Source organism: Mustela nivalis, assembly GCF_964662115.1.
Source record: "Mustela nivalis genome assembly, chromosome: 12".
In the NCBI taxonomy this organism is placed as follows: Eukaryota; Metazoa; Chordata; class Mammalia; order Carnivora; family Mustelidae; genus Mustela; species Mustela nivalis.
This window is the reverse complement of record NC_139031.1, coordinates 71,181,322-71,758,037: the sequence shown is the minus strand read 5'-3', so window position 1 is coordinate 71,758,037 and position 576,716 is coordinate 71,181,322. Positions and strand designations below refer to the sequence as shown.

At 37.0% G+C, this 576,716-nt stretch overlaps 1 long non-coding RNA gene and 1 pseudogene across 2 annotated transcripts; both read right to left on the bottom strand.

Moving 5' to 3' along the window:
* Window positions 1-113,069: 113,069 nt before the first annotated feature.
* LOC309844929 lies at window positions 113,070-546,621 on the bottom strand. Its single transcript, XR_014300967.1, has 4 exons — window positions 545,733-546,621; window positions 478,867-478,962; window positions 114,734-114,797; window positions 113,070-113,302 (listed from the first exon to the last, which is right to left on the bottom strand). It is a non-coding gene; the product is annotated as an uncharacterized lncRNA (long non-coding RNA).
* On the bottom strand, window positions 508,582-510,190 carry LOC309845802 (Y-box-binding protein 1 pseudogene; annotated as a pseudogene). Its single transcript has 2 exons — window positions 510,105-510,190; window positions 508,582-509,445 (listed from the first exon to the last, which is right to left on the bottom strand). The product of its transcript is annotated as a Y-box-binding protein 1 pseudogene (transcript).
* Window positions 546,622-576,716: the final 30,095 nt, after the last annotated feature.

The window sequence follows — 576,716 nt, the reverse complement described above, 5'->3', positions numbered from 1 at the left end:
TGTCTGTGTGCATGTGCGTTTACAAAGTCTTATCTATCTGGTTTCTTAAGGCTATCAACACATCTCTGCAAAAATGAAGACAACTATTAACCAAAGGACTTAAGGATTTAAACCCAGACCATATAAAGAGTCTTGGAATTCAGAATTTGCTGTAATTATTGCAGTAAAAAAAAAAAAAAAATGGTGAAGGCTATTTAAAAAGCTTCCTGTCTTGAGATGGTATGTCCTTGTATTCCAGGAGCTTAATAAGGGATAATAGTAATGATTATGATAATGATAATCTCATCAAAATCATGAAAGTATGCTTAAAAAGCCTAAAATGAGTTTCCTACTGAGACGATGAAAAGAGGTGTTTTTTTTTTTAAGGCCAAGTTTGAGAATTGAATTTCTCCATAGTCCAATTAACTTCACACAGAGGAAACAAAAATCAACGATAAGAGGGCTCCATGCCTTATTCTCAACCCTGTGTAGCAACCACAACAAATCAACAGTGTAATTATTGAGCACCTAATGTGTTCAGTGCTGATAGTTTAAAGCTATTTGCAAATATATGTCACAGGCAAAACGAGAAACTGGATGAAGTGTGGGTGAGTTATTGCAAACATCATAACTACTGCTCAGTGTTAGAAAAAAAAAGAAAACCATCTTTTTGGGTATTCAAGAGCCAGATGTTGTTTGTATCTCTTGGTCTCTTATGACTTCTCTCTTTCAGCTTGTAAGAAAGCTTAAGAAAAAGAAAATAATTTATACCCATATTCTGTTTTTATCACACGGCTCCCACACGTCCCTTTTAATTCTGTAGTGTTTATTTAAAAGGCAGATCTGCTCGTGACTCTTCTCTGCTTATAACCTTTTAATAGCTATTCAGAATCAGTAGAAAAGATCAGCCCTCTAAACTTGGAAAAGATCAGCCCTCTAAACTTGGGATACGTAAGGTCCTCCATTATTGACGCCTTACCTAGTTCTCCAGCTCTATTTCTCAACCCCTACACTTGACACATCACCAGTGCTTGAATCCCAGCCTGCTCTGCTTGGGCTGCCTACATGCCCACCTCTCCTTCTGCACCTTCTTTTTTCCTCAATTGATTCTTACGTAACCTTCAAGACTAAGTTTTTTGTTTGTTTGTTTGTTTGTTTTTATTTTTTTTTAAGATTTTATTTATTTATTTGACAGAGAGAAATTACAAGGACACTGAGAGGCAGGCAGAGAGAGAGAGAAGGAAGCAGACTCCCTGCTGAGCAGAGAGCCCGATGCGGGACTCGATCCCAGGAACCTTGAGATCATGACCTGAAGCCGAAGGCAGCGGCCCAACCCACTGAGCCACCCAGGCGCCCCTGTTTGTTTGTTTTTAAGACTAAGTTTAAACATCGTATCTACAAGGCTTTCCCTGTGTCTTGAGCCTTCCTATATATATTAACTCCATATCTCATACATAGTTTACAAATATTTTCTCCCATTCCATGCATCCTGCAGCTTGTTACTTTTGCTGGGAAGCGATTTTTTAGTTCCATACAGGCCCACTTGATTGTTTTTTATTTTCTTGTTGGCATTTGGATGTCCTATTCCAAAACCCATAGCCAAGACCTGTGTCAAGAACTTTTCCTCTATTTTTTGCAGGTCTTACAGTTAACTTCTTAATCCAATTTGAATTAATTTTTAAGATTTTATTTATCTTTTTGTGTGTGTGTGTGTGTGTGTGAGAGAGAGAGAGAGAGAGAGAGAGTAGAAGCAGGGGGAGCAGAAGGCAGAGAAGATGCCGGATCCCTGCTGAGCAGGGTGACCCACGAAGGACTCCATACCAGGACCTGGGATCATGACCTAAGCTGAAGGCAGATGCTTAACCGACTGAGCCACCCAGGTGCCCCTACATTTTATGAATGGTTTAAGCTATGGATCCAATTAAATTCTTTTGCCTGTAACTATCCAGTTTTCCCAGCACCATTTACAGAAAAAACTCTCTAACCCCTAGTGAGTGTTCTTGACTCCCTTGTCAAATATCAGTTGACTATATATACCTGGCCTTATTCTGGGCTTTCTACTTTACTCAACTGGTCTACATATCTGGTTTTCTGTTTTTGTTTTTTTTGTTTGTTTGTTTTGTTTTGGCTAATACCATACTATTTTGATTACTATAAGTTTTGTGCCTTGTAGTATACTTTGAATTTAGTAAGTGTGAGGCCTCAGCTTTCTTCTTCTTCCTCAAGATTGTTTTGGATATTCAGCGTCTTCAGGGGTTCTATACAAATTTTAAGATTCTTTGTATTTCTGTGAAAAATGCCACTGAAATTTTTAAAGGGATTGCATTAAATTTACAGATGGCTTTGGTGCTATGGATTTTTTAAACAATATTAATTCTCCCAATCCACAAGCAGAAATATCTTTTATTTGCATCCTCAGGTTTCTTTCATTAGTGCTATGGATTTTAGTGTAGAGATCTTTGACCTCTTGGTTGAATTTATTCCTAAGTATTTGTTTTTGATGTTGTTATAAAAAGGATTGTTTCAAATATTTGTTATTGTATAGAAATGTGACTTATAGGGCACCTGGGTGGCTAAGTGGGTTAAGCCCCTGCCTTCAGCTCAAGTCATGATCCCAGGGTCTTGGGATCAAGCCCCTCATCAGGCTCTTTGCTCAGCGGGGAGCCTGCTTCCCCCCACCCACCCACCTTCTGCCTCTCTGCTTACTTGTGATCTCTCTCTGTCAAATAAATAAATAAAATCTTTTTTTAAAAAGTGATTTATTTTGTATGTTGTGTATCCTGCCACTTCACTGAATTCATTTGTTAGTTCTGACACTGTTTTGATGGAGTCTCTAGTGTTTTCTATATAAATCACCATCTCATCTGCAGAGACAATTTTATTTTCTGATTTGAGTGGCCTTTGTCTTGCCTGATGACTCTGTCTAGAGCTTCAGTACTGTGTTGAGTAGAAGTGGTAAGAATGGGCGTCTTGTCTTGTTCCTGATTTTAGAGGAAAAGCTTTCAGTTTCTGTTGTTGTTGTTGTTGTTAAGGCTTACTTTATGGCCAAAGGTGTGATCTACTCTGGAGAATGTTACATATGTGCTTGAGAAGAATGTATTTCATTCTGCTGTTCGATAAAATGTTCTGTATATGTCTTTTAGGTTCATTTGGTCTATAATATTATTCAGGTTTGCTGTTTCCTTATTAAGTTTCTTTCTGGATGATCCACCCAATGTTGAAATGGAATACTGAAGTCACCTACTATTATTGTACTGCCGTTTGGTTTTCCCTTCAGTTCTTTTAATATTTTTTTTAAATATTTAGTTACTCCAATGGTGGACATACATATTTATAATTGTTCACCCTTTTCAATGTAGAGTTCTAATCAGTTTCTTGTAACTGATTTTGACTGAAAGTCTGTTTTTTTCTGATATAAATATAGCTACCCCAGGGGCACCTGGGTGGCTCAATTGGTTAAAGCCTCTGCCTTCAGCTTAGGTCATGATCTCAGGGTCAAGTGATTGAGCCCCGCATCGGGCTCTCTGCTCAGCGGGGAGTCTGCTTCCCCCCTCTCTTTCTGCCTGCTTCTCTGCCTACTTGTGATCTCTGTCTGCCAAATAAATAAATAAAAACTTTAAAATATGTATGTATAGCCACCCAGGTCTCTTACTTACCATTTACATGGACTATCTTTTTTCATCCCTTCACTTTTGGCCTTTGTGTGTCCTTAAAGTTTAAGTGTATCTCTTGTAGGTAGAATATCCTTGGATCTTATTTTTAATCCCTTTAGCCACTCTGTGTTTTTTGATTGGATAATTTAGGCCATTTACATGTACATTAATCATTTATACATAAGGACTTTAAATTGCCATTTTGTTTCCATTTTCTTGATTGTATTCTTGTTTTGTTCATTTTTTCCTCTCTTGCTGTCTTGTAGAATATACTTTAATTCCTTTCTCTCAATCTTTTGTGTAATTACTGTCAGGTTTTTTTCTTTGTAATTATCATGAGGTTTCCATGAAACATGGATCTCACAGTCTATTTGAAGCCAAGAGCTTATTTTCAGTTGTATACAAGAACTACAGTTTTCCTTCTCTATTGCCCACATATTATGCTATTGAGGTCATATTTTATCTATTTCTTTAAATATTGTGACTCTCTTAACAGATTATGGAGTGACTGAAACTGAGTATAGAACCCTTACAGGATTTCCTGAGGTGCAGATGTGAATGTTTTCCACCAGGCCCCTGGGCCAGCAGGACTTTGCCTGGGAGGGGCTAAAATCAATTTTATGACCCTTGCAGTCTCTCCTGAGGTACAGAGCCTGCCACTGGTTCTCCGGCATAGTGGTATTGTGCATAGTGAGCGGTGATAATCACATTTTGGAAACAACCCTGATGATTTGCTTCTCTGAGTTTTGATTCTACAGGGAAAGAATGAGGATGTCAAAGCCCTATTTGATGAGGTAGGCTGTGACAAAGCAAAATGTTCTTATTTTAAAACTACAAGAAAGGTAATAATTATCCCAAATTATCCTGAAGCTATAAATGAAGGAAAATGAATGGAATATCAATTGCAGGGCAATGATTGTGTAATGTTAACAGATAAGAGGATAGCTTCGGGCTACCAACTGACCTGGTCCTAAAGCTCAGAGCAGAGCAGAATTGGTGATAGACCCCATCATAGAATTTGCCAGAACTCTCCCAAAGATAGCTGTTGCACAGACAATGTGTAGAGGCCTCCTTTCTGATTCACCCACCATCCTAAACATAAGCACTAAATAGTATAATCATCTTCACTTTCACACAGGAAGAGCAAGTCCTTTGGCTTTCTGCCCACACTTGAGTTAAATACCAAACGTTCTCAGAATACTTTTTAGTACAATGGTTTCTATTGCTGTATTCAGTGTCACCCAAATGGAAGCAAACCTTTTCTTTTAAAAAGGAAATTAAGAAGAAAAAATTGAGTTTAAAATGGAATCAAAATTGAGACATCTCAGAGATGTTTGTTATTTCAACTCTATGGTATACAAAAGCTGAAAAAAAATCAATAAATTTAAGAGAGCTCTGAAATTGATTTGATTTGATATGATTTGATACAGTTCTAAGTCGTAGCTTTAAGTAAGCCTTCCCCCTTTCTTGTAAATTACCTTGAGTAGAGCTCTTTATGAAATAAAGTGCCATTTACCAAAAATCCTGCTTGGTGTTCTGCTTTGTTAGCGAATGCCTTCCATTAAGGTTGGGCCAATTACAGAGTACAAATGCTGTTTAATTTTTTTTTTCCCTTTCTGCCAACACAAAGGTCAAATGTTTGAGAAATCTATGTTTGCATGAAATGAGTTTTCTTCTTTTTCCAAATGAGATTCTGTACCTGTATTTCTTAATATGCTCCCAATTCTTGGAGAAGGGTATTAGAGCTCATAACATCACTGTTACAGTCCTCTTCAGGCTACCATTGAACAAGTAATGGATTAAGCTGCAAGGATTTCTGTGTGGTACAGCAATCCTCTACCTAGTGGTACAGTGGGTAGTAAAGGAGGGATTTCTCAACACAAACTGTTGGTTTTCTTCAGTTTGCAAAATTAATTGAAGAGAAGGATAGCTAGTTAAGGTTATTTTTTAATCTTATTACAGAGCTGACACATTAATTTTATTAATAGAAATTCATGCAGTTTTATACTTCAGTGCATAAGATTCTATTGCTATTGACATCTCTTCAGCTAGAGGCGTTCCAACCAGAATATATTACAGTATTCTGATAATATTTTTACATGGTGATTTTATTCATTCCAATGAATACCAGATTTCTGTGACTATTTGGATACGTCTTGAAATGATCAACTCTTTATATAACCCTATTGAGAGGATTCAAAGGAAACAATGAATAACAGAGTCAATACGTTTAATATGTGTGATTAGAGGTTAGCATTTATATTGGGATGTGATCCCCAGTAGGTTAACGTTTCCATGTCCATATAAATAAGCTAGAACAGAAAGTATAGGGAAACATTTAGTAAGCTACTCCTGCTGGCTACTTCCCCTTACTGTCTATTTCTTTATTCACTTGTGTACATACAAATTCAATGTTTCTGCCAGCAGTGGTTAGATACTTAATTATTCAATACAGCTCTACATTTGAGTGTAAATAACATGCCTGCCAATTTCTAAAGATAACTTCGTTCAAGCCCTTGAAAAACAATCATGAAAATAAGGTCTATGGACAAGATGCAGTTTCAACGAACCCTCCCTTCCTATTGCCAAAGGAGGACAGTGATAGCAGAGATAATCCAGAGCACGGGGATAATTCTATGTCCTATAGATTTGACTTGAAGAACATTGTATTTTCTAAAGCAGGCTTACTTTTCTGGTTCTGCTGGGCTGAGGCTAACAGTCAGCTCTGTCAGAGTCCCCTTGGAGAGTAAAAGCTGAAATGTGGGGTGCCAGAGTAAATGAACTTGTCACTGCTATGTCTGTGGTTCCCTGTCTAAAGGACTGATGGGTTTTATTTGTTCATAAATGAGAGCAAACAATAGGATAGATATATACATAAATATACACACACACACATATATATGTGTATATATATCATATATAACATATATAGAGATGTTCTTAATATATTAGATAATAAATTTCATTAATCCCATTGTCCTTAATGCATTTTAAACCACTTTCGAAACGATCTCCTTTGAACCTTTCAGTAAATTGGGGAAGCTTCAGATTTGACCATTAAAAATAGAAACAATTTCAGAAAAACTTAGTTTATATTAGTGCTTATAAAACAGCATCTTTTTGTATATAACAATGTTACTTTTTTCCCCCAAAGAGTCACTCCAAAAATGATACCTGTAATGATCACCAGATTATGTGGTATTTTTAACATTTCATGTACTCTTAGGGTTTTATCTTGCTTCCAGTACTTCCATGTACTCTTAGGGTTTTACCTTGCTTCCAGTCTATTGATGGACATACATAGAATTTATATTTAAATAAGGAAATGTGTTCTACTATTTTGTGAGCCTGTACATTTTCTGTTCCTTCATGTCAGAACTGATTGCTGTTTTCTTGATGTCTTTTTTAAGGCCTGCCTTCAACTTTTCCTTTTTGAGAAAGTAACCCTGAAAAGGATTAAGCAGGGCTTGAAATTAAAGGAAACACTGTGGAAAAATGTTTTTAGAACTATGTCAAATAGTGGAACAATTTTTTTCCATGTTATACATATGCAATAATATAAGGAGAGTAGAATTGTATTTTAGTTACCTTCAAACTCTCACTTAGACTTTCAGGATTATTTTCTCATTTTTTATGATTGCATTTTCCAGTGTGAGTATTTGCTTTATATACTGAAGTGTTTAAAGGTGGTAACATATGTTTTCCCGATTTTTATATTATCTTGATGATATCATTATATAGTTATCTTCTTTGTCTCTTGTGGGGTCTGGGGTTTGTAGAACTGATTCCTGTCTGGTCTCTGGATCTGCATCTATGGCCTTGGCCAGTAGAGCTGGCACAGGGACAAGGGTCTGCTTCATTGTCTACTGTTGGATCCATAGCAGTGGACCTGTTACTGATGGATTCATGATCAAAGGAGCGAGACTGATACAAAGTGAAGGTCAAGCAAAGCTTTCTTTCGCGCCAAGCATAGAGAATCAAACCGGACCGTTCTAGGCCTCCTCTTACAGAGAGGGTGACCACCCCCAGCCTCACAAATTAACTTTTATAGAGCAAAGGCCATGTGGTTGAGCCTGGCCACACACAGGTGGCCAGTGAGGTTGCAACACACAGAGAAAGCTGCACAGTCATGCTAAGGTCACACACGGATGGCCAGTTGAATTACAATTCACCCCATACTAGCTATCTGAACTAGTCTATCTCCTTGGTCAGAATTGGTGTCCAAAAGGCGGGGCCCACACTCCTTGGTAGCTAGGGAGACAATATGCATACTTCACTGATTGGGTGTCTCCACCTGACCCGACTCATCCCTGCATTCCAGCTCTGTTATCTCCACCTGACCTGAGCCACCCTTGTATTTGGGCTCTGTTATCAGGGACTGGTCCACCATATTTTACTGGTCTCCCGGATTTGCTTTTAAGTAAGTTCCCGGAGGGCGGGGGGCAGGATCAGTTTAAGTTTTACTGCATAAACAACAAAATGACTGTTTAATGTAAGATGGAATCGCTCTGGCTAAATAGGCCCTTACAGTTACTAGGTGTGCAAATGCTGGTGGCTTCTGCCTGGCCTGGAGGAAGGGTGGGCCCACAGGTAGACCCATGATGGGAGAACTCTGCTGAGAACAGCTGGGGAAGAATCCCAGGGATGCTTCTGGGTTCACAGCTGGGACTGTGGCATGAAGGTCTGCCTCCAAGGCACGGATTAGAGCACCTGCTGCCAGGCTTCCCACCTTATCTCTAAAAAGACAGTGTTCCTCCCAGACGGTGGCTGAGAGCCCAGAGCCACTGAGATGGGCTAAGCATGCATAGGACCTTTCCAGGATGCTGCTTGTCTAATGAGATCAACAGGTCGGCTTCCCTGGGTGTGGGTGTGTGTGTGTCAGGCACAGCTCCTGAGGAGTCAGCACCAGCCCCAGACTCCAGATGAGAGGGGCGAGAGCAGAGTGTAAGAGCAATTTCAGGACATGTAATCAGGCGAAGTAGGACGGGCCTGCCTCAGGAGTATGGGTGTTGTATCTTCCATGTTGTCCCTGTGAGGACAGTCCTGCTTCTGGACCATGACTGAGAGGAGCTAGGGCCAGGTCCCTGGATGCCTCGGGGCCTAAAACCAAGGACAGAGGTTGGAGGGCCTGTTAGCTGAGGCACAAGGACACAAGACTCTTCCCAGCTAGGTCCTTGGCAGACGGCACTGGTGGCAGGACCAATGTTGAACAGACTGTAGTGGAACCCAACAGGGGTCAGCCCTGTTTCTAGGTCTCCAACCAGGACCCTAATCTATGAGCCTGCCATCCTGGCCTGGGCCTGCCATCTCTGAAATCTGGATGCCAAAGCTCTCCCAAATGTGCTTTTGTCCATGAATAGCTGCCAAATTATTATGGCTGAGGGGGGATACGAATGAGGGGGTCTTCTGCCATCTTGCGGCTGTGACTGCATGATTGTGTTTTAATTTGTTTAATCCAGTTATTCCATCTTTTCCTTTGTTGTTAGTGGTGTGTGTGTGTGTGTGTGTGTGTGTGCTATTCTGGAACTATTTTATAATCATTTTATCAGGTAAAAATTACCTATTAGCTCATTGATTGGAAGTGGAAATGAATTTATCAAGAGCTTTATAAATAAGTGACACAGTACTATTGTTCTAAGAAAAACATGGCTTTGCATTTCCTTACATTGTCTTTAATGTACTTTAGTAGAGTTTTAAGTTTTTTCTTATATAGGTTTTGAAGTTTTTGTTCAGTTTATTCTGATGCATATTTTAAACAATGGATATAACATTTATTTATAATCTATAAATTAGCACTTTTTTAGAAAATAAAACTATGGATTTATAAGTATTTTAAAATGCAAAAGATACTCTAAAAAAATCTGATTATGAGTATGGACATGGAAAGGATATTGTAGCCCTACCTGTTATTAAAATATATTAAATGAAACCTCACCATATAAAGGAGTTTATACCAGAAAACTAGACAGATATATGGTATAGCTCAAGATTTCAAGCTTCTTTAGCTAGAAGACTGGTAATATTTCATGCTAGTGGAAAAATGAACCACCAATCAACAACCTTCTTTTTAAGAACTATCCAGCTGTATGGGAAAAAAGAATATAAGGCTATATTCTTATCACCCTCAAGAATTAAATTGTAGATATTTTAAATAAAACATATGGAGAAACCCAACATTAGAGTGGGGAAAGAGTTTCTCAGTGTAGCTGAACACGGAGAAGCCAAATGAAGGCTTGTGTTGAATAGACGGCATTCTAGGCACAGCCAGTGGGAGCGTAAATGTGATCTTCAGCAAAGAAAATGGGATAGTCTTTTGTATAACTTAAAATTTGTGTATCGTTGTTACCGAAGTGGAACTTCGGGGGGGTTCCACTCAGGGGGATATTCCTTGTTTATATCCTAATATTAGGTAGAAAGATTGTGGACAAAGTCTGCTTACCGAAAATAATGTAATGGTAAGCAAATAATGAGATTATTTAATGTGAAGCTGTACCCATGGAATAGAATATTATACTGTCATCAGAAGGTATGCAGTAGAGTTGTGGCTATAGAAAAGAGTGCTGCAGGGACGCCTGGGTAGCTCAGTTGTTAAGTGTCTGCCTTCGGCTCAGGTCATGATCCCAGGGTCCTGAGATGGAGCCCCACATCAGGCTCCCTGCTCAGCAGGAAGCCTGCTTCTCCCTCTCCCACTCCCCCTGCTTGTGTTCCCTCTCTCACTGTCTCTCTCTCTGTCAAATAAATAAAATCTTAAAAAAAAAAAAAAAAAGAGTGCTGCAGTATGTTTTTAAAGGGGTAAAACAAGGCAACTACTTGTCAAACTATAAAACAGATATGTATAGATTGCCAATATGCCCACATGTGATTGTTTATGACTATGCATCAATTCTATATCATATATTGATATTAATAGCAATCTCAGAGATACTTATTCTTTTCCTCTTGTTCTAATGCTATGGTTTAATTTGTATAGTTTCATCTTGATTTTTTCTTTAAATGATTTCATGTCAACCCATCCTCATGCTTTAAAAAAATACTTGATTCATTTTATGCATGCTCTTTTTTTTTTAAGATTTTATTTATTTATTTGACAGAGAGAGAGCGAGAGAGAATGAGAGAGGGAACACAGGAGGAGTGGGAGAGGGAGAAGCAGGATCCCCCCCTGAGCAGGAAACTCTATACAGGGCTGGATCCCAGGATGCTGGGGTCATGACCTGAGCTGAAGGCAGAGGCTTAACAACTGAGCCACCGAGGTGCCCCATAATTACTCTTTCAATTAATTTTATAACTAGGTTGTGAGGTTCCATAAAACTCTGATGGGAATTTGAAAGGTATTTATTTGGCATTATAGAGCTAGTAACAGAGGATTGACATCTACATAGAAATGACATATCCCCATAATTCTATAACTCTGGAATTGAAGACTCTTTTGTCTTTTTATAAATTTTCTGGATTGTCTTCATAAAATGCTTATACAACTTACTAAAAATTATAAAATTTTTAATTTGCATTTTATAAATGTATGATACATTAATTTTGTTGCTATGATGACATACTTCGTTTTCTACTATAAGTTTTATGTGGTTGTTGCTCTTGTATAGAGACAATTGAATCTGTATGTTGAACTTGCATACAGCAATATTGTTGAATTTTATTAGTTCTTTGAATTTTAAATTTGTTGATTCATTTCATTTATGTTTGTAGAAAAAGCTATATATTTTCTTTTATTCAGTTTTTTGTCTATTTTTGATATTGGTAATATGCCTTAAGTCAGGCCTTGTAAGATAGAGCTAGTTCTTTGTTCTAAAACCATTTGTGTAAGGTGATAATTATGTTTTCTTTGAAAATTTCATAGAGATGCCTACACTTTGGGTAATTTTGTATATGTGTGTATGTTTTAATATTTCAAATTTGTTTTTAATATTGGTATTCTCTAGAAATGTATTTATCTTTTTAACTAGGTTTTCAATTCTACTGGTATGACTTGAGCAACTTTGCTTTTATAATTTTTAGTTCTTTTTTCTATGGGTACTTAATTACTGTTTTGGGGTTTTTTTTTTTTTTTTTTTTTTTTACCTCTTTGTAATTGCTCCTAGTGTCTTTTCTCTCCCTTAGTGATTAAACTGCAAATTTCTAAGTTATTGTTCTTTTCAAATACAACCTTTAATTTTCTCCATAATTTTCTGCTTTTTTGTTTTTTATCAATTCTAATGTGTTTGTTTTTTAGGTTTTTGTTTGATTCTGAAAGAATTTCTAGGTTTGATCTTTGGTTCATTAATTTTTCAACTATGTATAATGTGCTCTTTACCTTTTGTTTTTGTCTTCATATCAATTAAATTCTTCATTAGAGCTCTCATTTGATTTTTTTTCTTGTCATCTATTTGTGCTTTATAGCATCCTGTTTTAATTTTAGTGATGATTCCTTTCATGGTCTCATATAGTCATTTTTTAAGATCTTATTTGACAGCAGGAGCGAGCACAAGCTGGGGAAGTAACAGGCAGAGAGAGAGGCAGAAGCAGGCTCCCCCCTCATCAGGGAGCCAGACTTGGGGCTTGATTTCAGATCCCTGGGATCATGACTTGAGCTGAAGGCAGATACTAAACCTACTGAGCCACCCAGGTGCCCCTCAAGTAGTCAGTTTAAATCCCCCTTCTGATTCATCTGATAGCTCTAATTTCTTTCAGTTTAAGATCTCTCTATTGTTGTGCCTCTGTGATAATACTGGCCTTCTTTAGATTTTTTTTTTCTCAGTTTCTGTGAATCCTTAACATCCTGTCTTGTAGAGCTATGGCTATTTCCTCTGTGACTATAATGGGCCATCTCATGGGAAGCCTTCCCACCTGGGACCAGGACCTGGCACCTGGGACCTGGGACCCTGCCACCTACAGGAATGGCTTGCCTAAGGCAAGGGCGGGGCCTAGCCTGCCTTATCACTGGTCAGGCATGCCCTATGGCTGCGAGCTCCTGTGAATCAAATCCCTTATTTTTTAAGAGTTTGTGGTTGTATCACTAAGCTTAATTTTCATAGATTTTCTGTCATTTTTCAGGTTGCATGTAGGCTGAGGGAGATTGGAACATGAGTTTACTTCCCCAAAATACAAAATTACTGTATTACTCTTATAATGAAAAAAAAAAAAAAGTTTTTAGGTTTAAAGGGTCTACACGGTGCATGAAATGTATTAACTTCCTTGTATGTCCTTTGCCATGAATTGAACTTTATTGTTTCAGACAATTATATTAAAGAAGCATAGATCTTGATACTTAATCACATTCATCATTTTCAAAATCAGACATTCCTTTATTACTATTCATTTCCAGGTCAGATTCAGTCTTATAATGAAACAAAGCCCTTTATTTACTTTAGTGAGGGATAGTCCAACACTCCAGGCATAGCCTCTAGATCCGTGATATGCATGCCCTTAACTAGCATTCATTTGTTACTGTTTTCACAAGTCATCTGTCCTTTACACTGAGAAATGGGTAACTTTTTAGTATGTCTTTTTTCATTGACTTCTTCAAAAATCACAATTAGATATTACGAATCAAAACTGGCATTTACTTCGCAGAGGGGAGGAATAGTCTCTTCTAATAGTATTTGAGGTATCACCTGCAGTGTTATAGGTGCCCACGCTTGGAAACCCAGTCTAACTTGGTGCTTTTTCTGCTGATCGCACTTGACTGGTCTCTTGATCCTTAAATTCTGGGAGGGACTTTGACCCTCCTAATAGGATTGGTCCTGATGATAAACCAGAGAAGTTTGCCTTTGAGATGAACCCTGAAGTTAGCCTTGTTGAAAGGTAATCTTTTCTTCAAGTGTCTGAGTGGCATAGTAGTTTTACATATTGGGCTTCCTCAGCAAAGGGCAGATGATTAATATACCTCCGATATGCAGAACGTTCTTTCCTCTAGTTTGAACCACAGAGAGATGATATGGTAAGAAAAATGTTAATCTAGTTTGAGAAACTTGCAGTAATATTTTACAGACCAGGTCAAGTAGTTCTTCTAGCTCAGGCCAATGTATTCTCTAAGTTTCTGAGCTCATTCTTTCTCTCAATACTGTGCATTCTGCATAATACTGGCCACAAGCCAATGACCAGTATGCTCACAGATGGATTCTGGATGATCTACCTTCTCAAAAGTACATCTTACTGAAATATGAGATAGAGCAGCTTGGAGAAATTGAGTAATACTGCAGTTAAATGTTAAAATAATGGGTCTTTTTTATTCCATTTTATACTAGATAAATCACATCAGAGTGATTTCAGACTTACATCTGCAATTTTAGACTTAACATCTCTTTTCCTTTCCTCCACTTGCTTGGTTTCTGTGGTGAATGTATTGATTACGTGAGGCTTTTCACAACCGCTAAGAAGCTTTTGCTTAGTTATTTTTTTCCTTTGGTTTTATTTTGAAATAACTGGGACCAGGTTGGCTGGAATGCAGATTGATGAATCTAGTGTTAAAATAGATGATAAACTCACTGGTGTTCATTACCGGGGATATTTTGCTGCTTTAAGTTCCCATTGTCAGTAAGGAAGGTGATTTGAGAGCCAGCACAGAATTTTTTGCAGGGGAAAAGGTAGTATTTTACTGAAAGGTTGTTTTTTGTTTTGTTTTGTTTTTTCTTTCTAGTTTCATTTTGGTGGAGTTTGTGAAAAAAAAAAATTCAGAAGCAATTATCTTGTTCTAGTTTGTAGTTTAATTACATGACGTTACACAATTTTGAAATTCATTTGAGGAAAAGAGGTACCTTTTTCTTGCCTGAATCTCACACTGAGGCTGAAGTTTGCTTTCGTTGTAATGAGTAGTCAACTCAGAGATTACATTCACACAACTTTTCTTCTAAGGCAAGATCTGAAAGTCAAGTTCTGTAAATTGCTAGGAGTTTGGGTTGAACTCATACTTTACACTTTTCACTAGGATACTGCTTAAGTTTGTCAGGTATTTAAATGTAGACAAACCATAAAAATCACTGAATAAAGCATTGATTTTTAAAAATATTCTTGGAATAAGGGAGAATGTTTCCAAGAATGTTAAAAATTGATGAGAGTCATTTAAGAAAAGTGAGATATTTGGTCATCACACAGAAAAATTAAAAGAAAATTGTCAAACAGGAAAAAAATTGCTGTGACATAAACAATGTCTAAATATATATATGATTGTATATTATATATGTAACAATATTTAATCATATGTAGATATACTTTTATCAGAAGTTGCTTAAAAATGCAAATGGTCTTTTTTAAAAAACAAGATTTCAATCTCATTTAAATAGAAATTATTCTGAAACTTCAAAAAAAACCTAAAAATACAGATTTGACCTATTTAACAAATGGAATTCTATACCCAATGTAAAATAATGAATTTCCAAAATCTGTAGGAATGTTGTGTTGCATAAAAAAGTCAGAAATAAAAATCTTCATATTACATGATTTTGTTTATATCCAATCATTTATATTAAAAAATAAACCAAACTCTATTGTGGTTAAAGTCAGAATGTGTTTTTCTCTGGGGAGGTTGGATATTGAAAATGAGCAAGAGAGATTCTGGAATACTAGTTAAGTTGTATGTAATGATTTCAGTGGTGCTTTCATGGGTGTATACATATAAAAATTCATTGAGTTGGGCACTTTTTCTATATACAAAGTAAGACAATTAAAAAACAAAAATTCAGAGATATATTTTACCTCTCAGATGACCAAAGGTAATATAATATTGAAGTATATATCAATTTCATGTCTAATAATATACCTTAGGAACATATAATTATATGACATATAATATGATTAATACATAGTACATAAATAGAAAATGTGGTATTGCATTAAGGACTATGAGGAAACAAACACATTCACAGTTAGAAAGCAAATTGGTATAGTTTTTGTAGAGTGCAATTTAGTAGTATCTATCAATATTGCAAATGACCATAACATTAATGTAAAGTAAAAATTTGAAACACTACTAATAATTCCCAAGGAATGAAAGAAATCTAAAAGTCAGTCACCAGGCTATTTAAGTAATCCATAACATGGGAACGCCAACCATAAAAATGAATGGGGAAGCTCTTTATATGCCATCATGGAATAACTCCAAAGATATATTAAGTAGAAAAAGCAAAGGACACATAAATGTGCATAATATATCACTACTTCATGTTAATGGTAGGGTAAGCTAAGAGACAATCTGTTTGTATATACATAGCTAAACCCCATACAATCCTGCCTGTAAGAAAATCACTTTAGCCTTAAAGGCACACATAGACCAAGAGTGAAGGGATGGAAAAAAAAAAAAAAATTAAATAAATGGTAAGTGAAAAAAAGCAGGGGTAGCTACACTTAGAAAAAAAACAAAAAACCTTAAAACTAAACATGACAAAAATAGAAAAGATAATTATATAGTGATAAAGGGGTCAATCCACCAAGAAGATAATCGTTGTAAGTATCTACCTAACATTGGAACAAATAAACATATTCACCTTTAAATTTAAAAAATGTATATATTTAAAGCTAAAACAGAGTTAAAGGGAGAGATAAACTAATGCAATGATAGTTAGGGATTTTAATACCTCACTCTCAATGATAGATAGATCACTGAGAGAAAGAATCATAAGGAAACAGCAGATTTGAACAACCATAGACCAAATGGACTTAACAGATATAAAAGAACATTCTAACCAACAACAGCAGCATACACATTCTTCTCAAGAGTACAAGGAACATTTTCCGAGGGCTGTAGACCATTTTTGTGGCTGTAGGCCACAAAACAGGTCTTAGTAAAGTCAAGAAGACTGAAATCATGGCAGGTATCTTCTCTGACTACAGTGGCCACAATAGAAATCAACAACAAAAGAAAACTGGAAAATTCATGAACACATGAAAGTAAACAACACTCTCTTGAGCAACCAACAGATCACAGAAGAGAAAAGGGGGAAATCAAAAAAGTTTTCTTGAGGGACGCCTGGGTGGCTCAGTTGGTTAAGCAGCTGCCTTCGGCTCAGGTCATGATCCCAGCATCCTGGGATGGAGTCCCACATCGGGCTCCTTGCTCCACAGGGAGCCTGCTTCTCCCTCTGACTCTGCCTTCCACTCTGTCTGCCTGTGCTCGCTCTCGCTCTCTCTCTGACAAATAAATAAATAAAATCTTAAAAAAAAAAAAAACTTATAAAAAAGTTTTCTTGAGAAGAAAATACAACATACCAGAACATATGGAATGCAGCAGAAGCAGATCTAAGAAGGACGTCCGTGGCACTAAATGCCTACATTAACAATGCCTCAAGTAGACAACATAACTCTTCACCTTAAGGAAATGGAAAAAGAACAAACTAAGCCTAAAGTTAGCAGAAGATAATAAATAATAAAAATTAGAGCAGAAAAAAGTAAAAGAGACAACAAAAACAATAGAAAAGTTTAACCAAACTAAGAGTTGGTTCTTTGAAAAGATCTACAAAATTGGCAAACACTTAGCTAGACCAACCAGGAAAAAAAAAAGAGGACGCAAATCAAAATTGTAAAATGAAAAATGAGACATTATAACTAATGCCAGAGAATTATAAAGATTTTTAAGAGCCTACTATGAACCCACAAACAGGACCATCTAGAAGAAATGGGAAACATCTTAGAGACATAGCACCTACCAAGACTGAATAAGGAACAAAAAGAACATCTGTATAGAGCAATTACTAGAAAGGAGATTGAATCAGTGATCAAAAATTTCCCAGTGAAGAAAAGCCCATGATGGATCAGATGGCTTCCCAGGTGAATTTAACCAAAAATTTAATGAAGAATTAATACCAATCCTTCTCAAACTCTTCCAGAAAATTGAAGAGGAAGGAACACTCCCAAATACATTTTATGAGACCAGCATTATCCCAGTACCAAAACCAGGAAAGCACACTACTAGAGAAGAAAACTATAGGACATTATCTTTGATGGATATAGATGCAGAAATTCTCAAAAAAACTAGCCATCTGTATTCAGCAGTACATTAAAAGGATCATTCACGATGATCAAGTGGAATTGATCCCTGGCGTGCATATCCTTGGGTTGAACATATGCAAATCAACCAGCATGATACATTACATTAATAGAATGAAACAAAAGAATTATATAACAATCTTAATGGATGTAGGAAAAGTATTTGACAAAATTGACCCATCCATCCATGATAAAAACTCATAACAAGTTAGTCATGGAAGGAATTAGGCATCTCGGTACCTGGGAGGCATTACACTAAGTGAAATAATTTAAGAGAAAGACTAGTACTATATGATCTCACTTATATGTAGAAACTGAAAAACAAGACAAACAGAACACCAAACATAGAGAAAAAGGATCAGATGTGGTTATTCAAAGAGGGGACTTGGAAGGTGGCCCACAGGTATAAATTTCTGGTGATGAGATAAGTAATAGGGTTGTAGTATACATGATGACTATAGCTACCTCCAATGTATGATGTGTAGGAAAGATGTTAAGAAAGTAAAGCTTAAGAGTTCTCATGCAAGAATTTTTTTCCTTTTTTTTTCTTTCTTTCTGTTTCCTTTTTTCTTTTTGTTGTATCTATTTGAGAAGGTAGATGTTAGTTATACCTTTGGGGGGAACCATTTTATAATGTATGTAAATCAAAGTGTATGTATGTACACCTTAAACTTATATAGTGATGTATATCAATTATTTCTCAAAACTGGTAAAACATTGTTAAATAAAAATTCCAAAAGATTACACAAAAAATGGTAAGATTAATTCCCCCCAGGGAGAGAAAGTTATGTAACTGCTGGGGAAGGGTAAGAGAAAAAAAAGTTCTGGATTTTTTGTAACTACATTTTTGAACCACAGTACAGTACCTGCTCAAAATATTAAAATTAACCAACTCTGAAAGCTGAAAACATTGTTAGTTTGGCAGTGGATAAGAATCTGAGAGCTGTAGTGGCCTCTGGAGTAAGGTGTGAGTGGGGATAGCACAGAGGTGTGAACGAAGACTATTTTTACGCTATATAGATTCATAGGTTTTGAGATTTGTTTCTGTGTATATCATACATTAATTTTTTTTTATAAATAGTCAATTTCAGATGTTTTGCAGGACACTGGAAAATGGTAAATGACTTTGGATACACAAGTAATTAAGATCATAATCCCTAAGTGAATTTATTTTATTTTAGCTATTTTTTCCTAAATGGATTTAAAGCAAGTTGCCTTGGAGGAATAGATAAGGACCCCAGCTTGCCTAAGAGTGTTACTTCTCATGAGAAACAAGAATGATACAAGAAGGCGCCGGGGGCGGGGTGGCTCAGCTGGTTAAGCATCTGCCTTTGGCTCAGGTCATGATCTCAGGGTCCTGGGATTGAGTCCTGCATGGGCCTCCCTGCTCAGCTGGAAGCCTTATTCTCCCTCTCCTTTTGTCCCTCCTCCTGCTTGTGCTCTCTCTCTCTGTTAAATAGATGATAGATAAGTAGATAGATAGATTAAAAAAAAGAAGAAGAAGAATGACACAAGAGCTATACATAGGTCACTTAGAAGAAAATGAAGTCACATCAGACAAGAAGATGAGGAACTGAGACTTTCAGACCCCTGTCTCGGGCAAATAAACTTTATTTCATTGTAAAAAGATACTAGGATTTCATATCAGTCCCTCCCAATAGCAACTCAGTTTGTCTCTTTTAAACAAGATTTTTAAATTCAAGGGACAAAATCTTACAAACCCTTGATTAAGCAAAGAAGAGGTAAAAGAAATACGAAATATATAAATTTAGGGATGGGGCTGGCATTCTGTTCTTCTCTGACTGACTCCGGAAGGATTGTTTTCACAGCTTCTCTGATTTTTCTTCCCTTCTCTTTTCCATCCAAGCCTGCCTTCTGTCACATATAGCACGCTGGGCGTCCTCATGGTCACCACGGAACCATTGCCAAGGCAGTGAGTCTATATGAGCTTCGTTGCTTAGTCCTGCTGCCCATAGAAACCCAGATGAAATTCTAGGTGGTCTAATTTATGGATCTCAGAGGAGAAAGAATCATAGTAACTCAGTCCATTTCAGGCAATGGTTGCCCTGAATCCAGGGTATATCCAAATTCTTATAGCAGTGACCACCACGGAGGGAGATGCAGATTACTTTGTGCGGTTACTTCAGAAAGTGCTATGAGCAAAGGACAATGACTTTGTAATGGCAATGGCTTGTGTCCCAATAGCGTTGTACATTGTGGTCATCCAGCTGACTGTATGTTTACGTGGAGACAATTCTCACTTCCATAGGTCATTTATTTCTTTTGTAGCCGAGCATTTTGTTTTGTTTCGTTTTAAAATTCTGAATTTTAAAAACAACAGCAATAAAGCCAACCCTTCTAAATACTGGTAAAGAGATCTCGGGTCTGGGTGGACTCAGTCTTGTAGCCAAGATGTCCATGCTTCAAATGAGTAAGTCATTAACCACCTCTCACACCACACAAAATGATGAACAGGTGCTGTTCTAGGAAAAATGTGATAGGCAGGAAATGTACACATGTAACTTTGCAAATAGGGAATACAGATTCTCCAGAGCTCTTCCTGCTGGTGTTTTATATTCAGAAGGTCTAATGTAGGATGCTTCAGGAAACTACAATATTTGCAACAGTCTTTTCAATGGCCGTGAGTGCTAGGTGAGAGTTAACAATGTAGCAGGATTTCAAAGGTCAATAGAGATTTTACTTTTCTTAGTTCTTTTGTTTTCAAGGCTTACTTTTTTTTTTACAGTTCTGAAAACCACACATGCATGTGGCAATACAGAGAACATGCATTCAATATCCGATATAACACATGATAATGGACACGATGGCTAAGTAGAAATGTGTCTAGACTACTGCTCGCTGAGGGAACACTTACCGACGCTATGTCAGAAGTGTTCAGTGCTGGGCAGTGGACTGTCTGCATTCAAGTGAAATATAGACCCCCCCCCCCTAAATGGCTCTTCCCAAAGGAAGCAGGATACATGGAGTGGGGAGAGGGGATGCAGCCATCAGTGTAAGCACTGAAAGCAGAAGACAATGGAGATGGAAAGAAGAAAATGCAGGAAAGCAATTCCAGGTGACCATGTATATGACAAAGATATTTTAGCAAGTATTAGCAGGTAGCATACTCTTACATAAGTTGATGAAAAATTGTTAAAGCCATAACTTTACAGAAAGGACCCCTGGATCTTAATCTTTCCATTGGTTAGGGATAACTGCCTGGCCCACACAGGAGCACATCATGGTCATGGTAACACCAGGAATCCAGCTGAGCTATCCATTTGGGAACATGGACCAAGCATGGACTGGATTTCAAGAAGACTGTAAATGCATATTAACTTGGTAGAATCATACTGCACCTGGCAATACACACCCACTTTCCCATGGAACAAGACTATGAAACTAGTTAGGCTTTCCTATTGATCTTTCAAAAACAGAAAGTGCCATTTTTCTTTCTCAAAAAATCTTAATTTTCCTTTCCCATTCTCATAAGACACTGATAACATGAACAGTCATCACTAAGTACTCTACTTGCCTTTAATACTGAGAATTGAGTTTTTGAGTTTATTTGTTGGGCAAAGATCACACGTGAGATATTTAATAAATTATCATACTGAAAGGGCTATGCAGGTTTCCCAACAAAATTTCCCAGAGCTAAACTATTCCCTGTAAACGCTTCTTGATGTAACAACAGTAATACTATACGCATCTCACAAGGATTACCAATCAGTAGGTTCTATGTATATGTTCATATTCTTTCACTATCCCTCAGGGTGATGCTATAAAGAAGTACTGCTGTTATGTGATTTTACAGATGGGAAGACTGCAGCTTAGAGAAGTCACCAGCCAGGACCCTGTTAGGAAACTAACAATAGTGAAAGAGGTAGCCGAATGAGCTCTTTATGGAGGCATGGGGAGGATGAAGGAAACCCACAAAGCAACAAAGTACAAGATGAGTGACAGAGAAGAGCCATTGTACCTCCGGGCTTGGGTGGCAAGACCAAGAGAGGGAATAATGTCACTGCAAATAAGACTTCAAGCGGCATTAAGAAGGGCCACACTGCTGTCAAACCAGAACTGAGTTCTTGATTCCCACACAGTTATCTTTCACTATAGCATACAATTAAGCAGGTGGCAGTCTTAAGAAGAGCCTACTATAGAGCCCTAACAAACAAGTAAAAGGAAATACCAAGTTCAGTTATGGTTCATTTTCTCTGGGGCAGCGCCTTGCTCCTGCAGCAAGCGGGGTCTGGCACACTAAATGCAGCTAGGATGTGTCAGCTAAGCCCTGTGGGGTGGGAGTGTCATTCACTCATGGAAATGAGAGCGGGGATCCCAGTGGATCAGTGGATGGGGTTCAGCCAGAGGCAATGGGAAAGCAAATCAAGGAAAAATACCAGATACTGTGGTATGGGGAATAGAGACAAAGCCTGGTGAATGTTTAAGATAATCTTATAATAATTATTTAATACATTTTTAACTTAAATTTATTTAAAAAGAAAATCATACTCTACCCATTGTGATCTCTTTGGGCTTATTTCCAGGGGCTCTACTTTTTAAGGGATGGTTGGCTAACACGTGTGTCCAGAGAGAGAGCCACGTAGAAATGTTAAGGACCTGGAAAGACGGCACACCACTGAAAGAAATAGACAAATTTATCTAGGAAGAGAAGAAAAAAATTCAGTGGAATTAGATATCAGAATAAAACTTATCCTGCCTACTTGTAATGGGCAAAACTAGAACCAGGAAGGAAAAAAAAGATCAAAAAGCAAAGTTTTGAAGGAAAGAAAGTGGCTCTAATTTTAGTTTTAATTGCTGAATTCTGTCTAAAAATAAACTGGGTTGTCCTGCAAGGTGATGAGTCCTCTGTCACATGAGGTATTCCAGCAGGATGTCATAAAAGAAATTCCTAAACAGGAAGATCAAACAAGATGGAATCAAAGATGCTTTTGAAGTTTAACATTCTGCACAGTGTCATTAAACTGAAACATTGAATTTCAGTAACATTTCTGGCCTCTCTATGGTCTCTTACCTTACAGACAGACATTTGTCCAGATGGTTCAGCCAGCTGAAAATGAGTTCTCAGAAGTTTCCAGAAAGCAATTTTTAAAATACGCTTTCTTGGGGCACCTGGGTGGCTCAGTGGGTTAAGCCGCTGCCTACGGCTCAGGTCATGATCTCAGGGTCCTGGGATCGAGTCCCGCATCGGGCTCTCTGCTCAGCAGGGAGCCTGCTTCCCTTCCTTTCTCTCTGCCTTCCTCTCTTCTGCCTGCCTCTCCATCTGCTTGTGATTTCTCTCTGTCAAATACATAAATAAATAAATAAATAAATAAATAAATAAATCTTTAAAAAAAAATAAAATAAAATACGCTTTCTTTTCTTAAATCACATTTTTATGGATGCTATGTAAATAATTTAAAAAAACAACTCAGTAGCATATTGCCAAAATTTACATAGCTTTTATTGTTCTATTTTCATTTGATTAGTTCTCCACAGTATACATCAACTCTTTATCCAGCATTCAAAGAAAGTGAGAAGTGAACCTATATGTAGCATTCTACATTAGCAGGGCTGGGCCGGTTAAATTTTGGCTGGTGAATGGTGCTTTGCATAGGATACTAGAAATCTTCTGCCTTGAGGAACTTCTTCGGGGTGTCAGGATGTCACATCATTCATGTACCACCTTGTCACTGGAGACTCATTTTAGATCTAATGAGAAAATCAACAGTTACGTAAGCTTAGGGCAGGTGATACATGAGATTTCACTTGAACCAAAGGAAATACACAATCACCTAGTGAATGGCAGCGGTTCTAAAAACAGCAGATCCGATATATCTTTTTGAAAGATGAAGTTGCTATATCCAGATAGCCTAGTATAGCTCAGTAAATTTCAGTGAGTCACAAGACGCTATCTTTTTTCCTTGAATGAGTTAGTAGCTCCCACTCATGATTCTAACAGGAGGCTTGCTCTCCTGCCTCCTCATCAGAGAATGTCATAGCCTGTATTGTGGCTCTTTAGGGGTCAAGGGCAGCAGATCTATAGCCAGAGGCAATAGCCCAGTCTGGCTAAGGTTCAGCACACCCTTCCTCTCTATGAAGATCCTGACACCAATCACATGAGGAGAAAGATTTCCTCCCACCTGTCTTCCCGGTTAGATTCTTCTCTCGTTCTTACCCCCGTACAATCCTTTAGCATCCAGAATCTTGAAAATCTCTTTACTACTCTCCATGTATCAGAATCTTTCTGGAGAAGAAAGCTGACATACTCATACACATACTAATAATGTTCTCAGCGATATCCATATTTTAAAAGCACTCAAAGACTTAAAGAATACAAACAGTCTCCCAAATAGTCGCATTGGGTCCTTTTTAGGACACAGACTGTGCGGTATTCCTAAGATCAGCCCTGCTAGTGTTTCTGTGTCGGCTATGGTATTTTCCAGATTATCCAGGAGTTACTGGGTTGCTCTGTTCTTGTCCCAGATAAACCAAAGAACTGGAGATTTGAGACTGGAAGGCGGAGAGAGAGTTTATTGAGCAGATAAGTAAAGTACGCTTTCAAGCGAAAGAGTGGACCACTCTCAGAGGAAGAGTGGCAGTGGCACCAAGAAACTCTAGCTGCATCTTTTTAGACCTGCTTTGTGTGCATGCAGATTTGGCTTTGAATGACATTTTTGATGGACAGTTGGTGGTTATAGACATTTTGGCTTCTGCGCATGTGCCTACCCACGAGGCATTGCTGTCATTGAATTTGTTTATGTCTTGTGTATAGGTTTCTAATGAACTTCTGCTGCGACCTTAAGGGCAATTTGCATCTCTTTGTGCATGCTCTGCTCTGGCAAGTCCCCTTGTGTTTTGTGAGCCCCTTCTGTAGCCAGGCTTTCCCCGCTGTGTTAGCCCTTAGAAGTGGCTCTGAGGGTGTGGCCCGCGTCTGCTTACCCCTCCTCGCTCATGCCTAACCCTCTGCCTAACAGAAGTACAGAATATTAGTGCTGGAGGGGATCAAAACCAATTTAGGCAAGTCTCTCAGATTGTGGATTAAAATGCGAAACAGAACAGCAGCAACAACTGAAAATCTGAGGATCAAATGGATAAAGGCACTTGATGGGCACAAACCACAACAGTCCAGTGTTAAAACCAAAATGAACACTCAAGTCTTCTTATTTGTATTCTGGGGCCCATTTCCCCACCTCATCAGTCTTCTTTGATATCCTATGTATCTTTGTATCTGGATATTCTTTGCATGTGGAGAATTTTAAAGCAGAAAATGTGATTTTTTTAAAGGACACTTTTGGCCATGTGATATCCAAAAGTTTAGTATTTTGGGGAAAATATTTTGATGAGTGTGTACATGTATTGGTAAAAGCAGTAAATTAATGTCTGATGGTCAAAATGTGTTTTATTTACGCTCTTAAGTAAAGCTCTGTTTAAAAATTAGTATTTATCTGACTCTAGTAGATACGTCATGGAAGTAAGTGGACATCTTTGTGTTACTGAGCTATTTATATGGTAACAAAATGATTAAGATTGGGTAAATATAAGTTTTAATGGTGCCTGCTATACTCTAGTAGGCTTGCATGGATACACACACACATATATACACATTCGACCAAAGAGAATCGAGAAAGCAGCCATCTAGCTATAACAAGATCAGAATATAAAAGCATGATCAAACATTAGAGAAGAGTTTCCAGTATTTCAACCCACACTTACCAACTTTGTGTAATACTGCCCATATTGCATCAGTTTTACATATTCAACATTCCCCCAGATTGTATGAGTACTTCTATAAAACATCAGTCAGTAAGCATTCGCCTTTGAAAGCATTTTAGGGGCACCTGCGTGGCTCAGTTGGTTAAACATCTACCTTTGGTTCAGGACATGATTACAGGGTCCTGGGATGGAGCCCCATATTGAACTTCTGCTCAGTGGCCACCTGCTTCTGCCTCTGTCCACTCTCCCCACCCCACACTAATACTCTCTCTGTCACTTGCTCTCTTTCTCGTTCTCAATAAAAAATCTTTAAAAAGTAAATAAATTAAAAAATAAAAACTATTTTAAATGAACTCTCAAAGGCTTAAAATGGAGCTATTAACTGATAGGAAATTAATTTTATTTCCTCCAAAGATTCCAATGCAAATAAATCAATCTTGATAACTCTGTCAGCAGAGATGACATATTCATTCTGACTCCAAATCAGAAGCTTCCGTGTTGCTCTCACTTGGGAATTATATTGAGATCAGGAAATAAACTCTCAGTTATTTGTTCACCATTTTTCTTCATGGGGAAAATAACAACTGGGTTTGAAAGTTAAAATGAAAAAGTGCCCATTAAATAATAACTGTCTTAGAGGAAGCCATTAAAGCAGCTGCTTATGATCAGTTCCTTTCCTGTCACTGGAGATAAGCTCTCTGGGGAAGGCAAGAAGTTGTCCCAGTCTAGTCCCTTTTAAATTCTAAGTTAACCTCCTGACATACCACTGCTTTTGTTCGCTAAGAGGAGCGTCCTCATCCATGAGTGCTTTTACTGAGCTGCTCCTGGTTCAGGATTCCTTACAGTTAAAAAATCTGCAATCTGCAATCTGGAGACATGGCTCCATGGAAAATTCCACATAGCTACCTGGATATAGAAAGTATGTCTTATAACTTAAACACTCCCTGCTCCATTACATAACTCGTGCACACCATGAGAGATCAAATCTGTTATTCTTGGCCAGAGTACAGGTCTGTTATGAGAAGGATTTGGGGTGCTGTACTTGACAGAGAGTCCAAACTTCCCCTTGCATTGCCTGTGGGTCTTTACTGAATGTATCCTTGATTTAATTAGCAAATTGTGTTTCTGGGTAATACCTGCTGTTTACCAGTCTAATTTGATTTGATCTTTGTGATGGCTTGAGCATTCATTCATATCCTTCCTGTTGGAACATTGCCAGTACCAAACCTTCTTCCAAACCCAGAGTCTCTCCATAACAGTCACCTTTGGTGAATTTTATCATGGCGTCACAGGAAGTGCAATAAGAAAAAAAAAAAAAATGCCATGCCATGCTTCTCTAATCAGACTCTCCTTCACATAAAGCTCTGATGCTACCTGATATTATCCTGTCCCTCAGGAAGTACCTAACTCCTCTACTCTATCTCATAGGATTCAGAGATTATAATCTACACAATACTGTGTTTGTTCAATATTTTCTTTTCTGAATATTTCTTAAAGTATCTTGTTTTAACTGCAACCTGGTTTCCTTCTTAGAGTAATACTTCATGAGAGTTCTTTCACGTGGAGGTTATTTTGTCTTTCACATCTCTTGTCACTGAGTATGAAGACGGATGTCTGCCTTGCTACCCACTGCCTTCTTCCCCCCTGTTGCTCTGCAACCTGTTAACTCTCTACTGACTACCCTCCTCACGGCGGTCTTCTAAAACCTCTGATGACTCATTTCTTGGTGACTTTAGTTCTTGGCTCAATATAATATAATTCACGGAGTTTAGTTGTTGCCAACAGATACACATGGCTATGAGAAGTCCTATTTATTCACCAAGCAAATTTTTGAATGGCATGAGTTCCAAAGCATGCCTTCTTCTTTAGAATCTGAACTCCCTATCATCAAAGAGAATGGTCTCTTCTGATCCAAATCTTTTCCACATTAATTTAGAAGATTTTTTTTTTTTAATAACCTGGTCTCTCAGTTCTTTGATCTTTTCTGCTCCAAGTACTTTGACTTCCAGTTCATATCGGGTGCTCATTTTTGTGTTTATACCTTCGGTATTTAATTCCTAATAATTTTTCTAAACTCTGAAATCTCTTTATACAACTTTATATAAATAAAAAAATAGAGATATGCATATAGACATAGGTCAAAAGAAATTTAGAAGAAACATTTTGAGGACTTCCTTTCTGGTCCATAATCAAGGAAATTGAGCATTTCCAGGGATGGGTGGTTATGTTTATTTAGCTTTTCATACCTAACAAACGAGAGTTTTTCCCTGTGCCACCTTCCACTTCCATACACAACGATACTCCTGTGGTATCATAAAATGTATTTTGACTCTTCAATAATAAAGTTTTGTCTTCAGATGTCTGATCCCTGCCAGTTACTTTTAAATTATCTACTTATTATTTTTTATATTTGTCACATATTAAGTGTGTGTCTGGAGGAAGCGGAGACCAAAAATGTGTTTCAAATAACAGACACCTGAAGAAGTGCCTGTATCAGCTAAAGAGCCAGGAGTTAATAGGCAGAATGATGAACAGGAAAAATAATTAAAATTTATATTTATTTTATTTTTATATTCTTTTTACTCTTTTTACTCCTTTTCTTTATCTACATTAAAATGTGCAGATATTCATTGTTAGGCTCAGGTAAGTCTTACAATCCTAAGACAGAGAGAGAACATGTCCATCATTTCAGAAAGAATTCTCATTCTCTTTTCCAGACAACCCCCACACCTTCATCCCTGCCCCTACCAGGGAATCCACTTATTGACTTGTATCACCATTGCTGTGTTTTTGTTTTGTCTGGACTACAGTGAAACAGGATTTATATTATTTTACTCAGGAGAGATTGAGAGGAAATCTAATATTATATGGGGAAAAGTGATTACTTCTTGCTTAGAAAATAAGAAAGACACTTTTAGTCAGTAAGGATTAGTGTTAAAATAGAAACTTTGCATAAGTGGTTACACATGAAGGATATATGATGGGAAAAGTCTCTCACTCTCTCTCTCTCTCACTCTCTCTCTCACTCTCTCTCTCACACAGACACACACACAGTGCAAGTACAATGAAAATGAATACAGCCCTAGTCTATAGTAGAAAATGGATGGGCAAAAAAGTAAGGAACCTCAGGTAGCCATCAAGGAATTTCAGGAAAGTAGAGTCATCAGAGATTTGTAAAAACACAAAAACAAGAACAGATTTGAAGAAGGGCACCTGGGTAATTCAGTTAGTTAAGCATCAAACTCCTGATTTGGGCTCAAGTCATGATCTCAGGGTGGATCATGAGATGGAGCCCTGTGTTGAGCTTTGCACTAGGCATGGAGCCTGCTTAAGATTCTTTCTCTCTCTGGGGGATCTGGATGGCTTAGTAAAGCATCTGACTCTTGGTTCCTGTTCAGGTCATGATCTCAGGCTCAGGATCTCAGGGTGGTGAGATCGAGCCCATGACAGGTTTGATGCTGGGTGTAGAGTCTGCTTGAGATTCTCTCTCCCCCTCTGGCCACCACCCTCCACTCCCTGCAAAAAAAGAGACTTCAAGTACAAAAGACCTGAAAGTTTTTTTTTTTTTTTTTTGTTTTTTTTTTAAATAAGCCATGTAATCGCTTTAATCAGTGGTGATGACTTGGGAAAGTGTTGCTGCCAAAACCGGCTACACTCACAGTACGGTCCCATGTCTAAAAATTGATTTCACATTTATTCAAAAGATTCTATTTTTATAAAAGAAAATATCAGGCACTCCACTCTGATGCACTTTGCTAGTACATGGATCAGGAAAAAAGTGCCTACATTAAAAATAGTGAAACAGCCTCAAACAATTCAATCACACTATCTCATTTATCCTTGACTCTAATCCTTTTCTTCCCTGAAACACACCCTTTAGAGACAAAAAATACTGTCCCAAGTTGCATCTTCTGTCTTGAGTTCATGCCCTATGCTGGTCTTAATGTTTTGGCATAAAAATGATAGCAAGATACCCAATGGGAATGTGGACTTTTCTACAGAACAGTCACTTTCTCTCCTAATAATATTAGCTGCCATGCAGTGTCTTGTCTGTAGTCTCTTGACCTTTTTTAAACAAGTGAAGGAAATCATTGTTGCCTGAAGCAGCTGACACCAGCAATGCCCAGAAATTGGTCCTTCCCTTTCAATAAGACACATTTCTTTATGAAATCTTGCCATATGTGGGGCGCCTGGGTGGCTCAGTGGGTTAAGCCGCTGCCTTCGGCTCAGGTCATGATCTCGGGGTCCTGGGATCGAGTCCCACATCGGGCTCTCTGCTCAGGAGGGGGCTTGCTTCCCTTCCTCTCTCTCTCTGCCTGCCTCTCTGCCTACTTGTGATTGCTCTCTGTCAAATAAATAAACAAATAAATCTTAAAAAAAAAAAAAGTTAAAAAAAAAAAAAAAGAAATCTTGCCATATGTGATGTGGATGGAACTAGAGGGTATTATGCTTAGTGAAATAAGTCAACTATCATATGATCTCCCTGATATGAGGAAGTGGAGATGCAACGTGGGGGGCTTGGAGGTAGGAAAGGAATAAATGAAACAAGATGGGATCAGGAGGGAGACAAACCATAAGAGACTCTTAATCTCACAAAACAAACTGAGCATGGCCGGGGTGGGGGTAGGGAAAGGGTGGTGGGGTTATGGACATTGGAGAGGGTATGTGTTATGGTGAGTGCTGTGAGGTGTGTAAAACCTGGTGATTTGCAGACCTGTACCCCTGGGATTAATAATACATTATATGTTTATTTTAAAAAAAGAGACATTTCTTTTAAATGTCTTCTTTTAAAGACATTTGCTTTCAAAGCAAAGCTGAACACGACATATTTCTTTTTTCATGCCTAACTCTGCTTGGTGTATCTTCAAGGTCAGAGAAGTTTTAGTGGCAACGTTAGTAGTAGGTAGCTATAATTCCACATACGCTCACATATTTAGAGAAACGTTAAAATTTAATTGCCAATGTCATTAAAGTGAACATTAAAATGATGTGCTGATCTCTTTACTGAATAAACCTAGGGAAATGGGTTCTCACCAGCCTAGTAGACAATATGGAAGAGAATGCTAAAGGAAAATGTGTGATTTGCATCAAGTAGCCAGTTTATCTTCTAGTTGTTCTAGCAAAAACCGTGGAGTTATTCTTAACTCCTCTTTGCCTTAAATACCAGATTCGATGTTTAAGCATTGGACCTCCTTCACTATTTCCATGGCTACAACATTAATGCCAGGCATCTCCCGGCTAATTGTAGCATCTCTGCCTGACTCTTCTAGAATATGCAGTCTAAAGAGTAGACAGCCTGCCTGTGCCTATCTATAAAGCACGTGCCAGATCACACCACTCCTCGGTTCCTATCTTCAAGTGGGTAAAGCTAAAGTCTGCCTGGTGTCTTTCTTCTCCTCCTTCTCCTCCTCCTTCTCCTCCTCCTCTTCCACTTCTTGTTTTTTTTAAGGTTTTATCTATTTATTTTACAGAGAGAGAAAGACAACAAGCCAGGGGAGCAGCAGAGGGAAAGGGAGAAGCAGACTCCCCACTGAGCATGGAACCTGATGCAGGGCCCCATCGCAGGAACCTGGGATCATGATCTGAGCCAAAGACAGACGCCTAACTGACTGAGCCACTCAGGAGCCCCAAAGGCTGCCTTATGTCTTAGAAGCCCTGCCTAATATTTAATTTTTCACTTTGAAAAATGATATATCTGAGAGAGGACATAGATAGTTTTCTAAAATGATTGTACCAATATGCACTCCTACTAAAAGTCTGTTTAAAGTTCCCAGTATTTCATAACCTGACCACAAAGTTGTATAGACAGTTATTTACGTTTTCCACTTTAGTCAGTAATAGAAGGGCATCTCATTATAATTTTTTTAAAAGATTTTATTTATTTGACAGACAAGAGATCACAAGTAGGCAGAGAGGCAGACAAAGAGAGAGGGGGAAGCAGGCTCCCTGCTGAGCAGAGAGACTGATGGGGGCTCGATCCCAGGACCCTGGGATCACGACCTAAGCTGAAAGCAGAGGCTTTAACCCGCTGAGCCACCCAGGCGCCCCAGAGCATCTCATTATAAATTAAATTGACTTTCTCTCATTACAGTTGAGCTCGTGCATCTTTTCATTTTTTGAATCACCATTCACATTCCTTCTCTTGTTCCTGCCTGTTCATGCCTGTTTTTTTTTTTTTCTTTCTCTCTTTGAGTGGCTTACCTTTTCCTTATTACAGTTTCTGTTTAATGTTAGTTCCTTATTAATTTGTAAGACTTTTTATATGTTTTGGATACTGATTCCTCTTTGACTGAAAGTGTTTTGATTGAAACTCTTCTCCAAGTTTAGAGTACCTTTTTTCTTAAATGGAAGTACAGTTGGCATACAGTGTTAGATTAGGTGTATAGCATAGCAATTGGACAATTCTCTACATGAAGCAAGGGTCACCATAATTAAGTGTCGTCACTGTACAAAGATACTAGAGTACTACTGACCATATTCCCTCTGCTGTACTTATCATCCCTGTGATTTATTTATTTAATAACTGGAAGTTTGTATCTCTAAATCCCCTTTACCTGATAGTATCTTCGAGTCATTTTAAAGTCATCCAATATGTGAATCATTACCCTTATGATATGATGGTTTTAGGGTCTTATTTTAAAAACCCTTCCCTATTCCAGTTTCTAAGTATATATTTTAATATTGTTTTCTTGTACTTTTGAGGTGTTGTCCTTCATACTTGCCAATTCAATTGTTTTTTTTTTTAATTTAAATTTCCAAAAATGTGAGACAGAAGACAAATGTCACCTTTTATGTGTTTTTAAAAATATGTGAAAAAAATGTTCCATATCACTTGCCATCAGGGAAATGTAAATCAAAACCACAATGAGATACCACTTTGCACCAGTTTGAATGGCCAAAACTAACAAGACAGAGGACCACAAATGTTTGCGAGGGTGCTGAGAAAGGCAAATATTGGTAGGAATGCAAACTGGCACAGCCACTCTGGAAAACAGTATGGAGGTTCCTCAAGAAGTTAAAAGTAGAACTACCCTACAATCCAGCAATTGCACTGTTCTGTATTTACTCCAAAGATAGAAATGTATCTTTTCACTAGAAAAGAAGGGGTACCTGCACCCCAGTGTTCATAGCAACAATGTCCACAATAGCCAAACTGTGGAAAAGGCTGAGATGTCCTTCAACAGATGAATGAATAAAGACGATACGGTTCATATATACAATGGAATATTACTCAACCATCAGAAAGGATGAAAACTTACCATTTACATCAGCATAGATGGAACTGGAGGATATTATGCTAAGTAAAATAAGTCAATTAGAGAAAGACAATTTTCATATGGTCTCACTTATATGTGGAATATAAGGAACAGCCTAGAGAACTGTAGGGGAAGGGAGGGAAAATTGAATGGGAAAAAAATTAGAGAGGGAGACAAACTATGAGAGACTCTGGACTCTTGAGAAAAAAAAACTGAGGGTTGAAGAAGGGAGGGTCTGGGGTGACGGGGTAATTGGGTGATGGGCATTAAGGAGATGAGCACTGGATGTTAAAGGCAACTAATGAATCATTGAACAGTACATCAGAAACTAATGTACTATATGTTGGCTAATTGAAATTAATAAAAAATATAAATAAAAACATGAAAATATTGTCTCAGATTCATTTATTTAATAATCATTTCCCTACTGACGTCCATTGAGATACATCAGATTTCTCTCAGTCATTGATCATTTCTACTGGTTTTTGATCCCAGTGGCACCTTCCCTGTGAGGACTTCACTAGTCTCCCTATCTAAAATTGAATCTCACTTGCCCCTTCAACAAAAGCACGTGTACTTTCTAACCACATTCCTTACTCAGTGTCTCTCCAGAGCACCTACTTCCAGCTAATATAAGTTTTACTTAACATCTCATGTATTGCTTTCCCCTCACATACACCTAAACTCCACAGGGTCAGAGTTTTGTTTGTTCTGTTATTGTGATATCACCAAACCTTAGAACAAAATCAGAATTCAGTAGGTGTTAGATTGCTTTGAATTGATAGTCTACATGCCTGTCAGTATTGTGATACAAACTGTCTTTGTTACTCTTTATAATCAATTGATATTTCATATCTCAATCCCTTTACCTGGTCTTCATTAGAATATGTTAGACTTGAGTGATCTTCCAGATACATTTGAGAATTAGCCTTCCAAACTTGAAAACACACACACAAACCCTGTTTGGTAGGTTGGTGTTTAAACAACACACCAACTTGGAAGAAACTGAAATCTTTAATATTGAGCCTTCTTCTCCACAAATATTATTTGTAAGATCTTATTTAATTGCCTTCAAAAACATTTTGTAATTTTGTGCATAAGGTTCTCACATTTTGTTATTTCCTGAGCTCATTATATAGTCAGTGCTATTGTAAAATGATCATTTTTAAGATTAAAAGCTGCCATGATGCGGGGGAAAATGGAAAAATACCCTCATTTTAGAACAGTTATTTCCAACCCTCCTGCACATTAGAAATGCCTAATATGTTAAAAGCAAACAACAAACAAAAACAAAAATTAAAAACCTGCAAAAAACCAGCCCTTTTCCCACACCAATTAACTCAGAATTTCTGGGGGGTAAGTTCAGGTATTTGTTTCTCTTAATATTCCCCTAAGTGTTTCTAATATGCAGCCAGTCTTGAAATAACACTGTTTTAGAAGAGCGCAATCCAGGAAAGCAAAGACACTTAAGAGAACATATTAAGGGGCAAAACTCTAAGGTGATAATTAACATATCAAAGGCCCAGACTTTAATTTTTATATATTCTCAGATTTAGATCTTCCACATTTCACAGCTAATTAAAAGATCAAACATTATATTTCAATATTAACTTCCCATAAGAGATCTTTAAGTGTGTACAAACCTAACGTCACTTTAATTTTCAATTTTTTTTAAAGGAGAAGAAGTATTTTGAGGATGTGTAAACCAAAGTCACTTGCTAGTATACAATGGGAAACAAAACTAAGTGTCCTAAATGACACCATAAAAAGACAACTCTGCAAGGGCTTAATGATTTAAAAAACATCCAAATTCTTAAAAAGCCCATTAATATAATCCACATAAGGCCAAGTTTATATTATTCAAAATACTGTGATAATGAAAGATCCTCTGGATAATAGGGTATGCATCATTTCAGCTAAAAAACAAAATAAGAACAAAATAAGAGTTATGAAAGAGAAAAGAAAAAAAAATAGCAGATCCATACTGAGCATAGGCATAACAGAATATGTATATGTCAGAATTCCTCTTAGGAAGACAACTCTTTTTTCCTTGGGAAAATTTGTGGAGAATTTTTTTGGCTGTAAAATGTGATCTGTGCCCCTCTCCATAGCCACAATGAGGATTAAAAGATCTTTGAATTACTATGATTAAAGTTGAGGAAGTTTTAGTTTCTTGGGACAACTTGATGAATCATGGAGAAGAGAACCCCGTAGTAGCAAGCCTGAAGGAGCCCAGGGAAGGAGGCTGACAAGATGTGATCTGCCTTGCAAGAAAAATAAGGGAAGGACCACACAATAGAAAGAAAGAGTGAGAATTACACAGACCTACAGTGTGGAGTCCTTATCTATTTTATTACATTTTGATATTTAAAGAGAATGTGACCGACATTTGGGCAGGAACGCTTAGGGCTTTCTATGCAAACGACTTCTGGGTTCTGCACATGTGACAAGCCCTGCTAGGTAGTCTGGAAATGAATTTCCACTAATGTCAAAATTTTAAATCCAAGGTTCTTTTTTTATTTTTTAAAAAAGATTTACTTATTTATTCTAGAAAGCAAGAAAGAGTGGAGGGAGGGGCAGAGGTGGTGGGAAAGAGTAAATCATGAGCAGAGTCCCTGGTGAGCAGGGACCTGGGCCCAGGACTCAATCTCATGACCCTGAGATAATGACCTGAACTGGAAGCAAGAATCCAGTGCTTAACCAACTGTGCCACCCAAATGCCCCTAAGTCCAGGATTCTTAAATCAAGGAGCTTCAGAGTTGGCTTTTTTGGGAGAGAGAATAGATTATTAAAGATGCAGGATAAGGGTTATCCTAGAGCATAGTCTTCAAATTAGAATATGCATGCTGCAGGTTACAGAAAACAGTTACAGTGTTAAATACATTTTTCACATTTACTCCTTTTTTTCAATTTCTCGTATTTACTCCTCCTTAACAAACAATGTAACTGCCATCTAGGTCTCTTCTTGGTTCTCTCTTCCCCTTTTACCTTTCACAATTTCTCTTCTCTTAGTCTACAAAAGAAAAGCATTTTCCCCCCAGCCTGTCAAAACATTTCCATGCTGCATGGTGGTGGAGTGAAAAAAACTTCTAAGGAACAAAGTGACAATTCCAATTATGAGTGTTGAGAGGCTTTAATCAAGGCATCAAAAGCCCATGGCCAGTTTTGTGTCTCTCCATACCGCTTACATATTAACGTTCAGGACAATGGGTGGTATTCGAAATAAGATATTTTGGTCTATGCTGAGATATTACGAATTCAAGAGAATTCTGAGAATCCAGGTGGGATTTATGACAATTTCCCCTTAACTACTTTCCCATGACTGTGGTCAAAGAATTAATTACTCTTGAAGGAGAATTCTTTGAGATTTTTGGCAAAAAAGATAAATTATATCTATATAATGAAGGAATTCATCTGTCTTCTAAAAATATAATTTACAATTATAAATTATATTGTATATTGTATATTATAAATTATAAAATTTCTGGACTCTATAAAACTACTGTAAATAAACAAATTCAGTAAAATATAAATAAAACTAAAAATATCATGTAGGCAACATTCCCTCGGAAGCTCTTCCAAAGGAGCTTTGTTCAATGTGAAAGTTAGAAATTACATATGATGGGAAAGACTTTAATATCTGTTGCACTACTTATACTTTATAAATATTAGATGCCAAGGCTATTTTTACAATTAAATTGGTTTTTCATATTCAAACAGCACTATACCTTGTAAAGATCAGTAATAGCAGGTAACATTGTTTAATACATAATGACAAGAATTGCTGGAAATAAAAGATGTGTACCTTGGGTACCAAGGGTCAAGAGATATTTCTAGTCATTATCAGTTAATAATGTAGAGAGGAAAAAACTAGAGGGAAGAAAATCAGAATTAATAATTATGGTGTAGTACGTAATTCTTGCCAAATAATATCCTATTAAAGAGATTTTCAGAACATTAAACAGTGTTATTTGAGTTGATTCTGGGTAGCCCGGCAATGAACAGGTGCAAAAATGGTTTATTGCTCATTCTTGCACTTTAAACCTTATTTTGTTTTGGAAATGTTACTTTTTTAAACAATCTCTTGATGTCATTTGGGAACTTTAGTAAGTATTGAAAAACAATAAATTCAAAATAATCTTAAGATAATAAATCGAGTAAGGTAAGGGAAGAATCTAAGTAGATCTGAAAAAAAAAAAAACCCCAATGCTAATAATGGTGTCAAGTAGGCACTCAAACGAGCTAGTGAAGTAAAGCAGAATTAGCCAATCTGAAAACTGCGGAAAGCAGTTAGAAGCGTTAGTAAGACTTAAATTTAATATTCAAGGGGAGGAAAATGCATGTTGGAAATAGAAATTTAATGGTTTTTTTCTAAGCTGAATATTCTCAGTCAAAAGAAAAAAAAAAGAATGTATTCAATTTCCATGTCCAATCAGAGTACTAAAAATAAGTCGAATAGTTGAAGAATGTTGATCATAGCAACAGTGAGCATGTGAGTGTCTTCATTCACTGACACACCTGGTACACTTACAGGTAGGTCTGCATACTTTGCTCAATTCCCAAATCCCAAGTCTTCTGAAAATCAAAACAGTCGAATCACTTATTTGGGAACAAAACCTGATGTGAACAGATGTAAGGCTATTTAGAGTCCATATCTTACTAGATAGGATATGTTATTTCACTGAGAAATAACAGCAGGCTTGATTATAGGCTGCTGCCCTACACGCAGCTGAGAATGTTACCGAATACATTGGTGTATGTACTCAAAAATATTCTGATATGTACAAATTCTGAATATCCAAGCGTGTCTGCGCCAAAAATTTAGAAAAGAAATTGTTGACCTGCTCCGACGATTAATGTACAATAAGTTGCAGGAATCATTAGCTATCGTTCTATGCTGCGAAGATCTTTGGACGGGGCTTCCCTAAGGGGATAAGGGAGCCCCACAGGCCAGCCCAGGCTCCCCTGAGCCATTCTGAAGGTGCAGTCCATTTGAACTCAGCAAGGTGGCGCCTACAAGTCTTCCAAAAAGAAGCCTGAAAACTTCACTTTTCTATTTACTCAGCAGTACTCCAGAACTCCAGAATACTGAACAAAACCTGTTATATACAGATACAAACCCGTGTAAGTTCAGCTTTCAAAATATTTAGACGCCACTGTGAGAAAAATACATTACCTGGAACGTCAAAATGATGTGTTCCTTCATTCACTTCACAACCATGATGGAAAATTTCAAGTGTGTCCCACACGTATAGGTGCTGGGAAGGCGCTGGCAACAGTAGCATGCGCCTCTTGTCGTGGCCCATACCAGTGTTTTGAGCAGCTTTCTTCTATGGAAAGGATTCTCTATGTTAAGAAACACTTAGAAACCTGAGACACTTTTCTTGACCCCCTTGGTCTGGGGCTCAGCTACATGACCTGGAGTGTACCAATCAGCTGTGCTCGCTCAGAACTTCGGTATTGAAAGAACGACTAGAGGAAGAAGAGTCAAAGGGAAACCTATGAGAATGTCTTACCTGTTAAGTCAGAGCGCACAGCTGAGGAGTTGGGCTTCCAGGAATAGAATGTGATGGGCTTAGAAACTGGCAGTTTATAAACTGACTCAGGCAGTGGGGGGGGGGGGGGGGCTGTGTTGGAACATTCCCGGGGTGACATAGTGGCAGTGTTATTCCTTAGCCTCTGAGCCTGATAATCTTGTTTTCTGGAGAGTTTATAAGCAACCTATGAGCTTTTAATAAATGTATTATTTCTTTTTTCTTTTCTTAATTTTTTTTTGAAGATTTTATTTATTTGAGAAGGAGAGAGAGCTAGCACAAGCAGGTGAGGGCCGGGGAAGGCAGAGGGAATGGGAGAAGCAGATTCCTCACAGAGTGTAGAGCCCAACACGGGACATCTTCCAAGACCCTGAGATCATGACCTGAGCCAAAGTCTGTCGCTTAACTGACTGAGCCACTCAGGACCCTCTAAATTTATTATTTCTTACAATAACTATGGATTAGGTTCTCTTGCAATTAACAGCCATGATTTATATAAATAATGAAAAAACATTCCTGACTTCATGGGGCTGGTTTCCTAGGAGGGGACACAGACAAACTAATGAACTGATCAACATAAACAGTAGTATGTAGCTCTTTAAAAAAAAAAAAAAAAAAAAAGCATGGATAGAGAAAGAAAGGATACTATTATATAAGGCATGATGATAGCAGAAATCCCAGAGAAGATAGCATTTAAACCTAAGTAAAATCTAGGAAGAGAAGAAGTGAACTGTGTGAATATCAAGCAGAGAAACTATACACGCAGAGGTGGGGCATTGGAAGGATGCTTAAAGTACTTGAAGAAGAGCAAAATCATAATGCGGCTGAACTGAGTCAAGAGAAATTTAGAGGAAATTAGGTCTGAAGAATAGCCCGGGGCTGGCACGTCTGAGTTTATAGACCATACTAAGGACTCAAGTATATGGGATGCTATTTGAGCCTTTGCTCAGCCCATTTTATAAAATCTTTAGGATAAATCTAACAACATAAAGCCTGTTAGTCAACGTAACAAGTTAGAAAGTTAGGTTTTTGTGTCTTTATGAGTTAGTAGAACTTTAAAACACATTAACATTAAAATAAAGAGATATATCATACGATGCAAATTTTTGCATAACTTTTAAAGTTATTACAGGAGGCGCTAAAGATAGTTTAAGTTTGTAGACATTAGAGTTAAGTCTCCCAACTTCCTTTTGGTACAGGTTTCATGTTAGTATCTTCTGCATTTAGGTAATGCTTAGCGAAATTTGAGATCTACTGTGATAAGCAATGTTCAATCACAAGAGTGAATAAAAATCTGAATTCACTGGACATTTACAAAGATTCACTCCTCTATTTAAAATAATGTGGTTTCATGAAAGACAATGAAATTTCAGATCTCTCAGACATGGTTTCAGCTTTTGTTTTGCCCTCTACTACCCACGTGACCATGAAAAAGATACTTTAATGCTTAGCCCTAATTCCCTTATCTGTAAAAATAGAGAAAATAAAACATACTATACAAAATTGTTATAAATATTAAATTAGGCATTACCTCTAAGGAACAAATTAGTGCATTTTCATAAATTACCCAATTATATAAGTTGATTTTATTTTTAAAAAATTTTTAAGTTTTTGTTTGTTTCATAGCACAGCCCAAGAGCTGCTAGAGAAAAGGGTGCTTAGAATAATATTTAATCTTAACTGTAACAATAAAAACAAAGTTGCCTAATAAGAAACCTTTTTGTGAGTTTCCCTATTATAATATATCTTGAAAGCTTCATGCTTGTTGATGAAATCCATAGGTTTTGAATGTGTGTTGAACTTGGCATCATCTCAGTGCTTCCTGTCTCTCCAAAGCACCTGGAGATACAAAAGCTGATAGGAACAAATCAACACATGTCCTTCACCTGAATGTAGTGTTGGGAATGAACTTGAGATAATGGTTTTTAACACAATTGATAGGTAAGTTTAGTAGACATTGTAAATTTTTGGAAAATACTGGTAAGGAAAAGCTCAGAAGCTAACACATAGCACTCCAGAACAAATTAGGATTTACATATTTGGATACATGTTCAGTCATCCAGGGCTGGAGTCAACTGGAAGCCTATATAAAGATACAATTATTCGGAATAAAAGGGATCCACAAAGATATTTGTAAAGAAGAGGTCACCTTCAGAAATGTTAAAATTTAATTGCACACTAAAACGATGACAAATATGTAAAACATTTCAGCACTATAGGAAAAAAGGTGAGGGACTATAAATAAAAGGGATGTTGGATAAAATACTGTGATCAGTAGGCTTTTCCCATCACATGGAGAATACTACCAACACAACAAAATCTTGGGGGAAAGACATGGGTTTCATTAATGGACCGAAAAGGCTAATAGTACAAGCAGTTCCTTAGCACAGCACAGCATGAGGGAGCTACTGGAGGTGGGCTTTGGCCATGCATATATAAGTATTCAGTCGGTGTAGCAAATTTGTGTTGCACTAAGTTAATAAAGTATAAATAGTGAGCTTACGTTGCAGGACAGGATTTATAGTATATTGACATCATTACATGTAGAGTTTCAAATTCTGCATCTTTCTCTTAACTGTTAGTGTAGCCTCAGGGAAAGACTCTTCAGCTATTAAATGGAAATAATAATTCCTATCTCATAGAACATATGAAACAATGAATACATCTCTTGGTATGTAATAGGTATTTAAAGTAACATTGTTAGTATTACTATTTTGTTAATGAGATTTTTAAAAAGTCAATGTGAACTTCTCTGTTCATAATCTCACATGCAATTAAATTTAGATGCCTCTGTATCTCTTTCTGAAACTTCAAAATAATATACAATGTTAAATGATTTTGTTTCTTCTGTCCATTTTTCTGGAATAAGGAAGATACTCAAGATGAGTATCTTCTATACTCCTATATTATTAGCTATTTTTACTTCTAACTAGATCGTGAAGCCTCACGAATATCGATTTTGTAAGGCATAGGAAAAGAATGTGGTCTTTAGCCAAAAGAAAGAAAATGATACTAATATTTCTTCAAGAAATTAGTAATACTTTAATCTCTTGTTTCAAATTATTTCCATTCAAGTTTGAAGGTAAATATTATTTGTGTTCTCCATGAGCAGATTTATACTATCTTGTATCATAATTCCCTACCAGTGCCCAGACATTTCAGAACCTATTCTAGGCATTAAAGCTCTTCCCAGAGGTTTAACAAGTCCCAGTTAAAGGAATTGTTTCAAAAACGTCAAGTTCCGAGGAGTGTTTCCCTCTGGAGAATTTAAAGGATAGTGGTGTTAAAATATGCAGTGTCTGCAAATTTTTCATCAGCTTCTCAGAGCATGGTATGATTTTATCATTTCATATCTCTAGCTCAAGTTCTCTCTAGAATAAGTACTGTGAGTGCTATTTCAATCAATCAAGCTCCCTCTTAGTCTGTGGTCACGTACTGAGAGTAGGTGCTAGACTGACCAATGTTCTTGGGATTTAAATTTGTTGAATACATACTCTCTAACAGAGAGAACAACACAAGTGTTAGACCTGCCTCCCATTTTCTGCTCTTGATCAAATGCTAGGAAATAATTTTTCACTTCTTAGTTGATATAGTGAATTCAATATTTTTCTGCCCAAGGTGACCGACATTGGGGGAAAAGCTTATTTTGTGTTTGATTTTTGGCTACCTGTGAGTCTGGATATCTTCCACATCAGTTTATTGACTGTGCCGCAGGAGTGGCAGCCCTGTAAAAACTGAACCATGAACAGTCCAGTTGGTGAAGATGATATCAATGCTCACAGCCAATAAAGTAAGAGAAAGAAAGGAATTTATTTTGCCAAGACCTAGGCAACAATGAGACCTCCCAAATACTCTTGATGTGAAAATAGAGTCAGTATTCTGGCATTGGAAAGATTACTGGCATTTAGACATTTTTTTAAACAGTTCTACTTTTTCATCAACAAGAAATTTCTTGGGGAGCCTGGGTGGCTTAGTCGGTTGAGCATCTGCCTTCAGCTCAGGACATGATTCCAGGGTCCTGCTCTGCAGGGAGCCTGCTCTCCTTCTGCTTCTCTCCTGCTTGTACTCTCTCTCTGTCAAATATATAAAATCTTAAAAGAAAAAAAAATAAATTTCTTTGTGTAGCTGCAAATAGCCCAAGATGAGACAGAGTCTTTTGTCCTGAAGTGTTATTGCCCCAAAGTGGAGAAATAACTGTCATTTCCAGGGTTGGTGCCACAGTGGTAGAATTCCTTTGCTGGGGAAGAAATTGAGAACAGCCTTAGGTGAAGAAATAAGAAAGGCCTGGGCAGCACTATTTGGCTTTGTCAACCCAACTAGCACAAAGCAATCATTTTAAAGGTGTTTTCAAAACATATTCAAGTAATCATCTCAGTTCGTTCATTTTGCAAAATGGATAGATTTCATAACAAATTGCCATTTAGATAGCACTGCTCATGGGAAGAACACAGTCTAGATGCCAAGGAAAGGGTAGAAAGCCAACTGTTAGAATTATGACTTTGCCTGCCTTTCTTGGGGCCTGTATCACCATGCCTTCTGCATTTTGAAAGCTGCCAAGTTGGTCAAAAGCCCCAGTGTATGCGACATGCATTTTCAAATTAGGATAAAATGTTAGAAGGTTCTTCAGCTTCATGGCCGGTGAAATGAACTTGCCTATCCTGGACAGAGATGGCATAGTTAGAATAAACAGCTTTAAGGAGTTATGTAAAGTATCCAAAATTCATGAACCACTGAACTCAAGGGGATTACGTTAACTGTGCCCATGAAAAGAATGAATCTGATGTGAAACATTCCAAAGCGTCTCACTGTGCTTTGACATTATTGTTCATTCCCTGATCTACTTTGAGAAACAAACTCTGGGGGAAAAAAGAGAGAGAGAGAGAGAGAGAGAGAGAGAGAGAGAACTTGAAGAAATAGTCTAGAACATGTTGTGAAAAGCCTGCTTAAAGAGTCGACACACTTGAAAGATCTAAAGATTCTTGGCTTTAACATTGGGCAATGCTCCTGTCTAATAAACAGAGAGAAGCACGTTGATATCCCTAAGGGCTGAAAACTTTATGCCCCTCAGCAAATAATCATTAGTGCACCGTACATGGGAGGACTCTGTTTGATATTAGACAGAAGCACTGTTTACTTCACGTACTTCCAAGAATTCTCCATTACCTCGCCCCCTGAATTTCTCTCTTATTTAAATATTCTTAATAAACTCTGCCACAAAAGAAAAGCTCATCTTTCTATTTTACCCTAATGGCGGCTGTCCAGAGAGAATGGAGCAGAACAATTTCTCAGTATTGGACTTCTTTCTGTGAATAAACCTTTGGTCTTTCCTATTTTATTATTTTTTAAAAGATTTTATATTTATTTGACAGAGAGAGCGAGAGAGCACAAGCAGGCAGAGCGGCAGAGGGAGAGAGAGCAGCAGCCTTCCCCCTGATCAGGGAGCCTGATGCGGGGCTCGATCCAGGACCCTGGAATCATGACTGAGCTGAAGGCAGACGCTTAACTGACTGAGCCACCCAGGCATCCCCAAATATGTTAACGTTAAAGATCTTATTTATTTATTTGACAGAGAGAGAGAGATCACAAGTAGGCAGAGAGGCAGGCAGAGAGAGAAGGAGAAGCAGACTCCCTGCTCAGCAGAGAGCCCGATGTGGGGCTCTTGATCCCAGGACCCTGAGATCATGACCTGAGCCAAAGGCAGAGGCTTTAACCCACTGAGCCACCCAGGTGCCCCCCCCTTTTTAAATTAAAAAATGGCAACAGAAATGTATGAGTGTAAGCCAGAGCCAGGCAATAAGTAGGAAAACAAACTGGCAATGTTGGGCTGTTGTCCTGACTTCTAGTCCTATTTCTGGACCTCATTATCCTTTTATATAAAATAAGATAAATTTATATGACATAAATTTAATACTAGATTAAAATGATATCCAAAATCCTTTTTGGTCATAAAATCTCACAAGTCTTTAATTATGCTTTCATCTCACCTGTGTATGCACAATAAAACATTTCTTGCATTTTGGAAGTTTTATAGTTTTCAAAATTTTATTAATGATCCCCCTGACTATAGCTTAAAAAACAAACATTTGAAAACTACCATGGATTAATTTCTCACTTACACTCTAGTGACAGAAAAAAAATCATAAAAACTTCCTTTAAAATTAAGAGAAATGCCTATATATGTATATAAGCAAGAAATATATAGAAATGATATAGTTCTGTACATCTCTATCTACAGAGATAGCTAAATCAGGACATACCACTGACCAGAACCTGGAATGAAAATATATTTCTATTATATATTATAATTATAAAATGTACTAAACAGTATAAAATAAAGAAGTCCTAACTTTTAAGAAATAAAAGGAAAAAAGTATTATGAGTGAATTTGCATTGCTCCGGCTATATCATCAATTTTCATTAAAAAAACAAACAAAAAAGTCCAAAAACCTGACATTGATTTATTATTGGCTTGGCCAGGACCGAAAGAAGACTGTGTTAATCTAAGTTTCCTAGAAAATAGAACCCGAGGCAAATACTGAAACACTTCCAATTTAATGGGGGTAGCTGAGGAGGCAATCTCTGGTAACAGAAGTGAGTGGAAAAAAAGGAAGAGTGACCATAATGGAAGTAGAGCAAATACAAGTTGCTTATTAGGATACCAGCCACAGTGGCAAGAGCAGAACCATTGATGGCTCTGTTCTGTGAGTTGTTGAACTCAGGGTTTGGGTTGATCTGTTGGGGGTTGAAGCAGGAAGGAAAGGCTTGTGAATTGACTCCTGACTCCTCTTTGGAATCTGTTTCCTATTTCCAAAGCATGACTCACGAGTTCTTTCTCCTCTCTTTCTAGGTTGTGTTACATGGGCTTTTGGGGGAAGAATGAGAAAATGAGGGCTTCCAGAAGGTCCAGCCCAGCCAGTGCTTGGTGCCATGGATTCCTCCAAGAGTGTGTGTATATGTGTGTCTGGAGCATGAGGGTTACTTGGTTTGTGGTGCTTGTGGTGGTACTGATGGCTGCAGCAATGACCTTGGCTTTATGATTGAGGTAACAGCGTGAGTCATTCCTAAGCCATTCAAGCCAGAATGCAGAGTAAACTGTCAAGACTTGAGGGTCAGGTGAGGTCAAACAGATTTGGAAGGCAGAAACCCCTCCTATTTACTCAGACTTTAATTTAATGATCTTCAGATTTCACATGAGAACACTACATGTAATTCTTCCCTGGGAAGGGCAGGGTAAATCTCATCCTGCAAGGTCAGCGCAGTCTCCCAAAAAGACTTCAAGAGATTTGAAAAACAAAGCCACATTCAAACTAGCGTGGATGGTACAGAATTGATATTTCCCATCATGCTTCTTCACCCAAACTTTCTGATCTCGCCCTTACCCTCTCCCAGCACTTCCACACATCAGTGTTGCCTATCTCAGGAAGTGACACAGCATTCATTTTTCATGGGTTTGAAATCTTCACTTGCTTTTTTGGGGTCATAGTTGCTGAAAATGTTAATTCACAATTCTCGGTGGGCTTAAAAGCATCAAAATACACCCCAGTGTGAGGCGCCTGGGTGGCTCGATGGGTTAAAGCCTCTGCCTTCGGCTCAGGTGGTGATCCCAGGGTTCGGGGATCGAGCCCCACATCAGGCTCTCTGCTCAGCAGGGAGCCTGCTTCCTCCTTTCTCTCTCTGCCTGCCTCTCTGCCTGCTTGTGATCTCTGTCAAATAAATAAATAAAACCTAAAAAAAAAAAAAAATAATAATAACACCCCAGTGACTCTCCTAGGATACAGACATACTCCCTTCTGTCTCCATGGTATAATTCAGGCATATCTATCCTTACGTTTCTGGTCTGTAGCCTTTAGTTAGGATCCACTCCCATAGTTGGTTCCCTGGCTTCTGTTGGCTTGCATTAACCTGGACTTTCATTTCTTTGACATTTAGGCCTTTTCTTCCCAGGGCAAGACCTGTTCTCCTCTGTTTGGACTGTGATGAGACTTGATTGGCATGGAGCCAGTGAAGCATATTAGGGACAGATTTTTATAGAAAACAGACATTATCTTTTGAGACCTCTGCTTTAGGTCTAGCTAGTACATAGTTCTTAGGAAAGGGCAGGATTGTTCTCTTCTGTCAAGGTCTATTAGGATTGTCTCTCCAGACCAAGAATATTATTGGAAATTCAGCAAGTTGACCTTCTCAGGCTCATTTACCCAAATAGAACCATCTCGGCTTTTAGGGGCCTACTCTTTCCCAACTAGCACCCTGGTTTAACATGTGAGACTTATTAAGATGACACATTTGGTCTGCTTTCCAGATTTGCCAGTTTATATTGAGATCTTAGCCTTAATTTTCAGCACACTCCACTGGAGGACCATCTGCAGGAGACTTTCTGAAAGTTTCCATGAAGATACTTTGGTTCACATGGGAAATAACTGCTGTAAGCTTGTCATTTTTATTTGTCTCAAAGTTTCCAATACTACCAAAAGATCAGTTATCACTGTCCCCGTAATGATAAATGCAAGCAGCCCCTTAATCTTCCAATGCCTCATCTTCTACTTGTACTCAACTTCAATTAACTGAAGGTCAAAACATTAGTAATTATATTACCTCTGAATACCAATTGTTATTGCCCTCTTCCACTAACCATGAGCTCTGCGGTCACTGTTGTCTTCAAACAGGTAGAGAATCCAAATCCAAAATCCCATCCTAAAGGGTATGGGCTATCTGAGGCCACAGTCTAAGATTTCATCAAAAACAGAGCCTGAGGAAAGGAGTGAGAGGGGAAAAAAGGGAAGTGAAACAGTTGGGCATATTTTACAATCATCAATTTTCCTTCCCCCACTGCCAGAGCCTGGCAGGAATTTATGCTTCCTGGAGCTAATATCCCTTAAGTCCAGACCTCAAGAGTTTCTTACTCTGAGGGTAGTCCACCTTCAGGCTCCAAAAGTCCCTCAGGATTACCATTTAACTTACTTCTACCACATTATGATACCAGGGGCTTCTGCTCCTGGGAAGCAGTTCTCTCCTGTGATTCTGAATTGTCTGTCTTTCTGAATATGGCAGTGATGATTTTCCCTTCAACATCGTCTCTGATGAGTCCAAGAAAATTCAATGATTTTGTTCTGTCAACTCTTTCTTGTTGTAAGGACAAGAGTGACAGATTATAAGTTCTATACATGTTTGGACCAAAACTGGAAGTAGAGCTCTTATTCTGTTTTTATTCCGTTGACTGTTGAAAACATAGTTTGTCATTGATATTCCTACAAGAGAGAGTAATAATCACTGGTCTGTCATTTGTTTTTAGATATTGTGATCAAACTGAGGAAAAGTTGTATCGAGGCTTTCTTTTCTTGTTCTTTTTTTCCACCTTGTGTGGTGGACAAAAGAATGATCAGGTGCACATCGTGGAAGTGTCTGGAATTGACTCCAGATGACTCACAATTTGGCTTTCGCTCACTCCCAGCACAGATTTCTTCCCTCTGTAAAAAGTAGTATCAGGGCTCCTAGGCGGCTCAGCCAGTTAAGCGTCTGACTCTTGATTTCGGCTCAGGGTTCTCAGACTCTGTGCTCAGTGTGGAGTCAGCTTGAGATCCTCTCTCTCATTCTGCCCCAGCCCTGCTTGCTTACTCTCTCATGCGCGTGCGCTCTCTCTCAAATAAATTTTTTAAAAAAAGAAGTAGTATCAATTCTTACAAAGAAGCCAAACTTAAATATGGTGCCAGAGTCAGCACCTTCTCTATGAACCTCAGACCTGAAAAATGGGAAAATACTCAATATTATTAAAGAAGATAACCATGGCTGCTTCTTTCCCTGCCCCCCCTTCTTTTTTAAAAAAGATTTTATTTATTTATTTGAGAGACACAGAGAGAGCATGATAGATAGAGAAAGCACCAGCCAGGGAAGGGGCAGAGAAGCAGACTCCTATTGTGCAGGGAGCCCGGCGTGGGATTTGATCCCAGGACTCTAGGATCATGACTCAAGCCAAAGGCATAGGCTTAGCTGACTGAGCCACCCAGGTGCCCAGGCACTTCTTTTTCTTTTTCAGGATCCTTGCTCCTTCCTCCTTTTTCTCTCCTTTTTCATGTCAGGCTTTCTTCTAACCTAGGATAATTAGAGGGAAACATAATAGTAACACATTTTATCAAGAGTACAATTATTTCTACTTTAAAATATAAATCTGGCCAAATGAAATTGATCATATTAATCTCAGTTAAGTTACTTATTTTAATATAGGCAGATGGAAAAAGGACTCATTATTCATCATTTTAGTAAGTTTCACACACCACCTGTTCCAACCAGAGAAGAATGGTCTCTTAAGTAAAACATTCATTTCTTGAAGAACTCTGAGTTTTTCATCTGTAATGCTTCAGTATCCTCATTTACCTCTATCTGGGTTACACAATCCATTGACATTCAAGCATAATAAAAGAAAACACTAAAATGTGGTCGTGAATATTAAAATTTTAGGGTATCCTATGAATGGGGAGAGAATTTTCTAGAGAGTATCACTTGCCCATGCTAATCCCAACAGAATGACAAAATGAAAGTACTAACACCTTATTTCCTGGTAAAATGTGTACTTTCAGTATAAAACAAAACCAAACAAAACCAAACTTGTCTCCTCCTCATTGAGAAAAAGTAACTAAAATTCATAAGTAGAAAAGCATGGCTTTTAGACCCAAAGGCACCTGACTGAATTTGAATATTGCACTAGCTAGGTGGCCTCAGTTAGTTATATAGTCTCACTGGGCCTCAGTTGCCTTACCTGTAAAATGGATCTACTAATATCTGACTGGCAGGGCTGTTGAGGTATTTAATTTGATTCATCAATATAAAGAATGTAGAATGGCAATATTCAAGTAAGTGATAACTACAATTATTACTAAAACTTTGAAATCTTTTCACAGGCATTTTTTTTCCCCTGAGAAATAACCATCACAACTTGCAATTTGAAATGGATAGAGAGATCTGTTACTTTATTACTGATTTTATACCTCTAGATAGCATGATCCTTCTCCTAGAATAAAAGTAAAAAGAGAGAAAAAGATCAGGAGGATGAGAAAGAGTAGAACAAAGAGAAGATGAAGATGGTTCTACTCCAGAGTATTTTATATTTTATATTTATATTTATATTTATATTTATATTTAAGTACTTGCACCCTTTCAAGAGAGAGTAAGTAGCCTCTCTTACTTTGATTCATGCCTTGGCAAGGCTGTATCTTGACCAAATTTGATAATAAGTAACAACTGTTTTCAGACTTCTTAAGACTCTACTTAGTGCTATTTCTCAGTACAGTTGAGACCCTCTCTACTACTCTGAGAAATCTTGGGTCTTTACACTCAAATTCTATTCTCTTAAAAACATTGCTAGCCTTTACATGTTACCATTCTCAGATATATTGATATTAAGGTTTTATTTCTAATTAGGGAATTGTCAGTTAGGGATTATGTAAGGAATAGGATAAGGATATGACTATAGGTATATCTTAAAGGATATCTAGGTAATGGTTGTCAAGCATCAGTCAGAAGAGAAAAATCCAGTATGTTTGTATGTGTGTGTGTGTGTGTGTGTGTGTGTTTGTGTGTCCCAACTTGTGGCTCTTAGGGACCTCTCATAGAACATGATAGGGATCTAAGCAGACTGAGAATATAGCCATTGTTACATTTGGTTATGTAAGAGGATATCTTTTTTGTTGAATACTTGTTTTCAGATATCCTTACAAAATTAGATATAAAGAAAATTCAACAGAAAAATAAATAATACTGCTTCCCCAGTTTGTTTATTTCATAAGTTGGCAGCAATTTGTGAATGTTTGGAAAGAGTTTTTAAATGTGTTATTTATTTCAAAGAAACTCATAAAACACTGAGAACAGGAAAGGGGGGGGGGAAATGTGTGCTTAAAATATCTTCATAAAAACAAACTGTAAATATTGAATAAGCAAATCCCATTTCAGCACTGCAACCCCAAGTTTTTGGTTGTTGTTTGTGAGGGTGCTGATGGTGGTGATGTGTGTCTACGTGTACATGCATGGGTATGTTAAATTATAAATGCCTCTGAAATCTTTGCTCCTTAATTATTGGAACTGTGGTGTTTTCACGTTGAGTTCCCCTAGTCTATGTGTGAAAGACTAATGAGAGGGGAAGATGACTTCACAGGCTCTCAAGAAAAGGAAATCATGAAATAAATCCACTATTTGATTCTCAGTGGTACTGTGGCCACACGGAAATAACGAGAAATTATAACTTTTGTAAAGAATAAAAAGTTTAAGGCGGCTTAAAAATAGCCCCGAGTGAACACATGGCAACCCAAACAAAGGTGAAGGAATGGCAGCGGGGAATTTTAAGTCTTCCATCAGTCTCCATATGCTTTGTGTCTCCAGTAGCTCTACGGAATCTAAAGATAGCCTGCAGAATGCCTGCAGTTTTCACATACAATCAAGCCTCCATCTAAAAGAAACAATCATTTTCCTTTCTGAGCAAACATCATGAGGGCTCTCATGAATGTAAGCAATCATTTGATGGGGACAAGAATGGCTTTCAATTTGCCACGGGTGAGTTGAGCTAGAAGTTGCTGGACCTCCCAGTCCATTAAGCTGATGTCTGTAGACTTAGCAGGTTGAAAACCAAACCAACCCCCCACCCCACCGTATACAAACAGTTTTTTTTAAAAAGAGATTAAACTGTTAAGGGCTGGTTGAGAGAAATTTTTAAAAGGTAACTTCTTCTTGGTCCTTTGGGAGAAGGAGAAAAGGCAACCAAGCGTTTGGAAAGAATATTCTATATCAGAGAATAGGGAAAACTGCATAACATCTAGTTAATGGTAATATGTGCAATAAAATAGTGTCCAAAGCAGGTAGTTTCCAGGCTCTGCTTCTGCCAGAAGCACACAAACATATCCACATTCTTTCTCAATCTCTTTCTCCATATCACTGCATGTATGAAGCTTTCTCCTTATTGCTAAGTCATATTTCCATTGTATATCTGTATAATTTACCAGTTGATAGAGATTGTTTTTTTCCTTCATTTGTTGCTATAATAAAGCTGCTATGAATACTATGTACAACACCTCAGTACACATCTTTATGTAAACATGTATTTTCATTTATTTATGATAAATAGTTTCTCTGGTGATGTATGTTGTAACTTTGTCAAACATATGAAGATGTTCCAGATATCTTTCTGGTTTTTATTTATAGTTAAATTCTATTGTATTATTAGGGCATACTTTGTACGATTTCAATTTTTTTTTTAATTTTCAGCATAACAGTATTCATTATTTTTGCACCACACCCAGTGCTCCATGCAATGATTTCAATTTTTAATATTTTTGAAATTTATTTAGTGGCACAGAAGATGCTCTTTCTTTTTGAATGTTCCATGTACATTTGGGAAGGATGGATATTCTGTTTTTTTGGATAGGATTTTCTGTAAATCTCAATTTGAGCACATTAGTTGATAGTCTTGTTTAAGGCTTCTACACTCAGATTTTTGTTTACTTTTTCTATGCTATCAATTACTGAAAAAGGAGTGTTCAGTTCTGCAAATACAGCTCTAGGTTTACCAATTTCTCTTTTTAGTTTCATCAGATTTTTAATATATATTTGACCCTTGAACAACATGGGTATAAACTGTCTGGGTCCCCTTATATGTGTTCTTTTCTTCAATAAATATAGTATGCTACTGAAAAACTACTTTATCCTCCTTATGATTTTCTTAAAAAAATTTCTTTTTTCCATCTTTCTTTAGTGTAGAATACAATTTAAAATACATATAGCATATAAAATATTTGTTAATTGATTATTTATGTTATTGGCAAAGGTTTCAGTCAACAGTAGGCTACTGTTAATTACATTTTGGGAGTCAGAAGTTATACATAGATTTTTGTTGGGGGGAGGTCAGCACCACTAACCCTGACATTGCTCAAAGGTCAGCTCCGCTTTGAAGCTCTGTTATTGCATACATATTTGATATTCTTATGTCTTCTCTTTTTTTTTTTTATAAATTTTTTATTTTTTATAAACATATATTTTTAGTCCCCAGGAGTACAGGTCTGTGAATTACCAGGTTTACACGCCTCACAGCACTCACCAAAGCACACACCCTCCCCAATGTCCATAATCCCACCCCCTTCTCCCAAACCCCCTCCCCCCAGCAACCCTCAGTTTGTTTTGTGAGATTAAGAGTCACTTATGGTTTGTCTCCCTCCCAATCCCATCTTGTCTTCTCTTAATATACCTTTTATCATTATGAAATTTCTTCTTATCCCTAATAATAGTCTATTTTGAAGTATGCTTTCCCAGATACTAATACAGTCTTCTAGCTCTTTTTTATTTAGTCCATGCAAGTTTTATCATTTTGTATTATTTTACTTTGAACCTTTCCATGTTTTTATACTTAAAATAGACTCCTTTCAGATAGGATATCTTTAGTCTTGCTTATTTTTATCCAATATGGCTGTCTCTACCCTTTAATTGGAATATATACTATATAAATTTAAGATAAAATGATAATGTGTGTGGTGGGGGGGGGGGCTCCAAAGATGGCTACCTCCTAATCCATAGGATTTGTGAATCTGCTAGGTTACATGGAATAGGAAATTAGGATTGCAGATGGAATTAGTTGATTTAATTAACTGATCTTAAAATAAGGAAGTTAACCTAGATTATCTGGGTGAGCTCATTGTAACCACAGAATCCTTAAAACTAGAAGAGGGAGGCAGTTGAGAGAGATGGTACCATGAGGCCTTGACTCGATGTGGATGGAGGAGAGAGCCCACAATCCAATGACTGTGAGTAGCCTCCATCAGCTGGGAAAGGAAGGATACGGGTTCTTCTCTAAGGTATCTAGAAGGAATGCCATCCTACTGACCCCTTTATTCTAGTCCATTTCAGAGATTTGATATCTGGAATTCTATAATAATAAATTCATATTATTTAAACCACTAAGTTTATTATAATGTATGACAGAAGTAGTAAGAAACTAATATAATGTGTCATAGAGAGTCCTCATCAGATAAAATTTCTTGGGGCCACACTTCTTTGTCATAACCAGAGATATGTGGGAGAAAGTAACATAAGCTCTTACCAAATTTGTCCATCTAAAACACCCCGTGGCCTCTGCCACCTCTCTCTTTCTCTGTTGCTCTTTTATGGCCCTGTGTTCCAGGTAGTGTAGCTAAAGATGGGAGAGGCTTGGCTTCATGAACAACGCCTTGTAGGAGAACCCTTTAGGAGGGCTGCTTGATCCACATTAAACAAAACATGAGCAAGAAGTAAACCTGTGTTTATTAAGACACTGACATTTTAGGGTATAATTGTTGCCAAATCCATAACCTACCTTATTTACAAGAAACTGAAATAGGTTCTTGATAATATTTAAGTGATGTAAGTGCTGGTAATATACTTTGCGCTAATAAATCATTTTTAGACTGGGAACCAGGGGAACTAGATTCTTTTTTTTTTTTTTTAAGATTTTATTTATTTTATTTGTCAGAGAAAGAGAGAGAGAGTGAGTACAAGCAGGGAGAGCAGCAGGCCGAGGGGGAAGCAAGTTTCCCACTGAGCAAGGAGTCAGATGCAGGACTCGATCCCAGGACCCTGGGAACCATGGCCTAAGCTGAAGGCAAACATTTAATTGACTGAACCACCCAGGTGCCCCAACAATTACATCTTTTAACCATCTGTATTTAAATGGTTGTGTGTCCATAATGTAAATGATTGTGTATCCAAAAGTAAAAATTTAACTAGGTTTTGTTTTTGTTTTTTTAACTGTGCAATATCCCTTTTGTTATTTGCTTAGGGCAGCTAGACTCCAAAAGAATTTGTTGTTTATTTTGGGAACTCAAATTACACAACCAATTTGTGTAAAATTACACAAAATAATTAGCAATCAAATTTAAAGGAGGGATAAAAAGTGAACAGTAGTTAGATATAGGTTTTATAGTCAGACAAGAAATAGTGTCTGTTGGTGAAGCAAACACTTTAAAAATAAGTCACTTTCAGCCTCAGTTTTCTTATCTGCAAACTGAAATATTTGCATTATCCCCCAAATCCTAAGAAATGGTTAAAATATAACAGATAATGGTTAATATATAATGGGTATAAAATTCTGAACACATAGTAAGCACTCAACGAATAGTGTGAAGGCACAGTAGCCATCATTTCCACCATTATGTGCACTGAGAGAATCAGAGAAAGTTTCTGTAAAAGATGGGTCTTGATAAACAACTTAGCCGCTAGCAATGAAATTCAAAGTAGTGGCAATAGAATGGGAAAATGTAGAAAACTGAAAATAAAAGGGAAGGAGGAGAGTAGAAGTAGCAGAAAATCACAAAAAGAGAATTTATGCATCGTGTAGAAACATAAAAACTTTGAAGCCAGAAAAAGGGAGGTGCAAATTCCATTTCTGTGATGAGGGGCAATTATTTCTAAAGTTGTGAGGTACCTGGGTGGCTCAGTCAGTTAAGCATCAAACCCTTGATTTCAGTTCAGGTCATGATCTCAGGATTATGAGAATGAGCTCAGTATGAACCCTGCTTAAGATTCCCTTTCCTTCTCCCTCTTCCCTTTCCCATTCACTCTCTCTCTCTCTCTCTCTCCCTGTAAAACAAAACAAATCAAAACAAAAAACCAACCCCTTCAATTTTACTGTCTACAAATGAGAATGATACCTGTTATGAGATTGTTGGGATAAATAAAGTTATAAATAAATGCATGTATATATGTATATATAATCTAATAAAATGACTGGTATATTTTAGAAAATCAGTGCTTGATCTAGAAAAATAAAGACATTCATAAAAAAATAGTGAGTAGGGCCTTAAAAACTAGATATAGAAATTAAATCATATCATTTTGGTAGGCAGTTCCTACTTGTACAAATTATAACATTACCATAAGGGACAACCTCATCATAAGTAACCAAAAAAGAAGAGATTTTTAGGCAGTTATATAAACAAAACATGAACATTTCTGGGAAATGGTATCAAAAGTGAAAGTTACAAAGATGAAACTTCACACCTCATCAGTTGGGATACATGAGTGCATGTGCACACACACACACACACACACAAGCTATTTTAAGCATATTTTAGTGTCTTCAGTATGTAATTTGGCAGATTGAGCAGGTCTGCCCCTGAATAGGTTATATTTAGTGGGCATGGTATGTAATAACAGAAGTGATTACAATACAGGTTCCTATGGCATTTCACAAAAGGAAATCCTAAATTGAATCAAAATATTAAATAAGCAATCAAATTAATAACTTACTATAACAGATGGAGACTGCAGAAGTCTTTATGGAAAAGTTTGCCTACGAAGGAGATACTCCAAAGAGTCAAACTTTACTAAATTTGGACTTGAGTCAACAGCTAACGAGGAAGATGAGAAGAAAGGTCTGTTTTGTTTTGTTTTTAAGTAGGGAAGTCATCTGACATCTATTGTAGAAAGATTATGTTGATCATGATAAAGGAAAAAGATTAGACTATAAGAAAATAGAGGAAATGTATCTAGTTAAAAAGCCACTACACTGATTTGTCCCTGAAAGATAAAGGAATGAGCTTTGTAGTGGTGAAAGTACAGAGAGGAAATGGATATGAACATTACAGAGGTAGAATGAATGGAGTTTGAAGACAGAAAAATCATGGGTGGCCATTTCCTAAGGAGGGGGTAAAATTTATCAGAGAAGTATACGTCAATCCAAAGATCTCCCAGGCTCTTTTATCTTGGCAAAATACCTATGTCTTTGAGAAAAATTAAATCATGGTTTACCATGCAGTAATCTGTTAGGTGACAGCTAGAAATACTATCATAAAAGAGAGCTTTTTCAAAAGTTAAAAAAATTCATAAATTGTATCTCTTGGGTTTTGTTTTCAATGATTAAATTCCATATAATTCCGTTAATGTATTATTGTTTACTAGTATTCATCTCCTGCTGCCAGTGTCTTAATAACTCAATTAATAATGAGTATGTCAACCATAAGGAAAAAGAAAAAGTAGTAAAATGAAAAATTAGTTACCTTGATAACAATATTCCAAAAATAAGTTAATAAGGTATAAGTAATTTTATAAATAGGGCTTAAGGTATACCCCCCCCATAATAGATAATTCGGAGATGAATGCCAGTAGGAGGCTTACTGTATTGGATCCTGGGAAACCTTCACAACCAAGACTTTCATTCATTTGAACTTAAAATGTCAACATTAACAAACATGAGAACTTAGAAAATGGTCATCGTTCATCTATGTACTTGTAACAATATAATTCTTATACATGTAAAAATGTGAAATTCTTCTTTAAAGCCTGCCTCTTTGTAGTAAATCTCACCTGAAAATTATGTCCCAAACTCAAGAAAATCTCAAAGAGAAATACTAGAATATTCATAGGCATGTATATATTTTTAAATATTATATTAATGTTTATGACACACAATTTTACTTTATAGATCAATTAAGTATTGCTTACTTATATATACTATAGATAGAGTCTTTATTTTTCCCAGTGGATTATTTGTAATAAAAATAATAAAATTTTGTTTGATAAACACTGTTATGTGTAGAAATAATATAAAAAAAGAAGTAGGGTGTAAGTTAAGCACTTACTTGCCACCACACTTCTTAGAGATCATTCTACCTAACTTGTAGAATTCTTGGTCCTTTGGGATGAACAGCAAAGAGACCTTCATGAAGGATGATTCCATTAGTTCTCTGGGTTATGACAATGTTAATGGGGCAGGGGATATAATACCGACTTCATAAGCTGTTCCTTCACGGATTTTTACCGTTGCCTCACAAACCACCACCTATTGAATTAGAAGTTTTTATTACTTTAGGAAGCACGTATTTGCCCCAGGGGTAGGGAGATATAAAATAATCCAGTAAAAATAAGAAAGTTAGCGGAGAATCTAAGTGTATTTCTATAACTCATAGCAAGTTATCACTTTCAAAATCTTTTTTTAAAATTTTCCATCATATACATTTTTGAAAAGCAAAAAAGAGTTTCTGGAGTTCAAAAAGCTTAGCTTGGAATATCAAAAGATGTGGGCCATCACGAAATGCTTAGATGACAGAATAAAGACGTGTAATGTTACAAAATCTGGCTCTCCTTCCTCCGAAACTATGAAGTAGACTGATTGGCGGGATGAGAGACAGCTGGGCGCCGATGAGTGAGAGTGAATGATTATATTTTAAAATTTGAGAAATGACCTCACCACGACTTGCTTCCCCCACTTCTGTCTGTGACAAAACTGTTTATAAGCTCATGTTCCAAATGTGGAGGAAACAGAGCTACCTGTATCGCATGCCATGAAAGATCATAAATTTCGAAAATCTCGTTCTAATAACAAATAGACATGAGGTTTAAAAATAGAGCTTTGTTCAGACTCCTATGCTGATGGGCTAATGTCCCCTCTTACTCATCAAATTATTACTGAATTTTAAAAAGATAAGAAAATGACCTAACGGATGACTTTCTGGGTAGAAGCATTGCAAGTCTGGGGGTGGGGGGAAGCCAGAAATCACTTCTCTACTATTTTGGTAATGTATGCCAGTTCAGACCATCTTTTCCTAAGGAGAGACTGAACAAAGAGAGACAGGCTGCCTACTAGGTAACAAGAGGACAGATAAGAAGCAGGTGGGGGGTTTTAATTTTTCTTCTGACTTTAAAAAAATTTTTTATGAGAGAGTGAGTGCAAGTGCAGGGTCAAGTGCAAGAGCAGAGGTGGAGGAACAAGCAGACTCACACTAAGCAAGGGAGCCCACCCAGGGGCTCCATCCCAGGACCCCACACCATGACCCCAGTTGAAACCAAAAGACAAATGCCTAACTGACTGAGCCACCCAGGCACCTGTCAAGAAGCAGTTTTAACACAGAGAGCAGTTTCCTCCTGCTGAAACTCATCCCTGGGTATTGTTTCCACATGTGGGTTTCCTGCTGCAGCAAGATGGTAAACATTCTGAGGATAGAAACATAGTTGCAAAATCACTCCCAGCAGCGACCCAGAACTTCCAAGTCAGGTTGGAGAATGGAGCAAATAATTATCGTCCCCCCAACCTCCCAATAACACACACATTCTTTAGTTTGAGGAAGAAGATGGGAAGGTGGAAGGAAGTCCCAGAAAGAGAAAGAGGACCAAAGAGGAAAAAAGGAAAAGGAATTGGGGCACAAACAAGGAACTGGGAGTGGGAGGCCACATTTTGTGGCTGCAACCGCTTCACCCTTCTGCCTGTGTGCACCTGTCTCTTTCCTGGTCTCAAGGGCTCTTATGGATGGTATATACAAGCAGCAATACTGTAATGCTAAATAATTTCAGTAATTTATGAGGTCTATAACAATTCACATTTTCATTAGCAACGTATTACCTCTTCCACTCACTGTTCCCGACTTGGAGTGCAAAACGCAGATGGCAAGTTCCTTTGAGAAGGCGCATTGTTTTGTTGCCTAATGTTGCGAAATGAAGATGTGTAGTGAATTGTGCATAACACATAATTACAGCTTATTTACTGTATTTAGCATTGAACAGTGTACAACAGATGGGAGCATCTGAAGAAAACCAGGAGAGTCTTTTATGAGGCACGTGCCACATGTGTCGACCTATATTTATAAACCAGAGGCATAAGCCCTTTGGAATGGAAGTACTAATAGATATTTGACTACAGTGACAAAAATAATCTTCACTTTAATGAAAATTTCCAAAACTTCCATCAGGCCAAAAGTAGATAAGAATAAGGGATATGGAATTTCGCAGTCCCTGCTGTTTTATTTATTTGTTTGTTAGTTTATTTATTTATTTTTCATTAGGGGTAAAAAGAAGGGGTAGAAACCATGGTATCTAGCCTCAGGGAACACATTTTTTTGGAAGCTGTTTACAAAGGATACATCAGCAGAAGCACTAACAAATTCTAGCTACATTGTAAGACATCGGAGGTTTATATTTTGTTCACCCATTATTCAATATAAACCATTGTTCATAGTCAAAGGATAAGTCATCCTTAAGCCTTTTATCAGAATTTCTCATAATGTTATTTAGACACAGGGTGAGCCTGCCTTTTCAAGATTGCCTTACAAAGTAGATGTAAAATTCTATGCTGCCTTTGAAACGGGGTTAAAAGTGATTTAGGTTTTATTCCAGTATGTATACCTCATGGAAATGGACTCCTGTGTTTCGCCTGTGTGTTTAAAAATAACTGAACATGAGAATAATCCCATCACTTTCATTCACCTCACGTTCATAGGGGAAAGAACAAATATTTCTAATTATTTGATGTTTGGGAAGTGTGTACAGTGGACCTTTTCATTTTGTGGATATGACATTTGAGTCATTTTGCAGATATGGCATTTGAACAGATTTGCTATGTGTAAAGAAATGCTTTAAATGGGGTTTAGAGCATTCCCATTGCCATATAGCTACTAAAAAAAAAAAAAAAAGTCTCATTACTAACTTTGTTTCCATTCTCCTCCGTGGACACGTGAGTTACACACACACACTCACAAACCCTTAACTTTTCAGAGTGATAGAAGAAAAAAGTCATAAAACATTGAATCCTTTATTTCATTTTACGGAAAAAACCATAGGGGATATAACAACCATTCATGAAAACTTCTTTGTTTCCAAGGGTCCATTGAACAAATCGAACTGTGTTAACTACAGCCTTAAGTCACATTTCCTCTGAGTTCTAACCTTGAGTAATTCTTACACAGTGTGCCTATGGGGGTGATGAATGGGGATGTCAAACTTTAACATGCCCTGCCCGGAATTACTGACCATCAGCTTCTTCCTCCCCAAATTTACTTTGCTTTGAAGCCTCACCACTTTTTTGGTTCATGGTTCCTGCCTTCCTTCCTTCTGCCCTTCTTACCTTCTGTCTCCTTTCTTTCTGTTCTTATCTATTTTTGTGTAATTACAAGCCGAGACACAGTGTAAAACGTTATATATTGATACTCTCAATATACATGTATGAGAGTTCCTTCAGGGTCTTTCCGGGGCTGTGCAATGAGAACTTCCTGTGTAATCGAGCTATTCTATAAATCGTGCTTCAGATAAGGTGGCCACTAGCACTTGAAGTATATCTAGTGAAACTATGGAATGGAATTTTTTTGGTAAAGATTTTTTTATTTATGTGTTTGAGAGAGGGAGCGAGTGCAAGCAGGAGCAGAGTGGGAAGGACAGAGGAAGAGGGAGAAACAGACTCCCCGCGGAGCAGGATGCCTGACAAGGGTGTTTTGATCCCAGGACCCCAGGATCATGACCCGAGCAGAAGGCAGATGCTTAATGAACTAAGCCATCCAGGCACCCCTATGGAATGGAGTTTTCAATTTTATTGATTTTTTTTTTATTTAAATTCAGCTAGCCAACTCATTGGTTTCAGATGTAGTGTTTAATAGTTTATTAGTTGTATATAACACACAGTGCTCATCACATCATGTGCCCGTCTTAATGCCTATCAATTTTAAATGTAAATAATTTTAAGTAGTCACATGGAACTAGTAGCTACTATCTTAGAGAGTGCCAGTACATCCCCCCAAAATGTAATTGTTAGGTAATCATTTATGCACATGTAAATATTAGCTAACATTGAGTTACTCTCCAGAATAGACTTCAGTGTTTGTATACAAGTATACATGCAATTATCTCTTTCCCTACCTCCTTGACTAATACTTAGTATTATTAGGCTTTTATACTTTCTAGATACTTCAATGGGTGTAAAATATTGTCTCATTAATGGTTTAATTTCTATTTCCCCTTGTGCAGGTAATTACTCAGAACTTTATTGGCCATTCTTCTTTCCTCTTCTTTTCATTACCTGCTTATTTTTCTGTTGAAATATTGAGCAGTTTGCCATTAAAAGGTATGCTTATATTATATTCTTCCAAGAAGGAGGTAGGGATCTGTTAGCTTGAGTCTGGTCTTTAATGATGTTTGAACTCCAATTCTCTAAATGCATTTTAAAGTAATTTTTTCATGTTCCATAAGAAACTAAGAATTTAATCCTACTTTCATAAAATATATCAATAATTTGAGACCAGTTTAGTCTTATTATCAACAGAAATGATATATGCCCCAAGTTATAGATTTTTCATGTTTATAAATACCATTTTGAATATTTCTCCATGTTTTATTTCTGTTAATATGTATATGTTAATTTATATTTATGTGTTTATTATATATAATGTTCAATGTAATATATAATAAGATCATTATATTATATATTATTAATAATTATACACACATTTACTGGGAAATAAAACATGAAGAAATTATGAAAATGCTATTTATGAACATTAAAAGATAGAATAATATAAATAGATATATAAAATATATGTATACTCTTACAGATTATAACTTTTTCACTTACTATATTTTTAATTGAGTATTACTGTTGGGTAGAATGATGTTCATTTTAAAATACAGATCTTTAATATACATGATGAGTTACACAACTGTGAGCTAGGAAAGGGGTATTGTTTTAAGCCATTGAGGTTATGACAATTTGTTATACAGCAACAGAAAACTAATACAATTACTCACTTTTAACTTTAATGCACATATGTCTAAAACTCTACAATTGTGTAAGATGTTTTCTTTATGATCTTAGCAAATATATTTTATTAAATAGGAAGTTCTTTTTCTGTTTCTCATTTATGATTGTTAATTAAAAATCAATGTAGAGGGGCGCCTGGGTGGCTCGGTGGGTTAAGCGGCTGCCTTCGGCTCAGGTCATGATCTCGGGGTCCTGGGATCGAGTCCCGCCTCGGGCTCTCTGCTCGGCGGGGAGCCTGCTTCTTCCTCTCTCTCTCTCTGCCTGCCTCTCTGCCTACTTGTGATCTCTCTCTCTGTCAAATAAATAAATAAAAAATCTTTAAAAAAAAACAATATAGAAATATATTTACTGCTTTTTTTTCCCTGCAACTGTAGTATAATCATATACTGTTTATTAATATATAGCTCTGGATATTAGTAGTATTACATTTTCTAATACTGAATCTTTCTTGCATTTATGAATCATAATTACTTGTTTTATTATTTTATACTAAGCTAGCAATTTTTGCTTGCTGCTGATCTTTGGAATCTAGCTATGAGGCATATTTATTCTTATCTTTTTTATTCTACTGAACACTGTTTGAATCATTTTAAGGAGATGGGCAGAGATGCTTAGACAGACATGCTTAGGTTGCTCTCTTTTCCAGAAATTCTATTTGCTTTTAAAAGTAGATCCTAGCTGAAGGACGTTGAGGTAGACAAAAAATGGTTAGATACTGTCACAGGTATGTTCACCAGGAGGATCTGGAGAGAGATGACCTTGCAGTTGAGTATCCACTACCACCTGTGGAAGGGCAGGGACGAAAGCAGAATTGAGCAGTGAGAGAGGGGAAGGTACTATGTGGTTTCAATCACAGGATCAACTGGGGGAGTTCTAGACTTACAAGGATCCCTCAGAGTTGGCCTAAGGGGGCGTAAGATGACCAGGCTTGACATACCCATGTTGTGTAGTCATTGTATATGGGTCATCCTGAGAAGGGACATGACCTTGGGTAGGGCAGCTCTCTACAGCTAAGACAGTCCCTGAAGGATCTGATCGGGGGATGCTGTCCACTGTCAACACTCCCAGCAGTGAGAGAAGCAGGTACTTCCCTAAAGAGAGAGAGGTGGGTTGTACCCGCAGTATCTCCCAAGGATGTGTATGTAGAGATAAGGAGAACACGTCTTCATTCCTGAAGGACCTGTTTAGACAGGGGCAACAATGATTTATGTGGGATAACCAGATACTGCAGAACTATCTCAGGTACATGAAGAGAGAGCTTGCATATGACTGTGGATCTTTAAAAAATTGCATATGTTGCTTTGTAGATAACATGTCTAAACTAATTAGTGGAAGTACTTGCAAAATAACCATTAGACATGTCCAGTGTTTAGAGTTCCTCTCTTCTCTGAAGCCTGCTAAGCCCATCACTGGAAAATAACCTAGCCAGTAAGAAGTAGTAAATGAACAGCTATCTGGACCCAGAATTACTCCAACTGTAAATCTGGTAGAAGGGTGAACATCTTCTGGTACCTGAGGTTTCTGTTTCAACAGTGCTTTCCCTCTTCCACCTGGAAGGTGTAGTGAGAGAATGCCAAGGGTAGCCCCTCACTTGTTTCCTAATCTTAACTTTCTCTTTGATCCAGCCCCACGTGTTTAGTGGATAAAGAATTTAACCTAAGATTTTATTCAAAAAGAGGAACAGAAACCAGGGAAAATTTGATTCATAGTGGCCCTATATCTAAGGACTCCGTGGAAGAATAATCTGCTTTCTTTTTTTAGGAGGTAGCAGTGATATAAGTGGGAGTACAACCTGGGTTGGGGGCTAGTTTAGCCATAGGCTCATGGTCCACAACCAAAGCCTTAAGTTCTCCTCTAATTTGTTAGCAGACTTGAGACCACTTCATTTCATCTGTAACTTGATTCATTTTTCTAGTCCTCTAAAATAGAGATATGAACCATATTGCTGAGATTTATATCAAAAATTTTACAGTTTCTTTCATTCATTTAATGCAAAGAACTTTTCATATACTATCTCACTTATTTTTATATCTATAAAAGTCGCATCTCTTTCATTAAGCCCCCTTGTTGATGGATACATGTGAGGGACAAGGAAGTAAACGAATGGCCTCGGCTCAGCATTTTAATGGGGAATATAACCTAGATTGAAAGCCCGAGCGTTTTGGAGGAAGGTACACATATTTGCCACAACAGTAACATCTACATATTCCTTACCTGACTGGCAAAAGAAAAAAGTTGGTTCATAAGCCTTGCTCTGTCTCTTTTGCTTTCATAATTTTCTTGTTAGTAGAATATCTTTTTGATTTGATGACTGACAGTTACTTCCCTTCACAAACATTTTAACCCTTCTTGCTTAGCTCTCAAATTCCAGTATAAACACATCAAATACAAATATGACTGGAAGCCGATATTGCTGAAAAGTAAGGACATTCTCTTTACTCATGTAAAATAAACATCTGAAATCATCAGGAGTCCCATAAATTTTACCTTTCAAATAGAAAGACTTTACATGAATTGGATTGCAAAAAGTATAAAGAGGCAATAAGTCTAAGTAATTTACTGGTATCCCTAACTTGATTTACAATATGACAACAATGAATTCTCTTTCTTTTTTTTTTAATTTTTTAATTTTTTTGGAAGAGAAATCAGATATAGAGAAGATTCAGTATTTTTAGGAATTATAACAACCTTGGGTAAGGTTTCGTAAAAGATAAAAATAAGACCGTTAAAAATACCATTGCCCTAGAAGCCTCCAGAATAAGAATGTAGGTCATGGCATTTTCCTTTCGGTTGGTGCACTGGTATACTGTATATTGGGGTACACTCTGATACAGTGAGGCTTAGAGGTCAAATGCTCCCAGTCCTCGGTATTTAGAAGAGATTAGATTCTGTTTCTGTCTAAACTTAAGGAATCATCTAAATGTCTGAAAAGACATTTGCAAAAACACAGAAATAGTCAATTTAGTTTTATTCTGAAGATTTATTTCACAGCAGACACTCAAGATTAATTCAAACCTAAGACGATTGCCACCTGTATTCACGTCTTTTGGTTTTTACCTCTGTGCTCATGACTAGTCCCCTATTTGTTTTACTCAACTTGGCACTTTCCCTTATTGCACTATAGGATTTATTTCTTCTTTGGAATTTTCTAAGTGATATGGAGAAATCATCTTTTGGGGCTTCATCAAAATCTTTCTCTAAGACTATCAGAATGGATTAAAACTGGAGTTTGGAATCTCTGCCCGTGGGGATCGGCTGTCCAAATTTCACAGTGTAATCCAAGATTAATAAAACTAATTGCTAAGCTTGAGTACATTCCAGCCCACATCCAAAGCCTCTAGCCTATATCCTTCCAAGTTTAAACTTTCAGCGTGGCTCACTGGTCTACAGGCCCTCAATATTGACTAAGTCCATCACCATTTCTTTCTCCAACAACTAAATTCTGAGAGTAGGTCTTGTTTTTGTTGGTGTGCTTCATTTTTATTTCTCTATGTTTATTCTTCACACCCCTCACCTCTAATTTACCAATTATTATAATTTAACAGTCCAGTTTTAAATACTCAAAGGGTATATATCTTAGAAATTAATGAAGCAATTTTTTTTATTCCAAAAATATAAGCCTACACTTAAGAAGCTAAAAACATGGCCCTGATCCCAGTTTAAACCATCAGACTTCAGGGACATAATTACAGGCAGAAACTGTGATTTAGGTCCAATTACACGCTGGGCCTGAGCTGGGTGCCTCCTGTTTCTTCAAAGATGAATAGCCAGAATTAGAATTTAAATTGTCAGCTCAAAGAAACCCAGGGTGTATTTCATTTCTGCTAGTTAAAGAGTCATAAGGGAGCCCCGAGGGGCAGACTCCCATGTCATTCACATTTCCCTGAGATAAACCCAAGCTTAGGTTCCTGAGAAACTGAAACCATACCTCTTCTCAATTACTTATCTTCATACCTTATAAAAACAACTTATTGTCACAACGTGTTTCTATTCAATATGAATACCCGTAACTCTCTTCTCCGGTATTACATGTACGGGGTGGGATGTCGAGAGCAGGGAAGGAAGGGAGGGGAAAATGAAAACCTCTTGAAATTATACAGTAATTAGTTTCTTTATTTGAAAGCCCTTTCATTAAACAGCAATGATAACCAGCAGTAAACTGCCACCCACGGGAGAAGGGAATAGTGTCAAATTCTATTCTGAAAAGACATTTACAAAAACACAGACACAGTCAGTTCAGTTTTATTCTGAAGATTTATTTCATAGCAGTCAAGCAACACAAGATTAATTCTAACCTGTCTCCCAGATGCAATGAGTGTGAAGAACTTGAACCTACTGTCATCTGAATTTGCAGCATCTCACCATCTCTAAATATTGTATACAAATGGCAGAGATGGTATAACCCCAAATCTGTGTTAGGAAAGCTTTAGCTCAAAAAAACCATGCCGGTATAGCATCATATGTGGCTAGTGTGTGTGTGTGTGTGTGTGTGTGTGTGTGAGTGTGTGTGCATGCAAGCGTGCGTGTGCTCATGTGTGTGATTTTCCTTTTGGGTGATCCATCTGTGTATAAATACATCTCCTCTTTATCACATCAATGTAATAAAATGAGAAAAAATTATCTTAGCCTTCCTAAAAGGATGATATTCTTGCCAAACGCTATGTGAAATTATTTCACTCACCACTAGAGGATAAGCGACATGTTTGAGAGACAATATAGCCATCTTTTGAAACTACGCTAAGTAGTTCCAGAATTAAATCAATGGATAATTAACTGTTCAAGGAGCCAAATCACAACATGCATGTTGCAATTAAAATAGTAAACAATCATTTTATTCGCTGTCTGGCTTTTCCTTGTGAACTGACAAAAATCCTTTGTAGGATATGGAATTAGAGAACTTACAACATAAGACTTACAAATATTTATAGTACCTCTAATTCCTTTCAAGGCGGATTTGAATAAATTGAGTTTAAACAAATGTCAATGCCCCCCTGGGGGGTGGTAAAAAAATATATGTGACAAAAATATATATGACAAATATAGAAAGAAAAGCTTCACAACAAATGTCATCAGGGAAATGCAAATTAAAACAGTAAAAAGACAGCAACACCAAATTCCCGTGGCATGGGGAGCAACAGGAACTCTCATTCATTGCTGGTGGGAATGCAAAATGCAAAATCCAAAAAACTCTGGAAGACATTCAGTGATTTCTTACAAAATCAAATGTACTGTTACTGTAAGATCCAGAAATCATCCTCCTTGGTATTTACCCAATGGAGCTAAAAACTTCTGTCCACATAAAATCCGCACATGGATGATTGTAGCAGCTTTATTCATAAGTGTCCAAACTTGGAAACAACCAAATGCCCTCAGTAGGTGAATCAATAAATCAGTGACGATCCACCCAGACAATAGAACGCTATCCAGCGCTGAACACAAATGAGTTATCAGATTATGAGAAGACACGGAGGAATCTTAAATGCACATCACTAAGTGAAAGGAGCCAATCTGAATAAACTACATACTGTATGATCCCAGCCACATGATTTTCTAGAAAGGGCAAAACTGTGAAGACAGTAAAATGATCAGAGATTGTGGGGCGAGGTGGCAAAGATGAAGAATGAATGGCTGGAGCACAGAGGATTTTTAAGGCACTAAAAATACTCTGTATGATACTATGATGATGGATCAATGATCAGTGTCCTTTTATATTTGTTCAAACCCACAGAACATACAACACCAAGAATGAACTATAATGTAAGCTATAAACTTTGGGCAATTATCATGTACTAAGGCAGACTTATTTTTGATTAAAAAAGTAATAATAACATACCACTCTGCTGACTGATGTTGATAATGGGGGAAGCTATGCATATGTAGGGGCTTCAGATATAAGGGAAATCTCTATACTTGTCCCTCAATTTTGCCGTGAACCTAAAACCTTGCTAAACAAATTAGAATTTGGGGTTCCTGGGTGGTATAGTTGGTTAAGCGACTGCCTTTGGCTCAGGTCATGATCTCAGAGTCCTGGGATCCAACAATACCCTGGGCTCCCTGCTTGGCAGGGAGCCTGCTTCTTCCTCTCCTTCTGCCCCTCCTCCCTGCTTGTTGTCTCTCTCTCTCTTAAATGAATAATTTTTTTTTTAAATCTTAAAAATAATCTTTGAAAAAAGAATAATATTCTTTCCTTGGTAAAGCAGATACCTCTGACTTTGCCACATGAAGTTGATGGAATAGTAGCAAACATCAAAATCATGGGATGATACTGTTTACATAATATTATAATAGATAATAATGTTCGTTAATAGCTAAAACATGTGCCTACTAAACATTTAAATTTATTTCCATCTCTTGTCTCCCACCCACCTAATAACAACAACCAAAATTAGTGAACTTTTATTAGTGTTAAGCATTGCACTAAATGATGTCTGGTAGATACCCATAGAGAAGTGCTTTCAAGTGCACGTGAAATGAGTGTCCAAAAAACAAGTTGGCACATACTTGGCCTTTAAAAATTCATTAAAATGTTAATTTCTTCTTACTCATTTGTATGGCAGCCACTTCTTTCTACCCTGTTTTGCTGCAAGTGAGACATTTGGCAAGCCCTGTCTCTCCTTGGAAAGTCTTGTCCATCTTTGGAATCTGAACCTTGAAAGTTATGATTCTACAGATTATCTGTATTTTTCTTACTGCAAGTGAAGAAGAGACCATTTTTACAGTTTTCTACTTCCCACAGATGGATGGAAGTGAGCTCATAAACATTTGTCCCATTTATAATAGTTGTAAATGTTATCTTCAGTAGGTGTGTAATATTCTGTTGTAAATATTCAGCATAAATACTTGACTATTCCACTGTTGCTGAATATTTTTCCCTGTTTTTTTTATCTTTAAGAAAGAATATTGCAATACAAATATTTATGTGCATAGCTTCTTTTTTTTTAAATTCAGGATTATATCCTGAGGACATATTCATAAATAACAAAATTACTTCATTAAAAGAAAATAGGGTTAAACTGTAGGCTAGTGGATTTGAATCAAGCTCTGTCATTGATTGCCTATATTATTTTCAGGTAAATGATTAAACCTTTCAAGCATTTTTTGTAAAACATTTTCTTTTAATTTTTTGCAAAAGAGGAATAATAATAGCATCTATATTATAAAGTTCCTATGATAAGTAAATGAGGTAATCCAAATGCAGTGCCTAGGAATGGATCATCGAGGAGTAAGCATGCAATCATTGTTAGTTATTATAAAAACAACTATGAATATTTTCACAGATTTTGCAAGCGACTTTCCAAAATGACTGTAGCAATCCACACTGCACTAACAATGCATAACAATAAAGTCCTGCCTTTTAAATGCTTGATTCTTTGTTTTACCAAGGAAACATTTCTCATATATATTTTGTCTTATAATTGCATATGTAGTATGACAGAATCAAAAATGGCAGGGTTAAGTGTGAGGACAAAGAAAACTTGGGCTCAAATCCAGTCTCTATATTTGCTATCCATGTGGACTTGGAAATGTATCTTAACTTCTCTGATTTTTAGTTTCTTCATTGTAAAAAATGGGAATAATTGTGACTTTTAGTCTTTAAAGATATTAGAAATAATATAGGCAAATTGTATAGCCTCTATTATATACTCAAAATGAAGTTTTTAATCTTGAGCACATATTAGAATTATCGAGAGATCTGATGTCCGGCTGCATTCCAGACTAATTCATCAGAACATCTGGGGGTAGACCCCACATATCAATATTTATTTTAGCTTCCTTGGTGATGTGTAGAGCTAAGCGTGTCAGCCATTGGGTGTTATGTCCTTATCCATGTTATATGGCTTACCAACAACTAAAATTTATAAATGACCTAGCAATTTACAAATCACTTTCATAGCTAAAATTTGATTTGATTAAAAAAACTTTGAAGCATCATACATATTTTTTTAAGTGAGTAAAGCTATGATCATTAGGAACGTTGACCCAGAGTTCACTGCTTTAGCTCAGGTTTACAATATTCTATCTGTTGGTGATACAGTTGTCATTGAATCTGTTTACACATCTCTTATTCCATTTATATTGTGTATGGTAGCACCTCTATCATCAATTATTCATATCAGACCTAGTCAAACCCTTTCACAAAACCAAGGAAGGTAATGCTCAGGATTTTCTTTAGCTTCCTAGTTGGTAACATGATCTTACGTACAGCATATCGGCAATTTTTGCATAACCCTGTTTTATCTGTAAAACCTTTCGATTCTTTGCTCATGAGCATCAGAGACCCAGATCTATGGACATTATAAATACTTTAGAATCTTGCAATGAGGAAAATACCTGGATGAGATTTTGGGAAAGGAGACCTTGGCACAGAATCCAGACAGTAATCTGTGTTGATGGCTTTCTGGATTCAGCCTTAATGCAGGGACCAAACTTCCAGACATTTTGACATAATTCCAAAATCAGGAGAATATTTTCTCTGCACCAGCAAGTAAGCTAAATCTTTTTATCCCACTATACTGTGATGTGCTATTCTTTGCATCATGAAGGTAGCCATAAGGAAGAATTTCTATAAAACTGTGTCATGTACCACTTTCCCGCACTACCTAAAAAGCTATAATATGTTTTATAATGGCCCATCCATATAGGACTGCTTGCTTTAGACTTCGTAAGATGGTTTTTAAGTTTTTGTAGCTTAGTTCTGAAATGGATTTTTCTTATTATAACCTCTCTAAAATTTAAAAACACCCTATATTTTCCTGGACTGCTGAAAGAATACATGTTTGGGGGTCTTTCAAAGATATATGGGTTTCAAATGAACTTATTAACATGAGAGTATTGGTAATGTAATAATATAACTTGAAAGGAAAACAATATACTGTTAAAAGAAATAATACACCTTTGGGGCGCCTGGGTGGCTCATTGGGTTAAAGCTTCTGCCTTCGGCTCAGATCATGATCTCAGGGTCCTGGGATCGAGCCCCGCATCGGGCTCTCTGCTCAGTGGGGAGCCTCCTTCCTCCTCTCTATCTGCCTGCCTCTCTGCCTGCTTGTGATCTCCATCTGTCAAATAAATAAATAAAATCTTAAAAAAAAAAATAATACACCTTTAACAGAAAATAATACATCAACACCCTTGGCCAATTTTCAAGTATATTTGATGCAAAATTTCCGGCTGCATTTTGTCAATAGGTGTAACTGTTTTGATTGGTCCCAATTATTCCTATCCCTAAGTGTCCTTGCCTCCTATTTTTAGACTTGATAATTTTATGAAACATACCCCAGGACACATGCAGAATACAATTCTGCTTCTGATTCAGGCTCCTTTACATCTTAACCAATAGTGATATGTTGAAAATTGAAACTCTATAGTATATATTTTAATTACACTTTTATAAAACTGAGTAAAATACAATTAACATGCACTTATTATAGAGCTACAATATGAAAAGTCTATTATGTTAAGGGACACATTATAGGAAATGTAATTGACGTAACAAAACCAGGAACTCGTCTGTGAAACCCGGAAAACCAATTTAAATGCTAGGTAGATTTATGAGCAGTTCTTCTTTTCCGAGGCGGAGAAGTTGGAAGAAGTAAACATTTTATACGATGGTAATATTAATAAATGTACAGTGATTCCACTTCCCACACCCTGAATCACTCCTATTCACAGTTCACTTAAGGAAAAGTGTGTTGATTGTTTTATTTATTTCAATATTTAGTTGTCATTCAATTTGTATCTCAAATGTACCTCGGTAGTATTGGCTCTGGTGTTTCATGCTGGCACATTGTGGCACGATTATTGCAGTAGCCTTAAGAAAAAAACAAAACAAAAAAACTACTGACAATATAACATGGTACTCCATGTTGTCACTTCCCTAAACATAAATTTTCCTTTAGCAGAAGCACAGAATTCTTCTTGCTATTGTGGCTAACTTCTTATTGATTAAAATAAGAACTTAGTCCGCATTCAACACCATATGCAATTAGTTATTTAAGCTGTATCCATACACGATAGATACTCTAATTTTAACACTGGTACTAACAGAAAGATTGCTTTAGTTCTTTTTTTCTTTTGCTCTATCATTAAAAATTCACAGAAGACTTAATTGTTCCTTAGCAAAAGCATTCTTAACAAATCAGATACTTTTGGTCAAAACAAATGTGTAGTACAATTCAATAATAATAATAATATCTAAAGTGTATATAGAGTTCTGTTTTTCTTTAAAGAAATAAAAAGTGTGAACAGGGATGCCTGGGTGGCTCAGTCGGTTAACTTCTGTCTTTGGCTCAGGTCATAATCTCAGGGTCCTGGAATCGAGCCCCACATTGAGTTTCTTGCTCATTGGGGAGCCTGGTTCTCCCCCAGCCTGCCGCTCTCCCTGCTTGTGCTCTCTCTCAATCTTTCTCTCTCTCTCTCTCTCTCTCTCTGGCAAATAAATAAAATCTTTAAAACCAAGCAAAACTAAAAAATTTTATGGGCCCTTGGGTGGCTCAGTCCTTAAGCATCTGCCTTCAGCTCAGGTCATAATCCCAGGGTCCTAGGATGGAGCCCCAAATCTGGCTCCCTGCTTGGCAGGAAGCCTGCTTCCCCCTCTCCCGCTCTCCCGGCTTGTGTTCCCTCTTTCACTGTGTCTCTGTCAAATAAATAAATAAAATCTTAAAAAAAATCTTCAAAAGTGTGAACAGTCATACAAAAATTGGATCAACTATTTTCAATACAGAAATAAAGCAAGATGAAGCTAATTCTATGCTTATAAGGGTTATGCTTAAAAGAGGTTAGGTTGTGGAGGCCAAGAAAAACAGGGCTGTACCCACCTTGAGCCTAGCCCTGACATAATTACAGCCATCTTAGCAAAGCAAAAGCTGGCACCCTGCATGCCCTCTCCACCTGCTCCTCTCCCCTCGGCAGTATGTGTGACATTCCTCAGCCACCTCTATCTGCCCTAAAAGGAAAACAAATAGTTAACTTGCAGAGATCACAATCCTGCAAAACAGGAGTCTCCCTAGGTTTACAAATGTCCTAGAGATCTACAAAGAAGCTATCTAACAATAGCACAATTTCCAGAGGCAAATAACTCAGTTCCTCAAGCCCTAAATAAAGTTAAATTTCTTCTAAACCCAAATCTCACTAACAAGGACGCTTGATAGCAAGAATATGACATTCCACCAGGAAACTCCCAATTGTCTTCATGCTAGTGCCTCATTAAAGGGAAAAACGGCCTTGGCTTGATAGTAACCAGGCCTTCAATATCCTGACAGTCTTCTTTACCCTGAGAGCCCTTCTGAACACCCCCTTTGTCCTCACCCACCGCTGAGTCCACCCCTACTCTGCCTTTAAAAACTCTGACTATAATCTGGCTCGGGGTCTAAGTCCCTACTCCACTGTGTCGGGTATACTTGGGCCCAATCTTAAACTTGTCAAATAAACCCTCGTGTGATTGCATCGGTGCTTGGCTCCTTGGTGGTCTCTTGGACGTGAAAACTCGGGCACAACAGGTTGCTCAGGAGAGGTAACAGTTGTTTTCTGAATTACATCTAAACCTGTAAATTATCTTAGCTGTGTAAATATATTAATCAAATAGACAGGCTGCCTGTATTTTTTAACATAGATATGATAGGTCATACTTGACACTTTCCAGTTAATATCAGCAAAACCTTGTCGGTCAGAAGTCTCTAGGAATAATTGATTGCAAGCTTTTATTTTTCTTTCTCTTACCTGACAATTTACAATGCCTTTCCCCAGGAAATCTCTGCCTTAGGTCTGGAATGCCTGCCTCAAGGCACATGGAGTGACTAACTTGGTTTGCCCTCAGGAGACAACTGGTGAGCGGATTGTTTTCTGAAAAATGGCCGATAACAATGGGCTAATGGGTAGTTTGGTCATGGGTCCCAAAATAGATACTGTAATCTCAAAGAATGCTTGCCATGATAGGAGAGCCTGGCCATCTATGAAGAAGGAGGAAAAAAAGAAAGAGAAGGGGGTGGTTGAGGTCTCAGTGGTGAGTTGATAATCCCTGGGGACTTTTCAGGATGTTTTCTTTTCCCTTCAGAGAACTGCTGGCGAACAAAGAGTATTCTTTGTAGAAATTATCTGTTTGTCCTCAGTCAAGGTCATAAGCATTTCAGCAATGAATGCATGCAATGGATGTACAGCATTCTTAACATTTTCATGTGCTAGAGACACAGACATAATTTACTTGGCAATAACAGCGAGCTATCACGGGGCAGAGGTACTTTCAAGGAGATTGATTCCATGCTCTGGACAATTAAGCTGTGCTACCCACCCAATGAGGGTGCTTTATAGTATCTCATATTTTCATAACAGCCTGACTGTTTCGTAAATTTCAGTGAAAGGCCTAGTGGGTAAAACAGCGACTGACCTGACTAATGAGATGTTAAATTAAAGCAAGAAAGTAAAGAAGTAGGAAAAAAGAAAGAAAATTATTTAAACACAAATTACAATTCCAACAAGATATATAGACTACATAATCGTTTAGACTCATCCAAACTATGCTTTGACTAAAAAAAAAAAAAAAAGGAAATAAGTCTATACGATAACCATAGTAATTGTGTCCTACACCTTTTAGGATATAACATTGCAGGAACTTTGCTATCACTTCAAACTCAAAATGCATAGGATTAAGTTTTTTAACTTATTCCATTTTATCAAAACAAACAAACAAAAACAAATTGAAATATGTAGTAGTAACAGTTGGAATTACTGTCATGAACCTGAATTTGAAAACCATGGCACAATATTAGCATAATCTAACCTTTTAATATTATTAAGTCTCTTTCTTTTGTCAAAAAAGCATTTTCTGTTGTAGATCTATTTTTAAATTAGAAAGTAGTAAGAAGGGAGGGAAAACAATAATATTTTTTGAGAGCCTACTGTGTGTTATAGGGTGTTCTGTATGGTAGCTCCTTTAAATAGCACAGGGATTTTGCAAGGTTGGAATTACATTCAGCTGATGCACACTGAGATTCAGAGACGTTGACTTTGTTACTAAGTGGAGGACATGTGGTTTGTCCTATAAACTTGTTTTTCCCAGGTATGCTGAATTACAAAACTGCCACCTGTCTGGTCACCAAACTACGAAAAAACATAAATACATTAACTTATACAGAGTGTTTATTTTGACACCTAATACAAAGTGAGCTCTCCATCATTTTTTTATGATGCTGATCATCATCCTATCAGAGCTCCCCTGTGTGTCCAAGGAGTGCTCTGCTTCTCTCTCTGTTGCCTGCCTAACATCCCTGCAGCTCCTTTCTCCAACACTCCATCTAACCTTAATTCAAGCTCCTATCATCTGCCTTGACTTGATTATCATAACAATGTCCAAATGATTTCTTACCCCTACTTTTGTCACCTCTTCCCAAAGCCGTTTCCATTCTTCACATTACTGTCACTGGGATTTTTCTAAAATGAAATTTATGTTACAGCCCTTTCCTTAAGACCCCTCAGTGATTCCCAGTAGGAAGGTACAGATCCGTTCATGGTGAAACCAATCCTGTACTGTCTGCCCTATCTTTCCGTGTTAAACATCCTCTCCCATTGCTCTCATTTCCCAAGGAGAAAGTTTAAATTCTGATGTGGTGTCAATGGTTTTTTGCTGTCTGGCAATCTGCCCTACGTTAACCTATTAAACATTCTTTCTCCGCACTGCCATTATTCAACTGGTATTCCGGGACCCCACTGTCCATCTTTCAGTTCCTCAGATCTCCCAGAATGTTTCATGGTTTCATGCCTCACACTAATCCTTTTGCCAGGAAAATAAAAAGTGTGTGTACAATTTATGTCCCTGGGTGTACATTTCTTTTTTTCAAATTTCACTGTAGAGTTCACATAATTCGTGAAGGTTTTTTTGTTTTTGTTTTTCTTCTTTTTCCTGCTATCCTCATGCAGAACTAACTAATCCATTCACTGTACCCCCCCAAAACTCCTTGGCATTCTTGAGTTAGAAACTATGCTATTCTACTTTATACAGGTACACACGCGTATCCATTAGTTTATAAGGGTTCTTGAAATCAGAAATACTTGTTTCAACAGAACCTTGTATGTACTATAGCACCTAATACAAAACAAAAATTTGAGGGGGAAATTTTTTTTTTTTTTTTTGGAAACTTCTTTTTCTTTTACACACAAAATGCTGTCTGGATTATTTTCCAATCTGCATGAAAATAACTGGTAACTCTCACGGATACCACTAAATGGTATTAGTTTTCACAAATTTAAACAAATAGAAGAAGACAATGTACCTACAATTGTCCAATGTTACCCACTTTCCAGACAGAGATCACAAGTAGGCAGAGAGGCAGGCAGAGAGAGAGAGGAGGAAGCAAGCTTTCTGCTGAGCAGAGAACCAGATGTTGGCTCAGTACCAGGACCCTCAGGTCATGACCTGAGCTGAAGGCAGAGGCTTTAACCCACTGAGCCACCCAGGCGCCCCACTGTCCCTTATTTTAAAAAAAGATTCTCTCCATGGACATTAAATTCCGTGGCCGTCTAGGTTGCCTTTCCCAGCCTGTCCAACCAATTGCTGGACAAGCTAGATATTATAGCATGAGTCTTAGTCCTGCAGCTAAGTCAGACAGAGATGGAAGGGAACAGAGGCTCTGTCGGTCCAGTTCATGAGCCTTACTACTAGAATTGCTGCAGCCCATTCTGTCCTGATAGCAACAGAGCAATACTAAATTTCAGTTCTTCTCCCAAGTCAAGCTGCCAGCGGAGAGTGTCAGAAGAGGAAATGAAGGCAATGGCATCCAGTATTCTCCATTAGGCACAAGACTGAGTTTGAAAAGGCAGACATACTGAGTCTGGTAAGCTCCACCTTTGTGCATTTCAGATCTGCCTGCAGCCTTTTATGATATCTAGATCTCACAGGAGAACAGGATACCATCATATCTTCTCTAACAGGGAATGCACAGGTCTTGTTTCTTTAAAAGTATTAACAAATCTCAGAAAATTAAAACTGTGGTGTCTAATGCTGCAGCTAGCCCCACAGCCAGAACTTAGACTTATCAAATCCCTCTTCCACTACCATTCACGATTACTCTCTTCCTAGCTGTTACTTTCTCTCGACTGGATTGCTTGCTCTCTGGAATGACCTAGATGTTAAATTCAAACTCAGAGGAGTCTGGTTTATTAGTTGTACAGAGATCTATTCACAGTTTTTACTGGTCATGGAAGCACCAAAAGATATCCTAATGAATCATCTGGGATGAGGATGACTTTAATTCCATTGTATAGTTGTAACTGTAGGCCTTTCTAGTGATTGGAGTCAATTTCCCTGTCCAGTTAAGCAACTCCATTCTTAGCATGCTATTCTTCTGGCATGTGAATTCAAAAGTAATCGGGTGATAATTTCAGGTATCAGCAGAGTGAAACCTTTATTGTGTTCCATGGTGAAAGTGTTCGCCTGTGTCTGACAAAGAATCAAACTTCTATTGGACCTTAAAAATTACAACTTTGGGGAAAGAAAGTTTAAATTCCATGAGAAAGGCACTAGCTATTATAATAAGATCATTCCTATATATACCCATAGGTTTTTAGCTCCTCTTTTCTAACTGGCCCAGACATGAGAAATAGTATTGATTATTGGTTTAGATCCTATCCCACATTTTGGAAGATAATATTCAAAACCAATGTGTTTAAGCTAAGTTGATACAAGATATGTGTCTTTAACAGGCAGTTCTATGCATCTATCCAGATGGCTGCTTCTCCAATAAATCCTTTGGTCATATTCGTATCAATATAACTACTTGGTCATGAAATGAGCCCTTGAGCTGAAGCATTGTTATAGGCTATTATGACTTCCCCACAAATCTGGTATTTTACATAATCTTAATTTTTGGTACTGGTAAAGGCACTGATAATGGAGCAGGTGCCAATTACAGTAAAGGAAAAGTATCTCTTCTGCCATGGTGGAAATGATCCAGGGCAATCATAGCTCACCCTGTGAGCTATTTGGTCTCCAGAGGAATTGAGGAGTTGTATTACATCAGAAATTAAGTATCAGTCTGGGTTACTGATAGTCATCAGTAGCAGTAGTTAGATCAGTGGGAGTATGGGAATTCATGTCACTTGGGCCGTGTACAGGCATACCTTGGATATACTATAGGCTTGGTTTCAGAATACATAAGTAAAGTAAATATCACGGTAAAGTGAGACAAATGAATTTGTTGGTTCCCCAGTGCATATAAAATTTATGTTTTCCTTATATGGCAGTCTAAAAATATACATACCTTAATTACAAAATACTTTGTTGCTAAAGATTGGTAACCATCACCTGAGTTTTCAGTGGATTATAATCTTTTTGTTGGGAGAGGGTCTTGTCTTGATGTTGATGGCTGCTGACCAATCAGCGTGTTGGTTGTTGAATGATGGGGTGACCATGGCAATTTCTCAAAATAAGATAGCAGTAAAGTTTTGCACATCAGTGGATTCTTCCTTTCATGAATAATTTTTCTGTAGCATGTGTTGCCATTTGATGGCATTTGACCCACAGTAGGATTTCTTTCAATCTTGGAGCCAATCGTGTCAAACCCTGCAATACTTTACATCTAAGTTTATGTAATATTCTAAATCCTTTGTTGGCCTTTCAGCAACCTTGACATCTTCATCAGGAGATTTCATTTCAAGAAACCACTTTCTTTGCTCATCCATAAGAAGCAAAAAATTCATCCTTTGAAGTTTTGTCATGAGACTGCAGCAATTCAGTCCTCCACTTCTCATTCTAGTTCCCTTGGTATTTCTACCACATCTGCAGTTACTGCCTCCATTGAAGTCTTGAATCCCTCAAAGTCATCCATGAAGGTTGGAATCAACATCTTCCAAACTCCTGTTCATGTTGGTATTTTGACCTCTTCTCATGAATCATGAATCACGATGTTCTTTATGGCATCTCATACAGTGAATCTTTTATTTTGCCCAGGTCCAGTGGAGGGAGTCACTATCAATGGCAGCTATATACTTACAGAATGTATTTCTTAAATAATAAGACATGAAGTGTGAAATGACTCTTCAGTTCATGGGCGGCAGGATGAATCTTGTGTTAGGAGACAAGAAAACAACATTAATCTCATTGTACATCTCCATCATAGTTCTTGAAGGACCAGGGGCATTATCAGTGAACAGTAATATTTTGAAAAAATTTTTCATTTTCTGAGTAGTAGTTCTCACAGAGGGCTTAAAATAATCAGTAAACCATGCTGTTGTTATTCCAGTTACAGAGCACAGACAGACTAGATTTCAAATAATTCTCAACGGTCCTCGGGTTTTTGGCAAAGAAGCACTGGCTTCAACTTAAAGTCACCAGCTGCATTAGTCCTTAATAAGAGAGTCACCCTGTCCTTTGAAGCTTTGAAGCCAGGCACTGACTTTTCCTCTCTAGCTATGAAAGTCCTAAATGGCATCTTCTTCCAGTAAAAGGCTGTTTTATTTTCACTGAAAATGTTGTTTAGTGTAGCTACTGTCATTACTTAGCTAGACATTCTGGATAACTCACTGCATATTCTAAATCAGCATTTGCTTCTTTACCATATACTTTTGTGTTATGGAAATGGCTTCTTTCTTTATATTTTGTGAACCAACCTCTGCTAACTTCCAGCTTTTCTTCTGCAGCTTCCTTATGTCTCTCAGCCCTCATAGAATTGAAGGAGGGTCTTGCTCTGGATTAGTATTTGGCTTAAGGGACTATTGTGGCTAGTTTGGTCTTCTCTCCAGACCCCTAAATCTTTTTCCATATCAGCCATAAGACTGTTTTGCATTTTGTCATTTGTGTGTTCACTGGAGTAGCAGTTTTAATATCCTTCAAGAACTTTTCTTTTGCATTCATAACGTGGCTAACTGACATAAGAGGCCTAGCTTTCCTTCTAAGATAAATCATTTCTAGTTTTTTATTTAAAAGGAGAGTGGGGGGCCTGTGTGGCTCAGTTGGATAAGTATCTGACTCTTAATTTTGGCTCAGGTCATGATCTCAGGATTGTGGGATCGAGTTCCATGTTGGGCTCTGCACTTAGTAGGGAGTCTGCTTTAGACTCTCACTCCCCTTCTGCCTCTCCCCACCCCCTACTTGTGCATGCATGCCCTCTCTCAAAATAAATAAATAAATAAATAAAAATAAAAAATTTAAAAAAAGGAAAAGAAAAGACATGTGACTCTTCCTTCTACTTAAACACTTAGAGGCTGTTATCAGGCTATTGATTGGCCTGACTTTAATATTGTTGTGTCTCCCAGGGAATAGGGAGGTCTCAGAGGAGACAGAAAAAGAGGGGAATAGTCAGGTAATAGAATAGTCAGGACGCACACAGTATTTATCAGTGAGGTTTGCTGTCTGGTTTTTTATTTTGTTTGTATTTTTAAGATTTTATTTATTTATTTGAGATAGAGGGTGAGACAGCATAAGCAGGATAAGTGGCAGAGGGAGGGGAGAAGCTTGCTCCTGATGAGCAGGAGCCTGATGTGGGGCTCAATCCCAGGACCCTTTGGTTGAGCCAAAGACAGAGGCTCAACCGACTGAGCCACCAAGAGGCCCTGAGGGTTGCTTTCTTGTATAGGCACATTTCATAGTGCCCTGAAGAATTAAAATAGTAACAAATCACTGTAACAAATAATAATGAAAAAATTTGAAATATTATGAAAATGTGGCACAGAGAGTCATGATGTGAGGATATGCTGTCATAAAAGCGGCCCTGATAGACTTACTCACACAGGATTATCACAAATCTTCAATTTGTTAAAAAGAAAATACTGAATATCTGTGCAACAAGTGAAACACAAAAAAACGAGGCACGCCTGTACAGCTTCCAACCATGCCACTATGATACTTCTGTTCATAGAGCCATTGCAAAGGCACTAACTTGCCAAGGAGCAAGTTCCAGAGGACAGGTCATTCTGTCTACCCAGCAGAGAGTTCCTTCTATGGTGACTGACTTCTGGGAGTCATCTACAAAGGATGTAAAGAACAGAAGACATTGTGCCTATTTATGTCAGTCTGTTCACTTCCTTTTTCCTGCTTTAATATTTCATTGTTTTTTCAGGCTCCTAGCCTGTTCATTATTTCCCACAAGTGTATGTGAATATGTATCTATTATGGTTTCTCCCGTCATATGAAGTGGATGTTCAAGTGTACTGCTCACGAATTTAGCCACTGGAAGAATTTTTCTTTACACTGTTTTTAAAAATAACCCTTTAATGGAATGTAATGTAGTAACAGATAAATTCTAGCTAGTGTCATCATATCATGCATAATTACTTGATGTCCCATAATCAGGTACAGAGCACAGTAGCTACATGTTAATACATTAATTTAATGAACACTTTTAGCTGAACAACATACTAAACAACTCATGATCAAAAGACAACTTCTCAGGGAAAATATTAAAAATACATTGAACTGAATATAAAGGAACATACAATATATCAAAATCTACATGACATCACAAGTAGTATTGAAAGGGAAATTTATAGTACTGAATACACAAATTAGAAAAGAGAAAGTGTTCTAAGTTCTTATTTCAAAAATGTAGAAAAGAAGAGCAAAATATATCTAAACCAAGTAGCAGGAGAAAAATAATATAGATAAGAGTATTAATCAATGAATTTGAAAACCAGAACAATAGAGAATAAACAATAAAGCAAAGATATGACTCTTTGGGAAAGATCAATGAAATTGGCAAACCTCTAGTAAGACTAAGCAAAAGAGAGAAGGCAAATCTGACAACTTAGATGAAATGGATCCTTTCTTGAAAAATACAAGTTACTACAAATCACTTAATATAAAATAGATCATTTGTATAGAACAGAGCTGTTAAGTAAATCTAGTTCATATAACTACTCTTCTTTAGCTCCCCACCAAAAACAATCTCTAGGCTCCAGATGGTTTTGCTGAAGAATTCCAAACTGTCATAGAATGCTTAATATGAGTCCTACCATACAAATATTGTATGTACTCTTTCAGAAAATAAAAGAGGTAAAGCATTCCATTTTATTTTATGAAGCTAGCATTATACTAAAACTAAAACGAGAAGAAGACTGTATGAAATAAAAATTAAAAGTACAGACCAATATGCCTCATGAATATAGATGCAAAAATCCTCAACAAAATAGTAGTATATTGAATTCAGCAATATATAAAAAGAATTATATACCATGATCAATTGACCCAGTACTTGGGATGCTAGAAGTGTAAGATGAGGCATGTAAGACTAGGTCAATAGTCAACCTGGGGATAAAGACTAGGTTGATATTCAATAATCAGTCAACTACATTAGCTAAGTAAGAAATACATAATTATATCAATTGTAGAAAAATCACTTGACACAATTCAACATCTATTCTTGATAAAGAATGCTCAGAAAAATAGGAATGGGGGCACTTCCTCAGTTTGGTAAAAAGCATCCACAGAAGTCCTACAGCTAACATTTTTCTCTGGTTTGAATCCTTTCCCGCTAAGTTCTGAAGGCAAGTATATTTTTTTCCTCACTCTTATTCAATACAGTGCTACAAATTGTAGGTAGCAGAATATGGCAAGAAAAAATTAAAGGCATGCTGATAAGGAAAAAAAATAATCTCTATTTGCAGATAACATGACTAGCTATGCAAAAATTCCAAAGGAATCTTTTAAATAAAAGAATTCCTAGAACAAATCAGTAAGTTTAGCAAGGTCGCATGATACAAGTTAAACTACAAAAGTCAATTATATTTTTACATATGAGGAATAAATGGATGAATGCCAAAATTGAAAATGCAATACCATGTACAATCTACAAAAGGGGAAGACTTTGGTGTAAGCGTAACAAATCATTTACAGTGCCTACATGCTGAAAACTAAACAACACCAATAAAAGAAATCAAAGATCTAAATAAAATGAGTGCATGAAAAAGTCATTCGTTAACATTAGCCATTAAGGAAATGCAAATTAAAATCATTATTAGATATTAGATATTAGTACTTATCTAAAAAACTATACATCAATCAGAATGGCTAAAAGAAAAATGTGACAACACCAAATGCTAGTGAGATAACAGAGAACCAGTTCATCCCTATATAAACATATACATGGTCCAGCTACTCTAAAACAACATTTTGCCATTTCCTTAAAAATAGAAACAGGGGATTACCATATAGCCCAGAAATTGTACTCTTGAGCATTTATCTCACAGAAATGAAAACTCATGTTCATGCAAAAATATGTACATGACTGTTTATAACAGCCTAGTTCAAAATAGTCAAAAACAGGTAGCAACCCTGATGGTCTTCAAGGCATGAATGAATAAAGAAACTTGCATATGCATACCATGAGATATTGTTTAACAATAAAAGGAACAAACTGTTTAACACACAACAGCCTGAATAGATCTCCAGAGGATTGCGCTGAGGAAAAAATTTAAAAATAGCCAATCCAAAGGTGACATACTGTATGATTCTACTTAGATAACTATTACAGCCTAAATTGTTTCCCAGCCAAAATCTGTCTGTTGAGGTCCTGACGCTTAGCACCTTAGAATGTCACTGTATTTGGAAAAAGAGTTTATAAAGAGGTAACTTAAGAAAAGTGAGGTCACTAGAATGGACCCTAGGCCAATATAACTGCTATCCTGACAGGAAGAGGACATTAGGACACAAATACACAAGGAAGAACATGGTAAGGCACAAGGAGAAGAGGCCATCTACAAGTCAAGAAGAGAAAAGGTCGGAAGTAACTACCCTGCTAACTCTCTGTTCTTGGACTTCTAGCCTCTAGAAACATGAGAAAATAAGTTGTTTTTTAACCACCCAGTCTGTGATGCTTGGTTATGGTAGCCCTGGCCAACAGCAGAATAACCAAAATGAAAAAAAAAATTCAGGATGGAAATTCAGAAATGGAAAACACATCAGTGGTTGCAGAGTTAAGGAATGAGTGGGAGTGAAAGAAAAGGTATAATTATGAAAAAGAAAAATGAGAGATTCCCATAATGAGTTTGGCTCACTAAACACTGAATCAATAAATTCAGTCACCATAATTATTTTCAAATCTCCAGATCTCAGCGTTTATGTTAGACTTCACAGTCATATCACCAGGACAATCATCTCTAGCATAGCTGTGTCTTTTAAACTTTAGGTCAGTATAACTAACTGGTGAAACGTAGTATATATCCAGTAGTCAAGATTAAGGAAAACTTGAAAATTAGTTTATTGGTTTCTAACCTCTCTGCCTAGAAGGCAGTGGAATGGATATTTTCACAGGCAGTACACAGTACTTATCTAAAAAACTTATTTTTTAGATATGTGGTAATAAGTAATAAAATAATATATGAGCTAATGTTTCCTTAACTATTATTCACAAGTTAGTTTTACAGCAAATCTTCAGACCTATGTAAGCTTGCAGAAGCACTTAGGCAAATCCATATATCCAAAAACACTAAAATATACAGTTTCAGCCTTTAGCAGTTTTCTTCTCTCTTTCTGTGATATCTCTTTCATCAACTTCATTCAGATTCACATCTTCAACTTCTGACTCTCAAATCTATATCTCCTGCTCTGATCTCAGGCTTTGATTTTTTCATCTTTTATATCAGAAATCTTCAACTAGATGTTCTATCCGTACTTCATAATTAATTTGCTTCAAATTTTAAACATCTCAATTTTGTGCTATATGTTGTTTCATTAAAACTGATTCAATGATTTGCATAATAGAAGATGGTATAAGAAGTTAAAAAAATATATAAGGAGATTTGGAAAAATTAATGAACCCAAATAAATTTATATGTCTCTCCAGATAGGTCATCCCTGTCTCCTCAAGATCTTGAATAAATTAAATTCCCTTGTTATTACTGTCTTCATCTCCTAATACCTGTGACTATAAAGTACAACTTGGGCATATAATCCAATCTCTGGCTCCCTGTAGCTCTTCCTGACTTAACTGAAAACCACCAGCTTATGGGAACTAGTTTTCCTAACTCAGTTTCCCAGAGGCTAGAATAACATAACCCAGAAGTCTGGCAAAGATGAACCATTTTGGGGAATCAAAGGCAGAATTTATCAATTCCTCTTATCTTCTTCCTGGGAAACTGTTCAAGCCAAGTTACATTCACACATCCTATCTTGAAGATGACCCTCGGGCGCCTGGGTGGCTCAGTGGGTTAAGCCACTGCCTTCGGCTCAGGTCATGATCTCAGGGTCCTGGGATCAAGTCCCGCATCAGGCTCTCTGCTCCACAGGGAGCCTGCTTCCTCCTCTCTCTCTCTGCCTGCCTCTCTGCCTACTTGTGATCTCTCTCTGTCAAATAAAAAAATAAAATCTTTAAAAAAAAAAAAAAAAAAAAAAAAAAAGAAGATGACCCTCATGGCCTAGAAAACTGTGCTTTTCAAGCTGTGATGGCAGGTGGGGGGTAATGCAACCATTTTTTTTTGTTTGTTTCTCTTCCTCCCTGACTCATTCTTTCATTTCCTCACTCTTACACTTTGCTCTTGCAACCCCAGGATTGCTTTTCCAAATAAAGCCACAGCTCACAATCTTAACCGCAGGCTCTGTTCTTTAAGGAATCTGTGCTAAGACGGTTTGTACTAGTATTAGTTCACAAATGCAGATATTGGAGTGAGATTTTGGTGTTGGATTACTCACCTGTCTTTGGAAAGTGAGATGATTGTAACCCCTGACATGAAGGGATACCACTATTACTGGAATTTTGACCTGTGCGTTAATTTTGATGAGGTGCAAGTGGAATCTAAAGCTTAAGGAGATCAGACAGGCACATCATTTAATCACTATGGAGACAATGCTAATTGTGAAGATTGTGATTGCAGATATCCATTTTAATGAAATCAGACAGTTTGCAAAATAAAATTATAGGATCAATGCAGCTAACATAAGGGATTCTATGAAAGCTAGAAAACTTCTATGGTTTAAAGGAGATTCCAATGTATTGTGGACACATAGCAGATCATGATTAAAGTCAGGCCCAGGTTATGATCATATGGCTGTGGATCAGAGCCTCCACAGATAATAAAAGAGCAGCCTCCAAAGGTATTTTTGACATAAAAGGTATTTTATGTCAATGCCAGCATCATAATAGCAAAGTTGGTTAGAATGAGAAAATTTGGAGAGGAGGGGCACGATGGTGGAGAAGAAGGAGACCCTGTTTCACCCAGTCCCCTAAAGTGAACTAATTATCTACCAGAACACTCTGAACACCCATGTAATAAGCCTGGGATGTATGATTATACACTTCTGGATCCGCACAGGGGAAGAAGACGCCAGTGGAGAGGTAAAGTGGAGTGGGAATGATCGGACTGATATAGTAGGATAAACAGAAGGGGGAGCGAGCCACCAGAAGCAACCCATTGGAAAGTAATACCCCAATACAAAAATGCACTGTGATTAGGGACCAGCGTTAACTTGGAGTCTAGTGAAGAGCACTCAAAAAGAGCAAAAGATCTTAAGGGACAACTGGTGGAATCAGGCGGTCATGGGAACAGGCCTAAGCCCATGGACCCAGGATGGTCACTGCTGGCAACCACCTGTGCCAGAGAAAGAGTGGTGGCAGAGCCTCCAGTTCGTGGTCCCAGAGCCCCCAGGGTTGCATGGCTTGCCCCTGCATGAGGGAGTCTGGTGGGTGCTCTCTAGACCCACAGCCATTTGCACTCTGTGCTCACTGTGCAACCAGGGTCTGTCTGAACTGTGCTCCCCACCCATACCTGAGAGAACTCTGCGTGGTGCTAGCTTGTGGCCTCTAGGATGGGCCAATAGTCTGAACACTCCCAGCCAGGCCTGAAGGAACTCAGTGAGATCTCTGTTGGCATATCAGCAGGCAGCGACCTGTAGAACCCTGAGGTCTAAATCCCAGGCAGCAGTTCTGGCAAAGGCAGCCACTGGAAGTGGTCTCCCTGGACCAATATTGCTCATGGTTTTGGCACGGGGTTGCAGAGAGAAGTGGGCACTTTGGACAATCCCTGAGACGGTAGCTGGGGATGTGCACTGCCTGTGGAAGGTTGCATGGCTCAGATGAGTTTGCAGAGGGGAGTCTGTGTATTCTGGACCACCCAGAGGGGAGCAGACTGAGGCTTCTCTCTGAGACAGAGGTCTGGGTGCAGTTTGCTTCCCACTAAATCTCTGAAAAGCCACAAAACAAACAAAACAAACACCCACCAAAGAACAAAAACCTCCAGAGAACAAAAGCCTGAAAAATCAGTTTCCACAGAGTAGAAACCTTGATAGGGGGCAGGAGGACTCAACCCAAGCAAGATTGCCTGAAAAACAATGCAGCAGGCCCCTCCCCCCAAAAGCCAGTCAAAAGAACAACAGGACAACCACCCAGGATCCCCATAAAACTGTAAAACCCACAAATCAGGGGGAAACAATATATTAAGCTCCTGCTGTTGCCCTAAAACCTGTATATTTCATAGATACAACTTTTATTTTTAATTCGTTCTCACTATTCTTGTTCTTTTTAATCTTTTTTAACCTACTTACCATTACAACTAGAGGTCTAATACAATATATTTCATAATAACTTTTTAACTTGATTTTTTTTTCATACATATGCCTGTATTTTTCTTTTTCTTTTCTATTTTTTAAAATACACATATAGATATAACCTTCAAGGTATCCTCTTTCCCTAATCAGTACTACCCTATATATACACTAGTTTTAATTTTCCTTTCTCTCCAGGAAGCTGAGTCCTTTAACAAAGATATCAAGATGCACCCAGGAAGAATCAAAATATCCTTCCTTGCCCACATTGAGGATTTATAACCACCCTCCCATCTTTTTCTTCTGTCAGTGTTTCTGTGTATTTGTTTTTGTTCTGGTATTATATAAATCTTGGGGTTCATTTTGGCTGGGTTATTTATTGTCATTTACTTTTGTCAGTCTTTTTATTAGTCCATTTTTTGTTTGTAGACCTTGTACATCTTACCTTTGGGGCCCATTCTGGCTGAATCTTCTCTCTTTTTTTTTTTTTTTTTTCCTGTCTCTCTCTTTCTCTCTCTTTTTTTCTTTTTTCATTCTTTTTGCTGGTGACTTCCGATTGCTTAGAAGCATTCCAGGGTGCACCTTGCCTGGATCATGGTTGATATATTCAGCTACACATCCCCTCAACCACCTCTCTCTAAAATTAGGAGGAGGAACACCCAACAGAGGAAAAATTTAGAGATTGTGCCCTCTCCATCAGAGCTGACATAAACAGTATGTCAGATAGAGAATTCGGCATAACAATTATCCAGGCAATGGCTAGGTTGGAGAAAACCATTACTGACAACAGTAATTTGGGCAGAAGTGAAAGCCACCCAGGGAAGAGGTTAAAAATGCTATCAGTGTGATCCAATGTAATCTAAACACTCTAACTGCTTCGTTAACCAAGGCAGAAGACAGAATTAGTGATCTAGAGGACAAACTGATAGAGATAAAGGATGAGGAAGAGGTCTGGAACAAATAGCTTAGAAGCCATGAAAACAGAATTAGGGAAATAAATGAATGAAATGTTCCAACGTCAGAATTATTGGGAACCCTGGGGGTAGGGGGTGGTAGAGAAAGAAAGAAGAAGACTAGAAGATATAGTTGAAGAAATTCTCCATGAAATTTTTCCCAATCTGGGGAATGGAGCCAGAGTTTGTGTCCTGGAGGTAGAAAGAACTACCCCCCATCCCCGCCAAAGATCAACGAATCTAGAAAGACCTTTAGGCAGTTGATTGTAAGACTGACAAATCATAATTTTAGACAAGAGCTTTTGAGAGCAGCTAGGGGGAAGAGATTCCTTACATACAGAGGAAGGTCCATCAGAATAATGTCAGACCTGTCCACAGAAATATGGCAATCCAGAAAGGGCTGGCAAGGCATTTTCAGGGCACTAAATGAGAAGAACATGCAGCCAAGAATACTTTATCCAGCAGGGTTGACATTCAAAATGGATGGAGAGATAAAGAGTTTCCAAGGCTGGCAAGGTTTAAAAGAGTATGTGACCACCAAGATGGCACTACAAAAAATACTAAGGGGGGTTCCATAAAAGAAGAAACAACCCAAGAATGTCATAGAACAGAAATTTACAGAGACAATCTATAGAAACAAGGACTTCATAGGCACCATGACGTTAATAAAAATGTTTCTTTTAATAATCACTCAACATGAGCAGTCTAAACTTTCCCATAAAACAGCACAGGGTTGAAGATTGGATAAAATTACAGGACTTGTCCATATGTTGTCTACAAGAGACCCACTTGAACCTAAGGATATATCCAGACTGAAAATGAAGGGATGGAGAAGTGTCTTTCATGGGGGTGGGACTTAAAAGAAAGCTGGGGTAGCGATTCTCATATCAGATAATCATTAAAGGGTCTATCCACCAAGGAAATCTAACAATTATAAATATTTTTGCCCCCAATATGGGGGCATACATAACTACATAAGACAACTGTTAATCAAGATAAAGAGTCATATTGATATGAATGCATTAATAGTAGGGGATTTTAACATTCCATTCTCAGTAACAGACAGATCATTCAAGCAGAAAATCAATAAAGAAACAAGAGCATTAAATGACACATTGGACCAGATGGACCTCATAGATATGTACAGAACATTCCACCCTAAACAACAGAATACTCAATCTTCTTGAGCACACATGGAACTTTCTCCAGAATAGACCACATACTGGTTCACAAATCGGGGTTCAACCAATACCAAAAGACTGAGATTATTCCCTGCATATTCTCAGACCATAATGCTTTGAAACTGGAACTCAGCCACAAGAAAAAGTTTGGAAGGAATTCATACACTTGGAAACTAAAGACCACCTTGCTAAGGAATGTTTGGATTAACCAGGAAATCAAAGAAGAACATAAACAATTCATGGAAACCAGTGAGAATGAAGACACTTCTGTCCAAAACCTATGGGATATGGCAAAGGAGGTCCTAAGGTGGAAATACATAGTCATTCAAGCCTCCCTCAAAAAAATTGAAAAATCCAGAATACACCAGCTCTCTTTACACCTTAAAGAACTCAAGAATCAGCAACAGATTAAGCCAACCCCACACACAAGAAGGGAAGAGATCAATGAAATAGAAACTAGAGATACAGTAGAACACATCAATGAAACTAGAAGCTGGGTTTTTTTTTTAAGAATCAATAAGATTGATAAACCACTGGCCAAACTAATCCAAAAGAAAAGAAAGAATATTCAAATTTATAAAATTATGAATGAGAAGGGAGATATCATGACTAACACCAAGGAAATAGAAACAAACATCAGAAATTATGGTCAACTGTTATATGCCAATAAGTTAAGCAGCTTAGATGAAATGGATGCATTCCTGGAAACCTAAAAACTTTCAAAACTGAATCAGGAAGAAATTGACAACCTGAATAGACCAATATCTAGTATGAGATTGAAGCAGTGATAAAAAATCTCCCAAAAAACAAGAGCCCAGAACCTGACAGATTCCCTGGAGAAGTCTACCAAACATTCAAAGAAGAAATAATACCTATTCTCCTGAAGCTGTTTCCAAAAATTGAAACAGAAAGAAAACTTCCATACTCTTTTTATGAAGCCAGCAATACCCTGATCCCCAAACCAGGCAAAGATCCACCAAAAAGGAGAATTTTAGACCACTATCCCTGATGAATATGGATACCAAGATTCTCAACAAGATCCTAGCTAATAGGATCCAACAGTACATTAAAAAGATTATCCACCATGACCAGGTGGGATTTATCCATGGGATCCAAGGGTGGTTCAACATTTGCAAATCAATCAATATGATAGAACAAACCCATAAGAGAAGAGAGAAGAACCACATGGTTCTCTCAATTGATGCAGAAAAAGCATTTGACCAGATACAGTATCTACTCCTGATTAAAATGATTCAAACTATAGGGATAGAAGGAACATTCCTCAACTTCATAAAATCTATCTATGAAAATCCACAGCGAATATCATCCTCAATGTGGAAAAGCTGACAGCCTTCCCTTTGAGATCAGGAACACGACAAGGATGTCCACACTCACCACTCTTGTTCAACATAGTATTAGAAGTCCTAGCAACAGCAATGAGACCACAAAAAGAAATAAAAGTTATTCAGATTGGCAAAGAAGAAGTCAAACTTTCTCTCTTTGCAGATGACATGATACTTTATATGGGAAAACCAAAAGACTCCACCCCCAAAATACTATATGGCAATTCAGTAATGTGGTGGGATATAAAATCAATGCACAGAAATCAGTTGATTTCTTATACACTAACAATGAAAATATAGAAAGGGAAATTAGAGAATTGATTCATTTACTATAGGACCAAGATCCATAAGATACCTGGGAATAAGCCTAACCAAAGAGGTAAAGGATCTGTACTCGAAGAACTACAGAACACTCATGAAAGAAATTGAAGAAGACACAAAAAGATGGAAGAGCATTCCATGCTCATGGATCAGAAGAGTAAAAATTGTTAAAATGTCTAGGGCTGCCTGGGTGGCTCAGTGGGTTAAAGCCTCTGTCTTCGGCTCAGGTCATGATTTCAGGTCCTGGGATTGAGCCCCACATCGGGCTCTCTGCTCAGCGGGAAGCCTGCTTCCGCCTCCCAATCCCCACCTGCCTCTCTGCCTGCTTGTGATCTCTCTCTCTGCCAAATAAATAAAAACAAAAATAAATCTTAAAAATGTCTATATTTCCTAGAGCCATCTATACTTTCAATACCATCCTAATCAAAATTCCACAGGCATTTTTCAAAGAGCTGGAACAAACAATCCTAAAAATGTCTATGGAACCAGAAGAGACCCTGAATTGCTAAGGAAGTGTTGAAAAAGAAAAACAAAACTGGGGGCATCATGTCACCTGATTTCAAGATTTACTACAAAGCTGTGATCACCAATACAGCATGGTACTGGCACAAAAACAGACATATAGACTAGTGGAACAGAGTAGAGAGCCCAGAAATGGACCCTCAACTCCATGGTCAGAAAAATCTTTGACAACACAGGGAAAAATATACAGTGGAAAAAAGACAGTATCTTCAATAAATGGTGCTGTGAATATTGGACAGCTACATGTAGAAGAATGAAACCATTCTCTTACATCATACACAAAGATAAACTCAAATAAAAGACCTCAAGGAATCTATCAAAATCCTAGAGGACAACATAGGCAGTAACCTCTTTGACACTGGCCACGGCAACTTCTTTTAAGACATGTCTCCAAAGGCAAAGGAAACAAAAACGAAAATGAACTCAAGATCACAAGCTTCGGCACAGCAAAGGAAACAGTCAACAAAACAAAGAGGCAACCCATGGAATGGGAAAAGATATTTGCAAATGACGCTACAGACAAAGGGCTGATGTCTAAGATCTATAAAGAACTCCTCAAACTCAACATACATGAAACATATAATCACATCAAAAAATGGGCAGAAGACATGAACAGACACTTCTCCAAAGAAGACATACAAATGGCTAACAGACACATGAAAAAATGTTCATCATTAGCCATTAAGGAAATTCAAATCAACACCACATTAAGATACCACCTTACACTAGTTAGAATGGCCAAAATTAACAAGACAGTAAACAACATGTGTTGGAGAGGATGTGGGGAAAGGGGAACCCTCTTACACTGCTGGAGGGAATGCAGGTTGGTGCAGCCACTTTGGAGAACAGTGTGGAGATTCCTTAAGAAATTAAAATTAAAAATAGAGCTTCCCTATGACCCTGCAATTGCACTACCGGGTATTTACCCCAAAGATACTGATGTAGTGAAGAGAAGGGCCATCTGTACCCCAATGTTCATAGCAGCAATGGCCACAGTCACCAAACTGTGGAAAGAACCAAGATGCCCTTCAACAGATGAATGGATAAAAAAGATATGGTCCATATATACAATGGAGTATTATGCCTCTATCAGAAAGGATGAATACCCAACTTTTGTATCAACATGGACGGCACTGGAAGAGATTATGCTTAGTGAAATAAGTCAAGCAGGGAGAGTCAAGTATCATACGTTTTCACTTACTTGTGGAACATAAGGAATAATATGGAAGACATTCAGAGAGAAGTGAGTTGGGGGAAATCAGAGGGAGAGACAAACCATGACTGTGGACTCTGAGAAACAAACTGAGGGTTTTGGAGGGGAAGGGGTGTAGGGGGTTAGGTGAGCCTGGTGGTGGGTATTATGAAGAACACGTATTGCATGGAGTACTGTGTTTGGTGCATAAACAGTGAATTTTGGAACACTGAAAAAAATAAAATAAAAATTAAAAAAAAAGGAAATGATAAGATGAAAATACAAATAAGGAAAACAGAAAAACAAAAAAGAATGAAAAAATTTGAGTAGATGAGCCCAAGACTATCGATTCTCTGAATTCAATATGAATACCAAGAGAAGACCTCCAGCATCTAGTAAAATGTTGCCTTACTCCTGAAATTCACCATTTATTGGCTCCAGGCCAATAACAGATAATTTTAGCATATCCCAAGTGGGCGGGAAAGCAATTCTATAAATGTGTGAAAGGAAGAGAACACCTGGAAGATATGAACCAGCAGCTCCAAGTGAATATGCTTGATCATGGACTGTGAAGGTGTTAGAACAGAAGATACAAAAGATAAAGCTAAATAGAAGACAATTCATTCATATAAGATTATCTGTCCATGATTCTGTACTCAAAATGTTGGCATATATACGTATGGCAGGACCTAATAATTTTATGGAACGATTTCTTAAAACCTAAGCATGGAAACAGCCTACAGCAAATGAGGTAGAGTTGTTGTACGTTTTTTGACATGTATTGAAGGACTCAAAAGCCTTCAGGAGCTGGGAAAGTAAAAAATGGATTTACCTTGTAATGCCAAAGAATGACAAATCTTTCTCTTTTTACAAAGTCTGCCTAGAAGAATCTCTTAAATTGCTATAAGGTGGTAAGGAATGCTTTAATAAGGGAGGCCTATGAACTTTGGTAAGTTCAGTGATGGATGTCCTCTATTCCCCCAGAGGCTATGAGAGACTTTTCTGGGGAATCAAGGTACTTAATGGGTGATGGGATTCCAGATGGCACAGCACAGCACAGGGAGAAGAACTTACCTCTGAGAAACATGGGAGGCATGATTATTGAAGTAAGCAATAATGCTTTTTCATATAGGAGACTAAATCATGATGTTCCTAGGAGTTTGACAAATGGGCATCTGACAAGGATATTACTCTTTTTGTGTAATAAAATGACTGAGTGCTGACAAGCAGAAAGTTGACAGTCCTGCAGTAGAAATGACCAAATTCTCAGAGTACATGAAATGTTAAAAATGCCATGTAATTTGGTGATCATTACTAGGATCATCCTTGGAATAACTCTCTAGAAGAAAAAAGTGGCATTACTACATACAAAAAGGTGATCTTCTTATGGCCATTACATATGCTAAAATTTTTCTCTAATTATTTCTTTTTTAATGCAAAATTTAAATCCTCACTAATTAAATGAAAGTTTCAAATGAGATCATTTTAGAAGTGCCATGAAATGAATTAAGAACAATGAAGTTAATGAAAATTATTATCCCCTAACATATCTTGAATGGCATTTGTGAACAAATACAACCCATCACTTCTGTGGACAGGGAACCACAGACAAAGCAGGAACAAGCTCATTTACTCTGGCACCCAAGAGTTCAGTTTTCACTCTTCAAGGAAAAACCAACACATCTGATTGTTAGCCTCAACCCAGCTGAACCAGAAAAGTAAATCTGCTTTAGAAAATATGATATTCTTCAAGTCAAATCTATATGACATAGGATTATCCCCATGTCCTGGATTATCTCTACTATCGCTATCCTCCATTAGCCATGGGAAGGGAGGGTTCGCTGAAATCACATCTTGCCCATACACAGTGTTTTCATCGCATTTCTCAAGGGCCTTCACAAAGTTATCTCCAGAAATTGACAGGAATGTTTATTGACCTTCAAATGTGAAACTGCATTGAATAATTAAGTATCTAACTATCCGTTGCTGACAGAAACATTAAATTTGTAGGTACACAAATTAATAAGGAAATATACCAGTAATGGGAAAGAGTCAGCTACGGAAATTTACTACATGTGTCCCTACACTTGCTTTGCTGTTCCAGTTTGTTTTTATGGACATGGAAAGGTCTATTGGGAATCACATCCCAGTAGAAATGATAACCTCTCATCAAGCATATTAAACATTGTGTCTTTTATTTATTATTTGCCTCACCTCTTCTCAGATACAATTTATAAAAGGTTGATCATTTCAAGTAGTTGAAGTTAGTATCTGTGAGATAATAGAAAAATATATGTCTCTATTGGTCTCTGCCCCAGATCCTGGCAGAGATCCTAAAGTCCTTGTAATTTCCTAAGTGATACAACACCCAGTGCATCTGCTCTTCCAATATTTGTTTCTGACTCCATTCCTGACATGGGGCTCCTTAAGCCCCTGTAAATTCCTAACAGCACTAGGAGCATCTTTTTGTCTATTGAGGTAACTCTTGGTGGGCTCCTAGAAGGAGGGTGGTCTGCAGAAAGACCAAGCCATGATTAGAAACTTGGAATTTTCAGCCTCGCCATCCATCCTCCAAGGAGGTGACAGAGGCTGGAAATGGAGCTCATGGTTGATTGTGTCTACAGAAGGAAACCTCCATAAAATCAAAAAAGTCAGGGGTTTGGAAAGCTTCCAGCATGGCCAGCACATCCACACTGGGAGGGTGCTACTCCCCAACTCCACAGGGACAAAAGCTCCTGCACTCAGGACTCTTACAGACCTTACCCTATGTAGCTCTCTGTCTCTAACCATTATTATTTCCTTTAATGAACTGATAAACATTAAGCATGTGCTTCCCTGAGTTCTGTGAGCTGCTCTGGCAAAGTCATCAAAGCTGAATAGGTGGTTGGAGACTCCAATCTAAAGCCAGTTGGTCAGAAACCTGGGGGTAACTGGCGTGTGAAGTGGGTGTAGGGGCCGGTCTTGTGCAACAGAGCCCCTACTCGTGAGATCTGATGGTATCTTCAGGTAGTGTCAGAATTGAAAACTAGGATGCCCACCTATACTGGAGAGTTGCTCATTGCAGGGGTAAAAAGAACCACACATTTGGTGACCAGAAGTGTCAAAAGTATTCTGTGTGAGGAGAAGAGGAGATTCTCAGGGAAGAAAGGCCTACTAGGGAAGAACTGGGTTTTTCTTTACATAGGAAGGAAAAATCTAAGTTTTTTCTTTGCAGTATCCAAAGAGGAAATATATATCTGCTGTTCACTGAAATGCATGAAATTACCACATAAAAATATGATCAGAATACTAGAAAATATTCTGGTCAGAAGGATTCTAGCTAAAGAGATATCAATCACAATAGAATCTCAAGCAAGTTAAGTATACAACTGCATGAAATTCTACTAATAAAAATTAACCCATCACCTCTTTACTAAGAGAGTGATCTTAGCTAGCTACAGCTTCCATTCAAATGATTTTGCAAATTGAAGGAAAGCCAACAAATTGTGCTGGGAAATACCTTTGTTACTACCCCCTGTACCTCTAGATAGAGGAGTTGCTACATCATGCAAAAAATCCTTGTAGCTAATCCACCCCTTGCTCAGCTATAGCCTGAAGAAGGATGTCACCATGATGTCCTGGGCTTTAGAAGCCTTCTTCAAGAATTGGGAGCATCCCGGAACACCTGGATGGCTCAGTCGTTTAAGCGTCTGCCATCGGCTCAGGTCATGATTCCAGGGTCCTGGACTGGAGTCCAGCATCAAGCTCCAGCTCAGCGGGATGCCTGTTTCTCCCTCTGTCTGCTGCTCCCCTGCTTGTGCTCTCTCTCTCTCTCTCTCTGTGTCTCTCTGACAAATAAATAAATAAGATCTTTAAAAAAAAAAAAAAGAATTGGGAGCATCCCAAGAAATACAGGTACACAGTCTCATTTGGAACAAGAAGAAAATTCATTCAACCCAAAGAATTGTCAGACATTTGGCCTTTGTGTTGACAAGAAGAAAAAAAAAACAAAAAAACAAAAAAAAAACAACTAAACATCTGTATTCTGTAATTGGCCAAACCTTAATGGAAGGTATTCCACTAGCATAGCAGAACACGAAGATAGGATTTTGGCAAATGACACATTATTTCATAAAGAGCTCTGCTCAAGGTACTTTACAAGAAAGGGGGAAGGCTTACTTAAAGCTATCACTTAGTATTGTATCAAATCAAATCAATTTCATAGTTCCTTTAAATTTATTGATGTCTTTTCAGCTTTTATATGCCATAGAGTTGAAATAACAAAAACAACCTTGATATGTCTCAATTTTAACTCCATTTTAAGCTCAGTTTTTATCTTCTTAATTTCTTTTCTTCAAGAAAAAAGGTTGCTTCCATTTCAGACACTCTGAATATAGCAATAGAAACCATTGTACTAAAGAGTATTCTGAACGTTTGGTATTTAACGCTGAGTGTGGGCAGAAAACCAAGGGACTTGTTCTTCCTGTGTGAAGGTGAAGATGATTATAAAATTTGGTGCTTGTATTTAGGATGGTGAGCGAAGCAGAAAGGAGGCCTTTACGTATTGTCTGTGCAACAGCCGTTTGGGAGAGTTCTGGCAAATTCTATGATGGGGTCTATCACCAATTCTGGTCTGCTCTAGACCTTGGGACCAAGTCAGTTTGCAGCCCAAAGTTGTCCTCATATCTATTAACATTACACAATCATTGCCCTGCAACTGACATTCCATTCATTTTCCTTCACTAATAGCTTTAGGGTGTTTTCAGGTAATAATTATATTTCTTATAGCTATAAAATAACATTTCGCTTTGTCACAGCCTACCTCATTAAACCATAGCTGATGAGGGCTTTGGCATCGTCATTTATTTCCTTATAGAATCAAAACTCAGAGAAGCAAAGCATTCATTTCTAAAGTTTGTCAATGTTCAGAGCAAAGACCATGTTACCTTGTAATATTGATATTTTCATCTGCTTTTACCATGTGTATCTACATTCTAATTTCCCCACTCCCTTCAGTGTTAATGTTTATATTTTATCTCCTTATTTTTTCCTAATTAAAGCACAATCTTTGTTTCATTTTTCCTACATGGTTTCAGATAATTGCAATAATACAATATCAACAATGTTATGCTTTTCGCTTATTAAGATTGTATGTCAAATATTTTCCAGTGTTTTACATTGCTTTAATAAAACAAAGTGCCCAATGGTCCATTGACTTTTTATATCATAACTTACTTGACTAGTCCTCTATTTTGGAACATACAGATGATTTATAAACTATGCTGTTACATTGAGATTTTCAGGAAATACATATATTCTCTTCAGAGATTTTGTTCCTTTTCTTTTAATGAGAAATTTTCTTAGAATACATTGTCAAGGGGCACCTGGGTGGCCCAGTGGGTTACAGCCTCTGCCTTCAGCTCAGGTCATGATCCCAGGGTCCTGGGATCGAGCCCCATATCGGGCTCTTTGCTCAGCAGAGAACCTGCTACCTCTTCTCTCTCTGCCTGCCTCTCTGCCTACTTGTGATTGCTGTCTGTCAAATAAATAAATAAAATCTTAAAAAAGAAAATAGAATACATTGTCAAGAATGGAATTATTGGATTAATAATATGAACATTTAAATAACTTTTGATATATATTTTTATCATTATTAAAACTAATATTTTAATTATCACAATATATAGAAGTATGAAAATAATAAAACTGATACCTAATGTACCTCACTGATATTTTATTTAATAAATTATAACATTTTGCATATTTAATTCAGAAATCCTTTTCTCTCTTAAAATAAAATGTTAGAGACCTTAGGTTCATGCTTTCAAACACTCCATCTTCTTACTCTTTCCTTGAGCTCTACCCTATAAATGGTGTGTATCATTCTCAGGCAAGCTTATGAGTTTTACTGCATTTGTATGTGTCCATAAATAATATGAATTTCACTTAAAGAGTGTAAATGTGCATAAATGGTATCATGGTATCATATATTCCAGTATCTTTTAGCAACTTGCTTCATTCTTCTTTCTATATAAAATTGTTTTTTCATTATTTTCTATTCTTATTTTTTATTTTGTTTTATTTGCCTTCTTTAGGTTTACTCTATTTTCTTTTTCCTAATTTCTTGGTTAAGATTAATCCTCCATGGTGCCTGGGTAGCTCAGTCAGTTGGATGGCTGCCTTGGGGTCAGGTCACCATCTCAGGGTCCTGGGGTCAAGCCCCACATGGGGCTCCCGGCTCATCAGGGAGTCTGCTTTTCCCTCTGCCTCTGTTCCTCCCTCTTCTCATGGGCTCTCTCTCTCTCTCAAATAAATAAGTAAAATCTTTTTTAAAAAAGATTAATTCTTCATATTTATTATTTTCTTTTTTTCATATTTATTATTTTCTGATATATATTTATAAGACCAAAGAGTTTTGTGAAACTGCCACTTTATCCACATATAACAGGTCTGGACACACTGCATTTTCATTGTTAATTTAGTTCTAAATATGTTTCGGTCTCTATTATACCTTCTTCTTTGGCCCATTATTTATTTGGAAGATTGTGCATGATTATCTTTATTCCAAATTTCTTGGGTGAGTTGATGTCCGCTTTCTGTTGTTGACCTCCTACTTTTAAATTTAAGTGACTTTTGGTCCATTCTATAGGATTCAGATCCTTGGATATTTCTAATGATACATTATGTAATCTATTACTTGATGAATTTTTCATGTATCCTTAGTATGCAGTAGTCATTAGAGCTATTTCAGAAAATATTTCCAGTTCTTTCCAGTTGGCATGAAGCTTATATTTTACTGTGTTCCCATGTGTCTTTGATGACCAGGACTCAATGTTTAATTGCATTGTTACATAGCACTAGCATGAAAAACATTTTTGTTGTGTTAACCCATGGAGATTTTTGGTTCTTTGTGTTACTGTAGAATGATAACTCAAATCCGATGTCGTAGATATGGGGTGATACTAGTAGCATCCTGGCAGTGGAGAAGGTGGCAATTACATTAGCAAAACACTTAATAAAATTATCACCTGCTAGGACTTGGATTTTAGTCATGTCTCCAGTGGATGTGTAGCACTAGGAGACGTGATTGAAAACCTAAATTTATTGACATGTATTAGTTGGTATTAGCCAGCCATCATGGAAGAGACCCAAAGAATGTGTATTGAAAATATTTTTTTTCCTTCATTCTTTGGCACATGTCCATCACATCCACTTATTTGTTGGGTTGTTGAAAGCTTCTGTATCCTTACTAAGTTTTGTTATCGAGATGATCATTTTAACATCTCTCACTGTACATATAAGTAAATATTTCTTGAACAGAACCTAAAAAAAAAAAAAGCAACAAACATACATGACAAATTGGATGTTACTAAAATTACCAACTTCTGTTGATCAGCAGACACCACTGAAAGAGTAAAAAAGCAAGCCAAAGAGCAGGAAAAGATCTTTGCAATACAAGGAACACATCATTCAGATGTAGAGTACACAAAAATTTCTGCAAATCACTTAGGAAAAGAATCATTCAAACCCATAGAAAAAATATATATATATGAGTTAGAGATATTGTACAAAAAAAAAAAAAAAGATAACCAAATAGCCAATAAACATTTGAAAAAAATCTGAATGATATTAGTCATTAGGGAAATGCAAATCCAAATCATGATAGGAAAAAAAAATGCTGTCATGCACTGACAGTATTGCTGGGAGTATGAATTTGTACAAACAGATTTGTACATTTGTTTTCTGCAGTATAAATTGAAGCTCAAATTACGATACCCTGCAGCCTGGCTATCCCAGTCACACTCTAGAGATCTTTGAGGGTCCCAGCATTATGTAAAGGGAAGTCTCCCAACGCCATAAACTAGGCAGTCCTAGGGCTTATTTCTTTTGTTCGCCCGCTCTTAGGAATAACTGTTCTGCGCCACCTACTGTCCAATACCTTAAAATCTCTGTTTTCAAATATTTAGCTGGCTTTTTGTTGTTTATGGCCAGAGGTTAAACTGGTCTGTATCATTCATCCGTCTTGGCTAAAAGCTGGTGCATGTCACGTTCTGTTGACTGACTGCTGTGGCCCTTCCATCTTCCTGCTGAGTCACAGCACATGCAGCTGCTGTCACCCAAATGACACTCCTGGGGGATGACATGTGTCTCAATTCCAGGAATTCTTGCCAATCATCTAAAACTGCTAATCCATACATAGTTGGTTTGTTATTTTGACTTTTGCTTTGTCTTTTCTTTTTCTGGGAGGCGCACAAGAACATGAAGAAGGCTTTCCTTCTATGTATTTGGTAAAAAATAACTCTTATGATAGACACAGGCTTATATTTCCCCTGAAAGGAAATAGAAATTTCCAACTCTTAACTGGATTTTAGTCTGGGGGTTTACAAGGAGACTACGTATCTGAACTTGCTTCCCTTAGGTTTTTACATGTTGATGACATCAGAAAATGCTATTCTTATGGATTATTAAATTTTATGATAAAACTCTAGAAAGTGCTTCCGATGGCTTATTAAGATGCTATAAAACTAAAGCTGTTCTTTAACTTGAAGTTTTATGACATTGAGTAAGCTAATAAGATGCGATGCCCAAATGTATAACAATGGTAGTTTAACTTTCTTAATCTTTTTTTTTTTTTTTAATTTTGCAATGTATTTCATTCAGCAGAGAACCAAATGGTTTCATTCTTTTGCTATACTGTTGTTGTTATTTCTCAAGTGGAAGTGTATGTGTGTCATCAAGGTATCATTAAATAGCCATAGCGGTCAAAAGTGACTCAGTTAGACACTTACTAAAGACCTTGAGTCATTGTTGTTAATTTTACCTCTTTGTTTTGCAAGACCCTGACTGGAAAAATGATTGTGGCCGAAGCTGATTTTTGGTGCACTCCCATTGATTTCAAGTCCCCTTCCTCATTAACCCCTTGAGATCACCTGTACCTCATGCGCCTCCCCAGGATTCCCAGTTGTCACGCCCAGGACTGCGTTATATACTCTCACTTGTCCTCTAGGATGCAGAATATATGGAATCTCAGAAGCATAGTTAAGTGTCAGGCTAGCTGTCCCTAATGGTTTAAAACAGGGTCAGCAACTTTCTCTGTGAGGGCCAGATTATAAATATTTTTAGTTTTGAGGCCATAAGATCTCAGTTGAACATATTCAGCACTGTCCTCATGACACAAAGGCTTGTAAATGAACAGGCATGGCTGCGTTCCATTAAAATTTTATGTATGAAAATAGACAGTAGGACACATTTGGCTGATGGGCCAGAATTTGCTGAACATGTTTAATGGATTATCCTTCCCAAAGTGGTCTGTTGGGATTTTAACACAGACCTTTCTGGGCAATGCTATAATTCCAGTTTTAAAGGTGGGGCTTTAATGTGACATTAATAGAACCATAGGTCAGATTGTTAAGCCATTCAGCATCCAGAACAAAACTTTTGTCAGTTGAGAAATGTTTAAAAAATAACAGAAAGTGTATAATGGTCAGATACGAGAACTTGGTAAATTATTTAGCCTCCCATTTAAAAGATTATTTTAAATTATTAAAATTATTTTCTAATACACACTTGTAGTATTCATGTTGCCTGAGGGGAGAAATGGTCTACCTGGAAGTATCTGCATGAAGATCTACATATGAACCATACATCTCAATGGGATGTAGGGACACAGGAATGATTTTCTGGTAACTAACTTTGAAGAAAAATTATAATTTTCTCCCCAGCAACAGAGTGATTCTCTATGGGTTAATATTTTTGTGTCTGTGGCTATATGTAGACCGAAGAATTGCATTTTTTTACAATTCTAGCTTGAATAGATATATATTTTTCCCCCTTTGGAACTTGTCAGAAGTGCCATGAGTTTTCAAAAAAGGCTAAAACTCTTTTACTATGAAGTTGTATGATGGATTTGAAGACTACATTCAAAGGACAGATACATGGTTTCAGGTGAATTTGGGGGAAAAGATCAATCAACCAGTGTTTTCTGCTACCTTGTCACTTTTCATTCAAGTCTCTTTGTGTATGTAGCTTTGCAGTAAAGTATTCCAGCTGAGATAGATTTGGCCATTGTAACAACATTCCTTTGACTAAGTCCAGGTAACTTAACAAGTTTCTTAAAACTACATACAAGAATTGAAAGTATTATTAAGTCATTTAGAATGTTTTTTGAAAAGTGTATTCAGAGATTACAGTGGTCACTCGGCGGGAACATTCCATTTCTTACGCCACTAAGGATTCTGCGAGTTTCTATAATACCAGGTAGGTCATGGTTTTCAAGTAATTTTTCAAGTCATTTCACAGTAATTCCAAAGTTATACATTTATTCCTGAAATTAATAGCTTGTCATAAATTCTGACTTTCATCTTTGTTTAATAACCCATGCCTTCACTTATTCAATAAATGCATCATGAACCTACTACGTGTTAAGATTTGAAAAGTCAAGGATGAACAAAGCAGATGTAATCTCTGCCTTGATAAAATTAACATTCAAGTTGGAAGCAGGAGATAATAAACAGGTAGAAAAATATATGTAATAAAACCTGAGAATATGATGAAGGCCTTGAAGGAAATGAACATATGTCATGAAAGTATGTGACAGGTATGGGACCCAGTACCACCCAATAAATGAGGATCCAATTCCAACAATCCCTTTAAGGGAAGTTGTAACACATGAAACAGTAAGTGGATATTTATCTTCTAAGAAGTTTTCCTAATGAATAGGAATTTCCTAAGAAAATGGGGGTATTTCATGACAGCAGTAATCTATGAGAGAACAAAAGACCATTTCAAGATTTAAGAGTCAGAATAGAATGCTTTATAATTTCCTTTAACTTGGGTTCTATAGTTCTGCAGCCCTCTGATCTTATGGACAATCCAACAATAATCCTTTATTCATTTTTCAAACTTAAAGGAACTTTTAGGTCTTTCCGCCCCATGCTGCTCTGAGTGAAAGACTGGGAATTAGAGTTAGGCTATACAATGTCTTCTTCACTGAACACTCGGGTTTTTTTCAGACTGACAAATATCAACTTCGTCTGTCAATCTGATCTCAAGAGATGAAGCCTAAGCCATCACAGAATTGTTTCTTTTGAAGTCAGACATACATGTTACTCTTCTAAAATGGAGCCCAGATTCAGGACTTTCATCTCACTTCTGATTTAACTATACCCCATCTTAGTCCATGTGTGGAAAATCATGGTCACTCCAGAAAGCTGGTTCATACTGTTCCTTTGTGTATCTAAATACCTTCAGGGTCCTTTCAAATCTAACTTACTGCCTTAATTTAATATCTCAGGGAAACACTGGGAATAAGCCATACTTCTTCAAAGGCGAAGAACACATAATAGCAAGTGTACCTACCAGGATGGCATTTCTCTTAGCATGACAGACAATCTCTACAATGGTGGCTGAAGTTACTCATCAATTTACTCTCTTCTCATCAACAAGAAGTTGGCAAGCCACTGTTGTCCTTATGGAATCTTCAAAATCCAGTTTCCTTCAAGCTTTCTGTTTAGTCTTCCTTAGTAAATGGCTCTCATTCTCAAGTTTTCCCCTCAGTTTTTTTTTCAAAAATTTACATTAAATGAAACACAACCAACATTTGAGAAGACTCATTCTCGAAAAAAGGAAAATGCCACAGCAAGCTCTACAGTCACAGAACTTTCTAAAAGCCGGGTAACAGTAGGCAGCCAAGAAAGAAAGCCACTACTGTTACAGTTGACACTAGTGTTGTATGAAACTTGACAAAGCATAGCACTGGCTGCTGAGGAGCCAGAAGGCAGAATGTTGAGAGCTTGCAGGACTAGAGATGCAGGCGATGAAGGCCTCTTGAGAGAGGAGGGATCCCTTAGAATCCATCCCTTAGATGGACCCCTTTAACTTAGAAGTTAAAGGGGTCCATCATGCCTCTTCTTCACATCATCCCATGTGTAAAGGAGAGGGACAGACACCTCCTTACTGCCAGATGGTGGTGACATTATGGTATCCACATGGTCAACACTGATGTCATAAGTAGGGGGGAGCATTCTTACCAGCTGACAGGAATGGAAGCCAGGGCTCCTGTCTTAACCTTTTCTGATACTAACCCAGCGGTTATTGGGCCACCTTTTGCAACTCAATGAGGGTAGAAGTCTAGGCTAACCACTTAGCCATTGCTAAGTTGGGTGAGCCAGCGTGGGGAGCCCCAGTTCTTTTCTGTAGTGTATGGCTGGAGTAGAGAGGTTATTTTCTAAAAGCCTGTCCTTTGGCTAAACAAAGCAGAATTTTCTGGTCCATTTTTGTTTTGTTTCTTCTATGCAACTGTTGGCATTTCCAGATTGTCAGTGTCTTCTGCATCCTCTGTGGGATATATGAAGCCAAAAGAAAATCCAGGGAACACACCACCGCCTCATTCCTCAGGTTGCAAGTTTCCTAGTCAATCTGCCTTGTTTTTTCCACCTTCTAGCCTCTTTGAATGGTTGTTTTATATATAATGTCCAGCATTTTCTGTTGTATTTAGTGAGAGGAATAGGAAAAAGTACATCTACTCTAACCTCTTGAAAACAGAAGTTGGCTAGAGTTATGCACATTTTTATTTCTGGGAAGTAGATCTATTGAATGTTGAAACTAATTTTAACTTTTTCTTTGGAGTCCCTTTTGTTTAACCCACTATATGCAGAAAGGATATGGAAATTCAAAATGTTAATTTCACTTTTTGCCAATATAACTTGCATTCTGTATAAGTTAAACAATGTGTCATTATTAAACAAATAATACATCAGGTCTTTAAAAAAAAAATAACCCCCCCTCCCTTAAGCTATTGGCAAGTCCTGGAGATAAGTATTGAGAATATCTTAAACAAACACTCACATTTAAATACATGAAAGAAGTTACAATATTTCTTACAAGGCATCTCTTGCTTTGCTCTCATGTTGACTCCCCGCAGAGGACTCCTCTGTCATTGGGTAAAGGATAGAAGTGTTGAGGTCAAGTTCACTGAAAGAAATTTGCCTTCATTCCTTTGCACATGCGATTTCAGAATGTTTCATCCAGGACTGAAACCTCCCCATTCAAATGCCATGCTTGACCTTTAAAAGGAATGAGGGGCATGACTACGTTTGCCATGCATTTCAGCCCACATATTACCATTTTGAAATCAAATGCGTCTTCATTGTGGTTGGGTGATGAGTGTTACTGCCAGCCATGTGCAGTGCATGATCAGACCGGGGAGGCTGGGTGTCCAGTGCCTTAGAAGAGAATCTCCCAGATATTACCATGACCTTCAAAAGGCTGTGAGTTGAGGTGGAACATGTGGCCAAGCAGAGGGCTTGTGCTTTATTCCCAAAGCAAGCAGGCTAACTTTATTCAGGGGCAAAGCCACCTCAGGAATCATCTCTAAGGACTTCTAGTGCTTCTAGATTATTTTAAGAAGTTGTATGTCACCAATGCTTGTAATGCAACATAGGCCAGTATTTTGTGAAAAACGTGGACATTCATGACTCTAGATAGAAAAGGAATCCAAATTTCAAACTCTATGAAAAAATTTTTAGAAAAAATTTAATTTTTTTCACATATGTTTTTATGCGTGTATAGAAGTAATATGTAATAAAATTTTATAAAATATAAATCTTTCAATTAGCATAAAGTGAAATTTTGTCATAAGAAAACATGTTATATTTCAGTTGACAGTATGGATTTTTTAATAGTTCTTAAAAATAGACATTTTCCTTGATAGCATTTAAAAATATATATGAACCCCTATCTTGAGCTTATGGAATCTTGATTAATGATTGGCTTCCCAGAAAACAATATATCACTTTGTTTGGGGTCCTAGATTTATTTTGATTTGAGGCAATATGATATATATTTATGTTACCATATATCATATCATATCATATATATATCATATTGCCTGAAATGCAAAATAAATCTAGGATTTATATAAAAATCTAATATATATAAAATAAATATATATATACATATATATACATACATATATACATACATTAATACATATATATAAAACATGTTTGTTATAAGATATATAGGTAATATATATCTGATATATTATTTATATAATATATATTATATATATATAATATAATGCAAGCATATGCCATTTTAGATACTAGCAATTCAAGTCACAAATATTAAAAGATTATCTCTCTGGAGCAATTCTCAAGGGCATGTGTTGAATTCCCAAAACAGTGTTATAGCATTCCAATTTTCCATATGTATTTGATCTTGGAATTTTTGTTTTTTAGATTTTCTTACTGAGACTCCTTAGAAAATGGTCTGGATAATATTTCTCTAGCTTCTTTCATGTCACAGCACTCCGATGTATTTTCTAATTTTCTACCCACTGTAGTATTTGATGTGATGACAGAGATCATATTATTTGTTAATAGTTTTATAGATGTATGCCATTTTCCTCAACAGCTATTACAGATTGTCACATAAATTAGAAAGTTTTCAAGATATATTTTTATTCCTCTGTTAGACCTAACTAAGCCAAAACACATGGTGGTTGTTTAATAAACCTCATTGAATGGAAGCCACAGGGTAGCTCCATTTCCACAACGCTCAAGAGATGCAACCCAACAACGGTGTTGTAGGGGGAGGGGTGGTCATTTCTGGGGGTGTTACACACACATGACACTACATACGTATCAATCACTCTTCTAGATTTATCACTTCATGAAGTCTGTGAAATACCATGCTTCTATCTAAAATAACTAGTAGAACAAGAATTCACATTGAGGCCCTTTAAGTGCTTATCTGATTCAGTTGCCTATTCCATTTATCTTTGCACACAGGCAAAAATCTTTTTTTTTTTTTTTTACCAATTGTATTGATTGTCATGATCTTAATCTAGCATGGTTTTCTTTCTTTCTTTCTTTTTTTCTTAAAGATTTTATTTATTTATCTAAGAGAGAGAGTGCCCATGCACGGGAGAGGGGTAGCCAGAGAGGGAGAAACAGACTCTCAGCTGAGCAGAAAGCAGGACTGGGACCCAAGGCTCCATCCCAGGACCCAGGGATCATGACCAGAGCTGAAGGCAGATGCTTAACCCTCAGTCACCCAGGCGCCCCAACCCAGCATTACTTTCATGTTGCCAAAATATTCTGAATCGTGTAGAAGATTTATTTTCTTTTGACAGTGTTGTTGTTATTGCTTCATATATTAAGCAATAAGAAGTGTATCTAAAGGGGCATCTGGATGGCACAGCCGACTGAGTGGTCAACCCTTGATTTTGGCTCAGGACCTAACTGGCTGACTTTTGGTTTGGACTCAGGTCATGAACTCAGGGTCCTAGGATCAGAGCCACTGTTGGGCTCCCTGCTCAGAGGGGAGACTGCGTATCTCCTTCTCCTTTTGCTCCTCCCCCTGCTCATTCCCTCTCTCTCTCTCTCTCTCTGTCCCCTAAATGGATAAATCTTAAAAAAAAAAAAAAAAAAAGGCTGCCTAAAGAAGTAAGTTGAAGTATCATCCTCCAGTGAACTCTTAACCACGTGTGTATTTCCCTTGAGCCCAAATTCCCAGACAGTGAAACCTGTCTGTGGTTTACTCTTAGAGCAGTTATCACAGACTCACTCAAATGCCTGTTTCATGCATGCTGAACAGTGAAATACAAATCTGACAGATTTATCAGAGAATCAGGAGGAGAGAAGGTGAACACAAAAAGAAAACTTACATAGGATGATGTCTGCCACATGCTCTCCAGCATCATAATTAAATCTGTCAGGTTCAAAGTAGGCTGGAAAGGACTAGACTGATTTATACGAGGAGACGGTCACCTCTTTAAAGTACTTTTAAAACGTTCCATAAGTATCATAAACATTACACAGGAAATACAAAATTATAAGTGATTTACCTTTTGCTATTATAAAAAGGTACAGTTAGGTCAACAGAAAAAGTATTAGTCTTTTTCTGCCTCAAATCAGAGTTTATTCACCATATAAAGTATTTGGATTATTCACCGTGGCTCAGTAAGAAATTCAAGTTATCAGCTATTTCTCCAGAAAACAGGGAGTGGAGCAGATTGAATATAAACAAGAAGGAAAAAAACATAGGCAGTGAAGCCCTCAACTTTTAAGGCCCTGTGTGGTTTTTTGTTTTTTGTTTTTGTTTTCTTTCTCTCTCTCTCTCATTTCCTCTCTCTTTTTTTCTTTCCCTCCTTCCTTCTCCCTGGGTATTTCTGTGCCCCACCTTTCATTCAGGACTACTCATTATTCTTTTTTAAATGACCAGGGCCATTCCAGCCTTATTAAGTGGAAACTTGACCTAGAGCAATGAAAAGGTCACCTGTAATTCAAGCTACAAGTGATAAAAATTTAGGGGTTAAGATCAACAGAGACTGGGAGGAAAATGGAAAAAAGTAGAGCAAAAGATTTATGACATGAGGCTATTCAAAAAAGACCAAGTGCTACCAGTTGCTGAGAAATCAAACTGATGGCCAGAAAATAAGATCAGATTAAGAAATATGAGGTTGGTAGGGCTCCTGAGGCACAGGCAAGGGACACTAAGATATATTTTTAGCCGATTATGAAGGGTCTGGCAATGGAGAGCTCTAAAATCCTTTTACACTACATCACAATGTGTCACATATTCCTTGAGAAACTCAATTACCAAACATCCCAGACAACATGAGTGTCTCTTGTTGAAGTGAGAAAAACTTTGAAAGTGACATGAAATGCTAAATTGGCTTTCAGGGTTCAGGAAAGTATTTTAGAAGTAGGCATAAACCCGGATTTTCTTTAGCATCAGAAGCTCATATCTACTGACAGTTACCTGTTACCCGTGAAAGGTAACTAAGTAGATTAAAAAAAATGGTTTAAGATGGTTCTGAGCCCTTAGAATGAACACAGACATGCATTTTTATTTATAATTATTTAAGGTCTCTCTTCTTTAGTGTATCTTTCCTTAGTTGTAAGTTACTGGAGAGAGGTGCTTAGAAGCTAATCAAAAGTAAACAAGTCTGGGAGGTGTATATATATTGAAAAATCTTTCATGAAGAGGAGCAGAGTAGAATTTTTTTAAGAGTTAGAACAAAGTAGAAGTATCTAAGTAAGTGTTAGAGGGAAGAAACTAATTCATCTTAAGAGCAATATGTATTGGAATAAATTAAGGCAAAAACAAAATTGCCTAAGAGTCCCTTTTGCCTTCAAATATCCTTTCTCTCCAGATTTGATTTAGGTACATGACTGTCCATAATTAACACTGGAATTTGAATTCCCCTGTTCCCTTGCATCTAGATGTGGGATCAAGTCTAATTTCTGATCAATGGGGTAGAAGCAGAAAAAATGTGTGTAGTGTCAAGAATCAGTCTTTAGAGGAGATGATTTGCTCATTCTTTCCCCCTTCTTATCTTCAATAGCATCTTCAACCCTTCCAGACTCTGGCACCTGCCAGTCGACACTTCTGTCATGCTCCAGCTCCCATGGGGGCTCCAGCTGCTTTGGTACCATCAGTTATCTTCCTTCCTTAGTCCCTTTGGCTCTCGGGGTGAGATATCTCACCATCTCAAGATGACCTGGGTACCTTAGTGTTCTTTCTTTGTCAGAGCTCCACATTAAAATATCTCAGTTTAAGCCATCCTTTTTCTGCACAGACCCTGACCGATCAAATAAAATCTGCTTCATATGTTTTTTGGTAAGGTTTAAATAAGATAGATGAAAGGTGTGGAAGTGTGTCCTGCTTATAGTAAACCTTCAACAAATGTTAGTGATTTCTCCATACGAAACATGTAAACAGGAAACAATAATGCATCCCTCACAAGGATCTTATGTGGGTAATATTTTATAATATTAAAGAGGTAATATTTATAAAGTGTGACTCACAGAATTTCTTGCATATAGTTGGCACTTCTTGCTATTACTCATTTAAAAAAGAATAATGAGTAGTCCTTGCTCACACAGGGTCAGTTTGTGTGAGCTTCAGCAAGATGAGAAATTCAAAGCAGAAGACTGAGGGAAAGAAAGTGTTTGTTTCATCAAGCAAATATATGTTGGTTTCTGTCAGTAGGATGTGAATGGCAATTAAAGCAGGTAGACTTGGTTTTGCTCCCAGAGTACCCACAGGTGATTGCAAGGGAGGGGAAATGAGAGTTTGAAATAAAAAGCCTTCCTTGGCAGGTAGGATTGGTTTCATAGAAAGTCTATACTCACCTGAATGAAAGGCGGTTGCTGGGTCCCAGCACAGAGCAGCTGTCCGAGGAGGACCAGCAGCTGAAGTTTACTGAGCAGCAGGGCCCAAGAGTCCTGCAGGTGACATGGCTCCCTGGAACTGAAGACGTCAGAACTGAATCTCTGTGGCAGGAATGAGAAACGAGAAGGCGAAAGAAAAGCCAAGGAAGGAGTCCTTAGGAGAATAGTCAACGACTTTCAAAACTGCATCCCAGCAACAAGGAATCATCTCTGACATCCAGATTTTGAGAGGCTCTGGACTTCATTTCTCCAAAGGTAAGAAGTACAAAAGGCACAGCCCAGTTGGATCTTAAGGCAGAAGATATTACAGGTTGAATCACGTCTTTCAAAATCTTATATATTGAAATCCTATCACCCCCTCCCACCAGGATCTCACAGTGTAACATGAATGTGATATAGTCCTTATAGAGGTAATCAGGTTGATATGAAATCAAGTGGAAATTAGTGTGGACCATGCATCATCCAATATGACCAGAGTCCTGATAAAAAGCGGAAGGTGTCATCATCAAGACAGTATGGCACTGGCACAAAAACAGACACATAGATCAATGGAACAGAATAGAGAGACCAGAAACAGAACCTCATCTCTATGGTCAACTAATCTTCAACAAAGAAGGAAAGAATGTCCAATGAAAAAAAGACAGTCTCTTCAACAAATGGTGTTGGGAAAATTGGACAGCCACAGGCAGAAAAATGAAACTGGCCCATTTCCTTACACCACACATGAAAATAGACTCAAAATGGATGAAGGACCTCAATGTGAGAAAGGAATCCATCAAAATCCTTGAGGAGAACACAGGCAGCAACCTCTTTGACCTCAGCCGCAGCAACATCTTCCTAGGAACATTGCCAAAGGCAAGGGAAGCAAGGGCAAAAATGAACTATTGGGATTTCATCAAGATCAAAAGCTTTTGCACAGCAAAGGAAACAGTTAACAAAATCAAAAGACAATTGACATAATGGGAGAAGATATTTGCAAACGACGTATCAGATAAAGGACTAGTGTCCAAAATCTATAAAGAACTTAGCAAACTCAACACCCAAAGAACAAATAATCCAATCAAGAAATGGGCAGAGGACATGAACAGACATTTCTGCAAAGAAGACATCCAACTGTCTGGCCAACAGACACATGAAAAAGTGCTCCATATCACTCGGCATCAGGTAAATACAAATCAAGACCACAATGAGACACCACCTCACGCCAGTCAGAATGGCTAAAATTAACAACTCAGGAAACGACAAGTGTTGGCGAGGATGCAGAGAAAGGGGAACCCTCCTACACTGTTCGAGGGTTGCAGTGGAAGCTGGTGCAATGCAAGCTGGTACAACCACTCTAAAAAACAGCATGAAGTTCCTCAAAAAGTTGAAAATAGAGCTACCCTACAACCCAGCAATCACACTGCTGGGTGTTTACCCTAAAGATACAAATATAGTAATCTGAAGGGGCACGTGCACCCAAACGCTTATAGCAGCAATGTCCGCAATAGCCAAACTATGGAAAAAACCTAGATGTCCATTAACAGATGAATGGATAAAGAAGATGGATTATATATAAATAAATGGTGGAATACTATGCAGCCATCAAAAGAAATGAAATCTTGCCATTTGCAATGACGTGGATGGAACTAGAAGGTATTAATCTTAGCGAAATAAGTCAATCAGAGAAAGACAATTATCATATGATCTCCCTGATATGAGCAAGGTGCGAGGCAACATGGAGGGTCTGGGGGGTAGGAAAAGAATTAATTAAATAAAACGAGATCAGGAGGGAGACAAACTATAAGAGACTCTTAATCTCAAAAATCAAACTGAGGGTTGCTGGGGGGAGGGGGGGAGGGAGAGGGTGGTTGGGTTATGGACATTAGGGAGGGTATGTGCTATGCTGAGTGCTGTGAAGTGTGTAAACTTGGGGATTCACAGACCTGTACCCCTGGAGCTAATAATACATTATATGTTAATAAAAAATTAGAAAAGAAATAGAAGATCTGTGATTTTTTTTTTAAAGGGGGGTTGGAGAGAGATCCACACACAGGGAGAACTCTAAATGAAGAGGAAGGCAAAGATTCAAGGGAGATTTCTATAAGCCAAGGAACATGAACAATTGACAGCAAACCAGCAAATAAAGCAGGAAGCTTGGAGCAAATTCTTCCTCACGGCCCTCAGAAAGAAACAACTGCCAACACCATGATCTTGCCCTTCTCATTTCCAGAACCATGAGCCAGAGATTCTATCATTTAAGCCATGAAGGTCATGGTACCTTGTTTTGGCAGCCCTGGCAAACTAATACAGAAGCTACCAATAAGGTTGATATATTTGTCAAGAATGTTTTATTTATTTTTTTTTAGCAAAGAATATTTTAAATAAAAGTGGTCCACAAAAAACAAAATCTCTTATTATCATACACCTAAGGAGGAAATCTATAAGAACAGGCACATGGAAAGTCCAGGAATGTGCAGTTCCCAAGAACATCTTGATTCAGTCAGTTAAATGATGCTGTGGGGAGGGTGCTGCCATTTCCATGCCGATCGCTTCCCTGGCAAGTTCTGCAGAAATGAGAGAGAAGATGGGATCTCACCAGTCTAGGCTTCACAGAGCTCTGGCCAGCAAGGAGAGTTAAATAACCTCTCTTTTCCAGGACTCATATCAACACACATTTTATTTCCCATAGTACCCTGCATTATTTAATTATTACCCATTACTTTACTTATATTGACCCTTGGGAGATTACTTAACAAAAGAGGTCAATGGATGAAAATATGTGGAAAAGTTAAGGTTTATTAAGCGTGATTTCCCAACTTCCTATATGATCTGCTGTTATGGAGACAAATATGGAAAGTTTTATTTGAGAATGAAAATGAGGAAACATAAGGGATAAAGGAATAACAGGTCAGGCATGAATATGAATTTTTTCTTTACTTCAGTTATCATATTCTTGAAAGTATTTCCCTCAACAAGAGGGTGCTTTAATTATGGAAAACCTCTTATCAGAGGCTGGGAATCCTACATCCAGCCACTGAGCCATTGAAAAAAGAATGTAACTTTTTTAATCACCTATTCACTCTAATCAACTGAAAAAAAATTTTTTTTTAATTTTTTAAAAAATTTAGTTTTATAGTCTGATCTTAATATGCTAAGTTTTCTGTAATTTAAGTAGTAGAGGACCCCAAGGCTTGACAGCCATACTTTTCATAGTGCTTATGTGAGCTTTCTTGTTTTCAAATAATTTCCTTATTTAAATTTTAAATAAAAAATTACTCATTTTTAAAATAGTGTCTGGAACTTAACAGTCTTGGATGTTCCTTGCTGCACATTTTTAAGGCAGCAGTCATGAAAAAGAAAAGTTAAATTATTGACAGTACTATGATTCAGAGGTAACTATTATGAAGAGTTTCATGTATTCTATCCAAGTTGCTTTTTAAGAACTTACCTGTGTGGGGCGCCTGGGTGGCTCCATCAGTTAATTTTGACTCAGGACATGATCTCAGGGTCATGAGATGGAACCTTACATTTTAAGATTCTATCTCTGTGTCCCTCTCACTCTGTCGCCCCCCGTCCTTTGCAGGAGCATGCTCTCTCTCAATGAAACAAATAATAACAACAAAAAGAATATATCTGTGCAATTTAGGAAGTGGACATAATATTGCTTTATTCTTTAACCCATGTCTTAGCATCTGTTTGTATGTTTTTTATTTTAAAGTTGCATCAGACCAGTTTGTAAAGACGCGGGGAACTAATAATATATACCTGAGAAGAATTCGGTGGAAAAATGTATTTTGCAATTACTTTATCAGATTCAATTAAATGTGCAAGTCACCTTCCTTTAAATTAGAGAGTTGCTTATCTAATGTATTCCCATAAGAAATATATTCATGTGAATTAAATTATTTATTTTCAAAGGTCTTAAGGGTAAAAAAGTAACATATCTTATCAGGCGCACAAAGATAATGGGGAACTGATCAGGAGAGTATACTTACAAAGAAACATGGTAATCTTCAAACCAAAGTGACCACCAGAGCAGCCCAAGTGCGTCCACACACTCTGCACAAAGACAAGCAGATAGAATTGATACACATTTCAAAAGCACCTGATAAAATGAATGGCTGCTGACGCTACACAGTAACTTCTTCTGGGCAATACATTCTCTCTTAAATGAATAGCAATAGAGCCCTTTGAATATGACTACATCTGTCCATTTATGAAAAGAACATAGCTGTAATATAGATTAATTTTTAAAAAAGATTTTATTTATTCATTGGAGAGACAGAGTGAATAAAAGAGAGAGAGCATGAGCCCTGGTGGGGGTAGTGGGGAGAGGGAAAATCAGACTCCAGTGGAGCAGAGAGCCTGACACAGGACTCCCTTCAGAACTCCAGGATCATGACCTGAGCTAAAGGCAGACACTTGACTGAGCCACTCAGGTGCCCCTAGATGAATTTTTTAATGCAAAAAGAATATTACATTCCTGTTTCTGTATTTGAAGGCAGAGATTAAATGATACCTTTTTCGAAGGGCACTTACACACACCCACCTACCCACCCCCCTCAGGGATTGCTGAAACATAAAAGACAATTGAAATTTAATATAAGTTAATTGCAGAAATCATGTAGGTAGTCATAATTATATAGAAAATCACTTATATGCAGAAACCACGGATCGATATGGACAATCTATAATAGCTAATCCCTACTCTGATTACTTGTCAACACATAATAGTTTATTTATATGTTCTACTCAGCCACCTGCTGGAATCTGCATTGTACTTGTAGACATCCAAAGGAAAAATGTTCAGTGGCCACTCTATTCCTATAAGGAAATTATGTTCTGATGACAAAGCAATATATCACTGGCACTCTTTCAATCAAAGGAATCCATCTGAAACTCTCATCCGTTCATAATCAAAGAGCAACTGGCATGGCCAAAGGGATGTGTACTGAAACACACCAATGTCCCTGCAAGTGAATAAGAATGGCAAGTTAGGGGGAAACAGCAGCTTCTAGGACAGTACTTACAGGAAGTGGATTAAAATTTCAATAAAAGTGATAGATTCATGTGTTCTTACAGGAAAGAAAATGTAATGAGAGAAATTGCCCATCAGGCTTGAGTAAAGCAGGCTGGCACTTGTCCCTAAGAACTAGGATGTTTCAAGATTTTAAGATAAGGAAAAACAAGGATGCCTGGATGGCTCAGTAGGTTAAATCCTCTGCCTTCAGTTCAGGTCACGGTCTCAGGGTCCTGGGATCGAGCCCCGCATTGGCCTCCCTGCTCACTGGAGAACCTGTTTCCCTTCCTCTCTCTCTGCCTGCTTGTGATCTCTGTCAAATAAATAAATAAAACCTTTAAGAAAAAATAAGGAAAAACATTTTACTGCCCACTAAATAACCTGCATTGCTTCCAGAATCTAGTGTGTGCTCCCAAACTGTCCCCTATGTTTCATCGAGGTGAGCCACCCAGTTCTCTCAGGCCACAGAATTACTTCAGGAGCCAAGAAAATATTGTATTTTCTTTACTTCATTGCAGAAAGATGGGGAATATGGATTCAAAAGAGAGCAGGCAATTGTAGTATTTGTCCATTTTAACCTAAATTTTTTAACAAAAATCAAACTTTTCACTGATGCACAACATGGATAATGGATAATGAACAGAACAGTACAGAACACTCTGCATTCTCTCTTCAGTCCATAGCGCCCAGCCCCTCGGGTTGGATCAGAAGACTTGCCATCTAAAGATCAGAATTTCAAAAGAAACCTCATGTCCAAGAATGCTCCAGAAATAAAACAGTGATATTGAGTGAATGGCTTGTTTCTGAGTGAAAGCTATAAGAAAAAGAGGTGAGAAACTTATTTTTAAATTATATTTAACAGTTATTAAAGCATTTTCAAACTAATGACTTCCTTATAACTATGTCAACAACACAGACTAGCCAGAACTACTGATCCAAAGACCAAAAATCTAAGAGGTAATTCAGGAAATAGAAGAGATTTGAAAAATCTCTTCGTTATAACTATGCCATGAGCTAGTGAAACAGGTGTCATCACCACTTCAAAAACAAGGGAACTAAGACAGTGAGTATAAGTGAAATAACAAAGGCTCCTCTTTAGAAAATAGTAATACAGGGCGTCTGGATGGCTCATTGGGTTAAAGCTTCTGCCTTCGGCTCAGGTCATGATCTCAGGGTCCTGGGATCGAGTCCCACATCGGGCTCTCTGCTCAGTGGGGAGCCTGCTTTTTCCTCTCTCTCTGCCTGCCTCTCTGCCTACTTGTGATCTTATCTCTGTCAAATAAATAAATAAAATCTTAAAAAAAAAAAAAGTAATACAGTGAGGAGCACCCGGGTGGCTCAGTCAGTTGAGTGACCGCTCATGATTTTAGCTGAGGTTATGATCTCAAGGTCTTGAGATTGAGCTGTAGGTGGGTTCCACACTCAGCATGGAGTCTACTTGTCCCTCTCCCTCTGCTCTTCCCCCTGCTCTCTCTCTGTCTCAAATAAAGAAATCAAATCTTTAAAATAAATAGTAATACTGTGACACCAACCAAGATTCTCTTGAGTGTTTATATTATGTATTTTTACATATAATTATACAAACACCTTCTCTACCTCTTTAAAATGAAGTAACCCAGGTTGTATTGTATTGGTAAACAAATATTTTTTTATAAATTTTTTAAAGTTTTAGAAAAAATTTTCTATTAAAAGTCAGAAGAGGGGCGCCTGGGTGGCTCAGTGGGTTAAAGCCTCTGTCTTCAGCTCAGGTCATGATCCCAGGGTCCTGGGATCAAGCCCCGCATCGGGCTCTCTGCTCAGCAGGGAGCCTGCTTCCCTTCCTCTCTCTGCCTGCCTCTCTGCCTACTTGTGATCTCTGTCTTTCAAATAAATAAATAAAATCTTAAAAAAAAAAAAAGTCAGAAGATATTACTCCTCTGTTTTCCAATGTATCACATTCGTGATCACAAAGTGTAGTACAAATCGATTACTTGTACATTTATTAGAGACATGGATTGTTTCTCTGGAAATTTTTTACAATCTTTTATTATTTCTTATCTCTGCACTCTGAGAATCCGTGTTTTATCAACATGTGGTATTTTCTTCATTTACCCGACAGACCCCTGGTGGACTGTACAATTTAAAGATTTTTGTCTGTCTTCAACTATGAACAATTAATTCAGTTATTTCTTAGACAATATTCCCCTCATTTTTTTCTGATATTATTAGTTGGATATTCTACTTCCTGCATTAGTCTCTATAACTAAGACTCTATTCCCCTTTCATCAATCTTTGCATTCTGCATTCTACCACATATCTCCCTCTGTCCCCCTCATCAATGTGTGTGTGTGTGTGTGTGTGTGTGTGTGTGTGTGTGTGTGTTTTAATTTCAAAGGACTCTTTCCTGGTCTCTGACTGTTACCTTGTTACCTTTTGATAGCATTTGATCCTTATCTTATAAATTTGTCTGTGTATATGAGTTGGAATTTTTCAAATCTCTTCTATTTCCTGAATTACCTCTTAGATTTTTGGTCTTTTGGGGCAACAGTTCTGGCTGGTCTGTGTTATTGATTTTTCCCACTTGTCTAATTATATTTGGCCATTTAGTTATATTTTAAGAATTAAAAATTTGACTAATCTAAATAACAGGTACGTATTTCCTGTACAGTTATGTATATGTTTCTGTATTCAGCTGCACACCAAAATTAAGAGTTTGGCTGGACATGCTATGAAAATGAGTGTGGCCTATCAACATTTTATGCTTTGCTTCAGGTCTAAGTGGTCATGATAGTATTTGGAAAGCCACAGATGCCAGAATATCAAGGGTTTTATTTTAATTAAGGGTCTCAAAAACCACATCTACAGCCTTTTTAAGTTGGAGTTGAAACTTTAGTTAACATTACAAACAATTTTCAAGGATAAACAAATGCCTACAGCTATAATACATGTCCCATGGGTATAATTCTAGAACTTTGAACATTGGTTGGTAAATATCTTAGAAATCAGTCAAACTTTCAAAATTCTCTACAGTTCAGAAGTTCTCTACAGTTTTGTACATAATAATTATTCTCTCAATTAAGAAAGGAATGGACTTCAGGAAAGTATCAGTGTTCAGGTGGGGTTTTTTCAATTACGTGTTAGATTTCTATTGAACTGTGTGTACTTTACATGAAGATTATTGCTGGAAGCTCAAGCTAGTGAGACTCATAAAGAAGTAGCTCATCTCAGGACTGGTTTAGTGGTTAAAACTACTGACTGATATTTGGAAAGAGAGGCTGGTCTGTAGCCAAGAACAAAACTGAGACATAGGAAGAAGACCATTGAAATTTTGGGTAGTTAATGGTACATGCATTGAAGGAGAACTGTGGCACCTTCTGTGAAGGAATGACAAGTGGAAAGAATTGTCATTCTAATGGACTATGTATGGTTGGGGAGGATGTCATATGACAAGTCATTAGAAGTGAGCTGAAGGAAGGGGATGGTGGTAGGGAACCAGGGAAAAGCGAGGGAGTGAATGGGGTTGTCTGCAAGCTACTTCCACAGGACCGCAGTTTGGGTACCCTCCTTAGTCAAGCCTAAAAGAGATTAGAATACATCCCCCCCCCCCCAAACACTGGCATGAGTATTTCTGTTACTGACGTAACTGTCTTCAGGGGAGACCAAAGCAACACAGGATAGGGATCGGAGTATTACGGCAGGAAGGGAACAGGAGATGCAACAGGCTTTTTCATGACTAAAAATGTCTGTAATAGCTACATGATAGTAGTTGCTATGTGGAGATGAGTAAAAGAAATTTCTGACTAAAACAAATGTGAGGATTTTTCATAATGAAAGAACTGTCTCAAAATAGTAGTTTAAAAAGAGAGGAGGTGAAGCTCATTTTTTATGAGATTTATGACGTAAATGTGTGCAAAAACCTGGGTTTTTAACTTGACCCCTGTTTTGTGAAGAAGAGACTTTACTTAATTCATAGCACAGAGCAAACATATGCTAAAGTCGATGCAAAATGGTAAGTAAATTAAAAGGACAGCGTAAAAGAATCTTATTCAGAAGTGAAACCACAAGATAGGTTTTCATTGTGAATCCAGACAACAGTCTTCACAGTCCAAATAGTCCAGTAATGGCCAGAGCACATGATTGCTGGAGACTAAGCATGAGGTCCCACGCGCCCTTTCTGAACAGCAATCACAGGACCCAGATGCCAGCCTTTGAAAGACCTTTTGCTAGCAGCAGGATCTGACTCACTGGCAGGCTTTTCAAATTGTTTCCCTGGCAGCTTTGAACTTGCTTCTAAGTCAGTTATGTGATTAGACTCTTCAGGGAGCCTGGGTTTGCTTATCTTCCTCTATGCCATATCTTTGGACAATGCAGCTTCTCACAAAGGCAGGTAACTGTGTGGTTCCCATCAGTTTGGGTCACCAGTTTCCTCAGAGTGAATACCTATTTTGTTAAGCTAAATAAATAATCACAGTCATTTTTTCTGAATATACTTGCCTAAGCAAAAATCCCGAGGGGAAAGAGAAAGCTGGTTTGTACTGTTTTGATTCTGGGTGCCTGGTTTTTCTTCCTTTCTGTTCCCCATTCCTCCTCATCTTCTCTTTTCCTAACCACTTCCTCTAGGATCCTTCTGAAAAGTATGTTTTATGGTGGAATTAGGAAAGAAACAGAAGTTCAGAAGAGAAGATCCAAGAAGATTAAGAAGAGTCATTGGAAATGTCTTTCTAGTTTATATCATCATAGGTGTTTTCATCAGTGCATAGATCTTGAAGACAGATATGGTGTTCAAAAAAAAAGCTTGGATCATGTGAAATTAAGAAAGTCACCAAGAAATAACCCTTCCCAGTAATTATGTCAACTGGTAAAGTAACACCTCTAGGGACGATGTATTGCTTTGGACTTATACCCACACATGAGGAAATAGATGTGCTTATCTTTAGCAAGGTGCTGAGACATTCTCTCTATCAAACAAGAACATCTTCTCTCTACTTGTTAGAAGTATAAATGACAAAATTTGATTTATGCTGTAGTGACTTGGAAGGGAGATGCAAAGGCAACCTGAAAAAGAAGGTCTGAGAGTTTGCCAAAGAAACAAAATCGCACTGGTCTCTGACTGAGTAATTGACAGCACATGTGTTTCCTATCCTGTCCCTGTAACATTTCCTAGTCCATTTTCTGTAATCCATAGTTTTCTTCCTTATGATTATTTCGTGTGAATAGACATACACTATTCTAATTGTGTTACATGAAAGAATGATACAGCTTATATTATAGAACCTAAGAGTGATGCCGTATCATATATTGGGGATATGGGTTGTATGGCTATTTTTCCCATTGTTACAAATTCAAAATAGTACCCCAAGTCTGAACATGATAAAACACTTACTTAAAGTTTCATGTTGATGACATGATTAATTTATCATTGCTTTTATTAGTAAAAATGTTCTCTGCTTCCTCCAAAAAGGTTTTCTACATTTTAATGCCAGCGCATATTTGATTTATCCAAATATGAGTCACTGTGAAGTTAGCAATGAAATAATAATACCATGTCCTCTCCCTTCAGCTCTCTCCACTGTGGCACTGTGTGGCTTTTAGTTTTTCCTGTATATTTTGCTTTCTCTTCTCATCAGGCAAGAGTGTCTGCCTGGTTAGAGGTTGCTGTCACCGGGACTAGGGGGAAGCAGGTGTGTTCAACCTCGGGATGCTTCTTCCTTAGCCAAGGATACTGAGAAAATTACAAATGAGACAAGACTTGATCTTCAGCCAAGGGAGATGGCGCTCATCAATCTTAACCATGAGGCCATCCACTGCTAGAGTTCTCAGGTGGGCCAGCTTGAGAGAAAGTCAAACAGATTTTTCCCCTTTTTTCTCCCTCCTCCCTTTATTATTTTTGCTGGTATTGTAAGAAAAATTGGGTAGAGAAGGTAAATAATAGGTCCTCTATTCAACAAATCTACCTACTGACTCCCAGAGTCAAGCTTTCAGTGCTGTCACTGACTGGGAAAATTAATTGAGGGATTTTTAGTGTATGAAATACAAAATAAGTTTAACTTTTTTTTTTTTTTTTTTTTAAAGAAAACCTTACTTTATCCTTTGGCTTGAGAAGAGATCTGGCAATTGTCCTCTTGGAAAAAGAAGAGGGTTCAGACACTGACCCAACATTTCAACTTAGCATATTCTGAATTGACAGAGAATTAAATATTTAAATATAAGGTAGTAAATAAAAGCAAAAAAATTATGTTTTAGAAATATGGGAAAATATTGTTCTTTCATTTTCAAAAGAAAATTCCACCTCATTTCAGTGGTGACAACTTCAGCAACCAATTGTGTGAATAAAATCATGTTCCTTTTCTTCCATTTCTACCCTACCCAATATGCTTTAACCACTTTCCATTCTAGAACTTCTTTATTTTTAAGTATAGTTACAGTGCCCAGTTGCTCAGTTGCATCCAAACCTTGATAAATAAGTGAAGAACTCAAATTATCTTTGGTATTAATATCAAAAATGTATACATTGCTTTGCTTTTTCATCTTTCACACACACCATGTCATTTGAACCTCACATAGAGTACCCCGGGGAAGAGATTATCATTCAAGTCTCACAAATGTGGCAATACAGGTTGAGAGAGATTAGGTGACTTTCCCAAGGTTGTAAGTGATACTGCCGGCATCTAATGCTTTGTAGATCCAAAGTCAGAGGTCTCTAAACAGTGTGTTCCAGGATTTTGATCTCCTCAGCTTTTAGGCTGCCTGGCAGAGTTTAGGGGCCCCTAATCACCTAACCAGTTGTCTCCAGCTGTGAGAAACCCCATTCTTTACAACTGTGGATGATACACATATTGTCACTTTTTATATGCCCCATGCTAGGAAGATAGCTGGAGAGTATTGCTACAGGCTGTCAATGTTTCCTAGAAACATTTGCCTGCAGAGTTTAAATATTCTTCTAAATACATTCTAAGACTAAATTGTTAAATCTTATCAAGTGGACTCACCCAAAGTAAAATTCCTTCTTCAGACCACATACCAATTATCTCTTACTACTTTTCCAGAAGAGAACAGAGAAAAATGTGTATATATGTATGTATTTGTCAGGAAAAGAGAGTGAGAGACTGAGAGATGTAGATAACAGATGTAAACTGAGTTTGATGCTCTAAACCTGAGTCTGTCCAATTAGCTGCTTCCTTCTTAAGTTGAAGTTCAGCATTTCTCTGGAGGCTGTGACAATTACTGAGGTTCATTCCCACTGAACAGTAACAAAAAAAGATACTTTGAAATATTGTTTTGCCATTCACAGTTTACCAGGTGCATTTATATGTTTTTTTTCCTTCTCAGTTCTCACAACTACTTTTGGAATTAGCTCTTATAATGCCAGAGTTTCACAAGAGAAAGTGTTTCTGATACACAATTCCTTCTCCAATTACTTTTTCTGACTTGCTATGTCATTTCTGTCAGACTGATTATTCCACAAATATTTACCATTTGGTTGTCCTTGTAATAACCCATGAAATTCTCGAGATGCCTATTGTTTTCTCTTTCTTTTTTTTTTTTTAAGATTTTATTTATTTATTTGACAGAGAGAAATCACAAGTAGATGGAGAGGCAGGCAGAGAGAGAGAGAGAGAGAGAGGGAAGCAGGCTCCCTGCTGAGCAGAGAGCCCGATGCGGGACTCAATTCCAGGACCCTGAGATCATGACCTGAGCCAAAGGCAGCGGCTTAACCCACTGAGCCACCCAGGCACCCTGTTTTCTCTTTCTTTGAGGGGTATCCTGAGATCTTTAGATAGGGTCACAAGTTCCCCGTCTCTCCAGACCTTTAGGGTCCTCACACCCCACCTACAGTAAATGGTTTTAGAGTGTATTACAGTTACCAGCGTAAGGATAACTTATTATTGCCGAACCATTAAGAGACATAATTTCTACCAAGGGAAGAAGATGGTCATTTTCATTACAGAAAGTCTTCATTATTGGCATCTCTTTACTTGCCATGAGTTGCTGGTGGTTGCCCTTAATGTTAGAAGCTACTAAGCTCGCAACTATGCAGGAGGAGTCAACAGCATCGGGTGCGAGCTGTGAAGCCAGAAAATCACATGAACAGATTCAGAACCGCAGACTGCTTTATCTACTGCCAGGACATTCTGACTTTCAGCAGAAAGAGTACCACCATTTACTCCACGGCCCCAAAGTCACACGCAATCCCCATTCTCACATAAATATTTCATATTAGAGAAACCCCTTCAGAGCCCCAGAGCTCACACAAGCTTCTTTCAAAGTGACAGATGACCCTCTGGCCCACAGAGACAGATTTCATGGACTGCCTCAGTGTTAAGTTTCGGACAGAGCATTCTGTGATGAATTTCACAATAGTTATTTTGCAGCTCACAAGGCTGATAGCCAGACAGCGGTGAGCAGCTTTGACATCAAATTCCTAGCCTTGGGTTCAGCAGTCCGGACAGCAATCTAGTTGAATGTCTCGTAGACATCTTCCCCGCCTTGGTGGCTGGTAGGTGGCAGATCATTAACTTGCCAACCTGATAAACACGGGGAACGATCATCCGAGGACTGCCTGAGATTTGGAATAGCGTATTTTTAATTTAGTTAGGGACTTTTAAGAGCAACTATTGGAACTGACCATGATACTAAGACGTTAAGAGCGCTGACCTAGAAACACCAACAGCCTCAAGTCAGTTCTCTAACCCAAATGTCTCTATTCCCTGGCAAAAGTCAAGAGCCTTGGCTTTCATAAGTCTGTACCTTCGGCACTCCCAGCACACTCAGCGTCGGATAGGCACGCACACCGTACCCCACCAGACCCCAGGGAAGGGGAGCCAATGAATCAGTGTTCACTAAGCCTTTTCCTATTGTATTCACCTGTTGCCTCATTCTTTTTTTTTTTTTATTCAGTCCTCAGTATTTATTTAGCCTCTATGATATGTCAGTGTCTCAAGCACTGACTATCAAGGGGCAAATAATATAAAACCAAGTTCCAGTAGCAGTCACAGAATTGGGAATCCTACAGTCTAGTGGAACCCTGGTGAGTGTGTGTGCGTGTGTGCATCTGTGTGTGTTTGTGCACATAAAAGTGTTTGAAAATGATACTAATAGGTCCCAACAGGCCAGATAATGTTGGGCTTTATATGCCATAGATGAGAAATGTCTGGACTTTTCTAAGTTTGGGAGCTAATGAAGGGATTTGAGCAGAAGTATAACATTACACTGATTTTGCAGAAATATCCCTTTGGCCACACTGGAGAAAGGGAAAGCATAGAGGCAGAAAAAGACCCATGGGGAGTTTGAGAGCGCTGAGGGTACTTAGGACTCAAGTGAGAGTGGCAGAGGTGACCGGAAGCTGACCAATTCTGAACCAATTTTGAAACGAGACCTGAGAGGAGCGAATAACGGGTTTGTTATTGCCTTGTGAAAGGCTCCTAAATTGTTGGTCTAAACTGCTGGATGGCTGGTGTCATTTTCTGAGATTAGGAGAACTGGAAGGAGCAGCAGCCAGGAATTCTGTGTCAGCTTCAGAATTATGGGCTTTTAGGTCTCCGGTGGAAGGATCACACTGGCAGTTGGTCAGAGAGATGTTGGGAATGATCTCACAATGAAAGATTGATCCTTCTGCCACACAGGTGATATTTAAAGGGAAGGGATTAGGTAAAATCACTTATGGAATGAAAGACAGTAGAAGAGAGGCCCGAGGCCTGAACTTTGGAGAACTCCAACCATGAGGACCAATGAAGAAGATGACATACCAGAGGAGACAGAGAGAGACAAAATGAAGTGGGAGGAGCACTAGGATAGTGTTTCTTATTCATATTCTTGTCAGTCACAGGAATCACTGTGGGAAGAACACGGCTGTGTTATGGGCAGGACGAAGTTACCGTAGTTCATCTAGTCTAAAATGCACTTTCTTGGGAACATTTTACATCTCTGAAATCAAACGCATTTTATAATTGATGGCAGCTCCATACTGTGTCACAGTTTAATTGGCTGATCTGATCTTTAGTATCAATAAATAGAATAATACACCTTGCAACTAATTGATGCTGTTTTAGATTTAATGAAATTTATTCTGATGACTATACAACAGAGCACACACATGGAGAAATTAATATAACTCCTCTCTGTCACACACACATACACATCATTAAGTACATTAAGAATTTGAATACTCTTTCCTAGCAATTCTTGAGGATCTAATAAGGCAATTCTATTTTCTTAACATAAAATAATAGGAAATGAATGATATCATTCATTTTCAAATATCACATGTAGGGATCTACATGCGATATTTGAAAAGGAGGATACTCTTAAGTTACATTGTGTATTATCTACATATTTATTATTACATGCCAAATCTATAATTTGATGATGAATATATTACATTCAAGTTACAAATCCATCCAATGATAATTCATTTCCTCAATCCATCAAGCAAAAGAATTTGAAATATTCTTTTAAGTTTCACAATGAATAATAATTTGATAGAAAGCAATAGAATACTTTCCAAATTTCTATAAATAAAGGAAAACTGTGGCCATGAAAGAACGCTAGCAATTAAGAATTGCTTTTTATTTTTTTTTAAGAATTTGTTTATTTTACAGAGAGAGAGCACAAGTAGGGGAGGCAGCAGAGAGAGAGGGAGAAGCAGGCCCCCAGCCCGCTGAGCAGGGAGCCTAATGCAAGGCTCCATCCCAGGACCCTGGGATTATGACCCAAGCCTAAAGCAGACACTTAATGGGCTGAGCCAACCAGGTGCCTCAAGAATTGCTTTTTATAGTAAAAATTGACACCAAAGTTTATTTTAAATTATACAGCCATCCAAAGTTCTTGTGTAACTTGGAGGAGCAAACAACTCATTATTTTACCAGAGTATTGAGTTGTTACAGTGCATATAGTCATTGTACAGTAGCTATGCAGGAATTGTTTTTGTAGTCTAGCAAACTGATATTAAATATTGAAAATAATATCGAGGTTAAATATTGAAAAAGTCATCAGCAAATATGCTAGGTGTATGGATATGGAGTGTACCAATGTATGCAGCCTATCACTGTTACTGATAATTTTTAAATGATGGTAATCAAATAGAGTATTGCTTGATCGGAACTGTTTTATAATTTTTGTATAGGTTGTTTTAATCACCTTATTAAGTTGTTATTCTGTTTTAAAGATGAAGATGTACTATTATTCTGACTTAACATTTTGTAAACAAGTATTCATGTCAGTGTCGCTAGGTTGTTCAGCTGCAGTAATGAGTCAAAGATCAATTAAGCACAAACCCCATAATGGATCAAGGCACAAAGATTTTTCTCCCCCAAATCCATTTGAATTTAGAAAGAGACAGCCTGTTTCAATCTGTCTTCTGAAACGCAAGGTCAGCAGACTGAGGATATCGGCTGCCACTCTTTAGACATCTTCAATCAATCAACCTTGATTGGCCATACAGTTGGATTTTAGAGTTAAGAAAATGGCGTTTCTCACCTCCTCTGCTAATGCTTGAGATGAAAGTAAAATGCATCTTGATTTCAAGTTTTAAAACAAAAGGTGAAGTCAAGTTTTCATGTATTATTCAAGCCTTGTCTATAAGATACATAAACTCTTCAAGTTAAAACATATTTCAATGAAGAACCAGGTTGCCTTATTTTCCTTTGAAAATGGAATTAAAAAATAACTGTAATGCAAATATAACTTAAAAATATGTATCCCACAGAATCCTTTATTTTTTGCCCAAACATCATATTTATATCTAAAGGGAAAATGAGTTCTTGCTAATGAGATGATATAGAAAAATAGCTTGTAGTTTGTGTTTCCCCAGTGATCATGAAGGTGATTTGCATTTCAGAGAGTGGAATGTTCTTGTGTATTAGAAGAGCTATAGGTTCAAATAAGACTCAGACAATCTGTCTACAAAGAGAAAGCTCAGCAGGACAATGCAAGTACAACCATCCGGAACTCTTGGAGTCATGCTTATACAATGCCTGAAATTGGAAATGGGTCACTTTGTTGAAGTTGGAGTGTGAGGGTATATAAGAGGGTTTTTGTTTAATTTGGTGATGTTTTCTTCCATGCCTAGATTTAGTTTATGAAAAGGTTATGCAAGTTAGCACTGAACATGACAGCGTCATCTCCTTCTGCTCATTCCCTCTTTTCTTCTCTGGTGTTTTGTACACCTCCCCCCCCCCCCGCCCCACCCCCACCCACCATGGGCATGGTCTTGGCCTTCTTATACCTCAAGTTAACATAACCTACTAACATATTCTCTCTGAGTGGACTGATGTTCTTTTGCTTGAAACAGTTGGCTTCCCTCACCTCTCCACTTACACTTGTGAAGATTTGTCTTCAGCATATTCCCCAGAAGTATAATACACAATCTTTTGTAGTCCACATTTGTATTGAAAAACTTGATGTTTCATATTTCTCCAAAAAAAAAAAAAATCAAACAAACATAGTTTCTGCTTCCAGACTTTGTTTCTGCCAAAGGTGGGTTCTATTATTTGTCCACACATGTTGACCACTTACTTCTAAGTGTTGTTAAAGGTGCCATATTTATAGTTTTGGAAACCCTACTTGTTGGAGACAACTTTGCCCATGCCTTCTTTATGGGTAATTCCTAAAACACATAGCTGCAGTTTGCACGTCTTCAAAAATTTCTTCCAGATGTTTCTTCATGGCTTCTACACAGCAGATTCAGATTCAGATTTTTCCTATGAATCAGTTTCTAAAATTATAAGCTGTGAGGACCTGAGGAGGAATCTAGAGTCCCTATTCCCTAAGATGCTATAGAAAAGCACACTTCTCTTTCCCAGCATCACACACAAAATTAATAATCTGAAGTGGCAACATGATGACAAGGACCCAAATAAGTCCGCACAAGTTCTGTTATGTCTGTTTGGCAAAGTAAGGGAAATCTTCTATGTCCACAGTTTTACAGTGTTATTTTTATAGAAAAAAAAATCACTTTTGGTTGTAATGCTAAGAAGGATTGAGCAGTGAGACTATGATCAGTATTAAAAAAGAAAAATGGAAAACAGTCTGGCATTAGGCATCAATATGGGGTCAAAATCACACCAATCTCACTCTGGAAGAAAACATAAAGCAATCAGGAGGGCCAAATGAGGATAACATGTAATAATGAGAAACACTGGGAAGTAGACTCAGATCCACTATGCAGAAGGCAGCAAGGATAGCTTCAAAGGTTGAAGAAAATCAGGAGGAAGATAGGATAGGCATTAGCTAAGAGAAGGGGGCCTAGGAGCTCTGACCCCAATGACCTACTTTATCTCCACCTTGCTTCTTGGAGAGTCCAGGTCACTTGGGATCTAATAGCTTATGGCCCCATAAAACTACGATTGTCTCATAGAAAACACTGAATGCAATAAGAGCTCTCCCATCATTTCCGAAGGTTTGCTGTCAAATGGCTCTCTTTCAGGTTACTGGCCACTGATTTTAGCCATTAAGTTATTAAATGTATTAAAACTTCCACTGAATTTGGCACAACAAAACATGGACTTGGATATATATGCTTCCACAATGGAACTTCCATATCATTGCAAAAGTGGGGGTACCAATGAAAGCACAGCGCTGAGGTGAAATACAGAGAAATAGACTCTATAGAGGAATATGGAGAGAAATAGAAAACAGAGTGAGAAATATAAAAAGGCAAGAGGCCTTTCCAAGAGCTTATGATATAGTGTGGGAGGCAAAGAAACAGACACCCACTAGTACCGTTACCATGTTATTTCATGTCATAATTTCAACTGAGACATATACCAAGGGCACCTACTATAGGTAAAATGAAACACTGCACTCAATAACATTTTTTTTCCTTTAAAGATTGATTTTATTTATTTATTTATTTATTTGACACACGGGGGGCAGGGGGAGAGTACACAAGCAGGGGGAGTGGGAGAGAGAGAAGCGGTCTTCCAGCTAAGCAAAAAGCCCAATGTGGGGCTCGATCCCAGGACCCTGGCATCATGACCTGAGCCGCCCAGGTGCCTCTGCACTCAATAACATCTAAGAAATAATGTGTGTACAAGAATAATACATGGCAAAATGGGCCAAATATCGTGAGAGATGTATCCGTGGATATTCACAGGAGGAATAAACCACAGTGCATTAGAGAATCAAAGAAGCTAGTTCATAAAGGCTGGAAAAAAATAGAAAATCAATTAAGGTCAAGGGCATGAGGGGTAAAGAGGTATGAGGGCTAGATAATACAGGAGACGTTTATATATGGTAGTAGTTTAGCTTGACTGGAGCACTTAATAGGTGCTGATTAAAAGAAGGAGATATAGCTAGAATTAAAAGTGGGGAAAAGGAATATTTGCTATGAACTTGTAATATTTTGGCTATGGTGTATAGAAATTTACATATATTACTTTGTCTTCACAACATATGACCAAGATGGGCATCATTATCACCCATTTAGAGATAAAGAAGTTGAGACACAGGCCAATTATAACTTGGTTTAGATCAAACAGAAATAGTACAAAAACCTGAATTTGAACACATGATATTGGAAGCATTCCACTACAATATCCTGCATCTTAAAACGGTCTGATGAGACCAAAACTATTTTTCTTAAACCATAGCCTGGGAGCATGGGTTGCATAAATTCCTTACATGGATTGTTGTTAGTAGTAATTTAAGAAGCATCGAATCAGACTTTTTCATACTATTCTTCCACCTCATCCATCACATGTTCTGGCTTCTGATAGGAAAGTGCATATCAAAAATACTTGTCCTTTTTCCCTCTGGGGTTGGAGTTAAATGTGATAAATTCTGTTCAAAAACTTGAAATAGAGCCTGCTTCCCTCTCTCTCTCTCTCTCTGCCTGCCTCTCTGTCTACTGTGATCTCTCTCTGTCAAATAAATAAATAAAATCTTAAAAAAAAAAAAACTTGAAATAGGGTGAGGGAGAGGTAGTCCCATATTTTGCACTGTTCTGCCAAAATCATTGGTAGGCATGACATTAATTATTCATGTATTCATAACATTAATTATGAGACTAATCATATATTAGTTCATTAAAATCACTTAGCAGTATTAACAGTATTATATTATTGACAGGAAAATAGCAACAGTAAATAGGTTTGTGCTCTTTCTCTACTTTATCTTTTAAAAATACACCCAATTTCTTTGTTTTCTGAAAACTTGTTTAGAGTCCTTAATCATAAGAATGAAATAAATAGTATATGAAAAAGTGGCTAGCTTGATATCTGATATATTTAGATTATTAAATGCATATTAATTCATTTATTCATTCATGCATATAATTTAATTACATTTCATTAATTGAAACAAATCAGCTGTGGGGAGTTAGTTTAGATATCAAAATATTGCCCACAATACTCAATGCATGGATTCATCCCCTCCCAAAATGTAAATTCATTTTCAGGCAATACCTTATAGCGTGAAGTGCCAGAAGTTAGAATCACTTCTTTAACTTGTCTTATAAGAAAAATGCCATCAGTAAGTAGACCCTGGATGCTCTTGAGAAGGATAGCTAACCAATCTCCCCTTTTGCCTCCCACTCTCCAAATAAATATCCCCAATGACCTTCAATTTTTCCACTGTTTATTTTGACTACTATCAACCACCCTCAAAAACCACTGCTTAAGGATCAATAAGAATACTGAAGATGAACTTTAAAATGCTAAAATAATTCGCAAAGTTTTGGTAGTAGAGATATTTTGAGTAAAAGTCTTTTTTTTTAAGATTTTTATTTATTTGATAGAGAGATCACAAGTAGGCAGAGAGGCAGGCAGAGAGAGAGGGGGAAGCAGGCCCCCCGCTGAGCAGAGAGCCCGATGTGGGGCTCAATCCCAGGACCCTGAGATCATGACCTGAGCCAAAGGCAGAGGCTTAAACCACTGAGCCACCCAGGCGCCCAGAGTAAAAGTCTGTTTTAAGTTGGGTTTCCTCAAGATAAAAACTGGGTGGTCTGTATTGTGTCCGTGGTTTACTAAGGAGAGACCCAAGGGACTGAGGGAGGCAGCTCTGGGGAGGGCAAGAAGCTTGGGGGAAATGTGGAGTCAGCCTCCACAGCCTGTTGTCTTGTGGAGATCTGACCAATGGACCACAGCACAGAATGATCTTGATTTGAGGTATACCCACTGTCAATCCGTCCTTGACTGGAAAGGTATCATCCCTGGGGGAGGGAACTCCTGTCAGTCTAGAGCAGTTCTCTGGGCAGGTACGGTTCCCAGACCATCACATGGGCATCACCAGGAAACTTGTTACAAAGGATAGCTTCTTGGACCTTAGCCCAGAACTGCTGAATCAGAAACTCGGGTGTGGGGGCGGGGCAAGTGATCCAGTTTTTAACAAGCTCTTCAGGTGATTCTGATACACAGTCAAGTCGGAGCACCACGAGCTGAGAGCAGATCTCCAGAGGAAAAAGCTGGGAGCCCTCAGCTGCTGATCCTCCCAGTGGTGTCGGCTCAACAGCCTTGCCAAGGGAAGCAGATTGGTCTACCAACAGCCCACACTAGGCATGTTCCAGGCTTCATTTGTAGGAGAGGAAGTCACCCCTTGGTATGTATCCTGTTTGTAGCTTTCCTACACGTACTCATTTAAGAGCTGCCTTGCATGCATGTGCTAGATTTGCCTCATTCTGGAAAATGGGATCATATGCTTCGATCACTTTGCCTTGTCCTCCTGCTGTCCCGCCCCCACCCTGCCCCGCCCTGCTCCGTCCCACCCGTCTCAAGGGAGGAGTAGGCCTACTGAGGATGGATGAATTTTTCAAATAAAACCAACCAATCCAGAGTTCTATGTCCAACCACTGCGGCTTTTATACTCCAGGCCATTACATACCTCCCTACTGAACCCCAAAGCTAGGCACCTGACAACCAGGGATAGCCCCTCTGCCCCAAACCCCACTGAAATTATTTAAACTAGCCAATACCAAATCTGCTTGCCCTGCCTCACCTGTTCCTACCTGAGGAAACCACAATAAATACCCCTACCCACAGTTCCTCTCTTTCCCTCCACCAGCTGAAAGACCTCCCTTTCCACGAGTATGGCTTCCCGTCCTGCGTCCTGCCTCCACCTTTGGGGAACCGTGAGTAATATTTTATAATTATTTCAATGGCAAGTTGTTTTCCTGATCTGTTGGCCAGACTCTACCTCAAAATTTTTGTGAACATGCATATTTTAAAAAACCTCTTCCTCAGAATCCACTCCACGGGACGAGGGAGGCATAAAAGATTGAGAAAGTAGATTAAAGAGTCTTGCCTCAGTGTGTGTGAGAAGGCCTGGCAGTTCACCTCCACTGATTTGAATGAAAATTTCAATTTGAGGTGGTTAAGGGGAAAAGGATTTCAAACAGATGCCGCATAAAATCTTTGCATAATATGAACCCCCTTTCCTCTTAAACAAGCAGAATCTAAGTTCACTGCAGAGATAGGGCAAATATTTGTTTTCCACTTGAGGCATTGCTGAGAAAAGAAATTCAACTTGTCCTCTTGCCAGAATTTGAATAATTTTTTTTGGTGGGGGGGGGACATCACGCTTTGGTTGCACATCCCTTTTATGTTTACATGTAAAGCACAGTTTTAATTTTTATTACAAAAGCTGTAGTACGTTTATTTTTGGTCAGAACAAAATAACAGCTCTCTGTTTTCACAGTAAGAGTGTATATGTCAAGGCTAAAACTTAGAGCAATAAAGCATCATAAACATTAAACAAAAACACTGAATGTCAGAGAATGCAATTATGTAACATGGCAATTTTCCAGCAATAAGTAATGTGACGTGTGTTCTTGGGCATTGATTTGCATTGAGGATTGTTAGGAATTGTTCGGTCAGAAGCAATACTTTATTTGCGGATTCTTGTTCATAAATGGATGTTTCGGTTTTGAGTGAAGATATTTTATTTATCAAGGACTTAAATTCTAAAGTGTGAACACAGTCCCAGCTCTGGTGACCTTGCCTCTCAGGTATTCTCTGGTGTGCCAAACTGTGAAACTTGAAGGAGATACATTTATCTTCATCATGTGCATTTGATAGCAGTTATTGAATTTCTAAAATTAAATAATTTGCAGGCTATTTTCGAGTCCAAATTTTTCTGCCAAATTTTCTATCTTCTGAGTGATTTATTTGTGAGTCCAAAGCACCAGAGGTTATAAAGCTGTGGCCAAAAAGATTCTTACTTTGTATGTAGATTAAAAGGTTTATCTCACCTGAGGTGCAGCTAACTCTTTGCCCGGGTGCCAAACTCAATGGTGTGTGACATGGACAGCAGCTTGTATAATTGCCAGTGGTCAAAGCTGGGCTGGACCTGGGTGTCTTTCCCCTTGGGGAGATAGTCCATGGGAAACAAGAATTTTGAGTTATTTGAGAATTATGAATCATTACCTGCATAATTCAAAACTACAGTTCTACTTCTGATTTTAGCAGGACAATAGAAAAAAATGATGTTTGTTTACAGGGCCATTATCTTAGCTGTTAACCTGAGGGAATGTTTGGTGAGCTTATCATAACCAGTCAAGCTTATCCCACACTGTGATGCTAGAAAAGAAGCTGATGTTCCAATTCACATAGATTTGTTTTAGAAGATTTAGCTTATACTCAGAGGAGAAAGGATTATGAAAGAAAATTCAAAATCGACAGTATTTTAAGTGTACTATTCTTCCCAGCTTGTAAACTTCTTAAGCACAGAAAATTGCTTTCTGTATTAACATCTCCTGACTTACTGCTACCTCTATCTCCTAATACAAGCAACTGAACACGAGGCAAAACAAGGGTAATGGTAATTAATATATTGATAATGCTAACTGTCCTTTCCTACATGTTTTCATGTATCAGGTGTTGTTTTATGTACTTTGGATATATATCATGTTAATTGTTAGAGTAACAGTATTAGACTCATTTTCCAAATGAATGTGTGTTAAGCTCCTAATACTACATGTGGGATTTTGGAATCAAGCTTGACTGGGTTTAAATCCAAGCTTTGCTGATGACAGAAGTTGGTGGCCATGGGTGCATTACCTGACCCCTGACACACATTATTTGACCTTTAAATAGTTGACTGTTTAAAGAACCCTTAAGAAAAAGGCTGTTTATAATATGAATAATAGCTTTCACATGGACTGTTGGCTTTACTTCTGTAATGCCCCTGATGAGACCCCCTCCTGTGGGTAATGTTTGAGCTCCTATCCTTGTCTGTTCCACCTGGACAAAGGTCATTCTCTTGCCCTGACACCAGTGGTATTCCAACGCAAAGGGCACTGGCTCATGAGAACACAACTGTCACATACTCAGGAGTTCCGAAATCTGGTTATTAAACCATTGGCAGCTTGACATCAGCTGGAGTGATAGTGTTTACACCAGGGACGATACTTCTGTGTCCTCACTTTTAAGCTAGTTCTACTCTTTGCAATTCCTACAGTCCTAACTCCTCAGGATTACTTAGAATTCTCATAGATTGAACGTGGTCAGCCTACAACCTACCCCCATCTCGTTCTTTCGTTCAAGCAACATGGGGACACTACATTATAGCAACTCTTGACCTCTTCCTCGCCCAAACAGCATGACCCCTGTGCCCATGTTGCCATTCATGGTATATTGTCTGCTTAGAATTCTCTTCCCAGGATGTATACTAGGCAAGCTTTTTTTCCTCAGTCCTTCATGGTTCAGCTTTGTTTTCTAATCTGTAACTTCTTTAAAGCCTTTCATACTCCGGGGATGGGGGGTAGAAGGGACACCATGTCTTAGCTGCTTTTTACAGGACATTTGTAAGAGGGAATATTTAGCACTTAGCACAGTCATTATTTGCTTAGTTATCTAGTAGAGTAGATCCAAAGTCTGAGGTTATGGCTTATCACCTAGAATACAGGAGATGCTTAGCAAAGAAAAATTGCACCAGAGGGAATTAAACAGGCAAGAAAACTTTCCTCAAGACTGTTGAAGTAGCAGGAAGAGAGAAAACTCAACTCCCCTGCAAGGAAAGGCTAGAGTGTTTTTGAACCCTGGGGTGAGCTAGGGGGAAAGTAGTGGAGCAGGTGGGAGGAGCAGGGTTGGTGACATGGTGACTGACACCTGCATTAGCTAATTGGAAGTTATCAAAGTTGGGTCTCCACCTTCCCACAGACACTGGGATACAGGAGCTCTGTCTTCGATGAATAGGTTTCCAAGAGATAGTTTCCTGGTCTTTTTAGATTTTTTCCAGTTTTATTGAGATATAACTGACATATATAATGTGTAAGTTTAAAGTTCATGACAAAATGATTGGATAGATGTCTATATTGTGAAATGGTTACAAATTTAATCAACATTCATCACCTTCTATAATTTATCTTTCCTTGGGATAAGAACATTTAAGATCTACTATCAACTTTGAAATATAATTTAACTATAGTCCTATGTTGTATATGATATCCCTAGAACTTACTTCTAACTCCAAGTTTGTATCTTTTTATCACCTTTACCCATTTCACTGATTGCCTCAATCCCCCTCCCCTACCTGTGTTAGCCACCAATTTATTCTCTGCATCTAGGAGCTTGGGTTTTGTTTTTTAGATTCCACATAGAAGACCTGGTTTCTCCTATGTCTCTCAATCTGACTTCCTTCACTTCCCATTATGCCCTCAAAGTCCATTTGTTTTGTCACAAATGGCAGGAGTTACTTCTTTCTTTAGGCTGAATAATACTCTCCTGTGTGTGTGCATGCGCGTGCATGTGTTTGTATCACATTTTCTTGTCATCAGTTGATGGACACTTGGGTAGTTTCCAGGTCTTGGATATTTTAAATGTGGCAGTGAACACTGGGGTGCAGATATCTTTTTAAGATAGTGATTTTTGTTGTTGTTGTTCCCTTTGGATATATACCCAGAAGTGGAATTGCTAGATTATGTGGTAGTTCTAATTTTACCTTTTTGAGGAAACTCCATCCTGTTTTCCATAGTGGCTGCACCAATTGACCTTCCCACCAATAGTACATAATGGTTCCCTTTACTCCACATCTTCACTAGCATTTGTTACTTCTTATCTCTCTGATGCTAGACATTGTAATAGATGTGAGGAGAGCACTCCTTATGGTTTTAATTTGCCTTTCCCTGAGGAGTGATGTTGAGTCCCTTTATGTACCTGTTGGCCATTTGAGTATATTCAGAGAACTGTCTATCCAGGTCTTTTGCGCTTTTTTAAATTGGGTAATTTGTGGGTTTTGTGTTTTCTTTATTTTTTATCAATATTTTGGCTATTGAGTTGTAGGAGTTCTTTCTATATCTTAAATATTAACACCTTATCAAATATGCGGTTTGCAAGTATTTTCTCCCATTTTGTAGGTTGCTTTTTCATTTTGCTGATCATTTCTTTTGCTATGAAGAAGCTTTTTAGTTTGATACACTCCCACTTGTTTAATTTGGATGTTGTAGCTTGTGTTTTAGGTGTCCTATCTAACAACAACAACAACAAAATCATTGCCAAGACAGGTCAGAAAGTTTGTTTTGTTTTTTTTTTGTTTGTTTGTTTTCTCCTCTTTTCTTTTAGAAGTTGTATAGATTCAGGTCTCCTGTTTAAGTCTTTGATTAATTTTGAGTTAATTTTTGTTGATGGTATGAGAGAGACGTCTACTTTCATTCTTTCACATGTGGCTGTCCAGTTTTCACAAAACATTGAAGTTGCTGTCTTAACCCCACTGAATACTCTTGGTCCTCTGGCAACTATTAGTTGAACTTACATGAATGAATTTATTTCTGGGCTTCTTTCCATAGTAAGGAAGACAGCTGTCTAAAGTCTAGTCAAGATGAAAGGTACATTAAGCTCATCTTGGTCATGCTTGATAAATATCTTAAAAATTGTGTTTGACCAGTGAAGTGAATCCTGTAGTCAATGTGTTTTTAACCATGCTTATGGTTAAAAGCAATCAATATAACTTTTTAAATATACTCTCTTAGTAATTTTGTGAGTGGTGACTACCAACAGATACTATTTGGGATAGTATCCTGTTTTCCTATTGCTCTGCCTATATCTATGTTCCTAAAAGCCTATATGCAAACAAATAAATATTTATAAGGAATAAGTTGAAATACAGTAAAATAGTTGACTATTTAAAGAACACTTAAAAGGAAGGATATTTATATTGACAACAGCACTACAGAATTAAAATTCTACGAAACCTTCATTTCCTAAACTGATGCCCCTTAACAAGCTGAGTACCGTTTGTATGCCAGGGATGTTCTTTTATTTGATCTCTGTTCTGGCTACATGGGTGTTTGTGAATATCCATTGAACTGTGCATTTATCTGTGCATTTCTGTGAGGACATACTTGGTTTCACTATGTGTACCTTTCTGAACATTTTTCAATATAGAAAGATATAAAAAAGAAAAAGTCATAAGATTTGGAGCTACAAGCCTTGGTTTTATATGTGTTGCTGAATTGCTCTGTACATCACTTTCCAGGTCTGGAACGTAATGCTATTTACAATTATTTCAATCAAAAGGGATCATATCAGTAAAATATAGTATATAAACTTGAAAGGAAATAAAAATAGGAATTTCTATGAATATACTAAGCTTCATAATATGGCATCTTATTTGGAGTCTGTTAATTGCTCCTGTGACCCTGAAGTGGAAAATGATAGACTTTGTAACTTGTTCATGCTAAGTCATTTTTAATTCTTTTGCCTTTTAACAATTTTTTTTTTTCTCCTGGTCTCATCATAAGGATTTTCCTTTTGGGGGAAAAACTTTGGTTTTCACTATTTTATATGAAAGCTTCTGAGCATAGAACAAAGTAAAAAAATGTGCCATAAAACCTGTGTATCTACCATCTACATTCTCCCCATGTTCTCTTATTTTTTAATAATTTACATAGTAAAACTGACCTGTAAGTGTACAATTTTGAGTGTTGACAAATACTTTGCATAACCACCACCATAATGAAAATAATATTTCCATTACATCAAACGGTACCTGAGCTCCAGCCAGTGGTCATTCCCTTCATCCACTCACATTCCCTGGCAACCACTGAATTCTGCATCTATAGTTTTGCCTTTTACAGAGTGTTAGGTAAATGAAATCTTCAAGTACATAGACTTTTTTTTTTAACAGCACTATACTATATTTATTGGAAAAAAAAAATCTACATATAAGTGGACCCATACAGGGGCTCCTGGGTCGCTCAGTGGGTTAAAGCCTCTGCCTTTGGCTTAGGTCATGATCCCAGGGTCCTAGGATAGAGTCCTGCATCGGGCTCTCTGCTCAGTGGGGAGCCTGCTTCCCTCTCTCTCTCTCTGCCTGCCTCTCTGCCTACTTGAGATCTCTGTCAACTAAATAAAATCTTAAAAAAAAAAAGTGGATCCATATAGTTCAAACCCACTTATTCAAGGATCAACTATGTATATCCGGTCTAAAGACAACAAGAACTGTAAAAAAAGCTTGTCTATTGAGTAAGTTTTTCATAGTTATGTGGGTTAGTATATTTGACCTCACTTTATTTTTTTAACATCTAATGTATTATTTGTTTCATGGGTACAGTTCTGTGATTCATCAGTCTTAAACAATTCACAGCACTTACCGTAGCACATACTCTGCCCAGTGTCCATCACCCAGCCTCCCCATCTCTCCCACCCCCTCCCCTCCAGCCACACTCAGTTTGTTTCCTGAGATTAAGAGTCTCTCATAGTTTTTCTCCCTCTCTGGTTTCATCTTGTTCCCTTTTTCCCTCCCTTCCCCTCTGTTTTGTTTCTCAAATTCCTCCTATCAGTGAGATCATATGCTATTTGTCTTCCTCTGACTTACTTCGCTTAGCATAATACCGTCTAGTTCCATCCATGTCATTGCAAATGGCAAGATTTCAGCTTTTCGATAACCGCATGGTATTCCATTGTATGTGTGTGTGTGTGTATACGCACCCCACATCTTCTTTATCCATTCCTCTGTTGATGGACATCTAGGCTCTTTCCATAGTTTGGCTATTGTGGATATTGCTGCCATAAACATTTGGGTGCATGTGCCCCAAGTACATAGACTTTTGAATATCCTTTTTTTCACTTAACATAATGTCATGGAGCTTCATCAATGTTACCGCATGTATTAGTAGTTACTTTGTTTCATTGGCAAAATGTTCTGTCACTATTTAGCCAAACCGCAATTTGTTTCTCCATTCATCAGTTCATAAGCATTTGGATTCTCTCCTGTTCTTGGCAATTATGAAGCTGCTAAAAACACTGACCAAAAGGCTTTTGTTTGCAAGTCTCACTTCATTTCTCTTGGAAAAATTTTCTCTTGGAGAAACAGGACATTCCTACAAGTGGGATTGCTGGATCACACACTAGTACGTGTTTCATTTCATATGATGCTGCAAAAATATTTTCTAAGGTGGTCTTTTTGCATCCTCACAACTATGTCTGAGAGCCCTAACTGTACCTCATCCTCACCAGAAATTGGAATTGACAAGGTTTTTTGTTTGTTTGTGTGTTTTTGTTTTTGTTTTAGAGCCATTCTAATAGATGTGTGGTAATAACCTCATTATGGTTTTGTTTTTCATGTATGTAATGACTTAGATCCTGAGTACTTTGGTATTCAATAAGCCTATTTTCTGTCCATGTTTTTGCCGCATGTCTGCGCAAGTCTTTGTCCTTTTATAATTTTTTTGTTTTAATTGGAGGTTTATGTTCTTTGGAAAATTATGGGAGTTATTTTTTTTTATATATACAAGACACTTATCAATGTCTTTGGCTTATACTTGTCTATTTTTATAGCTGCATTTATATTCGTGTTAGGTCCAAATTTAATTTTCATTTGACTTTAATATTCCTCTAACTAAAGTGCAGGATTAGATTTACTTTGAGATTTTTCTGGTTTTCTAATTTAAGCGTATGATGTATAAGCTGCAGGCACTATAGCTCCATTGCACACATTTAAAAAAAAATGTTATTTTTATTTATTGCAAATGTTAACTAATGTCCCTTGTGACTTTCCCTTTGACCCAACTTTATTTAGAAGTGTGCTTCTAATATTCAAGTGTTTGGGGAATGTCTCAGATAAGATACCTGTTTATTACTTATACTAGTTAATTTGCTTTTTGCTTACAATGTTTTAAATCTATTTATTTATTTTAAGGTGCAAAATATGGTCACCTGGTGAGAGTTTCATGAGTGCTCGAATATGTGTTCTGTTGCTCTTTGAAATGTTCAATTAGCTCATGTTGACTGATGATATTCTTCATGTATTCCTGTCTCCGGCAGGGGATTAGGGTCTGTACCTGTGATTGTAAAACAATTTCTTTTCCATTTCTGAGTTTCTTCCTATAGTTTGAGGGAACTGTGAATATACATAGTTATACAAAGAGAATAAAATTAAATTCTCCTAATGATTTCTCTTTTTCATTATGAATATCCCCTCCTTATCTCTGATAGTATGTTTTGTTTGGAAGTTTCTGCATTGTTTGATATGGACAAAGCCAACCCATCTTTTCTCTAATTACTGTTTATATTAAATATCTTTCTTAAGGTCACCTGGGTGGCTCAGTTAATTAAGCATCTTCCTTAGGCTCAGTTCATGATCCCAGGGTCTTGGGATCAAACTTTGCTTCAGGCTCTGCTAAGCGGGTAGCTCCCTCTCCCTTTGTGTGTTGCTCCCCCTGCCTGTGCGTGCCTCTTTCTCTCTTTCTGTCAAATAAATAAATAAATAAAAACTTAGAAAAATCTTTCCCATCAATTTTAACATCTCTATTTTTACATATATGTTAAGTAGATTTATTTTAAACAGTGGATTTTGTTTTTTTTTTAATTTAATTGGACAATTTGTTTAAAACTACAGATTTTTAATCAAATTTAAATTTATTTTGCTAGTTTTTAGGTGTCTTATCTGCCTTTATTTCCTTTTATGTCTTGTTTTGAAAAACGATGATTATCATGATTCTGTTATTTCCACTATTGATTTTAGTTTTATCTTTTTAAGTTTTAATGCTATCATCAACACAAACCTATAACATTCATATATCATAGTCGACTTTTAAACAATACTGCGTCATTTCACCTAGTGTTGAAGCCTTGGAACAATATACTTCACCTCTTCCATGTCCTTGTTCATGCCATGTCTGCCATAAATTTGAATTTTGCATGTAAGTACAAGAAGACAGTATAATTTTTAAAATTTTTTTATAAACATATAATAAATTTTTATCCCCAGGGGTACAGGTCTGTAAATCGCAAGGTTTACATACTTCACAGCACTCACCATAGCACATACCCTCCCCAATGTCCATAACCCAACCACCCTCTCTCTACCCACCTCCCCCCAGCAACCCTCAGTTTGTTTTGTGAGATTAAGAGTCTCTTATGGTTTGTCTCCCTCTTGATCCCATCTTGTTTCATTTATTCTTCTCCTACTTCCTTAACCCCCCATGTTGCATCTCCACTTCCTCATATCAGGGAGATCATATGATAGTTGTCTTTCTCCGGCTTGACTTATTTCGCTAAGCATGATACCCTCTAGTTCTAGAAGACAGTATAATTTTTGTTTTAGATGGCCCATTATGTTTTCAAGTAAGTAAAAGTAGGGGGAAAATAATATTCTATATTTGCTTTCTTTTTACCTTTACTGAGGACTCCTTTTCTCATTGTGTAGATTCAAGTTTTTAATCCAGGATCCTACTCTTGTGAAGGAAAGTGTCTTTTAACTTATCTTGTACCACACTTTTGACAACACGTTTTCAAAGGTGTTTGTTTTTATGTTTTTGTCTTTATCTAACCAAGTCTTTTTATTCTTAAAGATATTTTTGCTAGAATAGAATTCTAGGATGAAAGTAGATGTTTTTATCTTTTCTTTCATGCCTAATGCCTGTTGTGCATCCTTTCTGATGAGAAGTCTAATGTTGTATATTCTTCTGTCTTCTAATTATACATATGGTAGATTTAATCGGTTTGAATAATGTCTCATGGATACTCACTTTATTCACTCTTTTCCTTTGTTTCACTTTGGATCACTTTTACTTTAATTCAAGCTTCCTGATTGTTAACTTTGTTCATTCTTCTCATCCTTTGGAAGGAATTTGCCATTCATCATCCCACGTCTTTATTTAAAGCACTTTCATTTGCCTTTTTTCGATGGTTTCAATCTCTTCGCTGAAACTGCATCTCTGTTCATTAATGTTTTCCAATTTTTCCATGAAACCCTTTAACATTGATAGTTATTCCAAAATCCTAGATGAATAGCTTCACCATGTGGACCACTTTTATTTTGATCCTGGAGATTGTTTATTTATTGGCAATGGGCTAAGTTTTGTTGCTTACATTATGTGACTCCACTCCTAATGGAATGCCAGATACTCTGTAATGAACAGAAAAGGGTGAAGAAAATAATTTCTGCACATCAATGGGCACAGCTCTTCCGTCAGGCATCTGGAATAAGATTTGAGTCCAACTAGTCAGGTGAGTTTGGCTTAACTATTATTACTTATTGTGATTCCAATTGCTTCAGTGGTATGCTGCCTCTTTCTTTGTTCTTAGGGTGTGCCTGGGGTGCTGGAGGATTTTGTTTCAACATGCATAATGGTGTTGGAGCTTTCAGAGATCCTTCAAACTTGGGACAACAGATAAGGATCTCTACACTCCTTCTCCTCCTTCAGGGGAAGACTGGGGATGGATACTGTTTAGTCTCCATGTATTTGGGTTCTTTCCAAACTTCCTTTTGTGGTTGAGTTCTAGCTTTAGAGCATTGTGGTCTGAAAATATGCAGGGAATGATCCCAATCTTTTGATACCGGTTGAGTCCTGATTTAGGACCGAGGATGTGATCTATTCTGGAGAATGTTCCATGTGCACTAGAGAAGAATGTGTATTCTGTTGCTTTGGGATGAAATGTTCTGAATATATCTGTGATGTCCATCTGGTCCAGTGTGTCGTTTAAGGCCTTTATTTCCTTGCTGATCTTTTGCTTGGATGACCTGTCCATTTCAGTGAGGGGAGTGTTAAAGTCCCCTACTATTATTGTATTATTGTTGATGTGTTTCTTTGATTTTGTTATTAATTGGTTTATATAGTTGGCTGCTCCCACGTTGGGGGCATAGATATTTAAAATTGTTAAATCTTCTTGTTGGACAGACCCTTTGAGTATGATATAGTGTCCTTCCTCATCTCTTATTATAGTCTTTGGCTTAAAATCTAATTGATCTGATATAAGGATTGCCACTCCTGCTTTCTTCTGATGTCCATTAGCATGGTAAATTCTTTTCCACCCCCTCACTTTAAATCTGGAGGTGTCTTCGGGCTTAAAATGAGTTTCTTGGAGGCAGCATATAGATGGGTTTTGTTTTTTTATCCATTCTGATACCCTGTGTCTTTTGACAGGGGCATTTAGCCCATTCACATTCAGGGTAACTATTGAGAGATATGAATTTAGTGCCATTGTATTGCCTGTAAGGTGACTGTTACTGTGTATGGTTTCTGTTCCTTTCTGATCTACCACTTGTAGGCTCTCTCTTTGCTTAGAGGACCCCTTTCAATATTTCCTGTAGAGCTGGTTTGGTATTTGCAAATTCTTTCAGTTGTTGTTTGTCCTGGAAGCTTTTAATCTCTCCTTCTATTTTCAATGATAGCCTAGCTGGATATAGTATTCTGGGCTGCATGTTTTTCTCGTTTAGTGCTCTAAAAATATCATGCCAGCTCTTTCTGGCCTGCCAGGTCTCTGTGGATAAGTCAGCTGCCAATCTAATATTTTTACCATTGTATGTTACAGACTTCTTTTCCCGGGCTGCTTTCAGGATTTTCTCTTTGTCACTGAGACTTGTAAATTTTACTATTAGGTGACGGGGTGTGGGCCTATTCTTATTGATTTTGAGGGGCGTTCTCTGAATGTTTCTTACTCCTAGATTCTTGTTTTAAACAAGTTACTTTCTATTATCTTACTCTACCTTCTGACTCTCAGAGAAACAAAGAACCTGGACTCCAGGGGGAAAGCATTTTAAACACTTTTGGTCTGTCTCCTACTGTAACTGGATCTGCACTTTGTATCTATGCTTACTCTTGGACAGGAGTTTGCTCTCTCTACTCCAGTAGAGTATATATAACTTCCAAAGATACGGCTGGTTACATACCTTTTCTGCAAAAGGATCTTTCATAGGTCTCTGTGAATAATGAATATTTTTACCTGTGTTCTGATGGTGAAAAGTTCTGCTTTCCAGTGGAGTGAGAGTTCTTTTGTTATTTTGCTTTGAAACGAAAGTCTAGGAAAAAAGAACAACTTGGAGTCTGTCTTTGCCACCCTTGATGACTGCTTCTGCATTGCTATGACTTTTTGACCTCCTGCTCTTCTCCCAGGTTTTAGCAGTACCTGATAGAGGCCACTAAAGAAGAGCTTGCAATCCAATGTGAAGGACGTTTTGTCTGGGTTCTTCAGGTGTTTCAAACTTGACATTTAATAAATGCCCATGTGTGGCCTAGAAGATTGTCTTACAATTCAACTGATTCCTTAATTGCTGTATACAATTTATATCTTACACCCATTTTGTGCCATGGGTGAAAGAATGGATTTGCCCTGTCTCTCCTTGGAGGATCTTGTTCTTTAAAAATTACTTATTTGCTTGAGTAAATTCAAGAACAACCCATGATGGGCTCAAGAAAGTATGACCAATAACTTAGACTACGAAAAGTATATTTACATGCTCCATTGATAGTTAGGATTTTTAAATATAGGTTGACATTACTGGATGTTATTTCTGATCAAAATACTGGTATACTAACTATTTCAGTTTCAAGATAAACAATTTTTGAGGCTCCCAGACATTATTCACAAGGAAAAAAAAAAAGTTGACCTCAGACTTTTCTATATAAGCATATGATGTCCAAAAATAACTGAACAATGTCCACTAAAATTATACAATCAAAAGTATTAAAGTATCTACATAATTAGGCATTCACAAACATGAAAGGACCCAAGGAATGTAGTAGCAATTATGAACTACATTTTGAGAGAAATCTATTGAGCATTAAATCAATTAAATTATGGAATAATATGAACCTATAAAAAACTGCAAATGTTATTTTAAAAACTACATTAAAATTATTTATTCCTGGAGGGAGGTGGTATAGAGGAGTGTCTAAGAACATGTGTTTACTATTTATTTCTTCATAGTTCATAGCAAGAAGTCCGTCAATTCTCTAAAAGCTGAAGGTTTAAAAATAATACTACAATATTTCAAAATTTTCTGTACTTAATTTTGGAGACATTGAAAAATGAGTCATTCTGGGAGCTTGGGAATATGGCAGAGTAGAACAATCCTGAGATAACATCCTCCCACAGACACATCAAGGCTGCAACTAAATAAATAGCATAACTCCCTCTGAAAATGACCTAAAAACTTGCAGAACAGCTCTACCACAGCTAAAGATAGAAGGGAAGAGCCACACGGAGAATGATAGGAGAGGCAGAGACCTAGTTGGGAACAGGGTATGGCAATCCACCTGTATGAGGGATCTCACAGGTACAGAGGTCTTCCCTGAGGAGGGAGAGAATCAAGCCCCACATTGGGCACAATCTGTCCTGGGGATATTCATTGGGAAGATGAGCCCCCGAAACATCTTGAGAATTAGTGGGGTTTACCTAAGGAACTCAGTAAGAAAATTATGAAAGAAGGGTGCCTGGGTGGGTCAGCCAGTTAGCATCTGCCTTCAGCTTGGGTCATGGTCTCAGAGTCGGGGGTTGGGGCCTGAGTCTGCTTCTCCCTCTCCTCCCTCCTTGTACTCTCCCTCTCATTACCTCTCTCTCTGTCTCGCTAATAAATAAATAAATAAAATCTTTAAAAAAAAATATGGAAGAAACTATCACTGGTAAAAACAAAGAGTAAAGGTGGTAAAGCAATTACTTAAAGTTGGCATATGAAGGTAAAAAGACAAAATTAGCAAATTCAGTTATATCTACAAAAATTAAAGGATACACAAATAAGACCTAAGACACATGGAAAATTGGAGCGATATAATCCTTGAAATGTGTTCAAACTTAGGTGACCAACTCAAAATAGCATAAATATATCCTCAATAAACATGGGCTGTTCTATATGAACCTCATGGTAACCATCAACCAAAAACCTGTAATAGACCCCCCCCCCAAAAAAAATCCAGGGAATCTAAGCAGAACACTAAAAGTCATCAGTTTAGAGGGGTTAGAGAATAAGAGAAACAGAAAGGAACAGAGAACAACTACAAAAACAGCCAGAAAAATAATTGACAAAATGGCATTATTCATACTTATCAATTACTTCTTTAAATGTAAATAAACTAAGTGCTCCAATCCAAAAGACAGAGGGTGACTGAAAAGATTAAAAAAAAAACAAAACCTATTTATATGTTTCTTATAAGAGACACACTACATACCTGAAGACAAATACAGACTAAAAGTGAAGGAATAGAACATATACCATTAAAATGGAAACAGAAAGCTAGGTAGGGTAGCAATGCTTAGTGCTTGTTTTAAAACCTATTTTGTGGGATCTAACAAGATAAACGGGCATGCATGGTGATAGAGATTGTTCAAATAAGTGTGTATAACAAGTGTAAATGTCTATGCATGCAACAGAGGAGTGACTAAATACATAAATATTACCACAGATAAAGGGAGAGATTGACAGTAATACAATTTGGTTTTAGGGGACTTTAACACCCAACTTACATGAATAGACAGATCAGACAGAAAATCAATAAGGAAATAGTGGCTTTGAATGATACTTCAGACCAGATAAAGTTATATATATAAAACATTCTGCCCAAAACCAACAGAATACACATTTTTTCAAAGGTACTTGGAGAATTCTCTAGGATAGATCACATATTAGGCCATAAAATAAGCCTCAATAAACTTCAGAAGATTGAAATCACTGAAGCGTCTTTTCTAACCACAATGGTATGATATTAGAAATCAACTACAAGAAAAAGGGGAAAAAAACCACAAACAGGTGGAGGCTAAATAACATACTATTAAACATCCAGTGAGTTAATGAAATCAAAGACAAAATAAAATACCTAGAGAAATATTAAAATGAAAAAAACAACAGTCTAAAATTCGGGGGGTGCAGCAAAAGCAGTTTTAAGAAGGAATTTTATAGCAATACAAGCCTACATTAAGAAACATGAAAAATCCTGAGCAACCTAACCTTATGTCTAGAGGAACTAAAAAAGGAAGAACAAACCAACCCCAAAGTTAGTAGAAGAAAGGAAATTATAAATATAAGAGCAGAAATAAATGAAACAAAGACTAACAAAACAGAAAAGATCAGTAATACCAAGAGCTTGTTCTCTGAAAAGAAACAAAATTAGTAAGACTTTCATCAGACTCCTCAGGATTGAGAGTCCTCAAAACAGAAATGAAGGAAAGGTTACAATCAGCTTCACAGAAATAAAGTATTTTAAGAAATAATTACAAAAAATTATATGCTAACAAATTGGACAACCTAGAAGAAATGGGTAATTTCCTAGAAACAAACTTCCAAGGCCAAATCAGAAAGAAATAGAAAATCTGAACAGCCTGATTAGTAGTAATGAAATTAAATTGGTGATCAAAACATTCCCAATAAATGTAAGTCCAGATGGCTTCATGGGTGAATTCTACCGAATTCTACCAAACATTTTTAAAAAGTTAGTACATATTTTTCTCAAACTATTTCAAAAAACTGAAGAAGTCATTCTTTGAAATTCATTCTTTAAGGCTAGCATTACCTTGATATCAAAATCACACCCACAACAAAAAAAACTACTATAAAAAAAAGGAGGCCAATATCTTTGATAAACATAGTTGCAAAAATTCTTAACAAAACATTAGCAAACCAAATTTAGGAATACACTAAAATGGTCATTCCCCAGTCAAACACCATTTGAATGTTCAAAAGGGATTCATTCCAAGGATACAAGGATGGTCTAATGTACGCAAATCAACCAGTATGACATAACAGGTTAGCAAAATGAAGTTTAAAAATCATTGCAGTATATGCAGAAAAAAAATCGACAATTCAACATCTGTTGATGATATAAAATTCAATAAAGTGAGTATAGCGGGAACATACTTCTATATAATAAAGCCATATATGACAAACCCACAGATAATATCATACTCAATGGTGAAGAACTGTAAGCTTTTTCTCTAAATTTCGGAAAAAGACAAGAATGCCCATTCCTGTCACTTTATTTAATGTAGTACTGTAAGTACTAACTACAGCCATCAGACTTCTTACCAGTTGGTAAGAAGTAAAACTCATGAGATGTCTGGGTGGCTCAGTTGGTTAAACCACTGCCTTTGCCTTAGGTCATGACTTCAGAGTCTTGGGATTGAGCCCCACATCGGGCTCTCTGCTCAGTGTGGAATCTGCTTCTCCCTCTCCCTCTGCCCTGCCACCCTGCTCATGCTCTCTCTCTCACATTCTATCTCAAATACTATCTCTTTTTTTTTTAAGATTTTATTTATTTGACAGAGAGAGATCACAAGTAGATGGAGAGGCAGACAGAGAGAGAGAGAGGGAAGCAGGCTCCCTGCTGAGCAGAGAGCCCAATGCAGGACTTGATCCCAGGACCCTGAGATCATGACCTGAGCCGAAGGCAGTGGCTTAACCCACTGAGCCATCCAGGCGCCCCTCAAATACTATCTAAAAAAAACAAAAAAAACAAAACTCACTATTTGCAGATGAGATAATACTATATATAAATACTTATGAAGACTCCATTAAAAAGCTATTAGGAAAAATCAGTAAAGTCGCAAGATACAAACTTGATATACAGAAATGTTTGGCAGTTTTACACAACAATAGTTAAAAGAAAGAGAAATTGAGGAAACAATTCCATTTATACTTGTACTAAAAAGAAGAAAATACCTTGGAATAAACTTAACCAAGAAGGTAAAAGACCTATACTTAGAAAATTCCAACATTGGTAAAAGAAATTGAAGATGAAACAAATGGAAAGACCTACCATGCTCATGGGTTGCAAGAGTATTACTAAAATGCCCATATTATGCAAAGCAATCTACAGATTAAATGCAAGCCCTGTCAAAGTACCAACAGCATTTTCCAAACAACTCTAACAATACTAAAATTCCTGTGGAATTTTAAAAGCTCATGAACAGCCAAAGCAATTTTGAGGAAAAAAAAAAAAAAAAAAAAAAAAAAGCTAGAGGTATCATAATCCCAGATTTCAAGATATATTACAAAGCTATAGTCTTCAAAACAGTATGGTATTGGCATGACAGATACATCAACAGAACAGAATATAGCTCCAGAAATAAATCCATGCTTATATGATCAATTAACCTACACCAAAGAATATACAATAGGGAAAAGATGGTCTCTTCAGTCAGTGGTGACAGGAAAAATGGACAGCAACACACATAAGAATAGACCACTTTCTTAAGATATTTACAAAAGTAAACTCAAAATGGATTAAAAACCTAAATCATAAAAGTCCTAAAAGAAAACCTAGGCAGTAAACTTGTAGGCATGAATCTTAGCAATATTTTTGTGGATTGGTGTGTCTTCCTACAACAGAAACAAAAGCAAATACAGGTGGGACTACATCAAGCTAGCAAGCTTTTGCACAGCAAAGGAAACAATAAATGAAACAAAATGATAACTGACCAACTGGAAAAAGATATTTGCAAACAATATATCCAGTAAGGGGTTAATATCTAAAATGTATAAAGAATCTACACAACTCAACACCAACAATATCTGATTAAAAAATGGACAGCGGGCCTGAATAGATATTTTTCCAAAGAAGACCATAGTGGCCAAGAGATACATGAAAAGATGCACAACATCGTTAATCATTAGGAAAATGCAAATCAGAACCACAGTGAGATATTACTTTATACCTTCCAGTATAGTTAGAATCAAAAAGACAAGAAATAACAAGTGTGGGCAAGGATGTGGAGAAAAGGAAACACTTAATTAAACACACTATTCATGGGAATGTAAATTGGTGCAGCCACTATGGAAAACAGTTTGAAAGTTTCTCAAAAAATTAAAAATGGGAATATCCTATCCAATAATCCATCTGACCTGAAAAACATGCAAATATTAATTTGAAAAGATATAGGCACCTGTTTTGTTTACTGCAGAACTTTTGGATAGCCAAGATAAGGAAACTACCTAAACATAAGTGGATAAAGATGTGGTATGCACATATATAATGGCATATTAGTCAGTCATGAAAACTAATGAGATCTTGACATATGTGATAACATGGATGCGGATCTAGAAGGTATTAAGTGGAATAAGGCTGAGAAAGACAAATGTCATATGATTTCACCTATATGTGGAATTTAAAAATAAAGAATAGGAACAGATTCATAAATACAGAAAACAGACTGATGGTTGCCAGGGGTGATGATGTAAAATAAAAAGAAATGAAGAGGTATAAACTTCCAGTTAAAAGTCATGGAAATGAAAAGTACAGTTCAGGGAACAGAGTATCATACAAACTGTGTATTGTGACATACTATTCACACTTGTGATCATTTTGTAATGTGTATAAATGTTGAGTCATTAGGTTATATAACTGCACTTGAACTAAATTTAAAAATTAAATATTGTATATTTTTAACAAGAGTTCAGATATTCCCTTTATCTATATATCAATTGTTACCAGTCTATAGTCAACTATATTTCTCTATTTTATCTTCATAAATGCATAGAGATGTCTGCATAAAGTTCAGTTGTTCATGGATAGTAGAAGTGGTATAAGTTTACTAATAAATATATACTTCCTAGTATTCCTATATATTTAAAAATGAACATGTATGGATCTTGCAAAATGTTATTTTTCTTTCAAAAGGAATTTTACCAATTATATGAAATTCTAATTTAAGAACTCTCTGCCTATTAGAATCCTTTTTATTTTTTTATTTATTTTTTACATTTTTTTTTCTTTTCAGCACAACAGTATTCATTGTTTTTGCACCACAGCCACTGCTCCATGCAATATGTGCCCTCCCCAATACCCACCACCTAGTTCCCCCAACTCCCCCCCCCCCCCCGCCTTCAAAACCCTCAGGTTGTTTTTCAGAGTCCATAGTCTCTCATGGCTTACCTCCCCTTCCAATTTCCCCCAACTCCCTTCTCCTTTCCATCTCCCCATGTCCTCCATGCTATTCGTTATGCTCTACAAATAAGTGAAACCATATGATAATTGACTCTCTCTGCTTGACTTATTTCACTCAGCATAATCTCTTCCAGTCCCGCCCATGTTGCTACAAAAGTTGGGGATTCATCCTTTCTGATGGAGGCATAATACTCCATAGTGTATATGGACCACATCTTCCTTATCCATTCGTCCGTTGAAGGGCATCTTGGTTCTTTCCACAGTTTGGCAACTGGCCAATGCTGCTATGTCTCCTTTTTATTTTTTTTAAAGATTTTTATTTGTTATTTGACAGAGATCACTAGTAGGCAGAGAGGCAGGCAGAGAGGAGGAAGCAGGCTCCCTGCTGAGCAGAAAGCTTGATCCCAGGACCCTGAGACCATGACCCGAGCCTAAGGCAGAGGCCTAACCCACTGAGCCACCCAGGCACACCTAGAATCCTTTTTAGGTAATTTTTATGGTTGATGCGTTCTCAGAGATTTGTCTTCCCATTCAGGAAGCGGTTCTAGATTCATAACTGGTCCATAACTGCCTTGGTCACAGAGGGTCTCTAATATAAACAAGAATCTACACTTTTTGAAACAGAAAGGAAATTACAAATATTTTTCTCTTCTTTATTCTAAACTGAGTTACTTTGTTTCTAGTATTCTCTGTTTGATCTTGGCTGAGAAAGTTCTGGAAATGATTGATTTCCCTTCTTCTGCCTTACTTTGCTTTCACACATTTCCTTACATCTACCTCCCTACTCGACTCCCCATGTTAGAAAGAGATATTACTCAGTTTACTCACACTTTTTATTTTTTAGTACACTTTGTAGTATCTTAAATTTTCCTGGATAAATTACTGTTTTTATACTTGATTACTACGCTTTACCCCAGAGCATTTTTTTCTATGTGTCCTCTTTAGGATCCTGTCCCAAAAAGCTGAAAAGTCCTTTTGATTTAGCAACACAGTGATTTCTCATGAAACTATGAAGTACATGAATATGCATTTGTGTAATTAGTTCTTAAAATAAAATTTTAAGGAAATATTTTTATATCACTCGCAGTTCATTTTTATTTAGCAAACCAATTTACAAGATGAGATTTATCCCCAGAATATACAAACAGTAGCTAACTATTCTTTAATATCCATTATGTCCCAAGAACTATTTTTTTTAAGATTTTATTTATTTATTTGATAGAGAGAGATCACAAGCAGACGGAGAGGCAGGCAGAGAGGGAGATAGAGGGAAGCAGGCTCCCCGCTGAGCAGAGAGCCCGACGTGGAACTCGATCCCAGGACCCTGAGATCATGACCCTAGCCGAAGGCAGCGGCTTAATCCACTGAGCCACCCAGGCGCCCCCTCCCAAGAACTATTTTAAGTGATTTACATATTGAAGCTCACTTAAAATAAACCCATGAAGCAGGCAGTACTATCTCCATTTTGAATGTAATCAAACTAAAGCATAGAAAGCTTAAGCAACTTACCTAAGGCCCTAAAGTATTAAGTGATACCACCAGGAACACAGGTTTTGGTAATACTTATTTTGTGGTCCTATTACATTATTTTCATGATTAAGTTTTATCTTTGTTTTTAAAAATATGCAATATGACAAATTTGCATACAATACATCGAAAAATGGAAAACCTCTTTTACTGCTTAATTATTAAATTTATGACATTCTGCTTTGCTGCAATATTTTGACAAAATATATTTTAAAAAGAATTTGCATCTTAAAATGGTAGGAGGATTGTAAAAAGAGAATCTATGCTCCATACCATTGAAAATCAGTGAGACCTATTGGCATATATAGTTTTAAGAACTAAAATATGCATAGATTAAACAGTTTAATAGAAATAATAATAGTGCTGTGATTGTTGTGAGCTAGGAATACTTTCCTCATTTTTTCAACATATTTGAATATTTCTGGTTTAACAATAATCAAGTATTTCCGTGATACTCTTTAACTACTAGTAACATATAAATGTTGTCATATATGGATACTGAGAGAAAATTCTTTTCAAAATGCCTAACTACAGAAATGTGACAAGAATGATGTCATGTAATAGAATACATAATCATGATAATCATGACTAATTTACTATCTTGTCATAATCCTACATAAAGAAATAGAACCTATAATATACCTTCTCTTCCTTTAAAATCATAAGAATCTAAAAGATCAAATGAGCAAACATGTTTGAAAATGACATATTTATTAAATTTAAATCCTTGTATTCAAATAGCATCTACTATGTATTAATAGTGACAACTGCAAAATGCCATGTCATTTACTGTTCATGTGTTTCATTTTAGATCAGTTCAACATAAAGCTGGAATGCAAAAACTATTTCAGATGTGATCTTTGAAGGGTTTAATCAGACCAGAAGAAATGAAGCCCTGGGGGAAGAGGTATCAACCTATTCTTAGAGGACATGAGAGATGGGATTTTTAATAATTCTTGAAGCCAAGTGAAGTATTATTCCTTGATGTGATAGAAATTTTGTCAGTCATTTGATTTTTTTTTTTGTATTATTATTCTTGTGCCATCAAGAATGTCAGGACAAGTCAAGACCATATTACTAGTCAGTCATTGTGTCCTATTGATTTCATCTCAGTGCTTCTCTCCCCTCTAATGACACTGCCTAAGTTCAAAATTTTGCCTTGATTTAAGTAGTCTCACTGTTATCTCTACTTTCATTCTTCCCTTCCATATCATAATCCCTCTCTCCCAAAACCAGACCATTTTTAGGGCTTTCATTAGGATTTTCTAAAACTCCTATCTGATGGAATCACTCTTAAAATTTTGAACACGGAGCCAGACTGCCGGATGTGAATCCTAGTTCCCTTACCTAGCAGCTTTGGAATCTTGACAAAGTCACTTAACCTACCAGAGATTTGAGGGTTTTTTCCCCCCCGCTTTGTATTAAATAGAAATAATAACATTAGCTAACTCAATAAGGTTATTAGAGGAATTCTGTGAGTTAATATACATGAATTGTTAAAAGTAGTACTTGGTACAGAGTAAGCAATATAGGCCTTATTTTACAGAAGAATAAAAGAAAAATTAATACTATGGCCTGCACAAGGGTAGGTAGCCTTATGTTTGATCATGTATGTAGGCACATTTGTTTATATATTGGTGTGTATTGGTGTAGGGTATTTTACCTATATGTAAAATCAAGCAGCTGGTTTAACGGAAATCCTTATATGACATTAGACATTTTTACTCATTGCAAAAATCCAGGATTAGAAAAAAAATGTAAAATTGTTAGAGTGGGAGTCCAAGGAAACATTAATAGCTGGTTCCAGATAGATAGAGGAATGGGTAGAAAGCAGAACAGGCATAGACCAGGGTTATTTCAGTGGTAGGAGTCCTCTTTCTCTGGGATACAGAGAAGGGAGATAAACTCTTTTGAAGGCACGAACCAATAACCACATTCAGATGAGTTTCAGGTTCTGAGCGTCATCTAGAATATAGCACAGCAAAATGAGACAGAGTGGATCTTTGTACAAAGTAGATGGCAGAATACAGAGAGTCTGGCTAAGGTCAGGGAATTTCATAGGATCTAACAGTGAACAAGGATCAATGTCAGCATCTCTGGAACTTGATTATTGTGGCATGTACCACCTTTGATTTTAAATTTCACTTCTGTACAACTGCAGCTTTTAGAACTTTTGCTTGGAAGACGTTTGATTCTTTCTACTCTATCATTCCCCAGTTGTTTGAAGTGATCAAAAGCAAACCTGACCACATTGTTTCAGAGCTAGTTGTCAGACGGATGAAAGATACAAGGCAGATGGGATCAAGCAGCAAATTGCCAGCCAGTACGGTAGCTCTCTGGCTGCTGAGACTATGCCCTAAACCCATCACCTTCTACCGCTTCATCTGTAGTCAATTGACCACCATTCTGACTCTACTCTTTAAACTAATACATACTATATAATTGCTGCCTACTGGTATGATGATAGAAATCTCAACTTGCTTTGATCTCTAGTTCTTGCTGTTTTGTTCCTAAGTTTTCCTGCATGTCCTTGCTACCCAGTTTTTGCTTTTTTGCTTTAAGCCATCTTCAGTCCTTTCTAAGAAGCCCACACTGGAGCAGAAAAAACTCCTTTTCAGGGATGTGGGCTGGGCTGTACAGGTGTGAGCAAGTTCTGGGACACTACCCAGATTACTCTGAGTATATTAGGAGATCCTATCTTGTGCTCCTACTATATATATATATATACATACATATGTATGTATATATATGTATGTATATGTGTGTGTACATATATTCACATATATGTATATGCACATGTATACATTTATACATATGTACACAGTACATATGCATATGCACACACACATACATATGTGTGTGCATACATGCACAAATTTGTACATGTGCATACATATATGTATATGCTGTATAGCCTACATACTATATGCATGCACATGATAGTATTATCATGCAATGTTTGGTACATTTGTGACTCTCTACCAGATCTTAAACTACTAGATTTTAAACTACTTCTCCAGTAGAACAGTATTTTTCATTTATGTGTGTTTATCCCCAGTGCCTATATCAGTGCCTAGTTTAAAATGAATAATATAGAAATAAATAATTTAATAATCAAAGGAACCAGATGACAGGTATAATCTGGGGCTTGGCAGAGGAAGAGTTGCATGCATTGTTAGACAAATATTGGTAAGGAAGCTGTCCAAGTGTCTTTTACAAAATGAAGTACTTTCTTGAAATAGTCTAACTTTCTAAGATTTATTGGCTATGCTACTTGTTCACATCTCTTTGGATGGCAATAATATTTTTATCTTCATTGTTCTAAAGAATAGAAATCGAGCAAGTTACCAAAAAACACATCTTTAAATGTGTATTTACTGTCTTTAAAAAAAAGTACTTCACATATCAAATTTTGAAGCTCAGAAAATTAAAAACTTTGTATCTCAAATATGCCTTATCCCATTTGTAGAAAAATATTTCCCATAGGTTGGAATTTTGTATCCTCTTGATAATTCCTATAGTCCCGATAAGGAGTTGAGCACTTTCAAATGCTAGAGATGGATGACATGACATGTAGGATTTTAAAAGGGGACATCCATGAGTAAGTATAATGTATGCTAAAAAGGAATGAAAACTATTTCAAAATTAATTGCTTACTGCCATATAGTATGGATATTAGATGTTATCTTGAATCTGTAAGTGTCACTGTGACTTAATTTGTGGAACTTTGCCATTAAGAAATTTCAAAAATTTACATTTCATTATGTTGCATGATTGGCAGCTCTTGATTCCCTCCCTTAAACTTGACTTGAACAAGCATGTCTGTGCATGTCTCAAGATACTTCAACAAAAGTAGCAAAGCAAAATTTCCCTTTTTTCCCCCTCTACATTTTTCCTCCGAGTGGGTATGGCTTGATAACAGAAGTCGAACATTAAGTTGTTTGTACTAATCTCAAAAGTCTGTTTTTAAGCCTTTCACTTTTATTCATGAGTGGTAGCAAAGGAAATTACTTGAAAGATTATGGAAATGTATCATAAAGGGAGAAATACTTGTAATATTTTTAATAATTACAAGTAAGATTTTTTTGGAACTATTCTATCAAGAATAGTTACATAATATAAATGCAAGTACCCATGTGTATAAAATTTCTCAAAGATATTTTTACATAAGTGCCATACTTTCTAATAATAATATTACACTTAGGAGTAAGCAGAACATCCCAACAACAAAATATGTCTTGGAAATGGTTACCTCTGGTAGCTCAAAATTAAATTTTGAAATGCTTCAAAAATATGATTACTTGGTTATTGAAATGAACAATCCTAATAAGAACCCTTTTTTCCATAGTTTTGCATATTTTGTACTAATTCCTACAGTCCAACTAATTTTATTACTGTTGTTAGAACTCAAAATAGGATTAGAAAATAGGCAAGATCCTTGCTCTTGGGATATTTATATCTTGGAGGAAGTGGTGGGGAAGAAGGGAGAAAGATGTCAAATGAACAAATACACAAAAAGATGCTTTTAGATTTTGGAAAGCACTATGAAGAAACTAAAGCCAGGCAGTAAAATAGGACAAGATAAGGCACATTGTTTATGTTTGTTAGTCTGGGACACGAATGACAAGAAGGAGCAAACTAAAGAAAGTGTATTCTAGGCAGAAGGAAGAACAAATGCAAAGGTATGATGCTGCGCAAGAACATTGGCTTTAGAGGGACTGATTAGACACCAGCATACCTAAAGCAATGAGGAGGTGGTGGTTAAAGGAGCAAGTGGCAGAGCTTGGCAGGGGTGACGTCTTCAAGCAAAGGCGTGAGTAAACCACAGTAATAATCTGGATTTTTTAAGTGCCAAAGGTTTTCAGCAAGGGCAGCAATTATCTAATTCTTACCTTCATTGTAAAAGATAAATTTGGTTGCTATCGATGACTAAATTTTATCCAACAAAGTTTATTTACTTAAGTGGGAAACTCAGTTAAGATCCCAGTGCTAGGGCCCAGTGAGTAATGATGGGTGTCTTAGTCCACCGTGATGGCTGTAAAGAAGTAGTCAAATTTGGTGTGGATGTTAGAGGTAGATCTGACATGATTTCATACTGGTGTGTATATTTGTGTGTATTTCTGTGTGTGTGTGTGTGTGTGTGTCTGTGTCTGTGTCTGTGTGTAGGGAAGTGGTGGTAAGATTAAAAAAAGATACTAAGACTGACTACAGGAATCTTTTGGTTTGAGGATGAAAAAGACTATTAACTAGGATAGGGAAGATTGATGGAAAATCACGTACGGGAAGGGAGGCACATATCACAAGCTTACATTTTTAGACATGTTTAATTTGAAATGCCTATTAGTCATTAACAGTTGAGTTTATGAATTTGAAGCTTAGGAGAAAAGCTAGGTAGGAGGACATAAGTTTGGCACTCACTGCCCAGTTCCTGGCGTTTTAAGCAAGGCAATTGGGTGAGATTCTATAGGAAGACTTCTTAAGAGAAATAATAGGATAGAGCTTCAGTTTTCGAAGATTGGGTAGAAGAAGAAAATGATCCAAAAAAGTAAGGAAAAAGTAAAAAAAGTGTAGTTTCACAAAAAAATGAATCAAAGCAGGAATGAGGTAGTTGTCAGTTGCATTCAGTTCTGCTGAGAAGCATGGAGATCACTCGTGAATTTAATGAGAGCAATTCAGCAAAGCAGAGAAGAGAAAAGCTTGATAGAAAAGGATTTGAAAGAAAATGGAAAATGGGGATAGGGAAATAGCACCTATAGCTACTTTTACCTTATTCTGTGAAAGGAAAAAGAAAAGAGGCAAATGTTGTACTGTAGCATAAGAGGATTTTTAAATGAAAATACATTTTTTTTTCTTCAGGATTAGAAATACCAGGGAAACCTGGGTGGCGCAGGCAGTGACATATCTGACTCTGGATTTTGAATCAGGCTGTGATCTCAAAGTCCTCAGACGGAGTCCTGCATGGGGCTCCACGCTTGGTGCAAAGTCTGCCTAAGACTTTCTCCCACTTCCTCTGTGCCTCTCCCCATTCCACCACCAACCACCACTTGTGCTCTCCCTCATTCTCTCTCTCTTAAAAAATAGAACTACCAGAACACAGTGGTGTAATTATTTAGTAAGCAGAAGAAATTGTTGATGTGAGAGAAAAAGAAAAGAGAAAGGAAGACTGAAATACTTAAGAAGGGAAAGGGTAGGGGCACCTGCATGGTTCAGTGGGTTAAGCCTCTGCCTTTGGCTCAGGTCATGATCTCAGGGTCCTGGGATCGAGCCCTGCATCAGGCTCTCTGCTCACGGGGAGCCTGCTTCCCTCCCCTCTCTCCTGTCTGTCTCTCTGCAAACTTGTGGTCTCTGTCAAATAAATAAAATCTTTAAAAAAAAAAAAAAAAAAAAGGGAAAGGGTAGGATCCAGGTCACAAGTACAGAATTGGCCTTTAGTAAGACCATAGACACTACAGACACATCTTCACAATGTCAGGAGGAGAAACAGGGAACAGAGAAACCTACCAAATTAAATAAGTATAGGTTTGTTTACAGAAAGATTAAGTCATTCCTTTCTGTTTCTGTCTTGGTAAATAAACATCAGGTGAGATCACTATCTGAGAATCGCTAGAAGATATGATGGATTTGAGGAGAGAAAAAATACAAAATGGTTGTCCATGGGAATGGGAATTCTCACTTATTATGGAAATAGAATTGTCTGGATAGTGTTGAGTGCCAATTTGAGACTTGTGATTATGAACTGAAAGTCCATTTAACATGATTGTATAATGATCTATAGCAAATTTCAGCTTCCTGGTTGCAGGTGTAATGTAAGAAAATTGTTAGATTATTTAGATTCACTGTTCAAGCAGGTGAACAAAAGAAGGGAAGACATCAAGAGATAAGGATTTTTGCAAGTAGAGGATTTTAATAATGAAACGTAGAATCTGGACTTGGCAGTTAATTTGGAAGCTAAGTCATGAAAAAAAAAAAAGTAGTGAATTCATCTGGAAGAGAGGAGGAAGAGGAAGGAAAAAAAAAAGGTAAGGGCTTAGAATGGGAATTTTGAAGTTGTTCTGTTATTTTTGATGTCAACATAAAGGGGACAAACAATAGTGGATGGTTGAGGTATAATAGAGAAGAATTCCACTGGAGATGAGGTCAAATATCTCAAAGCAATAAAAATTCAATTAGAATGACTATGAATCTTTTCCACATTTGTAACTCTAATAAAACTAACAAGGATCTTTACTTATTATGTATTTTACTTATTATGGTTTTGGATTATTTTTGTCAGGTCAGAATTGTACAAAGTGAACTCAATATTGCTCCCCCGAATAAGACTACTTAAAAAAAAATGGAAATAATTCATTTTATGTTAATGCTGAAAAAATCCTTCTAGATGTGATTATTTATATTATAGATCTTTTAAAAAGAACTTACAGTGATACAATAGGGAAGAGGTTCATTTGCCTATATTGTACAGATAAAACTGAACATTTTTGTTTATTGAAAAGAGGGTTGCAAATTTTTTATAAGATGGTGGTATCTAAAATTGTGCTACTTTTCAGGTTTTTAAAACCAATCAACAAATGCACTTAAAACCTATATTTAGAACTTTGATATTTCATTTGGAGGGTTTCAACAATCAAAAGATTTGAGTTTCTGACTACTTTGTTAACTGAAATTGAATTTTTAGCCCTTTCCTCTGGGATCACTTTCACTAAGATCTTTTTGCACTTGACCTAAGTATCTCTGGGAAAATATTAAGAATAACAGTTTATTGGGACTAAAAGTCTATTCATGTTGCTACTGGAATGAGTATTACTATATCCATTAGTTTATGCCATTGTGTTCCTATTTAACACATCATATCCCTAGGCACTATGAAATGTATCTGACAAAATAGCTACATTGTTTTCACGGTTCTTGTAATTTTCTTAGTCCCCAAATTTCTAAATAAACCTTCACCATTAAAATCAGGAAACTATCTAATTACAACTTTGACCATATGAAATTGAAGAATGTAAAAGATCTTAAATGATTTAAATTCTCAATTTTGTCAACACAGAGACATTTAAAATAATTTTGGATAATTTCTTCTATTTAATAAAACAAAGACAAAAGTATTTATTATATAAACACATGGGTGGCCAGTTAAGTGTACCACTCTTCATTTTGGCTCAGGTCATGGGATCAGCCCTGTGTGGAGTCTGCTTCAGATTTTTTCTCCCTCTCCCCCTCCCTGTTCACACTTTCTCTATCGCTCTCTAAAATAAAATCTTGAAACAATGTCTACCGTGCCCTGGACATTTTGTTAGGTGCATATATATATCTGTGAATAAGATGGGCACAGCCCCTGTCCTCATGGAACTCGCTCTTAAATAGAAATGATATTTAATTTAAGCACAAGGAAATAGAGAAGGCTATAGAACAAAATTTTAGTGAGGAGACCTCCTCACTAATCTAAGAAGGCTGAATGGGAAAGAAAGAAACTTAATCTGGTACGTGAATTATGATAAAGGTTTTCTAGGAAATACAATTGTTTCAGCAGAGAAATATCATATTCAGTGATTTTTTTTTAAGACAAAAAAAATCAGGATCATTTAAGAATCTTAGATTCAGCAAGTACAGATGGCATAATGGAGAAGGCTCAAGATGATAAGACATGAAAGGAAATAATGTTCATCTAGGAACAACTAAGCATTCTGCCAGGAATGGGCAGGGAATTGGCAAGCCTTGGAAAAAGGAGTGATCGACTTTGTTTTCATAAAATCACTCTGGAAAAAATATGGAATATCTATAAGAATAGAATAAGACTAGAAACAGGCAGAAAGAAAGTTGATAGGTTGTTGAAAGTAAGCTAGAGGAAATAGTCATCTGGAACATTCATTAATACATTCAGGAGATATCCACTGAAGAGTTATTATCTTATAGGTAATAAACTGTACATACAATAGTGAATCATCACAGGAAACAGAAATATAAATTACGAGTATTTATAATGCTCGGTGATTATTTGGGTTGCAGTATGAAAAAACAGGGCTGAATAGCTTGGTGGATTCAGTAACCATGATATTAGGAGTAGATGTTAGGCTGCGTGATAGGGATAGATGATAAGTTGAGTTATAATCATGGTGCCCCTAAAGCAAGATGTGTAACAAGCAGGTGGCGTAACAAGAATAGAGCTCTGAGAGATACCTAAGGAAGAAACAGACTTAGGGGTCACAAAGTTACACATAGCTATCAAAGAACAGAGACAGAAGTAAGAGACAAGTAAGAGGTGTACTGATAACTAAGGGGAACATGAAATTTCTCTACAAAAATAAACATACAGGGTATAAATGAGGAAAGATGATTATGAAGGAGACCACCAAGGAAAGGTCAGGGATTTCATATAAATCTCTAGCTTTTTTTTCTGGTGAGCCTAGCAAAGCAAGTACTCCAAAGTGAGCAATGATTGGTCAACAGACATGAAGTCTCTTGACTTCTATCATTATCACCAAAAAAGACAAATGAAAAATAAAAAAGTAGTAATAGAAATAGCCTTAATCCTCCTCTGGAAGAATTTTTAAATGTCCTTGACCCAACTCTTAACTTACTTAAGGCTGAAAGCTCTTTTCCTTTCTGCCATACCAGTCTTCATTATTTCCCTTAGAAATGTTTTGTTTTATTTTTCAAAATACTAAGGGAAACAAAGAGGTGTTTCAATTATATTGAATGGGAGACACTAAAATTAACACATTCCTCCTATTTTTTCCTTTTAACAATTTTTGTTGTTTTTCTGTTTTTTTCAAAAATTTCTTTGGGTAAATTACCATAAAAATAATCTATTACATTAGCAACTAACTCACAGAATTAAAAAAAAAAAAAAAAAAGCTATAGAACCAGAAACAAAAGGAAAGAGAAAAGCTTCAGAGTTCTAGTTACAGAAATTTATCTGTACTTTGGTTTTGTTTCATTGTTTTTTGTTTTTGTTTCATTTTTCAAGACTCTACTGCCAAGATTAATGAATTCTAATGGTTTTCATCCTCTTACATTTCCTTAATATTTTATACCTAGAGAATTGAGGAACCCACTTATTCTGTTTGGGTTATATGCCTCCCCTCTAAGGAAGGGAGACTGTGGGACTGCAATAATAAAGAGTCCATTACCCACACAGAATTCCGTATACTCTTACCAAAATGGAAGAATGGCCCTTTGGTTGCTACAAAACCATATTTTGTTTTTATTCTTACTATTTATTCTTAAATTTTCTTATATACTGGATTTTTTAATTAAGATTTTTATTTTAATTCCAGTATACTTAACATTCAGTGTTCTAGTAGTTTCAGGTGAAACATACAGTGATTCAACAATTCCATACATTATTCTGTACTCATCATGATAATCTGCTTCACCTATTCGACCCATCCCCCACTTACCTCCTCTCTGGGAACCATCAGTTTATCTGTAGTTCAGTCTGTTTCTTTGTTAGTCTCTCTCTTTTTCTCCTTTGTTCCTTTGTTTTGTTTCTTAAACACCACATATAAGTGAGATGGTATGATATTTGTCTTTCTCTGAGTGACTTATTTCACTTAGCATTATACTCTCTAGTTTCATCCATGTTGTTGCAAATGGCAAGATTTCATTTGTTTTTAGGGCCAAGTAAAATTCCATTGTATGTATGTAACACATCTTCTTTATCCATTCATTTATCCATAGACACTTGGGCTATTTCCATAATTTGGCTATTGTAAATAATGCTGCAGTAAACATAAGGGTGCAATTATCCCTTTGAATTAGTGTTTTTGTATTCTTTGGGCAAATGCCTAGTAGCGTGATTACTGGATCATAGGGCAGTTCGATTTTTAATTTTTGGAGGAACTTCTGTACTGTTTTCCACAGTGTCTGTACCACTTTGCATTCCCTTCAACAGTACAAGAGAATTCCTTTTTTTCCATATCCCCACCAACAACTGTTGTTTCTTTTTTTTTTTTTTTTAAAGATTTTATTTATTTATTTATTTAAGAGTGAGCTCACTAAGGATGGGAGCAGCAGAAAAGGAGGAAGACTTGATCCTGGGACTCTAGGATCAGGACCTAGGTCTGAAGGCAGAGCAACTGAGCCACCAAGACGTCCCAACACTTGCTGTTTCTTGTGTTTTTGAATTTAGTGATTCTGACAGGTGTGAGGTGGTATCTCACTTTAATGTTGATTTGCATTTCCTTGATGATGAGTGACCCTGAGCATCTATTTATGGGTCTGCTGGCTATCTTGATATCTTATTTGGAGAAATATATTATGTTTTCTGCCTATTTTTTAATTGAATTATTTGATTTTGGGGTGGTGAGCTGTGTAAATTCTTGATAATCTTCTACCATTTCATAGGTTGCCTGTTAGTTTTGTTGATTGTTACCTTTACTATGTAGAAGCTTCTTATTTTGTGTAGATACAATAGATAATTTGTTTTTATTTCCCCTGCTGTAGTTTTTTCTGGGATTTTTGTGTGTCTGGGATTTTTGTGAGTTTTCTCACAAAAAATTTGAGAAATTTATTCTTAACAGTTAGGTCTTTGATCCATTTTGAGTTTATTTTTATGTATGGTGTAGGAAAGTGGTTTGGTTTCATTCTTTTGTGCATGGCTGCCCACTTTTCCTCCACACCATTTGTTAAAGAGACTTTTTTCCATTATCTATTTTTCTCTACTTTGTCAAAGATTGACATATAATTGTGGGTTTATTCCTAGAGATTTTGTTTTTGTTTTTGTTTTGGTGCAATTATAAATGGGATTGTTTTCTTAATTTCTCTTTCGGTTGATTCATTATAATGCCACAGATTTCTCTACCATGATTTTGTATCTTGTGACCGTATTAAATTCACTCATCAGTTCTAGCAGTTTTTGGGTGCAGTCTTTATGGTTTTCTATACATAGTATCATGTCATCTGCACATAGAGACTGTTTTATTCCTTCCTTACCAACCTGGATGTCTTTGATTCTTTTTTGTTGTCTGATTGCTGTGGCTAGAACTTATAGTATTCTGTTAAGTAACAGTGGTGAGAGTGGACATCCTTGGGTTTTTTTTTGTGTGGGTGATGTCAGGGGGAAAGCTCTCAGGTTTTCCCCATTGAGTATGATGTTAGCTGTGGTTTTTTGTATAGGGTCTTTATTACATTCAGGTAAGTTCCCTCTAAGCCTACTTTATTGAAGGCTTTCACCATGAATGGATATAATAGAAGTTATACTTTGTCAGATGCTTTTTCTACATCTATTGAAATGCTCGTATGGTTTTTATACTTTCTCTGATTGATGTGATATATCTATCATGTTACTTGATGTGTGAATACTGAATCACCCTTGCATCCTGGGAATAAATCCCACATGATTGTGGTGAAAGAGTTTTTTTAATATATTGTTGCATTCAGTTTACTAATATTGTGTAGAAGATTTTTGCATCTGTGTTCATCAGAATTTGTAGTAGTTCTCTTTTTTTATGGTGTCTTTTTCTGGTTTTGGAATCAGGTAATGCTGCCCTAATAGAATGAATATGGAAGTGTTCCTTCTATTTTTTGGAGTAGTTTGGGAAGAATAGGTATTAACACTTTTTAAAATTTTTGATAAAATTCACCTGTGAAGCCATCTGGTCCTAGACTTCGTTTGCTGAGAGTTTTTGATTACTGATTCAACTTCATTGCTGGTAATCACTGTGTTCAAATTGTCTATTTCTTCCTTTTTCAGTTTTGGGAGGTTATATGTTTCTAGAAATTTGTTGATTTCTTCTAGGTTGTCCCATTTGTTGGCACATCATTTTTCATAATACTACAATTATTTGTATTTACATGGTGGTGGTGGTATTTCTCTTCTTTGATTTGTGATTTTTAAAATTTTAGTCTTATCTTTCTTCATGTGTCTTCCTAGAAGTTTATCAATTTTGCTGCTCTTAAAGAACAAGCTCCTGGTTTCATTGATCTAGTCTATTGACTATACAATTTATTTCTGCTCTAATCTTTACTATTTACATCCTTCTGCTGGTTTTGGTTTCAGCCTGTTCTTTTTCTAGCTCCTTCAGGTGTAAGCTGAGGTTGTGTGAGATTTTTCTTGCTTCTTGCAATAGGCTTATATTGCTATGAACTTCTTTCTTAGAACCACTTTTACTGCATCCCAAAGATTCTGAAACATTCTGCTTTCATTTTGATTTTTTTCCACATTATTCTTGATTTAGTCTTTGATTTCTTGGTTGGCTCATCCATTGTTTAGTGGCATGTCATTTAATCTCTGTGTATTTGTACTCTTTCCAGATTTCTTCTTGTGATTGATTTCTGGTTTCATAGCCTTGTGGTCAGATAATATTCCTGGCATGACTTTGATCTTTTCAAATTTTTTGAGACTAGTTTTGTGGTCTAACATATGCGCTATTCTGGAAAATATTCCATACGCACTTGGAAAGAATCTGTTTCCTGCTGTTTTAGGGTAGAATGTTCTGAATATATCTGTTAAATCCATGTGATCCAGTGTGTCATTCAAAGCCACTGATTTTGTTGATTTCCTATTTCAATGATCTGCCCATTGATGTAACTGCACTGTTAAAATCCCCTACTATAATTATATTATAATTGTATTAATCAGATCCTTTGTGCTTGTTATTAACTATTTTATGTATTTGGGGGCTCTTATGTTGAGTGCATAAATATTTACAATTGTCATATTTTTTTGTTCTTTTTGCCCCCTTTATTATTATATAGAATCCTTCTTTGTCTCTTGTTTCAGTGCCCTATGCAGGGCTTGATCCCAGGACCCTGGGATCATGACTGGAGCCAAAGGTAGATGCTTAACCAAATGAGCCACCTAGGTGCCCCTACAGTCCTTGTTTTAAAGTCTATTTTCTCCAACATAAGTATTGCTACCTCAGCTTTCTTTTGACATGCATTTGCATGATAAATGTTTCCCCATCCCCTCACTTTCAATCTGCAGATGTATTTAGTTCTGAAATGAGTCTCTTACAGTCAGCATATAGATGGATCTTCTTTTTTTGTTTTTTTGGTTTTGTTTGTTAGTTTGTTTGTTTGTTTAAGATTTTATTTACTTATTTGACAGAGAGATAGCACAAGTAGGCAGAGTGGCAGGGAGAGGGAGAAGCAGGACCCTGATCAGGACCTGAGCCAAAGGCAGCCACTTAACTGACTGAGCCACTCAGGTGCCCCTGGATCTTGTTTTCTTATCCACTCTCTCACCCTTTGTCTTTTGATTGGAACATTTGTTTCATTTATATTCAAAGTAATTGTTGATAAGTATTGTTGCTATTTTGTTACTTGTTTTATGGCTTTTTGTAGTTTTTCTCTGATCATTTCCTGCTCACTTTCAGGGTTTGCTGGCTTTCTTTAGTGATATAGATTCCTTTCTCCTTATTTTTTGCATATCTATTAGTGGTTTTTGATTTGTGGTTACCATTAGATTTCTATATAACATATTCCCCAAAAGCAGTCTATACGAAGTTGATGGTCACTTAAATTTGAATTGATTCTTTACTCCTCTCCCTGTGTTTTAAGCAGGCTCTTGCTATGTTCCTTCATTTGGAATATATTTCTCTGTCTCCTCATTTTGTTTAACTCTCTGTGTCTGTTTCTCTGTGTTAGGAAAGTCAGCTATATCTCTTGCTCTTGAAGTAATGGCCTTATGAAGAAGAAAGCCTGTAGGGCCCTGCAGTGCAGGGTCCTTTGTTCCCCAGGAAGCTAGTGCTTCATGGAGTGTCTCCTATGTATGTTGCATGTGCTCTGATGTTGAGTCCTGACTTCTTTTTCCTCAGCCCAGTTCTGTACAGAGGCTCTCTTGGCTTGTTGTAGGAAGTATTTGGTCCTTGGCTAAGTATGGCACATTTTACCAAGGTGTGTGCTGACTTGCTTGTGAAATATGACCACCGCCAGTACCACTGGAACTGAGGCCCTGCAAATGGTTCAGGTCAGAGATGTTGTGCTAGTGAGATTTGCACCAGTTTTCTGGGGTAGGAGACCTGCAGCCCTGGAACTGAGGCAAATGTGACTGGGAAGGGCAGATCCACCAAAGTAGCCTAAGGAGAGGGGGCTTGGTCTAAGCAAGTTAGGCAGCAAGTGTCCACACCATGCTTGTCAGCACAAGTAATGCTGTGTTTATGCTGGGGAGCAGAGGAGGGAAATGGCATTTGCCAACACCTTTGTTCTTGTAAGTTTCCTCATGATCTCTGTCTCTCTAGGCCATGCTCTGAGATGAATAAATAACTCTTCCTCCCATCTGCCCACAAAGTTTTTTTCAAAGTCCTGCCTCCACACACTATCTCTGTTTGCCCTGTCTTGCTGTCTCTTTTTTTTTTTTTTTTTTTTTAACTTTTAACTTTTTATTTTTTATAAACATATATTTTTCTCCCCAGGGGTACAGGTCTGTGAATCACCAGGTTTACACACTTCACAGCACTCACCAAAGTACATACCCTCCCCAATGTCCATAATCCCACCCCCTTCTCCCAAACCCCCTCCCCCCAGCAACCCTCAGTTTGTTTTGTGAGATTAAGAGTCACTTATGGTTTGTCTCCCTCCCAATCCCATCTTGTTTCATTTATTCTTCTCCTACCCACTTAAGCCTCCATGTTGCATCACCACTTCCTCATATCAGGGAGATCATATGATAGTTGTCTTTCTCTGCTTGACTTATTTCGCTAAGCATGATACGCTCTAGTTCCATCCATGTTGTCGCAAATGGCAAGATTTCATTTCTTTTGATGGCTGCATAGTATTCCATTGTGTATATATACCACATCTTCTTGATCCATTCATCTGTGGATGGACATCTAGGTTCTTTCCATAGTTTGGCTATTGTGGACATTGCTGCTATAAACATTCGGGTGCATGTGCCCCTTTGGATCACTACATTTGTATCTTTAGGGTAAATACCCAGTAGTGCAATTGCTGGGTCATAGGGCAGTTCTATTTTCAACATTCTGAGGAACCTCCATGCTGTTTTCCAGAGTGGCTGCACCAGCTTGCATTCCCACCAACAGTGTAGGAGGGTTCCCCTTTCTCCGCATCCTCGCCAGCATCTGTCATTTCCTGACTTGTTGATTTTAGCCATCAAAGTGCCATCCATCTTTTTCAAAGAAATGGAACAAATAATTCTAAAATTTATATGGAAGCAGAAAAGACCTCGAATAGCCAAAGGGATATTGAAAAAGAAAGCCAACGTTGGTGGCATCACAATTCCGGACTTCAAGCTCTATTACAAAGCTGTCATCATCAAGACAGCATGGTACTGGCACAAAAACAGACACATAGATCAATGGAACAGAATAGAGAGCCCAGAAATAGACCCTCAAATCTATGGTCAACTCATCTTCGACAAAGCAGGAAAGAATGTCCAATGGAAAAAAGACAGCCTCTTCAATAAATGGTGCTGGGAAAATTGGACAGCCACATGCAGAAAAATGAAATTGGACCATTTCCTTACACCACACACAAAAATAGACTCAAAATGGATGAAGGACCTCAATGTACGAAAGGAATCCATCAAAATCCTTGAGAACACAGGCAGCAACCTCTTCGACCTCTGCCGCAGCAACATCTTCCTAGGAACAACGCAAAAGGCAAGGGAAGCAAGGGAAAAAATGAACTATTGGGATTTCATCAAGATCAAAAGCTTTTGCACAGCAAAGGAAACAGTTAACAAAATCAAAAGACAACTGACAGAATGGGAGAAGATATTTGCAAACGACATATCAGATAAAGGACTAGTGTCCAGAATCTATAAAGAACTTAGCAAACTCAACACCCAAAGAACAAATAATCCAATCAAGAAATGGGCAGAGGACATGAACAGACATTTCTGCAAAGAAGACATCCAGATGGCCAACAGACACATGAAAAAGTGCTCCATATCACTCGGCATCAGGGAAATACAAATCAAAACCACAATGAGATATCACCTCACACCAGTCAGAATGGCTAAAATCTTGCTGTCTCTTTAAGGGTAATGACTCAGCTTCCTGACACTCCCTAGGGTCTCCCAGAGCCAAGCTGGCTGATATTTAAAATTCCAGGGTTTAAGTCTTGCTGGTTGTAAGAACTAATGAGATCAGCCCCTCTTATTTTCAAGGTCAGTGTTAGGAGAATTTGTCTTCCCCATGCGGGCTCCCCAGTGTGCTCATCTGTTTTCTGCCCTTCTCTGTGTCCCCAGTTCCCTCCCCACCATGAAAACCACTGTCTGTTTTGCTCTTAAACTGAGTCTTTGGCCTCCCTAACTTCTTCATTGTGATCTTCTCTACCTTTCGTGGTGGAGTTTGTTCTGCCAGTCTTTGGGTCTTTTTGGGGGGGGGGGGCGCTTTTTACATTGATGTTAGTGATACCTAGTTGTATCCACAGGATGAGGCGAGTTTAGGTCCACCTAGTCTGCTATCTTTCCAGCCTCCATACAGGATTCTTAAAGTCAGAAAACTAGAAATAATATTTTGAAGTTCAAGTTTGCATAAATAGCATTTTTTCAGCTTTTATTTTTATATTCTGTGACATTTTAAGTATATTTATTGAAATAGAACAAATTTTTTTTTTAAAGATTTTATTTATTTATCAGAGAGAGAGAGGGGGAGAGAGCGAGCACAGGCAGACAGAATGGCAGGCAGAGGCAGAGGGAGAAGCAGGCTCCCCGCCGAGCAAGAAACCTGATGTGGGACTCGATCCCAGGACGCTGGGATCGACCTGAGCCGAAGGCAGCTGCTTAACCAACTGAGCCACCCAAGCGTCCCAGAACAAAATTTTAAGTATATTTATTGAAATAGAACAAACTAAACGTGTAAAACGTTAATAATTTTGTCTAAGTTTTACATTTGTACACACTCTGAAATCATCTCCACTATTAAGAAATATACACAACCCTGCAAAGTTTCCTCACGTCCATTTGCAAGCCCTACCTCCTGTATCTCTCCATTCCACCCCCTGTTATCTTCTGTTTGCTAATATACATTCATTTCCATTTCCTAGAATTTTACAGAAGACTAATGCAATGTGTACTCTTTTGTCTGGACTTTCACTCAGCTTAATTCTTTTGAGATTCATCCATACAGTTGCTGGTATTAATAGTGCATTTTTCCACTGCTTTCCACTACTATTTTATCATGTGACTATACCACAACTTATTCATCCATTCACATATTTTCCAATTTTGTCTATTACAAATCTTTAAATATTCATGCACAATTTGTACGGATTTTTTTTTTAATTTCACTTGGGAAGTACCTAGGACTGGAATGGCAAGTGCTAAGCTAGGTACATATTTAAACATGGCAGAATTGTTTTCCAAACAGCTTTTTTTTTTTTTCTTAAGATTTTATTTATTTATTTGACAGAGAGAGAGAGAGAGAGAGATCACAAGTAGACAGAGATCACAAGTAAGCAGAGAGGCAGGCAGAGGGGGAGAAGGAAGCAGGCTCCCCGCAGAGCAGAGAGCCCAATGTAGGACTCGATCCCAGGGTCCTGGGATCATGATCTGAGCCAAAAGCAGAGGCTTAACCCACTGAGCCACCCAGGCATCCCAAGAGCTGTTTCATTTTAACATTCCTACCAACACTGTATATGAGTTCCAGCTTCACCACATTCCTGCAAATAGTTGGAGAGGACATTTTTTAAAATGCTAGGCATCCTATTTGGTGTATAATGAAGCATCATCATAGTTTTAATATCTCTTATATCTAATGTTGAACATCATTTCATTTTTGCCATTCATATAGATTCTTTGGTGAATATTCACATCCTTGTGACTTTTTTTCCCCATTAGCTATTGTCTTTAAATTTGGGGGACTTCATATTTTCTATATGCAAGTCCTTCATCAGATATATAATTAAATATTTTCTCCCAGTCTGTAGCTTGTGTTTTTATTCTTAGCACCATCACTCAAAGAACAACAGTTCTATTTTGGTAAAGTCAAATGTTATTTTTTTCTTTTAAAGTTCATACTTTTAGTGTTGTAGTTAAGAAACCTTGTATAAACCAACATCAAAAAGATTTTATCCCATCAAATTTTCATCTAAAAGTTTTGTAATTGTAGGTTTTATATTTGGAGTTTTCTGGCTCTGTCTTCTTTCTTCACTTTTCAACAATATTATTTTCTCAAACCGCTTTCTTACGGTCTTCTAACCTGAAAGGTGGTGAGTTTCCTCTCAGAATTTTGTATACTGCAACTCCACAACAACTGGAGCTTACCCTAAGGGAAAATTACACCAACTGAAACTTTCCATTAATCCCTCTTAATTTTTTAATACATTATATAGGAATTCTTACTTTCTAGGTAATTCATACATAGACATCTATCACTTCACTTTTTTTTTTTTTCTTTTTGGTGAGAATAAAAGCCCTTGTTATATTGAAGTACATTCCTACATACCTAATTTGTTGTAAGTTTTTATCCTAAATGGATCTTGAATTTTATTTAATAGTTTGTCTGCATTTCTTGAGATGATCATGATTTTTTTGCCAAATGATATATCACATATATTAGGTATTGGATAGATAGATTGGGTGATAGATGGTAGGATATGAGATAGATAGGTTATCAGATTTATTTGCCTATGTTGAATCTTTTTTTTTTTTCTTTTTCTTTTTTTGAGAGAGAGAGAGTGTGTGTGAGTATGAATGTGTGTGAGAAGGGCACAGGGAAAGGGAGAAGCAGACTCCACTGAACAGAGAACCTGACACAGAGCTCCATCCCAGGACCCTGGGATCATGACATGAGCCGAGGCAGGTGCTCAACAAACTGAGCCACCAAGGAGCCTCTATATTGAACCATTCTAATATCCAAGGAATGAACCCTACTTGATCATGGTGTACGATACTTTCAATGTTCTGCTGAATTTGGTTTGTTATTATTCTTTTGGGAATTTCTGCATTTGTATTAATCAAGGTATTGGCTGATGGTCTTCTTAAAGTGCCCTCTTACATATTTGGTATTAGGATAATGCTGGCCCAGTGAAATGAATTTGGAAGTATTCTCTCCTATTGAATTTTTCAGGAAAGGTTGAGAAGGATTGGTGTTCTTCAAATGTCTGGTAGAATTGACCAGTGAAAATTTATAGCCAGGGATTTACTTTGTTGGGATACTTATTGGCCTGTTGAAATGTTCTGTTTCTTCTTGATTCAGTCTTGGTAGGTTGTACGTTTCTAGGAAGTTGTCCCTTTCTTCTAGATTATTCAGTTTGTTGGCATATAGTGGTTTGTAATAGTTTTTTATGATCCTCTTTCTGTGGTATTGGTTGTAATGTTTCCTCTTTCATTTATAACTTTGTGTCTTTTTATCCCCCTTGGTGAATCTACCTAAGGTTTGTCAGCTTTATCTTTTCAAACAACCAGTTCTTTGTTTTCATTGATGTTTTTTTTATTTTCCCATACCCTATTTCATTTATTCCTATTCTGGTTTTTATTACTTTCTTCTTTCTGCTAACTATGGGCTTCATTTGCTCTTCTTTATCCACTTCCTTTAGGTATAAAGTTAGGTCATTTATTTAAGGTCTATTTTTTTATGTAAGCATTTATATCTATAAACTCCACTATTAGAGCTGTTTTCACTGCATACCATTAACTTGATATATTGTGTTTCCATTTTTATTTGTCTCAAGAAACTTTATGTCCCCTTTTATTTCTTTTTTTGACCCAGTGGTTATTCAGAGGTATGTTGTTTAACTTCCATGTGCTTGTGAATTTTTCAGCTTTCTTCCTGATACTGATTTCTTGTTTCATATTATAGTCAGAAAACCTACTTGGTATGATTTCAGTCTTTTGAAATCTGCTAATACTTGTTTTGTGGGATAGCATATGATCTGGCCTTAAAAATGTTCTGTGTACACTTGAGAATTATATGAACTCTGCTGTTGTGTGAAATGTTTTGTATATGTCAATTGAGTCCTTTTGACCTGAGTGGTGTTCACATCTACTCTTTTGTTATTAATTCTCTGACTGGATAATCTACCCATTGTCAAAAGTGAGGTTTATAATTCCCCAGTTCTTGGAGCACTTTGGTGGCTCAGTCAGTTAAGCCACTTACTCTTGATTTCAACTCAGGACATGATCTTGGGGTCCTGGGATCAACCCCCCAGTTGGGCTCTTCACTCAGGAGGGAGTCTACTTCAAGATTCTCTCTCTCTCACACCCTCTCTGACCCTTTCCCTTTGTCACTCCCCCCATTTGTGTGCTTTTTCTCTCTCTAAGGTAAATAAGTCATATTTTAAAAATTAAAAAAAAAAGTCTCCAGTTTTATTGCTTTGCTGTATCTTTCTCCTTTTTGTTGTTAGTTTTTGCTGTATACATGTATGTTATCCAATGTTGTGTACATAAAAATGTACATTTGTTACATTTTCTTGATGGATTAATCCCTTAATAATGACCATCTTTGTCTCTTTTGATCATATTTAGGTTAAAATATGCTTTGTCTGATGTATTATAGCTACACCAAATTTCTTTTAGGTATCACTTGCTTGAAATAGCTTTTTCTACCCTTTTACTATGTGTCTTTAAAGTTCTAGTAAGTCTTTGATAGAAAACGTATTGTTAGAAATATTTTTTAATCCATTCAGCCACACTGTCTTTACAGAATGTATTTATGTTTAAAGTCATTGATAGGAAACAGCTAACTATTCTCATTTTTCCCCCTGTTTTGTAGATGCATGTTCCTTTGGATCTTGCTGTCTTCTTTTGTGAATTTAATGGCTTTTTGTAGAAATTTGCTGACTCCTTCATCATAATGTTTCACATAACTAGTACAGATTTTTCTTTTGTAGTTACCATGAGGCTTACATGAAATATATTTATTACACTCTGTTTTAAGATGTTAACAACTTAACTTGAATAGCATTCCTAAACTTCACACTTTTACTTCTCTTCTTTCACTCACCTGTTATTGATGTTACAATTTACCTAATTTTTTGAGTATAATAGACACAATATTACATTAATTTCAGGTGTACAACTTAGTGATTTGACAAGTTTATACATTATGCTATGTTCACCACAGGTGTAGCTACAATCCGTCCCATGACATCACTATTAGAATATCATTGACTGTATTCCTTATGCTGTGACTTTTATACCAATCACTTAATCATTCCATAACTGGAAGCCTGTATCTCCCTTTCTCCTTCCCACATTTTTTGCAGCCACCCACCCCTCCTCTCTGGCATATCAGTTTGTACTCATCAGTATGATTCTGCTTTATTTTTTTTTTATTACTCTTATGAGTAAAATAAGGTATTTGTCATTCTCAGTATGACTTATTTCACTTAGCATCATACACTCTAAGTCAATCCATATTGTCTCAAGTGGGTGCAAATGCATTCCTTTTATGGCTGTGTAATATTCCATTGTATCTACTACCCATTTTCCTTACTCATTTGTCTAGTAATGGATACTTAGGTTGCTTAGATATTTTAGCTTTTGTAACCAGTGCTGCGATAAACATAGGGGTACATATGTTTTAACATTTGTCTTTTAATTTATTTGGGTAGATCTACCCAGTAGTGGAATTATTGGATCATATATAGATCCAATCTATCCAATAGATCAAATCTATTTCTATTTTTAGTTTTGTGAGGAATGTCCATGCTGTTTTCCATAATGGCTGTACCAATTTACATTCCAACAGTGCATGAGGGTTTTATTTTTCTCTACATCCTCAGCAACACTTGTTACCTATTTTTATATTGTATATCCACTAAGAAATTATTATAGTTATGGTTATTTTTAATACATTTGTTTTTTAACTTAAAGTTGTATTGAACCACATACCACCATTACAAAATAAGAGACTCTGACTTTGATTATATATTTACTATTACATGTAAGTTTTATAACTTCTTATGTTTTTATGATGTTAATGAACATTATGTATGCTCAAAGAACTGCATTTAGCATTTCAGGTAAGGTAAGTATAGTGGTGATGAACTCCCTCAGCTTTTGTTTGTTTTAGTATCTCTTCTTCATTTTTGAAGGTTAGTTAGCTTTGCCAAGAATAATATTCTCGGTTAACAGGTTTTTCCCCCCCATTATTATTAATATATCATCCCATTCTCTCCTGGTCTGTGTTCTTATAGTTCACTCAACTTTTTTATGAGAATTATTTTGATTCTGTGAGACAGTTCATAGATGTCCATTTCCTTAGGGCCAATTACTGCAGCAAGCTGTAATAATTTTGCTGGTATCATGTTTAGCTGATTCTTCGTGTTCCTTGATTCATTTGATTCTTTTTATCAGTATCTGCACATTTGAGTAAATGGTCTGCTTTTCCATACTTCACAGGTTTTCTTTTGCAGAATCTTACCAGTCAGCTCAGCTTGGGGTTCTGGATAGATAAGCTGGTAGCAACCTTGGTCAGGTGTAGCTTGCTTTCAGGGTCTATATTTGGTTGAGGCTAATGCTGAAGCTCGGAGGTCACGGAGCATGGTACCACTAAATGGTAACAACTGGCTACTACTGCTGGCTTGGTTCTGTGCCTGAGGATGGCTTCCTGAGAATGGTATCTGAAGCTTCTTGGATTGTCAGGTCAGGCTCCTTACTCTGGTGGGACTGAATACTATACTCAACAGAAGGCAGGCTTGTAAATTAACTTCTCTGTCTAGACAGGATAGAAGATGAACCCTAAGACTGACCTGGCTTGTTGTTTGGGGACCTAAATCATGCAGAACTCTGCCTTGTATTCTCTGGTCAAAGAGCCACTGGCCTTTGTTCTACAGACTGGCAGAGCTGCGGGCTGGCTTCTTTGTTCTCTTCTGGAGAAGAAGGATGGACCACACAACTATCCAGGTGATCTTGTTAGGTTTTCTGGTCATGTGAGGCTTGGGGAGGCTGATCCCATAACTTAGTGGCACTACAGATATATTCCCGAAGTCTGGCAAAGCTCATTCTTCAGGATCCCAAGTCAGGCAGAATTGTGCACCAAGCTCCCCAGTCAGAGAAGATGTCTGGCTTGGTTCTGCAAAAGGGCAGTGCTGCTGGCCAGTCTATCAGTTCAAGTTCTGGGCCATATAGCTTTCCAGGTGCTGTGGCCACAGGCTTCCTTGTCAGGTGGGGTTCAGGTGGCACTCAGCAACAGACAGGGCTAGTAATTAACTTCCTTGCCTGGGTGCAGTGGTGGAACAGGCTCCAAGGTCCGCAGAAACTGTACACCAATTTCCCTGTTCAGTGGGCTCACCATCTTAGCTCTACAGAGGGGCATAAAGTCATTGTTAGGGATTTTTCTTTGGGTGCCTCTGCAAGTAGAAATTCATTCTGTCACAATTCAAGATTTGAGTGCTGGTCACAGCTAATTCCACCCCCTTCTCCATCAGAACCTGATCTCTAGTAGTCAAGCCCACAGATTACCTACTCTTTCCCTGTGAGGCAAGACTCTAGTGGGCCTTGCAGAAAGTGACCACAACTCTGGGGGACCTGTATATCCACCTTGAACTCTTTTTCCCACTTGGGAGACCATGGACCCAGGGGAGCCCTCTTGGTGTGGCACGATGTCAGCCTGGGGGAGGGGCAACATGGCCAGAATACAGCCAGTCCTCTTACCCTTTATTTTGGTCTTTCTTGGTCTCTGTGGTCCATGGGGGTGCTTCCTTACCCCTCTGAGCCAAGAATTTTTACTTTGGTGTTTTGCTTATAGTTAGTTGCTAATTTGTCTAGTTGTAAAGGAGACTGAAGTCAAGAATAATCTATATTGATCTCTTGATAAGGTGCCACCTCACATCTTTATCCATTCATGTGTTGATGGACTTTTTTTCATATCTTGTTTACTGTGAATAATGCTACAATATACATAGTAGTGTAGGTATCTCTTTGAGATCCTGTTTACATTTCTTTAGCAATATACCTAAAAGTGGAATTGCTGGATCATATGATACTTACATTTTTAATTTTTTGAGTAACCTCCTACTTGTTTCCATAGCTGTATCAATTTACATTCCCATCCAACAGGGCATGACTGCTCCTTTTTCTCCACATCCTTGCCAACATTCATTACCTGTCTTTTTGATGATTATCATTCTAACAAGGGTGAGGTGATATCTCATTGAGCTTTCAATTTGCATTTCCCTTATGCTTACAGATGTTGAGCACTTTTGTGTACCTGTTGACCATTCGTCTGGTGTCTTTAGAAAAATGTGTATTCAGTCTCTTTGCCCAATTTCAAAGGACAAAGCATTCCATTGCTTCCTGTAATTTTGACTCTTCTTTAAATCCACTCCTTGTGCTCACTTTTTGTATATTTTACAGTTCATTTGTAGTAGCATTGTTATCACTTCTCTATACTAGAAGGTGATTGGCTAGAACTTTAAAGATATGTAATGTGTAGCTGTTGTATTGGTTTCAGCCATGTTTATCAAAACAAAACAGACAAATTCAAAATTCATACCTAATGGATTAGACTTCTTCCATTAGGCACATCTGTTTCCTTTCTTCATCAAGCCATTGTTGGGGTTACTTATTTATTCACACTGCTGCAACTTAATGTCTCTCTGGGTTGGACCCATGTTATGAACTTTACATGTTCTGCTCTGAGATTGTAGTTATAAGATGCCTTATGACTGATACATATTAAAAATGTAATGCCCCAGAAACATTTCAAAAGGAGCTGGAAAAGGTCCCATTGGACTGTGAAATTAAGCACCATTTTCATAGCGGTGGCCAGGTTAATGATATCTCTTTTGTATTTGTTTTACCCCATGCTCTGCTTCAGTATCCTGGTTGATCACTCCTCCTTGGGATCATACTTTGAAGTTAATTATATGCATATAATTTTGTCTCCAGTTCTGGTTTCAGAGAATGCAAGCTTAGAATAATTCAGTTTATGCCCACCCCACCCCCATCTTGGTCCTAATAATAAGACCTTTAGGTTGGGATTATAGAGTTGGATCTCTCACTCACAGGTTACACAGCAATGTGACATGGTTCTTGATAGCTGGGATGGTGAGATCCCCTGGCATGCAAGAGCATCACAGTTACCAAGATTCCCACCCATGGTGGACTGTGAAGTAATGCAAAGGAATGGTGTGGTAGTGATAGTCCTTCAACAATATGGGAGAGGTGTTATTAGGAGTTGGCTTGATTTGTTAATACGGAAACACTGAGTAGAGGAGTGTCGTGATCAAGTCAGCCATCAGTCAGCTCCATGAATTTCGAGATTCAGGTAGCCTCTATGCCATCTTGCAAGGAAACTCTCTTAGGTCTGCATTTAAGAATATACTGAGGTCAAGTCAAGGATTTAATAAAAATAGTAATGTGAACTTTATTCTGGCAGCTTCCACATTGCTAAAGGCTTTCAGTGTCTCTGGCATAGCAAGATAGCTCCCATAAGATAAAAGACAAACTGTTGCATCTGGTATCACATACCTTTCCTAATGAGACCCTTTATTTGATTTTAGCCCCCCAATTTTGGAAACACTACATCCTATACTTAGGAACATTCTTCCTCTTTTCAGTTTATCCTAAAAGTTAACAAACATTTTCTGTAAAGAGTAAGATAGTAAATATTTCAGAATTTTCAGACAAAATGGTTTCTGTTGGAACTATACAAGTCTGCTTTTGGGACCAAAAAAATAACAAAAAACAAAAAACAGTCATAGACAACATATAAACAAATAGGTATATTTGTGTTGTAATATAATTTGATTTTTTAAAAAATGTAGTAGACTAGATTTGGCCTACAGGCTGTAGTTTGCAGAATCCTTATTAATGGGTGACTCAGAAAAGTTCTAGTTTAAGTGGGTCCTGAGGAAGAAGCTATTTTATAATTACTTCCAGATCCAAACTATGATGAAAGTTTCCCTGTCACTCAGGCCACGTGGCCTAACATCTGATGATTCTAGCTTTTTCTACAGTATATCAAATGGCAGGTGGAACTTCTGACAAACATCAATAAAGGACGCATTGCATAGGCCGGTAAGCAGATCCTTACCCCAGAACATCTTGAATACTTCTTGTCTGAGGCTGTGATCCTATGTTTGACACCCTGTGTATAGAATTCTACAGCATCTTGATCAGCACTCAAGCTGATGTTCCCAGGAAGTCCGGGGTATTTAACACTTCCAGGGCCAACCCAGTGATACAAAATTCATGGTTAAATATGGTTGGTTTTCCTCAACTGGGTAGACCGTTTTGAGATCTACAAGACTTCCCGGGAGCAACTATGAGAGAGTACTAGTTGCCATAGTGATGGCCAACTATTTAACACAGCCTTTTATTCGCATTTCCTTCTGCATTTTACTCTCCTCACCTATCAATTTGGCTTTTTGGGATTACCTCCCTCCAAACACCACCTTATTCAAATGTATAATTCAGAGACTTTTTTCAGGAGAATCCAGTGTTAGACACTCTGTTAAATGCACCAGACAAAATTGTATTATTCTAATGTTCCAAGATAAAAATAAAGGATTTCTTTTTCTGTATTTATTTATTTTAAAGACTTTATTTATTTGACAAGACAGTAGACAGGTAGGCAGAGACAGACATGTAGGCAGAGAGGCAGGCAGAGAAGAAGGTAAGCAGGTTCCCTGCTGAGCAGAGAACCTGATGTGGGGCTCGATCCCAGGACCCTGGGATCATGACCTGAGCCAGAGGCAGAGGCTTTAACCCACTGAGCCATTCAGGCGGGCGTCCTTGCATGCATTTATTTATGAAGAAACATAATATCCCCCTAAAAAATAATTTAAAATACAAAAAAAAAAATAGGGAATGATGAATCCCCTTTCTTTCTCATAAGAATGAGGGGATGATGTATTTCAGTATACACTGGGAAATCAAATGTAATCAAACTAATCTGTAAACTGAGCATGTCAGCAGTATTTGATGTAATTTCAAGTTACTTAAATGATGCCTCTGTAGCTCTGTGTAAAGAAATTAAGTTCAAAGGCAATTTGGTTTTTACAGATGAAAACACAAATCAGATAATCCTTTGAGAGTTTTTTTCAACTTTCTCCAATCTTGTTTGTGGCTTTTTTTTCTTTATTTTTGGTGGGGGAGAATTTAGAAAGAGTGAAATAGAATACTCAAGAAAGGGGCAAAAGGAATGCATACAGGGGTTCCTAACCCCGTTCATTTATTTATTTTGAATCCTGTTTGTTGTCACAGCATGTAGGTTTACTTTTATTTAGACTTGGATGTAGAGAAAAAGAGAAAAGATAATTGGCAGTCCACCCACCTCTGTCTGCATAGTTTTTGTTCTTTAATTTCCTAAACTGGAGATGTGCTGAGTGTAACACAGTATGTCATTCTTAAACAAGTTGCTACTTCTAGCTGTCACTTTTGATCAGAAGGCACACAGGTTTGGGGCATACGACTTGGAAATAAAAACCAGAGAAATAAAAACAATTTCCATTTTTACTTAAAAATTCACAAACTGTGCTGCTCTGAGCAGCATGTGGTAGTTAAGAAACATGTCTTTCATTTTTCTTGCTTCTGTAGAAAAGACAATTTGGAGAAAGAGTGAATGTCTAAACATATCTTTTAGCTTCCTGAGCATTTGGGAATGCTGTGAAGAGAACACTTAATTAAATAAAGGCTGTAAAGTCTTGTTCCCCTCCTGTGTTAGGCCTAATGTAATGAAAGAGGTTCTATGTGACATTTTAACTCACTGGTTGATATGGATATTTTAAATTATTTGTCCAATTAGTTAAAAATTCTAAACCAAAATATTACTTTTAGGTTCTCCATTAGTACTTGACTTTCAACTGTTAAAGTGCTTTCTTAAAACCAATGGAATGGCACTTGACATATCAGAGGCTAAAACGATACTTAGAATAAACAAATTATCAACATCTGATTTCATGATCAGCCAAATCTCAGCTGCATTCTCTAACTGTAGAATCTTGTCTGCCACAGTGTCTCTTGCTAGAAATCATATTTTTAATTTTCCATTTTTGTCCTCTATATTACAGCTTTTACCCCTCTTTCATAGTAAAAGCTCACAGAGCAGAGATTTCCACTTCTTAGGATTACAAAGTCTCGTGAGATACTGCATATGAAACGATCATGGACCTACTGATTCTACCTATTTGGGGGAAAAGGTCACAAACTTTCTTTTTAAAAATCCTTTTAATGCGTTAACATTACTTGGATGATAACTTTTAGCTAACTTGCCAAATCTGGTCAACTGAACCCAACTAACAAGCTAAAATTATTTCTTAAGAAGTGATTACATATCTATTAGAATGGCTAAAATCCAGAACACGGACACTACCAAATGAAGGCGAGGATATGAAACAACAGAAATTCTCATTTATTGCTGGTGAAAATGCAAAATGGCACAGACACTTCAGAAGCCATTCGGGAGTTTCTTGAAAAAGTAAACCTATTTTACCTTATGATCCAACCATCGTACTCCTTGGTACTTAACCAAAGGAATGAAAACTTGTGTCCAAACCTGCACCCAAAATAGCAGCTTAATTCATCCCTGACAAAATCTGGAATCAACTAAAATGTCCTTCAGTGGATGAAAGGATGAATATACCATGGTATATCCAATGGAATATCATTCAGTGCTACCAAAAAAAAAAAAAAAAAATCTAACAAGCCATGAAAATACATAGAATAATTTTAAATGCACATTACTAAATGAAAGAAAATCTGAGAAGGCTATGTATAGTTGACTCTTGTTTTTAAAAAATTTTATTTATTTGAGAAAGTAAGTGACTCTATAGTCACTCTGTATAGTTAACTCTTGAAAAACACAGGATTGAACTCCGTGGGTCCACTTACACATGGACTTCTTTCAACAAATACAGTACAGTTTATAGGCTTCTAAGATTTTCAGAATATTTCCTTTAGCCTTATTATAAAATACAATACATAATAATATAACATGCCGAATATGTGTTAAACAATGGTTTGTGTTCAACTAAGGCTTCTCATCAACAGTATTCTATTAGTAATGTTTGGGGGGAGTTAAATTATACATGGATTTTCAGCTGCATGGGAGGTCAATGACCCTAACTCTAGCAAGGGTCAACTTTACTTTGATTCCAGTTGTATGAGGTTCTGGAAAAAAACAAAACTATGGAGAAAATTTAAAAGATGAGTGGTAGGCCAAACCTATTAAATGTACAACACCAAGAATGAATCCTGAGGTAAGCTATGGACTGTGGGTGACTTTATTGTTATCAACGTAGGTGTGCCCTTGGTTAAAAAAAAAAAATCTTCAGAGTGTTCTAATAATGTAGGAGGCTATGTTTGGGTAGCAGCAAGGAGTATATGGGTAATCTATGTACTGTTTCAATCTTGTTGTAAACCTAATAATTATCTGAAAAAAAAATTTTAAAACAGGTGTAGACTGGGAAAAGGTTAAAGTTGGGAAGCAATGTATAGAGGGAGGTATATATAGGAGAAGTAAAAATTGGAAGTAGAAGATGCTGCTTTACCAACAGTAGTAATCATGGCCAATTCTCTTAAACTCTTAGAGATTCACTTCCAAATCTGGGATATGAGATAAATAACATCTGTCTCACCAGGTTGCTCAGGGAGAATATGGAATACATGAGTATATATTTTAGCTACAGAAACCTTTGTATGTTATCTATTAGTAAGACTGCAGATTTTTTTTTTTTTTTTTTTTTTTTTTTTTTTTTTTTTTGGTAGGGAGAGAGGTAGAGTGCAGAGGGAGAGAGAGACTCTCATGCAGGTTCCACTCTCATTGTGGAGCCTGATATAGGGCTTGATCTCCTGACCCTTAGACCATGACCTCAGCTGAAATCAAGAATCAGATACTTAACTGACGTGCCACCCAGGCACCCCCACACTGCAAAATTTTTATATAAAATATATCTGATTATAGGATAGCTTATAAAATAATAGTTCTACCTAGCAAACTTATTATACATCAGAGTCAGCTGCCTAACACCCAAGAGACATTTATTTTGTGGGGTGGGTGGGATTTGATAACACTATTTTTAGATAGACAGTCAATAACTATTTCTCTATTCATAATTCAGGCTGAGATTCCTTTTTAAACTGAGAATTTTTACTCAATGCCATTTATTGATTTTGTAGCAACTCACAAGAAAGGAAAATAAATACTACTTTTCAACCTTGCCTTCAATTGCCTTCAATTCTGCCTCAAGGTCATATTTAAAGACTCAACAGAAAACTGGTTTCTTTTGTTTGTATCAAACAATAGGGCAATGACTAAATAGGTCTGTGCTCCATCTTCTCCCTTCTGTGGGTCTTAATTTTATCTATGTATTAATCTATGGCTCTTAGACCAACAGTTTCCCCTAAGGTCCTGAAATCTAAAATAGTAGCTACTATTGGTCAAGAGCCCTCAGACACCAAAAGTTTTGGTGATGACATAGGTTAAAAAAAAAAAAAAAAAAAAAAAACTTTACCAAAAGGGGTGCCTGAGAAGGACTTTAGAATTAATCTAAATTTAATTGTAGTCAATCTTGTTTAGATTTGTCTTTGAAAAATTATATGGGTATTATATCACCTCAGTTTTAAAATCCATCTAGAAGTTGATTCCACAATTTTATTAGGAAAAATCCATTTTTCTCACCTCAAAAGGAATTAATGCACATAGCACTTCTTCATAGAAAGGAACATTACTGTGGCAAGGGAAAGAAAAGATGAACAGAACATCTTGGGCTATAAAGTAAAGAAGTGCTCCAAAAAATAATTGGGATGTGTCAAAAGGATACAGGGGCTACCCTGAGGTATCTCCCACAAGTCACCTATGGAACAATTTGAAATCAAAATAATATCAATAAGTTAACTATTAAAATTAATTATAGCCCACTGAATAAGAATTTCTACGTCTATGATGTTATAAATAAGTGGAAAAATAGAAATTTTAATGAGAAATGGGGTTATTTATATAGTTTCAAAACAGCTCCTCACTAAATGCTAATTAATTCCAAGGAGAAAAAGAGTAACTTGACAGTGAAAAAGCCTGAAAGACACCATCTTAATCAAGTGGTCAAAGTTAACATCATCAATAAAAAGATAAATGGAAATAATTTGTCTCTTTAAAAGATACAGTAAGAAAACCCCTCTATCTCATGTACTTCTAGAGGAATGTGAGCCAATTCCAAGCAGAAGAAAATAATACAAAATAACCAGTCAGTAATCTTCAAGAGTATCAAAATCATAAAAGCCAAGGGAAGACTGAGAGACTGTTCAGTACAGAAAGAAACTGAAGACAAATACTATTCAGATGCATTACATGACTCTGGATTTGATTCTTCTTCTATGAAGGGTATTACTGGATAATGAAACCTGAGTAACTTTTTTTTTTTTTTTTAACCTGAGTAACTTTTGATGCTTAATTGGAAGCAATTTACCAATGGTAACTGCTTGCTTTGAACAGTTATATTGTGGCTACATAGGATAATGTATTTTTTATAAAGAGACACTAAAATAATGATGGCATCAGTTTTGCTACAATTCTCAGATAACATGGGGAGAAAGTCTTTGCAGTGCCTGTGTAACTTTTCTGTACCTTTGTGATTGTCAGATATCCAGGATCCACTCTATCAAAACCAAATCATGGTCAATAAGAATGAAGACAGAAGGGACACCTGGGTGGGTGGCTCAGTTGGTTGGGCGACTGCCTTCGGCTCAGGTCATGATCCTGGAGTCCCAGGATCCAGTCCCACATCTGGCTCCCTGCTCGGTGGGGAGTTTTCTTCTCCCACTGACCTTTCTCCACTCATTCTCTCCCTCTCTCATTCTTTCTCTCTCTCAAATAAATAAATTAAGAAAAAAATTAAGACAGAAGCAAGTGGATGGCCCTCAGTGCACATCTGCAGCTGCTGGATCTTTAGAATGAGCATCTTTAGAGAAAGCTGAGCTCCATAATTTCACTAGAAATCCCAGTTCTGGGTTCTAACTGGTCATTCCTGCTTTGGATAATGATAGCAGGGATAGGCTGCTCTCTATAAGCTAGAGCTGGGCCCAGCCCTTGGCATATAATATTCCATTTAAATCCTCACTACCACCTCACAGAGGCTTACTAACAACTCTTCAAGAAGTCAAAGCTCTCTGCTTCTCCTTAGAAGGTGTTCTGTGAGGCTCAGCTCCTAGCAGGGTGTCCTAGGCTATGGACCACACTTTAAGTAGCCTGCTCAAAAGCCTTCTTCCCTGGCATTATGAGTGGGGATTATCACCTGTTCTACTAAGAAATTCTTCTTTCCACTCAAGCTTAGTTTCTATTATTTGCAACCAAAAGAATATAATAATTATATGGAATGTAAGCCCCCTCTTTGCTCTATTTTAAAGGACTCATAGAGGTAATTCACCTATCTGTTGCATTCCTGGAATTGTGGGCTCTCATCAGATGAAATATTTGCACATAATAATGCTTGTTTTGTTTTCAGAGAGTTCAGGTATGTTATATCCTTAATTACACCTCATGTTTTCGGTATCATCTTCAACAAGGTATTTCTAGACACTATGTACATTTTTAAATTATATTCTGTTTTTTTTTAATTGCCTACTTCATCAATAAGTTAAATCCTTGAGGATCTCATTGAAGGTATTTTCTGTTTTTGTGATAGAAATACATTTTAGCCTCGTATCAACTGTATTAATTTCTGACACAGTATATAAAAGCAGTGTATGTACTTCCGTTTTCTGGATGCAATCATTCGTCTTCAATGTTCATTCATCATACAAAGTATGAGAGTCCCGTATGTGGTCAAATAGATATACAAATATGTACAAAAATAAATTTATATAATTAATGATTTGGATGTATCATGTTCAAAGTTACTCAAAAGCTGGATACGTGAAATTTCACAGTAATGTCTAATAAGAAAAGTAGGAAAGAAACCAGAAATATTTCAAGTAAAATAACTTAAGAATTATGCTGTAGCATAACTAAATATATGTTAAATATATACATAAATAAAGCTTTTTATTAAAGAAAATAAAGGAAGGGCCTTCCTAATTTAAGACTTTTCTTACATCTTTCTTTAAGTAAATTATCAGTGAAAATAACATAGAATTTGATATAGTAAAAGTAAAGTCCTTGGGGCGCCTGGGTGGCTCAGTGGGTTAAGCCTCTACCTTCGGCTTGGGTCATGATCCCAGGGGCCTGGGATCGAGTCCCGCATGGGGCTCTCTGCTCAGCAGGGAGCCTGCTTCTCCTCATCTCTCTCTCTGTCTGTCTCTCTGCCTATTTGTGATCTCTCTCTGTGTCAAATAAATAAATAAAATCTTAAAAAAAAAAAAAAAGTAAAGTCCTTCCTATATTTCCTCTACTTCCCAATCCACTTTCTAGTAACGTGCACAGTGCTTTGGAGCATATCTTTCTTGGCCTTTTCCTGTATTTACTAGCATGAGAATGATAATACAATGAGCAGTTAAGACCATATAATGTAGCCTGAGTTCAAATCTCTCTGCTGTTTGGCAGCTCTGCAAGTGTGAGTGTGAAATTGTTTCACACTTCTCTTTGAAATTGTTTCTTCATTTCTGCAACTGGGCTGATAATCATGTCTACCTATGAGGTTAGTTACACAGACTAAATAATACATGTGGAAGCCCTAAAACAGTCTTTGGCTCTAACAATTTTGCTTGGCTCTGTACACAGACAAGCATGTCTAGTTCTACACAGAAAAAAAAAAAAAAACCCACAATGTCTATATAATCATAGGACTTTATTTTTTTCAAAGTGAACATTTCACATTGTTTTTTCTTATTTAAATAAAAATTAAGGTTTTCTTTACTGAAATTGCATCATAAACACATCTTTTCAACTATGATTATAGAAGAGAGCTGATTAGATTATACTTACTTCCAAAATTCTATAACTTTACTGGTTATTCATCTTTTCCAAGATACAAAGCTATTGTTTTTGAACTCTATAGCAGCCTCATTCAGAATCAATTCTGAGTCAATCCTGATGGCACCAGGATGTTTTAACAATTTGACAGTACAATTGCCCTGTCTGCCAGGCCATGGACAACAGCTGATGTACTCATCAGGCAGCAGTGGTTAACAGAGTCACTGTTAGGAAAAGCCAACTGAAGAAGGGGGAAAGGCCGTCTTTGCGTCTGGAGGTTGGTGGTAGTTTTGAGTTGAGGATCCACTACCCAAGAAGAATTACAACTTCAGTGTGACAGTAGATACTTAAAATACCAGAAGTCAATAATGTTGGGTAGCCTGACAGAACTAGCAAGAATACGTTCATCTCAAAGGCCTAGTAAGAAACACTGCAGGGTTCAGGGACTCAACAATTAAGAGAACAGAATCTAGCCCAGGAAAGTGGGTCATGAAGACAAAGAGATTGAACAGCAGTAAGGCGGTCTGCCCTCCTGGGATACTGCTCTAAAACTCTACTTCACTTAAAGGCATTTTTTGAAGGCAAGAACCAAGTACCAGCTTATGAGACCTGAGTGCAGCAAGGGAAAATGGCCACATTTGATGGGACTAGAGAAAAAAGCAAATCAGGCCCTGAACAGCAGGAAGCTTAGAGCATATCACAGCACACAGGCTGATTTTCAGGGGCCACATGCTAGCCATAACTATTATGAAGCTCAATGATTTTCAAATATAGATTTTACCAGGTTATATCCTGATAAACCCACTGTAAGTTGAAAATATCAAGAGTCAAAAAAAGCATTTAATACTCTTAGACTACTTTAAGTGTGCTCAGAACACTTACTCTATCCTACAGTTGGGCAAACTCGTCTAATATAAAGCCTATTTTATAATAAATGATTGAATAGCTCATGTAATTCATTGAACACAGAAACTGACAATCAGAATGGCTGTATGTGTACAGAATGGTTGTAAATATATCTGTTGATTACCCTTGGGATCCTGTGGCTGATGAGGAACTGGGGCTCACCTGCTGCCGCCCAGTATCACAAGAGTATGGTACTGCATATGGGTAGCTCAGGAAAAGAGCAAAACTCAAAATTTGAAAGACCATTTTTACTGAACATGTATCACTTGTATGTTTTTTATTTTGACACCAGTAGAGTTAACATACGGTGTTATATTCATTTCAGGTGTACAATATATAGTGATTCAACAATTCTGTGTGTTATTCAGTGCTCATACGCTTTAATCCCCATCACCCATTTCAGCCATCCCTCCAGACACCACAGGTAACCAGCCATCAGTTTGTTCTCTATAGTTAACAGTCTGGTTCTTGCTTTATCTCTTTTTTCCTTAGTTCATTTGTTTTGTTTCTTAAAATCCATGTAAGAGTGAAACCATATAGTATTTGGCTTCTCGGACTTTTTTTTTACTTAACATTATGCTCTCTAGTTCCATCCATGTTGTGGCAAATAATATTTGTGTGTGTGTGTGTGTGTACACATCTTTATTCATTCATCTATTGATGGACACTTGGGCTGCTTCCATCATTTGGCTATTATAAATAATGCTACAATAAACAAAGAGGTGCATGTACCCTTTAAATTAGTGTCTTTGTATTTTGAGGGTAAATACCCAGTAGTGTGACTACTGGGTTGTAGGGTAGTTTATTTTTAACTTTTGGAGGAAGCTCCATATTGTCTTCCACAATGGCTGTACCAGTTTGAATTCCCAACAGTGCAGGAGTATTCCTTTTTCTCCACATGCTCACCAACACTTGTTATTTCTTGTGGTTTTTGTTGTTGTTGTTGTTGTTAATTCTTGTGGTTTTTGTTGTTGTTGTTGTTGTTGTTTTTGCCATACTGACATGTGTAAAGTGACATCTCATCGAAGTTTTGATTTGCATTTCCCTGATGGTGAGTGATGTTTCACATCTTTTCATGGATCTGTTAGGAATCTGGATGTCTTCTTTTTTTTTTTTTTTTTTTAAAGATTTTATTTATTTATCAAAGAGAGAGAGGGGGAGAGAGCGAGCACAGGCAGACAGAATGGCAGGCAGAGGCAGAGGGAGAAGCAGGCTCCCTGCTGAGCAAGGAGCCCGATGTGGGACTCGATCCCAGGACGCTGGGATCATGACCTGAGCCGAAGGCAGCTGCTTAACCAACTGAGCCACCCAGGCGTCCCTGGATGTCTTCTTTTGAATGTTCATGTCTTCTGCCCTTTTTTAATTGGATTATTTGGTTTTGGGGTGTTGAGGTCCAGTGGTTCTTCATTTATTTTGTTTATTAACCCTTTATTGGATATGTCATTTGCAAACTTTTCCTCCCATTATATAGTTTTATTGTTTCCCTCACTGTGCAGAAGCTTTTTATTTTGATGAAGTCCCAATAGTTTATTTTTGCTTTTATTGCCCTTGCCCATGGAGACATATCTAGAAAAATGTTGCCATAGCTGATGTCAGGAAAATTACTGCCAGTGCTCTTTTCTAGGATTTTCATGGTTTTACATCTCACATTTAGGTCTTTAATCCATTTTGAGCTTATTTTTTATATAGTGTAAGAAAATGGTCCAGTTTCATTCTTTAGCATGTAGCTGTCCAGTTTCCCCAACACCATTAGTTGAAGTGACTATTATTGTTTCCCATCCTTGCCTCTTTTATTGAAGATGAATTGATCACATAATCATGGGTTTGTCTGTGGGCTTTCTATGCTATTCCATTGATCTATATGTATACTTCTGTGCTAGTATCATATTGTTTTGATTACTTCAGCTTTGTTATACAACTTGAGGTACAGAATTCCAATGTTTCCAGCTTTGTTTTTGTTTTCCAAGACAGTTTTTGCTATTTGGTGTCTTTGGGGTTCTATAAAAATTTTAGGATTGTTCTAATTCTGTGAAAAATGCTGTTGTTACTCCAATAGGGACTGCATTAATGTGTAGATTGCTTTAGGTAGTATAGACATTCTAAGAACATTTGTAGTACCAATCCTTGAACGTGGACTGTATTTCCATTTGTGTCTTCTTCAATTTCTTTTGTCAATGTTTTAGTTTTCAGTGTGGGTCTTTTAACTCCTTGGTTCAGTTTATTCCTATTGATTTTATTCTTTTGGGTGAAATTATAAATGGGACTGCTTTCTTAATTTGTCTTTCTGTTGCTTCATTATTAGTGTATAGAAATGCAGTGGATTTTTGCATAATGATTTTGTATCCTGTAATCTTACAGAATTCATTTATCAGTTCCAGCAGCTTTTTGGAGTCTTTATGGTTTTATGTGCATAGTATCAGGTCATCTGCACATAGTGAAAGTTTTACTCCTTCCTTACCAATCTGGATGTCTTTTATTTCTTTTTGTTGTCCGATTGGTGTGGCTAGAACTTCCAGTGCTCTGTTGAATAAAAGTGGTGAGAGTAGACATCTTAGTCTTCTTTGTGATGTTAGGGGGATTTCCCCATTGAGTATGATGTTAGCTGTGGATTTTTCAAATAGGATCTTTATTATATTGAACTATATTCTCTCTAAACCTCCTTTGTTGAGGGCTTTTATCATGAATGTTGTACTTTGTCAAATGGTTTTTCTGTATCTATTGAAATGCTCAAATGGTCTTTATCCTTTCTGTTATTGATGTGATGTAGCACACTGATTGACTGGTGAATACTGAACCACCCTTGCATCCTATGAATAAATCCCACTTGATTGTGGTGAATAATTGCTCTAATATATTGTTGGATTCAGTTTGCTAGTATTTTGTTGAGGATTTTTTAAATCTATGTCCATCAGAGATACTGACCGTAAGGCTTTTGTGTTTTGTTTTGTTTTTTTTTTAAGTGTCTTTATCTGGTTTTGTTATCAGGGTAATGCTGATATGATGCCTCATATGATGCATGTGGAAGTGTTCCTTCCTCTTCTACCTGCTGGAAAAGTTTTAGAAGAATAGGCATTTACTCCTCTTTAAATGGTAAAATTCACTTGTGAAACCATCTGGTCCTAGTCATGTGTTTGTTGGGAGTTTTTTGATTACTAATTCAATATCATTGCTGGTAATCAGTGTGTTCAAATTTTCTATTTTTTCCTGCTTCGTGTGTTTCTGGGAATTTATTTTTTTCTAGGTTGTCCAATTTGTTGCTATATAATTTGTCATAATCTCTTACAATCCTTTCTGTTTCTCTGGTGTTGCTTAATCTCCTTCATTTGTGATTCTGCTTATTTGAGTCCTCTATCTTTTGATGATTCTGGCTTAAGGCTTAACAATCTTGTTGATCTTCTCAAAGAAGTAGCTCCTGGTTTCAATGATCTGTTCTCTTATTTATTTGAGGTTCTAGTTCATGTATTTCTGTTATAATCTTTATTATTTCCTTCCTTCTACTGTTTTGGAGTTTTGCTGCTGCTTTTTTTTCCTAGATCCTTTTGGTATAAGGTTAGGTTATTTGATCTTTTTGCTTCTTGAGTTACGCCTATCTTGCTATCAACTTCTTAGAATAGCTTTTGCTGCACTCCAAAGATTTTGGACTGTGTTGTTTTCATTTTCACTTACCTCCACGTATTTTTCATTTCCTGTAATTTTTTCATTGACCCATTCATTATTTAGTAGCATGCTATTTAACCTCCATGTATTTGTGATCTTTCCAGATTTTTTCTTGTGGTTGATTACTAGTTTTATAGTGTTGTCATCAGGAAAGATGCATGAAATGACTTTGATCTTGCTGAATTTGTTGATACTTGCTTTGTGGCCTAGTGTGATGTATTCTGGAGAATGTTTTATGTACACTTGAGAAGAATGGGTTTTTTTGCTGTTCTAAATGTAATGTTTTTGAATATATGTTTTAAGTCCATCTATTCCAGTGTGTCCTTCAAAGCTACTACTTCCTTGTTGATTTGGTGTGTGGATGGTCTATCTATTGAGCATTAGAGTTGCCTAGGACTATTGTATTACTATTGATTATTTCCTTTAGTTTGTTTTAACTGCTCTAAGTATTTGGGTGCTCCCATATTGGATGCATAAATATTTAAAATTACTACATCTTTTTGTTAGATTGTCTCCTTACTGATTATATAGTATTCTTTTTTTGTCTCTTATTAAACTTAGTTCAAAGTCTATTTTGGCCAGTATAAGTATTGCCATCCCAGCTTCCTCCCCCCCAACACACATATTTCTCCATCCCCTCACTTCTTTTTTTTTTTGTTTTTTTTTGTTAAGAATTTATTTATCTGAGATAAAGAATTAAAGAGGGAGAGGGAATGAGTTGGGGGGAGAAGAAGAGGGAGAGGAAGAAGCAGACTCCCTGCTGAGCAGGGAGCTTTAAGTGGGGTTCTATCCCAGGACCCTGAGATCATGACTTGAGTCAAAGGCAGATGCCTAACAGACTGAGGCACCCAGGTGCCCACTCCCATCCCATCACTGCATACCACAGTCTGCATGTATCTTTAGCTCTGAAACGAATCTCTTGTAGGTAGCATATAAATTGGTCTTTTTAAAAATCCATTCCATCACCCTATGTCTTTTTATTGGAGTGTTTAGTCCATTTATACTCAAAGTAACTATTTATGGGTATATATTTATTGCCATTTTATTACCTGTTTTATGGTTGTTTTTATAATCTTTCTTCATTCATTTCTTCTTTTATTCTCTTTCTCTCTTGGTTTGCTGGCTTTTCTTTAGTGATATAGTTGGATCCCTTTCTCTCTATTTTTTGCCTGTTATTGGTTTTTGATTGCTGGTTTTGATTGCGTATAACATGTCATGTATATATAACTTTATATAGCAGTCAATATTAAGTTGGTGGTCACTTGAGTTTGAACCCATTCTTTTCTTCTCCATTTTGGGTATATGGTATCCTACCTTACTTGCTTTTATTTTGTGAGTCCCTTGACTGATTTTTTTAGATTTATTTATTTTCACTGCCTTTGTGATTCCTACTTTTCTTAATCTTTCTTATGGTCTTTCCTTTCTACTATAATAGTACCATTTCACATTTCTTGTAGAACTGGTTTAGTGGTCATGTCTTCCTATAACTTTTGCATGTCTGGGAAATTCTACATCCCTCCTTCTGCTCTAAATGACAGCCTTTCTGGATAGAATATTCTTGGTTGCAAATTTTCTCCTTTCAGCACTTTGAATCTTTGAATATATCAAGCCACTCCCTTCTGGCCTGCTAAGTTTTCACTGAAAAATCTGCTGACAGTCTTACGGGTTTTCTCCTGTATGAAACTGTTTGCTTTTCTCTTGTCTCTCTTTCTCTCTCTCTGTCTTTTTAATAGAGAGAGGAGAGAGCATGAGGTGGAGTGAGGGGCACAGTGAGAGGGGGAGAGAATCTTAGGTAGGTTGCACACCCAGCACATACAGAGTCTGACCAGGGCTTGATGCTATGACCCTGAGATCATGACCTGAGCTAAAGTCAAGAGTTAGATGCTTAACAGACAGAGCCTCCCAGGCACCCCTTCTCTTGTTTCCTTTAAAATTATCTCTTCATCACTACTTTTTGCCATCTTAATTACCATGTTTTTCAGTGTGGCCCTCCTTGAGGACATGGACATGATCTTGCTGGGGGATCCCTATGCTTCCTGGATCTATATTTCTGTTTTCTTCCTCAGATTAGGGAGGTTTCCAACTATTATTTCTTCAAATAAATCTTCTATCCTCTTTTCTTTCTCTTCTTCTCTATAGGGGTCCCTAAAATGTGAATGTTATTACACTGAGTGGTATCACTGAGTTTTCCTCGTCTCTTTTCATTTTACATATTTTTCTCTCTCACCTGCTCAGCTTCATTACTTTCCATTACTCTGTCCTCCAAGTCACTGATCCATTTTCCTGTTTCATGTAGTTTACTACTTATAATATCTAATATATTTTTAATTTCATTTTTTTGTTCTTTTTAAACTCATTGTTACAGATCTCACTGATGCCTCCACTCTTTTTTTCAAATCCAACAAGTATCTTTTTTTTATATATAATTTTTTATTTTTTATAAACATATATTTTTATCCCCAGGGGTACAGGTCTGTGAATCACCAGGTTTACACACTTCACAGCACTCACCAAAGCACATACTCTCCCCAATGTCCATAATCCCACCCCTTTCCCAAACCCCCTCCCCCCAGCAACCCTCAGTTTGTTTTGTGAGATTAAGAGTCACTTATGGTTTGTCTCCCTCCCAATCCCATCTTCTTTCATTTATTCTTCTCCTACCCACTTAAGCCCCCATGTTGCATCACCACTTCCTCATATCAGGGAGATCATATGATAGTTGTCTTTCTCCAACAAGTATCTTTATGATCATTACTTTAAATTCTCTATCAGGCATATTACTTACATCCATTTAGCTTAGGTCCCTTGCTGTGATTTTCTCCTTTTCATTCATTTGGAACATATTCCTCGGTCTCCTTATTTTGTGTAAATCTTTGTGTCTGTTTCTGTGTGTGAGGAAAGACAGCTATGTCTTCTGGACTGGAAAATAATGGCCTTATGAAGAAGAGGTCCTGTCATGCCTGCTGTGTAATGTCCCATTCACCAGAACCTGGCACTTCTGGGGTGTTTCCTATGTGTGTTGTATGTGCCCTGCTACTGTGATGAGTCACTTTTTCCTTCTGTTGACTGCAATTGCTCTCTTGCCTTCATCGGCACTGCTTGGTCCCTGTGGTGTTAGTGGGCCAGTCTGAGGCTTCCTTGAGCTTAAGTTGAATCAGACTTCATGTTTGCCAGAGAGGCAGCAGAATCAAACCGCAGGGTGTTTTCTCTGTGTTATCACCTAATAAGCTTTCATTGGTAGCTATAGTCTGCAGTGAGACCAGTTTTCTGTCTCCAGCCCCCCGCTGGGGCCACAGTCAGACTGGTGTAAGCGATTATCTTTCCCTCTTCCTAGGGCAAGAGTCTCTTGGGAGTGGTGTTGGCCATTTTAGGGGCTGCTTGTACACTGCAAGGCCTGTAGAACCCCTTGAGAACTGCCAAGAAGGTATCAGAGAGGGTGGATCCAGGGAAGCAAAGTGCGGGGGATGTGGGGCAGGGTGACAGTTAAGTAATGAGTCCCTCAGGTGGTTGTGTGTTTACTCTGAGAAGTGGGGGTGGGAAATGGCACCTGCCGTTTCCTTTGTTCCTGGAGGAATTCCCCAGAGATTTCTGTCCTTCTGGAACAGCCTCTGAAATTATTAAATAACTCTCTCCCATATGCTACAGGCACCTTTCCAACTGCTGCTTCTATTCTGCATCTCCACAGGCTGTTTCTTGTGCTCTCTCTTTAAGGGCAGAGCCTTATTTTCCTATCGCCTTCCTGACTCTCACAGGAATCAGAGTCTACTGATTTTTAAAAAAAATTCCTGGTTTGAGGTCCTGCGGGTTGTAAAAACTCAGGAAATTCAGCCCTTTTAAGGGATTTCACAGCCAAATGTTAGGAAAATTCATGCTCTTCTTACAAGTGCCCTAGTGTGGAAGTCTCTCTCCCCTTTCTGCCTCAGTGGCATCCCACCCCCTCCATGGATGGTCCTAGGAGTCCATTTACCTACTGACAATGTTTCTGCCCTTTGTACCCTCTTTGTTATGGCCTCCTGTACATTTCATTATGGAGTTTATTCTGCCAGTCACTAGGTCACTTTATAGGTTACTTACCCTGATATGGTGTTCTCTTATTGTATCCATGGGAGGAAGTTGAGCCTAGGGTCTCCTCCTCTGCCACAGTTCCCAAAAGACCTAACCAGCCTCCTTGAATGTGCATCACTTTTGCACTATTGTAAAGTCAAAAAATAGTAAGTTGAAGTATCATAACTTGACAATCTGTACTGAATGCCTATAATATGCAGCTCATTAGACAGAAAGAATCCTTATTGAAATAGCAACTTGCTGCATTTTTTTTTTTACCTTTTCTGAGCCTCCAAATCTTTTCCATAGTAATAAGGAAGTGTTCTCTCCATATAGGAAGCAATTTATGACAACAGAATAAGCAATCTTTAATGTGTGATTTAATAAAAATGGAAAAATTATTTATATACTTTGACAATAATCGCATAGAAAAGAGGATATCATATTTGAAAATGAATTTGAATAAAATAATTCTAATGCTAATTACGGCATGTTCTGTCAAAAGCAATGGGGAAAATTTTTAGTCTAGGTGACAAAAGAACCAGTCACGTTCTGTTCTGGATTTTGAAGCTTTGGGGTTGTGCCGGGGCAAGACGAGTAGTAACTGTCTAATTACACAACTCCAGAATGCCCCATTCACAGAGTTGTGTGTTAACATTGCCCCCTGTTGTGCAGTGAATGAAGTCTGCATAGAAAAAAATGGCAATCTTGCCACTGATCTTTTCCTTTAAAGCTTTTTCTGCAGTCCTCTGTACTGGATTTGGCTCTTTCTGATTGTATTCTTGGTCTACACTTTTGCAGTTGTTCAAAGCTGACTTTAAGAACAGATTTTTTCAACTGATTTCCATAGCAGCTTTGATCCCCTCAATATTCTCTTCAAAATACTTCCTACATGCTAAGCCCTATGTCTTTTATATAGAATCTCAGCTGTACAAATGTAGTTTATATTCTCACCATAAAGGAGAAAACTTTATTTTTCTTTCCGTAAGCAGGAAGAACCACCTTCCAATTAGAGCCACAGCTAAAACTATATCCTGACATGCACCCCCCCCCCTTTTTTTTTTGTTTAAAGAGAGCATGCACTTCACTGGGGCTTGGGGGAGGGGAGCGCAGGGAGAGGGAAAGATAGGATCTTAAGTAGGCTCCACACCCAGCATGGAGCATGATGCAAGGCTCAATCGCTTGATCATGAGATCATGACCTGAGCTGAAATCAAGAGGCAGATGTTTAATCAACTGAGCCACTGAGCACCAACCTCCCCCTTGACAGCAACTTCTTGATACTACTAGATGAATATCAGTGTTATTCTCTGTTAATGTCTGTCAGTATTTTAAGACTACACGCTATTTTGCAACACATGAAATGCTACAATTATATGGCAATAGTGTCATGAATTAGATCTAGTCTCTTTCCTCAAGGTGCTTACAATTTCAAAAAAGAGGACAGGATCATAGCAAATTAAAATTCAGCTTAAGTTTATTGAGGGGACTGTGATTTCAATGGCTTCGGGAGGGCAAAAACTACTATTCTTCACATTCCCAGTCTTTAGCACATACTTTATTATTTGGTGATTAAACAAATATTCTACCATATGGATGGGCAAAAGGCTGTGTTAGCCTGGCAAGTGACAACTACTATCGATTGGTTGAAATTAAGAAAAATTCCAAAGAAGAAATAATATTCAACCTCAGCTTTAAAAGATATGATACTGATAGGCAGAGAAGATACAAGAACATTCCCGGCAAAGCTAATTGAAAAACAGTATAAACAGAGTCATATGTGCAAGTTCTGTCTACCTCAGCTTTCTTCCCCCAGATATGGTGTCTTGCTCCCCACTTCATTCAGGTGTCAAATATCACCCTGTTAGAGAGACTCCTTCCTTGATGACTGTTTTGGGAGTAGCTCTCTACCATGTTTTTCCTTGCCTCTTTTAAAATTTTACTTATTAATAATTTATGTATGTATACATTTTACCTATTTTTTTTAATTTTTAATTTTTTTATAAACATATATTTTTATCCCCAGGGGTACAGGTCTGTGAATCGCCAGGTTTACACACTTCACAGCACTCACCAAAGCACACACCCTCCCCAATGTCCATAATCCCACCCCCTTCCCCCAACCCCCCTCCCCCCAGCAACCCTCAGTTTGTTTTGTGAGATTAAGAGTCACTTATGGTTTGTCTCCCTCCCAATCCCATCTTGTTTCATTGATTCTTCTCCTACCCACTTAAGCCCCCATGTTGCATCACCACTTCCTCATATCAGGGAGATCATATGATAGTTGTCTTTCTCTGCTTGACTTATTTCGCTAAGCATGACACGCTCTAGTTCCATCCATGTTGTCGCAAATGGCAAGATTTCATTTCTTTTGATGGCTGCATAGTATTACATTGTGTATATATACCACATCTTCTTATCCAATCATCTGTTGATGGACATCTAGGTTCTTAAATAGGTTCTATATATACGTATATAGGTATATATAGAACCTACTTCTAGGTTCTATATATACCACATTGTGTATATATACCACATCTTCTTGATCCAATCATCTGTTGATGGACATCTAGGTTCTTTCCATAGTTTGGCTATTGTGGACATTGCTGCTATAAACATTTGGGTGCATGTGCCCCTTTGGATCACTACGTTTGTATCTTTAGGGTAAATACCCAGTAGTGCAATTGTTGGGTCATAGGGCAGTTCTACCATGCTGTCTTGATGATGACAGCTTTGTAATAGAGCTTGAAGTCCAGAATTGTGATGCCACCAACTTTGGCTTTCTTTTTCAATATCCCTTTGGCTATTTGAGGTCTTTTCTGGTTCCATATAAATTTTAGAATTATTTGTTCCATTTTCTTGAAAAAGATGGATGGTACTTTGATAGGAATTGCATTAAATGTGTAGATTGCTTTAGGTAGCATAGACATTTTCACAATATTTATTCTTCCAATCCAGGAGCATGGAACATTTTCCCATTTCTTTGTGTCTTCCTCAATTTCCTTCATGAGTACTTTATAGTTTTCTGAGTATAGATTCTTAGCCTCTTTGATTAGGTTTATTCCTAGGTATCTTATGGTTTGGGGTGCAATTGTAAATGGGATTGACTCCTTAATTTCTAAAAGACAGCATGGTACTGGCACAAAAACAGACACATAGATCAATGGAACAGAATAGAGAGACCAGAAATAGACCCTCAACTCTACGGTCAACTAATCTTCGACAAAGCAGGAAAGAATGTCCAATGGAAAAAAGACAGCCTCTTCAATAAATGGTGCTGGGAAACTTAGGTGGTATTTCTTTTCACTTTTTTAGGCTTCTGTATTTACATCCTGTTGACATGTATAGGGTGTTTACTGTCAGAAGATTTTAAAAAATTAACTCTATCTATGCCCTCCCCCATTAGCACTTATAAATTCTATCCTGTCTATAAACATTGAATTCCTTACTGCCTAGTGTAAGTAAATAATATCCACAGAGTAAGATGTTCTCCTCTTGTGTTTCAATCATATATCCTCAAGTCCATTCCTCTTTTGATTCCTCCTCTACTACTTTCTTTCTTCCATGCCTTTGGGAATTTATCAAGCCTTTTACTTAAGTAATTAATACTTATATTCTTTTAATTTGTAGATGCCAGTAGAAAACAAAGTTACTCTTAGAGAAAATAATATTTGCAGATTCATCTGTTAGTACAGAATTATTTTTTGCATTCTTTTTTGTAAAGATTTTTTAAATTTATTTGACAGACAGAGATCACAAGTAGGCAGGGAGGCAGGCTCCCCGCCGAGTGGAGAGCCCGATGCAGGGCTCGATCCCAGGACCATGGGACCATGACCTGAACCAAAGGCAGAGGCTTTAACCCACTGAGCCACCCAGGTGCCCCTATTTTTTTTTTTTAACATTCCTAAGCACATTAATGTAATAAAGGAGTTCTCGATCTCCACTTTCTGTACTCAGAATTTATAAACTATTGATGTACTAACAGCAAAGTTTTAACTTGTCAAAATTTCAAGTTAACAAAGTACTTCAGTTCTCTGTTGACACTGTAGCACAGAAAATTTCCATTTGTCATTGAAAATTTAATTTGATTTCTCAGAAGAGCATTCTGTTGATATTTAGATTGTATCAACAGGATTAAAAATGTTAGATCTATAATGCATATATGGTTTATGACATTTCTCTAATTCATTTATTTTTCCATTAAATCATTTTTTTCTCTGGGCTATTATTTTTGTCAAAGGATCATGTTCTTTTTACTTTTTAAGCATTTATAAACTTTTTATATCTCATGCTTCAGAATGTTAGACTTTATTTTTACTTTGCAACTCTCTGTAAGTTTTAGTTCTGAGAGCAACAAAAAAACCTAACCAGATGAAAGAAAAATTTGCAGCTACAATGAAGTATAAGTTTCAGATTTGCAGTAAGTCTGTCTTTTTAATATCAAGATCATGTACCAAATTTTCATTGAGTTTATCATGAATATAAAAAATATCTCTTTGGCTCTTGGTTAAAAAAAAATCAAACTGTATGCATCCCTGTGTCTTTTCAATTTTTTAAAAAACAGCAGGTGATTTTCTTAAAGTTTGTATTATGTCTGTAGACCTGCCTACATTTCCGTAAAAATCTAAATACCTAACCGAGAAAGGCACAGATTGAGGCAGGCATAGATTTATTCAGCTGTATTACACAATCCCTTCTATTCAGTCAGATATAATGTTTTAAAAGAAGTATTTTAGTAAAACACACTATCAGATAACATTTTTTTCTAAAGATTTTATTTATTTGACAGAGATCACAAGTAGGCAGAGAAGCAGGCAGAGAGAGGAGGAAGCAGGCTCCCTGCTGTGCAGAAAGCCCAATGCGGGGCTCCATCCCAGGACCCTGGGATCATGACCTGAGCCAAAGGCAGAAGCTTTAACCCACTGAGCCACCAAGGCACCCCACAGATAACATTTTTAAACATTATTTCCTTAATATTGAAGTTATTTGTTGTGTCAGTTTCATTCATTTCACAGTACACACGTATGACTATTGAGATATCCATCCTTTCTTCTCTATAAACTCACAAACACTTGGATAATAGTATATCCCAGGAATGACTGTCTTTCTGGGAAGTTGTCATCCTCATCTAATTATATAGAAATTCATCCATGAGGTTCCAACTTAGTGAAATAAATGAGAACATATGGAATCACAGGTGTTTGGTTCTCCATGAATGAATTATAACTACATTGTGAATTAACTGTACAAAGCAACTTTTATACCACACTCAAGCCTAGGTTTAAAGCTTATATGAGAACTGTATCATATAGTTCTACGTTTCCCTCTACAGGAATTATCTTCCCTGGAAAAGTAGTATTGGAAGAAATTGTGGGGGAAAGATCTCATAGAAAAACAATTTTATGTTGAAATGTAGCAACTATACAATATTTCCACGAAACAGCAGTATACATTTGTAAGTGACTCATGATTTTTGTTCTGCTAGAGGGTAATACTAAAATAATTTCATTTAGACCCAAAAGAAATCAGTTGTAGAAAAAATGGCAATGCAACAACCCAGCTTCTCCATCTCCCCACAAAGATCAGTGACTGGACAGCTATCTGTGAACAAAAAGTAGCTTTAAAACACTTTGAAAGCACATGTAGGAAAAAAATTTTTTTTAAGATTTTATTCACTTGACAGATAGAGATCACAAGTAGGCAGAGAGGCAGGCAGAGAGAGGAGGAAGCAGGCTCCCTGCTGAGCAGACAGCTGGGTGTGGAGCTCCATCCCAGGACCCTGGGATCATGACCTGAGCCAAAGGCAGAGGCTTTAACCCACTGAGCCACCCAGGTGCCCCACATGTAGGAAATTTTAACCGCAGCATGGAAGAACAACAACAACAACAAAACTGAGAATAATAACACAAGAAGCAAAGGAAAACTTCATTTGAGCTGCATCATCACATTTCCCAAGTTGGCATTGTTCTCTGCCAAGAAGGACTTTCCCAGATAGAAAGAGTTCTCACCAGGAAAGGAAGAGTGGGGTGACCAACCAGCCTCTTCAGACATTATACAAAGGTTCTGCTTTGGTTTTGTACCACTCAGACTGGCAAGGCTGATAAATATAAAGCAGATTAGGAACAAACAAGAAAAACAGACTATTATTGGCAGATAAGGGTAATGCTGACGATTCACAGAGTTCTGCTCTGTAGGTAAAGTCAGCAGCTTCAGCCCCTGACAAAGTCACCAGCCAATACAGCCAACTGTGGACCCCCCCTCAGATCTTGCCCTTTAGTGTTCCTTAGGTGTTCAGTCCTTCCTTGACCTTCCCACTATGCATCTGCATATTCTTAGCCGACCCTCATCACCAACCTCCATTGCAGTGTGCATGCCCAGAGGGACAATGTTCAGACATAGGAGAACACATGGACAGCTTGGGCCCTCACAACTGCTTGCAGGCCCAGATCAGGTCCTTCCTTCTGTCACTGGCTGGTAACACCATGACAATATACAGTTAGCCCCTCCCTCCATCTATGACCTATATACTCCCCAGTCTGACTCCTGTCCATGGCCTTCACTGCACTGTGCCACTCAGGGTTAGTCACAATCATAGGAGGGTGCAATGACAGGGCGCCCACAGATGCCAGTGAATCCATAATTGGTCCCAGACTTGCCCTGACCTCCATCACTATGGTTGTGTTTGTAACTGGCCTCTGCCACTACAAAGGTGCAAACAGCTGGCCTTCTCAGCTAATGTGTGAAAACCACTGGCTCTGGCCACCATTGCTCCCTGTCCTGGTTCCTAGCTACTGGACTTGAGGGTACCACTTAAGACCAAACAGCCCTTGAAACCATTGTGGACTCTCCACAGTGATTGACAAGTACAACATAATTGTCAATATTGTGGACCCCAGTGGCTTGAGTTGAAGAGCCATAACACACCCCCTGAAATGACATGCTCCATAACTAGACCCAGGGTCACAACAAGATATAATATACCCCTGTCTTCAGGGGAAAGACTTCCATTACCAAAATAAATCCATAAATCTGGAAGAGGTTTCAGTTTTCTTCAAATGTGCAGACATCTACAGGGATACAGGGACCACAAAAAAATCAAGGAAACATTTCCCAAAGGAATACAATAAACTGCTAGTAACTGATTCCAAATAAATGGAAATCAAAAAAATTTCAAGTAATTGCTATACAGATGCTAAACCTATTATAAAAGAACACAACGTAAAAAACACAAACATAAAATAGAAGGTCAATGAAAAGAAAGGAAACAGAAAAAAAAAACAAATTTTACAGCTAAAGAATACAATGACTGAACTGAAGAATTCAATAGAGCACTTAATAGCAGTCTAAGCCAGCTAAGGAGAAGAATCATCAAAAGAAGTATTACATGCATTATTGGAATCCCAGAAAGAGAATAGAGAAGGATAGAAGTCTTATTTAAAAAATGACTGGCTGAGAACTTCTCAAACCTGGAGAGATTTTTAGACATCTAACTTCATGAAGTTAATAAGCCACCTTAAGTTTGAATCCAAAACCTTCTCAAAGACACACAATTTAAAAAACTGTCTGAAACTAAAGACAGAACATTTTAAAAATAGCAAGAGAAAAAAAATCCTCAAGGAAGGGAACCCCAAAAAGGTTATCAGCAGATTTTTCAGCAGAGGCCTGGAAAAAAAAAAAAACCCGACATTATATATTTGAAGAACTAAAGAAATTGCACCCAAAAATATTTCACCGATGTTGTCCTTCAGAACTAAAAAAAATAAAGACTTTCCCTAATAAACAAAAGCTAAGGGAATCCATCACTGCTAACCTGCCTTAAAATAAATGTTAAAAGAATTTCTTTAAACTGACACAGAGTAGCACTAGTTAGTACCATGCAAATATATTAAAATATGCTACACTGGTAAAGGTAATAATACAGTCAGATTCAGAATACTTTAACTGTAATATGGTGATGTGCTAACTACTTAATTCTTTCATAAAAGCTAAAAAGCAAAGGTATTAAAAATAGATATATCTTAATTCGTTAATGGGTACACAGTAAAAACTATGTAAATGGTAACATCAAAAACAAAGCAAAAGGGCAGAGTTTTTGTTTGCAATAAAAACTAAATTATCTGCAAAAAATAGACATTTATATGATTATATGTAAAATGTAAGGTTTTTTTTCTGCAAACCTCTTGGGAACTACAAAAAAATCTATAACATAAACAAAAGATAAATTTTCCATACACTATGGAAAATCATATTATAAAGAAAGGCAGCAGAGGACCAAGGGCAAGGAAGAACCACAAGACACCCAGGAATAATTAAAGAGATCCCTTCAGTAAGTCTTCAAAAATACTCTAAATATAAATGGATTGGAGATTTCAATCCATTTCAATCCAAAAGATACAGAGGGGCTGGATAGTTTTTAAAAAAAACAAACACCCAACTATATGCTAGCTACAGGACTCACTTCAGCTTCAGGACATTTATAGGTTAAAAGTGAAGGAAGGGAATAAGGTAGTACATAAAAGTGGAAACTAAAACAAAGTGGGAGTAGTTAAACTTTTATCAGACAAATAGACTTTAAGTCAAAAACAGTGACAAAAGAGAAGGTCATTATATAAAGGAGCCAATTCATGAAGAATATATAAAAATTACATATAAGTACCCAACATTGGAGTACCTAAATTTATTAAGCAAATGCTAACAGATCTGAAGGGAGTAATTGCAATACAATAATAAGAAGGGACTTCAATAACGCACTTTCAGCAATGAATAGATCACACAGATAATCAACAAAGTAGCTCTGAACTCGAACTATGTATTGGTCCAAATGGACCTAATGGACAAGTATAGAATATTCCTCCAGTAGTAGCAGCATACGTATTATCCTCAAGTGCACACCAGGCATTCTATAGGATAGGTCACATGATAGGTCACAAAATATGTTGGCAAATTTTTAGACAGAAATAATACCAAATATTTTTTCTGACCACAATGATAGGAAACTAGAAGCCAATAACAGTAGGGAAGCTGGATAATTTACAAGTGTGTGGAGACTGAAGAACATACTCCTAAATAATCAATGGCTCAAAAAGAAGACCAAAAGGAAAATCAAGAAATAACTTTAGTCAAATGAAAATGGAAGCATAGCATAGCAACACTTATGGGATAGTGCAAAAGAGGTTCTAATAAGGGAGTGTATAAACCCTTACATTAAGAAACCAGAAAGATCTCAAATAGACAACCTCTCTTTACACCTCAGTGAACTGGAAAATAAAGAACAAACTAAGCCCAAACTTAGTAGAAGGAAGGAAATAAAATTCAGAGCAGAAATAAATTAAATAGAGTCCAGGGGGAAAAAAAAAAGGATTGATAAAACTAAGACCTGGTGTTTGAGAAAAAAAAAAAATCAACAAAAGTAACAAAACTTTAGCTAGAGTAAGAAAAAACAGAGGCCTCAAAATCAAAATGCAAGAGGAGACATTACAACTGATAATACTGAAATACAGAGGTTCATGAGACAGATTGTTATGAACATATATATACCAACAAAGTGGATAACCTAGAAGAAAAGGAGATTCCTAGAAACAATCTACTAAGACTGAATCATAAAGACATAGAAAATCTGAATCTGAATAAATCTTAATAGATCAATTATTATTAAGATTGATTCAGTAATCAAAAACCACGCCACACAGATTATTTCATTGATAGATTCTACCCAACTTTTGGGAAATAATCTATCCAGCCCTTTTCAAAATTTTCTAAAAACTGGAAGAACAAGCGACATTCCCAAAATTATTTCACATGGCTAGCATTACCATGATACCAATACCAGATAAAGATCCTATAAGGGAAAATAATTACAGATGTATTACTGATGAGTATCAATGAAAAATTTCAATAAAATATTAGCAAATCTAATTCAGTAGTCCATTAAATATAATTTACCACAAAGTGGGATTTGTGCCTAGGATACAAGGATAATTCAACACACACAAATCAATACATGGTAGCAGCACATTAATGGAAGAGAGCTAAAAATCCTATGACCATACCAATAAAAAAGCATTTGATAAAATACATCCTTCCATGATAAAAACACCCAATAAATTGATTATAGAAAAAGTATACCTCATAAAAATAAAGACCATAGATGATAAGCCCACAACAAACATGATATTCAATGGCAAAAGATTAAGTTTTTCCTCTAAGATCAGAAAAGAAACAAGAATGCCTACTCTTGCCACTGCTACTCAACATAGCACTGAAAGTCCTAGACAGAGCCATCAGGTAAGAAATAAAAGATATTTAAATAGGAAAATAAGAGTAAAATTGTCTTTGTTTTTAAATTATATGACCTCTATAAAGAAAATTCTATATATGCCACCAAAAAACTGTTGGAACTAATCCATAAATTTAGCCAAGTTGTAGGATATAAAATTAATACACAGAAATCAGTTGTATTTCTGGACACTAACAGTGCAACAACTGAAAAAGAAAATCATTCATTCACTATAGAATCAAACATCAATAGAATACCTAGGAATAAATGTAACCAAGAAAGTGAACTGTACAGTGAAAATGACAAGACATTGATGAAAGAAATTGAAGAATATACAAATAAAAAGATATCCTTTATTCATAATTTGGAAGAATTCATATTGTTAAAATGTTCATACAACACAAAGCTATCCATCTATGGACTCAATGCAGTCTTTATCAAGATTCCAGTGGCATTTTTTCACAGAACTAAAAAAAATCTTTATATTTGTATGGAGCTAGAAATAACCCCTCCCCAATAGTCAAAGCAATGCTGAGAAAGACCATCACCACCACCAAAGACACCATGCTTTCTGAATCCCAAATATGCCACAAAGCCATCATAATCAAAATAGTATAATATTGACATTAATTAGATAATTTAATGAAACAAAATTAGAAGCCTGGGGGCTTGGGGCACCTGGGTGGCTCAGTTGGTTAAGCAGCTGCCTTCGGCTCAGGTCATGATCCCAGAGTCCTGGGATTGAGTCCCGCATCAGGCTCCTTGCTTGGCAGGGAGTCTGCTTCTTTTACTGCCTCTGCCCGCCTCTCTGCCTTCTTGTGTGTACTCTCTATCGCGCTCTGGCAAATAAATACAATATTTAAAAAAAAAAAATTAGAAGCCCAGAAATAAACCCTCACATATAATGTCAGCTAATACTTGACAAGGCAGCCAAGAACCCTTGATGAGGAAAGGGTGGTCTTTTCAACAAATGGTGTTGGGAAAACTGGCTAACCACATCCAAAGAATGAAATTGGATCTCTGTCTTACCGAGCTTGTAAGAATGAATTCAAAATAATTAAAGACTTAAATTTAAGTCCTTAAACTAGAAAACTTCTAGAAGAAAATATAGGGAAAATGTTCCTTGACATTGGTCTCAGTAGCAATTACCTGAATATGATACCAAAAGCACAAGCACCAAAGGCAAAATAAATGAGACTACATCAAACTAAAAAGCTTTTGAACAGCAAGAGAAACAGTCCACAAAATAGAAAGGTAACTTGTGGAATGGAACAATATATTGACAAATCATGTATTTGATAAGAGGTTAATATCCAAAACATAAAGAACTCATACACTTTAATAGCAAAGAAATCTAGTAATGTGTTTAAAAATGGGCAGAGGAACTAAACATTTTTCTTAAGATAATATGCAATGGCCAACAGCTACATGAAAAGATGCTCAATGTTACTAATCTTCAGGGAAATCTAATCAAAACCACCATGTGGTATCACTTCAAATTGTTAGAATGACTTACCAAAGGGACTAGAGATAGTAAGTGTTGGTGAGGGTATGAAGAAAAGGGACCCCTTTTGCATTGATGGTGAATGAAAATTGGTAGAGTCTCTTTGGAAGACAGGATGGAGTTCCTTAAAAAAAAAATAAATAAATAAAACAAGAACTACCAGAGGGTCTAATGGTTTCCCTTTCCGGTATATATACGAAGGAAACAAAATTTGTATCTCAAAGAAATCTCTTTGAGATTTTGCGGAGATTTCTTTGAGATACAAATGAATACTGCCATGTTCATTGCAGTATTATTTACAATAACCAAGATATGAAAATCTGTTTCTGTCAATGTATGAATACATAAATAAGAAGTGATATATTCATGTATGTATACACATACACAGTAGAATATTTTTCAGTCATGAGGAAGAAGGAAATCTTGCTGCTTGTGGCAAAATTGATGGACTTTGAGTCCAGAGAGAAAGCCAGAGAAAAAAAGATAAATACTGCATGGTATCACTTACATTTTGATTCTTTAAAAAGCCAAACTTACAGAAAAAAAAGATTAGAATAATGGTTGCCAGGGACTGAGGTCAGTCAAAGGATACAAATATCCAGCTCTAAGATGAATAGCTTCCGGGGAACTAATGTTTAGCACAATAATTACAGTTAATAATACTGTATTATATACTTGAATATGCTGAGAAAATATGGTCTTACACATGAAAAGATTCTCACCATCACTCATGATCAGGAAAATGCTAATGCAAACCACAATGAGGTATCACCTCACACCAGTCAGAATGGCTAAAATTAACAACATAAGAAACAACAGATGTTGGTAAAGACGTAGAAAAAGGGGAACACTCCTATACAGTATGGAGAGTCCTCACAAAGTTAAAAAGAGAACTTCCCTATAATCCAGCATTTGCTCTACTAAGTAAGGACACAAAAATACTAATGTGAAGGGATACATGCACCCCAGTGTTTATAGTAGCATTATTAACAATTGCCCACTTATGGAAAGAGCCTCAATGTCCATCAAATTATGAATGGATAAAGAAGATGTGGTATATAATACAGTGGAATATCACTCAGTCATAAGAAAAATGGCATCTTGTCTTTTGTAATGAAATGGGTAGAACTAGGGAGTATTACGCTAAGTGAAAAAGTCAGGCAGAGAAAAACACACCATATGAATTCACTCATAGGTGGAATTTAAGATCACAAAATAAGTGATCGTAGGGGAAAAAGATAGGAAAAGGAAAGACTCTATGGAGAACAAACATGGTTACCAGAGGGAGGCAGATGGGGAGATGTGTTAAACAGGTGATGGGGATTAAGGAGTGCAGTTATTATGAAGATCACCTGTTTTATGAACTGTGGAATGACTATATTGTACACATGAAACTAATATACACTGTATGTTAAATAAATGCTTTACATAAAAACATTTTTTAAAGTTTTAAATGGATGAAATTATTTTTTTTTATTTTTATTTTTATTTTTTTTAAGATTTTATTTATTTGACAGCGAGAAATCACAAGTAGACGGAGAGGCAGGCAGAGAGAGAGAGAGGGAAGCAGGCTCCCTGCTGAGCAGAGAGCTCGATGCGGGACTCAAACCGAGGACCCTGAGATCATGACCCGGGCTGAAGGCAGCGGTTCAACCCACTGAGCCACCCAGGCGCCCTGGATGAAATCATTTTAAATGGAAAAAAAAGTATGATCTTAAATGTCCTCACTACAAAAAAAAAGAAGTTTTTTTTTTACAGAAAGAATTGTTGACTTTATGATGGAATGGGAGTCTTAATTAATGCTATGCTGGTTTTATAATATAGACATGTATTACATCAACACTTAGTACACCTTAAACTTACAAAATGTTATGTGTTATTTTTATCAAGAAAGCTGGGGAAGACCAGCTGTGTCTACATCTGGAGAAGACCCACATCTGGAGAAGACCAGCTTTCTCTACATGTGGAGAAGACCAAAGGGAATGGGAAGACAAAAGGAAAGCAAAAGAAAACAGAAAGCATAATTTCTTAATGAGATCTACTACTCTCAGCTATTACATATCAGCATCTTTCCAAAGTAATTTTACATTTACAGAAAAGGCTATGAAATTTGGTAATGTAGTTGAAAATTATACACATCTGTTAATATTTTTTCCTATGTTTTATTTATCTTTCCACATATAATTAAATGTTTTTCTCAGAACCACTGGAGAATAAGTTGCAGATAGGACATTTCATTACTCTAGTAAGTAGTTATATACTTCATAGTAAAAAATGTTATTCTATTTCATAACCATTATGCCATGATCAAAATCAGGAAATTATCATTGATAAGATAATACCATCTAAACTACAGACCTTATTGATATTAAACCAAACTATCCCAGTAATATCTAAATAGAGCAAAAAAATAAAAGTTATTGTGGTACAGGTCTATGATTCACTTATTGCCATGCCCCTTTAGACTTGTTTAATACAGAACAGTTCCTCAGGTTTTGTTTGTTTCATTTTGGGTGTGTGTGTGTGTGTGTGTGTGTGTGTGGTGTTTGTTTTTTGTTTGTGTGTTTTTGGTCTTTCACATCTGACAGCTTTGAAAAGGCAGTCAGTTATTTTGGTAGGATGTCCAGTAACTGGATTTGTTTACTATTACTTATGATCAAAATGAGATGATTCATATTTGGCAAAATTGTCACAAAAGTAGTGTTGTGTCCTTTTCAGGGCATCTTGTCAAGAGGCACATATCTTGTCATAATCCTATTTATGACAACTTTAATCACATGGTTGAGGTGGTGTTTGCCAGCTGTTTCTATTTTTGCTTTTGTAATTTATAAGCATTTCTCAGGGAGATATTTTCAGAATGTATCTGATTCCTCATCAAACTTTTACTGTTAGTTTTAGCATTAATTTAGTATCATTTTCTGAATAAATTAGTGTGTTGACTGCCAAAATGTGATTTTCTAACTGCATCATTTCTTCCACATTTATGAGTTATTATTCCACTGGAGGGAGCAAAAGAGGGAGGGAGAAGGAAAGAGAATTACACATACTAAATGGAATTTGAAATTTGTCTAGATACTTTTTAATTTTTGTTAGGATAAATAGTAAAAAACTGTATTCCAAATGTGCTTGTGTTCAAAGTTCTACTTTTAGTTAGGATGTAGAAAGTTGTAAAAAATCCCACACCACTAATTGTAAAATCAGTAACCTATACAGTCAAATACTTTTAAAGCTCTTTAGTAAGCTGCTAATACAAAATGGTAAGCTGAACTAAATTTCAAAGAAAAGACTTCATGAGGAGCGAGAGAAAGCATATAAATGGTGTCTCTATTAAAAAGAAGGAAGAAGTAACATCTATAAAAGCAAGCAGGGGGAAAAAAGTAAAAGTTTAATAAATTCTTAAATGTCAACCGTGAGCAGGCCTGACAATTTAAAATCACTGGGAGTTCCAGACACAATAGGAGTTAGCACCTATTTGACAGTTTTTTAGAAGGCCTCACAAGGAAAATTAGGGACAGAAAAGAGAATGAAGTGGCATGCCTAGTGACAGAGAGATGCACCTAGTGCTTGGGTGATGTTGAGTGATATGCCAACTTATTTGGTACCCTGAATCTTTCTCTCATATGAGGTAGGTGGAGAAAGTTATTGTAGAGGGAGTAACAACAAACCCTCCTTTCTTCTCTTTCCTCTTCCTCTCACTTGGGGATACATATAAGCAAACTTTTCACTGTGTAAAGGTCAGGAAACTTGTACCTAGGATTTTCTGATGATACAATGCAGAGTTCTGCTACCCCTGAAGAAAGAGCAGGAAACTCTTATCCCCAAACTCATCAAAGGGGAAAGCTAAGGAATGCTGAGCAAATCACTCCTAGGGCTCAGGAGCACAAGATATGAGGAAGCATATAGACAGTACAGGAGATTTTAGATTCTCACAGTGAAAATTTTCATGAGCCAAGTACTAAGCAATGGTAATCTACATCTGGAGAAGACCCACAAGGATGTAGACTCTCTGTAGAGCGTCAGAAAGATGGCAGGACAGGAAGATCCTGAGCCCACCTCATCCTGTAGACACACCAAGCTAAAAGCCACATTTGTACAACTAACACTGTAAACAACCTGAAACTGCCAGAACAGACCTTCAGTAGTTAATCATAAAGAGGGAGCCACATTAAAAAGGTTAGGAAAGGCAGATACCTAGTTGGGAACAAACCCCTTGTGAGACTAATCACAAACGGGACACCACAAGCATGGAGAAGCCAGAGGATCACTGCACTGGGATGACCACTCACCCCCCACATTAGATTTTGAAAACCAGTGGGGCTTAAATTCATGAGCTTTTAAAATCAGTGAAATTAACTCTGGGTACTTTAAAAGTCAGCAGGCTTAGTACCAGGGAAGCTGGAGGGCAATAGGAAACTGAGTTCTTACCCTTAAAGAGGCAGCATAATAACTCAACTGAGACACAGCATAGAAGCAGCAGTTTGAAAGGCACTTGAGTTCTATGTGAAGGAGAGTTATTTACTAATCTAATGAATTGCTTCAGAGGGGCAGGGAATTCAGAAGACTTCACCAAGAACAAAAGTAGTAACAGGCAACATTTTTTTTTTTAATTCCCCTCAGCCTAGGTAGTGGGAGACTTGAGCGAACCAGCAGGAACACTCTACCACCTAGTGCTAGTACTGAGTGCCCTGTCCCCATGTTCCTTTTTGGATCTACCTCATCCAACCTGCCTGCCTCAGCATGTATCCTCCAAAGCAGCTCCTGCCTTGATACACCCTGCAAGCAGTCCAGGCTGAGACTAATACCACTCCAAAATCACCCCTGCCCAGAGGAGAGGGGAAGATAACCACACCCACGAGTGCACCAGCAGTCTCAGCAGCCTGGTTTCTTAGCTGGCCATTCAGGGAGAGTACTCTGCCATTCAGTCAGCCTGCAGCCCTCAATGCCGGGCTGAATACAGATACTTGGGCTGATTATCAACCCTATTCACTGATTAAAGTATCTGAGGGAGATTTAGAGGGAAAGTATACAGCCATTGAAGCAGATGCTCCTATAGCAGACAGACTGAGTGCACACATCCAGCAGACTGCTCATACTGCCTACCTACAAGCACCTGGAAGCCACAGGCCCCTTAATAGTGCAAGAACCAAACTCTGCCCAGTGCAACCACAATAGGTAAACTGCAGTGTACTGGACTGAAAACAAATGCAATTTAGTCACTAGAGTAGGCAGCCCACACAGGAGACTCTTGGGAGTACCTGGTTCTGGTGACTGGAAAGCACTACACTACAGGGCAGCAGAGAAACCTTTTCTTCATAAGGCTACTAATTTTAGACCAGGAGCTGTAGGTGACTTTTAATACACAGAAACATACAGAGAGTTAGACAAAATGATTAGACAGAGGAGTATGTCCGAAATAAAAAAACCAAGACAAAATCACAGCAGAAGACCTAAATGAAACAGAGATCAACAATATGCTAGATAAAAAATTCAAAGTAGTGTTCATGAAGATACTCATTGAACTTAAGAGTGGATGATCTCACTGAGACCCTGAACAAACTGATAAAAAGTATAAAAGAGGATGCAGAACTGAACTCAATAAGTGAAATAAAAAATACACTTGTGGGAATGAACAGCAGATTAGAGAATGCAGAAGAACACCAGTAACCTGGAAGATGGGGTAATGGTAAGCAACTAAGCTGAAAAGAAAAAAGAATAAAAAATAGGAAGAGGTTAAGGTAACTCAGTGATATCATCAATCATAACATTTGCATTACAGAATTCCTTAAAAAAAGAAAAGTGAGAGAAGGGGGCAGAAAACTTATTTGAAATACTAATACTGAAATCTTTCCTAATTTGGGGAATGAAATAGACATACAGATTTAGGCCTCACAGAGAGCCCCAAACAAGATTAACCCATGGAGGGTCACACCAAGACCAAGAGTAGTGGTGGTTGGGAAGATGGATGAAACAGATGAAAGGGATTAAGAGGTACAAACTTCCTGTTATAAATTAAATGTCACAGAGATGAAAAATAAAGTATAGGAAATAAGTCAATAAGACTATAATAATGTTTGGTGACAGGTGGTAACTACACTTATCATGGTAAGCTTTGAGCAATATGTAGAATTATGGAATAATTAGGTTATACACCTGAAACTCATATAATGATGTAGGTTAACTGTATTTCAGTAGAAGAAAAGGAGAGTATTAAGACTGTCTTTGGATCAAATATGCTGAGTCCATTGAAAGCTTGAGTTGTGAGCAGGAATGGAAAGGCAAAGCATTCCTATATCACAAAACTCAAACTAATCACAAAGTAGAAACTCTTGGAGAAATTTGAAGTGCATTATTCTAAAGGAAACTATAACAAAAGAAAACCTAAATCCAGACCAACCAGTGACTAAATTAATTCAACCCTCCATACAAATAGCCTAAAGAAGAAGAGGAGGGCCTATTTTTGTATGTGAAAATTATTTAAATCAGCCTTTACTTTTAATTACAATTTCTAGATTTTATTCAAAAATTTGAGGCATAAAATGCAAGGGAGGAAAAAAAGGACCCATTATGAAGAGATAAACCAATCCATAAAGCCATATCCAGAAATTGTCCAATGTTTAGTTAATTAGTTAGCAGTAGAGAAGGGGGAAGAGGCAGAGAGAGGGGGAGAGAGAGAGAGAGAATGAAAAAGAACCTTAAGCAGACTCCACTCTCAATGTGGAGCCTAATGTGTTGCTCAATCTCAGAACAGAACCCTCAAAAAATGAACTGAGTCAAAATCAAGAGTTGGTGGCTTAATTGACTGAGACATTGGACACCCCCCAAAACATCAGTAACTTTTAAGAACATGTGATTAAAATATTAAAGGTGCAGTAGTAAAAAACAAAGGATGACATGCATAAATAGATCAGAGAAATAAAAATGTTACGAAAACATATGGAACTTATAAAAAGGTTATTAAAGTGAAATATTCAACTTACAGGTTTTTAAGTAAAAATTAACATGTTTCAGTGACCTTGAAGACAGTTTAATTATCCAAATTGAAAAGCACAAAGAAAAAAAAAAGACAACTAGATAGAGTATTCAAAACCAGTGGAATACTATTGATATTAGAAAGTAAAGAGAATAAGGACAGATGGAATTTGATTTTAAGAATAAGATTTTAAGAACTAAGAGCCCAACAGTTTTCAAAATCAATGAAAGATATTAAGTCAACAATAAAAGACTCAATAATAAAATCCAGAAAGGATAAACATAAAAGCAGTCATACCTAGGCATGTAACAGTCAAAATGCTGAAAATAGAAGATTAAATCTTGAATGTATACTGTGAACCAAAAACAAAAAATATAAACAGAAATTTTGTGAGACATAATGCCAGCCAGAAGACAATGGCATGACATCTTAAAAATAAATAAATAAAAATTGAGTCAATCCAGTATTATATATCAAGAGAAAATATCTTTCAAAAGTGAGAAGAAATTATAGTTTCAGTTTAACAACTTCTGAGACAATTGTCCAGTTACCTGAATTATATATTGACAAAAGTTCTCCAGGAAGGAACATTAGGACACCAGATAGAAATTGAATACACACACATACACACACACAAACCCACATGAGGTGGAGAAATAGACATGAATATACTTGAATATAATACTTCCTGTAATTAGATGGTATAAAAGGTGGTTGATTAAACAAAAATAGTAACAATGCACTATAGTGTTGTTTTGTTTTGTCTTTTTTAGGTCAGAACAAATGCTTTCTCAGTTATCACTCTGGTGTTTCTCTTTACAGTAGTCTATAACAAATGTTATTAAATTATGATAAGGGACCAGTATGCAAATTTAATTTGCAAAATTAAAATGGAACCAGAGAAGTCCCCAAATAGCTAGAGGAATGTTGAAAAAGAAAACCAAAGTTGGTGGCATCACAACTCCAGACATCAAGCTACATTACAAAGTTGTAATCATCAAGATTGTATGGTATTGGCACAAAAACAGATACATAGATCAATGGAACAGAATATAGAGAGCCCAGAAATAGACCTTCAACTCTATGGTCAACTAATCTTTGGCAAAGCAGGAAGGAATGTCCAATGGAAAAAAGATAGTCTCTTCAATAAATGGTGCTGGGAAACTTGGACAGCCACATGCAGAAGAAGGAAACTGGTCCATTTCCTTACACCACATATGAAAATAGACTCAAAATGGATAAAAGACCTCAATGTGAGAAAGGAATCCATCAAAATCCTTGAGGAGAACACAGGCATCAACCTCTTCAACCTCAGCCTTCAGCAACTTCTTCCTAAAACACTGCCAAAGGCAAGGGAAGCAAGAGCAAAATGAACTCTTGGGACCTTCTCCACAGCAAAGGAAACAGTCAACAAAACCAAAAGACAACTGACAGAATGGGAGAAGATAATTCGCAAATGACATATCAGACAAAGGACTAGTATCCAAAATCTATAAAGAACTTATCAAACTCAACACCCAGAGAACAAATAATCCAATCAAGAAATGGGCAGAAGACATGAACAAACATTTTGGCAAAGAAGGCATCCAAATGGCCAACAGACACATGAGAAAGTGCTCCACGTCACTCGGCATCAAGGAAATGCAAATCAAAATGAGATACCACCTCACACAAGTCAGAATGAGATACCACCTCACACAAGTCAGAATGGCTAACACACTTATGTTGGCAAGGATGTGGAGAAATGGTAAACTGTTGGTGGGAATGCAAGCTGGTGCAGCCACTCTGGAAAACAGCATAGAGGTTCCTCAAAAAGTTGAAAATAGAGCTACTGTATGACCCTGCAACCACACTACTGAGTATTTACTCTAAAGATACAAATGTAGTGATCTGAAGGGGCACATGCACCCAAATGTTTATAGCAGCAATGTCCACAATAGCCAAACTATGGAAAGAACCTAGATGTCCATCAACAGAATAATGGATAAAGAAAATGTGAGATATATCTATATCTGTATCTATCTATATCTGTATACACACATACACAATGGAATACTATGCAGCCATCAAAAGAAATGAACTCTTATAAAACTCAACACCCAAATAGTCAAAAACCAAATAATCCAATTAAAAAATAGGCAGAAAACATGAACAGACATTTATCTAAAGAAGACATACAGATTGCCAAAAGACACATGAAAAGATGTTCAACATCACTCATCATCAGGGAAATTCAAATCAAAACCACAACAAGGTATTACCTCACATCTGTCAGATTGGCTAAAACCAGAAACTCAGAGTGCCTCTGTGGCTCAGGTATGATTACTATGATCTAGTAATTGAACAAGTGAGTATTTACCTGAAGAATATGAAAACAGTATTCCAGCCAAATTATGGAAGTAGCTCAAGTATTTATTGTAGATGAATGGATAAAGAATATGTGGTGGTGGTGGTGATGGTGGTGGTGGGTATGTGTGTGTATCTATCTCCCTAGCTATCCATTTATATACACACCCAATGGAATATTATTCAACCATAAAAAAGAATGGAATCTTGCCATTTGTAACAACATGGATAGATCTGGACAGCATGATGCTAAGCAAAACAAGCCAGTCAGAGAAAGACAAAAACAACATGATTTCACTTGTATGTGTAATTTTAGAAACAAATGAACAAACCAATTTAAAAAAAAAAAAGACTTATAACTATAGAGAATAAACAGATGGCTACCAAAAGGTAGGTGGGTTGGGGGATGGGTAAAATAGGTGAAGGGTATTAAGAGTACACTTACCTTTGTGAGCACTGAGTAGTACATGGAATTGTTGAATCACTATATTGTACATCCAAAACTAACAAAATACTGTATGTTAACTACACTGGAATTAATATTGAAAAAAAAAGAGAGAGAGAGATTGAGACTCTTCTAAGCAACACTAAGTTGGAGAAGTAGAATTCACACTCAGTTTCTACCTCTCTGACTTTGGTCTGAATGACAGAATTGCAGTTGAGAATCTCCCCCTTCCCAAATGCCTTTTATTCATGAATCTCTGTAATTTCCTAATATCTGATATTTTATTCTGTTCCTTCTTGGATTTTTTTTTCCCTTTAGTTGCCTAGGGCAACTAGGCAACTAGCTCCAACTATGATGGGGGCATATTCAGTGTATTGTACAAGCAAGTCTTCAGAGTGAGGGAATGGAAATAACTAAGCCCAGATAGTTCTTCATCTTTTGCCCAGACAGTGCTTCTGAGCTATTTTATAAAGTCCAATTCTATACTTTTATAAGGGTACATGAGATTATGAGAATGAACTGAAATAATTATCAGGGATGCCAAACACGAATAGAAAACATTAGCAGTTTTTAGACTGAAGGCAAGGATTATGAATCTCTGCTTGATGGGAAATTAAAAGAAATAATAGTTAAATATTGATGTAGTAAATATTTGTATATCATACCAATATGTTAACATATTGCTATGATTTCATGTCACTTAAATGTTTTGTTATAAAACCTTTGAAAAGTGTTTTACAACAAACTATGAAATAGTAGTATTAAGAACTCTACCTGAATTTCTAACTTTCTATTAATACTTCATATTAAAACATCCTTATCTGAAACTTTAACAGTTCATTAATCCAGGAGAAGACTGATTCATTGGGGTCTGCAGAAGCATCTATGGCCTTTTCAAAGCTCCAAATCCTTTAAACCTCTTTCTCCTTCATATTAGAAACATGAACAGGAAAACACAAATCTTGCAGCCAGATTTTTGCAGGGTATTTTTTTCTCTCACAATTTGAGTAACATATTTCTTTTAACAGTCTTTACAATAAGCAAATGCTTGTGAAAAAGTCAAGTGTTAAGGAAGCCATGCAAATTAACCATCTGGAGAGAACAACATTGTCTTGCCTAATACTGAGCTCAACAGATTTATAGGCTTATAAAATATCCTCATCTTTTAGCCTTTGCAATATTTTGGGATATATGATTCATCAAATATAAATTAACCTCCAGAGATGGGGGAAATAGTTGACAAAGCCTTCCTGTTTCCATCTAAGTATCAAGACAGTTATTTTGGAAATCATGACTAAAATAATAGGCAATGACTAAAAATATATTTGAGAAAAATATTTTATTTATACTCCGTGAATTTTTTCCAGAAATGCCTAAAACCTACCATAATGCTTCCATTTGGTTGTGTGAACACACATATCTAAGAGCTCTGCTGATAGTACTTGTGAGGAAATTGGACAGGATATAAACAAATGAGTATTGTGACTTGATGGGAAGAAAGCTCATGTATACCAAGAGGCCAAAGAGATCCTAACCATTTAAGGAGGAATCATGGCATTCTTCCTCTCATGATTTGTTGGAGACCTATCTGTGTACTTGTCTGAGAATGTTACTCCAAAGGCTAAAAAGGGAACGGAAGGGTAAAGGGAATAAATTGCAACCCCATTATTTGTTCACAAATACTTGTGATGTTTATTCTGATATTCATGACCTTGCATGTTCTGACTCTAATGTTCCAATTTGGGCAGCTACAGTTTCTGTTCATTTATCTTTTATTCGAGTCCTGATACCCAGCACTGGTCCATACCATTCACCATATGCTTTCTCCCTAGGTGCCTCTGCTCACAGGTTGACCTTTTCCTTGTGTATCCCCTCTGGCAAGCAACCAATCTATATCCAATATTTATTTATTTAGTTTATTTCATTTCAAAATTTTATTTAAATTCTAGTTAATATATAGTTTAAAACTGGTTTCAGGAGTAGAATTTAGTGATTCATCACTTATATATTATACCCAGAGCTCATCACAAGTGCCCTGCTTAATACCCATCACCCATTTAGCCCATACCCCACCCAGCTCCCCTTCAGCAACCCTCAGTTTGTTCTCTATAATTGAGTCTCTTCTGGTTTGCTTCCCTCCTTTTTTTTCCCCTTCTATGTTCATCTGTTTTGTTCTTTAAATTCCACATATGAGTGAAATCATATAGTATTTGTCGTTCTTTGACTGATTTATTTCGCTTAGCATAATATACTCCAGCTCCATCCATGGTGAGATTTCATTCTATATTAAAATTAAATGGGACACCTCGGTGATTCAGTAGTTTAAGTATCTGCCTTCAGTTCAGGTCATGATCCCAGGGTCCTAGGATCAAATCCCACATCGGGCTCCTCGCTGAGCAAGGAGCCTTCTCCCTCTGCCTTCTCCTCCCCCTGCTTGTGGTTTCTCTCTCTCTCTCTCTGGCAGATAAACAATATCTCAAAATAAATTTAAAATGTATTGAAGTATGGTTTACAAATAAGAAAATATACCTGAAGGGTACATACAGTTCTGGGTTTTGGCCGATTATCCCGGTATTTGAAATATAGAAGATATTTGCTAAATTTTACACATAATTCTTACTATGAAACCTACTTTAACCCCACACCTCTTCACCCACAACCTGAACCCAGGATAAAAACTAATCTGATTTCTGACATTATGAATGTGTTTTACCTTTTCTGGAGTTCCTCATAAATGAATTTTTCTTGTATATGCTGTTTTGTATCTGATGTCTAGTATTTAGCATCATGTTTTTTTTGAGACTTATCCTTGTGGCTACATGTATGAGTTTTGCATTTCTATTTATTCCTACTACTCCATTCCTATTATTTATCCCATTGTTTAAGTATCACCAAAAATTATTTACCCCTGTATTAGTGGACATTTGGTTGTTTCCACTTTTTGAATATTCTGAATTAGAATTTTATGAGTATCATGTACATGTTCTTATGTGCATATATGCTTTTATTTCTCTTCAGTAAATGCCTGGGAGTAGCACTGATGAGTCATAGGGTAAGTGTATCTTTAGGCTATTGAGAAATTGCAGAAACTGTTTCCCCAAGTGGCTGTACCACTTAAACTCCTATTAGAAATGTGTAAGATTTTCATATCAGGGAGATCATATGAAGTGGTGATGCAACATGGGAGCTTAAGGGGGTAGGAGAAGAATAAATAAAACAAGATGGGACTAGGAGGGAGACAAACCATAAGTGACTCTTAATCTCACAAAACAAACTGAGGGTTGCTGGGGGGAGGGGGTTTGGGAGAAGGGGGATGGGATTATGGACATTGGAGAGGGTGTGTGCTTTGGTGAGTGCTGTGAAGTGTGTAAACTGGGCCATTCACAGACCTGTACCCCTGGGGATAAAAATATATGTTTATAAAAAATTAAAAATTAAAAAATTAAAAAAAATGTATAAGATTTTCAATTACTACGCATATTCAGCTGTTGATATAATCAGTCTTTCTTATTTTAACCAAGCTAAGGGATGCCTACTAATACAACATTGTGGCTTTCAGTGTGCCTCTTCCTGTTGACTAATAATGCCAAACATTTTTTTCCTGTGTTTTTAAAAGCAATTTATGTAACATTATCTTGAGTAAAGTTTCTGTTCAAATCACTTATACATTTTTTTGGAATTGTTTTTATTTTGACTTTGTTTCTTCTTTTGCATTCCTTAGAATTGGGTCATTTAGGAATAAAGACCATTTTTCTGCTTCTTTCTACCTACAAGCCATGTATATTTTCTCTTGTATTATTTCACTGACTAGGGCTTCCAAAACAATATTGAGTAGAAGTACTGAGAGTAGCTAGACTTGGCTTTCCCTTGATCTTGAGTGAAAACATTTGGTGTTTCAACATTAAGCATAATAATAGCCAGTTTGCCACAAATTATTGTTTTGTGCTTGATGTTTATCATCACCAAGTTGTTTTATTTTGATAAAATATTTTCTGCATGTGTTGCAATAATTTTAAGGTTTTTAAAATTGTATTGATGCTTTGAGTTATACTAGTTGTACTGTTAAACTAACCTTGAATTCCTGGAATTGCTCATTTGTCAAAAATCTTTGAGCTGTACACTTGGTCATGTGTTATTTTTTTCATATATTGCTAGATTCAATTTGCTAAAATTTTGCTAAGAATTTTATTTTTATGTTCATAAAGGATATTGAACTGTGTTTTAAAGCTTGTTTTTCCAGCTTTATTAAAGTATAATTGATATAACATTGTAAGATATTTAGAATATACATATGATTAATTGATATACATGGTAAGAGAATCTCCCCAGGCAATTAACACATCCATCACTTCATATATATATGTGTGTATATATATATATATATTTTTTTTTAATCATGTCTGTTGGATTTTGTTATATGGTAACATTAGCTTCATAAAATTAGTTGGGAAATAGTTCCTCTTCTATTTTTTGGTGAGCATGCACAAGATAACTATTTCTTCTTTATTTTGTAGCATTAAACATTGGCTTCACATAGGTCTGGACTTTTCTTTGTTCAACGTGTCAAACTAAAAATTTAACTAACTTAATAGATAATAACACTGCTACTAATTACTATAGTTATTATATAAATTAAATTAATTAATTATATAAATTAATGATATAATTTATATAATAATATTAATAATATAAATAATAATTATATAAATTAATTATCATAGTTATTATATAAATTATAGTTACTATAATTTCTAAGTGTTAGCAGTTTGGACCTTTTCCATTTTACTTATACTGTTGAATTTATTCATAGTAATTTATTCCTAATGATCTCTTATTATGCCTATAACATGCTAGGGTTCGTAGGATGTCTTTTTCTTAACTCTGGGTGTTTTTCAATTTTCCTGATATTTCAAAAAATATTACTTCAAATAATATTATATCAAATTTCAAACTCATTTTCCTTTTATCTTTTATTTTACTAATATCTGCTCATTTAAAAATTATTAACCCTTTCTACTAACTCGAGTTTGGTTTTTTTTAATCATCTTAAGGTTCAGATCATTTTTAGATTATTATTTTAAGAGTTTATTTTCCATATAATGTTACAAGTATTCTTCTAGGCATTAATTAAAATACATTCTTCAAAGCTGAATAGGTTATGTTTTAACTGGCATTTAGTTCAATATAGGTTCTCATTTTGTTTGTAATTTCTCTTTTGATCCATGGGTTATATGAAACAGTGAAAACAAAATAAATGTTGTTTGGAACTCTGAGTAACAAATGGGAGAGAAAATAAAGGAAGGTTGTCTTAAATTAGCCTACTTACAGCCTCATTGATAGGAAACTGCATTAAAAACTCCTGATTAAAGTCAGTAATTTTACTCAGTATAAGTTTTACATACGTTTGTATCAGGATTTTCACTAGGTATTAGTATAGTAAGGTAAGTAAAACAGAATTGCTCTTCTCAAAGTAGCTTTAGTAGGGTAAAAATGTCAAATATATGGGGCAGTTGCTATATGTGGAAATAGTTTTAATTTTTAACTTTCTTTTTTAACTTTCTAGTAATGATACTAATAAAAGTTTAATAGTACATCTTATTTAGCCCTCTATATCTAAATATTATTTCTTTCAACATGAAGTTAATATAAAATTAAGGAGATTTCTTCTTGTCACCAAGTCTTCAAATAGTTGAGAAGTATTTGATATTTCCAGCATATAATAATTCAGACTAGTCACATCTCAAGTGCTCAATAGCCACAAAAGGCTGTTAGCTACTGTACTGAACCTTAGTATGCTTGAAATATACAGACAGTTCTAATTTAGTTTGTACAGAAATGTATTACCATTGGACAAATTCTGTTTCAAAGAAAAGAAGTAACTGGTCCATGATCTTTCAGCAAATAAGAGATGTGATTTGAACCAAAAACTTTTAACTCCACATCTTGTGTTATTTTTTAAACCCTCAGTACGTCTGCAATTTCTGGTTTCCTTGCCTCCTGCAAACTCCTCATATTTATAACAAGACATCATATAATCAAAACTGATGTGCCTTAGAGCTTCCGGGCAGAGGGTTGCAGTGAAGAGTTCAGCTCACTGATGTGAATACAGGGTTAAGGACAGGAAATTAATGATGCTTCTCTTCACATGGCTAGGGAATCAAGTCCTCATTGTTTTATTTTCTTTGTACCTCAAAGAAGTATAAAAGTACATTGCAAAGGTATAACAATGTTTTCTGGCTGTCCTAATGCTGAATCTGTTTTACTGCATGGGATTTTAAAGAATAATTGGGAAAATTCTGTTTGGACAAGCAGTTAATAAACTGGATTGTACTTGGTTAAAATCACTGAGGTGGGCTTTCCTATATACAATTGGATAAAAAGTTTTCTTCTTAACCAAGAAGCTCAGAACAATTGATAGATTTAAGGGCCTTAGACCTCAAGATGTCACTAGTATGGTCTAGACTTATTTTTAAGTACTAGATCTAGGTCATATTTTGGGGATAAACTTTATGGCCCATGAAAGAAGTTTTTACATATTGTAGATGTCTCATCTTCAAAATTCTATCCTAAAAATAAACTCACTTGTGAAATAAATTTAGACACATTAATTCAGCCATTGATATACACAGTTGACTCTTGAACATGGTTGGAACCATGTAGATCCGTGTATGCAGATTTTTTTCTATAAATACAGTACAGTACTATGAAAAATACTTTCTCTTCCTTACAATTTTTCTAACATTTTATTCTCTCTAGCTTATTTATTATAAGAATATAATATATAATACATATAACATAAAATGTGTTACTCGATTGTTTCTGTTATTGGTAAGGCTACTTGGTCAACAGCAGCTATTAGTAGGTAAGTTTTTCAGAACTCAAAAATTATATGCAGATGGGGAGGGGGTCACTGCCCCTAACCTCCATTATTGTTCAATAGTTAAGTGTATACATATTTATTAAGCATGACTGACTCTCCACTTCAATGTTCACATCTTTATTGTTCTTCTTAGGTATGACTTCATACAAAGCACATTCTACACTTCATTTCACCTATATTTTTCCAAGCACAGGTAACTATTTCATTGCCTCAAACAATAGCACTCTGAACCTGGTTATATACTGCTTTGTTTAATACTTGTAAAATCATATCTGTTTTCTATGTGGATTATCTATCAGTACTTTTCTTAAGACTCCATTTTCAATATATTTGCTTTATTTTGAACCAGTTTTTGATGAAGGATTTTATATGCTGAAGTTCATTCTTAAAGTTTAGCAAAGTTCTTTAGCTCTCAAAATGGATTATAAATGACTAGTCCTTAAACCTATCCCCTCCAACACACAACTTGGTTTTCTTAGCCAATTTAAACTGGCTTAGAAACAGCATAGCAGCAGTGAATTAAACTAACTTCAATATATTGTAGTTCTATGAATTGATGTTCCTAGTCAGCTGCCTTACCTCGTACTTTGGGAAGCAGGGCTACTGGACAGCTTTCATATAGCTTTTTTCCTCCAAAATTCTTATTCTGACCTGAAGTAAAATCTAGCAGTCAAATCTCACAACATTGGCCAGTTCAAAACAAATTTATTATGTGAGCAGAATTCTTAGAACAAAATGTTCTACAAATTATTATATGATAAAAAAGTAAAGGCAGCAAAAAAACTTTTTGCAGGAATTGGAATTTCACTGAAACTATAATTCAAAGAAATTAAAAAATATATAATTATATAAATTAACATATATGTGTGTGCATGTGCATGTGTATACACGCACATATATATATGCACTATATAAATCTAGGTATATAAAGCTGTGTGTGTGTAGATATATATATGTATATGTATATATATCAAGAATATGGCTTTTCCGTCCATTTATTTAGCTGTTTTAAAATATTTTTCAATAAAGGTTTTAAAAAGTGCCAAAATCATATAGTTTAGGAGTATGGCAAGATCTGATGGCTAGTAAACAGAAATCTCAGAAACAAACCTCTCATTGGAGTTTTTTGCAGAATCAATTATTTGTACCTATGCATCTAATCAGACTACAGTGGAAACATTTTTGTCTGTTCCTAAAGTGCTCAATGGAATATGAGCCAGAGGCTCACATATGATTCCACTTATATATGGAATCTAAAAATCAACCAACTAAACAACCAACTGACTCGAATACAAAGAACTGATAGTTGCCAGAGGAGAGGCAGAGTAGGTATGGGTGAAATAGTTAAACAGATTAAGTGGTACAAACTTCTAGTTATAAAATAAATAAGTCATGGAGTTGAAAAATATATCATAAAAAGTAATACAGCCAATAGTATTATAATAATGTATGGTAACAGATGGTGGTATTTATCATGGTGAGCAATGTGTATATAATTGTCCAATCAATATTCTGTTCACCTGAAATTAATAAAACACTTTGTTTCAATTATACTTCAATTAAAAATATTGATGAATCCTGGAGCTTGAGATCTAAATAAACACAATAAAAAAATTTAAAGAGGTGTTCAGTAGAGTAGAGCAATTGGAAGAAATAAGTTAAAAGAAGGCAAGGGAAGCAAGGGCAAAAATGAACTATTGGGATTTCATCAAGATCAAAAGCGTTTGCACAGCAAAGGAAACAGTTAACAAAATCAAAAGACAACTGACAGAATGGGAGAAGATATTTGCAAACGACATATCAGATAAAGGACTAGTGTCCAGAATCTATAAAGAACTTAGCAAACTCAACACCCAAAGAACAAATAATCCAATCAAGAAATGGGCAGAGGACATGAACAGACATTTCTGCAAAGAAGACATCCAGATGGCCAACAGACACATGAAAAAGTGCTCCATATCACTCGGCATCAGGGAAATACAAATCAAAACCACAATGAGATATCACCTCACACCAGTCAGAATGGCTAAAATCAACAAGTCAGGAAATGACAGATGCTGGCGAGGATGTGGAGAAAGGGGAACCCTCCTACACTGTTGGTGGGAATGCAAGCTGGTGCAGCCACTCTGGAAAACAGCATGGAGGTTCCTCAGAATGTTGAAAATAGAACTGCCCTATGACCCAGCAATTGCACTATTGGGTATTTACCCTAAAGATACAAATGTAGTGATCCAAAGGGGCACATGCACCCGAATGTTTATAGCAGCAATGTCCACAATAGCCAAACTATGGAAAGAACCTAGATGTCCATCCACAGATGAATGGATCAAGAAGATGTGGTATATATACACAATGGAATACTATGCAGCCATCAAAAGAAATGAAATCTTGCCATTTGCGACAACGTGGATGGAACTAGAGCGTATCATGCTTAGCGAAATAAGTCAAGCAGAGAAAGACAACTATCATATGATCTCCCTGATATGAGGAAGTGGTGATGCAACATGGAGGCTTAAGTGGGTAGGAGAAGAATAAATGAAACAAGATGGGATTGGGAGGGAGACAAACCATAAGTGACTGTTAATCTCACAAAACAAACTGAGGGTTGCTGGGGGGAGGGGGTTTGGGAGAAGGGGGTGGGATTATGGACATTGGGGAGGGTATGTGCTTTGGTGAGTGCTGTGAAGTGTGTAAACCTGGTGATTCACAGACCTGTACCCCTGGGGATAAAAATATATGTTTATAAAAAATAAAAAGTCAAAAAATTTAAAAAAAAAAAATTAAAAAAAAAAAAAAAAGAAATATGTCATTTCCAAATATCTTCTCCCACTGCATAGGTTGTTTTTTAGCTTGTTGAGTGTTTCCTTATCTGTGCAGCTTTTTATTTTGATGCTCAATATTCACAAATTAACATGATATACCTCATTAATAAAAGAAAGGATAAGACCCCTGTGATCCTCTACATAGATGCAGGAAAAGTATTTGACAAAGTACAACATCTACTTATGACAAAAATACTCCACAAAGTGGGTCTCTAGGAAGCACATCTCAACATTATAAAGGTCGTCTATGGAAAACCCACAGCTCATATCATTCTCAGTGGGGGAAATAGTTTTTGAATTAGTGTTCTCATTTTCTTTGGGTAAATAATCAGTAATGAAGTTATTGAATTGTATGGTATTTCTAAGTTTTTGAGGAACCTCCATACTGATTTTCACTGATAGTACATGAAGGTTCCTTTTCCTTCACATCCTTGTGAGCACTTACTTCTTGTCTTTTTGACACTAGCCATTCTGATTGATGTGAGATGGTATCTCTGTGATTTTGATTTGCATTTCACTGAACGTTAGTGTTCTTGAGCATCTTTTCTATTGGCCATCTGTATGACTTCTTTGGAAAAATAACTATTCAGGTCTTCTGCCCATTTTTAATAGGAATTTTTTGGTGTTGAGTTGTGTACATTGTTTCTATATTTCAATATTAACTTATCAGAAACTTCATTTGCAATATTTTTTCCCATTCACTAGGTTGCCTTTTAGTTTCATTGGTTTCCTTTGCTTTACAAAAGCTTTTTAGTTTGATGAAGTTTCACTTGTTTATTGTTGCTTTTGTCTAAAGAGACAAATTCATAAATATGTTGCTATGACTGATGTCAAAGAGATTATTGCCTATATTTTCTTCCAAGAGCTTTATGGTTTCAGATCTCACATTTGGGTCTTTAATCCAATTCTAGTTTATGTTTGTATATAGTATAAGAAATTGAACTAATTTTATTATTTTGCATCTTGCTGTCCAGTTTTCCCAGCAGTATTTATTGAAGTGAAAAATTTTTCCCCATTACATATTCTCATCGCCTTTGTCATAGATTCATTAACCATATAGGTATGGTTCTATTTCTAGACTCTCCAACATGTCTCATTCATCTATGGATCTATTTTTATGGCAGTACCACACTATTTTGATTATTATAACCTTGTACTATATATTCTGAAATCTAGGTTTGTGTATCTTCAGTTTTGTTATTTTCTATCAAGATTGCCTTGGGTACTTGGGGGTCTTTGCAGTTGCATACAAATTTTAGTATTATTGTCCTAATTGTGAAAAATGTTGTTGGTATTTTAATAGGGATTGCATTGAAACTGTCGATTGCTTTGGATAAAAAGGACATTTCAACAGTACTAATTCTTGCAATCCATGAACATCATTTATCTTTCCATATTGTTGTCTTCAATTTTTTTTTTTCCACAGTGTCTTAGAGTTTTCAGAGAATAGGTCTCTTGCCTCCTTGGTTAAATAATCCCTTGGTGTTCTGTTGTTGTTGTTGTTGTTGCAATTATAAATGGAATTGTTTTCTTAATTCCTCTTCCAGTTACTTTGTTATTACTGTACAGAAATTCAGATTTCTTTGTATTAATGTATCCTGCAAGTTTAATGAATCCATTTATAACTTCTAATAATTTTTTTGTGAAGTCTTTAAGATTTTCTATATACCTAGCATCATATCATACTGGTAGTGACAGGTAAACTTCTTCCTTGGATCCCTTAATTTCTTATTCTTGTCTGATTGCTGAAGCTAGAACTTTCAGGACTATGTTGACTAAGAGTACTAAGAGTGGACATCCTTCTCTTTCCTGAGCAAAGAGGAAAATCTTTCAGGTTTTTTCCATTTAGCCTGGTGCTAGCTGTGGTATTTTTATATCTAGCCTTGATTATGTGGAGATACGTTCCGTGTAACACCAGTTACTTGAGAGTTTTCATAAGCAGATGTTGAATTTTGGCAAATGCTTTTTCTTCATCTGAGATTTTTAAAAATCTTTTATTAATGTGTTGTATCACATTGATTGGTGTACAAATGTTAAACTACATTTGCATCCCTGAAATAAATCCCACTTGATTATGGTGAATGATCTTTTTAAATGTATTCTATGTGGTTTGCTAATATATGGGGTAGATTTTTGCATCTATGTTCATCAGAATTATTGTAGTTCACTGTAGTTCACTATTTGTGTAGTGTCTTTATTTGGTTTTGATATCAGAGTAATGTTGGCCTCATACAACGAATTTGGAAGCTATCCTTCTCTTTTTCTTTTTTTTAGAGAGGGATTTAAATGTTTGGTATACCTTATCTGTCAAGTTATCTGGTCTTGGGATTTTGTTTGTTGGGAGGTTTTTATTACTGATTCAATTTCATTATTAGTAATCAGTCTTTTTACTAATCCATCTGTTTTCTATTTCTTCCTGATTTAATTTTGAAGAACTTTGTAGGAATTTATCCATTTCTTCCAGGTCACCCAATTTGTTGGCATATAATTTTTTATAGCATTGTCTTATAATTCTTCCTATTTCTATAATGTCACAAGTTGTCATTTCTTCTCTTTCAGTTTTGGTTTTATGGGTGTGGGTCTTTTTTTTTTTCTCCCCGCTGAGTCTAGCCAGACTGAAGAAAGGTTTACTGATTTTTTTTTTTTTAATCTTTTCAAAGAATCAGCTCTGGTTTCATTTATCTTTTCCACTGTTTTTGTGTTTTGTTTGTGTTTTTGTTTGTTTGTTATTATTTCCTTCCTCCTGTAAGCTTTGGGTTTGTTCTTTTTCTACCTTATTTAGGTGTATGGTTAAGTTATTTATTTGAGATTTTTCGTTTTATTGAAGTAGACCTGTAGTACTACATACTTCCTTCTTAGAACTGCTTTTGTTGTTTCCCAAAGATTTTGGACCATTGTGTTTTTATTTTCCTTTGTTTCCATGTTTTGTTTTGTTTTTTTTCATTTCCTCCTGAATTTCTTTATTGACCCATTGGCTTTTCAATAGCATATTGCTTAGCCTCCATGTGTTTTTATTTTTCCAGTTATTTTTGTTTGTTTGCTTGCTTGTTTGTTTTTTTGGTAACTGATTTCTAATTTCATACCATTATGGTTGGAAATGATGCTTGTTTCAATGCAATGTTCTTAAATTTATGGATACTTGTTTTGTGGCCTACATGTTATCTATCCTGGAGAATATTTCATGGGTACTTGAAATAAATAAATAAATAAACAAATAAATAAATAAATTCTGCTCTTTTTTGATGGAGTGTTCCATATATATTAGGTCCATGTGCTCTTATGTATTGTACAAAGTCATTGTTTCCTTGTTGATATTTTGCCTGAATGACCTATTCATTGATGTAAGTAGTGTGTTAAAGTCCTGCACTACTTTGTATTACTGTCAATTTCTCCCTTTGTCTGTTAATATTTCCTTTATGTATACAGGATGCTCCTATGTTGGGTGTGTAGACAGTTACACTTGTTATGCTCTCCTGTTGATTTGATCCTTTGATCATTATAATCTCTTACTGCACTCTTTGAAAGTCTATTTTGGAAAAGAAAAAAAAAAGAAAGTCTATTTTGTCACAGTATTACAACACCCAGCTTTTTTTTCTCTCCACTTCCATATGCATGGAATATCTTTTTCTATTACTGATTTTCAGTCTATTTGTGTCATTAGGTTTGAAGTCAGTTTCTGTTAGGCAGCATATAGATGGGCAGCATACTGACAGGTATGTGTCAGTTGTCATTGTGTTGTTTTTTGGTTGTTTTTGTAGTTACTCTCTGTTTTTTCTCTTGCTCTTTCTTTGTGGTTTGATGGCTAAATGCTATGCTTGGATTCCTTTTTTTGTGTGTGTGTATCTATTACTGGTTTTTAATGTGTGGCATTAGATTTATATATAACATCTTATGCATTAAGCAGTTCATAATAAGTTGCTGATTAAGTTTGAACACACTCTAAAAGCACTAAATTTTTACTACCCCCCTCCACATTTATATGTTATATTTTACATATCTTATGCAACCCTTGACTATTTTTTGTATATATAATTGATTTTACTTCTTTTGTGTTTTAACCACCATATTGGCTTTATAAGTGGTTAATCTACTACCTTTACTATGTTTCCTTTTACCTGTAATATTTTATCCTTTCAAAATGTTACTTACAGTTATGGCCTTTAATTTCCACTTAAAGAATTCTCTTTAACATTTCTTGTAAAGCTGGGCTGGTGATGATGAACTTGAGCTTTTGTTCATCTAGGAGACTCATTATCTCTCCTTCTATTCTATTCTGAATGATAACCTTTCTGAATCTTCCTGGTTGTGAGGTGTTTTTCTTTAAGGGCTTTGAATATTTAATGCCATTCTCTTCTACCCTACACATTTTCTGGTGAAAAATCTCACTGTCTTATGGGTCTTCCTTCTATGTAACTGATGTCTTTTTCTACTGATGCTTTCAATATTTTCTCGTTATCACTACTTTTTTTTCCATGTTAATTTTGATGTACCTTGCTGGGCCTCTCCTCAGGTTCATCTTGAGACAGGTTCTGTGTGCTTCCTGGACAGCTTTTTCCTTCCCCAATTGGACGAAAGGAAATTTTTCAACTATTTTTTTCACTCTCTTCTCCTTTTGGGGTGAATATAATTTTTCTTGATGATGTTGCTGAATTCCCTTAAGCTATTCTCATTTTTTAACACTCTTTGTTCTCTTTAATGCTGTTTTGGTTATGTTCCATTATTTTCTCTTCCAGATTTCTGATCCATTCTTCTGCATCTTCTAATCTGTTCATTTGCCTCAGTATATCTCTAAATTTTAGTCACTGAGTTCTTTAGTTCTGACAAGTTATATTCTTTTTCTTTGTTGAAGTTCTCATGGAGTTCATCCTCTCCTCTGTAGTCCAGTATATTTATGAACATCATTTTTAATTCTTCATGAAGCATATTGCTTGTTTCTGATTCGCTTAGCTTTTTTACTGATCTTTTATTTCAAACATACTCCTCTGTCTCTTCATTTTGTATTATGACCTGTTTGTTTCTTTGTACCACACAGGTCAGCTACATCTTCTGGTTTTTATAGTCATGGTGTTGTACAGAAGAGAGCCTTTGGTGCCAAATAGTCACCAAAACCAGACACTCCAGGAGTGTCCCTTGTGTGGACTGCATGCACTCTCCTATTGTAGCTGAGCCACAATTGCCTTCAGTCCAATTGGCTACAGTGACCCACATTGCCTGCTGTGGGCACACTGGGCAAGGTTTGTTCCCCATGCTTTTGAGAGGTCTGTGCTTGACCACTATGAGCTTGTTGATGGGAAAGCTGTCCACATTTAACCGCTCTGCTACAGCTGCAGGCATACCCAAGGGCTCAGTTGCAGGAACTGTTGGCATGCTCACATATAGTCTTACTTCTCCCCTTCCCCAGAGCAGGAGTCACTTTGGAATGACACCATTCCTAGTTCAGTCTGCCTGCAGATGTGGCAGAACATAAGTGACTTTGGAGGGGTACCTGCTAAGGAAGGTGGAGTTGCATGGTGTGGGTCCAAAGGGGAATCTTGGGGCAGGGCGCATGGTGCAAAAACAAGTAGACAGTGTTACTCAGGTGTTTATGAGAGCCAACTCCATCTAGTGAAGAGAAATGGCACCCACTAACCCTTTTGTGCCTAGAGAAATCTCCCTCATATCCCTGCTCCTCTAGCAAACCTTTTAGGATTAGTCAATAACTGTCTTTCAGGTATACCCCAGGAAGTTTTCAAACCACTTCTTCTGCTGGGTGTTGGGCCAAGTTATTTTATTTACTGGCTCTTAAAGGGTGGTATTTCAGTTTCCTATTGTCCCCTGCCTATCCTGGCATTAAGCACCATTAGTTTTCATAGTCAGATATTATGGGAACTTCTCTTCCCAATGCAAGTTCCTAGTGCCTGGAGTGTGCTATCTCTCCATTCTTGTGATATCTCTCCCATTTGTGGTTAGTCATGTTGGGGATTTTGTTTCCATCTGTGTCTCTACCCCTCCTACCCTTTTTGATGGTGGCCTTGTCTCTCTGATTAGGTGTGGAAGATCTCTTCTGCCAGTTGTCAGGTCATTTTCTGAATTAGTTGCATAGATGTAGCTGTTATGTTGATGCGTCCATGAGATAAGTTGAGCTTCGGATCTTCCTACTCTGCCATCTTCTCCTCACTGGTGTGTTGCTTCTTTTTTATGATTTCTATCTCTTTGGTAAATATTTCACTTTAAAGATATTTTTTATATTATTCCATTCAATTTCCTTTATTTTCTATAGCTTGTTGAGTATCTTCAAAACAGTTATTCTGAGTTCTTAACTAGATTGTAACATCCCATGCCTTTGAACTTGGTTATTGGAGAACTATCTTTTGCTGATAACATATTTTCCTGTTTGTTTCTTTTCTGTGTTCCTTGTAGACTTGTGTCATTGCTTTTGCATTTGAAGTAGAAGCCACCTCTTTGTTCATTGCCTTCAGATGGGGTATTCTGTCTTTGGTGGTGGTGTTATTTGGGGGTTTTCTCTGCTTTTGTATGAATACGCCTATAAGACTTTTATTGTTCCTTCTTAGGGCATTCTTAGGCTTTTATTAGTTTTAATTTTTTAGGAAGAACTCTTCAACTTTGATGAGAACTCTAGTTCTACAACTCACAACTACATAGAAGCTACTATAAACCTTTTGTTTTCCAGAGGTGGCATTTTGGGCCAAACTTTTGGCTTCTCCCTTGCATACAGAGCCTGGCCTGTTTCCTTAGGGTATTCTCTGTCTACTGCAGCTTCTAAACACCCATACACTCAGGAGCATAGAAAAGGTAGCTACAGAGTTTCAGAGGTATGGGTGTTAGGAGGTGCCTGCAGATAGAGTAGGGCTATCACCATGTAGGGTACTCTCAAAGAGGCTAGGTGTAGCCTTCCTGCAGAGTCTGTTCTGCAGAAAATGTCTTTGTTATTCTTACCTGCATTTTTCCTGACCTTTCCCTTCAGCCTGACCTGGAGGTCCCAACTGAGTACTTTCTTTTTTCCAGCTGTGTCCCGCGTCACTGAGGCAGCCAGAAATTCACTCCTGCTCTCCTTTTCCCCCTGCTACCACTTGACACTTCAGAATTATGTAATATTGCATTTGCAAGTGGTTGGGGTAGGGGGTAGCCCTAGTGAAGTTCTGTGTATCACCTCTTTTGCATCTAAATTTGTAATGTGTGTGTGCACACATCCACACCAATGGTGTGCTGAAATCTCCCTTCAGAAAAGCTAGAATTTCTTTCTTGTCTGTGGTTATCGGCCCACATTGACTCTCAGGTCTTTTCCCCCAACAAGAGGGGTTTGGAGCAAGTGGGCTGCTCTGCTGGTTCCACAGTTCATACTGATCTATCTGTCTGTCACTGGCTGTGCAGGTGAGCAAGACACCTCTCAAGTCCCTCAGCATATGGTGCTGGCTCCTACAACTCCCACAGAAGTACTTCTGCTCATGAATAAATGTCCAATTCTTTGTTAAAAATGGGGGATTAAAAGGCACCATGTCTTAAACCACTTTGATGCTGACATCATTTCTATATTTAATGACCAACTTTCCCATGTTTTATACTACGTAACCTTTCTCCTATAGGTATTTTTAGTTGTGCTTCTAATATCTTCCTAACAAAAACAAATAATGTTTTTCTGATACCACCTCTCAACCTCATGTACGTGACATCTTTCTGGATTTTATGGGCACACATGATCTTACTCTGTTTATATTCCCTAGACAAAGACTTCATTTGAAACAATTTTCCACCTAATGATTTCTTACTTGAGCTCAGCTACTTATTTAACAAACACTAAGCCTTTCATATATGCCGAATATTCTAAAAGGTTCTTCACTTTGCTTTAAAATTCCCACAACAAAAGATAGTATTATTTCCATTTTACAGATAAGGAAGCTGAGATTGAGAGGGCAGATCATATACTTAAGGGAACAAAGCTAGTTTCTGAATGGGGGTTCAATGATAAAACATAGTCTGTTCTCTTCATCATCGTGATACTTCCTTTATGCCAGCTACCTTGCTACCTTGTCCCTGCCTGTGTGGAGAAGGAATGAGAAGAAAAGAAAGTAGCTACAAATTAATAAGACAAGAACCATGTCAGAGAATAATAGATAAGCTCACCTCTGCTACAGAAATAGGAATGGAAACTCAAAAACATGTCTCCCTCTGCTATACAGAGGCCTGCAAAAGGTAATATGATTATACACAAACTGAAACACTGGGTCACTGGTCTAAGAGGAATCCAGAGACTAATTATGTCAACTTGTAGACAGGAGAATGGTGGCAAATAAAACCCACAATATTCTGTAGAAACTAAGACCAAAATTGGATCAGAAACTTAGACTGAGATCCTCTCAACTCGGGGTGAGACAGGCAGATAATATAAAAGGAAAAGCTGCAGAAACAGATACATTCGTAAGATTAGCTCTTTAAGAAAAGGGATGGGAAGGGAGAATCATGGCAAAGAGACGGTGTCTTTTTGGAATTGTTCAAGTTGGGAGTGGAGGTCCAAAGCAGAATGTATTTCATAGGCAAGAGAGCCTAGAAAGGAGGTGACAGAGACAAACAGGTCTTGGGTGAAAAGCTTATCACTATAAGGTCTTCATTAGTATTAGAAAGTGTAAGAAATGATTCATCACCTTGGAAACCAGGTCCTTAGATGGTTGTTAAAATGTACCCCTGGGGATAAAAATATATGTTTATAAAAAATAAAAAATTAAAAAAAAAAAGTCAGAGCTGCAAACAATAAGGCTGGAGTTCTATGTGAGGCTTCAGGCACGGCAGACAACTACAGTGCCGGGCAGAGGCTGTAAAAGTTTGAATGTCAGGGGCAAAGTGGATGTCATATTAGAAATACTGGACAACATATCTCTGGCAGTAAGATATGCTCTATACTCACAGGCTGGAAGAGCTGGAGCTCGTTATATATACTCCTTAATTAAGGAAGGGAGTCTGTATGTAGAGGCTGAGAAGTTCTGGAGAAAGGCAGAAGTTTGTTCCAAACTCTAATTCTGGCATCTACAAAAGTCCTCTGACTTGTGAAGTAATAGTCACCAAGAAGCTGGCTGCCTTAACAGTTTTTCTGGGCTAAGCCCTTTAAAAGCAAATTTGTATTCATTCCTGTATATTCCAGTAGGTTCTTTTCTTTCTTTCATTACCACAGAAAGTATACAGTTTATATAGTTCACTCATATACTGAGGTACATCTACCTAGAATTTTAAAATACTTATTGCATCCTCTTAGCTAAGTCTATATAGCTTAGATCATATGGTTTATAGCAGTGTATAAGCAAAATCCATTTACAATAGGTAACTAATACTATTCAAAAAGATTCATTTAGGTGAGTTTCACTTAACATGTATTACATTTTCTTCACCCTTTTCACACCTGGATTTTTATATTTGTTTATAAAATGTTCTCTTAATTCCTGAGAAACACATAAGTTTCTTTTTAAAATTAAACACTGATGAATAGGTATCTGGATTATTAAAATTAAGTTCCACAAGTATTTAATTTGTGCACACATACTGGACAGACAGACCGAGAGGCATAAGAAGCTATAACCACTGTCCAGAATCTCAGTCTATCCTTGCTGAAGGGAAAGAGACATATTCACAAATAATTTCAATGCAAGTTCACAGGAATAAATACTACACAACAACTATAAACATTTCCTGTTCCTGAGCGAAAAGGAAAATGTGATTGAAATTATGGGTTGGATATTAAGAAAGAGAAGCAAATTAATTCCTTAATTTACTCTCCTAATGAGAGAAGAAATCTCAACATAATTCTCTCCCAAAGAATTAAACATTGATGATCTGTAATAGGATTTACCACAGGCTTCCTTTCAGATCAGCAAGTTTTAGGCTTCCTCCCTCTCTTGCTTACATACCCACCTTCTCCCAAGAAAAATTAAGCAACCCTTCCACCCATTTCCTCTCTTTCTAGGAATTCATCACCTGCAGACACTCTCTGCCAGATCACTCAGATTCAGAGCAAACGAGGAAAGCCTACCTGCTATGAACACTTCCATTCAAATAGGAAAACATATACTCGTTGATCATATTTAGCAATGCAAGCTCCTATTAGCCATAAACAGAAATGGGCTTCTTTCCTGGTTGGGGGGAGGATAATTTTTGGTAGGTCTCTGATTTGTCCTCCTAACGGTAATCCCAGTCATTTGTTGCTCATGATCCTAGAATCCATTTGCTTCAAACTAATTTTTTTTTTTAGAGATTTTATTTATTTATTTATTTATTTATTTAACAAAGAGAGAGAGAGAGAGAGAGAGAGAGATCGCAAGTAGGCAGGGTAGCAGGCGGGGGGGGGGGGGGCGGCGGGAAGAGGCTCCCTGCTGAGCAAAGAGCCCATCCCAGGACCCTGAGATCATGACCCAAGCCAAAGGCAGAGGCTTAACCCACTGAGCTACCCAGGTGCTCCTCAAACTAATTTTTTATCCATTATCTTCCTATACTACAACTGAAGAAAATATGTGACAATATTACTTTCTAAACGGTGGAAAATCTTTCTCAGCCCCTTGCTGCCCACAGAGAGCTGGAAGCACAGTAGTCTATTTTAGTCCAGCCTAGTGTTGCTCTTGATAGCATAACTCTTCCAAATAATTTATGGGCCTCTCATTTAATTTCAGTCAATATTATATACAAACAACCACACTCACAATTTCTCTCAAGACATGCCTCTCTCTACATATATTTAATTGCAGATACTTTCAACTGCTGGGACTTGAAGAAAGTCATACTCTTAATCTTTTTTCACAGAAATCATCTGTGCAATGAATAGAATGTACTGCTTGCTACTTAACCTATTCAGGTATTTTAGCAATTGTTATATGGCTCATCTGTTTCACACAATCTTCTCAACAAGACTGATTTCAGAGACTCTGTCTTTTAATTTCCAACAGGAAAAGTTAAGAGACAATCTCGTTTGCAAGCCTCAAGTTCTAACTTTCAGGACTGCCTCTCACACTTTTCATTTCTCCTTTCAAACTGGCAATTTCTACTATGGGCTTATCTCTTCGTGTAATTTCTTTTCAGGTTTTATCAACACTAGTATTGTGTTTTCCAACATTTTCACCAAACCATTAAATAAGACATTCCTGATTTTCCCAAGTTATTCAAGGTGACAGTTTTATCAGTTTCTCCAAAGCATAAACGTAGACCTCTATCCTTCCAGATTTAGCACCTTTCTTTCTACTCACTTTATAACCAAGACATCAATGACCCATAGATTCTATGTTATGGTAGCACACAAATTCTGGTACCATATCAGTCATGATTATCAAGGAAATGCTAACAAATGAAAATATTTTCTTCATGGGTAAGTGTATTTATCATTCACATCAGGTGTTCCACAGGGGCCCTAGTTATTGTGCTCCTTCTAGACTCCAGGTTGAAAAAAGGAGAAAACATCTGTAATTATGCTGGTTTCATTTTCTGATTAAGGAAGAGAGGGGAGGAGAGAATATGGCAAAGCATTCACTCTCAAAGTGTCTCCATAATGGGCACATCTTTGTCACTCATATTTCATTGGCCAAAATGAGACATGGGGTCAAGCGTTTCTTCATAGGATTAGAGAAATGTGGTATCAAGGGATAGGAAATGGATATTGGTGAACACTGACAAAGCCTACCACAAATATTCTCTGGTAGAGGATTATAAATTAATCATGGTGATTCCATGTAAAGTTGTAGTATACATATTAATATGGAAGGAACTCTAAGACTAGACTACATTTTGTATAAAACGGGGAGATGAAAGTGCTTATTTTTATAATCAATGTCTGGAAGACTATGTAAGAAAATGTCTAGTTGAAGTATAAGAGAAAGTATTTACTCTATAATACTTTATATATTTGCATTTTGAACTACATAAATTTCCTATCCAAAAGTTCTACTAAATAGGGATAAATTGTTTTAAATTTATTTTTCTTTTAAAAATTTCTTTCTATTATGTTCAGTATTTTTTGATGGAGTGTTCACTGATTCATTAGTTGTGTTTAACACCCAGTGCTCAACATCATATGTGCCCTCCTCACCCCATCCCCTGACCCATATCCCCTCTAAAGTCCTCAGTTTGTTTCCTGGAGTCCAGAGTCTCCAGTGGTTTGTCTCCCTCTCTGATTTTTCCCCCTTCAGTTTTCCCTCCCTTCCCCTCTGGTCCTCTGTGCTATTGCGTATGTTCCACAGATAAATGAAACCATATAATAATTGTCTTTCTCTGCTTGACTAAACTGTTCTAAATTTAAAGGGAAAATCTACTAGGCAGCACGTTACTGACAACTACAATATCACAGAAAATGTCAGCTCATTTAGAATACCTGGTTTCAGGAAAAAAAAAAAATGTTGAACTTATCTTTAATTCTGCCAGTTCTTTTAAGATAACAAAGGTTTCTAAGCTATTCCCCAAATCATTACAGAGTGTTGTAAAGATTTTACTATCAAAGCCTTGTTTTTGTGAAACTAGCTATATCCTGCAGTATTTTGTTCACTTTGTGCTTCCATGTATTTGCTTCTGAAATGTTTCTCTGAATGATGTAAGGAATGCATTTCAGGTATATAGTTACAGCTGGAAATTTATATTAAAAAAAACCATTATAGCCCAGATAAGACAGTTCCAACACTGATGATGACATTAGCAAATTTGTACCTAAAAATAGATTTTGAAATGAAATGGTTACTGGCAATATTTTTTCTGGAATTTAGCATCCTTAATTTACAAGGCAAAAAGGTCTATCTGTATTAAAACATGCTACTCAGTTTGGGAGTTTTGCTAATGTTGGTTGAAAAAATACATTGTTTTGTACATTTGTTAATACATTTATTTCTTTACATTTCAGAAATGTTTCATTTTCTAACAACTAGTTAGGTAACCAAGTGTTTAATATATATTTTAAGGAACTTTTACTCAATTAGAAAAATGAATATTTCTCCAATGGTATCCGGCATTTTACCTTTCCCTACTAAGAAACTTGTAAATAGTTTGTTAAACATTTATTATCAGGTTTACTGAAAGAACCCTAAAGTGTATCTCTTGTGGCGACGTAATTTCAGCAATCCCAAGTGTCATGAATTGTCAAGTTCCGTCTTACATCACTGGTGATTTTTAAAATTTCACTAATCATGACGACTTCATATTGTCATGAGCTCAGCGCTGTAATGAAGAACAAGGTTCTTCATTAATCACTGACTACCAAAGAATTTTTTTTAACTTTGTAATTTTACACAGACTTCTATTTTTAAATTTTTTATCTTTCAATCTCACAGAGAGACAAGACAGACTGTTGTAGGGCTAAATGAGTCACCATTTCTCTCAAGGTTTTATTCACTAGTGTCAATATTACATATTGCACAATATACATATGATTCTAATAATGTGAGGGTAAATTCAGTTTGTAATACAATCCATAAATTAATGAAACTAGATGATAGAAATGGTAATGAATAGCATAGAGGACATTAGGAGAAGGAAGGGAAAATTGAAGGGGGGGAGCTGGAGTGGGAGATGAGCCATGAGAGCCTGGACTCTGGGAAACAAACTGAGGATTTTAGAAGGGAGTGGGGGTGAGGGGATGGGTAAGCCTAGTGATGGGAGTTAAGGAGGGCATGGATTGCATGAAGCACTGGGTGTTATACACAAACAATGAAATATGGAACACTACATCAAAAACGAATGATGTGCTGTATGGTGACTAACATAATAAAAAAAAATGAATGGCAATGAAAACTGCCCTTCTGCATAATAATAAACCTCCTTTTTCCTTAAACCAGCTCAGGAGCTACATTTGGCATTGAACAATCTGATCTATGGATCAAGAGACAGCACTACTGTTTGTAAAATCTTTTATATTAGATATATGGTTTAATTTTTAAAAATAAATATAGATAAAACTTGCCTTATTCTCCAATAACCCTTTTTATATCTAATGCTACTTACTAGTCCATGCACCTCAGGTCTATGAGTCTGATTAGCATTAGGAACTGTATAATATTAGAACATAAGTTATAGCTTGTAAAAATTGAGCTTACTATATGTAAAGTAATTGCTAAGAACATTTGCTTAACTTCCTACTACTCTATGAAATTACATTAATAATTACTCTACTCAAATTACATTAATTTATATATTTATTAGCTATATAAATATCAACTATATAAAATATAGAAGCCAACATTTAATTATCAACTATAAGTGGAACAAAAGTAATTCTCATTACTTACTTACTCTTACTCTATTGTGAAACAAAACATTTTTTTTTAAAGATTTTATTTATTTATTTGACAGAGAGAAATCACAAGTAGACAGAGAGGCAGGCAGAGAGAGAGAGAGGGAGGCAGGCTCCCTGCTGAGCAGAGAGCCCGATGCGGGACTCGATCCCAGGACCCGGAGATCATGACCTGAGCTGAAGGCAGCGGCTTAACCCACTCAGCCACCCAGGCGCCCCTGAAACAAAACATTTTCAAATAAAAACAAATAACCTGAAACCCACATTGGAGATGATATTTAGAGCAAACTCTCTATATAGTGAAATTAGGTCTCTCTTCACAGAGTATGTTTCAACTATATATTTTGCCACAAACTAATCCACCATATTACTAAGTACATAGAATCATATTAAGTTAATTTTCTAAAAGCTTAATTTTTATTCAATGTTATTTATGATATATACATGTTTTCCACATATAGCTATGGTTTATTTTCTCTGCTTTAAGCTATATACTTGAGTATATGTACCATAATTTATTAACCACTATTTGTAATGGTCAGTTGTTTTTCCTCCAGTTTCTTTCAGTTATAATAATGCTCCTTAGAACTTTTTTTTAATAAATCCTAGTACATTTGAGTGATTTTTTTTCTCTATGTGAAGTTGTATTGCTACAAATACACATGTTCAAGTTTACTAGTTAATTCTTGTTTTCAGTACTATCACCAGCAGGTTTATAAGTTTGCATTACACTCTATTGTTAAGACACTTGGTAATTTTAGACTTTAATTTTTGCTCATGTAGGCCATTTGAAATAGGATTCCAGAGGAACGACATATAATAAATTTACAAGCTTTTTACATGCAAAAAAGGTGGGTATTGTCAAAATAATGTGTTTTTTTTAAATAGATTAACCTTTAAAAATATTATTATGAAAAAAGATATTACTAGTACGCATATTCCTCTTGAGCATCATTCCGTGATGTTGTTGGGGTAACTGGGACTTGCTAGGCTGTTTAAGGTAACCTGAGACCATTTAGCCCAGGGACAAATGAGTTTTCCTTCTCTCTTAATAGCATTTGGTCAGGTTTCTGACTCTCCTTTTATCATTGTATGTGCCCCTACTGGTGCCACTACCCTCTTTGTGGTGGTTTCCCCTTGGCAGTGAGCTAGGAAATGAAATAGCCACTTGTTACTTTTTTTTTTTTCCATGTCAGTACCAATACTTTATGCTCAGTTAGCCAGAATATAGTACATCATAAGTTTTTGATTTAGAGTTCAACGATTCATTATTTGCATATAACAACCAGTACACATCACAACATGTGTCATCTTGTTATTTTAAAATGTGGATGGACTACATCTCTGGTTCTATGTTACTAGGCCTCCTCCATCTAAGCCTTGTTGGGTGCCTCAGTGGCTCAGATTGTTAAATGCCTTCGGCTCAGGTTCTAGGATCAAGCCCCATCGTCCAGTTCCCAGCTCGGCAGGGAGGCTGCTTCTCCTTCTCCCCCTGCTTTGCTCTGCCTCTCTCTCTCAAATGAATATGGCTTTTTGTTCATGGGATTGTGTCAGTTATTTTTTTATTGGTTTTATCGGACAAGCTGTATGATGACTATTATAGCTAGAAAGATTTTTCCCATCTTATTTCAGAGTTTTAACTACTTGCTAGAGATGTGATGATGTCAGTGACTTAACTCTGGGTAAGTGGTTAAAAGGGGTACTATGTTAAAATAATGTTAAAAAGATTAATAAAGATTAATATGTCAAGCAATATTAAAAAATGTTTATGTATGATATAATTCTAATATCCCATTTATAAAAATTTTTTTTCTTTAAAATGTAGAAATTGTATCTATTTTCACATTTCTGCTAAGCTATGAATGATCTTTTTATATTTGTAATATGCCTTTTTTTATTATTCAGAAAATCAAGGGCAAGTACTTAATCAGAAATTTGGTTTCATCTATCCCATACATAAAGGATTCACTCTTAAATAATTTCTTTTTTAAGTCCTAGCTGGGGCTCTACATACTGGCTTTTACCCTCATTCTCAAGAGCCTTGCCACTCTAGCAAAGTTCTATAGACTCTACTTACAGGAAGGAAGAACTGGATATCTACTTGGTAATAGTTCATAGCCTGGTCCATTGGTACCTAATTTTCCTGTACCTGGATTCATCATTATATAAATGCAAATGTAAACATTTTTAATAATACTCCAAGAACTCTAGGAACAGATGATGTGCAAAATAGGTTGATTTATTAATGAATGTATCAATTCCCAAATATCCAAAGGTAGTTGTCTACAATGTTGCCTATTTTTGAATTTTCTATACAGATTTCTCTAACTTTAATTTTCAGACTTACCTCTCATTATGACTATTAAAACATGTAAATAAAAATAAGTCACACCTTGAAAAGCAATATGGGGCAGTATACCTTCACTTAGACTATAATAATCCTCAGTCATGTCAATCAAAATAAAAATGTTTTGATTTCCCTCAAGAATATGAAGAAAAACTTCATAGAGGATTATGAGACATGGAAACTGAATGATGAATAAAAATTAGTAATATATATTTGAAAAAAATTTTTTTAAGTAGGCTCAAGGCCAATGCAGGGCTTGAACTCATTACCCTGAGATCAAGAGTCAGATGTATTACTGAGCCACTCAGGAGCCCTTGAAAATACATTTAAATGTTTACTAATACAGTAAAGTCTCTATCAGGTATGTTTTAAAAATATTTTGGGGGCAATGATACGCAAGTGGTAAATTAGGAATTTTTACTCTGTAAGAATCACATATTTATTGAGAAGACTTCTTTTATATAGATCTTTCTCTGTTCTGACAAGAATGTAACATTTCCTGAAGTGTGGAATTTAAAATTGGAAAATAAACTCTTAAGAGCAAAGTGATTTATTTACTTATATTTTGGGCTTAAAAGGTAAAGTTGGTTTTAGCTCAAAAAGCTTCTTCTCTCGTACACTTCTTGGGCATATTATTGTAATTTGAAGAGATTCTGAAAATAGAGGCAATAAGACTGTTTCTGCTTGCATGCTGTGAAATTCTCTCTACAAGATTTTAAATTGAACTTGCTCAACAGGCAGAGAGAACCACCTTCTTTCTTCAAAGACAGAAGAGGACTTGTTTAGCAAGAGGAAAAAGTCTACCAGCATCCTCTAAAAGGGGCACGTGGTGTGCTCCTGTCAGTGGTACTCCTCTTATCAGAAGATGCCAAAGCAGCACAGTGCATGTCACAAGTGAGAGTAAGTTTAAAGAACGAGCTAACTTAACTGCTTGGGGGAAACAATATCATAAAACGAGAAGATCACTGAATTTGTATGTTTTGGGGTCTGGGAGTCCAAAGGCAGCAGTACCTAGCATACCAGTATTTTCCTCAGTCTGCTGCAGGTAAACATAGAAATTCATTCTTCCTGAAAGAAAGTTTTAGACTTGCTTAAACTTTGAGTCTAGGTTGGAGGTGATGGGGGTCAGAATAGAAGACTAGGGAAATATTTTCTTCTATTAATAAGGTTTTTGATAATGACGCATTCTTTTTAACTCTTCAATAAAAGCAGAAGTTATTTTACAAGAAATAACATTTTCAAATTCTAATCAGACTTTCAAATCCTAAGTCTTTTATATATTTGGTAAGCACTCTGCTAAAGCACCGTTTCACTGTGTAGACTTTGGGGTGTGGGAGTAACTGAGGGAAAAGATCAATTAGCTCCTACTGAAAATGTTCCCAGGTATTTGTTATGGATTGAATGTTCTCTAAAATTCATTATGTTGAAATCTAATTCTCATGGTGATGCTAGTTGTAGGTGACCTTAGTAGAAAAGGTCAGAGAGCTAGTAGCCCCATCTCTTTCTGCCATCTGAGACCACAAGGAGAACCTGGCACTCTGCAGATACAAAGAACCCTCACAGCATGCTGACAACCCGATCTCAGAGTTCCAGCTTCCAGAACTTGAGAAGTAAGTTCTGTTTATAAGACCTCTGGTCTATGGCATTTTATCAGAGCAGTCAAAAGTTATTCTTTATCCAGAAATTGCTAGCTTAGACTCTGCAGTGCAAAGAGATGATTTTGAATACATGAAGGGATAAAGGTAAGTTGAAGAATTTATGTTTTAGGAATTTAGAGAGGAAAATAAAAAAGGACAAGACAGGATGATCTGAATGGAAATGCCTCTAGAAAGGAGTGATCCCATCATGATGGGATGCTTTGAACTACTCCAGAATGTAAAATCAACCCTCAAGAAATCATTGTGAATGGCTAAAACCAAAACCAGTATCACAAGTAGTAGGTGATGGCAAACCTTACACACTTCACCAAAACGCACTCCGGAGAAGGCTTGTTCTACAGTGCTGCATTTTATTCCATTTTATAATCATAAAAAAGAAAATAATTTATCTCTTAACAACACTATATGTAAAAGCACTCAGAGAATAAAAACGGTCTCTCCCACTCCTATAAGAATAGGTGCTCCATGAGATGATTTACATGAACAAAAAAAGTTAGGTTCACCCAACAGTGCATCTCCTGACCTGTGCATTTTGCAGGACCTTAGTTCTGGTGGCAATATGATCAGGTCACATTTTGCGAGTGGACTACTGCACACCTTGTGGAAAGGCACTCCGCCCCTGCATGGGGCCAAACACTATGCGCAACACGGCAGTAGTCTTAGGAAACTGAGTGACACCAGAATTCACATCATAAGGATCTTAGGAGAAGAGCTATAAAGGGGGAATAAAATCTGAAGAAATAATAGCTGAAGACTTCCAGATCCAAGAGGCAGTGATTCTAAAAAAAATTCAACCCAAGGAAGGCCACACCAAAACATAAGTAATTAAAATGGCAAGAAGTAGAGATAGAGAAGACAACTCAAAACCAGAAAAAGAAGGCAGTTATAAACAAGGGAAACCCCATAAGGCTTTCAGCAGAAAATGTCATGATATGTTTAAAGGGCTGAAAGGGAAAAGCCTATAGCCAAGAATACTCTATTCAGCAAGGCTATCATTCAGAATAGGATAGATAAAGAATTTCTGAGACAAAAACTAAAAGCGTTCATGACAACTAAACCAGCCCCACAAGAAATATTAAAGTGTATTCTTTCAGTGGAGAGAATAAGACTGTGAGAGTATGAAAAATATAAAAGAAAAGAAGTAAAACTAAGTATTTCAGTAAAAATCAGTCAAAGGATTCACAAAGTAAAAGATAACAGACTATTATATTTTACATTCTAAAATGTGGGGGAAGAGGAGTAAAAAAAAAAATGGGTTCAGACTTAAGTGACCATCAACTTAACATAGACTGCTATATGCAGATGTTATATACAAACCTAATGGTAACCGCAAATAAAAAACCACTAATAGATATGCAAAGAAGAAAGAGCAGGGAATCTATATCACTAAAGAAAATCAATAAACCATGAAAGAGCAAAAACCACAAGTAACAAAATAGCAAATTCTTATCAATAATTACTTTGAATGTACATGGACTAAATGTTCCAATCAAAACACACAGGGTGACAGAGTGGATAAAAAACCCAGATCCATCTATATACTGCCTATGAGAGACTCATTTCAGACTGAAAGGCACCAGCAGGTTTAAAGTAAATGGATGATGAACATTTATCATTCACATGGATGTCAAAAGAAAATTGGGGTAGCAAACCTCTATCACACAAGGTACACTTTAAAATAAAGACTGTAACTTGAAGTAAAGAAGGACATGATATAATCATTAAGGGAACAATCCAACAAGATACAATTGTAAATATTTATGCACCGAATGGGAACACCCAAATAAATGAAATAGTTAACAACAAACATAAAGGAGATGACTGACACAATAACAGCAGGGGATTTTAAGCCCCTGCTGGAGGGACAGATCATTGAAACAAAGTCAACAAGGAAACAGTGGCTTTGAATGACACACTGGACAAGATGGATTTAACAGAAAATACAGAACATTCCACCCTAAGACAGTAGAATACACATACTTTTCAAGTGTACATAGAACATATGAGACCACAAAACAAGGCTCAACGTATTCAAAAAAGCTGAAATCATACAATCCATCATTCTTGACCATAATGCTATGAAACTAGAAATCCACCACAAGAAAAAAACCTGGGAAGTACAGAAAAAATTACATGAAAAATATATGAAGTTAGTTAAGTAACATGCTTTATTAAGCAGCACCAGGCCCAGCAACATTATGAGGCTCTCCTCCAGGGGAGGAGAACAGATCCCCACCTTGATGGGCTTTTTAAGATTTGGAGTTTTATCTCTGACATGCAACTGGGATTTAAAACACAGAACTATGGCACTGGATGTGCAAATGGCCCAGGCACAGACAGGTTGAGGGCAGAGATCAGATGGAAGCTTGAACGGAAGGAGGACAGATTGTTGGCTTTTCTGTGAGGACTTCCTGAGCAGTGGCACCTGGGAGTTCTCCTTCCCCAGGATGAGAGCAGGAATGTGAAGCCATCTTCCTCCTCCCCAGTCGCCACTATCTTACCCATGAGCATAGTCAAACTTGAGGGAAAAACACAGCACTTCCAGTGGAGGCTGGAAAGATACACCTTACAGGGGTATCTTTACTAGGGAAAGACTATAAACCCACACAGCCAGCCTCTCCTTCAGAGAACCAACACAGGCCCCCTATGTGTATCAAGACTACTGATCATAGAATCAACTTTAGTCCTGGTAGAAACAGGACCATGCTCCCCCTCCCTTTTTTTCTTTTTTTCACCGGAATCAGGCTTACAGTTTTTTGTTTGTTCCCTTTAATCATATTTTGGACCAGGTATTGTTTATTCTTTTATCAGACTTCTCTTAACAAACAAATGAAAGCTCATCTAGTAAAAGGCCCCAAACTTCCCACTGTAAGGAAGGACTCTGCAGATGATGTACATGTGGGAAATAGCAGTAAAAACATATCAGTAGAGCATGCAGGACACATAAGAAACTGGAGAGTGTATGATGCCTTTTTAATACAGCATTACTCTCAGGAGCAGCAAACAAAATAAGTCTTCATAGAATGCAAAATATAGAAACGTAGAATGACAAGATGGATGAATTCTCCCCAAAAGAAAGATCAAGAAATCACAGCCAGACACTTCCCTAAAACAGATATAAGCAATGTATATGAACAAGAATGTAAACCAACAGTCTTAAGAATAGTAGCTGGGCTTGAAAAAAACATAGATGATACCAGAGAAGCCCTTGCTGCAGATATAAAAGACCTAAAAACTAGTAGGCCGAAATAAAAAGTGCTATAACTGAGATGCAAAACAACTGGATAGAATCACAATAATGATGGAAGAAGCAGAGGAAAAATTACATGATATAGAAAATAGAATTATGGAAGATAAGCTGAAAAGAAGAGGGACAGAAAACTCTTAAATAATATAGAAATCCAGTGACTCCATAAAGCACAAGAATATCTATATCATAGGAGTCCCGGTAAAGGGGGAAAAAAGGTTTATTGAACAAATTATACCTGAGAGTTTCCCTAATCTGTGAAAGGAAACAAGCATTCAAGTCCATTGGATAAATTCCTGGAAACCTTTAAACTACCAAAACTGAAACCGGAAGAAATAGAAAAATCTGAATAGGCTTATAACCAGCAAGGACATTGAATCAGTAATCAAGAATTTCCCAACAAATAAGAGTCCAAGGCCAGTGGCTTCCCAAGGGAATTCTACCAAGCATTCAAAGAAAAATTACTACCTATTTTTTCTGAAACTCTTCAAAAAAAGAAAAGGAACTAAAACTTCCAAATTCATTTTATGAGGTCAGCATTACCTAGATCCCTAAACCAGACAAAGACTCCACTAAAAAGAATAACTACAAGTCAATATCCCTGATAAAGAAGCAAAAATAGTCAACAAGATACTAGCTAATCTAATCCTACAGTACATTAAAATGATTATTCACCATGACCAAGAGGGATTTGTTCCTGAACTGCAGGTATGGTTCTATATCAACAAATCATGTGATACACCATATTAATGAAATGAAGGATAGGAACCATATGACCTTGCCATTAGATGCAGAAAGAGCATTTAACATAATACAGCATCCTTTCTTGATAAAAACCCTAAAGAAAATGGGATATAATGAACATAAGTCAATATCCTAAAGGTCATCAATCAAAGACCCACCACTAATATTCTCAATGGGGAAGAGCTCTTCCCCTAAGGTCAAGAACACAACAGTGATGTCAACACTCACCCCTGTTGTTCAACACAGTATTAGAAGTCCTAGCCTCGGCAACCAGAAAACAGAAATAAAAGGCATTTTATTTATTTTTTTTTTACAGATTTTATTTATTTATTTATTTGACAGGGATTAGGCAGAGAGGCAGGCAGACAGAGAGAGAGAGGAGGAAGCAGGCTCCCTGTTGAGCAGAGAGCTCCATATGGGGCTCAATCCCAGGACTCTGGCATCATGACCTGAGGTGAAGGCAGAGGCTTTAACCCACTGAGCCACCCAGGCACCCCTAAAAGGCATTTTAATCAACAAGGAATAAGTAAAAAATTTACCTTTCAAAGATGACATGATACTCTATGAAGAAAACCCAAAGACTACACCAAAAAATTGTTATTACTGATACAGGAATTCTATAAAGTTGGAGGATAAAAAAAGGACAACATACAGACATCTGTTGCACTTCTATACACCAATAACAAAGCAGCAGAAAGAGACATCAAGGAATTGATCACATTTCCAATTGTACCAAAACCATAAGATACCTAGGAATAAATCTAACCAAGGAGGAAAAAGATCCCTATACTGAAAACTAGAGAACACTTATGAAAGAAACAGAGTAAGACAGAAAGAAATGGAAAAACATTCCATGCCCATGGATTGGAAGAACAAATATTTTTAAAATGTCTATGCTACACAAAGCAACATACACATTCAATGTAATCCCTATCAAAATAACACCAGGATTGGGGCGCCTGGGTGGCTCAGTGGGTTAAAGCCTCTGCTTTCGGCTCGGGTCATGATCCCGGGGTCCTGGGATCAAGCCCCTCATCGGGCTCTCTGCTCGGCAGGGAGCTCGCTTCCTCCTTTCTCTCTGCCTGCCTCTCTGCCTACTTGTGATCGCTCTGTCAAATAAATAAAATCTTTTAAAAAAAAAAACACCAGGATTTTTTATACCTAGAACAAAAAAAAATTTGTATGGAATCAATAAAGATTCCAAGTAGCCAAAGAGATGTTGAAAAAGAAAATCAAAGCATGAGGCATCAAAATTCCAGACTTCAAGCTGTAGTACAAAGCAGTAATCCTTAAGATAGTATGGTATTAGCACAAAAGTAGAAGCATAGATCAACAGAACATAAAGAACCCAGAAATGGACCCAACACTGTGTGGTCAACTAAGCTTTAACAAAGCAGGAAAGAATATCTCATTAAAAAAAAAAGTTTCCTCAATAAACAGTGTTGGGAAAACTGGACAGCAACATGCAGAAGAATGAACTGCACAATTTTCTTATATTATTCAAAAAATAATTTCAAAATGGATGAAAGACCTAAGTATAAGACAGGAAACTATCAAAATTCTAGAGAGGAAGACAGGTATTATCTTTTTGGAAACTGACTTCATCAGCTTTTTGCTCGACAAGTCTCTGGAGGCAAGGAAAACAAAAGCAAAAATTAACTATTGGGACTTCATCAGGATAAAATGCTTTTGCACAGCAAAGGAAAAAATCCACAAAACCAAAAGGCCACCTACAGAATGGGAGAAGATATTTCCAAATGACACATGAGATAAAGGTTAGTACCCCAAATCTATCAAGAACTTATCTAACTCAACACCCAAAAAACAATCCTGTTCATAAACGGGCAGAAGATATGAATAGACACTTTTCCTAAGAAGACATTCAGATAGCTACCAGACACATGAAAATATGCTCAACATTACTTATCATCAGGGAAACACAAAACTATGATGAGATACCACCTCACGCCAGTCAGAATGGCTAAAATTAACAAGTCAGGAAACAACAGACATTGGTGAGGATGCAGAGAAATGGGAACCCTCTTGCACTGTTGGTGGGAATGCAAACTGGTGCGGCCACTCTGAAAAACATGCCAGGTTCCTCAAAGAGCGAAAAATAGAACTGACCTACAACCTAGCAATCGCCCTACAAACCAGCAACCGCCTGGGTGGCTCGTTGGGTTAAGCCTCCACCTTCAGCTCAGGTCATAATCTCAGCATCCTGGGATCGAGCCCCGCATCAGACTCTATGATCAGCAGGAAATCTGCTTCCCCCTCTCTCTGCCTGCCTACTTGTGATCTCTGTCAAATAAATAACTGAAATCTTTAAGAAATAATAAAAATAAAATAAAAATCTGTTTAAATTTTCATTGTTATAGTCACATTTTATCCTTTCATTGTATATAAACTAATTCTTGTATACATACAGGGTTTTTTTTTTCCCTTAAAATTTTGAGATACAATTTCCTCTAATAGATCAAAATATACCCTAAATCTAGCACATAGTTTTGTTCTAGTCTCCAGCATGATCACATTCTTTCTTTTCATTTTTTTTATCAAACAACTTATCAATTCTTTTCAGAATCATATTCCATCCCTTCATCATGTTTACCTTTATTTTTGCATATATATGTTTTTGTTTTTTAAAACTTTGAAATATAGTTTCTTCTAATGGACCAAAATACACCCCAAATCAAATGTGTGGCTCTGTTCTATTCACCAGTTTAATATATACATATAATTTATTTGTTTGTTTGTTTTATTTCTTCTTTTTTTCCCCCCTTTCTTCTCCCCCAGGTTTCAGGTCTCTTCTGATTTGGCTAGTGTATATTTTTCTGGGGTTGTTGCTACCCTTTGAGTATTTTGTTATCTCATTCACCTATTCTTACCTGGATAAAGTGACAAGGCAGAAAAACTCACCACAGAAAAAAGAACAAGAAGCAGTACTGATGTCTAGGGATCTAATCAATATGGACATTGGTAATATATCAGAACTAGAGTTCTGAATGACAATTATCAAGGTGCTAGCTGGGCTAGAAAAAAGCATGGAATATATCAGAGAATCCCCTTCTAAAGAAATAAAAGAACTAAAATCTAACCAAGTTGAAATTTAAAAAGCTATTAATGATGTGGAATAAAAAATGGAGGCTCTTGCTGCTAGGATAAATGAGGCACAAGAAAAATTAGTGATATAGAACACCAAAAAATAGAAAATAAAGAAGCTGAGAAAAAGAGAGACAACTACTGGACCACGAGGGGAGAATTCTAGAGATAAGTGATATCATAACATGAAACAGTATTAGAATAATTGGGATCCCAGAAGAAGAAAAAGAGAGGGCAGAAGGTATATTGGAGCAAACAGCAGACCATTTTCCTAATTTGAAAAAGGGAACACGCATCAAAATCCAGGAGGCACAGAAAACCATCCCCAAATCAATAAATATAGGTCCATACCCCATCATCTAATACTAAAACTTACAAGTCTCAATGACCAAGAGAAACTCCTGAAAGCAGTTCAGAACAGGAGGTCTATAATATATAATGGTAGAAATGTTAGATTGGCAACAGACCTATCCACAGACACCTGGCAGGCCAGAAAGGAATGTCATGTCCTATTCACAGCACTAAACAAGAAAAATATTCAGCCAAGAATACTATATCCAGCTAGGTTGTCACAGAAAATGGAAGAAAAGATAAAAAGCTTCCAGAACAAAGTAAAATTAAAAGAATTTGCAAACACCAAACCAGACCTACAGGAAATATTGAAAGGGGTCCTCTAAGCAAAGAAGGAGCCTAAAAGTAACAGACCTGAAAGGAACAGAGATAATATACAGTAACAGTCACCTTACAGGTGATACAATGGCACTAAATTCATACCTTTCAATAGTTACCCTGAATGTAAATGGGCTAAATGCCCGAATCAAAAGACATAGGGTATCAGAATGCATTAAAAAAAAAAAGATCATTCAAGATGCTCTCTAAAAGAAACTCATTTTAGACCCAAAGACACCTCCCGATTTAAAGTGAGGGGGTGGAAAACAATGTACCATGCTAATAGACATCAAAAGAAAGCTAGAGTGGCAATTCTTATATCAGATCAATTAGATTTTAAGTTAAAGACTTAATGAGATGAGGAAGGACACTATATCATACTTAAAGGGTCTGCCCAATAAGAGATCTAACAATTTTAAATCTCTATGCCCCTATCACGGGAGTAGAAAATTATATAAACCAATTAATAACAAAATCAATGAAACACATTGACAATAATATAATAATAGTAGGGGACTTTAACACTCCTTTACTGAAATGGACATATCATCTAAGCAAAAGATCAAGGAAATAAAGTCTTTAAATAACAAGCTGGACCAGATGGACATCACAGATATATATAGAACGTTTCATCCCAAAACAACAGAATACACATTCTTCTCTAGGGCACATGGAAAATGCTCTAGAATAGATCACATCCTGGGTCACAAATCAGGTATCAACTGGTACCAAAAGATTGGGATCATTCCCTGCATATTTTCAGACCACAATGCTCTAAAACTAGAACTCAATCACAAGAGGAAATTTGGAAAGAACTCAAATACACGAAAGCTAAAGAGCATCCTACTAAAGAATGAATGGGTCAACCAGGAAATTAAATAAGAATTTTTAAAAATTCATGGAAACAAATGAAAATGAAAACACAACTGTTCAAAATCTTTGGGACATAGCAAAGGTGGTCCTGAGAGGAAAGTATATAGAGCCATGTGAGCCTTTCTCAAGTACACAACCTAACCCTACATCTAACAGACCTGGAGAAAGAACAGCAAAGAAAGCCTAAACCCAGCAGGAAAAGAGAAATAATAAAGATCAGAGCAGAAATCAATGAAATAGAGACCAAAACAACAGTAAAACAAATCAACAAAACTAAGAGCTGGTTCCTTGAAAGAACTAATAAGATTGATAAACCCCTGGCCAGACTTATCAAAAAGAAAAGAGAAAGGACCCAAATAAATAAAATCATGAATGAAAGAGGAGAGATCACAGCCAATACCAAAGAAATACAATAATAAGAACATGTTATGAGCAACTATACACCAGCAAATTTGACAATCTGGAAGAAATGGATGCATTCCTAGAGACATATAAATTACCAAAACTGAACCAGGAAGAGAAAACGTGAACAGACCCACAACCAGTAAGAAGATTGAAGCAGTCAGCAAAAATCTCCCAAGAAACAAGAGCCCAGGGCCAGATGGCTTCCCAGGGGAATTCTACCAAACATTTAAAGAAGAATTAATACTTATTCTCCTGAAACTGTTCCAAAAAATAGAAATGGAAGGAAAACTTCCAAACTCATTTTATGAGGCCACCATTACCTGGATCCCCAAACCAGACAAAGGCCCCATCAAAAAGGAGAATTACAGACCAATATTCTTGATGAACACAGATGCAAAAATTCTCCCCAAAATACTAGCCAGGAGGACCGAATAGCACATTAAAAGGATTATTCACCACATCTAAGTGGGATTTATCCCAGGACTCCAAGGTTGGTTCAACATCCACAAATCAATGTGATGCATTAATAAAAGAACAAGAACCATATGATACTCTCAATAGATGCTGAAAAAGCACTGGATAAAGTAAAGCACCCCTTCTTTTTTTTTAAGATTTTATTTATTGATTTGACAGAGATTACAAGTAGGCAGAGAGGCAGGCAAACAGAGAGGGGAAGCAAGCTCTCCACTGACCAGAGAGCCTGATGCGGGGCTTGATCCCAGGACCCTGAGATCATGACCTGAGCCAAAGGCAGAGGCTTAAACTACTGAGACACTGAGGCACCCCTACAGCATCTTTTCTTGATCAGTACTCTTTACAGTGTAGGCATAAAGGGTACATACCTCAATATCATCAAAGCTATCTATGAAAAACCCACAGCGAATATCATTCTCATTGAGGAAAAACTGCGAGATTTTCCTCTAAGGTCAGGAACACAGAAGAGCTGTCCACTATCCCCACTGCTACTCAACATAGTACTAGAAGTCCTATCCTCAGCAATCAGACTACAAAAAGAAATAAAAGGCACCCGAATTGGCAAAGACAAAGTCAAACTCACTATTTGCAGAGGACATGATATTTTATGTGGAAAACCCAAAAGACTCTACTCCACATTGCTAGAACTTATACAGGAATTTAGTAAAGTGTCAGGTTATGAAATCAATGCACAGAAATCCATTGCATTTCTATACACGAACAGCAAGACAGAAGAAAGAGAAATTAAGGAGTTGATTCCATTTACAATTGCACCCCAAACCATCAGATACCTAGGAATAAACCTAATCAAATAAGCAAAGAATCGGTACTCAGAAAACTATAAAGTACTCATGAAAGAAAACTGAGGACGACACAAAGAAATAGAAAAACATTCCATGCTCATGGGCTGGAAGAATAAATATTGTGAAAATGTCTATGCTACCTAAAGCAATTTACACATAATGCAATCCCTATCAAAATACCATCTATTTTTTCAAAGAAATGGAACAAATAAAATTTATATGGAACCAGAAAGACCCTGAGTATCCAGACAAATGTCGAAAAAGAAAACCAAAGTTGGTGACATCAGAATTTCAGACTTCAAGCTCTATTACAAAGCTCTAATCATCAAGACGGTATAGTACTGGCACAAAAACAGACATGTAGATCAGTGGAACAGAATGGAGAGCCCATAAATAGACCCTCAACTCTACTGTCAACTAATCTTTGACAAAGCAGGAAAGAATGTCCAATGGAAAAAAGACAGTCTCTTCAACAAATGGTTTTGGGAAAATTGGACAGCCACATGCAGAAGAATGAAACTGGTCCATTTCCTTACACCACACACAAAAAGACTCAATGGATGAAAGACCTCAGTGTGACAGGAATCCCTCAAAATTCTTGAGGAGAACACAGACAGCAACGTCTTCAACCTCAGCTGCAGCAACTTCTTCCTAGAATGATTGGCGAAGGCAAGGGGAACAAGAGCAAAAATGAACTCTTGGGACTTGATCAAGTTCAAAAGCTTTTGCACAGCAAAGGAAATAGTCAACAAAACCAAAAGACAACTGACAGAATGGGAGAAGATATTCACAGATAACATATCAGATAAAGGGCTAGTATCCAAAATCTATAAAGAACTTATCAAACTCAACACCCAAAGAACAAATAATCCATGAAATGGACAGAAGATACAAACAGACATTTCTGCAAAGAAAGCATCCAAATGGCCAAGAGACACAAAGACAGCTGATAGAATGGGAGAAGATATTTGCCAATGACATTATCAGATAGAGGGCAAGTATCCAAAATCTATAAAGAACTTATCAAACTCAACACCCAAAGAACAAATAATCCAATCAAGAAACTAGCAGAAGACATGAACAAAGATTTTGGCAAAGAAGACATCCAAATAGCCAATAGACACAGGAAAAAGTGCTCCACATCACTCAGCATCAGGGAAATACAAGTCAAAACTACAGTGAAATACCACCTTATACCAGTCAGAACGGCTAAAATTAACAAGTCAGGAAATGACTTGCAGAGAAAGGGGAACCCTCCTACACTGTTGTAGGGAATGCAAGCTGGTGCAGCCACTCTGGTAAACAGCATGAAGGTTCCCAAAAATTTAAAAATAGGGTACCTGAGTAGCCCAGTGTGTTAAAGCCTCTGCCTTCGGCTCAGGTCATGACCTCAGGGTCCTAGAATTGAGCCCTACATCAGGCTCTCTGCTCAGCGGGGAGCCTACTTCTCCCTCTGTGTCTGCCTGCCTCTCTGCCTACTTGTGATCTCTCTGTCAAATAAATAAAATATTTTTTAAAAAAGCTCTGCAGTTTTCATACAATAAAATGGACTTGAAACTACTAAATAAATAACATACTACTAAATAATGAATAGGGCAACCAAGAAATCAAAGAAAAAATAAAGAGAAAGGACAATGAAACAAATGGTCCAAAATCTTTCCCATGAAGCAAAGCAGTTCTAAGAGGGAAGTTCATAGCAAAAAGCAAGAGAAAACTCAGTAACAAAACAAAAAAAAACAAACAAAATCTAATACCTAAAGGAGATAGAAAAAGAACAAAACTCTGCAAAAGGAAGAAATAATAAAGATTAGAGCAAATATAAATGATACAGAAACTAAAGAACGGATGAATACCCAACTTTTGCATCTACTTGGATGGGACTGGAGGAGATTATGCTGAGTGAAGAAAGTCAAGCACAGAAAGTCTATGGTTTCACTTACTTATGGAGCATAAGGAATAACATGGAGGACATTAGGAGAAGGAAAGGAAAAGTGAATTGGGGAAAATCGGAGGGGGAGAGAAACCCCCTCTGAGTCCCTTCTCAGAGACTGTAGACTCTGAGAAACAAACCAGGGTTTTGGAGGGGAGGGGAATGGGGCTTAGGTGAGCATGGTGGTGGGTATTAAGGAGGGCACATATAGAATGGAGCACTGGGTGTGGTGCATAAACAAATCTTGGAACACCAAAAAAATAAAATTTTTAAAAAAGAAAGAAATTAAAGAAAAACAATAGAACAGATCACTGAAACCAACAGCTGGTTCTTTGAAAAAATCAACAAAATTAATAAACTTTTAACCAGATACCCCCCCACACAAAAAAAGGGAGAGAAAAACCAAATAAAATTACTAATATAAAGAGAAAAAAGAACACCAGAAAAATAGGAATAATTATTAGAGATTGTGAAAACTAAAACAGGGAGAAATATAAAATCTGGAAAGACTAATTACCAGCAATGAAATGAATCAGTAATCAAAAAACTCTCAACAAAAGTCCTGTACCAGACGGCTTCGCCAAACGTTAAAGAAGGGTTAATAACTATTCTTCTCAAACCATTCCAAAATTAGAAGAGAGAAGAAAGCTTCCAAATTCATGCTATGTAGCCAGTAATCACCCTGATGCCAAAACCAGAGAAAGCCCCACAGAAAAGGGGAAATACAGGCCAATATATCTGATGAATATGGAAGCAAAATTTCTCAACAAAGTATTAGCAAACCAAATCCAACAATACATTTTTAAAAAGCCTACACAACAATCAACTGAGATTCATTCCCTAGATGCAAGAGTAGTTGATTATCTGTGAAACATGATTTATGACATTAGTAAGAGAAAGGATAAAAACATGACTATTTCAAAAGATGCAGAAAAATCATTTGACAAAATACAACACAAAGTAGGTCTAGAGGAACCATACCTCAACATAATACAGGCCTTATAAGAAATAACCCCAGCCAACATCATACCAAATGGTGAAAACAGAGCTTTACCCTTATGATCAGGAACAACATAAGGATGTCTATTCTCATCACTTGTATTGTATTAGAAGCAATCAGACAACACAAAGACATAAAAGGCATCTAAATTGGTAAAGAAAGAGTAAAACTGTCACTATTCACAGATGATATGATACTCTGTACAGAAAACCCTATTAAACTCCCCCTAAAGAACTACTAGAATAATAAATTCACTAAAGTCACAGGATACAAAGTCAATGTACCAAAATCTGTTGCATTCCTATACAATAACGAAGCAGCAAAAAGTGCAATTAAAAAAATCACCCTGTTTACAACTGTACCAAAAGCAGTAAGCTACCCAGCAATAAACCTAACTATAATGATGAAAGACCTGTACTCTGAAAACTATAAAATACTAATTAAAGAAACATATGATGACCCACAGAGACAGAAAGATATTCCTTGCTCATGGATTGGAAGAACAAATATTGTTACAATGTCCATAATATTCAAAGCAATCTATAGATTTAATGCAGTCCCTATCAAAATACCAACAGCATTTTTCACAGAACTAGAACAGTCCTAAAATTTCTATAGAACCAACAAAAGACTCTGAATTGATATTCATGAGTTGGAAAAATAATATTAAAATTTCAATACTACCAAAAGCAATCCATAGATTAAATGAAATCTCTACCAAGATTCCAATGGCATTTTTTACAGAAGTAGAAAAAACTCCTAAAATTTATACGGAACTTCAAAAGACCCTGAATAGAAGCAGCAGCCTTGCAAATGAACAAAGCAGGAAGCATCACATTTGCTAATTTTAAACATATGCTATCAAGTTATAGTCATCAAAACAGTATAGTACTAGCATATAAACAGACAAATAAACAAATGAAACGGAATTAAGAGCCCAGAAATAATCCCAAGCACATATGGGTCAACTAATATTTGAAAAGGGAGACAAGAATATTCAACTGAGAAAAGATAGTCTCTTCTGTCAGTGGTGCTGGGATAACTGGATATTCACATGTAAAAAATGAAACTGATCTCCTATCTTACTTCACACATAAAAATTAAAGGATTAAGACCTGAAACTGTGAAACTTCTATAAGAAAACATGGGAATAAACCTTGATATGGGTCTTGGCTATGATTTTTTTTAGTATGACAACTGAAGCACCCCAGTAGCAACAAACATACATAGTACTCAGACCTTTGTTTCTAATACCATTCTCTAATACAAAGGCCTAAGTCTCCTTGGAAAAATGGCTCATTTGGAGGTTGGGGCAGGGAACTTATGAGTGTGTAGCATCTTATAATGCCAGAAATTAAAGAAGTACTCTTGAAAAAACCCTGCAATGATGAAGCTATGTCAAGGGACACAGGAGTCAATTTAAAGAGCTCTCAATTGCCAAAGCTGGAACAGTTTGAAAACAAACAAACAATAGTGAAACTGAATTGTAACTGAAATTAAAAAGTAATACTTATGTGTTCATAATGATACAGACATATGCTTGAGTAAATTAACAGAATAGATAAATCTCTCTTGCAGAAGAGTTCTACAGAATTTATGTAGATAATCTACTCTCAACGAGATGGAGCATAACTCTCTTGTACTTAAGTTTGTGCTGAGTAATAATGAATTTCTTCTAAAGAGTGAATTTCTTCCAAGAATTTCCCCAAAGGGGAAAAAAGAGTAAGTTTACAGAGGAGAAACCCAACAAACCCTACTTCAGTCTTGGTAATAAGGTCAACACATCAACAGTTATTAATAATGTTTACAGTGTATATCCTTGATGTGATCAGAATGATAATTAATCTCCACGGTCTTCCTCCCAAAAACCCATAGCCCGAATCTACTCATGAGAAACACATCAGAGAAATCCCAATTGAGAGAGATTCTACAAAATATCTGGCCAATATTCATCAAAACTATAAAGGTCAACAAAACAAGGAAAATCTGAGAAACTGTCAAAACCAAGGAACCTTAGGAAGCATGACAACTAAACATAATGTGATATCCTAGATAGATCATAGGGGAACATAGCTAGGTAAAAACTTTGAAAATGTTAATAAAGTATTGACTTTAGTGTATAATAATGAACAAATATTGTTTTACTGATTGGGATAAATGTGTTACACTAATGCAAGATACTAACGGGAAGTTGGTCATGGAGTGTATCAGAACTCTATTACCTTCACAACTTTTCTGTAAATATGAACTACTCTGAAACAAAAACTTCATTTTAAAAATGCATGAGCCTAACAAGCATATATTTCTCAAACTTTTGCAAAGTTTCCACTTGTAACTAAAAATATATTCACTTACTTCCAAAAGACAGACAATACAGTATCAGACCACAGTTGTATTTAAATTCAGTCTCAAGATTTTGGATCATTTTTCTTTGCATGTGGCATTGTGTATGAATAAGAGCTTCCCAGCCTTAGTGACATAATCTGAAGATTTGCTAAAAACCCAATTTCTGGCATCCAATAACCCATTGTAGAGATCAGATTTACCACTTACTAATTCCTTGACTTTGATGTAGGTTAAGGATGGAGGACTGCTTTGCAGGAATTGCTATAGTGTATGAAAAAAAAATCACAGCTTTTTATATGAAATTTCTTATCAGTACAACTCCCTACAAGGTTTATGAAAACTTAGAGCAACTTGTATTTGTTCCATGCCAGAGGCTTTGTGGAATCACAATTCCTTTATCTACAGATTAGTGTGGAAATTGTTTTTGTTAACAGGTCTTGGTGTTACTGCCAACTTGTCACCATACTACCCTGCTCCCCATTTAAGAACTCAGCTTAATGTCTTCAGTCTGGACCTCAGAAAGGGCAAACAAAGCATGACAGCCTAGGATGGGTAGCTATATTCCCTCCTTTACCCTAAAACTAGATCCCTTTCGGTGACTCCTTCCGATTTTAGCAATTTTAAATTGCTGAAAATTGAATTTCAATTTCAATTGACATACTCAGGGAATATGCCACCGACAAAGACCAAGAGGGCTATGGAAGACAACAGTGAAGAGAGAGATTACTTGTAAATTAGCAAATCAGTTATTGTATCTAATAGGAAGTAAACTTCTAGAGGACTAGCCCTGCATCACGGCACCATCTCTGAAATGTAGGATACAGATAGGCACATTTGAAATACATGATCCGGGGTGCCTGGGTGGCTCAGTGGGTTAAGCCGCTGCCTTCGGCTCAGGTCATGATCTCAGGGTCCTGGGATCGAGTCCAGCATTGGGCTCTCTGCTCAGCGGGGAGCCTGCTTCCTCCTCTCTCTCTCTGCCTGCCTCTCTGCCTACTTGTGATCTCTCTCTGTCAAATAAATAAATAAAATCTTTAAAAAAAATGAAATACATGATCCGAAAATAAATACAAATGTGGGCGCTTCTACCAGAAGACGTCAGAATTAATGCTAAGCAGAGAAAGTAGTAAATATCCACTCCATTTCTCTCTTTATTGTCTAAAGTTTTATTCAATAAATTAGGAAATCCAAGCCTTGGCTTCTTCATGGCCATTCTTTTGGGAAGTACAGAGGCCACCTGCTTCTGTGCTTCTGTTTACCCTACTCAAGTTTATACCATCATCATATATCTGAAAGTAATCACTGTTCACACTACTCCACTGACTCCCAGGAACAATATGAGAACTCATTAGGTTACAGCTGTGAATCGCATGGCGTATTTATGAGGCTAGTGTCCATTTAAATATTTACAGTGTTATGCTTATTGAATAATTTTTGGTATGATTTGTGTTCTGAACACTTCCTCTTGTTTCTCTTTATAGTTAATGATAAAATGTCATTCAAGCAGCAATTGAAAAAGAATTTAAAGCAGATGTTAAACTAAATAAGCTTTAAGTCTGATTTTCTGAGGTGACTGAGAGGAAAAAAAGAACAATGAAAATAACTCTACCATGGAACAAAAAAACATTGATATAAATCTGTAAAAGAAATAATTTTCCAATAAAAATAGTAATGTAGAAATATGTGTATTTTCACACATAGCTCAGAGATCACATAAATGCCAGAAGAAGTGACAGTTGCTGAAATAAATGTGTTTTTTATGAAAAGCAAAGTAGTAAAACAAGCAAAATAGATGCATAAAATGGGTAAATTTTCAGTGTATTAGTTATTGCTGCCTCAGGGCAGCTGTAAATTACAAACTTGTTTCTAACTTTTTTCAGGGGGTGGTATTCATGAATATATTCTGGATTTGTTCTTCTCCTTCTACAACCCTTGTGATATGACCCTTTGCTGATTTATGATCTTCTCTAAAGTTTATAAATCAAAGGGTACCAGATATTTAGATGGATAGATTCATATAAAAACTAAAACATGATGGTGGATCTTTTGAAACTTTTGAAAATATCATTGTTAAACAAGTTGAAAAGGTCAAATTAAGTGTAAAATTTTATTTCCTCTCCGCCATCCAAAACTGTATTCAAAAAACCTTATTATTTTGCTTTTTTCTTCCAAATAAGGACAATGCTATATTACAATGACTATGAAAAGTTTAAATGATAAAGTCTTACTCTTTTGGCCATACCTTCTTCATAAGTCAAGGTGATTAACTCTGCAGTAAAAACATTTGCGATGAAATACAGAGAACAGCCATAAATTAAAATGCTTTTATAGCACAGAGGTGAATCCTTCAGATGGGAGAGTCACCTTACTGTCCTACATACATGCCTAAATATTTGACTACAGCCCCTAGAGCTACAGCAAACAAAGCAAAGAAAATGCACACCTGAAAGGCATTGCCCCCAGAGGACTACACAACCTAAAGTTCTTGCCTTGCATCCATGTATGAAATTCCAGTTAGGAATTGAAACAAAATGGCAAGAGCTATTAGAAATGTCTAATTAATTCTCCATATTTTAAGCAGAAATTCAGTATCTACAACTGAAGTTTAAGTCACTGTCAAAGTACAGATTGTAGGAGAGTAGTAAGCTATATAAAGACAACTCTACAGTTAATGCCTCACTCTTCCCCCATACCCACCCCCACGCGCAGGCTTATTGAGGTATGATTGACAAACAAAAACTGTGTATATTTGAGATGTTTTGACGAATGTATACACTGTTGAATGATTACCATAATCAAGCTTATTAATATATTTATCACCTCACAGAGTTACCTTTGTGTGTGTGTGTGTGTGCTGAAAAAAACTGAGATGTACTTTATGTTCAATTAGCCAACATGTAGTATATCATCAGTTTTTGATGTAGTGTTCAAGGATTCCTTAGTTGCATATAACACCCAGTGCTCGTCACGACAGGTGCCCTCCTTAACACCCATCACCTGATTACCCGATCCCCCCACCTCCCTCCGTTTAGTTCTACTAGTCCAGAGTCTCTCATGGTTTGTCTCCCTCTCTGATTTCTTCCCATTCAGTTTTCCCTCCCTTCCCCTGTGGTCCTCTAAAGAAATTTCAAGATATGGTATATTATTATTAACTGTAGTCACTTGCTAGTCATTAGGTTTTCTAAAATTATTCATTTTATAACTGAACATCTGTGCCCTTTCATCAGTACCTCCTTTCTCCCCCTACCTCCTAGCCTCTCATAATTACCATTCTCTTCTATGTTACACTGAGTTTGAGCTTTTGTCCTACATTTCCCATAAAAGTCAGATTACACAGTATTATTATTTGTGTCTGCCTTATTACATTTAATATAATGCCCTCTGGGTTCACTCATATTGTCACAAATGGCAGAATTTCGTTCCTTTTTAAGGCTGAACAATATTCCATTGTGTTTGTATGTGTAAATAGATAGATAATTCTACTTTTTTAATCCATTCATCTGTTGATGGATACTCAGGTTGTTTCCATGTCTTGGCTACTGTGAAAAATGCTGTACTGAACAAGGAAGTGCAGATCTATCTTTGAGATATTAATTTCATTTCCTTCAGATATATACCCAGAATAGGACTGTTAGGTCATACAGTAGTTCTATTTTTAATTTTTTGAAGAGCTTTCATATTGTTTTCCATAATGACTGCACCAATTTAAATTCCAGCCAACGGTGCAAAAGAATTTCCTTTCTCCACATTCTCACCAAGACTTTTTCTTTTATCTTTTTACTTTATGATGACAGTCATCTTAACAAATGTGACATAATATCTTATGGTGTTTCTGGTTTGCATTTCCCTGATGAAAGTGATGTTGAGCACTTGTCATGTGTTTGTTGGTCATTTCTATGTCTTCTTTGAAAAAAAAGTATCTATTCAGGACATTTGCCAATTATTTACTTGGGTTGCTTTTACTGTTGATTTGGAAGAGTTCCTTATATATTTTAGAAATCAACCCCTTAGCAGATAAATGCTTTACAACTATTTTCTCCTGAATAGGTTCCTTTTTCATTTTGTTGATTGTTTCCTTTGCTGTGCAGAAATCATTCAGATTGCTGTAGCCCCACCTATTTTTTTTTAATTTTTTCAATTTATTTATTTTCAGAAAAACAGTATTCATTATTTTTTCACCACACCCAGTGCTCCATGCAATCCATACCCTCTATAATACCCACCACCTGGTACCCCAACCTCCCACCCCCCCCCGCCACTTCAAACCCCTCAGATTGTTTTTCAGAGTCCATAGTCACCTATTTAATTTCACTTTTGCTTTGGGTGTCGTATTATTTAACCAAAAAAAAAAACCAAAAACAAAAAAACAAAACCACCCTGCCAAGGCCAATATCAAGGAGATCTTCCTTTTGTTTTATTCTATGTGATTAGGGTTTCAGGTCTTAGATTCAAGTTTTTCATCTATTTTGAGTTGATTTTTGTTTATACTATAAGATACAGGTCAGATTTTATTCTTCTGTATGTGGCTATCCAGTTTTCCCAATATCATTTATTAAGACATTCTTTTCCCCAGTAGGTTTTCTTGGAGACTTTGTTGAAAATTATATGTAATAAATATATGTAATATATATAATAAATATATGTAATTTATTTCCGGGCATATATTCTGGTCCCTTGGTTTGCATGTCTATTTTTATGCCAGTACCATTCTTTTTAAATTACTATAGCTTTAAATCAGGAGGTGTGATAGTCCCAGTTTCAGTCTTCTTGCTCAAGACTGCTGTGTCTACTCAGAGACTTTTGTGGTTCCATATGAATTTTAGGATTTTTAAAATTTCTATGAAGAATATTATTAGAATCTTAGGGTGCCTGGGTGGCTCAGTGGGTTAAGCCTCTGCCCTTGGCTCAGGTTAGATGCCAGGGTCCTGGGATTGAGCCCCACACTGGGCAATTAGCGTGCCTGGGTGGCTCAGTGGGTTAAGCCTCTGCCCTTGGCTCAGGTTATGATGCCAGGGTCCTGGGATTGAGCCCCACACTGGGCTCTCTGCTCAGCAGGGAGCCTGTTTCCCCTCTCTCTGTCTGCCTCTCTGCCTGCTTGTGATCTCTCTGTCAAATAAATAAATAAAATCTTTAAAAAAATATTAGATTCTTAATAAGATTTGCAATACATCTTTAGAGGGCTTTGGATAGTATGGACATTTTGACAATATTGATTTTTCCAATACAAAAATACAGGGTATCTTTACATTAATCTGTATCATTAATTTCATTCACCAATGTTTTATAGGTCTCAGTGTACAGCTCTATAACATCGTTGGCTAAATTTTGTCCTATTTTATTCTGGATTCTCTATGTATATACAATCATGTCATCCATAAACAGAGACCATTTTACTTCTTCCTCTGAAAATGTGATGCCTTTTTGTTTCGTTTTCTTGCCTGAATGCTCTGGCTAGGACTTGTACTACTGTACTGAATAGAAGTAGTTAGTGTGGCCATTCTTACCTTGTTCCTGATCTTAAAAGAAAGGCTTTTAATAATTCACTATTGGGGCATCCGGGTGGCTCAGCTGTTGAGCATCTGCCTTCAGCTCAGGTCATGATCCAGGAGTCCTGGAAAGGAGCCCTGCATCAGGCTCCCTGCTCAGTGGGAAGACTGTTTCTCTCTCTCCCATTCCCCCTTCTTGTATTCCCTCTCTCAATGTCTCTCTCTTTCTCTGTGTCAAATAAATAAAATCTTTAAAAAATAGTAATTCACTATTAAGTCTGATGGTAACTTTGGACTTGTCTCTTATGAACTTTATTAAGCTGAAGTATGTCCCTATTATATGTAATTTCTGGAGAGTTTTTATCATGAATGAATATTGAATTTGGTCAAATGCTATTTCTTTCTCTATTAGGATGATCATAAAAAAACCATTAAAAACATGAAAAAAGATCATATGATTTTTATCTTTCATTCTATTAATTGAATGTATCACATTTATTGGTTGGCTATGTTAAACCATCCTTGCATTGCAAGAATGAATTCTTGATCATGATGTATGACTTTTACCATGATATTGAATTCAATCTGCTTATATTTTATTGAGGATTTCATAACTATACTCATCAGGGATATTGCATTGTAGCATTATTTTCTGGTGTCCTTATTTGGCTTTGGTATCAGAGTACTGCCTGCCCAAGAAAATTAGTTTGGGGATGTTCCCATTTCTTTGATGTTTTGGAAGAGTTTCAGAAGGACTGGTGTTAATTTTTCCTTAAATGTTTCATAAAGTTTACCAGGGAAGCCACCTGGTTTTAGGCTTCTCTTTGGAGATTTTTTATTTGATTCAATCCCCTTATTGGTCTGATCAGATTTTCTGTTTGTTCCTGGTACAGTCTTTGCAAAGGGTGTAGGTTTCCAGGGTATTATCCACTTCTTCTAGGCTATCCTGTGCTTTGGCATATACTGTTCATAACAGTCTCTTACGATTTTTTGTATTTCTGTGCTGTCAGTTGTAACATACCTTCTTTGTCTTATCCTAAATATAACAATCCCTGTTGAGATTGTCTACAAATACGTAGGCTCTCCAGGACATTTCATACCTATTTGCTATGCTGGATGAACACACTAAGACTTCACAGGATTTGCTGATTCATCATCTTTCACCAAAGTATTTCTGATCTCTGCGTATGGAGTTAAGCACCTTCCAACATTGCAGAGTCATGCCAACATCTTTGTTTCTCCTTGGCCATTACTTTTCAGACCTTATGTCATGAAGTCACCACCTGTTATGTTTAAATGCTGCTGATAATTTTTTTTGTACTGGACTTTTATTTTCTTTGTCATAAGATAATCCTGATCCAAGCCATAATCACCAAACTCTTCATATGTTGGTTTTCTCCTAACAGCTTCTTGAACACCCCTTAATCCTTCTGTTCCTACTTGTTTATAGCAGTCAGAGTCCCCTTTTAAAACCTTAATCAGATCATTCTACCAATGCCTAAACTTTCCAAGATATTCAGGGTTTTGACCTCCATGCCTGTCATTTCCTCATGCACATCAGCTTTCTAATTGTCCTTCAAACAGACCAACACTGATGCCCACTCAGGGGCTTTGCATTTGCTCTTCCTGTCACATAATTCTTCTTACTGAAATTTTACTGTGGCATTTTCTTTCTCACTATGCATGTTTCAACTCTGAGTTAGCTCCTCAAAGCACCTTTGTTTACCCACTTCACTCTGGCAGTACCCCTAGTTATTCCATGCTATTATTCTATTTTGTCTTTTAATAGCACCGACAGGTTCTAGAAAATATTCTTGTACATTTAGTTAGTTAGCTAGTTAATGTGAGTCAAGAGCTAGAAGTTACTTTCAACTTAACATCTTTAAGTCACACCTTTACAGTTGCTCACAGAAGACAAGAGACTCCTGGATGAAAGACAAAGTACATTAGTATTCACGGCAGTACCATGAGAAAACTCCATTTTTCTTAGGGTGACTCAAGGAGGGTCTGGTAAACCTGAACACAGAGTGATTTCTATTCCACAAGAATCCCCAGCTTAAGCAAATCTAATTTTTATCCTGGATTTTAAGCCAACCTCTTTTTTCCAACATAATATATATACTATATGTATGGCAATGTTGTAGTTTTCATAATACCATCTTATGCTTCACCATCATGTGTATGTTATAGTTATTCTGACCTCTAAATTCACCCTTCAATATATGTTCTGGATAACAGATGCAATTTCTTTAAATATATCTCCTTTAATGTGAGCACAATATTAACCTCTCTCAGAGAATGCTGGAGACAAACTGCAGAGGAAGGAGCTCTCCAGAATTTTCTAGCTGCAACACAGGGTGGGCATGTCAGAAAAGTGGCTGAAAAGATATTACACAGAGTTCTGCTATTAGCAACTGGCTCCCAAAATGAGAGCTTTTGGCAATCTTACAGCCTTAGCCTGGAGATACTTTCTATGCCTCACTTGACCCAGAAAACTGTTGCCCTCAAGTCCTTTCACCCTCATGAGTACCCTGATTCCCTCTGTAGTTCCCTGAGAAGTTCCTCCCTCCCTGGAGGAATCCCAGGGAGTTGTTTTTCCTTTGCGGTCCCTTACACAGCTTACCTATGACCCACAAGATTCTCACTGAGCCTCCACTACTATTGAATATCTCTCCTGTAGCTCAAAGTGTTCCTACCCCTTTGTACACGTCCACCATTAGTTACTGAATTCCTACTCCATGCCTGCATTTTAGCAGGTTGCCTCTTGCTTGTCCAGTGATCACAGATCACTTCCAGCCTGTGTCTGCTATCCAGTGAGCTGGACTATCACTTCTCCCATGAGATCTGAATCAATCTCTTCATCTCCTCTTCTTTGTGTCCCTCTTTTTCTTGGTCTCTGGTCTCTCTGTATACATATGTGTGTGTGATTGAGGTATACGGTTGTATATATTTATATGTAATTATATAGTTGTTATATTTACATATATATAATATACATATAATATTTACTCTTTATCAGAGTTTAATTACTCCTTATATTTCCTTATATCAAATTACCCCATTTAACCTGCTGTGTGTTTTATCTGATTAGATCCAGAAAAGTACACTGTATTTAATTCATAGGGTAAACATACATGTTGCTTCTAATTTTTCCATTATTTTTATGAGAACAACAAAGAATGTCTTTTTTTTTTAATTGTATTTATCTATTTGTTGGGGCGGGAGGAGCTGAAGGCAGAAGGAGAAGCAGGCTCTCTCCTGAGCAAGAAGCTCAGTGTAGGACTTGATCCCAGGACTCTGGGATCATGACATGAGCAGATCGCAGATGCTTAACTGACTCAGCCACCCAGGTATCCCAGAACATCTTTGATCCTAAATCTTTGCATTTGTCTGTGATTTTTTGTTGTTGTTGTTTTTGAGAAAATTCTTAGAGGAGGAACTGCTACTTTAAAAATTTGTGCTTTTTTAAGCCTTTTGACGTATTTTTCCAAAATGCCCTCCAGAAGAATATAAAGAATGTGATAAAATTACTTCTAGGAAAGTGTAGAATGCCTAAGTCCCATTACCTTAATATAAGCAGTTCATAAGGAAAAGAGAAAAATGAACTAAGGTTGTTCAACAGCATCCCCTTAGTCTACAAAACATCTAGCAAAGGTGAGCAAACCCATTATCACAGCCTATGTTGGACTCTCAGAGATTATTACCTAGAGAAATACAAGTCATACTGAATGGAAGATTATTTCTAGATCCCTGTTGACTTGTAAACCCTCCACATTCCAGTGCCTTCTCCATTTTCACTTCCACCAGAAACTAGAACCTCTTCATACCTCATCTCTTCTCTCGTTAAAAACCTCACAGGGACTTAGAAGACTTACAAGCTAAGCCACGTGGTGTGAGTTCAAAAAGCTTATCAATCACCTTAATCAGTACTTACTATTTTCCTGGAAAAAAAAAATTCTGATTTCCAAACATACTGCCCTAAGTTAAAAGTTTTTAAAAAAGAAAACACTTATACTAATAGAGTATTAGACTTCCTAACTTGAGGAAAAATGTGATTCATTCTGAGAATGAGGGACATACATTTGTTTGCCACAGAAATTGAAAATCTGAAACTCCTGACTTGATCGGGAAGACACAGGTTATGACAGGACCAGGTTTAAATCAACAGACACCTCTATAATAATAATAGTCCCTGGAATTGTGGACAATGGATCAAATTTTCACAAGTTGGTAGTGAAATTTAAAATTTAGGAAAAGCAATGGGTCGAGAGGACTCTAGACTTGGAAATCAATTTACTAGCCTCATAATAAACCATACTTAGAACTGGCCCTTTCTCAATCATTAACTATTAAGCCCAGAATCACCTATTTTTTTTTTTCAGAACCACCTATCTTTAATACAGAATTAGAAAGGTCATGTCTATGCCCCGAAGTCTAAGGCACTTTCCTGTTCCTAAATACTTGCTATTTACTCAAGTACTTAGATTCTGGACCTTAACTCTTCCAATACTCAACAAGTCTTCATTTATTCCAAATAAAGCAACTGCTTTGTCCAGGCACATCAGGCCTCATACCTCAGTCACAGCGGCTTGATAACTGCACTTAAACCTGCTCAATGACTCCTTTGTTTCACATATGTTTCAGACATGGTGCTAAATGATTTAAACTTATAAAAAATATGAAGAGGAAAAAAATCTTCCTTCAGGCTGGTTGATGTGGCCACTTGTACAGATGCAGTCTAATATATATATATATATATATATATATATATATATATATATTTTTTTTTTTTTTTTTTTAACATTCTTGCCAGTTAAAATGTAAAGATTAGAGGCTTCATGCTTTCAAAAGCTTCTTGGTGTCCTCAAGAATAACATCTTACTAAAAGGCATGGGGTCATTACCTCTGTTGTATTACTCATAATTGCATAAATGAGACATAGCTAGTACCCTAATTCCATTCTCATTAGCTTCATGAATCTACTATCAACTCCTGGTCACAGCCTGGTGCTGTCCTATTAATAGACATATGAAAAACCAAGGAAAGAGCATTCTTTTTAACTTGAACTCTTCTCGTTGACAGGAAATGATAAAGAGCAGTGGTTTTTTGTTTTGTTTTGTTTTTAGTTTCTTTCTGAGAAGTCCCTGTACTCAGCAATGCCAAAGCTGTGGCTGCTTCAAAGAGGCTTCCAGCAGAGTGACAGACTCCCTTCTGAGGAAGAAGGATGGGAATGAAAGCTCTTCTGGATCTCAGCATCACAGGATCCTGTACATGGCAGTATTTCAAAGGCCCCCTTATTCCCTTCAATGGGACAATGTCACTTTAGTAAAATGCAACTAGGTAGAAAAGTAAAGCAAAATCATGCAGCTTTTTGTCTCCTACTCAGCACCTCTGAAGCTCTGCCATCCTGCTCCTATGTTGAGAAGATAAAAATGTTCAATCAAGTATTGGGGGCCCAAGAGTTCAGAACTCACAATTTGACAATGACATTTGCAGAACTATGGAAGGCTGAATTATGCCCCCCAAGATATCGACAGCCTTATTCCTGGACCCTGAGAATATGCTACTTTCCAGGTTAAAAGTGACTGCAGATGTTATTAAGTTAACCATCTTGAGATGGAGAGACTAACCTGTGTTATTCAGATGGGCGAAAGTCATCAAAAGAGGTTCAAGATTTACTGTACGGTGACTAACATAATAACAAAAAAGAGGTTCAACTCAGAAAAAGGAGATGTGACCATGGAACCAGAGGTTAGAATGATGAGCTCTGGAAACAGAAGGAACCATGAGCAAATATATGCAAATGTCTGATAGAAGCTGGTAAACAAATCTTTTTTTTTTTTTCCCTGAAGCTTCCAGAAAGAATGCAGTTCTGTCAACCTCTTTTAAATTTAGACTTCTAAATTTAGAACTCTAAGAATATAATTTGTGTTTTTTTATGCTGAGTTTATGGTCACTTGTTACTGCAGTCACAGGAAACTAAGACAAAAACCAATTATCATGTGTCAAGTGTCCATAATGAATTTAGGTTTGTGACTGTTGAGGGATCTCATGGGGAAGATATCCATGATAAAGTCCGAGTGCCATAAAATCACGATATGCACATAAAGGGAAAAGCAGATAAACTCTAGGAGCTAAATGGTGGCCTGAGAGAAAGGCAAGAGCATTCATCCTAAAATCCACCCCCTTATTAGGTCATGTTTCCACCTGAAAAATCTTCGGCCTAATAGATTACTACTAAAAACACTGATACCGGTATTAAGACAGGTTAATCATTTGTTTCCAATCTGTTTTTTGAGCCACATCTCCTTCTCTTGCATGATACATGCCAGATGCATTCCCTGAACAAACTCACCAGTTCTCGGCCCATTGATTAGAATGCCTGACTGGGCATATTATCTACTAGGGACTTCAAGAGGTCAAGGGTGAACATCTTTTCTAAAAGGTTGCTGACTCCAGATTCCATCCCTGATGGTCTAAACACTTTAATGAAATATTATTGAATATTTTTTCAATTTTATTAACACATTTTATAGTATAAAATCTGCCCATCCCTATTTGATTTTGGCCTTATGGAAGGAGGAGAGACCTATCTTACAACTTTTTGATTCTTGATATTTCAAGTTTGGCATTCAGAAAAAGAAGGGGAGAATCAAGAAATGACTTAATGAGTAAATGAAAAAAAGAAGAGTGAGTATTTTAAGTACAATATAGGGCATACAAATAACTTAATAAATTCAATTTGTGTGCAGACCTCTAGATTTTCACATGTTTTTTGGCAACAAAAATCCCAGCTCCTGACCAGGGTTAACAGCACCCTATGTAAACTGGGTCTGGCCACAACTGCATTCTCCCTGGCTCCTTTCCCTGCTTTCCAGCATGCTAACCATCTTGCAATTACTCAGAGTCAATATTCTTTGTTCTTGTCTTAGTAATTTTGCAAATGTCTCTGCCCATTATACAACCTCCGTTGACTAACTCCATTTTAACCTTCTCTTCCACACCCTGTGAGCTCTTTTCTATTCAACAGATCTCACAATGAATACCAATTTTAATAAAAACCTTCTATGACCCCCCCCATTTAAAGCAGATCCCTGCTATTTTCTCTCCTATTCTTTTCCTCTAAATCACAACTTATAATTTTCTTCTTTATTTGGTCTCTCCCATGGAGTTAAGATCTGTAAAGACAGAAGCCATGTCAGTTTTCTTCCTCACTATTGTGTCCCTAACCCCTTACAAAGACTGTTCACCAAGCCAGTGCTCAAAAAATATTTGTTGAACGGTTGACTCAATGAGTAATATGTACATTAAAGAACATATATGTAACTTAATGGCCAATGTTTCCTAATCAGAGACAGATACGTTGCCATACCTTTTTTTGTCACAATCAGTTAAGTGAACACAAATTGATGAATACAAATCTAATACTTTATAGTAAGTATTCTGATCTGTCCATTTTAATTCCAGATTATGGAAACACTGGATAGATATGTAAATAGATCAGTAAATAGGTACTGATTGAAAGAGGAATTACAGCTGAGGAAAAGCAGGTCAGCATGCATTAGTTCCATTTAAACATCAACATTTTGGGTTCAAGAAAACAAAATGAAGTACATTGATATGAGACTGTCCTCATGCTCTAATAGTAAATATGACTTCTGATCTTAGAGATTACTTGCGGCCAATGAGATTAAAGTATTACAGTGGGTTCCTACTTTGCACTTAAATATGTTTTCAAGGACTAATGAAATTTGTATGATATTTTTGCATTCACAATTGGCTTTTTGTTTGTGTTATTTCATATCAGAGACAACTTTATGGTATTGTATCATTTTAGTAAAGATCCTGCTCCCTGAAAACTGTGAATTCTCCGGTCTAGAGTGGTGGCCGACTCCTGCACTCTCCAAAGCACCATCATTTTATAAGGCACAATCATTTCAGAGTATTTCTTAAAGGTGATTATGTTAATTTTGACTCCTACTGCAATCACCTCCATGTTTTTAAAATAATCTCATTCTCAAGACAATGTGAATTTCTGCTATTTTCTGGGGGCTAAGAGACTAAGACGTATATACAGAGTAATGATAATTACTGTAATGTTTTAGTTGTCTTTGTGTAGTTTTATCTGTGAGGCACATAAACATTTATTCTTACTTGAGGCTCAGAAACATATTTAAGGTTTTGTTTTTACTTCATGTCCCCTAATAATAAAGATCTTTCTCATATAATAAAACTTTATCAACATGGTTTATGGTTGTCTATATTTACATGTTTGTGTCCTACACCAACAAGGATTCTGGTTTATTCAGGTGGTATCACATCTCTCTATGATACCCATTATACATAAGATCCCCAATAATATTTGCTGAATTGAACATATTGAAATAGTTGTTAAAGAGATCAAATATCTTTTAGAAATTAGAATCCTAGGTTAAGTGTGTGATCTACTTACAAATTCCAATTTGATAGGCATTAAAATCAGAACTAGAAATTACTTAACCAATACCCCGAGTAAAACTCTTTCCACTGAATAGCATTTCTGAATATATTTATGTATATATGTATATATGTAATAGCATTTCTGAATATATTTATACATCCTTAAGAATTATTGGCAGAATAAGGCAAATGACTTTAATTCAAAATAAATAATGTATACATATATAAAATATTGTTTCTTTGAACAGGTTTTGAGTTAGTACAGTGGTTCAGTCATTGGCTAGTTTTTTATTAATGATAGAGGAGGGAAGGCTTGACCATAAAAACAATGGTTGGGGTAGGTAACAGCTGAAGTCCCTTTCAACAGGAAAAATCCCTGGCTCTAATTTTTCCAAAGACCTGCTCTATATTTTATCAACCAATTATTTGTGTTCACTAAAAAAAAAATTAATTAGTAGGGGAAAAAACCCAGTAGATTCTAATACAGAAATAGGGTTCTAATTCTGATACTGCTGACCTGAGATAAGTAATGAAAGAAGACTGAAATAATTCAGGATAGGAGATCTGGAATTATCCTTATTGAACTTAAGTCTTGACTTTACCTCTATGTCCTAAGCATGCAACTTAATCTCTGTAAGACTCCATCATCTCCTCTGTCAACTGAAGATGATGCCACCATAATGTTCCTATCAGGAATAAATGAATAGCTACAACATGCTCATTAGCAGAGCACCTGATCTGGAATAGAGTAGTGTCTCAATAAATGCCAACCATCTTTCCCAGCATGGTTCCTCAGAGATAAAACACTGTACTGGATCAGAAATACCAAATAAGATGGGAAGAGTTCCACCACTCTCACACATCTATCATATATTTCTAAGTAATTACCACATGGAATACAGAGAAGCTAGCCTGGTTTTGAGGATCCTGCTCAACACAACCACTACCGACTAGCAGCTGACTGACACTGACAGAAGAAATAGAACCTACTTAGACTGGATGACACTAAGACTACCTGTGATTCTTCAGAACAAAGTAGCAACTGTACAAAATGACACTGGGTAACAGCATTATAGATATGATGCTGCCATTTATCTCATGAAAGCTTATTTTTTTGAAGGTTTATTTGAATACACCATAAATGTTCATGCACACACAGTCATGGTGTCTTCTAATGAATTAAATAACTTCCATTGTCCATGTTAAAAAAAAAAAAAAAAAAAAGAATTCCTTCTTTTTCCCTATCACCATCTTCACAAAGTCATGGTTAGAATGTTTTGTGAAGAAAGGGCTGATGTCTGAATGAGGAAGAAACTCAAGGCTTACAGCATCAAACTGTATCCCACAATCACGCAGCATGACTATTTTGGGTCACAATCAAAAAGAAATGAATATGTTTTCTTTCCAGCAAGATCTACCTCTGTTGGTATAGTCAATTCAGATTATGTTAAAAATCTTCACTTAACATACCATCTCACTTATTTTTATCATCTTTTTAATTGTGGAAACATGTTGTTAAAGAATGGGCACATATTGTAAAGAGGACTAAATGCTATTATTTAAGGTAGATTTGTTGATAATTCATATACAGTTAACATTTCAAACGAAAGAGAGAATGGTGCTAGGGATTAAAATTAATGGAAGCTGACCAGAATAATTTGTTCCCTTTGTTCCTCTCACTGAAACTCATTGGTACCTACTATATCCTAGAGATCAGGATGATTCTTAACGGCTGTCTTCAGAAGCAATCTGATTAGCATTTGATTCATGTATCCAAACTCTATGGCCAACATGTTAAGCAGCATTTTAACAGAGACATTTGGTGAACGAGTTGTCTTGGTTTGGTTTGGTTTTAATAATATATTAGAAAATCTTAAGTTCCCTCAAGCATTGGCACAATTTAAGAAGCCATAGTTTTCTGTAAATCATAATTCTTTTGAATTTATATTTTCTTGAAGCAATAGGACTGCCTGCCTATGTAAATACTAATGGTATAAATAAAGGAAGATACCCAACAGAGAGAAGCCTGAAATGACTCTGTGCATTTTATGAGGTTTAGTGATTTGGTTTGTGAATATTTTACTTGCTGAATAAACCAAAGAATATATCAAGAAAGGGAAAGAGTGGGAAAGAAAAAAAAAAATCAAGAATCAAACACTTCTCCTCAGTTACAAAATTTGCCTGTCTCCAAATTTTAAATTCTGTCCTTAAACAATTTTTCAAAATCAATTAATTCAAAACCAGATGGTAAGTTGTTCAAGGTAGTTGGATGCAATGTAAATAATATAAATAAATTTATTATTCTACAAAATAATATTGTCATTTATTAAAATTTTAATTAAGAATAAATACTGTCTTTGAGAATGTCTGAATGTAACAGAAAATATAACTTTATAGACAACTAAACCATACGATGCTACCATTTTCTAAACATGTTCTTAGTCAGAAATTACATTTCAAATGGTTCAGTCTATTTTATTTTATTTTTTTTAACAAAAAAGACTTCTAAATACAAGCTGTAAAATTAAACTACACTAACTAGTGGCAGACTGGACTTAAGATACCTAAAGAAATCCTCTAGCTTTCATAAAGTTCACATCAAATAAACATTTAGCCACTGAGCTACCCAGGCACCCCTTAAATAAATGTTTAAAGGGAATTTCCTTTAGGTTTTTGGAAGCTTAATGGCAGAGGTGGAGTACGTTAATGTGTAAGTCTGATTGAGAGTCTAGACAACAATATTATTTTGAAATCTATTTAGTACAAGTAAGGCATTTTCCAAAAATGTAATTTTTAATTAAGAAACACTTAGACAATACATATATGAAATATAAGCATTTCATTCTCACTCATTGCCAAATGTCACAATCCTCCAATTATAGAGTCCTTCATTTTTAACTATACCTTAATATATAGTGTTTATATAAAGAATAATAGAAAGTGATTTTGAAGTTTAACACATAATAAGGCAATGTTACACCCACCCTTTAATAGAGATAGCTTTGGTTTTTTGGCTCAAATGCTTTCCCCAGAAAGTGGTTTTACCCAGATTGATTTATTTGAGAGAGAATGTGCATGAGCGGGAAGTGCAAAGAGAGAGAGAATCTCAAGCAGACTTCCACACGGAGCACCCAGAGCCCAAAGTAGGGCTAGATCTCAGGACTCTGAGAGCATGACCTGAGCGTAAACCAAGAGTCAGACGCTTAACAGACTACGCCAGTCACGTGCCAATAGAAAGTGGTTTTAAGCCAAAGATATAATCGAATCTATGATAGGAAAATATTTGTTCATTGTGTTTCAAAGATCCTGGGCAATAGAAGATTAGTTTTCTCCCTTTTATAATCCATACTGTCCTTTTTATGCAGTATTCCATTTATAATGCAAAAGAAAGAAAGGAAGAAAGCAAGCAAACAAACATAAATTTCAGTAAGTGAAAGAGAAACCTGCAAAATGAGAGCAGGTACATGAGTTTCTAGTCTGGAGGTCTGCCCGGCATCATTATGCTGGAATTGATGTGGTCACACCCAGAGGTCATTAAAAAACATTTCACCAGGGGAACTCCTTGAGCTAAAGAGCAAATGGAATCTCAGAGTGTTTAACAGGAGTAATGATAAGAAGTAAGAATTAATGACACCCTGAAGTCACAGCCTCAGGGAAACAGTTGACAAGAGTAATTTGCCTAACACTTTGGAACCTCTGGAGTCTATCTAATAATTATCTCTCTGCCTTCCCTTCCCCTCATTTATCCACCCTCTCTCCATTCATTCTCTTTAATTCTGGGAATGTGCTTCCACAGTTTTGTTCCCTGACTTCTTAATTTGTCTGAGTCTGTCTCTGCCATTGGAGTCCGTCTCTCACATTAATGCCAAATTTGTATTTTCTTTCTTACTATGTCTATAACCACCTTAAGGAACTGTATTGTGAAAGGTCAATGAGAATATTAAATATTGATTGTACTTTTTAGAGTAACACTTTAGTTTCTTTTTGTTATAAAATTCAGATAAATAAAATATCACCTCTGGTTTCTTTGCAGGAATTCTAACTAAATTAATTGGCCTTTCCCTTTCGTTACACTACCATGATATATTGAGTGACCTACAATAGAGAAATTTTTCTCACTTTAATGTACACTTAGCAAAATATACTTCGGCATACTTAAATCTTACAGCAAGAATGAGGACGTGGACTTTTGTCAGTTTTAACACTTTTCTGTGTAATTTATGAAATTTGTATCTACTATTTGGAGTCAGAAATAAATTAAGTAAAAAAAAATAGCCCTGTGTTGTGTTAAATCTCTCAAATCTATTTTTATTTTTTCCCTGATGGGACTTCCCCTTCCTTTATTCTTAATTCAAACACTTCAAACAGGATACACTAAAATTTTGCACATTCATACTATCAGCAAATCACTGAAGAAAAACCAGTTCCTAGAGTTAGGGTAATATTCTATACAGTCAAAATTTCCTCCTTTGGCACAATCAGAAGCTCTTTTTACAGGTAAATTACAAGGTTTGGCTTGCGCAAGAGACACCATTTGATTGGGCTACCATATTAAACTACCAAAAAACCTTATTAATTGAAAGACACTGCAAGTAGCAGCAGGGATTTGACATGGCAAAGACTGGCCTCTTAATTAACCAAAAGACTCAATGAGAACTGTATAATGCTGGTGTATGATGACTAATGATACAGTATTTCTGTCCTGTTCTCATAAGCATGAGTATCTGAAGGGCAAACTGGTTTGATTCCAGGTAAACCATTCAATTATTGAATGTTAAAAATTAGTTAAGATTACAAGCATAAATTCTCCTAGAAAACTGGACTTTCCCTCAATCTGGAGACACTCAGAAAGTCAACTTTGTCATTACGATCTGAGCAAAGAGTGCCAAAATAAAAGCACCATTTAGCTTTTCTATCTGAACAAACTATCCAATAGCACACAGAGTTAAGTGTGCATTTGTGCACACGTGTACATGTATAGTTCTGCCCCTTAACTGTTTATATCAGGGCCTGGAAGCTCCACTCCTTCTTATAAGTCCATAAGGAGTTGTTTTGTTCTTTGTAATGGCTCTGTAGTCGTCCACAGCTTGAATTTCCCTAATTTATTTTGTCTGCTATGTACGATGGGCATCATTATGTCCCTTACTATGAGATTACAGACAACACCACACCAAATATTCCTGTATGTAAATCAACTCAGACATATGTGAGTTTAGTTTTTGTAATAATTAATTCGTAGTAATAATTACATTACATTAGTAATAATAGTCCTAGATGTACAATGTTCAACTCCAAGATTATGGCTCTTTTGATCAAATTTGTCAAAATGCCAACCAACAAAAAAATATATATATAAAAAGATATTTCCCTAAATTTTACCAATAGTATAATAAAACATTTTGATGTCCAATAAATAATTAGGTAAAAACGTTTCCTCTTTGTCATTTACATTTTCATTAACAGTGTATTCACCTTCTCTTTATATATTATCTTTCTTATGTCTATTCTCTGCCTATTTTTCTATGGGTTTTAAGGATTTAAATTTTTTAGTAATTGTCTTTATCCTATAAACAATTAAGCTTTGGCCTGAGACACACAATACAAATTTTCCTTGCTGTGGTTTGCCTTTTGACTCTGTTTATGTTCATTTCAGCTGTACTGAAGCATTATTTACATAAAATGTACCCATTTGAACAATACAATTTAAGTGTTGCACCATGCGATAGGGAAGGTTTCTGTTGCCCAAATAGTGTTCTAATTTCCCTTTAAAAATATTTTCTATTTATATTCTCAACCACAAAACTGATTTCTTTAACTGTAGATTGGTTTCCTTGTTCTAAAACTCTATAAATGCCTAATATGTACTCTCTTTATGTGGATGCTTTTGCTTAGTATCATATTGTAAAGTTTGTCTATATTAATACATAGAGCATTCCTTTTTATTCTGAGTAGTTTTACCTTGTGTGAATATACCAAAGGTGTCTATCAATTCATATATTTTCTTTTCGTTTTTTTCTAGTTTGGAGCTTTTTTTTTTTTTTTTTTTTAACATGACTACATTTAACTTTTTTAAAACTTTGTTTTTAATTGAAGTATAGTTGGCATGCAATACTTTATCTGTTTCAGGTTCAACAATACAATGATCTGATATTCATTATACAGTACAAAATGCTCACATGGTAAGTGTACTTGTCACCACACAAAGTTGTACAAGAAAATACCAAATCGATTCTAAAAATGGTTAGAAACTTTACTCTCCTGCCAGCTCATATATGATAGTTCCTGTTGCTTGGCATTATGTCAATCTTTTACTTTAGCCATTCAAGTAGATGTGTGGTGATATCTTACTGTTTTATTTTGAAATGCCTCATAATAATGCTGAATATCTTTTAACATGCATATTTGCCAGTATTATTTTTTATGAGGATTTTACTCAACATTTTCCATTGGGTTGTCTTTATTTTAGTTAGAATTCTTCATATATTAAAAAATAATATGTATGAATGCAAGCTTTTTGTCAATACACACACACACACACACACACACACACACACACACACACACAATTTTCACCCAGTCTGACTGGTCCTTTTATTTCCTTAACACTTTTTGAAAGGCCAAATGTTAGGTTCTCAATATTGATGAAATTGGATTAATTCACATTTTTCTTTTTCTTCTCATCATCAGGGAAATGAAAATCAAACCCACAATGAGATAACTCCTTACACCTGTCAGAAAGAGTAGACTCGAAAGGAAATGACAAGTGTTGGCAAAGACATGGGGAAAAAGGAATCCTCCTTCACTGGATTGTAAACTGGTACAGCCACTGCAGAAAACAATATGGAGGTCCTCAAAATATTAAAAAAAAAGAAATACCATACAATTCAGTAATTCCACTACTGGGTATTTACCTAAAGAAAACAAAACCACTAATTCAAAAAGCTGTATGCACCCCTATGTTTACTGCTGCATTAAATACAATAGCCAACATATGGACCCAACCTAAAATGTCCATCAAAGATGGATGAATAAAGTACACACACACATACAGAGCATTATTACTCAGCCATAAAAAGGAATGAGATCTTGCCATTTGCAACAACATAGATGGACCTAGAGAGTATTATGCCAAGTGAAATAAATCAGACAGAAAAAGACCAATACCATATGATTTCATTTATATTTGGAATCTAAAAAAAATAAAACCAACCAGAAGACTGATAAATAAAGAAAACAAACTTGATGACTGACAGAGGGGAGGAGATTGGGGAGGTGGGCAAAATGGGTGAAGGGCAGTGAGAGATACAGGCTTCCCGTTATGGAATGAATAAGTCATGGGAATAAACGGCACATGATGGGGCATATAGTTAATGATACTATAATAGGCTTGTAGAGTAGAGATGACAGCTACATTTGTGGAGAGCATAGCATAAAGTATAGAGATGCTGAATTGCTATTTTGGACATCTGAAACCAAAGTAACATTGTATGTCAACTACACTAAAAAAAAAAAAAAAATCAGGACAAGTTCTGCTGATGGTCTGAAGCTCATTAGTAAAAAAGAGAGATTGTTAGAAAGTGAGCAACATAAGCTACAACTACCTATCACTCTAAGAATCTGATGATTGGGTGATTGTAGGCAGCACTGATATCAAAGATCTAGAGCCGTTTAGATGCTTCTGAGGAGCAATAAATGGGAGTTTGAGCGATTTAAAAACAGTAGTTTTTATAAATGCCATCACCTGTTAGTCTTTCTAGCTAAGCAATGGTTTCAAATGCCTTGGCTTTTATGCATATGCATATATATGCATAATTAACTTTGAACTCATCCTTTCAGACCTGATTTAAAATACAAAGTTTTCTTTTTCTTTCATTTTTTCCACACATTTCCCTGATTTCTTGATGGTTTCAACCAAAGACAGCAGCAATCTTTGTTGACATTTCTACATTTTAAAGCCACAAACATTAGATGTGAAGTAATAAATTTATAGTAATAGAAATGTTCAAAATTGGTCCATTCAATCAAATTTTCATTCCTTGGAATAAATCTGGAAAATGAGTATTTGGAGTAAATCACATGATTTTTAAGCCTTATATATAAATAGCTGAATTTCTCAGGTGAATTGATGGCCACACACACAGGTTTTGTAACCGTAACTCCAGACACATGGATATTTCATCTATGAATTTCCTTGACATCAGAATCAGGTTTTAGTATATGTGCTGCCGAAGCGAGCACATGGTTTTATTTATATTTTTACACCTGCATCTTAATAATGTAATACCTAGTACACAGGTATAAAACTTCTGAGACTAAATTTTTTAATAATCACAATAAATCCATTCATTTATATATAGTTAACTACCTTAAGTGGATTTCAAGATATTGCCATCAAAGGGTAGAGTTTTTGATTTTTACCATTTTGAAATAAATTATTTTCCAACGTTTCCAAATGCTTACAACGCTGGTCTAACGTTGTAAGCAGTTTTAGAGGAGTATCACTTTCTCAACATAGGTAGTCTATCCATTTCAGGCCCCCCCCCTTTTCTTTTCCTGAAAAATTTTTCGAAGGGGTAGTTTATAGTGAACCCCTCTTCATTTCCCTTCCACTTCTTGATTTATTACAATTTGTATTTGCCTCTGTTATCCAGAAACTGATCTTCTTAATTAACTCCAAATGACTAAACACAAATCACTTTTAGTCCTGATTTGAACGCTGCATAGAATGAGACAATGTCTTCTTCATCCTATTCACTGAAGTTTCCCTTCTTTGACTTCAGAGACTATTTCCCTAATTTTATTCCATCCTTTATTTTCATTCTTGGGTTTATTCCTCAAACACTGGTGTTTCTGAGTGTGCTATCATCATCTCCTCTACCCTTACCCCTCTCACTGAGTGAAGTCATCCAACGCTATAAATCCAGACACTATATTTGGGAGACTGCATTTTTGTTCAGAATGCTCCCTATCTTTTTCATAGTGTCTTCTGGGGAGAATATACTTTCTGGCCCTTCTGATGACTGGCTGGGCCATGAGATTTGTTTCGCTCAATGGAGTATGGGCCCAAGGTAATTTGCTAGGTGTATAGCACACTGAGGCCTCAAGACACATTATGGGCTTTTGCTAGCTCTTTTTGCATCCTTGCCATCCATCATGAAAGAAACATCCCTCGCGGAATGTCTAGTCCCAGGATAGGGAGACATATGAAGTAGTACTGAGATGGTATAGCCCAAAGATGAGTGTTAGCTTACTCCAGGAGAGCAACATCTAATCTACAGGCCCAGGAGCAAAAAATAAGTATCTGTTCTAGACTACTAAGCTTTGGGAGAGTTTTTATTTGGAGGTTTTGAAGCACGTATTTGGTACTATACCATGTCTCTGTTAATGTCACTCAAACCATCCTCCTAAGTTTTCAGCAAAAATATCCAACTATCATCATAACATTCTCCTCTGGATGATTCAACCGTACCTCAAATTCAACATATACAAAAATGAACTTGTGTTTTCCCAAGGTAGGCTAATTTTCCCATGTTACTACTTATTTCAGTAAAGAAGAATGGCATTAGTCTATTTTCCAAGCAAAAAAACAAGGCACTGTCATCCTTTCTTCATCCCTCTTCCTCAGCCCAACTGCTAATTGATCAATCATTAATTCCCTTTATGGTAGTATAATCTTATGAGCTAATATGCTTTTCTGTTGTGTTTTATATATCCCTATAAGCTCCCTTAAATCTTTCATGAAATAAGGATAGAAACAAGAAAAATACTAGTTTTTTTTTCTCCTTAGTAGCCCTAATATATGGAATCATGTCTGCACCCCCCTGCTACTATCTTGGTTGAGACACCCTGAATTTCTTAAAATACCATGTCTTATAACTTCCTACTTACTTATTCTCCAGTGGATTCTGCACTCTTCTTTCAGTGTGTCTTTAACCTGAAAATCTGATCTACTTAAAATCCTCCCTGGCTAGCTACTTTCAGAATAAATGTAGCCCAAGAACATAGAAACCCAACTTGCAGGCACCAAGGTGGCTTAGTGGGTTAAGCCTCTGCCTTCCACTCAGGTCATGATCCCAGGGTCCTAGATCGAGCCCTGCATCAGGGCTCTCTGCTCGGTAGGGAGCCTGCTTCCCTATGCCTGCCTCTCTGCCTACTTGTGATCTCTCCCTCTGTGTAAAATAAATAAATAAAATCTTAAAAAGAAAGAAAGAAAGAAAGGAAGGAAGGAAGGAAAGAAAACCCAACTTGCTATCCAAATATATTATTAACATGCTGCAGCTGAGTGAACACAGAAACCTCTCCTACCTTTATATGTTTTTTAAGGAGCCCCTTCACATAAAACATCCCTTGCTTTTTCTCCATGGTCCTTCTTGTTAGCTGACTCCTATTCACCCTTTCAGTTCCATTTTAGCTGTTATCTCATCTGCCGATCCTCTTTAACCACTCTGTACCACTTTCCCCACAACTAGACTGAGTTAACTCCCCAATGGGAACTTGTGCATAAGTGTATAACGTCTTATAGCATTAACTTATGCCCCTGCCTCTGCTTTAGATATTTCATAGGAAACATGGTTAGTATTTTTTAATATCTAGTTTCTGGGGGAGTTGTTTCATTTATCTATCTCAAGCACCTATACATAAATAGTAACAAAATATTTGGGGGACAAATGAATGGATCTAAGTTTGAATAAATAGTTAAGAGGTAGGCAATGATTTAACTCTAATACCCAATAAAACTAAATCTCCCAGAAACTCATCAAACTTCTTTTCATAAAAGATAAATTCGAGAAGAACCTCCCTGGAAAGTCTTTTTCAACCTGCCAATGCAAGAGTTGCACATCCCAAACTGGCTGAGTACTCCGTACAAACTTTAATTATCACACCATATTGTTATAATCTCTTTCTAAGCCTGACTTTCCCAGTAGGCTGTGAAATCCCTGAGGCCTGAATGACAATATTATTAAGTAGTGAAATCCTAAAACTGAGCAGTTAAATCCCAAAACAATGCTGTTACTTTATGTAGCACCGATCAATGTTTGCTGACCTAGATCATTCATTCCTTTAATAGTAATAGAGCTTCATTATGTGCCATACACAAATCCCAAAGCTGGGAATGGAAACAGAGGTGTAACTTGGCAATCACCTACACTTATTTGCTATGAAAACTTGGAGTATGGAGCTCAAAAGCAGAAGAGATGGTTTGTTTTATTATTTCTACAGTTATAGGATGTTTGAAAATTATCTATAGAAATGCAACTTTAACAATGGCTTCAGGAAACTGAGAAGAGGTGCACTGTCCCCTCAAATAAGCCAATAGCCCCTGCTATTCCATTATCATTTGGAGTAATGCATAATTGCACTTAAGGTTTATACTGGTTTCAATGCAATATGGTCTATCACATTAAGATACCAGCAACTCTCATCTTATAACATCATTACTAATCCAACTGAGTTCTATTATCACATTTTATTAGTTTAGCAGGTCTCTTCCTGAGCTCTACAGCATTGTTGTTTTTAATATGCATCTATATTTTGTCTGTCTGTGTTCAAATTCCTCTTATGAAAGCTATTACTCTTGGTAGATGGCCTGATTTTAAGAATTGTATTTTTCTTTTTCCCTACTGTATATCACCATCATATTAAGTCACTTTAATGACTGCTTAAAATGTGTAAGTGCGGCTCAGTGACATTCTTATTACATGCTTTATTTCACAAATTCAGAGTATTATATTATTAACTTTTGCAGAGCTCTGAAAATCAGTAAGCAAGTCATATAAGAATCTCTTTTAATTTTTTATGGATTTATCATCAAAACTGCATTTCAAATACACAAACATTATTAAAATATTTAATAAGAAAACTGTTTTGAGGATATAGGGGTATAAATTAATAATCTTCTACAATTTAATAGGACACTATGATATGTACCACATATATAATGTCATGCTTTTTACTTTCTTCTACAATTAAAATGGCTAAACATTAATAAATAGCACTCTGAATGAAAGCAGTGATTTTGTTTCTATCAATCTGAAAGATAAAGAATTTATTGAGTTACAGCATGTGGGTATGGATACAATTCGGCTGTCTGCTATATATTTTTGCTTTGTACTTTGTGCATCCAGAACCATTTGGGGAAGATTAAAATTCCAGATTGATTTTTATAGATGACAAATTCTCACTTTTTATTTTCCTTTGGGCTAACAGTAAAAAGTACATGAGGTATTGGTCAAAGTGAATTCTGAGCTCATTTAAAGTCCTCAAAATCAATGATTCTACAACAAAGTCCTTTCCCCACACTGCCTCCCATAGCATCAGAATGAGGCACACTATGATGACTAAATTGCCCTTTACAGTCGTGTCTACTAGTCTAGGTGGTATATGTGAAATGTACATTGCACAGGCTAAAACATCACACTTAACCACAAGCTCAGCAATTGTATATGTCTGGGGTGCATGTAACTTTAATGAACTTCAATCCTGGTTCTGATGATCTCTCCCATTTGTAAAGATAACTTTGGAATCAGGCCCTATTCCCCTAGCCTACTCTGAAATAAGCTATAAATCTTAATGATCAAAGCCTTTATTCCAGCATTTAGTCACTGATGAAAGAAAGATCGTTCTATGCCAAACTAGATCGCTATATCCACAATGTTGACACTGGTCCATTGTTAAAAATACTCATCTTGAAGGGAGCATCGAAGCTCTGTAAAGCAGCTAAGTCTATTATTCTTTGAAAAGAGACCAAGTTAAGAAAGGAACTTCTTGGGGCTCCTGGGTGGCTCAGTGGATTAAAGCCTCTGACTTTGGCTCAGGTCATGATCTGAGGGTCCTGGGATCAAGCCCTCCATCGGGCTCTATGCTCAGCAGGGAACATGCCTCCCTTCCTCTCTCTCTCTGCCTACTTGTGATCTCTATCAAATAAATAAATAAAATCTTTAAAAAAAAAAAAACTCATGAAAGAAATTGAAGAAGACTCAAAAAGATGGAAGACCATTCCATGCTCTTGGATCGGAAGAATAAACATTGTTAAAATGTCTATACTGCCTAGAACAATCTATACTTTTAATGCCATTCCGATCAAAATTCCACCGGTATTCTTCAAAGAGCTCCAAAAATTTGTACGGAATCAGAAGAGACCCCGAATCGCTAAGGAAATGTTGAAAAACAAAAATAAAACTGGGGGCATCATGCTACATGATTTCAAGCTTTACTATAAAGCTGTGATCACCAAGACAGCATGGTACTGGCATAAAAACAGACCCATAGACCAGTGGAACAGAGTAGAGAGCCCAGATATGGACCCAGATATTTGCCAACTCTGTGGGCAAATAATCTTCGACAAAGCAGGAAAAAATATACAGTGGAAAAAAGATAGTCTCTTCAATAAATGGTGCTGGGAAAACTGGACAGCTATATGTAGAATAATGAAACTCGACCATTCTCTTATACCATACACAAAGAGAAACTCAAAATGGATAAAAGACTTCAACGTGAGACAGGAATCCATCAGAATCCTAGAGGAGAACATAGGCAGTAATCTCTTCAATATCAGCCACAGCAACTTCTTTCAAGATATGTCTCCAAAGGCAAAGGAAACAAAAGCCAAAATAAACTTTTGGGACTTCATCAAAATCAAAAGCTTCTGCACAGCAAAGGAAACAGTCAAGAAAACAAGGAGGCAACCCACGGAATGGGAGAAGATATTTGCAAATGACAGTACAGACAAAAGGTTGATATCCAGGATCTATAATGAACTCCTCAAACTCAACACACACAAAACAGACAAGCATATCAAAAAATGGGCAGAAGATATGAACAGACACTTCTCCAATGAAGACATACAAATGGCTATCAGACACATGAAAAAATGTTCATCATCACTAGCCCTCAAGGAGATTCAAATTAAAACCACATTGAGATATCACCTTACACCAGTTAGAATGGCCAAAATTAGCAAGACAGGAAACAACATGTGTTGGAGGGGATATGGAGAAAGGGGAACCCTCTTACACTGTTGGTGGGAATGCAAGTTGGTGCAGCCTCTTTGGAGAACAGTGTGGAGATTCCTCAAGAAATTAAAAATAGAACTTCCCTAAGACCCTGCCATTGCACTACTGGGTATTTACCCCAAAGATACAGTTGTCGTGAAAAGAAGGGCCACCTGTACCCCAATGTTTATAGCAGCAAGGGCCACAGTCGCCAAACTGTGGAAAGAACCAAGATGCCCTTCAATGGACGAATGGATAAGGAAGATGTGGTCCATATACACTATGGAGTATTATGCCTCCATCAGAAAGGACGAATACCCAACTTTTGTAGCAACATGGACAGGACTGGAAGAGATTATGCTGAGTGAAATAAGTCAAGCAGAGAGTCAATTATCATATGGTTTCACTTATTTGTGGAGCATAACAAATAGCATGGAGGACATGGTGAGTTAGAGAGGAGAAGGGAATTGGGGGAAATTGGAAGGGGAGGTGAACCATGAGAGACTATGGACTCTGAAAAACAATCTGAGGGGTTTGAAGTGGCGGGGGGGGGGTGGAAGGTTGGGGTAGCAAGTGGTGGGTATTATAGAGGGCACGGATTGCACAGAGCACTGGGTGTGGTGCAAAAATAATGAATACTGTTATGCTGAAAATAAATAAAAAATAAATTAAAAAAATAAAAAATATATAAATAGAAAAAAAATCTTAAAAAAAAAAAAAGAAAGGAACTTCTTCTTCATGAACACATTGGTTGTTATCAAATTCCTGATTTCACTGAGGAATAGTGAACACTGTACTAAAACATTCTGATTAGGCAGACCACAAATATTTTCCCGTAATATATAAAAATTACTTTGCTTAAGATATTTTTCATTTCTCAGTTTTTCTTTTAAATTATTCAACATTTTTTCTGTTGACTTAGAATATTACTAATCAGAAAATTGCTCATTAATTGATCTAGCAGTCATGGGTCTTAAAACTGCTGATGGCAATTATTTTCAGGAAATTCCTATTCAAGTTAAAATTATGGCAATAATGCCAAAACTCTGGGTAAGCATGATAAGTGCTTCTGTATCTTATGGCCGGTCTAGAAAGTATTAGAAGGTTACCAGGAGGGGCGCCTGGATGAGTCAGTCAGTTGAGTGTCTGCCTTTGGCTTGGGTCGTGATCCCAGCATCCTGGGATCAATCCCGGGGCTGGGCTCACTGCTCATCATAGAGCCTGCTTCTCCCTCTCCTTTTGCCTGATGCTCTGCCTGCCGCTCTGCAACATGGACAGGACTGGAAGAGATTATGCTTAGTGAAATAAGTCAAGCAGAGAGAGTCAATTATCATATGGTTTCACTTATTTGTGGAGCATAACAAATAGCATGGAGGACATGGAGAGTTAGGAGAAGGGAGTGGGGGGAAATTGGAAAGGGAGGTGAACCATGAGAGACTATGGACTCTGAAAAACAATGTGAGGGGTTTGAAATGGTGGGGGTGGTGGGAAGTTGGGGGAACCAGGTGGTGGGTATTAGAGAGTGCACAGATTGCTTGGAGCACTGGGTGTGGTACAAAAACAATGAATACTGTTATGCTGAAACTAAATAAAAAAAAATCTTTAAAAAAGGTTACTAGAATACACTTTTGAACAAAACAACAATGTCATTGGAGGAAAGAAAAAAAAAAAAACCAACCTTGTATTTCCATGGCATTCTGGTTCCTGGTTCCAAATTACAAAGTTACTCCTCAAACTCTATATATAGCAATTGTAAAACATGTTTGGGCTGCCTCACTATCAAAAAGAAAGAAAAATGTTACAGGTAGCACAGTTGTTACAAATTAACTAGTTCAAACTCACTGACAGTGCAAGGATACTGAAGTCCCAAATGACAAAATATAAATGAAAATGGGGAAGTTTGGTTAGAACATAGCAAAAACCAGAATCCAACTCTTCTAATTTTCAGTCCAGTATTCTTTCCAATCATTTGATGAGACATCACATGAAGGAAAGAGAGGATGCAGTTTAAGATAAACAGAAAAAGAGAGCCTATAGGAAAATTTTGGCAAGATACAAGTACAGAGTTGTGTTTTTTAATGGCTGCCAGCACTGGCAGATGGGAAGAGGAGGGATGAGATGTCTGATGAAAATGTGACTCTTGCTTTTGTTTTGTGTAGAGGTGTATTTTGTTTTCTCCTTTTATGCTTACATTATTTTCTCTTCATCATGGAAATTAACAGAGTTTACCAAAATACATCCAATTGTGGGTCTATTTTCTTTTATCCTTCCTACTTTTCAGAGTCCCTTGAATTTTTTTTTAACGATTTTATTTATTTTTTTGACAGAGAGAGAGAAAGAGAGAGAGAGACAGATCACAAGTAGGCAGAAAAGCAGACAGAGAGAGAGGGGGAAGCAGGCTCCCCGCCAAGCAAAGAGCCCAACTCGGGGCTGGATCCCAAGACCCTGAGATCATGACCTGAGCTAAAGGCAGAGGCTTAACCCACTGAGCCACCCAGGTGCCCCGAATTTTAACTCTCACGTTTTCTCATCAGTTTTTATTGTTGCTCCTCCTCACTCCTCCACTTTGAAACTGCTTTTAACATTTCTGCAACTGCTGTTTCCCATTTTCAGCAAATCTATGCCATTCACAGTAAGATTTAACTTAATTTCACAGATTTTATAATATAAAACAAATCAGGCTGCAGGAATTATCATATAGCATAGACTGTTAGACACACCCTGTTTCCAGAGTATATATGAAAAAGAAGTTCTAGAAATAAATAAATAATATCCAAGTTTTTTTAAAGCTATTGTCCTAGTGCTCCCTTATAATTTCATACTCAATTATTCTATATTTTATGAACCTCTCTCAAGCTCATCTCTTTTTCTGAGAGAGAGAGAGCAGGAGCAGGGTGGGGCAAGGGGTAGAGGGAAAGAGAATCTTAAGCATGGAGCCCCATATGGGGCTCGATCTCACAACCCTGAGATCATGACCTGAGCTGAAATCAAGAGTCCAATGCTTAACCAGCTGAGTCACCCATGTGCCCCACTCAAGCTCATCTTCTAATCATGAAATTTATCTATCATCAATAGTTAATCTACCACCACTACATGCTAGATTTTACATGGAACGCATCTTTCTAATTATCCTTCTTTTAATTTCCAAAACCTTTAATTTTCTATTTGGAACATTCTAGTATTGTTTTATGCTAAATGGCCCTCTCACAATTTAATGAAATATGTAGTGTAATATTTAATTCAAAACCTTCTTATTCAAAGTTTTTTGAGTGCTCAGATGTTTCCACAATGTTGAACTCCGGGGTGGACTATAACTCATTCTAACTTATTTAATACTGATAACCATTAACTCTGTCAGCAACCGTAGTCACATTTCAGTTTTATTAGGCCCAGGTAAAATAAAAACAAACTATAAAAGAAATAAAAAATACATTAAAATTTTTTAAATTAAGCTTATATGTATTTTTTGAAAGTTGAAGATCCAATGTGAATGCCATAGGAAAAGGAATAGAGTTTTAAGCAAAGACAACTACAATTTCAGAGAAATTTACTGGTGTGAGTCAGATGCCAATCAAAGTGTATGACAACCTTGGGATTCTTGAAGCTTCTAGCACTTAGTCAGAAGCCTGGAATCCATCTCCCCAACTCCCTGCCACTGCTTCAAAATCCATCTTTTTGCTCACAGTTCACTTTAAATTAAAAGATGTTACTGGGGTTCTAAAGAAGGTGGGATGGGGAAAACCTTAAATATCAACCATAGCATTTACTGACAATAAGCTTGGTAATACCATGTATATGAATGGGGCATCTATTTTCTAGCTATTAAAGAATGCCTGAACTCTTGGTACATTCACTAACACATTTAGTAGAAAATACAATACAAAATATCATGTCTTCCATAGACCATCTTGAGCTGTGTATTCAAATGCCAGGCTATACTTTCTAAACTGGAATTTCCTAATTTTTTTTTTATATAAACTTACTCGATGCTGCTCATGAAAAGGGGCAAACTCATTAGAATTGCAAGCTCCTTGACAGCTCACTCTTTTCGAAGTCATTTTCTAGAATACTACAGATACTCATGGAACTTTTGTTTGTTTGTTTGTTTGTTTAAAGATTTTATTTATTTGACAGAAAGAGATCACAAGTGGTCAGAGAGGCAAGCAGAGAGAGAGAGAGGAGGAAGCAGGCTCCCTGCAGAGCAGAGAGCCCGATGCGCGGCTTGATCCCAGGACCCTGAGACCATGACCCGAGCAGAAGGCAGAGGCTTAACCCACTGAGCCACCCAGGTGCCCCATGGAACTTTCGTTTTCGCAGTTAGTCATAGTGCCCTGAACCTACCATGTTCTTTCATGCCCCCACATTTTGCCTAGTAAGCCTGAAGCATGTTCTTTTGCTTTTGCCTTAGAAGTATGCTCCTGCTCTCCTTTCTGGATGCAGTTCCATATCATCTATTTTATGAAAACTTTCCTGGCCCCATCTACCAAAATTTGGACTCCCATAATGCTTTTTTATAGCATTCATTTGATAGTCCTCTAACGATTTTTTTTTACATGTATTTGTTTCATGTGACATTTTTCTAGTATATGTAGGAATTCATAGGCTCATGCATGATACATGAGGGTCAAAAATCCTCACACTTTCTTCATCCTAATTCCTCCTAATTCCTCAATGGCCTATTTTATAGACAGCACAGAACCCAAGTGGTATTCTCTGGGTTCTACTTAAGGCACTTCTCTCTCTCTTTATGCAAGTAACTAACACAAATATTGAATGTTAAAAACAGGATGTGCTCATTGTAAATAATACAAAAAAAAAAGTTTTAAAGACAGGGATTAGCCCAAAACAGTATTTGCCACATCAGGGGTATATCATATCAGAATATTTTTCTTTTACAATCTCATGTCTTCCAGAGTCTCCGTTGCATCTCCATGGTCATCCTTTTTCCCAAATTCCAGACCAACTACCTAGAGGCTTTGGTGGGGGGGCTTTTAAACTATCATTATTATCAATTGTACTATATGCCTAACTTTCTGAGTATTTTATACACATCAGCTAATTTCATTAAATCCTGAAAACAATCCCAGGATGTGGGTGCTATTATCATTCCCATTTAAAAGGGAAGACAACAGAGGACAAAAGAGGAGATTGTTTTTGATCCTATAAGTCTTCTGAGATTCCCTCAAATCCTATCTTATGTTATCACAGTTATTAATCCAGTAAAATATTACTAATATTTTATTAGACTATAATAGACTGAGAGTAAAATATTTACACTGCTTTATATTTTAATAGTGCCTTATCACTTAGGCAACACATCCACAAACATGACCTCATTTGCTTTTCACAATGATAGTAATGCAAGTCACACCATATTCAGGTGATGGATGAATAAAACCAAGGCCTAGAGAAGCTCAGAAAAAGCAAATTTCCATCAAAGTCCTAATTTTATGCCAAGATACCAACTTAAGTTTGAAGTCGGCACTGTCATAGGCTAAATAATGGTTTCCAGTGATACCATGTCCTACTCTTTTTGAACATGTGAATGTACCTTATTTGGATAAAAGGACTTTGTAAATGTGATTAAGTCAAGGATCTTGATATGGGGAGATTTATCATGGACCATACAGGTGGGCCCTAAATTCTCATCACATGTATGCTCGAGAGAGAGAAAGACAGACAAAGAGACGAGAGAGATTGTATGCACACAAAGGAAAGGCAAAGTGACGAAGAAGCAAACAGGGATTAGAAGGTGTTGGCTTGGAAATTTGAAGTTTTTTTTTTTCAGCTATGAGCCAAGGAATGCTGGCAGCCACCAGAAGCTGGAAGACACAAGAAACAGATTTTCCCCTAGAGCCTTAAGACAGACTGTGGCCTAGCCAACACCTTGATTTTGGCTCAGGAAAACTGGAGTTTTGGCCTCCAGAACTGTTGAGAAAATAAATTTCTGCTCTTTTAGCCATGGCATTTATGGCAATTTCTAACCACAGGCACAGTGAAGTCACTCAAGCCTGAACTGAATGTCTATTACATCTGGACTCATTAGCCTCATGATGGTGATTACATGAACATGGGTGTCCCCGAGTGTCTTGCTATCTAAGGTCCCAAGAGTTCAATGAAATCTAGTGCATTAGAATTTCTATGAATTCCTTATAGAAGAGCCTCTTATTTTCCCCTTGATTTCACAAGAAAGAACATTAACAACAGGTGACATTGCTATTGTTCCAACCCCATTTCCTGCTGCATCAGTGTTCGTTCTATGATTTCTGTCAAAGGAATGTATGAATGCTACCTCTCTCCTAGTGTCTTCTGGACTATTTTGTTTGCTTTTCCCTTACCCGTATGATTTGTGTGTCACTCCCATTCACCTCTCATTGTGCTTCTGTCCTCAAAGCTCTCTAGGACATTAACCTCTTCTCAACTCTCGTACTGTGTAATTCCCATCTTTTCCATCCTTTCATATTATTTGATCCTTTAACCACTTTGTAACCTACCTTCTTCTAGTTTCCTTCAATATTTTTTGGGGGGGAGGGCTACACTTTTCAGCTCACCTTGTTTGCTGATGATTACTCACGAGGGTTGTTTTTTGTGTTTAGCTTTTGCTCTGCACTCTTTCAAATAGCTTAGCATGACACCAAGTTCCTACCGCCTATTTGCAACAGAGTTGTACCACAACATTTTTCTAATACAGTTTACATTTCTGAAAATGTGAGAGAGGTGTGAGCTTTTATTTGTAACAATCGCCACTTTGCTGATGTACCACTTTCTGTGAGGCTATGCCAGCATACTTTTATCAAAATTGAGCTGACATAGCTTTTGAGGTAATTGTAGAAGGACTTTAATTTCTTACAACTCCCATTTTACATCCTGTGAATCCAATTACTGTCTAAGTTAAAGGAAAGAGACACCAGAGTGGAATCTTTATCAGGAGGTCCGAATCATAATCTTTGTAACGCAACGTCTGGGCCTGCCATTGGGATCTATTGATGATAGCATAAAGGCCTAGCTAATGACTTAGCTTTCCAGGGCACTCAGTTCACTTCCGCTTAGGAGGACTGATAGCTGAGCATCAGGAATTCTGCCTACCTGCAAATTCAGAAGTGGTGCCTATATACCACTTACCTAAATTGTATTCAAACACTTGTTTATCTATACCTTGACTCATTTCAAGAAGAATTTAAGGGAGCTTACAGAGATGAAATACATTAAAAGAGTAAAACCAAAAAGGAAAGCACACTGATCATAAAGGTCATACACGTTAGGAGGGGCCATCAATACCACACCAAGATTTCTAAGCAAGTCAACTGTTTCTAAGGAAAACCAACTCTATCTCAGTTCAGTGAGCTCAACTTTCTTCATCTGAAAACTAGAAAGAAATCTCTCCTAAAAGTCCTGAAGAAAAACATCCCGCATAGGAAATGAACACTTTCCTTAAATGCAATACCACATATTTCTATAGGGACATTGACAGTATTCATAAATGTCATTGGTATCAAAATAGAGCATGAGCCAATCAAATGCTCTTGTAAGGGAAGTGAAAATTTGATTGGTAGGGTCCAGGTCTCTTATCAGAAATATCACATCCCAAACAACATATCTGACACTTCCCAACTCTTTACCTATTTTTACTGTTCTTTCTGATTCTTGCTGATAATTTCCAATTATATCTCTGCTGAAAACCTACATATCCTTAAAGGCTAGCTCAAATATTACTGTCAGGCATGTCATATAGTCAGTGAGAGCAGAGCATATGGAGTGAGAAAGAACTAGGTTAGAATCCTGCCTTCTTCATGGACAAACTGTGTGACTTTAAGCAAGTTAATTAAATTCTCCAAGCATCTGCTTCCATATCTTTAAAGTGAGACAAATTTTATATCGTAAGATTGCCAATATCTTTAAACCTGGTCATGGAACATAAGAATTCAATAAATGATAGATTTAGCTGGCCAGAAGAGCCTTTTTTTTTTTTCTTTTCCTTAAATATCACTTCACTCTGAATTCACAGAGAGGTATGGTGTAAAGGTAGGTAGGACCTGAAGCCAGGTTTAGTTTCTTTCTCATTACCTGTGTGCCACTCCTGACATTGCGGTAGACACAGCACCCCAAAGACTCCTGCCCACTGTTGTACACCTCCTAGCCTGAGATCCTGACCTACAGAAATTGCAAGATAATACATTTGTGTCACTTTAAGCTGCTCAGTTTGTGTTAGTTTGTTATACTGCAACAGAAAACGAATACAGGCATGTTAGTTAACCTCTATGACCACAGGTTGTCTCATTTGTAAAATGGAGATTATGGTATTCATAGTACAGAAGGGTTGTGAGGGTCTGTTATAAGGATATACATATTTATAAAAAGCAAATACTTTAAAATCTGAGATGGCATGACTACCCTTACAAATGCATGGCACTCTGGGATTACTTTTGTACTCATAATTTCTTCCTGGCTCTTATCTGCCCCCATATCCTACTGTGAGCCAGAAATAGCTTCTATCTTATGTCTCTGCATCTGAATAAAAAATTCTTGCAAAATCAGTCACAATGATAAAAATCACAACAGTTGTTACCTCAATAGGGGAGGAAAGAAGATCACACTGGGAAAGGATACCAGGAAAACCTACAGAGTTTGAAAATATTCTCACTCTTGATCTGGGTAGTATATATACAGTAATCATCAAGCTGTGCCTTTAGGATCAGTGTACTTCGTGGATTTTTTTGTATTTTAATTATTCACTTTTTAAAGATACTATTGAATTAATCTGAGAAACACTGTTTTATTTTTTAGAGGAATATATGATTTTTTATTACAGTTTCTTTTTAGATTAACTCAAGCAAATTTGACAGAAAACGAAATGGGCACATACTAGGTTTTCTGGAGCGAAAGCCACAGCAGCAGTTGGAGTGTTTTCAAAAATGGCAAGACGATGACTTACAAATGACCAACAGATGGTCATGATAAGATGAACATGAAAAGATGCTCAGCATTACTAACCATCAGGAAAATACATATCAAAACCACAATGAGATATTACCTCACACCTGTCAGATTGGCTAATATCAGAAAGACAAAAAGGAATAAATGTTTGCAAGGATGTGGGGGAAAAAAGGAATCACTGCACAATGTTGTAAGATTGCAAATGGGTGCATCCACTATGGAAAGCAGTATGGGGGAGCCTCAAAAAATTAAAAATAAATTTATTGTCTGATCTAGCAATTCCCCTTTGGGTATTTATCTGAAGAAAATGAAAACACCAACTTGAAGAGATACAGGCACCCCATGTTCATTGCAGCATTATTTACAATACCCTAGTTAGGGAAGCAAGCCAAGTATCCAGAGATAAAGGAATGGATAAAGAAGATGTAGTAAAGATAAATTTAGTGGAATACTCAGCCATAAAAAAGAACATAATCCCACCATTTGTGAGAACATGGACGGACCTAGAAGATGTTATGCTAAGTGAAATAAGTCAGACAGATAAAAACAAATGCCACATGATGTGGCTTATATAAGGAATCAAAATAATGAAACAAATGAACAAACAAAACAAAAATGAAACCGACACAAGAAAAAAACTATTGGTTACCAGAGGGAGGAGGGGTTGGAAGGCAGGTGAAATAGATGAAGGGGATGAGGAGGCACAAACTTCCAGTTAGAAAATAAGTGGTGGAAATGTCATGTGCAGCATAGGCAATATGGTAGAGAATACTGGATAACTTTGTAGAGCAACACTTGGTAACTAGACATCATGGAGCTCATTCTGTAATATAGAAAAATATCAAATCACTACCATGTTCACTGGAAATAGGATAGTGCATGTCAATTATATGCCAATAAAAAACAAAGGATACGATGAACATTATCTAGTCCCTAGGAGAGGGTCTCAGGATAGGATTTTCAGGCAATACTTTTTAGATAAGTGGCTTCAAAATAGACCTTTCTAAAGTCAGTAAATGAATAAATAAGTAACCAACTAAAATCATAGAAACAGCTCATTGAGTCCTATATGGTGACCTCCATATTCCTTTATCTCAATACATCTATAGTTCAGCAATTCAATGTTACAGAGTCATCAGCATTGTAAAGAATTGAAATATCATGTATTGAAATGGTCTTCATAAATTATTTAGCTTTCCTAAGAAAAATCAAAGATATGATATTCATGGACTGCCAGAGTAGATGGTAAAAATAGCAAAGGGCACGTGCCCCTGGGACTCTTTCTTGAAACAACATTGAACTCTCATTGGCAGTGTCAGCAGGTTAATGAAGAAATCTCTTAGGCATGGCACATGTTCAATCCAGATTGACATTACTTGAGACATGGTTTCAACAAATGCTTGTTCATCAATACTTGCCCAAATGACTGACCTGAGTTAAAATTAGAAAAATGCCACTTGCTTCAAGGACTGCATGCCTGCAAAATCATTTCATGGAAGAGTGAGAGGCAACGATTTGATGAATATCAGAAGATAAACAGCATTCAGTGTCAGACTATTGCAATGGTCTATGCACTTCAGTGAATCTAAGGGACATTTTAGAGAGCAGTGCAGTAGACACTTTTCATGACTTCAATCTCGAGAAACTTGGAAAAATCCTATTATCATCCTTAAGTTTCAGACTTAAACTCGGAGTTTGTAGGGACTCAGAGATCACCAAATCCAAACTACTCTGTCTGCAGGGGGAAAAAAATACAGCCTAGAGATTAAGCTGCTGGAAGAAGTGAGGATTAGGATTTGTGTTAGATTAAAACTAGAATAAAGATTAAGGAAAATACATCAGTATAGTTATTATTTTTTAAGAATTATCAAACTCCTTTTTATGGAAAATCTTGTAAATTATTTTGAAAAACTACTTCTAGTTCTTTCTTGAAATAATAAAATGCACAACTGCTAATCACTGAGAAATTTCTGGTCAATGAAATACAGAGGGCAAGACCAAATGCATTGTCACTGTACAATCTAGAGCCATAGGAGTGGGAAAAGCAAAAACACAGGTGGTGTGTGACCAGGTTCCAGTATAGATTTAACTGCTCCTGTCTCTTCCTCTGGTTCCCTGATAACAGACATCCTTCTTAGGGTCAACACAAAATTACTCTACATAAATGCAGTTAATGCTAATTAAGAGGCTTAGAAACTGCAATTAGCAAGCTCCATTTGGAAAGGCCTGGAGAGAAATTTAATAACTTGTTGGTGCTGCAGATGAAGGACTAGATTATGAGATAAAAAAAAAATTCCAGTTAAGTTATACAAAAGGCATTAAGCTGATCTGAATGGTCAATCACTGCTTCCTACTCCACATAACTTACTGTTTCTTCTAGTTTGGAAACAGTCAATGTCAACATTTTGAATGCTCACAAATCCATGTGGTCCATCTAGGGCTACTTGTTACCAGAAAAAGTTTTGATCTTGGGAGCTGCCAATTTCCATGAACTTGTAAACTAGGTAGGCTGGCTGGAAATTAGAGCAATTTAGCCACCTGCTGCTTACATTGCTCTCCCTGATGTGTGGGTATGCCTTAAGTGCCAAGGATCATGTCCGGAGCTGAAGGCAGACACTTAACCAACTGAGCCACCCAGGCACCCCTAGCTTCTTACGTCCTTTTTTCAAAAAAATAAGAATTCATTATTCTCTCTTGATAACAGGATATGGCTCAAATTCCTCACTGGTACATTTAAAAATCTCCACAGTCTGAGCTAAATTTACTTTATTCCATTTCTCAATAATCTCCCATGAGGTCTCCATGTTCTAGAACAATGCTGTTCAATAAAATTTTCCACAATTATAGAAATATTCTGTATCTGTTCTGTCCAATATGTTGGCTGCTGGCTCCGTATGCTTAGAGAGCACTTAAAATGAGCCTAATTACAACTGAGGAATTGAAATCCACATTTTATTTAATTTAAATTTAAACTATGTAGCAACATGTGGCTAGTGGCCACCATACTGCACAACACTGGTTCTCAAATCTTATCATGCATTAGACTCACCCAGAAGGCTTGTGGAAACAGTCAGTCAGACTCCACTCCTGACTTTTTTAGTTTGTAGTCTGGAATGAGTCCCAAGAATTTGCATTTCTAAAAAGTTCTCAAATAATGCCAGTGCTGCTGGTTGGTCCAGTGCAGAAGTCTGAGAATCACTGTTCTAGACAAGTTTAAACCTCTTTGCTTCCTGGAGAGACACCTGGTACATAGGTCTACATCTGAACGTGTTTCTGTTTGTAACTACATTCTACATGGCTTTATATTCACTTGTAAGACTATCATCTCCTCCATAAATCATCAGTCGCCTGAAAACAAAGACTATGTTTTTGTCATATTTGCAAGAACTAAAATACCTTGCTTAGTCATATGAACATAACAAACATACAGTAGGGGGTGTTGGATTGAATTAGAAGCCAGCTGCTTTTTTTCATTCTAAATTTAAATTTTGGGTGGGTGGAAGAATTAGTTCTAAAACGAACGCCTCAAACTTAATTTTAGAATTTAAATTACATAAATTTGAGATTCTCATGGTTCTCCATCAATACAGTTATATAATAATACTCCCAACGGCATTGGTAATTATATTTCTGAGATAAAAAAGGAAAATATCACAGAGCTATTACAAATAGTGGCTGTCACAAAGTATTATTAAGTGTTAAAAAATTAACAAAACAAATCTACCTCTCTGAGCAGAATTTTTAGAACAAATGAGAAACTCTTTTCTGCCAATTCGAACTTTTTATATACAACTTTCCTTTAAAATAAAAGTGAAAATAGCTCACATTTCCTGTTGAAATGAGGTTCAATACAAAAAGAGCAAGACATCATTAAAATGAAGCTCAAGGTGATACAAACACCAGGAGAAGAAATGTTTCCAAGATCTTTTACAGCAGTGAGCCTAGTTAAGACCAGGCAATTAGTTCCTTACTGTGATCAGACACCTTTAAACCTGCAATTTGAAAGAAGCCACCTATAGAGAAATCACTTCCACTTCTTTTTAAATTATAGGAAGTCACCACCAAATTATTTTTCTTCAAATTATCAAAGAAGTTTACTCAGCACATTTTTTAAACAAACTTACTCTGTATTATTCAAATAATGTGTGGCTGTTCCATTAGCCAAATCACTCTTTTCCCATTTTCCACTAATATGGGTCTTTAATGTGAACATCAAAGAAATATGGTTAATGAATCAACACTCAAAATTATAGCACAGGGAAGAGCCTTGATGGCATCATCTGGCCTTAGCGCAACCTTAGCTGTTACCAGGCAACGGAAGGTAATAAAAGGAGGTCTGAAGCCAGCCAGCAAAAGAAAACCAGCCGCTGCCCCTCTTTATTATCAGCCATATTGCCACAGTTAAGTTAGTAGGAGGCCCCACATTAAAATGCGGCACCCACAAGCGCCTGGGTGACTCAGTCAGTTAAGTGTCTGTGCTCAGCTCAGATCATCATCCTGGGGTCCTGGGATCGAGCCCCACATCGGGCTCCCTGCGAGCTTCTCCCCCTCCTCCCTGCATGTGCTCTCATTCTCTCTCTCTCCCTCTCTCAAATAAATAAAATCTTTCCCCAAAAATGCGGCACCCAACTTGGGGAAGTTAAAGTTGCTTTTACCCTGTGATGGAAAGCCGATCTTTCTACACCAATAAAAGGTTTAACTGACAAAACCTCAAAGGAAAAAATATATATGTTGCATTTCAGGCATATTCAGTACTGTTTTGACTTGAGAGTCACTTCTAATATTCTAAGACAGCCATTCACATATTTAGTCAGTCAATGTCTGAAAGCTTGAAATACATTCTGGAAGTATCTTGTGGGGGAGGGCGATTTTGGTATCTAGGATTTTTGTGTGTTGTCTTTTGTTAATGTAATTTATGGTCTAAAGATTTAAAATTTCTTCAGTAAAAGAGTATCTATGAGGGCAAATCAACAAACAATAGAAAACCATGAGTCCAGTTAAGACCAAAGAGTATATACAAAATTGACATCTATGTTCAGAAACTTGTGTGCTCTGCATTGGTGGGACAAAGCCTCATGGAACAGGTGGGGTTTGGGCTTGATCTGAAGTAAGGGATTCTAATATAAATAGAAATAAGGAGCAACCATGCACAAGGAAGTGGGGATCAAGAGAGCATGATACCTTCAAGACTAAGAGAGGAAGAAAGTTCAGCATTATTTTATTAATGGTCATTAGCTAGCATTATTAGCATAATGGTCATAGCTAGCATTCATGGAAAGTCTATTCTTCCCAAGACAAAACAAACAAAACCAAAAAAACAAAAACACTTTTTGTGCCTGATCTCATAAATCATGATGGCAAGCCTCCAAGTAGGTACTAGTATATCAATTTTATAAATAAGGATAGATAGGTAAATGGATGGATAGACATATATAAAAAGACAAAAGGAAAAAGCAAAGGAAAGAAGGAAGGGAGGGAGAGAGGAAGGGCAGAAAACAAACCAGGCTTAAAGTATTATTTAAAATTTGCCTAAATTCACACAACTGAAATCCAGGTTTGTCTGATTTCCAAGTTCAAGTTCCTAACTACATTTTCTATTACTTCCAGACAGGAAAGCAATATTGGGTAGGTGAAAAGACAGATTATCAAAATTCAAATGTGACTTGATGATTCCACTCAATATAGATCCTAAAAACTAGTTTTACAAGCAGAAGAGTGAAATAAATTAATATTAAAACCATCAAAAGAAAATTTATCAACCTAACCAGGTTGCCAGTTTCAATGTTGTATAACCTTTGGGGTCTCAAATAGGTATGACAGGTAAGCTCCATGAACCATTTAGTCCAGATGTTCACTCCTGTAAAATATACCCAGAGGCATAAAGAATGGGTTTTAAATGTAAAAATATAAAACTATGGAATATTTGAATAACTTTTTGAATGACTTTATGGTATTATGCATAGATGTGTTTAACTGAAACTGGCTTAAGGACATTATTCCCCTACTGAGATTGTCATGAAAAGGAGAGCTTTTAGAGAAGCCTAAATTGATTACCCAAATAGCTTCTAAAATCATTTAATTAACAGGAACTTGGAAATCTGAGGTTTTGTTTGTCTGACAGCCAAAAATCAATTCAGTACAAGTGAACTGTGTTGGTTGGGCTTTCCTTATGCGCAGATAAAAAGAATATTGGTATAAACAGTTTTCTGAAACATGTGTAACAAATAATGCAGTTCCTATGTGTTCATTTATTCTCATCAATGGGTATTTTATTAGAGGTATATTAGAATTCAATTGGTAGAAAATTTTAAGCACTTTGGTTTACTGCCTCAGAGCCATTTCTAGTCATCTATCACTCCTCTGAGTCAAAAGTAGGAGGTCTTCCTAGCCTTAGTTTTACCCCGTCTCTACTTATATTCCAGTACTCTAGTCCCCTCAGCATTCACCTCCTGCAGAACTGCTGATGAAAAGACATCACATTATTCCTATTGTCAGTTCAATCTGCTCAGGCAGAGTCTAACCAATAAGAAACACCAGGTTTTATGCTGGAAAATTGACTCTTCATTGGTGTGAGGCCATTCAGTATCTCCGGAAGTGGGATGTGAACATTTTTCATGTTCATCAATGGGATAATAGGTGAAAAACAACAGAAACATTTCTATCAATGATGAACATTTATCTGTCCATTTTGGCTGATTTGGCAACTACTCTTCTTCACTTGGAATTTTTTCTCTACTTTCTCATAGTCAACCTCTAGACATCCTTTAAAACCAAGCTTAGGGCACTTGAGTGGCTCAGTGGGTTAAGCCTCTGATTCTTGATTTGGACTCAGGTCATGATCTCAGGGCTACGGGATCAAGGCTGACCTCAGGGTCCTTGCTCAGTGGCAATCTGCTGGAGATTCTCTCTGTCCCTCTCCCTCTGCCCATCCCCTGCTCGAGTATTCCTTCTTCCTCTCTCTCCTTCTAACCCTGATCCTCCCTCTCAAATAAATAAATATTTTTAAAACCCAACAAGTTTAGATGTTATCTTCTCTAAGAGGCCCTATGAACATTAGACTGGGTTTATGTGACCATTTTCCACTTAGATTGTAATGTCCTTCACAACAAGGATTGTGCATTGTTCTCTTTGGATCACAGGTCCCTATTAGGATTCTTGTCACCTAGGAGAAGCTCAAGTAATGTGAGGTAAGCTGAAATAAACTGGACTTTCAATCTAAGTAAGTGATCCTACCTCTGATCTTACTAAGATGCATGAGGAAGGAAAATGTCTTTCCTTCCAATGTAACACATCTTTTACATCACACTTGGCTCTCTTGTAAAGCCTTGTTCTTCAGTCTACACTTGTATTACCTTCTTTTTCTCCAATAGAGGAAGAAGCCTGTCCTATTTTTAAGAATAATTTCTATGCTCCCTGGGAACACATCCCATATTTACACCCTTTTTTCTTACAAAGCCTCACTCGTCTCCTGATTCATTTCTTTTGCCTACAAACACACTCAGTTTAATCTAAAAATCTTCTTGAGAGACCACATTATCCCCTTGAATTATAATTCTTGTTCTCTCCTCACTCACAGACTTTCCCAAATCTTCAGGTCAGGAAAAATAAAAATTATTTGTAAAGATCTGAAAGTGAAGAAGATACTGAGAAGCTGCTTTGCAAGTATGAGAGACGGAATGTGCTGGTAGAAGGTAGTAAAATGTTCTATTAATATAAAGGCTAGAAAGGTACTTAATGAAATCTACTTCCTCACCAAACCCCCAACATTAATAAGGAGTTGTCACTCAACAGTTACCATACATGAGCATTTACCTAAAATCACCAAATTCTGGAATTTGTTTGGTACACATCTTTTTTTTTTTAATTTTTTATTTTTTATAAACATATATTTTTATCCCCAGGGGTACAGGTCTGTGAATCACCAGGTTTACACACTTCACAGCACTCACCAAAGCACATACCCTCCCCAATGTCCATAATCCCACCCCCTTCTCCCAAACCCCCTCCCCCCCAGCAACCCTCAGTTTGTTTTGTGAGATTAAGAGTCACTTATGGTTTGTCTCCCTCCCAATCCCATCTTGTTTCATTTATTCTTCTCCTACCCACTTAAACCCCCATGTTGCATCACCACTTCCTCATATCAGGGAGATCATATGATAGTTGTCACATCTTAATTTCATGTTAGAAATCTTAATTTTGAGAACCTCCATACCTGGTAGTGAATTGCTGGTTCATATTAGGTATTTATAAAAGGATGCGAATACAGTGATTTGAAGGGGCACATGCCCCCCAATATTTATAGCAGCGATGTCCACAATGGCCACAATGAGCTCTGTGGAAAGAGCTCAGATGTGCATCGACAGATGAATGAATAAAGAAGATGTGGTTCATATACACAATGAAATACTACTCAACCATCAAAAAGAATGAAATCTTGTCATTTGCGGTGATGTGAATGGAACTAGAGTTCCATTCATGATAAGCAAAATTAGGCAAAGACAGACAAATATCATATGATTTCACTAGTACGTGGAATTTAAGAAACAAAATAGATGAACATATGAGAAGGGAGGGGAAAAATTAGATAAAATCAGAGAGGGAGACAAACCATAAAAGACTCTTGGGTAGGGGAATGGGGTAACTGGGTAATGGACAATAAGGAGGGCACTTGAATTAATGAACACTGGGTGTTGTATGCAACTGATTGATCACTAAACTCCCCCACTAAAACTAATAAAAAAAATTTTTTTGAAATGTGGGTATGCAAAAATGCGTGTTATATTGTAACTTTTCCTGGAAATACCTTACCCAAATTTTTGTAACAATTTGAAGGTTTTAATTTTTTGTTTAGTTTGGTGTGTTGCTGTGTGAAGTTCATTTTATGTCAGAAAAAAACACATTAGACATGACTTAATTTTTTGAGGGCTCAGTGAAGAGGGACAGAAGGAAGAAAAGAAGGAGATTTGAGTTTCCTACATACAAACAATGTGGAGATGTATGTGTCATTAGGAAATGCTTATCACTACAGGGGTAGGTTACCAAACAACCAAATATTTGTGGCATCAAGCAAATTCAAGTTGAAATGAAATTCAAGTTGAAAAAAGTATGTTTATATTTTGTGTTTTATTCTATTGTGAAGAGATTATTTACAGTACATGGCCTCATTAGACCTCATTACAGTACCTTATTACAGTTACAGTCCCAAACTCATTCATACCCCTCCAGGTGTACTCACTTTTGGTTGATAACTTATCATACTGACTAAAGTGCTTGGTCATATGATTTGCTCTGGCCAACGGGATGGAATAATATATAATTGAATACAACATGATACAGACAGAGATTTGAAAAATGTTAGTATACTGCTGCTCTGCAAATGTGTCTCCATGTAAAAAAGTCTGGATTAGCCTAAAGGAGTCGGCCATGGAATTAAGGCTCTCTTAAACCAACATATCCCAGACAGTTGTAGACGTGTAATGGAGCCTAGCTAATAGCACAAGTTTCCGCTAAGTCCAGCTCAAATTACCACCTGAGACCTGAGTAATTTAGTCTGGTATTTTTATCTCCTGATAATTGTTATTTTTGAATAATCACAGGATTCTTTCAGAGACAGATTGATTATACTACTGATAAATCACTTGCCTAAATACAAAATTTAACAGTATTGTGTGAATTGTGAATACTTAAGCAAAGTGATTAAGGGCTAAACTCATTTAGCAAGATCCAAGTCCTTACAAAATATTAATTTTATCCTATAAGTTCTTCAATAAGGTTGAACTTATAAATAGGGTAAATTCTTAAAAATAAAATTTTTCTATTATGATGCTCTTTGATAAATATTTCTTACTTTCTTACTTTATCTTACTTTAGAAATACAGATATATATTTCATTTACCATGGTCTCTTATATGAGTGTTTGAGGTATAGAAGTATATCACTGATAATTTACTCACCATACTTTTTTATTCTCAGGTTTTAAACGCATACTACATTTAAAGGCTTAATATTCTTGATATTTAAGGCTCTCCTTGTGATAAGAATAAACAAACTAATAACTAACAAAAATTGCAATTTCTCAATCCAGATAACCTTTGGATATGCATGAAATCTATGAAAACCTAGAATGATTTATAGGCTTATCTAATAAATTTTTATAGCACTTTGTAAATCCTCTTTTTCTTAAAGAAAACCTATTTAGCATTCAGGTTCCTTAATTTGATATGTTACTGAATATGTTACAAAATTACTCATTTATAAAAGACAGTATTTATCTAAAGCAGAGTTCAAGTCTACAAAACCATAACTTCAGGTTACAATGATTACAAGGCTACATAAACTAGAACATTTATTTATATTAAATCCAAGGTTCCCATACAGGCAATTTTACCTGACTGAGTCATTATCATTCTTCTGCAACAGAAAAATATTGAGATAAAACAGCATAAATAGAAAGATATTACAACATATTCATTTAGTATGATTTTTGGATCAGCTAAAACAGTCTTGCAAAAAAGAAAAAGTAACAAAACTTTTATGAAGCTAGCATAAGGTTTGTTAAAATATTATTTATACACAGAGAAAACAGCCTTTATCAGATACTCAACTGAATAAAATATCTTTCTCTAAAGAAAAGTCAGATCTCTTTTATGTTATGTTTGTGTTAGTATTTTTTCTCCATTCTTGAGAGGACTGTGTGAGATGAAGTGGTGAGAAATGGACAGCTATGAAGCTGAATGCCCAAAACCAAATGCCATCACCACCACCACCACAGAGAGCTAAGACAAGAAGTGGAGATGGGGAGATGAATTCCAGAAGTTAGAATATGGTCAAAAATAAAACATAAATGTTAGGACTTATATAAGCAGGAATATCATCATAGGTGAACAATGAGCCAGAGTCAAATAAATATTCCAGAATCAGCTATGAAAGAAGGAAAAAATGGGGGGGGGGTGTTATTTACTGAATGCCTGCTACGTGCTAGATACTATGTTTCTGCTTCTCCCAGATTACCTCATTTAATCCTCACCACAATTCTGAAAGGAGGTATTATGCTTCCATTTTATCAGTGAGGCAACTGAGAAACAGGTGAATTACATGACTTGCCTGTGGTACCTTAAATTAAGCAGGATAAAAAGAACCGAAACCCAGGCAGGTGAGTCTCAATCTTGTGCTCTAAATTTGGCACTGGCAGTAAGACAAGAGAAGACCGATTACAGAGTCCAATTTCCACCTCAGCTTCAGGATTGCTTTACAAACATCCCTAGTCTTACAAACAGTTTGTTTATGAATGGTCCACTCTTAGAAATGGTCACTGAGAGGGGTGCCTGGGTGGTTCAGTGGGTTAAGCTTCTGCCTTCGGCTCAAGTCATGATCTCAGGGTCCGGGGATCGAGTCCAGCATCGGGCTTTCTGCTCATCAGGGAGCCTGCTTCCCCCTCCGCCTCTTCCTGCCTCTCTGCCTACTTGTTATCTCTCTCTCTCTCTCTCTCTCTCTCTCAAATAAATAAATAAATAAATAACCTTAAAAAAAAAAAAGGTCACTGAGGCTCCGTAGTTCTTGCTCCATTTTATAAGTTACCCATGCAGGTGTGTTTTCTCCATCAAGTGCAACTCTCCAGTAGGCTTGGATAATCTTATACAACCCATCTGTATGTCAGGCTAAAATTAGTAAGTCATAAAATACATGTTTACTGAGTCATCCTTGTGTATGGGATTTTTATTCTTTTAAGAAAATACAACAATATAACACAATCCCCACATTATAGGACATTACAGCTATAAGATATATATGCATGGTTCTCCAAGGGCAAGTCAAAATAATCAAACTCCCTATTTTGGCACACAGAAACCAAAAATAAATTTCATTTTAGTAAATTCTAATTAATCACCTGGTTTATCCATGTTAGAGGCAAAGCCAAATCATGACTAAGGGTAAATAGTGAAATACAATTACTATGCTTAGCACAAAGCCTCGAGGTAGTGATGGCTCAGTAAACACTCCCTGCTTATTTAGGGTCACAACGAGTACCAAAATAATAAAAATTGCAGGAGAAGCAGCATTTACCATTCAAGGGGAGATTTCCACCTCTTACGTGAAAAGAAAATTGTTACAAGCCTTTTGATTTCAGGAGAGACCGAGAAGAGAGAAGACTAAGCTGTGGCATGTATTTAAGGCAGAAGAATGATGAATAGAATGCAGTGAGGAAAAGAAGTTTTTACGAGAGTTTAGAAGAGAGGAGGCTATTTCAGGATACAAAATAATATTTCATTTTATCTTAGTTATACCTAGGGCTGTCAAATTCATGGTTCGTTCCTGAGTCTATTTCAAGACTGGCTTGTTCTTTTAGAATACAACATGCAAAAGTAAGAAATACAACGTGGAGGAAAATATCTGGTTAGCTCAACGCCAAAAGCATATTGTTGAACAAAAGTCAAGACTTAGGAATAAAATGTATGGAGATTATACAATAACATTTCAGAAGAAGGGATTTTTTTTAAAGAGGGCAGCCCAAATGCTACATCTAAAGGGACCTAAACATGTCACAAAAGAAAGAATGACCCAATTAATTAGTACGGTCGTGGAGTTACACAACAGCAGCATTATCGGTTTCAGATCCCAGTGAGAGTCATGGTCAGCATAAGCAAGTAAAAAACTACCAAACCAGATTATTTATCCTATTTTGAGAGACATGGACTCTTGGAAGCGGTAAGAACTTTTAAGAATCACTACTAAACAAAAGTTCTTTCAAATTATCCCCTGAAATTATTTGAATAGCTCTAATGTTGCAGAATATTTTTATCTTATAGGAGGATACACTTGTTTTTCCACTATTCTAAGAATTAGTCTTCCTGATTTGAACTAAAATCTTTCTTCTACTAACGTCTACTTTTTGGTTCTAGTTCTCTCTACACATCATAAGCACTCATTCTTTTTTTCCTATGGTAACTCTTCAAGTTGCAAAAAAATCAGACCACCTGTTGCTACTTGTTGACCACCTGTTGCTACTTCTCCATATTCTACCACTTACCAAGCCATGTCCTTTCCAGGTCCTCCATTACCCTAATTTCTCCTCTCTGAAAGTACCAGAACCCCAGTTATGAGTAAGGACCAAAGACATGCAGATCCAGTACCACACAGTACCTCCCAGGTCAGTAATTCTCATACTGGCTCTAGTGAAAAGCACTAGGCTTTTATCCCTCTCTTTATCAAGGACCAAAATTTCCTTTAAAAAGTTTGGGGAGAGGAGTGAAAAAAGATGCAGACTATAAGCTCAGTTTTTTATTAATATATTAATCTCATATAAAATTACTCAATTGCTTTCTCTCAATTTCTTTCCTTATCTCACCATAAACTAGTAAGGAACTATTGTGGGCTTAAAGCACTGTTCCAGGTAATAGATGCTGTACTTAAGCTGACATAGCCCATGCCTGTGTGACTGTTGAAAGTAAATGCTTTCCCTGAACTTTGTCAACCAAATTCACATTACTACCTATTAAGCTACATTATTCCATCCAGATCTGTATTACTGAATTTCTTTTGAGAATATACATTCAGTAATCTTAATACATTAGTGACTGTAGTGTCAATTTGCTATTATTAACAATTCCTATCTTTATTTTCTTATACATTTTTATTATTAAAATCATACACTTTGAAAGCAGGTAACATAAAAGATACAAAAATATACACAGAATAAAAGTAAAGCCTGCCAAAGTTCTACTTATTTATTTATTTATTTATTTATTTATTTATTGACAGAGAGAGATCACAAGCAGGCAAAGAGGCAGACAGAAAGAGAGAGAGGAGGAAGCAAGCTCCGCAGTGAGCAGAGAGCCCAGTGCGGGGCTTGATCCCAGGACCCTGGGATCATGACCTGAGCCGAAGGCAGAGGCTTTAACCCACTGAGCCACCTAGGCGCCCCCAAAGTTCCACTTTTTAAGCCCAGCAAATTAAAGCACTGCCTTTATAGTCAGAACAAAAACTGAATTTGAATCCAGATTCATAAATTACTACATATGGACACTAAGCAAGTCATTTATTTGTCTAAGCTTTCTCATTTTGAGAAAAGAACTAAACCTCTGTATGTTAGTCATGAGCATTAAATGAGAGAACTTTATAAATTGCTTAATAAAGGGAAGACAAATAGTAAATTCTCAAAGATTAAATGTTATTACCAGATATAATATTAGAGTGTTCATAATTTGGTTTTTTTCCCCTTACATTTTGTACACAATTGAGATTCTACTGTACTTTTTTTATCCTATTGTTTTCACTTAATGTTATATTATACAAATACCTCATCATGTTAAATTGTTTTTAAGAGATCATTCTAAAAGCTTTACTGTTGTGAATTATTGTTCTCTCGAGAATATTAGGTATCTTTACTATTTTTGTGTCTTCTGCCATTTTGAAAGATGGTTTTCCTAACCTTCTCCAAATTACAAGGACAAATTGCTGAAAAAAAAAGTTATTTTTGTAATTCACCAGTAGAGATCTTCCTTTAGGTGTTTCTCACATTTGATCATATTTCTTTTAAAGAGGAAAGTATGCTTTTCCTAAAGTTATAAAAACGTAACATAAGCATTTTCAAAATTATGTGCCCCCCAATCTTTTTTTCTGATAAGGGCATGTCATTTCAGGGCTCAAATTTCCTACTTTTCTTCCCACCCAATGAGCACAGCTTTTATTATCACAGAGAGGGTTCAGCAAACTACAGCCTGCCTGCATGCCAAATCTAGCCCACTTTCTATTTTTATCAATGCTGAATTGAAACAAGCCATGTCCATGAGGTTACATGTTGGTGGCGGTGGTGGTTTACACATGCAAATGATCAAGTAGTTACAACAGAGACTGACCATATAGCCTACAAAGCTGAAAATATTTACTCTCCGGCCCCTTACAGAAAGAGTTTGCCACTAGATAAATAAGAAAAGAAATAGAATTAATGGGTAAGTACTATTGCTCTCTTGCACATTCACTTTTTTTCAGCAAAGTATAGTTGACACACACTGTTACGTTAATTTCAGTTTTAACACAGTGATTCAGCACTGTGCCCTATGCTGTAGGCGTAGCCACCATCTGATAACATGTAAGACTATGACAATGTTATTGAACAAATTCCCTACGCTGTACCTTTCATCCTTGTAGCTTATTCATTCCATAACTGAAGGCCTGTACCTCCTGCTCCCCTTTACTCATTTTGGGCAAGTAATAATTTTACTGCAAGTGAAAACACAAACTATCATCATGGTCTGAGGTTTAAATAAAAGAATTTTAAAAACTGTGGTACATTGTGGGGCGCCTGGGTGGCTCAGTGGGTTAAAGCCTCTGCCTTCAGCTCAGGTCATGATCCCAGGGTCCAGGGATCGAGTCCCGCATTGGGCTCTCTGCTCACCAGGGAGCCTGCTTCCCTTCCTCTCTCTCTCTCTGCCTGCCTCTCTGCCTGCTTGTGATCTCTGTCTGTCAAATAAATAAATAAAAATCTTTAAAAAAAAAAATTGTGGTACATTGAGACTGGGTACACACAGGTCAAACTCATGAGGTCATGTTCCACAGCACCTCTCTAGCCTTTATAGAGGAAGGAATGAGTTGATGTCCAGAAGCTATTACAATTTTATGTTAGCATTTATTCTACCTGGGGTTAATTTAACATCTTTTAATTTAATGACTTTCATTAAACTTGGGAACTCTGGGGCCATTATTTCTTCGTTTCTCTTCCTTTCACTTTCTCCTCTTTTTCAGGAACTCTCATTAACATAAGATGAAGATTAGGTTTAACCACATGCCTTCTGAACATCTAAGGCTCTGTTCATTTTCCTTTTGTCTTTTTCTCTCTGTTCTTCAGTTTAGATCATTTCTATTGATCTATCTTCAAGGTTATAGATTCTTTCGTCTGCCAACTCACATTTGCTGTTGATTTCATCTAGTGAAATTTTCAGTTCAATTACTCAGCTTTTCATCTCTAGACTTTCCATTTGGAAATTAAAGGACAGATTCATTCCCTTCTGGAGTCTTCTGAGAGACCCATCACTCCACACAATCCTCTGTGTTAGACCTCTGACCTCCAGACTACAAGAGAATAACTTTCAGCTCTTTTAAGTGGCCATGTTTGTGATAACTTGTTATAGCAGCCTTACGAAACAAATATAGACCCTGTCCAAATTCCTGACACAGACTCCATGAGCATAATAAAATGACTGCTGTTTCATGCCATTAAGTTTGAGGTGATTTGTCACACAGAAGTAGATTATCAGATCAATTCACATGTAGATATTTGGAAATTCTGAAATGCTCAAAATGAACACTGGTGACTATGCATTATCTCTCTTGTCCCAAGGTATCATCTGGATTTTCACTTGCTATCATTCTTCCTTTCTCATTTTAAAGCAGAGTTAATTTTATATCATTGTTATTAGATTATTGGGTGGGATTGTTTGCTATCTCTACAATATGTGGTACAATCTTTTATGTATTTTAGTCCATGATTTTCCAGTTAGATAAGATACGTAGGCATCATGGCTTACTTTTGAGTCATCTATTTTCTTACTGCTGAAGCTGGTATGTGGGTATGTATGTGTGTGTGTATGTGTGTATGTATACACACACATATGTATGCATTTCTACCAAATTAGCTTCCAGGACAGCACTTAATTTGTAGTATGCTGCTTGTGACACTTATTTTTTTTATTTTTTTTTAATTTTTTTAAAGATTTTATTTATTATTTGACAGATAGAGATCACAAGTAGGCAGAGAGGCAGGCAGAGAGAGAGAGAGGAAGGGAAGCAGGCTCCCTGGTGAGCAGAGAGCCCGATGCGGGACTCGATGCCAGGACCCTGGGATCATGACTGGAGCCGAAGGCAGAGGCTTTAACCCACTGAACCACCCAGGCACCCCATGCTTGTGGTATTTAAATAAACTGCAATATACTATTAAAACAAATTACTGAGTAATCACTAATTTTATAAAATATTGTTTTATAATATTAAATCATGGATATATATAGTCATGTTCCCTTAAAAATAAAAGGTATTTTTCCACTGAATGTGGAATTTTTTCCTAAGTAAGCTTAAGAAAAACATACACACACACACACACACACACACACACACAACTTTAGTTAGCTTTGCAATAGTTGCTTCCACATCCACTTATAAATTGGCCAGAATTTCACTTAAGGGTGATATTATACAGCATTTGATTCTTTCCTGTGTATAAGCAATCTTTGTGAGATGCCTGGCTTACATTAGGATGTATAAAGACTCCGTCAATTTCCTCAACTGTCAGCCTAATTACCCTTTAAAAAAGAATAGCAGGTTAATTTGGCAAGACTTGAACTTACTGAAGATGTTAGCTAATGGTTAGTATTTTCTTTTCTAAGAACACTCAAGCCATTTGCTTAATAATTCATTCTGAAGTGTTAGCATAAATCAACCTCAAACTCTCTAGTTCCCAGCTTCTGAAATCGAATTTAATCCCATCTGGAAAATCTTTGTATTTGTCTACCTTTACTCTTATGGTGCATTTTCCGACATTTCCAGTAATAGATACAATGCCCATCTATCCAAGAATCAGAACAATAATAAAGAAAGTCCTGTATATTTTTGTTGTTGTTTATAAATCACACTGTTACTTATTTTTATCAATTACTACTTAACAAAATCCCAAACTCCAAAATTAAATTTTAGGGCTTTTCTCCCTCAATATGATCTATTACTCATTTATTTTGCTACTTAATTTTTAAACTTCTGCTGACTCACACCATCTCTGACACTAAAATTAAAAAAAAAATTTAAAAACTCATCATTTCATTCTTTTTTTTAAATTACTATGTTAAAACTTGCTTATATCTGCTTGCCACTGAGTTCAAATCATAGTCTAATTCTTGTTCATACTGATTACACATATTGTATTTCTCTAGGTATTTTTGACTGAGTTTTGCACAGTTAGGGAAAATATAGTAGAAAATTTACTTGTCTCACTTTCTGCTCATTGTGTCCTCATTCTCTTCCTTTAGATTGACTTCAGTTAAATTCTAAGACTTGGGGGAAAAAAAAGTAAAATTTAAAAAGTAAATTCATAAATTCCTCTGCCTCTTTTTCTCTTTAAACTTTCATTCTGAGGGAATGAGTTAAGCAAGGTTGCTCCCTACTTATATATGTATTTTAAAAAAAAGAAGAGACTTTTAGAGAAACCAACCCCATTTTTATATTCAGTTCTAAACTATGAAACAACTCTTCCTAATGCATTGACATTTTTGCTTTCCTTTGTTATTTATGGAGAGTAGTATAATAGTGAAGGTACCTCTAGCTGCTGTAATGCAAAGAATGTCTTAAAAAGTCTAACATGGATATCCCTATTAAGCAAGTGGCTCTCCTCCAAGTGGAAAATCAGCCCTCATGCTCCTTCCAGATTTTGATTTCACCATATTCAACATGGCTTCCAAGGTTACTGGGCTCATTTGCATCAAGCCAGCATGACAGGAGACAGCAAGGAAGATCTCTCATTGGAGATTTACAAGTGCCATGGCTTGAATTGGTACATAGCACATTTGCCAACATTCCACTTCCTCATTCACTTGGCCAAACCTAACTGCAAGGGAGGCAGAAAAACACAGTCCAGGAATATTGAAAAAAGAGTGAAACTGACTTGAACAGACAACCATTCTTTGAAATAGGGAGAGAAAGACTAAAGGTTTCGAGAAATAATGGACAAAATAGGACTCATGATAACAACTGTCATTTCTATAAATTATTCAGATTTACTACTGATGGCTCAAATGAAGCAAAATGTTGAATGATTCTTAGGTAATGCATTTGTAGTTAGGTAAATTTTTTGCTTTAGTCAAGGGAATTGTTTTCTAAGAAAAGTCCAACTCCATATCCTTAGCATATATCAATATTTATAATTATACTTATATAAAGAATGGAAAATGTAAACATGTTAAAGAGTCTCCAAGGGAGACCATGTTTGCCTCTTAAACACTGATGAACCGCAACTGCCTAAAGAAATATGTGGCACAGAGCTGACAATAAATAATGTTTGGATGGTTTAAATGAGTAAGAATTTTACAGGTACTTTCACATACACAAATATACATGGTGCTCTCGCTCTTTGAGGTGATTTATAGTGCTGCCTGAATACATTAATTGTGGGCACAAGCTTGAGTTTTTTCAACTGACTTTTCATCTGACTGACTAATGTATTTTTTTAAATTTAAATTGAATTAGCCAACATATAGCATATTATTAGTTTCTGATGCAGAGTTCAGTAATTCATCAATTGCATATAACACCCAGTGCTCATCACATCAGGTGCCTTCCTTCATGTCATCACCCAGTTACTCCACCCCCCCACCTCCCTTCCAGGGACCCTCAGTTTGTTTCCTATAGTTAATAGTTTCTTATGGTTTGTCTCCCTCTCTGATTTCTTCCCATTCAGTTTTCCCTCCCTTCCCCTATGATCTTCTGTGCTGTTTCTTATATTCTACTTATGAGTGAAACCATATGATAATTGTCTTTTTCTGACTGACTTATTTCACTCAGCATAATCCCCTCCAGTTCTATCTACATTGCTGTAAATGGTTAAGATTTTTATATAATGTTATAACCTTTGACCCATTTTTTGAAGAATTAAATGAAAACGATGTAGTTATCAAAAAATACTTGATATTCATTAATTCAGTACATGAAAATTAAAAAATTCATTAAATGGAATTCAATAGTTCTTTTATCTAAACAAATAGGTAACAGTTGTATTTCTTTGAAGGATTGTTCTAAAGATTCTTTTTCTATGACAGATTTCAATTAAGTTCCATATGGTATACTCTGAAACACAGGCTTATAAAAAGAACAATATTTTCCCTTACTATAATCATGATAAAAACTACATAGCACTTGTGGCCAAAACTGAGGAATTTTATTTTGAAGTAAGCACAGAATGTTATTAAAAGACATTTAGCATTTATTAAGTTGATAAAGCATACTACACAACTATGTGTTTGAAATAACTCACTTTTACTTAACAGAAAATTAAACACAGAAGTACCATATGCTCCAAATATTCTACTCCAGTTTATATACCCAAAAAGAACTGAAAGCAGGTGCTAAACAAAGACATGTATGTACATATATTCATAATAGCACTATTCACAACAGCCAAAAAAGGAGCAACAGACAAAATGTCCATCAATCAACTAATGGATGAACATGAAATAGAATATTATTCAGCCTTGTAAAAGGGAATGAAATACCAATATAAGCTATATAGTGAAGGAACTTTGAAAACATGCTAAGTGAAAGAAAACAGACACACAAGTTAGGTATTATGTTATTCTTTTGATATAAATTATCTAAATACACAAACTCATTGAGATAGAAAGCATATTACTGATAGCTAGGAGGTGGGGGTGGGGAGAGGGAATTGGGGAGAATGTGCTTAATGCATATAGGGCTTTATTTTGGAATATTGGAAATGCCAAGGTTTTGGAACTAGATAGAAGTGGATTTTGTACAACACTGTGAGTGTATTAAATGTCACTGACATTGCTCATCTTCAATGGTTAATTTTACATATGAATTTCATCTCAATAAATAAAAATGTCAACCTTGTTCAAAAATATGTAACTATATTTCCATATAAACATGTATTCATAGGAAAAAAGAAAGCCAGAAAAATTCATCCACAATTTTAATAATGGTTATCACTAGGTTTGTTCTCTTTCTAAATTATTATTTCTTTAATTTTATAAAGACATTGTATTACTTTGCCACCCCCCCAAACTCATATATAATGATGATACACACATACCATATGCTAGGTAGACTTGGTATCATTTCTTAAATGTGCCTTTTATTCTATGTGAGGTGGTTGATAGTAATATGCTTGGTCATAGACTGAGTTTATAATAAAAGTGAAATAGAAAGGGGAACTAGAGATGAATATGAAAGTTATGACTGTATCTAGAACACTTCTATATCAAATAGAGTTGGTATAAAATTTCCTTCCAATTATACACTAAAATTATATATACAGTAAATTTTATAGTAAAATGTATATAGCAAATCATGTGTATCCTTGAAAACAATAATAGTATAACCTTAACATTCTTGAAGTTTAGAGCCACAGACCCAGACTTACAAACCTAACAATGTTGACTATTTCCTTTGGGAAGCATGTTTTTCATAAAGATATAGAGATTTTATAAATTCAATAAAGTAACCACATACTTAATTCAAGGGTAGTTATTTTAGATGCAAATGCAAGGCTGTGGACTAGGATTAGTGTGGTAGATGGATGGTCTTTCAAAGATGTCTAGCCCACATCTATGAAATCTGTAAACAGGAAAGGGTACCTATATATTGGATATCCATCTTCTGTGACAACAGCTAAGTATGACCAAATGTCATGGTAACTACCTCAGAATGATATTAGGAATAACTATCCATGAATGAGATCTGTAGAAAAAAACCCATGGACATGGAAACATGTGCTTCCTGACCCGCAGTCAATGAGTAAATTAGATTATCTGTCTAAAATACTTAAATAACTTTACCGTCGAATATGATCAAAAGGGCCTAAAAGCATGGGATAGAAAAACATAGAATTTGACAATATATGTATGTCAAGCACAGACCAAGTGATCTGGAGAAACAATACTGGCCTCTGATCCCTGAGAGTTAGTTGTCCTTAACTGAAGATCAGAGAGGGCTCACCAGGCCTCACCAGGCCTCACCATGATATGCATAACATATCCTTCAAAATAGTGCAACTCTTTTTCCTCTAGCTCCTTGAACATCTACACCCCTCTATTCTGATATGTGCAATGGGGATATATAGTAAAATGCCCAAGACTTTTGAACACTAGAAAAAAGTATCTTCAATTTTAAATTAACGCTCTTAACTTGATTAATATGAACCAGTCACGCACGATCCACTAATTCCGGATGCCTTAGAAAATGGAATTTCTCAACCTATGGGCTGTATCCTGGACTGAACTGATAATCTTTGATTATTATCACCCTACAAGATGCTCCTGGGCAGCTAATCAATCTCATGCAATTTCATTATCATATCACTTGTTTTATAAATATAATAGCTCATTTTAAAAACTTTTTAATATGCAAAATACCAAAAGTAGACCACATAGTGTAATAAAGCCTTACAAATACATTTTGCAGTATTTCCAATTAGAAACTCATGGCCAGTCTTGTTTTTTGTATATCCCCATCCATTTCATCTTCCAACACATAGCCACACACATCCACATAAATGCTTGTTTTCAAACAAATCTTAGACATTCTATAGTTTCATTAGTCGCTTTTTCAGTATATACCTCTAAAAGATAAGGACATTTTGAAAATATAACTATGATATCACTAATCATACCTAAAATTATGACCATAAAATGATCAAATATTCAGGAGGTCCTTATATTTCTCTATCAGCTTTTCTTCTCTTTTAAGTTCATGTGTTTGAATCAGAATCCAAGAAGATATATACACTGCACAGAGAACTTCTGAGCATCTCAGCTAAGAACACTGTAAGTTCTTTGTTAAGCCCTGAAGGAGGACAGTGCAAATGATGGCTTATCTCCAATAATCCACGCATCCTACTTTGAAACAGACATATATGGGAAATTTGTAATGTAAAAGAAAAAAAGCACAAGTGAGGAATATTTGCAGCTTCTTGTTTTTAGTGCTTTCATGAAGAAGTTAACTTTCATACTCAAAATGGATATGATAACATCCATCATCCAACAAAGTATGACAATTCTTCTTCTGCCAGGTAAGCTGTTTCGGTAAAATGTAGAATGCCATTTTTAACTTATGTTTTCTGGAAGAGTGCAAGGAGTTATGGAAACCAAACTGTTTATTTGCCTTTATTTTTGAAGCAAAGAGCTTACGAAGATTTTCTAGAATTTCTCCACCGCTTTCCACCTCCAGGACCAACATCTTGGTACAAGCTACGATCCTCTGCTTCCATGAATTATTGCATTTTCCTCCTCATCTGTCTCCCTCAGTCTGATGCTGCTCTTTTGCAATTTCACTTCAACACAGACTAATTATATTAAAACATCACGAGATCATACCTGTTTTCCATATATAAACTTTTCATCCCACCTTACTCCTACTGAAATTCTAAGTCTTTGACTTATGAAGTCTGACACAATCTGGTTCCCTGTTATCTCTCTGACCTCATCTTCTCCTACTCACCGACACTTTATTCCCTCCAGCCATAACAGCCTTAGGGCTTTGGGGAGCATGTAAGAATTTGGCAGCATTTTTTAACTTTAGCCCACAAGGTATCTTCCTTTCTATACTACAGAGCTGCCTCCTCCAGTCACTACCTGCCACCTGCCACTTGACTGGTGTGGAGGAGAGTGTGATAAATTATTCTATGGCTTTGCCTATAGGCAAAGGATAGGATAGACAGCTACACCAAAGGAGCCAAGCTGAGTGATTTATCCATATCCCCTACACCTCATTTATCACCAATATTCTTAAACATCAAGATATACCTGAAAGCTTTCCAATTCTCTCTACCTCCTCTAACCAACCAGGATTACCTCACAACAGCATTGTTGACTTGGTACCTTACTGATCTCTAAGGAATCCTTCTGACCTTCCTCATACTAGTCTCTACCTCCTTAAAGAAAAAGTGTCACCTCTCAGATGCTAGCTATCCACGTCGCAAGCAAAGAGCAACAGAGTTGTCCAGTCACTAGTTTCCATACCTGAAACTAACTTAACCCTGCATGTCTTCACTTGAATAGAACATACACTTCAATAAAAAAAAAATTTTTAATTATGTTAGCTCTCCCTTAAACCATTTAGTAATTCTACTTTATGCTGAGAACAGAATTCAGACTGTTCAACCGACCCGCAGGACCAGACCATCACTCGCCTCACTCAGCTTTTGCTTTGTTTTCATCTATACTAGCTACATGAAACTGCCTGCCTTCCATTTTTCCATGATAAATTTCCTTTCCAGATGCTGTGTCGCATCTCAAACACTTTACTTCTACCTCTTTATCAGTTCAGTTCCTTATTCTTCACACATCACTCTCATCGCTTATCTTTTGCTGCACTTATCACAATACGCTATTGTGTGTGTACTATGATATGCATTTTTAATACATCTTCTTACTCTGCCCTAAAATCCATTAAGCTCCGGGAGAGTGTGGATCATACCTTTATTCACAATGGACTTAACTTAGCAAAAAACTACTCAATAAACATTTGTTAGAGGAATAAATATATGTATCAGTGCATTCATGCAAGAAGGAAAAACTAAATGGATTACTTACTTAATCAATGAAATCAGGTACTTTGCATAATCCTAGCCATCAGCTTTCAGGTTGAAAGACGAGATGATAAGCATATGTCTCAGGGCATGTTTACTTTTATAATTGGAAAAAAAGAACTGAACATTGAGAAGAGATCGGGCTCCAAGTCAGAAACACTATGGCTCTGCTAAAAGTTGTTTCTGAGGTTTGAGTGGCGAAGGCTGAAGGAATCCACATTGTTAGTGGTTTACAAGCAGATGTGAAAGCCAGGTCTCTTTCTGGGTTGGGAAAGTGGTTTGTAGAAACCCTCTGACCCAAATGAAGCTTCCATTCCACAGTTCAACCATACAACATACACACTTAAAATCTTGTCCCCCCAGAAATAATACGGGGTCCAGACAGCTGCAAAAATATCTTCTATCCCATCTGTCCTGTAATGGGCATCTTACCAGTTCCCCATTAAGAGAGAGAGTCTAATGTCTTTGAATCTCAGCTGACTCTACTGACTCACTTGTAGCCAGGAGAAAGCAACTGAAGGAACTTTAGTGACATCTAACATTAGGTCTGAAGGAGCCTGTCCTCAGCAAAGCCCTCCATGACTGAGTTCCCCATACCTCATCTTGGTCTGTGTGCCAGTTGTGCCCTTGAAGGATGCTCTCTTTCCAAACCCAGATACCATACTGTGAGAAGTCCGAGTCATGTGGAGAACCTGTGGGTAAGCATTCTGGTAGCCAGTCCTAGTGGAGCCCAGTCTTTGAGTTGCCCCGGGCTAGAAGTATGGCAGTAAAGAAATCTCCAGATGATTCCAGGCTCCAGTCATTCAATTACCCCCCCCCCCAACACCCACCACCCAGCCATTTCAGTCTTTCTAGTAGAGGTCCTAAATGTCATTCTATCTCTAGAGTATCCTATCCAAATTTCTGCCTGCCAATTCCAAATGCATAACAAAAACTGTTGTAGCCTTAAGTCACTGAAAGGAGAGGGGTTGATAATACAGGGATAAATAGCCAGAACCCCGGAGAAGCCCAACAACATGTAGAGTAACAGGATGTGATCCTGTTACTACATAAAAACTAAGATACCGCAAGAATCCTACGCAGGCATGTATCTTCACTGCAGCACCACCTATAATACAGGAAACTGGATTCAGTCCGAGGGTTCTATCAGCCAGAGATGACTTATGTACATATGAATAAAATGGTCAATTACGCTTCCATAAAAATAGTATGAATGCAGATAGCAATCAAGAAAATGTGTAGAACGTAAGGTGAAGCTGAAAATAAAAAGCAAAACATCAAGTTGTGTAAAAGCAAGTATGTGTTCCTTAAAAATTATGTATCCATGTAAACAGTCCTGAAAAGCTGTATACAAAAAGGCAAATTTCCGTGGGCATCCAGAATGTAAACCAGGCACCAGATTTTCTTGAATACTTTGAGAAGTGATTTTTTCTTACAAAAGTATATGTAATGTACAGGTAGTCCCATATAACACAGGCAGTCAGGTAATTCTTTCAGATGGGGTGGGGCAGCAGGAGAATGAACGAAGAGAGTTTCAATCTTGTACCCGGAAGGCTATCACTGCGTCCGCTCTACCGGCTATGGAAGACTTATTTCTGCCTAGTTCTGCAGCACACACACGTCGATTCATTCAAAGGCTGCACTTGGGTCATAAACACGGACTCTCTCTTGAGCTAAGTTTAGAAACTGACTTTCAGGACGGCCTTAGATTATGGTTTCTTATGATTTACCTGAGTAGTTAGGAGGCAAAAGCAGGTTTTGGTTTTGGTGGTGGGGGCATTTTCCTGTCTCCCAAAATGATGGTCAAGGAAAAAAAACAAAAAACAAAAAAAGTAAAAATGCTACCTAAGAAGCTAGAAATATCTAATTCTAAGGAAATGTCTCTTGGGTGTGCTACCAAAGATGATTTAGAAACACAGAAAATCTGAAGTTTATGTTATGGACTCTGATGTTCCTCTCATTGGAGCTAGGTAGAAATGTGAGTATGTCGGGGCACCTGCGTGACTCAGAGGGTTAAGCATCTGCCTTCAGCTCAGGTTATGATCCCAGGGTCCTGGGATGGAGCCCTATATGGGGCTCCCTGCTCAGTGTGAAGTCTGTTTCTTCCTCCCCAGTTCCCCTATGCTTGTGCTCCCTCTCTCGCTTTCTCTCTGTCATAAATAAATAAAATCTTAAAAAAAAAAAAAAAGAAGTGTTGATATATCATCAATGCTTACTAATGGGACTGTGCTCTCATGCCCAGAATGGGAAAAAATAAACAAAAACAAAAACAAATGGAAAGCAGTAACCCCCATCTACCATAAATGTGCAGAAGAAACCAGGCTAAGACTGAAATGTGATCGCTGATGATGAGAAATAACAAAACCCAATTTCCATAGATAAAAGACATTCTGTGCACGAAAATATATTCAAAGTATTGAGCTTAAGAATGGGTCATTTAGAAGTCACTTTAAGATCATATTTATAATTAACATGGAAGTAGAAGTGAACCTTTGGATAGCAAGGAGACTCAGAGTCTACCAAATTTACATACAAGTCTGTATTATTCTATATGCTTCCTTTACCAGATGGTCACATCACACAAACACAAAAGCATTCATGCAATCTTCCATTTTAAACTCTTCCTGTGTCTCAATGCATTTCCTATAATAGTCAGTACATCCTCTACAGAAGGAAGTCTATACTCTGCAGAAAAATCTGTCAATTCTGTGATTTAATAGGCTTGTCTTTTCTAGTAGGGTTTATAAAGCCAAAGCCTCTGCCTTGTTGTCCTGGGCTCTGAGGAAACCACTTTTTATTTTTTAGCACTGTCTTCAAGTTCTGCTTTGTATAGGTTAGTTTAGACATGTCTAATAATCACGTGCAGAGTTTATATCGAAGTAAATTTAAATATCAGAGTTTATGAGGCTGAGTTTATCACCATCCTTTCTTATAGATTAGAAGCTGCTGGCACCAAGAAAGGTTTCCAAGTAAATACCAACAGTCTGATTCAAAGTCAAATTGGGCAGGAAAACATTTTCTGATATTGAATCCTCTACTAGTACTTTGAATACCAGCAAGATTTAGAAGTGAACTCCTGAGGCAAAATAAGTAAAATAAGGTGCTCTCTGCTGTAGGTCTGGGCTATTTCTTTTTTATTTTTATTTTCTATATTTCATTTATTTGTCAGAGAGAGAGAGAGAATACAAGCAGGGGGTACAGAGGCAGAGGGAGAAGCAGGCTCCCCACTGAGCAAGGAGTCCGATGTGGGACTCGATCCTACTGGGATCATGACCCAAGCCAAAGGCAGACGCTTAACCAATTGAGCCACCCAGGCATTCTGGTCTAGGTTATTTCTTACGGTTAATTGTGCCCTGTGACCTGAAGATGTCAAACAGAAATATGCTGTTCTTGAAAGAGGGGAACAGATTCAAACATGAGCATCATATAGTATGTAGCAGAATGGCCATGAGAAGCCACACGTGACTTATGGCCCCTGCCACAGCTCTTTCCTTCAGTGCCCTAAAAGAGGCAATGAGATAAAGGCAGCACTTGGAACTGAATTATTAGTTAATAAATTCTATATAAGACTGCCATATCAACCTTATAATTAGAGAGTCTATTTTCATGACCGTCTTCACTTTTTACCTTCCAAAGTTAATCCTCTCATTTGACGATGGTCCCAAAAACTTGAAGGTCATCAAAAAGCAAGTGGGTTCAAAGGAAAAACACACAAGTAAAATAATTTAGAAATGTAGAGGGGAAATTGCCATTATAAACAATTAAAAAAGAATTTTATGTCAATAATCTCGCTAATCAAATAACATCGCTAGGATAACATCAGATTTTCTCCTTTTCTTCCACATTTCATATGCAGACTCCATAGGATTAGCAGTGTCTCATCAACATACTTAATGCATAAATATGAATAGTGAAATCTCACATATGCATGGGCAGTGTAGGTGGCCGTTCTTAAATATGACAATTTCACTTGCATATCTTTAAGTGCTGTGGTATTCACATGTCTGTTTCAATTCCAGAATTTCTATATGAAATTCAGAGACTTGAATAATAAAAGAGAAAATATAGGACTTTTCCTCTTTTCCCCTTTTCCTTAAGAAATGCCATTTTCTTTTATCTTTAATCAAAAAATTATCTTTACATAACTTCGATAACTCCAAAATTCATTAGTTATTAAAACAGAAGCAACACAAAGGATTTGTTGTATCCAAGGCTCACCCTTGTATAAGCTTTTTTTTTTTTCCCCCTTGGGTGCCCAAAAGGCATTCAGCAAACCATGTATACCACTCCCACTTACCTGGGAAACCTGAGACAAAATTTCTCATGTGGAGCTTGAAAACACCCCAGGATGACCCCAACCCTGTCCTACCTAAGGATGTTGAAGAAATAAAAACACTGACCAGAGTCTCAGGAAAGTTGACAGCCTCTGACTTTTGTTTAATTTTCAACAGTTTATAGAGCTCCTTTCCAGAAATCACTCTATTTTCCCCTTCCATTCTTTGAGTGATGGGTTTCCCCAGGCTCTTCATTGTCCACATTTTCTACATGGACAAACAAAAGCTCGGGAGAGTTACTCTCTCCTAAACCTAAACCTTTGGTTCTCAGCTGCTAGAGCTGGTCAAACAGATTGCATGCATAACTGCCCAGTGTATCCAATACAGCACAGTGACCCACTGACCTCGGCCTCCTGAACTGAACAGGGACTCCAAAAAGTATTTTCTAATACTGCACATGCCATGGTAATTCTCATCTGGCCCTAACAACTGGCACCTAAGTTAAAAAGAGGAACAAAGTATTCAAAAGGGCTTAAAATTAGTGCCTGGCAAGAAACCCAATGTTATAATATAAATTTCAGCAAAGTAAAAAAAAAGTATACAAAAGCCAAAGCTCAGACTTGGAGTTAATAGATTTCCATGGATAGAAAAAAAATCCATACGAAATTATGATAAAATGCTGACTTTGGCATAGATTTGCAGAAATCAATAAAAACATTTAATTTTAAGGAGTTGGGGATATTTTGATGATATCAGCTTCATTACTTCCACAGATTTAAATGTGCAAGACTTTCAGAAAGGAATGACATTTCATTATGACAAAGTTTCCCTAAGCTCTAGCAATCTGAATGCCATAATATAGAAGCACTGAGCGAGTACAGAGAGTCACAAACAAGGGAAGGGAGAGGAAGGGAAATCTCATTCCAAGAAAATGGGATATTTCTTAAACATAGGCTTTCCACATGAGGCTTGTTAGTCCTGTTTTAATCTTCACTATTCTGTTTAAAATACCTAATTTTCTCTTTTTTTGTATGATCATCATAATTTCTACGGTGTCATTAGCCATGGTAATAGCAATTAGGGACAACACTTGAAAACTCGGAGCAGTTCCAGTTTTAACCATGTAGATTTCATGCTTACTGACTCTAAACATCACAAGGAAGGCATAAAATATACAATATGAAAATGAATAGTAAAAGTAACATAACAGTATAAAGACATTTGACTGTTCATACATATGCACATACAAACAAATACATGAAATATCAGGAATTATTGGAAAAGGTTAATTTGGAATTTTCTTCCAAAGTAACTTATTTCAAATGTTCTGATGCAGATTAATTTGGCATGTTCCTTGTTCAAGTATTAGTTATTTGTAATTTGCTTATCAATTTTTTTTAGCTTATCAATGTTCTTGTAAACCTAAACATCTTCCTTATTTTCCTTATTGTATTTTATTTATTTTTTTAAAGATTTTATTTATTTATTTGACAGAGACAGAAAGAGAGAGCACAAAGCTAAGGGAACAGCAGGCAGAGGAAGAGGAAGTCGGAGAAGCAAGCTCCTTGCTCAGCAGGGAGCCTGATGCAGGACTTGATCCCTGGACCCTGGGATCATGACCTGAGCTGAAGACAGACGCTTAACCCACTGAGCCACCCAGGCGCCCCACTTTATTGATGTCATAACACCAAGAACATGCAAAAAGAGGAAAAGAAGATATCACTTATATTACCAAACAATTCAAACAAAAAGAAGAGGATCAGTCCTTGGAAGCAGTGATTTGTTCCGCATCAGCAGAAAGGTGCAAGTTGCACTGAAAATCTTCTGTTCATTCGGCACGCGTCTCAGTATTTCTGGTAGTCAGAGAGGAACATCAGTTACCATACTGTCAGTCTGGCTGACTTAGCTGAGCAGCTACTACGTCCCAAGGCCCTGAGCTTTCTGTTTGTCTGTCACTGTCATTCTACCTAGAGCTGGCCATTAAGGGAAGTTATTCCTTAGTTCCATAAGCTACGATTTAATACCTTTTCCTGCCTTAGACTCAGATGCAGCCTGGTTCAGGGCATGGGGTGTGAAAAGCCACCTGTGGGGATGCTGGATCACAGAGTCATTAATATAGCTAGGCTCTAACATGCTGTCAGTAGCTTGGGCTTGAGAAAGCAACCACACAGAGTTTCTGTGATAGCAGCAAGAGCAAAAGAGCTCCTTGAAGATGCAGATGGTTAGGTTTATCTCTTGCCTTAGATGGTTTCTTTGCCAGAGGCAGAGATAACGTTTTGATATTTAGACCCAGTGTTTTCCTCCTAGCCCCGTCCCTCAGTGGTGCTCTGATGGGCCAGGAGGAAGTCAAAGAGCAGCATTAACTATTGAAAGATGGGCTGCAGACAGTCAAGTTATATGAATATGTCACAGCTTCACATAGCTCTGGAGCTGTTACTGACAAAGATGACTGAGCTCTATTTTAAGAAGGATGACGCAAAAAAAAAAAAGGATGATGCATCTGGAAGATGCTGAAGCCATGGTTAAATAGTTTAGATGAATCTCAAGTCCACTTCCGATATTCACTGCCAAGTGAACAATGAATTCTGCATAATTCTGTGTGCCCTATTTAACAGAATCGTGTGCTGTATGGAGAATGAACCGTCTCTTGTCACCGCCACTGCTGGTTACCTCCACCGAAAGCTACCTGTATGTATAACTCTTACATGTTGTGTCCTGTGCTCATTTAATAGTTAAGAATTAGTATTTTTCTTAGGTCTCTGCAGATGACAACTAGCAAAGACCCAGACTGAACTGAAAGAAAAGGTGATTTTAGAACACGAACATTTTTTTAAAAAGAAAAACAGAGAGAGAACACAGAAAATTTCTTATAGAACCCAAAGGTATAGATGCAGTGAGGCCTCAAGGATAAACTCTAGCTGGGGCCACAAAATGCCAACACCACACCCCCTCTCCCATCTCTGCTAGAGGGCTTCATCATCCTAGCTCAAAGAATGCCACTTTTCCTTATGACAAGTCCCCATGGGAGGACATGGATCACTGCATCTCTGGAGTTTATACATACTCTGCTGAAAAGAGCAGCTATCCTTAATCCTGGTTTTGTAACCCTGCAAGGGAATCCTGAATGGGCCAACCTGGTTTAGTTGTCCAATGCCAAGCCTAGAGTAGATGACCATTTGGAGGGAGTAGTTCTTAGTAGAGTAGGAGAGCAGCTGTGCCGACAAAAGAATAATAAAACAACAACAAAAACTCCATGACATTGTTCTGGCTGAGCCTTCACAAGAAAAGCTAGGGACCAGGGTGCCTTCGTGGCTCAGTCGGTTGGGCTGCTTCCTTCGGCTCAGGTCATGATCCCAGGGTCCTGGGATAGAGTCCTGCATCATGCTCCTTGTCCAGTGGGGAGCCTGCTTCTCTCTCTGCCTCTGCCTGCCACTCTGCCTACTTGTGCTCTCTCTATGACAAATAAATAAATAAAATCTTTTAAAAAAAAAGAAAGAAAGAAAGAAAGAAAGAAAGAAAGAAAGAAAGAAAGAAAGAAAGGAAGGAAGGAAGAAAAGCTAGGGACCATGATCCTTACTCCAACGACAAGCTCCTCAATGAAGTCAAATAGCAAGAGCATCAGACATCAAAGAAGTGAGGGGCGCTCTGTTACATGACTCTTCAAACCTTCTTTAGAAAAGGTTCTGACTATTCTTCAAAATGACACAATTAAAGAAAGAGCATGCAAGCCGTAAGGAGACTGTCCTGCTGTTTATTCAAGCATCAATATTCACGAGATGCTATGGAAGAACCCATTATTATCACAAGGAACAGAAGGAGAGACAGATTTTAACTGGGGTTGAGGTGTGGCGTGGTCAGGAAAGGCGTTTCAAGGAAAAGACATTCAAGTGAAGACCTCACAATAAGGAAGAATTAATTGGGTGAAGGGTGGAGGAAAGAGATGCAAGCAGGGGGATATTAAATGTAAAATTCAACAAACTAGAACAACAGTAGAGCTATTTCCACCAAATCCAAGTTAAAACAATCAACACAGAGCATATTGAAGCACACAACTGATGGAGGAGATATGATGTATTACTCTGTACCAAATGGTTGTTTAATTTTTAATTACACTGAATTACCACAAATATTTAATTAGACACAGGTGGTCATGTAGCAGCCCTTTCTGGTTCCCAGTTCCAAAATATTATGTGTGCATTTTTTTTGTCTGCAGTCTATATGTATGTATACATATTCATAGAATGCTAGTGAGTATAGATTTAACAGCCTGAGAGAAAGCTTTCCAAGAATAAAAACATTCTGATATTGATAAACAACTGCCTGATTCACAGTTTCCAGTCCTGTGTGCAGACCAGCTGTGCTGTTATAACTTCTGGCATGTGTGTAAATCTTAGTTTTATTCCATCCCCAGAGATTCTCTACTTGTCCAAACAAGTTCAAAAATACATGTTTTGAATTCTGGGAAGAGGGCAACGGAGGCAGAGTTTTTGAATCTCCCTGTGTCCCCCATAAATAGGAAAAGCAACTAGAATAGAAAACCAAAACCCACAGAAAACATCAACAAGAAGAAGAGGTGAAAATACATCTGTAACCCTGTGACCCCAAATATGAGCAGGTATGGACAATCCAAGACACCTGGAAGACCTGTGTGGTATCGGCAGAAATGCAGGAGGAGGCAGAGGGGAGTGAGGTGGGAGCGAGAAGACCTCAAACAGCCATCAGATACTCCAAGGAAAGGACCAGCTGGGGAGAGGACCAAACTCTTATTAAGGAGTAACTGCATGGGGTTCAATGAAATGTCTACAGGGGTTGGAGCCATCAGGATGCTGAGAGCTTTCAAAACTGACAGCCGGCAAATCCCCTCTAGACTAAATTCCCACATTAAAAAGAGTGAGCTTGAAATAGAATTCAAATGGAGCATGACCTCAAAAGTACGTGTGAAGATAGGAGAGGATCCCAAAGAAGTGGTAGAGGGAAACAGAGTCTACAGATGTGAGAAACTAAGAGGCCATATATCTGAACATTATACAAAACTAATAGATCAAGCACCGTATCTTTCCTGCTCATCCTTGTGGCTCTAATGCCCAACATAATTCCTAGCAGATAGGGAAATTGGAAAAGAAAAAGACTAAAATGGTTTATAGGAATGACAATTATGATTATGATGCCCTTTTATAATAATCTTTAATGTACGCTGGCTCCCTTAACTTCTGCCCTGAAAGGAAATGATCTAGCCTGGTATCTGAGTAACATTTTTAAACTTCCATCTTTTTCATAAGATAGAAATTATGCTGCTGGATTTAAGACTGTAGCACAGAAAAAGCAGCTTTCCTATTTCCTTTGTATTCAGAACTGAACCTGTGCTTGTGGGAAGTTTCAGCTAAACAATTAATCGGTTGAACATAATGGAAATTTCACTCTAGAACAGACACAAGGACTCAGCTGACAGCAGGGAATGAATCAAATGCCCCACACTTTTGCTACAGACTTAAAGAATATTCCCCAAAATATTTCACACCAACATTCTTCCTGGAAAGCATTCATTTAATTCATTCTAAAAATAGCCTGATTGTGGGGGTGGGGGGTGGCAGGGGTGGTGGGGGGGCCTGTATCTTCTAGATCCACTGTTAGGTTTCATCAATTCCTTGTTACATGGGTTGAATCTAACAAGCCGTAAGTTTCAGACACCTTTCTGATATACAATTATTTTATCCTGTGGTTATTACTTAAAGGAGTAGTGGCTGAACTGGGAGCAGAGAATTTAATTTCTCGAGTTTTTTTCTTGAGCTGTGGTTTTTATTGGATGAAAGGCAGCCGTGATTGTACTAAATGGGTTTTTTAAAAAGCTCTTTTCGGAGTACCCTTCTCATAGTAGCCATGCTATTACTTTCATACAATTTTAGAGCAATGCTTAGATTATAATAGCCTTTGGACACCTGTGCATTGTAAAGTGTAGCACATTATTATTTGTGACACCCCTCAAATGCCAATTTACTAGACTGCAGATTGTCCCCTGGGCTCAATAAATCTTTACAAATCCATCTCCAGTGGCTGGGCTATATTCCTCTTCCCACCCTCCATTCATTTTGAGCAGTAGATTCTATGTGGTTATTATGTTATGATTTCTATTAACCTGAAATTATTAGTATTCTATGACACTTGAGGAAATATTAGACACTGTACACTCATGTATCCAGTTGCCACAATGATTACGCGATCTACTTATTATTATCATGTTCTGTTTGGGCAGCACTTCATAAATTTCACATACACAGATGTGTGTTTGTATTTGTTTAATCTCCTCAAAATCTCAGTAGACATTTTGAGGAGATTAAGGGGTAGAGAAAGCAAATGACATGCATCTTTCATTAAAAAAAGAGCAATGGCCCAAAATGTCCATGATGTACCGAGTCATAGTGTAGATAGTGGAATGTGCATCTGAACCCACATCTGCTGTTACTTCCTGAAGAAAAAGGACTTAAGCCATACTGATACAAGACGACCCCTTTAGTGTGGATATTTTAATTTACTAGGGGTATAGTTTGCCTGCATGGAAGGCTTAAGAAGAAAGACAAGCAAGAGCTTACTATGATAATCAGGAGAGAAACAAGGATGATTTGAATGAGGGTGATAGTAATGGAAGAGCTTTTATAAGCATTTGCCAACTTGACTTAACAGTATTTGCCACTATGAGGAATAAAGGCAATGGAGAGGTCATCATAACATTGGATCTAAGCAACATTTGTTTAGATATAAGGGGCTATTTGAGCAGTAGGTTTGGGGTATCAAAATTCAGGAGTCTTAGGTCTGAGCTGTTACGTTCAGATGTCTATTAAACATCCAATGAAGTATACTGAACGGATGGATGGATGGGTGAATTCCAAGCTTGGATGAGGTACCTGGGCTGGAAATATGCTCTGAAATTCACAAACACATAAATATTATTTAAAGCTATGAGACTGGCTGGATGCAGGTTAGAAAAATGACATGGTGTCCTAAAATTCAGATGAAGTGTTTCAACAAGGTAGGAGTGATCACCTGTGTTAAAGACTGCTGGTACACTGAGTAAACAGAAGCTCTGTAATCGAACATCATCTTTCCCAACAGAGAAGTCCTTCCTGTGTTTGACAAGAGTGATTTTGATCAAGTGATACATACAGAGACTGCGACAATTTCTAGAGAAAGAGAAGAAAAGTGAAATGAGTAATTACAGGCATTTCTTTAAGAGGTAAGTTTTGCTGAAAGAAAAACAGAGTAGAAACTGGAGGAGAAGAAGGTCAAGGGAGACTCCCCCCCCCCTTTTTTTAAACCATGAAAAATAACAGCACTATTATATACTGGTAGATAATCTAGTGAAGCAGGAAAAAATGGCTGCAAGAGATCACTGGCAAAGTAAAATATAACAGGCAAAGGGAGATAGGATGAACTATCAAATAAAGAGGTTGGTATTGGGTATAAACAAGAACTGTTTATCCATGGTGACAGCAGAAGAGACAAAGCATCTAGATCCAGATGTAGAAAAGGTGACAAATGTAGTAAAAAGAATATTTGGAAATTCTTTTCTAATTGCTTCTATTTGTCCTCAATGGACTAGAAAGCAAGAATGTTATCTAAGAGTGAAGATGTCAGGACCATACTATTTCAATTACAATAGCTTCACAGTTTATTTTTCCAATGTTTTTTATCTTTTTCATAAATTTCTTGTTCTGTTTTCTAACCGCTGTTCTGGGCCATTTTCATTCATTTTTCTTTCAGATGAGCTGCCTCATCAGTTTTCAGGCTCTAGCACAACAAGAAGAATGCAGAGTGCTGGATGAAATTCAGTGTATGGGTTTGGACATAAGTGGCATCTGAATAATATCACCATCTTTCCAGAAAACTGGCAGGCCTGTCTACTTTTTCCAGTCTTCTCTTACATCCTCCAATAAAGCCTGTTATTAGTGTTGTCCTTTGTTGTCAAGTTTGTCAACTTTAATCCTGGATACTTTATGTTTTTGCTCTTTTTAATGCAAATTACTCTCCTTTTATCCCATATCATTTAAGATTAAAATATTTATTACTTAAATAAAAGAAAGCTAATTCAATTTCTGCCTCCTGGTAATTTCTGCAACTTTGAGCAAGTCATTTAAGCCCACAAGTATCTGTCTCTGTAACTGGAAAAGGAACAAACTAAATGACCTCTGTAAATTTAAAAATATATAAACAGAAGGATACTAACATTATTCCTATTTTTTATTTGCCAACTGATTCTCAGAGAATGTAGTTTACCCAGCATGGTTCTATGTATAATTATAGGAAGTCACCCAGTTTGGGGTAACCCACAAATGTACTTTCTAGCAGATGCTGACTGGTTATCGAGAGCTGAGAAACAAACCCACTCCATAATTTACTAGATTAAAACAAGAACCAGTTATCTGTTTACAGTTGTTTGGACTGGCAATTTAGGCAAAACTCAATCAGAGAGGGTCGTCTTGGCTTCATGCTGTGCTTACTAGACTCATTCATGCAGATTCAATCAGCTGGCAAGTCAGCAGAAGGCTGGTTGACTTCTTTGGGCCACATGCTGGCAGTTGGCTGGTGCTGTTGATCTGAGTGCCTTGGTTTTCCTCTACCTGGCTTATAAAGCAGGCTATCTTGGATATCCTGGGCTTCAAGAGAGAAACCACAATGTGCAAGTACAAGCTCCTACCTGTGTTTGTATCTGCTGATGAACCACTGGCCCAATCAAGTCATGTGATCGAACCCAGAGTGAATGTAGAAAAGGGCTATACAGGGACGGGGATAACATGAAGCAAGATTCACTTGGAATTAATAATGTCATAATTTGCCACAGTTCTGAATAGGATTCAGCATAGTATCGCTTTCTAGAACCAGCAACACTTTCAGCTGGTCACAGTCTAGGAAGCATGCATAGTAAGTCCAAAGAGGTTATTTATTTGTTTGATTCAAAATACCCCAAAGCTCTCATATCCCTAAGTCTTCCCTTCATCAATCTGCTACAGATGTCTGACGTTTCAGCATTAGATAGTGAATCATTTGTGTTATCATTCTGTTCCTCATAAGAAAACATAGATCCCCATGAAATAGTCTTCACATAATGTATCAGAAAATTTCCAGTGGGACCAGTAGCCCTTAAAGCTACCTTTAAAATAAGGACGTTTGGGCGCCTGGGTGGCTCAGTGGGTTAAGCCGCTGCCTTCGGCTCAGGTCATGATCTCGGGGTCCTGGGATCGAGTCCCGCGTCGGGCTCTCTGCTCAGCAGGGAGCCTGCTTCCTCCTCTCTCTCTCTCTGCCTGCCTCTCTACCTACTTGTGATCTCTCTCTGTCAAATAAATAAAAATCTTAAAAAAAAATAATAAAATAAAATAAGGACGTTTGCTCTTACGAGAAAGACTGGGAGAGACTCATTTTCTGGATGAGACTGCTGCTCTGAGAAGGTAGATCTGGGCTTAATACCACCATAGAAGTCTCTGGAAAGTCAACAGGTATAAGGAATGGACCAAACTTTGAAGACTTGTTTTTTTTTTTTTTTTCACTGAATCCCAGAGCTGAAGTACCAATGCAGGGAATCCTTAAGCAACCTTACCTTTAATTTACTCAATTCCTATAAACTCATCTCCTACCAATTTGCCATCATATATACTTTAATAAATTTTCTCTGACCAAAAATAGTATTTTTACTCCATTTGGGCTTTTAAATTATGGCAATTTTTAATAATGAGAATTATATTTTAAAGAAGAGCAATTTCTTACAGTGGTATTCAGACTTCAGGAAACCACAGAGTGTTTCCATTTTAATTTACTCATTTCTAGAAAAATAAAGTCATTCTACCCATCCTCTCCTACCCACTCAGAGTGCGAGGATAAAGCTTTTATTATCCTAAAATTGCCTCTAGATTCTGGAGAAGGTGATCCCATATGACCAGGGTGCTCTAACTTTATTTCTGCATTTTTATGTAAGATCACCATCCAATAAAAGGAAGAAATAGCAACTTCATAAATTAATGTCAACCTAACCTTCTAACATTGAGGCTTGCCATTTATTTCAACTAAGGTTCTACCACTAATTTGAGCCCCTCTTTTCTCTATGCAAATGTTTTAGTCCCTATGATTATATTTTATTTCTTCATAGTATCAATGAAGAAATGGTCAATACTTCCAGAGCCAAGATATACTTGCAATCAACATATTAGGTCTTAAAATTATCCATCAATAAAAATCAATTAGAAAACTAAACAAAGTATTATTTACTTAATTATCTCTATTCTCCTTGGTAGAATGGCCTTTCACCATATGCTATAGGGAAGAGAAAAACATTCAGAAGGCTTCACAAATCTATGTTTTGTCCCCTTGCAGGGGCCATGCCAATCTCTGTACCATTCCAATTTTAGCACATGTGCTGCCAAAGTGAGTACAAGATAGAAATATTTGGAAAGCAGCAGAATTTCTGATATCAATTGATTTCCTCTTCCTTTAATCTTGCTGCCTTTTTTTTTAGAAATAGAAAGATTTATTTATTATCATTTTTTTTACCCTCCCCTCTTAAAAAAAAAAATCCCACTGTTAACTGTATTGGGTACAAGAAGCCAGTGGGAAATTAATTCTTTAATAATACAACAGACAGAAAAGCAGTCACTCCGGTACCCAAAAGCAATTAGTGGAAGTGGTCAGAACCAGGAGATCAACTTCCTTGGTCTGATTGGTAAGGCAGTCTGGGAAGGCAAATATCAACTAGCAGTATTGCCAGGAAAGAAATGATTAAAAATATGCAGACAATAGAAAGTATCAAGGAAAAGCTTGTTGGACTGAGCTATGTTCAACATGAGAACTTTCTAGGTAAGTGGAAAATAGGAGACAATTAGAGTACGAGATGGAGGTGAGCTTTCAGCTCTGATTATTTATTTAAACCGATGTGCCTATGGATGGTTCCAGACCTCCACATGATCATCCCAGCCAGAAGGAAGCTGAAGAGGTATTAAAAACAAACAAACAAACAAACAAAAAATAAACACCATGATACTGCCATAGCCCATGGTGCCAGGATCACCTGAGACAGGTTTTGGAGAAAGAAGAGAATAAAAAGAAAATATGCTACTTTTAAAACTACCATAACAACAACTCAAAAGCTATTTTTGTAAATGACAAGAAGAAAATAGTTTAACAGATGTTCCTGCCTGTAAGAATTGACACAAGCCAACTCTCAGGAGTACTTTTCCAGAAAGAAGAACTGGCCCAATACAACTGGGAGTTTACCAAACAATCAACTTGACTTTTCAAAATATGTTTGAGTGCTACAAATGGACAAAACATAGCAAAACCCCTATAATTGTTCTTTACAACATTACTCTATGAGTAACTTGATCAATTTAAGAGATAACCTTGATTTCTCAGAGACCATATATAAGATTGCGGCAGAACTCAGAATGAATGAGGAGACATACAAGTTCACGTAAAAGAAAAATGCAATGAAGTCTTTAAAAAGTCCCCAATTACCTGCTACAGAAACCACATTTATAGGACATACTTGGATCAGCATTTCTAATGAAGCTTCCTAGAGCAGAGGCTGGATTGCTGATGGGATGACCCTGGTGGTGATTTTATTCAGGAGGGGGTTGTAATGGTAATCCCCTTATAGTTTCTAAAGTTCAGAGTCAACCTCCAGGCTTTCAAGTCCAAAAACCAGAAGTCTTGAGTAAACTAGAGAATGCATTCTCCATGATAAACTCCTGCTAATGGACTTTACACAAGACAGATCTATGTACTTCTGATCACAATACCTCAAAGACCATTCATTAATTTAAAACATCAGTCACATTATTCCAGTGATTAAGTACCAACGTTCCTTTCCAAAGCTTCTCTTATTCCAGATTCAGCCAGAATGATTAAGAAGTCAGACTTTGAGCTGTGAGTGCCCCAATATGAATCCCAGCTTTGCCAATTACTAACAATTTGGCACTGAGCACGTTTCTTAGTCTCTATGGAATCAAGTTCCTTCACTTCACCAGTGGAACCAAGAACAGCTTCCGCTCCAGAGTGCTATTATAAAAATTAAATGAACAAATACATATAAAGCTCAAGGACGGTGTCTGACACACAGTAGCAATCAACCACTTTGAGTGGTTATTAGCAAGAATTTTTAAGAATCCACATTTTTCCAGCAGTAAGTATGAAATGGAAGTGTGAAATGAAAGATCCAAAGCAGAAGAACAGTGGTAGTGGTAGTCATTCATACACTGAGTCACTGAGTTTCTAATAAAGCTGAATTAACAAGTGTGTTTTTATCTCCCCAATCCAGGGTCTTCCTTAATGGAGCAGTACTCACTAAAAAATCAGGCAGACCCTCATTTTGTGAATCTCAATTTTCCAGGCTTTCCACTTTTCTCCATCAAAACCATTTCTGCCTTAGATGAGTTAATATCACTGATTAAATTTCATTCAAGTGTGAGACCCTTGAGGCTTAGAGACATTATATATTGATTGAATCAATCAAACTGCCAGAGTTTCAGAAGCACTGTTATAGCCTAGATCCTACCCTTTTAGATGTCAGGTTTCAAGGCTACAGCAAACTCTTGTCTGTGTCCTGCTCCGCATCACCTCAGCCCACCTGACTTTACCCCAGACAGGCAAGCTCGCGACGTGCCTGCATTATTCTTCTCATTGTTGGAACTATGGCATTAAGTAGGAGAAAATATGTGATTACCTAGGTATGTCCCTGTATCTAGTCAAAATAACCAAACACAAAATCATATTTATCTCCTGAACCTTCCAAATCTTCCTTTTGGTCACTCTTCGGAGTACATGTCCCAACATACCAACCCATTTTTATAGGGCTCAATCTCAGGTGGGAAAGGTTTTAAATCTTAATTGTCTAAAATGCTTGTCTCTAAACATGATGTATCTAGACAGTAAAAAACAAAAACAAAAAAACAACTGAGCATTCATCCCCAGAATATGTTTTTATATACTAATGACATACATGTACCATTATAAACAATGTTATTTCAATATAAACAGACATTTGAAAGGATGTGATAGCCAAATATTAATAGAAGTTCTTAAATTTTAATTTGACATCCCAATAAATCATTTTATACACAGTCCAGGGTGACCCTACTCTGATTTAGAGAGCACTGCTTAAGGTTTATGGTACACAATATACTGAAACTCCTAAATTTCAAAGTCAAAAAATTTTGAAGAAGCAACTTTATTGAAATCATGGTAGGATACATGGGGTACCACTTCATTACTGACCAGTAGAGTAGAAGCCTGGATTTCCCATTTGGCCTCTGTTGACACTCTGGGGGAGGATTCCTCACTACTACTGGGTGGACGTGAGAATTCCAGCTCCACACAAGGTGTCCACCAACCTCCTCAGCTGTAACAGGTAGAAATGTCTCATCACTGCTCCCACATGGCCTTCACTAACAGCCCAGAGGTAGGTAATGGCCTTGTTACTGCTGTGGTGGTACAAGTCCTGGCTGTCCATTGGGCCTTCTGTCACACCATCCCAATGGGAAGAGGGAAGGCTGTCTCATTCTTGCCATATGGAGATTAAAGTCTGTTTCACTACTCAGCATAGTGAAACAACTTTGGTGGGGAGGTGGAAGAACCCCATTACAGCTGGGCAAGGGTTGAAGTCTAGGCTTCTCAACTTGGCCTTTGCTTTATGGATGGCCATGTTTTCTGTTTGCTTCATTTAGTTTTCCCTGTGGGGTCTGATTGTAGCAGAGTGGCTATTGCCAAAAATTTTTTGGATTTACAGGCTGCCCCTTTCTTGGTCCTCTGACTTGAAAACACGGGTTTTTATTTGGGCCATTTATGTCTGTGGTTGTTGGCATTTACCAGTTACCTACATCTTCCCTCCTATCTGAGACGTAGCAGCCAACAAAAAACCCAGGACACTCACCAACATGGCCGTCTTTGAATTTCAAAGCTGCGCATTCTGCCTTCTTCTCTGTACCTTACAGAGTCTTCTTACATTGTTCAATACATAATGTCTAGGGTTTCTAGTTATTTTTAGTGGGAGGGCAAAAGGTGCATATTTCCAGGAGTGGAAGTAGGATTTGCTTTGTGTGAGATATTTGACCTCCTTGTGTCTCAATTTGTTCAATACTATGGTAATAATCACATCAACCTTGCAGAGTTGTTGAAATAATTGTTAATATTTTTTTAAGTTAGCCTGGCATGTCATACACTCCCCAAGGACAACTGTGTAAAAGAGGTTATTTAAAGTGCTGGTTTTATGAAAAAAATCAGTATAGTGTTATTTCTGTGACACACTAGAGTCACCCCTCTGAGCTCCATGTTATACACTCTCTAAAGCAGACACCTATAGACGGTGTTTCTAAGAGAACGTTGCAGATAGTTGGGGCGTCTAGGTGGCTCAGTGGGTTAAGCCGCTGCCTTCAGCTCAGGTCATGATCTCAGGGTCCTGGGATTGAGCCCCGCATCAGGCTCTCTGCTCAGCAGGGAGCCCGTTTCCTCCTCTCTCTCTCTCTCTGCCTGCCTCTCTGCCTACTTGTCATCTCTTTCTGTCAAATAAATAAATAAAATCTTAAAAAAAAAAAAGAGAGAGAGAGAACTTGTTGCACAAATGAATTAGTGTTGAAAAAAATTATCCTGTAGCATGGGACATTCTATTACAAAACAAAACAAAAACACAAAAAAACATTCTAAAAAGTGAAAAAGACAGCTATTATTATACCAGGTTTTTTACTCTGATATCAGTAATTATGGATGCAACTGACTAAGGCAGTTATTGGATATACCACAGTCTGAACAAGGGCTTTGGTGAAATGGAGTGACAGAAAAAGAGGAGTTTCTTTGAAGACAAAAGTAAGGCACTCTAAATTTGAGCTAAATTTTAGATAAAAACAAAGTTGCTCTGGTTATTAATAGCAGTCATAATAATATTGCAAAAGATGTGTAAACACATTAGTTAGACCCGGTTTTCATAACTTTAGGGTCAATTACATCCCAAGAAACCTTGGTCTCTTTCCTAAAAATAATTAAAAGTCAGTTAAATTAGTTAAATCTTTTCTTGGGATTATGCTCAAGAAAATACTAAAAATAAGATCACATTAATACATTTTTTTAAAAGTAGAAAACTTTTTCCCCTCTCCCATACCTCAGCAGCATCTGGAGTTTCCTGTCCACTTCCCAACACTTGTTCTATATTTATCATTTTTTCTTCCACAAAGAAAGCCCTGGCTTACTTGCTTTCTTCTCCAATTCTCTTTAAGACAGACTCTATAAAGTAAAGGGGAGGTAGCAGATTCTCTTCTGCTAATATTACCCTTTATGTCATCTCCCTCGTGCAAATCCCATAATTTTCAATGCTAAAGTTATTAGATACAAATGTAAATTTCTTCCCACAATGAGGCAATATCACGTTGCATTTCAGCAGATTTTTAAGGAGGGAAGGGTAGAAATGGGTGTTTAATGTGTATGAGCACAAACTTGGTAACAAGACAAGCGGGGTTCAACTTTTGGCTTTACTACTTTTTTATCTTTGTGCCTTAGGCTCCATGTCCACACAACCTCTTCTGTAAAATAGGGAAAATAATAAAACAGAGTTGTTAAAAGATTAAATGACTCAGTACATATAAATAACTTAATACCTACCACAGAGGAAATGTTAATTTAATATATCTATTGTAATATTTACTAAATGTTTGATTTCTGGGGCACCTGGGTGGCTTAGTTGGTGAGCCTCTGCCTTCTGCTCAGGTCATGATCCCGGCATCCTTGGGTCAAGCCCCAAGTTGAGTCAGGTTCCCTGCTCAGTGAGGAGTCTGCTTCTCCCTGTCCTTCTGCCCCTTCCCCGGCTCATGCTCTCTCTTGCTCACTCTCTCTAACAAATAAATAAAATCTTTTTTTAAAACAGTTTGATTCCGTTAAATCACACTGACCTGATCATGTCCTTTTACTCCATTTGCACTGATGAAAATCAAACTCTTTGGAAATCAGTTTTAAAAACTTGCATGTCAAAAATTGACTTCTTATATGTTGAAAAGGAAGACCTGAGTGAAATGAAAGATTTAAGCCCAAGCAAGTGATCTCTTAATAGGTGAACAGATAAAATAATTCTAGACTAGGGGCACCTGGGTGGTTCAGTGAGTTAAGCCTCTGCCTTCAGCTCAGGTCATGGTCTCAGGGTACTGGGATCAAGCCCCACATCAGGCTCTCTGATCAGCAGGGAGTCTGCTTCTCCCTCTCTCTCTGCCTACTTGTGATCTCTCTCTGTCAAATAAATAAATAAAATCTTAAAAAAAAAAAACCTATACTAGCAGGTACACTGACAACTTCTATGAAACAAGGCCACCCTCACAAACTATTAAGTGATAGATGGCATAAACAGAGAATCCCTCTCAACTTCAAGAATCCAGAGGCCCATAGTTTATTCTAAAACCATTTACACAAAAAGTTGATGTTAACAAAAGAAAAAAGATGCTACCACTGAGTTTCACAATTATTTAGACATTGTTCAGCTGCAAGCAAATGAACAGTATTCCAAGAGCAAGAGAATAACAGGGCATCAGGTTGTCTATTTATGAACAATCATACTGATTGGGTCACCTGTATTAATTTATATTTTTTATTTTCTATTTATTTAGGGTAAGTGGATTAGGTTAATCTATAGCCATGATACCATATAGTTAGACCTTTAGAAGTAATAAAATATGACCATCGGTGATAATGATGAGGATTATAACACTAATTATCCTGATGGTGACAGGAGCAATTAGAGAGATGTCATTAACAGATTTCGGTGTGACTGCTTAGTAAACCCAATGACCCGTACAGCTTGGCAGAGGTTTTCTCCCTATGAACTTACACACACATGTTTTATTTACCGTGTTATTTTATGCAGGAAAACCAGTGACAAAGAGATTGAAAATAAGGTCACCACAGGATAACTGGCTGAGAAGAAGATGGGCTGGGTATGTGGAGAGATGAGTGCTTGGCCCAATGGCTCCTTGGCTCCCCAACATTGAAAAGGAGTAAACACCATTATCTCACACAGTCCTGGGGATCAAGGATGGCAGATACAATTTAAAGCCCTCTCTGTACAGCAAAAAGATAAAACTGTATTTTCTTATCAGTGTGATTGTGTGAGATAATGATAATTTAATTTCAGTCTATTTATTTATTAATTGTCTACAGACTCAGAAAGAACCTCCCTCACAAAAAGCCATTCTCAACAAAGTAGGCAGGCAGAGAGATTTCTCCCAGCTGCTCTCAGCAGTGCTCAGATCGTTCAAGTGAATTACTGGAAACAATGGATACTGAGAATAAAAGAAAAATGATTGGAGAGAATAGAAGTTGATAGCATTGAAATAAAAACCTTCCAGTGGGGCAGACCTCTGTGGAACTGCATGTCTTTGCATATTTCCCCAAGGAGAGAAGTAAAGAATGGTTTTGGCTGTGAGATGCATTTTAAAACTGTAAAATAAAAGGATCATGTATCAAACCGAATTGTGTTGGCTTAGAGACATATTACATCTTTGCACAATTCTGCATTCCCTACAATATTTTTCATATTTATTCATTTACTTTATTCCTCCCCTAGCATTTCTCTACCTAATATGGATGGATGGATGGATGGATGGATGGATGGCGGACAGACTGATGATTTATCAGTATTGACTCAGTTACACATAAATCTAAACTCCGAATCACTTAAAATACTTAACAAATCCTGAAAATAGTTGTGAAATATTTTCCCTCATCATCATTTCTAAAATGCTTTGTAATTTAGAGTGTGCTGCGTTGTTGTTGGACCATTCATTCAGGGCACCTACAGCTCAACCACCCAGTATTTCCATAAATTCATTTGTTATTCTCAGAGCACAAATAAAAGCCTTATATTATCGTAAGTACAAGAAATCCATACCAAGCAAAAGTTGGTGACTCCATTCCCAGCACCTGGTCACAAGATAGCACTATTTTAGATGAACACTGAAATAGCATGGGTACAGATGACATTGTACGATGAGCTCTATTTATGAGAATAACATATTATTGGAAAGATGAATGGGGGTTAAAGGGAGAGAACTAGTAAATAAGGAAACAAGTAACTTTTAATAATGGTTTTAAATACAATCCTTGCCTTACAAGAGAATGTACATTGTAGTCACAGAAAGAGAGCTGTACTTAAAAACTTTTCAATAAATAAATAAATAAACAAATAAATAAAAACACCTTTTCATTTAGAACGGTTGTGCACCCTGACAAGGTAAGCCCAAAGTTTTAAAACCTGCTTTCATCTATCACAGCTAACCAATATAAAAATCTCGCCACTCTTTGGGATGAGACCAATATAAAAATCTCGCCGCTCTTTGGGATGAGACCAATATAAAAATCTCGCCACTCTTTGCCCCAAAGAGTAAAACTCAGAGTTTCACTCTTTGGGGCAGGTGTACCTGTAGCCTTCAGTTTCCACATCACTGTCACTTTCCAAGTTATCCCATCATGCCCCAGATTTAAAGGCATTATGGCAAATCAGTGGTAAGTATAAAATAGAAGCTAATTTTTGAAATCATAAAAACTCATTAGTCAATATGATTTGAATCAAGATAAACCATGAGTCTTTTTGCTTTTTTAGAACACAATCTGCTTCAAGGAATTTAAATAGTCTCTTGTGGTAAATAGTTGGGACCATTCCAACAAGAGAAAGTAATGCTGCCTAAGATTTTGTTGACTAAGAAAAAGTCTTCTACCCAATGTCTTGTTATGCATCAACTGTATGACTTCTGCTTAGTGATGTGAAGTGGGAATGGCAATCTAGGATCCCAGGACATTTTAAGAACAAGGGACTCTGCGTTTCAGACCAGCTGCACGGCTTTTGGAAGCGCACCTTTCAAGGAGATGCTGCAGTCCATGCTGATTTCTTCTCAAAAGATGCCATCAAGTCCACCTCTTCCTGCTTCCATACCTGCTTCCCCGAGCACACCCTCACTTCACAGCATTTGTATCCAGGGAGATTCAAAGTTCTTCTCTCATTCGGATTTATTTCACCGCATGATTAATATGAGTAAACACACACAGAAGACCAATGTTGTGATGGGCACTATTCTGAATGCTTGGAATCTGTGAGCTCACTTAATCCTTTGTGGTGAAAACTATTATTACTTTCACATTACAGAGGAGGAAACTGAGGCACAAAGGTCTAAGTGTGCTACCATGAGTCACTCAGCCAGGGAGAAATGTAGCCAGTATTTCAACTTAGGCAGTCTGTGTTCAGAACTCACTCTTCAGCACTACTCTTTTAACCTTGAGACGAGTGACACTAGGGTGTCCAGAAAATATACAGGACACCCAGTTGACATTTCGTATCAGATAAAACAGCCAGCCTTTGTTAGTATAAATATGTCTCGTATATTGCCTGAAACATCCTTATACTTAAATTTCATTTTTTAAAGCTAATATTCAACTATTACTGGGTACCTGTATTTTGTTTGATGAATGTGGCAACTGAGTTGGGGACTGTCGCTTACACTGACTTTTCCGAATAACATCCCTTCCCCTACATCATCCTCACAGCCTTCATCAGTGGTTTGGCAATTGCCGAGTTTTTTCCTAATCCATCACCTCGGACTGCATTAGCTGCCTGCTTTATGACAAAGCTTTGGCAAAAGTTCTCAGTATTATAGATCAGGGCTTGGGAAACTTTTTCTGAAAAGGGCCAGATAATAAGTTTCAGGTGCTATGGGTCATACAGTCTCTGTCTCAATGAGTCAACTCTTCCAATACAGCAGGAAAGCCACAGACAATACATAAACCAACAAATGTAGCTACGTTCCAATAAAACTTTATTTATAGTAATAGGCAGCTATTCCTATTTGACCCATGAACACTGAGTTACTGATCCCTACCACAGACTCTCCTGGCAGACTTGGGGAGGTGAGTTCCCCATCGGAAAGCAATCAATCCAACCAAAAGATACCACTAGAACATAAGCTCTCCAAGTTATCTGCTGTTTAGTCAAAGAAATCATCAGTGGAGAAATTGCCCCTCAATATCTTCCAAAATAGGGCCAGCCTGTGTCTCATAGGATAGTCACAACATCATAGGAAAAAGGCCTAAGCAGATATTAACTGAAGGAAAGGCAGATTTTGGGTCTCGCAGCAGGTTTTTTTGTGCCCCCCTGAGATGGAGCTATTTCTGATTTCCTGGTCTTCTGTTTTCATGTCCACACTATCCAAAGTAACCTGTATCCTTTTATCTTCTATTTCCTCTCTTCTTCCCTTTAATTTACTTAATGGTATGCAGTTAAAGCTCTTTGCCCATTGTTTTACTCTTTCTGTTTCTATTACATTTAAGCCCTTAAATGCAAATTCCTGACCTTCTGTGTCCTCAAAATCTCATAGTTCCCCAAATCCTTCCTGACTGCTAAATCCAGAGGCTTGCCTATGTTCCATACCCTGCTTGATCATTCTGCCATGTTTACAACTTCGAGTTGCTTGCTTCTCAGATCCCTGTCCTTCCTTGGAACCTGAGATTGAGTTCTTTCACTGTTCTCTTCTTCCCTCTGTGACCACACTCTGTGGCCAGTCTCTAGATATAACTGTCTACACTCAGGCCAGAGAATTCTCACTGTTCTTCGAGGTGGACTCTCTTCCCTTTCTGGTAGAATTTGTGCTGGCCCAGTGACTTACACTAACCAGTGGAATGAAGCAGAAATGGAACTGCGTCAGTTCCAGAAGTCATCCTTCAGAAACCTGGTAGCTTCTGCTTCCACTCTCTGAGTGCCTAGAGCTACCATGACTGCTTCTCGAGAGATAATCACACAGATAAAGCAAACTCAGTCTATCCTGTTAAGGGCTGAAATGTGTCTTCCTCCCCGCTGCCCCAGTTTCTCTGTTGAAGCCCAATCCCTAGTACCTCAGAAAGCTCTTGGATTTGGGGGGTATGGCCTTTAAAGAGCTAATAAAGTTAAAATGGGGCTCTTGGGTAGGCCCTAATCCAATCTGATCAGTATTCTTATAAGAGGAAGAAATATGGATGCACAGAGACACTAAGGGTGCGCTTACAGAGGTGGGACCACGTGAGGACACAGGATGAAGAGAGGCCAAGAGAGAGGCCTCAGAAGAATCCAAACCAGCTGACACCTGGATCTTGGGACTTTCAGCCTGCAGACGTATGGGAAAATAAATTTTTGATGATCAAGCCACCCAGTCTGTTGCATTTGGTTATGGCAGCCCAAGCAAATTAAGACGTATCCTAAACCTTGCTAACCGACCCCATACAGCACCACTTGCTTTGCAATCTGCTTCTCCTCCAATAGTCTGTATACCACAAGTACACTGATGGCAGCCTACTTTGCTACTGTCTGTTCCGCATTTAAACTCTAGCTACTATCATGTTCTTATAACATATACAAATATAAATTCATGTGGATTAACAATCCAAACCTAAAGAGCTAAAATTTTAAGCTTTTAGAAGAAATAAAAGAGAATATGTTTTATCATCTCAGTATAAGGGAGGAATTTCTAAATCAAAGATAACACAAGCCATAATGAAAATCATAAATAAAGTTAACTACATCAAAATAAAATATTTTCGTATGAGAAAATTGGCCATAAACAAAGTGAAAAAAGTCATATACTTGAGGAAAGTATCAGTAACATGTATAATGGATAAAAACAATATTTAAATGATATTAAAAACTCACTTAAAGAAGTAATAAGATTAAAAATCTAATTGAAAAATGAGCAAAACAAATAAATGGAAAGTTTGCAGTAGTAGAAACTTAAGTGTATAATAAAACTCATCCCACTAGTAATCTAGGAAACACAAAATTAAAAACCACATGGTATACCATTTCAGCAAATTACATTCACACCTTGACGAAAATAGAAACAAATTCAAGCTTTGGTGAGGATGTAGCTTAAGTGGAATGCATATACATTGTTAAAGGGAAAACCAATTGTCAATAAATACAACAATTTGAAAAGATGCATATTCTATGTCCCAGCAACCACTCTTGGCTTAGAAATGGATTTTCAGTTATTACTCTACACTATAATTGCCTTAGGAGCTTTTTGTTTGTTTTAGCTTTAGTACTAGTACCTAATCCCTGCCCCAGAAGGAATGAATAAGAATTTCTAAGGGTGAGGCTCAGACAAGGATGAGAGGCACTGAAATTGCCACCCGTTGCTGACACCAATATCCCTGAAAACAGGTGCACAAGGAGACACTTTTAAGAATACCCATTGCAATATGATCTGTCATAGCTAACAACTGAAAACAAATTCAAGGTCCTTCGTCAGGAAAATGGATTAGTAATTTGTGACATAGCCACACTGGAATATTCCAGAGCAGCTAAAATTAACAAACTAGTCTTGTATAATTCAATACGAATAACCTCTAAAACACAGTTTTAACTAAAAATGTATTTGAAATTATATGTGTACTAATACTAGAAATTTAAAAATACATGGTTAGTACTATTTTTATAGCTACTTAACATACAGAAACTTTTGGGGAATGAAAAGTAACAAAGTTATACAACAGAATAGTGATTAATTCTGATGAAGAGCAAAGGGGACAGAATTAGAGAGGCATATGAAGGAGACTTCACAAGGAGAAGGCATATGGAGCTCTACCATACCTTTAAAGTGTTATTTAAAGTCCAGACTCTAAGATTGCAAATGTGGCAAAATGTTGAGAGTTCACTGAACGAGGTAGTGGTGCTGTATTCTGTATTTGAAATTTTTATAAAACAGAAGGAAAGAGGAAGGGGCAGGGAGGAAGGAGGGAGATACTTGGAGAAGGCCAATCTTCAGAAATTAGGCCAAAGATAAAGGATATTTATACTACAAAAGTTGCACTGAAAGTCAGTTTAACTTTAAGAAATTCACATTTGATTTTGAACGCATCCTCCTTGAGAACCACCACAGTAAGGTTTTGAACAATATGCATGGACAGTATAACTTTTATGGCTCTTGCCACCCTATACTACCAAATCCCCTAAAACCAGTTACTAAGGCAGGTATGAACTACCCAGCCTTGATGATCTCAGAGAGACAGAGTTTGAAAAGATCCCTCCTAACTAACATACACATTAAGATCAAAACTGTTTCTTCATAGGTGCTTGGGCCTAAAGCCTCTGCCTTTAGATCACATTTTTTAAAAATATTTTATTTATTTATTTGACAGATCACAAGTAGACAGAGAGGCAGGCAGAGAGAGGGGGGGAAGTAGGCTCCCCGCTGAGCAGAGAGCCCAATGCGGGGCTCGACCCCAGGACCCTGAGACCATGACCTGAGCTGAAGGCAGAGGCTTTAACCCACTGAGCCACCCAGGCGCCCCTATATCACATTTTGGTAGAAAAGTGATACTGTTCTTTGACATTCTCATGAACTTCTCCATTAAGATTGCTTAGTTAGTCTTATTATTTTGCCTCTCAGGGTCATTATGAGACTTTTGTCTTCCCACCAAAAATTTTGACTCTTCATTGAAACCAACCTTTTTCTCTCAAGCAGAGTGGGTTGGTGCCTCTTCCTTAGTGATTACCTAAGTTGATCATATTTTTGCTACTGAATTTTCAAGAGTATAGAACCACTGCTCCCCTCATTGCTTCTCCACACCCACTATAAACTGCTTGAGAGCAGGAATCATGGCTCCTTTCTGGGCAGTGTCTCCATGTCTCCTCCTAACCTACACCCACACAGCCTGCATTTTCCAAAGTGTCTTGCCAATGCCTCTTCCTCAAGTTGTTACCACACTGGTTTATTCATTCATTTGGGGCGGCTTACACTTTAACCAGTTCTCTCTGCTCTTTCTTTATGATCTGTTTGTGGCCTTTCCTATTTCTTATTTCATAATTTTAACTGATTCCTACAATAAGCTTTCCCTCCTCTGAATATCTATGGGACTTGTTCATAACCATTATAACAAACGTCAAATCCAAGGTTATGTCTTAATGCATACAAGTTAGATCTTCATAAAGGGACAGAATCTTCTCTCTTTTCTCTCTCCACAACCTCAATGAGCCAGAATTTCTCAAAGTGCCACCCTGACCACATGCATTCAAATAACCTGGGGCTACTTTCCATAAAGTTTATTTTTAGCCTCCCTTCCAAAATCTCTGGGTCCAGCGTAGAAAGAATTGAGGCTCACACTAATGTATTAGGTACCTTTATGATAAGAACTTTATATATTCTAACAAATTCAATCCTAATAATAACTCTATTTAAAAGGGTATTACTACCCTTATTTTACAGCTGAGAAACTGAAAATTACAAAGTGTATAGCACAGTTTTTGAAGTCAGATTGCCAGGGTTCAAGTCTCAATTTGATTACTTAATAGCTTTGTGGTTTAGAGGCTAGCTTTTAGTATTTCTCTGTAAGTTTCTTCTTTTAAAGTATGCATTTAAAAATGACAGCTAGCTCATGGAAGTGCTGTGAGGGCCAAATGAGAACAGAAAAGTTTTGTGAAAAAGGCTCTAAAACACAAGAGTCCTCAATAAATCTTAGCTTGGGAGATCACTGAATCCCACATTAAGCAACAGAAGAATTGGGATTTATCTTGGAGCAGGGCTCAGAAATTTTTGTATCAAGGGCCAGAGAGTAAATATGTTAGGCTCTGCAGATAATGCACTGTTTCAACTACTCAACTCCACCCCAGTAGCAGAAAAGCAGTCAGTAAATAGTTGCCTGGGTGGCTCAGTGCTTGGTGTCTGATGCTTGGTTTTGGCTCAGGTCATGATCTCCATGCAGGGAGATGGTGCCCTGTGCTTTGGAGCTCCATGCTCAGCAGGGATTCTGCTTCCCCTCTCCTTCCCTCCCCCCACTCTCTCTGTCTCTCTCTGAAATGAGTAAGTCCTAAGAAAAGAAAAGAAAAGAAAAGAAAAGAAAAGAAAAGAAAAGAAAAGAAAAGAAAAAGCAGCCATTAAGAAAATGTTTTAAAAAATGGCTGTGGATGTATTCAGATAAAACTTCATTTATGGACAGTGAAAGTTGAATTTTATGTAACTTGCACAAGTCACTGAATATTCCTCTGATTTTTTTTAACCATTAAAAAAATAGCAAAAAACTGTGCTCACTTTGGCAGCACATATACTAAAAAAAAAAAAGGCAAAAAACCCCACCTTTCTTAGCCCCCAGCTAGTAGAAAAACAAGCAATGGCCAGATTTGGCCAAGAGACTATAGTTTATGGACCCTCACCTTTAACTATCACGTTTCAAAGCTTCTGACACAACACAGATGCCTAAGTGAACTTTGAATGCAAAAGCAAGTATTTAATCGTTACTACTATAATTTTCGAGGTTTCTGCTTCAATATCTTAATGCTTCTGTAAGAAGAAATTAAGCAAAATGGAATCCCTTATCATCCTTTGGTTCTGTATCCTCTGAAGCCACTTACACTCTGGCTGAACCCTTAATTCGTTAACCACCTCTTCTCAAAATCATCCTCTTCTCTTCCTACCTCCATCAGCCTCTTTCCCTTAGATACTCAAGTTGAGATACAATGGCAAGATCATCAGGTATCACAATGACTTGTATCAATTTGTCACTTACTAGCTCTTTCCTTCAATGAATCCAGAATGTCCTTTTAAAAAAAGGGCTCTGAGAGACTAAGCCTGCCTACCTCACTGATACTCAAGCTATGCTTCCTGGGGCTCGCTGAATGCACAACTTGCCCATTGCCTTTCGGAGATCTATCCATTAAATTGCAGGCAAGACGATATAAGCAGAATCTGCTGGCAACCGTGAAACCAGTGAATAAACATAATGAAACCAGCGTAACTAAATAAAAAGTGCATGATTACTTTGATTCCATGATGTCACCCACATTGGAATCTGGACAGAAAGGGTGACATAAGAGTAGTAGAATGCACGATTGCTAGACCACCATTTGGCTATCACTGATTCATTTACGTCAATATTTAGATCATTCTAGTATCGAGGTAGCTAAGCTAATATAATACTGAATATAGGTGTGATTGAGAGGCTTGAATGTAAGAGTATATAAAAGATTCTAATTAATTTTATAGAAGAAAATAATGCAGTAAAGTCTTAACAGATCAGATATGGCATGCATTTGAAAAGAAACTTTGGACCTAGGCAGAATTTTCAAATTGAATCTCAGCATCTCCTCTTCTTTTAGAGGCAAGAGAAAACCTTTACTCCCCTTCGAACAATATGAAGAAATCCCTCACCCTCCCCAGAGCACTGTGCTGTTCATCTCACCTGTGCTATCACAACTCAGTAGTTGGTTTTTTGATTCAAGCACTGTCTCTGCAAATCCCTAGTGCCACCATCCAAAGACCAAAAGCCAGGGTGATCTGATACCTCTCGAAGAGCTGGATTTCTTAGCACAGAGTATTTCAACATGTCTCTGCTCTCTCATTAGACAGACATTTAAGATAAATGGTTTTTAAATGATAACCATAGTGAATACTAATGCCTCACAGTGCAGAATTATCATAAATATACAAATGTCTTCTTCACATTCCTATCCAGCACGAACTGGGGCCTACCAAGAAGAAATATTTAAAAAAAGAAAGAAAGAAAGAAAGAAACAAACAAACAAACCATAAAAATCTCCTTTCCATACTATGGTTTAAAGTACAGAAGGCTAAACTCAAGGCCTAACTTCAAATCACTGTTCTATCTCCTGTGGGGGCTTCATTCACTTATCTTTGACTATAATTAGCCATGATCAGATTTAGTGTTATTATTGACATTCTGGCATATTATGTGATATCTTCATTAAGCACCTTGTGTTAACATAGGAAGTAATGGTTCCTTATTCCCTTTCCCCAGTCATATTACTTAACCTATGACCAATCTTATGTACTCACCTGACTTTCTGCTCTGGTCTAATCAAAGACAAAGGAAAGGAAGAGTCTCTGGGTGATAACAGGCAGAAAGGAAGCCAGTTAGTTTCGACTAGCAAATGTAAAAAGATTAGCAAGACAGTTTATTCTCCGTCCTGATTGACTGTCATCTGGGTTGAGACTAAAGAATGGCAATAATAAATGGGCCAAAAATTCTCTAAATCCCAAAACCTTCTGTGAAGCTTTCTCCTGAATTACCTTTGTTTTGACCCAAAGTGTCTCATCTTGTAGACACATTCTCACTGTTCCTCATCTCACCCTGCTAAATTAACCAAACATCTGTCTACATCAGGTTCAATTTAGATGGCATTTAACTCAATACCTTGGAGTATAGTTGAACCAACTATAATCTATAAAATCCTTAAAGGCAAAGTCTGTCTCTTTGATCTTCGTGTTCATAGTACATTGCTTGACAGAGAACTGATGCTCAAAAAATCTGGCTGGCTGACTGAATAAACTTATCAGCCAATCCATTCAGTCCAGTAAGAACTATATGACTAATCCATGACTTCACAGAACTGCCTGATTGATTTCCTTCTCCCTAATCAAGGCAGACAGAATATATGGATCTGCTGTGCATGTTTAGATAAAGATTCAGGATGTCCCAATTAGGCTTCTACTCATCCTGATCATGCCCCACACTTGTGTCTGCTGCCCTTGAACTCATATTTCTAACCATTATTACAAAGTTAATAAAGGGAGTATTAAAAAGTTGGATCATTAAATTTCTTACAGGCATAATAAAGCTCTTATTTTCATGCCTGTAAAAGGTATCTAATTTCTATTTCATTTTTCTTCTGAGTTCTTCAAATATACCATAGGCTTTACTTTATTGGTTTTTGGTTTCCTAATTACAGACAAAGTGCTTTGATAGCACAGGGTGGAATGAAATTTGCCCAAGGACAAATAGACAGCTTTAGAACTCAGGTGCCCTGGCTTGGCTTTCTGTTCAATACTTTAAAAATAATAATAATAATTTTAAAAAAACTTTAAAAATAATAATAATAATAATAATAATAATATAAATATTTTTCTGATTTTTTTAGAATAATCTGGAAAAAAGAGTTGGTTTGTAAAATTTTATTTATACACACTGAGAAACTATTATACATGGAATGTTTCAACTCCCTCAAATTTCAAAATTATTTTGGATATATAAGTATTTTTATAATTGAGATTATCCTCTTCTTGTCTCAATATGTAGAGATCCTAAGCCAAAACATCCAGTTTATACTAAGTACTCATCACTATAACATTATCTCTTTTACTCAAGAGATTATATGATCCTCTCTAGGAAAGAGAAATCTATATCACTAATTAATACTAATATTTTAATTCTGCATAGAGCTTTACAAGCCAAACAAAAACATTAAATAAAAGGATATGGGCACCATGGCAAAGAGAACCATAAATATAAATAAACTCCTGTCGGGCAGGCCCACACAGCACAGCAGATAAACCAAACCACTATTTGAAGCATTTTTTTTTTTTTTTTCTGACATGATCCAGGTCTGACAAATGCCTTAGTTTATATTCAGGATTTGGTTTTGTTTCAAGAAAGCAAAATAACATTTTCAAGGTGGTCTATCAACATGTTTTCAAAAACTACGGACTAAAGCTACACTTTCTATATTAATAACTCATTGCCTGGTCAATGCCCTATTCACCAAGAGATGTTATATTCTGGTGGTATTCACCAAAAGCCACCAGAGCTCTTTCATTGTCCTGGCCCTACCTCTAAGAATATATTCTAGGTCAGCTGTACAGACCTGAAGAAAACTTCTTAGTAATTTTCCTTATTTACTTCATTTTAATTTTCTTTTCAGTAAAAGATTCCTTAGAAATGCTACCCACGGTGAGTTACGTACTTCCAACTCATTCATGTTAACTAAGGAACAATATGCCTTAACAGAGAAGAACTGTAGGGGCTGGCCATGAGCCATGAGGACTTCTCACAGACTCCTGTGCCTGAAACCGTGGGCCCAATCACAGACCAATCACCTGAATGTAGGCAGATCCTGTTGACAAAGACGCTGTCTTGTTCTTATTGCTTTATCATCCCTGACTGATCGCTATTTTCTTTATGTGGACTTAGCAAGTGCTAGTTAGTGACTTCTGGATGCAAACCACACTACGAAGAATTTTTTTTTTTTAATTTTTTACTTGTTTTGCCTCAGGCAGAAGTAAATTCAGTGAAAGGCTAGGAGGCATTCTGATACACCAACAGATTATAACTTAACCAACCTTTATTAGAGTACCTCCAGATATCCAGCTCCGGCGGGAATTCATTGAAGGGCCCTGGACTGGTCACATCGCAGATCTAAATCTCAGTTTCCGCAACTTTTTCCTAGGGACTATACTATCTCCCGCTTTACTTACAGCATTGTGGTACTGATGCCTTGAGCTAAGGTAGGGACAACTTCTGTAAAAGGTCAAAGGCAGGGGCGACTGGGTGGCTCAGTGGGTTAATTTTTAAAGCCTCTGCCTTCGGCTCAGGTCATGATCCCAGGATCCTGGTATTGAGCCCCATGACAGGCTTTCTGCTCAGCAGAGAGCCTGCTTCCTCCTCTCTCTGCCTGCCTCTCTGCCTATCTGCCTACTTGTGATCTCTGTCTGTCAAATAAATAAAATCTTAAAAAAAAAAAAAGGTCAAAGGCATTATGCAAACAGGAGATGGACTCTAGGGAACGCTCAGTCCAGTTCCTACATACACCCCTCAAACAGAAGTGATGGTGTCACAGAAACTGAGGATTCGGTGAGAACTTTAAGAATACCTAGTTTAACATACTTTCTTCACAGATAGAGAACAGAGACCCAGAGAGAGTAAATTCTTTATCTGAGATATAATGGTCTAACTGGTACCAAAATCCCCATCATCTGAGGCCCAGATGAATGCCTGGTTAAGAAGGCTCATCTCAGCATCGCATGCCAGCACACTTAATTTCAAGAATAGAGTGTCATGTGTGTACAAACAATCTATTCCTATGTGAAGTCATACAATCCACAGGTATAAAATCAACTACATATACAAATTAGAAGAAAGTATGGAGTTTAGGTACCAAAGAAAAAGGCAGGAGGTTAAAGGGAACTTTTAAAGTTTATCAAAATACAAGTACCAATGCCCTGTATCTCAGAAACACAGCAAAAATCTCTGCTCCAAAAAAAGGTTTCTCTGTAAGTTTTAGCCAATGGATGCCTTTCAGGTTTTCTTTCCTCATACTTTTTTGGATCATGATAAAAAATTTATTAACTTGGATTATAAAAAGAGAGATACCTATAGGATGTGAGAAAGTTATTATCTTCTTTAACTCTGGAAGTTTCTGCCCAGATACCCACCACCTGTCCACACATACACAGGAGTACAGGGAGGGACACAGGACATAGGGAGAGATTTTCAGTTCAGCTATTTTGAGAGTCTCCCCTCTGCTTCTCCCACAGTCAATAAAACATAAAATACTATTACGTCTCTTTATCAACACAAAGATATCTAGAGCAACTCTCAGGCAGTCTGTCTTACTGGAAACATTTTTTTGTTTGGTGGCATCAGATCAATCATTTTTAAAAGAAGTTTTTTCCTCACTTTGTTCCTTCCAACATCCCTTCTTTGCAAGTGTATGATATTAGCTCTTAAAAAATAAAGATTACACTATGTGAGTCTTTGGTTAGTAACTGTTTGCCATAATAATGCTGATAATACCCAGGCCAGAGATGTCAGAGATGTTCAGACAATCCCACACACCAATATAAACATAGGGTATCAGATATTCTCTAAATGATTTTAGTCACAAACAAAATGTGAGAAATTAAGTAACCCTCACTGGAGGTTCTACAGTGAAGATCTTAATTGTCAGTATGTCCTAGCAACAACAATTTTCACATCACGTATTAAATACCGTGTAAACTGGAGTGGAAATAAATAGTGCACAGTCTAGATTTGTCCAAACGATGGAATCAGAGAATATTTTTGTAGATCTTGAAACCATTTTTTTAGTATTTTATATAAAAAGCAAAATATAGCTATTTTAGTTAGCAATTTAAACCACATTATGATGAATTTAGCACTTGCACATTAAATGAAGAGGTTAATGTATTTGTTGATGTGTATGAAACATGGGACAATTCAAGTACATTGAAAAACATACATATTAAGGTCAGATATCCATGTTTCCAGACTGTTCCATTTCTAGTATCCTTCTCAGGGACATTTGAGTCACTCTACCCTGCTAGCCATCTACAAGTTCAACACCTAGGAACTGTGTTATCTTGAGCAATTATTTGATCTCGGTGAGCTGTAGTCTCACATCTTTAAGTAGGAATAAACTACCAGCTCCGCAGACTTGTGAGAATTAAGTGATATGTAGTAGTGACCGGAATGTTGGATGTAAGTAGGTGCTCAGTACTGGGAGTCAGAATTGTAATCTCCCTCCTGAGGTCATGCAGGGGTATTAAAGGATGATACCTCATTTCGATGCAAGAGTTAAGCTCATAGCATGCCCCCTTTCTAAACGGTTTCTCTGAATACAACAAAGCCTGTTAGCTCAAAGGGTTAAAGTACACAAGAGCTACACTGATTAAGATACATGATAAACCATAATGAACAATGAATACAAATTTACAAAAGAAAAAATACTACTTACCAATAATACTAAAAAAAAAAAAAAATTAAAGTACAAATGTGCAAAAACCAAAGAAAAGGAAAATAAACGAGCAGGGATGTATCATTCCTGCCCATTTGTTTTATCAGAATTTTTCTAAAATTGAAACACACATGGGGCATCTGGGTGGCTCAATCAGCTCAGTGTCTGACTCTTGGTTTCAGCTCAGGTTGTGTTCTTAGTTTCATGAGATCAATGCTCAGGGTGGAATCTGCTGGAGATTCTCTCCCTCTCCTGCTCATCTGCTCTTTCTTTCTTTCTTTTTTTTTTTTTTTAAGATTTTTATTTATTTATTTATTTGACTGAGAGATCACAAGTAGGCAGAGAGACAGGCAGAGAGAGAGGGAGAAGCTCTCCGATGAGCAGAGAGCCCGATGCAGGGCTGGATCCCAGGACCCTGGGATCATGACCTGAGCAGAAGGCAGAGGCTTCATCCACTGAGCCACCCAGGTGTCGCATCATCTGCTCTTTCTAAAATACATAAATTAATCTTGAAAAAATAAAATTATAACACAGCGTAGGTGAAACTATGAGAAAAAGTATACAGGAACACAAGGCTGTTGGCATTTGGTCAAGCCTTCTAAAAAAAAAAAAAGCTGAATGCATAAAACATGAATACCTTCAGACTCTTTGACCTATTCTCTAACATTTGGAATTATTTTCTTAGCATTTTTAATGTTTTATTTCTAAAATTTGAAAACAGTTATATTCACAAAAACACCCTTCAATGCATAAACTATAGTAACACCAAAGTGGACATGAATTATGTCCAACAAAGAAAGATTGATATAGTAAGTGTTTCATTATTCATTTGAGATGTATTTACTGACATGTCAGGCCCTATTTTAAGGGCTTGGGAGAGAGCATTAAGGAAGACAGTCAAGTCTCTGCGGTCATGAAACTTGTATTTTAGTAGTAAATAGAAAATAAATGAGCAACTGAATAAGCAAAATTAGTCACTATAGCACTAATCAGTATGAATGTGATAATTCTGTGAAGCACAGTATGGTAGAAAGTCAGCTAACATAGATGAAATCATCTGGGAGATGATATGGAAGAATTAAATTCCAAGAGTGAACCAGACAGCTATAAGCAAATCTACAGAACACCATGTGATCATGGAAAGTTAGAGAAAAGATGCACAGAACAAAAAACACGGAACATGGGAGTAACTTAAGCAACTTCAACAGTTCATTCTTACGTAGAAGAAATGCATAAAACTTAGCAATAGTAGTGGAACTAATATGATGGGGGTATGGGTGTTTTTCATTTTATTTCCGTGTTGTTGGGTTTTCTTTTTAGTTTAAAACTGTATTATATTCATGTGAAAATGCAGAAATGTAAATAGAATTTAACACACAAAGAGAAGATCATGCATCTCATCAGTGCTTTTCGTATCAGAGTGCCTGCCATGGTATTTGAGGCAAACATATGTTTAATACATGTTGTTTTAATTATGATGTTCTTAAATGCACACACACACACACACACACACACACACACTGAACTAATAATAAACGGAATCCTCAAACATCCTATTAATCATAGTAATTTTTTAACACTTCTCTCGCTACACCACTTGAATTTCCTTCCCACAATCATCTACTAAGATGCTAACAACAAATCCATCATAATTTTCACCCTGCACTCTCTTTTTTTAATCAACATCACTTTCTGGAAAGTAGGCATCCTGCTAGAAAGCACTAAGTATGTTTTCAAAATGATCTCTCCCGCTCATATGTCATTTCACATCACTTACTCACCCCTCTCTTTCCCTACAACCACAAATACTGGAAATAAAAACGTAGGATTCTTATGAACACTCGTAAGCATACATGGCATGTCTGTCAGAATATCCTCACTTATAGGTTACAGCCTGTCTTACGTCTGTTCAAAAAATGCAATTAGTTTTTGGAGGTCCAAAGTCAAATACATTGTCTTAGAAAGTAGTTTCAGAGCAAGCCACAAAGCTCTCTACTTGGTAATTTAAATGACTGACCGCTCAATTTATGAGCATTCCCAGCAATAAAATTCAGCCTGAACTTAATAATAGCACATTTTATGTGACAACGATGACAATTACAATCTATAGTTACGGCAGTCGCCCTTTGGTCTGGGGAAAAATGACAGTATTAATTATACACACTTGCCATTTATCAGACTTAACTTGGCAGGCGATGGAGCTCAGGACCATCTCCAACTTGACTTCTACATTTACCACTTTCTAATCCACTGAAACGAAGATAATTAGAATAGAGAAAAATGAGTGGCTCCTTCTTCCACTGGCTTTATCTCTGATTTCATGTAGAGTTCTTGCATCATAATAAATTTATACCCACTTGGTTTAGAAGCCTGCCTTTGTTTGCTTTCTAATCTCCACAGCTAAGGGAATAATATTTCCTAGGTGTGCTACAGCATGGGATTTGGGCTGCATGTAACTCCATTTTTCTTTTATATCTTGTTTTTACACCTCAACTACTTGGGGATCTTGGGTCCTTGCTAGGGTTCCTGCTAGATGAGATTACTGATGTACTGAGAACGGAAATTATTTTAAAATATGAGAAACCACCTAAGGGGCTTCAGGTCCATGTAAGGACACAAAAATGGGTCCTAAACAGTCTAATTTTCACTCAATCATTTTTTTTAAGATTTCATTTATTTGAGAGAGAGAGACAGACAGAGCAAGAGCAGGGGGAGGGACAGAGGGAAAAGCAGGCTCCCTGCCAAGTAAGGAGCCCAAGGAAGCAGGGCTTGATCCCAGAACCCCAGGATCATGACCCAAGCTGGAAGCAGATGTTTAACCAATTGAGCCACCCAGGTGACCCCATTCAAACTTTTTTTTCTTTTTAACCATCCTTTTTCAATCATGTATCACTTTTATTCAATTTTTGTTTTCTTTTGTGCTTTTCCCTCTGTGTGTTATGCAGATTCACAATATGCTATTTAAGACAACTGTAGGGACCCCTGGTGGCTCAGTGGGTTAAGCCTCTGCCTTTGGCACAGGTCATGGTCTCAGGGTCCTGGGATCAAGCCCTTCATTCGGCTCTCTGCTCAGCAGGGAGACTGCTTCCTCCTCTCTTTCTCTGCCTGCCTCTCTGCCTACTTGTGATCTCTGTCTGCCAAATAAATAAATAAAAATCTTAAAAAAAAAAAAAAAAGATTTAAGACAACTGTAAAATCATGCTTATCTAGTTCTGTGTTCAAATCTTTACCACCTTTTATAGAAGGCTTAGAGAATTCCAATTTACTAAACTCCTCTTTGGTTTCAAATGTATTCCCTTTTCTCAATTCTTACGAACCCTTGAGAAATATTATCCCTGTTTTTAAAAAAGAGATTTTGGGGGGCACTTGGATGGCTCAGTGGATTAAAACAGATTTTTTTGAGGCTCACAAAGCTTAATCAATGTTGACATGTGAAATCAGAAATTCTAGAACAGGCCTCCAGAAGAAGGTGTGGTTAGAAATATCTTAAGGTATAAATAGGTAGGGACCCTCACCACTCCCACTTCCTGCTGGGTTTTGTCACTGTTAGACCAAAGTACCTATTAGAAAGATGTCTCATTTACTAGCCCCAACCCAGAAAAAATCAAATAGGTAGAAACACTTTTGAATATATAGAATTCACAAAAATTTTCCATCAATACAGCTCATATCTTGAAAATGAGATTATAAGGAGAGTCTAACAAACGGATTCTAGCACTAACTCTGTAGTTACTACTCAGGATCCTTGGCAAGTTAATTTAATTTCCTTATGTCTCAATTTCTTCTTTTATAAAATTATGATATTGAATTATATCTTCTATAAAGTCCCCTCATTTCTAGACTTGTTTGTGTGATTATGGAAATCCTGGAGTGACTGAGTACAGAAAGGGGTTGCATCCTAGAAAAGTACTTGTAATAAAGCCTACCTGTTATGTGAGAGCTGCCAGCAGCAGGGTTTCCCTACCACAAGAGGTAGAGACTTCATCTTCAATTTTTAATAGCAGGAAACTGCCATGGGGTATGAGGGAAGGATCTTAAACCCTCCTCAAATTCAAGAGGTAGAACTGACTCTCTTTCAAGGACTGGCCCTGCCTTTTTCCTGGGAGGGATCGATCATTTGAGCATTTTGAGGTATGCATAGGCAAGGAAGTCCTCACTCAATATTTGAAGGGAATTTAAACCAGTCAAATGGCCAACTATAGACATTTCAGACTGAGATTTCAGGTATGTTCTGTCCAGTCACGCAAGATGTATACCTTATATTCTCCTTTTTCTGAGTATGAATTTAGATAGAATTGTCTGTGAAAATACTGTTTGTTCCGGGGAACAGAAAATAACCTTTGTGACTATATTGGCTCTGAAACATGTGTGAGATCGGACAGAGCCAGGGGGCACTTCAGGCTTCTTTTTCTCTTTACATCAAAGTAGAGGCAAAAGGTCAAGTTAATGTACTATCTTTAGTAAATTTTAAGTCAACAGCAAAACCTTTGCAAAAGCCTTATTGATTTTGCCTAGAACTTGGAGAACAGAATCCAATATCCCCAATACCTCTATGGTAAACAGAATAATGCCTCCTCCAACCCTAAAAAAATCTACATCCTAATCCCTTAAACATGTGAATGTGTTACCTGGCAAAAAGGAATGTGAAAATATGATTAAAGTGAGAATCTTGAGTCGGGGAGATTATCCCTGTTCCAAGGCCTAAAGTGAAAGACACCAGAATTAAGGGCTCTGAATCCCGGGGGAAAACAGAGCAACTCACCGACCTGGCATCAGGCCAGAGTCATTTCTTTTTTTGCACTCCCAAGGGTAAAGTATATAAAGCAATATAGCATTGTAAAACAATAGCAGCAAATGAGGGGGCAACAAACTCCATAAATACATAGTGCGAAAAGGGCGATATTTCTAAACAATTCTGGAAGCAATGAGAAGATAATACATAAGATGCTTTAGCTTACTCAGGGAACATTGTGCATCTAGTATATAGTGAGAAGCACTGCTGAGTATAGCCAGGAGACAGGGAAACCAAAGGGACCCCATGAAAGAAAAAGCTGTGTTTGGGTTCCTCACCCCCTTTGCTTCTCTTCCTACTCTGGTTCTTTCTAGGACCTGCACTGCCACTTCATACGTGCCTTAATGTATATCCTCCTCACAAAGGACAACGACGCAATGATATTTTTGGATTCTTCCAGCTCAAAAGATGATTTCTAAAGAATGAACCAGACAGAACTGTCATGTACCTATTCCAGATGACTGGCGCTAGATATCTCGACACCAAGATCCTTGCCTTCAGGGACTGAAGGACTTACAAAGGACACTTGGACCCTGTCCTTGTTCTGACCAGTGACTGGATGCCTGAGAGGACAGGAGCACCAGACTGCAATGGCCAATACAAACCACAGACCCCAGGCAAAGACGAGAGACTCTTGCCTTTTTTCCTTTCCAGGTCTCCCAGACACTCTGTATCTGCTCCCTCTATACTTCAATAAACGCTGCTTTGACCTCCTACTGTCTCGAGTTCGATCTCTGTGCTGCATGAAGTCAAGGACCCTCCTGCTGGTTCTGCAGGACCTCCTGGGTCCTCGGACCTGGCCTGCCCACACCAGTCAGAAACATCACTGCGTATGTCAGGAGATACATTTTTTATTTTTATTTCTGGTCCCATTTGTGAATTTTATGTGTCCGTTTATAAGTTATATGTCAGGTTATCTTTTCTAAAGGGTCCAAGTTCTATGCTAGAACCAGCAACTGCTACTTACTATTACTTCAAAACACAATGAAACTTATTTAGAAATAACAGGGGAAAAACAATTTTAAATCATAAAATAGGGCCCGTAAGATAAAAAAAATCTGTAAACACTCTTAAGTAAATCATGCATGACTGTTACGTTTTTAACATTCATCTTTATTAATTTTATCATGTGCTCTGGATAACAGACCAATTTCTTACTAAAATTTCTCACAGTAAATATAACTAAGTGTGCCCCTACTACTTCCCCCAAGCCCTTATGCCTAGAGCAGAATTTGATGAGAGCCAGGTCATTTTCCCTACATGGGTAGCCACACACTCCACAGGTAAGGGTTGAGAGAAAATAAACAAACAAAACAAAACACCTTTTTTCTCTGCATATAAAGGGGAAGGAGGCAGAATGGTTCTCCTTGAAAACAAAAGGAGCTTAAGTAACTTACTCCCATCCTTTGATATGTCAGTAAAATCTCTCTAGGTGCCATATACTCCCAAGAGCCTCAGCTTTGGGGACCTAAAGATGTCTCCAAGGCCTAGGCTTCATCCCTCTTGAAATAAAAAACACAGAGGGAGTTAGCCCTTCTGTCTCCCAAGAACCCTAGGGCTCCCCAGAACCTCAGGGACCTGGTTCAGCCTGTCACCATTCAGCCTTTGGAAAGATAAGAGAGCTATTGCAATCAGAGCAATTTAATTTAAAAAATGCCTGTAGGTCTAAATTTCATGGAATGTGAAGAGTGAAATATTTCTACAGGCAGCAGAAGCAAACACTCCCTATCAGTGTATTACATCAATTTCCATGTCCAGGGAGCCCAGGGTGTCTTGCAGGAGCACTGAGACATCCGGCCAAGTTTCATTCCCCCAGCATTTTCTAGCACTAGATTGTACCAGAATCAGCTGGAGAATTGTTAAAACTCAGATTGCCATTTTTCCCCCCTTAGAGATTCTGATTCCATAATTTAGAGGTGGAGCCCAAGAACGTATTTATTTCTAACAAGGTCTTTGGTGACCTGGTCAAGGATTTGGAAAACCACTAGGCTCCACTGGTCCTAAGTAGTTTCAAGTTTTGTGGAGCCTGAAACATATAAAAACTCAAGAGCCCTTGTTTTTAGGAATTCAAGACCAGTTATAGACTAGAAGGGGCCATGATTCCATGACTGCACAGTAAATCTTCTGAAAGGGATCATATATGAAAGAGTTAATAGTTCTCTACATCAACTGCACGCCTGAGGTTCAGTTTGACATCATAAATATGAAACTGGAACATATATAAAATAATCACTGATTTCACTGGAGAATTTCTAAAAAGATGAACAGAAATCATCTTGCTCTTTAGTGAACTACCAACACACGATAGAATTTACCAGACTTTGCACTGTCTAAGAATAGTTACACACCACTGGCTGGATAATTATTACATTTGTATAGAAGGAAGAGCAACAGCCTGTGGCTCACTTAAGGGTTCTTGAACTTTATTCATAGAATCACTTGCCCAATATATTGACTGGCATGAAGCTAGATTTCTTTTCTAGCTGTAACCAGTCTCAAATTCTATTTTATTATTTTATATAATTTATTTATAGAATTCTATTTTATTATTCTATTCTAATCACTCTAGCTGTAACCAGTCTCAATTTTTAGAATAACAGCATTAATCAAACAGTTTTTGAGCTTGCAGTTCACCAGTGTGAGCCTCTAACATACTGCCATTTTCTGAAATTGAAAGATTAAGGAAAGTTGTGTATCACCATTTTGCACCCTCCACTCGCCAAAATAATCTCCCTTCTATAAGAAGGGGGGAAAAAATGGAAACTCTGTCTTCAATTATTCATGCTCAAATTCTAGAGATCAATTAAAACTGAAAGAAAGAAACAGTTAAGTCAGTTTTCTCCTCATTTTTACAAGCGTATTTAACAGGCCCTATCTTCTAATAAATCCCCAATAGTTCCATGAAGGCCCTCAAAATGTTTCTTTCTATCTGTAAAATAACTCCCAAGGGAGCTGCTTTCCTCTTGCCCGGGCCTCAGAAAAATGTCTTGCAAAAAACAAGCTGAGCTCACCTCTTCAGTTATTTCCTGCCAACCCCACTGATTTCACCGAGGGCGCCTAGGTTCAGAGAATAAAAAGCAGCCCCGATGATTTTGAAAGGTAGAACCGGGATCTGACTTTTAAGTGTCTAAATTGGATGAGCCAGACGCATCCTACCCTCTACACTGAACAAAGAGGAAATCAACACAGTCCCTTCATGCAACTTCAAAAGCCTGCCACTATTACTCAAGGTACCGGTTTCCCCACTACAGAATGGAAGCTGCATGTATCCGGTTATGGCAGAGTTCTAGAACAAGAAATTAGAAGGGACAGAAAAATCAATTTATTGAACACTCTGACCCAACTTTGAAGTGTAATGCAGCAGGGGCGTCTTAGCACAAACCTTCCACAAAGGTCTCTCTCTGATCAGCCTACAAGCTGTCCTTGGCTCTAATATGGAGCAAACTGGGACAGGATCAGGAATTAGTAATTATCTGACTGGCTGGGTCTACACAGGTGTCCCAGATTTTAATCCAAATCACAAATAAACTGTTTATGTTATTTTTTTTTAATCTGAAAAATTCCTCCAATTAAAGCTTAGCAAGGCACATCCTGGTGGTCATTTTCAATACTGCCTGCTGAGATTATGCCATTTTTATTTTTAAGATTTTATTTATCTGTAAGAGAGAGAGCGAGAGAGGGAACACAGGCATGGGGGAGCTAGAGAGGAAGAAGCAGTCTCCCTGCTGAGCAGGGAGCCTGATATGGCTCCCCAATCATGCCTGCCATTTTTAAATTACTTTCCAAACCAGCCACTGAACTGGCTATTCCGGTAAACACTCAGACTGTGAGCTTCCCCATCAGACTCACATATCCTCAGAGGTTGGGACTGTATTTTATTCATCTATCTAAAGGGCCTAGAACTGGGGTGCCTGGGTGGCTCAGTGGGTTAAAGCCTCTGCCTTCGTCTCATGTCATGGTCCCAGGGTCGTGGGATCAAGCCCCACAGTGGGGAGCCTGCTTTCCCCCTTCTCTCTGCCTGCCTCTCTGCCTGCTTGTGATCTCTGTCAAATAAATAAATAAAATCTTTAAAAAATAAATAAATAAATAAAGGGCCTAGAACTACTTGGCACAGAAGCCGTGGTCCTTATTTAAAGCATAAAATGTTACATAAAATGTTGAATAAATCAGAATGAGCAAAGTAACCTCTGCATATAAAATGGAGAAATTCCAGGAATAGGATTTTTCAGTACGGTTTTTTTTTTTTAAAGATTTTATTTATTTATTTGACAGAGAGAAATCACAAGTAGATGGAGAGGCAGGCAGAGAGAGAGAGAGGGAAGCAGGCTCTCCGCTGAGCAGAGAGCCCGATGCGGGACTCGATCCCAGGACTCTGAGATCATGACCTGAGCTGAAGGCAGCGGCTTAACCCACTGAGCCACCCAGGCGCCCCTTCAGTACGGTTTTTAATAGAAGTTGCAGAACACTAAAAGGTACTCAGGGTAAGTTTTCCAGTCTCTGATTTTTAGTATCCTAATAAACAACCTAAGGTGCCTTTCACTGTAATCATAGTTCAGGGAGGAAAAAAAGGGGAAGAATATATATGCCATTAGAATGTAACAAACAAGTTTTTTTTTTTTTTAAGTTCCTTGGAAGCATTTTTCCATTCCAGACATCTCTGTGGAATCATCTTAAAGCTAACTCTGCAGTACTTTTTGCCCCAGTATCTTGAACCCAAAGATATCTTTAAAGTGCTCCTGTTGAAACTGTCAAATTCACTTACCTGAAAAAAAATTTCAATTTCTATGATTTCTATATACATGCACACATATACACACACATGCACACTGGAGAGAAAAAGATTAACATTAAAGGGAAAATCAAATTGAAATCAGGAGATGAACCTGAAAAATAAGGCCATTTTCAAAGATCCTCAGAAGGAAAGCTGCCATTATTAAACATTTTAAGTTAATGATAATAACTGAAAGATATTTTAGCTCTAGGGTTTAGGATACAATGGGTTTTTAAAAAATAACCATAGCTATATAGTTGGATACCTACAATAAAAAGCATTATCAATATTTACTGGGGTAATGTTATTAAAACAATTCTAGTCTTGCATTTCTACGATCATTACAAAGTGGTCACAAACCAGTATTACAAAATATTCTGTTAGTCTGACCTCGTCTCCTTTTCTTAACTGGTCCATCTGGGAACTACTTATTTATTTTGCTGCTTACCACTCTATATAGTTGAATAAAGTATCTTCAAGTATGTATAGAGATAAGTAATTTAGAATCGTTTTAATATTGTATCCTTTAGCAAATATAGTGAAATACTAATGAATATTAGAATACTCAGCATAAAGAAATGTCATCAGCATTAACTAAGGATTGGATATTCAGATGGCTCCCAGGCGCAGATGTCCCGTCTCACTTTACACATGTTGGTGTGTGTATGTTCCGTAGGATTCTGATACAGAGAGGCGTTAGTGGACCATGGAAGAATGCCCGTCTTCCACAATAGACACAAATGGGGTCTAGATCCTTTCCTTACCTAAAAGAAACTTGAAGCCTGACTTGTGTTCCTTTGCATGCTTTTTTATATAATTAGAATGTATGTGCAGTATTTTCATGGAATTCAGTGCTTATTTCTAAAGGTCTTGTTTTGAATTTTTCACATTTTTCTTAAGTTATGTTATGAAAAGTTCTCTTTCTGGGAAAGAGAATCATAATTAAAAGTTTAAGGCATAGTCATAACCAAGGATTTCTATAGTATAAGAAAAGAACTGGTTATAAATTAAGATTGAAAGATATTTAAGAGAAAAAAAATCTAATTCATTTTTTATAAGCCCATATAGCTTTCTAGGGAAGGTGGGCCTTAGCAACTGAAAGGCTCTTTGGTAAACACAAGGATGGATGTGACCATTTAGGGGAAGCCAATAAGCAGTACTGAATTGTTCTCTACAGCAAGAATGGCAAGATTTTCTAAGGAAATCCAAAGAAATTCAAGGAGAATCCAAGAAGCAAAGATACCAATGCCAAGGTGCTGGGACAGATGCTACTTATTTCCCCTGCCTCCCCCCATACTTCATACATAGCAGGGTCAGGTCAAAAGAGATATTTGAAAAGTCAAAGATTGAGGAGGGATTCCAAGCTATTTTCTATGTGGTATATGGTACAAACCCTGTCCTCCTCTACAGATAATGTCCATATTATCATCAGGAATTTCTACCTTGCTCCCTTAATACTCCTATTTTGTTTTTTCTTGTGGCATTCCAAAAAGTGGGAGGAGGTAGACATTGACTTCCAAGTTTTATGTGTGTCAGGGAGACCCTTACTTGATTTTTACTAAGAGAAACTGTTATAAATGACTATTAGATATCAAACAAATGTGAATATGCCTAAGCCTTGCTTTGTTTTGAATTAAGTATTGTGAACATACACTAATACATTCATATATACACAGACCAAATGTTTTTAAAAGACCATGCAAAGAGACAAGCTCAATAATTTATGGTTACAAGAAGTTTAATTATTTCATTCCAAGGTCTAGGCAATGTCAAGGTAATCTGCCAGACTGGCTAATACTCTGAAGGTTTCTAAAGTACTAAAATTTGATGTATCAATTTTAAGTCTCCCTATTTTCAGAACATTTTTGAGGAAACTGCATTGTATTTGAAAAATGAAACTCAAACAAGAGGTTCATCATGCCCGTGAAACATGGATTTCCGAAAAAAAAGAATTTGAAAACCACTTTGCTGCGTGTTAAGGAGCTGTAGGTAGTCCAAGACTTACCACCTTCCCTTCTACCTTTCCTGGCTCTGTAGATTTCAGAGTCTATCAGTTCAAAGTATCAACTCTCAAGACAAAAACACCTGGGTTCAAGTCACAATTCTTGGACGAAACATATGATCTTGGGCAAGTTTCTTAACTTCTTAATGCTTTCCTTTCTCTCATTATGAGACAGAAACAAACACAGGACTTCTTTCACAGGGTTGTGGTGAGGGTTCAATAAATTAACACACATCAAGTGTTTAAAATAGAGCTTGGCACATTTTAAGTCCCATATTTACATTCTTACTTGATTAAATAGTCAGTCACTACTTTTTAAGTTCTATGGGGACAGTGATTTCCCTTTTCCCTGGCCTAGAACTCTGGTCTGCAAAATGAACTCTTGGTGTTGCTCTGTTCTTTGGACAGCCAGCCAGGGACTGCTTCCATCAAGGGCAGAGACTTACCCTCTGCACAAAGACCTCTGCAGTCTCAATCTCACACGATTTACATTTAAACCATACTTTAGAGAGAAAATGGTCCAATTTGAAAGATAAGCAAAGGAAATGGCAATTTATGTCCCAAAGCAACTCCAGAGTCAACTCGACCTAGAAGGGTATTGTATTGCAAGTACACAATAGGATTATTAGAGCATCTCTCTGATTTCACGTACATAGTTCCTCAAATCACATAATCCCTGCTCCATCAGACAAAAGCTGCTGTTGAGCCAGCAGGTCTTCCTGGGGGTAGGCATGTGACCCAGCATTGACAAACCACATAGACAAATTTGGAATTGAGTGTGACATGAAGCTGTTCAAACAGGGTCCTCTCTGGGGCTTTGCAGTCTTGACTATCAAGACACCTTCTCAACTATTCCCTGCTTAGCCCACTTCTCCCCTAATTGTGGGCTAGAAGACTTAGAGCATCAAACAGCCATCTTTCCCATCAATTAGAAAGAAGAAACTTCTTCAGAATGAGATCCATGTAAAGAGAAATGAAGCATCAAGACACGGAGAAAAAGAGAGTAGGGGAAAGAGAGAACTGACATTGTGTGAGCCCCTGAATACAACCAGGTCTGAAGCTGGAAGCACTCCTCTAGTTTTCAGGTATATAAGCCAGCAAGTCCCATTTTTTTACAGAGGCTACTTTGGTTTGAGTTATTTCTGCAGCACACAGCTAAGAGTTCTGATTGCATGCAAGCCCATCTTGTGGCCAGCAATTTACTTAGTGAATAAATAAATGATCACTACAAGTAGTTTTCCAGAATACCTTGTGTAGGAATAGAGGCAAGATGCAGATCAACAGTATGACAACATCTCTAAAGGATCACTGTCTCCGAATTCCTTTTCCTGACTCAAAATTATAGGTAGCAAATGAGAAAACTTCTCCAGACTGTTCTTTCTTCTTTTCCTGCTCGCTATCTGCTCCCACATCACTGTGATGACAGACCCTCACTGCTCTCAGCCCCTGCAAGAGAACGGGAGACCCGCCACAGCACTGCTGCTTTGGCAGGGTAAAGCACCTCAGAGTAGACTCCCCACCTTGGATGGGGGCCAGACCATGGGGACAAAAAGCTGCTAAAGATCTGGTGTGCTAGGAGTCTGATGAACGTGTCTCAGGAGGCTTTCCTAGCTCTTCTCCACAAAAGCTCCCTTGGCTGCTCTGTCCTCATTACCATCCACCAAAACACCATCCATTTTCTTTCAGGAAGCCTACGGGCTCCTTTGTGCCCTCTTGATAGCCAGGTGTTTTGTTTCTTTGCTTGTTGACCAGGGAATGGCTGGAAGAAGGCTGAGTCTCAAGATTGAAGTCCCAGAGAGGACTGAGGCTCTCTTCTCTCTTATTATTTCTCTACCCATCCAATACCAGATCAGGAAATCCAACCCCTTTCATTTCTCCTTACCGGCTATTATTTTTTTCTAGTCCCTACATTTAGATCCTAAACAATTGCTCCCAAGTATTATTACATCAACATATTTTCTTGTAGAGGTTTCTGCACATATTGGTATAAACATCTATATTCATCAATGAGTGATATGAAGGGACCCAAATTATTTAAACAGTGCCTGCTTTCAGTTCAAAATGTAACTGTCAAAAAAATAAAAAAATGAAAACACAGGTTCTGTCTTTTCCATTTACAAGCTCTGTGACTTTGAAGAATTAAAATTCTTAGAACCTCAACTTGCTTCTCTCTAAAATGGGACAATAATGCTTACCCAGATAAACTAATAGGTTTCTGAGGAAATGAAATTGGGAGAGTACATGTATGAAAACATTCAGTATACCCAATATTCATATATGCAAGGCACCCAACACATTACCTGGTCCATAGTGATAAATGGATTCTTTCTTTCATTACACAGATGTGAAGACTGAAAACGCAGTCAGCAGAGAAGACAGTCCCAAAGTTGTCACAGTTTGTGTATCCTGTTCCACAGGTGATGGCTTGTCCTTTCTCAGAAATCAATTGGTCAGTGTTTCTCCTATCAGCAATGATAATCCTCTTTGGAAACCAGTGAGAATATCCTAGATTTAAAACTTAATGCATATATAGTTTTCTTTTCCCTGTATACTTTATTTTCATATGGATTTGGGTATTATCACTTTTTAAAATACCTTCTAGTCTCCTTTTGCAGTGACCAAATGAATATTTTTAGAGCTATATATAATTTTCTTAAGTAAAATATGTAGGTAAAAGTAAAAGGACTGTTGAGATTTGCTTCACATTATATTAAATATCATTACAGTAAATGCTTCTATAATGAAGTATTTCCTTAGAACAGTGTTTTGTCCATCTAATTGTTATAGGTTTTCATAAATTCTTCATAAATTCTCTGAAATACGTTGTACGATATATTAAAGTTCAATTTATGAGCTACCACAATTTCCTCCAAATGCACAGAATCGAGAATAAAAGACAATAACAGAACTAAATATTCTCGGCTTCTTGCAAGGTTCTTATGGTTTAACATTCTCTCCTGATGACTGGAAACTTACTAAGGGGAACCTTGATATCTGCTAAGGTCTAGCACAGCACCTTCCAAGTACAGAGTGCTCAACATTTATGGATAGAATACAATTTCATTTTGTGTAGGTTCCTGAGAGTTTTGTTTTTTTTTTATTTTTCATTTATACAACTGAGGTCATAACTCATTATGGAGCAGATGGACAAGGAATCTATCTGCCTCTTCGAAAAATCGTGTTTTGCCACAGCAAGGTAAATGTTTGTAGAGGGCTGGAAAAAATCCTGGGTTGGGGAGCGGAGGTTGCAGAATTCAGAAACCTGGGTTTTCAAGCTCTTTCACAATTGCTGTGCCTCCGCGGGCAAGTCATTTGCTTCCCAAAGACCTCCATTTTATTATCAGTGAAATGCAGTTAATGCCTGCCTCATATACCCCACAAGGCCACTGTGTGTATGACAGAAATAAGATCACGTTACGGAACCTTAATCTTCATCTGGCTCCTGAACAAGAACTACTGTCCCTTGTCATAAGCAAAGATTTGTTAGTAGGCAGAATATATTTCTAAAGACTGGAAATAGCCTTTGCCTTTCTCATTTCTGTAAGTCAAGAGAGCAGAGGTTATGAAGGTTCTCACTGTACCCTAAGACAACCTTGCACCCAGAAACTTGAGTTAAAATCGCTTCTTTACAGTCCTGGAGTTGTGCAGTCTCCTGTTACTCAGAACTGCAACTGGGATTTATGATGCATACTATTTTGGTAGTTACTCAATTGATACTCCCATCTACTTATGTATAGAAAGAGAAGGACTGAAATGGTCAAAATGAATTGGAACTCTAACAAAATACTGGTCTGGAAAATGCTACGAGAATGTTCAGAGAGCAAGTTTTCAGGGAGCTGTATTCATTGGCTTCATTCTACAGTATCCACCACTGTGCCTTATTGTAGGTTCTGGTCCCTGAGTATTCAAATATCTAGGAACCAGAAAAAGATGGGGCTCCCTAGAATAAACAGGAATCCATACAGCTGTATCAAATACCCTCTTGTTCATATAACAACTCTCAACAAGTTCTTCTGGAAATCTCCAAACAAGAGATTATGCTTTCCACATCTATTTACTGTCTCTCCACCAGATGCCAAGCAATGTGCCAAGTGTGCGAAGTCAGAGACAGAATGTGACATGTCTCTCACTGCCAACTAGCCAGTCTATTATAATAAGAAATAAGAATCAGGGCTAATAGTTATTGATCACCTAGTAAGCTGGGTACTGTTCTAAGCTCTTTATACGTATTGACTTTTTTTCAGTCATTGCAGTAATGCCATGAAATAAATACTATTATCCCCACTTCACAGATAAGAAAAATAAGGGGCAGCTTTGTAACTAAGCAAGTATCACGGTATTAGGACGGGTTGGTGCCTGGGAGGAGAGAGCACACTCTTACTCTCCGAGTCCCGTGAAGCACAATTACTCCTCCCCTCCAGACAATGTCCACCGTCAGTCCTCAGGGGAATCTGGTCACAGCCTATGACTTCTCTTATGACTCCTGTGCAGCACGAAGGGGCCTATGTCAATAAAGAGAAAGGGAAGTAACATTTTGACTGCCTACCGACAGCTTTAGACAAAACAACCTGAAGGGTTTGGTATCACTTCCACTATTGTACAAATCATACAGCCTCATAGAAACCTAGGCCGATCTCATTCTAACAACCAGACCCTTTGCACACAACATGATCTCTTTCAAAAACCTCAGAGTAGCTATCACAATGCATAGGATAATAACATATAATAATGTAAATGAAACTCCAATGACAAAACCTCCGCTGCCCATAGAAAAAGTCTGATCACATTGTTCCAACTGCCACTTCTACGGCAGAGCTAAAAGTAAGCTTTAGAAAGGACTCGAGCAGGCGTGCACCTGCTCCTTGGCACTTGAGTAGCAAAACAGGTCCAAAGCAGGGTCAGGTAATTAATTCAATTTGGGTCATTTTTATGGCTTTTGTACTCCCTGTGATTGTAAAGAGTCCTAAGCACTCCAGATGAGCTACCAGTTTCTTTCTTTTTTTTTTTTTTTTTTGTCTTTTAAAAGATATTATTGTTTGTCAGAGAGAGAGAACAAAAGTACAAGCAGGGAGAGCTGCAGGCAGAGGGAGAAGCAGACTCCCTGCTGAGCAGGGAACCCCATGCGGGACTTGATCCCAGGACCCCAGGATCACGACCTGAGCCAAAGGCAGATGCATAATCAATAGAACCATCCAGGTGCCCCAGGGTAGCAGTTTCTAATACTGCTCCTTGTTCAGGGACCAGGGAGTTGTCTCTGGAGTGTGCCAGACTTAAGCAAGGTCAGGTGTCTCCTTGCCATCCTACCTTGGCATCCTTACCTGTCTCATACTCTAGATGCTCATACCCTAGACCCTCGGCCCTATACCAGGCAGGACTCCAGAAGGAGGCAGAATCACATGCAAGTAGTTCAGTTCAAAATATATTGATGAAAGGATTGATTTACAGATGTGAGTTCCTTCAGTCTTGGCCATACAAGAGAGGCTGAAGCTCCCCGAGGCTAGCGGCAGAAAGAAGCCAATTCTACCACCAGACCTAAAGGAGCAAGGGGAGGAGGTAGTTTTATAGGAGCCAGTGAGAGCCAGACTCTGGAGGAGGGGCTGCTCCCTGGGTCCTCTCACCTGCCATGGTCCCGTTAGCTGAACAGGAGAAGAGCACAAAAGATTCAAGGAGGCCAGCTGATGGAGGGTGACAAGCATGGCTCGTTTTTGAACCCTTCTCAGAATTCTCCCCAAAGGGCCACTTCATAAAACCCTGTCAACTTTAATCCCATCCTTCTCGTCTCAGGGAACTTATTCCCATCCTAAGTAGTCTTTAACTCCAGGCTGCAGATTTCATCTTTCTCGATTACACAGCAAAGCTAGTCTCTCCCTCAAGGACCTCCGTCTCCCTGAGGGTTCTCTCCTTGATGGTGCCTTCAACAAAGTAAGTGGTTCATAATCCAGATACAAGGACTTTCAGAAGAGATATACCTGTTCTTTTGTCTTAGTGAGTATATAAACTTGAGTGTGTTTGGGTTGGGATTCAGATGAAAATCAAACATTTTCCCCCCACAGGAGTGAGAGTGAGACAAACTGCATCTCTCAATACGTTAAAACTGTCGTGCAGGAAGATCTGCGGAGGGCTCTGTTTTCCCAAGGGTAAACCATTGAACCGAAAGACAAGGTAAGAAGCTCATGCAGTAGAATATAAAGAAACACTCAAAGGAAGAATTGCACAGTACACATTTTCCATGAGCTTCCTAAAGAGGCTAAAATACATAAATCCTTCTCCTAATACTCTCAAGTACCTCGAAAGTTTTGTTGGTTAACTTTCTTGAAGGCTTCACATCTTCCTGCCAAGTTGGTAACAACCTACCACTTTATGTGTTTTGCCTTGCAATATATTGATTTTGACCAGTATTTTGAAAATTATTACGCTCCCATCTCTATAGAGATACACACAGGGGTAAGGTATTATGGTCTAAGTGAAATTGGCATTTGGAACTCAAATACTGAATCACAAATCAGCAATCAGTCCAAAAGAAAAAAGTTAAGTTTCTAAAGACTGTTACCAAAACCAGGGCTAAATTCTCCAGAATTTGAAAAACGAATACCTTGAACAGTTACAAGGGTTTCATGGTCAAATATATACTTAAAAGTGAAATTATAGATGTTTCTAATTTAAAAAGCAATATTTATTATGGCATCCTCTAACAGTAATACTCCAATGTATTGGAGTCTATACTGGTCTATATTGGTTTATATAGACTGGTATACATTGGCTATTCTATATTGGTATATATATTGGGTAGTAAATACCAATAATAATATTCCAATTATATTACTCCAATGGCCTCTTATTCCATCATTAAAAAAGCTCTGAATAAATAACCTACAAATTAATAAATAATTAACATGCAGAGCTGTCATCTATAAATATCACCAAGCAAAATATCCATTTAGGATGAGAACATATACATATGGGGTACCTGGATGGCTCAGTCAGTTAAGCATCTGCTTTCAGCTCTGGTCATAATCTCAGGGTCCTGGGTTGTAGTACCATGTCTGCCCCCCTCTCAGCAGGGAGTCTGCTTCTCCCTCTCCCTCTGTTCTTCCCCCTGCTCATGTTCCATCTTTCTCTCTCTCTCTCTGGAGGAGCACCTGGGTGGCTCAGTGGTTTAAGCCTCTGCCTTCGGCTCAGGTCATGATTTCAGGGGCCTGGGATTGAGCCCCTCATTGGGCTCTCTGCTCAGCGGGGAGTCTGCTTCCCTCTCTCTACCTACTTGTGATCTCTCTCTGTGTCAAATAAATAAATAAAATCTTTATTTAAAAAAATTAAAAATGGAAATAACACTGTGAAACAACTTTCCACTTTCTCTCAAATAAATAAAATCTTTTTAAAAAATCTAAATTAAAAATAATTATTTCTTGATGATTTTAAAGAAGAGCAAGTATGTCAAATATTACAAGACTGCTATTCATTCATTTCTTAATAAGGTGTTCACCAAAAAGCATGCTACAACTAAATTTGTGAGTTTTTATTTTTTTCATTTGTATTTTTGCATATTACAAATACCAACCCACCCTTTCTTTCTGTTTTAGAACATTTTTTAAGCTCTTTACCAACGTCTGTGAGGGTTAATCTAGTTAAAGTGATATAAATGATATATAAATCGATTTAATCAGATACACATTGGCTTTAATAAATCACCAAATGCTGACTGTCTGAACATGGACATCACTGCCAGTAACCAACTCCTGAACACACAGACCAAGGAAAACTGGCAGTTTCAGTTCATATTTCAAAAATTAACCTTTTTTGAATTCACAGTCAATCCCCAGTATACAATGGTTGTTAGGTCCTATAAAATCACCATGAATGCCAATTCACAAATACTCAGCCACTGATCCTGAAGAAAATACAGGGTTAGGTTTCTACAAGCCTCTGATCACAATGTTTTCATCAATCAATCAATACATAACCTTGTCTTAAGACTGTTTCTGTTTAAATATTCTTATTTAACACATGTTAATTCATTTATATCGACCCCATGGCCAGGTATGCATACAAGAGAGAAATTCTGGGGACAGATGGCAAGAGCATTTTCTGGGAAAGGCTGTGCAAGGTGACATAATGAGCAAAGAGCGATGGCCAAAAGCAAAGAGAATGTTTCCACAGTGATGTTGTGAGACTCTGGGTACAAGAGCCAGGGGCCACGAATGGTGCCTGGTGGCTGGGAGAAGAGGCTGCCTCTCCCTGTTCTGGTTATTCCTGCTGCGCACAGCTCAGCAGTACTTCTGCTCTCTGAGAATGGGATGTTGGGAGCACGTAGAATCAACACCTTGGAATACACATGACTCTTTTCAAGGTAGACAGAGTAGAGAGGCTTCACCAAGCCTCACTCTGCTAAGTGAGAAATAGAACAAGAGGGGAAGACCAGGTACAATGCCGAGTGGTATATTCTGGTTTCTGGAATTCATCCCTAGACAGACAACCCTTTGGGGATAAACACTGGGAACATTTTTGAAGTTGACTGTTGGACAACCAGGCCACCAGAAGTTTGTACTATTATAATTTGGTCCTGTAAGTAAATATAGAGTTACTTTACCTGCGATGCTAAGAGAAAGTTGTTCCTGGTATGTGCTGATCAAGACTGAGAACAAGCCTTTACATATGACAAAGAGAACCTCACTAGTCAAATACCTCACTTGTCAAAAACCTCACTTGTGGAGGAGTCAAGATGGCGGAAAAGTAGCAAGCTGAGACTGCTTCAGCTAGCCGGAGATCAGCTAGATAGCTTATCTAAAGATTGCAAACACCTGAAAATCCATCGGCAGATCGAAGAGAAGAAGAACAGCAATTCTGGAAACAGAAAAACAACCACTTTCTGAAAGGTAGGACCGGCGGAGAAGTGAATCCAAAGCGACGGGAAGATAGACCCCGGGGGGAGGGGCCGGCTCCCGGCAAGCGGCGGAGCAACCGCGCACAAAATCAGGACTTTTAAAAGTCTGTTCCGCTGAGGGACATCGCTCCAGAGGCTAAACCGGGGCGAAGCCCACGCGGGGTCAGCGTGGCCTCAGGTCCCGCAGGGTCACAGAAAGATCGGGGGTGTCTGAGTGTCGCAGAGCTTGCGGGTATTGGAACGGGAAAGCCGGCTGCAGAGACAGAGCCGACAGTAAGCTCACAGCTCCGTGTTACCTTGAACCGGTCACAGGCTCGGTGAGCTCGGAGCGCGGCCGGAGGTCAGGCAGACGGGAGTAACTGGGCGCTGTTCTCTGAGGGCGCACTGAGGAGTGGGGCCCTGGGTTCTTGGCTCCTCCGGGCCGGAGACCAGGAGGCCGCCATTTGTATTCCTGTCCTCCGGAACTCCACGGAAAGCGCTCAGGGAACAAAAGCTCCTGAAAGCAAACCCAAGCGGATTACTCACCCCGGCCCCAGGTAAGGGCGGCGTAATTCCGCCTGGGGCAAAGACACTTGAGAATCACTACAACAGGCCCCTCCCCCAGAAGATCAACAAGAAATCCAGCCAAGACCAAGTTCACCTACCAAGGAGTGCGGTTTCAATACCAAGGAGAGCAGCAGAACTCCAGAGGAGGAGAAATCCAAGCACGGAACTCATGGCTTTTTTCCTGTGATTTTTTTTAGTCTTGCAGTTAATTTAATTTTTTCTTTTTCATTTTTTTTTTTTTCTCGCCTTCGGGTAAAATTTTTTTTTTTTTTGTTAACCTTTTTCTTTTTTAACGATTTTTTACTAGTTTATCTAATATATATATTTTTTCTTTTTTACATTTTTCTTAGGTGTTTTCTTTTTTTTTAAATTCTTTTCTTTTCTTTTCTTTTCTTTTTCTTTTCTTTTTGCTTTTTTTTTCTTTCTTTCTTTTTGAACCTCTTTTTATCCCCTTTCTCCCCACTCACGATTTAGGATCTCTTCTAATTTGGTTAAAGCATATTTTCCTGGGGTTGTTGCCACCCTTTTAGTATTTTACTTGCCCCTTCATTTACTCTTATCTGGACAAAATTACAAGACGTAAAAATTCAACACAAAAAAAAGAACAAGAGGCAGTACCGAAGGCTAGGGACCTAATCAATACAGACATCGGTAATATGTCAGATCTAGAGTTCAGAATGACAATTCTCAAGGTTCTAGACGGGCTCGAAAAAGGCATGGAAGATATTAGAGAAACCCTCTCGAGAGATATAAAAGCCCTTTCTGGAGAAATAAAAGAACTAAAATCTAACCAAGTTGAAATCAAAAAAGCTATTAATGAGGTGCAATCAAAAATGGAGGCTCTAACTGCTAGGATAAGTGAAGCAGAAGAAAGAATTAGTGATATAGAAGACCAAATGACAGAGAATAAAGAAGCTGAGCAAAAGAGGGACAAACAGCTACTGGACCACGAGGGGAGAATTCGAGAGATAAGTGACACCATAAGACGAAACAACATTAGAATAATTGGGATTCCAGAAGAAGAAGAAAGAGAGAGGGGAGCAGAAGGTATACTGGAGAGAATTATTGGGGAGAATTTCCCCAATATGGCAAAGGAAACGAGCATCAAAATTCAGGAGGTTCAGAGAACGCCCCTCAAAATCAATAAGAATAGGCCCACACCCCATCACCTAATAGTAAAATTTACAAGTCTCAGTGACAAAGAGAAAATCCTGAAAGCAGCCCGGGAAAAGAAGTCTGTAACATACAATGGTAAAAATATTAGATTGGCAGCAGACTTATCCACAGAGACCTGGCAGGCCAGAAAGAGCTGGCATGATATTTTCAGAGCACTAAACGAGAAAAACATGCAGCCAAGAATACTATATCCAGCTAGGCTATCATTGAAAATAGAAGGAGAGATTAAAAGCTTCCAGGACAAACAACAACTGAAAGAATTTGCAAATACCAAACCAGCTCTACAGGAAATATTGAAAGGGGTCCTCTAAGCAAAAAGAGAGCCTACAAGTGGTAGATCAGAAAGGAACAGAGACCATATACAGTAACAGTCACCTTACAGGCAATACAATGGCACTAAATTCATATCTCTCAATAGTTACCCTGAATGTTAATGGGCTAAATGCCCCTGTCAAAAGACACAGGGTATCATAATGGATAAAAAAACAAAACCCATCTATATGTTGCCTCCACGAAACTCATTTTAAGCCCGAAGACACCTCCAGATTTAAAGTGAGGGGGTGGAAAAGAATTTACCATGCTAATGGACATCAGAAGAAAGCAGGAGTGGCAATCCTTATATCAGATCAATTAGATTTTAAGCCAAAGACTATAATAAGAGATGAGGAAGGACACTATATTATACTCAAAGGGTCTGTCCAACAAGAAGATTTAACAATTTTAAATATCTATGCCCCCAATGTGGGAGCAGCCAACTATATAAACCAATTAATAACAAAATAAAAGAAACACATCAACAATAATACAATAATAGTAGGGGACTTTAACACTCCCCTCACTGAAATGGACAGGTCATCCAAGCAAAAGATCAGCAAGGAAATAAAGGCCTTAAACGACACACTGGACCAGATGGACATCACAGATATATTCAGAACATTTCATCCCAAAGCAACAGAATACACATTCTTCTCTAGTGCACATGGAACATTCTCCAGAATAGATCACATCCTCGGTCCTAAATCAGAACTCAACCGGTATCAAAAGATTGGGATCATTCCCTGCATATTTTCAGACCACAATGCTCTAAAGCTAGAACTCAACCACAAAAGGAAGTTTGGAAATAACCCAAATACATGGAGACTAAACTGTATCCTTCTAAAGAATGAATGGGTCAACCGGGAAATTAAAGAAGAATTGAAAAAAATCATGGAAACAAATGATAATGAAAATACAACGATTCAAAATCTGTGGGACACAACAAAGGCAGTCCTGAGAGGAAAATATATAGCGGTACAAGCCTTTCTCAAGAAACAAGAAAGGTCTCAGGTACACAACCTAACCCTACACCTAAAGGAGCTGGAGAAAGAACAAGAAAGAAACCCTAAGCCCAGCAGGAGAAGAGAAATCATAAAGATCAGAGCAGAAATCAATGAAATAGAAACCAAAAAACCAATAGAACAAATCAACGAAACTAGGAGCTGGTTCTTTGAAAGAATTAATCAAATTGATAAACCCCTGGCCCGACATATCAAAAAGAACAGAGAAAGGATCCAAATAAATAAAATCATGAATGAAAGAGGAGAGATCACAACTAACACCAAAGAAATACAAACTATTATAAGAACATACTATGAGCAACTCTATGGCAATAAATTTTACAATCTGGAAGAAATGGATGCATTCCTAGAAACATATAAACTACCACAACTGAACCAGGAAGATATAGAAAGCCTAAACAGACCCATAACCAGTAAGGAGATTGAAACAGTCATTAAAAATCTCCAAACAAACAAAAGCCCAGGGCCAGACGGCTTCCCGGGGGAATTCTACCAAACATTTAAAGAAGAACTAATTCCTATTCTCCTGAAACTGTTCCAAAAAATAGAAATGGAAGGAAAACTTCCAGACTCATTTTATGAGGCCAGCATCACCTTGATCCCAAAACCAGACAAGGATCCCACCAAAAAAGAGAGCTATAGACCGATATCCTTGATGAACACAGATGCGAAAATACTCAACAAAATACTAGCCAATAGGATTCAACAGTACATTAAAAAGATTATTCACCACGACCAAGTGGGATTTATTCCAGGGCTGAAAGGTTGGTTCAACATCCGCAAATCAGTCAATGTGATACAACACATCAATAAAAGAAAGAACAAGAACCATATGATACTCTCAATAGATGCTGAAAAAGCATTTGACAAAGTACAGCATCCCTTCCTGATCAAAACTCTTCAAAGTGTAGGGATAGAGGGCACATACCTCAATATCATCAAAGCCATCTATGAAAAACCCACCGCAAATATCATTCTCAATGGAGAAAAACTGAAAGCTTTTCCGCTAAGGTCAGGAACACGGCAGGGATGTCCATTATCACCACTGCTATTCAACATAGTACTAGAGGTCCTAGCCTCAGCAATCAGACAACAAAAGGAAATTAAAGGCATCCAAATCGGCAAAGAAGAAGTCAAATTATCACTCTTCGCAGATGATATGATACTATATGTGGAAAACCCAAAAGACTCCACTCCAAAACTGCTAGAACTTATACAGGAATTCAGTAAAGTGTCAGGATATAAAATCAATGCACAGAAATCAGTTGCATTTCTCTACACCAACAGCAAGACAGAAGAAAGAGATATTAAGGAGTCAATCCCATTTACAATTGCATCTAAAACCATAAGATACCTAGGAATAAACCTAACCAAAGAGACACAGAATCTATACTCAGAAAACTATAAAGTACTCATGAAAGAAATTGAGGAAGACACAAAGAAATGGAAAAATGTTCCATGCTCCTGGATTGGAAGAATAAATATTGTGAAAATGTCTATGCTACCTAAAGCAATCTACACATTTAATGCAATTCCTATCAAAGTACCATCCATCTTTTTCAAAGAAATGGAACAAATAATGCTAAAGTTTATATGGAACCAGAAAAGACCTCGAATAGCCAAAGGGATATTGAAAAAGAAAGCCAACGTTGGTGGCATCACAATTCCGGACTTCAAGCTCTATTACAAAGCTGTCATCATCAAGACAGCATGGTACTGGCACAAAAACAGACACATAGATCAATGGAACAGAATAGAGAGCCCAGAAATAGACCCTCAAATCTATGGTCAACTAATCTTCGACAAAGCAGGAAAGAATGTCCAATGGAAAAAAGACAGCCTCTTCAATAAATGGTGCTAGGAAAATTGGACAGCCACATGCAGAAAAATGAAATTGGACCATTTCCTTACACCACACACAAAAATAGACTCAAAATGGATGAAGGACCTCAATGTGCGAAAGGAATCCATCAAAATCCTTGAGGAGAACATGGGCAGCAACTTCTTCGACCTCTGCCGCAGCAACATCTTCCTAGGAACAACGCAAAAGGCAAGGGAAGCAAGGGGAAAAAATGAACTATTGGGATTTCATCAAGATCAAAAGCTTTTGCACAGCAAAGGAAACAGTTAACAAAATCAAAAGACAACTGACAGAATGGGAGAAGATATTTGCAAACGACATATCAGATAAAGGACTAGTGTCCAGAATCTATAAAGAACTTAGCAAACCCAACACCCAAAGAACAAATAATCCAATCAAGAAATGGGCAGAGGACATGAACAGACATTTCTGCAAAGAAGACATCCAGATGGCCAACAGACACATGAAAAAGTGCTCCATATCACTCGGCATCAGGGAAATACAAATCAAAACCACAATGAGGTATCACCTCACACCAGTCCGAATGGCTAAAATCAACAAGTCAGGAAATGACAGATGCTGGCGAGGATGCGGAGAAAGGGGAACCCTCCTACACTGTTGGTGGGAATGCAAGCTGGTGCAGCCACTCTGGAAAATAGCATGGAGGTTCCTCAAAATGTTGAAAATAGAACTGACCTATGACCCAGCAATTGCACTATTGGGTATTTACCCTAAAGATACAAATGTAGTGATCCAAAGGGGCACATGCACCCGAATGTTTATAGCAGCAATGTCCACAATAGCCAAACTATGGAAAGAACCTAGATGTCCATCAACAGATGAATGGATCAAGAAGATGTGGTATATATACACAATGGAATACTATGCAGCCATCAAAAGAAATCAAATCTTGCCATTTGCAACAACATGGATGGAACTAGAGCGTATCATGCTTAGCGAAATAAGTCAAGCAGAGAAAGACAACTATCATATGATCTCCCTGATATGACGAAGTGGTGATGCAACATGGAGGCTTAAGTGGGTAGAAGAAGAATAAATGTGACAAGATGGGATTGGGAGGGAGACAAACCATAAGTGACTCTTAATCTCACAAAACAAACTGAGGGTTGCTGGGGGGAGGGGGTTTGGGAGAAGGGGGTGGGATTATGGACATTGGGGAGGGTATGTGATTTAGTGAGTGCTGTGAAGTGTGTAAACCTGGTGATTCACAGACCTGTACCCCTGGGGATAAAAATATATGTTTATAAAAAATAAAAAATTATAAACCCCCCCCCCAAATTCTTTTGAAAGGGTAAGTCAAGAATGACACAGTGTGAGGGGTGCTGCGATACTGGATACATCAGGTGGCCTTGAGGCAAATGGGAAAGGTATCAATCCACATGGGGGATCAAGGACAGGAAGGAATATGAACCCTATACCTTGGACAAAGGTAGGAGTGATCCAGGCACAGGAGAAGAAAAAAGAGGTTTCTGGACAGCAAATCTGCAATAAATCAGAGGGAAGAGGGCAAGGTCTACTAGAAAAGGAGGACACCTGGTGTATTCAGGGGAGGAGGAACTCCAGGTCTGAGAGAGAAGAGTTAGGGAAATGAGCAGGGGCCATATGAGGCCCTATCAACTGTGTTAAGGAATATGGATGCCATGCAAAGAGCAATGGGAAGCCTCTTATGGAAGTAACATCATCAGTGTCAGGGATTAGAAAGGTCACTGCCTGCAGCTCCACCTCACTGTAGTTTCGAAGTTTGAGATCTTTGTTGAAAATGATCCTTTATTTGAAATTTTTGCATGTCTGAAGAATATTCTGGTTTAATATGTATTTTGTTAGCAACTCATCATCAACCCTTGAAGAGTGTTGTCGAGGGGTATAGAAACAAACTGAAGATGACACTGGTGGTTAACAAGAGTCATAATTAAATCCCAAGGGTTCTGCCTAGCAGGGTCAAATGTGAATACATTTTTCTGATAGATTGCTACAGTAAAGCATTTTTTCACATCCCTACAGCACTGTGATGCCAAGTTTTGCAAATACCCACTATATGACCCTGATCTCTAAGGTCCTTGAGCATAGAAAAAAAAATGCAGAAAAGTCATATTTTCACAATATATTGGCCTTATATAGATCTTAAAAGGAAAAGTATCAATGTCCTGAGTTAAGGTCTTTAGGAAAAGTCCTGATCCTGGGACCCTGGTAGAGATCCTTGGATATTGTCCCCTGTCATCTTATCTGTGTAGTCTTCTGTGGTTTTTTTGTTGTTGTTGTTGTTTTTGTTTTGTGGTTTTTTTGTTTGTTTTGTTTTTAGTATTAACTATTTGAAATGTGGCAATCAGCAATGAGCAGCTCATATAGTTTCACAAAGCAAAACTACTTGCTGGAGTTTTTCTTAATTATTTAAGCTTGTTAATTAATTCTATGATCCTCCTGCAGAAAGCTGCTAGAAAATCTTAATACTTAAGGAACTATGCACATATTTGATGTGTATGGACAATGGATTTAATGAGATTTTTCGCATATGTTGTGATTCTCTCCCTTGTACACTACCTTGCCCCTCCCATTCTTTACTTTGCCATACACACATACACACACACTAACATAAACACACAGTTCCATAAAACAAACCATTTCCACAAAGACATCATAAGAACTGGATATCAAGTATTTCTATCTTATTCTCCTTCTAATTAGTGGATTGTGATGGAGGGGACAGAGCTACCCTTAAAACTTTTAACCATAGGTGTTTCTTGTACTTCCACAATGAAGACTGAGAACCACAGATGTATATGCAGTAAATAAAAATTTCAATATGGAAAATTGTGGCTTAGCAAACTCTTTAGGCTATACTCTGTTTATGTGTTTCTACCTACTTCCTCTGGCATCTGGATCATCCAGAGAATGTTTTGTGTGTTCTTAAGCTTTAGACCCCATTTTGGTATTTGTTACATTATGAATACATATGCATTTTTTGGTTTATGTTTGGAAACTTTAAGTTATATGTATTATCTAAAGAGAGATTAACCTAAATGCTCTTCAATGCCAATAACCATTGTGTTTCCCCAAGCAGATATAAGCAACATTTTCAAAGGCTCCCCTTTGTCTGAGAGAAGCAGATGAAGATCTGGTAGCTGTGTAATAAAATTTAAATAATCTCTGTGGAGGCACTATTTTGTTAGATACCAGTTCATGGTTTAATTGAAGAAAACAGCTGACAAACTAAATTGTTGCCAAAAACATTAACTATTGCTCTTTGATGAAACTTTAGTCAGGTATATTTTGGTTTTGTTTTACCTACAATATACTATTTCCCCGTTTATTCCTGGAAGACATGACTAACAGATTGGAATAAAAATCAGATTGGAATAGCAATCACCACCACACAAGCACAGGCTTGATGTTAACCATGTGCTAATCCATTCCTCGTCCAGTTTAAATACAAGTCCACATTTCTTTTAATAACCCACAAAAACACACCTAATTTGACATCCTTACATTGGGGCACACCATCAGTCCTTGAAGATTCTGTCTCCCCAGTTAAAAATACTCTTTCCAGGGGCACATGGGTGACTCAATCGTTAAGCATCTGCCTTTGGCTCATGTCATGCTCCCAGGGTCCTTGGATTGAGCCCCACATCCAGCTCCATGCTCATCAGAAAGCCTGCTTCTCCCTCTCCCACTCCCTCTGCTTGTGTTCCCTTTCCTAATGTCTCTCTCTCTCTCTCTGTTGAAAAATAAGTAAGATCTTAAAAAAAAAAAAAAAAAAAAAAAAAAAAGGAGTACTCTTTCCCTAACAGGCTAAACACAAGAAGTTAAAGGTAAAAGGTTATTTTTAATCAACTGAAATGTCCTTCAGCCTGATCATGGTACCTGATAGAGACAGTAACTATTGCATATTACATCTATATTATGTGTTATTTTTCTTCACAGTTATGAAAATGATTCATGATTACATTATTTATTTGCTTTCTCATTTGTTTTTTTGTCTGTTTTTAGCCAGACTGTAAGCTGGCTATACCCTAGTTGCCTACCTTTGTGTGTGGTACATAGTAGGTGCTCAATTTTATCTGCTGAATTAATAAAGGGCCTTACTCTAGGCACCTTTCACATGGCCCCCCATCTGCAGATAACAAAACTGAGGCACAGGGGAACACATTATATGCATACTATTTTGGTAGTTAATGGGCAGCACAGCTGATATGGGGGTGCCACAGGTCTCTTTGCCCCAAAGCCTCTGCTCCTCTGATTCTACCAAAGCACTTCCAAGTAAGAAGGCCTTGCAATAATAGCCCAGGGGAAAATGGCTTGGCAGGAATAATCTGTAGTTGGATTTTGAGCTCCCCTGACTTGTCAATCACTATTTTGCTCTGAGAATTCCCATTGCTGTTTCAGTGTAGAGCCTAATCATATTCAGCTGTGGAAACAGGGAGGCTTTGACTACCTTCTTACCCAGCGTTTTGAGCTGAGACAGCTCCTGACCCTTACTGACCTCCCCTGGCTTTTTGTTCTCTACTACGGCTGAGGCAACTCTGGGGCTAGCCACGCCCTTGGTCTGAGGCAAACCCAGGGGACAGAAGGCAGCTGACAGGGAGCACATACTAACTATTATGCATGGACATCCCCACATTTCTGCATTAAATATTGGCTTATTTACTGATTTCCAAATGGTGTTTATTCAACGAACTAGATTATCTTCTTTCTCATTTTCATGTCCTTTCCTTTCCTAATACTTAATGCACGGTCCATGGGTGTCACCAAAAGCAAAGAGAGCCCTGTAAATGCAACGTGACAGGGGCAGGATACAGAGCAGCTTACTAATAACACTTAATTCCACGGATTAAGGACATAATGAATGATATTTGACAATTATGTATTGAGCTCTTTTTAAGCTTATCTAAATCAAAGAAAACCAGAGTTGGTCAGTAGTTAAAGCTGTAAAACCACATTTTATTCAAGAACTGTTATAGTAAGGGGGAAAAGACTTCTGCACAGAACTACAGCATGGACAAGTGAGGGTTTATAGGCAAAGAGTAGGGTGGGGAGGGTCGGTAGATGGAAAATTCCTAAGAAGAAATATCAGGCATAAAGGGTGATGCTGGCTAAACCAGCCTTATAGATTGTTGGTGGGAAAAGCCTAGAGTGATCAGATATGAAGGGTGGCAGATGAGAAAGCCAATTGTATACTGAAGCAGATCAGTTATCACGAGTGAGCGAGTCATGCTAAACCAACTTAGCAGGATTCTTGCTGGACCTGGGCAATGCAAAGACAAACATGGAAGCCCGAAGGTCAAGGTCGAATTGGGAAGAGTTGAGAGTTTGGTCAAGTTTGGTCAAGGAGAGGGTCTGTTACTTACTTAGCTTGCACTCACAGCTAATAAAACTTACGGGAGCAATAGGAGGGTTTTACTTTTCATAGTCAAGGAGAGGGTCTGTCACTTACTTAGCTTGCACTCACAGCTAATAAAACTTGCAGGAGCAATAGGAGGGTTTTCCTTTTCATAGTTTCCAACCACTTTGATTCTGTTATTTGTCTTTATTTATTTACAAAGATGAAATAAATGTTATTTAGTATATTACATATGCTTGGGCACTGTGTCATTTATTCTAAACATGGCAAAACTAGCTTCTGGCCATTTATGGCCTACTGAAAATTTAAGTTGCTGTAATCTAAATATTCTTAAGGGAAAATTGTTACTTTTATGCATAAGCAACAACTGAAATCAGGCCTCCCAAGGAACTCATGTGCTGATCCCAAGTTGCCCACACTGATAGGTTTTCATCAAAGAAATTTTATTACTGGGTACTCCTAGTTCCTCTAATCCCTGGGACACAGGAAACACTCTGGCTCACCTCCCTAGCCACAGGTTCTGGGGAAAAGAAATTGGGATATATATTTCTTCTCTCTCAGAAGTCCCCAAAGCTGCTTTACTGGAGCTCCCCCCTCTCAAGTCTCAGCATACTTAGGAGAAAGAAACCCTTACCAACCCTAACCAGAGAAAATGCCCAACACTTCCTTTTCCCCATGACCATGGATGGCTACTCACCTGATACTTTTCACAAGCAACGAAACCACTCTAGGAGCCTTTCAAAGGCAAAACACTCTGCTCTAAGGTGAGAGTGGCAAACCTCTTTACCCTAATTCTGTATTTTATAAAATAAAGTTTAGGTTGAACATATAAGAAAGGTTTAAAGAGGTCCAATGATAATTTCTTTGTAAGGGGGAAAAAAAACCCACTCGACTTAAAAACAAAAACAACCACCAACTAATTCTATATTCAACAAAAGTTGAAATCTTTTTTTTTTAATTATAAGCTGTCATACACCAGTAGTCCTCTAAAAGGCAAAGAACTAAATATAAAATCTTATTAAAGAAAGTTACCTCCTATCATAAAAGGAGCCCTCATAAAAAATTCAAGCCTATTTCCTAGATCAATATCCAAGTCCTCTCATTTCAGATATACCACCAAGTGGAGTGTGACAGAAACCCCATCTTAAATTTTTGAATCCATACCCACTCTAATGCCTGACAATTACAAATGGGTTCATAGCACATCATGTCTAAAATGGTAATAAGTGGTCCCAACTTCTGATTGTTACCTTAAAGAAAATGATTTAAAAAAAAAAAAAGGTGAATTTCCTTTTAGAGTGAGATAAAGTGAATTTCTTCTCATAACTAACATTTTCCATATTCTGAGAAAATTTTAATCCTATTAAATGTCTAGCTTTAAATACAAGTAAATATTCTATTTTTTAGACCTTCAAAAAAAGTAAAGTAAAATCAGACAAATACTTACCTAAAATCCTTAATATTTCTTCTATAAGGAAGTGAAGAAAGTGATTTACGTGAGAGAGAAAATATTGTGACTTTCCTAGATTATTACCTGAAAGTGATTCTACCTAGAAATAAAGTTAACTTGTAGGTGTATCTCTAAGATAATCTCCCATGTTTCAGTTCCATGCTACTGACAGAGGGAAAAGATGCTTAGTGTTTCCCAGAGCTGAATAGTTTGATGTTAAACATCAGAATGTTAATTAACATTCCACTCCATGAAGATGGTTTCTGGGGGGCCGATAATTTCGTACGACGCAGGCCATGCTGACTTCTACTAATCTCATGTCCCTTTCAAGCTTTCTAAAAACTCTCTCCCAAGACTGTATTTTGAAAAGGAAATGGAAAATAACTTCTGAAAAATTCACAAGACCCAGGGATTGAGAGCAAGCCACTTGCTGAAGAGGTAGATTACAGCAAATGGTCAACAGCATGTATTTGTTTAAATCCCAATGTCAAAGTCCCACTAATCAGTAAGCTCCTGGACTGTGCACACAACTAATTTATATCCCTATCCAAGACACAAAATTAATCACTGCAGATATTTAGCTAGTATTAACAGTTAATATTTACATAACACACACTATATGGCAAGCACAATTTTAAATCTTTAATTCATATCCTAACAACCATATGAGATAAGGTTACTATTAAACCCATTTTGTACTTGAGTAGTCTAAGGCACTGACAGGTTAAGTAACTTGCTTAACTTCACACTCCTAACAGGTAGCAGAGATTTTTAACTTAGGCAATGTGGCTCTAGGACCCATGGCCTTAACCAGTGTATAAGCACAGAGCATCCTTCCTTCTTGGGCCTTTCTAAATCTTGTTATCGACCGCTGAACCCAGAGGGACCTTCTGGTAACAAAACCTCTGTCCCTGGCTTGCCCTTCTCATTTTGTCTAATTTACACTTGAGAACCCTCCTGTTGAGAATCTGTTATGGCAAGGGTGATCATACGTCCTGTTTGTCCAGGATATTTGGAGTTTATGCCTTTTGTACTGGCATAATAATTAATAGCACACATTCCCCCGCCCCATTAAATCTTAAGTGTCCCAAGGTGATGATGAATTATATGACCATCCTAGTCATGACTGACTTGAAAACTCTATTAAGATGCTTTATCTGGAAACTGCCATCAGGCTGCACACTTTAAAATTGAGGCTGCAAACCACCACACACTGCCAAGGTTCTGCAAGACAGCCAGAAGTGCCCTTGAGAATGGTCACAGAATAGATTGTTATTCCTCCAGTCTATGAAAATGAGGTCATAAGTCAGGAGAGGACAGTGTGGAATACAGCATGTCATTCAATCAACCTTCACACTGAAAAAGCCAAAACTGGATCAAGCTTACACACACACACACACACACACACACACAGAGGCTACAGGAGTAAGACAAAAGAATGGTATTCTCATAACATTAAAAGCCTTAGACTCCCACAGATAACCTATTAGAACAAATAAACAAGGCTAGCAGAGTTAAAGTATATAAGATCAATACAAAAAATTAATCATTTTAATACACAGTCAATAAACAATCTAAAAATCAGGAAATAGTTGTATTAACAATAGCATCATAAAGAAAATACTCAAGAATAAATTTAACCAAGGAAGTACAAGACTTACAGAGGGAAAACTACGTACTATTATTGAAAAAAAATCAACAAAATGTAGATACACTTATTTGGTGTACATAGGCTGAAGACTTAATATTGTTAACTTGGCAAGACTCCCTATATTGATCTACAGATTCAATTTAATCCTTAGCAAAATTTCACCTATCTTCTTGCAGAAATTGAAAGCTCATCCTAAAATTCATATTGAGTTGGAAGGAACCAAGAATAGACAAAACAATGTGTGTGGAGAGTGGTGGGGAAGAACACATTTCGAGAAATCAAACTTTCCCAATTTTAAAACTTACTACAAAGCTATCATCACCAATGCAGTGTGGTACTGGCTAAAAGACATATGATAAGTAGAATAGAGCTCAGAGTCTAAAATTAAACATTTGTACTTAAGATTAATTGATTTTTGACAAAGATGACAATAACACTCAATAGGGAAAGTACTCTTTTTAACAAAGCATATGGGGACAAAGGGTATGGAAATCCATACTCAAAAGAATAAGGTTATACCTGTTCCTCAACACTATAAATGAAAATAAACTCCAAATATAGATTTAAGTGTGATCTATAACTATAAAACTCATAGGTAAAAACTGAGGTAAATCTTCATTGCCTTGGACTCATTACTGGTTTCTTAGGTATTATATCAAAATCACAAGCAACTGAAGAAAAGTTAGATAAATTTTATTTCATCAAAATTAAAACATTTTGTGCTTCAAAGAACACCATCAAGAAAGTGAAAAAAAAAACAACAGAATGGAATAAAATATTCACAAAGCATATATCTGATATGAGATGAGGAGCCAGAACACTAATTCAACAAAAAGACAAATAATTCACATAAAATGGGCAAAGTATCTAAATAGAGAATTTTCCCAAGCAAGACATGTAAGTGGCCAGTAAGTACATGAAAAAAAATGCTCAGCATCAGTGGTCATTATTCCAATGCAAATCAAAATCACAATGAGATATCAATAATAATAAGCAACTAGAGAGAAATTAAAATCCTCATACCCTGCTGCTAGGAATGTAAAATGGTTAACCACTTTGGGCAATATTTTGGCAGTTCTAAAACAGAATTACCCCATACCCAGAAATTCAATGTATGTTCAAGCATCAGAAAACTGAAAACTTAAGTCTGAACAAAACAAAATCCTGTACATGAGTGTTAATAGCCACATTATTCACGACAGCTCCAATGCAGAAATAATGCAAATAAATGTCCATTAATTGATGGATGCAAAATGTGGTGCATCTATAGAATGAAATATCATTTGGCCATAACAAGAAATGAAGTACTGGTAAAAGCTCAAATATGGGTGGGACCTTGAAAATGTCATGTTAAGTGAAAAAAGACACAACTATGTGATTTCGTTTATATTAAATTCCAGAATAAGCAAAAAAAAAAAAAAAAAAAATCACAGAAACCAGGGAGTAGGAAGAGGGAGGAATGGATAGTGAGCATAATGATTAGGAGCCTTCTTTTGGGGTGAGAGTACATTGGGGTAATGAGAATGTTCTAGAATTAGTAATGATGGTTATATATATATATACACACACTCAATGGCGTGGAAATATACACATCAAAAAATAAACTTAAAAAAATGAAAATAAGCTTATCTCCATAGCAAACTGTCACTTAGGATCCAGGAAAATCGATTAGAAGAACAGATAACATTGGGCTTGAGGTTGTTGAGCATTTTTGTGGGCCTCATAAAATCTCTGGAAGAAATCATTTTTCCTAAGCCTTAAGGATGGTAAAGAGATAAATAGTTCATGCAGAACAATGGATCCCAAGGGCTTTAGGGTTCACTATAATGAAAAGAGGGTTCAACTATTTGAACTGGGAGCATCTGCCTCTACTTTGAACACTAGGCTACAGTAGAGCACTCTTCTTTTCTGGTCCTTCAGGAATACCACTTTTGCTCTTTTATTCTGAATTCTACTCATTCAGGAGGCTACTCTTTCATTGCCTTAAGAGAACCATTTTTCTTATAATCTAAAATACTACTGGATCACTGATTTCAGCAAAACCTGAATACTAAAGAGAAATAAATCGAAATCTAGAAATACAAAATAGCATTTCTTTAATTACAGTTTTGACTATGAAAACATTTTACTTCCTTTCTTTTTTTTTTTTTTAATAGAACACCTGGCTTAATACACTTTTGGTTGATGAGTCACCACAACCAAATTATTTATCCATTATTGGTTTTTACACACACACACACATACCGCAAACATACATTTAAATTCATAGAACTTATATATTAGAGGCACAAAAAGGAACACAGTTAAAATGTGTCCCATTCCTTTCCTTCAGATACTTAGCTCCTCACCCAGGATGGCAAAAATTTGGGGGTAATTTCTTGAGAGCAAAATTATTTTTCAACTTCAGTCTAGCATTTAGAAGTCTAAATATATAAAATATCTGTGAAAGAAGTTTCGTAAAGAAGAAATAACTGATAGAAAAGATTTATTTCTTTTTTATTTCTTTTCTTTTCTTTTTTTTTTTTTTTTTTTGCATTAACCTTAAAGGTCTATGATTTGCACAGCTAGGAGAGTCATTAAAAAGCTGTTAACATTTCTAGAGTCAAATGGATCCTGGTGCTGGTAAAACAGTCCAGACCCTATAATTTTATAAATAACGGTGCTTTGGGCTGTGAAGCTAAAGGCATTGAGATGTTCTGCTTCATCTTCAGGTTTACTTCAAAAAGATTTATTAAACTTTCAAGAAATTCTTTTGTAGGCTTTCTAAAATGACGAAGCTTCTTTCATATTCCAGATTGGCTAACCATAAAAATGGAGAACACTACTGAACCATGCTGATACACCAGTCTAGATTCTATTTTGAGACTGACCAGAATATCCAAACACTTATTAATATATTGAATAAATATATATATTTATTATTAAACAGCCCCTAGAAATCAGTGCCAGTAGGGCAATGATTAGTGGAAATACCAGGTCTTAGGCCTACCACAAAATATGTAATATGTAAAATACAGCTACCATTCATTTAATCTTCTACACCCTAGGAAAATTATCTGAAACATTCAGATAAAATTCAGAAAAATCTGTCCACTCAGAATTTTAGAATGATCAACTTTCCAGTTTCTACTCTAAAGAGTTCCCATGTGAACGGATGAAATATAGGCTTCTATCCCATTTTAAATGAGAAGAATGTCATTTCCAGCTGTACCATGGCTTATGGAAATTAATTTAGCAAAAATTAAATTGCTCATAAGTTACTACATGGCACCTCTCTAGTAAGACTGTGATCACTATGTCTCTCCGTAAGATTAAGAAATTGCACACATCATTCAGTGCTGTCCTTCACCCCAGCGTGGGCATCAATGAATCCAGAAAACTGAACACACCCAAACACAAAACAAATCATTCCTGGAGAATCTACAGTGTTATTGAAATGGTTTGTATCTGTGTTACAGACATCACATCTAAAATCACTAGCCTAGAGCAGAAACCAGAGGAGTCCTGAAAGCTGACAGATCAAGGGACTTCAGCAAACAGTTCATTTCCCATACAGATTTAAGTCAAGGCAAATTAGGTGATTTATTCAAGGTAAAGAAACTGTTTTGTGGCTAATCCAGATTACTTAAAGACATAAAGAGGAGGCGCCTATGTGGCTCGGTGGGTTGAGCCTCTGCCTTCGGCTCTGGTCATGATCGCAGGGTCCTGGGATCGAGCTCTGCATCAGGCTCTCTGCTTGGCAAGGAGCCTGCTTCCTCCTTTCTCTCTGCCTGCCTCTCTGCCTACTTGTGATCTCTGTCAAATACATAAATAAATAAAATCTTTAAAGACATAAAGTCAACAAAGCAGCCCTCTATGCCCTAGCTTTTCAGTGGTGTGGTCTACATATATTAATGGCTGTGATTATTTTGATCCACCTCATCACAAAACCGGGTTGTCTTCAATTTTTCATAAAAATGCACATGCTTTCAAAACACTTCAGTACAGTAAATATCATATTTAGTATCAGAGGAAAATTCTTCCATTCCCCTTTTAGACTTCACTCACTTTGGAATAGTTCCTGGTACACAGTGGACACAATAAAAATTAATTGAATGCAGAAATGCAGGCTTTTAAGTAATTAAATCTTCCTGATTCTGATTATTAGCTATTTTCACTTGCATAAATGGAATGTAAGAAATGCCATGCAAGACTATTTTTTGTTAGTTTATTGTGGGAAGGTTATCACAACAGAACAAATCTCTATTTTTAGGCTTTTCTAAAAACACAATTTTATATGAATGCAAGGTTAAAAAAAAAACTACAGGATTTGAAACCTAATATAATGTGCTGCAGGGGACCAACAATAGGAAAGAAAAAAAAATTTTTAAGTGTGATCAATAGCAAAAATTATGAAGTTTGCATTCATAAAATACATAATGTCCCAAAGTTACATTTTCTTTTTACTTCCAAGGATGCCATGCTGGGGAAAGCATTGTTCAGGCTTTGAATTTAGTCCACTGTCTCTATTCTTACCAGTTATCAGGCTGTGATGTATTTACAGAGCTTCCAACAAATAAATGGTATTTCTTTAAGAAGCAGGATGTTTCCTTACTGAAATTACAGTTTTTTTGCTAAACAATATGATGGATATCTGAAAAGATCTGATAATAAAAATTTTACCCAGCAGTAGGTTGTATACCCCATCTAACTTAATATGGTGGCTTCTACACTTCAAGATCTTTTGGCTCCCAGAGAACCCATATAAAATTTCTCTACTGTTTCAAAAATGTCCTGTGTGCATTGCGTGTGTGTGTGTATGTGGGTATGTGTGTGTGTGTGTGTGTGTGTGTGTGTGTGTGTGTGTGTGTTATATCGGGCAGGCGGGGGGTGGTGAGAAAAGCAGAGAAAGAAAAACAGAGACTTAAAGTATTTGTGCTTAAAGCTGTCCAATTACCAAAACTGTATGATCACCAGTATTATGACAAGGATACTAATGTTTCACAGGCAAACCAGATCATGGAATAGCCATCACTAAAAAATAAATAAACAAACAGTGACATAAATTCCATAGACATTTCCAACATGGGTCATTAGATTCATCAGACAGCTCTCCAAGAACAAGCTGGTCTTCCTATCCCCTAAAACAAAGTTCTAAAGAAAGGTTTCTCTGAAAGCCAATATCTTTCCATAGCACATATTGGAGGCAAAACTCCAAAGAAATGAAACAAACATCAACACTAAGTTGATGGTTACTTTGTTTTGATTTATTTTCAAATGCTATAGTCTGCCTCTCAGTAAGCAGTATAAAAAGGACATTAAGAAATATTAAGGATGTAAATCAGGAAACATGACAGCAAAAAAAAAGAAAAAAAATTCATTTCAGATCTCAAGAAGTAAAATATTCAGGATTTTATTCTTTTCTATTTAATTGGTTCATAACTTTAAAAGTCTCAAGACTAGTTAAGATCAACATTACATTAGGTCTTATTATATTAGCTGTTATGAATTGAATTTCCTTTTTTAAACTATGTTCACCTTATCTAATACTTGGCATGTGTGTATTTTTGTATAATACTGAAAGTCTTGCCTAATTATTCTATTTCTTAAGAAATTAAATTTCCTTAAGTTTACCTAAAAAGGACTTTACAACTGAGGAAACATAAGTAAATTTATTATTTATAATATTTCTCAATTTGACAATGTAATGCTACTTTTGAATTTTGAGAAAATTTATTTTTATTTTTATCTGAGAATGTTTATTTCGGGAAAATTACATGACAAATTAAAATATCCCAGGATCTGACTTAAGGCATTTGAAAGACTACCCAGTGCATATCAGAAGATATACAATGAAGACATACAAGACATGTCAACTGTACCCTCTGATGCTTACCACCATAACCTATCACATGAATTCTCCAGGATTCCCAGGTTACATCGCCAATTAAGAAAAGGAGAGAATGACAAACCACACTTTTCTGATCTCGTACCACTTCTCAGAATGTGTTAAATATCACCATGAGAAGTCATTTTAATGAGTTTTCACCTGAGCATTATCCTATTTCCTTTCAAGGACATAATGCAAACTTCACTAGAAGCTCATATTATAAAAGCTACTGAACAGGGCAAAGGTCTCCATGAACGTAAGTTTCCAAATGACCAAAGACAAGAGTTATGGTCTTGCAGTGGCAAGTTCAATAAGAGAAAACAGAAGGATACGACAGTTGGATTGGGAATCTCTTTTTTGTTGGTGCCTTAACTTGCTGTTTTATTTTGAAAAATTTAAAACTTACAAGTTGAAAGAGAAAATAATGAATTCCTATGTACTTTTCTTACTGAGGAAGAATTAACTTACAGGGTTACAGTAGTTTCAGGTATACAATATAGTGACTAAACCCTTCCATACACTACTCAGTGCTTCTTATGGTAAGTGTACTCTTAATCTCCTTTATCTATTTCACCCATTCGCCTCCCCTGGCCTCCCTTCTGGTAACCATCAGTTTGTTCTCTGTACTTAAGAGTCTATCTTTATGTTTGTTTGTCTCTTTTTTCTCTGTTTTCTTCATTTTTTTGCTTAAATTCCACATATGAGTGAAATCATGGTATTTGTCTTTCTCTGACTGACTTCACTTAGCATTATTCCTTCTAGGTCCATTAATTCTGTTGCAAATGGTAAGATTTTATAATCTTTATAATCTCTCCCCATTTCCTCTTCTCTTAGCATTCTCACGGGAAGGAAGTTACTAAGTATGGCTCATACTTAAGGAGTGGGAGGATATTCCTCACCCTCTTGGAAGTCAACTACCTACAAAAAATAGCTTATTTTTATTTTATACTATGACTTATAATCCAATAACATTTTATTATTTATTTTTGTTGTTCAAATTGTTCCACCTTTAGCCACTGGGAGCTCTTTCATTTGCCTCCTGTTCCCTTCTTGAGCACTTCCTTACTTTCTGGCTCTACAAAATACTCCAGGGTCATTGTATATTCATGGCTGCCACTCTAGAATTAGCCATTTCTCCAAAGGCCCTGGTTCTTTTTTATTGAGATAGTATTATTGGAAACCAAGATCTGTGTGCTAGGAGCCTTCATTGCTACTAAGTGTCATTTCTTTTAGGCTGTCTCTCAGCTGAAGGGGGAAGGGAAATGTGTATGTGTACACTACCCCATTTATATATACACGTGGCTGGAAATATTTCTAAATGTATCCATCTGCATCTATCAAACTAAACATGAATTCATACTGATGTCTTCAGCCCTATTCTATTACCGTATGGGCCACTTGGGCCTTCTGTTCTTGCTTATCTGTTCCCACATCAGTGACAAGCCAGATTTTCCTGATCCTTCTACTTCATTTTTCAATTCATGTATGTGCATAGTGCTTTCAGAATTGTTAACATACATCCCCGAAAGATAAAACTGTATAATCTACAGAACAATGCTTACAACCAGTTATTGTTTTGTTTTTGCCTTTAGCCTGTGGACTCCATTCATATCAAAAGTTAGTTAAATCAGCACCCCTCCCTCCCTTTTGCAGAGAAGTTGTTCAATGCATTCACAATACCATTTAATTCTAGTGTCATGTCAGGCTTTCCATCCTGCATTCCCCGACCTCTTAAATGAATTACTTTTAATTTGCATATGTTAAGTTCACTCTTCATGCAGTCACGTTCTAAGCATTTCTCAACTGTCTAATGTCAGCAAGTAACGTTATAGTATGAGGCAGAAGAGTGTCGTCATGCTAAAAATCCCCAGTGCTTTGCCTATTTGGCCCTTCCTCTTTCCATCACCCCAGGAAACGGGCATCAGTGCTATTTTCAGTGCATTTATAGTTGTGCCTATTCCAGAGTATCATAAATTAAATCATAGATGAGGTAGCCTTTTCAGACTGGCTTCTTTTATTTAGTAATGTGCATTTAAAGTACCTCTCTGGGACACCTGGGTGGCTCAGATGGTTAAGCATCTGCCTTCAGCTCAGGTCATGACTGCAGGGTCCTGGGATCAAGTCCCACATCAGGGTTCCTTGCTCAGCAGGGAGCCTGCTTCTCCCTCTGTGTCCTCTCCCCCTGCCTGTGTTCTCTCTGACAAATAAAATCTTCTTTTAAAAAAATAAAAAACAACTGAAGTTCCTCTCTGTCTTTCCATGGTTTGGCAGTTCATTTTAATTCCCGAACAGTATTCTATTGTACAGATAGACCACAATTTGTTTACCAGTTCATATACCAAAGGATGTCTTGGTTGCCTCCAGTTTGGGGCAATCATATATAAAGTTACTATAAATGTTTACATGCCGTTTTAGCGTGGAATGTGGACTTAGTTTTCAAATCAGTTAAATTCCTATGTATGTAATCCTAGACTATATGGTGACAGTAAAGTTTAACTTTATAAAAAGTACCACCAGATTATCTTCCAATATGGCTGTATAATTCTGCTCTCTCACCAGCAATGAATGAGAGGTACAGTCGATCTTCATCTTCAACAGCCATCAGTATTTTTAGTTGTTCAGATTTTAGCCATTTTAATAGATATATAATGATTTCTCATTGCTTTAATTTGAATTTTGCTAATGACAAGTGATGCTGAGCATCTTGCTATATGAGTACCATTTTATTGGTAAGGTCTCTCCTCGGATCTTTTCCCTGAAGTCCATCTCATCAATTTTTTTTTCTCTTAAAAATTGTACTTTTATGTAGATTTCTCCCTACATCTTCTAAAAATTTTATAGTTTCGCATTTTACACTTAGTCTATGATCCATTTTGAGTATGTTTTTGTGAAAAGTTTAAGGTCTGTATCTAAGTACATTTTTTGCATATGAATGAACAATATTTTCGACACCATATGTTGAAGACTATCTTTTCTCTGTTAAATTACTTCCGTGTTTTTGTCAAAAATTAGTTGGCTGTATTTATGTGGGTCTAATTCTGGGCTCTCTATTCTCTTTCATTGATCTATGTACCCAGCCTTTTGCCAATACGCCATCTTTATTCCGATAGTTTTATTTGAAATCTTAAAATCTGGTACTGAGAGTCCTCCAACTTTGTTCTTCTTCTTCAGTACTGTATTAACTATTCTAGGTCTTTTGCCTTTCTACATAAATTTTAAAATCAGTTTGTTTTTATTTACACAGTAGTTTACTAGAATTTTGACAGGGATTTTTCTGAATTCAGAAATCAAATTGGAAAGAGTAGCTCAACAATATTGGTTGTTATATCAATACACGCATGTACTGTATCTCTCCATTTAAAGTTTCTTTGACTTTCAACATTTTATAATTTTTGATCCATATCTATTTTCTTAGCCTTACATCTAAGTTGGTTTTGGGTGCTACTGAAAATGGTATTTTTGGTATTTTTTTATTTCAAATTCCAGTTTTTCACGGCTGATATACAGAGAAGCAACTGATTTTGTATATTCACTTTGTGTCCTGAAGTCTTGTTACATACTTGCACGTTCATGAGATTTTTGTAGATTTGAGATCTTCTACACAGACAATCTGTCATCTGCAAGGAGAGTTTTATTTCTTCTTTCCAATCTGTATATTGTTTTTAAATCTTTTCCTTCTCTTCCTGCACCAACTAGGACTTCCAGAACCATGCTGAATAGGAGTGGTGAGAGAGAACATCCTTGTCTTATACTTGGCCTTAGAAGGATAGCCCCTTGGCCCCACCATTCATTATGGTTGTTTTCTAATGAGTGTTAGGTTGTGCATATTAATATTTTATTGAGAAGTGTTGCATTGATAGTCAGTACTTCTTTGGAATTCTCAAGAGCAATGTTAGACTTATTTTGTAAGAATAATTTGGAAGTTTTCTTGTTTTTTTTCCTACGTACTGGAATATTTAAAGTACAACTGGGATCAAACTTTTGATGGTGTCTTCAATTCTCCCATGAAATCATCTTAGTGTGAAGATTTCAGTGGGATAGTTTTTCATTGCCTTATTTATTCCGTAAGTTCAGCCTACTTTCAAACGCAATTAAGGTCAATTAAGGAGACTACACTTTAATAAATCATACTATTATATAGAATTTCAAACAAATTTTGAAAGAGGTGTTTAAAATTTCTTCTTTCTCAGTGGTATTTCCCTTATACTTTATTTTGCTTATTTGTGTTTCCCACTTCCTTTTTTTAAGGCCAGTTAGGGCTTGGCCTATAGTGTTGCATTTTTCTTAAAGAGTCAGCATTTTAATTTTTTTTTAATGTTTCACTTTCTACCTCATTGTGCTTTTATATTTATTCTATCTTGTACCTCATTTTTTTTTTCCTAGCAGTCTGAGCTAGGAATGTATCTTACGTATGTCATTCTTTTTCATTGATAAAAGAAGTTAGAGTTAAGAATTTTCTTCTAGTCAATGTTTTCATTTGTGCCCAACATATTCTAATATAGAATTTTATTATTTTTATTTAGAAATTCTTAAAATTCAGTTTTTATTTTCCTTTTATCCACGTTTAATAGGGAGATTTTAAATTTTTAAGTTAAAGAGACTTTTTGCTTTTTCATTGTTTTGATAGAAATCATTATTTCTAGCTTATTGCACTGTGATAGGAGATTGCTATTTACACTTTTTCTATTATACAGTATTTATTGTGGTCAGTTTTTGTGAACATTCCTGTGCTCTTAAGAAGTCTGACAGCTGTAAGATCTACCTTACTGGGGATGCTGCTTCGACCTTCTAAAGACCTATTCATTTTTGTCTGCTGAACCTGTATTACACTAAGAATGTCATTTTAAAATCTACTTTCTATTGCTTTGTATTTGTCCTTTACTTTTGCCTTGTGAAGTTTTTTTGGTTTTGTTTTTTTTTTTGTTTGTTTGTTTGTTTTTATTTGACAGAGAGAAATCACAAGTAGATGGAGAGGCAGGCAGAGAGAGAGAGAGGGAAGCAGGCTCCCTGCTGAGCAGAGAGCCTGATGCGGGACTCGATCCCAGGACCCTGAGATCATGACCTGAGCCGAAGGCAGTGGCTTAACCCACTGAGCCACCCAGGCGCCCTGCCTTGTGAAGTTTTTACTGTTTTTTTGGTGGCAGGAAGATCCATACCATTTTAGCATCAATGTGAATTTTAGCCTTTACACTCTAGTGTTTCATTCTCATCTGCTACTTTTGGCCTGCTTTCTCCTTTGTCTGAAACTAGTATGACGACTCCTTCTTATTTACTGTTTACATTTATCTGCTGTGCTACTATTGTCCATTACTTTTTAGCCACCCTGTCACTTTATTTTACAGTTTAACTGTGCTTGTAAGCAAACATGAAAATCCCTCCCTTTTAATAAATAAGATAGGCCCATGTATACTTGTGATATAATTCTTATGTTTGGCCTATGTTTGGCCTATTTAATGCTGTATTTACTGTGTGAACTTTGTTATAGTACTATTTTTAATTTATTTTTTAATGTTTTATTGTATTTGTTACTTAGTGACATTTATATTACTGCTTTAGTAGTTGTCTTTGTCCTTATGCATTTGATAATGCTTTAAGTCCTCTTTTTTCCTAATGCTAGGGTTAACTAGCTTTTGATAGTATCCTCTCACAACTATTTATTAACTGTGTAGCAATCAGTGAGTCCATTCTACATTCCTTTCTCCATTTATTTACCTCCCAACTTTACATCGCGTTTTCTATTTATTACAACTTATTAACCTACTGGCCTTTGACACTTGTCCTCACTTTAAGTTTCTTAAATCCCCAATTAAATAAATAGGATGATTACCTTTTTTCAAGACTCCTAGTCATGGCTTGGTTAAATGAAGGTCTCGGTCTTCAAAAGCCTCAAAAATGCTAATGAGTACAGCATTTCCTGATCTTCTCCAGTTAGAACACGTTATATAGCCTTGATACATTAAGGAAACCACAACAAAATAATGCTTGACTCAAACTTTCTTTCCTTTAATTTCTTTAAAATGTTGTACTATTATTACCAGGTAGTAACTATGAAAGGTCTGAGAATTCACATACTGGGAAACCAACAAGCTAGATAGCCCCTGTTCTATGGATGCTTAGAGAAGACATGAGTCTCTTGAATCAGAGACAAAGTGCCTTATTACTCCTGGCACAGAGAGAAGCATGAACTACAGTATATTTCCAGCACTTACTTCTGTCCCAAGTCCTACAGGGATGATGATGATGGGCTCAGGTAAATGCCTGAATACAGAGTGGCCTGTATTATTGGAGAAAAATCCTGAGTTTAGAGAACATATAGCTTTCACTATGGACGGTAAGCATGCTTGCTTGCCTTTTGCTCCAGAGGGAGATACTTTGTCTTCCAAAGCTATTCACTACACAAACATCCTGGAAAAGAATCTGGAACAAAAGACAGTGCTTCTGCTTTCAAGACATGAAGACACATAAAAGATGCAAAGAGAACTATCTCCCAATATTACCTTGATTTGTATACTGCCAACCAAATTTTGTTGGTATACAGAATACTCAGAGATTTACTGACGTCATGTTTTTTACTTAGTCATGGATACAAAGCTATCATTCTATAGTACAGCTTAAAGAAGGCTATTTTGGAAAAAGCTCATATGGGTGACAAATCTCCTTTCCCACTGTTACAGTTAAAATATATATCTATTGTTTTCCTTCTCTTTTGACTTCATAACACTTGGGGTCACGTGTGTCATGACAAATAATAAAAGCATCACCATGAGAGTCAAGGGGGTTACCTGTAAGCTGCATCTTAGTTTCCTTTTACAATCACTCAACCAATGGCCAAGACATACCTCAGAGCAATTAATTCAGAAACCATAGATCTGGGATTTGGATGCAAGGACATTTTAATGCTCCCCAGGTGATTCCAAAGTGCAATCAAGTTGAGACTGTGCTCCAGTTTCAACCCACAGGAATAAAATCTGAGGGTCACAGGAGGTAATATTTATTTTAGAAGAGTGTTTTTAATGCCTCTTTTCTGCTTAATAAAGTACAGACATTGAATACTTGTCTCTAAATGTGTAACAAGAACTTGAGAACAGAAGAGTGAATATTTTATATTTAATATACTTTCAGATATTACAGGCAACCTCTTCAATAGTTTAACTAATAGAAGAGATAACAGTATTTAAATGTTCAAACCAAAGTTTTCATGTGGGTGAGTGGAAAAGGATATTTTAAGCTTCACAATGAATATGGTTTGCCCTGGAAGTCACAGCTAATGCAAAGCACTTTGAATTATTTCAGACAGCTAGTCTATTAGATCACTGGATAACTAAACATTACTCAGTCTGTAATTTGGGGGGAAAAATGGGGGAGGGAGTACTTTGAGATGAAGCATTCATCTCAAAGTACTTTTTAGCTTTAGGTGAAAAGTTACATTGTTCCCTTTAAAAAATAAAGTTCTCTATGTGCTTCAAGTGTATCTTACAGGCTGCTGGCCAACTCACTTTGGCAGAGATACATGCAGCTAAAACTGCTTCCCTCTTGCTAATATTATATATTCAGCATTTTCCCGATAGGCATAGTCTTGGAAGAAACCTTCAGACATACACTGAATTACTCTGTGAATAAAATATTTAGTCTCCTTAGAGTCTTCAACACAGCCCTGACTTATCGACTTCAATACTGCTGACTCTCCACAGTTCATACCAGTAGACTTCCCATACAGCCTTATCCTTTAATGATAAGTAAAGCATTAGACATTGCTATGAAATGTATAAAATGTCTGTTAGGAAACAGAAGTGAAAATACTGCAAAAACCACTGAAGAAGTATACCCAGACCATCAAATTCCATTATAAGTGCTGGCAAAGACAGAATACTCACGAAATAAAATGCATGACTCCAAAGTGAGCACAGGGTATATTTAAAAACAGTACCAAAGCTACCAAATTTACATGAGAACAAGAATAAAAGCTTAAATTTTATTTACATGCCAACTTTTCCCAAAGAATTCAAAACATTTTAAAACTCTTCAAACTCTGTAAGAACAGAAATGGTGCACTGTTACTAACTTTGAGTTTTAGAGAAAAGAGGTTGATTGGAGATTAATTATTGGCCCAAACGGACTACTACCTGGAGCCAGACAGGCATTTTTTTTTTTTTAATACATTGATGTTAGATGATTTGGCAAAGGCAGGTAAAGTAAGTGTATAGTAAAAATAGGGAATATACACAGTATACATGTTTGTTAGCAAAAACCAGCAAGCTCGTTACTGATGCACAATAAAATGTTGATTGAAAGAGTTGTTATTTTTAAGAATTTTTGGTTAAATAAATATCCTTCCTGGTTCAATATCCACAAATCAATGTGATGCACCCCATAAACAAAATGAAGGATAGAAGCCATATGGTCATCTCAAAAGATGCAGTAAAAACATTTGAAAAATGTGATATATATTCATGATAAAAACTCTCAATAAAGTGGGTTTAAAAGGAACATACCTCAACATAATAAAGGCCATATAGGACAAACCATAGTTCACATCATAGTCACTGGTCAATAACTGATAGCTTTTCCCCTAAGATAAAGAACATGACAAGGATGTCCATTCTTGACACTTTTATCCAACATAGTAATGGAAATCCTAGTTACAACAATCAGGCAAGAAATAGAAACAATGGCATCCAAATTGTTAAGGAAGAAGTTAAACTGTCCCTATTGGCAGATGACATATTATATATAGAAAACTAAAAGTCTACCCAAAAACTACTAGAATAAATGAACTCTGTAAACAAAGCTAGTATACAGAAATCTGTTGCATTTCTATAAACTGATAAAGAAATAGAAAGAAATGAAGAAAACAATCCCATTTTACAGCACACCAAAAATATACATAGCAATAAATTTAACTAAGGAGGTAAAAGACTGAAAATTATAAAACACTGATCAAAGAAACTCAAGATACACAAATAAATGGAAACTATCCCATGCCCAGGGACTGGAAGAATTAATACCATTAAAATGCTTAGACTTCCCAAAGCAATCTAAAGATTCAATGCAATACCTACCCAAAATACAATAGCATTTTCATATAACGAAAACAAATACTACTAAAATTTGTATGAAACCAAAAAAGGCCATGAATAGTCAAAGCAATCTGGAATAAGAAGAACAAAGCCAGAGGTAGCATAATTCCAGATTTGGAGATATATTATAAAACCGTAGAAATCAAAACAGTATGGTACTGGCACAAAAATAGTCACAGATTAATGTAACAGAACAGAGCACCCAGAAATAAACCCCATGCTTTACATGGTTAATTAATATATAACCCAAGAGCAAAGAACATATGATGAAGAAAAGACAATGTTTTCCATAAATGGTAAAGAATGAAACTGGACCACTTATATACACCACACACACAAAAAAAGTCAAAATAGATTAAAGTCCTAAATGCAAAACCATAAATCTCCTTAGGCAGTAATCTCTTTGACCATCAACCTTAACAGCATTTTCACAGTTATGACTCCTTAAGCACGGGAATCCAAAGCAAAAATAAACTATTGGAATTACATCAAAATAATAAGCTGGGGGAAAAATTCTTCCTCTATGTCCTCTTGTACTTAGATTAAAAGAACTGCATAAGAATGTTGTAACAGAACAATACTTGGCTTTCTATCATTTTACAGCCAATGCAAACACTACTGAGAACTATTTTTATTTTAGAGTGTTCATACCCTACAAAAAACGCTCTCTAAAACCAGTCTTCTTTCTAATGAACTATAATGTCTAAGGATAATACATCAGTACAAATAACACAAAAAACAAACTGAAGACTAGCAGAATATGACATCAGTAAAGGAATTTATGACCACTAAACCAGAGCTACAAGAAATGTTAAAGGGGACTCTCTGAGTAGAAATAAAAAGTAAGGAAACCAGGAATCACAAAAGCAATAAAAATAAGTATACCTGTAAAAATCACTCAAGGGGCACACAATCTAAAAGGATACAAACAATGACAACATATAACTAAAACATGTGGAAAGGAGAAAAGAATGGGTTCAAACTTAAGCAACCATTGACTTAATATAGACTGCTATATGCAGAGGATGGTATTATAAACCAAATAGTAACCAGAAACCAAAAACCAGTAATAGATACCAAAAAAAAAAAAAAAAAAAGAGAGAGAGAGAAAGGTATCCAAGTGTATCACTAAAGAAAGTCACCTTATCATAAAAGAGAGCAAGCAAAAAAAGGAACTGAGTCGAATTACAAAAACAACTATAAAACAATTAACAAAATGACAATGAATACATACCTATCAAAATTACTTTGAATAGTAACAGACTAAACACTTTTCAGTAAGACACAGGGTGACAGAATGGATTTAAAAAAAAAAAAAAGACACCCCTCTATATGCTCCCTACAAGAGATTCATTTCAGACCTAAAGACCCCTGCAGAATGAAAGTGAGGGGATTGAAAAAAAAATTATCACACAAATGGATGTCAAAAGAAAGCCAGAAGAGCAATACTTAGGACAAAACAGACTTTAAAACAAAGCCTCTAGGGGGCGCCTGGGTGCTCTGTCAGTTAAACAACTTCGGATTTCTGCTCAGGTTATGCTCTCAGGGTCAAGAGATCAAGCCCCCTCTCTCTCTCTCTCAAAAATCAATCAATCAATCAATCAATCAATCTGTAACAAGGCACAAAGAAAGACAGCATATAATCATTCAAGGGACAACCCAACAAGAAGATATAATAATTATAAACCTTTATGCACCCAACAGGGGTGTACCCAAATACTTAAAACTGTTAGTAACAATAAAAGAACTAATGGATGGTAATACTATAAAAGTAGAGGAGTTAACACCCCACTTACATCAACAGACAGATCATTCAAACAGAAAACCAACAAGGAAACAGTGGCTTTGAATGACACACCGGACCAGGTGGACTTAACAGATATATTCAAAACATTTCAGCCTAAAACAGCAGAATACACACTCTTTTCAAGCCCACATGGAACGTTCTTCAGAACAGATCACATACTAGGCCACAAAACAAGTCTCAACAAATTCAGAAAGATTGAAGTCATTTCATTCATATATATATATATATTACCACAATGCTATGAAATAGAAGTCAACCACAAGAAAAAATCTAAATGGAGATTAAAGAACCTCTACATGGAGGTTAAAGAACATGCTACTAAACAATGAATGGGGTCAACCAAGAAATCAAAGAGGAAATCCAAAAAATACATGGAGACAATTGAAAATAAAAACACAATCATCCAAAATCTTGGTGATAGAGCAAAAACGGTTCTAGTAGGGAGGTCTTCTTCAAGAAGAAAAATCTCAAATAAACCACCTAACCGTACCCCTAAAGGAATTAGAAAAAGAACAAACAAAAGCCCAAACTAGAAGAAAGAAGGAATAAAGAATGAAGTAGAAATAAACAAAATAGAAACTGAAAAAAAAGAACAGATCAATCATATCAGAAGCTGATTTTTTGAAAAGATCAACAAAATGCATAAACCTCTAGCCAGCCTCATCAAAACAAGAGAGGTAGGACTCGAAATCACATATCTAGGACTCAAAATCACAAATGAAAAAGGAGAAATAACAAGACACTACAGAAATACAATTATAGGAGAATATTATGAAAATCTGTATGCCAACATATTGGACAAACTACAAGAAATGGATAAATTCCTAGAAACAAATAACCTACCAAAACTGAACCTGAAAGAAACAGAAAATCTGTCAACTGTTCCCTTTGCTGTGCCAAAGCTTTTTATCCTGATGACGTCCCAATAGTTTATTTTTTTCTTTGTTTCCCTTGTGTTCGAAAACGTGTCTTGTAAGAAGTTGCTGTGGCCCAGGTCACAGAGGTTGCTGCCTGTGTTCTCCTCTAGGATTTTGATGGATTCCTGTCTCACATTTAGGTCCTTTATCCATTTTGAGTTTATCTTTGTGTATGGTGTAAGAGAATGGTTGCATTTCATTCTTCTAATCATAGAGGTCCAATTTTTCCAGCACCATTTATTGAAGAGACTGTCTTTTTTCCATTGGATTATTTTTTCCTGCTTTGTCAAGGATTATTAGACCATGGAGTTAAGGGTCCATATCTGGGCTATCTATTCTGTTCCATTGATCTATGTGACTGTTTTTATGCTGGTACTGTCTTGATGATTATAGCTTTGTAATAGAGCTTTGAGTCCAGAATTGTGATGCCACCAGCTTCAGTTTTTTTTTTTCAACATTCCTTTGGCTATTCCATGTCTTTTCTGGTTCCATACAAATTTTAGGATTATTTGTTCTAATTCTGTGAAAAAAGCCAATGGTATTTTGATAGGAATTGCACTGAATGTATAGATTGCTGTAGGCAGTGCAGACATTTTAACAATATCTGTTCTTCCAATCCATGAGCATGGAATGTTTTCCCATTTCTTTGTGTCTTCCTCAGTTTCTTTCATGAACATTCTATAGTTTTCTGAGTACAGATTCTGTGCCTCTTTGGCTAGCTTCATCCTAAGCATCTTATGGTTTGGGGTACAACTGTAAATGGAACTGACTCCTTACTTCTCTTTCTTTTGTCTCGTTGTTAGTGTATAGAAATGCAACTGATTTCTGGGCATTTACTTTATATCCGGCCACTTCACTGAATTCCTGTATGAGTTCTAGCAACCTTGGGGTAGAGAGTTTTGGATTTTCCACATAAAATATGTCATCCGAGAAGAGTGAGTGTTTGCCTTCTCCTTTGATGATTTGGATGCCTTTCATTTCTTTTTGCTGTCTGATCACTGAAACTACAACTTCTGTTACTATATGGAGTAAGACTGTGAGAACAGACATCCCTGCCATGTTTCCGACCTTAGGGAAAAAGTTCTCAGTTTTTCCCCATTGAGAATGATATTCATTATGGGTTTTTCAATACACAGCTTTTATGATATTGAGATATGTTCCCACTATCCCTATACTGTGAAGAATTTTAGTTAAGAAAGGATGCTGTAGTTTATCAAATACTTTCTCTGCATCTATTGAGAGGATTTTGAGCAAAAGAGTAAAACTGTGTGGTTTAGGTTTTAACAAGATCATACTGGTTACTGTAAGGAACAAAGAGGAGAATCAGGGAGACTGGTTAGAATATTACAGTCATTTTCAGATAAAAGATGGTGCCCACTTAGGTGATGAGAAGTGGTTGGATTTTGGGTGTCTTTTATACAAAAACTTTTTAATTAAAAAATTATAAATTGGGCGCCTGGGTGGCTCAGTGGGTTAAGCCGCTGCCTTTGGCTCAGGTCATGATCTCAGGGTCCTAGGATCGAGTCCCGCATCGGGCTCTCTGCTAAGCGGGGAGCCTGCTTCCTCCTCTCTCTCTCTCTGCCTGCCTCTCTGCCTACTTGTGATCTCTCTCTGTCAAATTTAAAAAAAAATCATAAATTAAAAAAAATAAAGAAATGAAAAATTTGAAGGGACAGATTACCACCAATGAAACTCAATCAGGAATCAAAGAACTCCCAACAGAAATCCAGGACCAGATGGTTTCACAGGGGAATTATACCAAACATTTAAAGAATATTAATACATATTCTTCTCAAACTATTTAAAAAAAAATAGAGGAATGAACACTTCCAAAGTCATTCTTTGAGGCCTGAATTACACTGACACCAAAATCAGATAAAGACACTGCAAACAAAGGTGACTACAGACCAGTATCCCTGATGAACACAGACATGAAAACCATCAACAGAGCACTAGCAAACTAATCCAATAATACATTAAAAAAATCATTTGCCATAATCAAGGGGGATTTATTCCTGAGATGCACAAGTGGTTCAATATTCACAAATAATTCCATGTGACATATCACATCAATCAGAGAAAAAATAAGAACGATATGATGATTTCAATAAATACAGGGAAAGCACTGGAGAAAGTACAACATCCTTTCACAATAAAAACCCTCAACAAAGTAGGTTTAGAGGGAACCTAGCATCATACTCAATGGTGAAAAACTGAAAGCTTTCCTCCTAAGATCAGGAACAAGACAAGGATGTCTACTTTCACCACTTTTATCCAACATAGTACTAGAAGTCCAGCTGCAGCAATCAGACAACAAAAAGGAATAAAAGGCATCCAAATTGATAAGTAAAACTTCCACTATTTTCAAATGACATGGTACTGTATATAGGAAACGCTGAAGATTCCACCAAAAAACTACTCGACTGATAAATGAATTCAGTAAATTTGCAGAATACAAAATCACTGTACAGTAATCCATCACATTTCTATACACTAATACTTAGCAGCAGAAAGAGAAATTAAGAAAGCAATCCTATTTACAACTGCATCAAAAATAATTAAATATCTAGGAATAAACTTACCCAAGGAGGTGAAAGACTGCTATTCTGAAAACTGTAAAACACTGATGAAAGAAACTAGATAACATGAACAAATGGAAACATATTCCATGCTCACAGATTTGAAAAACATTGTTTAAATGTCCATACTACTCACAGCAATCTGCAGATTTAATGAAATGCCTATCAAAATACCAACAGCATTTTTCATATAACCAGAACAAATGATCCTAAAATTTGTATGGAACCACGAAAGACTCCAAACAGCCAAAACAATCTTGAAAAAGAAAAACAAAGATGGAGGTATCATAATTCCAGATTTCAAGTTCTATTACAAAGCTGTAGGATGTCATAAGTGGTACTACTTTCTTTATAGCCTCAACAAGCACAGCACAAAATTATTTCTAATTCAATATTTTCTGATACTACCTCTGATACAAGACCAAAATATCTTTCTCTGTGAGTCAGAAAGGTCTAGAAAATGTCTTAGCTGTTCTCACATTCTACATCTGTATTTATCAACCTCATTTCCCTAATTCCAGCACCATTTCCTCTGTAATCCAGAAGGAGGGGATGGTATACCCCAGTTCTAGTTCTGATTCCAGACCTATACCTTACGGAGCTCAGAACTCACACAGCAGCCACCAGCATGGGATCTACTGGAAGTAGACCATCCAGAGCTGCTTACTTTGCTTTCCCAAATCCTGAGGGAATCAAGCTCATTTAACCTCTCTGGCCAACCATCCCTTTGGACCCAATCCAATTCATTCTAACCGGCAGTTTTTACACGCCTTTACTTCCAAGGCAACAAGATAAATGAGGGGACATCAATAGAGAAAAGAGCATACCCTTGCCATCTTTTAAGGAATAGTCCTAAAAGCCATGAAACAAACATTTCTGCCAATACCTTCTTGATAAGGATTAAGTTACATGTTCACATCAAGTATAAAAAAGCTGGGAAATATAATCTTCATTCCAGAAATTTTCATGCCTAACTAAAATGGGCAGGGGGGTGGTTATTACCTTGGAAGAGAAGAACAGATTTTATAGGACTAACTAGCACTCTTACCACAGAGGGATTTAAGTCACATTTCTAACCATTTGTCAAAAAAGAAATTAACTATGAGAATGACACACACCAAAGGAAAAGAAAAAAAGAAAAAAATTAGCAATAAATTTCAAGAAAAAATCTCAAAAGTGAAATATTCCGTTCAAAGAGGTAGATTCAAAAGATGGATATAATCAATCATATCATAGAACTGTAAATTTTAAAATAACTAGAAAAACTTAGAAGTCTATAAAATTTAACAAACTGTGTTAGTTTGACACTAAGCTTAACACCAAAAGTATAAGTCAGTAATCCCTGCACTCTGTAATAAAGACACTAGAACTCAATGGAGTTTTATCTTCATAAGAACTGAACACAGATAATGTGTATATATGTAGTCTTGCTAAGTCTGCAAGATGTTTGCCCACTACTTCATCAAGAGCCTAAGATATAATGGGGAACTAATGCAGGACAGGAGAAGGAACAGATTGGCTGGATGGAAAACAAAACTGGAGGTCAATCCTATGGCCACCACCCTCCTTCTGCATTACTTCTTTATGGGTTGTGATAAAATACACCAGGGATTTGAGAAGATAGGGCCTGATTCCTAGGCATCATTCTTGCTGCAGACAAATTTTGCAAGAGTACTACCAAAGCAATCACGCTGCCGGCATGGGGTAGTGAGAGCCATTTTGCAAATCCATTTGCACCCACCTTAGTCTCCTCAGGGATGCAAAGAGGGCAGAGATGATTTCTTTCTCTCTTATTTTCAAGGTTGTCTATATGATGATGAGGAAGGGCTGAGCCTTCTCAAGCGTAGTTATCATCCCATTATACAACTGGAAAAATGTGGACAGCAGGAATATTAAAAATCCTATCTGCATTTACAATCTAATTTCCTATGAATAATCTTCCAGATTTGGCTGAAAAGTCGAGCACAACGAGCATCACATCTGGTGGCTGGTGTACATCAAGTCACCACCCCCCTCAGCATGCAGCCTTTATTGCCAAATGCCAGAGCTTCCTGCAGCAGGAGCCCTGCAAAGAGCTACATTCTATTGTTTTATAAACTCATTGTGCAGGAAAATGACAATTAAGCTGGCTCTGTCCTCATCATCTCTGATGGCACAGGGCAGGTGATTCAAAGATAATGGCACCTTTGAAATGGATTTTTATGGTGATGCAAAGATTATAATTTTTAATAGAAAATTACATTATGCTACTAGGTCATTTTTTCCACTTGGATAATGGTATTTTTCATCCCTTCCATTCTAATTTGGAAGTCAGTGCAGTGTAAATAACAGTACATCATTTACTTATTATCATCAAGACCACAGAAGCAAAGATGATTAGAGTAAATTTTGTCATTTTTGAGTTAATGTGGTACAAGGGTATTTTAGTGTTTCTGAGAAGTGTCAAAGAAAAAACAAACAAACAGCAAACATATCTGTTTGAAACTGCTTTTTGTGTACTGTATAAAAGTTTATTTAAGATATACCCAATATAGTTTAGTATATGAAGTGTGGATAAGCAATCTTACATGGTGTATTTTTAAGTAGTCAATGCCACCTGATTGTACTCTAAGGTTGTCTCTCTCTACTCTGTAGAGTTTAAGTTTCATGTTAAATTTGTTTTCATTTCTCTGTATATGTATTAACGCAAATTAGAAATAACCCAGCATTATACTCAGGTACTATTTTCAAAGGCTATCTAAAGGGGCATTGCAGCAGACTGACTTAAAAGGGTGGAATAGGAAGAGATTATTTCTTATGACTTTTTTTAAAAAAATATGATTGACTTGTTGCACAAGGGAATGGTTTAATACGCCCCATAGACAGTAGAAAGAGAATAAAAGAACATTACTTCTGGGAAGCTGTGCATTGATCTAATAAGGCCAGATAAGAATATACTAAATGTCATCGTGGCACAGAAAATCTTTGGCTAAAATTGTTGTGGGTAATTATATATTACTTTTCAAAGCTGTTATGAAATGCTTAAATAGCCCAGAGACAATTATAATATTACTTGACCACGGGGTAATAGGACATAAACATTGACTGGATTTTCCTGAGAAAAAAAGTGCCACTTTATAATTTTTGCATTAATTTCTGGGCTATAAGAGCCATCTGCCGCATTTTGTTATTTCTATTCACTGATTATCTCCTATTGCACTAGCCTAGACTTTAAATTAGTTGAGATTGTTTTCTACATGTTTGCAAAATGAACCAAAAATATTATGTTGCCATTATTGCATTCTACTTAGAAAGAGTTAATATTTTATGTGAAATGGTTTCCTTTAGATATTTTATGTGAAATGGTTTCCTTTAGATCAAAAATACCAAGAAGAGTTCAAAAGAACTATGTGCTCCAACCATGGTAAAGATTTTATTGACCACAAATACTGAACAAATAAAAATCCGTCAGCATCTCCACCACTGAAAGCTTGAAAAAAGGAAAGCTGATGTCCTTCAAGATGAGTTTGGGGTCTATGGTAGGACATATGTAGGATTCTTAATGGAAAAGATAAAAGGTGTAAGTAACAGCGCTACTGAAAAAGTCAGAGCTCTATGTTGTGTCTTCCTAGTACTCCTTCCAGATTCCAAAAAATAAGGCTTCAAAAGGTACCTGCTGGAGATAGTTATCTAAAATCATAAGCTTAAGAATGAAATTAGTTTGATTTTTTTAATTGGTATAAAAAAGGGGTTAGGTAACTCAACAGAATCTATCTTCTTACTTGTAGAGCTCTGTATGTATATCTTGGCTAAAGCAGAAAGCACAAATAAATTTAATAAAGTAAACCATAAGAGAATCATAAGAGAATCTTTTAACTACAGGGAATAAGCAGGGTTGATGGAGGGAAGTGGGTGGTAGATGGGCTAAATGAGTGATGGGTATTAAAGAGGGCACTTGTGATGAGCACTGGATGTTATATGTAAATGATGAATCCCTAAATTCTATAACTGAAACCAATTTTGCCATATGTGTTAACTAACTAGAATTTACATAAAACTTTGAAAATAAATTTGATGACTCGTTTCTCTTTCCCATAATAATCTTACCTTGGAAAAGACCAAAGCCCGAAACAGTATATGCAAAACCCCAACACTTTAAACAATTACAGAGAGAGGATAAGAATCCTTATATTAATAACACTAACATCAACGAGAGTGATAAATAATAATAAACCACAGGGAACAAAATCTAAACATTTTTCTTCTTCTTTCCCCTTACCTTCAAAGCTATTAAATTCAATTAAATAAACAATTCTTAAACATTCCTGCATAATTCTCTATGTAAGGAACTGAGAGATATAAAGCCAAACATATGCAAAGAGAACAGAATATAACTAATCATAAGAAAAGAGCCCAGTTGAAGAGGATATTCTACGATGTTACACAGTTACCATTCCTAAAGGATTACCCGCCACTAGGTGGGGTTGCGTTCCTGAAACTGGAGCTCCAGATGGGTGACTCGTTTTGAGACCAAGGGAACTCTGTCCAGTGGGGAGTAAGAGCCTCTGAAATTGATTTCAACCCACAGGAATCTCTCAGATATGCAAAAATAGCCCATCTGTATATTCCAATCAGGACACTGTTGGCACAATCAATAAATAGTTCACATGCCTGAGCTGCACAATCAAGAAAGGAGAGAAAGGAGCTGTTTGAAAACAGAATTTCAGGCTGTGCTTCAGCTCCTCTCAAAGAGCATTTAGTATGAGGCCGATGAAATGTATACTGTGTTAAGGAGAACCACTTCACTAGATACCTACAGATCTTATAGCATCTTCTAAGAAAGGTCTAGTAAGGCTTTCCAGGCTGACCCAGGAAAGGTCAGGTTAGGGGATTTATCTACTCCAGAGATATGAGTAGGGAGTAGAGTCCGACAATTTGCATCATCTCAGGGAACAACAGTCATGGTTTAATTGGACAACATCCTACCATACTATTGTCAGCTTATAGCCACCGGCATGGACCCCACTTGCTCACTTGCAAATACAGGCCCTTGGCCAATTCTAGTAAGTGGACATTTTGAGAATTCAATGTGGGGATTCTGTGCCATGTTCTGTCCAAAGCCCCACATATTGCCAAAGTTTAAGTGAATAAGAGAGAACTCACAGTAAACTAAGTATACCCAACTGATAGAGAAAATTCAGGTCTTCCAGAAAAGAAGACCATAAGACATTAAGTCTGTAGATAGGTTTCCCCTTGTTCAATGGCAGAGGTCACTTGGATCACAATTGTATCACTGAGGGTAAGTAAATGAGCATGTCACTTAGAGACAACTTAGAGAGATAAATCACCTTGTATCACTAAGGACAACTATCATTAAAAGATCACGGATAGTTGATTTGTCCCACTTCCCAGAGAAGATTTATAACAAGAATATCTTAATTCTAAGAGGTTTTTTTTTTTAAGATTTTATTTATTTATTTGACAGATCACAAGTAGGCAGAGAGGCAGGCAGAGAGAGGTGAGGAAGCAGAGAGCCCGATACAGGGCTTGGGTCCCAGGACCCTGGGATGATGACCTGAGTATGAAGGCAGAGGCTTTAACCCACTGAGCCACCCAGGTGCCCCAACCAAGAGTTTTAAAGAGAAGTGGAAGAGAGTGTTTGAGAGCTTCGGTATGGTGAATACAGAACCAATAATTGCTCACTGAGCCCCAGCCAAGGCGATGGACCTAGCCTCATCTACATTTCATCCCTCAGCTGTTTTTACCTGCTGTAAGTCAGGTGATCTAGCTTCCCAGGAAACTAGACCACTGAAGCTGGGCTGGTGCCACGGTCAGGGCTCCCTGTGTTGCTCAATTGATTGAACAATAAATTGGATAAAGACAAGGAATGTATGTCCAAATTTTCAGGTGACACAAAATGGAAGGATACCAAGGACACTGGTTCACATTTGGAATTCAGAAAGAGCAGAATAGCTTGCAACACTGAACCAAATGTAACAAGATAAACATAACAGGCAGAACAGGTTAAACAGACAGCCTTGCATCTATAGAAAAACATCATCACCACAATAGATCATACAGGGGTGGACTGGTAGCAGCACCTAAATGATAAAAAAGAAAATTTAAACCAACAATGTGTCAACTGTCAGGAGCTTGATGCAGGCAACCAAAAAACCTAACATGGTGTCAAGATTAATAGTGTGGTATTTTCCCTCTGGGGAATGATGGAAGAAAATTCTTGCAGCTTTGGATGTAGTAAGTAACAGCATAACTGGGCATCCTCAGTCTTAGCACAGATGGCAATGGGCAGAGGAAGCAAGAGTGGATCTCCAGCAAATATTTAGAGCATGATTGTCACATTTGGGATCAGAGCTAAATCAGGAAATACTATAACTAAGAGATGGAAGAGAAGAACATGGGAAGGTGTCCAACGCATAGAGAAACCACGAGGACTGCGGGAAATGAGACACCCCCCCTCATCTGAAGACTCCTAGAATCGCTTGGGCAAAAATTTAAGGGATGTTGAAATACAGTCTATAGGTATTATCACCAGTCTTAGAAGTCATGGCCTCCTGAGGTCCTAAGGTGATGATTATCCGTTTGGCTCATGGCACACTAGAAAGGACAAGGTCTCCTCTCAAGTCCAGGTCAAAGAATTACAACACATGTCTATCTAGGCTGTTTCAGGGTACAGTAACTCGCCCACCTCCTCTGCAGGCAAGCTCCCCACTATTGGCCTAATCATTCATACCCAGTGACAGTGTGGTTACCGTGAAAAGAGGAGGGAGCATGAGCCTGACATCAAAACAGCTCACCCCATTTGGACCTATGAGTTCTCTGTGTCTTGTGATTCCTGATGCAAGTTGGAAGTTTAAACCCAACACGTGACTTGGGTGTAGGTGAGTCTGACCTCTTGGCACTGGAGCCACATTTAAGAGCCACAAAACATCTGCCATGTAAAGAAAAGGCCCATAACACAAGTCCAATGGGAAAAGAAGCCCATAGAGGAAAGAAACGGAGTGGTAGAGAGTGTTCAAGAAATGGAAAACACAGTCGACCAAACTCTTTTTGCTTCCTAACTATGCTGGATGCTTTTCTTGCCTGGAGGCTTCCACAGGTGCTTTTCACCTGACAACTTCCTATTTATGCATCAGACCTCAGCCTAGCCATCACTTTCCAAGCAAAGATTCCTGTGACCTCCTAACCAAATACGCGCAACACGGCCCGTCAGCGTTTAATACCTCTGTCACATTGCTCCCTAGGGTTCCTTGTGTCCCTCCTGGCCTCACATTTATCCCCTGGCATCAGCTGTCAGATAATAGGTCTCTATCTTGCCCCATCTATAGCTTCTCTAAGCACAGGGACTGTGACTATCTGTTTGTAATTACTTCCCAGTGCCAGACACATATTGGGGCTAAAGGAAGTATTTCACAAATGAATCAAGTAATTTATTTTTTTTTTCTTTTCACATTATATGTCAGAAAGACATAGCCTTTCTAGAGAAAGGAGACTCTGGAATGGCACATTTCTCTTCATTTCTGAGAAGCATCTTAGAAAGAAATTACAATGTGATCTGTAACTTTTTTAGCCCCCATTCACTTACACTAGTCACTAACTGCTCCACAATTTATTTTTTAACACTTCACTGTTGCCTTTTATGTACTGACTAAATATGTTTGAATTCAACCCCCCACTTCTCTTTGCTTGAAAAGGAAAGACAAATTTACTTTTTGGCAAGAAATTCGAGGCAAGTGATTCCTTTTCTGCTGTCAGCTATCAGTCACAATTAGCAGATGAGTGATCCTACAGTCATCAGTAAAATACTTTATTCAGTGCTTGTATCAAGTTGCTGGAGTATTTGCCGCCTTTACCTCTGGAATATAACCCTCTTAAAATTGCCTTGCCCTCCTCAGATAGAATGCTTTACTGGAAAAAGTGAGGTGCGGGGGAGAGAACACATTAACATTTAAGTTATGAGGAAAAGATTCTTTAATTATCACATTTCCACTCAGAAGCAACCTTGAGTAATACATTCATTAAAAACCAACAGTACTAGGTCTCTTTTAGTCACTTTATAACACTGACAGAATTATTAGTTAAAATTAGACTTCTCATTTTCATATCAAGGGAGACATCAACATTAGTTTCTATATTAAACATAAAAGTTATTCATACATTTTACAACTGTTGAAAGCTTTTTAAATGGATTTAAGGTGATAGATGCAGGACTGTCTGAACATTTATTTAATAGAAATTATGATTATCGACCAAATTGTATTTTGGAAAGGCAATCACTTCTTCACCGCAATGCAGTATTACATTTTGCAGTCTACCAAAAATACTATGTATGAAAAAGTATTTTACAGTACTTTTTATAGTTCTACAGAGTACCACATTACTACTTGTCACTGAGCAATTGCATCATAATTCAACCTGCTGCAACTATGAAGCTGTATGTTGACTTGATTAAACAAAAGACCCAAGTATATGAGTTATACATGTACGTGTGTATACAGACACACCAGGGATGAAAACAGTAATGTTTTAAATGTTGAGCATGTAAATAGCACCTATGCAGTGAGAAGAAAGCACAACATCTAATGGGAAATCTAACAGATTCTGCTTTTAATTTTCCTTTCCACTTGGTGTAGTTTTTGGAACAATATTTGTCTATAGAAAAATACAGTGAATTTTCTGCAGAGAGGTGACTATTTTTATCATTTAATATAGCAAAAACCTGAAGGAGAGAGGAATACTGTCCTAAAAATGTCTCCTTGACTTAGATAACATTGTCCATAGAAAGTGGTAAGTCAGCTCCACTCCAGGGCCTCTGGAGCCTAGATTTTAAACTGTTGCTGCCCCAAGTTCTACTGGTCACCCCACCCAGGACTGAAAGGTCAGCTTCTCAATGGACGCATTACTCATTCATGGCACATGGACTGGGAAGCTCTGTCTTAGGAAATGTTGGGATTAACAGATGAACACAAGTTGTTATAAACATAACAGACTGAGGAGAATTTCCACAGATTCCAAAATATTTTTTATAATAAAGTTACAGATATAAAAATTTTGGATGACTGACAGGGATTTCAGAAACCAAGTCTGAATTGTCAGGGGATGGGAAAGCTTAGTAGTTACAAAGGAGGGTTTCGCCATGAGAATGCCTTAGCTCAAAACACAATTCCATTATTTACTCATCACACAGATACAAAAAAGTCATCTGGCTCCTACGTGCTTTGGTTTTCTATTCTGTACTGTAAGGAAGATAACAGTACCTATCCCACATGCTTGCTCTAAGGAGTCAATGACTTAATATATGGTAAGCCCTTAGAGAAGTATTAAATACTGGCTTTAATCATAATTTTTATAAACACAATAAAATTTTAAATATATATATTTTTTATATTGGTATTAAGGAGGGCAGATTGCATGGAGCACTGGGTGTTATACACAAACAAAGAATCATGAAACAATACATCAAAAACTAATGACGTACTATATAGTGACTAACATAATAAAAAATAAAAGTAAATAAAATTGTATAATCTAAAAACAATGAAACAAAAAATGATAGAAGAGTTGCAAGGAAAGAAAATTTTTATTCTCTCATTTTTTTGTAAAGACTACTTGTTTACTTGATACAGAGAGAAAGCATCAGTGGGGGGAGGGGCAGAGGGAGAAGCAGACCCCCCACTGAGTGAGGAGCCCTACTCTGGGCTCAATCCCAGGACCCCTGGACCATGATATGAGCTGAAGGCAGATGCTTGACCAACTGAGTCACCCAGGTATCCCTGTTCTCTTCTGACCTGGAAAGAATCCTTTGTCTTTACCTGACTGCATTCTATAGGTGTGTACACATTTTGATTCATCTTTTTTTTTTTTTAAGATTTTATTTATTTATTTGACAGAGAGAGATCATAAGTAGGCAGAGAGAGGAAAGAAAGCAGACTCCCCGCCGAGCAGAGAGCCTGATGCGGGGCTCAATCCAAAGACCCTGGGATCATGAACTGAGCCGAAGGCAAAGGCCTTAACTCACTGAGCCACCCAGGTGCCCCCACATTTTGATTCATTTTATTTGTTGTACTGGTAACTTCGATTATTGTATTAGATGAGGTCTACCAGGCTTTTCTACTAAAAAGTTACTCTTCTTTTTCTTTATAGTTAAATATTTGTGAAGAGAAGGTCAATACTGTAAAACTATGTAAGTAGTTTCTAATTCCTAATTCGTAATCAAACTTCCAATACATTTACACACATAAAGTGGAAACACTTTATTTTGCAAAAATCTACTTCATATGTTTTCTGAGAATAATTAGACACATTACTCAGTCTTTTCCTCTTACCTAGGGGATTCTATGGATATTAATCTCCCCTACTCTCCAGCAGTGTCCACAGCTGGCATTGGTAGAGTCCACCACTGTGTCTTTCAGCAATAATCACCTTTGGTTTGTAGGCACAGGTAAAGAGCTACAGAAAGGCACTTCCCCAGGGCCTGAATTGGGTTAGTCATAAAAATGAGTGTTTAGAGTTACAGTTGTTATTTTTATCCCTCACTACAAGACCCAGAATGACGAGTGCCCTTTAGTTCCTAATGAATGTGTGAACGTATTATTTGAGATTGTTATATATGAGGCCAAGAGCAGGATTCCTCTTTTTTCACTGGATTACTAAAGAAAATATGATTCCATAATATAACCATTTCAAACAGTTCAAAAGCTGTATCTATATATACTGAGATAAAGACATTTTGTTGTATGAAAAAATTTAAGTTCCAAAATCTATATACAATACCATGTGCATATATTTTAAATTAAAACATATTTCTATGTATTGTACTAGTATGTATACGTTGGAACTATGTACAGCTAGAAATAGAGTATCTTATCCTTATCTACAATATGTAAGTTTTTATAATGAGAATGCATTTACTAAAAATAATCAAAATGAAATGTTGTAAAAACTTTTGATTAGTAAATTTGATGATATGAATGTTGAATCATGCATACATAGGATTTAAATCTCTTTTAATGAAGGTATAATTGACATAACATTAGTTTCAAGTGTACAATATCATGATTCAGTATTTGTATGCCTTGTAAAATGGTAACAATTGCAAGTATAAGTACCATCTATCACATAGTTAAAAACTCATTTTTTTGGAGGAGGAGTCAAGATGGCGGAGAAGTAGCAAGCTGAGACTGCTTCAGCTAGCCGGAGATCAGCTAGATAGCTTATCTAAAGATTGCAAACACCTGAAAATCCATCAGCAGATCGAAGAGAAGAAGAACAGCAATTAGGAAACAGAAAAACAACCACTTTCTGAAAGGTAGGACCCACCGAGAAGTGAATCCAAAGCGACGGGAAGATAGACCCCGGGGGGAGGGGCCGGCTCCCGGCAAGCGGCGGAGCAACCGCGCACAAAATCAGGACTTTTAAAAGTTTGTTCCGCTGAGGGACATCGCTCCAGAGGCTAAACCGGGGTGAAGCCCACACGGGGTCAGCGTGGCCTCAGGTCCCGCAGGGTCACAGAAGGATCGGGGGTGTCTGAGTGTCGCAGAGCTTGCGGGTATTGGAACGGGAAAGCCGGCTGCAGAGACAGAGCCGACAGTAAGCTCACAGCTCCGTGTTACCTTGAACCGGTCGCAGGCTCCGTGATCTCGGAGCACGGCCGGAGGTCAGGCAGACGGGAGTAACTGGGCGCTGTTCTCTGAGGGCGCACTGAGGAGTGGGGCCCTGGGCTCTCGGCTCCTCCTGGCCGAAGACCAGGAGGCCGCCATTTGTATTCCTGTCCTCCGGAACTCCACGGAAAGCGCTCAGGGAACAAAAGCTCCTGAAAGCAAACCCAAGCAGATTACTCACCCCGGCCCCGGGTAAGGGCGGTGTAATTCCGCCTAGGGCAAAGACACTTGAGAATCACTACAACAGGACCCTCCCCCAGAAGATCAACAAGAAATACAGCCGAGACCAAGTTCACCTACCAAGGAGTGCGGTTTCAATACCAAGGACAGCAGCAGAATTCCAAGGAGGAGAAATCCAAGCACGGAACTCATGGCTTTTTTCCTGTGATTTTTTTTAGTCTTGCAGTTAATTTAATTTTTTCTTTTTCATTTTTTTTTTTTCTTCTCGCCTTCGGGTAAATTTTTTTTTTTAACTGTTACCTTTTTCTTTTTTAACGATTTTTTACTAGTTTATCTAATATATATATTTTTTCTTTTTTACATTTTTCTCAGGTGTTTTCTTTTTTTAAAAATTTTTTTCTTTTCTTTTTTTTTTTCTTTTCTTTTTTCTTTTTTTTTCTTTCTTTCTTTTTGAACCTCTTTTTATCCCCTTTCTCCCCACTCACGATTTTGGATCTCTTCTAATTTGGTTAAAGCATATTTTCCTGGGGTTGTTGCCACCCTTTTAGTATTTTACTTGCCCCTTCATTTACTCTTATCTGGCCAAAATGACAAGGCGTAAAAATTCAACACAAAAAAAAGAACAAGAGGCAGTACCGAAGGCTAGGGACCTAATCAATACAGACATCGGTAATATGTCAGATCTAGAGTTCAGAATCACAATTCTCAAGGTTCTAGCCGGGCTCGAAAAAGGCATGGAAGATATTAGAGAAACCCTCTCGAGAGATATAAAAGCCCTTTCTGGAGAAATAAAAGAACTAAAATCTAACCAAGTTGAAATCAAAAAAGCTATTAAAGAGGTGCAATCAAAAATGGAGGCTCTCACTGCTAGGATAAATGAGGCAGAAGAAAGAATTAGTGATATAGAAGACCAAATGACAGAGAATAAAGAAGCTGAGCAAAAGAGGAACAAACAGCTACTGGACCACGAGGGGAGAATTCGAGAGATAAGTGACACCATAAGACGAAACAACATTAGAATAACTGGGATTCCAGAAGAAGAAGAAAGAGAGAGGGGAGCAGAAGGTATACTGGAGAGAATTATTGGGGAGAATTTCCCCAATATGACAAAGGGAACGAGCATCAAAATTCAGGAGGTTCAGAGAACGCCCCTCAAAATCAATAAGAATAGGCCCACACCCCGTCACCTAATAGTAAAATTTACAAGTCTCAGTGACAAAGAGAAAATCCTGAAAGCAGCCCAGGAAAAGAAGTCTGTAACATACAATGGTAAAAATATTAGATTGGCAGCTGACTTATCCACAGAGACCGGGCAGGCCAGAAAGAGCTGGCATGATATTTTTAGAGCACTAAAAGAGAAAAACATGCAGCCCAGAATACTATATCCAGCTAGGCTATCATTGAAAATAGAAGGAGAGATTAAAAGCTTCCAGGACAAACAACAGCTGAAAGAATTTGCAAATACCAAACCAGCTCTACAGGAAATATTGAAAGGGGTCCTCTAAGCAAAGAGAGAGCCTACAAGTGGTAGATCAGAAAGGAACAGAGACCATATACAGTAACAGTCACCTTACAGGCAATACAATGGCACTAAATTCATATCTCACAATAGTTACCCTGAAGGTGAATGGGCTAAATGCCCCTGTCAAAAGACACAGGGTATCAGAATGGATAAAAAAACAAAACCCATCTATATGTTGCCTCCAAGAAACTCATTTTAAGCCCGAAGACACCTCCAGATTTAAAGTGAGGGGGTGGAAAAGAATTTACCATGCTAATGGACATCAGAAGAAAGCAGGAGTGGCAATCCTTATATCAGATCAATTAGATTTTAAGCCAAAGACTATAATAAGAGATGAGGAAGGGCACTATATCATACTCAAAGGGTCTGTCCAACAAGAAGATTTAACAATTTTAAATATCTATGCCCCCAACGTGGGAGCAGCCAACTATATAAACCAATTAATAACAAAATCAAAGAAACACATCAACAACAATACAATAATAGTAGGGGACTTTAACACTCCCCTCACTGAAATGGACAGGTTATCCAAGCAAAAGATCAGCAAGGAAATAAAGGCCTTAAACGACACACTGGACCAGATGGACATCACAGATATATTCAGAACATTTCATCCCAAAGAAACAGAATACACATTCTTCTCTAGTGCACATGGAACATTCTCCAGAATAGATCATATCCTCGGTCCTAAATCAGGACTCAACCGGTATCAAAAGATTGGGATCATTCCCTGCATATTTTCAGACCACAATGCTCTAAAGCTAGAACTCAACCACAAAAGGAAGTTTGGAAAGAACCCAAATACATAGAGACTAAACAGTATCCTTCTAAAGAATGAATGGGTCAACCGGGAAATTAAAGAAGAATTGAAAAAAATCATGGAAACAAATGATAATGAAAATACAACTGTTCAAAATCTGTGGGACACAACAAAGGCAGTCCTGAGAGGAAAATATATAGTGATACAAGCCTTTCTCAAGAAACAAGAAAGGTCTCAGGTACACAACCTAACCCTACACCTAAAGGAGCTGGAGAAAGAACAAGAAAGAAACCCTAAGCCCAGCAGGAGAAGAGAAATCATAAAGATCAGAGCAGAAATCAATGAAATAGAAACCAAAAAACCAATAGAACAAATCAACAAAACTAGGAGCTGGTTCTTTGAAAGAATTAATCAAATTGATAAACCCCTGGCCCGACTTATCAAAAAGAACAGAGAAAGGACCCAAATAAATAAAATCATGAATGAAAGAGGAGAGATCACAACTAACACCAAAGAAATACAAACTATTATAAGAATATACTATGAGCAACTCTACGGCAATAAATTTGACAATCTGGAAAAAATGGATGCATAGAAACATATAAACTAGCACAACTGAACCAGGAAGAAATAGAAAGCCTGAACAGACCCATAACCAGTAAGGAGATTGAAACAGTCATTAAAAATCTCCAAACAAACAAAAGCCCAGGGCCAGACGGCTTCCCGGGGGAATTCTACCAAACATTTAAAGAAGAACTAATTCCTATTCTCCTGAAACTGTTCCAAAAAATAGAAATGGAAGGAAAACTTCCAAACTCATTTTATGAGGCCAGCATCACCTTGATCCCAAAACCAGACAAGGATCCCACCAAAAAAGAGAGCTATAGACCGATATCCTTGATGAACACAGATGCGAAAATACTCAACAAAATACTAGCCAATAGGATTCAACAGTACATTAAAAAGATTATTCACCACGACCAAGTGGGATTTATTCCAGGGCTGCAAGGTTGGTTCAACATCCACAAATCAGTCAATGTGATACAACACATCAATAAAAGAAAGAACAAGAACCATATGATACTTTCAATAGATGCTGAAAAAGCATTTGACAAAGTACAGCATCCCTTCCTGATCAAAACTCTTCAAAGTGTAGGGATAGAGGGCACATACCTCAATATCATCAAAGCCATCTATGAAAAACCCACCGCAAATATCATTCTCAATGGATAAAAACTGAAAGTTTTTCCACTAAGGTCAGGAACACGGCAGGGATGTCCATTATCACCACTGCTATTCAACATAGTACTAGAGGTCCTAGCCTCAGCAATCAGACAACAAAAGGAAATTAAAGGCATCCAAATCGGCAAAGAAGAAGTCAAATTATCACTCTTCGCAGATGATATGATACTCTATGTGGAAAACCCAAAAGACTCCACTCCAAAACTGCTAGAACTTGTACAGGAATTCAGTAAAGTGTTAGGATATAAAATCAATGCACAGAAATCAGTTGCACTTCTCTACACCAACAGCAAGACAGAAGAAAGAGATATTAAGGAGTCAATCCCATTTACAATTGCATCCAAAACCATAAGATACCTAGGAATAAACCTAACCAAAGAGACACAGAATCTATACTCAGAAAACTATAAAGTACTCATGAAAGAAATTGAGGAAGACACAAAGAAATGGAAAAATGTTCCATGCTCCTGGATTGGAAGAATAAATATTGTGAAAATGTCTATGCTACCTAAAGCAATCTACACATTTAATGCAATTCCTATCAAAGTACCATCCATCTTTTTCAAAGAAATGGAACAAATAATGCTAAAATTTATATGGAACCAGAAAAGACCTCGAATAGCCAAAGGGATATTGAAAAAGAAAGCCAACGTTGGTGGCATCAGAATTCCGGACTTCAAGCTCTATTACAAAGCTGTCATCATCAAGACAGCATGGTACTGGCACAAAAACAGACACATAGATCAATGGAACAGAATAGAGAGCCCAGAAATAGACCCTCAACTCTATGGTCAACTCATCTTCGACAAAGCAGGAAAGAATGTCCAATGGAAAAAAGACAGCCTCTTCAATAAATGGTGCTGGGAAAATTGGACAGCCACATGCAGAAAAATGAAATTGGACCATTTCCTTACACCACACACAAAAATAGACTCAAAATGGATGAAGGACCTCAATGTGCGAAAGGAATCCATCAAAATCCTTGAGGAGAACATAGGCAGCAACCTCTTCGACCTCTGCCGCAGCAACATCTTCCTAGGAACAACGCAAAAGGCAAGGGAAGCAAGGGAAAAAATGAACTATTGGGATTTCATCAAGATCAAAAGCTTTTGCACAGCAAAGGAAACAGTTAACAAAATCAAAAGACAACTGACAGAATGGGAGAAGATATTTGCAAACGACATATCAGATAAAGGACTAGTGTCCAGAATCTATAAAGAACTTAGCAAACTCAACACCCAAAGAACAAATAATCCAATCAAGAAATGGGCAGAGGACATGAACAGACATTTCTGCAAAGAAGACATCCAGATGGCCAACAGACACATGAAAAAGTGCTCCATATCACTCGGCATCAGGGAAATACAAATCAAAACCACAATGAGATATCACCTCACACCAGTCAGAATGGCTAAAATCAACAAGTCAGGAAATGACAGATGCTGGCGAGCATGGGGAGAAAGGGGAACCCTCCTACACTGTTGGTGGGAATGCAAGCTGGTGCAGCCACTCTGGAAAACAGCATGGAGGTTCCTCAGAATGTTGAAAATAGAACTGCCCTATGACCCAGCAATTGCACTACTGGGTATTTACCCTAAAGATACAAATGTAGTGATCCAAAGGGGCACATGCACCCGAATGTTTATAGCAGCAATGTCCACAATAGCCAAACTATGGAAAGAACCTAGATGTCCATCAACAGATGAATGGATCAAGAATATGTGGTATATATACACAATGTAATACTATGCAGCCATCAAATAAATGAAATCTTGCCATTTGCGACAACATGGATGGAACTAGAGCGTATCATGCTTAGCGAATTAAGTCAAGCAGAGAAAGACAACTATCATATGATCTCCCTGATATGAGGAAGTGGTGATGCAACATGGAGGCTTAAGTGGGTAGGAGAAGAATAAATGAAACAAGATGGGATTGGGAGGGAGACAAACCATAAGTGACTCTTAATCTCACAAAACAAACTGAGGGTTGCTGGGGGGAGGGGGCTTGGGAGAAGGGGGTGGGATTATGGACATTGGGGAGGGTATGTGCTTGGGTGTGTGCTGTGAAGTGTGTAAACCTGGTGATTCACAGACCTGTACCCCTGGGGATAAAAATATATGTTTATAAAAAATGAAAAATTAAAAAAAAAACAACTCATTTTTTTTCTTCTTTTCTTGTGATGCAGATTTTACAATTTATTCTTTTAGCAACTTTCAAATATGCCATGTAGTATTATTAACTAGAGTCACCATGCTATATATTATATCCCCGTGACTTAAAATATGATATTCGTACCTTTTGATGGCTTTCATCCATTCTCTACCCTCTACCATCCCTCCCCCCATCAATCACCAATCTGTTCTCCATATCTATGAGCTTGATTTTTGTTGTTGTTGTGTTGTTTTAAATCCTTTCTATAAGTGAGATCATGTGGTATGTCTTTTTCTGATTTATTTCACTTAGCATGATGCCCTCAAGATCCAACCATGTTGTTAAAAATGGCAGGATTCCCTTATTTTTTTTGACCGAATGGTATTTTCTATATATAGAATACTATTCAGTCATAACAATATATGTGTGTGTGTGTGTGTGTATACATATATACACATACACGTGCACATACCTATAAATACACACATGCATACACTATAACTCCTTTATCCATTCATCTATCAGTGGAGTCTTAGAATGTTCCATGTCTTAGCTATTGTTAGCAATGCTGCAATAAACATGGAGGTGTTCTTGGCTTTTCAAATTAGTGTTTTTGTTTTCTTCAGATAAACACGCAGAAGTGAAACTGCTGGATCCTACAGTAGATCTATTACTAATTTGGGGGGGAACCTCCATACTTTTTGCCATAGCAGCTGCACCAATTTACATTCCCACCAATAGCACAAAGAGCTCCCTTTTCTCTGCATCCTGGCCAACATTTACTTCTTATCTTTTTGACAATAGCCATTTTAATACCTGTGAAATGATATCTCATTGTGATTTTCATTCATATTTCCCTGGTAATTAGTGACACTGAGCATCTTTTCATGTTCCTCTTGGCTAGCTGTATGTCTTCTTTGGAAAAATCTCTATTCATCTATTCAGATTTTTTATCCAATTTTAACTGATTTTTTTTTTTTTTTGCTATTGATTGTATAACTTACTTATATATTTTGGATATTAAACCCTTATCAGATATTTGATTTGCAAATATTGTCTCCCATTTAGTAGGTTGCCTCTTTATTTTGCATATGATTTCCCTTGCAGTGCAGAAGACTTTCAGTTTAATGTAGTCCCACTTGGTTTTTTTTTGTTGTTGTTGCTGTTGTTGTTGTTTTTAATTTTGTTGCCTTTGCTTTTGGAGTCAAACTTAAGTACTGCTGCCAAGTTTGAAAATGTCAAGAAGTTTATCACCTTAGTTTTCTTCTCTTAGCTTTATAGTTAAGTTCATCTTCAACCCATTTTATCTTCAATCTATTCGAATTAATTTTTTGTTTCTGGTGTAAGACAGTGCTCTAATTTCATTCTTTTGCAAGTAGTTCTCCAGTTTTTCCAGAACCATTTATTGAAAGACTATCCTTTATCCATTCTATCCTCTCGCCTCCTTTGTACAAAATAATTGACATATATGCCTCGGTTTATTTCTGGGCTTTCTTTTCTATTCCATTGATCTATGTGTCTGTTTTTATGCCAATACATACTTTTTGAATTACCACACTTCCAATGTAGTTTGAAATCAGGAAGCATGATGCCTTCAGCTGCCTCTTCTTTCTCAATATTACTTTAGCTATTGAGAGTCTTTTGTGGTTCCATGCAAGATTTAGGACTATTTATGCTATTTCTGTGAAAAATGCTATTGGAATTTTGATAGGGACTGCACTGACTTTGTGAACTGCTTTTGGTAGCAGAGACATTTTAACAACATTAATTTTTCTGAACCATAAGCATCAAGTATCTTTCCATTCATTTGTGTCTCTTTTGATCCCTTTCATAAATGCCTAATAACCTTCAGTGTACAAGTTTTTCACCCCCTTGATTAAATTTATTTCTAGCTATTTTGTTCTTTTTGTTATAGCTGCAAATGGGATTGTTTTCTTCATTTCTCTGATAGTTCCTTGTTAGTATAAAGAAATACAACACAGTTTTGTATATTGAGTTTGCATCCTGCAACCTTACTGAATTTATTAGTTCTAACAGTTTTTTGGTGGAGGCTTTAGGGTTTTCTACATATAAAATCATGTCATCTGCAAATATTAGCAGTTCACTTCTTCCTTTCCAATTTGGATGCCTTTTATTTAATTTTCTTGCCTAACTGCTCTGGCTAAGACTTCTAAAAAAGTGAGAATAAAAGTGGTTAGAGTGGACACCTTTGTCTTGTTTCTAATCTTAGAGGAAAGATTACAGCTTTTTACCACTGAACATAGTTTTAGCTATTAAATCTTTAGGAGACTACTTTTCAAGGTGTTATATGCTTTCCCATTCTACTTGACATCCCAGATCTCAGTGCTCCTCAAAATTTGGATATATTTACAAATATCATTCTTAATTACTACATCAGACAGGGACTGTTTATCTGGATATTCTCTATAATTTCAAATACAAAATCTTTATTTTATTTAATTGTAACAATTTCTGGATATTCACACTGTGTGCCAACCATTGTGATGAATACTTTTTTACGTTAATTTTAATCCTTACAGGAACTTTTAAGGAAATATTACTTTTACAAGTAAAAGAGCTAGCAATCAGAGGTTCACTGTACAAAACAAATGTTGTCAGTGGAAAGACCTGGATTGAGACAATGCAGACGTAACAAAAGTTGAAAAAGAAAATCAATCTCTAATCCAAGCTAGTACGTTCTGGGTAGGCAAAAGAAAATGAAGTAAATGAGTGGCCAACAGGGGACAGACTCATTTTGAATTTTGATAGTTTGAGGAGAGAATTATCCGAAGAGTAAAATGTTTATCCACAATGCCTATGTTCAGTCGAGCTGGATTCACCCTTAAGAAAAAGCTGAAAAATGTGTATTTTCAGAACCATTCTAAATAAAGTATCTATAGAGCTTTCCAAGTTTGACAGCAAATAGTCCCAGATAAGGGCGTTAGTTAAGAAATAGAATAAGTAAATAAGGAAAGATTTAGTGCTGGAAGGGAAAAAGAGGAACACCGAATGGATCAGCTTTCACACCTTCTGGATGGCCAGACAAGACGGTTTTTTGTTGTTGTTGCAAAAACACCAAGCCTAGAAATGCAGATCCTTCCAAGCCTCTATAGGCTTAAGCAGTGCGATGCCCTCTATGCCAAGCTGCTAGCAGATTACAGTTAAGGAAATGCCAAAACTCAACTTTGTTTCAAAAGTACTAGAAAAATTTCACTGGAACTTTAAATAATATGAAACAAAAAATATAAGTAAGATTAAAATTTATAGAACATTATAGAACATCTCCAGTTTGTTCAAAATGTTTGTCTAATTTTTGCTCAAAGGGGGACTTGTGCATATTTTCCTAGAGACGGATGTATTTTCAAACTGATTTTAATACATATAATATATAGTATTTATATATAAATACATACTAATATATTTATCTGGGGACTAAAAATTATTACAATTTCCTTAATAGCTATATAAAAAGATTCTTTGTCTATATAATCATTCCATTTTAGAACATTTTACTTTTCTTTGTGACATTTAATACAGTTGGATGTTCATGTCTATTTAACAAATCTATTGTAACATCTTGCTATAGTCCACATTTATCCCTTGCCTCCCACCATAATCCAGACATTCAGCCAACGATAACTAATTCCATATAAGCATATGGCTCTATGACTTAACAAAAGGGCAATGTATGTCATCTATGGCTTTCTCACTAATTTTTGAAGCTTTGGCTTACAAATGCACAATCTTCTTAACACTGTATTAAGGACAGTCATTAATATTATCTATGTAAAACCAAGCATCACTTAGGCCATCAATCAAATCCAAAGGAAAACTCCAACAAGCATCATCCCTAAAATGAAAAAGCATTTAAGCACCTAATCATGCATGAAGCTCTCAGTGCTGAAAAAAAATTAATTACATAGCTCTGGGCCCCAGACCTATAGCAGTTGTACAACCTGAAACAGACAATGAAATAGAGTCATGTCTATATAGGCCATATAGTCAACAGAAAAGTAACCATGTCCTCCAATGAGTTTAGATGCACATCTGGTGATTTTAGGGGGGAAAAATTTAGGGTAAGCATCCCCAATGAGATACTTCCTTGTTTTCCTGTTCAAGAATGGAATAACTCACACCCAATTCACAAGAAATTTCTCTTTGCATAATCATCTGATAGATACAACAGAGAAAGGCAACCTGGTCTTGTCTAGTATGGAGATTTCCTTGTAAAATATGGACCATCAGAAGTAACAATGTCCAATCTTTCACAGATTTACCACCACAAACTTCTACCACCCAACCCAAGCACGTCATTCAAGAAACTGAACACTATTGCAATGAAATCATGGAGTACTTGCCTTCTTCCATGTTTAATGTGTATTTCCCCTGCATACTCCTTGAACTCAACTACCTACTTGCAAAGACTAGCACACGGTAGTTGTTCTTTTAATGTTTCCGAAAACAAGGAAGTGAGGAAGGGTTGAAAGAAAAAAGAACTCTGGCCATAAAACATTAAGTATAACTAAACATGAGACTTCTTAACACATTTAGCAAATGCTGAATAGCTAGACTAATAGATAAACACTTTGAGACCCACAGCTGGCAAACTTATTCACTTCAAACCATACCCACTGACATCTTTACATTTACTGAGAAAGTACTTAATACTTAGGATTCCTCAGCCTGCACTTAAATCTTCACAGGGTCCAGAAATTCCTCTTCCATTCTATCATGTCAAATCTTCATCCCTTCACTGGTGTGACTCTTCTCCCTGGTTACTGGGCTGTGACCTCCTCACTCCCCACTTTCTGAGAAGCACTTGCTAAATTAAAATGATGGACCACAGAAAGTAACTTCCACAGCAAAAACAAAGGCCATCTTGTCAGCAGTCGCCATTCTAGCTCTTTTTTCTTGGGATAACTCTAAATCTCTTTCCCAGAGTTGCATCACATCCGATGGACTTTTCAGGGCGCAGGTGTGCCTTACACCAGGGCTTCTCAAAAATGAGATCCCCAAGCCAGAATAAGCAGCACCTCAAACTTAGAAATAACATTCTTTGTGCCCAATGTCTTGAAGCAGGAGATCTCAAATGAAGACCATTTTAGCATGCTCTTCATATGTTTGTGTGTACTAAACTTTAAGAAGCATGCCCTGTAATGCCATGTTTTACTAGCCTACAGCATAGACATTCGTCCCTCATACTTAGGTACAATTTGTTGCTGGAAAATATGCAGCAGCTAGCCTAGACATTCCAGGACCCTCTCTCCCTGTCCCCATGCTCACCAGCTTCCCAGTAGGAGAACTAAGAGAATGCTTCTGGACTTTAATTGCCAGTGTTGATTCCCAGCTCCACCATTTGGTAGCCGTGTGACCTCAGGGAACTATTCACCTCTCTGCGGCTCAGTTTGCTCATCTATAAAGAGTAAAAATGTCATGTCACCAGCTAGACCCCAAGGCATAAGCTTTTCTGTGCTTTTTCTCATGAAATCTGTCCCGCATTTTTCTTTAAGCTCTTCTTTCCAGCTTCTCTCTTAACTCAGTCAAACGCAAACCAAAACCACCTCCCAAACAATAGAGACTACCCTGCCAGGAACTTCAGCAGGCCCAGGCCACCCAAACTAGTTTGAGCTTAAACCCTGACACACACCTGCACAGATGGACCATGCAGTAACCTCCAGAATGACCAACAATTACTGTTACTTCCTTGTAAGACTAAAATCTCCACTTAAGAAGGAACACAATCCTATTTTCATGATATACAATGTACGCAAAGGCCTGTTCCCTTAAGGTGCATGTGCAACCTTATGCCCACCTCTACAGAGAACGAAAAGACTTCCCTATCTAAATATTCATCCTGAACCTAAATAAAAGAAACCCAACCACCCTTGTTTGTGGAGACTCATGGGTGTGTAAGCTATTACCCATGATCTCCTTATTTGCTGCAAATGAAGTTTACTTTATACAACTACTCCAGCTGGTGTATCTATGACTCACCAAGGTACAAACTTGCATTGTTTCCCTCACAATAATAGTATCCTTCTCTTGCCATTGTGGAAAGGACTGAGTTAATATATATATTCAAGAGCTTAGAAAAATATGTGGCATAGCATAAGAGCTGTGTTTATTAGCACTGAAAGCTAACTGAACTCAGTCTTCTTTTACTATCTAGAGAATTTGATTATTTTGCTTGTCATTTTTCCTCTGGAAAATAAAACCATGCTGAATGTCTCATGCAAGCTAAGTTCTAGTTTCCATGATGGTTGACAAGGTTTAGCCTCTTTGAAAGTATCTTCCTAGTCTGAAGTGTGGTATGGCAGTATAATGGAAGAATTACACCAATGTATTGCCTTTTATTTGTATCCTTCTTAGTAAATGAGTTAAAAACACTCTGTATCTGTCATGAAATGCTGTTATGCACAGATAGAACTGGCAGAATATATAAATTAAATTGGAAGGTAAATCTCAAAGAGAAGGGGTGAAGGAAACCTCTACCGGGTTGATTTATAGTCTCTATAAAATACAAATATGGGTAAAATCCCATTATAATGAACTCCACTGGACCTATAACTTGATTTTGCTTTAATTAAATTTTGTTATTGTGAATACATTGCTTGACATCCTATTCCTAGTCAGAGGAGCTAGAACTGAAACCCTGCTGATAGGTAGTCATTCCGGCATGAATTACCCAAGTGAAAAGAAGTTCTGTAGGAAAGAAAAAAGTATAATGAGCTCACCACCCTGTACTCTTTCTTCTCCTAATACTGCTCAAATCTTTGGTTTGGCCTTAGATGGCATTTTACTTCTTCTGTGGATGGCTGTATAGATGTGGTCGTGTTTCTTTTATTTTTTATTTTTGAGTAAAGAGGAGACCTACAGTGCGGAGAGGAAGAAATGTTATTTATTGTTTATTTTATCAACATAAAAGAATTAGAAACTTTCTAACTCTTTTGTTTCGCCTTCTTTCAATGCAAATAATACCTGGAAATAACTGGCACATATAAAACTATCAGATAGGATCACTTGTTTTCAAGAAGTATTTGTAACAGAAACAAGACCCTGTTGGTTTGGGCCACACACCACAAGATGGGAATCTTCTGTTCTCTGGAATGCTTGTTTACAGTGAAATACTTGAAAGACTGACTGATTTTATGATATCCATAATCTGTGTCTTGAATCTTCTATTTAGGCCTAATTTCATTTATTCAGGATGCAGTATTAAACTTAAAGTCAATACTGGATATTTGTACATACACATATTTATATATACACATATACATATATATGCATTTTTATGCAAATATATATATTTGATTCCTTTGTTAAGATTTTATTTTTTTAAAGATTTTATTTATTTATTTGACAGAGAGAGAGACAGAGAGAGCAAGCACAAGCAGGGGGAACAGCAGAGGGAGAGGCAGACTCCCTGTGGAGCTGAGAGCCCAACACAGGGCTTGATCCCAGGACCCTAGGATCATGACCTGAGCCAAAGGCAGATGCTTAACTGACTGAGTCACCAGGTGTCCCAAGGGTAATTTCTTAACAGTGGAGTTTTTGGAATTTCAAATTTTGTTGAAATTATTATACTATTAAAATAGATAAGTAAAATGTGCTAGTTCACTCTATTAAATCCACACATTTAGCTTAAAGGAACCTGTCCTAATAACGTGGAATGAGTTAAACAATATACATATGAGTATTTCCCCTTCACCTTATTTGTGAGTGAAAAATTAATGCAAAATGAATGTCAAACAAGAAATTATTTAGTAATGGATAAACATTTAGTAGAATATTTGAAATAATTAGGAATTCTGCTTATGAATACCATGAACCAACATGAAAGGAAATTTACACAATCAAGATAAAGGAAAAAAACTGGGATCCCAAACTGTTCAAACAGTGACACTGAAAAACAAAAACGGTGTGTGTGAAAGAGATAAATACAAGATTAATAATTGTAAAATAATTTTTGAATTTCAAAACTTTGCTTAGCTTTCTTTTTTTTTTAAGATTTTATTTATTTATTTCAGAGAGTGTATGAGCAGGGGGTTGGTGGGGGCAAAGGCAGAGGGAGAGGGGAAGAAGACTCCCTATTGAGCACTGGTATCTGTGGGACTTGATCTTATGATCATGACCTGAGCTGAAACCAAGAGTCTGATGCTTAACCAATTTAGTCACCGAGGAACCTTTAAAATTTGCTTAGCTTTTAGAGCCAAAATAAAAAAAGAAATTATTTCAGTATAACCCAAAGATAAAAGCATTTTGTTTCACCTAGAATCTTACATAAATACCCCTTGAGATGATTGAATTAAGATGTCTTAAATACTTCAGTAGAGATTTTTATTACATTAAATGAAATATAAGAGACTTTGGCTTAAAAGATTTCTGAACGACAAGTATATCTTTGTGCACTGATTTTACAATGGTGTTATATTATGTGAAGTCATATAGAATATAATCTACAAATTATGAGCTATGTTATAAACTACCATATATATTGTGTCTACTTTAAATACTTAACAGACAAAATTACAGAGTGTCATGTGGGAAAAAAGCAGTTGATTTGGATGAGATTTTAAAGGATGTAATTTAGATCTATCTGACTAGACATTTACATACTAAGTTAACAAAAATATTTTCATCTAAATATCATATACTTTGATTTTCTAAAATAATACTTTCCATTAAAAATTACTCTATTTCGGGCGCCTGGGTGGCTCAGTGGGTTAAGCCGCTGCCTTTGGCTCAGGTCATGATCTCCGGGTCCTGGGATCGAGTCCCGCATCGGGCTCTCTGCTCAGCAGGGAGCCTGCTTCCCCCTCTCTCTCTCTCTCTGGCTGCCTCTCTGTCTACTTGTGATTTCTCTCTGTCAAATTAATAAATAAATCTTTTAAAAAAAATTACTCTATTTCCTAGGATATGAATCTTTCCACTGAAATTCTTTTAAAAGCAATTGTTTAAATGAGTACAGTTAAGATGCTTTTGTCTGGAATTTGATTTTCCTGTGTGATCAAACTCAACAATTTCCATCTCAGTGATATTAACAAATATAGGAATGCTAACAGGATTATACAGTCTTTCTGTTTACTCTTCCCTCATAACTAGCCTCCATTTTAATACAGGTATGGTAAATATAATTAACAAAATTAAGTGATTCACTTTCATATAACAAATTCTTGAAATATGAGCCTCTTTCATATAAGAGGCACCATCATTGTACAGAACCCCTTGTAAATGCAAATCAATACAATTTTTCCTCCATGAGACATTGGCCAAATTCTACAAAAGCAAAAGGAAGGAACAAACCTGTCACAGTAATGAATAAAAATTTAAATTAGTGATTAATTTCCTATAATAGAATATTTGGTATTTTTTAGTTTTTTATTTTTAAGTAATCTCTACACCCAACATGGGGCTCAAACTTAATATCCCTTACATTAAGAATCACATGCTCTACCAACTGAGTGAGCCAAGTGCCCCAAATACTTGGTATTTCTAATCAGTTATATTTGACTCTATTACTATTAATGTCATAAAATAGGATTTTCATCGTAGCATTATTTTGTGAAAGAATTAAGCTGTAAATAGTTTAAATGGTCAAAATGAAATGGTAATTTTAATTATGGCAGAGCCTTATATAGAATATTAAGTGTGTAGTAAAAATGAGTAAATATAATCTACTGAGAAAAATGTCCATGATAATATTATTTTTAATAAATTTAACCTCTATCTAGTTCATTATGTTTGGCAAGATTCCATTTTAATTTTTAAAATGTATTATAGGATAGGTCATTAATGGTGGTTATACTTCTGAAGAGTGAAGTTTGAGATGTAAAGAAATGTTCAATTCTTAGTTTTTAGAATTCTCAACATAATAGAATTATAGGCAATGTCTACCTTTTTTGCCTTAATTTCTTAAAATAACAGTTTTCTAATAATGAAATTTGTATTAGAGAAAACCTTGACAAACACAAAATATTCTGAAATTACTTTTAATTATATAACCAAGAAATCATCAAAGTGAATAATTTGGTACATTATCTTCTAGTACTTTTTGATAATTTTTTCATAATTTTTATCTGTGGTCTCAAATTTCTACAAGCATCAGAACTAACTGGAAGGCTTGGTAACACACAGGTTGCTCACCTGCATCCCCAGAGTCTCTGATACATTAGATCTGAGTTATGCCCCCAGCTTTTGTGTTTCTAATAAGATCCTAGGTAATGCTAATGTTGCCAGCCTGAACACTACACTTTGATAGCTATTATTTGATATTTTAGAAACAGTCTCTATTTGAAATCATGTATTTTGAGTTATTCTATTAATATCACATTATAAATATCCCCAATGACATTAAAATTTCTTGAAAATATTTATATTGCTTAGTCATTTCATATAAATAAACTATAACTTATCATTTTTATGTGAACATGTGTATTTTATCTATTTTTATTACCACAAGTAATTCTGAAATAAGACTTCTCATATCAAAAATCCCTATTTCCTCTGGGAAATTTTGTAGAAGCAAAATACTGTACCCTAGATCATGAAGAATTTAGGGTATTATGATCTATTTCCAAACTAGGATCTATTTCCAGAAAGTCTGTACCAATCTGTAACAGCAATCTATGAGACCATCTACTACTCCATACCTGCCCTAGTAAATTCACGGTTTTGGATGAAGTTTTTCCTCCGAATTGATCTTGTTCAACTTTACAAGAGAGATCAAAGGGAGAAATGCTAATTTACAAATAATTTTTATAATACTTGTCCAATCTATAACACAATGTCAGTACTAATTGTATCCCAGATTAAATTTATTAGAAGTTCTTTCAGGCCACTATCACAGAAGGTAAAATTCATCTTCACATGTTTGAATGTACATCAAAAGGAAACCAACTAACAAAATACATTCAATAACTAAAAAACAAATATTTTTGGCATTTTTAAAACTTTATTCTCTCCCTACAGTTCTCTACATTTTAAAGTAAAGCGGATTCCTGGAAATGGTCAATCAGGGAAATTTCTGAAATTCGAAGGAATGGAACCATCCCCTAGTAGTTTTTTCTGGAACTTTTTTCTCATCTGACTTTCAGCACTGACAGGATCACCCTATATTCTGATTAACACTGACTTAATTCCTCTCCCTGGAGATTCATACAATAATAAAGAACCTTTTTATGAATTTTATGGAGGGAGGAAGAGAAAATAAGACATTCATAGATCATGTGTTCTTAACCAATTTTAAGAATATCGCACGATTCAGATCCCTGTCAAGTCCCTTTCACTTACTATCTGATGATTTGGGGCAAATTACTTCTTGCTGTTCTTCAGTCTCCTTGTGGAAAAATGAGTAATTCTTGTCCCTTTGGATTCTTGCCAATACTAAGTAAAACATCCTATTTAAAGCATATTGCAGATGGTAAGCACTCGATAAATGGTAGTTATCACTATTCTCTTTCATCCCCCAGCACTTGAGATAGAGTAAGCATTCAATGAATGAGGGAGGGAATGAGTAGATGAACATAGTTATGGATGCATAACTCTACCTTTAATGTAAAATCCGGCAAAAGCTTCCAGATGCTCTGCTTTCAGGCCCTTAGACCAGGAAGACATGGTATAATATATTATTATTTCCTCCAAATTCCTTACTTTACTCTTACCTAAAGCATCTCTGCTCATGTCTCTTTTGCATGGCACAGCAAAACCCTCCCTCAGAAAAAGGCTGGGAAAGATGAAATAGGGGCCTGAGTTTCTGGAAAGAAAAGACCTTCATTGGAAATACCACCATATTTAACCAGTCTTCTTTTTGGACTGGCAGGGTACTTTGTATTGATGCCTTTTGATGTGAATTCTCCTATTTCCCCAGTAAGTGGCATTTCAAAGCCGACAGCTCCAGCTGTCCACAGTTCCTCCCTCCACTAACTCATGCCCAACAGATGGTGCAAATAGCCTGGCACAGATTCACTGGATCAGTGTTAGGAGAAAAACCTTGCCAGACGGCTGATGGGTTCTTTGAAGTTGTTCATTCTGGCAACAATGGATGGCTAATAGCATAGCCTTGGCCGAACAAAAAGATATAAACTGAAGTTTGAGAGTAAATTTGGAATATGGGCTTCTCTATCTTTTATGGGGCCTGCAATTATTTTCTATTAGGAATATCTTTTTTATTAACATTGTGTTAGAGCCATGTCATTCTCTCACTTCAGATCCCCATTGGCTAAAGTTAAACTCAGTAATACCACTTAGATGACAGTGGAAAAAACAGTGGGCTGACAATCACTGCATCCAGATCCTACCCTCATTTCCCCCTTTAAATTTGCTGGGTAAGCTGAGACAAGACATCAATGTACTTTGACATCAGATTTTTCACCTTTCAAAATGGAGATGAAAATATCTTTCTTGATTTCAAACAGTGAATTTGAGAAACATATGGAATAATAAATGTATAGTGGTTATGTAAAGTATTATAAAATGTTATAAAGTTTTAATGTTAAGAATACTGTAAGGACCCACCATAAGGACCTATCAGAGCAGGTGTGAACTCTTAAATGAGCACAGGTTTATACAGGTACCTACTCTCACCCCTCTGGATGGCTACTGTGAGATTTGGGGCAGGATTGGAGGAGAGCAGGCATCATGAAATAAGGGGCTCCCACCAGCTCACACTTAAGAACTCAGCAGCATACCTTAGAACCATATTAATTCCACAATCCTTTAAAATCTGCTCAAATCTTGGACTGATCTAAAAATTCTTGCATAATGTGAATAATTTTAGGAAATTAGATGGTATTATTTTCAAAAAATAAAACATTTTTTAGTTTGTGGTACCATCAAACCAATCATTATCATCTCAAAAAATAGATCCTAAACACAGTCTTATAAATATGATACTAGAATCCGAATTAGGCTTTTTTACCCCCAAGCAAACTGTAGTTTCCAGAATCAGAGATTTTTTTTTTTACCATTTCTATATCCTCAACTCTGAAAGTCAGTCTGAAATGGCCTGGCTATTTAACATGGATACCCAACTCAAAGTACAATTCTCATAGATTTCCTTACCTGAACCAATTCTAATTGTATCTGACTCTGAGAAAGACAATTGTTGAAATCATCTTGTCTATTCTTTTTAAATCCTGTGTGTCTGTATTTCCCAGAAAACATCCTAGAATATTTTACATATGCATTCGCAAGCCACAACATCCAAAAATACACTGGAATATCTCCTAATGAAAAAAAAATATTACTCAGCCATCAAAAATAATGAAACCTTGCCATCTGCAATAACACGGATGGAGAGAGAATATATTATGCTAAGTGAAATAGAGAAAGACAAATAACCTACGATCTCACTCATATGTGGAATTTAAGAGAGAAAAGAGATGAACAATGGGAAGGGGGAAAAGAAAAAAAGAGAGGATAAGAACCCATAAGAGACTCTTCTGGAGAAAGGTCGGGAGGGTATTAAGGAGGGCATTTGTTATGCCTCTTTATGCTCTAACATAAGCATCATATGTTATGATGAGCTCTAGGTATTATATTTAAGTGATGAATCACTCAATTCTACTCCAGAAACCAAACAATGCACTGTATGTTAACTACCTAAAATTAAAATTTTTAAAAACTTAAATTTAAAAAATGAAAACAAAAAAGTGAAAAGCCTGAATATTTTCTCTTTCTGCTTACCAAAAGAAGGTTTTCTAATTAATTATTAGTGGGTTTTTTTTCTTCTTTTTCTTTTTCACTAAAAATTAGTTTGTGGGAATGTGGAGGATAGTGAAGTCAAATGCCTTATTAAACTGAAACTGATTTTTTTCAATAATTTGTTCAAAATTTCACTTAGTTCTGTTATCAAAATAATCTATTCAAAATGAAGGTAATGAATTATTAGCTTTTTTCTTTCAAATGAATTTAGACATAGACATCAGGCTAAGCTTTAGTCCTTTGGCTCATAAAAATGGATAAAAGTTTCCTGAGGCAGTGGTTAAACTGAAAGATTGTTATACTAGTCTTCCATTAAAGTTTGATCCAAAAAATGGAAGCCACTCTAGACATTTTGAACTCTCCAGGAAATTCAGGGTCTCAGGGTTAAAAGGGAAGCTACCACCAGTGTTCTCATCTGCCTGCATCATCAAAGGAGGGATTTTGAGGAAGAAACCTCCAAATTGCAGGCAAAACTTGCCTCAGTCAGCTGCTGATACCCATTTGTTCCACCTGGTCCATCTGCAGATTAAGTTTCTCCTCTGCACCATTTTGAATCTTCATGAAAGCCTCTAATTCACAGAACATAACCAGAATCCTGCAGGCAGTGGAGTCCTGAAAGTGTGGTCTCCAGGCTGCCCAGGGTGCCCATAAAACAGGAAACATCACTCACACTTCATCTTATTCTCTCTTCTCTATCTTGAGCCAAATCCAACAACACAGAGCAGTTTCATCTAGTGTAAAGTCTCATGCGCACTGTCTTCAGACACCCACAACCCTTCTAAGAGCTGTGCCTTTGCCAGGAAAGATATCTTCATGAAGAGAACCTAAGAGCACATTTATTCCCACACACACACACCCCAGCACAATTCCTTCCTTTAAGCACATGATGCCTTCATTAGAAATATAAGACTTATTATTTTTAAAGTGTATTGACCACATATCATACCAGGGACTTTGCTTAAGACCTCAGAAAATTTATTAAATCCTTGCAACTTGCCTTTGATGATATTTTACAGCTAAGACAACTGAGATTCAGAGCAGGTAAGAGGAAATAGTTCAAGTCCGAGAGCTGGCTAAAGCTAGATATGACCTGGGTGTATTTGGTTCTGATGCCTTCACTCTTTCTGCTACACAAGGAGGGTGGTAAGGTAGTATATTCTGAGGATAAATTAATCACTGTAAGAAAACAGATGCTAAAAGCACTCAGAGGGATTAACAAAAGGAAGTTCCTATTGCATAATCACAATCACCAATTTCATTTGGCCAGTAGCCATATTATTATTCTATGAAAATCTGGCATTTGTAATAATCACAATCATATATATATATATCTCACAAAATGCACATTTGAGAGTCTAAAAACTCAGGAAAAATAAATTCTTCCCCCAAAATCTACAGAGTAACTGCAGTTTAACTCTCTCTCTTTTTTTTTTTTTTTTTTAAATAGTTCAACTCTTATTTTTACCCCCAGAGACAATTTAGGATGTATCTCTTTAAAACTTTAAGCTATCTCACTAGTTAACAGGCACCTGCTGACTTGGGGGGAGTGAAGATTGAAACTTAAGATGCTTCTCAGGAACTTTAACCAGCATCAATTTGTTGCTACTAAACCCAACCTTCAAGGGGGTGGGGGGACAAAAAAAGACACACCTCAGCAAAGAGCCTTTAACCAGCATCAATTTGTTGCTACTAAATCCAACCTTGGGGGGGGGGGGGCAACAACAACAACAACAAAAAAACCTTAAAAACACTTCAGCAAAGACTGTCCATTCACTGCCTGATGCCATCTGGGAACATAACAGCTCAATCTTCTTTGCCCTCAGATTAATGAAGCAAGCTCATGCGTTTAAAGAGCACTTTAATTCCCTCTGATATTTTCATATAGTTTTCTTTGTGGCAGAACTCATTTGCAATAATGCATATGTAATCTGGTAAACAAAACTGAAAAATTTGGCATCTTAAGGACACTCCTTCACTAAGAGCAATACTGAATACACAACAAACTGAAAAGTAAGGCAAGCCTATTCCTCACCTTCCTCAGTTCTTTGACAACAAAAGTGAAAGTTTCCATTTGTTACCAGATTGTAAAGAATAGGTAACTCAAAATTCAAGAAGAGATTTAATGAGAGGAAGAACACTGGTAAAGTTCTTTTAAGCTCCCTAAGTATTGAAACCTGTATTGTAAAATGTCCTCTGAAGAGTTTCAGTCCTTTGTGACTTCAAATTAAGTCAATGTAAAAACTCATGAAATCACTAGCACAAATATTTCTCTATTTGGAATTTTTCTTATGTAAATATCAGGCACTAATTCTTAGATTAACTGGGTATTACAGAAAGCCAACAAGGCTAAGCCAATGGGAAAGACCTCTCAGAGGATGCATTTTTTTTGAATGATCGAAGTGTATAATGAACCACAACACAGGAAAAGTCTATATCACTATCTTTGAAGTAATAAGTCATGGTGTTTATACATTAAAATTGAATGATTTTTCTCTATCTGATCTGGATAAAGGAAACCAAAATTAACTTTTTTTAGGTTTGGGTTTTATGTTCAATTAGTTCATATTTTAGAAATTCTAGAAGGATTTTTGTTTTCACGTGGATGTAATTCAGCTATATTTTAATTTGAATTTAGGACAGGATGGGCTTGTTTTCCACATTTCACAGAAACATATGCTCCAAGGATTTCAGTATATCACCTTCAGGATCTTATGGGGTCAATAGATAATACCCCTTTCTTCCCATCTTAGGTTCAGAACCAATTAAAAATAAAGCACAGAAGACAGATAGACAGATGGAGATTTAAAACAGATTTATTGCTGATAAAGCAGATTAGAGAATGTGGCTTTGAACCTGAACCTAAAAGACTTCCCAAAATTCCATCCCTTATGTAGAAAGGGTCACACAGCCCAGTGACAGGCAGCAATGCAGGCTTAGGCCATCCCTGGGAGTTCACCTGAGTACAGGAGAAAGAACAAAAGTATATGAAGCTACTCCTAAAAACAGAAAGCCAAGGGCTGAGTGAGCTCGTCCCATTCTTTCTCCGCAACCTTTCATCAGTGAGAAAGGGTGAATGATGTGTCAGCAAAAGAGTCAGTAGCACTATGCTAGCATAGACCGTCTGCATGGTAAAGTAACATGCTCTGCCTCCAAAGTTACAATGGAATAAAAAATCAGTAAGGACACCTGGCTTAATGGATTAATAGTTTGTCTTCATTCTCCACTTATTAAATGTACGCATATAGTACATACAAATAATTTGTATTCCATTTCTAGAAAATGTTTCCTCCCTATTTTATCTGCTCAGTCATTTTGATCATTACATCATTGTAAGTAGGATCACATGAAACTGACAGCATACGGAGTTGAATTTTGCATTTGTCAAGATCTAAAATAGTCATGATTACGTATTTGGGAGGCACTAAAACTAGTTTGAAGTAACCATTAATTCAATAAGAGGAGGGGCTCTATCCTACCAGTTATGGGAAATGCAAAATAAATTATCTAATCTCCTTAATTATGTAGAATATTTTAAATATTCAAAATTAAATTTTAAATGATTATTCAGTGATATCAAATGTTCATTAATCACTATGTAATTACTGTTCATAGTTGCTAATCCCATTATAATTTAAATTGAAGTTAAAAGAATATGCTAGATTCGCAGGTTAGCCTTTTACATTCTTCTGATATTATGGTCCAAAAAATAATCAGAAAAAATAAAATCGGTATTAGGATTTTGCTGTCTGCTTCTCTTAATATTCCTAAAAAAGTAATGACATGAAGAACTGTTATCTGAAACATGCTAAGGCGGCTTAAAATTCACTAATGAGAAATAACCTGATTAAAGATGGGTCAAAGATCTTAAAAACACATCACCCAAGAAGATACACAGATGGAAAATAAGCATATAAAAAGATGTTCCCTGTCATATGTCATCAGGGAAATACACATTGCAAAAGCAATGGGTTATTAATACACACCTATGGGAATGGTTAAAATCTTCAACACTTACAATACTAAATGTTGACAAGGAATGAGAACAACAGGAACTCATATTCTTTGCTCATGGTAATGCAAAATAGTGCAACTAGTGGGAAGATAGTTTGTCACTTTGTTACAAAAATACACATACTATTAACATAAAATCTAGCCATCTATGCTCCTTGGTACTTACCCAAAGGAGCTGAAAACTTATGTCTACACAAAAACCTGCACATGGATGTTTGCAGCAGCTTTATTCCTGATTGCCAAATCGTGGGACCACCAGGATGTCCTACAGTAGGTGAGTGAATAAACTTTCATCCAGACAATGAATTATTTTTCAGCACTTAAAAGGAATGAGCTATAAATCTGTGAAAAGCCATGGAGGAAGTTTAAATGCATATTACCAAGGGAAATGAGCAAGTCTGAAAAGGCTACAAACTGTAATGTAGCCATATGACATTGTGGAAAAGATGAAACTATCAGGGGTCATCAAGGATTGGATTCAGGAAAGAGATGAGTAAGTGGAGCACAGAGGATTTTTAGGGCAGTGAAAATACTGGGTATGATACTGTAATGATGGATACATGGCATTATACACTTGTCTAAACCCACAGAATGCATAGTACCAAAGGCAAACCCTAAGATAAGCTATATATATACAAGTATATATATATATTTGTGTGTGTATATATATATCTATCTATATATATGTGTGTGTATATATATATACACATACAAGCTATATATATGTAGATATATATAGCTTAAGTTTATATTATATATGTTATATATTATTATAACAAATGTATGACTCTTATGGGGGATGTTAATAATGAGGAGGCTACAAATGTATGAGGGCAGGAGGTATATCGGAAATCCATAAACCTCCTCTCGACTTCCTTGTAAACCTAAAACTCCTCTAAAAAATAATAATAATAGAAAGTCTTAAATAAACGGTGATGACTATCTTTCTCCATCCTCTGTGATCCTGGTTCTCCATTCAAGTAGAATCTTAACAGGTTGTGTCTTAGATAGTATGGGCTGCCATAATAAAATGCCATAGGCTGGAATGTCTGCTGTCAGGGAGCCAGCATGGAAGACTTCAGATTAGAGCCCTATTCCTGATTTACAGATGGTCATCTTCTTCCTATGTCCTCACATAGGGGAGAGCAGAGCTCTCATTTCTCTTCTTATGAGGGCACTAATTCTATGAGGTCCCCACCCTCATGACTCAATTCCCTCCCTAAGGCCCCACTCCAAATACTGTAACATAGGGGATTAGATTTTCAACATATTAATTTTGAGAGGACATAAATATGTAGTCCATAACAAGTGACATTGGAATTCAGCATTAAGGCACTTTTGGTGGCTGAAGTAACACCAGTCCTGTCATAATTAAAAAGGGAATTAGTTTAGAAGTTACCCATAGAACCATTTTCATCATTAGCTTTCACAACCAACAAGCTAGAAAATGATACACTGCATGTGTATTCCCCCAAACGTACACAAATGTCTCAAAGGATCTGTCAAGAAAGCCACAGCTGACTAAGCACAAGTCGTAAAGACTTGCCAAGGCAATCAAGGAAAGGTAAAAACAGTATGAAAGCCCTGTTAAGAAAATGGAAAAATGAAAGGGGAATGAGGAGCCAGAAGACAAAGAATATCATCATTACCAAAGTCTCTTTAAAAATAATTCTCCAAAGACAACCAAGTGAGTTAGTAGGAAGCAATCTATTTATAATGGAGAACAACGCAGAATTTAAAGTCAGACAAAGCTGGACACGAATTTTAGCTCCTACATCAGTATGTCATAGGCAAATTTTCTTAAGTTCTAAAACTTCAAAACTGAAAAATGTAGTAACAATAGTTTCACGATTGTGGTGAAGAAAACTGCAATTATTTAGGTATAGTGCCTGGGATGTCAAAATTGTTCAATAAACACTCCCTGTCATGTTGTGGTTTTTTTCATTAATATAGAAAGGCATTAGCTCCCATGTCTTCGAATGTAGCAGTGAAATTATGATTATTCAGCACTACTTCCACTGTTAAGACCAATGTAAGTAGATATTGAGAATGGAATGGCATACCAAGATGGGAGTCAGTGGAAGTAACCTTCCCCTGTGGTAAGAGTTATTTTATCATTAACATTACCTAGAATCACCTGTGTGTGGTAATTTTAAAAAATGAAGAAGGAAAAGAAGAAAAAAACCCGCTGAATTTAGTTTAAGTCTCCTAAAAAGAAGACACACCCCCTATAACCTGTGTTCAGTGAGACCTTCCAATCACCCTCCCTTCCCCATTGATCACCACAGCTCTTTATAGAAATGAAGAAGTTGGAGACCCAGAAAATACAAGCCAAAGTCACCTAGAGTCATTTTTGGGTTACTCTCTTTTGTTAATTTACATTTTGCTATTTCTTTCCAGAACACTGGCTCCCCCCTAACTTCTTTTGACTTGTGTGTCCAATTCTGGTCTTTGGTTTTCTTTTAAACCTTAACTACCACTAACAAAATCCATTCACCTTCAGAAGTCCTTACAGAAATAAAATAACAACAAGTCTAACACATCCACTCTGTAGGATTTTTATCATTTCTATTTCTGCTTCTTAGACAATAATCCTGGTGTCTGTCTAATCTTTACAGGCCCTGTTGACAATTCCTGTGATGTGGTAAAATGTTTGCCTAGAATAATATGACAAGAAGAGTAGAACATGTTATATTTCAAAAGCATTCTGCTTCCTAATTCTTCCCAAAGGAAAAAAATATCAGTGATAGTTTTTGTTTGTTTGTTTGTTTGTTCGGTTGGTTGATTTGTTTTTCTTCCTGCCAGTTATAGAAGGGGCATAAAGAAGTTCAACAATGCTGGAATTTCTTATAGACTCTATTTCCTCTTCATTGTAACTGGTAAGATGTTTCTTTTAATATGTGTATTAAGAATCTGATCTTCTAGGTTAAATCACTAGCTTAACCACTTCTCATTGACTCAAGGAAATAAAATGCCAAAAATGAAACAAATGGTATACACCTCCATTTCCACCACACTTAAGGAGCCTCTCCACTCCACAACAATAGGGAGTCCCCTTGGCAGCAGAGATGAATTAATACTCTTACTATGTAATTATGCTCATGGAAAAAATGACTGTGCAACTCAAAAAGAAAAGTCAAGTTATATAGTTTACTAGTTGTAAGTCACATTCTTAGTGTCAAAGATCAACACTGCACTTTGTGCCCCGTTGCTCTAAATTAATAAAACACTATTCTCATTTTGAGTTAAGGATAAAGGAACAATCTGTCAAGGGAAATATTTCTCTTTCACTAAAAACAATATTATGGGGTTCTGGTTCAGGATGGCTATGTAGGAAGACTGTGAACTCACCTCTTCCATGGAACACATCAAATTACACTTATTAATAGGACAAGTCCTCCCAAAAAAGAACTGATGGATGACTGAAGAGCTACTGAACAACCAAAGATAAAATAGCAAAAGAAAATCAAGAGAGACATGGTAATAAAGGGAATTCCCATTCCCAATGCTGCAAATGGCAGCAGGGAGAGAGAATACTCAGAGACTGAGAACAAGTTCCTCGGTTCTTAGGCACAGAGAAAAACCCACAGCTTAAAAAAAACAATTAGCATAATAATACCAGAACTCTGCCAAGTGGTGGAGGAACTGTGGGAAAGCTCAATAGGTCAGAGAGACTGGAAAACTACATGGCCTAAGCTCCCAGCCCACCTTAACAAGCCTGGATCAGAGCAGAGTCCCTACTTCATGGGTGGATCTAGTCCACTTAGTGAGCTTGCAAATTTGAAAGCCCAGGGTTTCAGGGGGCACAGAAAAAAAGCCAAGGTTTAAAAGGGCTGAGGAACTACAGAAGCACAGGCTCCCCCTCAACCTTAAAAGCTGACATGGATATTGTTAAGGGACAAGTTCAGACACTCTAACTGGAGAGTCCCTAAACCACAGCACGCAGTTTCAGATGCCATAAGCAGTGGGTCTGGTCATCATAGGGAGCTTGTGACCTCAGCAAATCCAGGGTCCTCAACTCCACACCAGCCCCAGTTCTGCTGGAACAGAAAAAAAGCCATGGTTTAAAAGGGTCAAGGTACTGTAGGAACATACGTTCTCTTCTCCTCCACATTTTTTTTTAAGATTTTTTATTTATTTGAGAATGAGAGAGAGAGAGCACGAGAGAGGGAAGGGTCAGAGGGAGAAGCAGACTCTCCACTGAGTAGGGAGCCCAGTGTGGGACCCAATTCTAGGACCCCAACAACATGACCTGAGATGAAGGCAGTCACTTAACCAACTGAGCCACCCAGGCACCTTCTCCTCCATCACATTAAAAGGCCAGAGTGCAGCAGGGTCCAGGCTCATGGTGAGCATGGGAACTCAGCAAACTCAGAAATGCCTCAGCGTCCTTTTGTGCTCAGGGGAAAAAAAAAACTCTGGCTTTGTGCTTTTGTTTTCTTTCAATTTTTACTATTTATTTTTTTACTTTTTAAAATTTGTCTTGTCTTGTTTTTATTTGTTTCTCTTTTTGGTTTTGTTCTCTTGTTCTTTTTCCTTTCTCCTTTTTTTTCTTTTTTCATCATTTTCTTTTTTCTTTTTATTAGTTATTAGATTAAAATTATTATTTTAAAAAAATATTCTTTCTGTAAAAAGCAATTGTTAAAGATTAACTAGCATATACAGCCACAACTCCAGCCAACCAAAAAAGGTCACCAAACACACACAATCTTCATAGTGGACACCATACACAAGACTACTCCTTAAACTTTAGGAGAAGAATTCATTTGCATAATGCATAGAATAAGCACAGCAAGTCAAGCAAAACGGGGAGACAGAGGAAGAAAACCTCCAAAGAAAAGAATAGAAAGAAAACCTCAGAAAAAGGACTACATGAAACAGAGATAAGCAATATGCCTGATAAAGAACTTAAGGTAATGATTGTAAACATACTTAGTGGGCTGAAAAAAGAATGGAGGAATTCAGTGAGACCTTCAAAAAAGAGATATAAAATATTAAAAAGAACAAATCAGAGTTGAATAATACAATAACTGAAATTAAAAATCACAGTAGAAGGAATCAACAGGAGATTAGGGAATGTGGGTGAATATGTCAATGATCTGGAAGACAGGGTAATAGCACACAAGGTGAAACTAGAAATAAATCACAAGAAACAACAGGAAAAAACCACAAACACATGGACACTAAGCAACATGATACCAAACAATCAATGGTTCAATGAAGTAGTCATTACTTCATTAAATGAAGTGAATTGAAAAAAAAAAATACATGGAGACAAATAAAAATGAAAACACAATGGTCTAAATTCTCTGGGACACAGCAAAAGCAGTTCTAAGAGGAAAATACACAGTAATACAGGCTTACCTCAACAATCTAAGCCTATACTAAAGGAACCATAAAAAGAACAAACAAAGCCTAAAAATGAGTAGAGGAAAGGAAATAATAAATACTAGAGCAGAAATAAATGACCTAGAGACAAAAAAAAAAAAATTTTTTTTGAAACCAAGAGCTGATTCTTTGAGAAGATAAATAATACTGATAAAGCCTTAGCTAGACTTCAAGAAAAAAAAGAGAAAAAAATAAAAATAAAATCAGAAATAACAAAAGAAGAAATAACTGACAATAGAGAAATACAATGGGTTATAATACTATGAAAAAGTATATGCCAACAAACTGGACAACCCAGAAGAAATGGATAAATTCTTAGAACTATACAGTCTTCTACACTCAACCAGGAAGAAACAGAAAATCTGAACAGACCAATTATAAGTAATGAAATTGAATCAGCAATCAAAAAACTATCAAAAAATAAAAGTTCAGGACCAGAAGGATTCACAAGTGAATTCTACCAGACATTTAAAGAGTTAATATCTAAACTATTCCAAAAAAAAAAAAAAAAAAGAAGATGAAGCAAAGCTTCCAGATTCTATAAGAACAGCATTACCCTGATATCAAAACCAAAGACAACACAAAAAAACAAAAGTATAAGCCAATATCCTTGATGAGCATAGATGCAAAAATCCTCAACACAGGATTAGCAAACCACCCACATTAAAAAGATTGCTCACCATGATCAGGTGGGATTTATTCCTGGGATGTAAGGATTGTTCAATATTTGCAAATCAATCCACATCATACACGACATCAACAAAACAAAGGACAAATATCATATGATCAAATGATCATTTGATAAAGTATAACATCTGTTCATGATAAAAATCCTCAACAAAATGGGATTGGGGGACTATACCTCAACATAAAAGGCCATTTATGAAAACCCACAGCTAACACCATACTCAATGGTGAAAAAATGAGTGCTTTCCTTGTAAGGTCAGGAACATGACAAGGACGTTCATTTTTACCACTTTCATTCAAAGTAACACTAGAAGTCCTAGCAACAGCAATCACACAAGAAAGAAGAGACAACCATATTGGTAAAGTAGAAGTTAAACTGTCAATATGAGGACATGGCATGATACTATTTTGGGCGGATATTCTAAAGATTCCACCAAAATCTATTAGAAGTAATAAATGAGTTCAGTAAAGTGGTAGGATACAAATTAATACTCAGAAATTGGTAGTATTTCTACACACTAACAGTAAAGTCAGAGAAATTTAAAAAATAAAACACAAAAAACAAACAAACAAACAAAAAACAGCAAAAACAAAACAAAACAAAAAACACCAGACAAAAAGCCACAAGATTTACAATTGCATGAAAAAGAATAAAATACACCTGGGAATAAATTTAACCAAAAATGTAAAAGACCCATACTCTAAAAACCATAAAGCACTGATGAAATAAATTCAAGAGGACACAAAACAATGGAAAGATATTCCATGCTCATGGACTAAAACAATTAATATTGTCAAAATATCCCTGTTGCCCAAAGCAATCTACAGATTCAAGGCAATCTTTATCAAAGTACCAACAGGATTTTTTCATAAAACCAGAAGAATAATATTACAATTTGTATGGAAAGACAGAAGACCCTGAATAAGTCAAAGTAATCTTGAGAGAAAAACAAAGTAGAGGTATCACAATGCCAGATTTTAAAGCCATAGTTATCAAAACAGCATGGTAGTAGCACAAAAATTGACATACAGACCAATGGAATGGAAGAAATAGCCTAGAAATAACACACATTTGTATTTTCAGTTCTTTATGACAAAGGAGGCAAGAACATACAACAAGGAAAAGACAGTTTTTTCAATAAACAGTGCTGGGAAAAGTGGACAGCTACATGTAAAGAATGAAACTGGACTACTTTCTAACACAATACACAAAAATAAAATGGATTCAAGACCTAACCAGGAGCCTGAAACCATAAATATCCTAGAAGAGAACACAGGCAGTAATTTCTCTGACATCAGCCATAGCCACATTTCTCTGTATCTCCTGTGGCAGGAGAAAGATAAGCAAAATTAAATTATTGGGACTAAGCCAAAATAAAAAACTTTTGCACAATGAAGAAAGCCATCAACAAACCAAAAGATAATCCAATGAATGGGAGAAGATGTTTTCAAATGATTTACCTGATAAGGAATTAATATCCAAAATATATAAGAACTTATACAATTCAACACTCAAAAAACAAATAAGGACAGAAGGCATTAACAGACAATTCCCCAAAGAAGACATACAGATGGCTAATAGACACATGAAAAGATGCTCAAAATCACTAATCATTATTAGGGAAATATAAATCAAAACCACAATGAAATCATCTCACACCTGTTAGAATGACTAAAATCAAGAGGATAAGAAACAAGTATTGGTGAGGATGTTGAGGAAAAGGAATCCTCATGCATTCTGGGTGGGAATGTAAATTGGTACAGCCACTGTGGAAAACAGCATGGAGGTTCTTCAAAAAAGTAAAAAATAGAAATACCATATAGCCCAAAACAGTAATTCAAAAAGATTTATGCGCCACTATGTTTACTGTGGCATTATTTACAATAGCCAAGACATGGAAGCTAACTCAGTGTCCACCAATAAATTAATGAATAAGGAAAATGTGGTATACCTATGTAATGACTATTACACAGCCAGAAAAGGAGATGAGATAATGCCATTTGATACAATATGAATGGACCTAGAGGGTATTACACTAGGTGAAACAAATCAGACTGAGAAAAACAAATATTGTAGGATCCCACTCATAAATGGAATCTAAAAAAAGTATAAGCGAACAAAAAGCAGAATCAGAACTATAAACACTAAAAACAATCTTATGGTTGTCAGAGGGAAGAGAGGTGGGAGATTGAGCAAAATGGGACACGGGGAAAGGGAGATATAGGCCTCCAGTTATGAAATGGATAAGTCACAAGAAAAAAAGCAAAGCATAAGGAAAATAGTCAATGATATTTTAAAAGTGACTAAATAGGACAGATGCTAGCTATACTTGTGGTGAACAAAGCATAAGGTATGAACTTGTCAAATTAGTAAGTTGTACACCTAAAACTAACATAATATTGTATGTCAACAACAGTCAAATAAAAATAAGTTTTAAAAGCTAGTACAAAATCTAAAATGTTGATTTATTTTCCCTTTCTTGGCTACACTCAGAGAAAATCCATGACAGTTAGTTTTAAGCCATCCAATTAACACTGACCCCACAGAAATTCTACAGTGGTGAATAGTTCTTTCCAGAATCCCATTTCCTTCATAATTATTCTGTAAAAGAGATCCCACACCACAGGTACAACACATAAAATATATGCTAAAACTTAGGATTCAAGGTTTAAAAGGTCTAAAACACTTTTGTTTTAACAGTCTATTTTTTTCCAATCGTTTTTCTATAAATAACTATACCCATGTGTACTTTTCATAAAAGTATGTAGGAGTACCCACTTGTTTCTCCTCAGAACAGCATGACAGTATGAATGATTATTTACTTCAAAGTCAGTGGTCATATGTTTAATAAAATTGGGTGGGAAAATTTCTTCATAAATAAATATTTAAAAGACTGCTGAGGACCTTTAAAATGCTCATTCCACATTCAACTGCAGAGTTTACTAATGATTTTACTAAATGATAAGTGGCCCTACAAAAAAAAAGCAACATAATAATACACCTTTCAATGGAAGATTCACCAGTAAAGATATTTCTTTGTAATTATTAAAAGCTAAAGCTTAAAGGGATAGGAAGCAAAACATTTTAGAAGCATCAATAAAGGACTATCTAAGAGTGAGCATAATTATTTATTTAGGAGATTCCTAAATATCCTAGAGATAGACACGGCAGCCATTGGCACAGAAACCACAGGACTGAGGAGAAATAGAGCAATGGAAAGGCAGGATGTAATGCACAGCAGTGTCCATTCCAAGACAGCAATTTGGACTCAAGCTAGGCCAACAGTGATAGAAAATCATTATCACTGGATGGCTGATTCTTTAACTGTGTCTGGTTACAGATGTGAGAAAGGTATGTGTGGCCTAGACTTGTTAACTACTGTTTTTATCCCAAGCATCACATGCTAATTGGTTAACCCAGAACTGCCAGGACCATCACAGCTTCTTCTCACATCAAGTACCTTATCACTGATGGTTAGAAAACAAACCAAAATAGAATCTTTTTTTTTTTAAATTTGAAACAAAAAGTTGACGTCTAAAGTAGAAAAGAATTAAAAACCTATTTTACATAATACAAATTCTCGATATATAAGGATTTTTTTCAGCAAGAGAAAAAGCTCTAATTCAACCTTTGAATAATCTGTTGGTTGATTTTCTATTGAAGAAGCTTATCAAGATAAAAGATAAATCATTATATCCTCTATGCAATATCAAAATGTCAAGTTACAGACACTAAATATACATAATTTTGTTAATTATACATACTTTAATAAAACTGGAGAAAAATTCATAGAGAACCACAAAATACCCTAAAAGAACCAAAGAATTTTGAACAAAAAGAATAAAACTAGATGTCTATTTCCTGATTTCAAAATAAGTTACAAAACTATAGTACTCACAACAGTATGGTTCCAGCATAAAAACGGACATACAAATCAAGAGAACAAAACACCCAAGAAACCAACATACACACATATAATCAACTGGTCTTTCACAAAGATCCCGAGTATATACAATGGGAAAAAGATAACAACTTTAATAACAGTGCTGAGAAAACCCCATGTACCTACATGCAAAAGAGTAAAATTTGACCCTGATCTCACATTATACAAAATTTAAACAAAATTAATTAAAGATTTAAATGTAAGACTAGTGGGGTGCCTGTGTGGCTCTGTAGGTTAATCACCTGACTCATGATTTTGACTCAGGTCATGATCTCATGGATCCTAAGATGAAGCCCTGGGTCAGGCTCTATCCCTCTGCCCCTCCCTGCCTTGCACTCACTCACTTTCTCAAATCAGGAAATATCTTATAAAAAATAAAAATTAAATATAAGACCAGAAAGCATAAAATCCTAGAAGAAAACATAAGGAAAACTTTCTGAACATTGATGGTGGTAATGGTTTCTTCGATATGATATCAAAAGTAAAAGCAACAAAAGAAAAATAGACATATGGGACTACATCAAACTAAAAAACTTCTGCAAAGCAAACAATCAACCCAACCAAAAAGCAAACTACAGAGTGGGAGAAAATATTGACAAACCATTCATCTTATAAGGGGTTAATTTCTAAACTATACAGAGACCTTCAACAACTCATATCAAAACAAACAAACAAACAAACAAACAATCTTTTTTGAATATTGGCATAGGAACTGAATAGATAGGTCTCCAAGGATAACATATAAATTGCCAACTGGTATATGAAAGGTACTGAATATCATTAATCATCAAAGAAATGCAAATAAAAACCATAATCAGCTATTATCTCATAGCAATTAAGATGGCTATTATCAAGTAGCAAAAGATAACTAGTATCAGTACAGATACAGAGAAAACACTTTTACACTGATAGTGATGCAGTCACTATGGAAAACAGTATAGAAGTTCCTCAAAAAATTAGAACTACCATATGATCCAGCAACCCATTTCTGGGTATATATCCAAAGGAAAGAATCAGGATCTCAAAGAGCTATTTGCACTCCCAAGTTTACTGTAGCATTATTCATAATAGCCAAGACATGGAAACAACCTAAATATCAATAGATGAAGAGGACTTTTAATGTGATACATACCTACAATAGAGTATTTTTCAGTTGTAAGAAGGAAATCCTACTATTTGTGACAACATAGATAAACCTGCAGGACATTATGGTAAGTGAAATAAACCACATACAAGTCAAATACTATGCAGGTCAAATATAAACACTACTTATATGATGAATCTAACATAGTCAAATGTATGGAAGTAAAGATTAAAACGGCAGTGTTCATGGGCTTGAGGAAAAGGAAAACAAGGAAGTATTAGTCAAATGTTAAAAAGTTTCAGTTATGAAAGAAAGATAACTATAGTGCCTATAGTTCATAATATCATGTTGTATACTTTAAAAATTTGCTCAAAATAGGTATCATGTTAAGTGTTATCAAAAAATAATAAATCAGGGCACCTGGGTAGTTCAGTTAGTTAAGTTTCTGACTTTTTTTTTTTAAGATTTTATTTATTTGAGAGAGAAAGAGAACATCATGCAAGCAGGTGGAGGGGCAAAGAGAGAGAATCTAAAGCCAACTTCTCACACTGAGCATGGAGCTTGACTTGGGGCTTGATTCCACACCTGTATTATCATGACCCAAGCCAAAACCAAGAGTCAGACATTCAACTGACTGAGCCACCCAAGTGGTCCTAATTTTCTGACTCTTGATTTCAGTTCAGGTAGGGATCTTAGGGTTGTGGGACAGAGATCCATACTGGGCTCTGCAGTAGGCATAGAGCCTACTGGAGATTCTCTCTGCCCCCTCTCTTACCTTCTCTCACTAAATAATAATGAATCAACAAATAGGGCAGGAGGAAACTTTGAAGGTGATGCATATGTTTATGGCATAGATTATTCCAAAGATTTCACAGATGTATACGTGATCTCTAAAGTTGTGTATATTAAATATGTATGCTTTTTGTAGGTCAACTATACCTCAATAAATGGTTTTTAAAAAGGAACAAACTAAAAATAACTGTATTTTATGTGTTTAAAGAAATGAAAATTTGATAATTTGACCAGTGTCAAGAAACTGTAAGCAAGGACATGCAGATTTGAAAAGGAACCAAATAAAGCTCCAATAAATAAATGCTATACTAACTAAAACAAAGAAGTCAATATATAAATTTAGCTGCAGATATAAACTGAACTGGAATAGACCTTATAGCAAAAAACACGTAATAGAAAAACAATTAAGCAGTCAAAAAAGGAAAAAAAGTTTCAGGAGAAAAAAAATCACTTACAGAGGGAAAGAAATTATATCAGTAGCCGACCTTTCAACAGGAAAAAAGAAAATCAAAAACAAACAAACAAAAAAAAAACCAACCCAGATGTCATGACAGTTATTTCTGTGTGCTGAGATAAAATAACTATTAACCTAAATTTTATACTTAGCAAAAATATCATCCAAAAAATGAGAATAGATAAAAAGATATTTTCAGACCAAGAGAGCTATATTTCAGAAAGACAATGATCCTAGACAGAGAAAAAAGATAAAATAAAGAATGATGGAAAACAATCCTGGTAAATATGTGAGTAAATCTAAACACTGAATATAAAATAAGAATGTTCCATGTGCAGGTGAGTAGGAATAGGCTCCAAATAAACTAAGCTTTATATAGTTAAGAGAATTAGGAGTGGGGCGCCTGGGTGGCTCAGTGGGTTAAAGCCTCTGCTTTAGACTCAGGTCATGATCTCAGCGTCCTGGGATCGAGCCCCACATCAGGCTCTCTGCTCCGCAGGGAGACTGCTTCCTTCTCTCTCTGCCTACGTGTGATCTTTGTCTGTCGAATAATAAATTTAAAAAATCTTAAAAAAAGAGAATTAGGAGTTAATGTCTTCTTATGTTCATGAATTTAGACATGCCAAACTTAGCAAATAAAAATCATTTTAATACATTACTTATGTAAAACTCAAATTTAACTGAGTGCCTTACATTTTATATGGTAACCCTATATGAACTATTCTGGAGGGAAGAATATATAAATATTAAGAATGACCAGTAAGTATACTATTATAAAATCAATCAATGTAACTTACATTTACAGACTGAAAAGAAAAATGATATGACAATTTCAGTAGATACAGAAAAATCAGTCCATAAAATTCAATAGCCACTAATGATAAACTCCAAAATGAAAACAAAGTGGACATTGTTTTTAATCTGACTAAAGGATTAGGGAAATCCTTAGTAAATGTCATATTTACTGATAATATGAAATCATTTTCTTTATATTCAGAAATGACATAAGAATGGCTGCTACACTACTTCTATTCAATATTGTATTGGAAGTTCTGACCATTAGAATAAGAGTAAAAAAGAAAATTAAAAGTGATCACAATTAGAAAACAAGTCATTATTCTCAGAAAATATAATTACTACTTAAAAAACAACAATCTATAAGCAATTGTTAGTAAGAGTATAACAATGTTGCTGGAAATCAAAACAAATATTTTTAAATACATTTATAAATGTTTTTATTTCTATGTATCAATGGAAAATAGTTTTTAATACCATTTTTCTATATAGCACAAAAATATACAAAATACCTAGAAATAAGACAAAAACAGAAAAGGAAAATTATTAATTTTCATAATGAAAATAAAGAAAATATTGAAAGGAAAGATAGACCTTGAATCCAGGAACATACATCCTATGTATGCACACACAATCACATAAACACATGTGATTCTTAGTAACAGAACAAAAGCTTCTGTTTAGTGAGAAAGGGATCCTTCTTTTTTTCAAGTTGTTATTTAAACTCCAATTAGTTCTCATATAACATTAGTTTGAGGTGCTGAATTTAGTTATTCATCACTTACATACACCACCACCCAGTGTTCATCACAAGCGCTCTCCTTAATCCCCATCACCTATTTAACCCATTCTTTCCACCCTCCTACCTCCCCTTTGGTAACAGTAAGTTTGTTCTCTGTAATTAAGTCCATTACTCCGTTTTCCTCTCTTTATCCCCTTTGTTAGTTTGTTTTGTTCCTTAAATTACCCATATGACTGAAACCATATGGTATTTTTCTTTCTCTGACTTATTTTGCTTAGCATAATACTCTCTAGCTCCACCCACATCATTATTTCAAGCAAGAATGAGTTTTTTTTTTTTGTTTTTTGCTTGTTTGTTTTTTTATGGAAAGCAGAAGAAATAGAAAACTCGAACAGTCTGGTAACCATTAAAGAAATTCAATCAGCAATCAAAATCTCCCAACACACACACTGAAGTCCAGGTCCAGATGGCTCCACAGGTAAATTCTACCAAACATTTAAAAAAAAGTTAATACCTATTCTTCTCAAACTTTTCCAAAACATACAAATGGAAGGAAAATTCCCAAATTCATCATATGAGGCCAATATTACCCTGATACTGAATCCAGAGAAAGATTCCACTAAAAAGGGAACATCAGGCCAATATCCCTGATGAACATAGATACAAAAATCCTCACTAAAATGCTAGCAAATTAAATTCAACTGTACATTAAAGAATCATTCACTACAATCAAGTAGGATTTATTCCCAGGTTGCAAGAGTGGTTCAACATTCGTACATCAATTGATGAGATACACCACATTATTAAAAGAAAAGATAAGAACCGTATGATCCTTCCCACAGATGCAGAAAAAGCATTTGGCAGAGTACAACATCCATTCATGATAAAAAAAACTTCAACAAAGTAAGTTTAGAGGGAACATACCTCAACATAATAAAAGCCATATACAAAAAAATCCACAGTTCAAATCATCCTCAATGGGGAAAAACTGAAGAGATTTTCCTCTGTAGTCAGGAACCAAACAGGATGTCCACTCCCACCACTGTTATTTAACATAGTACTGGAAGGCCTACCCGCAGCAATCAGACAAGTAAAACTGGCTAAGGAAGAAGTCAGATTTTCACTATTTGCAAATGACATGATATTCTATACAGAAAACCTGAAAGATTTCACCAATAAATTGCTAGAAGTAACACATGAATAAGTTGCAGGATACAAATCAATGTACAGAAATCTGTTGCATTTCTATATACCAATAATGAAGCAAAGGAAAGAAATCAAGGAACCAATCCCATTTACAAGTGCACCAAACACTGTAAGATACCTAAGAATAAACCTAACCAGAAGTAAAAGATCTTTACTCTGAAAACTATAAAACACTGATGGAAAAAATTGAAGATGACACAAAGAAATGAAAAAACATTCCACGCTCATGGATCAGAAGAACAAATATTGTTAAAATGTCTATACTATCCAAAGCAATCTACACATTTAATGCTGTCTCTATCCAGATATCACCAGTTTTCCACAGAGCTAGAACAAACAGCCCTAAAATCTGCATTGAACCACAAAGGACCCTGAATAGCCAAAGCAGTCTTGAGGAAGAGGGTCAAAGCTAGAAACATCACAATTCTGAACTTCATGCTCTATTACAAAACTGTACTCATCAAGACAGTATGGTACTGGCACAGAAATATACATATAGATTAATGGAACAGAAGAGAAAACCCAGAAACAAATAAACTGACAACTATATGGTTAATTAATCTTTAACAAAATAGGGAAGAATATCCAATGGGAAAAAGATAATCTCTTCAACAAACGGTACTGGGAAAACTGGACAGTAGCATGCAGAAGAATCAAAATGGACTACTTTCTTACACCATACAGAAAAATAAATTCAAAATGGATGAAAGACCTAAATGTGAAACAAGAAACCACCAAAATCCTAGAGAACAGATAGTAACCTCTTTGACCAACTTCTTACTAGATATGTCTCCTGAGATGGGAAACAAAAGCAAAAATGAATCACTGGGACTTCATCAAGATAAAAATCTTCAGCACAGCAAAGGAAACAACCCACAAGACTAAAAGGCAAACTACTAAATGGGAGAAGGTATTTGCAAATGGCATATCTGATAAAGGGTTAGTATCCAAAATCTATAAAGAACTTATCAAACTCAACACCCAAAAAACAAATATCCAGTAAAAAAATGGGCAGAAGACATGAATAGACATTTCTTTCAAGAAGGCATCCAGGGCGGGCACCTGGGTGGCTCAGTGGGTTAAGCCACTGCCTTCGGCTCAGGTCATGATCTCAGGGTCTTGGGATCAAGTCCTGAATTGGGCTTTCTGCTCAGTGGGGAGCCTGCTTCCTCCTCTCTCTCTCTCTCTCTCTCTCTCTCTCTCTCTGCCTGCCTCTCTGCCTACTTATGATCTCTCTCTGTCAAATAAATAAAATCTTAAAAAAAAAAGGCATTCAGATTGCCAACAGACATATGAAAAGATATTCAACATCACTCTTCATCAGGGAAATGCAAACAAAAACTACAGTGGGATATGCCCTCAAACCAATCAGAAAGGCTGAAATTAACAATGCAAGAAACAACAGGTGTTGGCAAGGATGTGGAGAAAGAGGAACTCTCTTACAGTGCTGTTGGTAAGAATGCAAACTGGTGCAGCCACTCTGGAAAACAGTATGGAGATTCCTCCAAAAGATAAATACAGAACTACTGTACTATCCAACAACTGCAGTACTAGGTATTTACCCAAAGGATACAAAATTACTAATTCATAGCAGCATTATCAACAATAGTCAAATTATGGAAAGAGCCCAAATGTCCACTGACTAATGAATGGAGTGTGTATGTAATGGAATATTACTCATCCACAAAATAAAATGGATTCTTCAAACATGGTACAACGACAACTAGTTTTCATACAGAAAAAAACAAAGCAGATCATCACAAAGAAAAAATACAGTTTAAAAACATAATTGAGAGGAAAATTTAAGAATTAGAATATGAAGAAAAACATTCTTTACTCTGCGATACAAAAAGTACATATCCTAAAGGCAATTATAAATTTGACTATAGTAAAATTAAGAATTCTTGTTCATCAAAGTTAAACAAGTCACAAACTAGGTGAAGATATTATCAACATACCTAAACCACAAAAGCTATAAATACCCTATCAATCATGAAGGAAAAGACAAAAATTCAAATAGGAAAAAGCTAACAAAAAATAAAGGACTTTTCACAGGGAACACAAAATCCCCATATAAAAAATATTCAGCTTCACTAATAATCAAGAAATGAAAATGAAAATCACTTTCAAATATTCATACCCTCAAGTATGTAAAACTTAAGAAGTCAGATGATACCAAGTATTGGCAAGGTTGTACATTCATGAAAATTCTCATCCAGTGCTAAGAGGAAGGAAATTAGAACTGCCCTAGGGGAAAGTTTGGCATTACCAAATAAAGTAGATCATGTGCAAACCCTACTTATCCATCAGTTCCATGTCTGTGTGTCAAATAGAGAAACATCCTTGCAGATCTGTTTCTAAAGCATGGCAAAAATCAAGCGACAAAGCACAGTGTTTCTGAGCATGGACTATGCAGCTAGGCTCTTAACACTGAAATTTCATCTTTGTTGTAACCTAGTTAATTAATCAGCACTTTGATGTTCCAGTCTCCTCATCTGTAAGTTGATAATAATAGTGCCTAGCTCATAGGCTTCGACTGATATTTAAAGGAGTTGATATATAAAGTTCTTGCAACAATGCCCGGCTATAGTATTATAGCTTAAGCTGTTGTTTATTATCCCCAGAAGCATCAATAACAAAAACAAACAAACAAACAAAAAATGCATGGGGCGCCTGGGTGGCTCAGTGGGTTAAAGCCTCTGCCTTTAGCTCGGGTCATGATCCCAGGGTCCTAGGATCAAGCCCCACATTGGGCTCTCTGCTCAGTGAGGAGCCTGTTTCCTCCTATCTCTCTCTGCCTGCCTCTCTGCTTATTTGTGATCTCTGTCTGTCAAATAAATAAATAAAAATCTTTTTAAAAAATGCTACAGAAATTTTTTACTAGCAGAGTGGATGAATAACCCATTCATCATGAATACATACATGAAAATATACTTATGTATACTCACATGTATATACAGATCAACACAATGGAATACTTATAGCATAGTAAAAATAGATTACCACATTAACAAAAAAGAAGATACATATAATATGATTCCATTTATATGATTTTTTATTTTTGTGACTTTTTTAAAAGGCAAAATGATATATTGATCAGAGACAAAAAATTTTATAGAATTAGAAAAGTGAGAATTTACAATTTTAGAAACATACAAATCATAATTCAGAATACTGGTGCCTTCTTGGAACCTAGAAGGAGTGTGGAAACTAGGAGAATCATGAGGCAGAGTGGGTAGTCTTTTAGGGTAGTAATAATGTCCTATTTCTTAGCCTCAGTGATGGGGAAATGGGGATTTATTGTGCCTCCAAAATGAATATACCTCTTAACACTTTACCTTCTCTACTTTATTAAAGCTTTTTTTGTATGAAATACTCCACGAACTTGGGGCATAAATATGACCTATTTGCTTTCACTTTTAAATTAATTGCTTTACTTATAATTTCCTCATAAACAGGAAAATGATTTTCTTTCTCAAAAACCACATCCTTTTGAAATCTCCCAAACACGGGATTTTTCTTCCATGCCTGAAAAAAAAATCAAGATATGAGAGTCCTGGATATTAGCTTTCTCCCATTTCCACTCTTTTTACAATTACAAAGCGATGTTTAAAGCGGATACAAAACAACATCCAAGACAATGCTGATGCAATCTGACCCCGACAGGTAATTCCTGTTGTACACATCTCTTCTTGTCAACAATAATTTCTGAAATGAAGCTGGGGGAGCAGTAGAAATAAAGGAAGGACTGAGAAGAAAATGAAGAATGGAACTATGAGCAAGAGAAAAACATTCACCCCTTACGGGTCAAATTGAGAATAGCAAAACCAAACCAGCCTCAAATAGCTCATATCTGTCCTTAGTAATACTAACCACTATAACAACATTATACAAAAACTCTGGTAACATTAGGCTGAAGTATTTATTTTGAATCTCCTATTTTCTCCATACAAAGTAATGTGTCTCACTGGAGTGTCAGCCACCTGCACAGGGCTACTTAGGATCCATGGAAAGAATGAGTTACTAGACTGGGAGTTTCTAATGGAGAAAGTCAGAAAGTGAACAGGGGAAATGGCATTTTAAAAATGCTTATTAGATGTGACATAAAAAACGTATTCTGAGGCCTGTATTACAAAGATTTTACTTATAATTCCAGGGTAAAAAAATGTTAGGCATGACTGCACAGCAATGATAAGGCACTGATTTATGTGTAGACCAGAGGAGACAACAATTTTTGGTTAGACTGTTCTATCACACATTATAAAATGGCTTTTCCTTTTTATTGTTTAGTTCAATAAATCTTCTTGTCTAATAATCTGTAAATTGCTGGCTCAAGCTACTGGCCAGGATTTCCTCATTGCAATTAAGTCTATGGGAGAGACCCCTGGCACAAAGCAAAATGCTCTACTGAGCACACAATTTTGCTGTCCCTTGCACACCCACTACAATATTTTACCGTGCTTACATACTAAATAGACTAGAGAAATTTCCACTCATCTTTTAAGTGACAATAACCACCATGAGAACCCCAAGATGTTTCAAAAAAAATTTTTAAGTGTTTTGCAGACCCTAAGTTAGTCATTCTTCCAGTCAGAACAGACACAAGAAAAAAAATGAGGAAAAAAAAGTTAAAATTTCTAGATAAATTAATAATTATAATTAGAGTGTTACATTTGGGGAGCTGAAGAAAATAATGAATACTAACAATAGTATGTAAGAGATGAAGAAGAGATCAAAACTCAAGCGTTCTATTGCCTTAAAATTCTAAAGCCAAGGCTTTGGTAGGTGGGAACTGGAGCAGCTACACCCCAGAGGGCAATGAGAGAAAAGTGGGGTCAGTACTTTAGAGTCAGAGAGGAAGGAAGTAAAGAAGAGGCAGCTGGCCTAGATGTACAGCAGCAGGAAGCAGCTCAGAACCTGAGGCCAAGTCTTCTAGCAACATAGTTTTAGCAATACTGACTCTTGGGAAAGAAGCAGAGTCTTAACCATTTGCTCTGAATACAAACCCTTAAGAAGCAAAAGACTGCATATAGTCGTCTTGCAAAATTTCCAGAAATAAAAAACATAACTTTACAAAGACTGTCACACACACGTAAGGAAGTAACCACTTTTAATTAAATCTAGCAAAAACAAAAAAATAACAGATCAAGTAAAAAAGCAATACCTGCAAGCCTTACAGATTTTGAAATTGTCAGTCCCAACATTTAGAAGAACCATGAATGAAACGTTTACATGAACTCACTGGGCAATGGCAAAGATCAGCATAAAATCAAGAAACTAACAGAAATGAATACAAAAAAATTTAAAAAAACAAAAATTACAGAAAGTCAACTTAAAATAAATAATTCAAAGCATGTTTAAAATAGCAGGAAAGATAGAGTAGAAAAGACCATTAGTGTGCTAGAAGACACATATGAATAATTTATCTAGAAGAAACCACGGAGGGATCAAGAGATAAGACATGTAAAACAAATATGGGAAACATGGAGGACAGAATGAGAAAATCAAATGTTTGTCTGCTGGAATTATAAAAGCTAAGAATGGTGAAGGGGCACTATTCAAAGAGCTAAATCCAGAGGATTTTCTGAAATGGAAGAAAAATATAAAGCAACACAATAAAAAAAAAACAGTTTATCCTAAGGAGAATAAAACAGGAACACCAGTCTTTAGGTTTCTTTCTTTAAACTCAGATTTCTCATTTCTCCAAGATATTTTGGTTCCTAAAAGGACAGAGAATGGTATTTAGAGATGGTAATCTAAGTAATATGAGTGCTTATTGCTAGAGAGTTAGTTAAAATTTCTAGGTCTTTCAGTAGATGAAGCAAAGAAATATGCAATTCCTTTTCTTTTTTATTTTTGGAAATATGCATTTCTTAAAAGATAAAATACAGCAAAAAGTGTGAACTCATACCAGTAATTCCTAGTCAAATTTAAATTATTCTACTTTTCCCTCAATCTGAAAATTTTGACATCCTTATGATATTAATATACCCCTTAGTTTTTTTATTCTGCTAATATAACAATTCTAATATAATAAATAGCACAATTGATTAAAAAAGTAATAATTCTTATATAATTTGTTCCTTAGAATATAATCCTGTGTCTGTAAATTTACCAGAATTTTAAATCACTTCTAATTCTTCTCCATATGATCTATACTATTACAGTGAGTCAAAGTTAGTTAGGTTTATTAGTTTATTCTGTTTTCAGTTTATCTACTGCTTTTGTGTTTATCTGTATTAATTTTCTAAGCTTATGTAAAAGTAAACACATTTAAATGGATTCAAAGTCAAACCTATAAAATGTGGTTCAAGCAGTTCATCTTCTATTTATTTGCCTCCACATATTTTTCATCTTTGACAAATGTTCTGATTTATTCATCCATCCTTCTAATATAAGGAAAATATGTAAATATATACCTATGCATATATTTATACATTTTCTATAATGTACCTACATGTTTACACATTATATATTCATATTATGCATATGCATGTGCATAGATGTGCATATCATATATAGGCTTATATGCATATGTATATTTATGAATCTAAATATATTTACTTAGCTATAAGTGCTAATACACTATACAGTTTTTTTCTAACATATTATTTTACTCCATAGTAGCATTTAGAAACGTTCCTCATTTTATAAAACTTTTATTTAAAACTTCATTCTGTGAAAAAAAAAATAAAACTTCATTTTGTGGATGTAGTAGTTTTTTATAGTCTCAAACTCAAATATCCTATCAAAGGGGATTGGTAAAATAGACAGTTCTATGCAAATATCCTTTTTGCATTTTTGCCTGAGTAACTGTGAGACAAACTTCAGAGGACTTGCCAAGTCAAAAATTAACGTCATCCATAATCTTACTACATATCGCAAACTTTCTCTTCGTAATAGTTGTCATTTTGTAGTCCCACTAGCAATATATGAGAGCACCTGTTTCCCTACAGGCTTGATCCAAGAGTAGACTGCCAAACTGGAATTTTTGCCAATCTAATAGAAGTGGAATTTCATTGTAGTTTCAATTTGCCTTTTACTTATTGGGTACAAAGTTGAGACTCTTTCATGTTTGAGTCATTTGCCTATCTCTTTTATTATTATTATTATTATTATTATTATTATTATTATTATGTTCAGTTAACCAACAAATAGTACATCATTACTTTTTGATATAGTGTTCAATGATTCATTATTTGCATATAACACCAATTGCTCATCACAACACGTGCCCTCCTTAATACCCATTACCTCGCTACCCCATGCTCTCACCCCCCTCCTTTCTATAACACTCAGTTTGTTTCCCAGAATCCAGCATCTCCCATGGTTTGTCTCCCTCTCTGATTTCTTCCCATTCAGTTTTCCTCCCTTCCCCTGTGGTCCTGCCCCTTTCTTTCAATGAACTGCTCATTTTCCTCTAAAGTTATAATGTTTTTCCTTTTCTATTTTTACAAAAAAAACTGTCATAGTAACTTTATTTCTGAAATTGTTTCTAGTTAATCATTTATCTTTGATTTTGTTTATAATTCTTTTGCCATTCCATTTTTTTTAATTTTTTTAATTTTTTTGTTAAAGATTTTATTTATTTATTTGACAGAGAGAGATCACAGGTAGGTAGAGAGGCTGGCAGAGAGAGAGAGGGAGGGGAGCAGGCTCCCTGCTGAGCAGAGAGCCCGATGTGGGACTCGATCCCAGGACCCTGAGATCATGACCTGAGCTGAAGGCAGCGGCTTAACCCACTGAGCCACCCAGGCGCCCTGCCATTCCATTTTTAAAAGTGATCAACTATACCAGTTTTTCCTAGAACTATAATTAAATACAGAAGCAATAAAGTTCTCTCTACTCCTTCCAGTACATTTGTACATTTTGTTCTTTAAATTTGCATTTCTGGTCCATTTGAAATTTATCTTTTGACATACAGTGTGAGAATGAATTGAATTTTATCTTTTCCTTTATGTCTAGTCAGTTATCCCAACATCCCTTATTTAAAAACACCTTTTCCCTCCGCACTGACCTGGTAAACTGAAACTTACAAAAAATTTTCACAAGGTTTAGGATGTATACATAGATTTTCTTATTCTCTTTGCTTGGTCTGAATCTCTTTAGCTTTCAATAATATACTACTTTAATCTTTATATGCTTTAGTACCTGACAGAGCTAGTTCACCCCACATACCATTCTTCTTCTTATCAGGACATTAATGGCTGTCCTTGCTTATTTGCTTTTTCAAATAAAAGTAATAGTCAACATGTTTACATCCAGAGAGAGAAAACTATATGATAATTCTGGTAATTACACTGAGACTGCATTAAGTTTATTAATTTAGAAAATATTAGTATCTATATGATGTTAAGTCTTTCTCTGAAGAAACATATTATGTAAACACACAATACAAAACCATTATAATGGTATTTGTTTCCAAGCTTCAATTGTTCAAAAGTTATATGAGGAAAGTCGTAACATACTCCTGAAAGGCACAAAAGCAGCTAGAACAAAAGGGGAGCTATACCATATACATGCATACACAATTCACTATCACAAGGATCTTAATCATTGCTTACAAAACATGACCTCAGTTTTCAGTCCTAGGGGCATGACTAGACAAATGCAACCCCTTACTATTCAGTCATAAACAACTTTGGAAATATTTAAGTAATGTACATCCTGCTTTTTTGTCTGAAATCCTTCTGTTGACACCTTCTGGAAATAGCATGAAAAGTTCAACATCAAAACATACTGAATGGCAATCAAACTTGGAAGGAAACTGCAGAGTATACAGCGGAGCATCCTTTAAAGAAATGCTCCATCACTGATGCTGCTGGTGATACAGAGTATAATTCTGTATGAAAGAGGCAGGCATCACAAACCTTAAATCTGAAAGAGCCAGACTCTAGATGCAAGGCTATTTTCGAATACCTCAACACAGAAGTCCTCAAGGGTTCCCAAGACCTTTTAGGGGAATGCAAGGTCTAAACTATTTTAATCATTTTTAGTATGTTATTTGTCTTCCTTCACTACGTTGACATTTGCACTGGTGGTTCAAGAGCAATCATGGATAAAATTGCTGACTCTTCCACATGAATCAAGTGGTACCAAGCTGTACTAGTATTCATATTTTCCACTCCCACACACTCAAAGTTCCAAAAAAATAAAAGAAAAATAAGGGGAAAAATCCAATTTCACTTAAAAATATCCTTGAAGCAGTAGAAATCATTAATGTTATTAAGTCTCAATTCTTTGGTACGTCTCTTTTAAATACTCTGTTTGACAAGGGAGAATTATTCAGAAAGTACTTTTCTGCATAACGAAGTAGGATGGTTGCCTTTGGGAAAAGCACCCATGCAACTGTTCGTCTTGTGAGCTGAACTAGCTAGTTTTCTACAGAACACGATTTTTACTTGTAAGAATGATAGACAAACAAATGATAGTTATTCAGATTGGGGATATTTGGTAGAATATTTCTTAACAAGGAACAAAGTGAGGCTGTCAACTCAAAAGAAAAAAGAAAACTGACTAGATTGCTGCCAATGATAAAACTGGAACTTTCAAGTGAAAATGATAATTTTAGGAAATTTTAGGAAAACTACCTGCCACCATGCATGTTCTCAATCTTCAAAGAATTTACTGATAAGTTTTATGGTGATATTAGTAAGTGGATTTTTTTATACTATATAATAAAATTTATCAATGTTTGGAAAATCCTCGTAATTTGGTAAATGAGTATATGCCAAATGACCAATGTATGATGTAATAGTATCATGTGTGATAAAAGACCATTCAGAGAGTAAGATAAAACAATAAATCTTAATGAAATAGAGTAGGACAAGGTTATTGACATGTCTCATTGGCTGAATGGTGGCCCCCCAAAAGGTCCTTGTCTTTATCTCCAGAACCTGGACCTTATATGATAAAAGAGTGAATTACATGTCAAAGATATAATAATAATAATAATTATTATTATTTTAAAGATTTTATTTATTTGACAGAGAGAGACACAGTAAGAGAGGGAACACAAGCAGGGGGAGTGGGAGAGAAGCAGACTCCCTGCGAAGCAGGGAGCCAGATGCAGGGTTCAATCCCAGGTCCTCAGATCATGACCTGAGCCGAAGGCGGACATCTAACAACTGAGCCACCCATGAACCCCTCAAAGATATAATTATAATAAGGATTTTGAGGGAAGCTTATCCTGCATTATGTGGGTGGGCCCTAAATCCAATGAAGACAGTCTTAAGAATTAGGCAAAGGCAGGGCCCCTAGGTGGCTCAATGGGTTGAGGCCTCTGCCTTCAGCTCAGGTCGTGGTCTCAGGGTCCTGGGACTGAGCCCTGCTGAGCAGAGAGCCTGCTTCCTCCTCTCTCTTTCTCTGCCTGCCTCTCTGCCTACATGTGATCTCTGTCTGTCAAATAAATAATAAATAAAATCTTAAAAAAAAAAAAGAATTGGGCAAAGGCAAATGTGACCCAGGGGCAGAGACTAGAGTGATGAGGTCACTAATCAAGGAATGCCAGTAGCCAACAAAATATCTAAAAGGCACAGAAAAGAATCTCTCCTTGAGCCTCTAGAGAAGTACAACCCAGCTAGCACCCCAATTTCAGACTTCTGGTCTCCAGGTAATAAATTTCTGTTATCGATCACTCCGTTTACAGTAATTTGCTGCAGCAGCAGTAGAAAACTAATATGATATAGTTTCACATTCTACATTGCAATTAACCTTTAAGAAACTGCCATTTAGTAAGTTTCAGTGTAGCATTAAAAAAGGAATAGTCACAATTATCTAAAAAGCTATTAAATATCCCGCTCTTTTCCAGTTACATGTGTGAAAACAGATTTTCTTCATATATTTCCACCAACGCCATATAGGGCAGCAGACTGATGTAAAGGCAGATATGAGAATACAGCTGTCTTCTATTAAGCTGCACACTAAAGCAATTTATAATTGTAGAACAATAAATGCTATTCTAATAGCTGTTTTTTATTCTGGAAGAAATAGTTAACTTTTAAAAGTGCATTTATATTAATAATAGTTTCAGTATAGCTATTTTTAAATTAATATATAAATATTTTTAAATTTTCTCACTTGTAATTTTTAATATGGTAAATACTGATAGATGAAACTCATATAAACAGAAGTTCTGGGGTGCCAGGGAGGCTCAGCAGGTTATGGCCTCTGCCTTCAGCTCAGGTCATGATCCCAGGGTGCTGGGATCAAGCCCTGCATCAGGCTCTTTGCTCAGCAGGGAGCCTGCTTCCCCCCACCCCCTCACCCCGCACCTGCCTCTTTGCCTACTTGTGATTTTTGTCTGTCAAATAAACAAATAAAATCTTAAAAAAAAAAAAGTTCTTTGGGATCCTTAATAATTTTAAGGAGTACACAAGAGTCCTGAGACTACAAAGATAATTTCACAGTCACCAATATATTATGGTTACAATTTCCTGTTTTATGTTTTCATAACTGTGATATCTGAGAAAAAAATATTTCTATGAATTTAAAAAACTTTCTTAGGATAAAGTAGAAGAAAAGGAATTCAGAATTCTCTGTGAGGAGTGTTTTTACAAAGAAGCTAAATTTCATTATATAAATTGTGTTTATTAAAGGTCGAGAACTTAATAATAAGAGAATAAAATCATTTGACTTTTCAATGAACAAAAGATAAAGACAGAAATAGAGACCTTAAAAAGAAAAGAAAAAAGCCATGGTCAGAACCTGTCTTTGCATTTCTTAGACCATTAAAGGCTTACACAGACAAGAATACTTCAAATTCCTATGAACTCTCCCATCCAATTCCCTTACACAGGACATTCTTTCTATTCCTTCTCTCTAAACTCCCTCCAAAACTCCTCCCCAGCCTTAACACATCCTTTGATCTTCTCTCCTCTAGTTTCTGCATTACAAAGCCCTGAAACCCGGTAGAGGAACCCTGGAATATTCTCAGAGAGTAGAGGAAGAAAGGATGCTCAGTGGGCAAAGCTGGATCAAGCATTTGAAGGCGAAAGTAGGAGAAAGATTCTCACAATGTTAATGATTTTGGTCCCGATACATAGGCATACATACGTTTTCTTCTCCACGGATCACAGATCACCACATAACTTAATCAGTTTTCCAAATTTAACTGCAGGCAAAGGACAGAAAGCATAATCATAATAACCAGAAATAAGATTTTTTAAAGATTAACAACATAAAAGTAATGGTACAGTTGACAGAAGTTGAGGTGAAAGCAATGAAGAATAAAGAGAAGGGCAGATTCACAAATTTCTTCATCTAATAAATACTATCTGAAGGGGTAGCTCTCTAAGTGTGCACCCTGGGACAAGCACAATCAGCATCACCTGGGAACTTACTAGAAAAGCAAATTCTCAGGTCTCACCATAGACCTCCTGTTAAGAGTTTAGCTAAGCTGCTCCATGATAGTGCTGCTTTGGCTTCAACTTCTGTGGCCTACAGGGGCCTTGAACTTACACTAGGGCTCCCTGGGTGCATGCTCTAGGTAACAGTCCCCAGAGTCATGAATAAACACATTCCTGATAGGACTCCTCTAGCCACCATTGTGTTAAGCACTCTTCACTTCATTCCAGGGCCTTCCCTTTGGGCACCCCTAACCCCCTGCCTGCCCATGAAGCTTAGCAAAACACTGCTTTTTTTGTTTGTTTGTTTCAACTGACCAATCTTGCTTTAGCCCAGACATTTCAAAGCACTCCACCCTTAGATCCTAATAAAGTCCTGTGGCCCATGTCCTGTTCTACCCACCTCTCTCTCTGCCTGCATCCTGCCTTGACCCCTTTCATGGTCCCTGCGCATATACCATGTGTTTCCTACAGGACTTCTAAGTAATAAGTCAATTCATTTGTAGTTTTCTGTTGACCACTGACTCCCCATAGGACACCTGACAGCCCAGTCCAGAGCTGTAAGCAGAAATATTGGTTTAATGAAGTCACAACACCTGCTGAATCATATTCTAGCGACAGTGCCCAGGCATCTGTGTTTTAACAAGCCCTTCAAGTGATTTTGATGCATGCTTAAGTTGGACAAGCATTAGTCTTATCAGATCAAGAAACAGAGGTCTATGTATTTTAAAAAGAATAACTACAAGAACAGCTTCTTTATATGATAATATATGTAAGAAACCCAAAAGTAGAGTTTGTTGGGGAGAAAAAAGGCAGGGATTCATATGCATTAATTGCCCTGGTTTTCAGGAGATAGTTAACAAAGGATACCAGGAGTTGATAAATTAACAACACTGATGGAAATGTATATTAGCATTATAATACCAAGAGTTAAAAACAAAACAGTTAAAAGTGGCTGTATCTGAGAAGTAAAACTAGAGAGGACAAATAAGGGACACATTCATTCTTCACTGTATAACCTTCCTGTTTTCTTTTTTTGACCAAATTATCACTCTATTACTTGAAATTACGTCCAGCGTTCATTTTCCAGATCCCTGTAAATTTTTACCCCAATTTACACCTAAATATTTATCTGAGCATTTTATTTGGGTTTCTCTTAACACCAAAGATGTAGACTTAAACAATTCCATCTGAATTCTGCCTTCACGGATACTGGTGTGCTAAGGCCAGATGGCAACAGGGATTTCCAGCGCCAAAGCAAAATCTGCACCAAAGCTAAAAAGTAAAGACAACATCACTCAGACTATTACAGTAGGAGACAAAGCCTTAACTAACTCGGCTCTGCTGAAAAAAGGCAACAGGATTTTTAAGTGATGGGGTGAGCTAGAGAAAAGTACTGGGGGACATTAGAGAGGAGGTTCACTAATGGAATGAGTGGAAGACACGGGGATATTTCTGAGTTTCCAGATGTTTCTGTGTTTATGCCATCGAAGTTTGCTAGCTGGTGCCCATCAAAGTTAGGCTCTTACCCTCCTGCAGAGACTAGGAGATAATGGATGTTTTTGTTGTTTTCATTTCAAAGAGATGGTTCCCAAATCCTTAAGAAAGGCTTCTCCTGGGTTGTAAAATTGGCAAGAGTCTGGGAGAAGATTTACATACATTTCAAGGAGGCAGAGAAAGAGTGTACCATTTCAAGTTTTCTAAAGTAAATTCTCTAAGGAAAGGGAGATCAGAGGCCTATATTAAGGAAGAAAACCCTTGAAGTCTAGTCCAGTAGAGGGAAATGTTAAGGCCATCTTGGTCACCAATCACAATATTCCATATGCTCAGGTGCTGCTTGTGAATGAACATTCCCATGCTGACACCCACTCTCACTTCCCCAGCTCCTCCCAGAGAGCACTCTGCAAAGAACTGTTATCTGGCCTTGGGATAGTCCATAATCCTGTGAGACATTCAGGATGAATAAGCACTCCTGTTCCTCTACCTTTCTTGTGATACGCAGACCACCACTGCTTATAAAAATGGTATTTGACTATAAGCTACTTAGGAAAGATTCTTTTTCCATTGATCTTTTCAGCCTTCAGAGGTCTTTGCACAGTAACCTACAAACGGATTATGTTCAAACAATGATGATTGCAAAGAAAAAGTGAACATACCCTCCCTGAAGATACATATCAAAAAGCCTACAACAGAACTTGAGAATCTATTCAGGGCCACAAACTCCACCTACGTAATCTCAGCTCTACTCCATTTCTACCCCTTTTTTTTAGACTAACAGCCAAGTAAGTACAGCTCTCAGAACACTGCCACAAGTCCATCTGACCTTTGGACAGTAAAGAGAACCTACAGAGTTCATGCCCACAACTCTCTGATGCCATGGTAAATGTAGGTGGGTTTTAAAAAAATAAAAAAATAACAAGCAATCTCTTCAGGAAAAATATGGAGATAATCAAAAGTAAAACTACTTGTTTCATTATGAAGTATTACCTGTACATTTAATGAATCACTTAGCAGATTCCTGACCTTTGTGAGGAATGAAGTTAACATGTTCACTATTTATCTTACCAAGTATACTGTTGTGGAATATTTCTTCTTATGGATAAGGATTGTATCTACTAGTCTAGCTAGGTAAAAATATAAGCATACAGAGTTATGCACATATAGAGGATTTAGTAAATTGAACTGATCTAAAGTGAATTATTCCTGGAACTCCTGTGTCCCATCTCAAGACAGAATAGAGACTATATCTATGTTGAACTTCACATTACTTTCATAGGATAGGTGACTTCTTTTTGAAAACCAACTCCCCAGATTAATTTCAGATCCCCGAATTTTCCAAACACTCAGAGCTTAGTCCTATAACACTCCTACCCATATTACCACCTTGAATCATTCAGATATTTACAAGCACCTTAAACATATTCAGAGTAGCCAGCCCCCCCCCCAAAATTTCACAGTTCTACTAGTCAAAAAGAGATAAACACAGATAGAAGAGAATATCTAAAGAAACATGTATTAGCTATCAAATACATATGAGAAATTATAGTTGACCCTTAAACATGGGTTTGAACTGCACAGGTCCACTTAAACACAGTTTTGTTTTGTTTTGTTTTGTTTTGTTTTCAATGTAAATACAGGAGGGCACTGTATTCTCATGATTTTCTTTTCTGAAGTTCACTGTATTGTAAGAATACATATATAATTTATATCACATACAAAATATGTTACTCCACCTCAGTAGGCTTCTGGTCAACAGCAGATTATTAGTATTTAAATTCTGGAGGAGTCAAAAGCTATTTGACCTTTTACTTCCTCAGGAGTTGTCATCCCTAACTCTCATGTTGTTCAAGAGTCAACTATACTCTAAAACTTAGTGGCTTAAAACAAACATTTATCATCTCACCATTTCTGTGGGTCACAAATTCAGGCTTACCTGGGCGGTTCTGACTGGGGACCTCTTATGAGACTATAGTCAGGATATCAGCAGGTATGTGGAAGGTGACCTAAACCCAGAGGACTGGTTTCCACGACAATTCACTAACCTGGTGCCAGATGCTGGAAGGAAGCCTCAGTTCCTCTTCCCAAGCTGCTTGAGTGTCATCATGACATGAGGGCTGGCTTCTTCAAGCATGAGCAATCTATGAAAAAACACCACAGAGGCACAGTATTTTTTATGACCTATCCTCAGAATTCACACACCACTATTTTTGCAATAAACTATTGGTTACACAGGTCAGCACTATGCCATAAGAGGTAACTACACACGGTGTGAAGAGCGGGAGGTGAAGATCACTGGGGGCCATTTTGGATGCCAGCCATCCTAATATGCTTCTTTTAACTCTCATCTCTTATACTTACAAATCGATATCCCTCTCTGGTTTTCCTCCCAGACTACTCCAACATTTGATCTACATCTTTCCTTCTTCTTTTTCACTATTCTAATTCCTTGTTATTCCCTTTACCACTTATTTCACTGCATACTACTCCACAGAAGCTATTTCCTTGAAGATTACCAGTGATGTCCTCCCGCTAAATTAATGACCCTGACCTTTCCTTGGACGTTTCCTTCAGTATCTTATAATGTTTGGTGTTACAAACTACCCATCATGAAATTCTCTCATTATGTGGCATATTTAAGAACTTTTCCCATCTTTCTAATACAGTTTCTCCTCTCCTGTTCCTTACTAGATTCTTAAATGTGGAATGTTCTTTAAGCTCATCCTTCTGGTTTTCTAAGTACAAGTGGTCTAATACTCATTCATTACTTTAGCTATATCGTGTATTATCTGGCTACTAGTGAATCTGCATTTCCTTCCCTATTTAGTCATACTATGTCCTTTCTAGCTGCCTTCAGATATCCATTCTCTAATCTCTAAACATCATTGTTCCTCCCTTTAATGCCTCTTGGAAGAAGTTGCCTTATTCTACCCACTCCAACTACCATTACCCTAGTCTAGGTCTTCCCTATAACACAACCTGAATAAAACAGCAATATTTTAGCTGCTTTACTTACTTGACTCTAACATTGACCCCGCTTCTCCTCTAATCCAACCATCATTATGTTTTGATTCTAAATCTGAGAAATTCCTTTTATCTCTTCATCTTCCAGCACAAGAGGATTCATTATCATCAACTGCTTTTAAATCTGAACTCTTTAGACTGACTTTTAAAGCATTTATTATTTTCCCATTTGGCTACCATACCTCATTTCTCATTCCCCTTATTTCTTTTCAGTAAGGTTGATTCATTCACTGTCCCTCAAATATGCAAATTCCATATTTGCCTTTTTAATTCTATTCTCCCCCCAAAACACACACACAATGTTCTTAGCCATTGCTTCCATCCTCCTAATTTTTGTAGGTCTACCTCAAATTCTACAGTCTCAATGAAATCTTTTCTAACTACTTAAGTTCATACTGGGCTATTTGATTTTTGAGTTCCTAATGCTTGATTAGATATCCATACCTTTTTTTTCTTCATGTGCTCTAGAGCTAAGTTGCAAGCTTCTTTTCTAACTACTTTGGTTCATACCACGCTATTTGATTTATGAGTTCCCAATGCTTGATTAGGTATCCATACCTTTTTTTCTTCATTTGTTCTAGAGCTAAGTTGCAAGCTTCTTTTCTAACTACTTTGCTTCATACAGCGCTATCTGATTTTTGAGTTCCCAATGCTTGATTAGGCATCCATACCTTTTGTTCTTGTGTTCTAGAGCTAAGTTGCAAGCTTCTGAAGATTGGAGTCATATCTTAAATTTCTTATTTCCTTTAAAAAACCTAACATAGTCCATAAGTAACATGCAACATGCTTAGCACATAATAGGCCATGAATAAATATTTATTGGTTAACTAAGTAAGGAAAATAACTAGAAAACCCCCATATCATTTGGAAGAATGACTACAGGCAAAGACTCCTTCCCAAAATTTATTTTCTAAAAGTGCATTTTCCCCATGTGTCAATGAAAAAAATGACTGTCTTCTAGCATAGCCCAACTTAGTTCTTAAAGCATGAGTAAAATCCAAAAGACAGAATTGTTAAAGGTACAACTATTTAAATAAAGCCAGATATATAAAATTATTGCCTCATTTACCAAGTACAGAGGAAATCAGATCACATTTCAAAAGTAATTTGATAATTTTGGCAGTTATAGAATAATTAGGGGGGAAATGCAGTAAGGCTCTTGCCTTGGATTTATTAAGGGAAAAGAGATTCTTATAAAACCAAAAAGATAACAGGAAAACCCACAGGATATATAACAGAAAAAAAAAAATAGTGAAAGTGATTGCACCACTGCAAAAACACTACTTTTTTTTTCCAATTCAAGCATATAAAAAAATTACTAGGACTATTAAAAATACCCATAACCTGTCTTTGGAAGGAGAACATATTTGTATTTCCCCCAAGTCTCATGGCTTGTTGAGCAACCTCTTTGGAAGCAGTATTATATCTTGAAAACAGCATGGGTTTTCACAGCCAGAGAGACCTGCATTACTAGTTGAGTGACCTTAGGCAAATTACCCAACCGTAAGGAAATCTACCAATCATTAAAGAAACCTACCAATCTCACCAGGATGTTGTGCAAATTAAATGAGAGTACATATCTGAAAAAACCTGGCATGGTGCAAACACATGCTGGTCAAGACATTTTAGTTTCTTTCCATTCTGTTTAGCAGCAATGAAGAGCAAATCAGAGGCAAAACAACACTCGATTAGGAGGGAGGAAACAGGAATTATGATCCTAGCTCAATAGCCAGTTAGATATTGTGGCAGGGAAAGACAACATCTTCCTGATTCCATTTACCTCTCCATTTTGGTAGTGGATCCCCCTGGGCACACAGGAAGCCAGAGAGAGCTATAGGTCTTATGCCTTCACAGGGCTTTTAACCATTTGATTTGCAATTCCTCTGGGTAGATTAGACTTTTTACTTTTCTACCTGCACTTCTGTCTTAACCTAGCCCAATTCCAACATCTATGACTCATTCCTGATATCTATGGGCTCCTTCTGTGTCTGTCCACTAGACCAGATGATCCCTACCTTGACTGAGTCCTACATTCAGTGGTTCTAGGGTAACACAAGGAATAACGTTCATTCTAACAGTAGTCAATATTCTAAGGACTTAAATTTTGGAACAAAGGAAAAAAACAACACACTAAGAAAATATGAAATAATCTAAGCTTTAAAATTTTCCAATCTCTTCTGCATATTAAGCCTATCATATTTTTTTACTTAGATGTGTGGTATATTAGTTTCCTGTGCTTCTATAACAAAATACCACAAACCTGGTAGCTCAAACAACAAATTTATTCTTTCACATCTCTGGACTCCAAAAGTCTAAAATCAAGTCATCTGTGGGACTCTATTCCCTCTAAAGGCTCCAGGGCAGAAGGATTCCTTGCCTTTGCCAGCTCTGGTGGCGTCAGGTCTTAACTTGGCTTGTGGCCACATCATGGCAATTCTGCCTCTGTCTTTTCTTCTTTTCTCTAAAATCTGCCTCTGTCCAACTCTGTTTAGGATACTTGTCACCGCATCTGTTTAGGATACTTGTCACCAGATTAGATAATCCACAATGATCTCATCTCAAAATCCTTAACTAAGTTACATCTGCAAAGACGATATCCAAATAAGATCACTTTCACAGTTTCCAAGGACGAGAACTTAGATCTTTTGGAAAGACACTTGAACACACTATAGACAGCTACATAAACAATCACTTCCTTATAGAATACATGCAGGCCAGACAACTCACTCACTAAAAAGGAAAGAGTCAAACAGCACATTTTTCAACTACTGACAAAAGGTAGCACTATTGTTCATGTTTCAATATATCTTGTGAAGCTACCAATTTAAATAGCAATATTTTGAATCTATCAATATGTTCTATATCATGCAATTTTCACACTATTGTTAATGGTATTCTAATGTGAGCATGTACTATTTCATTAATAGATCACTATTGAAAAAAATCTTATATATGATTTTTTTTCTTACTATTTAACTTAACAAGTAATACCTGTATACCATCTTAAAATTCACAAGTACAGAGAAGAATTCCTCTTCAGTGCTGTTTGTGTAGTTCCTTTATTCTCAACTAGCAGTTTAAAATTCCTTTTGGAGTATTTTGTACACACATGAACTGATGAACATTTAGATTGTGTTCAAATTTTTAGTACTATAAGAAGGTTGCAATGGATACATGCCTTTAAGAATGGGCAAAGATCTCTGTAGGTTAGATTTTTAGAAGTGAAATTTGGTCAAAGGTTATACACATTTACAATTTGGTCAATGGAGCCTGCTAATTTGTTCTCCAAAAAGTGCTTTATGAACAGGCCAATTAATGCTGCAGAATAATTTTTACCTGCTCAAACAGCTATGTGTGTATGTGAGTGTGTATGCATGCACATAAAATGTGCATGTGTATATACACATTTTAAAATGCATAAGAAACATACAGCACACACTTTTTATATTATTCCTGGTGTATAAAAGGCCACTCAAAATCAGTTATATAAATTTTAAAAAATGCCACTGATACCCTTGTCTTAACCCACACAGGGTTAGGATCATTGGGCTCTCAAAGAAGGGAAAAGAGATCCCCTTCGTGGGTGTAGTAAAGAAAAAAGTTAAAAAAAAAAAGTGGGGGGAGGAGTCAAGATGGCAAAGAAGTAGCAGGCTGAGACTAATTCAGCTAGCAGGAGATCAGCTAGATAGCTTATCTAAAGATTGCAAACACCTGCAAATCCATCGGCAGATCGAAGAAAAGAAGAAGAGCAATTAGGAAACAGAAAAACAACCACTTTCTGAAAGGTAGGACTGGCGGAGAAGTGAATCCAAAGCGACGGGAAGATAGACCCTGGGGGGGGGGGGGGGCGGCTCCCGGCAAGTGGCGGAGCAACAGAGCACAAAATCAGGACTTTTAAAAGTCTGTTCCGCTGAGGGACATCGCTCCTGAGGCTAAACCGGGGTGAAGCCCATGCGGGGTCAGTGTGGCCTCAGGTCCCGCAGGGTCACAGAAGGATCGGGATGTCTGAGTGTTGCAGAGCTTGCGGGTATTGAAACGGGAAAGCCGGCTACAGAGACAGAGCCGACAGTAAGATCACAGCTCGGTGTTACCTTGAGCCAGCCGCAGGCTTGGTGAGCTCGGAGCTTGGCCGGAGGTCAGGCAGACGGGAGTGACTGGGTGCTGTTCTTTGAGGGCGCACTGAGGAGTGGGGCCCTGGCCTCTCGGCTCCTCCGGGCTGGAGACCAGGAGGCCGCCATTTGTATTCCCGTCCTCCGGAACTCTACGGAAAGTGCTCAGGGAACAAAAGCAAACCCTAGCGGATTACTCAGCCCGGCCCCTGGTAAGGGCGGTGCAATTCCAGCTGGGGCAAAGACACTTGAGAATCACTACACCAGGCCCCTCCCCCAGAAGATCAACAAGAAATCCAGCCAAGACCAAGTTCACCTACCAAGGAGTGCAGTTTCAATACCAAGGAGAGCAGCAGAATTCCAGAGGAGAAAGCAAAGCACGGAACACATCACTTTCTCCCTGTGATTTTTTTAGTCTTGCAGTTAATTTAATTTTTTTCTTTTTCATTTTTTTTTCTCTTCTTCCGCTAAAATTTTTTTTAACTTTTACCCTTTTCTTCTTTAACGTTTTTTAACTAGTTTATCTAATATATATATTTTTTTCTTTTTTAGATTTTTCTTTATTCGTTTTCTTCTTTTTAAATTCTTTTTTTTTTTTCCATTCTTTCTTTTTGAACCTCTTTTTATCCCCTTTCTCCCCCCTCACGATTTGGGATCTCTTCTGATTTAGTTAAAGCATATTTTCCTGGGGTTGTTGCCACCCTTTTAGTATTTTACTTGCTCCTTCATATACTCTTATATGGACAAAATGACAAGGCGGAAAAATTCACCACAAAAAAAAAAAGAACAAGAGGCAGTATCGAAGGCTAGGGACCTAATCAATACAGACATCGGTAATATGTCAGATCTAGAGTTCAGAATGACAATTCTCAAGGTTCTAGCTGGGCTCGAAAAAAGCATGGAAGATATAAGAGAAACCCTCTCAGGAGATATAAAAGCCCTTTTTGGAGAAATAAAAGAACTAAAATCTAACCAAGTTGAAATTAAAAAAGCTATTAATGAGGTACAATCAAAAATGGAGGCTCTCACTGCTAGGATAAATTAGGCAGAAGAAAGAATTAGTGACATAGAAGACCAAATGACAGAGAATAAAGAAGCTGAGCAAAAGAGGGACAAACAGCTACTGGACCACGAGGGGAGAATTCGAGAGATAAGTGACACCATAAGACAAAACAACATTAAAATAATTGGGATTCCAGAAGAAGAAGAAAGAGAGTGGGGAACAGAGGTATGCTGGAGAGAATTATTGGGAAGAATTTCCCCAATATGGCAAAGGGAACGAGCATCAAAATTCAGAAGGTTCAGAGAATGCCCCTCAGAATCAATAAGAAAAGGCCCACACCCCATCACCTAATAGTAAAATTTACAAGTCTTAGTGACAAAGAGAAAATCCTGAAAGCAGCCCGGGAAAAGAAGTCTGTAACATACAATGGTAAAAATATTAGATTGGCAGCTGACTTATCCACAGAGACCTGGCAGGCCAGAAAGAGCTGGCATGATATTTTTAGAGCACTAAACAAGAAAAACATGCTGCCAAGAATACTATATCCAACTAGGCTATCATGGAAAATAGAAGGAGAGATTAAAACCTTCCAGTACAAACAAAAACTGAAAGAAGTTGCAAACACCAAACCAGCTCTACAAGAAATATTGAAAGGGGTCCTCTAAGCAAAGAGGGAGCCTACAAGTGGTAGATCAGTAAGGAACAGAGACAATATACAGTAACAGTCACCTTACAGGCAATACAATGGCACTAAATTCATATCTCTCAATAGTTACCTTAAATGTTAATGGGCTGAATGCCCCAATCAAAAGACACAGGGTATCAGAATGGATAAAAAAAACAAAACCTATCTATATGTTGCCTCCAAGAAACTCATTTTAAGCCAGAAGACACCTCCAGATTTAAAGTGAGGAGGTGGAAAAGAATTTACCATGCTAATGGACATCAGAAGAAAGCAGGAGTGGCAATCCTTATATCAGATCAATTAGATTTTAAGCCAAAGACTAGAATAAGAGATGAGGAAAGACAATATATCATACTCAAAGGGGCTGTCCAACAAGAAGATCTAACAAAGGCATTCCTGAAAGGAAACAATTTTAAATATCTATGCCCCCAACGTGGGAGCAGCCAACTATATAAACCAATTAATAACAAAATCAAAGAAACACATCAACAATAATACAATAATAGTAGGGGACTTTAACACTCCCCTCACTGAAATGGACAGATCATCCAAGCAAAAGATCAGCAAGGAAATAAAGGCCTTAAACGACACACTGGACCAGATGGACATCACAGATATATTCAGAACATTTCATCCCAAAGCAACAGAATACACATTCTTCTCTAGTGCACATGGAACATTCTCGAGAATAGATCACATCCTCAGTCCTAAATCAGGACTCAACCAGTATCAAAAGATTGGGATCATTCCCTGCATATTTTCAGACCACAATGCTCTGAAGCTAGAACTCAACCACAAGAGGAAGTTTGGAAAGAACCCAAATACATGGAGACTAAACAGCATCCTTCTAAAGAATGAATGGGTCAACCGCGAAATTAAAGAAGAATTGAAAAAAATCATGGAAACAAATGATAATGAAAACAAAACGGTTCAAAATCTGTGAAACACAACAAAGGCATTCCTGAGAGGAAAATATATAGCGGTACAAGCCTTTCTCAAGAAACAAGAAAGGTCTCAGGTACACAACCTAACCCTACACCTAAAGGAGCTGGAGAAAGAACAAGAAAGAAACCCTAAGCCCAGCAGGAGAAGAGAAATCATAAAAATCAGAGCAGAAATCAATGAAATAGAAACCAAAAAAACAATAGAGCAAATCAACGAAACTAGGAGCTGGTTCTTTGAAAGAATTAATAAAATTGATAAACCCCTGGACAAACTTATCAAAAAGAAAAGTGAAAGGACCCAAATAAATAAAATCATGAATGAAAGAGGAGAGATCACAACTACCAACAAAGAAATACAAACTATTATAAGAACATACTATGAGCAACTCTACGCCAACAAATTTGACCATCTGGAAGAAATGGATGCATTCCTAGAAACATATAAACTACCACAACTGAAACAGGAAGAAATAGAAAGCCTGAACAGACCCATAACCAGTAAAGAGATTGAAACAGTCATCAAAAATCTCCCAACAAACAAAAGCCCAGGGCCAGATGTCTTCCCGGAGGAATTCTACCAAACATTTAAAGAAGAACTAATTCCTATTCTCCTGAAACTGTTCCAAAAAATAGAAATGGAAGGAAAACTTCCAAACTCATTTTATGAGGCATCACCTTGATCCCCAAACCAGACAAGGATCCCATTAAAAGGAGAATTACAGACCAATATCCTTGATGAACACAGATGCAGAAATTCTCACCAAAATACTAGCCAATAGGATTCAACAGTACATTAAAAGAATTATTCACCACGACCAAGTGGGATTTATTCCAGGGCTGCAAGGTTGGTTCAACATCTGCAAATCAGTCAATGTGATACAACACATCAATAAAAGAAAGAACAAGAGCCATTTGATACTCTCAATAGATGCTGTAAAAGCATCTGACAAAGTGCAGCATCCCTTCCTGATTAAAACTCTTCAAAGTGTAGGGATAGAGGGCACATACCTCAATATCATCAAAGCCATCTATGAAAAACCCACCGCAAATATCATTCTCAATGGAGAAAAACTGAAAGCTTTTCCGCTAAGGTCAGGAACACGGCAGGGATGTCCATTATCACCACTGCTATTCAACATAGTACTAGAGGTCCTAGCCTCAGCAATCAGACAACAAAAGGAAATTAAAGGCATCCAAATCGGCAAAGAAGAAGTCAAATTATCACTCTTCGCAGATGATATGATACTATATGTGGAAAACCCAAAAGATTCCACTCCAAAACTGCTAGAACTTGTACAGGAATTCAGTAAAGTGTTAGGATATAAAATCAATGCACAGAAATCAGTTGCACTTCTCTACACTAACAACAAGACAGAAGAAAGAGAAATTAAGGAGTCAATCCCATTTACAATTGCACCCCAAACTATAAGATACCTAGGAATAAACCTAACCAAAGAGGCACAGAATCTATACTCAGAAAACTATAAAGTACTCATGAAAGAAATTGAGGAAGACACAAAGAAATGGAAAAATGTTCCATGCTCATGGATTGGAAGAATAATATTGTGAAAATGTCTATGCTACCTAAAGCAATCTACACATTTAATGCAATTCCTATCAAAGTACCATCCATCTTTTTCAAAGAAATGGAGCAAATAATGCTAAAATTTATATGGAACCAGAAAAGACCTTGAATAGCCAAAAGAACATTGAAAAAGAAAGCCAAAGTTGGTGGCATCACAATTCTGGACTTCAAGCTCTATTACAAAGCTGTCATCATCAAGAGAGCATGGTACTGGCACAAAAACAGACACATAGATCAATGGAACAGAATAGAGAGCCCAGAAATAGACCCTCAACTCTATGGTCAACTCATCTTCGACAAAGCAGGAAAGAATGTCCAATGGAAAAAAGACAGCCTCTTCAATAAATGGTATTGGGAAAATTGGACAGCCACATGCAGAAAAATGAAATTGGACCATTTCCTTACACCACACACAAAAATAGACTCAAAATGGATGAAGGACCTCAATGTGAGAAAGGAATCCATCAAAATCCTTGAGGAGAACATAGGCAGCAACCTCTTCGACCTCAGCCGCAGCAACATCTTCCTAGGAACATTGCCAAAGGCAAGGGAAGCAAGGGCGAAAATGAACCATTGGGATTTCATCAAGATCAAAAGCTTTTGGGGCGCCTGGGTGGCTCAATGGGTAAAGCCTCTGCCTTCGGCTCAGGTCATGATCTCAGGGTCCTGGGATCGAGGCCCGCATCGGGCTCTCTGCTCAGCAGGGAGCCTGCTTCCTCCTCTCTCTCTCTCTGCCTGCCTCTCTGCCAACTTGTGATCTCTGTCTGTCAAATAAAAAAAAAAAAAAAAAAAACTAAAAAAAAAATAAAAATAAAAAAATCAAAAGCTTTTGCACAGCAAAGGAAACAGTTAATAAAATCAAAATACAACTGACAGAATGGGAGAAGATATTTGCAAACGACATATCAGATAAAGGACTAGTGTCCAAAATCTATGAAGAACTTAGCAAACTCAACACCCAAAGAACAAATAATCCAATCAAGTAATGGGCAGAGGACATGAACAGACATTTCTGCAAAGAAGACATCCAGATGGCCAACAGACACATGAAAAAGTGCTCCATATCACTCGGCATCAGGGAAATACAAATCAAAACCACAATGCGATATCACCTCACACCAGTCAGAATGGCTAAAATGAACAAGTCAGGAAATGACATATGCTGGCGAGGATGCGGAGAAAGGGGAACCCTCCTACACTGTTGGCGGGAATGCAAGCTGGTGCAACCACTCTGGAAAACAGTATGGAGGTTCCTCAAAATGTTGAAAATAGAACTGCCCTATGACCCAGCAATTGCACTATTGGGTATTTACCCTAAAGATACTAACGTAGTGATCCAAAGGGGCATGTGCACCCGAATGTTTATAGCAGCAATGTCCACAATAGCCAAACTATGGAAGAACCTAGATGTCCATCAACAGATGAATGGATCAAGAAGATGTGGTATATATACACAATGGAATACTATGCAGCCATCAAAAGAAATGAAATCTTGCCATTTGCAACAACATGGATGGAACTAGAGTGTATCATGCTTAGCGAAATAAGTCAAGCAGAGAAAGACAACTATCATATGATCTCCCTGATATGAGGAAGTGGTGATGCAACATGGGGGCTTAAGTGGGTAGGAGAAGAATCAATGAAACAAGATGGGATTGGGAGGGAGACAAACCATAAGTGACTCTTAATCTCACAAAACAAACTGAGGGTTGCTGGGGGGGGATGGGAGAAGGGGGGTGGGGTTATGGACATTGGGGAGGGTATGTGCTTTGGTGAGTGCTGTGAAGTGTGTAAACCTGGCGATTCACAGACCTGTACCCCTCGGGATAAAAATATATGTTTATAAAAAATAAAAAAATTTTTTTTAAAAAAGCGGTATCTCTCATGTCTTCTGACCCAATGCTATGATCATTCCAAGACAGAATACTCTCCCAAATCAAGAATTCTCCCTCAGAATAGTTGTAGCAACTCATATCTACTGGATGCATCCTTAGTCAATGTAGGAGCTCAACCTCCGCTTCAGACCTCATTATGCTTTTTTTCCCTCAAAAGTTGTAGCAAGGAAAAACTTACTATGAGTTACACGTAACCTGAATTCCACAGTGATCTGATTAAAATGAGCCACCACCACAAATTATGTATTTAGACACTTTTCAGCTCTGCCAAGAGAGGGAGCCTATCGTTCCATCGGGCTCAAAGTTCAACTGGATTGACAATGGAATAATAAATTCATTGAGGCACCTCAAAAGTGGTTACTCCTCATCAGCTCTTGGCCGTAATTATAACAAGATGGTAATACAATGTTTCCAAAGCATTTGAGCAATTACATGCTCTTAAAACAAGCTGACTACTAAGGATGCACATATTTTCCAAGTAGGACTTACAGCTCTTTAAAATACAGCCGGTAACTGTGTTTCTAAGTTAGAGGTGTACATAAATTTGTCAACCCACGTTAGGACATTTACAGAATCAGAATTTATCATGTTCCACTAGATAAAGAATTTCATTCTATTGCGCTTTTCCTTATTCACAGACTAAAATATCCTTCACCCAAACCCATTGCAGGAAGCTCAGTATACCCTAACTTTCTACCCCCGAACACCTCCACATAGATACCCCTCTTCACCTATTTGGCAAAATAGAGTGCCAAATAATGACAACATGATGGGTTGCGCTGCAAAGAATTGCTTTCTGATGAAAATCTAAAACGCAAAAAATCTTGCTTTGTTGCAGCACAACAAAGTTGCATTGTTGTTTTATTTACCACAAAGAGAACAGGAATGTTGGTCAATTTAGACATAGGAAATCAGGTGCACTAGAGATCAGAATACACGGGGGATTAGAGACATGGTTCAGGATGGCTGCACTTAGGCACTGTGACATATTTCAGGACAAAAGGATTTGGCACTGAGGGAGGATTCTATTCTCCCAACAAACAAAGAGAACAAATGAGTATTTATGTTCTCTACAAAAATATTTTGTGTTCTTTATAATTCTGCTCATTAAGAGAATTCATTAAAAATGAATAAATAAACCACAAACTGTAAAATAAAATTTACAGAGTATTTGACAGAAGATATTTAGGACTACATAAGAATTCCTATCAATCAACACAAGTAACTCCATTATAATATATGCCATAGAGCAGACACTTCACCAAAAAAAAAAAAAAAAAAAAAAAAAGTACACTTTAAAAGTGCTCAGTTTTTATTTTTCTGTCCTGTACAGGACATCCTGCCTAACCAGAGGAAATGACAATCTTTTTCTGTTTTCTTGTAGAACTCGGAGTCTGGTTTTACATTTGCATCTATGATCCATCTGGAGTTACTTTTTGTTTACAGCATGAGATCAGAGTCAAATGTACCTTCTTCCATACAGATATCTACTTGTTCCAGTAACACTTGTGGAAAGGTCTTTCCCCAAAGAATAGCTTTGTCATTCTTTTTTAAAAATCAGTTAACCAAATATGTATGGGTCTGCTTCTAGACTTTATTTCATTATTCAATTTGTCTTGCTTAGGCCAACACCACCCTGCCGTGATTGCTGTACATTTATAGTAAATTCTGAAACCAGCTCATTCGAGTCCCCCAACTTTGCTCCTTTTCAACAGTTTTAGCTATTCTATTTTCTTTGCATATCTATATATAACCTAGAACCATCTTGTCTACTTCTTCACAACAGCCTTTGACATTTTGATAAAGATTACATCGAATGTATATATCAATTTAGGAAGTATAGACATTTCAACATCTCACTTTTTAAACAAGAAACCTGCTGGATCCATGTTTTAGGTCCTATTTAATTTCTCTCAGTAATATTTTATAGTTTCCTGTGTGGAGATCTTTGGCATTTTCATTAGATTTATGTTTTCTTATCTGATTTTTTAATGTTCCAACTGGTGGTGAGTGGAGACTTGCTCTAGGCTGGGGTCCCTTGGAGTTCAAATCTATTACAAGAGCTCAGACACAGTTAATACACATGTGTTAGCAGTTCAGGTGGTTTTTTTCCTTTTATCTGTGGTAAGCATTTCCTCAGTAATAAAAGCAGTGCTAAGTGTTTTCTATCCAATAAAGATCTTTTAGCACTCTGATGTTTGGTTTGTTTCGATTTCTTTATAAGCTTGGCTTTATGATCAACTATGATTTTTATAGTTTTTCTGATTTGTTTAATTGCAAATTTAAGATTGATGGTCTCCTGTGCTGTTTTATATCCAAAATAAAAATCAATGGTCTTTCAACTATTTAAAAAAAAGTATCACCAATCTTCCCTTTCACTCTCTCTGAAACAACAAAAAGATATCAAATAGTGCCCAGGAGTCCAAGCAATCATAATGAAAACGAATGTTTATTCCATGCTTGCTATGTGCTAGGACTTAAGATTTACAAATATTAACTGAACTCATTCAATCCCTAGAACAACCCAATCAGGCATGTAGGATTATCATTATTCCCATTTTACAGATGAGTAAACTGAAATCTAAAAGTGTGTAAGTCATTTGTCTAAAAAAATACAGCTGTTAAATGGTAGCACTAGGATTTGAAAACAAGCAATCTGGATTACATCCTTACCTACCTTCCTCACAATACCTCTCTCCCAAATCTTAACACTCCTATGTATACCCTGAATTCCCAAATTTAATAGCTATCTGAGTTTTTCATTGTAAACACTCACCTCTTTTCTGAGTTGTAACTTACCTGCATTTTTTTTTATCTGAGGACCTAACTTATTAAATACTTACAGGAAAAAAACAGTAATTTTGTATATGTTATTTTCAAACTTCCCAAACATTATGATAGATTCCATTAGTCTCATGCTACTTTGAAGGGAATTAAGGTTCAAATAAAGGGACTTTCTTAATTGACATAAAAACTAGTGAATGAAGGAGTTTGGATTCTGTCCTGTATTGAATCCAGAGCCCTTGCAAGGTCCAACGTTTCATGAATGGTTACTCAGGTATTCTCAAATTGTCTTTACAAACCCCCTTTCCTCACCTTTACTTATTCTAACTGGGTATTCAGTTAAACACTACCTCTCTGTATAACATCATTACAACATTCGAAGGAAACAGTCATTAGTGGAAAAGAGTATAAGTAGTGGGACAAGTGGGCTTTCAGATGGGCACAGGAGATTGTGGCTTGAGGCGGGGCTTGATTTTCAGTTCCCAGAGTTGGGAGAAATAATATATAATCTTTTTAGTAATGTTCAAAAGGTCAGAATCAACTTACAACCTCACATCACCACTATGACCATACCCTTCCAAACAGCTGCTCTGACTTCATCCACTTCAAAATATCTCCTGAATCCATTTCATTTTTTTTTTCTTTTCAGCATAACAGTATTCATTATTTTTGCACCACACCCAGTGCTCCATGCAATCCATGCCCTCTATAATACTCACCGCCTGGTACCCCAACCTCCCACCCCCCGCCACTTCAAAACCCTCAAATTGTTTTTCAGAGTCCTTAGTCTCTCATGGTTCACATCCCCTTCCAATTTCCAACTCCCCCCATGTCCTCCATGCTATTTGTTATGCTCCACAAATAAGTGAAACCATATGATAATTGACTCTCTCTGCTTGACTTATTTCACTCAGCATAATCTCTTCCAGTCCTGTCCATGGTCCATGTTGCCACAAAAGTTGGGTATTCGTCCTTTCTGATGGAGGCATAATACTCCATAGTGTATATGAACCACATCTGCCTTATCCATTCGTCTGCTGAAGGGTATCTTCATTCTTTCCATAGTTTAGAGACTGTGGCCATTGCTGCTATAAACACTGGGTTACAGATGGCCCTTCTTTTCACGACATCTGTATCTTTGGGTAAATACCCATTAGTGCAATGGCAGGGTCACAGGGAAACTCTATTTTTAATTTCTTGAGGGATCTCCACACTGTTCTCCAAAGAGGCTGCACCAACTTGCATTCCCACCAACAGTGGAAGAGGGCTCCCCTTTCTCCACATCCCCTCCAACACATGTTGTTTCCTGTCTTGCTAATTTTGGCCATTCTAACTGGTGTAAGGTGATATCTCAATGTGGTTTTAATTTGAATCTTCATGAGGGCTAGTGATAGTGAACATTTTTTCATGTGCTTGATAGCCATTTGTATGTCTTCATGGGAGAAGTGTTTGTTCATATCTTCTGCCCATTTTTTGATATGATTATCTGTTTTGTGTGTGTTGAGTTTGAGGAGTTCTTTATAGATCCTGGATATCAACCTTTTGTCTGTACTGTCATTTACAAATATTTTCTCCCATTCCGTGGGTGCCTCTTTGTTTTCTTGACTGTTTCCTTTGCTGTGCAGAAGCTTTTGATTTTGATGAAGTCCCAAAAGTTTATTTTGGCTTTTGTTTCCTTTGCCTTTGGAGACATATCTTGAAAGAAGTTGCTGTGGCTGATATCAAAGAGATTACTAGCTAAAGACCACCTTGCTTAAGAATGCTTGGATCAACCAGGAGATCAAAGAAGAACTGAAAGAATTCATGGAAACCAATGAGAATGAAGACACTTCGGTTCAAAACCTATCGGATACAGCAAAAGCCGTCCTAAGGGGGAAATACATAGCCATCCAAGCCTCTCTCAAAAAAATTGAAAAGTACAGAACACAGCAGCTGTCTCTACACCTTAAAGAACTGGAGAATCAACAACAAATCAAACCAACTCCACACATAAAAATAGAAATAATCAAAATTAGAGCTGAGATCAATGAGGTAGAAATCAGAGATACAGTAGAACCTATCAATGAAACTAGAAGGTGGTTTTTTGAAAGAACCAATAAGATCGATAAACCATTGGCCACACTAATCCAAAAGAAAAGAGAGAAAGCCCAAATTCATAAAATTATGAATGAAAAGGGAGAGATCACAACTAACACCAAGGAAGTAGAAACAATCATCAGAAGTTATTATCAACATTCTATGTCAATAAGCTAAGCAACCTAGATGAAATGGATGCATTCCTGGAAAACTATAAACTCCCAAAATTGAACCAGGAAGAAATTGACAACCTGAATAGACCGATATCTAGTAATGAAATTGAAGCAGTGATCAAAAACCTCCCAAAAAACAAGAGCCCAGGACCTGATGGATTCCCTGGGGAACTCTACCAAACTTTCAAAGAAGAAATAATACCTATTCTCCTGAAGCTGTTTCAAAAAATTGAAGCAGAAGGAAAACTTCCAGACTCTTTCCATGAAGCCAGCATTACTCTGATACCCAAACCAGGCAAAGACCCTACCAAAAAGGAGAATTTCAGACCAATATCACTGATGAATATGGATGCTAAGATTCTCAACAAGAGAGGATCCAAGAGCAAACAGGATCCAACAGCACATTAAAAAGATTATCCACCATGACCAGGTGGGATTCATCCCTGGGCTACAAGGATGGTTCAACATTCACAAATCAATCAATGTGATAGAACAAATCAGTAAGAGAAGAGAGAAGAACCACATGGTCCTCTCAATTGAGGCAGAAAAAGCATTTGACAAAATCCAGCATCCGTTCCTGATTAAAACTCTTCAAAGTATAGGGATAGAGGGAACATTCCTGAACTTCATAAAATCTATCTATGAAAGACCCACAGCAAATATCATCCTCAATGGGAAAAAGCTTGCAGCCTTCCCGTTGAGATCAGGAACACGACAAGGATGCCCACTCTCATCACCTTTGTTCAACATAGTATTAGAAGTCCTAGCAACAGCAATCAGACAACAAAGAGAAATAAAAGGTATCCAAATTGACAATGAAGAAGTCAAACTCTCTCTCTTCGCAGATGACATGATTCTTCATATGGAAAACCCAAAAGACTCCACCCCCAAACTACTAGAACTCATACAGCAATTCAGTAATGTGGCAGGATACAAAGTCAATGTACAGAAATCAGTGGCTTTCTTATACACTAACAATAAAAATACAGAAAGGGAATTAGAGAATTGATTCCATTTACTATAGCACCAAGAACCATAAGATACCTGGGAATAAACCTAACCAAAGAGGTAAAGGATCTGTATTCGAGGAACTACAGGACACTCATGAAAGAAATTGAAGAAGACACAAAAAGATGGAAGACCATTCCATGCTCTTGGATCAGAAGAATAAACATGGTTAAAATGTCTATACTGCCTAGAGCAATCTATACTTTTAATGCCATTCCGATCAAAATTCCACTGGTATTTTTCATAGAGCTGGAACAAATAATCCAAAAATTTGTATGGAATCAGAAGAGACCCCGAATCGCTAAGGAAACGTTGAAAAAAAATAATAAAACAGGGGGCATCACGTTACCTGATTTCAAGCTTTACTACAAAGCTGTGATCACCAAGACAGCATGGTATTGGCATAAAAATAAACACATAGACCAGTGGAACAGAATCGAGAGCCCAGATATGGACTCTCAACTCTATGGGCAAATAATCTTTGACAAAATGGGAAAAAATATACAGTGGAAAAAGGACAGTCTCTTCAATAAATGGTGCAGGGAAAACTGGAAAGCTATATGTTAAAGAATGAAACTTGACCATTTTCTTACACCGCACACAAAGATAAACTCAAAATGGATAAAAGACCTCAACGTGAGACAAGAATCCATCAGAATCCTAGAGGAGAACATAGGCAGTAATCTCTTTGATATCCATTTCATTTTGAGTATGATAGAAGGAAAGGAGTTTAAGAAGACCCCAAACTGGGGAACCTGGGTAGCTCAGTGGGTTAAAACCTCCACCTTCAGCTCAAGTCAAGGTCCCAGGGTCTTGGGATCGAGCCTGCTTCCTCCCCTCTCTCTCTCTCTGTGCCTGCCTCTCTGCCTGCTTGTGATCTCTGTCTGTCAAATAAATAAATAAAATCTTTAAAAAAAAAAAGAAGAAGAAGAAGAAGAAGAAGACCCCAAACTCCTGACGGCTGACTCTGGGACTCTTATGCCACCACCTTTATTGCCCAGAAAATTAAACCAAATCTGGCCTCATATATCAGAAATCTGATGGAGAATTACTAGTTATTTCTTGAATTTTTTAAACGGGAAAAGAAACGTAAGAGCTTGCAATCAGAGAACTCGTCACTTGATCTGCTAATACTCAAATTATGGTTAGGCCCTATGCAAAAAAAAAAAAAACTGTAACCCATGATTTTTGGCCTATTTCTGAAATGTAAAGATTAGATTCAAAAAGACTGAATACTTATCTTCATTCTCAGTACAGGAACTCCTCAGAGAAAACATTGTGCTACTCCCTTAGGACTGAATCTCATTTCAGACACATGTTCCTTACTATTGCCCATGTGTAATTATTTAAATGTCATGAAATCCTGAAAATGTGTTTGATAAAGTAATTGAAGTTACATCATGTAATTTATTTTATTTTCAATGATGGAAATGTGTGCATATAAATGTCACTGCACTGTCAATGAAGTTAATGACAGATGAGTTTACTCTTCAAGCGATGATTTTTCCTCCCAAGTCAAAATTTCTCTTGCAGCACATGTGTGGACTGAGACACTGAGTGGTATATATTGTTCATAAGATATTCCCCTCATTAGATCCTCTCATCAGAGAGAGGAGACCAGGACTATGCGAACCAAGTTCCTGTCCTAACATGATCTCTGTGATACCTCCACAAATTATGTAAGTGGCTTTTATTTTTTTTGCAAATCATATATATCTTTGTTTTTATTAGTTTCAGAGGTAGAACTTAGTGATTCATCAGTTGCATATAATACCCAGCGCTCATTACACCAACTTCCCTCCTTAATGCTCAATACCTAGATACCACATCTCCCTACTCCCTTCCCCTCCAGCAACCCTGTTTTGTTTTCTAGAGTTTAGTATCTCTTATGATTTGCCTCCCTCTCAATTTTTATCTTATTTTTCCTTCCCTTCCCCTATATTCATGTTTTATTTATTAAGTTCCACATGAGTGAAATCATATAGTATTTAGCTTTCTCTGACTTACCTGCTTAGCATAATACCCTCTAGTTCCATCCACATTGTAGCATGGCCAGATTTCATTCTTTAGATGGCTAAGTAATATTCCTGTGTGCGTGTGTGTATACATATATACACCACATGTCTTTATCCATTCATTTGTAGATGAGTATCTGAGCTCTTTGCATATTTTGGCTCTTGTGGGCATTGCTGCTATAAACATTGGGGTGCACTTGTCCCTTAGTGGCTCTTTAAAAGCAAGACAGCAGCACCAAACAGTGCACTTTGGGCAACAGATTTTGGCATGCCACGGGTAGAGCAAGCAATCAGTAAGCACAAGTGGACGGCAAAACCAAACAGGAGAAATGACAATACCTCATCTGAAATAATTTATACAAAGGGTCCTATGCCTTTGTATCTCAAGTTTTGTATCATACATGTATGTACGTAAGTATGTAACGAGTAAAGATGGAACTACAACCTGCTTTTAGTTAAGGAATCTGCTCTGCCTTCTTACTTAGCACAGCAGCCTTTGGCTGACCTAACAGAAAGTTGATTTTGTCTTTGTCATTTGTAAAGCATAAAACAACTTCTTATTTGACAAGGGATAGTCTTTCAGATGAATGTATTAAATCTGGTTTGATAAAGCATGAGTGAAGGAAAACTAAATCCTTGACTGCGTACTTGTAATAAAACTTTCAGTTTGATGTGGAATATAATAATCTACAGTTGATCTGGGTAAATATTCCCTCAGACTGATTAGATAACAGCAGTGATAGTATATTCCAGCAAAGCAGAGAGAGAAAAAAAAAAAAAATGATGTGGCGTCTTCCTACATTGTAATTCCACAAGGACTATTATTTCTTTTTTTTTTTTTAAGATTTATTTATTTACTTGAGAGAGAGACAGTGAGAGAGAGAGCATGAACGAGGAGAAGGTCAGAGAGAGAAGCGGACTCCCCAAGGAGCTGGGAGCCCGATGCGTGACTCGATCCTGGGACTCCAGGATCATGACCTGAGCCGAAGGCAGTCGTCCAACCAACTGAGCCACCCAGGAGTCCCTAGGACTATTGTTATTTCTATTTCACAATTACTGGCAGTTGAAAAATCATTTTTAGTTACTTTATTGTGTTTAGGTATGAAGACAAATGAATCACAAATTTAAAGTACAGTCATAGGATTCTTCTGGTTACTTACTCTTCTGGTTTCTACAAATGTCAGATGATTTACAGATAACAGGAAATTGCTGGATTTTGTTATTTCAAGTTTTAAGTAAAACCTACATTGTACAAAATCACAAAAGTATATTTATTGTCATGCTAGAAGTTTAAGTGCCAGGATTTGTAATATAAATTAACCTCACTGATAATTCCTTGGTTAATTCTCCCTTATTTTTAAAATACCTGCATGTAAATAAACAGAGCTTCTCTCACTTTGGATCACAGAAACAGCAGAAATTCGACTCTCAAAACAATGCAGTCATCAAGTGAAGTAAAGGAAGACTAACTTTATGGGTTAGACTCTCAGGAGTACCACCTAGACAAGAAGCCTCCTGTCCCAAGTCAGGGTATAAGCAGTCTACTCGCACCCTCCTGCAGGTATGTTACTCTACACAGATGAGGGCCCAGAAGACCAAGGCTCTAGGAACTTGGGCCCTGAAATTAAACTCAATAGCCTTCATGGGGCTTACATAAAAGTCTCTTACTAGCTACATCTTCCAAAGGGTGAGCTAAACCACCACTGCAAAGCTGATAAGTGGCCAAAAATGACTTTTGTTCAATGAGGCAGCTATAGATGAAGCTTGCGTGGGTAGGACTACAGGATGCACACATGTGTACATAAGGCACCAGGTGCCTCTGATGTGGGGGACAGAGCTTGGTGGGCTGAGTAAGCCACCACAGGCCACATGCCTGGCTCCTTCTGGGAAGCTCCGGTTATTCAAAGGTTTCAAATTCTAAGTGATCCTGCAATCCATTATGAATAGGCCTTCATCAAGGTAGGAGGATAGCACAGATGTTAATTTTATTAGTTTGATTTATACCTTTAAAATCTTATGCATATGGCATATTAATCACTATTTATAGTTGTACCTCCAACCCAGCAAATGTGAGGACCAGGACCAGGCTTGTCTTTTAGTGAGGACCCCAATATCTTTGAATGTGACTATGAGTTTCTCACTTCACTGCTGCAAGATTTGCACATTGGCTCTAATAAACAGAACTGCCTGTATATACATAATACATCATAAGAGCTACAATATGCTTGCCAAGGGTAAACACGCTACATATGTAGATTATCAACTTAAGTCCAGCAAAGAACATAAATGTATTATTCATGACATGAAATGCAAATGATTAATATCTCCAAAGCTACACTGCTTCTACCTGTGGACATAAAATGATTAATTTTTTTTACATGTTGGGGTGTGATTTCACAAGTTTTACTAACTAGATTTTAGCTACTTCAACAGAAGCCTGGATGAAAAACAGCAGGCTAAAAAACTGAGTTCTCAATTCTGAAAAATACATATTTAAAAACAATTTTTCTTGTTATTATGAATGTTATAAAGTCAAAGGCTATATAGAATATTATGAATTTATGGCTGTAACTCCACAAAGTACACTGAACACTGAAAAGGGGGCATTTTACCATTTCAAGTCCTTGTCACTATATACTTCTCTTTAAAATGCTTTAGAGAGGGGCGCCTGGGTGGCACAGTTGGTTAAAGCCTCTGCCTTCGGCTAAGATGATCCCAGGGCTCCAGATCGCATGGACTCTTCACTCAGCAGGGAGCCTACTTCCCCTCCTCTCTCTGTCTGCCTCTCTGCCTCCTTGTGATCTGTCTGTCAAATAAATAAATAAATAGGATCTTTAAAAAAATAATAAAAAATAAAAATAAAATACTTTAGAGAATTCTTTGTGGCAGAGAGGATAAAATAGACAACAATGGACTAATGAAAGAGGTAGTGCCTGTTTGTAGTAAGTGTATGGCATGTGTCAAGGGCCAGACATTTAATTTTTAAGCTTATCTATACCATATTTTAAATTTGTAAGAAATTTGCTATAATTCCAAAGACTGCAAAAGATCCACCATTGATGAGAATTAACAGTATTTAACCATATTAGCTGGTACCCAAAGTCTTCCACCCAAATAGTCCACTAAAGTAACGTGGAATGTTATTTCTAAACTAGAATACTTGGTGAATCAGAAAATCAAAGATTGTGCTGAGCCTAAACTTTGTCATGACGCAGAGTAATTTGGCTACCAACAGGAAAAAAAATGCAGCATTCTGGGCATATTCTCTGTACCTTTTATATGAATCATAAAATCAACGATAATTTAACATCAACACTTCCTCCATAATATGAAAAAACCTACTTTCTATTCAGTCGTTATTCCCATTTAACATTGTATAGTATATACTATGCACAGTTCTTATAGGCACTTTATTAATAACTCAATCAACCCTCTGAGGTGAATACTACCATGATCTGTTACAGATGAGAATATAGAGGAAGAAAGGTTAAGTCACTTGGCCAAGATCACACAGCTTCAAGTGCAGAGCTAGAATTCAGACCAAGGCCAGCTGTGTCAGAGTCTGAATCCTTTAACTGCAATGCTGTACTGATCATTTTTTGCACTATTCACAACCTTATTAATCCAAGTGAAAAAAACAAATTTTCACTAATTCAAGTAGAACACAGCAACAACTTTAAGAAGAAGCAAGAGATTTACCAGTATATGGAACCATAAAGTCCATGGATTATTGGGCAGATTTGATCCAGGTTTCAAACAATACCCCTAGAACAACAACTTTACTTTCCTCATTCAATGGGTAGCAAAGATGGCTCTAAAATTTCCATAATGAAAACTTTTTTTTTTTTTTTTTAAGGGGTGCCTGGCTGGCTCAGTCAATTGAACATGAGACTCTTGATCTCAGGGTTGTCTGTTTGAGCTCCGTATTGGGGATAGAACTTAAAAAATTTTAAAAAAAATAAATAAATAAAAGGTCTTTTTTATACCCAAAATCTGACACAAGGAGAGTCCCTCTTCTTTCAAAATTCAAAAAATGTTCTAAGGAGACTTCTCTGCTTGAGCCACGTGTCCATCTCTGAATGAACACGGTAGCTGGTAAGGAAGGCAGAATACCATGCTCTGGTTGGCAACCTGGGGCTTGTGTCAGTGACCTTCACCTGAATTATATGGAATGTCTCCCAAGGAAAGAGATTATCTTACCACAAGAATGAGAAAGGATGCTAGGCAGGAAGAATTTATGCAGGATATAGGAGTGAAGGTTTCTTTCATTAGAAAGATTTCAACAAATGTACCAACCATACAAACTACTTTAAATTATTCTATTATTTAAAATATCTATTCCTTTGTATCCTATGATAACTATAAATTTTCTGAACATATTTAAATATTGCCAAATGTATTTTACACAAAACCCATAGTTATATTTTAATTTTTCTATGATTATAGAAATACAATGAAGAGAAATTTAGATTTGCTTCTGACTGCCATCACCAGACCCTGTTAGTTCACTATTTATCCTCTGAAGTTTCCAGAATCAGAAACAGCAATATTTATTAAAAAACACTGAAGTGATTTTGATTTAAATTTTTTTGATCTTATCTTTTCTTTATACTTTTCTAAAATGCTTCATAATGCAGGGACAGAAGATTAGTGTGTAGAATTTTACCAGCATGTCCATATAGATTCTTTTCGGGGGGGGGGGGGGGGGAGGCAACAAAACACATAAAAAAGCAACAAAAACCAAAAACCTAAAGGCATACTTCAAAATAAATGAAAATTATGATCAATTTCCAGTAATGATTTTGCAAAGTCCATATCTCTAACAAAAGTTATTAACTTGAACTTTTCCCTTACATATGCTTGATTATCTATCTTAAGCTACATAAGAAACAAGACTTTAAAATAAAAGGGACGGAGTACAGGAACAAATAAAATATCCAACTGTACCCAGCATAAAAGAAGGAAAGTCTTAGAGAAAGGCACTATGTGAAGTATTCTTCTCAGGTTCCTTTAAATGAACCCATTTATTGGGAAGAAAGCATCTACTTGAGTCAAATGAGGCTTCCAATACCACAGAAATATAATGAGGAAGGGAAAAGCTTGAATTGCAATAAGAGTAGTTAAGAAATCATTAAAAAGATAATCTTCTACACTGAAAACTTTTGAAAGGAAGACTTTGGAAGGAAGAACATTTTGGTGTACGTACAGTTTTCACTAGAAAAACAAGATCTCTTTTCTGACTCATTATGTAATTTGTTCTAATCTAATTTAAACCTAAGAGTTCTTTCAACGCTTTCAATATTAACCAAGGCACTGAGGCTACGTTAAACTAAGATGTATTTAGTAACACAGACATTATTACTTAATGATTTATAAGATAATGCATCATTTTGCTTTAGCTCTAGATTCTTTCCTGAAACAAATTTGAAATATAGAATTAATTGCCTTCAGCATAAATACAGAATTTTTAGAAGACTCAGTACACTTTTTAAAGAAAAAATAAATGCATTTTCCCTTCTATGTAACTCAAAAATGGCAGAAAATATTTTATTCAGATTTAAACAAAAACAAAACCCTCCACTGAAACCAAAAAAATGTCAAGCAAGTATTATTTTCCATGTGATTTTCTTTCCACAAATAAATAAATAAGAGTTTCAATATTGCTTACAACTCAACCCCCACAGACTTGAGGAAGAGTGGAAGAAAAGCAAGTGTCACTGAGTATAAGGAATCCAAACGTAAAGTAATGATAAAGAATAAAAAAAGAAAAAGGAAAAAATAGAATATTCTCAATTTATTAAGGAATTCTATTCCTGATTATCTATTCTGTTTTTGTAACTGGTCTAGCTATATATCATCTAGGAATGTACAAAGAACCCAAGCAAATGCTTATGAAACATAAAACAATTGCTGACTACAGAGTTTGTTAGTGGTTTTGTAACCGATATGAGATTCAAGTACCAAGAGAGCTATCTTTTAAAGAGAATTATTCAGCAATTATTTTCAGGTTGTAGAGAATAGAAAAGGAAGTAGACAATAAAAGCACCTGGGAGGGCAAAGGGACTGGAATTCACATCTATTAAGTCCCACATGGCAAGCACTATGTTTCATGCTTTAGTTATAGGACTTAATTTCCCTTAATAGTAGTAATTCAAAGGACTGGAAGTCATGATATGTTCAAAAGTAAACAAAGATAGAAAGTCATCAGCTTGGGATGCCTGGGTGGCTCAGTCGGTTACATCTGCTTTCAGCTCAGGTCATGATCCTAGGGTCCTGGGACTGAGACCAGCATTGGACTCCCTGCTCAGTGGGGAGCCTACTTCTTCCTCTCCCTCTGCTCCTTTCCTCACTTGGGCTCACTCTTCTCAGTCCCTCTCTCAAATAAATACATAAAATCTTTAAAAAAAAAATAGTAATAAAAAGAAAGTCATCAGCTGCTTGGGTGACTCTCAACAAGTTTAGTTTAGATCTGGGGAAGTTTAGTTTTAAAGAGAAAAAAGAACATTTAGACTAATTACTTCATGAAATGGGTGAAGGAGGAAGAGCTGGATAAAATGATCTATAGATAGATAGCACCCACAGTCATTTTGAGTGTATTCTCTGGATGATAATACACTCGGAATCAATGGGTATATTCCAGTACTCCATGCCAGAAACCAACTGTGATAACCGAAGAGATTCCAGAACACTGAAAACAAGGGATGGTACCAAACACAGGAATGCCTGAAAGTTCTAATACAGACTGAATAAAAGACAATATGGGAGGCTTCACAATTCCCTTCAACAAGAAATCAGAGTAGTGCTGCCTCAAGTAAAACAAGAAATTGTGCTGCCATAGGAAAGATGAGAAATGCTTCACTGTTTCTTTCCTACCCCCACTCTAAGGCTATGAAGGAGGATTTACAATGAGGACTTTCAGTCAAATCCCTGGTGGAATGAGGGATACAGCATTCCCTCAACTGAGCAAGCTGAAAACTAAAAGGATTATATATAGTCAAACTTTCTAGATCTCAAGGTAGGCTGAAAAGAAAACTAAATAGGAAAAATAGGCCCTTAGTTTCATAGTTTTAACGGGTACTAACAATAAACTTTACAGAAATAAAATCCACACAAAGGTGAACACGCCCATACTTTCTCAGGCTAATTAATGACTAAACTCATAATATTTTACTTATGAAATCCAGCATCTCAGTTAAATTCTGAAGGGCATAATTATGACAGCTTGGTAGACAAAGAGGAAACCAAGGAGAATCCACCTCTACTATTTTGGAACAAATGGCAAAACTACTTAGAGTTGCCCCAATGCACTCAGTCCTATAAAAACTCATGAAAAAAATCTGCCACATAAAAATGAAACTATAACATGCAAGTACAGATGCAAAAGTATGCTTTTGAAGTTGTATTAAAATAGCAAAAGAAAACTTTATTTTAAGATTTTATTTGTCAGAGAGAGAGAGAATGTGAATGAGCACAAGCTGGAAAAGTGGCAGGCAGAGGGAGAAGCAGGCTCCCCATTGAGTAAGGAAACCTGTATGGGGCTGGATTCCAGGACCCTGGAATCATGACCTCAGTTGAAGGCTGATGCTTAACCGACTGAGCCACTCAAGCAGCCTACAAAAGAAAACTTTAAAAAGTGCTTTGCCCTCTCAAAAAAATTAAATAAAACAGACTATGAATGATAAGCAAATTTCTTACATCAAGATGAAGATGATGATGTGGGTCACACTAAATTTTTTTTTTTATTTCCGAAGAGTTTTAAAAGGTGTTAGAAGATATATATGCTTAAAAGCTATGGAAAGGCCAAGTAGAATCAAATAATATTAAATGCCCAATCACTGCTTTGAATGAGAGGCTTTAAAAATCACCCAGAATATAGTCTAAGGAAAAAATCAGAGACATTAAGAACACAGAGCAGAAACTCAACACTTGGGAATAAGATTTCCAGCAGGAGAAAACAGAGCAGATGGGATAAAATAACCACAAGTTTACTAAAAGAACATATTTATGATCAAATCTACAGCTATAAAGTATTCACTATGATCAAATCTACAGCTAGAAAGTATTCACTCTACACCTAATGAAAGTAGTCATTGTTGAGTGCAAATTTTAAAAAGCCTCCAGTGTTTGGGGTGGGAGGAAGGGGAAAGATTCACCTACAACAAAGAAAAGCAATTTGATCACAGTTCTTTTTCTTTTCTTTTCTCCTTGATTACATTAAATGCTATTTAATGTCTATTAATATTTGTTAATACAACAGAAAGAATTCTGATTTGTGAAACCTACAGTCTAATAAACTGCCATTCTGGAAAATAAGCAATATAAGAAAATTTTTCGGATAAAAACATGGTGTGAAAAGTACATTGCTTAAATGCCACTGCAAGGGGAGGAAGCTATTTGAAGTAATACACAAGTAAATTAATCCAAATTAGTAGCCAATAAAAGAGGAATTTGTTAGTGAGCATTATGTTTGAGTGTGTGCATGTTTAAGTGTGCATATACACGTATGTTTGCATGTGTATATAAATATTTGTGAAAAATCATGATTATGGAAAATATATTACAAAATATAAGTTAGGAGAGTGGAAAAAATTGGAAGTTTGCCAACACTTCATCTAAATGAGGAAAGTTGACAGTTATTGAAGCTATATTTTTGAGTAATACAGAATCCAGAAAGTTTTTTAAATTCTTCAAATTGATCTCTAGCAATTTGGAGGCCTTCCAAATTACAAAAGGGAAAAATATCAAAGAAACTCTAGCTCTAACAGAAAACAAAGCAAAGAGATAAGGAGCATTAAATAAAGGTTACAGTAACAGTAAGAGACAAATTCAAATTTGAGGTGAAATCTTCAAAGGAACAAAGAATGTTACTTTTATGTAGCAAAGCTCAAAGGCTGTAACTGTCATCAACTTTTATGCATCAAATAAAGGATAAAACAAAGCAAAAAAATGTGTTGAAAATAAAAGCTGACATTAACAGAAACACAGTAATGCAGTAAGAGCTCTCTTAACTCTCTAGATTAACAGACAATTTCTATTCCTCTATAAAACATGCTGACATATCCACAGCATTCTGAACACTAACCACTGATGGGTTGCTCGCACTGAACGCTCCTATCCTTCTAGTCCCACAAACCGAACTGCATGTTTACCAATGGTCAATCATTATTTGTTTCCAAACATGCATCTATCAGTACCAGATACTGAACCTGCTGTAGTATATTAAATACTGCATATTAAAAATATGTAAAAAGTTTATACTTAATTAAAACTCAATGAGTTTATAAAGCCTCAGTGTGACTCTCTACACACTCTGGCCAAATTAGGTGTGGGGACACAAATGTAAATTATTAGGAGATCAAATACTAATGGTAAAAACCTAGACATATTCTATACTCAGATCACTTTCAAAAATGTCTCTGAACTCTCCACTCTAAAAATCTGATTAAAAGGACAGAACTTGGGCACCTGGGTGGCTCAGTGGGTTAAACCGCTGCCTTCAGCTCAGGTCATGATCTCGGGGTCCTGGGATTGAGTCCCACATCCCTGAGCAGAGAGCCTGCTTCCCTCTATCTCCCTCTCTGCCTGCCTCTCCATCTGCTTGTGATCTCTCTCTGTCAAATAAATAAATAAAATCTTTAAAAAAAAAGGACAGAACTTACATAATAGCTGTGGTTAAGTCACACAAGTAACAGAACTCCAATTTAGGGTCCATGCTCTAAGGCTTTGGCTTTGCACCAAAAGATTAATGAGTAAATATAGGTGATGTTTTCAACCAAGAAAGAAAAAAATGTTTTCAATATGTATACATTATTTCTCTTTATCCCCAGTCTTTTTTTTTCTAAAGTGAATTTTATTCATTTGTTTGACACAGAGAGAGTATAAGCAAGGGTAGCAGCAGGAAGAGGAAGAGGGAAAAGCAGACTCCCCTCTGAGCAGAGAGCCAGATGTGGGACTCTATCCCAGGACCCTGATATCATGACCTGAGCCAAAGGCAAATGCTTAACAGACTGAGCCACCCAGGTGCCCCAGTCCTCAGTCTTTTCTATTATTATTTAAGACCTTTATTAATAGGTGATCGTCATTTGCTGACTTTTTTGAAAAAAATAAAATTGTCAACTTTTATTATGAATTTAAAATCAGGTTCTTAAAAATCTCCACTTGACCAGATATGATAAAATTTAAAACTTTTAAAGGTGTGTGGAGAAAAACCAGGCTTTTAAAAAAAAAAAACACATTTGTCATTACCAAAAAGAGACATCTTTAGGTAAAAACAAAACAAAACAAAAAACAAAACAAAACAAAACAAAAAAACCATGCTACATAGAAAAAAAAAAAAAAAAGCAAGCACTTAAGGTCTTCAGTACCAATCTTTTGTTCATATCTTATTGCTGGAACTTCATCTTCATTCCTTCATGCTGGATGACTAACCCAAATGATGGTAGATATGGTAAGCCAGCATTCACTCAGCCAGGCCCTGCTCAGCCTCAGAAGTAGAGGAATTCTCAGCTGGTGGATCAGCTGCTTTTGTCTCTTTGGCATCTTGTGGTGCAGGGTTTTCTGGGCGTCTGTGTTGGCAAAAAATGCTGTGGCAGCACCAACATCAAGGTGGCTGCTGACCTTAGGTCCCATTTCCTTAATTTTCCTTATCTTCCTCCTTGCCATTCTCTCTAGGCTATCCTTGGAGAGGAGGACCTCTGCGGAATTGTGGTCTCTACAAGCCTGACATGTACTCTATCTCACTGGTCAGTCTTGTTCTCCTGCATCCTGGTTGTCAGCACCTTCCATCACTTCTCCCCACAAAGGAGGATTGGAAGACTGTGGTTGATACCCAGAGGGTCTGCACATGCAGTAAGGTGGGAACTGTCACCGGTGGTAGGGCTGGTGCTGTTGGGACCTGGCCTTCAGGAACACTTTCCCAACCCTCCTTTTCCCCACTCTCACTGTTCTGTAATTCTGCTGGTAATTGTGTGGAGGACCCCGGCATCGTGGAGAATGTCTATGATGGTTCCAGTCTGCTGCATATTTACTGCCTTGCACTGGAACTCAACAACAGCCTATCACATTTGCCGCCTCCACACCCTTTTCTCCTTCAACAACATCCAACTCCACCATCTCTCCACCTCCTCCACTGGGACGGCACCTCCCAGGATTATTGTTCTTTATGGCAGTCTGGTATACAAACACATCTTCCTTGCTGTCATTCCTGTTGATGAAGCCATACCCATTTCTCACACTCAACCATTTTACTGTTCCCAAAACCTTCCTTGTGATGACCTTCTTATCCCCAGTGGCAGGCCAGGATGTGAGTCCGTGGCAGCTGTGGCTGTCTCCCCAGGTGTGATGATAACAAGGCCAGTGGGGGTTGATAGGGCTGCTCAGGGCTCTCTGGGGTCTTCTCTCTGCTTCTGCTACCAATCAAACTCTCTCCCCAGTCTTAACAGATCTTTTGGATTAATTGGTTCACTCCAGTCCTGATCATGTTAGATAATAAGCTTCCACTGTGGTGGCATATTTTAATATCCTTTCTCATTATTTGACAGATTAAGTAGTCAAAAGTAAAATGATGCTATAGAGAAAATGACTAATAATAAATTTGGTATTGGAAATTTATGCTAGAGATCATTTTCCTTTTAAAATGCCCCTTGGCCATTTAAAAAAACTGGCCACATATTAGACTAAGTATGAAAATATAAATTTTTTTGAAATTGAAATATTAGAGTCTACATTCTTTGACTATGGTATAATGATCCTGAAACAAGAGTGTATCTTCTGTTTGAGGTACAGAGGGTGCAGTATGACTAAAGCAGAAGGGACCTGTAGGACATTATAAGGGCTTTGGCTCAAACTTTGGAAAGTTTGAATTAAAAAGTGCCATCATTCAATTTTCACTACTTTGTATTTTATCCTATGAAACTAAAAAAAACAATCATTTTGTATAGATTTTAACAAATAGTATAGATCATGTAACCACCACTCCAGTACCACACAGAAAAGTTATTCTGAAAAAGTAAAGGAGGATGCTGATTCTGAGGTGGGAATGACAAGATGAAGAGTTCAGAATGCGACATGTTAGTTCTGAATCATCTTTAAGACATCAAGATCTCCAAATAAATGCATTGGATTTAGCCAACTTGGAGAACACTGGTGAACACCACAAGGATTCTTGAGAGTTCTGAGGTGTGAAATCTAACTTGAGTAGGTTCAGTCGAGAAGAGAAGAAAGAATTGGAGTAAATGCACGGAGACAAATCTTTAGGAGCTTTGCTATAAACTAGAGAAATGAGGGGAGTAGCTGGGGAAAACAGTAGAGGCAGCTTGTTTTGTTAAGAGAAATCACTATACACTCATGCAAAAGTCCAACAGAAAGAGAATGGATGATGCAAGAATGAAAAAGGAAAATCACCATAAAGTTCTTAAAAGGATAAGGGCATGAGACCTTGTGCATGAAGAGAGGCATTTCCTTTGTTAGGAATTTCGACAGTTCATTCATATAAAGGAGTTAAGGAAGAACACATGAGCTCTGATATACACGAGTAGAAACATGAGAAGGTGTAAACCAAGGGAAACTGTCTCGTGATGCTTTTGTTTTATTATCATTAGGAGAGAATAAGAGTAAGAGAAGTGATAAAGATTCTCAAGGAAAGGGGTGCCTGGGTGGTTCAGTGGGTTAAAGCCTTTGCCTTCGGCTCGGGTTGTGGTCCCAGGGTCCTGGGATCGAGCCCCGCATTGGGCTCTCTGCTCGGCGGGGAGCCTGCTTCCTCCTCCCTGTCCCTGCCTGCCCCTCTGCGCACTTGAGATCTCTGTCTGTCAAATAAATAAATAAAATCTTAAAAAAATAAAAAGGATTCTTGAGGAAAGAAAAGGGCTGAAAAGTTATCTAAGGACTGAGGGAATGAATACACAAGAGAAATATAAAAGGTTTTGGAGCATCATTAGGGCCCACTTGAGGGTGTCATAAATTTAAAATGAGACCCATCAGAAGGAGGGCAAGATTCTCTCCAACCATCTTCAACTTTCCATGCATGGGCATGGGTGCTACAAAGAGCCTTATTTAACTATAGCCAGGCAGCATAATGGAACAAGAAAGATACAAGGGAGTAGTGGTATTGTGCAAAGGAATGATTATAAGATGAAATATGGAACTGTAACAGAAGAAAGGGTGTGAGGACATGTTTTAAGGACATGGAAAAAGTGGGAGATGAGATAGTTTCAAGTCCCTGAGAGTAAAAGGATTGTAGGAGCTAAACCATTAAAGGACGTCAGCTGGAGAGATAAAAAGTGATGATCAAAGAAGGAGAAGCAAGAAATTGAAATGACTGAAGAGTTATCTTTAACAATAATGACAAAAAAACTCTAGGCTATAAACAGGAGTGAGTAGCAGAAGTCAGGCCAGTATCACTGAAGGATCTGAGGGCAAGACACTGGAGGTTTTTGATGATGTTGGCATCACCAATATTTAGGATAGCTGTGTTGCTGGAGGAAGAAATTGATATACAGGAGCTTAATTTTTCAGGAAAAGAGAAACAAAATATAGGTAGATGACTTTTTAAAAAGCAGAATTAGTAAGTGGTAAAATGTGTAACAGGAGATTCAAAAGTTAGAGTTCCTTTCTTTAGCTAGGAGGGAAGGAAAATAGTCTGTATTCATCAAAAAGTAGCTAAGGAGGGGGCGCCTGGGTGGTTTAGTGGGTTAAACCTCTGCCTTAGGCTCAGGTCCTGATCCCAGGGTCCTGGGATCGAGTCCTGCATCAGGTTCTCAGCTCAGCGGGGAGCCTGCCCCTCCCCCCACCTGCCTCTCTGCCTACTTGGGCTCTGTCTTTCAAATAAATAAATAAAATATTTAAAAAAAAAAAAAAGAGTAGCTAAGGAAAGTCCTACTTTTCTTCCATTCTCAGTAACTTGGGGGGTTTTTCTCCACATTTGCTTTGGCAATTAGGATGGAGAACAGCCAACCCAGGGAAGCTTGTCTCAGTCTCAAGTCAGAGACATGGCAGGGTGGGGCAGAGAAAGGGCCTGAATGGAGATCTCCAGTTTGGCTACAAGGTCATGGAAGAAATCCAGAAATTCTCACCTGCCCTAGGGAGGGTTGTGGAAGTGAATTGATAAAAGATCTGTTAATTGATGGAGTAACTAGCTGGGGTTAGCATCTTACCAGCAGAGCATGCAGGCTAGTAAGCAAAGAGTATCACAGCCAGTCCATCCAACAAGCCCATGTCCCCTGACAGAATAGGGCTTCATGTGCAGGATGATGGAAGAATGAATAGAAAATCCTTTCCTCACCAACTGGTCTCTAAGGACTTCAGAATTTAAGATGCTAATGTAGCAAACAAAACCACATTTACACAGGAAAAGAACAGACACAGAGCCTGGGAAGTCTTCATCAGACTTCCATAGGAAAAAAAGGAATAAGGAACAATCTCAATTAAACCTTGAAGTAAATGTTCTTATCCAGTTTTCTATTGTCAGCATTAATATGAACAATGATCCTATTAATAATAACATCTATAATTGCTTAGCACTTTCTAAGTGCTACACTGCAATATTTATATATATTATATTCTTCAATTCTTAAAACAATACTGCAAAGTAGGTATTGGTTTTATCCTCTTACAGACAGAACAAGGTTTAGTGAGGTTAGTATATAAGCTACACACACTAGTAATGAAACAGCAATTTAGAACCAAGAATCTTCACTTCAGAGCCCAAATGCTTTACCAGTGAATAATAACACCTGCTATACGATTTATATAGGACTTCATATAAGACTAAATATACAGAAGGCATTTCATGTATCTCACCTTGGTATACCCTCAAACAACCTTGTGGGGTAGGGACTAGTATTATCCTTACTGTTTAAGTAAAGAAACTAAGGTTAGACAAGTACGGAGCCCAAGATAATCTCCAGCAATAGAGAAATGGAGAATCAAGTTTGGGGAGAGAATTTAAGCTGCCTGCTCATAATAGACACTCTCTCATGTTTTATTAGGGATTTTTTTATGCATAATGTTATGGAAAACTGAATAACTTAAGTTAAAAAAAAAGAAAAGAATAAAGAGTCCTTCAATGAGTCACATTTGGAAGGTGCATATCACTGATCCTTTCTCTTCAAATTAGCATGTTATATCTACATCACATATTGGTGGAGGTGAACCTCACTATAAATCCATCTTCCTCCCCAGCAGCCATTGCTCAACTAGACTAGTCTGTTGAAAGACAACACCCAGAGAAAAAAGCCCCCAATTCTTTGATCGCAAAGTGACTGAGAGAAAATTTAAGACAACTATGGACTCTGAAAAACAATCTGAGGGGTCTGAAGCAGCATGGTGGGTAGGTTGGGGGAACCAGGTGGTGGGTATTAGAGACAGCACAGATTGCATGGAGCACTGGGTGTGGTGCAAAAACAAGGAATACTATTATGCTGAAAATATAAGTAAATAAACAAACAAACAAATAGACAAAATAAGATGTATCTTTAGGCAGAGACCATACACCTTGATGGCTCAGGATTAACCCGATACACACCTGTTATCCCAACAGCCTGTCCTATTTAACATTTCTCCAAGACAAAAAGCATCCTAATTTGGTAGTATCTATTGTATGATCACCCCAATCATAAGCGAGAGAAGATCCCAGTTTGTTCCTTTTAGGAACTGCCCACCCCGACCACTCCCACCCCCTGCCATTTAGTAAAGTTGTCATTCCTACCATCATCCACACCTGGGACCCAGTCTTGCCACAGAGGTCCAGGCTGGGATCAAGAGAAGGGCAGGGTAGGAACAGCAGCCCTGGATGATCAGGTTCTTATTACCCAGGCACGGCTATACAGACCCACACTTCTCATCTGTTCTTATCTGTTTTCTCCATTTTTAAGTCCAGTTTTAAAACTGGTTCTCAAAAAAAAAAAAAAAAATTATATAGGTGAACAGTCACTACATGGGAAAAATTTTTAGCATTCACTGCTTTAACTGTGAGGAATATGTATATTCATAATTTAATACAGGAAGATTGATACTATAACTACTGAGAAATATACAAAATCTATGGCAATATGTTCTCAAAATACTTCATTTTCCTCTGTTTAATATTTAAGAAATAATAAATAATACATTCTAAGTGTATTTAACTTTTTAAAACTGTTTTTATTTTCATCAGTTCATTTGTTCCCTATAACATCTGGTAGAAAATAGGAAAAGATAAAATCTCCTATTACTGATGTATTTTTAAAATTGCATCTGTGCCTTGGTCTCAATAATACATATCTCAAACCAGAAATATTCCCTTTAAATAAAACCATATCACAAGTTTGAACAAAATGATGGCAGGCATGTGTCGGTCGTATTTTTTTAAATCTCCCAATCCCTTTTCAAAAACCAAAAGAAATGTGAGTTACTTTTAATTGGTTCAGGATTTCTTTCTGGGGTGATGAAAATGTTCTAAAATTGTGCAAAAGTTGTACAACTCCATTCACGTATCAAAAATCATTACACTGCATTTTAACCCACTGAGCAACCCAGGCGCCCCTACGCTGTGCATTTTAAATGGATTAATTACAGGATATGTGAATTAGATCTCAATAAAGCTGTTGTTTTCAAAAGGCTAACTAGGTTATTATGGTGAGTTAAAGGAAGACACAGCTCTTAAGCATTCCTGCCATCAAGAGAAAGATCTATTTGCCTTGCTTGCCCTTGAGCTTACTGTGGCCTGGGACTGCTTTGAGTAACAGTAGGCAAAAAAGACACTATGCCATTTCCAGGCCTAGCTTTTAAGAGATCTGGATGCTTTGATCTTGATCTCCTGGAGACTTCAGCTGCTATGCAAGAACTTCAAATACCTGGAGGCCACTCTAGTTTGAGGAAGCCTACTTGTGAGCCATCTAGGGGAGAGAAAGAGGCTCGGGAAGCCCCGCCCCTGCCCCACCCCTAGACGGTCCAACTCTCAACCATTCCACTCATCTCACCTGGAGTTACAATACTGAAATAGAAACAGAACACCCACCCTGTGTCACACCACAATCCATGACCTAAAAATAGAAATCAATTGTACATATTTGTTAGGTATCAAGAAGCAGAAAAGACTGCAAAACAGAAAAAAAAAAAAAAAGACTGCAAAACAGGATGATAATTTATCCCATAAATCTCAGTAAAAGAGCAAGTATATTTAAAACACTGACAATGAAAGGTCCCCCAATAATGGGTCCGTGATTAGAGGAGTGAGACTGATACAAAGTGAAGATCAAGCAAAGCTTTATTCCACACCAAGCATCAAGAATCAAACCCACCGGCCAGGACCGTGCCTCTTACAGAGAGGGCGACCCCTCTCTGCTTTACAGACTAGCTTTTAACGGCAAAGGCCATGTGGTTGGGACTGGCCACGCATAGGTGGCCAGTGAAATTGCAAGACACAGAGAAAGCTACACAGTCAGGTTAGGTCACACATAAGTGACCAATTGAATTACAATTTACCCTAGTAGATATTTGAACTAGCCTATCACCTTGGTCAGATTGGCGCCCAAAAGGCGGGGTCCATACTCCTTAGTAACTAGGGAGACAGTATGCACCTCACCACTGATTGGATGTCTCCACCTGGCCTGACCCACCCTTGTATTTGGGCTTTCTTACCTGGGACTGGTTTCCAGGACTTGTTTTTAAGTAAGTCCCCTGGGCGGGGGCAAGGTCAGTTTAAGTTTTACTGCATACACAGCAAAATGACTGTTTAATCCAAGATAGAATCACTCTGGCTAAATAGGCCCTTACAACAGCAGCAAGATCCTAGGGAAGACAGCAGCTATGCTGGAATAAGCAAAAGGGAATACAAAGGTAATCCTGGGGGGCTCTAAAAATCAAGAAAGGCAGGAACTGCCAATAGGTATTCTTTCTCAAAGAGAATGTCTACACTCAAAGTGGAGGAGGACTCAAATGGCCACACACAGGACGTTCACAAGCACTGGGAAGCTTCACTGGTTTCCATCTGCAGATGTGTTATCAGAAGACCACCACCTCTGAAGGTGTTGGGGCAGCCTGAACCATCCGGAATGTCAAAATCGTGAAAACCCTACTATGAACAGAAACCGGTCAGAGAAGATCACCATTTATTCAAGGTAAAAAAGTATTGGGTATACGAAAGAGACTCGTATTCTAACCAAAGAAAAAAGCTGCAAATGTTATCTCAAAAAGGTATAGCCATGCAGATAAATATATTCTAAAATTTATTACAGTTAAACCAAAGAAGAAACCTTGTTTTGAAGCTAGAAAACCAGTCTTGACCTTCATTTCTGCTAAACAGGCACTTCCTCCTAAAATACAGGAGACTGTCTTTCCTACTATAAACAACAACAACAACAACAAAAATTGTAGTTAAACCCAATTAAAAATATTGCAAAATCTAGGATGGAATCTAATTTATACACTTATGAAAATGAAATCACATCATAAAAAATATGGCTGGAGAACAAAAAGTTGGATCCTATTATTACAAAAAAAAAATAGGAAACTATAGAAGTTGTCAAATGAAACATAAATCTGAATTTTACATCATAAATGTTGAGGCATTTAAGGATGGTTAAGCCACAGATGTAGATGTATAGAGAAACATGTAGATTAAACCAGAAGGCATACAAGAAGAAACATATATCACAGAATGAACCTCTGTAGAAATAAAGAGGAAAAAATAAGAATGTGAAAAAAGGAATGAATTTTAGAAACTGGAGAAAGTAATAACTACAGAAGACAGGCAAAAAAACATGCAAGATAGATATGTAAGAATTGTTTAAAAGAAAACCCACTCAGTGGAAAAAAATACTGACAACTATAATGGAAGGAAACTTCCCTGGAATAAAGAGAACAAACACATATTTAAAAAACATTTAACAGGAATCAAATATAATTTTTCAAACTGGGGTGCCTGAGTAGCTCAGTCGGTCAAGCAACCAACTCTTGATTTTAGCTCAGGTCTTGATCTCAGGGTCATGAGTCTAAGCCCCACACTGGGCTCCATACCCAGCATGGAGCCTCCTATAAACACAAAACAAAACTAAAAACTGAACTGAAAAACACAATCACCAAAACTAAAAAAAGATTTAAAAATTTTAAAAAAACACAAAACAAAACAAAAAAGACTTGATGAATGGATCCTACAGTAGGATGGAGGGAAAAGAAGAACAATCAGTAAACTGAAATATAGAACAAAAGAAATTATTCAGTCTGAACAGACAGAATACTTAAAAGAAATATTTAAGTCTAAACTATTCCAAATCAATTTTTTTGAGTGGTGTCAAGTAAGGGCCCTATTTCATTTTTCTGAATTTAATTATCCAGTTTTCCCAACACATTTATTTATCCATTTCCCATTTAGCTTTCTTGTATCCTTAGTCAAATATTAGTTGGCCATATATGCAAGGACTTATTTCAAGGCTCTTGATTCTGTTCCATTGGTCCATGAGTCTATTTTATGCCAGGATCATACAGATTTGATTACTATAGCTTTATATAGTTTGAGATGAAGCATGGTACCTCTAAGCCTTGTTTTTCTTTGTTAGGATTGATTTGGCTCATCAAAGTGTTTTGCGGTTCTATACAAATATTAGAATTTACTTTTTGCTCTTTCTCTGAAAAATGCTTTTGGAATTTTTATAAGGACTGTATTGAATCTATAAATGACTTTTGAGAGTATGGACAATTTAACAAGATCTAAGATGGAAACCATATTTATTCTTCAAATCCACAAATAGGAGAAACCCTTCCACTTTTTGGCGTCTTCAATTTCTTGTAGTTTTCAGTATACAGATCTTTCACCAACTTGGTCAAGTTTATTCCCAAATACTTCATTGTCTTTGAGCTATTTGTGAATGGGATTGTTTTTAAGATATTTCATTGCTGGGGAGGAGTCAAGATGGCAGAGAAGTAGCAGGCTGAGACAACATCAGGTAGCAGGAGATCAGCTAGATAGCTTATCTAACCACTGCAAACACCTACAACTCCAACAGGAAATCAAAGAAAAGAGCAACAATTCTAAAAACAGAAAATCGATCACTTTCTGAAAGGTAGGACCTGCAAAGTGAATCCAAAGTGACAGGAAGATAGACTGCAGGGGTAGGGGCCGGCTCCTGGCAAGCGACAGAGCAACAGAGCACAAAATCAGGACTTTTAAAAGTCTACTCTACGGAGGGATATTGCTCCAGAGGCTAGACCGGGGGGAAGCCCACGCGGGGTCAGCGTGACCACAGGTTCCGGGTCACAGAAGGACTGGAGGTGTCTGAGTGTAGCAGAGCTAACAGGTATTAGAGCGGGTAAGCCAGCTACAGAGACAGAGCCGACAGCTCGGGGTTACCTTGAACGGGTCGCAGGCTGGGTGAGCTCAGAGCGCGACCGGAGGCCATGGAGATGGAAGTGACCGGGCACTTTTCTCCAAGTGTGAGCGATTGAGCACTTTCCTCTAAGTGCAACCAGAGGCCAGGGAGATGGGAGAGGTTGAGTGCTTTTCTCTGAGGGCTCACTGAGGAGTAGGACCCTAGCTCTCTGCTCCTCCAGGCTGGAGATTGGGAGGCCGCCATCTTCATTCCCGTCCTCCAGAACTCTACAGAAAGCATTCAGGGAACAAAAGCTCCCAAAAATAAACCCAAGTGGATTACTTAGGCTGGCTCCTGGTAAGGGCGGTGCAATTCCGCCTGGGGTAAAAACACTTGAGAGTTACTACAACAGAGCCCTCCCCCAGAAGATCAACAAGAAACCCAGCCAAGACCAACTTCACTCACCAAGGAGAACAGCGGAATTCCAGAGGAGGAGAAAGCAAATCTTATTTGGACAAAATGACAAGGCGGAAAAACTCACCACAAGAAAAAGAGCAAGAGGCAGTACCGAAGGCTGGGGACCTAATCAATACAGACATTGGTAATATGACAGATCTAGAGTTCAGAATGACGATTCTCAAGGTTCTAGCCAGGCTCGAAAAAGGCATAGAAGATATTAGAGAAACCCTCTCTGGAGAGATAAAAGCCCTTTCTGGAGAAATAAAAGAACTAAATTCTAATCAAGTTGAAATAAAAAAAAAAGCTATTAATGAGGTGCAATCAAAAATGGAAGCTCTTACTGCTAGGATAAATGAGGCAGAAGAAAGAATTAGTGACATAGAAGACCAAATGACAGAGAATAAAGAAGCTGAGCAAAAAAGAAACAAACATATACTGGACCAAGAGGAGAGAATTTGAGAGATAAATGACACCGTAAGAAGACACAACATTAGAATAATTGGGATTCCAGAAGAAGAAGAAGAAAGAGAGAGGGGAGCAGAAGGTATATTGGAGAGTATTATTGTAGAGAATTTCCCTAATATAACAAAGGGAACAAACATCAAAATCCAGGGGAGATGCTCAGAACGCCCCTCAAAATCAATAAAAATAGGTCCACACCTTGTCACCTGATAGTAAAATTGACAAGTCTTAGTGACAGAGAAAATCCTGAAAGCAGCCTGGGAAAAGAAGTCTGTAACATACAAGGGTAAAAACATTAAATTGGCAGCGGACCTATACACAGAGATCTGGCAGGCCAGAAAGAACTGGCGTGATATATTCAGAGCCACTATACAAGAAAAACATGCAGCCAAGAATACTATATCCAGCTAGGCTATCATTGAAAATAGAAGGAGATAAAAAGCTTCCAGGACAAACAAAAACTGAAAGAATTTGCAAACACGAAAACCAGCTCTACAGGAAATATTGAAAGGGGTCCTCTAAGCAAAGAGAGACCCTAAAAGTAGTAGATCAAAAAGAAACAGAGACAATATACAGTAACAGTCACCTTACAAGCAATACAATGACACTAAATTCCTCTCTCTCAATAGTTGCCCAGAATGTTAATGAACTAAATGGCCCTATCAAAAGACACAGGGTATCAGTAAAAATAAAAAAAAAACAAAACTAATCAATATGCTGCCTACAAGAAACTCATTTTAGACCCAAAGACACCTCCAGATTTAAAGTGAGGGGGTGGAAAACAATGTACCATGCTAATGGACATCAGAAGAAAGCTGGGGTGGCAATCCTTATATCAGATCAATTAGATTTTAAGCCAGACTATAATAAGAGATGAGGAAGGACACTGTATCATACTCAAAGGGTCTGTGCAACAAGAAGACCTAACAATTTTAATTATCTATGCCGCTAACATGGGAGCAGCCAATTATATAAACCAATTAATAACTACATCAAAGAGACATCAACAATAATACACTAATAGTAGGGGACATTAACACTCCCCTCACTGAAATGGACAGATCTACGCAAAAGATCAACAAGGAAATAAAGGCCTTAAATGACACACTGGACCAGATGGACATCACAGATATATACAGAACATTTCATCCCAAAGCAAGAGAATATACATTCTTCTCTAGTGTACATGGAACATTCTCCAGAATAGACCACATCCTGGGTCATAAATCAGGTCTCAAGCGGTATCAAAAGTTTGGGATCATTCCCTGCATATTTTCAGACCACAATACTCTGAAGCTAGAACTCAATCACAAGAGGAAATTTGGAAAGAACCCAAATACATAGAGACTAAACAGTATCCTTCTAAAAATTGAATGGGTCAACCAGGAAATTAAAGAAGAATTGAAAAAGTTCATGGAAACAAATGATTATGAAAACACGATTCAAAATCTGTGGGACACAACAAAGGCAGTCCTGAGAGGAAAATATATAGTGATACAAGCCTTTCTCGAGAAACAAGAAAGGTCTCAAATACCCAACCTAACCCTACACCTAAAGGAGCTGGAGAAAGAACAACAAAGAAAGCCTAAACCCAGCAGGAGAAGAGAAATCATAAAGATCAGAGTAGAAATCAATGAAATAGAAACCAAAAAAACACAATAGAACAAATCAACGAAACTAGGAGCTGGTTCTTTGAAAGAATTAATAAGATTGACAAACCCCTAGCCATACTTATCAAGAAGAAAAGAGAAAGGACCCAAATAAATAAAATCATGAATGAAAGAGGAGAGATCACAACCAACACCAAAGAAATACAAACAATTATAAGAACATACTATGAGCAACTCTACGCCAACAAATTCGACAATCTGGAAGAAATGGATGCATTCCTAGAGACATATAAACTACCACAACTGAACCAGGAAGAAAGAGAAAGCCTGAACAGACCCATAACCAGTAAGGAGATTGAAACAGTCATCAAAAATCTCCAAACAAACTAAAGTCCAGGGCCAGACAGCTTCCCAGGGGAATTCTACCAAACATTTAAAGAAGAACTAATTCCTATTCTCCTGAAACTGTTCCAAAAAATAGAAATGGAAGGAAAACTTCCAGACTCATTTTATGAGGCCAGCATCACCTTGATCCCCAAACCAGACAAGGATCCCATTAAAAGGAGAATTACAGACCAATATCCTTGATGAACACAGATACAAAAATTCTCACCAAAATACTGGTCAATAGGATCCAACAGTACATTAGAAGGATTATTCACCACGACCAAGTGGGATTTATTCCTGGGCTGCAAGGTTGGTTCAACATCTGCAAATCAATCAATGTGATACAATACATACAATACATTAATAAAAGAAAGAATAAGAACCATATAATATGCTCAACAGATGCTGAAAAAGCATCTGACAAAGTGCAGCATCCCTTCCTGATTAAAACTCTTCAAAGTGTAGGGATAGAGGGCACATACCTCAATATCAAAGCCATCTATGAAAAACCCACTGCAATTATCATTCTCAATGGAGAAAAACTGAACACTTTTCTGCTAAGATCAGGAACACAGCAGGAATGTCCACTATCACCACTGCTGTTCAACATAGTACTAGAAGTCCTAGCCTCAGCAATCAGACAACAAAAAGAAATTAAAGGCATCATAATCAGCAAAGAAGTCAAACTATCACTCTTTGCAGATGATATGATACTATGAAGTAGAAAACCCAAAAGACTCTACTCCAAAACTGCTAGAACTTGTACAGGAATTCAGTAGTGTCAGGATATAAAGTCAATGCACAGAAATCAGTTGCATTTCTTAACACTAACAACAAGACGGAAGAAAGAGAAATTAAGGAGTCAGTCCCATTTACAACTGCACCCAAAACCATAAGATACCTAGGAATAAACCTAACCGAAGAGGCACAGAATCTATACTCAGAAAACTATAAAGTACTCATGAAAGAAATTGAGGAAGACACAAAGAAATGGAAAAATGTTCCATGCACATAGATTGGAAGAACAAATATTGTGAAAATGTCTATGCTACCTAAAGCAATCTACATATTTATATTCAGGGATCTGTGGGACTATAACAAAATATTTAATATTCAAGTAGTTCCACAATCAAAGGAGGAAAAAAAAGGCTCAAAAAGTAGTCAGATAATAGCTGAACAACTGACGAGTCACTGAACCCTACCTCTGAAACTAATAATACATTACATGTTAATTGGCTTTAAACTTAAATAAAGAAAATATTAAAATTATTTGAGGGACACCTGGGTGGCTCAGCCAGTTAAGTGTCTGCCTTCGCTCAGATCAAGATCCCAGAGTCCTGGGATTGAGCCTGGCATCCTGCTCCTTGCTCAGCAGGAAGCCTGCCTCTCCCTCTTCCTGCTGTTCTGCCTGCTTGTGCTTTCTCTCTCTCTCTCTCTCTGATAAATAAAATCTAAAAAAAAGAAAAAAATTTTTAATAAAAGCTTTCAAAAAATAAAATAAAATAAAATAATTTGAAAAAAATATGGCTGAAAAGTTTCCTGAGTTGGCAAAAAACATAAACCTATATATTCAAGAAGCTAAGCAATCTAAAAATTGGACTCAAGGAAATCCAACCAAAAAGCAACATGGTGAAACTTTTGAAGAAGAAGAAGAAAGAAGAGATCTAGAAAGCTGCATGAGAAAAATAACACCTACCTGTAGGAGAAACACATTTGCATGACAGTGTATTTCTTAAGAGAAAACATGGAGTCCAGAAATAAATGGCACAACATTTTAATGCTTAAAGAAATGAACTGTCAGCCCAGAAACCTACATCAAATGAAAATAGCTCTCAGCAATTAAGGGGAAATAAACATTATCAGATGAAGGAAAACTAAAAGAACTTGTTACCAGCTTATCTACCCTAAAAAGAATTGGTAGTTGAATCTATATTTCAAAAACTTTCCAGAAGATTATATTCTGGTCCATCTGTTTGTTTGTTTGTTTTCTAAAACTAAAGAAAAATGAAAAGAATTGGCATCCAATTTTATACAATCTCTTCCAGAAAACAGAAGGTATACTTCAATTAATCTTATGAAGTTAGCATTACTCTAAAACCAAAACCAGAGAAAGACAGTACTAAGAAAACTATAATCCAAAACCTCTCAAGAATATACATGCAAAAAAAAATTTGTTAATGTATAGGATTCAGCAAAATATCAAACTTATTTTATACCATGACCAAGTGGGGTTTGTTCTAGGTATGCAAGTCTGGTTCAATATTTGGGGGTGGGAGGGGGTAAAAGTTAACTCTCCAATCCAAATTTTCTTATCACTATTTTTTGGCATGAACCTACTGAGCTGAGCTGCACATAACTATTGCTCCTCTGCCACATTTTTCCTTTTTCTCTTCCCATTCAAATTCTACTCTATCATCCCCCTATGAAACAACCTGCAGGCTCTGGCCCATCCTCAAATTCCAGCCCACTCATTAGCACAATGATTGTGTTTTTTATAACTCATTAAACTATCTAAGAAAAATGCACTTTATCTCTATTACAAAATCATAAGCTCCTAGAAAACAAAATCATAAGCTCCTAGAAAACAAAAACTATTTCTGATAATAAGTGTCCTTTAGGGGCTAGCACAGTGCTTCCTATATAGCTACCACTGGATTAACTCATCCATTCATCAAGTATTAGTTAAGCACTTATTATATAGCAAATACCAAGCTATTATTTCACAATACAACAGTGAACAAAACAGACAAGAGTACTGATAATAGTTCTTACAAAACATCTGTTTACTAAGAATGAGAATTCTTTTTAGCACCTTCAATAAAGTAGTGTAAGTGGGAAGATGGGGAAAATTTAATGTTCTAGTGGAGAAAGTGGCAACAGTGCAGGTAGGGTGAGGGTCTGGAATGATTTATAGCAGGTATCATTTACCCATTAAAGGAATAACTGGATGAGGGAGAGAAGGAAGAAAAAAAATGCCTGAGGCAGGCATTAAAAGTTTGTTACTACATGTTCCTGTGCTTTGCTTACACAAAAATAAAGACAGATATAGACACACTCCTACATACCAGGCTGTCTAACTATGTACTTACTTTTAGAAGAATAAGATCTGATTCTAACCCCTAAATCTATAGTCCTCTATTTTCAGCAGAGATCCACCACAAGAATCCCATCACATACTTTAATTAGTAGAAATCTAAGCTCAGCAATTTCATTACTTTCTTTACTCAATTAACAACTGTTATGAGATGTACAGATTCTCCACAAACAAAAATTCACCAAATTACAGGGTGAAAAAAAAATGTCAATGCAAAAAAGACATTTGACAAATTTCAACTTCTATTCATGACAAAGGTGCTCTGAAAAGTACAAACAAAGGGGAACTCCCTCAATGTGATGAGGAATATATACAAAACCCTACTGCTAACAGTATACTCAATAGTGATAGACTGAATATTTTCTCCCTTGTTCCCATTGCAAACAATGCAAGAATGTATGCTCTCACCACTCTTATTTAACACTGTAGTGGAAATCCTAAGGAAGTCAAGAAAATGAAATAACAAATCAGAAAGGGGGCAATGGGGGAAACTATCCTTCCTGGCAAATGTCACAATTATCTACATAAAGAAAATCCCAAAAGATCAACAACAAAAACTTCTGGCACTAATAAGTGACTTCAGTAAGGTCAAATGATACAAGATCAAAGTATAAAAATCAGTTGTTGTTCTATTAATAATGAACACCAAAAAAAAAGGAAAATAAAAATATGATAGCATTGGGGCCTCTGGGTGGCTCAGTCATTAAGTGTCTGCCTTCAGCTCAAGTCTTGATCCCAGAGTTCTGGGATCAAACCCCACATGGAACTCTCTGCTTGGCAGGAAGCCTGCTTCTTCCTCTCCCACTCCCCCTGCTTGTGTTCCTGCTCTCACGGTCTCTCTCTCTGTCAAATAAATAAATAAAATCTTTTTTTTAAAAATTCCATAGCATTTATATTCATCCCCTTCCAAAAAAAAAAATGAAGTAGAGGGGTACATGGGTGGCTCCAACGGTTAAGCATTCAACTTGACTTTGATTCACATTATGTTCTTAGGGTTATGAGATTGAGCCTGGTGTAGGGCTCCATGCTGGGCATGGAGCCTGCTTAAGACTGTCTTTCTTCCTCTCCCTCTGTACCGCACCATGCACTCATGCTCTCTTGTCTCATGTATGCTCTATTAAAAAAATAGATTTAAATATAACAATATATTTAATTATAACCAAAGATATGGGACTTGTATGCCATAAACTGTAAAATAAGAGCTACATAAATGGAGAAGCATATGTGTTTATGCATTGAAAGACTCAACCTAGTATAGATAGGAATTCTTCCTCAAATTTATATGTGCTTTAATGCAACTTATATGAATATCTAAGGGGTTTTGGCAATATAGACAAAATTAGTTTTAAATTTTGTACAGGAAGACGAAGAATTAGAATACCTAACACAATTCTGAGAAATAATGAAGTGGTAGAAGCAGGTGTGATTTCAAAAAAAGAAACCAAGATGTTATGGTATTAACCAAAGGATAAACATTTACACCAATGCAACAGAAGAATCCAGAAATAGATGCAAACAAACAACAACCAATGATTCTGAGAAAAATGCTGCCGTGATTCAGCAGAAGAAAGCCTTGTCAACAAATGGTTCTGGAACAATTAGACATCCACAGAAAATAAACAACCCTTTACCTAAGTCTCACACCTTCAACAACAAACAAAAACTAAAATGGATCATAAGCTTAAATCTAGTCCTAAAACTATAAAAATGTTTAAGAGGAGGAGAAAATGGGGGGGAGGGGAATCTAGGGTTAGACAATGGCTTCTCTGATAGGTTAGTAAAAGTACAATCCATAAAAGAAAAAGCTAATAAATTTGCCTTCATCAAGGTTAACTTTTATTCTGAAAAATGTTCTGTTAAGAGGATGGAAAAACAAGCTAGAGTGGGAAAAAATACTTGTAAAATAAAAGGACCAGTATCTGCAATATACAAAGAGCACTCAAAACTGAATAGTGAAAAACAATCTAATTAGAAAATGGGCAAAAAAACATAAACTGATCATTATAGAAACAGATGGCAAGTGCTATGATCTGAATGTTTGTGTCTTCCCCTCAACTCAAAAATTGGAATCCTAATGCCCAGTGTGATGGTATTAGAAAGTGAAGACTTTGGGTGTGCTTAGATCATGAAGATGGAGCCCACAAGAACAAAATTCATGTTATTATTACAGAGACCCCACAGAGAACTGTAGTCTTTCTACCATATGAGTGCACCATGAGAAGGTACCAGCTATGAACCAGGAAAAAGACTCCTTGACCTACAACTCCCAGCTTCCAGAATTACGAGAAATAAATTTTTGTTGTTTATAAGCTACCAAATCTATGGTATTTTGTTATAGCAGACGGAACAGACTAACACATCAAGTACACACATGAAAAGATGTTTAGCATTCATTAGCCATTAGGGAAATACAAGTTGACACTACAATGAGAGGTCACAAAATGGCTTTAAAAAAAAAAATAGTGTTAAGACCAAATGCTAATGAGGATACTGAGAAACTGGATTATTCTTATATTGCTGGTGGGAATATACAATGGCACAACCACCCTGGAAAACATTTTGGTTCTTTAAAAACTAAATATGCAACTATAGTTTGGTTGACCAGTTGCACTTCTAGAAACTAATCCTTGAGAAATGAAAATTTAGGTTCACATAAAAACCAGTACATAAATGTTTATAGCAGCTTTATTCATGAAAAACCGGAGAATAACCTAGATGTCCTCTAATAGGTGAATGGCTAAACAAACTACAGTACATCCCTATCACAGACTACCACTCACCAATAAAAAGAAATGAACAATTGATACATTCAAAAACTAAGATTAATCGCCAGAGAATTGTGCTGAGTGGAAAAGTGCCAATACCAAAAGTTGACATACCACTGAATTTCCTTTAGATAACATTTTTAACTTAAATGACAAAATTATAGAAATATAGAACAGATAAATTACTACCAGAGGAGGAGGATGAAGGTAGGGGCAGGAAGGAAGTGAGCATGGCTATAAAAGGGCAACTTGAAGAATTTTTGTATTGATGAGAACATTCTGTACTAATGTCAGTACCCTGGTTGTCATTTTGTCACATAGTTTTACTAGGTGCTCCCATTGGTAGAAACTGAATAAAGGATACATGGGATCTCTTTGTATACTTTCTTACAAATACATGTGAATCAACTATTGTCTTAAAATAAAAAGTGTAATGTCATCACAATTCCAGACTTCAAGCTACATTACAAAGCTGTAATCATTGAGACAGTATGGTTACTTGCACATAAACAGACACATAAGTCAGTGGAACAGAATCCTGAAATGGACCCTCAACTCTATCTCAACTAATCTTTAACAAAACAGGAAAGAATATCGAATGAAAAAAAAGACAGTCTCTTCCAACAAATGGTGCTAGGAAAATTGGACAGTCACATGCAGAAGGATGAAAGTGGACCATTTCCTTACACCACACACAAAAGTAGTCTCAAAATGGATCAAAGATCTCAAAGTGAGACAGAAATCCAACAAAATCCTAGAAGAGAACACAGGCAGCAAACTCTAGGACCTCAGCCACAGCAACTTCTTGCTAGACAGGTCTCCAAAGTCAAGGGAAACAAAGGCAAAAATGAACTACTGGGTTTTCATCAGGATAAAAAGCTTTTAGTACAGCAAAGGAAACAGTCAACAAAACCAAAAGACAACCCATCGAATGGGAGAAGATATTTGCAAATGTCTTATCAGATAAAGGGCTAGTATCCAAAATCTACAAAGAACTTCTCAAACTCAACACCTGAAGAATAATCCAATCAAGAAATGTGCAGAACATGAACAGACATTTCTCCAAAGACATCCAAATGGCCAACACACACATGAAAAGAATGTTTGACATCACTTGGCATCCGGGAAACACAATTCAAAGCCACAATGAGATAACTCCTCACATGAGTCAGAATGGCTAATATTATCGTCAAGAAACAATAAACATTGACAAGGATGTGGGAAAAAAGGGACCCTCTTACACTGTTGGTGGGAATGCAAGCTGGTACAACCACTCTAGAAAAAAGTATGGAGGTTCCTCAAAATGCTAAAACAGAGCTACCTTATAACCTGGCAATTGCACTACTGGGTATTTACCCCAAAGATACAAATATAGTGATCCAAAGGGGCATCTGCACCCCAATGTTCATAGCAACAATGTCCATAATAGCCCAGCTATGGAAAGATCCCAGATGTCCATCAACACGTGAATGGATAAAGAAGATTTGGGGGGTGTGTGTACACACACACACACACACAGAGAATGGAATACTACTCTGCCATCAAAAATGAAATCTTACCATTTGCAATGATGTGAATGGAACTAGAGGGTATTATGCTAAAAGAAATAAGTCAATCAGAGAAAAACAACTATCATATGATCCTAGTCATATGTAGCATTTAAGAAACAAAACAGAAGAGCATAGGGGAAGGGGGGGAAATAAAACAAGACGAAATCAGAGAGGGAGACAAACTGTAAGAGATTCTTAATCACTGGCAACAAGATGAGGGTTGCTGGAGGGGAGGAGGGTCATGGGATGGGATAACTGAGCAATGGGCAGTAAGGAGAACATGTGATATAATGAGCACTGAGCGTTACATAAGATTGACAAATCTCTGAACTCTACCTCTGAAGCTAATAACACACTACAGGCTAATTGAGTGTAAATTTTAAAAAAGGAAAAAAATAAAAAGTGTAAATACTTTTTCAAAAAGTATATACATGCTACTTTTGTGAAAGAAAGGTTGGACAAATATATTAAAAGATTTGCCTATATTTTTAAAATTACCACTAAATGGAGAAAGAGAAAGGTGAGGGGAGGAGAAAGGCAAAGATAGAACCTAGGTATCTTTAAATGTTCTTTCCTTCATAAATTCAAACCATGAAACTATCTTTGTAATTTTTTCTAAAAAGTTTAGAAAAACAATGGTCATCAAAAATGGGGAAAAAAATCACCTGAAGAAAAATCTAGCTATTTATGATGTTTATGGCATAACCAGAAGTCGATGAATAACTGCAAATGGCTTTAAGACACATGATTTTGATTGAATATCCTGAAGACCAAAAACACACATGCACACACACAGAAAGGTAAACAGAATGTATTCAGTTTTTTATTAATAGTACTAGAGGCATTTTATAAGTGAAACCACAGCAAAATATTAAATTAAAGCATATATACAATACATTAATATAGTTAAGAACCATAGTTTTTAGAACAAGAGTTATTAACAAAAGTAAAATGGTTAAATAAAAACCCTGTAATCTTTTGTTTAAATTAGAAATACAAGTATGATCTCATGATTTATTTTTCTTTTTCAATAATATTTGCATTTCCTACTTCCATCCATTAAAAGAGCCCGGAAGAAATGTCATCTCACTGTAGGCTCAGATTATCATATCAAAATACCATTTCATACATAATGGAAATAAGTACAATGTGACAATTGATTGATTCCAAATCTTTGCAAGAAACGAACAAGAGGATATGTTGCTATACCTAAAAGCAAGGCTGCTAGGTAAAACTTCTAAAGACATACCAAAAAGGACTTGGGAGTACCTTGAAGAGCTCCCATAGTCCAAAGCTAAAACAATCTGAGTATCATAAAGAATACTGATTGCAACTGAATAAACATAGTAAATATATAAAACCCATGAGGTCAAAATCACGGTTGAAAAAAAATTGTACTGATTACCTTTAGACACTATTACCATACATCCCATTATTGTCAAATTTACAAAGGAAAGTTGATGCATTTATCTTTACTTTCCTTTATGAACAGTTTAAGGTAACTAGAAAAAAAAAATCAATGAGGGTCAGCCTTCTTTATATAAGAATGACAGCTAATACATTCAGAAGACATAGTAGAATTAGAAGAAAAAAATCACCATTTTGCAACTCGTAATGAAATAATGGGTCAAGGCAATGATCATTCATGAGCTGCTAAAATTCTAAGCCAAAGGATGATGAGGAACTTTTTTTTTTTTGAGGAGCTTTCTTTAAATGGACAAATGAGGCTGATACCACCCAAGCCCCACTGAGAAAACTTATCACTAAAATTAAACAATCTGACATGTTACTATTGATATTATATACTAGAAGATACATACTAGGATCTATGAAATATTCTATTACAAAAATTGAACCTCAGTTCAAATCAATTCTCTGGGTGTAACTTTATAGGATATAGGAATGGAGGAACGTGTTAAGTAAAATAGTAATAGAGTCAGCCAAATCCAAATTGTGGGTAATGCTCAAGGAAAAATGATCTATTATATTTAAAAATTAAATCGTATGCTCTTTCCCATTAGGAGTTTAGAGACACAGAGTAAATACTATTCATAGACTTAGGCAGGAGGGACTCTCATGCAACCAAACCAACAATTCAAAGACATTTTGGAGACAACTGGGGAAAACTAAATACAAAGTAGGTATTAGATAAAAAAGCAGTTACTGGCAGTTTCTTCACTGTGGTTTTGTTTAAACTAAGTCCTTACCTACTAATGTTATTGATGGATTTATAAATAAAAATATGAATCAGATTTGCTTTAAAATATTCTATCAAAAAAAAAACAGAAAAAACAAAAATGGTACTATGTTGATGGCTGAAGCTACATTTGGGGTGTACGACAGTTCACTATATGAACTTCTCTACTTTTTTGTGGTTTTGGTAGGGGTTTTTTTATAACATTTTTGTGTTTTTGAAGTTTTCCAGGATAAGAAATGTTTTAAAGGTCATGTAATTTTCTGTATTTAGTCATTCATTTGACAAACTAAGTACATACTCTTTACAGACCCCCCCCAAAAAAAATGAAAAAACAATCCTTTCTTTAAAGAAGCTCAAAATCTAGTAGTGGGAAATACAGAGAACAAAAGAAGTACAGTGGAATATTGGATTTGCTCAAATAAGTACACCTTAGTTCCATGGAAGGCAAGCTGGAAGGGAAACAATATGTCCCCAGCGACATGAGTAGAGATTTCACAGAGGAGGTGATACTGCATCTGTCTTTAAAAATTTATAGGAGTTCAGCCTCAGCACTCACACAACAAAAAGAAGTAAAAGACATCCAAATCAGCAAGGAAGTCAAACTTTCACCATTTCAGATAACATGATACTATGTAGAAAACTGAAAGACTCCATCAAGGGGGGGGGGATTGTTAGAAGTAATATACAAATTCAGTAAAAGTCACAGGATTTAAAAAAAAAAAAAACCAACATAGAAAAATATTCGTCTCTATATACCAATAATGAAACAGCAGAAAAAGAAAAAAAAAAAAATCACAGAACCAGTCCCATTTACAATGCACCAAAAACCCTAAAATATAAACCTAACCTTTTAGGTTTATAAGAACGAACCTAACCAAAGGCATAAAGATCTGTACTCCGAAAACTGTGAACACTTATTAAAGAGATTGAGGAAGAGACAAAAAACATTCTAAGCTAAAGGACTAGAAGAACATTGTTAAAATGCCTGTACTATCCAAAGCAATCGTTTTAATACATTTAATGTAATACCTATCTAAATACCACCAGTGTTTTTCACAGAACTAGAACAACCCACCCTAAAATTTGTATGGAACTGCAAAAGACCTTGAATAGCCAAAGCAGTCTTCAAAAAGAAAAGCAAAAGCAGTGGCATCACAATTCCGGATTTCAAGTTACATACAAAGCTGCAGTGATGAAGACAGTATGCTACTAGCACAAGAACACATAGATCAATGGAACAGAATAGAAAACCCAAAAAAGGACCCACAACTACATGGTCAATTAGTGTTTAACAAAGCAAGAAAGAATATCCAATGGGAAAAAGATATTCTCTTCAACAAATGTTGTTGAGAAAACTGGACAGCAACATGCAAAAGAATGAAACTGGATCACTTTCTTATACCATACACAAAAATAAATTCAAAATGGATTAAAGACCTAAATTTGAGACAGGAAACCATCAAAATTCTAGAGAACACAGGTAGTAATCTTTTTGACCTTGGCCAAAGCAACTTCTTCCAAGACACATCTCCTGAGGCAAGGAAAACAAAAGCAAAAAAAAAAAAAAAACAAAAACAAAAAAACAAAAAACCACAATCTATTGGGACTTCAAGATTAAAAACCTTCTTCACAGTAAAGGAAATAATCAACAAAACTAAAAGGCAACCTTCAGAACTGGAGAAGATATTTGCAAATGACCTTTCTCATAAAAGGTAGTACTAAAGATATATAAAGAACTTATCAAACTTAACACCCGAGAAAACAAATATTCCAGTTAAAAAATGGGAATAAAAAAAAAATGGGCATAAGAGAATAGACTTTTCCAAAGAAGACATTCATAAAGCTAAAAGACAAATGAAATGATGCTCAACATCACTCATCATCAGGCAAATATAAATTAAAACTACAATGAGGTATCACCTCATACCAGTCAGAATAACTAAAATTAACAAAAGGAAACAACAGATGTTGGTAAGGAGGCAGAAAAAGGGAAACCCTCTTACACTGTTGCAGGGGAATGCAAACTGTTAACAGCTACTCTGGAAAACAGTATGAAGGTTCCTCAAGAAGTTAAAAATAGAACTACCCCACAATCCAGCAATTCCACTACTAAAGGTTTACCCAAAGGATAAAAAAACATACTGATTTAGAAGGGTACATGAACCCAATGTTTATCAACAATAGCCAAACTATGGAAAGAGCCCAAATGTCCAATGACAGATGAATGGATAAATAAGATATGGTATATATGTATATATGTTATATATGCACATGCATGTATATAGACATACACATATATAATGGAGTATTACTCAGCCATAAAAAGGAATAAATCTTGCTATTTCCAATAATGTGGATGGAGTTAAAGAGTATAATGCTAAGTGGAATAAGTCAGTCAGAGAAAGACAAATACCATATGATCTCATTCACATGTGGAATAACAAACAAAGGAATACGGGAGTAGGCGGAAGGGAGGCAAACCATACAACAGACTCTCAACTATAAAGAACAAACTGAGGATTCTTGGAGTAGGGGTGGATTAAATAGGTGATGGAGATGAAAGAGGCCACTTGTTGGGATGAGAACTAGGTATTGTATTAAGTGATGAATCACTCAATTCTACACCTGAAACTAATATACTGTATGTTAACTGGAATTAACATAATCATGCCATACTCTATTTGTAGTAAAAAGATGAGACCAGCTGGCAAAAACTAAGGTGGCAATTATAAAATGATAGACTTTTAATCACTTAAACAGAACTATTTTTGACAATAACATACAAAAATATGGCTTAATAGAGTAAAACTACAAAGTTTGTAAAAGCAGATAATCCAAAATGAAAGTAATATCTGAAAATCACCTAAACAAATATATTTGAGGTAATGAATAAAAGAAAATTAAATGATCAGGTAATTTAAAAATATGTACTTAAAGTTTACTAATAGAGCCTGGAGAATTAAAGAAAATTTTCATTCCACATTATCTACTTACCCAATTTATTTTACCTGTTCATTCTTGTAAAATAAGTTTCTTATGATTTATATTCTGTAGAAAAGAAAATAGGATTTAGGATGAAATCTGTCTTATTCCAACAATAACTCCAAAAATAGTTTGTGAATTTTTAACTAATTAAAGAAGACAATCATTTAAGAGAAATCCTTTCTTAAAAAATTAACACTGATATTTAATTATAATTTATCAAAATGTTGAATACATTTTGCTTCATTTCCTCTCAAGTTTGCTGTATTTGAATTATGCTTTCTTCATTAACATGAACATCTGCTTATAAATTATTAGTCCTTTATTCAACACTGTATGTGACATTTTTGTACATTATAGAAAATTAATAAAAATAAGGAATTTCAAAAATAAAAAAAAAGAAGAATTTGTACGAGTTCACTCAGCAGACCTGAAAGAAAAAGCATTTGGAGTGACAGCAGTAATTTCTACAGCACTTCCAGGGTTCCCAGCGCTGTTCTAGGAACCTCACATATTTAATCACTGTAGCCTCAAAACAAACCTGTGAGATGTGCATTGTTCTAAGTACACACTCCCATTTTCCAAAAAGCAACTGAAGTATAAGAAGGTAAAGTAATCTGACCAAAATCACATAATTGTAAGTAACAACAGTAGGCATCAAACCCAAATACTTGGCTTTTAAACACTATCCAGATTTCCTTTTTAGGAGACGGAATCATGTGTACAGAGGCAGAGAGGTCTAATACAATCACTACACTGGGAAACTGCAAATGCTACCATAATATATGGTGTGAGGCAGAAATCCGAAGGGGATGTCAGGAAATGAAAAATGGATGAGCAGTCAAAAGGCAGACCATGAAGGGCTTCACATATCAAGTAAAGGAGTTTCTATTCATTTCAAGTAAGCAAGTCCAAACCACTGAAGGGTTTTAAACAATGGAATGGCATGTATTGATTTATATATGGTACAAAAATAACTTGGGCAGTGGTGAGCACAATGGATAGGGGGGAAATCAATAAAGGAGACAAAGAATTCAGTTAAGAATCAAGTAGATGGGTCCAAGAGACCGATGGGGAGAGCTGGAGTTCAGCACTGTTGTTGATATACATAAAAGAACAGACTCAAAGGAGACTGAAGAAAAAGAAGCCACAGAAATTGGAGGAGGATTCTCTATGGGGAGAAATGGGAAGGGAGCAGGTGAGATAAGGATATCTCTCGGGCTGCTAACATGGGGGTGGGGCGAGAAGCAGGTTATTAAATCATGACTGGGAACACGAGAGGAAGCAGTTCTACAATTTAAAAAATGAGTTCACATTTGGCCAGGCGAGCCTGTGGGCCCTCTTAACAGCCCCATAATGATGCAGAATCTCAGCCGACAGACATGTATTTGGGAGACTTCAATATACTGGCAGTATTTAAAGTCACTGAAACAAATGAGACTCACTCAAGAACCCTATGAAGAAAAATCAATGGAAGCACAAAGAAAACAAAATATCGGTGTTTTTGAAACTTCAGTTATTCAAGAACCACCTCCAGAATTGTTCCCATGTTAGTGTGTATCACCTGTACTACTGTGTAACACTTTTTCTTGAACTGGCATATTTAAATGTGATCTCTATTATAAAAAAACTAGTATTCTTTGGCATAATAAATGGGAAAATACCATACAGATACATTTTAATGCTGTGTTTATGTAAGTTCAGTAATTATTAAAAAATGGGCCAGTCTGGTGGGGATGTTGACAGTGGGGAGGCTGTGCAAGTGGGTGAGCAAGTGGTAGAAGGAAAATCTATTTTTCTCTCAATTTTGCTAGACATCTGACACTGCTCTAAGTCTTTAAAATGAATGCAACTTTAGGGACGCCTGGGTGGCTCAGTTGGTTAAGCAGCTGCCTTCGGCTCAGGTCATGATCCCAGCGTCCTGGGATCGAGTCCCGCATCGGGCTCCTTGCTCGGCGGGGAGCCTGCTTCTCCCTCTGCCTCTGCCTGCCATTCTGTCTGCCTGTGCTCGCTCTCTCCCCCTCTCTCTCTCTGATAAATAAATAAAATCTTAAAAAAATAATAATAATAATAAAAAAAAATAAAATGAATGCAACTTTAATTGTTTGTACTTTATCTAGTATTACTTAGGAAACTTAAGCATGTGCTTCCGTTCCTGAAAGCTGTTCTTTGTCAAAATATTTTTTTTCCAGCAATACTGGGAAGACAAACTTGTCACAATCTAAAATAATACCAATTAAAGGTAATTTGAAGGGAGATAGAAATGAATTTTCACAGTGTGATAGGTTATTACTTAATGCCCTCTGAGTCACCTAACGTCATCTCATGGCTGCCGTTGGCCCAAGGTTTGGGAAAATTCATTATAGAAGAGTCAAAGGAAGTGGTTCAGATATCTGTTCCCAGGTGAACTGCGGTAAAGGAGGAGAATGGAATCTGTGGACACAGAATTAACAGTGTGAAATTACACAGAAAAGTGTCAAATAGTATAAAAAGATTAGTGTGGGGTTTTAACATGCACATTCAGGATCGTCCTGAAGAGTTCAGATGATCAAAGGAAGAAGAGTCCCTTGTTCCTGAGTTACAGCTAAGGGGATTGAGTGAAGTTTAAAGATCTCACAACTGTTGCTGCCCAGCAGGTGACTAATTTGAGCCTGGACTCAGAAGTCTCTCCTCTCCAACAATAAATCCACTCTTCCTGTCCCCTGCCCGACCCCACCATACTCTAGCTGTACTTAATGCTCTAGTAAAGTAATGCACTGTGAGTGTGTGGGCTTAGACCCCTTCCTTCTGGGACTATCTGCAACTGACCACATTCGCCCCATCACCACTGTATATTGTGATCAAAGGCTCCATGTCCTAGTCACAAGAAGCCAAAAGCCAAACAGGAAGAGATGTGGCAGTCAATGAAAACTCATGGGGGAAAACACACACACATACACACACACACACACACACACACACACACTCGCGTGCATGTGCGCTTGCGCTGTAACTTACTATGACTCCGCTGAGCTCTGCTTAGTTTCAGATAAAAATTGAGTGCCTTAGATTACTTTGCAGACTCTGCTCAGAGAATTCATTTGCATAAAAAATGTTAGTTTCCTTTACTGTTCCAAAGGAGATTGATCATCTTCCATCCCATCAGTTGTGCATACCCGACTCCTTTTAATAAGGGGTCAAAAATAATTTTTTTTCTACTATGTGATCAACAAAACATTTGGCAAAAAAAAAAAAAACTTTAGCAAATCTAAAAGGATTTCATTTGCATTTCTTTTCTTGCTAATCTCTGACATAATGATATTTTTCCACTTTTCTTTATTGCCAAATCCATTAGACCGTATGTGTCACCTACATTAAACGTCCTAAATACACAATTTCCTTTCAAATGTAGTTATTAAACTAGTTTAGGAATAGACATGTGTTAAATCTAAGCAGTTTTAACTTCTTCGATTCAACAGTTTTCATCCTAAATAGACTTCAGTATTTTTAAGCCTCACTCCCACTGAAAACATACTCATGTTAATGATATAAAATAGATGATAAACAGATGTGAAAAGAACTAGAATTTTGCAAAAACATTACATCTTCCAAATGTCCAAACCCAATTTAAAACTTAAACACAAATTTAGACAAGTATTTTCATAAAGACTTGAACATTGTGCATAATCAACAAGAAATAACAATTGTAAGAATTTCTGTTCTATCAAACTACAATAGAAGTACCCAAGTACAGGGAACATTTGCACTGAAATGGAATGCAACACTCATTCCACCATAGAGCAGAATTTCTAAGAAGCTGTAGAACATCTATTGGCGTTTTTGTAATCTAAAGTAAGTTAAGACCAATAAGTACGAAAGGTAGCGTGTTTTTAGGTAATAAAACAACTAGAAGAGTACGGGAGCACCGCTATGCTGAACAGCTCTGAGACAGAGGAGAGAGGCTGAGATGTCAGTGGGTAGGAGTCGCCAGGCTTTAAGATGGGACTTGGTCATCTGTGCCCATGTTCCTACATGTGTATTCCTGTACTGTCTTCCCTGCCTTACAGCTGCTCGTTGCCACAGTCCATTACAGGTTTTGAAGGGGAGGAAAGGATTATACAATCTTCTTCCTAGACCACAAGCTTCTCAGGAACAGATACTCTATCATCTTTGTCACCTGCAACTGGCCCAGTACCTAGGCTGAGTAAGATTCTCAACTAATGTCTATTGCATGATTACCATAGCTGGTTACTTGATGGGGAAAAAATTATATTACTTCCAGCATTAAGAGAGACATTATCATGCTCTAATAAATCATTCTTAGCCTGCAACTGAAAAAGGTCCTTGAATAGAGGACAGGACATTCACTGTTTTTTTGTTTGTTTGGTTGGTTGGTTGGTTGGATTTTGTTGTTTTTTGTTCTTTTCCCTCCCAAGTGGCTGCCTTAGTTGGGCTGCAGAAGCAGATTCAGAGATGGAGATCTGAATTCAGAAAGTTACCTAGTGAGCATTAACTATGGTAGCAGGACTGGGCAGAAGGAGAAGGGGCCTTGGCTGACCCCATAAAGAACTCTGGAATGGGGAATGATGCTTTACATGTGCCCAGGATTGAGGCAAAGCCACCTTGAGCCCCATCCCTATCACTGGACATAGGTTCCTCTGGGACAGAAAGGGAATGAAGTGATCTTGGTTGAAGCGGCTCTCTTCTAGAGAGGGACCCAGCTGAGAGCCACTAGCAGCCAAAACTTTGCAGAGTAGATGACTTTGAAGAGGGAACTGAGTGATGCCCCACAGCCCCCAACACCAGACACTCAGAAGCTCAGACCTCAGATTGTAGGAAAGTAACACACAGACCTGAAACCACAGCAATGATCTTTCTTACAGGCTAAGTATATAAAAAGGCACTGACAGGACCCAAGCCTAGGTCATCAGGTCTCTGCATGGCGACTGTCAATCTGTCACTATCTGGCCCTTCAGTCACTTAAAATTACTGTAGACTGAGAAAACTGCCCTCCCACTGAACTATGAGAAATCACAACTAGTAGCAATCTTTTAGTCCCAAATTCTGAGACTTCTTATAACTTGCACAGCCTGAAGCTGATTGGTCCACTCAGAATTAAGAAGCCTAGCAGGAATGATTCAAAAGTATCCATTCAGAAAACATTCCCAGACTCATCACCATCTGGTCAGATCTGATTATTAAACAGTCAAGGAAACTCCTGCTGGAGACACCAAGGGAAGAATTCTTCTGAGGCTTCCATTTAGCGTTTGTAACAGCAGTGGGGAATAAGCATGATGGACGACTGATAACTCGTGCCAGGTCCCCTCACATCTGATCCACTCTAGCCACTCTCCTTCCATCACCTCCAGAGAGACAGGAAGGGGCACGGTGGGTTTAAAGCCCCTCAATGATAAAAGGAGCAAAGATGCATACTTTAAAAAGGAAGGAAAATGTTTTAAGTGCTGGAATGCAGAGCAGCGTGCTCATTTCATTCCACACTGGTCAACAACCTCCTCTCTCCAGCTAGGAACACCAATGCCATCTTTCAAACATCCCAGATGCTTCCCTGCATGCAAGACTTCCTAACCAATTTTTCAAATTAAGCCCAACCCTGAATTTGGCTGCTCGCTCAGTCTGCTTTCAAAGAGTGTCAGCAGTTTTGATATCTGCCACATTTTATTCACTGTAGGTTCAGGATCCCCACAGAACAAAGCTACAAATAAAAGCTAAAGAGAATGAGGAAGGAGAAAGCCTGCTTTGGCAGGGTGCAAATTCCACTGAACTCACAATGGAGGGAGAGAGGACCTGCTGGGCTGAGACTCTTAGTTAGAGAAAAGAAGGATCAACAAATCTCATCAAGAAATCCCAACCGCATCTCAGAAAAGCTTTCAAAACCCGACCTTCTGTACAGATAACAAGTAGAAGACATCAATTACCGTTACATTAATGAAACTGAGCATCACGAACTAAGAAAATCAAAAAGCCTTTTCAACCTTCAGAGATTTTATCCAAACTACAAACAAGGTGACATGTGAAATAGTCTAACTCAACAGACAATTCTTGGGCATTCATTTGCAGTCTTCAGCAGTACTCAGGTCATCTCCCTATGCAAAGTTTTGCAATGGGATCTTAGGGCCAGCAGATGAGGAAGTATCTATCTTTCTTCCAAAACTTGGGGGCTGACAGAGAAACTTCCCAAGTGTACGTTCAGCACTCTGGCTTCAAGGCAACTGTCAGCCAAGCTGGCCATGCTCAGAGTTTTTCAATCAAATCCTCTTTTCCTGATATGTAATTTATTTAGCACATTTCCTTTATTATGTCATCATGTTAAGAGTTCTTACTCTACAGACCAAGCACATCTTGCCTGTGACAGCCATGATTTAAACCAGTGGTTCTCAACCAGGAGAGACTTCATCCCCCTAGGACATCTGGCAAGGTCTGGAGATAATGCTGACTATCACAACTGGCAGGGAGGGGACTGTGCTAATGCCACCTAGTGGGTAGAGGTCAGGAATGCCAGTAGCCACCCCACACTGCACAGGACAGCTCCCCCCAGTTACACCACACAACAAAATATTAATAGCGTCAAGGTGGAGAAACTCTTAGACCTTGCTCTGGCTGAGCATATATAGTACTGTGGAAGAAAATGCTGGAAAACAGCTCAGTTTTGTGTAAAACACATATATGAAGGGAACAGAGCTCTTCTTCACTTGAAATCTATTTCAGGATCTTGTATTGTACACAGTGTGCATATTTTGTAATGCAGAAATTTAAGGAACTGCAATGCCTGTGTTTCTACTTTCTCTGCTCCCTGCCCAGAGGTCTTGCTCTTCCAGAATGGGAATACCATTTCACTGTCCCCAGCTGAGTGACTGGTTCACATTTGCTGCTTTGCCTTGTTTCATAGCTTACCACAAACAGTCAAAGATGACTTCACACTGTTTAAAAGATACACCTCTATGTCTAGAGAAGAGGCACACTCTCTAATCCAAGTATGATAGGATTCATAATGCTTGGTATTTCCCCCACCCTTTCTTACTTGGGGAGCTCCTTCGTTAGGATTTCAGCATCTTTCATCTTAACCCATGGTATCTACTCTTAGATATTTCCCCCTATCTTCCCACCTCCGCCAATTTGTAACAGCAAACAGATGAATTAAATGTTGACCAAGAGCAGTGGTTTTTCTCAATAGCCTATCTTCTTCCACTATTATCTGCCAGTCAGATCAACCATTTATACCTTCTTTCCCTCACTTCCTCTATGTTAGTCCGTTGTCAGGTTCTCTGTATTTTCATTTTGAAACACTTCTTCCACTCTCCCTTCTACTCCATTTATAATATCTCACACCATCTCTCAGACTCCCAGACCCTCTTATGTGATGTTGTCGCCAACCAGAGGCATCCTTTTCCTTCCTAACACCATTCCAACTGCATGTCTATGTACTACTCATTTTCATTAAACCTCATTCATTTTAACCTATTTGTGTTCTATTTATTGAAGACTCAAGGAGGTACGGCAATATAGTGCATTGGACAACTTCCCCCAGAAATTCACATCTATCCTGAATCTCAGAATAAGACCTATTTGGAAATAGGATCTTTGCAGATGTCGTTAGCTGAGGCCATTCTGTAGTAGAGTGAGGCCTAAATCCAATGACTTTTGTCCTTTTAAGATGCTAGCGCACACAGAGACACAGGAAGAGTCAGCGTGAAAATAGGGCCACAGATTAGAATCAGGCACCTACACGCCAAGAAATGCAAAATATTGACAGCAACCACCAGAGGTTAGGAGAGGTATGGAATGGTTTTCCCGTCAGAGCCTCCAGAAGGAACCAACTTTGCCAACATCTTGATCTTGGATTTTCAGCCTCCTGAACCATGAGAGAATAAATTTTTGCAGTTTCAAGACACCCAGGTTGTGGTAATTTGTTACAGCAGCCCTAGGAAACTAATACAGACGGCCAGGAGAACATGCCTCACATTTCAACAACAGATGGCCTAACTGTCCCAATATTCAACTACTTCGTTCTGACATCCACAGTGGAATCTGCCCCAAGGTCACACTGCTCACAAGCTATCCAAACCAGTGACCTACAGCAGCAGAAACACAAAGCAGACCAACTCCTGTGAGATGCACACTCCTTTGATGAGCAACATTGTCTCAAAGACTGTTCCACAGCCCTGCCACAGGTCCTTAGACTGACCAATCTGGAACACTGACACCCAACCTTCTTTCCCTCTCTCCTTCTATTACAGTCAGTCTCGTAGGCTGGTTTCCTGGCTCTCCAACATTCGTTCCCTAGCTCCCATCCCTTTCCGCTCCCACCCCACTAGAATTCCCCTAATAAAATCCGCACACATTTAACTGTAGCTTGATATCTACCCTTTGCAAAACTCAGAGATATCCAGAGGGGAATTATAAAATCTGATTTCTATTTTAAGTGGATTTCTTTACCTGGTTTGTGAAGAATGGATTCAAATTTGGTAAGATTTTAAGAAGAAAGACCAAATAGGAAGTTCATACAGTGGCTTAAGAGGCCAGACTTCTGGTTCACAGTGTCCTAACAGTAAGGGTGGATTCAATGGGGAGATTCCAGATATACTTTGGCAGCAAACTTAATGAACTTGGTGGCATATTTAAGTGAGAGTTTGGAAAAACTGGCATTGAGGTTGTTTCCTTAATTTCTATAAAGAGCTAATACACAGATATTGGTGCAATTCATGGAGACTGGAAAAAGAAGAAATCCAAAACTAAAAGATTACAAGTTCAATTTCAGGTACGTTAAGATCAAAATTATTTGGAATTATCTAAACAAAGATGTCTCAGACAGAGATAGGTTTAAGGTAGAAAGCTAAGACTTCTCTCTGAATTTGGGAAGTATCAGAATATAGTGTTGGAAGTTATAGTGTTGAGGAAATAATTAGAATCACCTACAGAAAAAATGTAGAGTGAGCAGTAAAAGAGTAGTCATGAGGCTTTCCAAAATTTTAAAGAACACAAGACAAAACAATGAATACTAAGAAGGAGTGCTTAGATCTGTATGCAGAAAAGTGTGAACATGGTGTCCATAAGCTAACAGAAAAGAACATTTGGAGGATGCATAAATGGTCAACTAGCAAAATGCTGCTGGGAGTACAAGGAAGAGGATTTCAAATTGGTGGCTGGATTTGGAGACAGGGTCGTGGGTGATCTGCCATATTGGGGGAGTGGTGAGAAGGTGAGTAAAACAGGAGTTGTCTGAGGAAAGAATGAGACTTCAGGCTAAGCTGACACAAGGCTGGGAAACCTTTGTGCCCCACACACCAAGCTGAGAGAAAAAGCATTTTTTTAAAAAAGCATTTTTTTATATAATAAAAAGATACAGTCAAGGATATTTCCATTTCATTTGGTATTCTTAAATGCACACTTTGCCAACACTGGCTCAATAGTTGTTGTTTTTTTTTTTTAATTAATTTTTAACTAGGATAAAAAACAAGATATATTCTTGTGTAGAAGAAAGGGTCAACAGAAAGTTACAATAATGGGGGCAAAACATTCACTGGCTCAGGAATCAAAAGAAATGAAAGCAAAGCAGAGGCATCAACACCTCTTCTGTCAGGCACCAAGTTCTGAGCTCTCAGCATTGAGGAATACTTATTACTACAAGAAGGCAAGTCAACTATTTAGTTGGCATTCACTGGAATGATCAAATCCACTTCGGAAGTACTGAAATATTTCTGTACTACTTAGTAAATAGTCTCTATTCCAACAGCTCCCAACAGGGCGTTGTTTTAAGCACCAAATTAATTAAAATAATAAAACTACTTGTACAAATTCTTAAGTCGTCATCATCTCACCTCTGAAACTTCTTTCTCATTTTACTACATTCTTTTGTGCTTCCTGGTGTAACCTAACCCTCTGGTTTCCTTCCAAAAAAAAAAAAAAAAAAAATCACTGGCACAACCTCTCCAACTTCATTAGAAAGGACATTATTCATCACTGGGGATCCTCACCCATAATCTCGGTCTCTACTGCAACTTGCAAAAGGATGGCCCTTCCTTAAGAAAAAGTGATCATCACAGATTCTTAGACATCAGAAATAAAGACTACCAATCTATTTTACCCTAAAGAAGTAAGATTCAGATATACAGTCAATGAAAGCTTTACAAGACTGATAATTCAAATGCAAACACTCTATAATAAGCTACTCATTAAAGATAAGGGACTACAAATAAAATATAACAAAGTGTGTGTGGAACATTACTCTGAATTTTTTACTGAATAACAGAATTATCTCAAGAGAAAAATGTGGTTATTTTTCATCTATATGAGATCTATAAGCACATGCCTCCAAGCGATCATTAATATAGAAGTCTATGTGGTCAGAAACTAGGACTAAAATACACATTAAATAATTCTGGGGGTGCTCTCCCCAAACAAAACCTGAGCCAAGAAGCATCAGTTTGGGCTCCCTCATATACCAATGATACGTGGGAGGTTTGGGAAATCCAAAGTCACTGGTAACCTGACCCACAAAAAGAGCACTGGGTGATTCTGTTTGCAGTAAACAAGCATTTATAAATACACTACAAACCGCAGAAATACTCCAGTTACCTGGAGAAAGAGCATGCAGACGAAAGAGGAGAAAAATAAAACAGAATGCACTTCTATATAAATAACTCTGCCTTAACAGCAATACCAAGGGCCAGTAGCTTTCCCACTAAGGTTTCAGATATCAGTGGAGGCTATCTACACCTGGCAGAAAAATCAGTGTTCAGAATATTCAAAAGGTCTATGTCCTGTTTTAAGAATACATGGTGTAAGAGAAAAAATTTTTCCCTGGACCTTCAGGTGCAGTTGGCCTGCCAGCAAGTCAGAGTAATGAGTAGCTGGACCTCACAGGTGCTCTGCTCTCTGTTCACTGGGCAGGCATTTATCAGGGTGTAAATTATTTACAGTGCTCTCCAAATGCTTGGAAAAGTTACTGCGTTTTCTTAACAATAAAAGAAAAAAAGGAAATCCTGAAACAATTATTACATGAACTAGGAGCTTAGGAAAAGTATATATATTCTAAATAGCAAAGGTTGCCTTGTTGGAAAACACACACACGTGCATGCGGCAGTGAAGGCTTGCCAACACCAAATGAAACATCTGATTCTAATTCCTCAGTCCTCTCTTGTCACTTTAGACTAAGGACGGCAAATAGCAAGCTATAAGCGGAAGTGCTGAAAACAGACAATGGCTTAAGGCCTCATCATTTTAACATATCTTCACTGAGTGATAACAGATACCCCAAAAAATGCATAATTAGATAATTACTTTGCACTGATTGACTCCATCTTTTAAAGACTCTCAAGAATATTAAAAACTTTAAAAGAGCAAAAACGCAGCAATATTTTAAACTAACGTATCATGTATTATTTGCCCCAGGGGTACAGGTCTGCGAATCGTCAGGCTTACACATTTCACAGCACTCACCCTAGCACATACCCTCCCCAGGATCCATAACCCAGCCACCCTGTCCCTACCCACCCTCCACCCCCTCAGTTTGTTTCGTGAGATTAAAAGTCTCTTATGAAAACCGCGGTAAATTTAACTGTTGACCGAAACTCAGTTGTAAGAGAACAGTCCAGCGACACTGAAGTTCTGTTCCAGAGATGCCGGAAGAGAGAAAAGGAAACCAATTAACTGTATTAAGCAGTGTCAGAATGTCGCTTCCACAGCAAGGGACGGAATACCTGATCACTGGAAACTTAAGCGATAGAGTTACCCCAGTTCTTTAGGTAACAAAAAGTCTGAAGTAGCAATTCTAGGACCGGTTCAACAGCACAACTATGTCAGATCACTGGGTCCGAGAGACTCACTTGCTCACCCTTCTCCTCGCAGCCTTCAAGGTGCTGACTCCCAGCTCCAAGCAGGACATCCCATGGAAAGCTGAGGGGTAAGCGGGATCACCTAAAGAAGCACAAGACGGGGAATGTGCTTCAGTTGAGGGCGCCCAAAAACACAGCTGCAGAAAACTCCCGCCTACACAGGAGTCTCGCGCTGCATGCAAAAGAGGGCTCCTTAAACCGTCCCCCGGCAGCTTCTCCTTGACTTCTCATTGGTTAGACGTAACCCACATGCTCACACTTAAGCCAATCAATGGCCAAGGGGACGTGATCGCCACGTTGGAGTAGACAAACCGGCTTCACGTGAGGTTCGCTTAATTGCAGGCTGACTAGCATCAGGACGCTGGTAACAGAAAGAGAGGATGTCGGTAGGCGACGGCGTGTGCCAGGACCATGCTTTTTAAACTACAGGTCGAAACGTTTGGCTCCCCTGGACGTTTCAAGAAAAGTAGTCTCTCTGCAAAGTTTCAACTTCACAGTCCGGTTGCCTGCTGACCTCCATGCTGACATAATAAAGCACCACGAGATAGACACCTGTGTACGTCCCAGGTGTTTATATCCCAGTCACGTGAAGCTCCGTAGCTGCGAGTCAGCCCGCCGACCTCCCCTACGTGAGATGAAGCAATTACTGCAGACTTGAGAACACAGAGTTCCGGGGAAAAACACAGCTAACCAGAATAAATGCATGTTCCTACTTCTACTTGTGCGCCGTTTCCCAGTTTAAGTGCAACCCGTTGCTATAATCAGATCAAGAGGTACCAAAGGGGAGGCCGGCTGCAGCGAAGAATTTCCGGATTGACAAGTGAAACACCGATTGTTCCCCAAAACGGAATGGCCAGTCTAGATTGTATCAAAGAACTAATAAACGTCATTCCCTAGAACTCGAAACTGAACCAGAAATAACTCAGCTTGAGATTTAAACAATTTCCCTTGGTTACTGATTTTTTTTTTTTTTTTTTTTTTTTTTAATTTCAAACTTGACTGGAATGGTCCGCTGCAAACCCTATGAACACAGTGGTATTACAGCCAGTCGCTCCTGCAGTTGTAAATCAGAAATTCTAAGCACAATTCTGATCCTTCTGTACTGTGAACTAATTCATTCCCAGACACTGACCTAGGGCCAACCATTTCAGGTGCCTAAAAAAAGAGATAAATGAAAAAGTTCCTTACAGCCTATTAAGGACACAGATGTGAACAATTATAAGGTGATGTGCAGGAAAGAAACAATCTGAAAAAAAAAGCATTGCAGAACCCGCAATGCTGTGTACTTTAGATAGGCTTTGAAGGCTGACGGGAAGGTGGTTCAGATCCAGCCTGGACCACTTATATGCTTTATGACGGTGCGTGCATAGCTTTCTCTCTCTAAAATTCAGGAAAAGGGGATATTACTACATAACAGGAAGGTTTTAAGAACGAAATTAGATGGCAAATGTGAAGTGTCTGGAACAATGCCCCACACATCTGTCCATTTTCATCTTGCTCCTCTTTCAACTTGCTCCCTCCAGCCAACCTCCTCCACCCCACCGTCCAACCCCCTCCCACCCAGCCAGAAGAGAGTAGGTCAGACTGTCCTGGAGGGTAGAAAGCTCCAGGTTTAGGCACGGTGGACCAGGGCTCAACTGCCCTGCTTAAAATTTTTTCAAGAAAATTTAAACTGAATTGAAGAGGCAAGACCAAAGGGTTGGGAGCTATCTATGCCTTGCCTTTGAGCTTCTTTCCTACCATCACCAAATTCAAACAGGCATCACCCAGGCTGGGGCCCTATTTACCTCAAGCCACACTCCACTAATCAGGAATTAAAAATATCTCTTTCTCCACTTTCTCAGGTCCCATGCTCTTGTGAAGAAGATGCAATCTAGCACTCATTCTCAGCATGGGGTGGAAATTATTCCCAAGTTGTTTGGATTTTTTTTTCAACAAACTATTTGGATGTATAATTTACTTAAAATAAAATGTACTCCTTTAAAGCGCACGGAATAATGAAAATCATTATTATATATGTTACTACCATATTCATCAAACTACAGACTGTGGAACCTTACCACCACCCCCAAAAATTCCCTCATGCGCCTACCAGCTACTGAAGAGCTCACCGCAAACAACCGTTGACTGGACTTCTAATTCTATAGATTAATTTTACCTCCTCTGGACTATCATACAAAAGGAAATCATACAGTAGGCATTGCTGTATGCCTGACTTCTTTAATTTAGCATACTGTTTGTGAATCGTTTGTTATCTATTATCTATTATCAATATTTCACTTATTTTCATTGCTGAGTAGTTTTGCATTATATGGATGTACTATAGTTTCTTTACCAATTTACATGATGTGGGACATGGGGTTTGTTTTCTACTTTTGGAGTTTATGAATAAAACTGCTCTTGCCATTCTTAAGCACAATTGTGCATATTCTTATGCATATTATATGGACATACATTTTAATTTTTCTTTCATCAACACCTAAGAGTGAAATTTCATATCATGAATGTATGTTAACATTTAAAAACCACTTAAATGGCTTTCTAAAGCTGTTCCACTTTACAGCCCTAACAACAGTACATGAAAGTTCCAACTGTTTCACATCCTCACCAACACTTAATATTATAATGTTTTTTAGTTCAGTCATTCTACCTGGTGTCTTATAGTATCTCATTTTAATTTGTATTTCCATAATAATTAAAGATGTTGAGCATCCTTTCGTGTACATATTGACCATTCATATCTTCTTTTGTTAAGTATCTCTTCAAACTCTTTGCTCATTTTAAAGAACTTGAAGAATCACCTTGTTAATTTCTGCCTGAAAGCCTGCCAGAATTTCCACTGACATTGAATTAAATCCATAGATCAATGTAGGGAAAGTTGCCATCTTAATGAGTTATTCAGTCGAAGAATATGATGTATTTCTCCATTTATTTAGGTCTTCTTTAATTTCTCCCAGCAACACATGGTAGGTTTGTATATAGGACTTGCATATCTGCTACAAATTTATCCTTAATTGTGACTGTAAATGGTTTTCTAAATTTTATTTCCCAAATGTTTATTGTTAGGATTACATAAATACAACTGAGTTTTGTATGATTGTGCTAGGTTGAAAACCATTTCCTCAAAATCTGTTTCTGCTCAGAACTTCAGAATGTGATCTCATTTGAATATAGGATCTTTGCAGATATGATCCAGTAAGGATCCAATGATAGAATCATTCTGGATTTAGGTAGGTCCATACAATGACAGGTACCTCTATAAGAAGAGGAAAGGACCCAGAAAGACACACACACAGAGAAGCCCATATGAAGCTAGAGGCAGAGGCTTGAGTTATGCTCAGGACCACCAGACACTGGAAAACACTGGAAGAGGCGAGTAAAGATTCCTTGCTGAGGCCATCAAGGTAGGTTATTCTATACACAGTTTTCTAGCCATTTATGTGGGCAAGTCTCATACAACTCCTTGTACATTTTGCATCTCATTTGTTTTGGCACGTGGGCTGGTTGTCAATTTATTGCTTCTTAGCTCCAGATCTACAATTTTTTGTTCTGCATTCTTAGAGTAAAGCAAAACCCTATAAGTACCCCTCCTTTGTTAGCTGACACAATTTTAGGCTTTGTCAGTGGAGAGGGTTAGAGGGACACTGGAAGAAACAGTGCAAAAAGGGGCTCCTTTTCCCAGTTCTGGGGTGATTTTTTTCCCTTCCTCTGGGATAGCAGTAGGTGGTATGCAAGACTCCCAGGGGTGCTCCCTCTCCAGCTAGTTTCTTTGACCCTCCAGAGGGCAACTTTCTGCAGACCAGCTTCACCCCTCAATGCCACAAAGAACTTCTCCACCATCCTGCAATCCATAGTCACACCCTGTCCCAAGACATTGGAATCTTTTGTTGTAGGAGGGGACATCTTCCAAACTCTTTTCCTTCCTTGGCTATGCTCCCTTAGTCCTATAGGAGCAACTCCCATATTCCTTAGGGTCTTTTTCTACTCATTTTAACCATTAACCACTTTTACAAATTAATGTGTTTTTGTATTAAATATTCCTGCTTAGAGGAGTGACATCTTTAAAGAGCTAAAGGAAAAAAAAATACTGTCAACACAAAATTGTATATGCAATGAATATAGCTTACAAAATGAAGGAGAAATACTTTTCAAATAAACAAAAACAGCGTTTGTTACTAGCAGACCTGCATAATAAGAAAGATTAAAAAATGTATTCACATAAAAATAATACCAGAAACTTTGATCTACACAAGGAAATGAAAACCACCAAAAATGGCATAAATAAAGTTAATAAAAAGTCAAGTTTTAAGTGTTCTCATAGTCTATTGACTGTCTAAAGCAAAAACTGGGAGCAGTATTTCATGGGATTATAACTTAGGTAAAAGTATAATGTGTAGCAAAACCGGTATGAAAGATGGAAGGGAAGATAGGAAACACGTTGGAAGATGCCTACATTACACATGAAGTGGCATAATATTATTTGAAGGTAGAGCGTAATTAGTTTAAAAAACAATCTCTATGACAAACTTCACAGAGAGAGAAATGAAAATTTTTGTTCACACCAAAGACTGCACATAAATACTTTTTGTACCTTTATTCACAATCTTCAAAATATAAGAGCAGCTTAAACGCTCTTCACCTGCAGAATGGTTAAACAGACCAGCATGTCCATACCGTGGGATACTATTCAGCAATAAAGAAAAACAAACTCCTGAGACATGCAACAAAATGGATGTATCTCAAATGCATTATGCCAGTCTCAAAAGATTATATACTGTGATACCATTTCCATAACATCCTAGAAAAGGCAAAATCATGGGGACTGAAAGTAAGTCAGTGGTTGCCCGGCTAAGGATAGGAAGAGGGAATGACTGCGATGGGAGGGGTGGGGATTTTTTTTTAAGATGATAAAACTGTTCTATGTATTGATTGTGGAGTGGCTACCTGCCTGGATACATTTATCAAAACTCATAGAACTTCAAGCTAAGAGTAATTCATCTTACTGCATATATATTATATCTTAATTTAAAATAAAAGGAAAAAAAATTGTCAATTTCCCCAAATTACTGGTATCATATCTATCTCCTGACTGGAACTTGACAGTATTCCAGAAAGTTTATTTTAATGCATTTTATTAAGACTGTTTTTATAAAGCAGAAGTTTAATTATACCTATTTAAACTATATTAAGATTAAATTGCTCTGGCCATTGTTAATGACAGATGATGTTAGGCTTCTACTGCTTGACTGTTTGTTTTGTAGAAAGTCCCAAGGCACCCCCTGGAGAAAAACCTAGCTGGCATCATCTCATCTCAGCCAACATCCCCCAAATGGTGTGTGGTCTTCTCTTCAGGAATACACCCTAGGCAAGCATGTCACTTTTTTTTTCTTTTTTTAAAGATTTTATTTATTTATTTGTCAGAGAGAGAGCGAGCGAAAGCGAGCACAGGCAGACAGAGTGGAAGGCAGAGTCAGAGGGAGAAGCAGGCTCCCCGTGGAGCAAGGAGCCCGATGTGGGACTCGATCCCAGGACACTGGGATCATGACCTGAGCCGAAGGCAGCTGCTTAACCAACTGAGCCACCCAGGCGTCCCAGCATGTCACTTTTTGCAATAAGATCCCTATCTTGCCCCCAGGGTGGCTGAGGGCTAGAGCATGCATCCACGCACAGGACCAGCAATGCCAAAGAACATCACGCCACATCCTGTCTGAGCCATAATGCCAGATTCACTGCGGCCCAAAACCTAGCAAAAGACCTAAGTGACAAACAATATTTACAGAGGATTGCTTAACACATGTGCCATCTATTCTCTCCTCTGGATTCTTTAAAATTCATCCCTGAGTTAAATTAGACCATTCAAGAGAGCAGCCCACCTGCACAACATTGTGGCGGCCTCTACAAATTGCTGGGATTGAATTGTCATTAAAGATCTAGACTGAGCAAGGTAATAAGAAAGAGCTGAATGAAACTCACTTTTATCAAGGACATTGTTCACTTGGGTGCACAGTGTCCATCTCATTTCTCGGTATAATATACCATTATGTCTCTCTTGGTCAACATTTATGACCCGGAAACTAAGACCGGCCCTACTGCCATATTTTTTCCCTCACTGCTAGAAATCTCAAAGATGAGTCTAGCTCAGTATTGGTAATAGTATATACAGGATTTCAGAGGATATGTTTCATGAACTAAGCTACCTGTAGTCACTTTACTTTCCTCCCTTTATTTTACTAGGACTCATTTTTCTTACTCTGGTTAATTCAATTCATCTGCTATTTTATATTATTGCTACCTATCAAAAGGTGAAATGTAAGTAAAATTCAAAATGGCATGCCTGTCTAGGGACTAGGGATTGGTTTCCCTGTGGGCTAAATAAAGCAAATGTGCTCCTTGAGCTCTGGCCCCAACAAAATTAATCTGCAACATACAGAAAAGAATGATCCAGCCAGCCACTTTAGGCCACACTTTTACTCTCACTACAATTTTGGCCAAAATCATAGGTCTCAAAAAGTAAAAAGAAAGATTACCTTTAGTGACACTTTCTTTTTATGATGGTTCAGATTATTGGTTCTTATTTTGGTTTCCCTGCAATGGAAGATATACCACAATTTTTAATCTAAAAAAATTACTTGATACTGTCACTGTAATAAAATCCAAGGGAACTATAAGACTGAGAGGAAAATGGAACTTGGAAAATAGAGCGCAACATTTTCTTGACCCTCCTACTACATACAAGAATATACAACACATGAACTCTTACTATTACCATTACATTTCTTTCCTCCTGATGGCCAGTAACAAATGTCATACTAGTCCCTTCGTATCATATGTTGTAAATTAAAGAAATTTAAATGTAATTTTATAACATGGTCTAATGTACTTCTCAGCCATAAATTTGCTGTTGCAAGATGGGGGTGACAGTAGAAAGAAGACATTTAGTGAGTATTTACAAATTTATTTCAAAAACCTAGATTTTGACTCTTCTAGGTTACCTGAGTAGGTCACACCTCTTAGGGCCTCCTAAGAATGAAACAGCAAATCATAGTGACCCTGAATATAAATAAGGGCCCCTTATCTAATAATATCCATAAATCAGTGAATAATTATTGAGCACCTGCCATGTTTCTAGCAGTTATTGGGACCATAATAAACAACATTATCCTATCTTCATGGATCAATTGGTGTATCATCTACCTGGCTAGTAATGTCTATTTATGAGTTGTCTAAATTTCTAGAAAATATTGTGTTAGATCTCAAATTTTAAAGGGCACTATAGATAAATCTCAAAGCTCCAGCTCTAGTATTACTAAAACACAATATTTAATATAATCCATTACTGAAACAAATACCAAAAATTATACACTAACCCACTATTGTATTTACTTTAATGACTCATGCTGTCCAGGCTTTCCAGCTCCAAAACTCTCCCTTTCCTCTCCCAACTTCCTGTCAGTTTCCTCCTCTGTGTTCTCTCTTTCTTCAGGAAATAAGGATAGATTCTCCATGCTTAGATTAACACTTCTTTCTATCTGTGAGTGAGCTGCACCTTAAAGAGGGTAAAATACTTAAAATACTATCTTTCAATCCATGTTACTTGGTCTTATATTCAAGAACAGAGCACATGTGAAGATTTCCCAATGTGTGCTCTTGAGAAAAGGTAGGTCTGTGTGTGTATGTGTGTGTGTAAAGCAAAGAAAATCCAGGTGTAAATGTTGCTATATAATAAGTTGGACTACTACAGAAATTTTATTTTATCTTTATTTATTTTTTTTTGAGAGAGAGAGAGAGTGCACGAGCCGGGGGGAAGGGCAGAGGGTGAGAGAGAATCTTTTTTTTTTTTTAAAGGATGTTTTCGTGAAGATGTTCACCATGGCATTATAATTTTTTTTAAAGATTTTATTTATTTATTTGACAGGCAGAGGTCACAAGTAGGCAGAGAGGCAGAGAGAGAGAGGGGGAAGCAGGCTCCCTGCTGAGCAGAGATCCTGATGTGGGGCTGGATCCCAGGGTCCTGGGATCATGACCTGAGCCAAAGGCAGAGGCTTTAACCCACTGAGCCACCCAGGTGACACGGTGAGAGAGAATCTTAAGCAGGCTCCATGCCATGCTGAGACTGATGTGGAGCCCCATCTCATGACACTGAGATTACCACCTGAGTCAAAATCAAGAGTCAGACGCTTAACTGACTGAGCAACCCAGGCATTCCTCAGTTGACCTGTTATAAAGGACAAAAAAAAAAAAAAAAAAGGAAGAAAAAAGGAAAGAAAAAAGAAAGGCTACCTGAAAGCAAATATAGTTAAAAGAAATGGATTCATATACTATCAAGATTGCAATGGCAAGAAAACAGAACAAGAATTTCATTTTCCTCTCATCTTTTTGGAGCTTGCAAAGATGAATAAGAAGCAAGAATTTGTCCGGAAATGCAACTATGTTTTGAAAATCTTAGTCAGCCCAAATAGGATAAAGTCCAACATCTGCAATTTGAGAAATGATTTTTATCATTTTAGTAAAGTCTATTTGGGCACATGAGCAGATACCTTTTTTTATGCTTCCTACAATGCATAACCTTATCCTGTCCTCTAAAGCTTTCATTTTCCCCAAAATGACCTGACAGGCAGCTGAAAGGACAAGATGGGCTGCCTGACTGATTATCCCCTGGGAATATTTATGTAACTTCTTGATGACAGCAAAATACTGAAAAGAGGATACAGGAGATAAAGTCATGGAAGCTGGCCTAACTTAAGCCTCGTGTAATCCCTAACATCTCCTAAATCACAAGGTAAGATTAGTCAGTGATCAAAATTCTTTAACAGTTGGCAGCTGCCTGAAAGCCTGCATTTTCCCTTTGAGTGGACTGTCAAATTTAGAGAATGTATGACCTGACCTATCAAAGATATGACTTTCAAGTCCTTGACCAATTTAATAAACATTACAGACAACTATGATTATGTGGTTGTTGGGGGTTTTTTTTAACTTTTTGTTTTCTAGCTGAGTTACATCCCAGCCGGGTTCAACTGGCAAACGGTTGAATGCCATACCAAATCAGAGTTGCATCTGATCAGGCCAAAGCTCAAGAAATGGTTTTCCTATTTACTTCTGACTTCTGAATGACTTCCATTCCGGATGTGAAAAGGAGACGTTTTCCTTTCCTATGTGTATGGCAAAAATAAGACATTCTCTGACCTCTTAGAAATTGTCTCAATTTTTACCTTTTAAGAAATAAGAAAGCTTTCATCTTTTTTTCTGTAGTCTAAGGAACCATGTTACATAAAGCCCCATGCAATGCAATGCAATTTCTAGAAAACTTCACATGAACAAGGATGATTCACAAGGATAATCAAAAAACATGAAACACTGGGTATTATGCAAATATATCATTATAATATGCTTCTTTAATGTAACTTTGGTCGCCATTGAGATGCTTAGGTTATAACGTGTATTTAACAGCTTCTGCATAGCCTGATTCTTTCATTGTATATATGTGGACATACTAGGTTTTTTGTTGTTGTTGTTGTTTTAATATATATACTAGTCTTAAGTCAAAAGTGCATTCTGCTGTGATGAATCTACCTGGGCTTGTCTCTCCAGGACCCAAATAGTTTTATTTATTAGATTTCTTCCTAGGTAAAAGATACAGTGAGGGGGAACATTACTCTCTGTTAAATTTAAGAAGCATGTAATGTAACATCAAATTGACAGTGGATAAAATCATAGAAAAATCCTCTCCATTTCCTTTTCTAATATGTCTGTGACCTAGCGAAAATACTAGGCTCCAGGCACAACGAAATGCACATGCTTAAGGGCACTACTAACATTTAAATATGTTATAACAATTTAGGCACAAAAAGCCACCACAGCAAAACTGACACTTTCTCCCTACAATCCTGTAATACTAGACTCTTAATGTCAACCTTCAAAAAATACAGACACAGGAGTTACAGGTTCACCGAGAAGTCAATAATATAACTAAAAAAGAAAATCACAACCCACAGTTGGCTCTAGGGATTGAGAATTAAATAGAAAAATCCTGTTTGAATTTTTAATTTTGCTCAGAATGGTCTATTTTGGTTCAGCAGGTGAGGGATGAAGAAAGTAAAAATCCAATTTGGGCCTCACAGTTACAAATGTTAAATGTTTTTTTGAAGCCAACAATATTTTATTCAATTAAAGCAAAATCCTAATAATAACACTCAAAATATCCATTGTTATAGTTTAATTTCAGACCTAGAAAAAATACAGTAAATGTTAATGAGGAGGATAAGTATTGTATCAGGGTCCCAGCAATCTGAGTGTTACAGATTAAGGCATTTATCATAGATATTAGACTTTACTCAGTGGTGGGAGTGTAAGTCCAGTATAAGATAAAGTCTAAGTCCAGAAGGCAAGGGTTGGAGGATCAGCCCCATTGAAAGGGAAGAGGACCTGATGAAGACATTTATGGATGACTGTTGATTCCGTGTTTGTTGGTGAACCCAGAGTTGCTTAAGGGCACTACTAACATTTAAATATGTTATAACAATTTAGGCACAAAAAGCCACCACAGCAAAACTGACACTTTCTCCCCACAATCCTGTAATACTAGACTCTTAATGTCAACCTTCAAAAAATACAGACACAGGAGTTACAGGTTCACCGAGAAGTCAATAATATAACTAAAAAAGAAAATCACAACCCACAGTAGGGCCTCTGGTGAGAAAGAAAAGCTGGATATAAAAAAGACTAGAACAAGATAGAGTGAAATCCTCAAAGATGAAGCTAAATCAAGGAAACCACTGGAATGAGTGTATGGCTCTCAACACTTATCACCTCCATCACACTGGTGACCTACATAAGCAGGTACTTGTTATCACAGAGCAACATGCGTGCCTGACATGAGCCTTAGAGAAGCTAAAGAAGTGATCTGGAGAAGCTGCCAGCACAGATGACGCTCTACTCCATCCAACAAGATGAGTCACAGACCAGCATCTAAACTCCCTATTTGCTGTTCTGCAGTAGAGGTTAACCACTACAAGTACATCTTATGTTAGAGAGGAAAGGAATAGAAGGGGAAGGAATTGAAAGGAACTTTTATATATATATAAATACATATATTTATATAGATAAAATATATATATATGCGCACACATATATTATAATATTTATATATAAATATTAAATATATGATGAATACACAATAAATATATTATATGATATAATAATGCAATTTATATTATTACATTATAATAATATAATAATGGAATATATAAAATAAATATATATTATACACAAATATATATACTTACATATTTATAAATATATACATACAAGTATATGTACTTGTATATATATATATGTATACACACACACACACACACGCACACACACACACATATACACACACAATAAACTGGGTGGCGTAGTGGGTTAAGTTTGGCTCTTGGTTTCAGTCCAGGTTGTGATCTCAGATTGTGAAATTGAGCCCCACATCAGGCTCTGCATTCAGCACAGAGTCTACTTGAGATTTCCTCTCTTCTTCTCTCTCTGCCCCTCCCCACCACCTGGCTCACTTCCTCTCTCTCTAAAATAAATAAATCTTTAAATATATATATTACAATTGCTAACATACATGCAAATAATTTCTTACCAAATTAAGTAAGAAATCAGCATAATCATCACAGTTTTATTTCTAATTTCTCATATAGTGGTAGCTGGTGTGTGTACCTTCCTTCTTCACGACCCAGCACATGTTCCCTTTGCCTCAGAAATCATTTGGCTCCTCAAGTTTCCTTGCCTGATAAGGCAAGATGTGATAAGACTCACATCTTCATTCTTAAAGTGTCTGGGACATTTGTATTAGATTATTGTGTTTTTTCACTGACTCTTATCACAAGTCATGGAAGTTCTAAGAGGCACTCCAAGGATATCTGCATCCCAACATGCCAGTATTCCAACTCTTCCCAAAACCACACAGCATAGTAGCAACACTCAAGATAAACAACCTAGCCACCATAGCACCTCCTTCTGTGCCTTCTGATTCACTAGCATGAGAAACCCAAAGTGGCCAGTCTCAAATTCCAAATTAAGGGAACAAGCACTGTGTCCCTGGTAGAAGGATTACTCCCTTGGAACTCGGACATCTAAATTGGCAGAGCCCAAAGTCACTGGGACAGCGAACCAACACTTCGCTAGTGGGTCACTAGGGGAACTTTGAGAGGATCCCCTCCCATCTTCACTTCTTGATTCCAGGACCCATGAATCTTGGATCTGGAGGAAACAGGATCATGTATCAGACACTGATGTAAAGCATACACCACCACGGGGGTCTTGGGTGGCACAGTCGGTTAAGTGTCCAACTCTCCATTTTGGCTCAGGTAGTGATCTCAAGGCTCAGCTGGACCCGGGGCTCAATCTCAGCTCCAGGTCTCTTAAGATTTTCCTTTCCTTTCCCTCTTCTCCTTTGCCCACACTTTCTCTCTCTCTCTCTCTCTCTCAAATAAATAAATCTTTAAATCATATACCCCCACATCCTAAAGAACACTGCCCCAACTCTACAGTGTGTTGCCATATAGTTGGTGCTATAATAACAGCTTCAAAAAATCATTCACCACTCTATCTGGTCTCTACCAGCTAGAGGGTTTAAATAAAAATCTTTTTAAAAAGCATTTTCCAGGTAAATAGCAACATACCTAGTTTCGAGGGTATGTCAGTTTCCTCCAAAAACGAAACTACATCTGGAACAGCAGCTACAATTGGACTTAACACCCAATTAATGGTATGTTAATCCACTGATATCCTCCAAGATCCATCTATCTGCTGAACAAGTCAAAAGGCAACTTGTGTGAAGATGAGAGTTACCATTTTGCAAGAGCCCAGTGGTTGCCATATTTTCTACAATCGCTTCAAAGTGTACTATTGTCTTTGACTTACTCTTTCGGTAGACAAGAAAAAGTTCTGTGAGCTACCACATGACCTTTCTTATTAAAATAACCACTATTCCATTGGTTGGGGAACTAATGTAGGGACTCTTCCAGTTGCTGAGGATGCATATTCTGATGATGCATTCCCAAACTGGAAAAATAATCATAGGATGGATTCAAGGACCCATTGGTCCACTCATATGCACATCAAAATTCCATTGATTAGCTTGCATCCATAAGCTCTTCCTCTGACTATGGACCACAATGGCATCTGGGGTTTCTAGAAATAAGTGTCAGTTATGAGACCAGTATCCAGTCACTGACAAAAACACTGGTTGTTTCCCCTTCTTCAATTCACTGCCCTGGTAAATAACAATAGGTCTCTTTAAGGAACATCAAGTTTTCCAGAAAAGATGCTGGCTATGTCAAAGGATCACTCCTCAAGGGAACCTGGCTTTGACTTCATTCAAGGAACTCTGTATGGATCTGGAAACTGGCTTATGTCTGGGAATTAATCAAAAGGACATGACTCTCTTGTTGCTATTCAAGTCAGACTTTTATTCCCAGACCTAGAGTTTGTCACTTAAACAGTTCAAGTAAAACTATAAGAGGCTGTAAAAATATTTCAGTTCAACAGACATGGTGATTATCAAAGACCTCTCTCTCTCTCTGCAGGTCAAATTCTGATTACTGATTCAATTCTGCTGTCTAATATGGTAACTATGCCAACCTTGCTTTTTACAATTAAGGGCCACCTTTTGGTCCCTGCCACCCAGTATCTCAACATCTGCTTTGAGTTCTAACAGCCCATTTTGGTGACAGCATACCCACTGTCAGTCCTAATCTATAAAGAATAGCTTCCTACAGAGGTCTTCAAGGAAACTGGGCTCCTTTACAAATATATTTCTTATACTTTAAATGCAAAGAGTGGGGGTTCCTGTGTGGCTCAGTCAGTTAAGCATCTAACCCTTGATTTCAACTCAGGTCATGATCTCAGGGTTGTGAGACTGAGCCCTGCATAGGGCCCCATGCTCAGCAGAGAGTCTGCTTGAGATGCTCTCTCTCCCTCTCCCTCTGCCCCTACCCATCCCCTGCTCTTTTTCTCTCTTCCTCTTGCTCTGCCCCTACCCACCCCCTGCTCTCTCTCTCTCTCTCTCAAATAAATAAAAAAATAAATATTTTTAAAAATTAATAAATAAATGCATAGACTGTTCTCTGGACCCTCCTACTAAACATAGATCAGGGTTGGCTGCATGGATCTTACATAGCATACTGCCTCTTGAATTACAATTTACCAAGCTTTTCCTAGGCCTACAGTACTTCAAGGAACTCCTGAAATTTCAGCTTCAATTAGTGTAGGTCATCTTTGGACCCATGTTTCAGTAGACAACCAAGTACTCTTAGAGCCATAATAGCTGCTTAAACTAAAACATGAAATCCAGAATCTCTGCTTATTTCATGCATATTGATAAATTCAGTCCAATCCATGATTATATTTCTCTCACACTATTCTACTTTAGGATTCATTCCCATACAGGTGCCCCAGGATTCTGTCAATAAAAATTGGTAAAACCAGGGTGCCTGGGTGGGTCAGTTAGTTAAGTGGCTGCCTTCAGTTCAGGTCATGATCCCAGGGTCTTGGGATTGAGTCCCACATTAAACTTCCCACTGAGTGGGGAGCCTGTTTGTCCCTCTCTCTAGGCCCCTTCTTCCTGCTCATGCCTTTTTGGTCTCTCTCTCAAATAAATAAAATCTATAAAAAATAAATTAAAAAATTAAAAAGTGGTAAAATCTTGCAGTTATCTTTGTGTGGTTGGCACTATTTCATTTGTCACATTTTGTACCTAACCCCCAGAACTGGCCCCAGGATTTTAGTCTGGTTATAGATCTAAAAGATATTGAATGTAGATAAGTCTTGAGAAGGATCAGCAGTGTTTTGCAAGTCTTCTACCTCAGACACTTTATGTTCTTCAGAGGAGTGGAAACTAACCTCCACACAAAATGGATGAAGAGACTTCAATGGAATTAAGAAATCCCATGTCTTCAGTTTTATCAGGATCTGTCTATATGTCCCTATCTCGATTTTTTAGTTTCTACTTCGTCCAAATCCATGTAACCAACATAAAAAAAAAAAAAAAAAACCTGTGAGGTGGTGAATCCAATTCATATTAAAATGCAGGCAACTTCAAGACTAGCCTTTAGGTTTGGTTTTGGAAATCTCAGCTGTCTATGTTAAATAAAAGTTTACTTAGGCTAGTCAATGCATTCTAGTCCAACTGGAGACTTGAGACCACCATGTTCTTTCTTTCTTTCCTATACACTTAGAAACAACCTCGTATTTAGCAGAACACAGTGCAGTTACCAGTTGCAGGGGAGGACCCCAAACACTTCTGCCCACTGCATCTTGGCATCCAAGTTATGAGTCACCAGAGAAAACACAATGCAATCAAGCACTGGGTGCGACAATGCTTTCCTCACATACAGAAGAGAGAGAGAGAGAGACCAAGATCAGCTTCAGTAGTGGATGTTGGTGCCTCATGGGTGACTCCTGGTAGCCAACACAGGGCAGTTTGCTCATATATGTCCTTCTTGTGCCCCAGTGGAAGGATCTCAACCCCTCCTCTCATAGGACAGATACAGCAGTGAGGCTAGCCAAGGTCCATATAATGCTGACTCTTAAGCAGAACAAAGAGAATACTCTGGGCTCACAATAGAGAAAGGTATCACCCATGGGATGATAAGCCTGGCATAAGCTGTGCGAGCTCTTGGACTCCTGGTAAGGAACTATCCGAGGCCCAAGGCTCAGGGGATGAATGGGGGATGGGGAGCATGGAACATCAGCATTTTGCCCATAGCAGCGTCCCCTTTCTTTTTGGCAACAGTGTCATTCGTGCTGCTAGATTTTATCAGATCAGAAAAATACTTCCAGATAATCCAGAACCAATAGAAAGATACTTCCTCATGGTTCTATTCCTATGGAAGCTCAAAAAAGCCCAAGCCACATTTGGCACCACTCTCCCCTTTTTCCAGAAAGGAGAAAAGCCTGCTTTTATTTTGAATTTTTTTCAGAGTGATCTATTTAACTCCGTAGGCAAAGGTTAAAGAAAAAAGAAAACATTAATTTAACTTCAAAATTACAGATACTGAACATATTCTTAAAGCCCACAAAATTTAATTGAGCAAAAATATTAACAATATTCAAAATCTCCAATGTTTTCTTTATTATATGTTTCAGGTCTAGAAAATATTTCATTTGAAAAAATAAAGAAAAGAAATGACCATGTTTCCAATATATTAAGTGTTAGTATTACTGACTAACTTCAATGCCTAGACTAAATCCTAAAAAGGAAATAAATGAAAGATGGCTACACCAAGTTTATCAGGAAAAGCGATTTTCACAAGGCGATGCATTTGATTAAGCAGAGCATATGGTGTAGATGGCAATTAATACAAGCCCTGTGGTGCAATATTTGCCTGTATGTATGTGGCAAAACATCCTTTTTCACATCATCCTCTTACAATAAAGTGCATTTGCAGCAGAAGTTAAGTGCACCGTCAGCCCAACAAAAGCCAATGATTGGTATCTTTGCATCTCTTTCAGTACAGAAAAGATTTCCTCTTTCCTTTCTCACAAGTTTTTAAAGGCAGAGTTAAAAAAAAAAAAAACTGCATAAAAATCCTCTTTGAGATTGCTTTTAAGTTGATTAGCTGACATAGAAGGATTCTCAGATATTGCCCTGGAAAAGTCATTAGGCATATATAGGCATCCTTTTCAGTTCCTGAGAAACTCTATCTTCAAAACCAACTCAAACAACTTGAATAGAGAAGAGAATTGACTATGGTTATCCAGAGAAGGCTCTCCTTAATATCATACAGAGCACTAGCATCCAACTTGTCCCTTCAAGTGTCCTACTCACAGTGCCAAGCCAATGCTGGCAGCTCCCTCCAAGCTTACTCCTTCTAGGTATAGATCCATGAAATAGTGCCAACATGTTCACTGTGGCTTGGCTCTTTGCAAATGGGCTCTTTTAATGCATTGGATTTGCCAACAAATGAATATCCCAGTGAATTATGTCTGGTATGTCAATTTCTTCCTATGAGACAAGAATCTTTCACTCTACTCGCTTTTGTTTATAAATGTAAACTTTGCTTAAGCATTTCAGAATATGATCCAATTATGCTAGTTTGTCTTTTGGGCCCATTCAACCTTTTCAAATATTAACTTTCCCCGAACACCCTCGAAGTACAGAGTCACATTTTAAAGCAGCAGGATTAGTAAAGTCCCATTTCAAAGTCAGTATTAAAGGGAGCAAAGATTCTCAAATTAACTGATTTCTTTGCTCTTTGGTGACCTTAGACATGCCCCTTCTTCCCCCCCACCCAACCAAGTCAAAGATTCATCTCACTTCTACAAGGGCTTCAATCCCACCAGGTCTGATCCTAATGAAGAAGGAAAGAGCTTCATCCAAGTAAGCTCATCACAACAGGACAGACATCTTACAAGTTCATTATGACGGCAAAGGTCAATGAAGTCTTCTATAGACAACTGGCACACGTGAATGGTACGGCTCATCAGGGATGTCCAAATGTTCATAATCACCTGTGCCATCCTGCAGCTATCAAAAAGAGAGGGGCATTCCCAATGCATGTTTAAGTCTCTTCAGGTTTTTTTTTCTTAATTCTAAAATGGGCTCTTCTACCTTGTTACATAGAATACAATATATACAGAAAAGTGCTGAAATCATGAAGGTATGACTTGATGAATTCTCACGAGCTGAATACACCAGTGATCATTATCCAGATCAAGAAACAGAACACCACCAGCACCTCTGATGCCAGTTTCCCCTTCTGAACCATGATCATGAGGCTGGTTACAAAGGAGTCACTGCCAACATACTTCACCCACTTGAGTTATATAAGCTACTTATTGTAGACTAGCATACAGAACTTTCAGAGGATGTAAGTCATACATCAAAACATATCCAGAATGCTACCATTTCTTGCCATCCTGCACTGCAGTTCTCTCTTGCTTAGAATTTTACAGTGACCTCCCAACTAATAATCCCTGCTCTTTTTCCCCCTTCAGAATGTTCTCAAAGGACCTGTTAAGGTGAATACTTGTAAACGGACATCTGTCTCATCGTGTCATTCAGATCATATCACTCCACTGTTAATAGTGTTGTCTCTCAACCTTGGCTGCACACTGAGTGATTCAAAACCATTGATGCCTGCGTTTATTCCCCAGAGATTTTTGATTTCATTGGTCTAGGGAGTGTCCTGAGCTTCCCAGACGATCCTGCTATCCAGACCTTACAGTGATCTCGAGGTCCAACATGAGGCCCACATTCCCTTTCTAATTTTACCTCTCACTCCGCTTCCTTGTTCACACCTTCCCAGATGCACTGGCCTCCTCTCTGATCCCCGAAGACACTAGGCAAGCATTTACCTCTGGGCATTACACTCGCTCTGCCATCTTCAGTGATCTTCCAAGATATCCAGCTCCTTCACTTGCTTTAAGTCTTTACATAAAAGTCTTTTCTGTGACCCATTCACTGGCCACCCCTGACATTTTATACCTCCTTTCCATGATTTATATTCTTAGCAGTGATCACTGTCCAACACACAGTATACATTCCTTCTTTCTCTCGCTCTGCCAGAACAGGGCTTTCTGCTTGCTTCTTCAGTGTAATGTCCCAACTCATAGAACAGTGATTACCTAGCACACAGACACAGCTCAAGAAATGTTTATTAAGTGCACAAGTGATATTTTCAAGTAATGAAAACCCTGCTAAAGAGCTTTGAGTCAGCATCTAACAGCCAATAATGAGACACCAGTTGTGATCATAAGCATTAAGTACATTCTAAACCAAAACTGGTTAAATGAAAACAACCCAGATGAAAAGGTGTAATTTGCAGCAAAATAACGATATGCTCTCTGCACTTCATGCTTCAGACGAAAGAAACCCCTAGAGAAAGATCTTATCTTCTTCCACAGAGCTCTCGGGACTGCCAGACATGTAAAAGCTTCCAGAAATATATATCAGAAGTGGGGAATGATTTAGAATTAATCTTTCTCTTGCGCATATTTATTTATTTATAAATAAATTTATATTTTCTTTGTAATTCACGTATCTTGGGTATTAGAAACTGCTTAACATATTATTATAGAATTGCACTCATTTGTAATGACTGCTTTAAAGAACATGGCATGGAATCCACTCCACCCACTAACTCTCAGCTGCCTCAAGAGGAATTTTCCTAGAGAAACTGATCCCTGATTCCATTTTTTTCCCAAGAAATGAATCTCGAAATAAGAGCTCCTGAGTTTTCTACCCTGCCTAAAATATTAGGCTAATGCGTTTTCCAAAGTATCAAGCTGATGCGAAAGAGAGAGAGAGAGAAAGAAACTCATCAGTCTGGTAGAACAGATCAGCAAATACAGGGCTGCTTCCAGTTGAACCCGTAAGCACTGCCCACAAGATCAAAGTCACAATTCCACTGAGCCCTGCTTTCCTCTTGCCCAAAGGGGCTAATCCACTGTTCATTTCCACCTGCCTCAGAGACAATGAACTGTTAAACTTCTCTTTGAAAAAATGGTCACAGTCTCTTGATAGTTTGGTGTTTTTATCGTCATCACTGTGAGTCATATGATGCTTTGTAGTTCTGATGCCTAATCTATCTGAACACTCTGTAAAATTCCTGGGTATCTCCATAAATATTTGATAAAATAATAAAGTTCCCCAAGTTTTGAAGTCTTTTCAACTTTCTGCACATTCAACTTCATGTAGGAACTTCTAATTATAGGAAGAGCATAAAAAAAAAGAGGCCTCTGAAATTTGGATTCCTTCTTATATTCTGTTACAGGGATGAAGTTCCATTCTACTAAGCTATAAACCAAACTATTCATTTTGCTTCACTTATCTCATGCTCCCATGAAAATTCTATTTTCTAGTATCCTGTCAGTTAGAATGTTCTAATAAATACATATTTTAAAGAATAAAAAAATAACCAAAAGTTCATCGTTTAAATTTCATCTTCAGAGGTAACAAATGTTGCTGAGGATATGGAGAAAAAGGTATCCTCTTGCCCTGCTGGTGGGAATGCAAACTGGTGCAGCCACTATAGAAAACCATATGGAGAGTCCTCAAGAAATTAAAAATAGAACTACCATATGATCCAGATATCCTACTGCTAGGTATACATTCAAAGGAAATGAAACCATTATCTTAAAGAGATATCTATAATCCCATGTTCATAGCAGCGTTACTCAACAATAGCCAAGGTAGGAAACAAATTAAGTGTTCATCAACAGATAAAGACAATGGGATGGATATATACGTGTATATGTGTGTGTGTGTGTATATACATATATATGTATATATATATAATTTATATTTATATAAAATAATGAAATATTATTAAACCTTAGAGCCAAGAAAGAAATTCTGTCATTTGCAACAACACGGATGAAACTGGAGGGGAGCATGCTAGCAAAACAAGCCAAAGAAAGACAAATACCACAAGGTATTACATATATGAGGAATCTTTAAAAAAAAAAAAAGTCAAACTTGGAGAAACAAAGTACAGAAGTTTGGGGGTGAAGGAAAAAGGGAAAGGTTGAAAAAGGGTACAAATTTTCTGTTATAAGACAAATAAGGGCTGAGGATCTAATGCATAACATGATGACTATAATTGATAACACTGTATTGTATAATCGAAGTTTACTAAAAGACTAGAACTTAAGTGTTCCCACCAGGAAAAAAAAAAAAAAAAAGGAAATATGTGAGGTGATGAATGGATCAACTGGTTGGGGGGAATCCTCTCACAACATATACATATATCAAGTTATCACATTGTACACTTTAAATATCTTACAATTTTATTTGTCAATTATTCCCAATAAAGCTAGGAAAAAAAAAAAACCAACAACAAGCTCATCATTCAGCATGGTTTATTCGAACTGGTAGCATAAACAACTAGGTTATTCTCTCCATTCAAAAAGTATTATTAAGCTCACATTATGGACTAGGAGCCGGGTAAAAATGGTGAGCAAAATGTATATGACCAATGTCGTCATGGAGTCTAATGAAGCCACCAATAGTGATAAATTTCATGAAGGACACTAAAAAGTTTCTGTAAGAGAGAACATGAATTTTTGCAACCTGCGAATATGGGAAGGTTGGTGCAAAGGCTCTGAGTAGGAAATTCTTTGCAATTATTTGAGAAGTCCTGTGAAACTATAGTAATAATGTCTGGAGAGAACATTTTGAGATGAGGTAGCCAGAAATCATTTAAAATTGATATAATACATTTCTTAAGAATATGGAATTCCTTCAGAATCATAGATCATATTTATCAGCATTGTATACTTAATCAATCCATGTACTGCTTCACAAAGAATCTTGTATGGATTTTATTTTAAATGATTTCATAGTCCAGTGTGTGCAAAATTCCAGCTTGTACAAAATTATTTTCCCTTCTGCAGAACTTCTCAAACCCTTAGTTAATTGTAAATATTCGTATAGAGAACAAGAAGTCACATTCAACATGCATTATAATATGGCATTCATTTTGCAGACTCTCTGCAAAAGATATACTCTGCAAAAGATATACTCTGCAAAAGATATACTCTGCAAAAGTATATCTTTTGCAGAGTATTCCTTTTGCAGAATATACATTGAAAAATAGTACATTAATGCATTTATTCCAAAAAATATTTATTTAGGACCTACCACATTACAAACCCTATACTGATATCCAGGGACATAAGGAATAATGAGCAGAGTAGCTGCCCTAGAGAAACGAATCACCTAATGGAAGACAGTGATATCCATAAATCGGACTACTAAATGATATGACTATTACTCTAGACATATGTGCAAGTTGATATGGTAAGGCACAAATGGGAATATCAAGCATTAGATTTAAAGGAGGATGAATTTTGAGTTGAGACTAATTTTTTGAAAATGATAATCAGTGTAAAGTATATTCCAAGGCAAATTATTTTTTAACATAGGGAATTATAAAATTTAACAACTGAACAAGACCTTGGAGATAATCTATCTCAAGTTCCTCATTTACCCATAGGAAGAAACAGGCTCAGGTGAAACACCTTATTTACACACGTTAGTGATGGTGTCAAGATAAAAATATCTTGATTTCTAATCCAGTGCCGAGGGCATTTTATTAATTCTATCCCGTCATAGTACCAACATTCATGACATCAGATCATTTTCTCTATGTGTTTTCAAGACACTGAAAGATATTTTTTATTTCTTAGCTAAAAATTCCCACATTTTTTGAGCTACATTTCCAATCAACCAGACCCAGGAAGCCCTGGTTTGAGGCACTTGAGGCTATCATTACTCTCTTCCTTGATCCCAAATTCAAATTAACAACATGCCTTAGGTGATGAATAGTTAGCTTGTCAGAGGCTAAAATTTTCCTTTGGCTTTGGGGGTTGTGGTAAATGTAGGACTCTAATTTTTCTGTACACATAACTAAATATTAAATAAATGTCAACACTGGCATTTTCCAGTTCACAGAATGAAAAGAAAATTGTCAGTAATAACTATTGATATTATATCATTTAAATTGTACTGCAGGGCACTAAAAATGAAACAAAATTATCCATTTGTGACATATTCACATCTTTTAATAAAAAAAAGTTGTGGGGGGGGATACCTGACTGGCTCAGTCAGAAGAGCATGTGACTCTTGACCTTGAGGTCGTAAGTTCAAGCCCCATATTGTAAGTAGAGATTACGTAAAATAAAAATTTAAAAAATCGGGGTGCCTGGGTGGCTCAGTGGGTCTGCTTTCGGCTCAGGTCATGATCTCAGGGTGCTGGGATCCAGCCCCACACTGGGCTCTCTGCTCAGCAGGGAGCCTGCTTCCCCCTCTATCTGCCTATCTCTCTGCCTACTTGTGATCTCTACCTGTCAAAATAAATAAATAAAATATTTAAAAAAAATTTTTTAAATCATCTTAAAGAAACTGTAAGCATATAGCCTGGGTGTTTTTTGAAATTTCTTTACCCGTGAATGATCCAAGGATTTGAACATGATTTTTTCTGTCAATAGAGGGGCAGTACTCTAAGTAACATAAAGATCCTGCCAGCCTATTTTGTTGTTAAAACAGTTGTGGTATGCAAAATACTAGTAGCCTCCCAAGCATGCCCACACCACAATCATCTAGAACCTGTGAAGATATGTTACCATGTATGGCAAAAGAAATTGTGCAAAGTAATTTAGGTTGAGGACCTCAATGGAGAGATTGTCCTGAATTATCCAAGAGGGTCCAATCTCCTCACATGGATCTTTAAGAGCAAATAACCTTTCCAGACTGTAATTAGAGAGAGTTGCAGTTAAGGAAAAGCAGTTAGTGAGATGCAATGTTGTCATCTTTGAGGATGCAGAAAGACACCACCATCCAAGGAATGCAGGCAGCCTCTAAAAGGTTTAAAAAAAAAAGGCAAGGAAATGGATTCTAACCTAAGGTCTCTCAAAGGAACCAGCCCCACAACAGCTTCCTTTTAGCCCACTTTGTGCTGTGTCATATTTCTGACCTAGAAAACTATAAAATAATAAATCTGTATGGTTTAATCCACCAAATTTCTAGTAATCTGATACAACTGCAATAGAAAACTACGTCATACAATTACATTTTTAAACTTATTTATTTTTTTATTAATACACGATGTATTATTTGCTTCAGGGGTATAGGTCTGCGATATCAGTCTTCCACAATTCACAGTCCATGACCCCTAAGGCCCTGCACATCCTAGCGACAGTTTTGCTAAAAACACTCCTTCTATATCAAATCAAGGTATCTTACTACCACATAATAACTGTAATTTGGCAGCCATAGAAATATTTGCAGAGTATTTCTGGGAAGTAAAAAATATTTTTTTTCTAAGTTAAAAGGCCAATGGAACAACAAGCCATACCATGATTTTGAAAGCTAAAAACAATCTCCATCAGCAATTCAGCAATGAGCTACACAAAGTGTGAGCACACTCAGACACAAACATGTTGAAGTAAAACTTCAGGATTGAATATGCCATTCAATGCTAATGATTAGAGCTCAATTTAAAAACAAAAACACAGTCACAGAAAAAAGGAACAGAGCCAAAGTGAAATCTTTATTGTTGAATTTGTTTAAAATTCTTTGAACATATAGTTTCTGTATCCCTGCACTTTTTTTTTTTTTAAACCAAGTACTTTCTGCAGGGCCAGAAATAAAAATAAAACAAAATTAAAGTTCTCAAAAGTGCCATGATCCCCTTTAAATTTGTCATAGGGATATCATTAGCTAATTTACCTCTTTAATGTACTAATAAATCCTGATAGAATTCATACGACTTGAAATTTGTAAAGCAGTTCAAGAACAAAAAGATTTGGACTGGTTGAAAGATTGAATGATAGTACTATTGCCTGGAAAAAGCATATATTTAGGACTGACCCTTAAATCTCTGATCTTATTATCAGATATCTCATCTGTCAGACTATCTACTTACTCAATGAATACCTTTATTTCCCAATAAAAGTTATATTGCAAGGCCTTTATTGAAAGTATTGAGAATAATACCAGATCATAAAAGGTTAACCAAACTTTTTAGGGAAGACATCAGAGCTTTATGGACATTTGATCCAAAAAGAAATGAAGCACTTTAACCTGAATATTGAATTTCATGTTTGTCATGATTCTAAGAAGAAACATAAGTATTTGATGGATTAGAAAAAATAAAATGTGCTTTTTATCAGAATAATTTTCTAGTCATTTACCTGAAGCAATCATTTATAAGGAAGCACACTGAATAGATCAGTAGAATGGTAAACCTTAGAATATAAAAGTTAGTTATCTCTACATTTTCAAGTGAGCAAGTCAAAGTTCAAATTTAAAACATATTTACTCTACAATCCCATGTAATGTGGACTACTCAAGACATCTCCTGAGAACTGTTTCTGTAAAACACAAAAGAGCAGCTATGTTCAGACTCTCTCAGCACAGATACTTGCCTTCCCCTGTTCTCCATTCCAAAAAAACAAAAACAAACAAACAAACAAAAAGTCAAATTTTAGAAGACTACTTAACTCCATTTGACACCTGTATTAGTCAGGATTGTCCAGAAAAAAATGAAACCAACAATACAGAAAAGGATTTATTATAAGGAATTCGCTCCCATTGTAGGGAAGCTGAGAAGTCCTAAGATCAGCAATCGGCAAGCTGGAGGGAGACCCAGGAGCACCAATGGTGTAGTTTTAGTTCAAGTCCAAAGTTCTGGGAACCCTGAGAGTAAATGGTGTTAGTTCTCATCTAAAAGTCAGCAGGTTGCAGGGGCACCTGGGTGGCTCAGAGTGTTGAAGCCTCTGCCTTCAGCTCGGGTCATGATCCCAGGGTCCTAGGATTGAGCCCCGAATCGGGCTCTCTGCTCAGAGAGGAGCCTGCTTCCTCCTCTCTCTCTGCCTCCTCTCTGACTACTTGTAATCTCTGTCTATCAAATAAATAAATAAAATCTTAAAAAAAAAAATAAAAGTCAGCAGGTTGCAGACCCGAGGGTCGATTTTTCAGCTCAAATTTGCAACCAGGGAAAGAACAATCTCCCAGTTCTACTTCCAGGCAGAAGGAGCTCCTCCTTATTCAACGAAGGATCACCTTTTTGCTCAATTCAGGCCTTCAATTGATAGGATGAGATTCTCCCACATTAGGGAGGGCAACCTGCATTACTCTGGCTACAATGGTAATCTGCTCCAGAAACACCCTCACAGACACACCCAGATTTGACCAAATGTCTGGGCACCCTGTGGGCCAGTCAAGCTGACCCATAAAAACAACCATCACAACATCTTTTCAAATAAATATATATGATGTTTTAAATTTTATGCATAAATTAATGCTTCCCTTGTGGGAAGTTATGAACAAGATTTTTCAGGTGTTAGAAAGAGAAAATGATTAAATTTGGAATTCAGAGTGTACAGAAACATATGTTTCTAAGAAAACAAGTCAGAAGAACAGAAGTAGAATCTTTAAATCTTATGTCAGATACCAAATTTCTTTTTATAGTAAAGTTCTTGATGGAAGAGGGCCTATCTGGAAGAAACAAAACAAACAACTCTTGCACTTCTTTGTCCAGAGGAAACAAGGCCAGGAGGAGCTAAGAAGTCTATGACCTTTCAAACATAGAAGAGTAATGAGCCCTGGGCAATGTATGGAAGTGCTGAATCACTGTCTCGTACACCAGAAACAAATATAACACTGTATGTTAACTAAATGGAATTTACATAAAAACTTAAAAAGTAGAAGAGTAAATTACCTAGCTAAGAGCACAAAACCACTTTTGGATTAATATTATCAAAGGCATAATAGAAGAAGCAAGACCTTTGATATGAGCTCCATAATCTGTTTTAAAATCATGAAATTATAATATATAGAATATAATAATATTTAAATGTTATATCTTTAAAATTTCACTATATTTTAGCAGACCTCACCTCATATCTTGTTGCAAATCTATGTAATTTCTGGGGTGCCTGGATAGCTAAGTGGGTTAAGTCTGCCTTTGGCTCAGGTCGTGGTCTCAGGTTCCTGGGATCAAGCCTCACATCGGGCTCTCTGCTCAGGAGGTAGCATGTTTCCCCTCTCTCTCTGCCTGCCTCTCTGCCTACTTGTGATCTCGCTCTCTCTCTTTCTGTCAAATAAATAAATAAAATATTTTTTAAAAATCTATGTTATTTCTTTGTATTTTATTAAGCTTAATATATATGCCTACTGACAAAGGGAGAGCAAGGTGGGGGAACCAGTCTTTAAATGCCAAATTGTTATTGATTCACATTTTTGCTAAGCACCTACCTCATACAGTTCTTGTTTAGGAAAATGTATGCTGTTGTTTCCAGATTATTCTAACTTATAAACAAAGCTGGAAATATATTGTATGTACATGTGTGCCTGTATATACATATGCATGTGTGTACCTTTGTGTATGGATTCGCAGGCCAGGTAAACATGACACCAGGCAAGGTAGGCGCAAGGCAAGATTTTTTAAAGGCACACTCTGGGGAAGTTTCAGGGCTCAGGAGAAGGGGAGCCAGGAAACTCACGCGGGGAGGAGGTGGGCACCCTCGGGCGAGGTTCCTCGACTCTGGAAAGGGGAGTGGGGGAAGTCGCACTGGGAGGGAGTCTGCGGGGGCTCTTTTATAGGGCCAAGGCAGGGCATGGGCTCACATCCATATATGGTAGGGTATCTGGTGATCAGAGGGTATGGGGTGGGGGGTCCTGATACTTCTGTTTCCTGCATAGGTATCAGGTTACCTATGGAGACATGACCTGGGCATACATCCTTTTGGTGGGAGAGTCAAGGGTTAAGGAAAGGTGGGGGGGTAGGGAGCTAGAAGATGGCGGCCCGGTGGTCATTTCTATTGTTCCTCCTGCATTCCCGGAGCCGCTGACCCAACACAGTGCATGAAAACTCACATCTTTAAATGGCAGCAAATTAACCAAATTTTAAAAACATAATATGAACCAAATAAAAGAAATTTATGGTCCAAATTTGACCCCAGACTGCCCACTTTGGGTTCCTCACTTTGGATTATCATTTCTCTCCCCAATTCTGTGCATCTTTTAACTACCTGGCAACTCTCTCTTCTACAATAAAACTTTAGGGTTGAGATCACAGTCATCCCATATGTCCCAAGCATGGCCATCAGTCTTTGTGGCTTCCACAAGAAAAAAATTTCTCATGCATCCCATTAATCCCATCAGTTTTTAACATCCTCATTTCCAGTGACATCCATTCATCTTCACTCCAACAGCCACATACTGGACCTCCTTCTTGGTCCAGGTTTTCTTACGAGCCACTGATCCACCCCAAACCACCTAAGACCAAATATTGATCTCTCTGACCACAACCTTCTTTCCTCCAAGATCTCTCACAAGGTTAACTTGCACAGCATCTGTTCTCTTGACTTACTGAGACCACTGGCCCTCCATCCTTTCAATGGAGGTCTCTTATCTTCAGCCTTGACTTCCTTCTCCATTATTCCCAGACATCACACTTAATCACATCAGTAACTCTCTTGCCATCATCTGTAATGCTTGATTTCTGTTTTCCTTCCGAAAGTCTTTTGGAACTAAATGCCAATACATGATCCAGCCAACTCCTCATCTTCCCTGTGCCTGCACACACACAGGTAGGATTTGAAGCAAAATGATACAAACAGGCACACTGGTCTCGTGACACACTGGAGGTCTCCAAGCAGACAAGGCCACTTGCAGCCAGGTGTCTTCATGTTTCCTTCTTTAGCTTTTTCATTCACTCTCTGTTACCCTCAAACCCCACCAAATCCGTCATCATTCAATAAATGGCCTGACTTCCTCCTCTACAGAGAACAACAGAAGCCAGCAGATGGAAACTACCTCAATTCTCTGTATCTGTGCCTACTCTATTTCCTATTTCTTCTCATAAATTAACTTCCTATGAGTAATGGCTCCCTCCCCCAGTGCTCTGGATCCATCCACAGCTGCCTCTTTGGGGGCCTCTTTCTGTTTATCCCCTCTCTCTTTTTCCTATGATAACTTTTCTCTTTTGTCATTCACCCTAAGAAAATTTTAACATGCTCATATGTCTGGTATCTTACATGAAACTCCATTATTTCTTGATGTAGGTAAGTGCCATGCTTTCCTGATGATCTTAGCTACTTTTTCTCTGATGGGATAGGCAGGGGTGGACCTCTTCTGTTGATGGGTTAAATGTCCATAGTCTTAGACCTTGTCCTCTTCTGGGCTACAAACTGTCTCCCTAAACAATCTCATTTATTCTTTTTTTTTTTTTTTAAGATTTTATTCATTTATTCAACAGAAAGAGAAATCACAAGTAGGCAAGGAGAGCAGGCTCCCCGCTGAGCAGAGATTTCCCGATGCAGGGCTCCATCCCAGCTCTGGACCATGGGATCATGACCTGAGCAGAAGGCAGAGACTTTAACCCACTAAGCCACCAGGCACCCCAATGTCATTTATTCTTATGGCCACAATTACTACCAGTAGTTCAGTGTCCCTCCCAAGTTTCAGAAAAGTTATGCAATTGCAATGACATTTATCCATTTCAATGTCTCAGTCTCTGCTTGTACAAAAATAAACCAATAACTGCTCCCACAAATGTGATCCTCATTCTGTGGTTCCTATCTTCATGCAAAGCAGAAAAATCCTGCTAACAAAAACTGTCCTGTGTTTCCCACCCCAGGCAAAAGCTATAAAGCTCCCACTAGCTAATCAAGCCAAAAGCCTGTATGTTGTTTATAACTCTTCTTCTTCCTATCTGGTTAATTCCACCTCCTCAGACTTTTGCAAAGCTGACACTTCCATTGGTCTTTGCTGCCAAATACAGAATGTCATGATCCCCCTGTGTGATCCATCAAACAGCCTCCTACAGGATCTCCTCACTCTGTCTGCCACCACTCGCACTGCCACCTACGCCTTTCTCAGGCTGCAGCCCGAGTGACCTTTCAAAAGCACAGGTCTAATTACGTCAGTCTCTGGTTTAACATGTCTCAACAGCTAATCATTTTTCCCTGGGTGAAAGTCTAACACAATAGAAAGGCTTAGAAGACTAAAGAATGTACACAGGTGAATGCTTCCCTATTGCAAGCTTCGTACTTCTATTTATAAAGCACTTCCATATATATTATTTCACTTGCTATTTTCAAAAGCACTTAAGGATCATCATTTCCATTTTATGAATAAGGAAATGGAGAACCCAGGGTTAAGTGTCTATTCAAGGTCAGTAATCTCTAAGTGACAAGCCTGATACTCAAAACTCAAATAAAACAAAATTACTTTATAAAGAGATTTAAAAGCATCTCTTTGGAGTTTCAGTAAACAAACAGTTTAGAATAAGATTGAAGCCAGAATCCTCTTAGGTTAAACTGAGATAGATGATACATGACAGACAGACGGACATACAGAGACGCAAAGGTCTATAAAGAGATCCCAGTATAGAATTAAAATAAGTGTTTAAAAACAGAAATCTGATCAACAGTACTTTGAAAGAATCGTAAACCACCAGCCAAGTGGGATTTATCCCTGGGATGAAAAAATGATTGAACACATACATGCAAATCAATCAGTGTCATACACCACATTAACATAATGAGTTATAGAGACTATACCAAGTGGAGTTGTCACACAAAGGAAACTTTATTTGCAGCAAATTATGGGGAATAATTTCCAGAGCTTTGACTCCCTAAATCGGGGTGAGTGGGTTGCTTTTATTTAGGATTAGGATGAATATTCAGAACAGGGAGTTTTGTTTTTGTTTTTTTGTGTGTGTTTTTTTAATTATGTTATGTTAGTCCCCATAGAGTACATCTTGAGTTTTTCATGTAGTGTTCCACGATTCATTGTTTGCCTATAACACCCAGTGCTCGATGCAATACAGAGAGAGTTTTGTCATGGAACGTAAACGCAGACAGAAGGTTGCAGAGAACACTAACAAGCTCCTGCAGGCATCCTATGTTATGTTAATCAAGTTTGTGCTCCTCCTTGGGCAGAGTTTTTAACATTACAATGAGGCAGATGTTAACAGTGGGACAAGGAGAAGGGGCTACGGACTGACCTGAGAGCGAGCCAGTGTGAACGGAATGAGGTCTGGGGCTCCTTATCTCAGGTGAGGAATGCAGGGCTTTGCTTACTTTCGAAAAGGCACTGGGAGTTTTACCACTAATTTTATTGCAAGGCTGTTTCCTGGCTTGGTAGAGACTGTTAGTTTTTGTATTCCCTTTGTTCCCTTAAAATCCTTTACTGTTCAAATTTTTGTATTTCTTTGTAATTCTGACACCACCAGGGAAGTTCCACAAGAAGTACTGTAGAGCAAAAAGAGCCAGTAAGGCGTGGAAAACAGAAAACAGCTGGGGGCCTAAAGTGACTTCTTTTTCTTTTTCTGGAGATCCCTACCTCTTTTGCTTACAAAAGCATTTGACATCCATTCATGATTTTAAAAACCAAAAAACAAAACTCTCAACAAAAAAGGTAAAGAAGTTTATCTCAGCACAATGAGAACCCTAGATGAAAATCTACAGTTACCATCA